The sequence below is a fragment of the Acartia tonsa genome, chromosome 12 (assembly GCF_053477335.1).
Source record: "Acartia tonsa isolate MP-2025a chromosome 12, ASM5347733v1, whole genome shotgun sequence".
NCBI lineage: Eukaryota > Metazoa > Arthropoda > Copepoda > Calanoida > Acartiidae > Acartia > Acartia tonsa.
Genome location: NC_137271.1, coordinates 6,843,498 through 7,279,904, shown reverse-complemented (window position 1 = coordinate 7,279,904; position 436,407 = coordinate 6,843,498). Strand labels below are relative to the sequence as shown.

General features: G+C 33.6%; 12 protein-coding genes and 2 long non-coding RNA genes across 17 annotated transcripts; 8 read left to right on the top strand and 6 right to left on the bottom strand.

Annotated features, from left to right (window-relative positions):
• Window positions 1-53,318: 53,318 nt before the first annotated feature.
• LOC145334484 (uncharacterized) lies at window positions 53,319-56,343 on the bottom strand. The gene is made up of 9 exons (XM_080179947.1): window positions 56,278-56,343; window positions 55,815-55,853; window positions 55,660-55,746; window positions 55,410-55,481; window positions 55,238-55,327; window positions 55,048-55,134; window positions 54,513-54,642; window positions 54,364-54,417; window positions 53,319-53,386 (listed from the first exon to the last, which is right to left on the bottom strand). Exons 1-9 carry the CDS (start codon window positions 56,299-56,301, stop codon window positions 53,319-53,321), a joined length of 651 nt encoding a protein of 216 aa, XP_080036073.1. The 5' UTR covers window positions 56,302-56,343.
• Window positions 56,344-72,530: 16,187 nt separating this feature from the next.
• Window positions 72,531-92,855, bottom strand: LOC145333504 (putative gamma-glutamylcyclotransferase CG2811). Its single transcript, XM_080178658.1, has 7 exons — window positions 92,734-92,855; window positions 82,916-82,981; window positions 82,265-82,358; window positions 81,848-81,900; window positions 81,045-81,095; window positions 80,015-80,089; window positions 72,531-72,637 (listed from the first exon to the last, which is right to left on the bottom strand). Exons 1-7 carry the CDS (start codon window positions 92,812-92,814, stop codon window positions 72,593-72,595), a joined length of 465 nt encoding a protein of 154 aa, XP_080034784.1. The 5' UTR covers window positions 92,815-92,855; the 3' UTR covers window positions 72,531-72,592.
• Window positions 92,856-98,293: 5,438 nt separating this feature from the next.
• On the top strand, window positions 98,294-119,333 carry LOC145333490 (uncharacterized). 3 transcript variants are annotated; one of them, XR_013884516.1, is made up of 26 exons: window positions 98,294-98,409; window positions 98,767-98,828; window positions 99,315-99,395; window positions 99,727-99,818; window positions 100,469-100,529; window positions 101,438-101,502; window positions 102,032-102,099; window positions 102,641-102,712; window positions 102,813-102,901; window positions 103,214-103,279; window positions 103,535-103,598; window positions 103,778-103,837; window positions 104,388-104,442; window positions 105,680-105,755; window positions 109,221-109,351; window positions 110,175-110,231; window positions 110,473-110,559; window positions 110,734-110,794; window positions 111,237-111,343; window positions 113,640-113,679; window positions 114,485-114,569; window positions 115,019-115,093; window positions 115,241-115,325; window positions 116,295-116,384; window positions 116,808-117,826; window positions 118,014-119,333. XR_013884516.1 is itself a non-coding variant. In XM_080178643.1 (25 exons), the coding sequence occupies exons 1-25, from the start codon at window positions 98,357-98,359 to the stop codon at window positions 116,904-116,906; spliced, it is 1,881 nt and encodes a 626-aa protein (XP_080034769.1). In that variant the 5' UTR covers window positions 98,294-98,356; the 3' UTR covers window positions 116,907-119,333. The 3 variants fall into 3 exon arrangements, 1 of the variants encoding a protein (XP_080034769.1); XR_013884515.1 differs by having other exon boundaries at window positions 116,808-118,166; window positions 118,380-119,333; XM_080178643.1 differs by having other exon boundaries at window positions 116,808-119,333.
• Window positions 119,334-119,335: 2 nt separating this feature from the next.
• LOC145333492 (proteasome inhibitor PI31 subunit-like) lies at window positions 119,336-136,156 on the top strand. The gene is made up of 9 exons (XM_080178644.1): window positions 119,336-119,422; window positions 119,815-119,883; window positions 120,259-120,353; window positions 120,718-120,824; window positions 121,624-121,718; window positions 122,231-122,312; window positions 134,601-134,674; window positions 135,433-135,496; window positions 135,901-136,156. The coding sequence occupies exons 1-9, from the start codon at window positions 119,359-119,361 to the stop codon at window positions 136,154-136,156; spliced, it is 906 nt and encodes a 301-aa protein (XP_080034770.1). The 5' UTR covers window positions 119,336-119,358.
• A 508-nt stretch (window positions 136,157-136,664) lies between these two features.
• Window positions 136,665-143,944, top strand: LOC145333489 (uncharacterized). The gene is made up of 12 exons (XM_080178642.1): window positions 136,665-136,798; window positions 137,042-138,242; window positions 138,385-138,468; window positions 138,935-138,995; window positions 139,302-139,394; window positions 139,782-139,885; window positions 140,125-140,194; window positions 141,119-141,220; window positions 141,424-141,461; window positions 141,640-141,727; window positions 141,906-142,674; window positions 143,396-143,944. Exons 1-11 carry the CDS (start codon window positions 136,681-136,683, stop codon window positions 142,095-142,097), a joined length of 2,151 nt encoding a protein of 716 aa, XP_080034768.1. The 5' UTR covers window positions 136,665-136,680; the 3' UTR covers window positions 142,098-142,674; window positions 143,396-143,944.
• l(3)80Fj (lethal (3) 80Fj) lies at window positions 143,909-218,951 on the top strand. The gene is made up of 68 exons (XM_080178641.1): window positions 143,909-143,977; window positions 144,297-144,416; window positions 144,586-144,661; window positions 144,955-145,083; window positions 145,463-145,575; window positions 145,922-145,988; window positions 146,437-146,492; window positions 146,782-146,884; window positions 147,205-147,302; window positions 147,852-147,991; window positions 148,394-148,431; window positions 148,739-148,810; window positions 149,594-149,717; window positions 150,318-150,366; window positions 150,960-151,019; window positions 155,396-155,511; window positions 155,936-155,997; window positions 160,100-160,217; window positions 160,550-160,613; window positions 160,998-161,063; window positions 162,104-162,257; window positions 163,240-163,298; window positions 163,761-163,863; window positions 172,415-172,484; window positions 172,929-172,995; window positions 173,653-173,731; window positions 174,407-174,502; window positions 174,891-175,021; window positions 175,545-175,620; window positions 176,475-176,635; window positions 177,297-177,408; window positions 177,812-177,889; window positions 178,649-178,749; window positions 179,407-179,487; window positions 179,958-180,033; window positions 180,382-180,457; window positions 180,804-180,871; window positions 181,047-181,133; window positions 183,872-183,961; window positions 184,168-184,239; window positions 184,592-184,644; window positions 185,038-185,124; window positions 185,532-185,672; window positions 195,782-195,842; window positions 196,344-196,484; window positions 199,265-199,355; window positions 199,852-199,970; window positions 200,384-200,446; window positions 200,862-200,999; window positions 201,755-201,877; window positions 203,197-203,287; window positions 203,644-203,735; window positions 204,072-204,221; window positions 204,427-204,717; window positions 205,020-205,087; window positions 205,267-205,358; window positions 206,747-206,791; window positions 207,227-207,350; window positions 208,184-208,268; window positions 208,770-208,851; window positions 209,442-209,529; window positions 209,863-209,941; window positions 211,062-211,175; window positions 214,975-215,232; window positions 215,406-215,508; window positions 216,035-216,220; window positions 216,523-217,944; window positions 218,464-218,951. Exons 2-68 carry the CDS (start codon window positions 144,346-144,348, stop codon window positions 218,565-218,567), a joined length of 7,950 nt encoding a protein of 2,649 aa, XP_080034767.1. The 5' UTR covers window positions 143,909-143,977; window positions 144,297-144,345; the 3' UTR covers window positions 218,568-218,951.
• LOC145333494 (uncharacterized) lies at window positions 185,839-195,415 on the bottom strand. Of its 2 annotated transcripts, XR_013884517.1 has the most exons (3): window positions 194,759-195,393; window positions 186,156-186,283; window positions 185,839-185,932 (listed from the first exon to the last, which is right to left on the bottom strand). It is a non-coding gene; the product is annotated as an uncharacterized LOC145333494 (long non-coding RNA). The 2 variants fall into 2 exon arrangements; XR_013884518.1 differs by lacking the exons at window positions 185,839-185,932; window positions 186,156-186,283 and adding an exon at window positions 194,442-194,535 and having other exon boundaries at window positions 194,759-195,415.
• LOC145333493 (protein KRTCAP2 homolog) lies at window positions 218,929-225,242 on the top strand. Its single transcript, XM_080178645.1, has 6 exons — window positions 218,929-219,056; window positions 219,486-219,543; window positions 220,847-220,935; window positions 221,605-221,655; window positions 224,583-224,661; window positions 225,179-225,242. Exons 1-6 carry the CDS (start codon window positions 218,982-218,984, stop codon window positions 225,220-225,222), a joined length of 396 nt encoding a protein of 131 aa, XP_080034771.1. The 5' UTR covers window positions 218,929-218,981; the 3' UTR covers window positions 225,223-225,242.
• A 981-nt stretch (window positions 225,243-226,223) lies between these two features.
• On the bottom strand, window positions 226,224-246,616 carry LOC145333806 (uncharacterized). The gene is made up of 6 exons (XM_080179046.1): window positions 246,528-246,616; window positions 245,275-245,343; window positions 244,464-244,547; window positions 233,208-233,292; window positions 232,108-232,154; window positions 226,224-226,796 (listed from the first exon to the last, which is right to left on the bottom strand). Exons 1-6 carry the CDS (start codon window positions 246,583-246,585, stop codon window positions 226,714-226,716), a joined length of 426 nt encoding a protein of 141 aa, XP_080035172.1. The 5' UTR covers window positions 246,586-246,616; the 3' UTR covers window positions 226,224-226,713.
• Window positions 246,617-263,015: 16,399 nt separating this feature from the next.
• Window positions 263,016-323,421, bottom strand: LOC145333043 (uncharacterized). Its single transcript, XM_080178191.1, has 67 exons — window positions 323,376-323,421; window positions 323,004-323,039; window positions 322,516-322,548; window positions 321,203-321,274; window positions 320,452-320,571; window positions 320,076-320,181; window positions 319,185-319,279; window positions 318,433-318,540; window positions 317,743-317,791; window positions 316,875-316,966; window positions 316,328-316,409; window positions 315,398-315,500; window positions 315,188-315,262; window positions 314,704-314,773; window positions 314,446-314,544; window positions 313,645-313,751; window positions 313,247-313,350; window positions 312,810-312,891; window positions 312,588-312,704; window positions 311,590-311,682; window positions 311,120-311,215; window positions 310,943-310,991; window positions 310,595-310,687; window positions 310,219-310,296; window positions 309,267-309,384; window positions 308,803-308,896; window positions 308,677-308,733; window positions 307,743-307,867; window positions 307,087-307,160; window positions 306,217-306,273; window positions 305,819-305,928; window positions 305,327-305,537; window positions 304,891-304,971; window positions 303,656-303,705; window positions 303,292-303,325; window positions 302,702-302,804; window positions 302,159-302,212; window positions 301,134-301,193; window positions 300,571-300,660; window positions 299,562-299,667; window positions 299,103-299,213; window positions 298,680-298,740; window positions 297,643-297,786; window positions 297,012-297,070; window positions 296,643-296,760; window positions 296,095-296,240; window positions 295,260-295,356; window positions 294,733-294,785; window positions 294,466-294,599; window positions 294,200-294,355; window positions 293,894-293,971; window positions 293,612-293,703; window positions 293,136-293,254; window positions 292,701-292,774; window positions 291,675-291,713; window positions 290,823-290,852; window positions 289,543-289,642; window positions 288,941-288,999; window positions 287,725-287,807; window positions 287,155-287,202; window positions 286,491-286,554; window positions 285,910-286,004; window positions 284,048-284,109; window positions 283,734-283,777; window positions 283,543-283,603; window positions 282,952-283,006; window positions 263,016-263,311 (listed from the first exon to the last, which is right to left on the bottom strand). Exons 1-67 carry the CDS (start codon window positions 323,392-323,394, stop codon window positions 263,130-263,132), a joined length of 5,766 nt encoding a protein of 1,921 aa, XP_080034317.1. The 5' UTR covers window positions 323,395-323,421; the 3' UTR covers window positions 263,016-263,129.
• A 55,960-nt stretch (window positions 323,422-379,381) lies between these two features.
• LOC145334499 (uncharacterized) lies at window positions 379,382-395,252 on the top strand. Its single transcript, XM_080179966.1, has 13 exons — window positions 379,382-379,475; window positions 379,712-379,818; window positions 383,178-383,311; window positions 383,775-383,926; window positions 385,253-385,913; window positions 386,452-386,625; window positions 387,871-387,963; window positions 389,040-389,120; window positions 389,919-390,002; window positions 390,289-390,455; window positions 391,127-391,261; window positions 393,870-394,070; window positions 394,669-395,252. Exons 1-13 carry the CDS (start codon window positions 379,416-379,418, stop codon window positions 394,789-394,791), a joined length of 2,172 nt encoding a protein of 723 aa, XP_080036092.1. The 5' UTR covers window positions 379,382-379,415; the 3' UTR covers window positions 394,792-395,252.
• LOC145334501 (uncharacterized) lies at window positions 395,193-401,725 on the top strand. The gene is made up of 9 exons (XM_080179967.1): window positions 395,193-395,299; window positions 395,696-395,908; window positions 396,230-396,346; window positions 396,727-396,810; window positions 397,080-397,185; window positions 397,323-397,400; window positions 397,722-397,829; window positions 398,204-398,722; window positions 399,040-401,725. The coding sequence occupies exons 2-9, from the start codon at window positions 395,696-395,698 to the stop codon at window positions 399,174-399,176; spliced, it is 1,362 nt and encodes a 453-aa protein (XP_080036093.1). The 5' UTR covers window positions 395,193-395,299; the 3' UTR covers window positions 399,177-401,725.
• An 863-nt stretch (window positions 401,726-402,588) lies between these two features.
• Window positions 402,589-404,299, top strand: LOC145333417 (uncharacterized). The gene is made up of 4 exons (XR_013884497.1): window positions 402,589-402,702; window positions 402,938-402,990; window positions 403,611-403,686; window positions 404,191-404,299. It is a non-coding gene; the product is annotated as an uncharacterized LOC145333417 (long non-coding RNA).
• A 27,096-nt stretch (window positions 404,300-431,395) lies between these two features.
• Window positions 431,396-433,752, bottom strand: LOC145333518 (uncharacterized). The gene is made up of 2 exons (XM_080178677.1): window positions 433,667-433,752; window positions 431,396-433,349 (listed from the first exon to the last, which is right to left on the bottom strand). The coding sequence occupies exons 1-2, from the start codon at window positions 433,728-433,730 to the stop codon at window positions 431,464-431,466; spliced, it is 1,950 nt and encodes a 649-aa protein (XP_080034803.1). The 5' UTR covers window positions 433,731-433,752; the 3' UTR covers window positions 431,396-431,463.
• Between the last annotated feature and the right edge of the window lie 2,655 nt (window positions 433,753-436,407).

The following is a 436,407-nucleotide window of genomic DNA, read 5'->3' as shown; positions in this document are numbered from 1 at the left end:
GTATTATAACAGTTATTTATTGCATCGTATTATAGATAGACAGCTTCTAGCTAGAGCTTACAAAATTGTGGTTATTTTTATGATTTGAATTTTAATATTTTTAGAAAATTGTCTGTAATACGATGCTACACATGATTTTCCAGTATGACTGAGAACTGGTTCTAATCCAGAGGATACTATTCGGTTTCATAGCCATTCAGAAAAAAAAACAAATATAATAAATTAAACAATAAATGAAGCAGTACTTCATAGACGTCGGGGGGGGGGGGGTAATGGGGCGATTACCCCCCCCCCCAAATTATTTTTCATTTTACTCCCCCCATTTAAAATTTACCCCTACCCTGGGGGTGCCGTAGGCACCCCCAACCATTTAGGAGGGGGTATGTACCCCCCCCAAACAATTTTGGGGGGGTAAATACCCCCCCCAAAATAGAAAATCTCTAACAAAAAAAAATTTTTGCTCGCTTCGCGCGCATTTTTAATACTAAATTTTTGATAAAATTTAAATTACCCCCCCCAAAAAATTTTACCCCGGGGGTAAATTTTGGGGGGGGTAAACAGATTTTACCCCTGCCAACAGATTTCAGGGGGGGTAATTACCCCCCCCAAGCAAATTTTACCCCCGGGGTAAAAATTTTGGGGGGGGGGGTAAAAAAATTTGCAGCGCGCTTCGCGCGCCATTTTACCCCCCCCCTAAAACCGAATTCCCCCCCCCCCAAATAAAAAGCTTGGACGCCCCTGCAGTACTTACTTTGTATTTTCTTTATTTCATTGGACAAAAATTATAAAAAAAAATATTAATTTTGTTCCTGTTTTGTTGGTCCCCAAGGGTTCACATACAGTTGTACTAGCGTACAAGCAAATCGTAGTTATAGAGTAGTTTGATTACTAAAATTTTGTTACTTAGTATTCAAATAGAAGGAAACCTTTGTAGTTTGTAAAAGCAGGTGGCTGGTCAAAAAGGGGTAATTTCAAAAGGGTCAATGGGCTGTTTATTACACTAGTCCCCAAAGTTTTATAATGATTTTTTCTTATTCATTAGTAACAACTTTGGAAACTTTAGTGTAGTTTGATTGGTTGATTCAATAAGTTGAGTGTTCAAACGTTTCAACCAGTAATTTTCATCTACTTGAGGGATAATTTTGTGTAAAACCATTGGGGATGTACATTATTTTATCAGCCATTGTCTTATCCCTTTAGATCCCTGGTCGATTTCACACAAAGGTATTATGTTAAGCAACGAAACTCTCCTAACCTAATTTGTTGGTTAGTTCTTTAATAAATTTGATTGCCCTGCAGTAACGGTCAAATAAGAAAATGATGGCCTCTTGAAATTTTTAAGTAAAAAAGTACCCAAAAACAAAGGTTGTTAAATAAAAGGGTGAAGGAAGCGAAAATTGACTTTGACTCACTTATAGTCGGATATTCATTATCAAACTGGGAACATTCACAAATAATTTTTAGCCATCTAGCTCTAATAGGAGCTGAGATAATAAACTGTTAAGGGTTAAATACCCCCCACAGGTTAGGCATAAAAAAAAAACATTTTTAAATATTACACAATCATATTATGTAAAATTGTAAGGCTGTCTTTTTGTCCACTGAACCGATTAAGTTTAACATTTTAGGTGAACTTCACATAGGTCTTGATATTTTTTTTGCTATTTTATTCCTAGTTTCTAGTCTTTGAATGTTTAAAGGCTATTTTTTAGGCTTTCCAAAAATAAAAAAAACTTATTATTTTTCTAAAAATTCAATTTAAAACTTAAATTAAAAATACAACCCCAAATATTTTGGGGGTTAAAAAGCACCAACGATCACATAAGTTAAAAGTGAAATAACTTTCCCATCTATTTAGAAACAAGGATGACAGAATGCATGTCCATGCAGCAATACAAAAAATAATCTGAATTTCTGTTTTCTACAGTGTTTTTCTACTGGATGTGTTTGTGTTTGTTCTACAAGATCACAAAAATTATGAAATCGATTTGTCATCTATTGTTAGGGAAGGATTGTGTTGGTCTTTGTTTAATACTAGTTTTAAAGGAGTTATTTATCCCCTCCCTCCCCCAAGAAATTAATGAACTGTGCGTGTGTATCTTTTCTCCTATTTCCAGCCACTGTGGGGGGCTCATTCGGTGCCAATTGCCTAATCCTGCGGGGCAATCATTGACATATACTTAACCTAACCTAAAATAAAATAATCAAAAGCTACAATTAAAATACGACGAAACACCCCTAAAGAGGCGATATTACAAAACCAACAATCCTTGAAAATTGTAGAGTAGCATTGCAACTAAAACTAAAAGTGTCTATACAATTATTACACAATACAGATATGTATATATACAACAAAAGGACTAAAATCCAAATATTTTTGCTATTTCCTAATACAGCAAAAAAATATATTTTGGAGAGTAATTATACTTCACGAAAGAATGTATAAAATAAAATAGAACGATGTCTTTCTGTTCATACGTCTGTCCGTCTGTCTTTCCTAATGGATAAAGATCTCAATAACCTTCTCATCACGAAAAAAAATACACAGGCTTTACAAAAGAAAGATAGAAAACGGCAATTCAGAAAGTTACACATAAAAAGGCTAACGCAGTAAAAAAAATATGTAAAATAAATAAAACTAAAATAGAGAGAGAGAAATCATTTTGCTTTTTAGTATCAAAATACACTAAGCTTCATTAGTAGAACACCAATATTTTTAGCCCCAAAAAATTCCAAACTTTCACTAGTCTTACTCTTGAGTACTCTCTTAATACTTAATGACCAATACGACGCATTGAATTTTTTGTACATTATATTGTTAAAAACTTGTTATTTGTGATATTGAATAATAATAAGACTCCGTAACTACGCATATCCCTAGTTTAAACTATACTGGTCCCCAAAGTTATGGAAACACGTTCTCTCATTCGTTGTTTCGAATGCATCGGGTAAATATTGATTGGTTGGTTTAAAATAGCAGTACTTAAAACAGTTTTTAAACCAACAAATTTAATCTACAGAAGGTGTAATTTTGTCTATCATTCTCTTGTATGTGCATTAATTTTGTCTTATCCCTTAAGATCCCCATTTGATTGCACGACGTTTTAATACCTTAACAGGTATACAATCTAATAAGAATAAGTCAAAACTGTACAAAATTATTTCCTAATATTGATCATCTCTTAAGAGAAAGCCCAATCTGTCCCGATTTTGTATCACTTTGAAAAGTGCGATTCCAGTTACGTCATATACGTTTCGGGAAAGAAAAAGGGAAGGGGGGAAGAAAATCTCTTAAAAAGAGATGGGAGAAAAGGGAAGAGATTTTCTTCCCCCCTTCCCTTTTTATATGACGTCACAGGAATCGCACTTTTCAAAAGTGATACAAAATCGGGACAGATTGGGCTTTCTCATCTCTTAATACTTGTACTGAACATTACAATAGGAAAATATGAGTTTTAGGTTTTTTTTTAAGGCGAAGCTTTTCTATAATTTTTAAAAGCGAAGCTCTTCTAATATTAAGTCCGTCCGTCTGTAACGGTTAACACTATCCTTCAAATTAAACAAACCCTAAAAAAGAAAGTATTCAACTTACTTATCCTAAATTTAAGCAATTTTGTTACAAATGATGTACAATTTTGTTTAGACTTACAGATTAATGATCTGATTATTTAGTTCTGACACTCAGAGGTATTGTTAGTTTGCAATTCTTTCTGATTGTAGAGCTTCGTTTTATAGATGTTGTCATCCTTGTTTTATTTCAAAAGTTATAAACATTTAAGGATACTCCTCTCTATAATATGTAGCTCTAAACGTAAATTGAAAAAGGATTCCTGCTATAAAAAGGTAAACATTTGAGAGTAGCAACTCTATAATTAGCATAAAAAGTACATTATTATAATAATGGTGGAAAAGTTAGGATACTGCTAGTTTGTCCAAACCAATCATATATGATAGAAGTCCTAAAAGTTACCGAGCCAATGAATGAGAGAAAAGAGAGTGTTTCTAAAACTCAAAGAACCAGTGTAATTTAGAGGGATCTTGGACAAAGTAGCTTCAGGACAAAGTAGCCCTTTAAGGAAAGTAGCCTCCACTGTTAATAAAGGTCATGGCCGCAGCGCTCGGCCCTCTGGACTGCCTAGCCGCGGGCGCTCGGGCCACTAGCCTATACCTAACCTAACCTAACCAAAAAATTGTAAAAACACGTTTAAAAACTGTAAAAACAATATTAAGAATTGTAAAAATCTATCAACCCTTTTTTTTTAAAATCCACGAAATTCTAAACCACCTATGTATTATCAGTTGATGATATTTTTCTTAAATAAATGTTCTGAGGCTAACATAGGTTAGGTTAGGTTGTAGGCTAGGGGGCCGAGCGCCCGCGGCTAGGCAGGCCAGGGGGCCGAGCGGCGCGGCCATATTGGAGACTATTTTTTTGGAAGCTACTTTTCTTAAGTAAATGTCCTGAAGCTACTTTGTCCGAAGCTACTTTGTTCAAGATCCATTTAGAGCCCAATATCACCTCCCTGACTGTTATCATCATATTGTACTGATCAAGAATTATTTTTTAAATTCATCTCTAATAATTATGATCCTAAATTTAATAGTTTTTTAAAGCCGATTGGACAGGCGCATGTCTGTAGAGAAGTTTTGCTTTTGATAAAAACTTTGTCTTTATGAAAATTTAATTTCTTCTCGTCATTGTAAAAAATTACTATGTTTAATGCGTACTCTTCTTGGTTCTTTATTAGAGAGAAAAAGAACATAAGAAGATATATTTTTATGTTTTTTTTTATAAGGTTTTTAAATATCTAGAGAATTATCTTTACTAGGTATATCTACCTTATTTACAAACAAGAGGCTATGCCCATAGAGGCCTCTTGGATCACTTGAGATGGTGGGGGGTTTGATTCGACACTAATTTTTTTTTAATTTTAGTTAAAAAGAAAAAAGGAAAAATAGAGGGTAGAATCAACAAGCCCCGCCACACTCCTCCCCCCACCCACTAACTTAATATTTTTAAAGGATTGTAGTTTTTCCGGATTAAAACTCGTCAAGATGTTAACTCCCCTCCTCCACCAAATAAACTAAAACCTATCCTATACCAATACTTAACTAATCTGAAAATTGTGGACGTTTAGTCCAGCTGTTTACGAGATTCATAAAAACAAACAGTAGAACAAAAGCATATATTGAATTTCTATTCCTATTTCCGTGAAGCAATGGTATTTTTAGCGTCAACTATTTTCATGTTAAAACTAAAAAGCCTGCGTCATGAAAGCTTTTTATGTTTCTCTTATTTTCTTTTTTAGGTATTTATTTTTTCTTCAGCTACATAGATATTGGATGGATGGATGGATGGATGGATGGATGGATGGATGGATGGATGGATGGATGGATGGATGGATGGATGGATGGATGGATGGATGGATATATGGATGGATGGATGGATGGATGGATGGATGGATGGATGGATGGATGGATGGATGGATGGATGGATGGATGGATGGATGGATGGATGGATGGATGGATGGATGCATGGATGGATGGATGGATGGATGGATGGATGGATGGATGGATGGATGGATGGATGGATGGATGGATGGATGGATGGATGGATGGATGGATGGATGGATGGATGGATGGATGGATGGATGGATGGATGGATGGATGGATGGATGGATGAATGGATGAATGGATGGATGGATGGATGGATGGATGGATATATGGATGGATGGATGGATGGACGGATGGATGGATGGATGGACGGATGGATGGATGAATTGATGAATATATGAATAAATAGATGGATGGATGGATAGATGGATAAATAAATAGTAGATAGATAAATGATTGGATAGATTTTAGATTGATAGATAGATAGATAGATAGATAGATAGATAGATAGATAGATAGATAGATAGATAGATAGATAGATAGATAGATAGATAGATAGATAGATAGATAGATAGATAGATAGATAGATAGATAGATAGATAGATAGATAGATAGATAGATAGATAGATAGATAGATAGATAGATAGATAGATAGATAGATAGATAGATAGATAGATAGATAGATAGATAGATAGATAGATAGATAGATAGATAGATAGATAGATAGATAGATAGATAGATAGATAGATAGATAGATAGATAGATAGATAGATAGATAGATAGATAGATAGATAGATAGATAGATAGATAGATAGATAGATAGATAGATAGATAGATAGATAGATAGATAGATAGACAGATAGATTAGATATATTCCTATCTTCAACAATTTTTACATTATTTTTAAATTTCTGCGCACGCTTCTGATTGGTGTCATAAATATCCCAAAACAACTATAACTCCATTTTAAGAGTTAGTTAAGAACAAAGAAAAAATATGTAGCAGACATTATCCCATTAATCGCTTTTAGATCATGCTTCCCACCCTCCTCTTTTACTTATCTGTTATTCTTCTTTGAGATTGGGTTAGGTTAGATAAGGTACGTCATAACTAAAGACGTTAAAAACGGTTTCTATTGCAGCAAAGTCAGGTGCGCGACATTTATAGTTAGAGTAGGGGAAATGTCTTGACCCAATAAAGGTGCAACTCATTAACATGCACAATTAGAACTCCCAGACAAAGGTCGTACAATCAAATAGTTGGTTGTCTGATGGGTTTTAGTAAACTCAATACCACGGTTGTTTGGACAGAAAAGGAGATATTTGGTTCCCCTTAGTTATCCTTGGTTGTTGGACCTGACATAAGATTAAGAGTGCGCTGGACACTGACACAACCTCGCCCCTATGAGGTCATTGATAGGTAATAAGTAAGGTTTATGAGCTGGCCTAACTATCAATCTAAGAATGCAATTAGGATGTCGTTGTCGATAAATTATAAGTCATGACCACCTTTTTATTAAATGTCATATTGCCCATGAAAAATTGATGATTGCGTTATCAAAACAATATAACGTTGTTGAAATAAACAATTAGAAAAACATGTCGAAAGATTGCATCTAGTATTGAAAGTCCCTACAGAAATCCAAATATATTAAAAACAGTTTAATTTAAATGTGGGGGAAAGGGGTTGGTTGAGTGTTCCATGAAGCTGTTTAAGGGATTTATCCGAAAAACTTACTTCCGTGAATTTTAATTGGCATAGTTGATTTGGGAAAAAACTAGGAAGATTTTGGTGAACCCAAAAAAACGCTTAATAAGAACCGGTTCTGAGCAATACTGATAAATCATGTATCGTATTCTAGGCTAATAAAACAGGAAATCTGTTTATATTAAGATGCGATAAATGACTTACTTCAAACTTTAAAGCATTCAAAAATAATCATTATTAAGACATAATTAATTCATTTTTAAGAGATTTTGGGGGGCTTGTAGGCTTTTAACAGTTTGGTTTCAATAAACGAACTTGTTCCTTAATTTTATTTGACATAAAACTATTTTTACACATTAGCTTTTTACTATACGTCATTTCAAAGGACATAATACCATAAAATATAACACAACAATAATAAACTATCCAGGGTAAGAAATGTAGTGTTATTGCAAGGTTTATCATGACTATGGGTAGAAATTACTATGTTGTTTGTTATGGATATATATGTCAACATGCTTATCTAGTCATAGAGTAATATTTAAGAGTAGTATCAAAAGACAGGCATCTAAAGGAATAAGACAATGGCTGATAAATTGATGTACATCCCCGATAATGATATATAAAAATACCCTTTCTGAAGAACTTTATGAATCAACCAATAAAAATTCACTAAAGTCCCCAAAGATGTTAAGCCAACAAATATGAAAACGTAATAGAAAAAAATTGGGGACTGGTGTATTAAACAACCTATTGTCCCCTCTCTCTCTGAAAAAAGGACAATTATGTTTATTAGTAGCGCAGCAAAAATACACACTTATTGAATATCAAGGTTAATCATGGCCATAGAAAGAAACTACTATGTTAATTGATGCTTGTTATTGAATATTTATATTACAAACTAACAGTATGTCTCTCTGTTTGTGGCCTGTCTGTCGTTCCGTCTGAAGGTTGAGATCTCGATAACAACTACAAATATTGGGCTCTGCTTTTTAGGGAATAAACTTTTTTCCTCTTTCAAAGTGTTCTCTATGCTGACATTGTAAATCAGAATGATAAGGACAAAGGAACAGATGCTCTGGCAATTTTATTTATTATAATCATATAATATTCGTGCAAATACATTTATTACATGATTTGATTGTAATAGAATACTTAAATACCTGATCATAAAGAAAAAAAGAAAGAGATAATAAGACAGGAGTGGAAAGAAAGAAAAAACGCTGTAAAAGATGAAAAAGGAGAGAGAGAGAGAGAGAGAGAGAGAGAGAGAGAGAGAGAGAGAGAGAGAGAGAGAGAGAGAGAGAGAGAGAGAGAGAGAGAGAGAGAGAAAGAGAGAGAGAGAGAGAGAGAGAGAGAGAGATAGAGAAATAAAATGATAAAGAGAGTATAGAAGGGGATGAAATCTATTTATAACCCTTTCACTCCCCAAAATTACCATCAAATAAAGACCAACATAACTTTAAACACAAGAATTAATTTATCATCCAATATCCTATCCCTGTATTCTTTAAAAACGAAGGATTGTAAAAAATAAACCAATATATTTTTACAACTTAGTCAAAATATAGGATGCTCAATTCTAAGGTTGGATAAAAAATCTAATATTCATTTTGCGGGAAGCTTTATTTGGCTCTGATTTTTAGGAAGGGAAAAAACTCTCTTGATAAAAATAATATTTGTATAAAGATTCAAGTACCCATTAGGTACATTTTGAACATTATTTTTTATATTTCTTCATTAATTTGTGGATTTTCTTTTACATTACTTTTATAATTGGTGATTCCTAGAACAATTTTTTGCTTGGCATACTCATAAGGCATTTAATGTATGCATTCAGGAGAATAGGCAATTTTTGTTTGGACTATTTATTGTAATCCTTGTAATCAACGAAAAATGCATAATATAATGCCATTGAGAATCTAACACTCACAATTATCCAGAGCTGGATCCTTAAATCATTTCAATGGTGCGCCAAATCGGTGTGCGCCGAATTTCAGCCAATCACAGCGCGGCATTTCGTAAAATACTGTGCTCTCATTGGTGGAAAGTTGGCTTACCCCGATTTGGCGCACCATTGAAATGGTTTAAAGATCCAGCTCAGCATTCTTAGAAAATAATCTTTTGTAATGATTGTTACCTTTATTTCTCCACTTTTAATAATATCATCCTTGTCAAAATTACATTTATAAAAGATCTTATGCTAAATATAGATAGAATATCATTGTTACTGTTAGAGATACATGGATAGAGTTAATCTAAAAATGTTATCATAGTTTAATATACTAGTTGATTTGTCCCGAGCATCTAGGGAAGGGCGTGGAAGGTCAGAAAGATAGCCTAAAAACATCCCAAGACATTTATGAAGCTTCTCTGAAAATTACAACCCATTCGGATAAGCAAATTTCGAGATCTTTAGCTTCAGTCAACAAATCCTTACTACTTTATATTATAGGATTGTGAAGGAGGTAGGTGACATGGAGAATTAATTTTCTCGTATTCATTTGAATCCGGTGGATAGGAACCGGTTCTCATGAATACGAAAAAACTATGTCTAGCATCGTATTATATCCAGTTTTCTACGAATATAGAAATGTACAATAATAAGATTAAAACCAGTTTTTTTAGCCGGTGCCTCCGGCACCTCGGGGCTAAAAAAAACTAGTTTTAATCTTATAATTGTACATTCTATATCCGCGGAAAGCCGTTTATAATACGATACGAGAAATAACTATATTATACTGGTAACATAAGTTAAACACGAACTTATATTAGTTGGCTTAACTTCTTTTAAAAATATTAATTATTTGGTTTTATGAACCAGTAGTGTCGAAACTTTTCTGCCAATACAGATGGGGGTAATTTTTATTATTTGGGGGCGGGTATACCAAATTATAGCCTAATGTTTTTAGGATATATGTTAGTTTAATAATAGCTGTGCTAATAAAGGTAGAGAAAAATATATTACTTTAAATTTTAGAACTATTGACTTTTTAAATAGTGTTTAAACTTTACATGGTCTACTTGCGCAACTGAAAAATGTACTCAAAGAAATTTACTTCCAATAAAAAAAAACATTTTTCCTCCAACTTTTTCAGTTCATTAGTATGAAAGTTCCTTTAAATATATTAGTGACTGCGCCCCTAGCTGTGTATTTGAGAATAAATTCAGAAAAATAGTCTAAAAATCGCCTAAGGCATTATGAATAAAGTAGTCTAAATCTATACCGGGACTATGTGAAACTTACCTAAAATGGCTAGTGATATCTAAATAGATTAACCAAAAATCTTACTACTTAATAAAAAGTACAGCACAAACGGTCCAGCGGTTAGCAAGATCCTAAGCTTCATTCGGAGAGACAGACGAACAGACATTCCCTACTTTGTATTATAACAACTTTATTTTACCTTTTTCATCCATTTGTCTATATTTAATTAAAGAAAAAATAGTTTTTCTATTCATAGAATATCCCTCCTTGTGCTAAAGGCATGGGAAAAAATTATAAATTTGACATTTTCAATCAAAGGAGAAAGCTTTAATTTACTAAAATTTGAATATACCCCTTTGTGCAGCTCAAGGAGAAAAGGAACGGTCACTGTTAGATTTATCTACAATCCTTTTCTCCTCCGAATTATCATTTACCTCATACAGGCGGGAATGCTGTCCAACACTTAAACGCCAGGTCCAACAACCCAAGATAACTAAGGGGAGCCAAACGTCTCCTTTTTTGTCCAAACACTCAGGATAGAATTAACACCCATCATTAAACCAACTCTTTGATTGTACGATCTTTGTTTGAGAATTCCTTAATGAGTTGCGCCTGTTTTGGGCCAAAACATTCCCCTCTACCAACAATTAATGTCGCGCACCTGACATAGGAGTATCCAGGAACCATTATTAACGTCTTTAGTTATGACGCGGCGCGGTGTTAAGCCGAGATTCAAGCCAATCACCTCCCCGACGACGAGCGGAAGCGCTACGTGTTGAGGGACAGTAGCGAGTTTTATCGGAATCATTAATTAACGCATACATATTGGCATTAAGGCTAGTTTATATTTCATTACCCAATCCCTTTATCCCTGGTGTAACTATATTAAACTGTTGGTAAAAATGATTCTAGAAAAATTGTAAAGAAATTAACTGTAAATAGACAAAGAATGAAAGGATAGGAAAATGGAGGATAATTTAATTTTCTACTCTAATATTTTCCAAGGCTCGGCATCCGCCTGTAAGCCTCAGGGAATTCACCCTTTTACAATTTTTAAATCAGCTGGAAGTCTAAAACTAAACCAAATATAGCAATACCTCTTTCCAAAACAATTTCTAAAGCATCTAAACAGGTTTTAATTTAGGTCGCTAACGCACAGCTGCCGAGCCCTGTTATTTTTAAGTTTAAAGTTTTTCTGTAAATATTGGATAGCGGGGGAGGGGGATATATTTATTATTTTATTTTCCCTTCCCTCCCTTTAGCTATTTAAGCTAAAATTTTACTCGACTTTATGAATTTTCACCATAGAGAAAAAAATAAAAGAGAGGAATCGAAGCAATTAGAAGACGAAAATAGGCAGTGGGCCTAAAGGCCTACTCAGCTCTGTTGCCGCGCTAAAATTTATTGCTATTCCACTACTTTTCAAATGGGAGGATTAAAAATTATTTAAAAATATATTTTTTTTACTTTTTACTATTTCCATATTTAGGGCAAGAATATTAGATTAGATATTTTCGTTTTAATGTTTTAATAAAAAATTACATAGAATTTTATTTTTATTTAAAAGAATTTGTTCGTGAAAGATGAATCCTTCTATTTCTAAAAAGGGGGAAATTTTTTTCATAATGAACATTCAGCTGATTCTGACCGCCCACGGCTGTTTGCTAAATATCGCTTTTCTTTTTATTCACATTATTATTTATGATTGACTTACAAAAAGCCCTGGGCGGTTTTTGATTTTCGTCTGCTTCTAAATTTAGGGATGGGGAAGTAGTATTTTACCATGAAAAAGGGGTGAGTATTCATCCTCTTATCCTTTTTCCTTATGATTTTCACAGATTATATAAAACAGGGACAATTTATTTAATCATATTATGGACAAAATTGATTTTTAGTATCGAAACTACTCTATAGTAAGTAAGTCCGTAACGCTATAGGGGTAATTCGTTTTTCTTAGACTTCAGAATTTTTTTCAAAAGATTCAAATAACCCGTGTACATCTAGCCTATACTTTAATATGTTTTGTCCGTCTGTCTGTTCATGCTTTAAAAAAACAAGAAATTCTTATTTTTTGCAAAGGTTTTGTGATTTTCATTTTTTGCAAATTGTGTATTTTTCATTTTTTACAACTAAATATCGGCTCTCTTTTTCTAGTTTTTCTAGTTGCCCTTATATTTTTTTGCTTCGCTACTTATGGATGTTATAATTTTTGTTTTAAAATAAGCCTCAACCCAAAGTTTTATTTTTGGGACATAGTGATTTTAACGTTTGGTATAAAGACATCGCTTTTTTAAAATCTGTAACATTTTATTTTGATTCTCAAATGAGTTTAATAAAACGACTCGGGTCTCATAAAACTGGTTTTCATCTTGTATCTTTTTATTTTAATATCCACGGAAAGCTGTCTATAATACGATGCTATACATGATTTTTCGATAGCTCTTAACCAGTTCTAATCCAGCGAATATTAATCGGTTTCGAAGCCATACTGGAAACTACTTTCTCGTATTCATTCGAATCTGGTGGATAGAAACCGGTTCTCATAAATACGAAAAAACTATGTCTAGCATCGTATTATATCCAGTTTTCTACGAATATAGAAATGTACAATCATAAGATTAAAACCAGTTTTTTTAGCCGTTGCCTTCGGCACCTCGGGGCTAAAAAAACTAGTTTTAATCTTATAATTGTACATTCTATATCCGCAGAAAGCCGTTTATAATACGATACGAGAAATAACTATTAAACTTCAGTTTTCCGGTGTGTATGTCCATCAGTTATGAGGGAAGTACGTTTTGTTGGGCTGTTTAACACTAGTACCAAAAGTCTTACAATAACGTTTTCTTATTTGTTGGCTTCACAACCTAGGGACTTTTATTGAATTCTTATTGGTTGGTTCATTTAGTTGAGTGTAAATACCTCTCAACCACTAATTGTATTTTATAGAAGGGGTAATTTTTAAAATCATCATTGAGGACGTACATTAATTTATCGGCCATTGAGATCTAAGAGATTTTCTATGTATATGAAAACATAACTGCGAGAAAAAATCTAGTCAGACAGACTTACAACCAGTGGCGATGATATGCTTTTGCCAGATGGGAAGTGAACCTCAAACGTCTTCATACTAAAATTTTTATGTAAGGAGAGGGGGGGGGGTAAAAACCATCTTTCGCACGCAATTGCTAACACTTAACAAGATCTTTCTACAGTTTCCTTCAATGCCCTTTGGCTATCTTATAATAAGAGGGATATTAAACAATTTAATATATAATTGTTTTTGACAATAGATTGATATACTCTTCAGTTAGTGTATAATTACACAAGTATAAGGAATTACTTATAAGACAGAAATTTTAATTTACAGACATTTTTTAAAAAAAAAAGAAATTATTTGGTATTTTTTAATAACAAAAGTTTCAATAGTTTTCAATTATAATCATAAAAATATGTGCATTTTTTTACATAAATGTTTTTTTAAATCAAAAATCATGCTTTTGGGGTTTTTCCTGAAAATGCCTATCGAGGACTTAATCCCCCCCCCCCCCTTCTTCCCTTAAATTTGTAATAGATTTAAAATAAGGGGGAATGGTAGTGTTTTTGCCTATTCCTAACCCCTGCGGGGCATAAACCTGTGCCCGACTAGGCACTTTGACGGAAACTACCAGCTTCTTTTTCTTGCTGACTTACTTAAGGACGATATAATGTAATAGTCTCATACATGTTTATTTCGATTGATTTTCAACTATTGGAAGTTTTTATCCTTGTTTAAAATATTAGAGTAAAATACTAGGAGGGGAAGGGGGTTTTATAACTGTCTGTCCCCATCCCAAAGACCTTGTACCGACTCTCAATTGGGTCTTTTAAAATCAACCATTAGTGTCGGATGAACACAACCAAGTAGCAGAAAATAATTTGTAGCAGAAATGTCGTTGGAAAAGGGGGCAGGTAGTTATATGTACATACATCTATACTATAGGTCAGTTTTTAAAATATTAATTTAGGCTAATTTACCTTTCTTTTTATTTTCGCTGTAATTATTTGATATTACATGGTTTCTAGACAATGAAGATGCTTTCTAAAATTTTGACAACAATTTTGAGGAAACCAAGAATGACCAGATCCGTAAATTGCGAAGCACTGAAAAGCACAAAACTATAACTACGAAGGCGGTTAATACCTGCTGGATTAGAACCAGCTCTACCATGTATCGCATCGTATTACAGACAGTTTTTCCTGAATAATAAAATAAAAATCATAAAAATTATACCAATTGTGTTGGCAAAGGCCTTCGGAATTCATTTTACATTTTTCAACTTAACTATCCATGGAAAGCTGTCTATAATTCAATGCGATAACAACTTCAAGGCATTTCTAATGTAAAGAACCTTTCAAATTGATTGACCGTTTTGTAGAGGAAGCTTTGAATAAAATAGTATTTTGTTTGCCAAATCTTTGTTTGTCCTGTTCTACCAATTTTTTTTAATAAAAAGTATGTAAAAGAAGGGAGGGAGGGGCATTGAGCTATTTATTACACCAGTTTCCAAAATTTTATAATAACATTTTGTTATTGGTTTGATTAACAACTTTGGAGACTTTTATTGAATTGTAATTGGTAGGATCATTTTGTTGAGTGTCCAAACGCTTCTACCACTAATTGTAATCTACAGAAGGTATAATTTTGTGTATCATCATTGGGGTTGTACATCAATTTTGTCGGCCATTGTCTTATCCCTTTAGATCCCTGACATTAAAGAGTTCAGGATAATAAAAAACAGAAGATTAATTGTAACAAATAATTTCATGGTCTCACAAACTATAGGATTTATAGAAAATAGCATTTACAATTTTCAATAATTTTTTAACATTAAGTAAATGCATGACTTAGGTAGCGCAGCAATAACAATCAATCTACATATAAACTCTCGGCTGCACCACTAACATTCCACTCAAAGAGTTTAGGAAGGGCAAAATAGCCTCAAACCATCTCCAAATTTGAGACAGCGTTAAGGGCACCCAAAAAGTTACGTCATACGATAAAATAACCAATTAGATTCCAGCATAGAATTTACCATTGGTTAATTACAGTGTATACTGGCCTCTCATTGGTCAACTTTATCGTATGACGTCATTTTTTGGTGCAACTTTATGATGTCTCCCAAATTTTAATCAGAAAATAAAGCAGCCTTAAAACCAAGGACCCACATTAAGCTTCCTTTAAATGTAGAACTCATCGGTTCATTAGTTATTAAACTCTTAAGCTACAGACAACAAAACCTTATTACTTTAAATAATGGAATAAAATATAGTTTTTAGAGAATTGTTTTCTAAAAAGTAAAAGGCAATGTTAGTTGGGCATTAATAACAAAATAAAGAGTTGTACTGTCCGTAAATCACTAAATAAGACATTCTATTCAATAGCTAATTGGATATAATATGACTTATTTGTATCTGTTCTATTAGCTGTTTGATAGAAACATCCTAGCTTTCTAAAACACAAACCATGGCGTAATTTTCACTGCTTCAATAGTTTTTATTTTCCAAATTTTTATCTAGTTTTTTCTAAGTATTCAATTTTTTCATGTTTTATGCTTCTAGTATTTTTCATTTTTTGTGTCTTTTTGCTATTTCAACTCTTTCTCAATCTCTTTCCCTCTTCCTTTCTCTCTCTCTCTCTCTCTCTCTCTCTCTCTCTCTCTCTCTCTCTCTCTCTCTCTCTCTCTCTCTTTCCTTCCCTCTCCTTCTTGCTTTCTCTATCTTTCTCTCATTTTTTGCATTTTTCCTTTTCTCTCTTTCTTGCTTTCTCTCTCTCTTTTCTCTCTCTCTCTCTCTCTCTCTCTCTCTCTCTCTCTCTCTCTCTCTCTCTCTCTCTCTCTCTCTCTCAATCTCGCTCTCAATCTCGCTCTCTTTCTCATTCTCTCTCGCTCACTCTATTTTTCTCTCTCTCTCTACTTTCTTCCTTTCTCTTACTCTCTTTCCTTTTTCAGCATTCCTATTTTTCTCTTTCTCTCTCTCTCTCTACTTTTCTCCATCCTTTATAAATTTTCTTCTTTATTGATGTCTTTCTTTCCCTCTCTCTCTCTATTTCTATCTTTCTCCTTCTCTCTCTCTCTCTCTCTCTCTCTCTCTCTCTCTCTCTCTCTCTCTCTCTCTCTCTCTCTCTCTCTCTTTCTCTTTCTCTTACACTCTTTCCTTTTTCAGAATTTATATTTTTCTCTTTCTCTCTATCTTTCTCTCTCTCTTTTTTTTCTTTCTATTTCGTTTCCTTCCAAATTCTATTAATCTAACTTTCTTTCTTTTCCTATAAATCTATTTTTCTATTCTCTCTTTCTTTCTCTATCCATCTCTAATTTTGTGTATATTTTTATTTCTAAAGCTGCGCAACATTGAATGTTGTAAAACTATCCTTGTTGTTATTATCTTTATATGCTTCAGTTGAACGAGTTCACTCAAAGGACACTCTGCATTAGTTTTATGTAAATGTCCGTCTGTCTGTCTGTCAGCTACATTTATAAGGAATCCTGATTTCTCTCTTGTTATTAAAGATATACAGCTAAAAAGATTCGATTAAAACTTACCAAAGTTTAGCTGATAGCCAAAACTTAATAGACAAACCTTACTACTTTATTTATTTTTATAATTAGCCTAGAAGTAAAAAAACGAATAACTGTTATCTAAAATAGAATAGTAAAGCATGATACAATTACAGTAAAGAAAATTGCTGATTGTAATCTGCGATTTTTTTTCAATAAATTAACGTAAATGATATATAAAAAGTACATATGAATAATCATTCCATGTCGTTACATTAAAATATTAAGGTACTGACATAAAGACATGCTCAAAATACAAAGTATAAGTAGTTGGCATTAATATAAATCTGAATAATCATATTCTTGTAAATTCCCTATAAAATAAAGTTTCATATATTCCTTTTAACTTTTAATATTAAGAGACAACACGTCATAACAAAGTTATTAATCTGTCTATTATTTATCTATCTTTCTATCTATTTATCTATCTGTCTATTATTTATCTATCTGTCTATTAGTTATCTATCTTTCTATCTACTTATCTATCTGTCTATCATTTATCTATCTGTCTATTATTTATCTATCTGTCTATTATTTATCTATCTGTCTATTAGTTATATATCTGTCTATTATTTATCTATCTGTCTATTATTTATCTATCTTTCTATCTACTTATCTTTTCATGCGTTCAATGACTCATAATATATCTATGTGTATCTTCTATTTTGTCTATCTATCTTTCTATCATTCTCTTTCTCTCTATTCATTCATCTATCTATATTTCTACGTTTCTATCTATCCATTTCTTTATCTATCTTTCTATCTCTCTATAAAATTTTCTCTATAATTATCAATTATCTATCTATTTACATAGTACATATCTTTATATTTATCAATTTTTCTCTCTATTATCTATCCATCTACCTATCTATCCATCTACCTATCTATCCATCTACCTATCTATCTATGAGACATTGTAAAGACTATTAAACCCTAAATACTGGGCGTTTGTCATTTCAAATCTTCTTTTTTAAACTTTCACAGTGAAAAATAAAAGGAATTTTTAAAAAATTATTATTTAATTTTATCCATACGTATATCAGTTTATTTAAATAATAAAAGTCTAAATAAACACTTTTTCTGTTCTTTTTACATTAATATGTTTTTATTTATTTTTTTCCATAGTATATATGTTTGTAATTTAGCCTAGGGACATGTAAAAATATGGTGTTATTATTATTGATTATTTTGTCACCTTAAAGAAGGAAAGGAGACGTCAGTTGCAGAGAAATTCAGTGATCTAAAGGGAAAGGACATAGGCCACTAAATCCAAATGATGATGCACAAAATTACCCCTAATGTTGATCAAAATAATAGGTTGAAACGTTTGAACACTCAACTTAATAAACCAACCAATCAAAATTGACTAGAGTCCCCAAAGTTGTTAAGCTAATCAATAAATTGGCTTTGGGGACTAGTGTAATAAATAGCTCATGTCCCCTCTCTCTCTCTAAGGGAAATTAATCTACATTCTTACCTGAGTTATCTTAAGAATTGGAATAGAAAATAGAGATCTTAAGCAACAAACTGGCGCAAAGCTAAGCCATCTTTTAGAATAGTTTTGCTCTTGATTTTTAATACTAGCGTTGAATAACTTGAAATTTTATAGAACTAAAAAAGGATAGAATAAATTGATTTAATTTATTAAAGCTTTAAAGTAAATAAATTGTTTAAGGCCTAAGACCTACAAAAAGAATAGCTTGATTTTATTTTAGATGCAAAATTGTAGTAAGCTGCGCTTTCTATAAATATATTTTTATAATTTAGAAATTTTATTCGAAAAAGTTCAAAATAGCTACCTGTCTTTATATCTATAACAATCTAAGATAGGAAACGTTGACGTAATAATTGATTCCACTATTTTCAGGGAGGGGGAGGACAATGAATGTTAATTAATTAATCTGCAACTCTTTCTTCCCCCTAAAATCTTCAGATTAATATGAATAAATTTGAACACAAAAATTTGGTGGTTAAAATTATCCTTCATTACCCCCTCCATGTTTCCCTGTCCATCTCATTGCAACAACTAAATTTAGTTGTTTTTATGTCAACAAAATCATTGGAATTTATACAAAATAAAATTAAATTGATTAAGCAATAAATCTATGGTATAAATGTATAACCAGACAACTACCTGTAATAAACTTTTTCGTCTTCCAGCAAATTACTTACTACTCTTATGCAGCGACTTAGCTGTGTTTATATTTCCGACGCTATTCGTTGATTTTCAAAGACCCAATTAAAAGTCGGCACAGCGCAGCGTCTTTGGAAAAGGGATATACAGCTATTTAACTCCTTCTCCCTCTGTTGTTTTACACTAATATTAGAGAAATATTTAGATAAGATGGAAAGTTATTATGTAGCTAAATTAAAGTAATGTTATATTAGTAGTTAAAGCGGCAAAAACCAACCATAAATATACGAGATTACAATACAAATGCCAGCAAATATAAAAAAAAACATAATTCTGTTATTTAAAGTAGTACTTTTAGTCCGATCTCACTAGAACTAGAACTAGGTCTCACAGAACTGATATAATTCTCCATTCCAGGGAAACTTAACTTACAGGTTCCTGGATTGTTTTAGGCCATTTTTTTAAATTTGTGCTTTTGCATATTTTTCGAACGGAGAGCCGTCAAATTTACCGGCTCAGTCGCTAGTAATACAAACGCAAGTATAGAATTAGGAAATTGGGGAGAAAATATTTACAAATTTTTTTACCCACGGACAATTTTGTTTCTATCGTATTTTTACTGCTAAAAATAAGTTGTGTTGATGTTCTGTCTGAATGTCCCATTCAAGGGCGACAACAGGAAATATTTATTGGTTATGTAAAAGCCCGAGTCCCAATTCAAATGATTCCTATGACAATTAGGCATAGTTTTTAAAAGTGCAAAACACATGAGGCGTCTTACAGTAAGGAAATTTCTAAAAGATAAAAACGTCTAAAGTTTGTTTTTGTGTTTGCTTTTAAACCATGGTTAGGTTTGTACTACATTTGTGACTTTAGATAAAGTAAATTAAATCATTTCCTTTGAATATCAATTCTAGATACATTTATATCAATTTGTAACCTCCATGGATACAAGTATAGGACAATAAACCAGGGAGGGAGAGGACATTGGGCTGTTTATTACGCTAGTCCCCAAAGTTTTATAATAACGTTGTCTTATTCGTACGCGTAACAACTGTGTTCATTAGTTAGTTCATTAAGTTGAGTGTAAAAACGTTTTAGCCACTAATTATAATCTAAAGAAGGGATAATTTTGTGCATCATCATTAGGTATGCCTGTCAATTTATTGGTCATTGTCTTTTCCCTCTTGATCCTTGATAATAAATGATAAATTAATTCCCAGCTTTCCCTACCCCTTGAAGTCTTCTATGACAAATAAAAAAATATTTATAAAAAAGAATTGCCAGTTTAGCCGTCTTTGAGATAATAACGATCAAATATTTAAACTATGTTGTACACTATTATAATTTCATCATATATTTATCCTTATATATAAAGTAACAGGATGTGTATCTGTGTGTCTATTATATAATTTTATCTATTTTAAAACTAAAATTAAAAGTGAAGGGTCAACTCACTCCCCTATCCTAAAGTGCCCCTAGAGGACTCAAGGGGCAAAGCCGTTAGAAGAATACAAATAGTTAAAAGAATTGTTCGTTTGACTTATAAACCCCAAAAGTACATTTACAAATAAATGTTAGCTTAAGATTTACACAATGAGCTTGTTTTAAAGCTGTATGGCTGTTTTTAAAAGTGAAGCTTTTCTATAATTAGGGTCGGTCCGTCCGTTACGGATAGCTTTTTTCGTTAATTTAGTCATGTTAGAATTGTCCTATCGTTTTTAAATATTGCATGGTGATTCCTTTAGTAGTTAGGTACGATTTAGAAAGCATAGCAACTCTATAATCATTACCAAAATGTCCGTACATCCATTTTAAACATGTTAACTTTTTTAACAACAAATTTTTATGTGATCTAATCATCGAATTGATCTGATTTTTGATATATTGATTCCTGGGACAACAAAGTATAATTTAATAAGCGAAGCAACTCTATAATCAAGTCCTAAAAATGTAAGTATGTCCATAAACATTATCCTGTATCAAGCAGTTTTTCAACAAATTTACTTACAATTTTGCTTTGACTCTTATATTATGATTATTCAGTTCTAACACTATACAAGTGTTAATGTCCGTTTGTCCTACCGTTTCAGTGCTTCGCTTTTATGGATGTTGTCATCCTTGTTAAAACAATGCTTTTCTATATTTAGGGTTTGTCCGTCCTTACGTCTATAACTCATCAAGGAAACGTAGCAACTAAACATTCAACAATCAAAAGGTCTGTTAATTAATATATATATATATGTTTTCTTTATGCCTTTGAAACCGATTAATATCCGCTGGACTAGAACCTGATCTAAGCAATATTAAAAAAATATGTATAGCATCGTGTTATAGACAATTTTCCACGAATATCAAAATAAAATTCATAAGATTAATACCAGTTTTGTTAGTCAGGACCTTCAGGCCCTCGGGACAAAACAATGGCTTATAGTTTTTTTTATTTTAATTTCCGCCGATTTCAAAGGTAGGAATGTTAAGACTACGAAAAACTCGTTGAACGATTTACTTTATTTATAGAGTAGCTGCGCTAGTAAAAATTAATTTTGCCTATATGCAAAAAAAAGAGAAAATTAAAGAAAAATCCAGTTTTTGGCAAATTTAATAAAAATTGCTAATTTCATTTGTAAAATTACAGCAAAACATAAAAATTACATGTTCCGCTTCGCTAGAAAGCATTTTTAGTAGCGCAGATACTCTGTATCTATAGTCTGCAAGTATGTATGTTCGCATCTTCCATATTACATATTGACGGTTGTAATCTATTGTAAATGTAATGTTGTAAAAAATGTAATCTATTTATTTTCACTTTCAGTCTAAAAATGAATATTAACCAAGGATCTAAAGAGATAAGATAATGGCTGATAAATTGATGTACATCCCAAATGATGATATAAAAAATTACCACCTCTGTATATCATTAGTGGTTAAAACGTATAGGCACTTAACTTAATGAAGCAACCAATTAAAATTCAATAATAATCCCCAAAGTTGTTGAGCAACGAATAACAAAATGTTTTCATAAAACTTTGGGGACTAGTGTAATAAACAGCCCAATGTCCACTCCCTCCCTTCCTTATGTTTTTAATTAATTCTTAACTATAATTAATTTGTTAATGCTGCTGCGATTAACATAAATGTTCTTTTTAAAGCTAAAAACTAGACTTTTTTATACAATATTTCTTCAACATATGTATGTATAATTAAATGTTCTAGTGATTAATTTTAGAAATTTTGTTTTATTTTTTTATTATTCAAACCTAAAGAATATATTCTGTGTGTTAGAATTGTTCTTTTGATTTAAAACAATGTATGAAAATTTATCTAACTTTTAAGAAGAAGAGTAGATGACAAGGCTTCAATGACACTATTATCTCAGCTTTAGCAGACAACCAACCCATTGCACGTCCTTTGTCTGGATGTCCTAAATATTAGGGTTGGGCCGGATATCCGGTGTGGCCGGATATCCGGCCGGATATCCGGCCATTTTCAATATCCGGCCGGATACCGGATATTGAAACTATCCGGCCGGATATCCGGCTCTATAATTCTTTATACTTTACACCAAAAATCTCTGCTTTTTAAAATCTTAAATGGCTATAATTTTCTTATTATTGAAGCTAGAAGAACATTTTTTCTGAATAAGTTTAACTTTATGTAAATTTATATAAGATTTCTGAAAAAAAATTTCTTACTACTTTAATATCTGGTAATTTGGCCGGTTATCCGGCCGGATATCCGGTAATTTGGCCGGATAGCCGGATATTTGCCGGATATCCGGCGTTGGCCGGATATCCGGCCGGTAACCGGATATCCGGCATTTGAAATCAGCCGGATATCCGGTATCCGGTATCCGGCCAAAAAAGTATCCGGCCCAACCCTACTAAATATGCATAGGTAATGGTAATAATTTGTAAATAATAAATTTGTCCCAAAAGTTTTATAAAATCACAATCTTTTACTTTAAAACTTTAAGCACTTTTGTTAATTTTTAATTGGGTTGTACAAGTGCTTATCTATTTGATGATATATTTTTATTTTTCTCATTAACTTTAAAAAAAACTTTAACTGGATGTAGAATTTACGTGGATATTATGACAGAGGAAAAATTGTCGTCAACTGAGCGTACCAACATGGAATTCGTTTATTGGTCAGTTCATTCATACAGTATAAGGGTAGGGGGTGGAAGGAGGGAATTTAGCCCGCTGCAAGTTATACTTTATTAGAGAACAAGAAAACCCTGTAATAATATTTCCATTCCTGCCTAATTAAGTATTTTTAGAATATATTTCCTTGTCCAGAATTGGGTCAATGAAAGTGTTTAAACATTAGAATGCTAATCCTACAAATTTTTTGAAGAACAACTAATCTTTGAAACTCTCAATAATTCAAAAAAGACGGACGGACGTTCTGGGTTATAATTGTAGTCTATAGAAAAGCTACTCGTGTATAATTATTAATATAAACAAATGATTTACAAGATTTTGTTTGGATATTAGGTATCCTTTTATATAAAGTAACTAGCGGCTACGCCCCTAGAGGCCTTTAGGGACACGTAAAATTGGTTTTGTTATTATAAATATTTTTTCTCCGCTAGATGGTGTTAGTTATGTTTTAAACTAAGTACCAAAAATCTACGCGGGTGGCGTTCTTTTACTTTTTTTTATTTTTGGCGGTTTCTCTTGGTAGGGTGGTGGTACCCTCCCCTAAAATAGCTATAATCTTTCCCAGTACCTTTGAAAATCTACTCTGTAATGGAAAATCATATTGGGTCAGCGGTTAGCGAGATCCTTCGGCACAAACAGACACACAGACAAACATCATGTTACTTTATTATTATAATAAAGCTTTTTGTCTGAAGCCTAAGATCTCAATAACCACTGAACTGATTTAAATATCCTTTTTAAGGAAGCTTCATAATGGTTCTGGGATGGTTTTTACGCTTCCAAACAGGTTTAGATTTGAGGATTAGTCGTGGATGATTATTATAGATTATCTACTTAGATTATGCAATGTTTCTTAATTGCCAGACAATTCTTTCATATTCCAAAAAAAATTTATGTTGGTTTTTCTGTACACCAAAACTATTTTACATAAAATGTCTTAGGATGTTACGTAGCAAACCCTTGAGAAGTTAGCACTTTTTGTTACATTCCCAAACTTCTTTTACAGGAGTTGGTCATTTAAAATTTTGTCATATCTAAACAGCAGAGAATTAGCAAAAATGGTCATTTTAGAATGATCCTATCAATTTGAATCAAGACGGTTTAGAAAATTAGATTGCTAATGTTAATACGACTGTTTTCATTGAAACACTGAAAGTTGTTTTCAGGGTGGTCGGATAGTTTGAAGATTAATTTTCGCTATGTGATATTTTGAACTATTCCATAAAATGACAAGTATTCTTTTAAATAGTTTAAGATCTTTGAAATGGCGGAAGAGGTCAAGCTATACATTTCCCTTTTTTTGGTATTAGACTTTTGTGTCGATCCTCAATGATGGAACACTCTTCATTAGATTACAATTAGTGGGTGAAACGTTTTGTCACTCAGCTTAATGAACCAACCAATCAAAATTCGATAAAAGTCCCTAAAGTTAGTAAACCAACGAATAAAAAAACATTATTATAAAACTTTGGGGACTAGTGTAATAAAACCCATTGTCCTCTTCCTTTCTAACTTGTTATAGATATACTTTGAGCAATGAGAATACTGTTAGAAAGATTTATATACTGGTAAGGATTAAGAACATTATTCAACCTATTTCCGCTTACAGTCCTGAACTAAATGTACAGCATCAAGAGATTCAGACAGGGATAGGGATCTGAAGATAAGAACGTGAGTGATATAATTTCTAGTATGACTTCGAAACCGATTAATATCCGGTAGTTTAGAACCATACTGAAAAAGCATGTATAGCATCATATTATAGATAATTTTCCACGTATTTTTTTTTTTAAATCATAAATTTAATATCAGTTTTAGTAGCCCGGGACTTCGGCCCCTCAGGACTATCAAAACTGGTTTTAATTTTATAGTTTTTTTTAAATAATTTAAAAAAAATTAGGGTTTTTTTTATTTTTGAGGGGGTTGGGGGTGTCCCCCCCCCCTTTCCAAGAAAATAGCCTAAAAGCACCATAGGACCAGTAGGTATATTCCCTGAAGAGTAGAATCCGATCGGTTTAGTGGTTACTGAGATCTTAAGGGATAGACGGACAGACAGACATCATTCTACTTTGTACTATAGATTATTAAACATTCATGGGAAAGGTTTGAGACTATTGTTGAAATCCGCGTCATTAGGTGTATTACCTGATTGCTGTCAGTAGTTATTAAAATTCTTTTTACTACTAATATGTCTGGCGCATGACACTTGTATTAAGAGTATGTGGAATGTCTTGGCATACAAACAGGTGTAACTTGTTGTGGTAAACATTTAGAACATTCAGACAAGCCTTGTTTAATCCTTATTCTTTATTTTCATATTCATAGGCTCATAGCTTAATATATAACAATAAATAATATTTTGTTACTTGTAAATAGAGGGACATTGGACTGTAAATTACACAGGTAATGTTAAATTCTTAACCACATTATCTTATTCGTTGGCTCATTAACTTTGGATACTTTTATTGACTTGAGATTGGTAGGTTCCAAACTGGTATTTTCAAACTTTTCATCCAATAATTCTAATCTTGAAAAGGGTATTTTGTTTAACACCATAGATTTATTTATCGTACATTGTCTTATCCTTGAAGTTGTAATAAACGTAATTTAAAATTTTTTAAAAACCTATTAAAACTTAAATATGGGATCTAACTTATAAATTACTTATAACTTATAAAAAAAAACTAGAAGTTTTTTAGCTTAATATTGCTGCTCTTCTTGTGAACACAATTGTCTTTGTTTGTTAATGACGCATCTAATTTACAAAATCTAAGTACTTATTATGAAAAACTATTAAAAAACAAGTGCAATTTTTGTCTTAAACTATTAAACCAATTACTTGGCGCAGTCAGAACTTTTAAAATAGGGAAAATGAATTTTGTATTTGAGCTAAACATAGCTATCATATTAAATGAAGAAGTAATGTTTTTTGTCTAACCCATTGACTCCATTTTATGGCAGCTTTATATAGGTCCAGAGATGGTTTTAGGCTATTATATTTTGAATTTAGGTCTTTTGAATGTTTAAAGCTATTTTCCCTGCCTTGTTCTTCCTACCCTGGACTAATATAAAGCTTCCAAAATTGTCGAACGATTGTTCAAGCCGTTTATTAGATCTTACTATACAAACATACACTCAATTTTTAGTATATGAGACGTATGTTTTATATAAAATCTAAGAATTTACTAACCCCCACCCCACACACACACACACCCGCCCCTCCCCCCTAATTACGCCAACTAAGGGCTTGCCTAACCTCTAAAACCCTGGTATGACAAATGATGGGCTTAAAGTATCATAATGGTGGCTATGCGCATTTTCCTATTATTTGATCAGAGGAAAAAGTGCCCCCCCCCCTTTTTGTTTAGGTCAGTAGTCTATCTATCTATCTATTGTTTTAATGTGAAAAAAATCCATTTCTGGATTTTAATACTTGGGAGTGGGGGGGGGGGGTAAGGTTATGGATCAATAGTTTTGAAGAAAATTATTTAATATGAAATTAGAGGAGGGTCCAAAACGAGTGAAAAGGATTTTTAGGGTTTAGTTTTTGTCTGTTTTTCGAACAAGTGATTATAAGGTCTTTATAAGCTCTAGTTTTAAGCAGTGGAGCTTCTCTGTAACTAAGTAATGAATGTAAACTCGTATGTATGTGTTTTTTTAAAGTAGTCTAAAGAGTGCACTACATTATATTAACCATATATTTCTTTGTAACTAAATGTTTTACATACTTTAAATTTACTTTTTAATTATCTAAATAATCTAGTTTTTAAAGTAATTACCTACTTAGGGTCATAATTGTCCTTGTGTATCTTTTCTGCAAATCTATCTCAGACTCTAGCAATCTATATCTTAATTTTAAACTCTATCTAACTTTTTTGTATCTTTTTTTAATACATAGTAGTACGATGTCTGTCTGTCTATCTAAAGCTTAAGATATCTGTAACAGCTGAACCAATTACGTTTTCAGGGAGGATACCTGCTGGTACTGTGGTGGTTTAAAGCTATTTTTGGGGGTCTATATATCATCTTTGTATTATTTATACTGTATTATCTATCTATTAACTTGGCTCTCTAGAAATTAAGCAATTATCGTCTATTATGCTTAAGTTTATTTTCTATTGATAATAAAAAATTATCTGTTTATATATTTTCAGGGAGGGAGAGGATAATGGTGATTAGTTTAATCTGCTTAGTCACCAGCAATCGAAAAATGAAAATCAGACATAATTATGAATTGGGGTAAGGGGTGGGGAGATATTGTTTTTGTTCTCATTGTCCTATCCCTATTCTAGGTGAATGTCTAGCCTCTATAATTATAAGGTCTTATTAAACTTTGGTTTATTATCATTGTAACTTTAAAGCTCAGACTCTCTGTTAAAATACCCAAAAATAAAAATATAAAAAAAAGATAATTGCAATATAATATATATCCCAAATTATGATAAACAAAATTACCCCCTCAGTAGATTAAATCTAATGGTTGAAAATATTGTTTATAACCATTAACCAACCGATCAAAATTAAATAAATGTAATTTTAAGTTTTTGAGCGAGCGTGACGATAAAACTTTGAGGACCAATTTGATTTACAACCCGTTTTCCCTTCAATCACTGTTGAACAAGAACAACCTGTTTATAAAACACCAGCTATTATGATAAAAAGCGGAATATATGTAAAATCTAAACTGAAGAGATTATAAAAAGTATTTGTGGACTGATTTTTAAGAAACCTTCGGACTGACGTACGTATAAGCCCATGATAAGTATAGGAAGGCACATTTGGCTGTTTAAAACACTAGTCCCCAAAGTTTATTTTTACAGTTTCTTATTTGGCGGGTTAATAACTTTGGGGACTTTTACTGAATTTTGATTGATTGGTCATAAAGTTGTATGTTCAAACGTTTCAACTACTAAATTGTAATCTACAAAAGGGGTAATTTTTCATTGTGGATGTACATCTATTTATCGGCCATTGTCTTATCCCTGTAGATCCCTGCCCATAATAGTAATATAGTAGCCGCACTAAATCTGTTTTATTAGGGCTCCTTTGTAAATAATCTATTTCTTAAAATTTTCTAGACTATACAATGAAGAGTAAAATAGGTGCAACAGCAATAATTACAAAACAGATTAATTCGCCTCTAGACTCTAGAAGCTCCAAAATTCATTTTAGGTTCTGGATAGAAAAAATAATAAAAATTTTAGGGAGGAGGGATAGGACCTTTATAGGATACTAGCGGTTGCGCCCCTATCTCTAGGGGCTCTGAATTTGGAAACTTAGGAAAAGACAGAAAAATGGCCAAAAACCATCCTTAGCACTTAAACCAAAAAATATAATACAACAAGAGGGATATATGTGAAGCTCACCTAAAAGGGAAAAATCAATCGGTTTATTAGTTTTCGAAATCTTATGCTACTGAAAAAAAACCTTACTACTTTTTATGTATTACAGAAGATGATATCTCCTAATTATACAACCTAAAATCAATACTACTCTTCTATGAAAAATGTGGTGCTTTTCTTGAAAGTGCCTATAGAGCTCTGAAATTTCTTATAAGAGGATGGCAGAATTTTTTTATTGTTTACTTCTGCTGGGCCCATACCAGCAGTACTGTAACCTTATGGGGCTACCTAATGTAACTTAACCTAACCTAACCTGACCTACAGTAGATACAAAAAAACTAATTTTTAATTTATTTTCTCGTATTCATTCGAATCCGGTGGATAGGAACCGGTTCTCATCCATACGAAAAAACTATGTCTAGCATCGTATTATATCCAGCTTTCTACGAATATAGAAATGTACAATCATAAGATTAAAACTAGTTTTTTCAGCCGGTGACTTCGTCACCTCGGGGCTAAAAAAAACTAGTTTTTATCTCATAATTGTACATTCTATATCCGCGGAAAGCCGTTTATAATACGATGCGAGAAATAACTATTATTTGTTTGATAATGATAGAAAGTATTGAATAATAAATAATACATTTCATTGTTAGACCTAAAAATTAATGTATAATCTGCGGGTAAATATAGTAAATGAGAAGTTAAAAATAATTCTGTGGACAAAAAAGAAAATTCATTAACTTAATTAATGAATTAATATGTTGAAATAAATAAGGATTCCATAAAAGTTTCCAGCTTCTCTAAAAACATTTGCTAATCAACGTGACTATGTTTTACCAAAACAGTAAACTAATAAATAGCTAGATAATTTTATTCATTACTATCATATCAAGAACAAGCTAACAATACTTTTTCTATCTGCAGAGTAAAATTTTTTATACAGTTTTTGTATTTACATCAATCAATTGGCAAAAAGCACAAAGAGTTATTTTTTTTATTTCATAGATTTTTATCATCTTTATATCTTTAGCAATTTTGTGTGAATCCTAATCCAACTTATTTTCTTATTTTGCAAATATTTGGCATAATCTAAACTTTTAATCCGATATCTAGGGACAAGTTTTATATTAAAAAAAGTAAATTATAAAACAACAAGGATGACAACATCCATAAAAGCGAAGCACTGAAACGGTAGGACAAATGGACATTAACATTTGTATAGTGAAAGAACTTAATAATCAGAATATAAATGTATAAGATTTGAAGCAAAATGTAAGTAAATTTGTTGAAAAACTACTTGATACAGGATAATGTTTATGGACATACTTACATTTTTAAGACTTGATTATAGAGTTGCCTCGCTTATAACAGTATACTTTGTTGTTCCAGGAGTCAATATGCAAAAAATCAGATAAATCGGATAATTAGATCCCATTAAAATTTGTTGTTAAAAATTTTTTAAAATCAACATGTTTAAAATGGACGTACGGACAATATGGTAATGATTATAGAGTTGCTACGCTTTCTAAATCATACCAAATTACTAAAGGAATCACCATGCAAAGTTTGAAATTGATAGGACAATTCTAACATGCCTAAATTAACGAAAAAAGATATCCGTTACGGACGTACGGACTTACCGACGTACGGACGGACCGACTCTAATTATAGAAAAGTTTGGCTTTTAAAAAGTAAATTATATAAAAATTGTAAATTATTAATTCTATGGGAGAAAGGTCAGTACACAACCTTAAGCCAACCAAAGACTAAAATTTTTAAACAATAAATATTTATCACATTATACATACATTCAATTTTTTTAAAATGGCAAAGGTATAACTGGTTAGTATTGTCCAATTGTACAGAGATTAAGGAAAAATTTAGGTATAATTATCATACTATCAAAAGAAAATTTGTACAAATTTCTATATCTAAGATTTATGAAGCATCCTAACTTCCTATGTAAACTCGAACTTACAACCATTTCAAAATATACATGAATATAAAGTTGCTTCGTTACTTGAAGACCTACCTGTATTTTCAAGAGGATGGGTAAATGTGAAGGTCGTTCTGTGGTTACATAAAAATATCTAGATTATATTTCTGTAATAATGGATAGAGAATATATGTACTTGGATATTATGACAGGGGGAAAATTGTCGTCAATTTAGTTTGCTAATATGGACATAATTTATTAGTCAGTTCGTACATCCTTTAGGAGGGGAGGGAATAGGGTAAAGTGGATGGATGGTTGTAGGGATGTCGTTATTTTAGCCAGCTACAAGTTTCAATTTATTTGAGGACATCATAATCTTGTGTAAGATTCAAGTAATAAAAAATACATTTCTGTAATAGAGGACCTCAGAAATTTGATCCTGTTCAAGTAAAAAGACTGACTATAAAATAGAAAAGGTCTTGTTACCTTTTAAATTTGAAATGGTTTAAGTGTTATGCCTCCATCAGAAATCTTTTTTAATGTAATTTTAAATTTTAAAGTGATTTGCCATTTTATTGTAAAGTTTCTTGGTTCAAACATGATCTAATTCTGAGGTCACTGCTGACATTCATATCTATAATGCAAAGTCTGTATGACTGACCGTCCGTCTGTCTTTCCATATCGGTAACCGCTGAAACGATTGGGCTTTACTCTTCAGGGAATATACCTACTGGTCCTGTGGTAGTTTTATGTTATTTTCTTGGAACGAACAATATATCTTTTTATTTGTTAAAGTATTTTTTTTCTTTTATAATTTTTTTTTTAATTTAAAAAGGTTGGGAAATACTATTACTTTTAAAAAAAAGGACTACACTGATAATTGGTTATCTCTCACTTGTAATTTCACAAGCATAAAACTTTAATTTTCTCCTTAATGTTGATTAATATTCTAAGGGTTAAAAGAAAATATGATCTTTTGCCATTTTTTCTGATAAAATTGTTGATAATTAAACAAATTTTTATTAAAGATATGTTTATGCAAAATATCAAACTTTGAAAAAAAAATTTTGTCTTTAAAGAAATAGTTTTAAGATGTAATAATATTAAGATAGTTTTAGGCTATTTCTATCTTCCTATTTTAAGGTGTAAGTCAACCTACCGCTAGTTGTTTACAAAAGGTGTATTAAACATCAAACTGCCTTTTTTGGGGTTAAGTAGATAGTTTTTAAATCCTGTTACTTTGGGAAATATAAAAACTTGCAGTTATGTAAAAATATAATTTTTGATGGCTCTATGGTTGTATAAACAACAATGATGACGATAATTACACTTTAATTTGGTGGATGCAACCATTTTTCATTTTTTGTGCGTCAAAAAAGGAATTATTTAATGCTTTTTTTATGATTTTTTTAAAGCTACCTGTTCAACCCAATTACGACTTTTGTAAGTGCAGTTGCTCTTAAATGACTGTTCATCCGTCTGTACTTATAGGATCCCAAAATTGAGATTTTTTGCTCGCATAATAGTTTTTTTGTCACTTTTGTTCAATGTTTTCTGTACGTCTACTAAAATTATGTATCTACATATTTCAGATAAACATATATGTCCATGTGTGTGTATTAGCACAAGTATTGTCTTTGCAGCGCTATTTATCAAGGATCTCAAAGGATATGACAATAGTGATAATCAAAACTGCTCCATTTTTAGATTTAAAGTTATTGGTTGAAAAGTGTGGACAATACTTGGGTCAAACCAAATGATTTAAAAATCGTCAAAAATACCCAAATATACCCGAATAATTTAACTTGTATATAAAACTCTGGGTAGCAGTGTAATTTACAGTTTAAAATGCCCTCCCTCCCTGCTATTTATGGGCAGTAATTATCCTTAAAATTTAATAATATAAGACCTAGCATCCTATTAATTTGCCAGAAAATAGTTCTTCCTAGTGTACATATCACTAAAGTAACTGAATGACCACACATAATTTATAATGATCTAGTTTCTGACGGAAAATTAGCAGATGGACAGTGGTTGCATTTTGGAGGAGCGGTGCTGCTCTATGATTATGATTTACCTTAAAATTGTAGACATTTTGTTGCTATGTCTGGTAAGTGACACTAAAACAAGATTATGGGGAATGCCGTTGCCCATAAACAGGTTGTATTATCTACAGAACTTGAATACAAATGTATTACAATTTTGCTTTTTTCACCTAAGCTTTCTTTTAGTCATGTAGAAGCTTTAAGCTACAGCTACAATTATGTTTTGGGATGGTTCAATCATATTTTCTATATTTACAAAACTTGAAACGGTTTGCTTATAATAGAATGTCATAATTCGAGTGTTTATCCGTCAAAATATTTTTTTATGAAAAGATAAAACCTTAAAATTGTTTTGAGTGCATTTTTCTAGAAATTCATTAAAAATAAATTTCCAATTATGTTGTGATTAAATAGTTTTGGAAAGATAAATAGCTAGGATGATTTTGTCAGTAAGTAGCGCAACAATAACAAGCTTTAAACATTTTGAGAAAAGAATAAATAGAATTTTTTTTATAAGAAGAAGGTATATAAAAGTAAAAGTCAATTTTTGATAGGTATTGTAAAAAAAACCTTTTTAGTAAAGTCCTCCTTTGATTATCGATGATGTATTAAGATTTTAATAAATTCCTGAAGACTTTTTTGACAGACGTATATTCATACCTTGGTTTTAGAGTAGCTGCGCTATTTCAAAATTTTCTTGATCTCATTGACTTTTGGTTAATTTTCTTTGTTTTATGAAAAAATAATTTTGGCATTGTAATTAAAAATCTATTAAAAGTTTTGAATATCAAAAGACAAACAAACAGACAGACACTTAAAAAAAGTATCGTAGCACATCCGCTGGATGTTGAGAAGGAGATTGTCCACAACATAACCCCCCCCCCCCCCAAAATCCCTGTTAGTCTATGGGAGTGAAGATATATTTGTTTTTGTACAATAGCATGATGTAAGTATCATCAAACAAGTATTTTACCAAGGTACTATATCCCCACCTCACTGTTAGACCATGGGGGTGAAGATATATTTGTTTTTGTACAATAGCATGATGTAAGTATCATCCAACAAGTATTTTACCAAGGTACTATATCCTCACCCCACTGTTAGACCATGGGGGTGAAGAAATATTTGTTCTTATTTTACAATAGCATGCTGTAACCATCATCAAACAAGTATTTTACCAAGGTACTATATCCCCACCCCACTGTTAGACCATGGGGATGAAGAAATGTTTATTCTTATTTTACAATAGCATGCTGTAACCATCATCAAACAAGTATTTTACTAATTAGGTACCATATCCCCTCCCCACTGTTAGACCATGGGGGTGAAAATATATTTGTTCTTATTTTACAATAGCATGCTATAAATATCATCAAACAATTATTTTACCAAGTTACCCTTGTAGGGAGGGGACATTGGGCTGTTTATTACACTAGTCCCCAAAGTCTTATTATAACGTTTTCTTATTTGTTGGCTTAACAACCTTGGAGACCTTTATTTAATTTTTTTGCGTAGTTCATTTATTTGAGTGTCCAAACGTTTCAACCACTAATCTTAATGTACAGGGGTATTTTTGTGTATCGTCATGTACAGCAATTTATCGGGGCCATTGTCTTATCCCTTTAGATACCTGCAAGTTACCATATTCCCACATCTCCCCCCCCCCCTCCCAGTTAGAGGATGGATGCTGGTGATGATATATTTGTTCTTATTCGTGAGTAGGATATTCTAAATAATGAGGCCATTGTGACACATTCCTCACCTACAATTTTTTCTTTCTTGTTGCGGTCATTTTTCAAGCCAGCTTTGTAACAGTCATAAAAGCAGGGATCTAAAGGGATAAGACAATGGGCGATAAATTAATTGTACATTCACAATGATGATACACAAAATTACCCATTCGTTAATTTAAAATTAGTGGTTGAAACGTTGGAACACTTAACTTAATGATCTAACCAATCAAAATTCTTTAAAGTTCCCAAAGTTGTTAGGCCAACGAATAAGAAAACGTTATAACAAAACTTTGGAGCCTAGTGTAATAAAAAGGGCAGGATACAACTACAGGACAGGGACTTCCAAGCTTTTTATTTGAGGGGGGGGGGTAAAATGAGAGTTTTAATGTTTGAGGGAAGGTAAAACTAAACCCTTTCACCTTTGACGTCTAAGCTACAAGGATATGACAATGGACGATAATCTAACCCCTCCACCTTCCACCTTCCAATTATGATCAACAAAATTGTTCCTATGGTAGATTAGATTTCTCGAAGAAACTCCCCCCAAAATTCTTCATAGATTTTGGGGGATTTTTTCGATTCAATTTATAAAAATATGTTCTACCTGAAGAAGTTTTACTTTTTAAGTTAGCTTTTACATTAAGCTGAAAAAAGTCCATTGCCTATTTTTTTCTTCATCTTACGCATATTTGCGTGTTTGTGAATTTGTGTGCGCGTGTGTGTGTGCGTAAACTAGTGTACGCACGTCAAGATGTGCGTCACACACACACACATGTACGCATATACGCACATATGTATACAATATACATGTACGCATTTATGATTGATTATATTTTGGGTTAAGCTATACATACATACATATACATACATTCTTTTGGGGGGTGGGGATTTGATTGTATTGGGTTTTCAGCCATTTAGGTGTGTATACATGAAATCCTGTAATGTAGTCAATTAAATTAAACTCACATTTTAAATGATTCATGATTTTTGTTGGGGGGAAAAAGAAATGTAGATTTTCTTTCCCCCTTGGTCTTTGTAATTCAAATAAAGATAGCGGCTGTACCATTAGCATCAAGAGGATCAAAATTCAAAAGGGAAAGTAAGGTACAGAAAACAGCCTTAAACCATTCAATACTTATGTAAAAAGAAGAAATCAATTACTGCAATCTTAATGGCAAAAGAAAAACATTTGTATAAGATAAATTCATGATAATTTTTATATTTTAATTAAATCAGTCAATTATCAATCTTATATGCAGTAAAGCTTTCTTAATAAAATTTGCTATTTTAAATATTATATTATTATCATATGGAAACCTTTATGAGTATGAATATAAAAGTTATGAATACATGTTTACGCATTTTAGACCTATAACTACTAGAAGAATCATAATTTGAATATAGATTTCTAGGACAATTATATGCGTATTATAATACTAACAAGCTATTGGAAATTTCAATGAAGAATTGCCATTAAAGATTAATTTTGCCAGCTATTGGCGTTAAATCTTTGAAATACTCATTTTCATTATTTAGCTCATTTGATTTTGAACAAAATAAAGTAAGCTTGACATACTTTGGTCTATGGACATAGTAACTGACGGTAAGACTAATTAGCTATAGAGTAGCTACGCTTATTCAAACATAAATATGAAGTAGATATGTCTTCAATTAACTCTATTAAACACATAAACGCAAGTTCATGGCCCTTTTAAAGCCAGTGTCAGTAGTCCACAAATCCCTAACACATATCAGCACGACTGCAGTCTAGCTGGTACTAATTTTCTACTGAAATTCAATGGATAATTATTATTTAGAATCTGCTTTCTAAAATACAGGATATCGACGTTTGCTTACTGAACATTACAACATTAATGTACGTTAAGATCAGAGAATACGAGTAATGGCTGAAAAATGTGGCGCTATTGAAAAAGAAATAAAATATGACCCAAATGGGACACCATGGAAACTGTCCCAATTTTGTATAACTTTTGCGGAACATGTTCCAGTTACGTCATATTTTTCTTTCCCGAAAAAGGGAAGGGGGGAAGAAAATCTCTTCAAAAGAGATGGGGAAAACCCCCTTTTCTCCCATCTCTTTTTTCTTCCCCCCTTCCCTTTTTTTTCTTTCCCCCTTCTCTTTTTCGGGAAAGAAAAATATGACGTAACTGGAACATGTTCCGCAAAAGTTATACAAAATTGGGACAGTTTCCATGGTGTCCCCAAATGGCAAATGTGACATGCATGACATATTATCGAAATTGTCAATAAAGTGGTCAAAATTTATAAACAGATATATCGACATTCTATTGACTTATTGACGACATTCTTATGTAAATGTTGATATAAAAAATGACAGAAAAACGATTTTCTTAATTGCTTGAATTAGTGCATTAAGACACTTATAAAAAAAATCTTTGAAAACTTACTAAAAGCCATAACATTACTGTCAATGTCTTCATGGCATATTAACTACCTAATGTGTGATCTGTATTATTCTATGTCGAACATTAGTATACAAACTTACAGGGCGTTGCACAGATTTTGGCCAATAATTGCAACTTTGGGGTTACGGTGGTAAATTATTTTAAAGTTTCTTGACCTGATTAACGGGATTTGTTAGGAGCATATCAATAGCTAGGGATCTAGAGGGATAAGACAACGATGATACACAAAATTACCCCATCTGTAGATTACAATTAGTGGTTGCAACGTTTGGATACTCAACTAAATCAAAATAACAACCAATCAAAATTCAACAAAAGTCTCCAAGGTTTTAATCCAATAAAACTTTGGGGACTAGTGTAATAAACAGCTTAATGTCCCCTCCTTTCTTGGAGCTTAGCTGCTCTATAGTTTAGTTTTGGCTAATTTATAATTTATAGGTATCATTTGTTACATAGGTTTTAAAAGTTTTCAATGTTTTTTTCCATTTCTATCATCCTATATTTCACCGATTTTTACATTTTGCTTAAATTTTTTCAATTAAGTCATTGAATGATACCTATGGCTTTTCCCCTAGCATGGCTCTGCATACGAAGACATAATTTAGAAAAAGGATGGTCTAAAACAAAACCTACAAGTTATATAATGCTTGTCTAATACAAAGGAATAAACCGGTCCAGTGGTTAAATAAAGATCTTAAAGAACAGAGAAAGAAAACCTTACAAATTTATAAAACAGGTTTAAATTTCATAAATAGAAAAATTATATAAACAATATTATTGTATAAATACAGGCAAAGTAAGAAAAGCTAAGATTTATAGAACAAGCTTTGAATATATGAAGTCAAATTTTAAAACAAAAAAGGTAGTAATAAACATTAAATGAATCAGTAAAATAAAAACGGCAGCACTTTTTTGCATTCCATGTAATAGTCCGATTTTAAAATGGGAATAAATTTTTAAAGCCCTGTAAAATCATAATGAAAAACCAATATGTTATTGTGTACATTATGTGTATTATACACATTATACACATGTTTGTTCACTTTTTGTGCATATTATCTATCAAATGAATATTTAAAGACTTGTTCCTCATAAAAGAATTTTTATAGGTGCGTCAAATTTTTCCAAAGAAGGATGTGTTACGTATTTTTTCAGGATGGAAATGATTTTCCAGTATGGCTTCGAAACCGATTAATATCCGCTGGATTAGAACCGGTTCACAGACATACTAAAAAATTATGTATAGCATCGTATTATGATTTTCTAAGTTTAATAAAATGAAAATCTTAAAACTAAATCTTAAAACTAATACCAGCTTTGTATGACGTCATTCGGGACACAGAAAAGTTTTTAAATTTATCCTCTGTTTTATAGACAATAAAAGAGCTTCCGCGGCATGCTGTCTATAATACAATGCAATAAATAACTATACAAATCTTTTTCCTGAACATTTAAAAATGTTGGCTGTGGTTTTTTCCCCATCTTCTTAAATTCTAGCTTTTTTAATGCAGGGTAAAAATATCAATGTTTTTCATTTTCGTACTCTTAGTCTCTAGAGATGGTTGACGTGTCCTATACCCCTCCCCCTCCCTCATAAACAAACAGAGTCAAAAATTATTCCCAATAACAAGTATAAACCATTCCTAAAAAGCGAAATCTTTGGGTACACACAGTCTAAAATATAGATATACCCAGGGGTAGCTATTCTAACCAACAATTCTAAACCTATTCTAAATCACGAAACCTTATAAAGTATCTGGTAATATATTTTGTTTTTGTCATGTAATTGAAGAGGGGTGGGAAAGAAGGGGTTAAAGGGGAAGTGGGAAAATTCTTCTTTAGAGTTGTTTGTCAGACTATCATTCCCTTGTCCATGAATATACACCATCTACTTCATAAGTTCATATTATGATTACTGCTAAATTAGTTGAAGTAGAAAAAAATGTAATAATTTCTGAGATAACACTCATAAGGAGAAGGTTGCGTGTTCCTTTTTAAAACCATTGATTGGACAGGATTAGAAAGGTGTATATATTTTTACTAGGATCTTACACCAGACCTTTATGTTCTCCTATAAAGGGAATCTTGTAGCTGGCGAAGGTAACAAAAAAATTTTCCTCTGTCATAAAATGAGTATTATCCGCGGTTTTTCTACGTCCATATCTGTATTAGAATAGCTTTAAAAAATTCATGATATTAATGTAGAAAATACTAATAAAACAGGAAAAACCTATCTCTTCATTCGTGAATAAAAAGCTTTGTCTTAGAAATCAACATTTTTTGTCATAATTCGACCTTCTTAATAAATAAATATTTAAATATGCATTAAATGCATCAAAATTTGGACTACAAAATTTATTTTAAAGTTTTGTTCGGAATTTATTTTTAAAAATATAATGGTACTCTAAAGAACAGTCACACCAAAATTAAGTGCATTCTTAATTTTCAATAAAAATTTGTCATCCAACTCTTTGAACTCTTTGTCTTTAAATCCTACGACAAATCAATCAATTTAGCTATTATTTTAGTAATTGTCTTTTATATACTAAAAGTTTTACTTTTGTACTGTACCACAGTTTACTGAACTATTTCATTTTAAAACAATTTAGGTACTCATTGCCCTTATTTTTCTGCGGAAATTGAAATGAAACAGTTTTGTTAGCCCCAAGGGACCGAAGGTAAGGCTACAAAACTGGCTTTAATTTCATGATTTTTATTTATATATTCGTAGAAAAAAATTTGTATTGAAATGCTATTAATTATTTTTTCAGTATGACTGAAAACCGGTTCTAATCCAGCGTATATTAATCAATTTAAAAGCCATACTGGTAAAAAATATTGTTCTTATAGAAATTAAGTATTTTGTACATTATGTAAAAAAAATCTAGGAAAAAATATTGGCGGTGGGGAATTAGTATTTAAGAGAAGGACATTAATTATATGTGTCTTAAAAATTACAAGATAATAATACCTCAATAGAAAACTTAGAAATAGCATCTGAAAAGACTATTTCTCCGTGAATTTCATCATACTTGTGCAAAATCCAATAACTTTGCCTTTTTCCAAATGTTTCAAAGAACATGTCCTAAATTTTGTGATTTTGTTTTAACCCATTCGTAATGAGCTCCCAAAGTTCAAAGTTTTGATTCACCTGGGTTCAATAAAATAGATTTTTTCAATAATTACTCTACAGAATTCAAAAAGTAAGGTGTCAAAATAAAGATCTTACTATTTTGGTTCATAATGGCAATTTTAGGTCAAACCGCATCATAAAGAGAGAGAGGTAAAAAATTAGTATAGGGGATGAATTAGCCCATAACAGACGGATCTTATTACAATTTTTGTTAATTTTTATTAAAACTTGTTTGGGTTGTACAAACTATCAGTGTCAAACTTTTCCGCCAATAACTTTAATCTACCGAAGAGTCAATTTAGGTCATGGAAAGAAAACGAAGTTGCAGGTTTCATCATATTTTGACAGTAGCTTATGAAAGGTTATTTTAGGTTAGGTTAAGTAAATGTTAAAAAATATGCCCCTCAGGGCTAGAGCCCCCCGCAGGGGCTAGAAATAGAAGAAAAGCTACATTGAAAAAACAACGAAACCAGCAACTTCGTTTTTTTCCAGTATCCATCAATTTTAATTGGGGAGTATAACGTCTTATGCCTTAAGATGGCTGAATTTACTTTTTGTATTTATATTTGCTGCAATGTTTAAGCCACATAGTTAATTTTAAATTAAGGACACAAGAAGATTAAATATTTAAATAAATACATTCAACCACAGATGTATGCAGGGATAGGTTAGTGGCGTAAAATTATGACTTTGGTAGCTTATGATGGGTGTAGAAAAGGTTGAAACTTAAAGCATTACCACTAACCTCAAGAAATTAAACTTTTAGGATGAAGGAGGTGTAAAACCCACAATCTATTCGGAGTCAACTAGTCATTTGGGAGATCTTTTGCTTTAAAAAAAACTTCCTACTTTATCATAGGCATTTTTTATTTATTTGTTAATGCTTAAACATAAAAATAACTTGTATAAGGTTTTCCATTATTTAAAGATGTAAACTTGGAAACAATGTACCTGACATATCCTAGGTTAGAAGTGGTAGGATGTTCTTTAGTCAGTCTGTCTGTATGTTTTTTTTGATAATATCTACAAATATAGTCTATCTAACATGATTCTGAAAATTTCTATCTGTTTTTTTTCATCAAACATCTCTAAGGTTGTTATTGTAACGCTACTTATAGATATAATTGTTATTGTTTTAATCTTACTTGACGATTGTTTCAAGTGCTAGTGTTATTCTTGGCAATTTTCTTAAAACATTTAGTGGACCAAAAGTAAACTATAAATATTTTAAGCTTGGTTTATTAAGTAAGGTTTATGCTTTCATTTATTTAAAGAACTAATTTTTTACTTGTAAAGAAAAACATATTCCTAGCCCCTTCAGAGAACTATGACCCTGTCTGACATTATCCCAACGGGGCATTATCCCTGTGGTGTGTAGCTTCTCTAACCTTTACATAATCTAACCTAACCTAAATGAGGCATAAAGGCACGTTTTTTTCATAATTTCTTTTTGGTCCAAATACAAGAGGGAAACCACTGTAAGGTTGGAACTTGCCCTACAGGGTTTGAGCCCCCTGAAGGGACTAGAAGCATTTTCAATGGGAAAAGAAGGTGGTAGTTTGTGTTGTCAACCAAGTTATTAAAGGGATGGTACCAGATTCTTTTGTGTCCACCTTTCTAATTTAAAGTAATGGTGGTAAAATGACTTGGATTTGCTTCCTTGTAGATTTCTACAGAAATGTGTTCATTCATTAAAGCAAAAGAATTGAAAAACAAAAAACACAAGACTTAAGAATCGCCTTATATTTTATATAATGCATTTTAGTGTACTTCCAATTGGTATATTTCTTGCAAAATGAAAGAGATAACTGCTCTATATTACTAGCTTTGTCAGATGTCAGTCATTTTAAAGCACTTAATGGATTAATTGCTTTGTTTATTCAATATGCATATGGAATTACTTGTGAATTTTTCCATGACCACAAATATCTACAACATAATTCATTTTATCTTCTGTTTTTGCTATTCTGGATATTTTAGTTTTATGGCTACTTTATGAAAACACAGTCTAAAGTTCATGCACTGTTACACTTTACACTTTACAACTACTTTTCCATGGATTTGTGCCATTATCATTACAGGGTGGCCAACTTTTATTGTTTTGTCATCGTTTAGGGTTGCCAACCCTAGATACATTCTTATGGAATTGTACCATTAATCAAAGGGAGTGTATTTTTTGTATTGGAGTGATAAGGGTTGCTATCAGTGAGTAAATTCCCTGAGATTTGTGTTATTATCATTGCAGGGTGGCCAACTTTATTGCAATTATATTGTTTAGGGTTGTAATCACTGAATACATTACCATGTATTTGTGCCTTATAATTACAGGGTGGCCAACTTTCTTGATTTGAAGTTTTTAGGGTTGCTATCACTTAATAAATTATTATCACAGGGTAACCATCTCAATTGTTATGACAATGTTTAGGGTTGCCGATACTGAATACATTACCATAGATAAGTATGATTATTATAACAGGGTGACCAACTACAATTACTAATGTACTAAATGTACTAAATGGATTTGTATCATTACCATTACTTGGGTATATGTCTTAATATTGATACATGGTGTATTTTAAAACCAGATTAATAAATTTTTAGTTTCTATTAAAAACATTACTTTTCTAAAAAGATTGCTATTCACATTTATTAAAGATGCAATAAAATTTTTTTGTACTTAGATAAAACTTTTTATTAGAAAATAACTTTATACAGCAACTCATTTTAGAAGGAATCACCCAAAAAAAACTAATTTTATGCAAACTATGTAATACCTATATTGATTATTATAAATTATATTGTATAATACTTTTCAATCCTAAAATAACAAACTGATTATGTTATTTTGTGGTAAATATGAAACAAATAAGTTGCGAAATTATTAAGACAAACCTTTAAAACTACAAAAATTATGAGTTTCACTCTTAATAAATCACAATATGAATAAATGAGATAGATTTTGCCATTTATTTTACTAACGCCTACGCCCCTAGCCTCATGTGGCACGTTATCATAAAAGGCAAGTAGGGGCTATAAAAATAGCTTAAACCAACAAAATGACTCCAATATTAAAATGTCATAAAACCATCACAGGAGCTATATGAAGCTTATCTTAAATACACTACTGGTTCAGTAATTATAGAGATCTTGAGCTTCAGACAAAAAGCACTTACTACTTTGTATAATAGAATTACTAGTTCATATTTTTGTTTGAAATTGCTCCTACAATAATAGAATTGCTATCAGAATCTTAAGCTGCATTTTAGAGACACTTGTATCATAAACAATACTTATAAATAGTCAGGAAAATAGGCTATTTTTGGGGACATTGGGAGTTTTGCGGTAGATAAATATGTAAACAAAAGAAAAATTGCGAAACATAAAGCTTAAATATAGTGTTTTCATAATAATACTAAACAAATACTTCTATACAAATTTTCTACAATTTTATACCACCCAACTTTAAAGTTAAATTTAAGATAAAATAATATTAAAACTGAAAAAAAGGACATGTTTCCCCAGGACAAAATAGCCTAAAACCTCCCATAGACCGATACCAAGCTTTCTAGAGTATAGTAAATTAAACATTTGATCTGTTTATTAGATATTACTGGACTAACCAAAATACATCTTATCCAGGAAGAGATGAGATATTGCAGTAGTACCCAAAGATTTATAATCTTATTCAAAACTTTGGGAACTTTTGTCAAATCTTGATTGGGTAGTAATATCTATATAATTATCCAAACTTCCACCAATGATTTCAACTACAAAGAGGTAGTAATATTTATCGTTATGTGGGGTGTACAAAAATGTATCGTTGTCTTATCCCTTCAGATCATAGATCTGTCAGAAATTATGGACGTCTATTTTTGGGGACCCTTGTGAATTTGTGGTTAAGAGAATGAATAACAAATGTGTTGTGAAATCATTTGGCGGATTTTTCTGAATTAATGTCACAATACATTACAGACCTAATTAATTTATTAAATCTTAATGTAATTATACGGTATTAAGTAGCTAGGATAGAACGATAGAATTGTCAAAATAAGAACTTGTATTTCCATACGAGGAGAGAGGGGACAATGGGCTGTTTATTACACTAGTCCCCAAAATTTTATAAGAACGTTTACTTATTTAGTGGCTTACTAACTTTGGGAACTATAGTGAATTTTAATTAGTTGATTCTTTAGATTGAGTGTTCTAGCATTTCAACCATTAATTTTAGTCTACATAATGGGTAATTTTGTGTATCATCATTCGGGATATGCATCAATTTATCGGCCAATGTCTTATCACTTTAGATCCCTGATAGCACAGGAATAAAGGAAAAGATTGTTTTGCTTTTATAAAAAGTGTTAAAGATTTAATAAATTGTATAACCAATAAAAGTATAGTTTAATTGATAGAATTGATAAAAAAATAAACAAGGATAAAAAGTTCAAAAACTAAAAAAAAAAGCATACTATCTATAATACAAAGTAGAATGATGTCTGTCCGTCTGTTTGTCCATCATACCGTCTGTCTGTAACCACTGAACTCATCGGATTCTTCTCTTCAGGGAATATACCTGCTGGGCCTGTGGTGGTTTTAGGCTATTTTCTTGAGCGTTGGGACACCCCCCCCCAAAAAAAAATGCACCTTTTAATTTTTTGCTGATACACATTGGTGCTACACTGCCACTTTTTTTTAATTATCTCTTGGGGTAAAGCCCCTAGAGGCTAGGGGCGAAGCCGCTAGTGTAAGATTTATAATGAAATTAGAATAAAAGAAAAATTACCTCTTCTGTAGTAGATTAAAATAATGGTTGAAAAGAGTAGAACCAACCAATTAAATACAATAAATATAACCAATGTTTTGGAGCTAACGAATATAAAAACGTGGTTGTAAAACTTTAGGAGAACAGTCGCCTGTACAAGGAAGAAGATTCAAAGATGATTGTTTTTTATCTTTAAAATTGTTTATAAAATACTCCAAATAGTAGGGGTTGTAAAACAACTAAATTTATTAGTAAGCTATGTAAAATTTTGAAAATATTTTTATACATATGTTGAAAATTATTCATTATTATAAAATTTTGTGTTTTATTTCTTGTAAATATCTCTTCTATAAACTATGGTCTTTAAATATCTATAACTGCCTTTAAATAAACAATACACGCTTTAAATTAATAGAATGTCTAAAAAATATCATATTGAGTGATTAATTAACAATGACTTTAAAAATGAAACTTTATTTTTAAAGTTAAGTTAAAATTATCTTTTTATTGCTGGCTTACATATTGGCAGCAGCTAATAGTGCCTAATAAAATACAAATGACCAATGATAGGCCAGTATACACTGTAATTGACCAATGGTAATATGTATACTGGTTTATCATTGGTCATTTTTATTGTATGACGTTATTTTTATTAGGCACTACAAACTTCTTCTACATATTGATGTAATTATCCTTGTGTTTGGTAGAAATAATGGTTGAAGTGTAACAACACTTTTGTGCATTATTTACCCCCAACCACAATAATGGAATCTTAACCCAATAGATATCTGAAAACTTCCCATGTTTTCATGTTGTGATCTCATAGAATAATCAGTAATAGAATTCATGGCAGTTGTTTTTAAAAGCAAAGATTTTCTAAATTAAGAATTGATATGTCTGTATTTAAAAGCTATGTTTGCTTATTCCTTTACGTTAGAATCGTCCTATGTTTGCAAACTTACATAATCCAAAGTAATCAAATATGCATTGAGAAAATTCTTGCATTAGCTTTCTATGAAATATAAATATAAAGATTACCCTATTCAAATAAAGATTAAATTCTATTTATCTTTTTCTATGAAAAAAGTATAATAGTTATGAGTTACTATCCCACAAATAACCCTATCCACACAAAATAAATTCTATTAATCTTATTCTAAGAAATAAATATAATAGAATGAGTTACCAGCGTGAATTCTATTTCTGTTATTCTATGATATAAGAATAATTTTATGATTTGCTATCCCACAAATGATCATATGTGCATAGTATTGACTCTATTTATATTATTCTATGAAATAAGGATAACAGATATGAGTTACTTTTTCACAAAATAACCATATCCACATAGCATGAATTCTATTTCTGTTATTCTATGAATTAAGGATAATAAATAATCCTATTCACAAAGTATGAATTCTATTTCTGTTATTCTATGAAATAAGGATAATAATATGAGTTACTAGCTCAAAAAATAACCCTATCCACATAGCATGAATTTATTTCTGTTATTCTATGAAATTAGTATAAGTTACTAGCTTACAAAATAATCCTATAAACATAGCACGAATTCTATTTCTATTATTCTATGAAATAAAGATAATATTCCCTCCACATAGTATGAATTCTATTTCTGTTATTCTATGAAATAAGGATAATATATATGAGTTACTATGCCACAAATAATCCTTGAGTTATAAGCAGAATATTACAACTATACATACCTCTTAGAACAAGGTCGCAAGCGCCAATTACACGCAAATATCAAATAAACATGAAAAAAAAACATATACCTCGTACGGGCGGGATTACAGTCCAGGACCTTTTCGACTTGGTGTACTGTCTAGGTCCTGGTCCAGCAATCCAGGAGAACTAAGGATGACTGTTACGCACCCTTCTCTGTCCAAACACCCAAGGATATTTGGTTAAGTAACATCCAACAGACAACCAACTCTCTGTGATGCACGACCTTTGTCTGAGAAGTCCCAACTGTGCATGGTAACGAGTTGCGCCTGTTTTGGGCCAAGGCATTCCCTCTACTCTAACTATTTATGTCGCGCATCTGTCATAGCAGCAGTAGGGACCATTTTTAACGTCTTTAGTTATGACGCAGTGACGGCCCGAGATTCGAACCTATCACCTTCCCGACGACGAGCGGATGCGCTACGTGTTGAGCCACGGTCGGGTGAAAAAAAAACATAATAATACAATGTTTATCTGTCCATCCGTCTGAAACAAAGATTTTAGTAGCTTCAGGATTGATAATTTGGCGTTATCCTCTTAGAAAATTTTAAAAAAATTTTTAAAAATTTTTTTAGGTTTTAGGCTAGGGAGCCGAGCGCTGCGGCTAGGCAGGCAAGGGGCCGAGCGCTGCGGCTAGGCAGGTTAGGGAGCCGAGCGTTGCGGCCAGAGTTCATAGTTCGCTGTCGGGGGGGGGGGGGTACTCAAATTTTCAATATTGAAAAAAAAATTTCTAAGAGGATAATGCCGATAATTTAGACTGTAAAATTTGTCTTAAGTGGTTTTAAGCTATTTTCATTTTATAATGGAGACTTTAACGTGAGTTGGAAAGGTTTCGTATTTTGAATTCAATTATATAAAGTTGTTAAGTTTTTTGTTTGCCCGTCAAGATCTTGCTTTCCACTGAACCGACTGAGTTCTCCTTTTCCCGGAAGCACAACAATCATTAGTAAATTAAATCTTGGGATGATTTAAAACTTTTTTCTGTCCCCTTCTTTGAATACAAAGCTCCTAGATGCAGCCGCTGTTATTATATAGTTAAATAATTGTTAAGTAGGATCTCTGAAACCTCTTGAGAACATAGAATAAGGAAGAATAGAAGTGAAAACCCTAAAAATTTCTGGGAAATTAGAAGGAATCTTTGACTTGCGCAGTAAAGACAATTAGGCTAAAATACAAATCACACTGACTAGTTGGACAAAATAGGAAAAATTTAATTTATATCAAAATCTAATATATACTATTAAAATTATTTTGATCTTCAAGATTTATAATTATGTATTTTAGTGTAACACATTTGACTTTGGAACATTTTACAATAACTCTATGGAATTAGAAGGTAATTATTAACCCATAAATATAAATATCTGATTGAGACTATCGCCTCTGATACACACCTCTTATCGAAGTGAAGGCAGCAAGAGCTGCTTGGTCGCTGCAGACAAAGACGAAAAATCACTTAACATTATGTTGTTTTAATTTTGGTAAGTTTAATTGACCACATTTATAATTTTCGAGGGTCAGTTAAATGGGTACAGCCTCTTCCTCCTTCCTCCCCCCTACCACAAGTTAATGTATTGATGTAGTTGCTATCATGTATAAATCAGCTGTTTAAAAACATACATAAGAGCGCAACCTAGTTTTATAATATAAATACTGAGACCAATATTTTTTGTAAATTTTCTTACATAATTATATTTTTTAAGGCTTAAAATGCACATCAAATTCATTTTTAATCCATTGTGAATAGGGAAGAGAAAGGTGGATTCTTGGCTACAAGGCTTTTAGTAAATTGTTGCAAAAGGAATTTATTTTGAATATTTTTTTCTGAATAATTACTGAAATCATGTTATTTACTAACAGCCTTATAGCCATTTTTGTCTTTTAAATGTTCCAATTTTATTTCAGGCTAGCCAGGCAGAATCTTCTACCTGGATTCTATTCTATACTTTATCTTCTTTGCTTGAGAAGGAGATATTAAATATTACATTATTAGGAAAGCTTCTTATTTGTTCGGGGCTGGTAATATAGAATACATAGTCTATAAGATATAGCAGACATTGAACTATAGATATTATTAAATTTTGGTACTCAAACATGCTCTCTCATTCGTTGGCTTAAAAACTTTGAAGGTATAACTTTGTTTATCATTATTGGGGATATGCATCAACTTATTGTCCAGTATCTTATCCCTTTAAATCCCTGAAGATAGAGGAGTTTTAATTGAAACATAAATTTTAGTGCACGTTATGTTACAAAAAGGCTTCAGACACTTGAAAATTAAAAGTCACCCAGTTAAATGTTGAGCAATATCCCTCAAATTTAAATTAGAGCATCAGTGAACTCTCAGGGATCTTTAGGGTTAATACAATGAACCATAAATTTATATACTTTCCAAATTCTGAAAAACAAAATTACCCCACATATTGATTTGAATACTGCTAGTTCGTCTTGTCAAATTTTAAAGTAAGCCTCAAATGTTATAAGCCAAAAAATAAAAAACGTGTTTGAAAAAACAGTAAAATTTACAGTTCAATGTACCCTCCCTCCCTGATAATAGCGAAGATACTCTTTAGAATACAGGTGTTTGTCTTTCCGTCTGTCTTGGTGCTTTCTATTCGGTACTCTTTGAAATATAGGTGTTTGTCTTTCCGTTTGTCTTGGTGCTTTCTATTCGGTACTCTTTGAAATATAGGTGTTTGTCTTTCCGTTTGTCTTGGTGCTTTCTATTTGGTACTCTCTTCTAGCTCTATAAGTATACCAATTTTAAGAACCCTTTCTCAATTTATTTCTCTCTCCATTTATATATCTCTCTCTCTCTCTCTCTCTCTCTCTCTCTCTCTCTCTCTCTCTCTCTCTCTCTCTCTCTCTCTCTCTCTCTCTCTCACTCTCTCTCTCTCTCTCTCTCTCTATCTCTCTCTTTCTCTCATTCTCTCTCTCTTTCTCTCTCTCTCTCTCTCTCTCTCTTTCTCTCTTTCTCTCTCTCTCTCTCTCTCTCTCTCTTCTCTCCATGTTTCTCTATCTTACTCTTTTTCTCTTTCTTTCTCTGTTTCTCAATGCTTGTTATTATGCTTGGTGGAGGAGGAGGGGGTGCCAACTTGATGATTAAAAGGATTCTACTAAATGTTTTAACAGTTAGAGGGCAATGTTATGTACATTGAAAAGAGAAATATAAATTTTAAATTTTTTTCCAGTATGGCTTCGAAACCTATGAATATCCGGTTCTCAGCCAAACTGAAAAATCTTGTATAGCATTTTAATATACGCGGCTGCAATTGTTATCAATTAATAAAATAATATCATCCTAGATCTTCACCCCTTTACGTAGTAAGAGGCAGATTAATAACCAAAAACAAATAATCTAAACTTTATTTGTGATAAAGTTTACTTTATTCATGTCCCTTTCTCTCTTAAAGAAGAGTAAGCATCTATTAAAAAGAGTAACATTAATGGATTTATAATTACATGGATCTTACTCCCAATTATAGTGAAACTTGTAGCTGGCTAAAATAACGATTACCCACAATCCACCACCTTTACCCCAACCACTCATTTTCTACTGGATGAACAAACTGACCAATACATGATGTCCATGTTAGCAACCTATTTTTTCCCTGTCATAATATCCACAAGTATTCTATATGCATTGTAACATTATTCTTAATATTAATACACTTAATATTATAAAACTATCTTTTATCTAACTACTACATTTTCTTAGATATATCAAGTTTGACTTTTCTTACTATGCAAGATTTTGAATGGGGGTGAATAGGTTGACCTCTGCAAAATATGGTCGACCTTTTTGCTTCTGTGAACTGGGCTTGAGTATCCTAAAATTGACCGCCATGGATCCCTAGTCATCCGCAATTTCGTAACAAAACCTTAGGAAATCTAATGTATCTCTAGTGAACCTAGTCTGGTTTTAGAATTTTAATTCAAATTCCAGCCTCTCATATATAAACTCTGCCATTTAGTTTTTTTTTCAAATTTGTTCCGATTAAAATTCATGCATGATACAGTTAGAAATAACATGTGCAGGAGTTGGATCTCATTTAGGTGTAACTCTTAACCAAATTAAGTGCAGGATTATTGTAGTCAAACATCTTTCAAACACTTTGAAGGCAAGGCCTTTGTTTGGAAGTCCTGACATGGTGATGTTTTGGGCCAAGGAATTTCCCCTACTCTAACTTTTAAGTTGCCCTTATAGAAGAATTTAAAAACCTTTATATCTTTGCATTATTAGAACAAGATGCTATCTTATCATCGTTCTGACAAAAAGCAAATGTACTACATCATGCCTCCCTCGCAATTATTGATACAACTCATAAATAAAAAGATTTTTAAAGGAATCCACAGGTATTCTATGTAATAATATTAAAACGAATAATAGAATAATTTTTATATAAGTTCATCTTTTTATTTTAAATCAAAAAGGGGAAATAATTAACAAAAATAATATAAATTTAAAAACACATAATTTTGGAAATATTAATCATGTTTTAAAGCAACAATTTCATGTAATTTTCTTGTTCTGACTCCTTGGTCTAGAAATTTCTTGCTAAACAAAATAACAGAAATTAGAATAAAATATACATATTGAAATTAAACATTGTCATTATGATAAAACTAAGACTCTTCTTAATTTTTAAATAAGTTTTTCTCTAAAACCGAAGACATGTACAAATCGGGGATGGATAGTGGGGTGTTAATGTTAATTTTGAGCCCTTTTCATATCAGCAATTCATTATGTAAAGATAATCCTATTCTGAGGTATAGATGTGGATTAAAAAGTAATATTTTGTCTAAAATGATCTACTAGATTTTAAATAAAAATGGTATTTTTGCATTTATTTCGAAGTGAAAATCTGATCCTGCGTGGTTAATGTAATTCCATTGGCTGAATAGCTCCACACCAGTAATAGATCTTGTACTATCAATATTCATTGAGAAAAAAATCTAAAGTATATACCTGTCTTTTTACATACAAAATTGTACAATTTTGTACACAAATCGTCATTCCATGTTCTATCTACTCCATTCTGTGTCTGCAATGTATATAAGTAGAGATTTAATTTTTGTTTTTTATGAAAAGAATTGTTTATTTTAAGTATTCTTGTGCAAATAATGCAATTAATTTTTACTTCTTGTGAAAATGATCTCAATAGATAAAAATGAAAATTCACTTATTGTAATCTCTTACCCGAGCACAATCCTCCCAATCCATTATATTGTTTGGTTCCCCTGCATGCCAATCAGTGTATGTAACTTAAAAGAATTTTAGTTTATGAAACATTAAACAATTAACTTATGTTCTGAATGATCCACAATATTCCTTTTTCTCAAAAAAAGTTTTTACATGCAAATAAAGGATCAATTATCTTTTTCGGTATGGATTCGAAATTAGTTAATATCTGCAGGATTAAAACCAGTTCTACGCCATACCGAATAATTAAATTCCTGTCAAATTTCTACAAATATCAGACTGAAAAATCAAAAAACTAATACCAGTTTTTTTTACCTGGGCCTTTACCCCAGCTGCACAGGGCTATCAAAACTGGCATGAACTTTATATTTTTTTGTTATTTTAATATCCCCAGAATGCTGCCTATAATACGATGCGCTAAAGTGACTGAAGTGTCTATTTTGAATATTAGTAATAAAATATAGACAAAAAATAATATTATTTTCTGTAAAAAAATCAAATGAAATTCCTGATGATACACTTGACAACTCATATATAATATTGTTTAATTTCAATATAAGCACAATACCTGCAGATCCATCTGTCCAAATAAAAGAATTTTCCTGTTGGATATCATTAAGTCCGATCCAAAAACTTCCAAAATCACTCAAAATCAAATCTGAAAACAAATAATTATAATGTGATGTCCAAGGTGGGGGAGAGGGGTAAAAGCGTGTTATCCCCCTAAAAAGTATTTTTTGGTGAATATGCCAAATTTATGCTTAATAAAGTTACACCTATAGACTTTAAAAAATAAGTTTCTTCATGGTTTTGTATGAAAAAAAACGTTTAAATTATAAGCATTTTTAATGAAATATCCTCAAATGCTTTGTTGAGTTCAAACTGTTGTTTCAAAGTTTGACACAAAAGTATATCATTTTGATGAAAAATGTATGTTAACAAGGGTGGTTGTAACTTGTTATATTGTAAACAGTTTAAATAATTAGTTTTACAATTAGTTTTTAAATTGTACAGCACTTGATGATATTTTTGCCGTGTTATTTTATTAGGTCTTTTGAACTTAAATAAACATTTGATGATATTGCGCTAAAAAATTAGTAGCATTTCGTGCATAGTCCTCTTTTATCAAGTAGGGGAAACCATAGGCCCTCCCCCCCCCCCCAAAAAAAAAAAAAAAAATAGGGGAGTATGCTCCTACAAAAAAAAATTTGTTGTTTGTTTCATGGATCAAATTCCTTTTGTTTTCAATTTGGTAAATTTTTTTACGTTTATACCTAATTTTTGCCCCCTTAAAAATTGAGAGAATGTCAACTCCCTCCCATGTGAATTTTGAAACCAGGGTAATTCTTTTTAGAGTTAAAAAAATTACAGTATCTTCCCAATACTTTAATTGCCCACTCTAAAGAATTTATACTCCTCCACTCCTAAAAAAAGATTGGAAGCAATCACAAGAAGAAATATTTTCTTTATGTTTTAAAAGAATCCTGCACAAAATACTGAAAGACTGCCCCGATTAAAAGTAAATGTAAATGTTTATAAATGAAATTTTAAATATAACTTACTTTGAATGAATTGCATTTCACTAGCTGAATGAACAGAAACAAGGTCTGAATTGAAGTAACTGTCACTCATAGAAAGACACTCTTCATGTGCATCACTCCAGGATAAACTTTTTGTACTAAGATGATAACATAATCCTAAAATAATATGAGAAAATTAACAATAAAAAAACTTTTACTAGATTAAATGAAATTTTATATTAAATTTCTTTTTCAAATACCTGATGATGGATCCTCTGTCCATTCTCCATTAGCACATGAAACCTTGTTCTCAGGATTACCTAGAACACAAACTTAATTATTAAATTGTATTGTTATTTTTCTGATATCTTAGGTTTAAAACTTTCCAGTTAGCAAATATTTTCTTTAAATTTAATGCTTTTGTGAATATCATAAAAAAATTATAATAATTTATATATATATACAGTTTGACCCACGAAAAAGTATTTTTTAGCATCTGCAGCCCATATTTCTCAACGAATTAGGTTTTAAGTTAAAAGCATTTTTTTACACATATTTTTTGAGTCTTTTTAGTTTAATTATATTTTGAAAAACTTACTTATTAGGCGAAATTGTTTTAGATTAAAAAACCAAATAAATCTTTATGAATATAGCAGGAAAATTGTTTTTGTTTCATAATCCTAACTTTAATAACAAAAAAATAACAACATAATGCTTTTTTAGTCTAAATTAAGCCCCTTTTAATGATTGAGATGTCAGAAAAGGGGGCGGAGCAACTGTCATATTTAATCCTTTTCATAAATAAGGGTAAATAAATAACCTGAAATTTGCAAATAATCAATTCATTCAGTAGTATTTTTTGCCATTAAAAATTTTTAATTTTTGGTGGAATGAAAAAGAAATAATTAGTTAACTTGTTTTTCTTTGTATATCATTATTCAGTTACCTGAAAAACATAATATAACCATCCAAAAATTATGAGAAACAAAAAAAAATCTTTTTCTTAATCACTTTTTCAAAACTTTAGCTCTAAAAATCTCCGGTGTTAATGGAGGTAAAAAAAATATTTTTATATCTACTTATGTGTAAATCTATAGAGAACAAGGACATATACATTTTTAATAATTCGTTGAGAAATATGGGCTGCAGATGCTAAAAAATATTTTTTCGTGGGTCAATCTGTATATCTTAGGTAAAAACAAATTCATGTTTTAACAATAAAAATATTTGTTTCAATTAAAGTTTTGCCATGGAAAAAATTTTAATAATGCACTAATTGCCTAAAAAATTTACTTACAACCATCGATATCAGTTCCATGTTGAACAACTTGTTTTTTGCACACTCTTTTATCTACAAAAACATTATATTCAGAAGATTATAACTTAGATTTAAATATCTTAGTTAATCAATAGATATACATATATTCTATCCAGATATAACTCTACCTGAAGCCATGCAGAAGCAAGTTTTAGATTCTCTGTAATAATGAATGTAAGTAGCTCTTTCTATTCTACAAAGCAGTTGACAGGTATCAAATGGTATACCAGGATGCCTTTCCATTATTAAACCTTGAAACTAAAAAGTTTATTAATTAGAATACTTATTTTTATTATTTGATTCTTTATTGTCTTAAATATTTACATAAAAAAGTTTACATCTGAATTATAAGATTTATTATAACAATATTAAATAAAAACTAATCCAAGATATTCTCTTATATAAATGTGTCAGTTGATTGTAAAGCAGAAGTACAAAAAAGAAAATTTGCCGTCTAACATAAAAGTGTACATTTAAATTAATTCAAGATTAATTCAACATAATCTCTTCTTAAAAGATGTCAAATGTATATAAATAAAAGTAGAACTTTAGAATGTCCCAGAAGGAAAAATAAGCGTCATTAGAAGACTGAAATTTAAAAAAAAAACTTTGTCAGCATTTTAAAATTCTTATGAATCATTATTCAAAATTATAATCAATAACCTCACAGTCCATTTGCATGTCACCACCACATGTACCAGTTCCACAGGCTGTACAGGTAGGACATAAATTGGTTACTGTACATTCATCCTAAAAATATCATAATGATACAAATTAAGTTATTACATATTAGTTATCAGATTAATAGTAATTTCCTCTCCAAAGAGTTAGGTATTTGTATTTAAAATCTTACATCATAGAAAACACACTCGTCATGCACTGGTACTCCAACCTCATTGCAAGCGGCTTGAAATTCTGGTATCGTGGCTTGCATATCATAGATCTATGTACGATAATGTATCATTCTTGATTATATCTTATAATTTTGTTCATGTTTTAGTACATATTAAACTAAAATGAAATACCTTACAATTTTCTCCAATTACTTCATATTCTTCAAATGAATACATAGAACAGCTTCCTATTGAGGCATATACCTATAATCAAAAGGATATCATGTAATCAGAAAAATATAACACTTGACAAGAATTAGATCAATTAAATAATACTTTAATGCTAACACTAAGCTGACGTGAATTATAATTTAACAGTTTGAATTTTGAAAAAAAATAACAGGTTGTTCTAATAAGTCATGTTACATAGAAATAAACTTACTTCACATACATCTGCACATGCATGAATATTATCAGCATGGATAGCAGTGAAAACTGATGGAAATTGACAGTCATTGAACACTGCATCCTAAAGTACAAAATTATTTGATGTAAAATCGTTCTCTGTAGCAAAAAATGTGATTCCTGAATAGTAACCTTGCATTCTTGCTGTCCAGTGACAACTGTTAACCCAACCTAAATAAGAATATATATTTTATATGAATAAAAAAGGTACTTAAGTTAGAATATATCTAAAAAGGGTTTTGTCCAAAATTGATCTTTAAAGAAAAAAGAAAGCATATTAATAGACATTTATTCAAAACAACCCGATATCTAATATATTTTAACTTTAGATATTCCAATTTTATTATCAAATTCATTAAAACCAATGTAGTGTAAATAAGTGTATTGTTAATCATAACATGTTTTTTTTGTTTTAGGCAAGCAATGACAAAATATAATGCCAATTTATTTTAAACTTAAAGTGTAAGAAATTATCAAAAGTAGAGAGTAAGTCAATTGATTTTTTAAAAGTTGTTTTCTTAATACCTTAAAACTTTGAATAACTTTTTTTTAAACAAATCAATTTATAATTTATAAATAATTGAACTAAACTTACTATAAAATTAAAAGTCCAATACATGATGTTGACACTTTGAAGTGTCTCAATTTATTAACCATAATTGTAATTTGTTATTTATTAAATAACATTATTTATCTCGCAAAAAATAAATATTGTTTATTTGTTTAGTTTGTAAGTTTAAAAACAAAAAACACATTTTTGCAATTATGTTTACATTAGAAGATTAATTAAACTACTCAAAAATATAAATATCATATGAATATTAATAATAATATTAATATAATTTTTTTCTGGTTTAACGAATATCAATTGTGTACAATCTAGGCCTCTGATTTTTAGATAAGTTACCAACTTGTCATATTATTTGCAGCAGTACCTTGGAGAGTAACTATATTATTTCATTCAAAAAGAACATGAAGACCCCTAGGCATGACCCATGGATTAAACATGTCCCTAAGATGCTAGGAAGCAGACCACCAGTAGATTACATTTTGAGAGATGTGATGAATACCACAATTTAGGTGACTTCTAAAGATGTTACTATCCTAGCTAATTCTCATATGATATGACAAGTAGATGGTTCATTAACTGAAAAAGCAGAGCTTTATAGGTCAAAATGTTATTGCAGAAGAAAAAAGCTTCAAGCAAAAGGAAACCACAAGAAAGATTCTAGACAGTGAACAAGGATAACAACATCCATATGTAACAATATTCAATGAAAATAAAAAAATAACCATACAAGTTAAAGAGTAGAATCTCATAGTGTGTAAGTCTTTGCATAATATATTTTTTGTAGTTACTGAAACAAACATATTTTCCTCAAGGAATATCCATCTGAAACACATCTTGTAAAATCGGGGTTTATGAAAATAAACTTTCTTCATCTAGCCTCCAAACAGTGGATGTTCTTAACCATTTGTATTTGACTTTATGATGTATCTGCGCTGAGGAAATTATAATATTTCGGACTAAGAGAATAGATCTATTGACAAACTAAACAAGCCTGTCATGTGACTAATTACAGATATACAGACAGACGATGCGAGGAATCCTATGCCTTATAGAACAACCCCGTGTGTTTAAAAAAATCATCAACATAAATATATTCAAATATTTGCCTAACATTTTGTTTTTAGCAGAAACCCGTTGATTGTGTAGTACAGGGCTGTGGCTGGCTGCCCTGCACAGACGTTCATTCTTAATAAAGCGAAGGGTGTGTATGGAGGATATGGAGGGATCGCGCCTAAAAGGAGAACTATAATGTTGATAGTTTAATATCGTTATTCATACTGATTTAATAGCTACAAAATAACATTTTATATACAAAATTAACTAGGGGGCAGAGCCCTGGAAGGTTCGGTGTCCGCAAGGTAGAGGTGTAGGTCCAGGTTGAAGGTAGCTGGATGGCGGAGATATTCTTAATCTGCTGGTAGACAGTTGGGTGAGGGGGTAGGCTTTACTTTCCCCCTTTATTGGGTGATCACTCTGGGCTGGTTTTGGGGTTGCATTCTCTAAGCTTCTCTAATATTACAGGACAGTTAAAAATAAACCATATTAAGGTAGAATAAAGGAGCGTAGTATACTCGGTATTGGGCTTGTTCCACCGTCCCCCATTACTACAATTTACAATGGAAATGTGTTTTCACTTGTGCTATTATAGATAGAAGCCTAATTTATTGATGTAAACTTTAATTCCAATGCACCTATACTATATAAATAATTTGTCCGTCGCTTATTCCTATCAGCTTGGCTGTTCTTCTTACTTTAAAATTAGAGAGCTTGTAGATGTTAGTTTTTACAACCTAAGAAAAACATTATAAAAGTCATGTAATATCAACCAAAAAGTTTTATTTGATCTTTCACTTTTCTTTCTCTCCCTGATTAAAGTAAAGGTTTTTAAGTTTAATGTAAATATTTGTTAATTACATTAATTTTGACGTCAATTAACGTGATGTTTTGTAAAATCCTGGCAAAATCTTATCTTTTGTTTTTCTCTCTCATAATAGTATTTGCAAAAATAAACACAAACATAAAGTTTCCTTCATAGGCGTGCAAAAAGGGGATGTAACTAGGGATTAAATTCCCCACCCAGCTAAATTAGGGGAGTGATAAAAATGAAATTTAGGATGATTAAAATTACAATTATGGATATAAAATGTACAATCATAGGATTAAAACTGGTTTTATTCTTATGATTAGAAAAAAGTTACATATCATTCTTATATTATATCTTTAACTAACAGATAACCTTTTTGACCTAGTCTGAAAGCAAAGAAAAAGATAGATAAAAAAAAGATAGAGAGATAATGAGACATAGAAAATATATAACATACATCCTGTTACTTTGTTACTTAAGAAATGGGATAAGTAGATAAATTATAAATGCATGTAAAATAAAGATAAAAATAAACCAAAGAGAGAGAGACAGAAATAGAGTAAGAGAGAGAGAAAGAGAGAGAGATAGATACAGACAGACAGACAGACAGAGAGAGAGAGAGAGAGAGAGAGAGGGGGGGGGATAGAGACAGACAGACAGACAGAGAGAGAGAGAGAGAGAAAGACAGACAGACAGACAGACAGACAGACAGACAGACAGACAGAGAGAGAGAGAGAGAGAGACAGACAGACAGACAGACAGAGAGAGATAGAGACAGACGGACAGACAGACAGAGAGAGATAGAGACAGACAGACAGACAGACAGAGAGAGAGAGAAATATTTGTATGAAGTTTATGACTTGTTAAAGAATTCTTCACATAAACCAAAGACAGGGAAATTTAATCTGAAGAAAATAAGAACCACAATAGAGTATTTATATTTGAATCAGAGCTGGAACTTTAAACGTGTAGCCGTTGCCGTAGCCGTAGCCAGAGGTACAGCCACTAACATAATAGCAAATTTTTAAATGTTTTAAATCTTAAATAATTAAAAATAAAAAAAATGATAATTATATTATTATATTTATAAATTAATTCAATTTTGAATTAAAATATTTTAAATCAAAATCTTTTAAAATCCATGTTTTATTGGCAGCACTGGCAGTGGCGACGGCTACAGAGCCAATTTCTCCTGAGAATAACTATTCCTCCATCTCACATACCAACACATACTTCCTAGTTAGATGTCCGTTCATTTCTTCACATAAAAATAATCAAGCGCTGGAAAGTGTCATGTGTGACGTCATAAAAATACGTCTATTATCTATATCTTTATTAGTTAGTAGCGGCTACGCCCCTAGAAGCCTCTAGTGGCACTTTAAATGTTTTTTTTGTTCAAGTCTATACGATACCTCTTTATTGCTTTTAAATTTTACGATACCTCTTTATGTTTTGATCAAGTCTCTCAAATCTTTATATTTTTTTTGACTTTTTATTTCTCTTGGGAGGGTGGTGGTACCCTCCCCCAATATAGTTATAAACCTTCCCAGGACCTATGAGAAGCTACCCTGTTAAGGAGAACCCGATCGGTTCAGCGGTTAGCGAGATCCTTCGGTAAAAAGACACAAACACACAGACACACAAATAAGGATTTCGTTTCCCACTTCTTTTTAGGCGTATTTTTGACATCATTCATGACAGTTTCCAGTGCTTCAAACATATAATGAAGTAAACAAAACCCGGCAAGTTTATGTCCATTATAAGCGCAGCAATCCAATATTGCAATTACTAAAACTAAGTTGGGACTTGTAGAAAGCAAACACTAAAATAAAAATGGAAGTTTTAACCGATCCCCTCCCCTTTTACTGGATGAACTGACCAATAAATTTGTTTCATGATTGCAACCTAAGTTGACGACAAATTTTTCCCGATCAATATATCCACGTATATTCTTTATCAATTACTGCAAACCAATCAGTGTCCATTTTTAAATATTTTCGCATATGTAAGATATTTCGTGATTTTAGCTGGTTCGGGTATTTGTCATGCCAATAGTGACGACCTCTCCTTTTTAAATGCCCCTCAAATTTTGTTATTTTTGCTTGCTGATAATACCTCATTCTAATGGATATTGAATATACGTGAATGTTCTGACAGGGGGAAAATTGCCAACATGGACATCATTTTTTGATCAGTCTGTTCATCCAGGGGAGGGGATGGGGTAGATGGGAGGGGGATTGTTATTTTCGACATGTTACAAGTATAACTTTATTAGAGTAAATGTTATTCTGGTGTAAGATCCAAGTAATAAAAAATCTATTGTTATTCCTAGATTTTTTGCTACTTTGCAAAATAGCTAAAACACCTAATGTTTCATAAGCGTACATATAAATACCTAAAGTTGAACGATATGTGTCTGTCTTTCCGTATAAAGCTTGAGATCTCGGTAACCGCTGAACCGATTGGGCTCTATCTTTCATGGAATATAGCTAAGAAAAAATAGCCCATCCCAACCCTGTTTTTTTGTAAACAAAAGCAAATATGGTGTGGGTGTGAACTCCCACCACAACTTGAGGCCGTGGACTTCCCATCACGTCTTGGGGCGAAGGCACTAGTAAATACTTTAAGATATGGTGCATTATTTGCCAAGTGTACCACTTTTCTGCACTACCTCTCCGATTTTGTAAATACTCTATATTTTGGTCCGTTGGGTGATACAAGGATGCTGGATGGCCAAAGAAAAGTTTCAGAGTCGCTGGATGTCTAGATATCTAGCTATCTATGAAGGTAGGTAACAAAAATTTAAAAAACACCCATTTTTTCACAATTTTAAAAATTAATTTTTTCATCCAACCTATACATTTTATACACCAAAATGATCCTTTATTCATGTAAAAAGCGCACATACTGATATTTTGGCCAAAACTCTAATTTTACAGGGTGTCCAACAAAAAGTGTATTTTGGATATCTAGCGTAATACCCAAAATACATATCCGAAAGAAAAAAAAAAATTTTGGCTTAAATCCTGTGTTTTATCTGTGGGCATATGTGGTGTATAACGGTTTAAACCACCCAGGACTAAAAGGTTGTCAAATTTCACTTTTTACATGAATAAAGGATCATTTTGGTGTATAAAATGTATAGGTTGGATGTAAGATTAATGAAAAAAATAATTTTTAAAATTGTGAAAAAATGGGTGTTTTTTTTAATTTTTGTTACCTACCTTCATAGATAGCTAGATATCTAGACATCCAGCGACTCTGAAACTTTTTTTTGGCCATCCAGCATCCTTGAATCACCCAACGGACAAAAATATAGAGTATTAACAAAATCGGAGAGGTAGTGCAGAAAAGTGGTACATTTGGCAAATAATGCACCATATAGATAAATATTACAAGTACATAAATATACACGATTACATAAAACAAACTTATGTTTAAACATATGTTTAAAACAAAAATTAGTGGTAGTTTTTTAGATTTAGTCGGGAGAAACAAGAACGTGCAAGGGGGGTATTAGGTAATCGTAGTAAGTTTAATTACCTCCCTCTTCTTATCAAGATTTTTTTTCCACCACCGTGGCTTGAAACGTAGCGCATCCGCTAGTCGTCGGAGAAGTGATAGGTTCGAATCTCGGCGTCATAACTAAAGACGTTAAAAATGATTCCTACTGCTGCTATTTAGGGTGCGCGATATAAATAGTTTGATTAGAGGGAGTCCTTGGCCCATAAACAAGCGCAACTCTTTACTATGCACAGTTAGGACTTCTCAGACAAAGTTCGAGCAATCAAAGGGTTGGTTGTCTGTTGGGTGTTACTTGACCTAATATCCACCAGTTGACGTTAGAACCATTACAAGCGGATGATGGCCTTGGGTTCTCTAGATGATCACTTGAAATCGAAGAAAAATCCCACCCCAATTAGGTAATAGGTAAAATATTTAGATTTTTACCAACCATACCTCCCCTCCCCCCTAAAAAAAACAACTTAGACGTCCTTTGGTAGAAGGTATAAGTTTAAAGATGTGCAATACTCAGGAATAAGATTATAAGAGAAATATGAAAGGTCATATTATTCAAGGGGATAATAAAAAGTTTTGGAATTTATTTATCTAAACCAAGTAATCTAATGAAAACACTAAAACACACACATACCGATTTGTAGAGTAACTGCACTTTTAAAAATACATCGCATTTAATAATAATTATGTTCTTTTAGCAACATATATATAACTGATAATTATATGTTGTTCTTATATACTTCTTAGTTTTTGTATATCATTAAAGTATTTAGATAACAGGATTTCAGGGAAAAAGTGGATAAGCAATAATGATGCGAAATTATATGTACCCACAGTTTTTAAGCCAACAAATGAAAGATTAATCTGTTATCGCATCTTATTATTGACAGCTTTCAACGAATATTGAATTATAAAATTACAAGAATAAAACCAGTTTAAGACAGAAGACCTGGGTTAACAAAACTAGTAAAAATTTATGATTTTTATTTTATTATTCGAACACAGTAATAGTGTCTGACTGATTATGACGTAACAAAAAAAATTAGCTAATGAGAGGCCACTATAAATTTTACCATTGGTCAGTAACGGCCTCTCATTGGCTAATTTTTTTTGTTACGTCATAATCAGTCAGACACTATTACTGTGTTCTATTATTCTAAAAAATATCTGTAATACGATGCTATACATTATTTTTTTAGAACTGGTTCTAATCCAGCAGATAATAACCATACTGGAAAAAAAGTATTGATTTTATTTGGAATTGGAGGGAGTAATTTTTTCTAGGGGCGATTTTTCTTAGGAGGATGGTGCCACCCTCACTCAAATTAGTTATAAACCTTCCAAGGAAATTTAATAATCTTAATTGTAAAGGAGAACCATATCCAACCAGCAGTTAGCGAGATCATTCAAAACAGACAGACATCCTCCTGTCACTTTTATATCAGTATAAACAAAATTCCCCCAAAAAATTATTCTACTCTATAGTTTATTTGCTTACTAGCGGCTTCGCCCCTAGCCTCTAGGGGCGAAGCCCCAAGAGGTTTCGTATTTTAGATTTAAAAGAAAAAGAAAAAGATTTTGGGGGGGTTGGGGGTGTCCCACCCCCCAAGAAAATAGTTATAAACCTTCCCGGGACCTATGAGAAGCTACCCTGTAAAGGAGAACCCGATCGGTTTAGCGGTTAGCGAGATCCTTCGCTACAAACAGACAGACAAACAAACAGACAGACAGACATCGTTCTACTTTGTATTATAGATTTCCATAAAATCCTGAATGAATTTTATACATAAAATGCATAATTATATGTTGCTTTTTAGCATATCAAAGATATAGAATATCAACAGATTATTTATACGTTTCAAATATCTTCCACAAAAAAAGCAAAATAAAAATTAAAATTTGAAAGAAAAAAAACAATAAAAAATAAGGCGTTTTTTTCTGTTTGTCTGTCCGAATATTAGGTAGCATAATTTTAGTCTTTTTAGTAATTATAAAATGTTTTTTTTTCTTTTATTAACTTCAATGTTCTTTTTTTTATGTTGTAAGCTTGTTAGTGTTTGTTAGCGAGGTGACAATTGTACTAATTAGTTAGTACTAACTCTCAGTGTGTAAACTTTTAAACCATTAATCTAAAATAGTGGTAATTATGTTTATCTTAATTTGAAATTCAATTTTAATCACTTTATTGTCCATCGTCTTCTCCCTTAAGATCTCTGTAAATCTGCTTTCTAAGGACACAATTGTTCTTGTTTATAAAAAAAAATGTTACATTGGTTGAAAAAGTTTTCATGGTTTAAAACAAATTTGAATAAGAATTGGGGTAAATTATGCAGCTGTATATATTCATAAACGCCACGTTAAAATCAACAAAAATAATTTTCATGGTTTTTTACGTATTCTTCTATTAATCATAGATCTATCTATCTGTGTGCTTGTCTATTTATCTATCTATCTATCTATCAATCTATCTATCTATCTTATTCTACGTACTATCAACCATTCAACCCTTTCATTTTCATTGCCATACTCCTTTTTTCTATCACCCCAACTTAAAATTCTTTGCATACCAAAGCAACATACTCAAATATTTACAATTTCTAAGGTCCTTCATTTACTGCACTATAACACTACACTATCAGGTATGCCTAGACAGTATTTCTACTGTCATGATGTAAAATAAGTAACTCTTACACATTGAAGCTTAATCTAGTGTCAGGATATTTAAGCATTCAAAACATTTCCTTTTTTCATACCTCATAAGATTCTCTATAATGCTAGATGTCTGTCGGTTAGCCTGTAATAGTATAGAAACGTGGTTTGCTTGGCTGTTAGAGGCTTCTAGGGACACTTGAGGAGGGGGAAGAAATTTTTTTTCATGGGGAGATTTCTCCTGGGAGGTTGGGAGTACCCTCCTCAAAATAGTTGTAAACCTTTCCATGACCTATGAGAAGCTACCCTGTTCCGCTCGTCGTCGTAGGGGAGGTAATGGGTTTGTATCTCGGGGCAAATCGTGTATTAACTAAAGAATAAGACGTTAAAAGTTGGAACTTCTGCTGCTATGTTAGGCGCCCTAGATCTTTTGTAGCATCGCCCCATATTATAAACGCGACAATAATAGAAAGAGTTGGTGGAATGTCGTGGCAAAAATAATTGACGGACAATCAAACAAAAAACTTACTGATAGTGATAATAGTGGGAATGCCCTGGCCCATAAACTGGCGCAATGCATTATCATTCACAGTTAGGACTTCCTGACAAAGGTCGTGCAATCAAATAGTTGGGACTTTAGTGCCTTTAGGTCCTATAATAAAGGTCTGGCCCTACGTTGGTATCAACCGTCCCAAGAGATATTAATTAGGTATTTGGTAACATACACAGATATGAACTTCTATTTACTTGGGTATAAAGGGCAGAAAAATACTGTCAAAAAAGTGTGTGTTACTAAAAATTAATGTGTTAAACTTTTATCCTTTATCTAACCCATTAAATCCCATCTTTCTTCTTTCCTATTAAACAATACAAAAGGTTTTAAACGTTTTTACATCTTAGCCAAGAAAATATATGTCTTTTGAAAAGGGAGGGAGGAGACATTGGACTTGAAATTATACTGGTCAGTCAGGAGTAATTTTATGTATCATCATTGGGGATGTATACTAATTTATCGGCCATTGTCTTATCCCTTTAGATCCCCGAAGTTTTTTATGAGATTTGATTGGTTGGTATAAACTAGCATTATCTAAATCCACAGAAGGGTTAATTTTGTTAATCGTAATATAGGTAAGATCCATAGTATAATTCTACATGCAGAAAGTATATTTTGGTGACATTTAGTTTTAATTTGGTTTAATTTAGCTAATAATTGTATTTTGTTGTTTTATGTGACCAACTATTCTAGACCCATAAAAATATATTCAGTCTCGCTGAATTAGTGTCCTCTTCAAAGATCTTTATCAGAATTAAGCGGGATATTGGGCTGTTTATTACATTAGTCCCTAGTCCCCAAAGTTTTAAAATAATATTTTCTTATTCTTTGGCTTAACAACTTTGGGGACTTCGAAGATGATTAAAGTCCCTCAACAGATTATAACGTCGTACGATAAAATAACCAATGAGAGGCCAGCATAGATTTTACTATTGGTTAATTACAGTGTGTACTGGCCTCTCATTGGCTATTCTATCGTATGATGTCATAATCTTTTAAGGGACTTTAATCATCTTCGGGACTTCTATGAAATTTTGTTTGGTTGGTTCGTAAAGTTGAGTGTCCAAACGTTTCAACTACTAATTGTAATCTATAGAACGGGTAATTTTGTTTTTCTTCATTTGGTATGTGCATCAATTTATCGGCCTTTTTATTATCCCTTTAGATCCATGGGTTTCGTCATAATAGTTTAGAACCATTTCTAATACAGAGTAAATTAATTGGTTTCAAAGCCCTACCATTAACAAACACTTTTCTCCTCTTATAGAATAAATCTCCTCCTTGTAATATTTGACTGGGATGTAAGTACAAAGTAAGTAACAGAATAGATGCTCTTTGGCCAATAAAATTTTGACAAAGATTTTCAGTGTCTTTCTTAGTCTGAAGGTATATACTTCAATAACAACTAAGATTAAGTCCTCCATTTTATGGAAGCTTCTTATAGGTTACGGGCTCGTTTTAGGCTATTTTATGTTTAATTTAGTCTACTTTGGGAGGTTTTAAGTTGTTTTCATACCCATATCGCACTTCTTTGAATAAAAGCCTCTTAGATGCAAGGGGTATAGACGCTAATAGCAGAATTAAAAATTACGTCTAACCAATTTCCATACGGACAGGCATACTAAAAAAGTAAGTTAAGGAGTAGATTTTCTCCTAAATATAAAACCTTTCGGAAACACATTTTACCATTAATTGATAGAGAACTAAAATGTTAGGAATCACTTAGCAATTAAATTAATTACCCTAAACAATTTTAATTGTTTATTTTATCTTTTTATTGCCTTTTTTATCAACCAATAATTTATGGACTGATTTAGAAAGAAATCACCCTTTTTAGTTAAAATGAATGTTTACTGATCAATTAAAATAGGTATTAGTTATTTATGGCATTGTATTATAGATAGATTTCCGCGGATATTAAAATGAATTATAAGTTTTAAACATGTATGACATTTATTTTAATTTTTGTGGAAAACATCCTATAATACTAAGCTATATGATTACGATTAATAACACTGGATTAGAACCGGTCTCAGCCATACTAAATAATCATGTATAGCATCGTATTACAGGCATTTTTTTACGAATATTCAAGCATAAACAATGAAAATAAATACCATTTTTTTAACCACGGGAGCCGAGTTTTAAATTAATATTTTTATTTTAATAACCGCGAAAAGCTGTCTACATTACAATAAGCTTTTTATGCTTCGCTACTTATTGAAATAAGTATCCTTGTTTTACTGTCTTTCTTTTCATTGGTATAGTAAAAAAGCCCCATAAAGCATTTTTGGTTTAGCTTCATTGTCTAAGAGTTTCCTACTGTGAGCTAAGGTTAATGGGTATTTTCAATAACGTGAAAGTAATAAAAATTGTCTAAGAAATATTTTTTTCTTCTTTTAAATCTTTTTTAAAAAAACATTTAAAAATGCTTTGGTTTCCAAAATTATGAAATATTAAAATTTTGAAAAAAAAGGAAATATTTCTTATGGTTAGAAAAGCAATATTTAATAGTTGGTGCGATGCTTGAACGAAGTATGACCTCATTTGTATTCCTGCCTAATTTGACCTTTTTAAAGTAAAAATTGGGTTTAATTTCCAATGCAATGACTATACCTCTCTAAATTTACTTTTATTTCTTATTGTTAACTATTAAAAAAACTAGTTGCTCTTCTAATAGCCTCTAGGGGAAAGCGTTGGTGGTGAGGAAAATAGCCTGAAACTACCCAAAGCCAATGTACAAGTATTCTTTAAACGTAAAAAAAATTCAAGACAAAAATCTATTATATAATAGGATGACAATAAACTATTTAAAAATCCGACTTGTTATTACATATTTTCTAAAATCATTTGTCCTAGTTTAAAAACCAAATAAACCTAAAAAAAATCCCCTTAACAATTAATCACGTCCGAACTTCATTGTATGTTTATATTTAATACTATGGAATATAAAAGAAACATATTGTTTTAATGAGCTTCAGAAACCCAATAAACTTTGCACTTTACCCCTCTATACTCTTAATATTATCATTTTCAATGTCTGACATATATGTAGTAGAATATTATTATCCTATTAGCTTATTGTGCCTATAAATAAATGACGTCATACAATAAAATGACCAATGATAGGCTAGTATACATTTTACAATTAGTCAGTTAAATGTATACTATCATTGTTCATTTGTATGGTATGACGTAATTTTTTAAAGGCGCTATAAGCTGCTTCTAACCTAAAACTCGAACATACCACCTCCGAGACAACATCTTTGCCGGGAGGGGGTTCAGTGTGGAGTAATTTTAAATTTATTTTCAGCTGAATAATTTTCTATTAGTTTTTAATTAAAGTAAAATAATAGAGGGGGCAGGGTTAAATGAATGTATGTTTGAGGGGATGGGAACCCTATGCCGACAATCAATTAGGTCTTTATATATCAGCCAATAGCGTCGAAAATACTAACACTGCCAAGTCGCTACAAAAGAGCAGAATGTAATTTGTTAGCAGACAAAAAAGGTCCCCACTACTGTAGTTATCTGGGCTATACATCTATACTTTACATTTATTACTTTTCACGAAAGCTTTGTTTTAATGTAATTTTTAAAACATCAACTAAATTTTCATTGTAAGATATCTTTTTTACTCATCAACAACAAACCTTTTTTCACCCTTCCATATTTTACCTGGCTGTATTTTTCACCTTATGTAAATGGTGTTCCTTAATTCAAGACAAAAATAATTTTTAGCAGTAAAGTTTTTTATAGGTTTTTCAAGTACATACTGTACCGATTGCTTCTCCAATTGAAGGAAGCATTACATAGGTCCGATAATGGTTTAAGGCTGTTTAAATCAAATATTTCAAATATCCAATGGATTTTCATGTACTCTAGTAAAGTGATATTCAAAGCTGTCTAAAATAACGATACCCCACATCCAACCCCTTCAACCTATCTCCTCCCCTCCTACTGGATAAACAAGCGTCCCAATAAATGAGGTCTATATAACCAACCTAAATAGACGAAAATTTTGCCCTGTCAATAAATCCACGTATTCTATATCCATTGAGTTTTTTACTGTTTTATATTCTTAACCCTTTGACAAAATAAAACTGTCTCTAAATCCACACAACAATGAGTCATGGATCTAAAGGGATAATACAATGGTTGGTAAATTGATGTACATCCCCAATGATGATACACAAAGATACACCATCTGTATATTACAATTAGTGGCTGAAATTAGTAAACTAACCAGTCAAAATTCAATAAAGTCCCCAAAGTTGTTAAGCTAACGAAAAAGAAAACGTTTTCATATGACTTTGGGGACTAGTGTCCAAATGCCCCCCTCCCCCTCCCTCCCTGACAAAGAGTGCACCAGTCTGAAATATTGTTGTCTCGATATGTTTCATCCCCTCAGCAGTAAAGCTACTCTTTAACTTGCTGGATCCTTTATAGACACACTTATAACAACGTACTGGTATAGCAATTGACATTGAATACTTGTGGATAATATGAAATGAGAAAATTTTCGTCAATTTAGGTTGCTAACATGGACAACACTTATTGGTCGTTCGTTCATTCAGTGGGAGGGGAAGGGATTGTGTTATCTTAGCCAGGTACCAGTTTCTCTTTATTAGAGTACATGATAATCTGGTGTAAGATCCAAGTAATAATAAATCCATTGGTATATCTGAAACTAAGTTTGTCACTGCAACAAAAAAAAATTCTTTAATGTACTTAATTTCCAATGTAGTATTTCTAATCACTTCATTGTAAAAGAATAAATGTTTTTTTTTCAAGAGAATAAGGACAGAGTTTAAGCCTATTTTCCTATGCCTAAACCCTCGCAGTGCACTAACCCTTCAGGGCTACAATGTACCCTATATAACCTATACTAACCTAAAGTACTAAACAAACAAACGAAAAACTAATCCCAATTCTTTTTTTCAATTTATTAAATTGAGTAAAATTGCCAGATTAAGTTTCGCGCATTTGTATAGTATCTGCTTTCACTTTTTATACCCAAGCTCACACACACACACACACACCGTTGTCTGGTATTTCACCCCCTAAATCTAACCCAAGGAGGGAGGGAGGGGACATTGGGCTGTTTATTACATTAGTCCCCAAAGTTTTATAAGAACGTTTTATTATTCGTTGGCTTAACAATTTTGGGCACTTTGATTGGTTGATGATTCATTAAGTTCAGTGTCTTAACGTTTCAACCACTAATTGTATCTACACAAGGGGTAATTTTGTGTATTAACATTGGGGATCAATTTATCGGCCATCGTCTTATCCCTTCAAATCCCTGCATCCAACCCCTAGTAAGTTTGGGTGCATCCTTTGTGAAGTAATCCTCATAAAACCATCCTTTTTTTGGCTCTTGGCCAAGTACTTTCTTTTTGGCAGCGAAGCTACTCTTAATTAATTCGTAAAGTGCTCTCAAAAACTCATAAATTACTGGCTTACTTTTTTAGCTTTTCTCTTTTTTCTTCTGCTATTTTATAATACTAGCACTACGCCCCTAGCATCTAGGGGCTCTATATTTGAAGGGATATGGAAGGGCAGATAATAGCCTAAAACCACAACCAATTTTTTTTGAAAATAAAACAGCCTTAAACCATCCTTAAACCTATAGGAAGCTTATCTGTAAAGGGGTACCTTATCGGTTCAGCGGTTAGCGCGAGAGATCCTTCGCTACAGACAAAATAAAGCTTACTACAATACTACAGGATAATGTTAACGCATTGCTATTGTGGCCATAATTGTCCTTGTTTTCTTATTAAGAAAGCTTGGGTAACCTCTCCACAAACTATTAAAAGTGTCTCTTAGTTTTTAAAGCTATTTTTTGGCTTATTAGTTGAGAAATCTATCATAGTATATTTTGGAGCAAAACTACTGTATCAGTGTATATTGATAACCAAATAGGTGGGTTGTTCACGTACAATTTTAATTCCAGGAAAAATTTCTCCTGGGAGAGTGGAGAGATACCTTCCCAACTATAAACCTTCTCTGGTCATATAAGCTTCACTAGCGGCTACGCCCCTAGAGGCCTCTAGTGGCATTTAAATGTTTTTTTTTATTTTAAATATCTAATTTGAGAAATAATTTGTCTATGTTATCAGCTGTTAAATTCATGTCTCTACGCAGCGCGACTACGCTAGCGACACTATGTAGAGGAAATATTTAAATTTTTTTCGATTTTATTGTGATTTCTCTTGGGAGGGAGGTTATAAACCCTAGTTATAAACCTTCCCGGGACCTATGAGAAGATACCCTGTCAAAGAGAACCCGATCGAATATCCTGTTACTTTAGTATAAGGATTGTAAGGAAGACCCTTCGCTACACACAGACACACAATGTTCCTGTTATTTTCATGTAATAATTATAGACTAGATTAATTTTCAAATTATTACAAAAAATTTTTTGGATGGTTTGTAAGGGACCTCCCAACTTCAAACCTCTTTTAAAAGCGAAGCTTTTCTATAATTAGGGTCGGTCCGTCCGTACGTCCGTAACGGATAGCTTTTTTCGCTAATTTAGGCAAGTAAGAATTGTCCTATTGATTTCAAATTTTGCATGGTGATTCCTGTAGTAGTTAGGTACGATTTAGAAAGCGTAGCAACTCTATAATCATTACCAGAATGTCCGTACGTCCATTTTAAACACGTTGATTTTTTTACTTTTTTTAATAACAAATTTTTATGTGATCTAATAATCCGATTGATCTAATTTTTGGTATACTGATTCCTGGGACAACAAATTACAATATTATAAGCGAATCAACTCTATAATCAAGTCCTAAAAATGTAAGTATGTCCATAAACATTATTCTGTATCAAGCAGTTTTTCAACAATTTTACTTACAATTTTGCTTCGACATTTATACATTTATATTCTGATTATTCAGTTCTGACACTATACAAGTGTTAGTGTCCGTTTGTCCTACCGTTTCAGTGCTTCTCTTTTATGGATGTTGTCATCCTTGTTCTTTTTCAATCAAGGAATTAAGAAGAAACCCTTTCAAGTAAAAAACCACCCCTTACTCGCCCTTAAATGTCGAGTGCAGCAAAAAGGTAAACGGCGTTAAATATACAATAATACAATAAAAAGAATTTAAAATGTCCTAATAAAAAAGTCTTACAAAAAAGCCCAATGATTTCTAAAGAATAAATTATTGTCAGCTTTACATGTTAATAAAGACTAACTTTCGAAAACATGGCTTTTTAATAATGATGTTATTTTTACTAGTATAAAAAGGAAGAACACTTTTTGTTTGTTTTGTAGCTTAAGATGTCGATAACTTCTGAACATATTGAGTTCTCCATTTTTAGAAGGCTTCACATATATTCCGGGATAGTTTTATGCTATTTTATTTTTTATATACCTTTTCAAACTCTATTAATTATACCAAAATTCCTTATTTGTTTAAAAATGTATTTTTCCTCTCCCTTTCTTTGTTTTCTCATTGTAGGCGCGAAGCTACTCTTAAAATTAATTACACTTTTGTGTAAACTAAAATCATTGGAAGAAAAGCCTGGACACTATTACTTTGTACAGCCCAAACGTGTTTAGGCCAATGAACAAAAGAACTAGTTAATAAACTTTGAGGGGCAGAATAATTAACAATCCATTGTCCCTTCCCTGCTCGATTATTATTCAAATGGGAACATAAATTTTATTATTAAACATTGAACTAATGAATTTTTGTTTATGATATATTTTGTAAAATAAAACAAATTGTAACATTCATTTTTTAGACTTCTTTGACCAGCTGAACAAGATTTAGAGATCCTTTTCCCTAAAATATATATATTATATATGTAATAAAAGTATATGTTTGAAAAATAAATGAGTTTTTGTTTTACAAAAGGGTAGTTTTTTGTGTGTTTTACTTTAGGTTAGGTTGTATCGGGTACAGGGTAATCCCACAAGGTTAGAACATCTTAGATATAAATCCAACGGAACTAGGGGAAAAAAGAAAAAAACTACTTCTCCTTTATTTCCATTTTTATTTGAAAATATGGGGCCCCCATAGCTCGCTAGGCACTCAAGGGAAAGCACAAGATTGAATCTTTTATCATAGTGTCAAAATATTCTTGCTGTAATTATTAGTAAAGCTTCTTAATGGTCCAAGACATATCAATACCAAAACTAATTATTGTTTCCTTACAAACATGTGCGTATTATTGAAAAGCTTAGCTTTTGAAATTACTTATACTGTGGTAATACGACATCCAGACGGACAGGCAGTTTACAGAGTTGCTACGCTGTGACTTATCATAACAAACCCACTGCACTAATCTTATTATATCACCATCTATCTCATGACCGATGTTGACCCCGCTATCTAGCGGTCAAACTGGCCTGCCTAAATGTGGGGAGGGACTCAAACATGCAGCTATCACGCGCCCCTCACGCGATTATACAACCGGGAGGCGCTGCCTCCCCTTTTACCACCGCTGCCCCCACAGCCTGTCTACCGCCGGGAGCTAAGCCCTAGCGTCCCACACCCCCTTCAAACCTAACCATTGTTATAATCTGTTGTATATATATAGTAAACATTGCTTGTAAATATTATTCAGTTAAATATATAATTTCTGTATGACTAAATCCTGCTAGTTTGTTTCGGTAGAATAATTCAAGGCTAGGGCTCGTTGAACTCGAACTCGTTACCCTGTGGGCCGAGAACGCTCGGCTTACCATAACTTGGTGTCAGCATGTTTCAATCGAGCCTTACAGAAACTAGCCTATTCTACCTCTGATTGGACCCTTTGGCAAGTAAGGGGACAATCAGCCGCCAACTGAGAAGCCAACTGACCCGTGAGACGGCCTATTTAGGTCGAATTTCCATCATTTTGAACGCAATATGTGGGCCTCTGGCCTACGGCAAGCAGATTTAGCCTGCTGAAAGCGCCAGTTAAGACGCTTTTTCCGTACCGTGTAGGAGTAGCGCTAGGTGCGCAGCCACGGTAATCGGATAATTTAGCTCAGACGGCTACAGAACTGAGTCTAAATTGGCAAGTGTAGCTGGGACAAGCCCCAGGACACCCAGGCCAAACCTACGAGACAGACAGCTGGGTGCTGGTCTCCTTGAGAAGGCAATGTGTGGCTGCGAAGCTTCAGCACACAAGTAAGCCCTACCACTGCGACGGATAGCAGATTTTGAGCCACAGGCACGGCAGGACGGGACATTCCCTGCCGCTGCCTTCCAGGATTCGAACCCGAGGCGCTGTAGGACGGGCCATTCCCTGCCGCCATTTTCGGGATTCGAACCAGCGGCGCTGTAGGACGGGTCATTCCCTACCGCCGTCACCCCTCTGAACCTTGCAGGACGGACATTCCTTGCTGCCAGTGCTTCCAGAATCACACCTAGAGCTCCTAGTGATAACAACACATAAGTGTGTATAAATGTCAACCAAGTGATAAAAATAAATATAAAATTGTTGACCCAGTGATAATTAATAAGCTCTAGTGATTCGAAGCTACAGTCTAAGCCACCATGGTAAGCGATACCACCATAGCTGCGGTTCGGCCACCACCGAAGTTTCTGCCAACCCCAGCCGAACGGGAGGCCCCCTTGTCTCAAGGGCAGGACCTCCACTTCCCCTGCCATATCAGGGTGAGGTTTCCTACTCCTGACCCTACCCAGCATGTACAGGTTGATGCCATGATCGATTCTGGCAACCGTGTACCAGGGTCTGCTGTAATTTCTGAACACCTCATGCACGCAATGGGCGTGCAACGCATGTTGATTCCGGACAACACCCAAATCCTGACTGCTAACGAGGAAGGCCAGCCCCTCCAGGTAATAGGAAAATTGAAAGAATTATATATGGCAGTCTCACACACCCTTATACTCCATCTTTACCACGTGACTGTGGTCCGGAACCTCTCATACCCTCTGAACCTAGGAGGGTATTTTCTCAAGGAGTTCGGAACTAGGCTCTGTTTCGACATGCAACCACCTTGCTTGTAGGTGCGTGGGGAGTTTATCCCACTCCGTGGCGTCCCCATTGACCGGGAGACAGCCGAGAGAGAGTTGAGTTATGAGGGGCCTCTGCCAGGCCCACTGCCAGAGCAGCCGCGTGTGGTCGAGAAAGGCACGCACTGGGTGGATGCTGCGCTCAACGCCCATAGGGGGGCCAACCTGCTAGCCATGGGGTTGCCCCCAGTGCCCAAGGTGCCGCGGGAGAACCTGCCAACAACGTTCCCTGAGATTGCCAGCCCTCCAGAACCAATCTTCTCCGCCGACACCTTTATCAACGGCCAGCCGTGTCCACCTGGCCCCCTCTACCTGGGACCCCCAGCCAGTCAACCAGCCAAGCCCGAGTCCAGACCCGTCAAGTCGCGGTCTGATGCACCCGGAGCCACACTCAACTCCCAGGAATCAGCCTCTCCGGGCGCCGTGCCCGTCAAGTCGTGGCCGGCCGCCTCCGGAGCCATGCATGGCTCCGTTGAATCAGCCTCTCCTAGCGCCGAGCCCGTCAAGTCGCGGCCGGACGCCCACGGAGCCCAGGCTGGACCCAGCGCCTCGGCCTCTCCCAGCGCCGAGCCCGTCAAATCGTGGCCGGACGCCCTCGGAGCCACACCTGGCTCCGACACGTCAGCCCCTCCCGAGGCCGAGCCCGTCAAGTCGCGGCCGGTGGGTCCTGGAGCCGAAGCTGACCCTGCACCAGCCACGTATAGGTTAAGCGCTGTCACTCCAACTGATGGCCAGCCACCCCAACTGCGCACGGCCAAGCGGGTGGTCCTGCCTGGCCGCGGTGTCATGGCGGTCCCTGTTGAGCTAGTAGGCCACCGCACCAAGGATGCCATCCAACTAGCTGCCCCAGAACAGAGGTTTGGGGAGGATCTTGTCATCCCAGAAGGCCTGTATGCCCACAGGCCTGGATCCGCCACTGTGTTTCGAGTGCTGGTAGTGAATGAAGGGGAGACGCCCCTCCTGCTGGACGCTGGCCTCCCAGTGGCAGGGGAGCTGGTCAAGCCTGACATTTTAGAGGTTTCTGATAAGCCTCCCCCGAGTCTCCACTCGTTCCAAGAGCCTGCTGAGCCCCCAGACATGCAAGAGTTGTGGGAGGCCCTTGAGATGGAAGACAACGAGTTCCTGCGCAAGGACCCCTTGCTCAAAAAGGAGGTCTGGACCATGCTATCAGAATACAGGGACGTCTTCTCCAACTCTACCCCCGGCTGCACAGATGTGGTCGAGCTGCAGCTGCGCCTCAAGCCAGGGACCCAGCCGATCCGCCAGAGATTTAGGGATCTGAACCCGCGGCAGGAGGCTGAGCTGGAGAAACAATTGGACACCTGGCTACAGGAGGGAGTCATAGAGCCGTCAGACTCCGCCTGGAGCAGCCCCCTGGTGCCCATCAAGAAGAAGGACGGGAGCACCCGCTGGGCCGTCGACTACAGAGCCCTCAACAAGTACCTGGAGCTGGATAGCTACCCTCTGCCCAGGATCCAGCAGTTGGTAGAACGAGCTGGAGGGCACTGTGTCTACAGTGCCCTAGACGCGGTGGCCGCATACTACACCATCCGTGTGTCCGAGGACAGCCGGCCCTGCACCGCCTTCACCACCCCCAGGGGCTTGTACCAATGGAAAAGGATGCCCTTTGGCCTAGCTACGGCGCCATCTGTCTATTCCAGATTTATTGCAGGGGTCCTAAACCCATTAGGCACAGCCAACCTCCAGTCATACCTTGATGACGTCCTGACCTTCCACCAGGATACCTGGGCCCACCTGGCTAGGCTCCGGGAGGTCTTGGAAGCCCACCGCCGGGGAGGAATCCGCCTCAAGCCAGCCAAGACCAAGCTGTTCCGAGCCAAGGTGGATTATCTGGGCCACACCCTCAGCCGTGAGGGGATAGCCATGCAGGAGGATTATATTGACCGTATCCTGGACTGGCCGGCTCCCAGCACCCCCAAAGATTTGCTGGCGCTTCTGGGGTTCTTTGGATACTACCGCCTGTTCATCCCAGAGTATGCCGACCTCACCTACGAGATGAATCGGCAGAAGACGGCCAAGACCCTAGCCTGGACACCTGAGATGGAAGCCCAGCTGCTGCAGCTCAAGGACAAGTTCCGTCAAGCCCCCATCCGAGCGCCGCCCAGGTTTGATTTGCCAGCGGTATTCCAGCTCACCACAGATTTCAGCAGCCGCGCCATCTCTGCCATTTTGAGTCAATGCCAGGACGGCAAGGAGAGGCTGATTGCCGCCATGGGGCGCAAGACAACCGACCCCGAGACTCGCTACCCGTCCTGGAAGGGAGAGATGGCCGCCATTATGTATGGAATCCGGAAATTCCACGGCATCTTGTCCTACCGCAGCTTCCAGATCAACACTGATTCCTCAGCCTTGCTGCAGATGAAGTCGCTGAACACATCCACAGGGATGGTGGCCCGCTGGCAAGAGGAGCTAGCGGCCCTAGATTTACTGTCTGCCACCGTCCTGGCACCCAGAACACCAACGCTGACGCCCTTAGCCGCCGAGAGGACGCCAACATGCCAACGGCCAGCGCCGAAGAATTAGCAGAGCAGGCTGAGTATATCCATAACCTTGGCCAGCTAGGGGAGCCCGCAGCCAGCCGGGCCCCTGCCGCCCGACTGGACCCAACTAGAGTACTAGAAGCCCAGACACAAGACCCTCTCCTGCTCCGTGTCCGCCAGTGGGTGGCTGATGGCAGAGCCCCAACCAAGGCTGAGCTGCGCGGCAAGGAACGAGACGAGCAGCAGTACGCCAGCCGCTTCCCAGCCCTGGGACTTGACGAGCATGGCTGCCTCACCACCACTGACCAGACCCTGACAGGGGAACGGACAAGATACCTGCTGCCTTCGGCCCTCCAGCAGGACGCGTTTTTTCTAGCCCATGGGACCCCCATGGCCGGGCACTTTGGGATGGACGCGACTATCGCCTGCGTTGCCATGCACTTCTGGTGGCCCAACCTGGCCCGTGACGTCCGCCTGATGGTTCAGACTTGTCCTGAATGTGTCCAGAAGGTTACCAAGGAAAGGTTGAAGCAAGGGATACATGTGCCCTCCCGCCAGGGGTATCCACAGCAGGTCCTGTTCATCGACCTGGTGGGGCCACTACCAGAGACTCCAGCCGGGAACCGCTATATCCTCACCTGTCAAGACGGGTTCAGCCGGTTTGTCAGCCTCTACGCCATCCCCAACAAGCGCACCCTCACGGTGGCTGAAGCCCTGCTGCACCGCCACCTGGCCACGTTCGGATGCCCCCTGAAGATCCACTCCGACAATGGAATGGAGTTCACCGGCCAGGTATTCCAGGAACTGGCCTCCAGGCTTGAGATTGGCCTGACACATCCACCACCCTACAATCCGCAGTCCAACCGAGTGGAAAGGTTTCATCGGACGCTCAATACAGGCATGCGTCTGTTCTTAGACAGAGACGACAACAACTGGGAGCCCCACTTGCCTGCCATTGCCTTCGCCTACAACACCAAGGCCTGCAGATCTACCGGCGTGACCCCGTTCCTGGCCTTCTTTGGGAGGGAGGCCAAGCTTCCGGTGGACATGGTGCTCCGGCTGCCAGAAACAGAATATGCCTCGGTTCCAGCCAACGTCCAAGCTCTCCTGCAACGTTACCATGCAGTGTATGATGCCATCCAGCAGAAGGAGGAGGGAGCCATCCGGAGGAGCGCGGCAGCCTACGAAGGCACAGCCAAGTATGAGGTTGGAGACTTGGTCTGGTACCTGGCCCCCCGCCTGGTGCCAGGGAAGGCAGCCAAGATCACCAAGAGATGGACTGGCCCCTGGAAGGTAGTGAGGAAAGCTACAGAAGTCCATTATGTCATCAAACCTGCCTCTCCAATAGCCAGGATCTCGGAAGTTACCGCGCATGTAGGCCGACTGCGCAAATACACTGGAGATGTGACTGCCCACCAGATTCCAGCAGACATTCAAGTCGACGTGGACGGCGACGAGGATGCCACCGAGCTGCCGGTTGGAGCGGCAGCGCCCGCAGCTAGCGACCCAGGACAGTTCCCAGTGCACCAGCCGGCCGCAGCCGCCCCACAGCCCAGCGGCCAGGATCGTGACCCAGTAGAAGAGGACCTGCAGGAGCAACCCAACGAACCACCGCCGCCGCCGCCAGCTCCAGAGCCACCCAGAGATGCCATCTGGAATCCTGATGCAGACATGGAGCACCTGCCAGCCAGCAGCGAGCCTGTAGGAGGAGAAGCAGCTACTGCAATGGAAGAGGCCGCCCCAGAGGACAAAGCTGAAGCCATGTGCCCCCTGTTGATGACAGCCATCCCTATCCGGGTAGGAGCTAGGAGGCCAAGCAACCTGAATCAAGCAGGCGCCCCCATGGAACTTTATGCGCCCTCATCCATCGTCATTCCCCCCTTGGGGACCACCAGAGTTAGCCTAGGCCTCCGTGTCCAGCTACCCGCTGAGGCAGAGCTAGTCCTGCAGACGAGGCAAAATTTCCAGCGCCGGGGCTTAGCCGTCGCCAACCCCTGTCTAGAAGCCAACCAGGAGCTGACAATGCTGATATCCAACCACAGCCAGACCGAGCAACGAGTGTCCCATGGAGCCTGTGTAGCCCGAGCTGTCCTCCATCGAGCTGTGCCCCAGGAAGAGCCTGTCCTGCGCAGACATAGGCTGTCGTATCCCCAGGTTCAAGGCCTGGTGGCTCGAGAGCCACGCAACCCTTGAAGGGGAGGTTGTGGTATTACGACAACCAGACGGACAGGCAGTTTACAGAGTTGCTACGCTGTGACTTATCATAACAAACCCACTGCACTAATCTTATTATATCACCATCTATCTCATGACCGATGTTGACCCCGCTATCTAGCGGTCAAACTGGCCTGCCTAAATGTGGGGAGGGACTCAAACATGCAGCTATCACGCGCCCCTCACGCGATTATACAACCGGGAGGCGCTGCCTCCCCTTTTACCACCGCTGCCCCCACAGCCTGTCTACCGCCGGGAGCTAAGCCCTAGCGTCCCACACCCCCTTCAAACCTAACCATTGTTATAATCTGTTGTATATATATAGTAAACATTGCTTGTAAATATTATTCAGTTAAATATATAATTTCTGTATGACTAAATCCTGCTAGTTTGTTTCGGTAGAATAATTCAAGGCTAGGGCTCGTTGAACTCGAACTCGTTACCCTGTGGGCCGAGAACGCTCGGCTTACCATAATACCTCAACATATGCAGGATTATATGGAATAATATTTGAAGAATATTCTGATATCATTCTATTCTCTAATAACTCTTTCTAAAATAAACAAGGATGACAACATCCATAAGTAGCACAGCACAAGATATGTAGGATTATATGGAATAATATTTGAAGAATATTCTGATATCATTCTATTCTCTAATAACTCTATCTAAAATAAACAAGGATGACAACATCCATAAGTAGCAAAGCACAAGATATGTAGGATTATATGGAATAATATTTGAAGAATATTCTGATATCATTCTATTCTCTAATAACTCTTTCTAAAATAAACAAGGATGACAACAACCATAAGTAGCACAGCACAAGATATGTAGGATTATATGGAATAATATTTGAAGAATATTCTGATATCATTCTATTCTCTAATAACTCTTTCTAAAATAAACAAGGATGATAACATCCATAAGTAGCAAAGCACAAAATATGCGGGATTATATGGAATAATATTTGAGGAATATTCTGATATCATTATATTCTCTAATAACTCTTTCTAAAATAAACAAGGATGACAAAATCCATAAAAGCAAAGCCCTGTAACGGTAGGACAAACGAACATTAACACTTGTACATAGAGTGTTAGGACTGAAAGCAGAATAGTATAGCTGAAGTCTAAACAAAATTTGTATATAAATTTGTTGCAAAACTTAAATATAGCATAACTGTTATATAACTTAAGTATGACATACAAAAATTTGTTGTCAAAAAGTAAATTTAAAGATCAGCATTTTTAAAATTGACGTACGAACTTTCTGGAAACGATGATGGAATTTCTGTTCACCCTAAATCGTACCTTAATTTTATAAGAATCATCATGCAAAGTTTGAAATCTATAGGACCAAAATAACCTGTGTAAATTGACGAAAGGAGCTAACTGTCCCGGACGGAAGGACCGATCCTAATCCTAGAAAAGCTTTAAAACTTGCAATATTCAACAGACAGAAAAATTGTGGATAAGGTGTTGATTGGTTTATTATGTAAATAATACCTTAAAATTATGCATGGTGTACATCCAACATGCATACTCTTTTCCTTCAACCTTAAAAAAGAATGGATTAAAGTACACTATACAGTACACCAATTTCTTATACTATGAGGGAGGGGACATTGGGTTTTTACTCATTAGTCCCAAAAGTTTCATAATAACGTTGTCTTACTCGTTGGCTTAACAATAATGTGGAATTTTATTGAACTTTGATTGGTTGATTTATTAAGTTGAGTGTCTAAACGTTTCAATCACTAATTGTAAACTACAGAAGATGTAATTTTGTTTAACAGCATTGGGGATGTACATCAATTTATCAGCCATTGTCTTATCCCTTTAGATCAATGAAAAATATATAAATTACAACGCCAATTATTAGGAAAGCAAAGAAAAACAAGATGTTTACTAAATCACCAAGAAGAACTGTAAAACTGAACGGTCCAATGTCACCTCCCTTCCTTCCTCCCTGAATTTTGACTAGCTGATATTGTAAATTAAATCTAATCCCCACTCGCGACTAGACTAACAATAAATGACAACATCCATAAAAGGACAGCTCTGAAACAGTAGGATAAACGAACATCAACATCTTTCTTTAAATGGACATTTTGGTAACAAGTATAGAGTTGCTACGCTTTCTAAATCTTACCTAACTACTACAGGAATCAACAAGCAAAGTTTTAAATGAAAAGAACAATTCTAACAGATCTAAATTATCGTACAGAGCTACCTGTTTCGGAGGGACGTATGGACTGACCCTATAATTATACAAACAATCTTTGATTTTAAAAGATAATATAGCTTACTTTTACTGTATCTAACTTTCTTGTGTAGAAATTTGGATGTTCTTCTAAGATGTCTAGAAAATACAGAGATAGGACAATCGCCGATAAATAAATATTGTGCCTAAATGTACTTAGTTATTTTAACAAATATGATTAGCTAATATATTAATAATTGTTTACGGTAATTAATGCACAAAGATACTAGCGGTTACGCCCCTAGCAGTTAGTAGCTCTGATCGAAGGGGCAGAAAGGTGTTACAACTTACAATAATAGCTTAAAACCATTCCAAAAAGTATATCCATCACAGGGCATATATAAAGCTTACTACAAAAAGGTTCAGTGATTATTGAAATCTTAAGCTTTAGACAAAAAAAAATCTTACTATGAGGATGTATTTACTTATTTTAAAAAGTTAGGTTAGCTAGAAGAATATTTACCCAAATGTTCTAATTTTGTCTGATCAATTTTCCAAACTTCTCCCACAATATTATTTCCTGTACCAGGACTCTCAAGCAACATTGGAATATTATACTGAATAATAAAGGTACTAATTCTATTTAATGAATAAACATATGAAATATATGAAATCCAAAGCTCTTTATTAAGCCTATAAAAAAAGAGAATAAATTTAAAAACTTTTGGCCCAATGATTCCGAATGACGAAATAAAATAGTCCATTATTCTAATATGACATCATTTGGGATTTTTGGTCAAAAGTTTCTTTTTATTTATTCCTTTTTTATAGGCAGTATAAAGACCTTAATGAAATCCTAATGAATATCTTACATAATGATAAGAACAACCAAATAGAAAGTAAAAAGTAAGGATAGAAGACAGACAGACATCATGAGTTGTGGAGTAGTTGATTTACGGTCATGAAATTTCAAAAAAAATTATATCCTTTAGAGCATTACAGACAGACCGACGGGCCAAATAAGATACATAGCTGTTTAATGGTTAGAAAATGGTTTCTTAAATTTCTTAAAAGTGTATTTTCCCCTCAAAGTAGCTGAAAGAAGTACGCACGGATGATCAGACATTTGGAATCATAGAATAGCTTCGCTACTAAAATACTTAAATGATAAAACCTGAGTAAAAATTATAAGTGGATATTTTTCCATTGTTTGTCCTCTTCCAACAAATTTGGCTTCACCCTAGAAAATAAATAATATCGATGTATCGGTATGTATTTCTTGTATTCCCCGGCAAGTTCGAACCCATTAATCCCTTTTTTCCTTACACCAGAATTCCCCAGAGAATGAGTGTGTTATGCGGCATTCCTAACTATCTCCGCGCGTGGCTTGTAAACAAACAAAAGAGACGCGCACTTTTCCTTTGATGATTCCCATGTGAGGAGCTACGTGAATGAAAATAATGTATTGCTTGAATATACATGCGCTCTAATCCGTGGAAGATCTCAAATAAGCCTTCCTGCTTAGTTTGACATCATATGTGGTAAGAATTTATCTTTTAATTCTTGAAAATAAGCGTAGAATGGTACAATTTTATGAAGAAATTTAAATCTTTAATTTTTCAACAAATAGACCATTTAACTGCTAAGTTTTGATATACGAATATTTTCCTTTATATTATTGATTATTTTATTCTAAAATTATCAATTTCTGATGCGATTTAATATGTTTCGTGCCAATTTAAAGTTTTTTAGAAAATTCATATTTTTTATTAAATTGAAATCACGCAACCTCGATGTTACAAAAATAATAACCATTAATTTTATGTAATTAATTCTTATATTTTTGTTTTAGACTTACTGTTTTCATGGTAATAAATACACATTCGTAAACTTCACTATGTTGGTCATTCGGAGGGCTTCGAGATAAGATTTCAAGAACGGCTAGGCATTGCGTTCCGAAACAATGAAAACAAGACAGAACAGATGCAGCTAAGAAGAATCTGTGAAGTTTTGTGAATGTGTTGGTTGTGATACCTTACCACACATTATTATAGTCATAATCAGTACAGTTAACTTTAGTGACAATCATGGGTCCTAAAAAGAATAAAGGTGAACAATTGGGAAAGCGGCTGCGCCCAGCCGTTGAGGCCCTAACCAGTGAACTAAGTAGAGTGATGAAGTTGGTCAGTGATTCTTCAGAACTTGATGTTAGACATTTCACTAAGGAATCAATCCTTGTCCATGACAAGTTCGAGACATTCGACAGCATCATGGTCGGTTTTAGCAAGCTTGGTTTGAGAATCCAAGAGCTTGATGAGTTTAGTGACATTTATTCTGATATAGTTACTGTGCAAAAAGACTATAGTGCTTTGAAGGATGCTCTTGATGCTATAGAAGAGCTTAGTGACATTCAAAGTGTTGTTGATTTAGTTGGTGATAATTTGCCTGACCATAAGGCTGAACTATATGATCGATGCTTGAAGATTGTTAAAGGGTCATATTTTCCCTTACCCGAGCCAATTATAAACACTTTGTCTGCTTTGATGAAACGGCTGGCTGAGGTTAAGCTTGAACCTATGAAGCCACCCACAACGACGGCGGGTGCCTCGACAGCATCGCCATTTGTGTCACCGTTTGGCACACCACAGTTCGGCACCGGTTCTATGTTCACGCCAGGATATATGAATCGTGTCGACGAACGTCTTCTTCCCTCCTTTGACGGCCAGGAAGCAGCTTACGTAAGTTTCAAAGACAATTTTAAAAAGCTTACTGTAGGACAGGACCCGTCATATTTACAGTTATTGTTGAGCAGTGAGAAGGTCTGTAAAAATAAAGAGCTGAGACTCCAATTAATTCAGATTCAATCGCATGAATCTCAGTGGGCTTACCTTGACGCGCGTTTCAAGTCTAAGACACGTCAAATGCTCTGCCTTTTCAACCAATGGGAGAAGAAGTCTAAACCGTCGGACTCCAACCAGATTGTGACTGTGTTAGCAGAGTTTGGTGGTGCAGTTAGCCAGCTGGAGCAGCTGACTAAAGATGATGAAGATGATGAGGTTACCACAAGCCAGTGGTTGACCGTGATACTTCTGGAGATGTTATCCAAGAAGTTGCCCCGAGATTTTCAAGACAAGCTCAATTTGGCATTGGGCTCAATGGATGTCCCGAACGTGCCAAAGTTGTTGCAGATTATTGAGGAACAGAGGGGCGCCATTTTAATGAGGTGTTCGACTGATATGGACACCCCCTCTAAGAAGAAGGGTAATCCTGCGGCAGCAGCTACAGCTAAGACCAAGAAGAAACAGCCTTGCCCGTCGGAAGGTTGCAGTTCTGAACATTTGTTGTTTAAGTGTTCCAAGTTTAGGGATCTGTCTGTTCCTGAACGTAAAAACTTTATCAAGAAAATCGGCGCCTGTTTGTTGTGCTTGCAAAAGGGGCACAGGGTTGCTGATTGCCCTAAGGCCGATAGACTTGGCAGCTGTACCATAGACAGCTGCAACCAGCCTCATAATAGTTTAATTCATGAGTCTGTTGCTGGTGGACAAGTTGCGGCAGTTTATGAATCACAGTTGTTCAGCAAGAACAATTACATGCTGATGTTGCAGCAGCTCCCAGCAGTGGCGGCTGACAAACGTCAAGTCACCGTCAATGCTATGTGGGATTCTGGAGCAAATCTCACATTGATTTCTAGAAGTATCGCCAAGAAGTTAGAGTTGCCATCAACTGGTCGCACAGCTACTATTTCTTTGGCAGATGGAAAGAGCCAAGCATGTCCTACAGTTAAGATCTGCTTGGTTGACCGCAACCGGAATTGCCATATTCTGGAGGCGGCGGTAGTGCCCAGCATTGGTACTGAGGAAGGGTTACGTTCTATTAATCCTGCAACCGCCGCCGAAATTTTTGATATGAAGCCTGATAATTTCTCTATGGTTGACGGTAAGATAGACGTGCTTATCGGTCACCTGACACCAGCTATGTTCCCGTGTGCAGATAAAATGGTTGGTGATTCTAGACTGTACAGAAGCTTATTTGGTACAGGTTATTTAGTTGTGTCTGCGGACGGCAGGACTGTTGCTAATCCTGTCGCTTGTAAAGCTACTAAGTTGGAGGTCAGCAAGATGGAGTTCCTTTCCACAGAAAGTTTGGGGATACAGCCGCCATCAATGTGCAGCGGCTGTAAGAACTGCCGCCATTGCCGCCGGGCAGTCCGCCTTGGACGTGCGTAAGCGGCAGCTGATTGAAGAAGGTTTGACACTGGATCTTGAGAGCCGTATCTGGACGGCTTCATATCCTTATAAGACGCCGCCAAGTGTGTTGTTTGATAACTCAGAGCAGGCGTACAAGATTTGCCTACGTGACCGGCAAAGGATGGTCAAAAAAGGCGAATACGACGCTTTCTGTCAAGTGTTCCAAGAAGCTGTTTCTCGTGGCGTGTATACAAAAGCGTCGCCAGAAGATCTGTCTTATACTGGGCCTGTGTATTATTCGAGCCTAGTCTGCGCATATAAAGAAAGTATTTCCACGCCGTTGAGGATATGCGCCAACTCTAGCCTCTGCTGCAAGGGGCTAAGTCTCAACAGTATTATGATGGACGGGCCAGTTCCATTATATTCCCTGATGCACAATCTTATTCGGTTCAGAAGTTACAAGTTTGCACTCGTGGCTGACATCCAGAAGTTTTATAATAGTTTGTTAGCTACCTATGAAGATTCTCAGCTGAAACGTGTATTTTTTGCTGATACAGTTGATGGAGAGCCGGAGGTTTACCTCACCAGAACTGTCAATTTTGGTGAAGCCTTGGCCGGCGATATGGCCGTGACCGCTCTCAGACTCACTGGTCGTATTTTTGGTGGAAGATCCCTGCAGGATGTTCAAGATGTTTATGGATCTGAGAAGATTAGAGGTTCTGATGTTGTAGCCCATCAAGATGTGTGGAGAGATGTTCAGCAGCCACTCAGATCTGAATTTGTGTTGTATCAAGATCCTCCTTCGGTCAAATTGGAGACTTGTACTTACGTGGATGACTGTTTAAGCGGTCATAACAGTAAACCTGAAGCTGTCCAGCTGGTCCGAGAGCTGGAGCAGATGATTGAACCTGGAAATTTCAGATTTAAATCTGTTATTTATTCTGGAGATGATGTTGACAGTGTGAAAGTTTTGGGCATTGTTTGGGTCCCAAAACAGGATATATTGTTCTTGCCTGTCAGAGCCAACCACGGCGCGAAGATAAAGGGTAGAAAGTTACTAGAAGACCTGGATTTGGAGAATCTCTGGAGAAGTCTACCTGAGACGATAACTAAACGAGAAGTTTGGAGAATCGTACAACAGTTATATGACCCATTGGGTCTTGCAGCACCATTGCTGCTTAAATCCAAGCTATGTCTGCGCTCAGTTTGCATACATGGCTGCGACTGGGATGATTCCATACCTGGAGAGTTGAGGTCAGAGTTCGTGAGCAGCCTCCAGGACAGGGCGGCACTTGGAAATGTGTCGTTCAGACGTTCGATGGTTCCTGATAAGCCTTTGGGGCTTCCAATGGTTGTTGGTTTCTGTGATGCATCAAGCTCAGCCTATGCAGCCATCACCTACCTGAGATGGCCAGTTGCTGAAGGTTTTGATGTAGTTTTGTGTTGCGCCAAGTCACGTGTCGCACCAGTTAAGATAGAGTCTATACCAAGGCTCGAGATGTTATCTTGCCTAATCTTGTGGATACAGTTGTCAGAGCCCTACCATTCAGCATCTCTGGCAAAGTATTTTTTAGTGATAGCAGCTGTGCCCTGGCGCAGTTATCCAGTGACAGTGTTATGCTAAATGTTTTCAACAGTCATCGTGTATCTGAGATACAACAGTTGACGAGCCCTGAAGATTGGAGATGGGTTCCAACCCAACACAACATCGCCGATTTAGCTACGCGAGGTTTGTGTACAATTGAGGATGTACAACCTGGATCTACATACCAGGAAGGTCCAAGCTGGTTGCGCCTGGAACAGGACCAGTGGCCCGTTAAAACGGCGGGTGAGGTTAATGCATCTATACCTGAGAGCGAGCTTAATCCAAAGATGGCGAAGCTCAAGGTAATGTTCACACAGATGGTGGACAATGATTTCTGGAGGTCGCTGGCAAGGAGGACCTACAGGCAGGCAAGAAGGACTGTATCCGCAGTTCTTAAGGCTGCCAACCGTTTCAAGTTGTTACTTGTTAAGAAACGTGGTGTTGCAACAAATGAGGATGGTGGTAGCAACAATGATAGTTCTAGGCATTATGAGAACTATACTTTCACAAACACTTATTTGGATTCTGTTTGTGACCTGTTTTTGACATCCTTCAACCAAGAGAAGGAGATGACCATGGACGCCGAGGGGAAATTCGATTCCCTTCAACCGTATCATCACAAAGTCCAGGTTTGTTGGCCCATAGTGGGTCATGATGGATGTTTTCCTCTTCGGTCATTTACAATACTCAAAATGGCCGCCAGAGGTGATGAAGCTCTTGAGGCCGCAGCTGGAGGCCCAAGGAAAGTTATGAAGGACAGCCCAGGTGTTGTCTTGCTTAGCCGCCACAACAGGCTGGCGAAGCTCATCCTTCAACAGTCTCACGATGAGCTGGGCCATGGAGGCCATCGTAAGACATTGGCGCAAAGCCGAAGGTATGCTTGGATCACACATGGCCGTATGGAGGCTATGAAAGTGGTCAAGAATTGTGCTGCATGTTCCATTGAATATGCCAAGCGTTCGAGTCCCGCAATGGCTATTATCCTGCCAGACCGTGTGGAGCCGTCAGTGCCCTTCCAAGAGGTGCACATGGACCTCGCGGGGCCCATAGAAGTTGTGAAACCTGGCGTTGGCACCAGGAATACCAAGACAAAGTACAAAGTCTGGTTGTTGATAGTAGCTTGTAGATTTACACAGGCTGTGTTTATTGATGTTTTGACAGATTATTCTACTGAAGCCGTGCTGGTCGGCTTGAGAAAACTTCAGGCGTTTTACAACATGCCTAGAAGAGTTACTACAGATCGTGGTACCAATATGGCTGGTACCAAACGCATTCTAGATGAACTTTTGAAGGATACCAGGATGCATTTTGAATGGCATCTTGTGCCCACAGCTGCACATTCATTCGTTGGCACTGTGGAGAGACAGGTTGGGCTGGTCAAGCGGGTGTTGAACAAGAAGTTGGCCGGTGCTACTGTAACCTTCAATGATTTACTGGTGTTGTGTGCTGAGACCGCTAGAGTGTTGAATTCTAAACCATTGACATATGCCACTGCAGGAAAAGACGTCAATACCTGGAGAATAATTTCGCCTGCTGATTTGCTTGGAGGCAGGACAAATGATGCAATCTGTACGTTTGAAACCGGTTGCAAAGAACCCATTACCAGGAGAAGTTTAGACTGGGACGAGTTCAAGAAGTGCGCCCAGGTGGAAGGACCGTGGTTGCCAAATACAAATTATCAGATGACGCAGCCGCCACAGATAACGAGACTTCCGCTAGACGTCTTCTGAAGATTGATCTACCCAAAGTTTAGTATAAGTATCGTTCTTGTTTAACTTTGATTTTTATTTTTCCGGTAAATTTATCAGATTTTTTTCGAAAGACAAAAAACGCAATTTTTGATACAATTTCGTTTAAACTTTCAAACCGATGCAAGATTTTTTCATTTGAAATGCAAACTTAAGTTTTTATACGTTTTCGCAAGTCTTTTCAATGATTTAAGTCTTTCCGAGACCTGGGATTTTTTTCGAGGAAAATTTCCTAGGTACCTACGCAGATATAAACAATTTTATCCTTGTTGGATTGAAATTTGATATGATAAGAAATTAACAAAATGAGATTTTTACATCATTTAAATATTTCTTTAAGATTTATTACAATCACATAAATAATTTAATAATACATGCATATTAAAATTATTACTATTTACCTTTGAACTTATGTACCTAAAGAAAAATGCAGATTTTTTTCGCGATGAATTAAGTAGATTCTTTGATTTTCGTAGAGTTAAGCTTAATAAGACCGCTTTACGCCGTACCTAAGCTCTGTTTCCTCGGCCAGGCATGACGCAAAACGGCAAAACTAAAGCATAAAATATTTTATTTGATTGCTTTGACTGATGATTTTAAAAGTTTCTTTGAATTATTTCATGATTCTTTTTATTTTTGATTTGAATTAAACATCACTAATTATGTTTGTTTCAGTTGATGCAGCCCTGCGCCAGAAATCCTGTTAGAAATTATGCAGTATCAAAAGTTGTGATGGAAAGTCATAACGTCCAACAGGATAGCTGGAACATGGCATTTATTAATATTTGATGGATATTGTTAGTTTGTATCTTGAGGGATTCATTCTAACTGAGGCCAAATTGCCTTTAATTATGACTGTATGAATATGTATATGATGCTTTCTCCTTAAAACAGAGAGAAATTGCAGATTCAGCATTTTAGAGAAGTTCTTTTCTTATATTGAGCTTTTGTTTTATTTTGGTAAATTTAATTTGCATATTTCAATTGCAATTTTAATTTTACGCAATTTTGATTCACGAAGATTTAAAATTATGAGATTTTAATTTTCCGAAGTTTGATGATTTTTTACAGTCATATTTTATTTAGATTTAAGTATCTATTTATTAAAACATGTTTAGATTTAAGGATCTTACTTATCTTATCTTAAAAATGTTTAGATGTAAGCACAATTATTTTTCTGTCGGAGAAAAATTCTAAGTATTGAGAAGTTTTTATGCAATTTTACTTTTCTTTTCTAGCAAAAAGATTTAGTAGATGAAATGTTATTATTTAATCTTTCCTTCTTTTGATGAAAAAAGTTTGAGTTGATTATTTAATTATTGATGCGATTTTTAGTATAAAAATCATTTACCTATTTTATTATGTAGGTACCTAATTGAAGTTTAGGTACTAATGATTATTAATTCATGTATTCGCAATTACATGGTCTATAATTCTATTTTTATTTGAGATTATGAGGCCATGATATAATGAGATGTGTGAGTGGTAAATGTGCAATTCATGAATGTTGAATGCTTTTCCCATTCCTTATTCCTGTCCTTATGCGGTAGCTGAGGCGGTTTGAGTTGTTGTGGTATTCGTAAGTTTCCATAACCAATTTTAGGCCTTATGGCCATGACATTTTAAACTCTTGTAGTTTATGCGTTATGAGATTGTGATTTCGTGGACACTGTCTGCACGTATATTGCAAAGATGAGGTATTGTGTTCGATTCCCAGTGAATAGACGGGTGTGTATCGGTATGTATTTCTTGTATTCCCCGGCAAGTTCGAACCCATTAATCCCTTTTTTCCTTACACCAGAATTCCCCAGAGAATGAGTGTGTTATGCGGCATTCCTAACTATCTCCGCGCGTGGCTTGTAAACAAACAAAAGAGACGCGCACTTTTCCTTTGATGATTCCCATGTGAGGAGCTACGTGAATGAAAATAATGTATTGCTTGAATATACATGCGCTCTAATCCGTGGAAGATCTCAAATAAGCCTTCCTGCTTAGTTTGACATCATATGTGGTAAGAATTTATCTTTTAATTCTTGAAAATAAGCGTAGAATGGTACAATTTTATGAAGAAATTTAAATCTTTAATTTTTCAACAAATAGACCATTTAAAGGACGCCTGCAAGAAATAACTCGCTTTAACTGCTGAAAGACTGCCACAAGAAGACCCAATACCCCAAATTTAAAGCCTTCAGCTTCAATAACAAAAAAGTTCTAGGCATTTCAAAATAGCATTTTATGTACAATGGAATTTTTGAAAGATTTCCAATGCTCATAAAAGAAAAAACAATATTAAATTACGTTGCCTAGACATAAAATTATAACCTTATCTTTGTCAGAAACTTAGATTGCCTGTAACTGATTACATTTTTACAATAAAAACACCACATTTCATAGTCAAAATCTATGAAAAAAATTCGATTTAAATTGCATTTTTAAACGAAAATCATAGCGGAAACAAAGGGGTAAACTAATACAAGCTTAGCTGTGATTGGTTGTTAAGCTGATTCAGCCTTCTGATTGGCTACAGTACATTCGGTACAACGCAAGTAAAACTTAATTTTTTTTAATGATTTTGACTATAAAAATGGGTATTTTTATTGTAAAAATATAATTAGTAACTGGAAACCTAAATTTATGACAAAAATAAGCTTATAATTTTGTTTCTAGGCCACGTAGTTTAATTTCAAAGTTTTCAACATGAGCATTGTAATTCTTTCAAAATTTCCATTGTACATAAAATGTCATTTTAAAATGCCTAGAACTTTTTTGTTATAGAAGCTGAAGGCTTCAAATTTGGGGTATTTGGTCTACTTGTGGCAGTCTTTCAGCAGTTAAAGCGTAGTATTTCTTGCAGGCTTTCTTTAACTGCTAAGTTTTGATATACGAATATTTTCCTTTATATTATTGATTATTTTATTCTAAAATTATCAATTTCTGATGCGATTTAATATGTTTCGTGCCAATTTAAAGTTTTTTAGAAAATTCATATTTTTTATTAAATTGAAATCACGCAACCTCGATGTTACAAAAATAATAACCATTAATTTTATGTAATTAATTCTTATATTTTTGTTTTAGACTTACTGTTTTCATGGTAATAAATACACATTCGTAAACTTCACTATGTTGGTCATTCAGAGGGCTTCGAGATAAGATTTCGAGAACGGCTAGGCATTGCGTTCAGAAACAATCGATATACAAAAGTAGTAGGAAGTTGGTCTGTTTTGTAGTGCTCAGCAGCCGCGCGTCAGCCTCGTGTAAGCCTAAGTGAAATCGTCATATTATAACTTTAAAATTCTTTAAACTTGTTCCAATATCATCAAGTTTTTAAAAATTTTAATGCAGACAAATGTGTTTAAATTTGAAACTCATGTGCGGCTGCCGAGCTCATATATTTTGTCACTGCTAAGCCCTGAAAAAAATAATGTTGTTATTTCTGTTCTACTGATGAAACAAATTTTCTTTATCTTACTTGAGACTTATCTTGCATCCAGTGGTGGTTGGGTTCATTTTGTTTCAATGTTCCATACACAAATACATAGGAAAATGACATTTTTCCTTAAAAATAAAATTAGAATTTAGATTAAAAAGAACCAGTTGCTTCGCCCCTAGCCTCTAGACGTAAAGTAGCCTAAAACTACCCAAAACATTTATAAAGCTTCTCTAAAAAAGTGAAATCAATTCAGACAAGCAGTTTCCGAGATCTTTAGGTTCAATTTTTTTTGTTACTTTATTTTAATGGTTTACAAGAAAAACGACATCCACAAGTAGCGAAGCACAAGAATATAATTTTATGTTAAAATATTCAGAAATATCTGCTTATAGTTTGGCTATAGCTTTGCTCTTGAAAGAGATGAGATCTTAAGCTACAAAAACACAAAGACACCAGAGAGAGAGGAGACAAAGGGGCTGTTTATCACACTAGTCTCAAAAGTTTTATGATTACGTTTTCTTATTCGTTGGCTTAACTTTGGAGACTTTAGTAAATATTTATTGGTTGATTCATAAAGTTGAGTGTTCAAACGTTTCAACCGCCAATTTTATTCTGTAGAAAGGGTAATTTTGTGTATTATCAGTGGGGATGTACATAAAGTTATCCCTGCACAGATACATAGACACAAAGACATCCTGTTACTTTTATACTAAGATTGATTCATTTAAACAATATAAGCATATTTTGACACATGTTTACAAAACAAGAAACAATTAAACACTAAAATAAAATCTATGAAAATCAAAGATCTCAAAGGATAAGACAATTGAATATAAATTTATTTTAAAGTTAGTATGTTTTTCAACCTATTTTAAAAAAATTTACACTATTCTAAGACATGAAGATATATTTCGATTTTAGCAATCATTTTCAATTCATTTTGTCTAAAAAAATATAGGCATGAGACATTAGATAACAGCAAATATGATCAAAGATATTAAACATACATTTATATAGAACAATGTCACAAATTATTTTGAATCTTAGGTATCACCATAGAATACAGATTACTACTGAAAAAGTTTGAAATAAAAGATTAAAACATTAGTTTTTAAAAAAAGGAGGAGTAGGGAATAATTCTTGGCCTTGTTTGAGTTATGGGGCGGGGCATAGTTTTTGTTAAACTGTTTTTAACCTATTTTTAAAACATGTATCAAAAATATACTATGACGCCAGTAGAATTAAACTGCAGAGCCTAAATTTGAATTAAGTCCCCAATAAACTTTTTTGAGGGGATTTAAAAATTAATTTTACTGTTGCTGTGGTCTTTTTTGATCAGAGCAAAAGGTCTTTTTTTATTTGGGTAAAATTCGTAGCTTTTAGAGTGTTTTGCTTCATATATATAGTATTCTGGTATAGAGTAAAATTATGCCTTTTGATTTCATCTAAATTAATTCATTAAAAACTTAATTCTTTACAATATATCAATGAATTAACTTTATCGTGCTTGTTTTCCATCACTTATTTAAAACACAAAAAAAATTGGCTGTAAAGGGTTAAATAGTGAAAGATGACAACAAACGTTTACGCAATACAACAAATTTTTTTTGTCACATATACAAATATGATAAAATATAAGATTATTCAAACTTATTTTTTTAAATATTTTTAAAAAGCATGTATCTTTTATGTGTATAGTTTTCATTCTTTTCATTTTAATTAAATAAAAATTATTTAACTACATTGGAAATAAGTCACTTTGTGAAAACACTCTTTTTTGAATTGTAAAAAACTGAAATGAAACAAGACTTTTAATTGGTTCAGACTTCAGAATAATATGTTTTATTTTAATGTTAATTTTCTTCTATATAAATTATTGTTTTAGAAAAAAATTATTTGCATCGAACAGAGTAGAGTTTTTATTATTGTATTGATATAATCTGAATCACATCAAATTGTTCTGCAAGAAACAATTTAACCCCAAACTAAAAAATGCTTTTGCTTCCATCAAAATGATCACAGCAACATATAAAATTGATTTTTAAATCCCCCAAAAAAAGTTTATTGGGGACTTAATTCAAATTTGGGCTCTGCAGTCTGATTCTACTGGTGTCATAGTATATTTTTGATATATGATAAAAAAAATAGGTTAAAAACAGTTTAAAGGAATTTTTTTGATGGTTAGGAAATAGGCGGAGTTTTGGATGGTGAGTTTGGTTGAAGGCGGAAATATAAATTTATACATGTCTTGATCTAATAAAGATAAATTATTAGATTATGATTATTGGTTCAAAATTTTGTACATTTCTTGTCTATACCAACCAATCAATATTCAACAAATGTCCTCCTCTTCCCTGATGATAAAAGAAAAAAAAACTTGATTTACAAATGTTGAATTTTAAATTCGCTATTCGTATTTCATTCAATGCTTGTGACTCTATAGAAGCTTCAACCCTGACAGATGATTATATTTTGTTATAAAATTATATTCAAACAAGGATGACAACATCCATAAGTAGTAAAGCACAGAATAATATGCAATCAAAAATACTTATTCATACAGCCAAATAGAAGTATATTATGTAGTTATTTATCGCATCATATTATGGACAGCTTTCGGCGAATAGTAAAATAAAAATAAAAGATTAATTTTAGTTTTGTTAGCCCCTTGGGGTCGAAGGCTTAAAATATCAAAAAGTTTTATATGTCTTGTTGTTCATAGAAATTGTTTATAATACGATAGGTAATACGTAATGGGGGGATACACGAAAAATCAAATCCGATTTGGAGATAATACAAAAGGACATGAGTTGAAAACTGAATCTTATTTCTTGAATAACTTTGTCTACAGGCTGAATTTTACATATCACCGATGTAAAATTTCTATGAATAATAATCAAAAATATATATAAAAAACCATACATGATTTTTCATTATGCTACGTTGGTTAAAGTATGAAAGAAGTTAAATAAGATTTAATTTCCAATTTCCTTATTACTTTACAAAGCTTATCAAAGTTAAGACGACATTTCAATTATAGAATAAATTAGCGGCATTCTCTCACTAAAGTGATTTTTCGGATTTCGGGAACGTGTGTATTTATTTTCGACATTTAAGATGTTTTTAGTTGATTTATGATATATTTTAATACAACTTAAAGTCGCAGATGAGGTTTTCGATCTTTTTAAGGGTTTGAATGCTTTTTAAGCAGGCGTAATGTTTTAATAACAAACAGTGGCGTGCGAAGCACTTTGTCTAGGGGGGGGCATTTTGAAGATTTTGTAAAATTTTGCCCCCCCCTAAATCAAAGTGCCCCGGGGGGGCACTTTGCTTTAGGGGGGGGCATTTTGATTATATATACTAATTTTAAATAAGGGCGTTTTAAGGGGTGGGATTATTTGATTATGGGCCTTCTAGTCCTTATCCCTTCTTCCCCATCCCTTCCCCCATCCCTATTTCCCGTTTATATCCCCTATCTCTGCCCCCCCCCCCCATCTCTTCTCCACCATCCCTTCTCCCCACCCTGCAATGACCGAAGGGAAGGGAGCTAGAAAGCATCTTCAAAAAAAAAGTACAGAATATAATTTAACCTCCCCCCCCCCCCACACCACAAAACATTTTTTTTGGGTGGAAGGGGATGTTATAAAATCTCAGCAGGAAGGATGAATAACCCCATTAAAAAAAATTTTTGGGGGGGAGGAGATAAAAACACTCATTTTGGAAATAATTTACCAAAAATTAACCTAATATGTAAAACTGATTTCAAATATTTCTTTATTGTATGACAACAAGGATGACAACATCTTTAAGTAGCAAAGCACAAAAAATCATTAATAAGAATACAGACAAGTAGATTTAAAGAGCATCTGTTGAAATAAATATATATTTTAGGTAGAAAAAGTCACAAATCCTTTTTCCTGCATATTGTGTGATGACAGTCAAAGTAAATTACATACTGGATGCTCCAAACAGCGAGAAATTTGATCTTTTTTAATATTATAATCCACTAAAAAATTTATCGTACCATAAAAACCAAAGATAAAAAGAACTATGTAAAAAATAAAAAAAATTACTTGTCCTTTCATCTACAGATATAAAAATTTCTTAGAAATATAGAAAACTTTGGGGTATAGTCTCTTTTGTGGCAACGCCTCTTAAGGGGCATTTCATAGTATTTTCATAGTAGCTTTTAATAGGTTATTTCCCCGCAGGGTTAGGCAATTGGCCCCGCAGGAGCTATATAGGGGAAAAGCTACTGTGAAAATACGACGAAATGCACCTTAAGAGGCAATGTCACAAAAGAGACTATACCCGAAATTTAAAAGATACAAAAATAGCCCAAAACGTCCTGAAAAGCAGTCCGACATCCATGAATTTTTAATAGTTAATTATACTCCATAATGATGGGAATGTTAACATTAAGTTTTAGCCTTCTATCTTTAATTGCAGTTGAAAAAATCACATTTCCCCTTTAGCATTACATACTGACAGCCATAGTGATTTATAGAGAAGCTAAAAAGTTATATCAACATATCCTACCCTCTTTAAATGGCACTTTAAAACTTATATGTGTGCGGTGCGTGAAGCGCACCTAAAAATATTTACTCCCCCTTTGAACTAAAATCAATTAAAGACAACAAGAGTGGCGTATTTATCAAGTTAGGAATATAGAGTGTAGTTAGTTTTAAGGGTTTTTAATGAAAATTGCCATAAAAAACATGTCTTTTTGTAAGGGTATGTAAACCAAAAAAATGTTAAACTTTTAGACATTTAGACAGACATTCAGTGTTGAGAAAAAGGCTTAGATAAATATCAACGCTGTTTCTTTTTTATATAAAATAACTTTTTGATTAAATATTTATTGTTTACAAATGTTTAAAAAAAAAAAAATATACAATGCATGTGATAAAAAGCAGAAACCATTTGGAAGTGCGCGAAGCGCAATTTTTTTTCTTCAAATATGCAGGGAAGGAGGGGTTTTTGGGCTATTTATTACACTAATCCCAAATAATTCATATAAAATTTTCTTATTTGTTGGCTCAACAACTTTGGGGACTTTAATAGAATTTTGATTGGTTGGTTAATTAAGTCGAGTTTCCATACATTTCATCCACTAATTGTAATCTATATAAGGGGTAATTTTGTGTATCATCATTGGGGATGTACAAAATTTCTTTGGTAAAAAGTTTATATTATACCAAATAAAATACTTCCTATTACCTGGTTTGTTATGTTCAGTGAAAAAAGATTATAACCTAATTTCTACACTAATTAAAAAATTTGGTAAGGTTAAATGAATAGTAACTGTCTGTTTGGCGCGAAGCGCCAAAAATTTTTTTGTGAGTATTTCTTGATCTTTTTTTTGGAAACTGGGATAGTTTTGCTTTTTGTAGGGTAGGGGGCAAAAGGGGCATTTTTGTTAACCAGGGGGGGGCAAAATGGGGCATTTTTCAACATTTAGGGGGGGGCAGGGGGGGCGGTGGCTAGGGGGGGGCAGGGGGGGGCGTTTTGGTCGCTAGGGGGGGGCGATTGCCCCAAATGCCCCCTTCGGTTCGCACGCCACTGATAACAAAGAAAAACGTTTTACAATTATCTTTTTTTCAGATATATTGAAATAGATAAATGAAAAATTAACCATTATTAGCATAAAAAATTTATTAAAATGTCGGGACCACTGTGGAATAAGCTACCAACATGGGCAAAATCTCAATCAAGGTAAAATTACATTAATTTTGATATAAAAATCTAACACTTGTAATTAATTAAGTTATCTTTAAAAAATCGATCTCATTACATGCGCGCGCTACATTCTCCCCACCCCACCGCACCGTTTTGTTTTTAAATTTAAAATCTTCTCTTTCAAGGTTATTTTTCTAGGGGTAATATACTTGGAGAGGGGGGGGGAGCACCCTTCTCTAAATATATGTAAACCTTCACTGGATCTATATATTATAAGAAGCTTCAGTTTACAGGAGAACCATATCGGTCATGCGGTTAGCGAGATCCTTAGTCAGAAACACACAGACAATCAAACTTCCTATTACTTTGTATATATTGGATTATTGTTTGTAGGAGTATCACGGCAAAAATGGCCGGAGGAAAATACATGAAGGCTGAAATTGTCAGAAAGAAGGGTAAGAAATGTCACGTGTTTGATGAGTTTTTCTCATTTTAAAACAAATTCAAAGAAAAGTACCACGAAAAGCATTTTACGAGTTAAGTTATTACAATTGAATAATTTACGAAATTAATATGTAACATATATATTTCAATAGCATTAAATAATTCATATTAAGAAACCATTAAAATAGTTTTTAAGTTGACTTGTGTAAAAATACCTATCCTTTCAAAGATGAATTTAAAATTATTTTTTTTCTTCAAAACTATACCTACCTAGGTAGGTAGGTATGAAAGTGATTTAAAAGAAATAATCTTCTGGATCACTAAATAATGTTTTAATGTTTTTCGAAGAATATCCTCTTTGACACCATTTGTTGCAGCGAAAGCCCTAGATGCTAGAGGCGCTCTATTTTTGTAAGTTATGTCTCAAAAAACGCCATCGATCTTTGTAATGCATCATTATCTTGCAACATAATTCAATTTTAATTTTTATTTTATAGGAAAGAATATAATCAATGACGCTGTATACAACAAAGGTTTGGGATACACAAGATCTGAAAGAGATAGATTAGAACTCAGAGGTAAAATACCTATAACTTATAACTAATCTATAAGTGAAACATAGGTATTTTAGTAGAAATATTTTCAATTATAATTCGTATTCTTTTCAGTAAAGAAATTGGAATTAGATATTTGATTTAAGTAATAAAAGTTAGATTTAGATATGCTCAAAAAGTCACTATGTAAATTAATTTTCATCACAGGAAGTGTTCAAGTTTAATTAAGAAACTGCTTTTCAAAGCCGAGTTCATCATGAGTTATTATTTAATGGAGGATAGATTTTGATTAAAAACACATACCTAAAGATATATAATGCTTAATTTATGCTACATAAATTTTTACATTCACTAGGTTTAGTTCCGCCTGTAGAATTAGATTTGAATGAGCAGAAACATATCATCATGGAGGAATATGAAAGAGGTTGGGCCGTCAGAGCTGCTCAGGTCGAGTAAATTTTTTTTTATAGGACCAAAAAACATCTCTTGAAATTGTATTAGAAATGGCATCTATATGCTCAGTTTTTGCTCTGTTGACTAAATACTGCTTTTTGAATGACAAAGAAATGTATAAAGCAAAACTTTGACTGATTGTTTGAGCTTTAAAGCCCTATTTCTTAATCGTGTTTTGTTTATTAACCCAACTTCAGATGAAACATACGTTCAATTCGTGGTGATTTTAAATCATTACGTTTTAACTTTGTTTATGTTGTTTAACTCAGACAATCTTTAATCATATTTTCTTTAAAACCTCCGAAAATTCCATTAAGAACTAAACAAGGATGATAGCGTCCAAATGTAACGAGGCACTAAAAAATCATGAATGGACAAACGAACAAATTGAATTATGGAGTAGATGTTCTGTGGCAATAAAAAAAAAGATAGGGAAAAATAGAAAGAAAGTGTACCTATGTGATTATTGAAATAGACAAAATCTACTTATATCTCTATATAAATGTCTCTTTCAGCATGACAGACATACTTACGGACCAAGTAAGTGTTATTCTGCATGCATGCACATTTGTATGGAGAATCTTCAAATAAAAAAGCAACCGTCTATTCTATTCTTTGAAAATCCTAACACTTATTATTTTTAGGACCCTTCAGATGAAATTATTGCTAGTGGAGTTAAACCTGATAATATCAGAAGATGGAAGGAAAGGCTAATATTAAGAATTATTATGTCATATTGTTTTATTTTGCTTAATAGAATACTAGATTATAAGAATTTTTTATGGAATATTTTGATTTGAGATAAATTTCTTTGGATGAAATACCTACCTACTTTTCAATTTCTTATTTTTCTTTTATCTGCGTTATTGACGAAAGGGAGGTAATGTGATTGTACAAGATAGCTTTGCTCATATGTTATAGAAATATGAGCAAGAAAATTCACCAGTTCATATTTATAGTTAGCCGAGAAATTACTTTCACCCATTTAATTAAACATTTTTATTGGGCAGAGGAATTGATTAGGAAGTTACAGACAGATCGATGAACGGACGTACATTGCGATTTTTTAAGTATCTTTGTTAATGTAAAATGGATGTTAAACATATTTGTATATACTAAAAACGCAGTGTTCTGGAGCCGGAGCCGGGAGCCGGGAGCCGGGAGCAGCAACATTTTTGGTGGAGCCGGAGCCGGATCCGGAGCCGTATTTTTCGTTAAAAACGGCTCCGGCTCCGGACTAGCTAAAAATGATTTTTTAAAGTAATATTATAATTTGGCAACGGTCTATTTCCATATAATAAACTGAAAAACTATTGTTACTTAACAAATAGACACACATCCTTCTACTTTTATATAGCTTTAATCAAATAAAAGCAAAATATTTTATATTATTTATTTTATTTCATCAAATTCAATAATGAAAAAAAATTGATATATTAATTTTAAGGTAGGAGCCGGAGCCGGAGCTGGAGCCGGAGCCGGGAGCCGTATTTCCAAATACGGCTCCGCGGAGCCGGAGCCGGAGCCGCATCAAAATTATACGGCTCCGGCACATAGTAAAAAGTAGAAAATAGATAAAAAGTTTCATATTAGTCAATTTTTAAACGGATAGGTGTTACAATCAGTCCAGGACAGAAATGAAACCTTGTATTACTCTATGCTTATGCAAAATTTTAAGGTAATATTTATGTTGGATTTGGTAGTTTCTTGTCCATCATCTACTTTTTGGAAGAAAAATTGCTTAATCACAAGATTTTTTACCACTTTTTGGAAAACTAAACTAGACTGAGATCCCTACCCTTCTCCTCTTTGAAATTCCAATAGACGCCTCTAGGGGCGTAGCCGCGTGTAGTTATCGTAAGGAAAATTAAATGTCCAAAGAATCTTAAATTAAAACTTATATAAGAAAGAAACGGTTCACTAAAAGAAACAAATATTCTCTCTGTGATAAAATATCGAATATCAAGGGAAGAGGTGACAACATTGGGCTGTTTATTACACCAGTCTCCAAAGTTTGATAATAACGTTTTCTTATTCTTTAGCTCAAGAACTTTGAGACTCTTTTTGAATTTGATTGGATGGTTCATTAAGTTGAGTGTCCAAACGTTTTAATCACTAATTGTTATCTGCAGGAAGAGTAATTTTGTGAATCATTAGGGATGTACATAAATTTATCACTGAATTTAATTTTGACTTTGTATTTTTAGCAAATGGCTCCTATCATCTACACTCCTACAGTAGGTTGGGCGTGTAAAAACTTTTCCGACGTGTACAGGTATTGTCATTAAATTGTAGCTTGCGTGTTGCCCAGCTATTTAATAATTGGGGTATGTCTTTGCGTCATAGTATTTACCAAAATGGAATTTTCTAAGTGTATAAGTGAAGACAATTGCGAATTTTACATAATTTTCAATGACCACTGATTATTTGTTGTTTATTTAAGATGTTGTCATCAATGATTTTTTGGCGCGAAACTACTTTATAATTCACATAGTCAGTCCGTAATGTTATAGGGGAAATATGATTTTCTCAGCTGTTTTTTTTGGTAGGTAAAGAATGATCCCCTATTCTAATGAGCATCAAGTATGTAATTTACTTTGTTCGTCGGTCTGTTGAATTCGAATTTAGTGAACTACATATTTTTTCTTGTTAAATGGTTTAAACTAAATCTTTAGGGCATATAATTGAATGTAACAATAAATTTTTTTCGGAATTCCATTCATATCAACTTGCTTCTATGTCAAAAATTTTTTTATAGCAGATGATTTTATTGTTAGCTGTACTGATTTGAAATAAGATAATATTTTTTGTTTTAGACGGCCTAGGGGAATGTTTTTCTCGCTGAAGGATCGTGGAGAAATGGCCAGCATGGTCTATAACTGGGACAGGTAAAAATTACCTAAAGTTTTTGAGCCAACGAATAAGATAATACTTTGAAAATTAATTTGTGTGACCGTTCGGTTCTCCGAATTATAATTATCCATTTAGTGATGACGTTGATGCGGTTGTAGTGACTGATGGATCAAGAGTTCTTGGACTTGGTGACCTAGGCATTGGAGGCCTTGGTATTTCTATAGGTAGGAACCAGGATTTGTAAAAAAAACATTAAGCGCTATTGTTTTAAACTATGTAAAAAAAATGAAAAGTAAAGTTAGTGATATCCTCTTTTATTTTGTTGCTTTGATACCCTCTACCTTTCGAAAAAGAGCTACTTTTAAAATTCTCTCTCTGTAACTTAGGCTGTTTAGCAGAGTTTTTAGGTTGTTAACTCCGCCATTCATTAGAGTTTTCTAAAGTAGAGTACTTGTCATTTTCAGGCATGATTTAGGTTAGTTTTATTTATCAAGAGGAGCGTTTTTTTTTGCAATTATCAAAACAATTTATTTCAGGAAAACTAGATCTGTATGTAGCAGCTGGTGGCTTCCATCCACGTCGTATCCTACCTTGTGTTTTAGGTAAGTTTTAGGCCTTTTCTCAAAACATTTTCTAGTTTTTATTATGCACTTTACGAAGGTGTTAGGTACGAAAAATTCATACAGAATAGAAGAGGGCTATATTGGTGAAGTAATCTGTGACACTTTATTCAAGCTATCAAAGACAGGATTTAAAGAATTATGGGAGAGGGGGGGAAGGGGGGGGGGTGATTAAGGTACGTAGGTTAATTTTAACGTGAATATTAAATTTAAAACAAAAATAACTTTGATTTTCAGATGTTGGGACCAATAACCCTGCTCTGCTCAGTAATCCAGCATATCTGGGTCTTAAACAACCCAGGTACATTCTTAATTATTATTTTTTAAGAGGAAAAGTATCTAACTCAACAACTACAATTTAATTATCTTTTCTTTATATATTGAAACTTTAACTTTTCTTTAAAATGTTTAAGATAATAAAATTAAAGTTTTTATGAAAGAAATATTCATATTACCTACATAACATTGATTTTTTTTCAGAATTGATGGTGAAGAATATTATCAGTTTTTGGATGAATTCATGGCAGCTCTAAAGCTCAGGTTTTTTATTACCTATTGATTTATGAAAGTTGTATTAATTACCAAAACTTATTACAAAAGACTAAAGGTGTATATTCGATTTAAGCTTTTTTGTTCACTAAAAATGTTCTCAACTTTTCAAATGATAAAAAGTACATACATGATTAGGTAGATAGAATAAATATTTTCAACTATAAATTATGAGTGATAATTTGAGTTAAATATCGCACAATTTATTATGTGGATTCAAGTTTCTTTTACTTATGATTATTTTTATTTTTTTTTATCTTGAAAAAAAGATTGCATTATCAATTAATAGTTATTTCTCGTATCGTATTATAAACGGCTTTCCGCGGATATAGAATGGTTTTAATCTTATGATTGTACATTTCTATATTCGTAGAAAACTGGATATAATACGATGCTAGACATAGTTTTTTCGTATGGATGAGAACCGGTTCCTATCCACCGGATTTGAATGAATACGAGAAATGAATTTTCCTAATCAACAAATTAAATACTGAAAGTCTAAAGAAGAGGAACATTATGTCACGTGATTATTTTTGTTTAGATGGCCTCGTGTTTTGATCCAGTTTGAAGACTTCCAGTCTAAACATGCTATTCAGGAAAACAAATATTGAAATTATATATTTATATTTTTTGTAACGGTTAGCTTTTTCGTTAATTTAAGCATGTTAGGTACGATTTAGAGTACTGATTCCTTTTACAACAAGGTACAATTTTATAAGCAATTTTGTCAATACTTACATTTATATTTTGCATATTCAGTTCTGACACTCTACAATGGTTAATGTTCGTTTGTCTTACTGTTTCAGAGCTTCGCTTTTATGGATGTTGTCATCCTTGTTTGTTATTTAAACTATCATCTATAAATTTAAAAGTAAATATTTAAAACAGATTGTTGATTTTAAAACAATTCATCTATAATACAAAGTAGCTTGATGTCTGTCCGTCTGACCGTCTGTCCGTCTGTCTGTCCGTCTGAAGCTTAAGATCTCAGTAACCGCTAAACCGATTGGGCTCTACTCTTCAGGGATTATACCTACTGGTCCTGTGATGGTTTTAAGCTATTTTCCTGGGGGGTGGGACACCCCCAACCCCCCCAAAAAACTCAAAAAAATCACCCCCCCCCCCCCAAATTTTTTTTTACATTTTTTGTAAAATCTCAGTAACTGCTGAACAAATTGGGCTCTACTCTTCTGGGAATATACCTACTGGTCCTCTGGTGGTTTTAGGCTATTTTCTAGGAGGGTTGGACACCCCAACCCCCCTAAAAATAAAAAAATCCCTATTTCCAAATTTTTTATTTTTTTTTTATTTTTGTAAACAAAAACCAGTAATTGGGTTGGGGGAACCCCACTGCACCATGGGGCGAAGCCCCCATGAACCCCCCCCAAAAAAAAAAAAAAAAAATTCACTAAAAAATTTTTTTTTGGTTTTTTTGTAACTTTTAAAGATTGACATCTTTAAAAAGTTGTTGCAATTATAGGTATTAAATAAAATTTACAGAGGAGAGTTTTCAATTTTGTGTATATGTGGTCCAATCAGTGGGACTATCAGAGCTTGCGCCGCATACAGGGTACTCGCTTATGCTCACCCCGTACGAGATATACGGTGAACAACCTGAGTTTAATTTTTACGAATTAAAATTTTTGTGCATACGGCGAACAACCTGGGTTTAATTTTACGAAAGAGTAATTTGGCAAAGAATAACTTTTTTGAAAATATAACTATAAGATTATTCTGGAGGGTTGACTTATCATTACCTCATGGGGCGAAGCCCCTAGAGTCTAGGGGCGAAGCCACTAGTGTAAATATATAATGTTTGTTTGATATTCATAGTCTTTGACTCGGTATAAGCGTGAATATTTAATGTTTAACGACGACATTCAAGGAACAGCTGCAACAGTCCTGGCAGGTACGAAATAAACTTTTCCCGCCAATAGCTTATGTTTATTAAAGGTTTTAAATTGAATGTTAAAGAAACATAGAACAGCATAGATTATTTATTAAAAAATTTTAAACAGAAGTATGAAAATGTTAATTTAATGTTAAATTGTTAACTAGTTAGTTAATAGTAGGTATCCAACTGGATTTCTTTGACTTTACACTCTCTTTACGCAACTTGAAATTTTGGCTCTCAAAAAGTACAAACCTCTAAAAATGTTGAATATAGTTATAATAAATTGGCAAAGAAAGGGAATAGGAAGGGACATCGAAGCTTTTTATTTCATAAATTTTGTTGACCAAGTCCAAATTCTTTACACTGGGAGAAGTAAAAGGGGGGGGGGTCGCAATGGCATCTGAACTTAAACAGTGAGCAAAATGGTCTAATTATCGAGCTAGATTTTTAAAACTTGGTGTATAAGCCTAGGACTATAGGTACTACATCTTAAAAACAAAAAAATCTAATTTTTTTTGTTAGGTTTTTTTCAATTAGTTGTAGTACCTATTGGACTAGGTTTATGTAAAAAGTTTTAAAACTCTTAGACCATTTTGCTCACTGTTTAAGTTCAGATGTCATTGCACCCTCCCTCCCCCCTCATACCCCCTTAAATTCTATTTCATTTAGTTTTTTGGGTGAGGTGGGGGAAAGGAGGAAAAACTTACATTTTGGATGTTTTGTATTTTTAGGGGGGGGGGGGGGATTTTTTGACGTAGAGGTAAAAATCTAATATATTTCCAAAATTTGTTTTGCCAATTTACTACCATAACTATATTCATTCCTGAGACCAATATCTGTAAGACCGATTACTGACAATCCCAGCCACAAACCCAATGAGCTTCCACTGTCTATTATAAAGTCATAGAAGTGGTAATTTATGCCCTTGAATGTTTTCGTGACTGTTGTTTTAAAGTTCAGATTTACTTTTGCCATATTCGCCCCATGCTTGGGGTGATCAGGACTGTTGGTTCCTCTTAGTTGAACATGTGTCTCAGTAGCTAAACAAGGTGGCTTGCACAATTTTTGTGCTGGAATTGGCCTTAAGGCAACCAATTCCATCAGATAATCATTCCAGAGTCCAATTTCGGTAAAATATTTTCGCACTTTGCTGAGATCTTCATCAACAAAGTATCTTGTGCATTGGTTCTTGACAGATAAATAGGGAGGATTGCATCCAAGAACTGACATCATAACTTCACCAACCTTGTCATCAACACAATCTGCAAATGTTCTGGTATCATATTCTTCACACAGTCCTTTTATGTTTGGGTTACTTCTTGACTTTTGTCTTATCTCCACATCATACCAAGCCTCAATTCCTCTGAGTCCAGTAACAAGTTCCCCATGCTGGGAATCGAACCAGAATATTGGAAAGCTGTCCTGTTTTCTGTCAGTAATATAAACATGAAACTCATTTTCAGCAATTAAAACTTGTATTACAACACCATCCTCCTTACTGTAGTTAGTTACTTTAATGCAATAACCATATTTGGGCACAAAGATCTCTTCAATTGTCTTTGGTTTTGTAGTTATTTTAGGGTTAATATCATTGTTTATAATCACACTTGGAAACAAATCAGCAAGCATTTCAGTATAAGTTTTATTTACTTGTCCTCCCCAGGAAAAATATGAGCTAGAATTAGCAGTCCCAAATAACATCAAATTCCTGTTAGTATATCCATACATCTTTAATGCAGTTAGATTATACTGATTAGTCGGACATATAGTAATAATAGGCAAGTCAGCAGAATCTATTGTAACTTCTTCTGTGATATCAATAAGAGGAGGAATCATCAGTTTTTCTACTGCAACTCTGAACTGAACACAGAACATTGCAAATGAAAAACAAAATACAATTGTTTTGCAAAGCTTCAACACATCCATTTCCTACAACAGTTACCTTCCTACTTGACATGTAAAGTAGATATTTTTGATATGTACAGTTTAATTAGAGTACATTAGTGTTTTTGTTATGAAAGTCAATAATGTGATATTAATTGCTTTTCTAATAATATTGTTTATGTGAAATGGTTTTAATACTCTAGGTATAGTATACTTGACAAAAATGGTTGAGGGCTTAACGAAATGTCTTAATGGCAAATGACTTGCCATGATATACCTCTATTCTATGAATGTAGTTTCTAGTCCAATCCTTTTTTATTTTTTTTATCTAACAGACCATTTAATTTTACATATTTTTCTCTGCTGTTTATTTCTTATTATAAAAATAACCTTTACAATTACATAAATACACAAAACACCCATTTTATTCATCTTAATTATGTTATATTATTTGAAACCAATATTCATTCAAATCATGGGTCGTGATTCAGCAATTTAATTCCATTTAAAATTGCTGAAAATTTGGATATTTTGTGGTTCACAACTTGGCTGTAACTAAAGGAAAGTGGGTAAGAAGAAGTGAGGTGTGGGGAAATCTACACTTGAAATTTTTTTATCAGAATCACTGTCCTTTGTCTCTGAATCAAATCCTAACAAAATTATTTATAATTACAAAACAATTCACGTGTATACACGTGTCTTTATATTTTATTTTTAATAGCAAAGATTTTCTATAAATAGGATCAGTCCATATGTCCCAAACAAATAGATCTTATTGTAATTTAACAGGTAGTAACTAACATGTACCAGAAAATTCGAATTCACATTTTAAATAGCATAATTTTTGCCTTTAAACACAAATTTTAACCCAATAAGGATTAATAGGACTTTTAAATTTATTGTTTTAAATGAGCGAACAATAAAGTCTTAAAATAAAAGTATGTCTTTTCAAGTAGTTTTGGGACAGCTTTTATCGATTTTTTGTTCAAACTTCTTAATAATGTTAATTTTTTAAAGTTAGTATGTTTTTCAACCTATTTTAAAAAAAATTACACTATTCTAAGACATGAAGATATATTTCGATTTTAGCAATCATTTTCAATTCATTTTGTCTCTTGTAGACGTGAATCAAGCAATATTAGCTTGGTCGTTTAAATGTTAAATAATAAATGAATTGTTACTCTGATTTATTAATCTTCTCTTTTATGTATGTTGTCACCCTTGTTTGTTTATTTTTATTGGCAAGTAGAACGTGTTATTTATCAAATGCTTAATGTTAAATACGCATTTTCTTTTTTGGCTCAAAATCCTTTTTTTTCCAAGAAAGGTTCCACTCAAAAACTTTTATTTTTTTTTTGAAAAAAAGTTTGTTTTGGGGGGAGGGGGATAACTTTCTTGGGATCATATCCCCAAAGGCTTATTTAAAAAAAAAAAAATAAGGGATAGATCGTTTTTTCCGTCTTAACCTAACCCTTGCTGGGTGTCATAATAGAGGAACCTATTACTAAATATAACCTAACCTATGCAGTAAAAAAACAAAAAAAAAACTAAACCCCCTCTCCTAATTTCACCCATGATATATCTGAATTAATTTAGGATTGTACGGTGCACTGAAGGTGCAGGGATTGCCAGCAGAAGAGATTCGCAACAAGACAATTCTTATTTGTGGAGCAGGCTCCGCTGCCAGTGGTGTGGCTCTCACTATCAGGAATGCCATTACACATCAGGTAACAACTTATCAAACATTTAATTTTTAATTTTTATCAAATTAATATCATTTTTGATATCATCTGCATCCTTTCATTTCATAGGTAGCTGAAACTTATTTTCAAAGTCGCAACTTATAATTATAATCCATAAAATGAAAATTACATTTCTTGAATACAAAATAATTCATATTATTAGATAGTTTATACTTGACACAAAATATTGACGGTGTTTCCCGAGAAGTACTTAGCCCCCCCCCCCCTGTTTTTTTGTATTATTTCTAACCTAATCTAGCCTAGGGTAACAATTAATATTTACTTAAAATAAAGTAGGGGGTTTCTGTGCTCGACTCGGTGCGTTCAGGGAAACCGTTGAAATAACTAACATTATCCAGTTAATAGTTATTGGTTTTCTATCGTAATTATTATTCTTTAGCTGCATACCTACCATATAAATAGGTTATGACTGTCAGTCAATAATTTAATGTTTAAAATAACAGCTGTTTTTGTTTAAAATAAGTTGAATTCATTGATTTGTTGAGTTAGATTGTTTGTTACTACTGGTAACTCATGGATAAAATTGTAGGTACCTTACCATGCAAAAAAGTTTTCCTGGATTAAATTTAAAAGGCCCTACTACTACACCCCACTCCTCATGATGTCTAAGGCGGAAGGTGAGGGGGGGGGGGGGGTGGGGTGCAAAGTGTTCATCCTCCTTCCCAAACAATACTATATATTAACCCCCCTCTCCTTCTTCTCACAAAAATATTTAAAGCTTGAACGTCCTTAATAAATGTTGGAGAGTGTAAAAAAAATATACCAAGCTAATAAATGTTTGTTTAAGGGGGGATCCAAAATCAGCAAAGAAGAGGCCTCTAAAGGCTTTTGGATCACAGATAAGGTAAACAAACTCATCATTTTGCAAGTATATTTTGAGATTTTGTAAAAAAAAAACAACACTAGACGAAAAGCTAGGTAGCAATTTTAACAATATTTTTTGTATTACATATGTTTTCCCTACATCTTCGTTAGGTATTTGTTTTTCTAAATGTTTACATAAGTTTATAGAAACGATGAAATCAATTTGGTTACTAACAAAGCTTTTTATCACAAAATTAAGTTTTATTTTTTCTGCAATACAGGATGGACTGATAACCCAAGGAAGAAAAAACCTGGAGGTTCTGGAAGATACATTCTATGATCTGTCCAGTTTTGCACGGCCAGAAAAGGTAGGAATTAAATAAATTAGCTGCTAAAGAAATTTAAAAAAAAACTTAATATTAGACCTAAAGAATGAGAAAACTGTTTTAAAAGAAAATGTTAGTGAATTTTTGAAACTTTTAAAAATCTTTTTTAAACATATGTTTTGTCTGAATAGCTTTTTTATTTAACCTGGATACTAGGAGATGGAAGGAGCCAGTATTCTGGAGGTTGTTCAGCAAGCCAAACCTGATGTTATTATAGGTAAGGATTGCAGGCAACTGGTTGCAAATGAAATCAATTTCTTTCGGCGGAATTTTTCGTTCTTTTAAGTTTTTAAAAGATTCTATTGTAAACAAGGAGAGAAAACTCATATTTCAGCCGAGTTTATCAAAGTCTATTTATCCTTAGTAGTAATATCATTATCCATATCTATAATATAGTAATCATTGTAGATTCTAGAATATACGTGAACATTTTGACAGAGGAAAAATTGTCTTCAATTTAGGTTGCTAACATGGACATTATTTATTGGTCAGTTTGTTCAATCAGTAGGTGAGGAGGGAAGAGGATGGGATAAAAAGTGTGGATTGGGAGGATAGTTATTTAGCCAGCTACAAGTTCTACTTATTAGAGTACATGATAATCTAGTGTAAGATCCAAGTAATAATAAACAAATAAACTATAATAGTTTTTATTTATCTAGGTCTAACTGCCTGTCCTGGTATCTTCTCTAAAGAAATCCTGAGCACCATGAATAAACATTGTAAAGAGATGCCCATCATTTTCCCTCTTTCAAACCCAACTTCTAGGAAATTAGTCTCATCTTTGGTAATGATGATTTATTTTTTATGGCATTGGGTTAAATCCCATGTGGATGTCGTGTAACATCCAGGAATAAGGTATAGCCAACAAGCGAAATAAATCTAAAATATTATTTGGGGGGCAGATATAAAGCTCGTCTTTACTACAATTTGTTGGTCCCCAAAATCTTGAAATGAATCAGCTGTATTTGCCAAATGTTTTATCGAATTAATTCAGTTGTTTGTTACAGTTGTTGTCGGAATTCCAATGGAAGCAATACAGACATACTTAGTAATTTACAGAGTAAGGAAAGTAAAGTTCTTAAAACTGTAGTAAGATATTTATTGGATTTTAAGATTATAAACATTAGTTATATGATTATTTTCCAATGTAAGTTATTCTTTTTTTAATGAAATACAAAGCTGTAAAACTAAGATCAGTAAGACTGAAGATTGACAATCCAAGCCACAAGCCCAATGAACTTCCACTGTCAATCAGAAAGTCGTAGGGGGAGTAATTTATTATTTTGTATGTCTTCAACACAGATTGCTTGAAGTTCAAATTAACTTTGGTCATTGTTGCCCCATTTCTTGGATGATCTGGTGTATTTGTGCCCCTTAACTCAATATAAGATTCTGTAGCAATACAAGGCTCCTTGCACATCTTCTGTGGTGGTATAGGTCTCATTGCCAATAGTTCCATCAGGTATTCATTCCAGAAGTTGATATCTTTAAAATAATTGCGTACTTTGCTGAGATCTTCATCAACAAAGTATCCTGTGCATTGGTTCTTAGCAGATAGGTAGGGCGGATTGCATCCCAGAACTGGCATCATTACCTCACTAACTTTTTCATCCACACAGCCAGCAAATGTCATATAGTCATATTCTTCACAAACACCATTGATATTGGGGTTACTTTTTACCTTTTGCCTAATTTGCACATCATACCAAGCCTCAACACCTTTAGTGCCAGTAATAAGTTCTCCATGTTGGGACTCGAACCAAAGGATAGGTGTGCTGTGTCGCTTCGGATCAGTAATAAATATGTGAATGTCATGATCAGCTTGAATAACTGTTATGGACAACTTATATCCTTGACTGTAGTTGGATATAGTCATGCAATAACCATACTTGGGTACATAAACCTGTTCAATAAGCCTTGAACCAGGAGGGTATAGCTTAGGATTTACATCATTACTTGCTAAAATATTTGGAAAGAGAGCATCTGTTAGTTGACTAAATGTTTTGTTTAAATGTGCTCCCCAGGACATATAGCTGACTCCGTGATATCGAGCATTGCCAAACAGCATGAGGTCATTCTTGTTGTAGCCATTCTCCTGGAATTTTGTCAAGTTAATTCGATTAGTAGGACAAACTGTTATAATTGGCATGTCTATAGTGTCAATGCTAACTTCTTCTGATACGTCAATCAAAGGTGGGATCAACAACTTTTCTATTGATATTCTAAACTGAAGACAGAACATTGCAAATGAAAAACAAAAGACAATGGTTTTACAAATCTTTAAGGCGTCCATTTCCTGTAAGTTTATTCTTATAACTGGACACAATTTGTGTAAATGCTGCATTCATGTATTATGTTTTTGATAATAGCTCTGCTGATGTTTTCACACAAATTGCTTGTTGAGCACTTACACCCCAACCCCCCATTATTTTTATATATCATTGAAAAAAAAGTTAAGGGGGGGGGGGGGGAAAGGGTTGGATTTTTTCCATATGCCTAACCCAGGCAATGTATACGGGCTGCGGTAACCCTCTGGGTCTTATACATGTGGTGTCTTAGCTCTTAGGGGCTACCTAGTTACCAATATTCTTAACCAGGAATATGACAATAAACTAACAAATAAATAAATCTAAATAAAATCTAAATAAATAAAACTAATCTTGTTAAATATTTTTTTTTATGTGCATGAATAGCAAAACAAAAAATATAACATCAATCAAAACTGAAAATATTGAACATCAATATCCAATAATTACTAATCTAATTATAACTATATGACAAGTTTTTATGGTTCAAACACGTTTTCTAATAATTATGCAAGTTTTCAGGGATTTTAAGGGATAAGACGTCACAGTGGACAGTAAATTGATCAGTAAGCCTAAATCGCATTGAAATGAATTCACCAATCTGTAAATTATAACATCCTACCCAAAGTTTAATTAGCTAACGATTGTGAGAACGTCCTTTATGAAATTTCGGGTGCTAGTAATATAATGAATGCCCTTTCCCTCCTTGAGTCAATGAGTATCTTTGCAAAATATTGTGACTAATATTACCCCAGGGCCGAGTGCACGGCAGAAGAGGCTCAAATTGCAACAAACGGTAAGAATTTTCATTTTATTAAAGTGAGCACAAGCAGGATGATTATGTGTGTTTCTTGTCAGTCAAAAAACGTCATCTTCAAGGAACAAGAAAAACAGTTACAAAATGAACCTAATGTTTAATTTTGCATGATACCCTTTTTTGATATTTTTAAAAATCCTTTACATGTTGATTATTCAGGGGTGTATATTTTCAAATTTGACCCGGCTGAGGGGGGGGGGGGGGGGGATAAAGAAAATATAAAATATGTGATTGGGGGGAAAAAATGTAAAAATTTAAAAGCATTTTTTTCTATTTTTCTCCCCTCTTTGGTGAAAAAAAAACTAAAAAATATGTGGAAGGGGGCATAATATGAATAAAATAAAGAGCTCTGAAAATATTTTTCATTTTATCCTCTTCCTTGCTGGAAAATACTAGAAGGGGTAAAAAATTTAAAAAATTGCAGCAGGGGAAAAAAAATAATCTTGTGCAGAATATACACCCCTGTGATTTTTTTTAATACCCAAAAACAACACAGAAACCGCATTTATTTTTTAAGAAATTGAAAAAAGGGGGAATTGTTTTTTTTCCTTATTCCTAACTGTTGTATGAGAGTGGGCTTTCGTTTACCCATTTTAATCTAATTTCCTAGCCTAAGGCAACAATTGAATTAAAACACACTTCACCTTCCCATTACTTACAATTTTTCAAAAGAAGTAGTTGGATGGTTGGGGGGGGGGGGAGGGGGGCTCTCACTAGACACTACTTTGAGGAAACCGCCAAAATAACATTCTGCTTTTCTTATAAATATTAATTCATTTTTAAGGACGTGCAATCTTTGCGAGTGGATCTCCGTTTGATGATGTCGTCTTCAATGGAATGACCATCTCTAGTTCTCAGTGTAATAATAGGTAAGCAGACTGATATTTCTTTTTGGATAGCGCAGGTACTATGTCCGATCGTGCAAAGAACCCCCCTCCCCCCTTTTTCTTATTTTGAAATAAGGAATTGGGATAGTTTTCGTTTGTATGATTGTTTATTACTTTTTCAAGTTAGATTAGGTTACATTGGGGACTGGGTAGCCCCGCAAGGTTAGGGCAACACAGGTGTATACCCTGCAGGATTCTATTTAGGGGTGAGCTTAGTAATATTTAATTTCCATGTCCACTAGTATTATTAGAAAAATAAGAATGAGGGGGGGGGGGAGGTTCAGTGTTGATAGCCTCATTGAGGAAAAGCAACGTTATGTTTTCATTTGAATGTGCAAGCATACATTAGGAATATTTACTGGGATACTTCTTTCCCCAAAGGTTTAAAATTTACTCTTTATTACTGTATGATAATTTACTGTTCTTTTCAGGTTTATCTTCCCTGGTCTTGCCCTAGGAGCTGCTCTTGGACAGACACAGAAGGTTTCCAATGCTATGATTAACAAGTATGATATTTAAGATTTTATTATTAGATTTTTTTCCTTTCTAAAATCTTTTTCTATTCAGTCCTTGCTATGGTAGGGATAAGAAATAATACATTTACGACCGACAGAACAACGTAGTGAAATACTTAGTATTATTCTATTTTTCAGGGCAGCTGAGGGACTTGTAGAATTGTTGAGTATCGAAGACTTGGAGAAGAGGGCTACCTTCCCTGATAATTATCCAATTAGAGAGGTATATGGCAATTTTTATTTGTTTACTTTTATAAGTACTGCAAATAAAAATGTGCTATTGTTTAAAGATTATTGAATTTTAGCTCGGATAGTTTTAAGCAATTTTCTGATGCTAAATAACCGAACCTAACTTATCTGAAATTATAAGCAAACAAACGAATGAGAATCAGCCATTTGTGTCCATAATTTATTATAATATATACATATGTCAGATATATAATTTATATTTGTCAGTTTTTCTATTGGATGCGCTTATCTAACCTCATGTTTATGAATGGATTGATTTTTCAATTGAAAAGCTTAAGTTTTAATTACATAAAGGGTGTTAAAAAAATAACTGATCGCTCACACTTTGAACCACCATAAGTACTTCAAATCTTGGAGATAGACCCCATAGTGTTTTGAGTTTTTGATGGAGCATGTAAAGACCTTTCTCTAGACACCTTAACAAGGTTTCTAACTCAATCTATGCCAATTTGACATAAAAAAGACATTCCCATCCAACTTTGAGGCATGACGGCTCTGTCTATTCCTAGTTCTTGATGAATGCCAGGTCTTTCTTTTTGATGCCAAATTTGCTAAGATTGTGTTAGAAACCTTGTTAAGTTGTCTAAAGAAAGGTCTTTACATGCCCCATCAAAAACTCCAAACATTATGGGGTCTATCTACAAGATTTAAAGTACTTATGGTGGTTCAAATTGTGAGCGATTGGTTTTTAAAAAGACAAATTTGTAATAAAATATGTACTTTCGGCGTAGGGCAAATTTCTCTGCAAGGGGTAGGACTTAAGCTCTAGGGCTCTGGAAGGGTGGGTAGATTCAAAATTCAATATTGTTTTCTCATTGTCATTGCTTGGGCATGAATTATATTATTTTTTATTAGTTTTGGACCAAAACTGTAAGGTTTATATAGAAAAAAGTGAAGCGATTGGTTTTTATTTTAACACCCTTTATTTAAAAATCTGTTTTAGGTGTCCTGTCATTTGGCCTGTAGAGTCATAGAGCAAGCTATCTCAGAGGGAATTAGAATCGGAAATAAGGTCGCTTATGAGAGATTAATGGTAAGAACGATTTTTAACAAGTACAGTGTTTTCAACAAAGCCTAGCTTTCTAAAATCTAAATGGGTCCTATTTTTTTTTAGTTTACTTTTAACATAATGACATCTTGACATTATAGAGCGAAATAAAGTAAAATGAAAATCTATTTGAATTTTAAATTTCACAGATATTTTAAAAAGATTTTTTATTTCCTCTGCTGCAAAAAATTGAATTTTTTACCCACCTAGTTTGAATTAAGTTTTCCATGATAAGGAATTTTTGTGTCTTTAGATGAGAGGACTATTAGCTTTCTGCTGATTTTTCACTTTATCTTTTTCAATTCTCCCCTTTCATGTTTTTATTCCCGCCCTCCCCTTAGCAGGGGATCCTTAGCAGAATATACACCCCTACTTTGAAGTTAAAGGATCTAACCTTGCTATTTGTAGGAGGGAGGTGCACCTGCCCTGAAAGAATATATCCGCTCCAAAATGTGGAACCCAATCTACCGTCCGCTGGTGTACCTGTCACCTGGCAAGGGAGAATAAATTATCCGCCCTCCTCTTGCCGGCATCAGAAGAATAAGAATGAATTTTAGACTGGAAAAAAGACATCTAGATGAATTTCTCAATTTCTTTTTTTCTCACCTGAAAAAATAGTAATGAAATTACCTGGTCTTAAAGAAGACTAAAGTAAAATAGATATGAAGAAATACAATAAACAATTTTTAGGCGGCAAGAATTTGATAATAATGTCAAAAAGCATTAATTTTTAAAAAAAGTTTTAAATATGAAAATGCGTGGCGAGATATCTAGATTTAACTTATTACCCAATTTCTTTAAATCTTTCCTTATTAGAAAGTCCTAGGTACCTACAGTTTTAAAGTCAAAAAGTTTTTAAAAACATCTTTGTCTGGTGATATCCTGGTTAAATAAATTTATAAAATGGCAACTAAAAGGATAGTTGCATGAAGTGCATTTAAAAGTTTGTTTTCAAGCATAATTTACAAAGATACCATCTAACATATATAATTTTGTATTAAAATAAATAGCAATCAATTAGGCATCACCAAAATAGTCATCTTGCTGTTTTTTGTGAAAACAGGACAACCTTTTATGTTGCATATATCAAAAAATATGATTTTCAAGTCTTGATATTATTAAAACTACCTGTTAGAAAATTGAAATTCTTTCAAATATATGTCCTATAGATGTAGTTTTAAACAGAAAAAAATATGCAGTTCACTAAATACAAGTTTAAATGCACTTCGTGCAACTACCCCCTTTAAAAAATGTTAAAATAACATTTTTAAGATACCTAAATACTAAAGGACCAATTTTCAATTGTAATTCTGTGATAAGTAAAAAATTTAAGGCCAAACTATTGCTAAAAGTTTTTCCAGTATGGCTTCGAAACCGATTAATATCCAGTGGATTAGAACCGGTTCTCAGCCATTTTGGGAAATCATGTATAGCATTGAATTACAGACAATTTTCCACGAGTATTAAAATAAAAATCATAAAATTAATAAAACTTTTGTTAGCCTGGATCTTCAGGCCCTCAGGGATAACAAAACTAGTTTTAATCTTATAATTTTTCATTTTGATATCCACGCTGTCTATAATACGATGCTATAGATGATTATTCTTGTGCAGGGTAAATTTTTGTACCTTCTCTTTTTAATCTTTTTTTTATAGAAAATATATTAACTTTATGTTTTCATTGTCAAATTTGAACCAATGCATTTTAAGCTTTATTTGTTCTCAAAAAGTAATGTCAATAGAACAGTATTAATTGGTGGTATGTGGGTAAGTATATTGGTAAAACAGTTGTTTTATAAATAAAATAAAAATGTTTGGATATATTTAGGCAACAGATAAACTTGATATCAAATATTTAAAAACCTGTTTGGTATTTTAGATTGAAAGAAACTCGCCAACACTTAGCGAATCTTATGGCAATTGCATTGATAAAGGGTAGGTTTTCTGGCATTTTGTATAAGAAATAATTGTCATTTTAAGTTTACCAATTTACTTATCCCTCAATCTGAAATATAAATGTTTGTAATTAGGGATGGGCTGGATATCTGGCCAACGCCGGATATCCGGCAAATTACCGGATGTCCGGCCGGATTTCCGTATTAAGAAATCAGCCGGATATCCAGTATCCGGATAGTTTCAATATATGTACCGGTCGGATATTCGACCCAACCCTTAATTTGTAATGATCCTGTGTAGACTGAATTTCATATTCATATTGAATTTTTTATCTTAGCTGTTTGTTTTTGTATTTTGCTTTCTGGTTATATATGAGCGTTTTACCTCTTGGAAAGTAGAAATTTGATGGATTTTCGGGTTTTTTTTTTTTTAATTTTGAGCACGTTTTATTTTTTTAATAGGTATGTCAAGAATAATTTTTTAACATTTCAGTTTTGTCAGAATTACGCTAAGAGTATTTGTTATGTGGGATAAGGCTATTATTATATAACGTTTTTTTATTCTTTATACTTTGAGGATTTTTATTATATTTTGATTGGTTGGTTCATTAAGTTAAGTGTAGTAACGTTTCAACCACTAAATGTAATCTACAGTAGAAGGGATAATTTTGTATGACATCAATTCAACCTTTTAGATTCCTAAATATATTCTGTTGGACTTACAAGAAAAACTACAAAGAACAATGGGTCAAATTTTTAAATGGACGGACAAGCTTTTAAATTGCGATTCATTTAGGGAATGGAATAATGCGTTGAGGGACAGAAGTTTTTGTTTGTTGTAACTATCTTACAAGTTTCAAACTGTTAAATAGAAACACCTTACTCAAAAATTATATTTAGTAGTCCTATTTAGGTTAGATTGTATTTAAAAATTGATTATATCATTTGATTTTCATTTAATTACACTCATTTATTAATCAGTTATGTTTTGTTATCATTTATACACTATTTACTCATTTTATTCATTATTGTTTTTTTTTTCAGAAAAAAAGATTGTTTAGAGAATGAGCTATCAGGGTTTAGAGACCTTGTTTGCTGTGACTAAAAATGACCTAAAAACCCCCGCAGGAAAAGAGCTAAAACAACCAAAACTTAATACCTATTAATAAAAGATTTTTTAAAAGTCATAGATTAACAGGAAGGACCAAATCCAATGTTCCGAAACTAATACATCCCGAGACCTATGTAAAGATTATTCCCTTAAAAGAAGAATAATTCATTTAATCCAGTGATTAGCGAGGTCTTAATGGACAAACAAAAAAATATTCCGTCTAATTCAGTAGGATATTAATAACAGCAATATAAATTTAAAAAAAAATAAAGACATCCATTCCTAACGATATTTTAGCAAGGGACCCTTGGACTAGAAATAGTTTCACAGTTGAAGGTCAATTATTGATTTTACCATCCAATTTTCTTATAAATCCATTTTTCTATTTTTGAGCTCTTGTATTCAATAGATGTGTTGGTCCTATTTCTGCACTGGAAATTATGCAAAGAAGGATACCTTTGCACTGGCTGTGGAGAAGGTAACTAATCCTTGCAATCTTAAACCCATTCTTTCTCCCTCCATCTTTACATTACTTAGCAAAGTCAGACTTTTACTTACGAGAATTTAGAATTTTTTGCTTTCAAGAATCATAAACCTTTTTAACATAGCTACTCTGTAATAAGGTAAAGTCTGACTGTCTGCCATGTAAAATTGACAAAGCTTACAAGGTTTCATGATTTTTGTATTATATTTACAGTTTATTTAGTCAACTTTATTGTTATTATTTTTCATTCAGGCTACGCTTTTTATGGACATAATTGGCCTTGTTTATAATACTTTTGGCTGAAATATATCTCATATTTTTACTGTACATTACGTTACTGTCCTCGTATCAAAATTGTTTTCATTGTAGGTGCCTCCTCTGCTGGAGGTGGGGGGAGTGAGCTTCTCCCTGGTGGGTGGAATGCTACACCCGAAGTTTATACACTCAACTACAAGAATGATAAGGTCAGAGTTTGTCACATGTACGATAGGGAAAATAAAGTATACCAATAAATAATATTACAATAACAGGATATCTTTCTGTGTGTTTGTCGAAAGATCTCCATAACCGCTGGACCAATATCATTATGGTTCTCCTTTACATTGAAGCTTTTTATAGGTTACTTTTACCCTTCCAAGAGAAAACCCAACGCTTACTGCACCCCCCCCCCCCCTCACTCTCACATTTTTTTTTTAAAACGAGCATAGAAACTGGAGGTTTTACTTAAGTTTTGCCGCTTATAACGTGTACGGTCATGATATAAATGTTCCTCCTTTTTGACTGCTAGCAGCCTTCAAAGATCCAAAATGTTTATTTTTTATTATTTAGGAGAAAGGTTTTCTGTTGAAAGTTGTGAAGATTGGCGAATCAGTATCCATCAATATTCTAACACAGCCGGAACACAAATTGGCTGAACTTACCATCGAAACTAAGGAAATTATGGTTTGCTGCATTTTAATTGCAATTAAAAATATCAAACTAAAAGTAAAAATGTATATAGTATACAGGTCTTGCTTTTTAAATATCTTATACCTTCATAACAGAAATCACCCCTGGAAAAAAAAATTCCTTCACCCCCCCCCCCCCTAAAAAAACCTAAAAGGAACTATCCACGAACGAGAACAAGAGATTCTAAGCACCTTCCAGCATTGGTCCATAGTATTTTTTTAGTGAATATACTAGGTTTATGTTTAATAGGTAGGTACTTGGTTTATCGACTGAAAAGTTAGGTTTCACCATGGTTTTATATGAAATAAACTTTGAATGTTGATGCAATATCAACAAACGCTTTTATTTTGCAAAAGTACATTAATTAAACTGTATACACTATTACAAGTTACCAACCCTTTTTATAAATATACATTTTTATTCAAAATAATATACTTTTGTGTCAAAGCTTTTAAACAACAGTTTGAACTCATCAAAACATTTGATGACATTGCACCAAATAATGCTTAACATTTCAAAGTTTTTTCATATAAAACCATGGTGAAACCTAACTTTTTAGTTGATAAACCAAATATTAAACATAAACCTAGTATATTCACTAAAAAATTACTATGGATCAATGCTGGAAGGTGCTTAGAATCACTTGCTCTCGTTCGTGGATACTCTCCTTTTAATAATTTTTTTTTTCATTTTCTTTCCCCCCTTTCCCTTAAGGGCTTATATAGGCCTCTAATTCCTTAGCCTCTAGAGGTAAAAATCTAAAGCAAAACAGAAATTAATACAGGATTATGTTGATGAAGATTTAAGTGATTACAACAAAGCATTTGTTAACAAAGAAGATTTGAATAAACATGCGGAACAACTTCTCCAAAATTTTAAAGGTATTTATTACACAATTTAAATCACATATATTGATATCCCATCAAAGTGTACATCTAGAAAGATAATAAAAAGTTTTTAAAAATCATACATTACTTCTAAACGTGTCTTCGCCCCATAGCCTTTAGGGGCTCTTCCCATGCGGTATAGGGAATTTCCCCCTTCTATATTGAATCGTTTTCAAAACTAGATATTTACACAATTTCTCTTTATGAAAATTACTCTCTGACAAGATTATACCCTGGATAAATGCTTCTGCAAATTTAACGTTCAACTTTCAAGAAATGCATTACTTTTAACTAGTGGCTTCGCCCCAACCACTATTGATACAGAAAAAGTAAATATTAAAGCTAAGATAGGTATAAATAGAGGAGAAGACGTTTAAATTCATTTACAACACTTTCTTCCCTCCAAATTTTACTGGTACTAAAGACAATACACAAATTCAATACAGTAAAGATTAATTTATCCTATTTCAGTATCATTAGGTATCTAGATTGTTTATTTGTTCTAGAATCTGAGAATAAGGGAGAAAAAAGGTCAACAATTGAGGAGGGACCCTCGAGTTCCAGAGAACAACAGCCCAGACGTCCAAGGTGAATTAGGATTTATATAGCAGAGCTACTTCAGAACTCCAAAAGGAGTTCCTTAGCAGACAATGACTGACCTGACTATTCTATAACCTAATGACACTAGGGTAAAGCGGGGCGATCTCGGTTTTGAGGTGAAGTCGGTATTTTTTTGACCACCTTCATTAAATGACATTTTTCTCCATGTTCTAATCGACTGACTGTCAAATGTCCAGTTTTGTTGCTTCCTTTATTCCAGGGACGAGGTATAGGACATCTGATTTCCAGGGAAGGATTAATTTTATACCTCAGATACAATCCACTTTCAGTCATTAGATACAGTCTCAATCTGATGTAGATATTCTCTTCTCATCTTTACCAGGAAGCTTTACCATAGTCTTCTGCAATAGGCATTGAACAATTGGTAGAAAAAGAATACACTCAGGTAGTTGATATACGTTGGCTTAGCTGATTGGCTTGCCAGGACTTGATCAATAAACTGCAAAGAAAAATAACAAGATTAATTTTCTTGAAAGTTTATGCATTTGGTAGCTAGTTTAAAGATCATTCCATAAAAAAAATATTCTTTTAATTGCAAATTATAATAAAATAATTTAAATATATGAAAATATGGTGCTACAAAAAACACAATAAATTATGGTGCTACAAAATATAACCCGGAGTTTACTAGCAAATTTTATAAATTAAATACAAATATAATGACTTTTACCTAGTCAGGGATTGCAGATTTCTTAAATAGGAGCTTTTTCATCATCACACTTTGCAAGTTGAACTTTTAAATCTTAAAAGGAAATAAACTTGGTAAGTAAAAAAAACATTATTTTCTTTCTTTTTCAAAAATCTTTAAAATGATAAATTTTCATTCAATATTAAATAATCATTGTACCTTACTCAAAAACCACTATTGTTTTCGGGCTTTTGCAGGTATACAGATAGAACAAGATGATTCCAGATACAATCAGGTACAACTAAAAGATTTAAATATTCTTTATTAACTATAACTTTTAATTGTCTTTCTATTTTTTGAAATATCTTGAATCTTTTTTATATTGCATATTAACGGCAATTTTGATAATACATAAATTAACAAAAAATGTATAATAATCAAACAAACCTCAGAATTCCTTTAAATGTCCTCTAAGGGCTCAAATGTTACAGGTAACAGGAAAACTTCATTTTCTAAATACAATATAATCTTTTCAATTTTCTGTTTTTTATAAAGTAAACTTTTTAACAATGATTTTAAACAAATATTGAAATTGAGTTATGACCATTTTGGTCCTGCTTTAATGCTAAAATTACTTTTTCTTTTTAAATATTTACATAATATGAAATAAATACTTACAACTTCCGTGGCCTGGCTAAGCAGCTCCTCTTTGCTATCCACAGCGGGAGGATATATGCCGGCAAGTTCACGGAATCCAGGTAATGTCTTTAAAGTCTGAAATTAGTAGCCATTATTGTCTTTTCTAGCTAATTATGAATTTCAAACGATAAAAACATGTACTTTACTAATTCTGGATCCATCTTCTGGAGTTGTTTCAAAAGTTGGAGGTAGCAGGTAATTTTCTCCACACCTAAAACAGCATCAGTTGGACATTTGACACTGCCGGGCGGAAGAAAAATTACCTGCAACCTCACTCCGGGTTTAACTATTGGCAGAACTTGAGGGATAGTCTAGTGATGACACACCCTCTTGCTATGCATTTACAAACATAAATATTTTTATTTATTTGATAGTTTTGAAATTACTTTTTGTACTTCAAGACTTATTTAAAGTGTACAGCTAACGTAAAATGCAAGAAATGCAATAGTATTTTTATTAACAAAAATTGACGGGGCACAATGGCCCAAAACTGGATAAAACATTAAAATAAAAATGGTGTAAAATATTCCATAATATTAAGATAAAACTGGTTTTATAAAATTAGGATAAAACTGAATGAATGTTTTTTATAGAATAAAACTTCGGCAAATAAAAGTGTTTTTACATATAAAAATAACATAAAATTCACATGTTTATTAACGTTTATTTATCACCTTTGTACAAGTACATTAAATCTGCTCTCTTGGCTGCTTGGTTTAAGATCTCTGGAAGTGTCAGCTCGTCCTCAGTGACAATGATTGCAATGTTGCGGACAGGACGGCGGGTCTGGCGGGTGCCTGCCTCATTGGCATTCTTGTACTCAACCATAACTGAACGAATGACTCCATCCTTGCTGGTAAACACCTCAGAAATTATCCCAAGCTTAAAATTCTGATTTCCGACAAACTTCTCCCCCTCTGACTTGCAGAAAACAACGACATCTCCAACTTTAGGTTGCTGCGTCGTCTTGTCAAATCTAGCGGCTTTTGGGATGTAGTCAGCAATCTTCTCAGTAGTCCAAACCTTCCACCATGACTCATAGACTTGGTCTAATTGAGCCAATAGTTTTGTCGGTTTATCTACACACACAGGGGAATTTAAGCTTCTATTACTTGCTCTGCCAAACATTAATCTGCTGGGGGTGATCAAATCAATGTGATCAAGCTCGCTGGTTTTAGACCCAGTACAAATAGGCAGATTATTTAACTCGTTACATACAAATGACAGAGCAGTTTCATAGGCCAAAATACTCAGTTTAACTCCACCAAATGTCAAGAAAAACAGCTTTTTAACTTCAGCAATAGATCTCTCAACAACACCTTGATAATTTGAACCACCTGTTGGTCCAACCTGATACTTGATTCCAATGGTATGCTTACCATTTAATGTTCTGGTCAACCTGGTCACATTTAACTCCATCCTGTTACACGCTGACTTTAACTGGCTACCTGGATCAATGTAGATCATGTCTGGAACACAGTGGTTGTGGCAGAATCTTGAAAAACACTGTAAGAAAGCCTCTGTTGAATAATCTTGCATGATGTGAGCGGCTAGGGCACCAGATCCAGGGTCACGGAAAATGGCCGCCCAAACTTTAACAGATGAACGGTGGTTATGCTCACATCTGGCAATAAATGGTCCGCAGAGATCCACTTGGGTGTTAAAAAAGGGTGGTGCTACAGTTATCCTATTTTCATGAACAGGACCCATTTTTACCTCCAACAGTCTGGCCTTTCTTTTTACACACAGCTGGCATCCTAGTCTGATTTCCTTCGCCAGATTTCTACCTCCAATAATGAAGGCAATATATCTGGATTCAAGGAGAGTGTGTTGAGTCCCTCTATGGTTGACAAGATTTTCATGGACATGTTTCATAATTGCATATGAAATTGGGCTGTACCTGTCCAATACAGGTCTAACAAATGTAAGTGGCCGCAGATCTGGGAAAACATTTTCAGGATCCAAAATATTCTGTCCATCAAGAATTCTGCCAGTGTAGTAAATAATTCCGTCCCTTTCAACAGTGCCAGAAATGTCCTTTGACTTAGTGAACTTCTTTACTTCAGCAGTTCCGATACGGAAAAAGTAGTCTTCAGCAGCTTTAATTTCCACAGAACTCAAACGATCCTTTATATTGACATTATTTGGTAGTTTTCCACTTATATCCTTTGACTTGCTTAAGAGCCACAAACCAAATCTTTTTAAATAACAGCATCCTTGTATTGTCCTCCACCAACCATAACGATTAGGGTCAATAACATACTTGCCATATTCATATCTAGCGGTCAACTCATCCTGCAGGCTAACATTAACAGAAATAGACTTAATTTCTTTTCCAACCTGTTCTTTATCTTCCTTAGTCAGTTGGATACTCTGAACCTTTTTAATTGGCCAGTCATCAGGACTCAGGTACATCCATTCCTTTCCTCTTTGCCAGGCAGATTCTGGACCAATGTCTTCAATTGTTACTCCTGGACGGGTTCCAGTATCAGCCACATTTAACGCAGTTTCAACATGATACCACTGGTCCCTGGAACTGAACCTCAGGATTTCAACAACAGCATTTCTTACACCAATGGACATTGGGCGGCTATCTTGATTTAGCCAGGAAAGTACAACAGAGCTGTCGCTAACAAAATATGTGTTATTAATCTTGCCTCTGTAGTTATTTATTATGACCTTGGATAATACAGCCCCCATGACGGCAGCCTTTAACTCAGCACGTGGGATGGTTGAACCTGTGATAATCTTGGATTTGCCAGCAATTAGTTTAACAGTAACCTCGCCATCCGTTGATATGTGTCTTGCGTGACCACAAGCAATAGCTATATCCTTACTTGCATCAACACTAATAATCAAATCAACACTATCTTTACCAGCAGCCGAACGGGGAAACTTTATCTTCGGTAGCTGTTGCATCAATTCCAAGTTCTTAACCCACTTGTCCAGGTACTTATCAGGTAAACCATCATCCCATCCTACTTGTAAGTCGATTATTTCTCTGTAGTCAAGCTTAAAGTTTCCAGTAACAGGGGAGACTAAACCCAAAGGATCAAAGCTGCGAGCAATGAGGGACAGAATAGTCCTTTTAGTGAAGTATCTACGAAGTGCTTCCTTAAGGTCTCCACTAACAGGGTCAGGTCTTTTTCCACGCTTGCACTTGCCAAAATACAAAGGCTTTTCTTCAAGAGACAGGACATCTTCCTCTGGTGCCCAGGTATAGCCAAGGATTGAAACATTTACACCATCTGAAGAGACTTTTTCATCAGGTTTTTGTCCAGACAAGACAAAACTTTTAACTTCCATATTGGCAAGGTCCAAAGTAAAATTGATACCATTAATAACTTCTACTCTATCCTCAATGGTATCCATAGCATCATTGGCATCATCCACATAACACTTTTCTATCAGCACCTCAGCTCCTAGTGTATATTCAGGATGATTTAGTTTACAATAATTGGCAACTTGTGTAATACCTTCAGTTGTTTGGTTGCCGGAACTAATTACACCATAAATAATGGTTAGCATACATCTTTCCTCCACTGGTTTACTCGGGTCAAGTTCATCAATCCAAAGATATTTATGCCATCTGTAACTCTTTGGGTCAAGTTTTATCTGATTGTATGCCATTTTAATATCGCAGCAGAAAGCATACACACCACTCCTGAAGTTCACCAAGAGATTAAGGATTTTTTCCAATCTGTTACTGCCCTTAGCCAGACAGTTATTAAGACTTTTGCCGGTGGTAGAGTTGCTGGATGCATCAAAGACTGTTCTTACGGGTGTGCTTAAACTGCCTTCCTTGTGAACAGTTCGCCAGGGCAGATAATAACAGCCTTTATTCTTTTCCATTTCAAGTTGTATTTCTGGCGGTAGTTCTGACACTCTACAGGAATAACCATTTTCAACCAACTTATTGTGTGACTTTAGAACCTCTTGCCTTTTTTCAGGATTTCCCTGTAATTGTTTCATTTGACTTTTTAGGATAGCCAAAGCAACATGATGATTTTCTCCTAGCTCAACATCAGGGTCACAAATGAATGGAAGTGTACCAACGACCTTTTTTACCTCAGGTGCAAATTTGACAGATTGACTGATTATCTCATCCTCCCTCTCCTCTTTTAGGCTCTGATGCTCCAGTTGGTTGCCCTTCTTACAGGTAGGGCATCCTCTGCAGTTAATACATCTATAGGGGGCTTCTGTTCCAACACCTTCCAGCTCAAAGTATCGTCTTTCCATCATTTTAGCATGATTTATTGAATGTTGCGTTTCTGTCAGTCCAGCCGTATCTTCAACAACATCCATATCTTTTGTTGGCATATCAACACTCCAGTCCAGAGATGACCACAATGCACGTTTATGGCTCTGATAGGCTCTTAATTCACAGGTTAAAAATGCTGCTGACCCCATAAAATTGGCAGCATGGGCAGCTAGTCTCCAGGCTTCATGGGGACCGCCAAGGATTCCACGGTGACCACCCATCCCGGCAAACTTGCTTTCATACAGACATAAACCACTGGGCAGAGTAGCAACCACAGTAGGGAACAAATAATTATATTTTGACCCAAGTAACAAGTCTACTTCAGAACCACCAACAGATTTAGGTACAGTTGGCAATTGGACAGTGTGTCCATAAGCTTTAACAATGTCATTATAGGCCTCAGTTAACTCCCAGACTGGGAACTGGGTGGTGACATGATCCATTTGTATACCACTGACGGTGGCTAATTTGTCAGTCCCGGCCATTGGTAGCTCAAACTGCCGGTCACCATATTCTAAGTATATTGACTTTCCTCCAGCGACATTTAAAGTTGTAGGTCCAGGCCTAATCTCCCTAGTGTCCATCAGATTAACAGCTCTCGTGCTCAAACAGGCAGATCCGCAACCACTGTCATAAAAAAGTTGTATAGTTGGACCTCCTTTTGTTATCTCTAACTCTTGACACATAAATATACCAGGGTTTTCAACATCTGGGATAACATTTGCGGGTAGGTCTGTTGCCGTCACCTGACTTCCAATGTCAGGTAATGTTGTGTATGTGTCAACAAACAGAAGGTTATCGCTGGGAAGCCTGCTGCTATCAATAGAGGCCTTGAAGTTATCAAGCCTCTTTTTGTTGGTATTACGATGATAACTACAACACAAAATATGCCTCTGCCTTCTATGGTGGACTTTACCACAATTATCCAAATTGCAAAAGTGGTCTGTTCGACAGTCGTTGGCATGCCTGTCCCACCATGACTGCAGATCATTTAAATCAACATTACTGTCCATTCGAAGGCATCTATGGCAAACTTTTTTGGAGGTAGCCAACTTTGCCCTCTCCTTTATAGGCGTGTCCAAGAAATTTTTGCAAAAATACAGGTGGGTATGGATGCCGTCACATTCCCCACACATAACGTCGATTGGTGGATAGCCGTCGCCCGTCTGTTGGAGTTGTGGGGTTTTTTGTTTATCTTCCTTTCCATAACTTTTCTCCCGTGTCTTTTTGTCAGTTGGTTTGTTTCCGGCACCCACAGAGAGGACAGTTTCCTTCTCCTTTTTATTTTCTTTCCATTGCTTCTCCACCTTCTTAGTTTTATCTTCACCAGGCAGAGAAATTGCGGGCATGGACAATTGCCAACTAATGTCACTAACTTGTTCAGTAAGAAAAGTGATACATTCATCAAAACATTTGTGTTCATCCATGAGACCCATTCCAGATTTAAATTTTTGGTATCGCCGTCCCAACTCTATCTGGCGCTCGCGGTTTAACAGCTGTTGGACCAATGTGTGAATGTCACTTTTTGTATATAAATAGCTTGTGACGTCATTATTCTCGGCAAATTTCTCAACCTCTAGCAGCTTGGCTTGAACCTTATATAACCAATCTGCTTGTTTTGTCCTCTCAGAATCTTTGTAAGGACATCTGCCGAAATGGAAAAACTCATCCTTGTATTTGTTAAAGATCATGGGAATGTTTCCATACCTTTCTGATAACTTGTCCCAACATTTTTCAATAGTTGTTTCTTGCAGACAAATGGCGGCAGGGAGTCCCTTTAAACATTTTTTCTTCAAAAATTCCAAACGGTCAGAGTTGGTAAGGTCAGGGATAGAACCAACGTAGATTATAAATTGTTGCTTGAAGGTGAAATAATCTAACCCCTTTTCTCCACTGAATTCCGGGACGGTCAGGGACTGGGCCTTATGTTTACTGGTGACACACTTTGTTTTTAGCCCAAAACTTAGCTCTGCTTCTTTTACATAGTCGCGTGTTTGCAAGTATTGTTTATCAAGACTATTTTTAGTTTCTTGAAGCATTGTAGCCGTTTCAACTTCATCAAGCTCCATGGCGTCAACAATTTGTGTGTCAAGCCTCTTAAATAACTCCAAAGTCTCTTTCTGTAACTCTTCAAAATCGTACAGCATCTCCATCAAGTGTGCGTCCGATTCAGGGATCCTGTTTGTAATGGCATAGAGTAGCTCCTCCACATTTCCAGCACGCGGGACGTCTGTGGTTTTGGTGGCCTCAAGTCTCATTAATTTTACTTGCCGTGTAGCATCATTCATTTTGTTTGGATTGACAGGATAAACCCTAATCCCTGTTGGAAGATTTCCAGGGGCGGCGGCTGCTGGTGCAATAGCTGGCGGCGGCGCGGCTGCTGCCTCACGTTCAGTTATACTTCTTTCATAAAGGTGGTCGCAAAGTTTAGTGACCAACGTCCGTATATCACTTAGCAGCGTTGTCGCGGAACCGGCCTTCTCAACAAGGTTTCTATCCTCGGGCGGGTTGGTTTCAAAATGAGCTCGGACGTCACTAAGCAGGCTTGCTGATAAATTTAAATCTTCTACAGCACGGTCTAGGACGGTGGTTTTATACTTGAAAGAATCATTTCCTTTCTCTTGATGGTTTTCAAAAAGGATTTGGGCTTTACAGAGGGACGCAAGTGCCTGTTTTACTTCCCCTTCATAAACCATATTGGGGGTTTTTACACGGACGGTGTGGCTAACTTCAAATTGTTGATTATCTGAGCTAAGTATTGTTTCTTCAACACTATTATCCCATTGTAGGGTGTCCCCACTGCTTTCACTAACGTCAGAACGCGTGGGGGTGCTGGCGGCAGAAAGGGGGCCCGAAGGTGAACTGGCGGCAGACAGAGAACCAATAGGAGCTCTGGCGGCAACAATGGGACGCGACGTTGAATTGGCGGCGGACAGAGGACCAATAGGAGCTCTGGCGGCAGAAAGGGGACGCAACGTAGGATTGGCGGCAGACAAGGGGCCAATAGGAACGTTGGCGGCAGGTGGGGGGCCAGTGGGAGAACGGGCTAAACTTCTCCTTGATGTAAAGGGGGACGTCGGCAAGTCAGACTCAAAATTAGCGCGCGTTGAAACTGGCGGCCTTGGTGTAGTGTTGTTTACGGGATGGGCTCTGTCTCGGCGCAATGGGGGCAAGTTATCCAGCCCAGGGTCTGTGAGTCCAGAGCTTCTCAGGTTCATGGAATTGTCTACTTAATCATGCGGACTTATGGAAAATTAGAGTTATGCCGCTTAAGATCCCTAAAACTGCCGATGTCTCAATCTCAAGTTAGGGCCCACAAGGTTTAACGTCTGCATTTTGCCCGACGGGCGGTAGCCATATATCGGGCTACCGCATGAGACTAGTGGGTTGGCGCTTTTACGGCCGTTTTTATTGAGCAAGAAAAAGTTCAACTATAAAACAATATATATAATATATAATAATGCAAATTAGTGTGATGTGCTAGCAACCCCGCGAGGGACGGCTAGTTCGGCTTTAGCTTCGCAGCTGCAGCCAGGTGGGGCTCCCAGGCAGGTCCACCTTCAGTCCTCCAGGTTAAAACGTGGCTGTTAGACTCTTCAAGCTATAATTGACCGAGCTTGGAACCATAGTTTATTGATTGTCAAATGTCCAGTTTTGTTGCTTCCTTTATTCCAGGGACGAGGTATAGGACATCTGATTTCCAGGGAAGGATTAATTTTATACCTCAGATACAATCCACTTTCAGTCATTAGATACAGTCTCAATCTGATGTAGATATTCTCTTCTCATCTTTACCAGGAAGCTTTACCATAGTCTTCTGCAATAGGCATTGAACAATTGGTAGAAAAAGAATACACTCAGGTAGTTGATATACGTTGGCTTAGCTGATTGGCTTGCCAGGACTTGATCAATAAACTGCAAAGAAAAATAACAAGATTAATTTTCTTGAAAGTTTATGCATTTGGTAGCTAGTTTAAAGATCATTCCATAAAAAAAATATTCTTTTAATTGCAAATTATAATAAAATAATTTAAATATATGAAAATATGGTGCTACAAAAAACACAATAAATTATGGTGCTACAAAATATAACCCGGAGTTTACTAGCAAATTTTATAAATTAAATACAAATATAATGACTTTTACCTAGTCAGGGATTGCAGATTTCTTAAATAGGAGCTTTTTCATCATCACACTTTGCAAGTTGAACTTTTAAATCTTAAAAGGAAATAAACTTGGTAAGTAAAAAAAACATTATTTTCTTTCTTTTTCAAAAATCTTTAAAATGATAAATTTTCATTCAATATTAAATAATCATTGTACCTTACTCAAAAACCACTATTGTTTTCGGGCTTTTGCAGGTATACAGATAGAACAAGATGATTCCAGATACAATCAGGTACAACTAAAAGATTTAAATATTCTTTATTAACTATAACTTTTAATTGTCTTTCTATTTTTTGAAATATCTTGAATCTTTTTTATATTGCATATTAACGGCAATTTTGATAATACATAAATTAACAAAAAATGTATAATAATCAAACAAACCTCAGAATTCCTTTAAATGTCCTCTAAGGGCTCAAATGTTACAGGTAACAGGAAAACTTCATTTTCTAAATACAATATAATCTTTTCAATTTTCTGTTTTTTATAAAGTAAACTTTTTAACAATGATTTTAAACAAATATTGAAATTGAGTTATGACCATTTTGGTCCTGCTTTAATGCTAAAATTACTTTTTCTTTTTAAATATTTACATAATATGAAATAAATACTTACAACTTCCGTGGCCTGGCTAAGCAGCTCCTCTTTGCTATCCACAGCGGGAGGATATATGCCGGCAAGTTCACGGAATCCAGGTAATGTCTTTAAAGTCTGAAATTAGTAGCCATTATTGTCTTTTCTAGCTAATTATGAATTTCAAACGATAAAAACATGTACTTTACTAATTCTGGATCCATCTTCTGGAGTTGTTTCAAAAGTTGGAGGTAGCAGGTAATTTTCTCCACACCTAAAACAGCATCAGTTGGACATTTGACACTGACAGAAAAAAACATTAAATCAAATTTGTTCCTTATTAATTTGTGAGATGAATTTTTAGGGTACTTATTGGGTTCTTTAAGTCGGACGACAAAAAAAATTTTTTTCGATTTTTTTGCTTCGGTCGGAAAAACGGTAAGTTGGACAAAAACTGGTAAGAGCTAGAGCTTAGACGTCTTCAGGGGACTAATTAAGAATCTAATAGGCTCTCCATTTCCGTTTAAAACTTTAAAAAAGCTTGTATAGTTTTTTCTTAAATCGACTAAAAGTGAAGCGGGGCGAATTCGGTTTTTTCACTTTTTATACTAACTTTTTCAATTTTATATAAAAAAGTGAAATTTTCGAGAAAAAAAGTCAAATTTCTCGTACTTAGAAAAAATTTATTTTTTTTTGTAGAAAAAATTGTCCGATCTTCATAATTTATTTGTGAATGCTATTTATTACATTTAGCAACTTTAACCTTTAGGGCATGCTGTAATTAAATCAATATGTCATAGGTTTTTTGAAGCTGGAAAATCGACCACAGATTTTGCCAAACTTTTCTCTTTTTTCAACTTGATTTTTTTAGGAAATTTTGCTAATAGAACTAATTTTCTTTTGGCCAAATCTATTCAAAATTGCCTGAATTTTAAGGATCAGGCCTTTAAAGTCATAAAAAGTTATTTTATCTAGTAGTATTTTTATGTTTTTTATCAAAAAAAATTTCGAAAAAAAAAGTCAAATTTCGCGTACTTCGGAAAAATTATTTTTTTTGGTAAAAAAAATTGACCTATCTTAATAAAATTTTTTGTGCATACTATTAATTACATTTAGCAACTTTTACCTTTTAGGCATGCTGTAATAAAATCAATACGTCATCGATTTTTCGAAGCTTGAAAATGCCCTACCGACTTCGCCTCAAGGCGGGGCGAAGTCGGTGCCGTTTTAGAGATCAATTTTGACAAACTTCCCAAAGTCCTAGGTTTACGTCCTTTTAGGACCTGATCGACTTTTCCGAGATCTTTCTACTGGTCTTGGTCCCATTTTAAAAAAATAATTTTTACGATTTGCAGGTTCAAAAAACCGAAAAAAACACAAAGTTCGCCCCGCTTTACCCTATGTCTTGTTCTATTTAACTAACTTTTGTCTGTCAGTTAAACTGGAAGGATATGAAATATTGTATGGTTGATTTATATACTAGGCGGGGTTGGGGAGTTTGTACACTTCTAGGAAATGAATTTTGTACTGGTCCGTTTTTCCAGTTCTCAATCCATTTCTTTTTGTATAATCTATTATTCTTATATGTCTGGATCTACCTCCTGAGTCCTAAAACATTGAAAATTGAATTTTGGCACTTTTCTTCTAGGAGCTGAAAGCTCAGAACTTAAAACTTTTATATTTGAGGGGGGAGGGGGGTAAGCAACAAGGAAAGTGCCAAAATGAAATCTGTAGTTGCTATTTAGTTCAATTATGTGAAATGTTTCAGTTAAGAAAATCAGCTCGATTTCTTTGAAAAATTATCTCAGAAATTAAAATTTTTGGATTTTAGGTGGTGTTTTATCCTTGCTTAACTTGTACAAATGTACAAACTCCCCCTCCCCCTTGAATTGATTGAAATCGCATAGGTATTATTGATAATATTTAGAGTTGATCAGAATCCACCTGACAGTGAAAGAATTTGGCCACCTAGGGTTGGTGGCTCTGATTTAGATCCTTTAGGTAATTTTTTTTTTTTGAAATAGCGTAGCTTCTCTATAATTATAAAGGTATATCCTACTTCCACCCGTTCATTCATTTGTTATTTATCTATCTTTCTTTAATGTCCTTTAAATAATATATTGTTAATTTAAGATTTCTTAAATAACTACATTTTTGGGATTTCAATTACCTAAAAGATACAAGAAGGGGGGGGGGGAAGGTCTCCAGGTTTAGTAGCTGCAGGCCTACAGGTTCAGGAGCTGCAGGCCTCCAATTGGTCTCTGTACAGGTAAAAATAAAATAAAAAATGTTTTTTTTGAAGATTTAGAGGTTAACTTACAAAACAAAATATGCATCGTTTTGAATGTCATTTACATATTTGAAGAAAAAAGATGCATATATTTTCTAATATATAACCTCTATCTCTTAAAAATATTTTAATTGTTACTTTTACCTGTCCAGAGAACACCTGGAGGCCTGTAGCTCCTGAACCTGGAGGCCTATCCAAAAAATCTTAAAACTTGAGAAAATTCATCATATAAGAATGATTTTATCTTTAATAACCTATCCTCTCAGTCCAAAGATAAAGCCTATAATCACTGTTGACTAATCAAGAAAGTTATATTTATGAGTCAAAACAACTACCTAGCCTTCTAAGCATTTTAATTTTTCATATATAAGCAATAGCATACAAAAGCATATTTACAAAAAAAAATTTGTTAGTTTTAAGTCACCTCTACCCTCTATTTATTTTTTGTGTTTTAATTTATTTTATATAGGAAGAATGGGTGGGGGAGGAATGATAATGGATCCTTTACAAAGTGGACCTCCCATGAGACCAAGGTATGAACAATCAACATTTAACGAATTAACTATTAGTAGAACCAGGCAGACAAAGATGTATGTAATACTAAAAACATTTTGTTAACTACTTAACAATTCAGTTGTCTAAAAAATTGTTCCTCAATAGTTCTCTGTTGGAATGAGTATTACTTAGCTGCTATAATAGATAGAATTCTTTTTATAAATTTTCTAGCTAGTAAGCATGAGAGACTTGAGTTAAGTATAATTAATCAGTGGACATTTAATTTTATTTAATATTGTTTGAAATAATTTACAATTATTTAAATTTGTCCTGAAGAAACATTTGGTTAACTATTGTCAGACTGTTATTAAAATGTCGTTATTTGGTTGGTTATTTTCATGTTTTGCAACACTTACTTATCACATTCTTGTTTTTTATTAAGATGGGATCCTGTTGGCCCTCTTGATCCAGATTTTGGAGGAATGGGTGGACCTCTTGGTCCCCTTGGAGGTGGTGGGGGTATGGGTCCCATGGGGGGTGGAGGAATAGGTCCTTTTGGAGGAGGCATTGGGGGTGGGCCGCTTGGAGGGGGTCGTGGTGGGGGAGGGATGTTTCCTAGAGGTGGGGGAAATAGGGGGAGACACTTTGGAGATGCAATGAGACCACCTGGATGGGATAATGATGACATGTTTATGTAAATATAAATAAAAATAGCAGAGGAACTAACTTTCTTTGAAAGCTTCCTTATTTTATTATAATAATCAGATCATGTTAATTTCCTTAATTTTTCAAAGTTTTATTAGATAAGCAAAGCTACTTTTTTACTAAGGTATATTAACCATCAACTATCTCTAAATGGGGTTGGCAATAATGTGAAATACAATTAATATTATAAGTTGATTACCTATTTATTACGATAATGAACTAAAGTTAATGGGCCATTTTTGTGATTTTTCAAAATAACTCTTAAGTTTTTATAATCCAACATTATTGCTGCATTACTCATGGAAAGAACGGTTATTGCTGCACTGCTTATGGACATAATTGAACTTATTATGATTACCTATATTCATTTCATTCAGTATTTAACCCTCATGAAAATTTATTTTAAAAACATGAATTTGATCATGCATATAAATTCTATGTTTAGGAAGTATTAATGTGATAAAAGTTGAAAATTTCTTATTTACTCACCAATTTTCAGACAAATAAAAAAGATAAAATGGAGCATGAAAAAGAGTTACCTACATCAGTGTCAAGCAGTACAGTTGGTGATGATACATCCTTCACTAGCACTGTTGGGGATGATGATAAGGATTTAAGCTCCAGTGACACTGAAGGTGTTCATACATTAGTGCTCAAAAGTTTAGACCAATCAAATGCTGCTTTATATGCTAAAGTAGACATTATTGACTCACAATTCATTGAAAATTGTGGCTTTGATGAACATTTGAACCATGAAACATCTTCTGATAATGAAGATACTGAGGTCATGTTAACCCCCCAAAAGCAAATTATAATGCAGCTGTTGATTATACATATTCTAAGTATTGCACAAATGTATGAAAACCCTTGCAATCAAGGGCCTGAAGATGATCATAAAAAGCAGGATGACAAAGATAAATCAGATGTGGATCTAAGTGATAATGATATTGATACTTCTCAAAATAATGACAGCATCACAGATCAAGATGTTACTGTCAATAATGATTCATTGTGGGAGCATAGTTTGGGTGTTAAGAAAGAGATTTCATCATCACAGTACAATACTGCAAATGATAGTACAATTGCATCTAAAGATACAAGCTTTGAAAGTTTTAATAATTCTTCCCTAACTATAAATGATGATTTGAATGATTCCTTAGATGACCATTTAAATGATTCTTTGAATGCCTCCAAAGAAGTTGAAGCAATTGGTTCAATAGAAGATTCTGTTAAATCTGATCATGTTACTAATGAAGAGTCTGTAAAAGAGAAGACAAATGAGCCACAAATTATCTCAAATACAGATGTTGAAATAGTTGGAGCAATTGAAGATACAAGCACTTTAAATGAATCAACCTCAAGTAATCAAGAGGATGTTACTACTCCAGTTATAGATGATGATCAACATGTTGACCCTGAAATAACACCCCAGAAACAAAATCTCATCCAAGAAGTGGGAACTGGATTATTATCTCATCCAATGAGAATGGAGGAAGAGGTATTTGATGGTTATGGAGAGGCAGAAGAAGAAATAGAAATACAAGATGAAAGGGAAGAAAATACTGATACAGGAGAAAATGAGGAAACAAATATTGAACTTTCAAACAATGCACAAGAAAATATTGCCCAAAATGATCTAGTCATAGAAAAAAAGACAGTTGATACAAAAGAGATAGAGATTGAAGAAAATGATGCTTCTATTGAAGAAGTTACTGTTGAACAAACAACACAATCCATAAATTCTCCTGAACACATGACACCAGTTAGACCAGTTGAAATTTCTATTCCAGCAACTAATAGACATGACATCTCAATTACCATTGATGATTCTGAATTAGTAAACACTGATAATGCAACAAAAGTTGACATCGATGAACATGAAGCCTCTGAAAAAAATGAAAAGGAATTGGAAGCACAAGCTAGCATCTCTGAAGCTAGTGCTGCGTTAAATTTTGATGAGAACCTACCAGGGACAGTTGAAATTCTGGTGTCCAAGTTGACTGGAGCTAAGGTCTACCTGATTGGAACAGCTCATTTTTCTCAGGAAAGTTGTGAGGATGTGGCTAAAGTTATCAACAGGATTGTAGAATAAACACAACTTATAGAAATTAGAATTGTCAATTAATTATCCTTCCAAGTCATAGAGTCATGGAGGGAAAATTATTTTATCTTGCATTTATCTATCTTTTCTTATTTTATAATTGTTTATTCTATTGAACAGTGTGAGGCCTCATGTTGTTATGCTTGAATTATGTCAACAGAGAACAAATATCCTTCATTTGGATGAACAAACTATTATTCAGGATTGATACAATTGCAAATTAATTTTTAGTATCCAACTTCACTATAACAGTATGTTTTTATCACCAAAGAAAAAATTTCACAAAATAATTAAGGGGAGATAATTAATTTTATTGTCCTTTCCTTTTGTACTTTACTTTTCTAACAACCATTAGTAATATTTTCCCCTTATATTGGATTTTTTACCACTTTAAAAAGGGGTGGGGTGCGTGTCCGTGATGACATCTAAACTTAAACAGTGAGCAAAATGGTCTAAATATTGAGCTAGATTCTTGAAACTTGGTACATAAGCCTAATTATGATATTTACATCATTTTGCTCACTGTTTAAGTTTAGATGTCATTATGCAACCCCCCCCCCCCCCTTATGGAGGCATATCAACGTTTATTTATATGCCATATTGATATTCTTGATGTCTTTAATTTCTTATCATTTTTAACAAACTGTTGCAATGTGTCATAACAACAGGAATCACAAAACCTCACAATGCAACGTTCCTTGGAAATAATCCGAGAACAAGGAGGCCTTCAGGTATAGTTGACTATCAATATTTAAACACTTTTTTACCTAAATCTCACTTGATTTCTATTGAATAAGTTTTATCATGTATTGCATCGTATAACAGACAATTTTCCACGAATATTAATGTGATAATTGTTTCAACAAAACTGGTTTTAATCTGTTAATTAATATTTGATTCATTTGTTTTGCTTCAGAACTTCGCTAGGTAGGTATTTATTTTTAATAATTTCATTCTTGTGCCTGTTACCCATCACAAAACGAATGTTATTGTTATCTTTCGTTATTATTCTATAGTTAAATATAACCTGTGTGCAGGGTGTAATGTACCTACTGCTGCTATCCATGTCTGCACACATCACCAAGGAACTTGGTATGGCTCCAGGTGGAGAGTTTAGAAGAGCTTTTCAGGTAATATGACAGGGAAATACAAAAAGGTACCTTAATATCTAAAAAATGTGCTGAACCCTTTTGACTTTTGGCTACTGAACTTTTTTAATTTAGAACTGTAAAGTTTTTTGATCATTAAGATTATACATATGTACTCTTCAAAGATTTAGTTCAAAGGCTATAGTTTTCAAAAACTTTTTTTCTGCTATAATTTTATTTTCTACCATAAAATAATTAGCGGTTTCCCTCAAATTGCCTAGTTTTGCTCATAAACCCCCCTCAAACAATAAAAAAAAACCTAACCCGTCCTTATTTCAATTTATTTAAAACACAAAGGGGGGGGGGTGGGTTGAGATAGTTCGATGGTTTTTAGGAACCAGAAAAAGCACCAATATTTTTTATGTTCAGGAGGCACTGAAGATTCCAGGTTGTATTATCCACCTTGGAGACAGGCCTATAGGTATCACCATGAAAAGAGCACTTGGAGCTCTTAATCTTTGGCAAAAAATTAAGTGAGTAATATTTATAGTGTATGTGGATATCATAAAGGTTATTTAATATGGAAAATTACTAAGTATTGAGTCAATGCTATTTAGTTAACCAATATCACAGAACAATGAAAGCTACTACCTAATATTTTTTCCTATCGAAACAAAATTTTATGAAACAGAATAGTTACAGATGCAAATACATTTTGAATCCTTTTATTAATTTTAAATAAAGTAAAATAAAAGTAAAAATTATTTTTTAGGCTTGGATTTAACGTGTTGACTAGCAACGATACAATTACCAAGGAAGAGGTAGAAAAATGTAAAGAAAAGGTATTTATATTTTACACACATCTTTGAATTTTAATTGTTAAAAATCGCCTTAATTCAAAAGTAATATTAATTGATCTGGAGGGAGAGTTGTTAAATGAACTTGTTCTGTCATTAGTAAGCTGAATTCTTGATTAAATTGTTCAAAGTAATAGTGTCCAAACTATTCAACTGAACTACTGATATCTTGTGGGTACATCTTGGGGAGTATTTTGTTTATCGTAATTGTCTGGCACTGTAATTCAACTCCCTTTGTCAAATTTCTGTATGTCCCTGCTTTACACACACTATTGCTTGCTTTTGTTACCACGCTTTATCTAAGGGTTTTTTTTTAATGCAACCATCTCGTAATCAGTGAGCAAATGGCACTTAGAATTCGAATTTCGATCTAAACTTTTGCATGAGTAATCCTTGGTAGGTCTATTTTCCCTAAATCGAACAAAAAGTTGGAAAAGTAACGGCTGGCGGCTCAGCCGTTCAGCCGTTTTTTTTGCCTATTTTCAGGGTAAATTCATCATCAATTACGTAGGAATCAACTATTTAAAACATATTTTTGGTTTAATTCATGTTAAATAATAGCAATATCCATTATTGAAACTTCTAGTACCAACAACTACCGTCTAGAACCGTTTGATAGCGTTTTAGAGTGGCAACAAGAATAAGGTGGAGATAGGTTTCGTGAATAATTTGTACTATAGATATCCAAAAAATGGCAAAACTGCTGAGCCGCCAGCCGTTAGCCGTTACTTTTCCAACTTTTTGTTCGATTTAGGAAAATAGACCTACCAAGGATTACTCGTGCAAAAGTTCAGATCGAAATTCTAATTCTAAGTGCCATTTGCTCACTGATTACTAGATGGTTGCATTAAACCCCCCCCCCCCCCCCCCTTAATGGTTTAAAATACCCCTAGCAAAACTTATTTTTAGGATTTGTTGGAAAATCTGCTAGCAGAAATGGCGGGAGAATTTCCCGCGCTTTCCAGAGTATTTGTTGATGAGAGAGATGTTTATCTGGCACACTCTTTACAGGTTGTCAACTTTTACAATTTCTTTTTATCTATCGGAATTAGGTACTTTTTAAAAAAGTTTTGATGCTCTATTCTAAAACAAAATATTGTTCTTATTTTGTCATTGTTTTTATTTCTTCGTTTTTTTTAAATTTTGGTAACACACAGTTCAAAGCTAGATATTTTATAGTATGACATTTTTATTTTCATTTAAAATGATTTTAGGTGGCCGCTGACCTTATCCAAGTTGATCCAAATGCCAGGTAGTTTTATATTGTCTTTTGGAATTATTGAAACTTCTTAAGAATTATGACTAGTATTCAAGAAATAAAGAAAATATTCTTAATTTTGCTAAATTAAAGTTGTATTTAGAATGTGAATTGTAGTGACTTCTAAATTTTACCTATTAGAGATTTTTCCCTGACATTTTTACTTTTTTAGGGGTGGCCTGGTCGGACCCTCCCCCACAATTCTTCCTTCCCCCCACCCAAGAATTGTTGTAGGGGTCGTCGGCATTGGGCATATGAAGGCAGGATATATATGCTGTATTAAATTTTTTATAATGAATCAAAAATAACAGCTAAACAATTGTCACATAGCTCTCTAAATCTTAAGTAACATTTTTTTTCCTCAATCAAATGAAATAATTGAGCTAAAATATTAATACAATGAAAATAAATCCAGACAGCATGTGTACAATTTACCAGGGCATTATCAAACATTTCGGCACTGTGACGCCTGAGCAAGTAAAAGAATTCACAACAGTCCACCAACCTTCCAGAATCCAGAGGATTACAACGTTTGCCCTGAAAATGGCAGTTTTGGGAGGAATCGGTTTCTGTACATATAAAGCGGTCAAAATTCCTACAAAGTTCATTTTCAATAAACTTATAAAATAAACTCGTTAGTTCATAAAAATTTCCAGCAATTTTTGACATTTTTACAAAAATTAAAACAACCAACCTCTTAATAAAGCACAAAACTCAATAAAACAGGGAAAAATAATTGAAGATCAATAATATCCCCCCATCCCCAATTTTATGTAAACTTCTGCCTTTGGTAGATTTTTATTATAGGGGAGAAAGGGTTGTTGATTAATTTTGTTCTCTTCAAGTCAAACCCCCTTTCTGAAATAGAAGAACCCATCTTCCAAAAATAATTTTACCTCTCTATTTACCTCAATTTAAAGTTATCTACCAAATCTACAAATATGTTCAATACCTCTTTGAAAACTTGATATAATTAGCTTTTGTTAGGTAGTAACAGTAGTATTAGGATAAGAAATATGTGAAATTGTTTGGCCTTTTTAGCGATATTTATTGCCTTAGCTAAAAGACATTATATGTTAAGAATTATAACTATAGTAAAATATTTATCACTTATTATAAATACAGTATTTTTAAATTATGTGTTAGCTTGTTAAAGTTTTACGTATTATTTTTTAGAAGGGTACCTTTCATGAACGGGAATTGTAAGGTTTGTGTTCTTAGTAACTAGGGATGGCAATCCGTCATTTCTTACAAGAATCCGTCCAAAAAAAAATGGCGGATTCTACACGGGTTCCGGATTCTAGCAATATTTTAAAAGGCTTTTTTTTAAATAAAAAAAATTAAGTGCTACATCCTATGTCCTTAAAATTTGTGTTCTTGGTGTTCTCTATAATTCACTTCCGAGAATCGGACCAGATTTTAAAAGATATTATATATAATGAAGACAAGTATTAAAAAACTCAAAACGCTAATTCTAGCCTACCAATTAAGAATCCGAATCTGCTATTAAAAAACGGATTCCGGATTCCAACATTGGCCAAAAATTGGGTAGATTCCGGATTCGGATTGTCAAACCTATTAGTAACTTAACTGGACTTAATTTAATAAAATCATCAATTACTATATTTAAGTCAAACATACTCTAATTGGACCCTTCTTTACGATTGCACTTAGAAATGGATGTAATTGTAGAATATACGTGAATATTTTAACAGGGAAAAAAAATGTCGTCAATTTACGTTGCTAACATGGAATTCATTTATTGGCCAATTCGTTTATCCAGTAGGGGGGGAATAATATGTCATGATCATACGTTATTTAAGCCCGCTGCGAGTTTCACTTTATTAGGTACAGAACATGAAAATCTAGTGTAACGTCAAAGTAATAATATATCCATTCTCTTAAACTAAACCTCTCGTTCATTAAAGTACCCTCTCTATTTGGACCTAAGTCCCTAAATTAATTATAGAATATGTATTAGAAATTAAGAGTTATATTGTAAAAATCATGCATTTATCCTATTTTGTAGTTTTCTAGATTTTTGTCTGAAGCTTAAGATCTCAATAACTACTGAACCGAATAAGTTTTTTTATTTTATGTAAGCTTTACTTAGGACCTGTGACTGTTTCAGGCTATTTCATTTAATATTTAAGTCTTGGGATGGTTTTAAGCTATTTTTCTAGCCTTTCCCTGCTCCATTGAATACAGAGCCCCTTGATGCTGGGCGTAGCTGCTTGCAATTTATTTTATTATTATATTAAATATGCATTTATAGTTGAATAATTAATAGATTTTATTGTATATTAATTAGGTTGTTTGTTTAGGTAGTAGTTTAGGGTTCATGACATCAACGATATAAGTAAAATCATTAAAAAATATCTTTATCAAATTCAAATTTATCAGATAATTCACATTGTTAAGATTAATGCATTATGTTATAACTTGTTAATCATAAATTTTTGTGATTTTTTTTCAGATTTGAAAAAGTACTTTTCCTCTTGTCATTTAGGAATGTTTTGTTTATAAATGAAATATTGATATACTCTTATTGTCAAATGATGCATATATTTTCGATTTTTGATACCTATCAAGTTGTTATGAAGTTAACACTTTTGCCTCTTTTGTTAATTTGTCTGGGCGAGATTACTATTTTAAGTACTGACAGCTATTCTTTTGTTAAGTAATAGTCTCAATTCTTTAAGTTTTTACTATGTGTTTAATACACTAGGTATGTGCTTTTTTTTATCATGATCTGATACCTACCAAAACAATTTCTTAATTCTTTCTCGTTTTTTTACTTAGTTTAGTTAATAGAATCAACTAAATAGGTAGAACATAAAATACAGGCCTGTAAATAAAAATCTACCAGGACTAAAAAATGGATGCCAAGGTGGCAAAAGCAGTCAAGGATCTTCCTTCCCGCATTCTTACGCAACAGCTGACCGTCAGGTACGTACGTACATACAACATACATCTCTAATTATATAGTACACTGGCCCTAGAGTCTATACAAAACTTGTTCCATGACGACTTTAACCTATGTACTAAAAAATTATGGCTAAATAATCAATAAATCAACATAAAAGTTGAAAAATTAAAAAATATGCTTTTTAAATAGGAAAGAGATTTTTGGTGAACTAACTGAACTGGTGAATGATGGAGTTCCTGAGAATATTGTTAAGGGAGTTTGCAAGGTAAAGATTATTGCAGGGATGTATATTCTGCATATTTGACCCTGCTAAAGGGTGGGGGGGGGGGGCGGGGGGAGGAGAAATGAAAAATATGTGGTTTGGGGAAAAAAATATAAAACTTAAAACATTTTTTTCAATTTTCTTCCCTCCTTGTTGAAAAAAACTAAAAGAATATGTAGGAGGGGGGATAACATAAAGAGTTCTAAAAATATTGTTCCACTTTTTCCCCTACCTTGCTAGAAAAAACTAGGTGGGGGAAAAATTTTTGATAATTCAATTAGGTAATCCTCATTTAGATCCTGCCAAACTTGCTGCCGCGCTACCATGACTCTGCCTCCAGGGCGCTGCCACTTGACTGGATCAAGGCAGCTGCTGCCAAGCATCCAGAAGTCACGGCTAAGATCCTCAATGCTTCTCTTTTGGAGGTACATTTTATTTATAGTTGATTTTATCTTTATTAAAAAGTATGTCTAGCAGTTACTTTTCTAATGTGGTACTTTTTCACTTTAATCGTACGGTATTACAGTTCAATTATTTTTTTCTTTTAAAAGGGACTATGAACGAAAGAGAGCAAACAAGTTTAAGCACATTCCAGCAATGATATAAAGCTTTTTTTATTAAAAATTCTAAGTTGCTGTATTATTTATTTAATAGTTTTTTCATCTAACTATCTTTAAAAGAAACCTAGTTTATTTACAAAAAAAAAAAGTGTAACATCAATGCAGAAACGTGCTAAACATAAATTGCTCTTTTTCGTGCCTAGTCCCCTTTACAAACTAATTATAATAATTGTACTTGTTTTAGTATGTTGAAATGTGGAGAAACACAACTCCTACCAAAGTTCTGGCAAAGGACAGCCTGGCAGCTCTCTGCTGGAGTGTAGCTGCTACACAGGCCGCTACTGAACAGCTGGACAGGTAAATTAAAGCAAAATACTAAAGTGTAGCTTCTCCACTTTTCATCAATGTCTTAGTTATAGCTTCAGAAAAGATAAAAGCAGTAGGTATTTTTGTCCATGATGCAATTTCTCTTTGTTGGGTCAAAGTACGATAATAATTCGTTATCTTACAAATTTTGGGTACTTTTAATAAGGATTCATTAGTTACTTGCAACTAACAGTGTCCAAACTTATCAACCAATAAATTTTATCTTCAAAACAGTTGTTTATCTTTATAATGAAGTTAAAGTATCTGTGCGTATACCGAAGGATCTCGCCAACCCTGCGACCGATATGGTTCTTCTTTACAATGTAGCTTTTTTTAGGAAAGTTTTGGATCTGCATGGAATCCTGGTGGCCATTGTCTCTGTTGCTGGCGGTAAAAAGCTTCAGGTTAGTGCAAAAAAAAGTTTTTTTTAGAAATAAATGAGATCAAATATATAGGTATGTAGATAAATCACAGCTAAGGAATGTAAATTTTGAAGTATTCTATTTTATCATTCAGGGGTGCATATTCTGCACAAAATTCATTTTTTCCCCTGCTGGAAAATTTTTAATTTTTTTCCCCTTCTAGTTTTTTTCAGCAAGGAAAAATATTTTCCGAACTCTTTATTTTATTCATTATATCCCCTCTCCCCCCACATACTCTTTAAGTTTTTTTTTACCAAGGAGGGGAGAAAAATGGAGAAAAAATTCAATTCTTTTAATTTTTATATTTTTTCCCCCAACCAGTAAGATTATACACCCATGTTATCAATTTCAATTGACTTTAAAAATTTTTTTTTGAAAAGTCAGCTAATTTGTAGGAAATCATTGTTAAAATAAAGTCTTTTTTTTTAAGGATAAGATGTGTAAGATTCTAGCTGAACTCTGGAATAAAGATGGCATCATGGAAAAGTAAGTTTTTTTCAATATTTATCCTGTTAAATAAAGTAGTAAGGTTAGGTGTTAGTTCTAATTATAAAATAGCCACAAGGCATGATTTCTGTGATGGTTTTGGGCTATTTTAAAATAGCGGGATGGTCTTTAGGTTATAATGTTGCCCTTCTCCCTCTCCCGTTGATTGCAGAGAGGTGCAGCTGCCTGTGGTAAAAAAAAAGATAGATATGAAAATAAGATATGGTTTATTGTATTTTATATCATGTAAATTTATTTTTAGCTTACTGAAAATCTATTATTATTCTAGGTACAGTGGCCTGTTAGTAAACCAGGACCCGAACCTGCACACCTTGGTTCTTGGCTCTGTTTACTTCAAGTTCCTAAACAGCAAGCAGGCCGATGTGGAGAAGGTAAACATATGTAATGATAGAATCATCTTCTTGATTTTAAACCTGAAATGATAATTCCCATGACGACGAGGCTTGATTTTAAAGCATGCCAAGTCTTTACAACAATCTTGAAGAAATACTATGAAACTGATATCGATGTAAGTACAGAAGAATTTGTCAGGCATCGATTTTAATTGTTTATAAACGTTTCTTTGACATATTTTTGTAAAGGTTTTAATCTTGGTCGGTTTATGGAATTTATATCTATCTTTTATATTATCTATAAGAACATAATAAATTTTCATTCATCTTTAAGATGTGAGATAATGATTCCTGTTTAGGTGAAGCAATTTTTACTTGGTATCTTGAGCAAAACTGTTCTAACAAGCAAAACTCGACCAAGAGAAGATCTTCTTGTTCAAATTAAACCTTTCTGCAGGTTAGTTCCGCTCCATTTAATGGTCAGATTTGGGGTAATGTCGTGGCCAAAAATAGGCGCAATTCATAGTTCAAGGCAATGAAACGGTTTGTTGTCTGCAATAATTGAGATTTTAGTGATAAAAGTCTGGCCTTACGTTGTTATCAAGTGTCCTTTAGAGATATGGGTTAGGCTTTCCATAAGTGTCAATTTATTTTAAAAATAAGAGAAGTTATTGCTCGATAGGCATTAAAAGGGAATGATCCATACATCCTATAATGATAATAGTGGCTACGACACTAGAGTCCTCTATATAGAGGTACTTGAGGAGGTGGGATTTGGATTCGACCCCCGCTGTTTTATTTTAGTTTCAAAAAGAAAACGTAAAAAAAATTAGGTGGGAAAATTTTTTGGGGGTTGATGGTACCCTCCCATAATATAGCTATTAAACTTCCCAGGACCTTTGAGAGGCTACACTGTAAAGGAGAAGTGTATCGGTTCAGCAGTTAGCGAGAGACAGACACAGATCCTGTTACTTTTATACAAGGATAAATTTAACCTAATATTTAGCCAATTGAGCCACGAGGAGGTGAAGGAGCACCTGTTGCCCGCCATAAAGAAATACCTGTTGAGAAGCCCGGAGATTGCCCTCATGTGCATCAGCTGCATACTCGAGGCTCTACAACTTGATCTCTCACAATATGCTGAAGGAAATGATATCATTATATTTTTTTAAAATCTAGACTTTAAGGGTTATTTTGTTAAAATTCAGGGGTAGGCGGTGGATGATTAATAAACCCTTTTGAATTCAAAAATAACTTCTAGTTTATATTTGTATGTCCGGTTTTAAGGCAAAGATTTATTTGAAGAATAATAAAGGATCAGGGAAGAAAAATACCTAGCGGGTTTCGTCGTATTTTCACAGTAGCTTTTCTCCTGTTTCTATACATTTCGGGGGTTCTAACCCTGCGGGTCAATCATTAAAATTTACATAACCTATAATAACCTATCAGGAGCTACTGTAAAAATACGACGAAACCTGCTACTTCGTTGTCTTTCCATGATCCAAAATAACCAACTAAGACCAAAACTATAATGATGTTTTATGTTAGATCTGGTTAAGTCATTTGCTTCCAACTTAAAATCAAAGGTTCGTTTTTTAAATAGTTATTTATCGCATTATATTATAGACATCTTACCGTGGATATTAAAATGAAAAAATATAAGATTAAAACAATTTTCATTTTAAATTCGTAGAAAATTGTTTTTAATTCAATGCTATACACTATTTTCCAGTATGGCTGTTAACCGGATATTAATCAGTTTCGAAGCCATACTGAAAATAATTTATTTAACTCTTATTTTTATATACCTACATTAGTACATATCATGTATTAGATTGTTTGATATATTTATTTATTTTGATGAATTCTTCAAGAAAATATGTTTATTTCTAGGATGATGGAACAAGGCTTGATGCCAATAGGGCCATTCTATCATTTTGCAAGGCTTCTTCACAATATGAAGCGGTAGGTGTCGAATTTGTAACTTATCTTTTTCAGGGACTGTAAATTAAACTGAAGTGGATTCTTTAAAAAATTTGCCCCACTAATCGCTTAGTGAAAAATCGTGAAAAATCCTCCAAAATCACATAAAAAATCTACAAAAATTAAATAAAATCTTATGTTCATAACCTTTCTATGATTTTGTTTATTTTTTTGTAGAATTTTAATGTGATTTTGGTGGATTTATCACGAAAACAGTTTTGCCCCACTAAGCGATTAGTGGGGCACTTTTTTTTAAGAATCCATCTCTGGTATCCAAAGTTTCAAAGAAACGCTTTAATATTTGTTGCCTCAAAAACTTTGGATATTTATTTTGAATTCAGAGATGGATTCTTAAAAAAAAACAAGAATCACTGCCTCACCAAAATTGTTTTTTTTTTAAATTCTCTAAAATCACAAAACAAATCTACAAAAGGTAAGTAAGATCTTATGTTAATAACCCTTTTATGATTTTATTTAATTTTTGTAGGTTTTTATGTGATTTTGGAGGAATTTTTTACCACAACAATTTGAGTGAGACAGCGACTCTTTTTTTCAAGAATTCACTTCTGGTTCCAAGCTTACGGTGTCCAAACTTTTAAACCAACAATTCCAATCAGAAGATGAAATTTTAATTGTTGATTTGGGTTCCTATCAATTTATCGTAAATTGTCATATTCTTTAGGATTCCTTACTGTTTAATTTATTTCACTGTTTTTTTTTTTATAAAAATATCAATGTTTGGAGTTAATTGTGATATAAATTCAGGTTGAAGGTTTGATGAAACAGCTGTTTGCTGTGTTGAATGGAAGTGAGGGTAAGATAACCCTGGCCACTCATAAGATGTCTCTAATCACCTCTATTGGAGATGTTATTGAAGCTAATTTACAGGGTGAGTTAACCTCAACTTGATTTTCGGATGTGTAGAATCTGTAATATTATCCAGAGAGGGAGGGAATATTAGGATGTTTATTATATTAGTCTCCAAAGGTTTATATTAACGTTCCTTATTCGGTAGCTTATCAACGTTGGGGACTTTTCTTGATTTTAATTGGTTGGTTTGTGAAGTTTAGTGTCCAAATGTTTCAACAACTAATTGAAATCTACAGAAGATTTTGTGTATCATCATTGGGGATGTATATCAATTTATAGGTCATTGTCTTATCCCTTTACATTCCTGATTCTTGTCCATCACTGGTTTATTGTACTTATTTTTTGTGTTAAAATTCTGCATATAAAATCTATAGATCACTTTGACCGTCGGTATATCGGTACTGCTCTTGAATTTTAAAAAAAAATTGTAGGATATAAGTGTTTTTTTCTCAGATGAAATCTATGCTAGAATACTGTGTTTTTTGGTGATCATTTACCTATGCTCCATAACTCCATATAAACGTCTGTATGTCTGTTTTGCTTACTTTTTATCTACTTTGCTGTTATTATTACTATTATATTTCATAGCTTCGCCACTAATAGATATTGGTTTATTTAGGTTCTGGATTTGCAAAGCTTTCAGTCATCACCACAGAACTTATGGTTAAGTAAGTAATAAAAATTCTAGAATGAGTTAAGGTGTAATCCTGTAATTTGTATTAACATACTTGTGCGATCCACTGAACCCTTTACAAGAAATTATTATTGAATATGATACGGTAGAGGCAAAGGGGGAGGAAGGTTATGCTAAAATTCGCAAAGGTGTGAGTTTTAAGGCTTAAAAACATTAGTAGAACGATAATATTTACTAAATATAAGTATATAAATTTGTTTGTCTATGGTTCTATCCAATAAGGTATACACATATTAGTGAATTTTATGGTTCTACTACTGTTTTTTAAGCCATAAATAACACATTTTTATGGAATTTTAGCACAACCTACCTCCCCCTTTGTATCTGAATTTAAGTGGGTCATTTTTTCGCGTTATTTTCCGTAAAGTTGTGCGTAACTGTTCATTGTTCAGGCAAATGCGCTTATAAAGTCAAACTGTTCTTAGTTATGACCAAATGTATTTATATGAAATGGTCATATTTAAGAACTTTTTGACCTAATAAGCGCATTTAACTAAGAGCTTACACACAGCTTTACGGAAAATACGCGAAAAAAATAACCCCCTTTTGTAAAAATATTTTCTTTAGGTACCTCGAAAGTGAAGCTCATGAAGGAACTTTAGTTTTTGCTCTGGAAATTTTAGCTAGGTAAGTAATCTTTACATTAAATATTTGGATAAGATTTTTGGTAGATTTAATATTTAATACCTATTAAAGTAGGATGTAAATTGTAAATGGAACATAAATCTAAACTGTTTCTACCTACATGTATCCAACTTTTCAACCTGTAAAAAATATTCTTTAAGATTTGATTTATGTTTCTTTACCGGTAACAGTTGCATAAGGGGGGGGTTTTTAATGCAACCATCTCGTAATCAGTGAGCAAATGGCACTTAGAATTCGAATTTCGAGCTGAAATTTTGCATGGGTAATCCTTGGTAGGTCTATTTTCCCTAAATCGAACAAAAAGTTGGAAAAGTAACGGCTGGCGGCTTCAGCTCAGCCGTTTAGCCGTTTTTTGCCTATTTTTAGGGCAACTTCATCATTATTTACGTAGGAATAAACTTTTTAAAACATAGTTTTGGTTTAATTCATATTAAATGATAGCAATAACCATTTTTTAAATTTCTAGTACCAGCTGCTAAACGGCTAGAACCGGCTGAAAACGGCTGGGAGCGGCCAAGAGTATGAAGAGTAGATAGGGCTTGTGACATGTCTAGGGGTAGGTTTTTATGGGTGCTGAGCTCAAAAATACTACAAAAAATAGTGACGGCCAATCCATATGGCAGCTGGGTTACAGCTGCAGCTCAGCTGCGAGCGGCCAAGAGTAGAATGAGTAGATAGGGCTTGTGACGTGTCTAGGGGTAGGTTTTTATGGGTGCTGAGCTTAAAAATGCTACCAAAAATAGTGGCGGCCCATGCATGTGGCAGCTGGTTAACGGCGGCAGCTCAGCTGGGAGAGGCCAAGAGTAGAATTAGTACATAGGGCATGTGACATGTCCAGGGTTAGGTTTTTATGGGTGCTGAGCTCAAAAATACTACCAAAAATAGTGATGGCAAATCCATGTGGCAGTTGAGTAATAGCTGCTGCTCAGCTGCGAGCAGCCAAGAGTAGAATGAGTAGATAGGGCTTGTGACGTGTCTAGGGGTAGGTTTTTATAGGTGCTGAGCTCAAAAATGGTACCAAAAATAGTGGCGGCCAATACATATGGCAGCTGGGTAACAGCTGCTGCTCAGCTGCGAGCGGTCAAGAGTAAAATGAGTAAATGGGGCTTATGACGTGTCTAGGGGTAGGTTTTTATGGGTGCTGAGCTTAAAAATGCTACCAAAAATAGTGGCAGTCCATCATATGGCAACTGGGTAACGGCCGCAGCTCAGCTGTGAGAGGCCAAGAGTAGAATGAGTAGATAAGGCTTTTGACGTTCTAGGGGTAGGTTTTAATGGGTGCTGAGCTCAAAAATGGTACCAAAAATAGTGGCAGCCATTCTATATGGCATCTGAGCAACAGCTGCAGCTCAGATGGGAGCGGCCAAGAGTAAAATGAGTACATAGGGCTTGTGACGTGTCTTGGGGTAAGTTTTTATGGGTACTGAGCTCAAAAATGCTCCCAAAAATAGTGGCGACCCATCCATATGGCAGCTGGGTAACGGCTGCAGCTCAGCTGGGGGAGGCTAAGAGTAGAATGATTGGATAGGGCTTGTGGGCTGTAGCTGTTACCCAGCTGCCATATGGATGAGCCGCCACTATTATTGGTAGTATTTTGAGCTCAGCACTCATAAATACCTACCCCTGGACATGTCACAAGCCCTATGAACTCATTCTACTTTCGGCCGCTCCCAGCTGAGCTGCCGCCATTACCCAGCTGCCACATGGATGAGTCACCACTATTTTTGGTAGCATTTTGAGCTCAGCACCAGGGGCGTCCAAGCTTTTTTTTTTGGGGGGGGTAAAAAATTTTAGGGGGGGGGGTAATTCGTGTTTGGGGGGGGTAAAATGGCGCGCGAAGCGCGCCGAAATTTTTTTTTACCCCCCCCAAAATTTTTACCCCAGGGGTAAAATTTGATTGGGGGGGGTAATTACCCCCCCTAAAGTCTGTTGGGGGGGGTAAATACTCCCCCCAAATCTGTTGGGGGGGGTAATTACCCCCCCCAAACTAATTTACCCCAGGGGTAAAATTTTTGGGGGGGGTAATATAACTATGTAAAAAAAGCACCTACCTAATCTATTAAGTTAATAAGTACTATCTTATAACATAAAGTAGTAAGTAAGGTTTATTTGACTATAGCTTCAGATTTCATTACTTTTAATACTGAGTTCTCCTTTTTAGGAAAGCTTCACACAGATCCTATGATGGTTCCACACTATTATAGGTCAATCCTTTGAGTGGTTTTAGGCTATTTTTCTCCTCCCTTTTTACCCTTTAGAAAACACGAGTTCTTAGATGCTAAGGGCGCCACTACTATTCAAATATATAGTAGTATATCATTCTTTAGAACATAAAAATACAATAATTAACTCACTAACCAATGAACCAATATGATTTTACTTTAAAGTGAAGCGTCTTATAGGTCCTGGTAAGTTTTATAACTAGTTTTGAGACACCCTGACATCCTCCCAAAAGAAATCACCTATAGAAATTCTTTTTCATTATTTAATGAAATATTTAATTTAGTTAGGTATCTATTTTATGGAATCTTCAGTGCTTTACAATTACATCATAGATCCCCGGGATGGTTTTAGCCCTTATAAAGGCCCAAGCAAATAAAACATGATCAAACTATTAAATTTTTTGTTATCATGGTTAAGAACTGTTTTAACTGGTTGGACAGTAAAATTTTTTTTTTAAGAACATTCAATTTGGGGGGGGGGGTATATACCCCCCCCAAAATTTTTTTTTTAAAGAACATTTATTTTGGGGGGGGGGTAAATACCCCCCCCAAAATGGTTTGGGGGGGGTAAATACCCCCCCCAAAATCGTTGGGGGTGCCTACGGCACCCCCAAGGAGGGGGTAATTTTTTTTGGGGGGGGGTATTGTTCACAAAATTTTAGGGGTGCCAAATGGCCCATTACCCCCCCCCCCCTTGGACGCCTATGCTCAGCACTCATAAAAACCTACCCTAAGACACATCACAAGCCCTATCTACTCATTCTACTCTTGGCCACTCCTAGCTGAGCTGTAGCTGTTACTCAGCTGCCATATATGGATTGGTCGCCACTATTTTTAGTAGCATATTTGAGCTCAACACCCATAAAAACCTACCCCGAGACACGTCACAAGCTCTATCTACTCATTATACTCTTGGTGGCGCGCAGCTGAGCTGCAGCTGTTACCCAGCTGCAATGTGGATGGGTCGCCACTATTTTTGGTACCATTTTTGAGCTCAGCATTCATAAAAACCTACCTCTAGACACGTCACAAGCCCTATATAATCATTCTACTCTCAGCCGCTCGCAGCTGAGCAGCAGCTATTACTTAACTGCCATAGGGATTGGCCGAAACTATTTTTAGAAGCATTTTTGAGTTCAGCACCCATAAAAACCTAATCCTGCACACGTCACATGCCTCATGTACTCATTCTACTCTTGGCCTATCTCGTCTGAGCTGCGGCCGTTACCCAGCTGAGCTGCGTTCATTACCCAGCTGCCATGTTGATGGGCCTCCACTATTTTTGTTAGCATTTTTGAGCTCAGCACCTATAAAAACCTACCCCTAGACACGTCACAAGCCCTATCTACTCATTCTACTCTTGGCCGCTCGCAGCTGAGCTGCAGCTGTTACCCAGCTGCCATATGGATTGGCCGTCATTATTTTTAGTAGCATTTTTGAGCTCAGCACCCATAGAAACCTACCCCTAGACATGTCACAAGCTCTATCTACCCTTTATACTCTTGGTGGCTCCCAGCCGTTTTCAGCCGGTTCTAGCCGTTTAGCAGCTGGTACTAAAAATTTTAAAAAATGGTTATTGTTATCATTTAACATGAATTAAACCAGAAATATGTTTTAAAAAGTTAATTCCTACGTAAATAATGATGAATTTGCCCTAAAAATAGGCAAAAAACCGCTAAACGGCTGAGCTGCCAGCCGCCAGCCGTTACTTTTCCAACTTTTTGTTTGATTTAGGGAAAATAGACCTATCAAGGATTACTCATGCAAAATTTCAGATCGAAATTCGAATTCTAAGTGCCATTTGCTCACTGATTACGAGATGGTTGCATTAAAAAACCCCCCCTTTTATTTAAAGATCAAAATTCCTCAACTTTAAATCCTGATATCTTAGGGGACAAGACAATAAAAATAAATTGATATACATCCCCAATGATTTTAAACAATATTTACCAAAAAGCAATCATAATTCAATTAGAGTACCCAAATTTTGTGTGCCAACAAATAAGATATTGTAAATATAAAAATTGTGTTGAAATACATAATTTACAGTCCAATGTCCCCTCCCTACCTGAAAAAATCTTAACATTCACCAAGTTTTAATAATAATCATCTTTAATTCTTAAAGTTTTATTTTAGATGGGGAGGAAAGTTCACAAGCGAAGTGCCAGCAAAATTTATCGACTATGTTCCCAAAGGATTGGCCAGCAAATCAGCCACCACGGCAGTTAAATGTTCCTACTTACAATGCTTAGGTGAGGTGTTATTTTGTTCGGTCGGAGAAAACATATTAAGGGTTAAAAGTTATTTATCAGCTTTCCGCGAATAATGAAATGAAAAATTATTAGATTAAAACCAGTTTTATGAATTTTATTTTATTATTAGTGGGAGATGTCTACAATACGATATGATACCTGATTTTTCAGCATGGCTCGGAACCTGTTATAATCCAGCGGATATTAATCGGTTTCGTAGCCATACTGGAAAAGATACTTCTATGATAAAAAAAGTTACTGTACATCAATGGCCGTCTTCTTAAGTTTTTTTTTTAATGAAGAAATTTTTAAGCTTCAGCTAAAAAGAATTCATGTGTTTGAATATAATAGTTGATATTTTTAACAAGAAAAAGTAATAAAAGAGAGTCTGAAACTAATGAATTTATATTTTTAAATTGTTTAGAAGCCGGATTAAACCCTGGAACCGCGACTTCAGCACTCAACCTAATCCCAACTTTAACGAAGGTAACATTTTTATAATGAATTTATTATATCTTGGATCTTACACCAGATTATCATGTACTTTAATAAAATGAAACTTGTATCTGGCTAAGATAACAATATCCAACATTCACCCCTTTACTCCATCCTCTTCCCTCCTACCAGATGAATGAATTGTCCATTAGATAATGTACATGTTAGCAACCTAAAGGGGGGGGGGGGGGGGCGTAATGACATAAGCTCTTAAACCGTGAGCAAAATGGTCTAAATATTGAGCTAGACCCTTCAAACTTGGTATATAAGCTTAGTCCTATAGGTATTACATCTAAATGGCAAAAAAATCCAAAAAATTTTATTTTTAGGTTAGGTTAGGTAAGAAAAACCCTGCGGAAATGGGGTTTTAGGCTCTTTTTGGTCTATTTTGATGTGGAAACTTGCCTTAAATTGTTTATTCTTAGGGTTTTAACTTTAATACACTGTATCTATTCATATGGACATTATTTAAGATGATTCAGCAAGTCGGGGACCGACCCCAGGGGGCTAGGTGGGTGGCCCGCAGGGGTTAAGTTCATTTTTCCCAATATATTTGTTGTGATACATCAAATTATAGGTTTTTTAGGTCAAGGAACTCAAATTCAGAGCTAAAATAAGCATTAGACTAATCTGAAGCTAGCCCCAGCGGGCTAGGTTGGTGGCCCGCAGGGGTTAAGTGCATTTTTTCTAATATATATCTTGTTATATATCAAACTATAGGTTTTTTAGGTCAAGAAACTCAAATTCTGAGCGAAAATTAGCATTAGACTGACTTGAAGCTAACCCCCCCAGGCTAGGTTGGTTTTCTGCAGGGCTTAAGAGCATTTACCTAACCTAACCTAGAAACCTACTTATATTTTCACAGGTTTTTTTCTTGAATAAACTGTGTCTATTAATGAGGACTTTACTTAAGATGATCCAGCAAGTCGGGGACCGACCCCAGTGGGCTAGGTGGGTGGCCCGCAGGGGTTAAGTGCATTTTTTCCAATATATATGTTGCGATACATCAAATTATAAGTTTTTTAGGTCAGTTAACTCAAATTCAGAGCTAGAATTAGCATAAGACTAATCTGAAACTAGCCCCAGCGGGCTAGGTTGGTGGCCCACAGGGGTTAAATGCATTATTTCCAATATAGATCTTGTTATATATCAAAATAAAGATTTTTAAGGTCAAGAAACTCAAATTCAGAGCTAAAATTGGCATAAGACTTACCTGAAGCTAACCCCTGCGGGCTAGGTAGATTTTCCACAGGGCTTATGTGCATTTTACCTAACCTAACCTAGAAACTTACTTATTATCTTTTGGTTTTTTCCTTGAATAAACTGTGTCTATTAATGAGGACATTATTTTAGATAATCCAGCAAGTTGGGGACCGACCCCAGCGGGCTAGGTGTGTGGCCCACAGGGGCGTAGTGCATTTTTTCTAACGTATGTGTTGTCATACATCAAATTATAGGTTTTTTATGTCAAGAAACTCAAATTCAGAGCTATTTTAAGCATTAGACTGACTTAAGGCTAACCCCCGCGGATTAGGTGGGTGGCCTGCAGGGGTAAATTTTCCAAATTATGTGTTGTTATACATCAAACTATAGGTTTTTTAAGTCAATTTGGAGCAAAAAAAACACAATAGCAACCTGATGCTAGTTTTTTCGTGGTATGTGGTATACATTAAATTAAAAAATTGTATCCTATTAGCATATTAAATTCTTCCACCGCTAATATTGTACTATCAAAATTTAAATTCTTTCAAATATATGCCATATAAATGTAGTTTAACCAATTAACCAGGAAAAAATATGCAGTTCACTAAATTAAGTTCAAATGCATTTTGTGAAACTACCCCTTTGAATTTCTGGATCTAAAAAACCTATAATTTTATGTATGACAACTAAAATTGCACTTAACCCCTGCGGGCCACGCACCTAGCCTGCTGGGGTCTTAAATCTTAAATAATGTTCTAATAGATAGACACAGTTTATTCCAGAAAAAAACCCATAAAAAAAAACAAGTAAGGTTCTAGGTTAGGTTAGGTAAAATGCACTTAAGACTTGCAGGCAACCCACCTAGCCCGCTGGGGCTAGCTTCAGATTAGTCTGATGCTTTTATTAGCTGTAAATTTGAGTTTCTTAACCTTAAAAACCTATAGTTGGATGTATGACAACACATACTTTTTAAAAAAAAAATGCATTTAACCCCTGAGGGACACCCACCTAGCCCGCTGGGGTCGGTCTACGACTTGCTGGATCATCTGAAATAAGGTCCTCATGAATGGACAGTTTTATTTGAAAAGAAAATATTAAACGTAAGTTTCTAGGTTAGGTTAGGTAAAATGCACTTAAGCCCTGTGGGCTATCTATCTAGCCCGCTGGGGTTAGCTTCAGATTAGTCTAATGCTTATTTCAGCTCTGAATTTGAGTTCTTTGACCTAAAAAACCTATAATTGGATTTATCACAACATATATATTGGGGAAAATGCACTTAACCCCTGCGGGCCACCCACCTAGCCTGCTGGGGTCGGTCCCCGACTTGCTGGATCATCTTAAATAAAGTCTTCATTAATAGACACAGTTTATTCATAAGGTCCTCATGAATGGACAGTTTATTCTAGAAAAAAAAACCTAAAAAAAATAAATGTAAGTTTCTAGGTTAGCTTAGGTAAAATGCACTTAAGCCCTGTGGGCAACCCAGCTAGCCCGCTGGGGGTTAGCTTCAGATTATTCTAATGCTTATTTTAGCTCTGAATTTGAGTTCTTTGACCTAAAAAACATATCATTTGATGTATCACATCATATATATTGGGGAAAATGCACTTAACCCCTGCGGGCCACCCACCTAGCCCGCTGGGGTCGGTCCCCGACTTGCTGGATCATCTTAAATAAAGTCTTCATTAATAGACACAGTTTATTCAAGAAAGAAACCTGTAAAAATATAAGTAAGTTTCTAGGTTAGGTTAGGTAAATGCTCTTAAGCCCTGCAGAAAACCGACCTAGCCCGGGGGGGTTAGCTTCAGGTCAGTCTAATGCTAATTTTCGCTCAGAAATTGAGTTTCTTGACCTAAAAAACCTATAGTTTGATATATAACAAGATATATATTAGAAAAATGCACTTAACCCCTGCGGGCCACCAACCTAGCCCGCTGGGGCTAGCTTCAGATTAGTCTAATGCTTATTTTAGCTCTGAATTTGAGTTCCTTGACCTAAAAAACCTATAATTTGATGTATCACAACAAATATATTGGGAAAAATGAACTTAACCCCTGCGGGCCACCCACCTAGCCCCCTGGGGTCGGTCCCCGACTTGCTGAATCATCTTAAATAATGTCCATATGAATAGATACAGTGTATTTAAGTTAAAACCCTAAGAAAAAACAATTTAAGGCAAGTTTCCACATCAAAATAGACCCAAAAAAGCCTAAAAACCCCATTTCCGCAGGGTTTTTCTTACCTAACCTAACCTAAAAATAAAAAATTTTGGATTTTTTTGCCATTTAGATGTAATACCTATAGGACTAGGCTTATATACCAAGTTTGAAGGGTCTAGCTCAATATTTAGACCATTTTGCTCACGGTTTAAGAGCTTATGTCATTACGCCCCCCCCCCTTGTCGACAATTTTTCCCCTCTCATCATATCCACGTATATTCTACATACATCCATTACTTTTATTTGTTCTTATCGCCAAATGTTCATAACTAGTGTTTGTCTGACAAAGTTGCATGTTCTTGCTAGCACTTAATGTATTTAACTGTGCTGTTTTACAAAGTACATACATATATTTACTTGTTTGAAATTAAAATCTTTTTAAAAAAATATAAAATATCAAGGTAGTTCCGCAAGTTGGCAAGTTTAAAAATGAGTGTTACGTATTATTTCATGTTCAGTGATCTCAATGATAGCAGCAACTTTCATACGAATTTTAATGTTCTACTATGTAGCTAATGTCAAGACTCCAATCATAATTTTGTAGGTATTTGACATGCATATGCATTTTAAGTTCAAATGTATACTTTTACTCAAAATAAACAAGACTTTTTTTTGTAGTGTACAAGTTTCATTGATGTATCTAAGCATTAAAATTACTTCTTTAACCTTAGATTGTTGAGGCAGCTGCCAAGCAGCCCAACCAGTCAGCTCTTGTGTATGAAGCTGCTCACGCAGCTGCTTGCCTGGCTAAGATAGCAGCTGTCGGTACTGATGTACAGGCTAAACTTGGTAAGGTTATTTTCTCTCCTTTTTTGATTTTTATAAGAAGTTAATGTATTACAAAATTTGAAAGTTATTAACATTGGTACTCTAAAGTCATACAATCAGTCTTAGCAGCGTTTAGGTTTCTTGGTTAATTTCGTTTTACAGTTTAGACAAGGAGTTTAATTTTATATTAGATCAAAGAACGTCCAAGCTTTTGAGGGGGGTAAAATAAGGGGTTTCAAGTTTCAAAGTCCCCCCCTCCCTTTGAACGTCCATAATCAGAGCAAAAGTTTTTTTCATTAATTAAAGAAATAAATATTGGCGACAACAGCAATTTAATGTATTTTTTTTTTTAGAGGATGCAATTAAGATTATGACAGATCCCAAAAAACGACTTCTTACAAATCCAAAACTCCTAAGGTAAACGTTTAATTAACTAAAAAAATTCCAAATACTTTAAAGGCTTGAAGTTTGATAAAATGTTTTAATCTCGAATTCTAAAAATTATCTTTTTTAACTGATTTATTGAAAAAGGTTTAATTTTTTCCCAGTATGGCTTAGAAACCGATTAATATCCGTTGGATTAGAACCATTTCTCAGCCATACCGAAAATTTTCAACTCAGTTTTCTACTGATATAAAGATGTAGGTACAATCATAATATTAAAATCAGTTCTATTAACGCGTGCCTTTGGCATCTCTTGGGTAACAAAACTGGTTTTAATCTTTATAAACAATTATACATTTTTATATCCGCGGAAAGCTGTTTATAATACGATGCTATAATAAGTAACTATTATTTTAGCTCTGCTCCCAGTTCTGTTTTGGGATCTCTGGCTAGCATGGGCTCAACACTCCTCGCTATTATAAGGTAAAATCAAAGATAAGACAATGGACGAAAAATTTCAGGACGTTATCAAAGATTATAAACTATATAACCCCATCTTTAGAATTAAATTATTGGTTTAAAAGTTTGGACACTAGTTCGAGAACATCAAATTAAAATTCAATAGATAGAATTTTAGTAATGTTTTAAATGTTAGGGCGTAGCGGATCCTTTACCAATGTTGCCTTATTAAAAGATTTTTATGTCATTTATGTGTACAAAGTTTACTTACTGGTCACTTTATTAGGTAACTGTTTATTTGTATTTTTAAGAAAAGATATCATAAAAGTATGTCTTTATACAAAATGAAAAAAAATTGGAATATTCAGAATTTCAAAATATAGTCTTTTTATATTATTGGGTAAAATCCTCTTAGAAATTTTTTTTTCACTTTTGAAAATTTGAGTATTCCCCCCCCCCCCCCCCCCCCCCCCCCTCGACAGAACTATGAACTCTGGCCGCAGCGCTCGGCTCCCTAGCCTCCAACCTAACCTAAAATAGTTGCTCTCTGTCGGGGGGGGGGGGGGCGGGGGGGGTGTAATCAAATTTTCAAAATTAAAAAAAATTTACTATTGAATACTAGTTATGAAACAAAGCTATATTTTAGAATGTAGTGGGCATTTTATGAGAAAGGCGTTTTCTAAGATAGGCTTTTTGGGGGGATGGAAGTTTTTTGAGATAGGCGTTTTTTGAGATGACCCTGTATATCTTTCTGAAAAAGCACACTTTTTGGTCTAAAACCAAGCTTCTATTTCCCGAATTTTAATTTATTTTTTTGTGCTTTAAAAAAATATTTAAGTAGGGATATACTTATTTAGAACTCCTTCTGTCATTTATATGGCCTTATGTTTCTTCAAAAGTTGTCTCTAATAAAGAATCAATTTTCCTGACCTCTAATCTAACTTGTTATTATTCAGTGAAAATGTCACCTTTAAAAGTTACTAAAAACTAAATTCCAGAGACTATAGGATATTCTTTTAATGAACCCCTGGAATTATACTAACCAATCAATCAACTTTTCTTAGCAACGCTGATAAAGAGACTCAGACCGGCCTGTTGAAGTGTGTAATCGCTGGCCTGTTGTGTCCCTCCTCTGCCAGCAGACGGTCAACTGTGAGCATGGTGAAGAGGTGGGGCACCACACTGGGCGGTGCTGCTCTTCTTACTGCCCTCTTCCAGGTAGGATTCCTGCTGGGATCTATAGGGAGAAGACAATAGCCAATAAATTGATGTTCCTCCCCAATGATGTTACATAGAAATACCCCTTCTGTAGATTACGTTGAATAGTTGAAACGTTCGGATACTCAACTTAATGATCAAACCAATCAGAATTCACTAAAGTTCCCTAAAATGCTCAGGCAACAAATGAGAAAATTCTATTATAAAACTTTAAGGACTTGTGTTATAAACAGCCCATTTTCGCGTATATTCTGAAAGGTTTTGTGTTACCGTTTAGTCAAAGGCGCTTATTAAGTCTAACTGTTCTCAAATATGACCATTTCTAATATATACTTTTGGTCATAATTAAGAACATTGCTTAGGTAATAGAATAATATAGGGAAAAAAATTTTCAGTGAAATATACAAACTATGAAAATTTCGTAAATATTTCTTTTAATAGACTAGTGGATGCGCCCCTAGCATCTATGGGCTATGTAGTCAAAGGGGTAAAAAAAAGCCAGATAAAATCCTATATCATTCCAAGGCATAAGCAAAAAAAAAATAAAAATAAAATAGCCTAAAACCATCCCAGGATCTATATGAAGCTTCCCTAAAAATAGAACTCAATTAGTTCAGTAATTATTAAAATCTTAAGCCTCAGACAAAAAAAACTTACTACTTTATATACTAGAGCCAGCGGCTACGCCCCTAAAGGCCTCTAGTGGCACTTTAGATATTTGTTTTTAAAAAATACGTAACATATCTATGTTGCGTTCAAGTCTCTAGGTTAGATTTTTTTGTGATTTCTCTTGGGAGGGTGGTAGTACCCTCCCCTAAATAGGTATAACCCTTCCCGGGACCTATGACAAGCTACCCTGTTAGGGAGAACCCGATTTGTTTAGCGGTTAGCGAAATCCATTGGTACAAACATACAAACACACAGACAAACAGACAGACATCCTGTTACTTTAGTATAAGGATAGTTAGTTATTATATTTTAGGAACTTGGAAATGTATTGTGCACAGACCGTCAACTAACATTGGATACACCCGCCAGAGGGTAAGTTCTTGTTCAGTTCGTTCATCCAGTAGGAGGGGAGGGGATGCAGTAAAGGTAGTATATGGGGGCGTATCGTTATTTTAGCCAGCTGCTAGTATCATTTCATCAGATTGCATGTTTATCTGGTGCAATATTCAAGTAAAAATTCATCGATTAGTTTAGTATCTAATCAACATATGTGCTTGATCGTTCAAAAAGTTTATTAGCTAATTAAACTAAGGTTTCCAGTCCTATGTGTCATCCCTCCCTTTCCATTGCCTATATTATTTTTATGTCTTTTTTAAAAAAAAAAAGGCATTTAGTGTTCAGTTCTTCCATCAATTAAAAAAATTGGGCCTTTTCTGTGTGTTTGTGTCTATCATACCTTGGGATGTTACTGGGATGTCTGAGTCTCCTTGGTAAGTATTTACAAGAAAGGATATTTTTTTAATTTCATAAAGGCATCAGTTTCATCTTGTTTAGAGATGTTGTTGCGGGCGGGGACATAGGAGCCTCGAGCGACCTGCCAGCAGCCTGGGTAGTGGCCTCACTCACCGGGCTGCTACCCCTCCCTGGCACTCAGGAGGTCACGTTTGCCAAACAAGTACTTTTGAAAAGTAGCATTTTTATAAATATGGTCGGTTCGTACGTCCGTCACGTCCATAACTGTAAGCTCATTTAGTTACCTAGTTTAAATAGGTTAGAATTGTCCTGTCGATCTCAAACTTGGCATGATGATTCCTTTATCCGTTAGGTACACTTTATAAAGTGTAACTTGATAAAGTGGCCCTAGGCCAATAAAACTGGTATCTTTAGGAATAGATACCGTACGCACCTTTAATATAACACACGCACTGTGGCAGCTGTTCTACATCTCATTATAAACACCAAGCTATATGAAATAGAAATAATAGAGACAAAACACCAAAGCCTTAACTAATTAAATCAATGAATGATATCTGCAATAAAACAAGGATAGGAATGTACATGGTTATATTTTCATGTATGAGCATACAAAATAAGATATTATGTATGTATTGAGTTTCGGTAGGGCAAACTCTAGCCAGGATTCTTCTTTATGTGATAGCTGAAACATAAATAAAATTATCACATAAAAGTTCACACATTAATTACTTTCTTGCTCTTCTTTTTCTTTCTCATTTCACCCTTGTCCTGCTCCTTGGTATCTTCAACCAGTCTGTCATAGAGGTCTTCAAGGTGACGGCGGCTCTCAATGACATCTTCCTTCTCACGGCGCTCATGGTCACGTTCATCACGGAGCTCATAGTAATCGGTGAGCAGCTCATGATTTTGCTCACTCAGTTCCCTGTACTGTCTGGATGAATCGCGGAGCTTCTGGTTCAGGATCCTGATGTGGCGCTCGTTACACTTGTCATAGTAGATGTAGGTGGCCAGCTCCTTTTCTAAGTCCTTGTCCTTGGCCTTCAGTGCTTCTTGTTTAAAGCGCTGGAGTTCGGTCAACTGGGAATTCAACGTCCGGAGGTCTACCTCAAGCTGGTGATTTTCAGACAGGATGGCTCCATAAGCAGACCAGATCTTCATATACTTCTCTTTTTGATCTGTTACCTCTGTTGTGGACTCTCCGGCACCAACATCGTTTAACGCATTATAAAATACGCAATCCGCTAAGTCGTTGTCTTTGCGGTCCTCGGCGATGGCGGCGGCACCAGCTTCACTTAACCGGCGGGATACAGAACTGCGGGATGAACGGCTACTATACCCAGGGCTGCTGGCTGTGCTGCTACCTTGAGCACTGTAATGTGCTTCATCTGTCCTGACAGCGGGGGCCTTCACAGGGGTGTTCGTCGTGGGTGGCACCAACCTTCTCCTCTTGTTCCTGGCTTCTGGTCTGGTCCTCGACAGAGAGCGGGAGGCTCCCTTCTTCTGCTGGTGGTCTACAAAAAAACCAAGTCCACGCAGGTGCTCGACGATGGAGGGGGACTTCAAATATTTTACGGTGAGGCCTGGAGGTGTAGGAACTAAGCTGCTGGGGTCAGCCTTGGGGGTCAGCGGGTTCTCACACTTCATGCCGATTGTGATGTGTTTCACCAGGGGATTTATCACCTTTCTCAACCCATCCCTTGTGAGTGAAGAGCCGAGTGAAGATCTTGATAAGAACTCGACATAAAGCTGCGGGTTTACACACAACACATTGGTGGATTTTTGTTTCTCCAACAGCTGCTTGTGCAACATGAGGGGCTGCATCTTGTTGTCGGCGGCTAGCTGGCGAACCCAGGTGTTGAATTGTGCAAAGATGTCCCAGCTCCTATGCTGGTCTGGTACAAACATACATCCCGCTGGGCTGAATTTATGGCGTCCCGAAGCGTTGGCTTTCACCTGGATCCTCTGGATGGACTCATAGATCTCATGAAGGAGATGTTAATGAACGAGGGTCTGATAAGCAATGCAGACAACATAGACGGGGTTCTTGTCCTCTAGAAGAAGCATGATGCGGGCTTCAATCTCACCTAGAGTGTTGGAATACATGTTATACCAGTTTATCATGTATTTTGGGTCCAAAACACAGTCAGGCGGGCAGGGACGATCCGCAATCACATAGCGGTCTTCAACTGGAATCTCCATGGTGACAGTGGACTCCTCAACGGTCATGAGGGCGGCCTCGCCTCCTGGGTACTCGCAATCCTTGGCAGACATCTAAAAAAATTGTATATTTTTAGATGTTGACATAAAGAGACTTGTCTTAGTAAACAGACAACTTTCTTATGTTCAAAAAACGAAACAAATTTGTTAATGAACAAAAAAAAACTTTTTAGAAAGGCTTTTTAGATGTGTTTCGTTTCGAAGGATTAGGCAATTCCTTACGATGAAAAGAACAAACTTAGGTCAGTTTTGTTAAAAAGGACTTTTGTAATAAACCACTACACATAATGCGACGAAAAAAATAAATATTGCATAGTATTGCATTTTTCTTTTGTAGAAGAAATCCTTTTAACAGAATCGAGTTTATTTATTGAGAAATGACGATTCAAAATTATTTTTTAAAAAATAATTAAACACATACTTTTTCTACTCAAAAAAAACGAGAGTTGGTGAAACGCGTTTGTACGCAAAAAACGAGAGTACGCATTGAAAAGCGACACATATTCGTTTCAATCAAGTGAATAAAAAAAACTTGAAAAAAACAGTAATTTTAAAACTCATAAAATTAGAAATTTTTATGAAAGAAAACTTACATTGAAAGAAAGTAGAGCGTTTGTAGGGTTGATTTGTAGGTTGTTTTGCTGTATAGAGCACAAGCGAACTGATTTGAGACACATATTTTTAAAATGAAGTAAATTTTTGTAAAAACTTGTTGTCCAATAAATGGTTTAGAAACGACTAGAACGTGCGGGGCTCGTGAGCGCACGGAGTTTTGGAATGCCGCGTTAAAAAATGAATATTTTTAGTGAAGACGACCTATCTTAACCAATTTTGATAAGATTAAGATTCCGTTTTTGAATAATGAGATTAATAATTGTAAAATAATTTATTTTTCAGAAATAAAATTGATACTTTAAGTATATACAAAAAAAATGTTTTTTATTTGAGAATAAAGAACATTTTTGGCACATTAGTAAGTGCGCCTAATAGCTGCAAGGCTTTCGGGGCTAATTAACCCTGTTTGAAGAACATTTAAAATCTTTGTACCATCTGCACCCTTTTTGGTGAGTACATCACTCAATTGGTGTTCTCCCTTCACCCAAATAATTGAGTTAACTTCCTTTCTTGTCAAACATTCTTGGATTGAAGCTATTTCTCGACGTAGTCTCCTTTCAGCACAGTTTGTGCTTGAATGAATTGTGTCATAGGAATCCTTGTTGTCAATGATAGCTCTGAGCTTTAGGTCATATTTGTGACCTGTCATGTCTTGCAAGAGCTTCCTAGTAGCTATTGCAGCGTCCATGCCATTGTAAAGGCTTAGAGCTTCTGCTGCTAGAGTTGAGTGAACAACACTTTTGGCTTTATTAGCTTTCCAATCAAGAGCAGCTGCTCTGCCAGATTTTGGATCTACAAGCAACAAAATATAAGCAACAGCACTGTCTTTTGCTTCATTCAAGTTTCCATGTGAAGCATCAGTGTACAGAAATAATTCAGCAGTGTTGAGATCAATCTTTGGTATTCTGACCATTGCCTCATCTTTTAGCCTGAGTATGGTTTTCTTTGCAGCTTTCAAATCTGCGACTCTTCCTCCTTTGAACTTTGTTGAAAGATTGATGAGATCAAAAGCTAGATCTGGCCTGGTACTTCTGACTGTCCAGTTTAAAGATCCAACCATTCTCCTCAGAGAAGTAAGTTCCTCTTCTGTCATAGGTTCTTCTAACTGTAGAAGTCTCTTGGTGTCCAAAACTGGGATTTGAACTCTTTCTACATAATCTCTTTGGTCTAGAGTAATTCCATCATCATTTTGGTTCAATTTGAAACCTGTATACATGAAGTTGCCTTGTTCTGATTTTCCAACTTTGAATATGGAAAGAACTTGTGGCATGATGACATTGATGAAATACTGGTTGCCAGCGTGAATGAAATCATCCACATGCAGACCAATGAATCCTTGTAGCACACCGTCTTTGATCAGGTAGAATAAACCATAATCATCATCTGCTCTCTTGAAACCTAGTTTGTAGAGTCTATCTTCAACTTTACTTTATGCTAGCATCTTTGAGACCATATAAACATTTGTTTAATAGCCATAAGAAACCTGCAGCATTGGCCTCTTTTGGAGGTTTGACATAAACTATTCTGTCTAGGTCATTACCTTGCAGAAAAGCAGAACGAATATCTGTTGTTTCAATTTTCCAGCCAAGTGCAGCTGTTAAAGCTAGTACAATCCTCAGCGAGGATTTGTGCATTGTAGGTGAGTCCTTGGGAATGTCAGCTGTTTCTTGGAAACCTCTTGCTGTAAGTCTGGCTCTTATTTCAGTGCCTTTCTCAGTCATTACCCAGGTGGTTGTTATTCTCTCCTGTCCTTCATCTTTAACTTCTGTGTAGGTATTGAACTCTTTCAACTTTTCTAGCTCATTGAATTTAGCTTGTATGCATTCATCAGAGTTATGTCTATCTCTGGGAACTAATACAGCAAGTATTTCATGACTGACCATCATAATGATTTCAGCATCCTCATTGATCTTTCTGTATTCTTGAGTAGCCATATCAGTAGCAAACTTCTCTCCTGAATCTAGTTCTATGTTGTACCAAGTGCTACTTGCCTTGCAAGAAGCTTTGCCAGCTCTATTCACGATTATGCCAGGTTTCCAGGAGTTATCAACTTTGATCATGATTCTTTCTTGTTGTTTGAAAACAAGATTACTGGTACTCTTGGATTTGCTGGTTTTAGGTCTACCCACATTCTTCTTTTGCATGGGAGCTTGATTGTTGTCCTCTGCATGATCTGTTTCTTGATGCTCAATCTCTTCTATGTTAGATGATTCATTGGTGTCATTTTCATCATTTTGAATCTCAGTGTTGTCTGTAGTTGTGTTGTTGATTTCGGGTTGTTGGACTATGTTTCCTCTTTCTCTTGAGGAATCATCATCTTGTGTATTCTCATTAGTATCATTAGAAGCTTGTGCTTCTTGCATTACTTCTTTCTCTACATCTGCACCTGCAATCTCTCCTGCTTCAATTCTCTGTCTCAATTCTTCTTTCACAGGTAGGAGTCTATTGGCACTGACTCTTGAGCAATATCCTCCATGTCTGATCATGATGACTTTGTTGTCCCGCACATTACTTTGCCTGGGCCAAGCCATCTGTCATCTTTTTCTCTGCGATAATATACATAGTCTCCAGGTTGGTAGATATGATCAGCTGTGCGGATCTTGGATCGTAATGCCAGCTTCAGCTTTTCACAATTTTGTGCTTTAATGAAAGCTGCTTTGGCTGCAGTCATTGCTTTCATATTGTCATCAAACACTTGGCAATGTGTTTTGATTTCTAATGCTGTTGGTGGTGATTCTAGAATATCAACCACATTTGGTTTTCTGCCAAAAACCAGTTCATAAGGTGAGAATCCATAAATGCTGGATAATACATTTTTGGCATAGCATGACCAAGCGATCGCTGTTTCGAAATCAAGCGCTGGGTAGTCAACAACTACTTGTGTTAGAATGTTGTCTACCAGGTAGTGATGCTTTTCAGCATATGAATTTTGCCATGGGCTTGATGCACCTGTGGTGTGAATTTTGATGTCCAACATACTACATACTTCTGTCATAAAGTTGTTACTAAACTCACCTCCATTGTCAAACCAGAATTGGCTAGGCTTGCCAAAGATTCTGATCCATAGCCTTATTATAGCCTTGATGACAACTTGTGGATCCTTTGAAGGGATCACGGTGCCTAGTGTGTACCTTGTGAAACAGTCTACTAAATATAAGATGTATTTGTTGTTGAAGATTTTTAAATCCATGGCAACAACATCATTGAAATCTTTGGAGGGATTTAACGCTACAGCAGGCCTATCTGGACTGCGTTTACGCAATAGGCAACCTTCACATCCATTGATAATCTTATCAATGATGGGTGCAAAAGAATCATCATATTGATCCGCGGATTTTAAAAAATCAATAAAGACCTTGCGTGGTCTGTGACCTAACTGACGATGTAACTTGTTTAGTAGCTTGTAAACTCTGTCAGTGCTCTCTTCAGTCAGATCAATATTCATTACCTCAGCAAGAAAAGCATTATCATCATCATCTTTGTCACCTAGTAAGTTGACAATAAAGTGTCCGGCGGAGGTAGTATTAACCTTGAGAGGTTTGCCATTAGCAGTGGCAGTATCATTTGCCATGTCTAGGGCTATACCTAATTGTTTCATGTGAGATTTAGATAGTAAAAGAGGGATGTCACTATTGATGACATCAACAACAATTTCATGAGCATCTTTTCCTATAATGATAGGAATTTTGAATGCTTTACCTGATTTTAGGGATTGGTTGTTACCAAAGGTAAATTCTGTCCCTGTTGAAAATGGACCTTTAACCTTCCCTTTCATGTGCTTTGGCAACGCTTGCAAATAAATTTCCATCCACTTTTCCCCACTTACAGAACTTGTACAGCAAGTGTCAAGTGCAGCAGAACACAATGATTCTGCTGTGAATCTACTGAGTTCAGCCTTATCATTTGTAAACAGGACTTTTTGCACATTGTCTTGTGCGTCCTCATATTCGTCGCTATCCCCTTCTGTTACTGAGCCCGGGTCAGAAACCTCCCCTTGCGTTACCATAGCTTGTTGGTCTCCTTTTCTCTTTTTGTAATAGAGACATTGTTTTTGTAAATGTTTGTAGGAACCACACTCCCTGCATTTTAACCTTCTCCCCATTTTATCTTTCGGATTTATATCCTCCTCCTCTTTTTGTTTACTAGAGTGGTTACTTGTATTGTTTCTATAGTTTTGTGAGCTTTGAGAATTGTTGTAATTATTATTACCATAGTTATTGTTCCACTGATTGCTACTTGGATATGATTGCCCTTGCTTACCTTTGTACTGGTTCTTCCTTGCTTGCCATGCAGCAAATGCTTCTTCATGCTCCGTGAAGAAAGCTTTGTCCAGCGGCTGGGACTCAACCTTACCTTGGCCGCATATCTCCCCTAGTGAATTAGTAAGAACAAACAACATTCTTTCTTTAACCTTCTCATACAGCTTATCGTCATCACAATCGTCCATGTATCCCTTGAGCATCTCATACTGATGAGGCTCAAGGGATGCACCGAGCAATAGGATGAATGTCTTTTGTGTTTGATCGATAGCTACAGACTTATTTTTACATTTATTACACGCTATGTCAAACTCTCGGATGTACTCGGCAATCTTTTGGCCAGATTTCCGTCTAAAAAAATGCACCTTTGCAAAGGCCTCTATACTTTGTGATCTAGGAGTTTTGCTTAGAATGCTATCAAGATATGCTAGTACTTTATCTATTCCGCCCTCGTCATTTGCGAGTTCTGACGGTCTGTGTTTAGCAAATAATCCCTCTTGTATATTGTTCCCAAACGTTTTACTTTTATTTGGCAACCCTGTAACAAGATAAGCCCCAAGTTTCTTTTTGGGGTGGTCCGTGGTGACCTTCCATAATTCTACGACGTCCTTGTATGCGTCATAACTGTCAAAGTCATTGAGCCTTGGAATCTCCAACCCAATCTTTAACTCTGTCTGTGTCATTTTGTCTCACCGTTAAGGCTTTGTTTTATCTTTCCACTGCCCTCCTTAATCCTTGTAATGATTTGAAGGCTAAGCTTTATAGAACCAACCCTGCGGTTGTCTTTACCTATTTCCTAAATAATAGCTTTATAGAACTACGTGTTCAAGTTCTGGTTTCGGGTAAACTACCTTGTAAGGTTAAAACACTGCATTTTGTGAAATGCTAGATTAGAAATATAGACAGTTGTCCACTTTGCTCCGTGTTATTTTATAGGTGGCCGTAGATCTCTTGTTTTTTGAAAAAAAATTAACTACGCTAGTGCTAGCATTGATAAAGTGGCCCTAGGCCAATAAAACTGGTATCTTTAGGAATAGATACCGTACGCACCTTTAATATAACACACGCACTGTGGCAGCTGTTCTACATCTCATTATAAACACCAAGCTATATGAAATAGAAATAATAGAGATAAAACACCAAAGCCTTAACTAATTAAATCAATGAATGATATCTGCAATAAAACAAGGATAGGAATGTACATGGTTATATTTTCATGTATGAGCATACAAAATAAGATATTACTAAAACATATTAATAAATACAATGTATTGAGTTTCGGTAGGGCAAACTCTAGCCAGGATTCTTCTTTATGTGATAGCTGAAACATAAATAAAATTATCACATAAAAGTTCACACATAACTACCCTTTAATCATGACCAGCAAGTCCGTATGTCCATTTTAATAAGGGATAAGAGAATAGTGGATTATTTGATTTTCATCCTCAATAACACAAGTTCGTTTCTTCTTCGGCACATTAAAAAGTATTGATAAAAAAGTTTGGACACATTAGACTCCACTAATTTGGAACTAACCAATCAAAATTCAATAGATATACTCAAAGTTCTTGAGCTAACGAATAAGATAACTTGGTTAAAAATTGATAATTTGTGATTACAAATGTGACCCCTACTGACCAGGAGAAGGAACAGATTGCACTGGCTGCGCTGCTCCCTGTCCACCATCCCTGTGTAGTTGCTAGGCATCCAGGTAAAAATATGATTATATATAAATTTTTAAATTGTTGTAAGATTTTCCCATAATCGATTCCCACTCATTGTCGCCGAAATAAAACTGTATCGACACTTTGTGTAAAAACTTTCTGTAAATTAGAAGCTAATTTGTCCTGCGGCTACAAAACATCAGGGGTGTATAATAAATCTTCTGGGTGGCCCTGCTAAAGGGGGGGGGGGATAAAAAATAATATGGTTTGGGGGAAAAAATGTAAAAATAAATTTTTCTCCCTACCTTGGTAAAAAAACTAAAATAATATGTTGGAGTAGGGATAATATAAATAATAAATAAAGAGCAGCAGGGGAAAAAAATAATCTTATGCAGAATATACACCCCTGCCAAACATCCTTCCAGTTTAATGAGAATTGTTCCATCCCTATTTAAATTTAATGTCTTACTTACCTAATCATCCTTATTTAGGTTTCTGGATAAAGATGTGCAAGTCTCTAGAGTTGGACCCAAGTGAGGTCTTATTCAAACATCAGGAAAATACAATAATATTCAGTATCAAACGCTTTTGACATATCACAATCCATGTTGATGTTTTTTGGAGTATCTGAAAGATTACCTAATATTTTTAGCTTATTTAATGTGTCCATAATTTTAGAGATAAATAGTAGAGGAACAGAATTTAAGCGCATTTTTAAAGAACTTTTGCACTTTATTTTTGACTATTGTAGAATTTCGTATTCCCCCCCCCCCCCCCCTCCCCCTTAACATTGTACTAGAAACGTGCAAAAAGATATACAACCCCTTAAAATAACAAAAGGGATTTTCAAGTCACGGATCTTAAGGGACAAGACAATGACTAATAAAATGATGTACATCCCCAATGATGATACAAATAATTACCCCATTTGTAGATTACAATTGATGGTTGAAACGTTTGGACTTTCAACTCAATTAACCAACCAATCAAAATTAACCAAGTTCCTCAACGAATAAGAAAATGCTATTATAGGACTTTGGGGACTAGTGTAATAAACAGCCCATTGTCCCCTCTTTCTCTGTTATCAAGTAGAAATGGACAAAAAAACCTTAGAATTAAGTGGGGAGTGAACAATATCCCCCCCCCCCCTCCTTATTATAGGCAAAACCCTGTGCACTCCACTGAATCACATGGATTATTATTGTCTAATTAGGAGGCTCTAATTGACTTGGTGAATGAGCAGATAGTTGACCATACTGACGCTTGTGGTGAGATTGTAAAAACTGTTGTCAAGGTTAGTTCAAAGTAAAAATAGTTATATTGGTTCTTTCCATCAAAGTGCTTCTTGAGAACCGACCCCCTCCTTTAATTTTTTTAGATAAATCAGAAATAAAGAGGGAAATTTTTACTATGCCTAACCAATTCCCCCCCTTCCCCACTATTTTTATACATTCACTTTGAGAGAACACGCCGTAATATTTATTTCTTCTATCACATATGGCTTATGGATATTTGTCAGCGGACACGTCAAAACAGAATCATTGTGTGGGTCTACTACATTTTTAGTAGCGAAGTACTTTGTCTGTCCGTCCCTTATTTTTTTACTTGTTTTATCAAACAGGGGAGATTTTTTCTAACTTTTAAGAACTGGTCAGGTCCATCAGCTAAGGTGAAAAGAAATAGTTTTTGGAGGATGTTATGTTCTGTGAATGATAATAATATACTACGAATTTAGGGTAAATTGAAAATTGAGTACCTAGATAGGTATAAAAGTAGAAGTAGTTTTTGGAGGATGTTATATTTCGTAATTGACATTAGGATAAATTTTCTAAATGAGAATTGAGTACTGAGTAGGTTTAAAAAAGAATTTTTTGGCTTGCATTATATACCTACAATTAAATTTTTTGACACAATATTTTTTCAACTTTGTTCCCTCGATCTTTGAGGTGCTATAATTTTTTTTTCTCAGGTGAATCCTGGATCACTGTTGCCATTCATCCTGGCAAATTTGAGGTCTGTTCTTTCCAACAAGGAGCTACTCAACAAGGACGTCAATGATTTCCAGGGGCGTAACAAATTGTATTAAGAATTATAATAAGTTGTTTATTTATTAAAGCCACACTGGATATAACCTTGAATACCTAGTCTTTTGCCTCGGTTAGGTAACAAATCCTTTCTGTTTGAAAAATATAATTTCTTTTGGTACAATTGTAAACTACAAACACAGAAATTATATTAAAATGAACTGACTTTAAATATCATTTTTGTCCTTGTACATTTAAGTCATTGTTATTATTTATTTACCTATCCATATAAACATGCATGTATTCCTGGCATCTATTAATACCAATGGACAACAAATGCCATCTTCAGTAGGAAGGTGATCCAAGGGTTGTAGATTTATTACACTTCCTCCATGAAATAAAAATGCAATTTTGCGCTGATTGCCCCAGACCTACCTGACACCAGAAGGAGAGCTGTATGATACCTCCGTGATTGAGAGCAACAATGTGGATAATACCAACGTCAAGAGAGAGAGCAAGGCGTATTCTTATAAAGAACAGATGGAGGAATTGGCTCTAAGGTTAGTTTTTTTATTTACTATTAGTGGTCACTTTGAAGTTAATTTAGTTTGGAGGGGGGGGGGGTGCATTTTTTGTAGGCATAAACCTTTTTTGCAATGAGAAGCTTCACTGTAAAGGTGAACCATATCGGTCCAGTGCAGTGGTAGACAAGATTATTCGGAACACACACACAGGCATAATTTCTGTTTTTTCTTATATAAGGATAAACTAGGTATTCAAATATGTAATTTCTGTAAAAAAAAATCTTTCAAATTTTTTAATAGAAATCCGTGAAAGTTTTGAATTTTCTTGTTTTAAGAATTTTTAATACAAAATATCGGAAAGTATATTATCAAACACCTTTTAAAAGTCAAGCCTACAAAAATTAAAACAATTCACCAATTGATCCAGGGATCTAAAAAAAATAGGACAATGGCCGATAAATTGATATACATACATACCAATATAATAATACAAATATTATTACTTATAAAACCTTGGGGACTAGTGTAATAAACACTCATAATATTTTGTATTATTTAGAAAAGAATTAGAGGAGGAGCGGCGTAAAAAGGGAAAGAAGCCTGAACTAACCACCAAACAAAAAGAAGCTATGAAGGGATGATTTAAAATTGCAAAAATAATTGCAAAAATAATTGCAAATAATTTTTAAGGGATATACCTAGCATTTTGTAAATGTCATGCGCCTTACAACGTTGCCTATACTTTGGCTACGTGGATACAGGGACAATAAATTCTTAATTCTTGGACTTTGAGTACAAGAACTAATGCTACTGTTCTCATTTTATTGAAATCCCGCTAATAAAATAGTTAATTCCTCGAGTAAACCAAGCTTACTGAAGCTATTAGCTCCATTTTAGCTTAGATCTGTCTACAGGGGTGTATATTCTGCACAAGATTTTTTTTTTTTCCCCGGTTCCAAATTTCTTAATTCTTTTCCCCCCTATTTTTTTTCTCACCAAGTAGGGGGGGGAAATATTTAAAGAACTATATATTTTATTTATTTCAACCCTCCTACCACACATTCTTTTATTTTTTTTACCAAGGAGGGGGGGAAATGGAAAAAATGTTTTCAGTTTTCTTAATTTTTACATTTTTTTCCCCTCCAACCACTAATTTTTTATTTCGCCCCCCCCCCCCCCCCCTGAGCCGGGGATCCCATGTAGAATATACACCCCTGTCTGGCTATATTAATTTCTTCGTTACAGTGAAGCTTCAAAATGATTAAAAAATCATTAGCGGCTGCCCACCTATCATCTAGGGGCTATATATTGGTATATTGGAAGAGATATGGAAGGGCAAAAAATAGCCTAAAACCATACCCAGACCTATAAGAAGCTACATTGTAAAGGTGGACCATATCGGTTCAGCGGTTAGCAAGATCCTTCGCAATAGACTAAAAATTTACTACTTTATATAATAGGATTATTTAAATCTTTGCCTGTCATACAGATTCAACTTGAAAAAGAGGCCACTATCCGGGCAGTTGTCAGGGACATTCTGGCGGCCACTCTACCAGCTTTGAACCTGTTCAAGTTTGCTGTCCAAGGCAACCCGCAGGCCTTGGCAGCTGATGTCACAGATATCCTGCCTGTACTACATACTGCTATCAGGTATGCATTTCATACAAGTGCCTATAGATCACCGAATCCCACCACCTTAATTTAAAATAAATTAAAAATAAGGTGGTGGGTAGTTTTTTTCCTATGTTTATTATCTGAAAGGTTAAATAAAATAGGGTTTTCAATCCGCCCAATTTTTTGGTCGGATTCGGATTTTTTGGGAAAAAATACGGCTCTAAAAAAACTGATCAATCCTTGGATTGTGGATTCTTTTTTTTCTTCTTCAGATTTTCGGATTGTGGATTTCAAAATTAAAGGTCTTTATCAAAATAAAAAATTGTAGGCCCAACAGCGGCCATGTTTTAACCCTTAGGTACTTAACCTGACCTTACCTAAAATAAGCATGAAAAGCTACTGTGAAAATAAAATACAAAAAAACTGTGGTTGCTACCCACCATTTTACCTGTAGATAAGAAACAATAAAATGCTTTTTCTGTCTTTGCCTGCCACATTTTAAATGAAAAAAAATTGCGTGGCGGATTTGCCGTGACTATAGCCAAAAATGGCTAACGTTCTTCAATAGTCATAAAAATTAACAATCCGAATCCATTTTTTTTTTTTTGGGGGGGGGGGTATCATTGCTCAACAATGTACTTAGTGTGCAAACACCAAACCTTAAAAACATAATATGACAAGAATTTATTTTGTCAAGGTCCCCATTGATAGCTGGCAACCTGAAGGAAATCCTGTTTGATATGAGACACTGTGTCTTCTCTGAATATGATGACACTATTGCTCAGTTTGTTGCTGGCGTTAATCTTCAGGTACAATTCAAATCACAGAACAATGAAGTTCTACATAATTAAATTCTAAAAAGTCGTTTTAAATCCTTTTTGGTTTAAATCTAATTCGCATCGAATTCGTATTGAATACATTCAAGACATGATTTATAATTTATCTTTACCTTAAATTTCTTTAGTTTATAAACCCTTTTCCCCTTTATTTTCCGCCTTCAACTGCTTAATAACCCCTACAAACTGAAATATTAAACCTACTATTCAAATAAGTTTCAAAGTTTCATCTTTTACTTAGGCTGTCCGTCTGTAACACTGGACAATGTGATTTTCTCGGCTGCTATTTAAGGGGTACAGATGAAATTTTGTCTGATTTGTCCCAAGATAATAGTTTCCAATAAAAAATATATAGAAGCAAATGTTTATATTATAGGTTTTGAAAGCAGCTATGGACTTTGGATTCTCTTGGAGCAAAAAAGAATACAAGGAGGCATTGAAGAAGATTTTGAAGGTGAAAAATTATTTCATCTTTTTTCTTATTAAAAATTTAATGTTATGACTTGTGATGAAAAATAATTTGGTGCTTTCTTACAAAGTACCTGTTGAGCACTGATAGCAGCCCCTCCCTTATTTTTGGATTAAATTGATTATTATGTAGGTAGTTTTTATTTAGGAGTGCTTTACCGATGCGAGGGGCCTAACTTTGTAGGGGAAATATCACATATGCTCAAATACTCAGTAACCAATATGTATATCCTAACTTAATTTGACTTTAAATAATGACGAACAAACTCCCCCTTATTTTTGATTTATTATATATCCTAACTTAATCTGACTTTAAATAATAGACGAACAAACTCCCCCTTATTTTTGATTTATTATATATCCTAACTTAATCTGACTTTAAATAATAGACGAACAAACTCCCCCTTATTTTTGATTTATTATATATCCTAACTTAATCTGACTTTAAATAATAGACGAACAAACTCCCTCCTATTTTTAATTTATTATATATCCTAACTTAATTTGACTTTAAATAATAGACGAACAAACTCCCTCCTATTTTTAATTTATTATATATCCTAACTTAATTTGACTTTAAATAATAGACGAACAAACTCCCTCCTATTTTTAATTTATTATATATCCTAACTTAATTTGACTTTAAATAATAGACGAACAAACTCCCCCTTATTTTTTATTTATTTCAAAATAAGGGGCGGTTGATCTCTGTGCTAAAGAAACCGCCAAAAACAAATCTATGTAGATGCTGTATGACAACTGTGTGCCCCCCTGCGATGAAGAGGTTGAAGATAATTCTTGTCCAATGGCTGCCCCCGCCTTCGCTTATTGCTTTCCTGTTATCAAGTAAGTTGATTTTTTTTTTAAATAAAGCAAATTATGCTTAACAAACTAAAAGAATAGAGGGGGCACTAGCTGTATGTAACTCTACCCACAGAATTTAAATGGGTCTTTGAATCAGCCAATAGCGACGGAAATAAAAACACAGCCAAGTCGCTATGAAATAGTAGAAAGCAATTTGCTAACAGATTAAAAAGGTGCCCACCACCTATGTCAGGTGGTTGTCTGGGTTATACATCATTCTACACTAATATATTTATTTTAAGCTCTATGATAAGAAAGCTATTTAAAAAAAACAAGGATTATAACATGAATTCTAAAACAAAATAAAAAATAGTCATAATAAAAGAAGATAAATTAAACAGCTTGACTGGCAAAGTTAGTTTGCTCCGGATTATCTAAACAAGTCGTCAAAATCCCAATTTATTTTTGCTTTTTTAAACTGAACGAAAGACTTAAGATAAGTTAAAGAAAACACAAAATATAAACAATTATATTTTTAATAGCAGACAAGAAAATATTTCTTAAATCTTAATGACAGACAGAAATATCATAGAATAGACAGAATAGCCCCAATAGTGCTTAATGAACTATGAAAAGACCAATTTTAAAGAGAGAAAAAACTAACATTGTGGGTTCCTAAATCTGTATTTATATTTTCAGGGCTGTAGTTATGGAGCATTTAGAAGAGGCAGAAGTTGTAACCGACGCACTAGAACTTATTTCAGAGCATACTTCACTCAGGTCAGTAGTTTTAAGTATTTTAACAGGGGCTGTGATTCATGAAATTATATTTTAAATTGCTGAAAATACGCCACTTGGCTTAAAACTTGTTTTGTGCTGTAACTGGGAAATTTCACTTAGAATTATTTGTCGCCTGTCCCTGAATGTTTAGAAATGAGGAAGATTAAAAATGAAAAATAGTCGTAGGCAAGGTAAAATAAAAACCTTATATTTGAGTGCAATTATCATTAAGGAAAAGTTTGTGTGTCTAAGATAGCTTATGATTTCTAAAGGAATATCAACACAAATTTAGGCAGCATAACTGTAATGTCTAATAAATAATTTGCTTTTGTTGATAACGATATTTCTATCTTAATTGTTGCCAATATTTATATTATGTACAACATTACGTAAAAGACAATTTTTTATGTTTGCGTAAAATGTTCGAAACATGTATAATATTTTGAGAAGATTGCAGCTGTAATTTTCAGGGGAGGCGATGAGTTAACCGACATGTTCCACCCCATGTATCTACCAAGAAGTGCAATTCTCAATCTAGTCATTGAGGTAAAAAAAAAATTTGTCCCTTTTTACAATGCAAATCCATAATGATCCCAACGATAATTGTATTAAAACTTAATTGTTTTTGGGCTGTTCGAAGCAAAAAACGGTAAGTAGTATAGGATTTTGCCTTGCTGCCTTTAAAAGATTTCGATTTGGTCATCTTTACTTTACAAATGCTACTGGATACGCCCCTACACCTAGGGAGGGGGGGGGGGGGGGTTCAAACATTCATAGTCATATAGTAGCGTAGCCTATGTTTGGTATATTGTGGAGACTGCTTTTGGGAGTGTGGTACTCTCTCCCAAAATAGTTATAAATCTAATTATTACAATCAGATTTTATTTTTGTCAGGTGATAACAAGAACAAGAAATGTTGTACAGCAGGCAGCTGTCAAAGCTTTGATTGATACTGCGGAATGTGTTTCAGGTTTCTTTTTGATATGAAATTTAAAGAAATGAAGATATTGTCATTTGTATTACACATCAGGGACTAATAATTTTAAGTAAACGATAGCTATTAAAGGGTCAAAGCTACACATTTGCGATGCTTTTTTAAAATTTTGGTTTTAGGTTGTCAAGATGTAAAGATTTTTTCTCAGAAGCAAAATATTTCCAACTTTTTGATTATTTTGGTTGTGATTTTCATCAATGTTTTTTATTTGCCATTTAATGATTTTTGGCGATTTTTCAGAAACAAAACCCCTAAATTCATATTTCCCATGTGATAGGTTCGATACCAATATTATGTGTATAATTAAAGTAATAAAACTTAGGTGAAACTGGATGTGCTAAACCTACATCCGAGGAGATTGAATGCCTACTAACTGCTTTGCAGTCTGAGGTAATCATTTTCATTTAACCATCATTTTATGTTTTTTTTACTTAATCAAAATGTCTATAAGACTAGGAAATTATTTCGAGATTAATATGAATTTTAATAATTTTAATGTAAGCTTGACGTAATCAAAGCCTTTGACTGAAAATTCTTGGTTAAAAATCTTTTTTTTAATTTTTAGGTTGATGCAGTTAGAGATGCCGCGCTGCGTGGTTTAATTGCCATGAGCTCGGCACTGAGCAATGTGCTGGAATCTATGCCAGAACAGGAATGTCGTCTTTACTTTTCGGAGAAAAATAATGATTTCTTCGCATTGATTGATTGATTGCCATTGTTTGATTGGATTACAAGGAGAGGACAGGGATCTAACTAAAGGGATAAGACAATGGCCGGTAAATTGTTTGTAACCACAATGATAATACACAAAGTTACCCCTTCTGTAGATCACAATTAATGTTATAAACGTTTGAACACTTAACTTAATGATCCAACCAATCAAAATTCACTAGGTATGGTTAATAAAGTTAAAAAGTTATTAAGCAAACGTATAAAAACGTTATTTTAAAACTTTTGGGGACTAGTGTAAGATACAGCCAATTTAATTTAAATTGGAGGGTCGACTTACACAGTGCAGCAAAGCTGGACATTTCAAATTTTCCAACCATCGAATTTGAACCTTATCTTTTAATTAATATCTAATATGAGCATAATGATGAAGCTAGCAGTTGAAATTTTTAGAAAATCTTTAAAATTGAATGAGTACCAGCTCGTGGAAGTTGGCTACCTAAACAAGAAATTATCTAAATTCAAGGAATTTGAAGATTTCGACCTTATGTCAAATGAGCAATGTTTTAACATATAAATCAATTTTCTAGTCGCCTTTTATTGTTAAAATCAGTAATGACAAAGTTAATACTAAATAAAAAACCTAAAAAATATATATTTTTTATATCATTATTTTGAATTAAAGGCATTTTTTCTAAACTTATTGTTTTTTCATATGTTTCATTTTTACGTTTATTTTATGTTGTTTAGGTTATTTCTCAAAAAAAGCCGCTTGGGTAACCTTCCCACATACATTTATGATTTAGCAAGGTTATATTAATGATAAAAAAGTGGGTCCAATGTTTACCCAAGAGGCTTTTTTTTGTATATTCACATTTTTATACAGTCCCTACTTAGTGAGAAAGTGTGTAATATTTGACTTTTTCAAAGCATTCGTTAATTTATCTTGGCGGTCATATTTAGCGTAGCAAAGGAAAACCAACATAAATAACACTATTCTTTTATACAAGAACAATGAAAATGCAAAAGGAAATATTTTAGGCCCCTTTATTGAAGGGGAAGGGTGATTAATATTATCCCTGCAACGATTTGACAAAGAAATTTTCATTATAATAAACTTATTTGCAATCATAGAAGCGAAGATACTCTTATAATTTCAAATGTCAAATATTTTTCTTAGGTGCTATTTAAGATAGAAAATTGATCTTTGTTTTAACATTTCCCTTAACAATTATAAAACATCATTTATATAACTCACTTAGTCCGTCAAGTCTGCTAAGAGAGTCATGTAAATTTTCTGTAAAAAAAATACTATTTCCTTGCTTCTTTAGATTGAATATTCTATCATTTCAAGGGTAAAATTGATCTCTTCAGTTATGTATGTGTATGATGAAACCTCTGACTCAAATTTTTAAGGCCCATCTACACTGTAACTCATTTGTTTGTCTGTTTACACAATTCTTTAATATTTTTATTGCTTTCTACATATGGATATTTTCTATTTTTTTTTTATTCCAGTCACCTAGAAAAGAGGGAGTGGCACGACTTCTCCTGAGTTTTTGTTTTGAATTTAAAACTTGGGTAAAGGGTGCAGTTTATCTTGTTAGGGTGAAGCAGTATACACATAATATTTTAAAATTTTTGCCTGACATTAAGAAGCTGCATGAGCATTTGGCAATAAATCTTTTTACAGGCAGGCAAACAATTTCTTAACTTATTTATAAATGGTTGTTAACATTTAATTTTAGGTTTTTAATTTTTTTTTATTATATTGCATATTAAATAGCAAGAATGATAAAGTCTTTAAGTACTAGATCAATAAAAGAAAGTCATTCCTTGGGAAGTTTATTAATAAATCAACAAGTTTGACACTTTTATAAAGAGATTTCTTTTTTAAAGCATTTAAACATTAAACAACGAAGTATAATTGTTTTACTGCTAATCTTTTAGGGACAGATAGACCTAGTGACAACCTCCGGTTGATGAATAGTTGTGGTACAAATCACTTCAAGAGTAGAATGTTTTAAACAATTTTGTTTTATTTATAACTAGTATAGCGACTACGCCGCCCCCTGGAGGCCTTTAGTGGCACTTGAGATAGGGGGGGGGGGGGGGATGAATTTGACCCATCCACTTATTTGTTTTAGTTTTTAAAAATAAAAATATCTGAAAAAAATTTGTTGGAGGGGATGAGTATTTTTTTCTATGGGCGATTTCTCTTGTGAGGGAGTTGCTTCCCCCCCCCCCCCAAAAAAAAAAAAATAGTTATGAACCTTCCCTGAATCTATGTGAAGCTACATTGTAAAGAATTATAATATCAGTTCAGCGACTAGCGAGATCCTACAGTACACACTGACGCACAAAGATCCTGTTACTTTATTAAAAAACAAAGGTTTATGATTTATTTGAGACTATCTTTTGACGTTGAAAAAAATAAAATTCATAATCAGAGCTAAGCCAAAAAGGGGATCTACTGTTTTCTCAATGCATTGGCGATTCTAAATTGTTATTATGCATTGATTTATCCCAAGAATTGATCGATTTATGAAGCTTTTAGTAAACATAGTTAAAATGTCCAAAAAAACGTACATTTGCTGCACTGTGGACTTACCCTCTTAACCGTAACCGCTATTGTATATAATACAATAAACAGTATAAATTTTAACAATAGGTGAATACATCAACAGTATAAAAAATTAAAGACGACTATTATACTACTAGAGCAAGAATGTTGTGCGCAGAGTATGGGTGGCAAGGAGTGATACTCTACCAGAAAATCAATCACTGGCTGATAAGCTATGGGGACCTTCGGTAAGAAAACGTTATAGTTCATGGAAATAATCGAATAATCAATGACTATTGACTATTACAATTAGTATTTAATATGGCGTTTTTTTTGTCTTATAATTCTCCCCCCTCAAATACCATATAATAGAAAATTAAAGCAAACACTTATCAACCGAAGTTGGTTTCAAATCGGGTTAAACTTTTTGTTAATTGTATTTTTAATTTTTTAGGAACTTAACCTGGAGGTTGGCTCTGGACTGATGGAGGGTGTGTTGGAAGACGTTTGCCACCCTGTAGGAAAGGTAAGCCCCTTGTTTGATAAATATCCGCTTGATAAGAATCGGTTCTTCCAAGGACGATGGGAATAAAATGAAGTGTTCAATAGTTTTGGAGGGGATAATCTAATGTACCTTCAAAAAACTTTTATGATGGGGGGGGGGGGGGGATATAAAACAGTGAACAGAACACCCCTTTATACCAACCGCTCCTTGGACGTTCCTGTTTTGTTCATTTTACTATCCGCTGAAAATTGTCTATGCGATAAATAACTACTATCGCATTTTAAGTTTTAGAATTTAAATTAAACAAGGATGAGAATATTACCAAAAAAAACTAAAAACTTTTGTCTTGAAGGTGATAATTTCTAATTTTTAGGTTAGAGAAGCTGCAGCTGAAGGCCTGGCAAAGTTGCTCAAAGATGATCAGGAAAATACAAAAGATTATGAATAAAGTCGCCACTTTCTTCCCAAAGTTCTGGTTTAAAAACATTAATGTTTAAAAGAAAGAAAGGGAATTAGGCTGTAAATTATAATAGCCACCGAAGAATTTTTGCTCATGTCGTTTAAAATCTTGAAATCAGGACTAATAAATCATGATTTGGGGTATGTACAAATTAGCAGTACGCAAACTAATCCAATAATATTTTCAATCTAAGGGGTAGTTTTGTTAACGGTAATAGGGAATTTACATCAATTTATCTTCGATTATCTTATCCCTGGTTTAAACAATTCATTTTTCATTGAACAACATCACATTTAAAAAACTTAAAAACCGCCTTCTGTTTCATTGAAACATGATCCTGTATTATTGGATTGTCAGGACTTTACAAGCGTTGCTCTGACACAGTTGTTGGAAATGTATGAAGAAAAATTGATTATGACACCTCCTTTAGTTGATGCGTTTGGCAGGTGAGTCAGTTAAAACCAAATTTTTAAAAACTGTATTTTGATACCTTTTAGGTTAAGTTAGGTTAGGTTAAAGGTTTGAACTGCCCCGCATGGTTATAGCTCCTACTAGGGAAGTTTGTTTGATATGCTTTGGTATTTATATTTTTAATAACTTCACTAAAATTAATTTTCAGTAAGAAAAATAATAGGATACTGTAATTCTTTTTCAGTATGACTTCAAAACCGGTCAATATCCGCTGGATTAGAAGTTAGAACCGGATCTCAGCGATACTGAAAAATCATGTAAAGCATCACATAACATAAATAGCCTTCTGTCCATCGGGGCTAACAATACTGGTTTTGATCTATCATCGTTCACTTTAATATCTGTGGAAAGCTGTTTATAATATTTTGAATAACTATTTCAGAATTGTTGAGCCAGCCATTGACCACTGGGAGCCTAGAGTTGGTATTGCTGTGGCACTGTACAAGATCTGCCCGTTTTTCAACGATTTCATGGTCACGCAGGCCGTTTCATTCTTCGTGCCCAAGGGCTTGGGCGACAGGAACATTTGCCATATTAATCTTTGTAAATAGTACTAGCGGCTGGGCTCTCAGCTTTTAGAGGCTTTTTTGTACGGGAAATATTTTATTTCTCACCTTTAGGATTCAATTCACTGTAAAAAATCATTTTTGGGTTTTGGCCAAACTAACCCGTATTTAGTCACTTTACACTCTGAAAAATTTAACACAGTTTCAGACTGTTCACATATAGCTCATGTACAATACTTTTATAAAGCTTTGGTTATACTTTGAACGGTTTAAAAACCTGAAAAAGAAAGAAAGAATTAATTGTCTTTTACTTTACTTTTGTTTGAATCTATTAATAATTTCTTAAAAGCTTTATAAGGACAAAATTATCAGACCAATTCACATAAAAAGTTGTGGACATTAATTTTTTACAGTGTCCAATTATTACAAGATTAGTTACCATAAAACAAAGGCATTGTAAAAATGGAAAAATATAATAAAATAAAATATTAAAATCTTACATTGTGCAAGAGTTGGTAAAGCACGGGCCAATCCCAAGCAGCTTAATCTTTGAGTAATCCATGGCATTCTTCTCGGTTTGGTTTTGCTTGTGTCAGTGAATCCAGCGTGCACAGCATTCCCCATAGGCCTAGAGAATACAGTATAAGCTAAAGCCATGAAACTTTCATTCTTCAAACGTATTTCTATATCATTAGGAGCGTGTCTTTCTTATATAATGAATAGAATAATCGTAGTTATGAGCGTATTAGGAGCGTATCACTTTATCTTTGGTTGCTTTGACTCGTCAATACTATTAATATACATAAATATTTACCTTTAATACATCACAGATTAGCATAAGATGTACATACATTTTTTACAGTGAAATTGGTCTGAAAATAGAATTAGATATAAATATAAAATAAAACCTTGGAAACCTAATCAAATTACATTGATAGGCCCTATCATTAAAAACATGATAAAACTATACATACAAAGAAGGCTTGGTTGGTACAACTCCAACATTATAAAACCATCTAAGGACGTACATAATACAATAGAGATAAAACTATAGATTCTTTCTTCTCTAGGCTTCTTAATTTCCTTTGCACATGATCCACTTGCTTGTTTGGGGGAAATCACAGAAGTCCTTAAATAATAACATTCATTACACTCCCGCCACGAAAAAAGGACTGACATTGATTTCTTTACAGTTTGAATTTCACATTGCTCCTTTTAAGTTTACATATTTTCACATAGCTCCTTTTTAAAGTAACATATTTTCACATAGCTCCTTTTAAATTTAGAGTTTTAATTCTTTTCACATTGCTCATTTTAGAGTTTAATTCTTTTCACATTGCTTATTTTAGAGTTTAGTTCTTTTCACTTGAAAGTCTAGACTTGATTCTGTTCACACCTGCAGGAAAACTGGCTCTGTTCGGGTCCCACACTAGATTTTGTTGGCCGTCCATAAGTAAGATAGTGTTTATTAGCACCAACTGCTGCTTTGTTGAGTTCTGACAATAAATCAAGATCCCCTTCTCTGTACAGCTTTACTATAGTACGAACAGATCTGTCAGTATATCTGAACACCTTTTCACCAGGGTTTCTGTACTTGACAGTAATCTTCCTTATTACACCATCCCGGGACACCCTGATATCTTCAACAATGCCTGTCCGCCAAATTGTGTCACCTAAGTCAGCTTCTCTCCCATCTTTCATAAACAATATGACATCTCCAATTACTAAGTCTGGTTTGCCTTCCAACCATTTGGGTGGCCTTGGTACCAAAGTAGATAGCCATTCCTCGTCCCATACCTTCCACCAGGCGTCTGCTACATTCTCAACAGTCTCTAGCCATTTAGATGGCACACACGCAGTAACGATTCCAACCGGCGCCCTGACACTATTTCTGCCAAGTAATAATCTTGCCGGGCTAATGAGATCTAAATTGTCCAGTCCTGTATACTTTCCACCAATGCAGATAGGTATATTATTTAGCTCGCTGGATATATAGTAGAAGGAAGTTAGGTAAGACATAATGGATAGCCTAAGACCTTTGAAAACAGCATTAAAGATCTTTCTTACCTCTCGGATGGCACGTTCAACAATCCCCTGCTGTTCATGGGATCCCACTGGACAGACCTCCTGGCGAACCTCGACACCCTTCACATTAACTCCTCTGACTAAGTCTTCATATGAAAACTCCATTTTGTTACAGGCTGACATTATTTGGCTTCCTTGGTCTATAAACATGACACCAATGTGTCCAAATCTTGCCGAAAATCGCCGATATGTATCGACAAAACTATCTGCATCATAGGCTGGCATTGCTTCTACCCAAGTGGCCAAAGTTGTTGCACATTTGTATACAGCTCCCCATACTTTAACTTCAGCTCTGTGTCCTGCATGTTCACACCTTGCTCTCCATGGGCCTACAAGGTCAACTTGTGTGAAGTAAAAAGGCGGGGCTGGGGTAAATCTGGACGGGTGCAACTTACCCATTTCTGCCTGTATCATCCTCTGTTTATACCTCCGACAGAACGGACAAGCCTCCTTGATCTCTGTGGCCAAAGACATACCTCTAAGTATGAACACAATCTCCCTACTCCTTCTTAACGTTGAGTTGATTCCTCCATGATGAGTTAAAGTTTCGTGTGCATACAACATGACTGCATAAGCAACGGGACTATGGCGATCAACTATTTGGACACAGAATGTGAGTGGTCCAACATCCAACATTGCTCCAGGTATGGTTTCTGGTCTCTCTCCATCCATAATACGTGCATTGTACAATAATACTCCATCCTTCATACAACCAATTTTCTCGTAACTCTCCTTTTTGTTGAAGTATTTTGTCTCTCGGGTTGTTACTTGGAACACATACCTTTCAGCCGCCACTATTTCTTCCTGGGTTAACATAACTATGGTCTTGCCGCCAATAACATTAAATGATTCTGCGCCGTCAATTTTTGCCGCCCTCTGTCGCCAAACGGAAATGCATCTTTTAACCACAGCTATCTGCCTAATCGTTTTTGGCCAGGATTTACAGCTAAAATTAACAATGTATCTTGAAAACTTGTATCTGTCTTCTACCTTAGCCGTCTGACATGACATTATTATACCTGGAGCTCTGAGACCTTCAGCTGCTGTAGCCTTTTCCTCCACTGTGAGATTTAATTCACTTACTGATTTCAGAGGCATATTTTGTCTAGCTCCATACATCCATGGTTTACCCTTTAACCATTCACTATCGCCAATTATCTCGTCCACCGTTACAGAACGGGTAGGTATGTCAGCCGGGTTCTGAGGTCCTGGAATATGGAACCAATTTTTAACATCCGTCAACCTTTGAACTTCTATGACGCTGTTTCTAATAGACATCTGCAATGGTCTCTGGTCCTGATTCAGCCAGAATAAGGTAATAGAGCTGTCTGTCACATAAATCTCATCCGTTACAAACTGTCCAAGGTTCTGTTTTACCACATGGGCCAATGATGCCGCCAGGGTTGCGGCTCTCAGCTCCGCCCTAGGTATTGAGGCTTTCTTCACTAACTTAGTTTTGGCAACAATTAGGTTGCAGTCAACAGTTCCATCCTCTAACTCTGTCCTGGCATATATAGCTGCCGCCGCCAGCATTTGTGAAGCATCCGCACATACGATTAGGGTTAACCCATCCGTTCCAGGCGATACATTTCTGGGGACATCCAATTTTGCCAATTTTTGAATTTCTGATAAATTCCTTACCCATTTATCTAGCATGTGTGGTGGGAGAACCTCATCCCAATCCTTGGCTACTTGACAGACCTCTGACATATCTACCTTAAGGTTTCCAGTGAATGCCGCCGCCAATCCTAACGGGTCAAAGATTCCAGCAACAGATCCGGCTAACACTCTCTTTGTGAATTTACCTTCCATCAAAGCTTCCTTCACATTGTCTCCGACAGGTGCCGCCGGTTTACCCCGTTTAGCCTTGGATAATGTTGTAGGTTTTATGTCCAATTTCAAAATATCCAATTCAGTGTACCATTTGTAACCGACAACCCCAACAGATTCACCATCAGCCGTTACATCATCTGGCGGTGGCAGCCCAGACTTTGTTATAGCTTTAACATGCATACTACCTAGGCCCAGGGTTTTCTCCAAACTGTCTGCTGTCAAATCCCGTTCATTATCTGTCGCAAAACTGCTGAAGATATCATCCATATAAGCCTTCATAGTTAACGCATCTGCTCCTCTCCTGTACATTTCACCAAGGGTTCTAGCATGTTCAGCAACTTTCTGGAATCCACATATTGTTAAATTCCCTGATGGCTTGATTCCGTAAATAAGTGTTATAACTATCATAGTTATTGCTGCTTCTTCATGCGACAAGTTTTCTTTCCATAGGTATTTCTGGTATTTATAGTGCTGGGGGTCAAGTCTAATTGTGTTGTAGGCCATCGCAACATCCGCACTAAATGCCGAATTTCCATACCTGAATTGGATTAACAAGTGCAGTAGCCGTCCCAACTTGTTTTCTCCTCTGGCTAATGTCTCGTTTAATGAATCTCCGCCAGGTGTCCTTGCCGAGCCGTCAAAAACAAGGCGGAGTGGCGTACTCAAGCTTCCAGGGTTCATAACTGTTCTCCATGGAATAAAATATCCTTCCTGGCGGGCAATATCCTGGATTTCTGGAGGCAAACTTGTTAACTGAACAACATGTCCTTTGTCTCGTAACTTGTTGTGTGCCTTAATCACAGCTTCCCTCATCCCTGGCGTCTTGTCGATTATTCTAACCTGCGTGTCCAAAACTTTCTGTGCTACCCACCGGTTTGGCGTTAACCTTGCCTCAGGATCTTTGATGAATGGTAGCTTGCTGATGACAACCTTTTCTTCAGCGTTAAGTGTCACACATCCTTCAATAAGACTTTGCTCAACTTCGTCTTGTAAACTTTTCTCCTCCAATTCATCACTTCGGCGGCAGGCGTTGCAATTGCGGCAAGACACACATCTGTAAGACAGTTCACCGCCAATACTTTCATAGTCATCAAACTTCCTTAATTCAGCAGAGATTGACTGAAAACATGCATTGACAGAATAATTATCATGGGGACCAACTTCGGTCAAGACTTCTTCCCAACATCCACAATCAACACATTGTGACCAATTGTTGTCCTTTGGTCCCGGAACGGCAGGTAAAGCGGTACCTAGGGGGAGCTGGAAATCAAGAGTGTTTCCCACAGCTTGTAATGCACGTACTTCAGATGTAAAGTAGACTCGGGGGCCCAAGATATTAGCAGCTGTGGCGGCTCTTGCCCAGGATTCATGTGGACCGGCCAGGACTGCCTGGTGGCCATCAACACCTGCCAGCTTTGACCTGTACAGACGGAGGCCACCTGGTAACTCAGCAAGCAGCTCAGGAAAAAGTGACATATATTCGACACCTAACATAATGTCCACCGTTCCACCACCAATTCTTGGCGGGCAGGTGGGCGGCGGGCGGCGGCCTGTATCAGAAACACATTCTGCCTGAATCTCATTCCAGGCCTCCAACAGGTCCCAGGCCGGCATCTCCGTTGTGATTTCAACCATTCTCAATGCGGTGATTCTTGCTAAATCTCCCGATTCTTTCTGCAACTTAATCTCCTCGTATCCGTACGGGTTCTGGAACGAGTGGCCACCAGCCACATTTAACACAACTGGGGTCTTGCTAATACATGTGGTGTCCAGTAGGGAGTATGCTCTGTCATTAATGGCGGCCTCCATGCATCCAGAGTCATAAAACAATAGCAATGAAGAGTTGTTTGGGGCGGGCACATACTGGAGCATGTATATAGGAGTACGGGCTGTTTTTTGCTGGGGTGGTACTAGTTCAGCCGGCGGTAATTCTCTAGACTCATATACATTCATAACTGATGGCGCCGTGAAGAAAAATCGTCTGTAGTTTTTCAACCTCTCCAGATCAACCGATGCCATAAATGCGGAGTGGTCATCTCTGTTTTGCTGGATGTGGTGTTTGCAGACAAGCAAGTGGTTTTGTTTACCTGCATCATTCTCCGAACATTGCCCATGGCGGCAGACAAACCTGTCGGAACAAAATGGTTTATGTTCGACAAACCACTCCTTTCGTTTCTTGTACCAAAACATAGCATCTGACCGCAAACATCTGTAACATGCACGAGCCTTCAACAACAGTACCCATCTGTCCTCAACTCTGGCTTGCCGAAATTTTTCACAATAAACCATACTTTCATGTTCAGATTCACATAACCTACACTTAACACTTGTAGGTACCTTCGTTCTAGTTGTTTGAATCGAGCGTGACCCCGCACTTTCTGCGCTGTTGGTTCCCGACTGGTTCACGGCGATGGCGGCGGCAGCCTCAGAAGTGCTGCCTGCCTGCCTAAACTTCTTCCGCTGGCGGCGAGATAAGTTGTCAGGTTCCTGCCCGTCATGGTCAGTGGTTGTGTTAGGTGTTGGGTGGTCCTCGTCACTTGTGTCATGTTCATATTCGTCTGAAACTGCTTCACCAACTACATGAGTGCTCCGTTGTGGCTGCCCGGCGGCTGGGGGCTTCGGCAGTTGGCGGCGGCCATCTAACTGGAGTCCTTTCATCATCTCGGTGGCGTTTCCATAACCATTAGTGATTCTGTAATCAAGCGTCATACCAAGCTCATCTATGGTGTCCATCAGGAACTCATTTAATTTTTCTCCAATAAACCGTTTTGTTGTCCTAACAGTTCTTGCCTGCCGTCTAGCCTTGACGATCTTCTGCTCAAACTTTTCCCAGTCAAGCTTATGCATTGCTTGAGTTATACAATGGGCTAGGTCACTGGATATCAAAAAATCCTCTATGTCATGTTCCTCGGCTAGGGCTTGTACGTTCTCATACTTGTTAGACACGTTTATGTACCACGTCCGTTTGGCCAGCAATCCTTCCGGGCACGGTCTAAGTGACAACAATTCCTGGTGCTTAACGGCTAGCAGCACTTCTGGTTTGGCATACAGGTCCTCTAGTGTTTGCATGGCATCATTGAAGGTTGTGGCAGTCACGATAGCTTCCTTGGCGGCTCCAGCAACACAATCATTTCTCAACTTCAATAGTTTGTCTGAGAAGGAGGCTATTCCAACGGAGTCAAAGTATTCTGTCAGCTGTTTCTTAAACGTGAAGTAGTCCAAGCTGTCCTTGAAGTCTCCCTTGAATTTAGGCGCAGCCATGTTTAGGATCAGGGATCTAGTGACAGGACCATCTGGTATACCAAGGGCGGCTCTGGCTCCTCTAACACTCGTAATTGCACTTGTCCGCAACTCAATCAACAAATCTGCTGCTTCAGCTAGTGACTGGGCCTCAGCTGCCATTCCGACACTTGTAGCTGCGGCCGCAAGTTCTTTCAGGGCTTCAACTTGCTCCTTAGATTCCAATTTGGCTGTTTCCAACTGTCCTTCCAAAATTATTAGCTTCTGGTTGGTGTCTGGGTGTTGGTCAACTAGGTTCATCAATTGGTCTCCAATTTTCCTTGCTGAATCTATCACTGTATCCTTGCGGCTCTGTACACGGTTTATAACAATTGATTGTGTGGCCTCTGACATCTGGCTGGTTCTGCTGTCTGGTCGTTGATCAAGCATTGGGGTGTTGCGACTAGAAGCAGCTGTCTCCGCAACCATTACTTTTGGCCAGGCTGCATTTTTAAATTTCACAAACAAGTCTTTTACTTTGGTGAGCCTGGAGGTATCCTCTAGTTCTCCAAGCTGGTCCTTTGGTAGTCGGCGGACGGCAAGGAAGGCCGACCCTAGCCTGTCCTTGTAACCCACTGCTGTGTTGGCTAATTCCTTCAAAATGGACAGTGGGATTTTGTCCATGTCTACATCAGAAAAGTCGTCACTCCATATCATTTCAGCTTCCACAAGCAAGTCGGCGGCTTCTACAGCTGCCGCCGCTGGCTCAGACGCAGCCATTGTTGACTCTGGAGTTGGGGGCAGTGTTACACTTCCTGAATTCTCGCTGGATGTATAACTTATGTTTGGCGGGGTCTCGGCGGCTGGCGGCTGGAGTTGCGGCTCAGCAGCTGGCGGCGCTTGTTTCCTGGCGGCTGGGTGTTCATTTGATTCCACCCCAATCGGGTACAATGAAATACCACAGTTTAAGGAAGGTGCTTCTAATAGGCCTATTCCTTCAACTGCTATAGCTGCTGGTGATATAGCTCTAACCGACGGTTCTTCTATTAATGTGTTTCTTACAACAACAGTGACGGTGCTGGTGTTCTCCTGTGCTGATTGGTCAAACTCATCAATAACATCATCGGTTGTACTACTTAGAAGTTCCCTTCTAGCTGCCGGGTTGGAGAAGCTGTAATCTGTTACACGGCCCAGTAGTTCTTCGTCACTGTGGCTTGTGTTTTCCAAGTCATGTACGTGGCTCTGGATTCCGGTCAGGGGCAGGTATGGTTCATCTTCAAAGTATGTACATGAGCTATTATCACTAAATACACTTTCATTATCAACAATGTATTGTAATATTGTTTTAGTTTTTTCAATATCTTTAATTGTCAGCCCTTTTTGTGAGGTTAAGCTCGTCCGGCGGCAATCACCCGCCGCCGGGGCTTTAGCCGCTACCGCCTTGAAGGATCTTGAGCGTGTACGGCGGTAACCGACAATTGGGCTTGGCGATCTAGACTTTTTCGCCTTCCCCATCCATGGGGTATGGTTTTATAATGTTTTTAAACTGTACGGGAAAAATTTTTATTTCTCACCTTTAGGATTCAATTCACTGTAAAAAATCATTTTTGGGTTTTGGCCAAACTAACCCGTATTTAGTCACTTTACACTCTGAAAAATTTAACACAGTTTCAGACTGTTCACATATAGCTCATGTACAATACTTTTATAAAGCTTTGGTTATACTTTGAACGGTTTAAAAACCTGAAAAAGAAAGAAAGAATTAATTGTCTTTTACTTTACTTTTGTTTGAATCTATTAATAATTTCTTAAAAGCTTTATAAGGACAAAATTATCAGACCAATTCACATAAAAAGTTGTGGACATTAATTTTTTACAGTGTCCAATTATTACAAGATTAGTTACCATAAAACAAAGGCATTGTAAAAATGGAAAAATATAATAAAATAAAATATTAAAATCTTACATTGTGCAAGAGTTGGTAAAGCACGGGCCAATCCCAAGCAGCTTAATCTTTGAGTAATCCATGGCATTCTTCTCGGTTTGGTTTTGCTTGTGTCAGTGAATCCAGCGTGCACAGCATTCCCCATAGGCCTAGAGAATACAGTATAAGCTAAAGCCATGAAACTTTCATTCTTCAAACGTATTTCTATATCATTAGGAGCGTGTCTTTCTTATATAATGAATAGAATAATCGTAGTTATGAGCGTATTAGGAGCGTATCACTTTATCTTTGGTTGCTTTGACTCGTCAATACTATTAATATACATAAATATTTACCTTTAATACATCACAGATTAGCATAAGATGTACATACATTTTTTACAGTGAAATTGGTCTGAAAATAGAATTAGATATAAATATAAAATAAAACCTTGGAAACCTAATCAAATTACATTGATAGGCCCTATCATTAAAAACATGATAAAACTATACATACAAAGAAGGCTTGGTTGGTACAACTCCAACATTATAAAACCATCTAAGGACGTACATAATACAATAGAGATAAAACTATAGATTCTTTCTTCTCTAGGCTTCTTAATTTCCTTTGCACATGATCCACTTGCTTGTTTGGGGGAAATCACAGAAGTCCTTAAATAATAACATTCATTACATTTTTATTGTAAGAAAGAGGAAGTGTGGGTAAAAACATACTAGGACTTAAATAAAATTTCATAAAAATACAACTATGGGACTAATGTGAAGCTTTCTTTAAATTGAATTTGTTCATCGGCTATAGAGATCTAACAAGACAAATAAAGAAACCTTACTAATTTATTTAATGGACTCTTTGTTTCTCCTAGAGTTTATCAAGTTACTTGCAATTTCCATTACTTGTCTTGTAATTAGCAGCAAAGTTTTTGAAAGCAGTTCAAATAGAGCAAAATTAAATATATTTATCTCATGCTCTGTTAAAAAAAAACAATAACTTTTATGGGACATAATAATCGTATGTTGATATGACAATGTTTAAATACAATAGGAATGAAATTGTAGTGAAAGAAATGTTGAATGCTGCTATTGAAACTATTAATCTACATGGAAAGGTGAGGAATAAATAAATCATTTTCTTTTCTAATTTATCCGTCAGTAAAAAAGACTAAGATTTATAATTTGTAAGAAAAAATGTACACAATTAAGAACTCTCAGCCATAAACTTTTTAAAAAATAACTACCTTTAAGATACCTAATATTTCTTTAGATTTTCTATTTACATAGGTGTTTTCGACATACATAAATAACTATGTGTAGCAGCTTCAGTGACATTCGAACCTTTAAAGTATAGATTTTTTGCCTCTTGATATGATAGATATGATACGTCTACCTCCCGTCTGTCTGTTTGTATGTCCAAATAAGTTAACAAAAAACTTTAAAATTGTATATAGTTGGACTATTACAATGGTTTTTTGCAGTTTTATTATCATTTAACCAAGCCAAATCAATCTAGGACACTAGTTTTGTATGTTTTTACACGAACGAACAGTATTGTTTCAGTTCAAAAATACATCAGTTTTCACGAAAACTAATCTTGTTAAAATATAATCCAGGAGACCATCAACGAATTGTTGCCCGTGTTTGAGAACTTCCTGGACCAGGCCCCGAAGGACAAATCGTACGACAACCTGCGCCAGTCTGTGGTTATCCTCATGGGCTCCATGGCACAGCATTTGAACAGCGAAAATCCTAAGGTGTGATATATTTTTTCAACAAAAAAAAAAGTTTTTGTCAATTAAGAGTTTTTAAATTACCGCCATTATATCTCATTAAGATATTGATTGTATACTTGAAAATAATAAGCATTAAAAATAATATCAGTTAGGTATATATCAACTGCCCTTTTTAAGTCAAACTAACATTTATTAAATACATGGGATCTACTGCAGTTCATGGTAAAATATTGCTGGTAACGAATGCTTCCTGGTTCCTGGCAATATTACAAGATTCCTGGATCCAGCAGCACGCAAATTCCCCTAAATCCTAGGTTCCTGTTAGCTGGCAATCTGCAAATTTTCCAGGTTACCAGCAATGAGAGAAGATTACTGGCTTACAGGAGTTTTTACCCCATACCCCTTATCACATTTTCTTAGGGGGTAAACAGCAATGATTAATAAGGGAAAGTTGCTTCAATTATTTTATTAATAGAGGTGGGGAAAGGATATAGGAGAGTTGGATCTTTACCTATATATTTAACTGTTTCTATCTTAATATCCACTTTCGCGCCAAAATTTAGGCGCTCCTTTTTATTTTTATAATATATTGAAAAGTGGGGGAGACAAATTCGTAATTTTAATCGTATTAATAAATCAATTTATTTCTAAGTGAGGCTCTGAAATCAAACAGTAAAACCAACGAACTTAAACGCCTATAGAATGCCAAAACTTAATACTAGCCCTTATAACCTAAACTAACCTAATTATAAAAAAGTGCCGCGGCCAGGTTTCATTGTGTTTTTTTTTGGGGGGGGGGGGAGGATCAAAATTGAAAAAAAATTCTAAGAGGATAACGCCAACAATTCTAGCATAAATCAACAAAAAGAGTGGCGTAACTGTGACGTACAGACCATGAAAACATGTAAGTAAGATTATGGCGGGAGATTTTTATTTCAAATTATTCTATTCCCTCTCTTTTTTTGGCAGTCAAATGTAAATTAATAAACCTTTACACGCATATGATTAAATTGGCGCCAAAATTTAGTAACTATACCTTACAACCCATCCCACTCAATACTGTACAGACAGCTAAAGCGCGAGAGCTTTTAAATTCAATTAACGCCATCCCCTCCTCATTTAAGGCTGTATAAACTTTAGGGGAAAGTTTAACACTTTTGCGCCAAAATTTGAATGGCATCTTTATTTCGTCTTATAAAATGCGGGGTTCTAATTGTTGGGTATTCGAGTTAAGATAAAGAAACCTCTTGACAAAAAAGCTAATTGGTTACCCATTTTTAAATTTAAAATTTATGAACTGAATCTCTGAGATACTTTTGGGTGTTTTAAATTCTAATTATCTTCCTTCCTTTTGATTCTTTGTAAACTCAAGCAAGCAAGGTTGACAATATAGTAATATTTTTTTGTTTCTCAATTAAGATCTCACTAACCACTGATTCGATTGAGTTTTTCATTTTAGAGAAGCTTCTCAAGGTTCTATCAATTTCAAAACGGAGCCTCATGATGCTAAGGGCGCAACCGCTACAATCTACAATATAAAGTAGCGAAGGATTTTAATTTAAAGTAAAATATTTAGGAAAAGTAAGTTACAATTACATAATGAGTTTCATACTTATTTATAAGTATCACATTTTTGTGCGTGTTTGACTGTCTTTGTACACAGAGGGATCTTGCTAACCGATGAACCAAACAATTTTAATATTTTTTTCTAGTGGCGGTTTATCTTAAGAGGATTGTGGATGATACCCTCAAATAAACCAAATAGTTAAAACCTTCCCAGGACCTATTGACCTTAAAGTTTTTTCTGACTACTTTTATATTGTTACTTTTTACACCTTCATAAACGTTGTATTAATAACTGTTGATAAAATCAGAAATAAGGAATTTTTATGATATTTGTCTCAGTCCCCCCCCCCCCCTCCCCTTTCTCTAATTCATTATTTACATTTGATCAGTTTAAGGTTTTTAATTTACTGTAAATTGTTGCAGAGCGGAGCAATATTTATACCTTTTCCTAGCTCCCTCAATTACTACAGAGAAACACCACTACCCCCCCCCCCCCCTCCCCCCACATCAGACAAACATGCCAAAATAGCCACTTTTGAGTTTTGTGAATCTTATCAACCTCTAATTGTGGGGTAAGTGTAATAAAAGGGAAATGTGAATTAAAAGGGAAATATTGCTTTTTAACAGGAATATTTCAAAAATGGCAGTGACCAGGAATATGCATAAATTGCTGGCAACCAGGAAAGTTAAACATTGGTAGCTCCAGCATTATTTCTTGTTATGCTAGATCCAGGAATCTTCTAACATTGCCAGGAAACAGGAAGCACTCGTTACCAGCAATATTTTACCATGAACTGCAGTAGATCCAATACATGTTTTCTGTTACTCAGAGCTGGATCTTAAAATCAATTTATTGGTGAGCCATATCGGGGTGAGCCAACTTTCCACCAATGAAAGCACAGCATTTTATGAAATGCCGCGCTGTGATTGGCTGAAATTCGGCTCACCCCGATCTGGCTCACCACTAAAATGATTTAAAGATCCAGCTCAGATAAAATCATGATTTACAATTTGGAAATGAAAAGTAATACTTATAACTTCCTTAAAGAGGGAAATTCCACATAGTAATAAAGACTAGAGGAGTGGGGGGGGGGGTGAAAAGAAAAACATACAGTCTTCCTATTACTTTCCTTTACCTAAGGATTTTTTTTCTCCTTAGAAGCTTTACTGAGGAAACATATAAAATAAGGATTGTAATGTTTTACCTGAAAAATTAAAACTAAGTTTTGTATTAGGTTCGTCCCATTGTTGCAAAATTGATCAATGCCCTGGGAACTCCATCACAATCTGTACAGGAAGCCGTGGCCAAATGTCTACCTCCATTAGGTAATTTTAAAACCCTGCGTATGGAGCGTAATACGTAGCGCATCCGCTAGTCGTTGGGGGTGGTGATGGGTTCTCCGACTGTAGCTAATACGTAGAGCATCTGCTAGTCGTTGGGGGTGGTGATGGGTTCTCCGACTGAAGTCAGATGTGCGGCACATTTGTTCTTGTTTTAGTATTGTTTTCCAGGGATCTAAAGGGATAAGACAATGACCGATAAATTGATGTACACCACCAATGTTTACACACAAAGTTACTCCTTCTGTGTTTACAATTTTGGTTGATACTTCAACAAACCAATAGATTTTGAAAAAATGTTATGCCAACGAATGAGAAAACGTAATTATACAGCCCCAATGTTCCCTCTCTCCCAGATCGTTTCCATAATTTTACATCCTCCAATAATATTTCGTCATAGTTTACCTAAGATAAAATATACATGATTTACATGAAAGAAAAAAAACATATCTTAATACCTACCTAATGAAAACTATTGTAGTGCCAAGTATCAAGGATGACGCGCCTGACATAGTAAACAAACTGTTGACCACCCTGCTGGAGACTAATAACTATGGAGAGAGGATGGGAGCTGCCTATGGTTTAGCTGGAATTATTAAGGTAATCACTTTCTAACAAAAGTTACAGCAAATGCATAAAGAAATTTTTTAATAATAAGACTATTTGATCGATGTACAGATACATATGTTTTCAGCGATTAGAAAGGGTTTTAAAGCTAAGTTGTGTTTTTAGGCTACTTGATATTATTCCCTACTAGGGTAACAGTCCCTGTCAGGCCTATACCTGCGATGACCTAATCCTGCAGGGCTACCCGGTGCCTAATATAACCTAACATAGCATGGTCTTTAGTAAAGACTTCACCCTCCCCCCTTTGTCCCTTAATTTTATTTCAAAGATAAGGGGAAAGATTTGATTTCTGCGCTCATAAAGGCAGTTTAAGGGAAAAGCAAATTTGAAATAAAATACAGTAATATCAAAACTATAATATTTATATTGTATTTATTGTTTTCTAGGGCCTGGGCATCTTGTCTCTGAAACAACTGGATGTTATGACCAAGCTTACTGAGGCTATCCAGGTAAATTAATTAACAAAATAAAAATCTGTTCAGGAAGATTTTTAAAACAGTTTTCCTTATCATATTCTACCATGTTTTCTAGTTCTTCTAGGTAAGCAAAAAAATCTATCTTTGGATAAAATACCTAGGTCTAGAAGGTTTGTTCTTTTTTTGTTAATTTTTATGAATATTGAGGTGAATTTACAGGGATATATAATTTTTGAATATTTAAGGTTTGTATGTCTTTGCATAAAAGGACAGTAATCTTTTTTTTTCATTTGAAAAAGGCATCAGATTTCATGAAAATTATTTTTGTTTAAAAACTAAAATGGACTTTTACTTCTAATATTTGTAAAAAAAAAATCGAGTGTTTTTGACCTCTTTAAGGTCTTGCTATTTTTAGCAAAATTACAATTTACAATTATCTAATTTCTAGGACAAAAAACAAGCCAAGAGGCGTGAAGGAGCCCTGTTGGGCCTGAGCCAGCTTTGCCTAACCCTGGGTCGTTTGTTCGAGCCCTACATTGTGCATGTTCTACCCCATCTTTTACACTGCTTTGGTGATAACAGCCAGGAAAGAATACTTAATACATCCTTTTAACGAATAATCTCGTGTTAAAAAAATGAAAAATGTCAATTAAATCTTTGTTTCTAAACTTCATAAAGCTTTACAGATATGAAAGGTAAAAGCAAAGTTGTTCTTTAATACTTAAGCTAAAAAAATAATAAAATTATTTTGTTTTATTAGGTCTCTAAAGTCAGCTTATACCAATAACGAAATAAATTCGGGAAAAAATCACGAAACCTATACGTGTTTTTCAGCTGTCGTTGGGGGGCAACACGTCGTAAAATTTACGACCTCTCCATTTGCCCCCCAAGTATTATTTTAGATTTTTTTCGCTTGTTGGTTATACCTTATACCTGCTCTAAAGTAGAGATTAAAACAAGTTATTGTCTTGTTTAGAAAGATATACAGGGAGGGAGTTAACAATGGACTGTAATTTAAACAGTAAACCAAAGTTTTACTAAAGACGTTCTTCTATTTTTTTTAAAACGTTGGCACTATAATTTAACCTTTATTCGCCGGGTTTAAATAGCAGTGTCAAAACTTTTCAAGCAATCTACAGATAAGGTAATTTTGTTAATCATACGGGATGTACATTGATTTATCATTAATAGTCTTATCCCTTAGGATCCCTGAATATTTTTATAAGAATAGGTTTAGAAATTCTAAATCCCTAATCCCTTAATTGTACCAATAGGAATCCAGTGTAGGAACAATTCGACTATATTATTTGGAAGAAAGAGTAACAAGTATAAACTTATTAGTATGTGCGAGATGCTAGCGTGGGTTGTAGTAAAGCAGTAATGTCCAAACTATCTGCCCATGGAGTCAAGTTGGTGCTTCCCAGTCTGCTCTCAGCTTTAGATGATGAATCGTGGCGCACCAAGGTAATGTCTTTGTAAATAACTAAAAGATAAGCTTTTATATAATTAGGGTTGGTTCTTACGTCTGTCCGTAACGGTTTAATTTTTAGCTCTTTTGTTAATTAAACATGAAAGAAATGTCCTTTCGATTTTAGACTTTGCATGATGTTTCCTGTAACAGTCAGGTACGATTTAGGAATCGTATCAACTCTGTAATCGTTGCCAAGAATGTTAATATTACTTTTGGAATAAGGATTCCTATGGCAACAAGGTACAATATTATAAGCAAGGCACATCATCAAATCCTAAAAGAAAGTGTGTCCTTTTACTGAACCATTTATTTACGCAATTTTTCTACGCATTAATGTACAATTTTGTTTAGATTTACAAATTAATGTTCTGTTTATTAAGTTCTGACATTATACAATTAGGGATGGGAATCCGTCGAATTTTTGGGCCGGATTCGGATTCCGGATTCTGAAGGAATCCGTCAAAAAAAGTGACGGATTTTTGCGGCTTCCGGATTCTTATTTTTGGCGGATTCCGGATTCGGATTCCGGATTCTTAGCAGTATTTTAAAAGGCCGTCCGTCACAGAGGGATAGCTTTTTTCGTTAATTTATCACTATGTTACTTTGTTGAAGCCTTGATTTGTTTAAAGTGTTGACTTCCAGCATAACTAAAACATTTACATCACATTAGTAATTATTTAAATTTGTTATGTAGAAAATTTTTTTTGATCTTTGCCTTCAAACAGAGGGAGTTGTAAGAAAAAAGACGGTAATTTTAGCCTACCAATTTAGAATCCGGAATCCGTTATAAAAAAAACGGATTCCGGATCCGGATTCGGATTCCAAAATTGGCCGAAAATTGGGCGGATTCCGGATTCGGATTCCGGATCCGGATTCCCATCACTATATACAATAGTTATTATTCGTCTTTCCTTCTGATTGTAGAACTTCGCTTTTATGGATGTTGTCATCCCTTTCAAAAATATTTAACAATATACCTATTTTAATTGACAAAAAAATGCTTGATTGTGGAACAATATTAAAGCTGCAAAAATAAACTGATTTGAGTTAAATACGCCGTACGAAAAACAGTTTTCATTTACATGAGTATTAAATAAAACCAAAGAATAACTACATATAATATAAGTTTTAAAAAGCTGTCAATTTTTAACATTGAATTTTTAATACCTAATTTTAATAATGATATAAATCTTTAATTAACATATTTGTTTTCATAATAATTTTGACAAAAGTTTTAAAAAGCTGTAAATTAAAAAAATTTAATGATGATTTTATTAAGGATAATCTTTAATTAACATATTTGTTTGTAAAGGCTGGAGCAGTTGAGCTGCTAGGAGCTATGGCTTTCTGTGCCCCCAAACAGCTGTCATCTTGCCTACCCAATATTGTGCCTAAATTGATAGGTGGGATACAACATGGTTATTAGAAGTGTAGCTACTCTTTAATTACAAATGTGTGTCAGAATCTTTTGTAACATTCCAAGATATCTTAAAGGAAGACAATGCCAATTTTGCGATGCATTGATGTACTTCTTAGATTACGATTAATATAATTACCCCTTAAGTGGACTTAAAGTTATCGGTTTGTTGTACACTGATTGTATTTAATAAAGTCCCCAAACATTTTAAACTAAAGAATGAGTTATCTTCGGGCACCAGTATAACTTGCTGTTCAATGTCACGTGTTATGTTTCATGAGGTTTGGTTTTATTAATATTAGTGTTCTGGTTTTTGCTGTATTAATGTTTTAAATGCTTCAGAGGTGATGAGTGACTCCCACGAGAATGTTACAAAGGCTGGTGTCCTAGCCCTCAAACAGATTGGCAGTGTCATCAGGAATCCTGAAATCCAGGTATACATTCTTTGACGTACAAAAATTACTTTATACTCAAACAACCGGCTACGCCCCCTGAGGCCACTAGGGAAGGGGGTTGTAGGATGTCGACTAAACTAATTCAAACTAATAATGAAAAAGAAAATTGCTGCATATAATTTGCAATAGTTTCAAAGGAAGCTCTAATCCTCAAACTCATACTTTAATATTTTAAATAGATTTTAACCATTGTTTTATAGGGTTTAGTACAAAAAAAAACTTTGTGACATAGATATGTGTGGCACCTTTACAAACTTTTTAAAGCTTAATTTTATGTTTTTATAAACTTAAGCCTGATTATAAACATTTGTTTAGGCAATTGTTCCAACTCTGCTGAAAGCCCTGCAGGATCCCGCCAAGAAGACCCAGAGTTGCCTGCAGGCCCTGCTTAACACAAGATTTGTTCATTTCATCGATGCTCCTAGTTTGGCTCTTATCATGCCTGTTGTTCAGCGAGCTTTCCAGGTTAGAACTAATTTACCTGTAGACTGAGCAAAATGGCTGTTGAAAGCCTGTTAAGTAAATATTGTATACACAACAAGTTCGAAAATAGGCATTGCTATAGGCCACTATTATATTAACTTTTAAACCCTTCTTCATGAATAATTCCTGTTATTAAAACAAATATTTAATACATTTCTCTTTTGTTAACACGTTTTTTTTCGTTTAGGATCGTTCAACAGAGACGCGTAAAATGGCCGCCCAAATTATTGGCAACATGTACAGTTTAACCGACCAGAAGGACTTGTCACCGTACCTGCCCGGCATTATTCCCGGCCTCAAGAGTTCTCTGCTCGACCCGGTGCCCGAAGTTCGCGCCGTTTCTGCACGTGCTCTGCGCGCAATGGTACGCGGCATGGGCGAATCCTCGTTCGAGGATTTGTTGCCGTGGTTGATGACAACGCTGACCAGCGAACAGTCCAGTGTGGACAGGTCTGGCGCAGCCCAGGGTTTGGCAGAGGTAAGATTGGATATTTTTAGAATAGCAGCAATGAAAATATTCAAAATAGTCCTTTTTAGAATTGATAGATTGATTGTAAGATAGATTATAGGCATTTAAAGTAAAGTTTTTAGTAACTGAACAAACTTAAGAGAACTCTTTGATACTTTTTAGACTTATTATGCACAGCTCTTTAAAGGAGAGAAAGGAGAATAAAAGAAGGGCATCAAAAAATGAAATGTATTACCAAAAAAGTATAACTATGTATTAACAGACAAAATAACACAGAAAATAAACCTAAGACTAACATTTTTTTATCATAGGTTGTTGGAGGTCTTGGCGTGGATAAGATGCACAAGTTGATGCCAGAAATTATAGCAACAGCCGACAGGTATACTTGACTATTATCTTTTATATGGGCTAAATCAGGAATAATTATTAATGATTAGCGCCCAAAAAAATATTATACTTAAAGAAAATATTTCATTTATAATGTAGTAAATTGCTTCTAGGTTGGATATTGCCCCGCATGTGAAGGATGATTATATTAGGCTTTTCATCTATTTCTAGGTTGGATATTGCCCCACATGTGAAGGATGGTTATATTATGCTTTTCATCTATTTCCCTGGAGTTTTCAAGGAAGAGTTCATGCAGTATATTGGTAAGTAGATTAAGGGATGGTTTTTAATGCAACCATCTCGTTATCAGTGAGCAAATGGCACTTAGAATTCGAATTTCGATCTGAAATTATGCATGAGTAATCCTTGGTAGGTCCATTTTCCCTAAATCGAACAAAAAGTTGGGAGAGTAACGGCTGGCGGCTCAGCCGTTTAGCCGTTTTTTTGCCTATTTTGAGGGCAAATTCATCATTAATTACGTATGAATCAACTTTTTAAAACATATTTTTGGTTTAATTCATGTTACTTGATAGCAATAACCATTTCTAGTAACAACATCTACCGGCTAGAACCGTTTGATAACGTTTTGGAGTGGCAAAGAGTTTTATGTGGAGATAGGTTTCGTGACTATATACCTTTGAAGATAGCCCAGAAATGGCAAAACGGCTGAGCCGCCAGACGTTGGCCGTTACTTTTCCAACTTTTTGTTCGATTTAGGGAAAAAAGACCTACCAAAATTTCAGATCAAAATTCGAATTCTAAGTGAATTTGCTCACTGATTACGAGATGGTTGCATTACCCCCCCCCCCCCCCCCTTCTTAATTTTAGGTTGGATTATTTTATAATAGAAAAAAGAACAGGAATATCGAGTCTTATTTTGAAAATCTCAGGGATCTAAAGGGATAAGACTATACCGATAAATTGATGTACACCCCAAATGATTTTACACAAAATTACTCCATCTGTATTTTACAGGTGATATCAGTTGTTGAAGCGTTTGGACACTAAACTAAATGAACCAACCAATCAAAATTTAATAAAAGTTGGTGATACAATAAATAAGTAAACGTTAATAAAAAAAACTTTGGAGATTAATGTAATTAACAGCCCAATATCCCCTCCATCCCGGAAAATCCACTCTTTTAATTCTAACAAATGAAATAAAAAATTTTGACTTAAGTAAAAAATAGAGTTTTGTTTTTTCTTCAGCTGATCTTCTTAAAACCTGTTTTTTTGCTTTCGAGGAAGATTTTAAAATGTACTAAACAATCTGTTTTTCGGGATCTCTAAGTAGACCCTCAATCGTTAATACAAAGTAGAACGATGTCTGTCCGACCTTTTGTCTGCAGCTTATGATCTCGGTAATCTCTGAACCGAATGGGCTCTATTCTTAAGAGAATATATATATTCTGGTGCTGCGGTAGTTTTGGGCTATTTTCACGAGGGTTTGACACACCCGCCCAACTCAAAATATGTTTTTAAGTAATAATATAAGAGAGTGGGGAGAATCCTACCAAACAGTGTGACTTTCCATTGCCTCTTGGGTTTGAAGCCACTAGTACCTTTCTAAACAAAGTAAAGAAGAGTGAACTACATTTGAAGACTGAAAATTAACTTGATTATTAGTATCAAAATATTATTATTTTGTCAGGAGATGCAGTGAAACCTATCCTGCGGGCTTTGGCTGATGAGTCAGGCAAACACTTTATTTATTTTTATTTGTGTACCATTTTAAGATTTAAAAAGAAATAGGCTATAGAATCATGTTTGTAGAAGGGTTATTTGTCGCTTCGTATTATAGACAGCTTTCCGCGGATATTGAAATGAAAACTTAAGATTAAAACCAGTTTTGTTAGACCCGAGGGGCCGATTGTCCAGGCTAACAAAACTGGTATTAGTTTTATGACTTTATTTATAATATTTGTTGAAAATTGTCTGTAATACGATGCTATACATGATTTTCCAGTATGGCTGAGAAACTGTTCTAATCCAGCGGATACTAATCAGTTTAATTCTGCAATATACTTTTTAGTCTTATTAAGTTAAATTATTTCTTTTTTTATTTTACTGCTTGTGACAAACTTTTAACATAAATGATACAAAAATAAAAAATGTATGATGCCCACTGCAGAGTATGTGCGAGAGACGGCACTGAAGGCTGGTCAGAGGATTGTCCATCTGTATGCTGAATCAGCTATCACTCTCCTGCTGCCACGACTGGAGGATGGTCTCTTTGATGATAACTGGAGAATTAGGTAACTTAAATTGTCTTCTTAATAAAAATATCAGATCTAGAACCCTGCTCAGTAAATTGAACCAATAAGAACACAGTGAAGGAGCAATCCGGCCATTTAAATGGTTAGAACGTTTACACATTTAGAGGGTGAAGATTTTTCTCCACAAAAATAGTTAAAAACCTTCCCTTGACCTATAATAGGCTTCACTGTAAAGGAGAACTATATTGGTTCATTTGTTAATATTTGGATCCTTCGCTACAGACAAAAACAGCTCACTACTTTATATAATAGGATAGATTAGAAAATTTAAGAATTCTTATTACTTGATAATCCTAACCTATCATTACATAGTTTTAAGAATTCAGCTAGATTAAATTAACAAGAAGCCTTAATCATTTTTACACGAAGCACTATCCTATAACATAAAGTGGTAAGGTTTTTTGTCTGAAGCTTTAAGATTTCGATGACAACCGAACCGATTCGGTGATCCAATTTAGAGAAGCTTCACATGGGAACCAGAAGGGTTTCAAGCTTTTTTATTTTATAATTTAAGTCTTTGGATGTTATTATGCTATTCTTTAATTACAGAGCCCCTATATGCTAGGGGTGCAGCAACTAGTATAGATTTACGTTAATATTTTTGTATGTTTTCAGCTCCTAATGTTTTTCAATTTTTCCCTAGGAATTTTTCCAATGTTTTTGATCCATGGGAAAAATATTCGAGCGTGGGAAAAAAATGTGAGAAATAGTAAAGGAATATTCTATCAATTTCAAACCATTGCCATTCGATAGATATCTCCTACTATTTTTTGGTAGTGAAAACAATGCCTCAATGTTGTATTTAAATACAGGTATAGCTCTGTGCAACTGCTGGGAGACTTGTTGTATAAGATCTCTGGTGTCAGTGGAAAGATGACAACGGAAACTGCTTCAGAGGTAAAGATTAAATAGAAATTCTTTTCCAAAATGGCTTTAAATCCGATTAGCCATCCTGAAAATTAAGTATCGTATTGTACACAATTTTAACCAAAAACATTATACAATCAGTTAAATTTATCCCCGTTTTATCGACATAAACCTTCGAATAATCGGGACTATTACCCAATAACGAATAGTTATCTTGCAGCTCACATTAATGCGCGAAAAAGACATATTTTACGCTTATTTTCTTAAGTCAAGATTTCTTTGTGTATCATTTTATCTTAAAACGCTTTATTATCTTTCTTATGCCGGTTAAAAAGTTTGGGTATGACATTTACGCTCAGCCGTTTGGCAGTTGGCAGCCTTTCAAGTTTATAAGTTTTTGGAGATAATCGTTACCAGGAATATTTTTCCGTGAACTGCACTAGATCCAATATTTTAAATGGACTGTTTAGGAGCCAAATAATTACTAAGCTGTAGTAAGTACATACTAGTTAGTAAAAAATATGATTTAAGGACGATAACTTCGGTACGGATGCATCATCCGAGATTGTTGAGAAGAGGTTGGGTACTGAGAGAAGAAACAGAGTACTGGCAGGTATGTACATATATTTGGAGGCGAAAAAATAAAATAGATGGACGGTTTTCCTCAGTTGCATAGTAGAACAGAGAATCCCCCTTTCCTCCTTATTTTGGAATAATAGAAAAAAGAATGGAAGAATGAATTTGTTTGTTTGTTTATTACTAAGGTAAGGTTATGTTATATCTAATACTGGGTTGCATGAAAGGGTTAGACTACGCAGGTAGAGGCCTGGCATTGTGTAGAGAAAAAAACTATCCCTTATTTTCTATTAATTAAGAAATAAGGGGGTGTTTTAATGCTCAACAAAGACTTTAAGAGAAAGCTCCCTTTTTCTTTTTCTTTATAATATTCATTTTTAAAAAAAATATATCGTTACACTTGTGGATAAATGACCGCTTTCAGACATAATTTTACTTTAAATAGTAAGAAAATAAATACAAAGAATCAATTTTTAAATTTTTAATGGGCGCAAAATTTTGACTTCGTAATATTATTATTTTTATTCTAGGTCTATATATGGGTAGAAGTGATGTTGCTCTGATGGTTAGACAGGCTGCCCTTCATATATGAAAGATTATTGTATCTAATTATTATTATTATTCTAGGTCTATATATGGGTAGAAGTGATGTTGCTCTGATGGTTAGACAGGCTGCTCTTCATGTATGGAAGATTATTGTATCTAATACACCTAGGTAAAACTATTTCAAATTTGTAAAAAAAAACTCGATAGGGATAAATTGAACATGAGGGACATTGGACTGTTAATTACACTAGTACCAAAAATTTTACAATAATGTTTTCTTATTCGTTGGCTTAAACTTTGGGAGCTTTTTTATTGGTTTGTTGAGTGTCCTAACGACTCAGCCAATAGTTTAATCTCGGAAGTAGTAATTTTGTTTATCTTAAATTGGGATGGCATCAACTTATTGTCCATTGCCCTATCCCTGTGTGGATCTCTTACATAATATTTTTTACAATTACCCAAGTTTTTTTGGTAAAATAGTTATAGCAATTATTTATAACAGAACCCTGCGTGAAATCCTGCCAACCTTGTTTAACTTGTTGTTGACCTGCTTAGCTAGCTCCAGTTATGACAAGAGACAGGTAAATAATTTTTATTTTCCACTGGACATCATTAAAAGTTCATCTACTCGAAAACTAAGGCATATTTGTCATACAAACATAATAGGGGGAGGGGTGAAATAACTGTAAGTCCCCTTCAATTGGGTCTTTGAAAATCAACCAATATCGTCGGGAATATCAACACAGCCAAATCGATACAAACGAGTAGAAAACAATTTGCTATCAGCCCTTGTGAGCCCTGGTTTATGTTAAAATTTGAAATAGTCATAAAAAACGCCAAACAGACCATAACTAAATCAACTGTTTTGCTAAAATCAAACATACACAAATTATGACTCTTAGTGCTTAGCTAAATTATTGCTTTGATAAAATATAAAATTATGTGGAACAAATGATAAGGTTTCGTTACTAATGATTTTTACTTAACTTAACCTAACCTAAAGTAAAAATAAAATTTTTTGGTGTCCAAACTTTAAATCTCTTAATTATGAAAAGTTACATTGAAGCTAGTAAAGTATTTTAATTATTTAGTAATTTCAAATTATTTAAAAGGATTTAATATTTATTATTTCCTTAAACATGACAAAAGAAAAAAATGTAAATAGACATTATTTTTATTATTTTTAAAAGCGAAGCTTTTCTATAATTAGGGTCCGTACGTCCGTAATGGATAGCTTTTTTCGTTAATTTAGGCATGTTAGAATCGTCCTATCTATTTCAAATTTTGCATGGTAATTCCTTTAGTAATTAGGTACGATTTAGAAAGCGTAGCAACTCTATAATCATTACCAAAATGTCCGTACGTCCATTTTAAACATGTTGATTTTTTACTTTTTTAACAACAAATTTTTATGTGATCTAATCATCCGATTGATCTGATTTTTGATATATTGATTCCTGGGACAACAAAGTATAATGTTATTAGCGAAGCAACTCTATAATCAAGTCCTAAAAATGTAAGTATGTCCATAAACATAATCCTGTATAAAGCAGTTTTTCAACAAATTTACTTACAACTTTGCTTCGACTCTTATACATTTTTATTTTGATTATTTAGTTCTGACACTATATAAGTGTTAATGTCCGACTGTCCTACTGTTTTAGTGCTTCGCTTTTATGGATGTTGTCATCCTTGTTTTAGGTTGCTGCCCGAACTCTTGGTGATCTTGTGCGCAAGCTTGGTGAGCGAGTTTTACCTGAAATTATTCCAATTCTGGAGGCTGGCCTCCAGTCAGAGGATTCTGATAAACGACAGGCATGGATTATTTGATTTAAATTACAGATGGATTTATTGTATCGCCAGTATTAACAAAATTAAAAATACTTAACCTAACCTATTTAGTTTTGCTAAATTTATGCGTTACGTTTCATAAATATAATTGAAATATTAAATATATTGAATATCGTATATACAGGGTGACCACTGTGTACTATATGTACTTTATGTACTATATAGTCAAAATTTTGTACTATATGGTACTATATGACAAACTAGGTACTATATGTACTACTAGCGGCTACGCCCCTAGAGGCCTCTAGGGGCACTTGAGGAGGAGAGAGTCGAATTTAATAATTCAATTTCTTATTTTAGATTTTAAAAGAATAAGTTAAAAAATATTTTACGTTTGATGTTTGTTTTTCGTTGAACTCTCTTTCTAAAATTGGGAATTTTTAAAAAAAATTTATTTTCTCAAGGGAGGGTGGTGGTACCCTCCCCTAAAATAGTTATAAACCTTCCTGGGACATATGAGAATCTACCCTGTTAAGGAGAACCCGGTCGGTTCAGCGGTTAGCGAGATCCTTCGGTACACACAGACAGACACACAGACAGACACACAGACATCCTGTTACTTTAGTATAAAGATATGAGTTAAAATTTTGGTACTATATGAAATTTTTTTAATATTATTTTAAAACTTATTACCAACCAAAGTATTATAATATTGTTTGTAATATTACAATGTACTTTCAGCTCTAATACATACTAATATAGAGAGTAGTGATTTGGGTATGTAAAGTAAAATTATAAGCTTTGATATATGCAATGACTTTTAAAATCACCTTGATCATATATTTTTTTGCTTCAATGATTTTTATTATTTCTTATAAGATATAAAACTCTTTTTGTTCTTCATGTTTTTATGATTGCTGAAACGGCTGAATACATAGACTAAATTTTTAATTAGTGTTTTTCCTGTATATTGCTAGATGACCAAGTTAGGTTAAGTAAAGAATGCCCTGCTGGGTTAGGGTAGGACCTTGGAGGTGTATGTATAGTAGACCGACTCAAAATGCAAAAAAAATTGGCACACTATTTTAACCCATTTTTTTTATGATATAATGACAATTGACACCAAAACAAGTGTTCTGGTAGCTTTTTTCAGCAATATGTCAATTTGATTTTCATAAAAAAAAAGAATTTTTGTTATGGCTTTATACACCTTCCTGAATTTGCTTTGAAGAGTAGGATCTACTGCAGTTCAAGGTAAAATATTGCTGGTAAGCAATATTTCCAAAAATCTATGAATTTTAAAAGCTGCTAGCTGCCAAACGGCTGAATGTTCAGATCATATCCGCACACCATTTTAAGCGGCCTACAAATAATCTGGAATAGCCAAGATCCAATTATGCCCAGGGAACGCTTCACTGAAGGAAAAACGCGTAGAATAGGTCTTTTTCGCGCATTTCTCAGCACTGCGAGATAATTATGCATTGTTGATTTATGGCTATTCCAGATTATTTGTAGGCCTTCTTATGCCGCTTAAAACAGTGTGCGGGCATGATCTGTACGTTCAGCCTTTTGGCAGCTATCAGCGTTTAAAATTTATAGATTTTTGGAAATATTGCTTACCAGCAATATTTTACTGTGAACTGCAGTAGATCCGAAGAGTATATTAAAGAATTTAAAAAAAAACGATTTTTAAAGATTTTAATCATAGAAATTGCTATCCTCAAAAGACTGACAATTTTGGATGTTTTAGCAAAATCAGCAGATTTTGAGTTATTTAAGGATAACTTTTCAAGGGTCAATATTTTTATAAACCATTTTTTGATTCTTAATCTTCTCTTCAGGAAGGTAAATAAAGCCATACTTTGAAAGAAGAATAAATTTTCTCCTCCAGAGGGAACCCTTCCCTTTTTTATTAAAATCAAAACTGACATATTGCTGAACAAAAGCAACCAGAATACTTATTTGAGTATCAATAGTCATTATATCATGAAAGGAACTGGTTGGAACAGCACGCCCATTGAATTATAAAAAAAATTGGTAATTCTGAGTCGGTGAAATGTATAGGTTTAGATCCTCACTTTAAATTTTAAGTAATACCTTTATGTGCGACATCTTTAAAGGGAGTGTGGACATAAAAATTTCTCATCTGATTATCAAATCTTAACATTTTCTAAGCACATTTCACTACACTGATTAACTAAAAACGTCCTATTAACACTCACTGTCTACAAAGGGTTGAAACTCAGAGGTTATTTAAAATAATAATATCCTTTTTTATTGTGTTGGACAATAAATAACCCACTTTGGAGAATTAGTTTACACTTTTATCAGACTGTTTATAAATAAATATTGCACCTTTATTATTTACAAATTTTTAATTAAAGGTGGGCCATCTAAAGTTACTTGGATACTAATAAAAAAAACCTGTTTCTAGCTTTGTTATTGAATTTGGTATTCAATAAAAATTATTGCTTATTTTATCAACTTCTAAGTAACTATACATTGGTTTAAAGCAAGGATTGTATTAAAAGTCAGCTTAACTGTTGTGAAAAATAGAGAAATATGTCAAAAGTTTAGTGTTAGCTATAGAAGGAAAAAAAAGACAAGTAACCGCACATTTATATAGTCCGGAAATTTTTCCCCAATCTTGGACATACTCTGATAATCTGATGAGAAATTTTCTCGTTCACAGTCCCTTTAATTATGCAATAAATGTCCATTTTTAGGACTTATTTGAAAAAAAGTCTTCTAGTGTTCTGTTCTTCCACCAATTACAAAAATTGTTTAATGCTCCCTCATCATTTCACAAAAACCTTATTATTTCATTTAAAAAAGTCCTCAGTTTTAAGGAAAACTATTTTTGTTTAAAATTACTAGGAATATCCCATTTTTTGGGTGAAATTTCTTTTTTTTGGGGGGGGGGGGTTGTCAAGGGGGATTTCCTATCCCCTTTATTTGTTTTTTTTTTCTCTGCGGCTTCGCCCCACACTGTGCTTAAAACCACCACATGAACAGTACAAATATTCTCTGAAGAGTAGAGCCCAATTGGTTCAGCAATTACTTTTTACTTACAAGAAAAAATTTAGTGGGGGATATCATTTTCTTTTTTTTTTTTGAGGGGGTTAGGATTTACCAACCCCACAAAAATTGCTTAAAACCACTATATGACCAGTATGTATATTCCCTGGAGAGTAGTGCCCATTCAGTTCAGCAGTTACCAAATTCTTAATCTTTAGACGGACAGACATCAAGCTTCTTTGTATTATAGACTAGCAGCTAAGTACCTAGATTTTAGGACATCCCAGGACATAATTCTGAAAATTAAATAGCCCAAAACCTACATACGACCTCAGTGAAGCTTACCTAAAATTGCTAACCAAATTGTTCAGTAGTTAATGAGATCTTAAGCTTCAGACATAAAACCCTTACTACTTTATTTAATAAGATATATAGGTACTATTTTTTAATATTTGGTACTATATCATATGGTATTACTACATAGTTAAAATTTTGGTACTATATTAGTTTAAATTTTGTGTACTATATGGTACTATATGAAAATTTTTATGTACTGTAAATGTACTATATATTTGTAAATTTTGAGTGGTCACTCTGTATATATTATTAGTGAAATGTTTCCCTATATTTAATGAGCAGTTCTGTCTTTGATACCTACTTTAAAAATATTTAATTTAAAAAAGAGCGTAGTTTGGCACCTCAGCTCTTGACGCATTTCCTGTCAAAATATATTTTGTATTTCTGCTTTATTGATTAGAAACAAATCTTTTTTATGCAATCTAAATTGTATAATTATCCGCTGTAGGGTGTCTGCGTTGGTTTATCCGAGATCCTGAACTCCACCTCCCGAGACATGGTGCTCCAATTTGCCGACAGTCTGGTGCCCACCGTGCGCAAAGCGCTGTGCGACCGCGATCCCGAAGTGCGGCTGGCTGCGGCGCGCACCTTCGACTCCCTGCACACGAATGTTGGTGGCAAGGCCCTGGATGATATCCTGCCAGTTATGCTGGAACAGCTGTCTGATCCTGAGCTACATGATTACACTCTGGATGGTTTGAGACAGGTAGCAAGCTATTTGTAATGCATATATACTTTTTACTTATAATTCATTACCTAAATGAAATAATAAACCAATCATTATTGTAATTTCTTTATTTTGATTTATTTATTTATTTCGGATGATAACTGTAGGTATTGTTTAAATTCTTTATTTTTTTTTATATTAGTTCTTATTAGGTCATGGCAATCAAATCCCGTGCAGTATTACCCTACATGGTGCCTCAGTTGACCGCTCAACCTGTCAATACCAAAGCTCTGTCTCAACTGGCGTCTGTTGCAGGTTTGTACACAAATAGACTTGATTTTTCTTATAGCTGGACTGTTAGATAGTTACAAAAAACTAAAATGACAGACTAACAGATATTGCATACAACCCTTAACATTGTCAATGCCAAAAGCGTTAATTTAATCGGATTCAGTAGAAACTATTAGATAGAAACATCAGTGAATGGAGGAAGACACAGTGACAGTGGTACAGATATTTATGGATAGATAAACAAACAGACATTATATAAGGGCTCTATTTCAATTGGCCTTGTTTTTTATAAAGATACAGATAAACATAAGATAAACAGACAAATAAACAGATTATATAGAAACACAGGAGATAGTAAAGTAAACAGATGGAGAGCGGATATATAAACAGATGATGGACAGACAGACATGCACATATAATGTCATAAATAACACAAATCAAAGTAAAAAAAGTGTTAACTTAATTTCAAAAATTCCCTACTTAAATTTCTTCAATTTCAAAGTGAGTACCTACAATCCTCAGTTCACTAATTTTAACATGTTATGTTTAGGTGAAGCCTTGAACAAGCATCTGCCGAAGATCCTGCCAGCCCTGCTGACCTCCCTGGCCGACTCCTACGAAACAGCTGACCAGAACCAGAACCTGGAGTACGCCCAGACTGTTGTTCTGTCCGTCAATGACGAGATTGGTGTGTCCTATGTTATTGATATACTGCTGGATAATTGCCGCTCTCAGGGATGTTTATACAATCCAATCAATATTTAGAAGTAATATTTTCTATTGGGGGGGGGGGGGGGTAATGACATCCAAACTTATACAGTGAGCAAAATGGTCTAAATATTGAGCTAGATTCTTGAAACTTGGTACTTAAGCTTAATATTTAGACCATTTTGCTTACTATTTAAGTATAGATGTCATTACACCCCCCCACCCGATTTTTTGTTGATTTTCAAGAAATGCAATTTTAAAAGGGTTGAATAACTAGGTAGTAGTTTTCTATATTGGCTATTTTGTATGAACATAAAATTTCCAAACAGGATGCAATTACCCGTCGTGGAGCAGTGACCCTACTGTACGGCTTCTGTGACCAGACCAGCACCTGCTACGCTGAATACGTGCCACAGCTCATCCGTGCACTCCTTCTCATCTTCACTGACAAGGACGAAACAATCCTTACGCCCGCCTGGAACGCACTTAACTCTGTGATAAAAACCCTTGATGCTGATGCGCAACGCATCCACGTGCCCGACCTTCGTCAGGCGCTCCGCTTTGCTGTGTCCGAGTTGCGCGATGGGGAAACTGAACTACCCGGATTTTGCCTGCCCAAGGGTATTGCGCCTGTTCTGCCAGTGTTCAGAGAAAGTATCCTCAATGGTACTCCTGAACAAAAGGAAGCAGCCGTGCAAGGCTTGGGAGAAATTATCAGGGTTACATCTGCTGAGGCCCTTAAACCTTCTGTGGTTCATATTACCGGTCCACTGATTAGAATTCTCGGTGATAGATTTGTATACAGCGTTAAAACAGCTGTTCTTGACACTCTTGCTATCCTGCTAGAGAAGACTCAAGCTATGCTGAAGCCTTTCCTACCCCAGCTGCAAACAACATTCCTTAAAGCCTTGAATGATACCAACCGAAGTGTGCGTCTAAAGGCAGGTACTGCCCTGTCACATCTGGTGTCCATCCATACACGACCTGATCCTCTCTACAACGAGCTTCATACTGGAATTAAAAATACGCATGAAGATCCTACTGTCAAAGATACATACCTACAAGCACTAAGATTCTGTGTTGCTAACTCTGGCGATAAGCTGTCACCTCCCATAAGACGCGGCGTGACTGTTAGCCTTCAAGGTCTGCTGGGACATTCTGAGGATCCTACCCGTATGGCGGCTGCAGCCGCTCTTGGCAGCCTTCTTAAGTGGCTACCTGAAGAAGAATTTACGCCAGTTGTCAGTGACCTTTTTGGCGCAGATACTGCTGATTGGGAGACTAAGCATGGCAAATCTACCGCCATTTTTATTGCTCTCCAAGAATCAGATGATAAGCTCTATACAGATGCCCTAAAAGCCAAGCTGACAAAGAAAGCATTATCCTGGATTGCCTCAGACCGTGAGACAATTGCCTGCAACGGCATCCGTATTACCGGCCTCATTTTATCTACCAGCCAGGCAAAGGGCGAAGGCATGCCGTCTGAATTGCTGACCCCATTCCTTCGTAGTATGAACCATAGTTCTTCTGACGTCAAGGATGTTCTAGCGTGCTCATGCTCCTACCTGGCGCGCAAGCATACCGCTGACTTGAATAATGACTTGATAAAGCAGTTTTTGGGTACGCTGTTGAATGGCACAAAGGAGAAGAATCCGTCGGTGAAGTCCTCAAGTGAGATGGCCCTGGTGGACCTCATGGAGATGAGGAAGGGCCCGGCAAGACATCAGAAGATTTTGTCAACCCTTGATTTAGGTATATTCATTAATAATTTCCTGCGAAGCTTTGTACCTTGTTTATAACTAGGACTGTTTTCATTTCTGTACTTATTTATTTTTAAATTTAAAAAAAAATTTAATGGGGAAGGAGGGGGATATTTAAAAGTAGCTTAAAACCACTCCTAAACAGCTTTAAAACATCCTTTAACCTATTAAGTTAAGTCCCCCTAATTGGTAATGGAATGTTTAGTTTTGTTTATCATCAATAGGGATGTAATTCAATTTAACTTCCATTGTCTTTTTCCTTTTGATTCCAGGATACACCTTTTATAAGGGGGGGGGGGGGGGTACTGCAACCATCTCGTAAACAATGCGCAATGGCAGTTACTTTTCCAACTTTTGTTCGATTTAGGGAAAATATACCTACCAAGGATTATTCATGCCAAGTTTCATAACGAAATTTGGATTCAAAATGCCATTTGCGCATTTATTACGAGAGAGTTGCATTATTCCCCCCCCCCCCCCTTGTAATTCTTAACAATAGAAACCTATTTAGGAATGAAAGAAGTATTGCAAGAAGTGATAACCAGAAGCCTGACAAAGGTTGCTACCCAGCAGGACCCGGGACTACCTAACCTGGACCCTACAATTCTTACATAATTCAATCAATCAATAACTTGTGTATCTAATATAATCAATATATCATCAAATATATCTCTTCAAATTAATTGTAGATGAATATTTTCTTGTTTTAATACAACTAAGCCTAGAGGAGAGGCTGATTTGCTCATGGCATTTTTTCTCCATTAAATTGTTAGGTATAAATGATTAAGATTTGAAATAGTTATTAAACTGCTTTTTAAAGAATCTACCTATATAAAATAGCTTTTTTTATTTCTTTGTGAAACCTACAAATATTATCTAATTCCTCTTTGTTTTATATGATAAATTGATTTATATTAAAATTGATTGTAGTTATTTTATATTTTGTTATCATCCCTCCCTAGTGCGTTGCAGATAGGCTCTTTATTTTTTTTTTCCAGAGGGAAAAATTCCCGCGAAAAAAAATTCAAAATGGCGGTCATGAATGAGGGAAGCACGTTTTTAGTGTCGACAATATGTGGGCTGTTAACTGTTAGTTCAATGCAGGTACTTACAATCTTTTTTAAGAAGTGCATTTACTCAAAAATTTAGGTATGGCCTTTTTTGTGCGAAATTACTACAAAAATAGACAAACACTATATAAGCTTTTATTTCTATAAGTTCTAGAAAATCATCAACCATTTCAATCGTGCTTTTATATCAATTTAATAACATCCATAACACAAATATTTTGATTTTAATTTTAAAAAGAAAACATATTAAACTTCACTGAAAAAAAATTGGGATCTTGGAAAGAAAACGAATTATCGGGTTTCTTCGTATTTTTATACTAGATTTTGATAGGTTATTTTAGATTAATGATTGCCCCGCAGGGTTAGAGTCCCCATTAGGGGCTAGAAATAGGAGAAAATCTACTGTGAAAATAAGACTAAACCCGCTACTTCGTTTTCTTTTCATGATCAAAATTTGCTTTAGGTGTTTAAAACTTATCTTGCATCCAGTCAAATGTTGACAATTCTTGGTGGGTTTGTGGGTAAGTTTTTTCATTCATTTTAGATAGAAAAAATAAATCTTAAGTTTTAGATAGGTACTCTTGCTAAAGTTAAAAAAGATTTTTTTTAAAGATCTCAAAGTTAATCTATTTAGAATTTAGAAACAAAATTATATTTAAAGATGGATGGCTAAATTCATTAAAGTAAAGATCAACAAATCAGACTGGCAGACATATGATCATTAACAAATACAGAGTTACAAAGCATTTGATTATTTATAAGTCTGAACTAAAGGGATAGTTCTACGAAGTGTATTTAAAGAGTTAAGGTACTTAGAGTAGTGAACTTTTATATGTCTTAGTAGAATATATTAGGCATTGGATAGATATGATTATATGTTAAAGAATTTTTAACATTGACCAGACCAAATTTTTTTTATTTGGCTATATCTAAAAAAGTTAAAGTGATTTGCCACATAAATTACACGAGAATGGTCTATTTTTTTCAAAATATGTATAGCCAAAACGCCAATATGAGAGAATCATTTTCCACATATTTCACAAGAGTTATAAAAAAATTTAACAGAGGTTCCCCTTGGGACAAGTTACTTAAAAAACATAAAAAATAACATCTGGCTCATTATAGGACAGGTTTTCTAGAGATTCTTTTTAAAAAAAAATAAAGAAAATCGTCCCGTTTACTTACAATATACACATTATCTCACGCGGAAATACCAACTAACCATACAACATATATATATATGTTGCAAATCACTAACTTTTTTTAGATATTGTCAAAAAAAAAGTTCGATCAGGTCAATGTTAAAATTCTTTATCACAATCATATCTATCCAATGCCTGATATATTCTACTAAGACATATAAAAAGATCACTACTCTAAGTACTATACTAAATATTTTATTGGTCATTCTTTGTTGTATAAAAAGTTTTAAGTTCTATTAACTAGTAAATGCTATCTAAAGTTTTATTTATGACAAAAAAGTTTTCGCCATATATAACATGCAACGAAGTTGAAAATAAAAATGAAAAACTCATTTTTCAAGGAAAATCCCTGGTCAAATCTTTTAATTTTAATCAATAACTTTATATTATGCACTACTACGTTATTTAAAATAGAAAAAACTTACAGTTCACTATTTTTTTTATAAATGCACTTCATGAAACTATCCCTTTGGTTGATAAATAAAAAACCTTTCCATTAAGAAGGTTCTCTGTAAAGGAGAGTGTTTCGCTTCACCGGTTATCTTTGTTTCTTTGCACACACAAACGGACAGCTATTCTGTTACATTTATGTAAGGATTCAATAATTTTTTTTCTATTTCAGGTTCTTTATTGTTTCTGTTTTCATTGACAGCTGTTGGAAATCTTGAAAAGCTTTTGTTCGGCGATAACTTTCAAGCACAGCTTAAAGAGGTATTTCCTTAAAAATTGGACTTTTTGGCAGGGTGTCGGAGCCGTATAATTTTGATGCGGCTCCGGCTCCTACCTTAAAATTAATGTATCAATTTTTTTTCATTATTGAATTTGATAAAATAAAATAAATAATATAAAATATTTTGCTTTTATTTGATTAAGGCTATATAAAAGTAGAAGGATGTGTGTCTATTTGTTAAGTAACAATAGTTTTTCAGTTTATTATATGGAAATAGACCGTTGCCAAATTATAATATTACTTTAAAAATCATTTTTAGCTAATCCGGAGCCGTAGCCTTTTTTAACGAAAAATACGGCTCCGGCTCTACCAAAAATGTTGCTGCTCCCGGCTCCGGCTCCGAAACACTGCTTTTTGGAATATTTGGTCCTTTTTTAATAAAAAAAAATGTTTTTTTAGTACAGCATCTAATATATTAAATTGTATGTCCATTGTGAATAAAAAGGCAAATAGTTTTAACTTCATTTCAATAAAAAAAAAATTAAAAGAATATCAGTTATCATTAAAACTTATTTTGTTTTATTTTGTATTCTTATAATTGCTACCTATGCTTAGTTATTTCTCTTGCCAAAGTTTAAATAGATTTTGATTAATAGACACCTAATTAATAGAAACTAAAAAATAAGCCTTAATTAAAATATTTGATTTAGGTTGTATTTTGCCTTGGTTTAGCCCTCGCTGCTGCTGGTTCTATTCACAGGGTAAGCCATTTTTAGTAGCGAAGCTACTCTATAATTCACTTTGTCGGTCCTTCCGTCAGTCCGTAACGCTATGGGGGAAATAGGATTTACTCAGCTTCTATAAAAGATAGAATGCTGAAATTTTTTGACAACATTCCCATCAATAAGGAGCACAATTAAGTATAAAACATTGATGGAGGTAGGACCGCTTTTTAGCAAGTTTTAGGCTATTTTTGTATTTTTCACATTTTTCTCAATATCTTCTGTGTTTATGGTGCGATTTTCAAAATTTTTTCAGTTATAGATATCTAAATTAAATTTTCAATCCTTTAAAGAAACCAACTATGACGGTCAGACTGCCTTTAAGCAGGTTTTAGGCAATTTTTTTTCTTCACATTTTTCTCCATATCTTTGGTGTTTATGGTCCGATTTCCAAAATTTTTTTAGTTGTACATATCAAAATTAAATTTCCTGAAAACAACCATGACGGTCAGGCTTCCTTTTTGCAGGTTTTTGGCTATTTTAAAATTTTTCCATATCTATGATGTATATTGTATATAGTCCAATTTTCCAAATTTTTTAAGTTAAGGATTTAAAAATTAAATTTCCTGTCGTTTTAAGAAAACAAGCATGGCGGTCAGGCTGCTTTTTAGCAGGTTTTTGCTATTTTTATATGTTTTACATATTTCCTCATATCTTTGGTGTTTTTGGTACAATTTTAAAACTTTTTTGGGATATCAGTATCAAAATAATTTTTCCCATTGTTATGAGCATCTTTTATGTTATTTACTTTGATTGTCATCATTTTACAAAATAAAACAGGGTTTCGTGTTTATTTTCTCCAATAAATCAATTAATAAATACACTTTAAATTACTTGTACGTATTACCATCTATGATATTATTTTTTGTGCTTCGCTACTTATGGATGTTGTCATCCTTGTTAAATACCTATTAATTCATCAAAACTATAACAAGTTTACAATTATAATTGTCCTATAAATTTCAAACTGATAATGATTTATAAAGCATAGAAACAAATATTATCTAGGCACAATCTTTAAAGCGAAGCATGTTTACAAGAATTAAAACATAAGAATGTCCGGATACATAAGTAATTTTGAGGAAGATCTAAAATAATTTTTATAAAACTATAAATTGATATTAGGTTTCTAATATATTAAGGCACTGTCACGATCAAAATCTATATATTTGTTAATGTCAATTTGTTTAATTATCAAATTTATTCAGCTTCACTTTTAATTTTTAATTTTCTATTTCCATTTCTTATTGAAAACTATAAGTAAACGTATTTCGTGTTTAGTGGTTGTTAATTATGTACAATAAGAAAGAAATCAATATAGCCAACATTTAAAGAATAGGTACACAAAAATATATTTTTCCAGTTACACAATAAAGCAGGAATAGTTATTTCTTTCATCGTATAATGAACCGCTTTCCGCGGATATAGAATGTACAATTATAAGATTAAAACCATTTTTTTTAGCCCTGAGGTGCCGAAGGCACGGGCTAAAAAATGGTTTCAATCTTATGATTGTACATTTCTATATTCGTAGAAAGCGGTTTATAATACGATGCTAAACATAGTTTTTTCGTATTGATGAGAACCGGTTCCTGTCCACCGGATTCGAATGAATACGAGAAAATAAAGTTTTTCTTTATAATTCCACTAAATCCGACAATTCCTTATTTTAATAAATAACAGAATGTCTGTTTGTCTGTATCAAAGGATCCCACTAACCGCTGAACCGATCGAGTTCTCCTTAACAGGGTAGCTTATCATAGGTCCCGGGAAGGTTTATAACTATTTTGGGACAGGGTACCATCACCCTCCCTAGAGAAATCACAAAAAAATTAAATTTTTTACTATTTTCGTTTTTACGTAGAGAGTTCTATGCAACGCAACATAGACATAATTAAATACATATAAAAAAAATATAATAGATATCTCAATATCTGAAAATAAGAGCTCGTCATCCAAATTTTACCGCATCTGAAAACGCTCTAACTGACGAGAAAATCCAAAATTTCAACTGCAACGATTTATACTTCAGATAATATATAGTCACTGCCATTATGACTCAGCATTTCGTAACCGGCTTTTAATCCGACGCCAAGTCGTTAAACTAACTCATGATGTCCTATTTTGCTATTACATTAGATTTTATGTATAACTTCTAACATTGTAGAGCTACTGATTTATTTTAGTTTTACATAGGCTGTGATAATGCAGATTAATTCCAATTTAAATTGATCAAAATTTTGATATTTTTTTTTTTGGGGGGGGGGGGTAACTTTGTCGTAAAACTTGTTTTGTCCTGTAGTTAAAGAGAGGTGAATAAAAAGGAGGTAGGTGGGAAAAGGAAGAGGTTGTGGAGAAAATTTCACTTTGAATTGTTTGTCAGAATCCTGGTCTCTTGTCCTAGTAGTATTATAACAGAAAAACTCAACAATTGGAAAACAAATATATATAAATCCATTTCCTTTTAAAGCTTTGTTTACAAATGTCTTATAAATATCAGGATTTAATTCGGAAAATATTTAATCTGCACATCCTAAAACAAGGACTATTATATCCATAGGAAGCAAGGTTCTATCAAGCTGAATATTATCTCTAAGAAACTCTATATGGACAGAATATTTTGAAATTTTTTTTGTATTATCACTCAAGGTGACTTGTTGAGCAAAAAAAACCATTTTCCCCATGCGCCATATTTTAAGTAAATAAGGGGGGTGAGTTTAAGTTTTGTTCGTTTATTCCTTTAGTTTAGGTTAGGTTATATTAGTTATTTAGTAGTCCCGCAGGATTAGGACACCTCAATTTATTATTTGAAAAACACTGTATGAAACGCAAAGATTGTGCTAGGAAACTTTGCTTCCCTCAACGCTGTTGCATGTCTGATTGTTTGTAACGCTGATTAATTTTAGGTTTGTGTGACCGTCTGTCTGCTGTTCTCCATCCTGATGCTACTTGGGGTCTATAAAATTTCCCAGGACACTTATTCAGGTGAGCATAAAGTTTTCGGAACATAGAAAGAATACGAAGTAGCGGGATTCATTGTATTTTTACTTTAGCTTTTGTTAGGTTATTATAGATTGGTATATGTTAATGATTGCCCCACAGAGTTAGAGCCTCTCGCAAGGGCTAGAAATAGGAGAAAAGCTACTGTAACAATACGACGAAACCCACTACTTCGTATTCTTGATCTAAGATTTATTTTAAGTAGTGCAGCTACTCTATAACTCGGGTATGTCTATCCCACAACCTAATACAAAAGGAGCCCTAAGATCTTCTAGAATTTTTCTAGAATAGTTATTTATCTCATTATATTACAAATATCTTAAGATTAAAACCAGTTTTGTTAGACCCGAGTTGCAGCTTTTACATTTTTATATTCGTAGAAAATTGGATATAATACGATACGATACATGATTTTTAGTATGGCTTAGAACCGTTTCTAATCCAGCTGATATTTATCGGTTTCGAAGCCATACTTTTAAACTTTTAGAACATTTTTTTTCAGTATCAAGCACAATATCCAGCTCTAGTAGCAAGAAGAAGAAATAAACAAATATGTATAAATCTACTTAAAAGCTAAATTACTGCATTTTCTCACAAAAAAATAATGTATTTTTTATATAACAGTTACTCCTATTTTATGTCTATTGATCCGTCATTGAAACAGAGAATATGAAACATAAATTACTATTATTAAATGTGATTGTGCTATCTAACAAAATTTCTAATTGTTAATGACAACTACCAAAAATTGCCCTTTTTTCCTAACCGTAATAATTAACTTTTTGTTGAAAAGGGTTATTATTTTTAATTATAACATTTCATAATGTATTAAAAATTAATTTAAGTTATTATAGCTTCGCTACTTGTGGACATAATTGTCCTTAATTACAATTAAATTTTCCTAATGATCTTCTATGATTTTTATACGAGTGCCTTAATAAAATCTTTTTGATACAATTGTTTTACACTTTATATTGATTGTTAATATTATTGAATAAACTTGAAAAATGGTTTAAAAAGGCATTATTTTATATTTTTTTTTGTAGCGAAGCTACTTTATATTTAAATTTGTCTGTCCGTGAGTCACTTTTTAACAATGTAAGGGAAACGACGAAACGTATTATTTAAAACTAAAATAGAACATAAAAATTAAAGCAATATTTTACTTTGACCTCTTTACAGTCGGAATTTAGGGATACATACTACACAAAAAATTTAAACCCATCAGGAGCTGAGATGGTAAAGGGTTCATGGTTTATTGAAAGATTTTAAGTCAAAAGAAGCAAAACTGATGAACTCAACAAACATGTAGAATATCTTCACTACAACAATCGATATTGTTTGGATGTTGCATCAGACTTTCATGAACTTAAATAAAGTGGAACTTGCAGCTGGCTAAAATAACGGAACCCCCCTTTCACCCCATTCCCTACCCTCTTACTGTATGAACAAACTTGACATATTATCAACCTAAATTGATGACAATTTTCCCCCTGTCAATATATCCACAAATTCTATATCCATTACTACAACAAGAACATAAAATATTCATTTATTATTATTTATTAAAAATACATAATTATACATATTATAATATTGAATTATTCAGAAATAACATCAGAAAGATTTAATTTAATAAGTCAAATAAAAGATTATTTAATAATTTACATATTAGGTATGTAATGAGTATTTTGAAATTGATGAAATCTAAAAAATCTTTATTCATATATACTATATATAAAAATCCTATGACTTTGGGTATGTATTGAGATCAATGAAACCGAGAAAAAAATTAATAAGACATTTTGAATTTAAGAGAAAAAAAATTGTTTGTAATTATATTAAAACATTTGTTTTACATTCTATCCATGAGAGTTATTGAAATGATGAACTAATAATCATAAATAATTTTTCAACATTGAATAAGTGATAACATTAGTTAAAGCACTTTTGTATATCAAAACATTTTCCACTTGTTATAACTACATAATGTTAAAAGGAAAAGATATGTATTTTTATTTTTTTTGAATAATGTTTTTAAATTATCATACACTCTACTGGATATGGTTCAATATTACTCTCCAGTTCAAAAGCATTTCTTCCCATTCGCTTCGGACATTCTGAAAAATTCAAATATTTTACATGATTTATCTATTATTGTTAAAGAATAGAGGGGGCAGCTATATATCCACAGGGTGGATACCCTGTCCTGAATTTGTATTGGGTCCCCGAGATGGGTTTTTGAAAGATGAATGCCGCGTTTCTTGATTGTTTTATTGACTAGACAGAGTATACAACTATTTATTTAATTATTTCGCTATTGTTGGTACGGCCTTCATAGAAGAAAAACAAATTATCTTCAATCCATATTTGCTGCATATTAATTAGTGCATCTTTTTAGAGTTGCTTTAGACATTATACAAATGGCTAAAATAATAATTTTAAAATTTTGAATTCTTAAGTTGTATACTCTGTATAAAGATATCGTCTTCGTTCAATCAATCAATGTCGAAAAAATGTCGAAAAAACGCGGCATTCTTTTTTAAGAACCCATCTCAGAAATTAGCTAATAGCGTTGGAAAAATAAACAGCCGAGTCCCTACAAACGAACCTATAGGAATATGCTAGCAGACAAAAATGGTCTCCACTGCTTCGGACAGGTAGCTGTATGGATTAAACATCTGAAGTAATTATTTGTTGGTTATAGCATGCGGAAATAGTTAACGACAAAAAAACTTTCTTTCGTATATTTTTTAATGCAAAATGTGTTCTGTAAGGTTTTACTAAACGTTTATTCTAGGTTTCACACAACTAAAAAATACCATTTTTAAATAAAAACTCAGTTCCTTTTTACTATAGTTAAGAATATAGTGTCTACGCTGTTTTAAAACAATACAGTAACTACGCAATGTTGACCTTACAGCAAGAATGTCTAAGGGGAGTGATGACTCATAGCGTGCCCCCCCCCCCCAATAAAAATAAAATTGGACGTCAGTTTTTGTTGTTGCTGAGCTTCTTATTCTATATAGGATTGCCCTAAAAACTTAAAATGTAAAAAAATAGGTTGTCGTTTAAATTAGCTATTCTCTGAAATTAATTTAAACACAAATTAGATGATTGTGTTATGCAGAATTTTGTTAAAATTTTTAGAGAAATTATTTCAACTTTTTAAACCCATATATTTTCATTAGAAGAACATTACACATTAGAGTTTTAGAGAAATAATAAAAATGTTTTGTCTCGGCTGCTTTAAAATTTAGTTAGCTTTTAGGGGATTTATTCTCTGACTAACGAGCGTACTGTACATCCACAATAATGTTAAACATAATTAACCCATTTATGGAATTAAATTATTGGTCAAAAAAATTTTTGGTTGATACCCAAATTTAAAACCAACTTATAATCAATCCTATTATATAAAGTAGTAAGCGTTTTTTGTCTGTCACGAAGGATCTCGCTAACCGCTGAATCGATATTGTTCTCCTTTACAGTGAAGCTTCTTATAGGTCCTGGGAAGGTTTTAAACTATTTTTGGGGAGAGTGTCTTCACCTCCCTCCCCCCCAAAATTTTTTTTTACTCTTTTGAAACTCAAATTTAAATTAGGATGGAGTCGACTTTTCCCCCTCCCACCTTAAGTGCCCCTAGAGGCTTCTAGGGGCGTAGCCGCTAGTAATTCATAAAAGTACCTAAACTTTTAAAGCCAACCTATGAAAGAACGTGTTTTATTAAACTTTAGGTACTAGTATAGTCCAATGTTCCCTTCCTCCCTAAGAAGATTAGGTGTATAAGTGAACTTTTATTCAGGGATCTAAAGGGATAAGACAATACCCAATAAATTGATGTACACCCCAATGATGACACTCCAAATCCGTTTAAGGTTTAAAACATCCAACATAATAAACCAACCAGTCAAAACACACTTAATTCCCCAAATTTGTTAAGCCAACGAATCAAAAAACGTTATTATAAAACTTTCGGGACTAGTGTAATTAACAGCCCACTTTCCCCTTTCTCACTGACTTTTATATGTTTTTATATATAAAGATAGTTAGGGTTTCTTTAATTTAACTCTATTAGAAGCTAAGAATATATGTGTGTGTGTGAGTGTGGTGTATGTGTGTGTGTGGGGTGTATGTGTGTGTGAGTGTGGTGTATGTGTGTGTGTGTGCGGGGTGTATGTGAGTGTGGTGTATGTGTGTGTGTGGTGTATGTGTGTGTGTGGGGTGTATGTGAGTGTGGTGTATGTGTGTGGGGTGTATGTGTGTGTGAGTGTGGTGTATGTGTGTGTGTGTGCGGGGTGTATGTGAGTGTGGTGTATGTGTGTGTGTGGTGTATGTGTGAGTGTGTGTGAGTGTGGTGTATGTGTGTGTGTGTGGGGTGTATGTGTGTGTGAGTGTGGTGTATGTGTGTGTGTGTGTGTAATGTGTGTATGTGTGTGTGAGTGTGGTGTATGTGTGTGTGTGGGGTGTATGTGTGTGTGTGTGTGAGTGTGGTGTATGTGTGTGTGTGTGGGGTGTATGTGTGTGTGAGTGTGGTGTAGGTGTGTGTGGGGTGTATGTGTGTGTGAGTGTGGTGTATGTGTGTGTGTGTGTGTAATGTGTGTATGTGTGTGTGAGTGTGGTGTATGTGTGTGTGTGGGGTGTATGTGTGTGTGAGTGTGGTGTATGTGTGTGTGAGTGTGGTGTGTGTGTGGGGTGTGTGTGAGTGTGGTGTATGTGTGTGTGTGGGGTGTGTGTGAGTGTGGTGTATGTGTGTGTGTGTTGGTTGTATGTTACTTTCTGTATTATACCAAGACACAAAGACAAATGTTATTAAATAAAGAAATTCTAAGCTGTATAAACATTGCAATTTAATGTTTACTGTTTCTATTTGTAGCTGTATTAATTATAGACATGAATGTCCTTGTTCTTTAATCAAAAAAACTAAGGTAGTAAAAAGAGGGTATTTTTTTCGCGTAATTCGTAAAGTTGGGTTGTAGTCAAATGCTCTTATTAAGTCAAAATGTTCTTAATTAAGAACAATTAGACTTATTAAGAGCAATTGACTACAACCCAACTTTAAGAAATTAAGCTAAAAAATGGCGCTCTTTAAAAAAAATGATTAAATTACTGTAAAAATTTGTTTTGGTTGACTTATTAAATCTAATGTACATAATTAATATCTTTTATTTAGTTAATATGTATCAACATGTAAAAAGACTAGTTGATTTTTATAATTTTGTTACAGAATAAATGTACCTATCCTAGACAGTACTACTACTAGTGCACTAAAACTAAAAACTTCTCAAAGAACTGCAATAAAAAAAGTTATTCTTGCTCAACTGCTTTGCCTGGGTTCATACCATGTAAAGAGTAATTTATATTATCCAAATAGCAAATTTATTAAAAAATAATTAAAAACAATTTTTTGGGGGTTGAATTTTTTACTTTTTCTTTTTTAAACTAAAATAAATATGATGGGGGGGGGGGATGGGTCGAATTCAACCCCACGACTTCAAGTACCTTTAGAGGCCTCTTGGGGCGTAGCCGATAGTTGTTACAACATCACTTTATGGCCTACTTATTCACAGGGTAGACAAATAACAAGGACAATAATTATTTTAGCAGCTATAGAAAGCCAACTAGGAGCTTTTAAAGTTTTGTGGTGCTTTCCCTCAAATTGCCTATTGAGCTCTGAAATCCTTCTTTCTGCTGGGCTACCCAGTGCCCAATTTAACCTAACTTAACATGTCATATTAAAGATATTAAGGGGTTCTTTGAGAGAAACAGCTGGTTATGCTAATATGCCAAACAAACCATGGCTAAATTATATAAACACCCCTCTCTTTAAGCTCTCTAACAAGAAAGGATATTAATAAAAGGAGTCATAAAAAATTATATCATTTGACAATATACACAAGACTTTATTAAAATAGACAAACATATTTTGTAAGATAGACATCCAATTACTGCCTAGAACGACAGAAAATTACATATTTTTAATAGTTTTTTTGTCCTAAAAAAATTATAAGTGATAAAATGAACAAGATATTCAAATTTAATGAATACAGAGACAAACATATACTACTACTTTTGCACATTATTTATTTGCTACATGTCCTAACTACTTAGTTTCTTGTATATATGGGTTTGTGGTGATAAAAATTTAAAAGGAAAATCATGTCCATAGGTAGAGCATTGGAACAGAAAAGTAATTTGAGGAAACATAAAAATCTGTGTATTGTATAGGTGTTTGTTTGTTTGTGTATGATGGTCTTAGAAGAAAGAAAAGTCAGTTTATACCAACAACGAAGTTAATTCGAAAAAAATCACAAAACCTATGAGTGATTTTCATCTGTCGCTATTTTTAATTTATTTCGCTTTTTGGCTATATCTTATTCCTGAAGAAAAGCTGGCCTAGGAATGGATTTATTATTACTTGTATCTTATTTCAGATTACCATATTCTTTAATAAAGTGAATTTTGTAGCGGGCTAAAATAATGACACCTCCCCCCTTTACCCTATCCACTCCCTTCCTGTGGATGAAAGAAGTGACAATTAAATGACATGGAAAATAGCAAAATAAATTGACGACAATTTTTCCCCTGTCATAATATCCACTTATAGTCTACATTACTAATTTAGGTTAACAATTTGTTTACTGTTTGTTAAATCATATTGGTAAAATATAAGCTTCGATCTTATCCTATGATTCTTAATTAAATAACAAATAGACATGCACCCAACTACTTTATCTATATTTTTGTAACCCCACCTTTTTACTAAAGTTATGTGCAAAGTTGCTTAGTTGATTAGACCCTCATATAAACCTTAGTAAGCAAAACAGGGTTTTCAACATACCCACACAGTGCGTTTGAAGGTGCTTTGACTTTTGTGTCAGAACCTAAATTGGGCCATTTTTATCAGTTGCTTTGCTAAGGTCACGGAAATTCAGCCTTAAATATATCATATATAGAAAGGTTTTATGACAGACTTTATAAAAGCAATGTTGTTTAAAATTATAAATTAATAATATTTGCTTTTCTTGTCATGATTATGCGGTAACTCCTAGTGGATGAAAATTGAACTTGAAATTTTCAAATCTAATTCAAAAACGGCTGCATTTTAGATTTTGTTGAAAAGTGAAATGAAGTTACCTAACCTAGGATAATGAAATGCACAATGTCCCAATTTAGGTTCTGACACAAAAGTCAAAGCACCTTCATACGCACTGTGTCACAAGTAACAAAGCAAACAAAAAGAAAAGAAAAACCATGTATAGCATCGAAATACAGACAATTTTCCATGAATATCAAAATAGAAATCATAAAATCAATACCAGTTTTGTTAGCCCGTTCCTTCAGCTTCTGGGTAACAAAACTGGTTTAAATCCTATAATTTTTATTTCCGTGGAAAGCTGTCTATAATACGATATGATAAAAAACTATTACCTAATTCACAACTCCGACCGTAGAAATTTGTTCCTGTACATTCACATCTAGAAGAAAAACAATACTGTATATGATTCGAACCCGCTACCTTTATATTAGTGTTTCGAAATAATCCCGCAGTGTAAATTTTGAAAAATTATTTTAAAAAAACAAGGATGGCAACATCTATAAGTACCCAAGCAAAAATTTGTGCTTAGACAAACGGTCAAAGTGGAGCAGATTATCTGTTATCATAACAATGAAAAGAAAGAGAGAGTTAGTTATATAATCTATATATCTCCAATCTTTCACCTAAATCTTTTACACTTAAACATGCCGACTCACTGATAAATATGTAAAACTTGAAGAGTAGCTTCACAACCCAATATCTTTATGATAAAGTAACAGGATCTGAGAGTGTCTGTCTGTACCGAAGGATTACGCTAACCGTGGTTATCCTTTATAATGTAGCTTCTTTAGTTCCTGTGAGGGTTCATAACTATTTTAAGAGAGGGTACCCTACCAAGAGAAATCGTCACTAGAAAAAATTGCCCCCCCCCCCCAAAAAAAAAAATAATTTATTTATTTTCTTTTTCAAACTAAACTTTAAAATTTCTTTTGCTTTTCCTTTTTGAAACTACTAGCGGCTGCGCCCCAAGCATCTTGGAATATGGATGGGCACAAAAATAGCCTAAAACCATACCTAGACTTTTTATAATAATGTAACCATCCCGGGACCTACAAGAAGCTTCCATAAAAAGGAGGACCATATTGGTTCAGCGGTTAGCGAGTTCCTTTGCTACAGACAAAAAGCCTATTACTTTATATATTATCCTATTATATAAAGTAGCAAGCGTTTTTTGTCTGTCCCGAAGGATCTCGCTAACCGCTGAACCGATATTGTTCTCCTTTACAGTGAAGCTTCTTTTAGGTCCTGGGAAGGTTTCAAACTATTTTTGGGGAGGGTGTCTTCACCCCCCTCCCCCCCTCAAAAAAAATAATATTTTTTTTACTCTTTTTAAACGAAAATTTAAAATTGAATGAGGTCGACTTTTCCCCCTCCTACCTTAAGTGCCCCTTGAGGCTTCTAGGGGCGTAGCCGCTAGTATTATATATTTTACCTGAAACCACCAAATTTTAGCTGAACACAAACTCCATTATTTTGACATGGCTTCTTTAGGCAAGCATCTACTTTATCCGTTCCATCTAGAATACACAGATTAGTCAGTGATCTAAAAGGTTAAGACAATGGCCGATAAAGGGAAAAGTAGGTTGCGGGTAAAATCTTTAAAGGTGTGTGTTTCAAGGCTTAAAAACAGTTGTAGAACGATAATATTCACTAAATATGTGTATTCCTTATTGAAAAGAACTACAGACAAAAAAAAATCTTTTTTAAGTTTAAAAAAAATTGTTTAAAAATCGAAAATATCATCAAATGCTTCGCCAAATAACAAAATTGACAATTATATATAAAATTATTGGAAAGAGTTTCAAAAATTACAAATAATACCAATTATTTCAAAGATATTCATTTTTAAAAACATTTTTTTATTGTCCATGGTAATTCTATGTATAATATGTTAAAAATTTATTTTTGTCAGCTTGACATTAGCAAAGCCTTCGGTGAATTTGTCAGGTTTTATTTTATTAAAATTTTTTGTCTATTACCCCTTTTGGTTGAAATGTTTGAACACCAAACTTAATGAATCAACTAATCAAAATTCACTGTAGTTCCCAAAATTGTTAAGACAACAAATAAGAATACATTAATAATAAATTTTGGGGACTCGCGTAATAAACAGCCCATTGTCCCCTCTCTCTGCAGATTATTACATTCCATTAATATGGCAAGATTTCCAATTAAGTTATGTATATCCTAACAAGGATGACAACATCCATAAAAGCAAAGCTTTATAATCAGACGGAAGGACAAACGAACAAAAACAAGAGGATATAGCAGACACTTAAAAAATTTCACTGGACTTGTGGGTTTTTAATTGTGTATAGTCTTTTTATATAAAGTGTGTTACCTTTTTTTATGTTTCATTATTATTTGGCCACAACTTGGTAAAAAATGCTTACAAATCAGACCTTTTTCGACCAAAGATACTCAAATGGTTCCTTTACAAGCCCAATCAATCAGTTTTAAGATATCTTTATATTTCAAGGAAAATTGATGAAAATACTAAAAAACAGCAAATTTGGGTGTTACCTTTTATATGCACAGATACCATAAAATCAACATAAAAAATACTTATTTTTACTTTTCTGTCATTTTTAAAGTTTGATTCAGTTAAATTGGCTATTCTTGAAGGGAATTATGCATTGAAATATACTGAAACATAATATTGGGCAGAAATTAATGTATTTCAAAGAAAGAAAATTTTGAAAATAAGAAATTCGACCTCTATCACTTCAGAGGACAGATGCCAACCTCCAGTTGACAGGATATAGTTAAATACTTGTTAGCAATTATAATTAGCCAAAAAAGTAAAACAAAAAGTTTTTTAATATGGTAAAAAAATGATAATCTAAATCTAAATTTTGGGGATGATGATCTGAAGGACGCTCTTACTGGTGGTGATGATGACCCAGATGGTATCCAAGTACATGAGCATTATGACAACTCATCTATTGAACTATGGTCTAATTTTTGTATTAGTAGCAGCCTCCAATTAAAAGTTGCAACAAGAAATATAACCATCTTTTAAAAACTACTATATTTACCTTATGAATTGGAGAATTTAAAAACCATGATTGTATGTTTTGGGATTTCTCTTGATTGGAGAATGCTACAAATACAAAAATCGGACCATAGTTTAATAGATAAGTTGTCATAATGCTCATGTATTTGGATACCATCTGGGTCGTCATCACCAACAGCAAGACCGTCTTTAAGATCATCATCCCCAAAATTAAGATTTAGATTATCATTTTTTTACCATAGTAAAAAAATTTTGTTTTACTTTTTGGGCTAATTATTATTGCTAACAAGTATTTAACTATATCCTATCAACTGGAGGTTGGCAAATGTCCTCTGAAGTGATAGAGGTCGAATTTCTTATTTTCCAAAATTTCTTTCTTTGAAATACATTAATTTCTGTCCAATATTATGTTTTCGTATAATCAATGCATAAATCCCTTCAAGAATATCCAATTTAACAGAATCAAACTTTAAAAATGACAGAAAAGTAAAAATAAGTATTTTTTCTGTTGATTTTATGGTATCTGTGCATATAAAAGGTAACACCCCAATTTGCGGTTTTTTAGTATTTTCATCAATTTTCCTTGAAATATAAAGATATCTTAAAACTGATTACTTGGGCTTGTAAAGGAAACATTTGAGTATCTTCGGTCGAAAAAGGTCTGATTTGTGAGCATTTTGACCAAGTTGTGGCCAAATAATAATAAAACATAAAAAAAGGTAACACACTTTATTTAAAACACTCAAGTTGAAGAAAAAACAATTTTATCAGATTTCAGAGTTTTTAAAAGCAGAACTCGGCATCCGCATTAAGGCTCGCGGCTAATAAAAGCAATATGTCAAAGCCATCAAATTTTTATTTGTACAACCTCAGCCCTTTTAAGCCACACACAGCCAACGAGGTTGCCGCGCCCTGTTTGAATGTCCCATCCTTGTATTTTTCGAAGAATTTAGAATTTGGTTGTGTTTTGACAAGATCTAGACCTGATCATGATAAATTGATCAATTGGTTTCTTCCCCAGACTGACAGTTTAGTCCGCACAAAAGGATGAAGACAATGGACAATAAATATTTTAATTTTGGATTCTCTGTCTAAGGAGTCAAGTTTTTTGGTGTGAGGCGGCTGTCCGACTCCCCCCCCCCCCCTCTTCCTTCCAAACATATTTTCCCTCGACTTTGGGGTTTGAAATGTCTAAAATTCCTCTGATTTATAAAAGGGCTGTAAACCATGGCGCTAAGCGCCAAAAAGACTTTTGAGGGTTGCCTATTGCACCACCAACTCTGGGAAAATTTGTTATCTTGGGGGGAGTATAATTAAGATATATTTAAGAATTTGTTTAAGGAAAGGGGGTTTAATCCACTGATCTAAAGGGATAAGGCGATGGCCAATAAAATTACCCCTATTATAAAACTTAGGAATATAGTGAAATAAACAACCCTTTTATTCCCCCGTTGAATCTACACTTTCGTGTTGCTTCACTTTTTGACATACAGGGTGTTTTTTTTTAATGAGTTAAAAGTATTGCTTAATTTAACCCACTTGCCATTGACAGAAATTAATAATCTATATCTTAATTTCTTCATTGATGTGGGACATTTTGTATGAGAAAAAAATATTTAGCGATTTTCAACAAATTCTGCCTTAAAAACCGGTTTTTCTAAAGTACCTATATTTGGAAGATTTTTGGATAATGACAAATTTTAAGAGTATGCAAAAATGCGTACATTTTTAAAAATCAAATTGCGCGGCTTGTGTTAATAGTAGAAAAATGTTACACATATCGTTAGAATTGTCATAAACTCTAGTTTTTGGAAATATATGTACCACATACATGCTATTTGTAGTATAGAAGCTACATTGGAAAATGTGAGAAATGTTGAAAATTTTAAGTAAGTTGGAACATTTTACCACGTAGCTCCTAAACTATACGTAGCACAGGAATAGTTCTTAAACACCTAAAAACTAGAGTTTATGACGATTCTAACGATATGCATAACATTTTTCTACTATTAACACAAGCCGCGCAATTTGATTTTTAAAAATGTACGCATTTTTGCATACTCTTGAAATTTGTCATGATTTAAAAATCTTCCAAATATAGGTACTCTTGAAAAACCGGTTTTTAAGGCAGAATTTGTTGAAAATCGCTAAATATTTTTTTCTCATACAAAATGTCCCACATCAATGAAGAAATTAAGATATAGATTATTAATTTCTGTCAATGGCAAGTGGGTTAAATTAAGCAATACTTTTAACTCATTAAAAAAAAACACCCTGTATTTTTTTCCTTTTTTTAAAGTTTAGGAAACAATTGTGTTTTCAGAATATGTGTCCCTGTATTTATTGCAAGGAAATAGTTTATAAAAATTGAAATATCTGTCTGCAATATTCCTTTTCAGGAAGCTTTGTCAAGAGTGCAGCAACTCTAGAGATTATCATAATAATGCGTAGCAGAAGTTATGTTTTTTTCCTTTTTCTATAATTAGGGTCGGTCCGTCCGTCCGTTCGGAACGAAAAGCTTTTTTCGTTAATTTAGGCCTGTTAGAATTGTCATATCGATTTCAAACTTTGTATGGTGATTCCCGTAGAAGTTAGGTACGATTTAGAAATCGTATCAAATCTATAATCATCACCAGAATGTCCATACGTTCATTTTAAACATGTTGATTTATTTACTTTTTTTGTGTGATCTGATTATCCTATTGATCTGATTTTTGAGTATATTGATACCTGGGACAACAAAGTTCAATATAATCAAGTCCTAAAAATGTAAGTATGTCCATAAACAAGTCTTAATGTCCGTTTATCCTTCACTTTTATAATCTAAAAATAAACAAGGAGATCAACATCTATAATAAGTAGCAAAGCACAAAAGAGCTCATGGATAGTCAAAGGGACAACGTTAATTATAAAGCAAATGTTCAGTGTTCATAAAATCAGGGAAGAAAAAGAAGATGGAGGAGGATAGAAAACCTTATAAATATTTAAATGTCATTTGATACATGACCGACAGACGTAAAGATAAAGTAAATTGTATACTAGATGCTCTTTGACAAAAACTAGCAATCTATCATAATAGCAGCCGAGAAAATCACACTTGCTCAATAGAGACACAGACAGACTGACGGACGGACAGACTTAAAAATCTTAACAGAACTTAAATTCATAATTTTACCAGTTTCCTCCATTTTATTTACCTATGGACATAATGGTTCTTGTTATTTCTATCTATTTAGAAATATAGATAGATAGATAGATAAACCGGATGTTTTTATTTTCATTTATTTGTCATGTTTCTTGACACGAGTCATCAGGGAGGGAGGGAGGAGACATTGGACTGTATATTATAATTGTCCCCAAAATTTTAAAAACGCATTCATTGTTGGGTTAAAACTTTGAAAAGTTTTATTAAACTTTGATTGGTTGGTTCAAAGAGCAGAGTCGAAAGTTTTCTAACAATAACTATTATATATAATGTAAATTAAGGGTAATTTTGTTTATCATTATTGCATTGGAGATGTTTACATATACCTAATTTATCGTCTGCTGTCTTATCCCTTAAGACGAAGATGCATTTTAAATTCATTTTTATGTATTTTGTCAACATTTTTAAAATATTCTAAATGTGGGTCAGTTTTTCTACTAAAACATTGAAAAATCTGTGGATACTCAAACTGTTGCCTCGCAGGGGTTTTCTTCAGGGAAGATAATTAAAGTCCCTCCACAGATTATGACATTATAGATAAAATAACCAATGAGAGGCCAGCATTAATTTTACCATTGGTCAATTACAGTGTATACTAGCCTCTCATTGCATTGGCTATTCTATCGTATGAGGTCATAATTTGTGTGGAGGGACTTTAATCATCTTCCCTTAAGACCCCTGCGAGGCAACAGTTTGAGTATCCACAGAATTTTCAATGTTTAAATAGAGAAACTGACCCACAATAAGATTTTTTAAAAAGGTTGTAAAAATACATAAAAATGATGCGTAAAAATGCAGGGAGGGATGGGACATGGGGCTTTAAATTATACTGGCACCAAAAGTTTTTTAACCACGTTAGCTGATTAACTTCAGTTACTTTTATCGTATTTTAATTGGTTATTTCCAAACTAGTAGTGCATAAACTGCTTAACTAATTCTTTTGTAAAAAAAAGGATTTTATTTTTTATCTCTATTGGGGATGTTCATCAGTTTTTCGTCCATTGTCTTATCCCTTAAGATCCCTGTCAAAATGAGACAATATGACAACCAACCTTAAACATTTATAATGTGACTGCCTTTTTAATGCCTTAAAAGTATTAATATTCCATAAAATTGCTTAATTTGAAGGTTCCCCATAGAACGACTTTTGACATGCCTTGATTTGACATTTTCCCCTACAGACGAACGGACCGAACTTAAATGAAGAAAATCTTTTATTTTGAATTTTTTAAACTTTATTTTAATGTACAATTTATTACTTTACTACAAAAAAAAGAAATAGTAATAAATTTTTCTGTCTGTAGAAATAAAAACAATAAAATGATATTGCTTCGTAGAAAAAATATTCATTCGGTGTTATTTTTTTCACTAAAATATTTCATTCATTTTTCCTTTAACAAGTTTAAAAGAATGATAAAAAAGCGCAAAAATATCCAGGATGGACAAACGAACAAGTTGAGTCTTTTGTAGCATGATCGATAGACCGACGGACCAAATGAGTTTATACTGGATGCTCTTTTATAAAAAAAGGAATCTTTTTTTTAAATCAGAAGTCTATCTGAAGTAGTAAATAGAAAGAAGAAAATAACATTTCACTCAGAGCGTGACGACTGACAGACAGACGGACAGACAAAGGGAATTATAAAGTAGCTTCGCTACTAAAAAAGAACAGATAAATATAGATATTTCCTTGAATTAATTGGACGAACAGACTTTGTTGCATAGTGACGGCGTAACGTACAGACAGAACCTTGTTATAAAGTAGCTGCGCAACTCAAATCAATCATTTTTGGAAATTAAATTAATTGGTATCAGACAATTTCAATGTGTAACATAGCTACACCATAAGTAAGGCATATCTGCATATATCTATGAGCAATTATAACGTAGTTAGTTGGATATAAAGTATTTTTAAAATAGAAGATCTAGCTAGCGAAAATGATACAAACAGTGATTAATTGACAATACCGCAATACAAAAATTTTCTTACATTTTTATTAAAAAATTGTGGTATAGTCCCCTTTGTGGCAACGCCTCTTAAGGAGCGATTCGTCGTATTTTCACAGCAGCTTTTCCCCTATTTCTAGCCTCTGCGGGCACCTGGCTCAACTTAGCCTATCCTAACATAAAATAATCTATAAAAGCTACTGTGAAAATTTAACATCACCCCTGAAGAGGCGTTGCCACGAAAAGGTTTATACCCCAAATATTATCATCCTTATTAATACAGAATTGACAACAAAAATACGGGAAAATAAAAAAATATAAAATAAAACATTAAGTGTGAAAGAATTACATCATGAAATAACTACATTGTTTTTATCCAATTTTCTTTACAATTTATTTGTTTGTCAAATGCAAGGATAATAAATTCCAAAAGTACAGAAATAACATAAAATTTTATTTAAAAAAAAAGAGATTAATCAGAAAGACGGATGGACGGATGAACAAACCGATTAATATCCGGTGAATTATAACCGGGTCCCAGCCATACTGAAAAATAATACTTATCACCGTATAATTAAATCCAGTTTTCTACGAATATAAAAATGTAAAAATCATAAGATTAAAATCAGTTTTTATATCCGCGGATCGAAAGCTGTTTATAATATGATAATATGATGGGAGAAATACCTATTCCTTCAAAGTATCCTAAAATATAAAGTAGTAAGCTTTTTTGTCTGTAGCTAAGGATCTTGCTAACTGCTAAACCGATATGGTTATCCTTTATAGGAAAGATTCTTATTAGTCCATAGAAAGTAAATAACTAATTTGGGGAGAGTATCTCTACTATCCAAATAGAAAAATGATACCCCCACCCCTAAATTATTTTTTCATTTTTAAAACTTAAATTGAAATGGGGGGAAGGTTGCCCCTCCCATGGAGCCGCTACTTACAATACAAAGTGAGTTATAGAGTCTCTATAAAAATGAACGATGATTTCCCAAGAAGCAAGGATGACAAAAACCATAACTAGTGAAGCACAAAATATTGACAAACGGACGCAGTAAATTATAGAGCCATTTTTATTTGCATTATTTACATTTGTCACAAATAAATGAGGTATAAAAAAGGACATAAGACTAAATATGATATAAAAGCAGGTATCCTTTTTCAAAATATTTATATGACATTTGATGCGTGACCTATCCTTATTATCGATACGGTCTAACGAACGGACGGACAGACAAAGTTAATTATGAAGTAACTTTGCTAAGCGTTTGTGAATCTATTAATAATTGCAAGGTTATAGATATTTGTTTTTACTGGTGTGAAAAAATGCAAATGTTGATAGGTAGATAACAGGGATCTGAAGGGATAAGACAAATCGATGTACATCCCCAATGATGATACACAAATTACCCTTTCTTCTACAGATTACAATTAGTGGTTGAAACACACTACTACATAAACCAACCAATTATTTATTATAAAACTTTGGGGACTAGTGTAAAAAATAGCCCATTGTCCCCTCCCTCTCCCTGGGTAGATAATCATTGATTTGCCAGAATTAATTAGTTCAGTGCATTTCAAACACGCACCTACTGTTCTTCAACGATTAGTTTCTATCACTTCTTTAGATTTAATACATTTTTTGTGTTTGAAGATTGTAATGTAAATATCAATTGGTTTACCAATTTGTCCATATAAGGAAGAAATGCGGGCAGTTTCTCTCAACCCCCCTCCCCCGAAGACGAAGAAAGTTCATCTAAAAATCAGCATGTGACGTCATAAAAATTAGGGATTATCCATATCTTTTTTAGGGGTTTTCTTGCCCACTTCTCCTCTCCTCATCCCTCATTTTTATGACGTCAGAATTGTTTTGAGAAAATTTCTTCGTCTTCCCCTCCCCCTCCCCCCCACAAAAATTCTTCTCCAGCAATTTTTTTTCTTTTTGATTTCAATCTATAATAAAAAAAATATAATAACTCCCCCTTCCTCAAGTGCCCCTAGAGGTCTCAAGGGCGTAGCCAGTAGTACTTTATAACTGACCTTTCCCGTCAGTTTATAAATCTCGACTTGCATAGCGAAGATAGGATTTCTATGTTAAAAATAAACTTTTAAGTAATTTTCTTGATAGATTCGGCTACAATAATCAAATTTAAAATTCTCCGTCTATTTATAATTAAACAGCTCCTCTAGGTATGAGATATGCTCCTGAATATTTCAGGAAGATTCTTATGACTAAAAAACATTTTTAATATTAATTCTTAAATTGCTATGGATAAAAGCGCACTTGTTACTTTTTGTTTTTCTTTCATTATTTCACTATCAAATTAATTGCAAATAACAACCTTCATTATTTCTTTACAGTATAAATGTTTTCAAAAGAGTGATAAAAGCACACATTTTTTCTATACTAGCTCTAAAAGTTTTTTCCAGTATGGCATCAAAAGTTCGAAACTAGTTAATATACGCTGGATTAGAACCGGATCTTATTATCATAAAATTAATGCCAGATTTGTTAGCCCGGGCCTTCGCCCCCTCGGGACTGGTTTTAATCTTAAAATTTTGCGGAAAGTTGTCTATAATAGAATGTTAGAAATAAATATTATAGCTGATATTCTATCCTCTATCCTATTATATCAGACTTTGCAACCTTTATCACCCAATTGGATTTATCTTTACTTGGATATTACTCCAGATTATCATGTACTCTAAAAAAGTGAATCTTGTAAATGGCTACAATCCCCTATTTCACCCCCTTTACCCCATCCCTACGGGATGACCAAATGACAAATAAATGATGTCCATGATAGCAGCCTAAATTGACGACTATTTTACCCTTGTTATAACATCCACGTAAATTCTATATCCACGATTAATATGCTCCTATTAACATTTTAAATTTGTTAACCAACTTGTAGAATAATCTAATCAGAACTAATTGATATATCAGGGGAGGCGGCAGGAAAATAATAAAATGTCAAGCTGACAGCAAATTCAATCTCCAAATTTTTTTCAATCAGTCCGTTCCTTCAATTAAATTTTAGTCATGAAAATAAATTGGAAATAGAATAGATTTAAATTAACCAATTTTAGTCATTTAAAAACAAGGACAATTGAATTGTGAATTAAAAGAAACGCAGTATTAATAAGCTCATAAAATAAAAAGAAAGAGGAAGTGTTAATATTATTTATCGCATCATATTATAAACAGCTTTCCGGGGATATCAAATTGAAAAATTATAAGATGAAATCTTTTGCTCCTCGAGGCAAACGAAACTGCATTTTTAATTGTCTGTAATACGATGCTATACATGATTTTTTTAGTATTGTTGAAAAACTGTTCTATTCCAGCGGATATTAAACGATTTCGAGGCCATACTGGAATAAATCTTAGAGTACAACGATATACGACTCCCTAATTATAAATCATTACTTAAAATGTATATATTTATAGATTACAAATTATACCTTACAAAAATAAAAAATAAATTATTTTAAGAATCAGACTTTAAGTAATTTTTATTTTTCTTGCAAGCTATTTTCCAAAGCATTTTATTGGCACTTGAAGAAAAGGTCATCAGTGAAAAATTATTCAAAATCATTTTTCATTTTGTATTTTATAGCCTTATTAATTATAGATAAAAGAACTGCTGGAAATTATCTCAAATTGCTATTGGCAAATAATTAAAAACCGATGAAAAATGTTCAATTACACATTCTTTACTTTTTTATTTACACGAAGATTTCGCACTTGAAAGAAATTTGTCAAAACACAAAAACGCTTATTGTAGATTTCTGTTTTAGTGGTCCATGGGACCTTAAAAATGACGAAAAAGCATAAATATTCAACAAATCAGTTTAAAAACAGCGGAAACAGCCAGAATATCATACATACGAACAGTATATCATGAAGTAGTAACTTTGCTAACAAAAAACTACCACTATATTGTTTTATCTTAAGTCTAACTTTGAGTTTTAGGTGGTTTGTCAGGTGTTTTACCATTAGAGTAAAACACTAGAGGGGAGAAAGGGTTAAATAACAGTATCTCCCCATCGCAACCGCGTCTTGTTAAACCTTCCTATTGGGTCATTGAAAATCAACCAATGATGGTGTCAATTATATTAACACAGCCAAATATCAGAAAATAATTTAGAAGCAGACGAAAGAGGTCTTTGAAAAATGAAGGGAGGTAGTTTGTATATACATCTATACTATACTATAGATCTGTTGTTTTACCCTAGGTTAGAAAGATGATTAAAGTCCCTCCAAAGATTATGGCGTCATACGATAGAATAACCAATGAGAGCCCGGCATAAATTTTACTATTAGTCAATTACAATGTATACTGACCTCTCATTGGCTATTTTATCGTATCACGTCTTTAATCATCTTCTAGGTTAGGTTAAAATAGATTCAGAATATCCATGCTTATTTGAATTTTAAAAATAAGGTGGGATGGGGTTTTGTGCCCTCTTGGTACTTTGATGGAAAGCACCCATATATTGATATTGTTTACCTGCTAACTGCTCTTGGCATTCTTGTTTTGAATGGAATGGAAATTCTCTTTTACACCCGCTACCACACAGGCACTCCAGTTCACCTTAAATAATGGATGTAGGATACAAATGGATAAATTTACAGGGGAAAGATTTATCGTCAATTTGCTAATTTGGACTTTAATTATTGGTCAGTTCGTTCATCCAGTATGAGGGGAGGGTGGAGGTGGTTAGAGTGTATCGTTATTTTAACCACTTTTTCAGATTACTTGAAAATCTGGTGCAACATCCAAGTAATACAATATCGATTATTTAGCACTCTATGGATTTACAAAAGTGAGGAATTGTTTCCAAAAAGGTTTGTTTCTAATAATCGGGGGTTAACATCAATTCTTAAAAAATTAAAATGAATCATCTTTTTAAAAATATTTGCATATCTAACAATACAATTTCATAAAACTGTAGCTGACTGACGAACCTTGTTAGATAAAAATTTGTCAGATGAAGGTTTACTAAATTTTGATTATCTTAGCTTAATTTATCCAAAAACATTTTGACAATTTAGCATTCTATAGAGTAGCCACGTAACTAATAGTTATTAATAAACAGCTTTTTGTAAATATAAAAATGTACAATTACAAGATTAAAATCAGTTTTGCAGATTCAAAAAGGACGGGCTAACAAAGCTGGTTTTAATATTATGGTTGTACTTATTTTTATTCGTAGAAAACTGGATATATAATACGATACATGATTTTTCAGTGTGGCTGAGAATCAGTTTTAATCCAGCGGATATTAATCGGTTTCTTAGCCATACTGGAAAAACGGTACCTGTTCCTGCTGCTACTATTCTACATCCTTCTGATTTCATGGAATCTGGACAACAATTACTGAAATCATCTAAACAAAAATATCATAATCAATACCTAATGCTATTTTTATTACTTCCGAAACTTTAACGTTAATGGTAATAATAGTTATTTATCTCGTATTATAGACAGCTTTCCACGGATATTAAAATCAAAATAAAACCAGTTTTCTTAGGCCCGGAACCATGCTGAAAAGATATTTTTTTATCTACTTATATTTGTTTTTTCGCACTGGGCATTCGGTCCCTCGGTGCTAACAAACAGGTTTTAATCTTTTAGTATTTTTTTATATCCGCGGAAAGTTGTCTATGATACGATGCTATAAATATGTATTACAATTTTAAACAACGTCTTTGGCTATCAAAGACTAAATTACAAATAATCTATAATACAAAGTAGAACGATGTCTGTCTGTCTGTCTGTTTGTCTGTCTGTTTGTTTGTTTGTAGCGAAGGATCTCGCTTACCGCTGAACCGATCGGGTTCTTCTTTACAGGGTAGCTTTTCATAGGTCCCGGGAAGGTTTATAACTATTTTTTTTACACCCCCAACCCTATCAAAGAATGAAAAATACCCCCTCAAAAAAAATTTTCTTTTTAAAACTAAAATTAAAATAGTGGGATCGACTACCCCCCTCAAAAAAAAAAAATTCCCCCCAAAAGAAATTATTTTAAAAATTTGCTTTTAAATCTAAAATACGAAAAATTGGTTTCATCAAACCTCTTGGGGCAAAGCCCCTAGAGGCTAGGGGCGAAGCCGCTAGTCAGGTTATAAGTTAGCTGTTGCAAGCGTGTGAATGAATATGACATCAATTACAAACGGATGGACGTACGAAATGATTTTAATTTAGAAAAGCTTCCATAATCAAACTCAAACTATATTTTTTCTTTAAGCGTAGCTTTTCTTTAACTAGGGTCGGTCCGTACGTAAGGGATAGCACTTTTAGTCTATTTAAAAACTGGCATCATGATTCCTGTACCAGTTAGGAAAACAAGTTACAATTTATGAGCGAGTATCTCTATAGTCAAGCCCAAACAAAAGCTCGTGCGTCATGTATCCTGTATTTACGCAATTTGGCAACAAATTAATAATTTAATTATAAATTACAATTTTATATACAAATATATTTATGATAATGTTCGTTTCTCTCTTTGTCTGATTTTAGAGCTTCGCTTTTATGTATGTTGTCATCCTTGTTTCATAGAAAAAAACTTACTTATAACTGTGAGCAATAGTAAAAATACAAAAATATTCTGAATTTCACTCGAAGACATTTTAAATCTAAAAAAATATTTGTATGTGTGTTTCACAGTTACTTTAATAACATTTTCTTTAACTTTAACGTAGACAGTAATACTTATAAAGTTATATAACTTACAGTTTAAACAAGTACAACTAATTTCTTAGTTTAGTAAAGTTAGGCTAAGAACATAACACATGTGTTTTTACTTTAACTTGTTTTAAGAAGTTTTATTACAATAAATCACAATTGAATCAAGTCCTAAATTAGATTATATTTTGGTGTCCTAGTCGTAATTTAAACATCCTTAGAAACAACAATCTTAAAAATTGGGGTTGTCTTGAAGTTCCTTTCACAGTAGACTAGATATAAAATTTAGGACAAAATTGTAATCTATTTCTTATGGAAAGATACAAATTTAAAAATAATGAAAGGACAGGCCCTTTAATGAAGAAATCGCGCATTTAATAAGAAAATTTGAATTATAAATTTAAAATTTTGCACTTTTAAGGCCAATGTGGACGAATTTAAGAAAAGGGAATGTTTGACATAGTAACGTAGATACAAAATAAGTACATATGCGTCTACTCCCATCACCGCGGCTCGCTCACTTATAGAAATGGGAAACTTATAAAAGTTTTACTCAACACACGAAATCGTAACAATTTTCATGAAAAATACGCATTTTATAAGGCATACAAAACGTTCTAATTTTCGTTCTATTTAACGCAATTTTATAATTTTTTTTGCTGTTTATTTTATTTTACATATACTTTTATCATTTTATCAAAAAAAATTTTATCTTTTTCATCATTTTTTGGAGAAATTAATGCTTAAACTAAGGGTATCTTTAGACGCAAAATTGACGCACTTAGAATAAAAAATGCGTATTGAGTACAAAGGGGGGATAATTTCAAGTCATGAATGTTCTAAAGATATCTTTTTTTCCATAAAATTTTAATGTTTAGTCCACCCCACGTCACCCCGAAAATTATATATCAATTTAGGAAGATAATTTTTGTAGAATATGGACTCTTATGGACTCTGAAAGTATAGTTAAGATCAAAGACGTGCAAAAGGTTGGTATAGGGGTTGTTTACACCACCCTTGTAAAATTAAGGGGGGTGGATACACCTCCCTAGGTGTCCACCCATGTCCACCCTCTTGACTAGAGCCTACACCCTCAGATACACCCCTCTATAAATTCCAAGGGGGTGTAAAGGAAATAAATTTACACCCCTTAAAATAAAGTGTGGTTGGGGGTGTTTAAGTAGGGTGTATATAAGCAAGTCACAAATTCAGATAATTACATGCTATCTATTTTTAGATAAATTAATTACCAGACTTTACTAAAATATTCTGTACAACTGTACTGTACAACTTTTAATTAGTAAATTGAGACATGAGGAAGCTCTCATACATATGTAGGGGGGGGGGGGGGTTAATGCAATCATCCCATAATCAATTAATCCAAATTTTGTTATGAAAATTGGCATGTGTAATCCTTGATAGGTCTGTTTTTCAAAATTTAACAAAAAGTTAAGCTTAAGGGGGGGGGGTTAAGGCAACCATCACGTAATCAATGCACAAATGGCACTTATAATTCGAATTTCATTACAAAACTTGGCATGAGTAATCCTATTTTCCCAAAATGGAACAAAAAGTTGGAAAAGTAATGGCTAATGGCTGTTTGCTCAGCTGTATAGCCGTTTTTGGGCTATTTTCAGGGCAAATCCATAAATAATCATGTAGGAATCATCCATTAGGGATAGGTTTTAATGGGTGCTGAGCTGAAAAATACTACCAAAAATAGTGGCAGCTGGGTAATGGCTTATAAGGATATAAAAAAATTGAATATTTTAACTTTATGTCATGGACATATTACTAAAAGAACTTTTTTTAATTTCTAGATTTCGCTGTCATAACAGCTAAAAACTGCCAAAAATGGCTGAGAACAGCTGTCAACAGCCAAAAGTATTGCTCTGGAAAAATTTTGATAAAAGTTTTGCCCCCAGTAAAAATTGGTTGATTTAAGCAAAAAAAATGACCCATGCTAAATATTTTTTCTGTGATGCAATAATTGTGACCTCATGAGTACTGCAAAGTTTTTGAAATCTGCAAAAAAAATGTTTTTTTAGTTCTTTTGTGTGATCTCAATTTTAAAGATTTTTACAAAATTTCAATTCTAGTATGTCAATATAAACCTGAAATTTATCAAAAAAATGGAGCAGTCTCAATTATAACATATGAAGGTGTAGCAAGTAATCTGCAAAGTCAAATTCCATTTTTGCAGAGTTTTTCTTACATAACTTAAAAATGAAAATTTTAATTTTGTGTTTCATTTAGATGCAGTAACTACTGGACCAGGCAGTTTCAAAATTTTAGCTCAATATTCAATCAATTTTGCTCACCTTCCAGCACCAATTACCATATTTTAATTTTCAGTACCACCCACTTAACAGCTAGAACTGGCTGGAAACAGCTGGGAGTGGTCAAGAGTATGATGAGTAGATAGGGCTTTTGATGTGTCTAAGGGTAGGTTTTTATGGGTGCTGAGCTCAAAAATACCACACAAAATCCATATGGCAGCTTGCTAACGGCCGCAGCTCAGCTGGGAGCGGCCAAGAGTAGAATGAGTAGATAGGGCTTGTCTGTGTAACAGCCCCAGCTGCCAAATGGATGGACCCCCACTATTTATAGTAGTATTTTTGAGCTCAGTACCAATAAAAACCTACCCCTAGACATGTCACAAGCCATATCTACTCTTCATACTCTTAGTTGCTCCCAGCCATTTTCAGCCAGTTCTAACCATTTAGCAGCTGGTACAAGAAATTTTAAAAATGGATATTTAAAGCAAAAATATGTTTTAAAAAGTTGATTCCTATGTAATTACTGATAGTTTTGCCCTGAATATGGCCCAAAATCGGCTAAACGACTAAGCTGCCAGCTGTTAGCCGTCACTTTTCCAACTTTTTGTTTCATTTTGGGAAAATAGATATACCAAGGATTACTCATGCCAAGTTTTGTAACGAAATTCGAATTCTAAGTGCAATTTGCGCATTGATTACGAGATGGTTGCAATAACCCCCCCCCCCCCCAAATTTGAATTAATTCCTTTAATGATCTTGATAGATATATGTTTATAACTTTTAATATATTTTACAATAGTGCTCAAAGTTAATGTTGGGAGGGAGATATATTCCAATCCTCTTTTTATAAAAAAATTTTGAAATGTAATAAATTTCTTATGTAAAGTAGTTTTGGTAAAATCTTAATAAAATAACCCTTGATTTTAGTTTAAGGGGGCTGTTAAAAGTCATAAGTGGGGTGTCAAAAAATTTAGTTGTTAATAAATTAATGGAATATAACCTGATATTATAAATTTGAAACATATTTTTGATGTACAAAGAGATTTAAGGAACATGTATTACACTTTTTTTCGTAGAAGAAATTGAATAATTTTTTATTTGTTTTTTTTCAACACAAGGTTATTTGTGTATCTCTTGGTACAAGATACCACCATATTATTAGTTAAATCTAATTTTTTATAAATTAAGTGAATCAGTCTGTTAGACCAAGGGTAGAAACTCAGCAGATAGACAGACAGACAGGCAAGAAGAATTATCAAAGTTTGACTATAATAGACAATTAATTAGATAAAATCCAATAGAGAACCTGTGAATGATCAGACAGACGGAGGGATAGACAGAGGGACAGGTAAATAGTAATAGACAGTCTTTGAAGCATTAACAAATTACAATTAGGCTATGCTAGATGATTCATTGAAATCCAAAAGAGAGGCAGTTAGACAGATAGACAGACAAGTGGTGGGACAGACAGACAAAAGGACAAACAGACAGAGGGACAGACAGACAGACAGACAGACAAATGGGTATTGCCTAAAAACAGTTTGGCTGCTATATGAATCATTAAAACCCACAATAGAAAAGAAATTTACATTAGTTTCTTTTTTCGATACTCAACGCCCCCCCCTCCCCCACTCAAAGGGGTTTATTATTTCTTAAAATCAATAAGTGACTTCTCAGCATAATAAAATTGAATATACTTTTTATTTCATCAATTTATCTTAAATAGAACGAAAGTTACAATCATTTTATTGTCTACAAGAAATATGCTTTGAGTAAAAATCAACCTAATTGTCAGTAAAAACGTCATATTTATGCATATTTACAAAGTAAATAAATCTTAAAAATGTATTTTATTGTAATGAATAACTTAAGGGGGTTGTATGAATTATCAAAAACCTAAAAAAAAACTAATTTGGTTAAATTAGTCCAAGTAATGATTGATTTAGTACAGCACATATGAATATGTTGTCAATTTCCTATCAGAGTCGCAGTGCCATTTGAAACGATATATATGAACGTAGATTCAAGGTTAATAAAACAAGTATATAAATTAAAAATAAGCAAAAATAGAAGATTTTTTATATTATTTAGGATATTCTCTTATTCGTTGGCTTGAAAAAACTAGGTACTTTTATTCAATCTTAATGTTTTTTTCAAGCTAGTAGTATCCAAACTTGTTAAACAAACTAATGTTAATCCTCTGAAGGGTTAAGTTTGTTTATTATTCGGGGTTGTTAATAAATTTATCACCCATTGTCTTATCCCTTATGATACATTGCAGGGCAAAACATGTTATTCATGTTAGGTTTTATTTATAAATTACTAGGAGAATTGGACCACTATATTCATAAATAGAGATGAAAAAAAAATAAAATAAGTAGAAAATTTGGTGTATTTATTGATTGCTGACAACAAGATGAATGAATCATTGAATCATCTTATTATGACGTAATAACTCTTAAACATGGTGACTTACTATCTATAAAAAGTAGCTGCGCTTCTTGACATAATAGTACTTTATTTTACTCACTTTGACTGTTCGTACTGCACCACCTCTCAGAGACGCTCACGAAGAAACTTTGGATGGAGGGAGGGAGGGAGGGAGAGAGGGGGTATTAGGGAAGGAAGTTTAGGGGATTATTTTAATGAAAGGGGTGAACAATTGCAGAATTAAGGGATAAATAAAAAAGAAAAATAATTTTTAAATTTTGATGATGTAAAGAAATTGAAAATAATTAAACTTGGGGTGGAGAGGGAATTTTGCGAACTGGATTTTATATCTCATTTAAAAATTGTACTCAAAATATTTTTATCGGCGTCAAATTACCCTTACACCTACTACGTACTAGTGTTTCTTTCATCAACTTACTAATGTTTGTAGATTGAATCCTCATCCCCATCATTTTTAGTAGCGAAGCTACTCTATAATTCACTTTGTCCGTCCGTCAGTCCGTCCGTCAGTCCGTCAGTCCGTCCGTCAGTCCGTAACGCTATGGGGGAAATGGGATTTACTCAGCCCCTATAAAAGATAGAAAGCTGAAATTTTTTGACAACATTCCCATCATTAAGGAGCACAATCAACTATAAAACATCAATGGCGGTCGGACGGCTTTTTAGCAGGTTTTAGGCTATTTTTTTATTTTCCACATTTTTCCTCATATCTTTGGTGTTTATGGTCCGATTTTCAAAATTTTTTCAGTTATAGATATCAAAATTAAATTTTCCGTTGTTTAGAGACCCAACAATGACGGCCAGACTGCCTTTTTGCAGGTTTTTGGCTATTTTTATATTTTTTACATTTTCCCCCGTATCTTTGGTGTTTATGGTCCGATTTTCAAACTTTTTTCAGTTAAAGATATCAAAATTAAATTTCCCATCGTTTGAAGAAAACAAAAATGACGGTCAGACTGCCTTTTTGCAGGTTTATAGCTATTTTTATATTTTTTACATTTTCCCCCATATCTTTGGTGTTTATGGACCGATTTTCAAAATTTTTTCAGTTAAAGATATAAAAATTAAATTTCCGGTCAATTGAAGAAATCAACAATGACGGTCAGACTGCCTTTTTGCAGGTTTTTGGCTATTTTTTACATTTTCCCCCATATCTTTGGTGTTTATTAATCGATTTTCAAATTTTTTTCAGTTAAAGATATCAAAATTAAATTTCCCGTCGTTTGAAAAAAACAACAATGACCGTCAGTCCCATTCACGAAATTTTGTGCTTCGCTACTTATGGATGTTGTCATCCTTGTTAATTAATATTTAAATAGGGCGTTTGTTCATGGGTTGAATTGTTCAGCAGGCACATTTAAGGAAAGGACCATTTGATTTCCAATGAAACAAATAATAAATGAATATGAGGATTTGCAGAAAAGGAATTATTTGATAAGGTGCAGGGATTAAATTAATCCAGTTATTTGCCAGAATAAAGAGTCAGCAATAATACAATAATATTTTTATATTGATAATAATAACAGCTATCAAGTAACTATAAAGTATTAAAGTATAAGACAATAGAGCAAAACAATAGAGGGGTAAAATAACTGAATTTCCCCTCCCCAATGACCCTGTGCCCACTTTTAATTGGATCTTTGAAAATCAACGATTAGCGTCGGGAATATTAACACAGACAAGTCGTTACATAAGATCAGAAAGCAATTACCTAGCAGACGAAAAAGGTTCTTAACATGGGGATCCAGGTAGTTGTTTGGTTATACTTCTTCTATAATATAAAGAATATAAATCTGTTTCTATAAAGTATTAAGGTTTTTTGTCTGAAGCTAGAGTTTAAATAACTTCTGAACTGATTAAGTTCTCCTTTTTTAAGGAAACGTCACATGGGATGAACACTGGTCTTAGGTTATTTTTGTATCCCATTCTTATCCCTTTTTATAAAGAGCACTTAGGTGCTAGTTTATTGATAAAACATTAGACAATAAATTGATATACATCTCCAATGATGATAAATAAATTGGTTGAAAAGTTTGGACACAACTAGCTTGGAACAATCCAATCAAAATATAACAAAAATATCCAATATCCAGTTTGAGCCAACAACACAGTGGGATCTTTTGCCTAAAAACGGGACATTAAGAGTAGACAAAAGTAAACTTCAATAAATAAGCTTGTATTCGAAGAAATGATGTAATTTTTTTGCTTTAGCCAGGAAATAACTTAAATTTTGCCTCTGTTAACTTCTAATGTGCATTTGGTAAGTACGTCTGGCGGTTTTGGATGAGCGAAGCTACCCTATGTTTTTAAAATCTATAAACCTTCATAACTTTAGTTACGATTTGAATATTTTAACAAAATAAACGTCTATGTAAATATTTCTTCAATGCAAACAATGTTTGTGAACATGAATATAGCGTCAGGTGCACCCAGTTCAAGTCCAGGCATTTTTAGGAAGGTCCAGTATAAGTAAAATAGGACACTTATAAGGCATGTTTTCAAATTATTAATACCTTTATTCTAAGTCTATCTATCTTCATTTAAAGTTTGTATAAGAATATAAACATAATTTCTTATATTATATTCTCTCTCAAACGTATATTTCTCTCTCTCTCGCTGATGCATATATAATGTTTTTGCAATATTATAATTAATCTCCAAATTTGAATTTCTGCTGGACCAAAACCAGTTAGAAATACAAATTTTATTAGAACACATGAAATTTAGCAAATTTAATTGCTAAAATAAAAGTTTTTATAAGTCATCTTTATTTAACGACTCCTTTATCCCTTAAATGTCCATTAAAACCGCAAGAACGGCAAAAATCGTTAAAAATCACGCCAACGGCGGCAAATAACGGCGAAACGGTTGGCCAGAGGCAAATGATGCATAAGTCAAGAAAGATCTGCCTTAAAAGTTTGAAAATATTGCAGAGATGTCTTTGGGCTCTAAAATGGCTCCTTCCCCCTGTAACGAAGGAAAATTTGAAATTAACAAGAACGAAATTGTTCAAACCATGCAATGTAAAATGCTCAATTACTCAAAAACGGCCGGGAGGCCCCAGGTTATGAAAACTGTTTTATACACAATACATGTTGCATATTGATATCATTATTGCAAAACCCGGGGCCTTCTGGCCGTTTTTGGGTAAAATGGAGAAAACTGATTTTTTGGGGTTAAAAATCTTAATATTTTTGGTAAAATTTTCTCACAAAATGTCAATTTACACCACCAAAAAAATATTTTTTAAAAATTTTTCTTTAATTAGACATTGGTACAGGTATCTGAAAAATACCTCAATCAAAAATTATTTGCATAAGCTGAACATAAATGTATTTTTTGTTGCTTTGAAAAAATTGTGTAAAAAAATCTGGAAAATCATCAAAACTGAAAAGAAATTTTTCACTACCTTTTTTAAAAATGGCATAATTCCGCCAAAAATTAATATTTTCCAAAAATTTCTTTTCTAGCTGTCTACTTACAGCCATTATTAATTCCTAGGATATATAAAAGTCGATTTTAAATTTTTTGGATGTCCTGATTTTTTTAAAAAGATCCCACTGTGAACAAATAAGACAACTTTATCATAAAACTTTAGGTAACTGTGTAATTTGTTATCAAATGTCTTTTTCTCAGACATACAGACAGACCCTAATTGTAAAATAACTGAAATAAATTACAATTCATAACTTAAAAGGAATTATGAAATAAATCATTTTCTCTTTTTTTCTGCAATAATAAAATTCATTTCAAAGAGCAGTTCCCTCTCTATTTGCAAGTTTTTACTTCCATTATTTTAGAATTATGCTGTCTTACTTATATCTACCTTTTTGTGTAAAGTAAGCAATTGAACCTTCTTTATTCCTTGTTCAATGTTTATTTGATGAAGTCAAAATAACATAGAAGCTAAAAATATTTTTTTTGTAAAGAAATCCACTTTGAAAAAAATATAAAACATTTTTTTTAAATGACCAATAATCCGCAATAATAATACACTAAATATCTCTTCTGTACATTACAATTATTGGTTGAAACGTTTGAACACTCAACTTGATTAACGAACGAATAAGAAACTTTGGGGACGACACATCCCAATCTTTCCCGATTTTGTATAATTTTTGATGGAACACGACTCCAGTGACGTCATATTTTTCTTTCCCGAAAAAGGGAAGCGGGGAAGAAAATCTCTTCAAAAGAGATGGGGAAAACCCCCTTTTCTCCCATCTCTTTTTTTCTTCCCCCCTTCCCTTTTTCGGGAAAGAAAAATATGACGTCACTGGAGTCGTGTTCCATCAAAAATTATACAAAATCGGGAAAGATTGGGTTGTGTCTTCGGGGACCATTGTAATAAACAACCCAATGTCCCCTCCCTCCTTATTTTAATTCAAATCAGCAATTTAGTTTTAGAGAAAAGTAAATTGAAACATTTATTTGTTTGATGGAAACATGTTATTTTCGGTTAGGGAGGGAACATTGGGCTGTTTATTTCTCTAGTCCCCAAAGTTTTTAAATACCGTTTTCTTATTTGTTGGCTTAACAACTTTGGGGACTTTTATTGGTTGGTTCATTAATTAATGTGTACAAACATTTCAACCACCATTTGTAATTCTGTGTATCATCATTGGGGAAATACACCAATTTATGGGCCATTGTCTTATACCTTTAGATCTCTGTCTTATTTTCCATTGTTGACTATCCAATATCAATGAATGGAGAAGAATAAAAGTGTTTGCTTATACAATACCAATAGACATAACATATCTAGATGGTTTATCTAACCCAAAAATTCGTCAAACCTTAAAAAGGATTTTTATCAGATAAACAACTTTGTTTTTTTTTTGCATTCAAACGACGAAATTATTCAAGGATATGTATAATAATATAAGAAGGCTAACTTTATCCTAAGAAATTTAACTATTCATAGCTTACATATACTAGGTTTTGTCATGTAATACACCCAATACAAGGAAATAATTTTTTACACGATTTAATTTACCAAATATAGCTTTATCTTATGAAATGCTACTATTTATAATTGACTCATTATGCGAACAAAATAAAGAAATTAAGCTTTTTCCTATCAAAATCTGTACACAGTTTCAACCAATGAGATGTCTGGAATGTACCTCCACTGTTCTCCTATTGGCTGATTTAGAAAGTGTGTCTATATATTATCTCTATTAGAATACCAAACATACTTACTACAGAGATAATAATACAGACATCAGCAAATAATCTAGTATGTATGTGTGTATTATGATAATCTACATCATTTATTATAAAAAGATGAACATATGAAGGTTAACATAGTTAGAAAAATCCTAAAATAAAGTAACAGAATGTGTTTGTTTGTCTGTGTTTTGTAGGATCTCGCTAACCGCTTAACCGATCAGGTTCTCCTTTACAGTATAGCTTCTCATAGGTCCCGTGAAGGTTTATAACTATTTTCTTGGGGGGTGGGACACCCCTAACCCCCCAAAAAAATGAAAAATCCCCCCCCCAAATTTTTTTTTTAAAACTAAAATTAAAAATGAGGGGGGGGGCACCCCCCCCCAAAAAAAAAAAAATTCGCCCCCCCCCAAAAATTTTTAAAAAATTTTTCTTAAAAATCTGAAATAAGAAATTGGGTTATTAAATTCGACTCTCTCCTCCTCAAGTGCCCCTAAAGGCCTCTAGGGGCGTAGCCGCTAGTGAATAATATAGAAACAAAACAATAAGTAGGAAAGCACAAAATATCATGGATGGAAAAATTAGACATATAGAGTTAAAAGCCATATGTTTACTGTTCAGTGGTCAAAGAAGGTGGATTAAAGGGCAAAAGAGAAGCATAAGTTATATACTGGGTGCTCTTTTGTAAGGGGTATATCTCCACAAAAAAACTCATCAATCTATTCCTAACAGGAGCCAGAAAATCACATTTCCTTCATTGCATTATTGATTCACTAATAGACGGACAGACAGACAAAGATAATTTAGCCCTACACTCTGCATTAAATACTCTTAGATTTCTCCTAACTAAGCCAAAATTAATTTAAAGGACCAAGTGGGTTATGTCTTGGGCAAAACCTCTTCAGAGAGGAAAATAAGTAACTCTTTTGAGACTCGACAAAGATGCTGAAAAAATGAGCCGTGTGACGTCAATAGATCCATCTCTTTTTAAGGGGTTTCCTTTCCCACTTTTTATGACGTCATACGGCTCATTTTTTCAGCCACTTTGTCGAGTCTCAACTCTTTTTAATGAAATATTTTAACAGAAATGAATTGTTATTTTCTTTTTAATAAGTTTTGTGTATGCAGACAAAAAGTTTTAATTTGTTAGTTCTGTCTTGTGTAAATGTATTGTTTATCCAATAGATATCATTTAGACAAAATATAATTCAAACTTTATTAATCTATTTCATTTAAATCGTTTGAAAAATTCTGCAACTTAAGTTGAAACCCGCTTATTTTTAAATTATAAACAGTGTGGTATCAACAAATGCCTGATGAGCACTCAGCCTTCCCCCATATTTTTTACAAATTAATTTATAATAAGGGCGGTAGTTTTTGCTCTAACCCTAGTATATATCCTAACCTCCCCGAAATAAGAATTACCCCCAGACACTTATTTTCAATTTATTTTAAAAATAAGAGGTGGTCGGAGGGGGAGGGTTCGTTGATCTACTGGCTCTTTATAAGAATACGCTAAAAAACTAAATTAAAATTTAAAAAAATGAATGTACCACATCTTGTAGAATAGTGGAATAAAGAATACTTGCATAACTAGTTGATAGTCAAATTACTTCACTAAAAAGGAATTGATAGCTCTAATCCTAATTTGTCTCTATTATTAAAGAGTGAAACAGCAGCGAGGGAGGGTACATTGGGGTGAATGTTACTTTAGTCCCCAATGATTAATGATAACGTTTTCTTATGCGCTGGCTCAAACTTTAAGGCCTTTTAATGAATTTTAATTGGAACGTTTATTTAGTTGAGTGTCATAACGGTTCAACCGCTAATTGCAATCTACGTAAGGGTAATTTTGTGTAACATCATGAATACGTAGGCCATTGGGTTATCCCATTTAATCCCTGGTGAACGAAACAGAAATAGAGCAACTGAGTAATGAAAAAACATAACAAATTGTTTCATTACAAAAACTAATTTTGTTTTATTACAACAAACCAAACAAACTTCAGTGGAAAAAATTCCTTTCATTTAGAAAAATTTTAAACTTTATTCATTAGTCAAAACTTGTAATTTATGTAAAATTTCTTCTATCTAAAACTAACAAAGATCCATAAAAGGCAAAGCTCAAAAAAATCCTGAAAGAACTAACGGACAAATATAGTTATAGAGCAGATGGTCAGTGGTCATAATTTGATGATAGATTATTAATTGTTTCTCTTCTTAAAACTTAAATAATATTCAATAATAGTTATTTATGCATCTTGTTATAAACAGCTTTCCGCGGACATTAAATGAAAATTTATGATCGATTAAAACAAGTTTATTACTTTTTTAGTATTCGTGGAAAATTGTCTGTAAAACGATGCCATACTGGGTTTTTCAGTAAGGGTGAAAACTGCGGATATTAATTGGATTCTAAGCCACACTGGAAAATATGTTAAAAAGATGCAAAGTATTCTAAGTATTTTGGTTTTTCTCATGTGGTTATTAGAGGTTTTAAGGGACGAGACAATGGAGGGTATATTTATGTACAACCCCAATTATGATAAACAAAATTCTGTAGATTATAATATATTGGTTGAAAAGTTTGAACTTTACTAGTTTGAAACCAACTAATCAAAACTCCATACCCAAAGTTTTAAAGCGTAGTTACAAAACTTTGAGTACCAATGTAATTTATATTGCAATGTCCCTTCCCCCCCTGGTGGTTATATAATTTTTGAAATGGCCTAAAAAACCTTAAACGTGATTGGAATAAAAATCATTGCCTTTTCTCTCATCTTTGCGAGTGAAGATACTCTAAAAGACTATAGAATCAAAATCAAGAAAAGAAAATATACCTATCTACTCAAAATTTATTTATTTCTCTTATATTATCAAAATTTTCTGTAAAATTCTTAATTAGTAAACTTAAACCTTGCTTATAGACTGTTAACGTATCTAATTGAAGTCAAAAGGAATCGATCAAATAAATCTTCCCTTAATATTTTTCAGAAGATTAATTAGGGTTAAGTAAAACCTATATAGATTGTCATAATTCAAGTTCCCTATTTAAAAAGTATCATAGGCATATTTTCTTTTACGTAAACCTTTACCATTTTTTTGCTGTGTTGATATTTTGTCCTTGTTTTGCTCTCTTTCTTTTCTCTATTCTCATTTGCTTAAAAAAATGCAATTTTTTTCATTTCCAACAAAAATTTTAAATCAAATAAAATGAGGATGATAACTTTTATAAAAGCAAAGATCACAAACTGACATTTGGTTCTTGGTTATAGAGTTACAGTGAAGCTGCGTTAAAATGCGTTGACAGTAAATTTAATCAAAAAGCTTAAACTGAATATATATTTTTGGTTATAATATAAAAGTACTTTTGCTAAACCTAATATCTTAATTGTTGAAAAGCTTTGCTTTACGAAATTAAAAAGAATAGTGAAATTTTACTGTATTGGATTTGAATATTGAAATTTTAATCTACAAATGGTCTAAATATCATGTTCCAAAGGTACACTATAACTCACTTTGTCCTTACGTCTGCCTATACGTTTTCTAATAAAGACATCAAGTTAAATTCCTACAACCTAAGCACATAAACTCTATACATTTTTTTATGATTACTATTGTTTCTTTTTAAAAAAATGATACTTTGACCTTATAAAGGCATTTGATACTATATCATTTCCCTTGTTTTAAAAGTCCTATATTAATTCATCCCTATTATATGTTTTTTTTAAATAGTAAAAATTATTAAAAGATATATATATATATGAATTATATTCAATTTATGATCCCAGAAATAACAATTATAGTTAATAAACCTATATTATTATGTTTGTTAATATTACTAAAATGTGTAAAATACTAGACTGTTTATAGTATTAATATTTAATAAGGAAGGTTGTCACTATAAACTATACAGGTATAAAACTTATACACACACACACACACCCACACACACACACACACACACACACACACACACACACACACACAAGCACACATACTTGCAGTATGGTGTCTAATAGTCTACTGCATGAAGAAAAATAAGTAATGGAAGTAGTTTTACGAGTAAAACTTTCCTCTATGTTCCCTCTTTTTTTAGCCATGGTAATGGTACTACCACAAATTATGACATTTTCTTTTCCCCACTTACCCTTTTTTCATGACACTTACTCTCTCTCTCCCTCCCTCTCTCTCTCTCTCTCTCTCTCTCTCTCTCTCTCTCTCTTCCCCTCTCTCTCTCTCTAACTCTCTCTTTTTTCAGTTTAATATCCTTTTATATCTTTTTCTCTCTCTCTCTTCCTAATTCAACATATATACCTTTTCATGACTTATTAAATATATTGTTTAATATTTTTTAGTTTCTTATAATCTTCTTCCTATTTGACATTTAGTTTATTTTTTAATGATTACCAAGTTTCTGCCTCTAGAAGCTTTAAATAGTTGAGTAAAAGGAAATAATCATACTTATGAAAAGGGGAATTTTGTTCAGCACAATTGGGGGAAATAAATATTTTTATTCAACTGTCCAATCCCTGTATTGTTCCAGTTAACCACTTTTTACTGCAATCAAAATTATTGTCCTGTCCTACTCTACTAAACTTTTAGGAATTATCCTTTTTATTTATGTTGTGTTTCTTGCCGCTCCAACCCCTCACAAACAACATCTAAGGGATAAGTGGGATAATACCCCCCCCCCCCCCAATATCAACATGGTTACAAAAATGACAAAAAGAATGAACAACTGTATAAATGCAATATTATACGAATTAACATTTATTGCTTCTATGTATCAAATCTTATTAAAACTGTTTATTTGCCTCTAGCATATAGGAGCTCTGTATTAGAAGAAAATTCCCTAAAACCAGCTCTTGAGACTTAAATTTCAAATCAAATTATCTTTAAAAACATCTTGGGATCTATATAAAGCTTCCCAAAAACTTAATTTAATACAATATCAGCAAGATCTTAATGATCAGACAAAAAACCTTGATTTTATATTATAATACTAGTTGTCTCACCTCTAGTCTCTAGGGGAGGGCAAGAGAGTCCATGATAATAGCCTAAAACCAAACCAAGACATTTATAAATCTTCCTATTCGAACTTTCAATTTCCGAGACAAAAATCCTTACTACTTTATTATATTAATCGGATATTTTAGAGCAGCTAATTTGAATTATTCAATTATTTTGAGTGTTTTGTTATAGTGCATCTACTCTATAACTAGGATAAGTCCGTCGGTCTGTACGTCACTCCGTCATAACAAAAACCACTTTATCTCACAAGGTTTTGTGTTTTTAAAAGTTTAATTACAGTTTATCTAATACTAATATTATTTATTCCTATTTTAAAAATGAAATGAGAGTTTACTGTTTTTTTTAACCCTTATGGTCCATACTATTATACACAATCATCTTGTTTTAATAGTTTGTATTGAATGTAGTTAGTGGTATTTTAAGTTGAGCGGTCTGAGGATTTGCTTCAACTATTATTTTTCTCCTCACTTTGTTGCGCTATTTTGTTTCTCTTTCTTCTTATATCATTGTAGAGAATGTGTACTCTCTCTCTATTAGAGCAAAGATTTTTTACATTTAGTTAGTGTTTGGATGTTATTAATAAACTGAATTTGGTTTTATTGTTTGTAAAATCACTTGTATGAATAGCATAAAACCTACTTAGTAAAAAAGCTAAGGTGGTTTAGGAAACTATTGCAATTAGGAGCGGGGGGGGGGGGTAAGGTCGACCCCCCTTTAAATTTTATTAGAAAATAGAGACAGTAAAAAAATTCAGAGGGGGGGGGGGCGGGGTGGCATTTTCTCTCAGAAGGCTTGAGGTTCCCTACCACAAAATAGTTATAAACCTTCCCTTGTGAATCTTTACTGTGAAGGAGAACTAGATCGGTCCAGCATTTAGCTAGATTTTGAGGTACGGACATACTGAGTTGATTTAGTGTTGGCTTTATTTGTCAATCTCAATCTTTACAACATGAACAGTGTTACTGTTGTCTTTTGGGGAGATGATTGAATTTTCCTTGAATTACCTAAAAAGTACTTTCGAACCTAGTAATAGTGTCTAACTTTTTATCTTTGTGACGTAACAAAAATCGAAGGATAAGAGGGGAGGTGGGAAAGGAAACCCCTAAAAAAGAGATGGATTTTTGTTACGTCACAAAGATAAAAAGTTAGACACTATTACTAGGTTCAGTACTTTCTTCTAATACATGTCCGGTACAACGAAGATTTTGCTATAACTCTTTCAAAAAGAGCCTAAAAACAGATATTTTTTTATATCACACACTTACTTTACAAACACAAAAGTGATTTTATTGGATTTTTCTTTCTATTGTAATAGTAATGAAAAGCTTTAAAAAAAATGCAAATTTCATCTGGCTATAATTTTCATTAATAACCCTTTTCATTGCACTTTTTCTTGAATAATAAGAGCTAAAGTTACTTTATTATCATATCAAATAAAATGTTGAGTAATATATTTATTATTAGAATTGAATATACACATTGGTATATGATGTTCCAAAAAATAAGATTTTTAATTGTCTTGGGCGCCATCTTGGATTTTGGGTCCTTCCACTTCTCATTCTTCTTTTTCCTCTTCCCCTTCCTCTTCTTCATCCTCCTCTTCCTCTGTCTCTTCCCCTTCCTCCTCCTCTTCTTCTGTCTCTTCCCCTTCCTCCTCCTCTTCTTCCCCTTTTTCTTCCTCCCCATCTCCTTCCCCTTCCTCATTTTCTCCATCTCCCTCTTCACCTTCTCCCTCCTGAATGTTCAAAATATAAACAAGATGGCTTCCAGAAATATTGATAACTAGCGGCTACGCCCCTAGAGGCCTCTAGGGGGCACTTGTGTGTGCGAATGGGGCGTTTGTCCATATTTAGGTATGGAGACCGCTCTTCTATGAGTACTACTAAAACCTAATTTTAATGCAATACACATAGACATTCTCATCGTCGGTTCGCTTATTTAGAATGCTTAACCTTCTATTCCCACAAGTATAATACGAATTTGGTTGAGCTGGTGGAAGCTCAACAAAAGACCCACGCGAGGTATTATGTTGCTTTAACCTAAGAATAAATGGTTGGTTTTGATATTCGATCAGAATCATATAAGTATATTAAGTATTAAGGAAGGAAAATGTTTTTATAAAGTGTATTTATATCACAAGTGCATTAGATAAGTATGAAAATATTTACAGGATAAGTGTTAAAATTATAAGTAGAGTAGGACAGAAATGTGCCCTAAGTCCCAAGCAGTGAATTGTGCTAAGTGTTAGAGTTCTAACATAAGGCCTGAGCTCAATTCATGCTAAGTACTAAGGGGCCTAAATTTAAACTACAATGCATGCCAAACAACTAAGTCATTACCTTTTTAAAGCCAGAAAGAGAAGTTGACGGTAGGAGAGTTAGTAAATAACTGAATAAATTCAAGAGGTACATGCTATAACATTAGCTCTGGACCAGGATTTTAGTGTTTGTCTGTGCAATTAAATATCTGTGTGTTAATATGTGACGTAAATCAGGCATAGTTGTAGGCATACATATATGTACTGGATGTTTATATGATTACATTAACTATAAACATAATATCTTTAATAAACATATACTATTAGCAAATCACATACAGATTACCATGAATAGGCGTTCGTTACCTATATATGGTGTCATATAGGTAGAAACAGGCCTATGAATGCATAAATTGATACAAATAATGCCTTGGGCCTAGCTAAAGTAATTGTGTCTTGCCCCTGAGTGCTACTAGTTAATTGCAGGGCACGTGTCAATCAAAGGTTCATAATATGATCTATATAGTGTTGATTTTATATCAAGCATAGATAGATAGTTGTGGATGCGAAGCATTTCTGTAAAAGTCTCATATGTACGTTCAAAGAATTTGAAAATTGAGGATCGCATCTCCAATGGGGGTAAGTTGTTAAAAAAGAAAAAAGAGAAAAAGAAAAAGTTTAGTAGTCCCAGTATATAGGCATATATAATAAACTATAAATGTATTCCAAGCTAAGTTAAATACGCTTTCCATTAAGAAAGTATGATTTGCGTATCTTCATAGCTGGGTATACAAGATGATAAACTTCCCAAATAGAATACATCCTTTTCTTGAGGGGTTTAGTTTTATCTAACTTTGTCACATCAATAAATGTTTTTGCGTTGGTAGTTCTGGATAGTTCAGCTTCTTCTGATGATGAACTAGGTGGTGAAGTGCTCTCGTTCGAAGTGTAGGTTGAGGTTGGGGGTGAGGTAGATATGTAGCCAAGGGCGTCCACTTGTGCTACCTCGTTTCCATTCTCGTCCAAGGTGATTGAGTGATTTTCCAGGTCATAGTAGAGTTGGTTGAGGTCATCGGTAGAGAGGGACAGTGTGCTGCTGGAGCTGATGTCACTATCGGTCTCCACTCTACTATCTTCTCTGGTAGTCAGGGCTGTATTTAACAAGAAGTTCCTGATGGTGATGGACAGGTTCTCTGAGAATCCATCGTACTCAGGTGTGGTGATGATGTTGTTGTTCTCGTCTATTGTGTCAAGGTGTTGACAGGAACACAACCGCAATCCGTCCAAGGTAGGGTGGTGATAGGGCTCCAATACTCCATGATCATCTAGGTTATCTCCAGGCTGGTCCATGGTAGATCCTAAAAAGAGTTAGTGCGCGTGCTCCAACCGGTTCCTTGGGGTATCCTGGCTATGGTAATCTAAACAAAAGAAGTTTTAATAATCTTTTATTAATCCTTTTATCCCTGGGATATTCTAGAAATTCTTTCGTTACAGATAGACCTATAATGGATTGGTTAGTTATCTCTATTTCTGTTGAATATAACTGTTTCCTGAATATAAACAATATTTTATATAAAAATGTATAAGTACAATTAGTATTTACATATCGTATTATTTTCTTTGGTTACATTACTCGTATATATGTAAAAATATAAGATTTTACTAACAAAAGTTGGTAACCCTTTGTTTGTATATTTTGTATATGTACATATGGTTTATACCATTGTTGGTATTAGCTGTATTTATGTTATTTCTAACATGAATAAATTTTAATCATTTTAAAGACTAATATCTTACATTACGTCGCTATTAAGTGTACCTTTTAAACGTAATATCTATAAAATATATCGTTCGACGTCCTTAATTAAATTTTACGTAACAATAAGTTGTCAACCCTTTGTTTATGTTTGGGCGGTCAAAAGTGATAGGGGTTGGATTTGAGCGAGGTTATAAAAAGCTGGCGGCCCAGTAATTATGCTCATTTATATAATAATTGTCTTTGCGAGCGGAGCCTGCGTTCGAGTGTTTTAATTTTACCGCTAAATTCCAAGAGAATTTATATAAAAGTGATAAAATATAGTAACTCGTTTGCTTTATATGAATGTTTTTATGTTATAGATTGTTGATGTGCTCATTATTGCATTCGTTAGCCATTATTTAAGACCTAAGAATCTTATTTTTCTTCGTCGATAAGACCTTTATCACTGTATTTTCAAATGAAAGTGGGTTTGAAGCAATATGGGTACATCTTCAATATATGACAATTTTGTTCTATATAATATTTGTAGTTTTGATAGGACATATCTGAGTCAGCAAGTAAATTGACGTACCTTGTTTTGTTTACGTTTTCCGTCTGCAAAAAGTTAAATTCGTTCATCGCAAACAAAACTTATAATGACACAGCTATATTCCATCATTCTACTTGTTTTAACTTTTGATTACAGCGTTCCCTTTGTATAATCAAAACTTATTTGAGTCCTGATTCAAATCTTCTAAAACAATTTTACTATAAGTTTTTAAAAATAAGATTTTCTTTTTACGTAATTCAATTATAATGACGTTAATTGATAGATTATTTACGTTACGAGTAACTCAACCATATTATATATAAAAAAAATGGTCGCTTACAAAAATTATATTTAGCTAGCTTTATCTAAAGTGTTTTTTAAAACATCATTGAAGATATTCAGATTTAGCTAGTACATAAGTTTTTAATTGCTTGATACATCATAATGAATATGTTTTTGATAGCTCAGCGATAGCTATTCTTAAGCGTTGAATCATGTAAAATTAATTACATATTCTTTAACTTAATTGAATCTAATAAAACAAAGTTTTAATGTTTAAATAGCTTAACAATAGCTATTTTCAAGCGTTGAATCATGTAAAATTAATTACATATTCTTTAACTTAATTGAATCTAATAAAATAAAGTTTTTAATGTTTGAATAGCTTAACGATAGCTATTTTCAAGCATTGAATCATGTAAAATTAATTACATATTCTTTAATTTAAAGAATTTTACTTTTAGATGATAAATCAAAGTTTTAATGGTTAGGAGGTTCAACCATAGTTGCTCAAAATACAAAAAATTCGTGTGTACAGTCTTTTTCATAAAATTAACTTTACTATATTGCCTTTCAGAATCACTAGTCCTCTATTTTAAATTTGCATTCGCTCATAATGTATGTGCCTGACAGCCTGGACGCGCATCAGAATATTAAGGAAAGATTCGAGGAATCAATGAGGGCGGCTGCGGCCACTCTCGCCAATTCCTCGTTTCTTGAAAATTCCTTAGACGACTCGAGTTCAGTGTACAGTGACCAGTCTGGGATGCCAAGCCTTGCTGATGTCGATGACTATGGGGGCACAAGTACTGTAGAGTCCGAAAGGGATCAAGGGGAGATGTTCGGCAACGAGCATCTCTCACTGATGCTTAGTAGAACGATACAAATCATCTGGTCTCTCCTCAATTCGGTGATGCAGAACTCCTGCGGTGACATTGGTGACGATGTTGCCGGAGGTGATTCTGGGTCTGCCGAGTTGGGGAGAGACCAGAAGACGAGTCTGGACACCTTCAACATGGATGGCTTAATTAACATGTTGTTCGGTTTAGCCTTGTTTTCATGTGCTCTTATAGTGGTCTTCTTCGGCGCTGTAGGGCTTGAGACTCTCACACGTGTTGACAACACCTCAGACAGGTCACTGGCTCGCTGGATAAGAGATGTATGTACGCGCCTCCGAAACATAGGCGTCAGGACCATTGAGCTTCTCCACTGCAGTAACAGGACTAACAGGACTAGAGCTGGGGCTATGTCGCCAACTGCGGAGCCGTCGGACACCATGTATGAAGCCGCGTCCTCTGAGATTGATGATATTCTGTTGGATACACAGGTGAGTTTTCTTCTGTTGTATATTTCTTTTTTTTTGTTTTGTATAATTTTTTTTTTTCTAGCCACCCGGTTTGTATAATAAAGCATCATGTTGGTGTATGGTTGTTCTGTCCTATTCTCACTTCCTCAACATTGACTTTCGGCTCTTCCATATATATCGCTCACCGTTTGTCGTCGTTTTATGTCGCCAGAGAAATCTGCTCGGTTACCGCAATTAAGTTGAGATACCAGTTAACATTTACTAAAATCTTAAGTAGCAACCTAATATTATTTCCCTCTGGGAAAGTTAAGAGTTTGCTCGTGCCGCACGTTTCTCATTGGGGTTTAAATGTTAGATCAAGACTTTAATGTTTTCCTTTTGTTTTAGGCTCCCTCTACTAGTCCATCGACTCCACCAGAAGTGAGGTCCAGAATTGGCCTGTTTGCCGTACACTGTTTGTCTGCTACTGAGGATCGGATTACTGGAAGAAGAGTGCCTGTGGGCTTGGAAACCTCGACGGGAAGTCCTGGCTTCCGTCCGTTGATTGTTGATCAAACAGAGCGTTTACATGTAAGTATCCATGCTTTAGTTTTCTATTAATTTTCAGAAAGAGACCGCATATTTGTACACGTATCTAGAGGTATTTGCAACTAAAATTCTTTTATTGGTAGAATATTAATCTTAAAATGTATGGTTGCATAAGCATTTTTGAACCGATCTAAGATTTTAATTCTAGTATAAAGTGGGTTGAATTGCTACCTAATCATATAGCTTTGCAGGAATTTAGGCCTTCTCATTTCCTGATTTTCCTAGACTCATTGTTAATATTGCGATTAAACTAATAAGATTTATTATATTTTAGGCGACCAACTCCATCAATCTGGAGGAACACTATACAAACATGCTAAGGTTTAGCCCACCCAATTCTGGAGGGTCTGCAGAAGGATCCAGCTATAGTTCATCCCTATGCTTGAGTCGAATTGATTCCCCATCTGCAGCGGACCTTTCAGCGGTAAGTTTGCTACATTCGTTTAATATTATTAGTCGCCAAAGCTACGTGTCGTGAGGTAAAGAAGTTGGTGACTTTACCTATGCGTATTTACAATAAGTCATTTTAATCATGGTGCTATTTTCCGTTCCCTTGGTTAGCATCATGACTTTAGCAGAATTAATAAAAATTTTCTAAAAGTTTCAAAGCTGCTCAATTGTATATATGGGTAGACATTATTATATTTCTCCCTGATTATTTGTTAAGATTTTCTATTTTCACTAATATTTACTTCCCTATTTTAGGAAGCGGAAAATACCCTTCCTCTGGTGAACGTGTTCGAGATCGATATACCATCCAGCCAATTCGGTTCCATGGGTAGTGAGATTCAGTTCCCATTGCCAGAGAGAGTGGTTGGAGGTTTAGAGCGGCTGCGTCTTACAGTCGAGACTCCCACCCCATCTCTTCCACCAGAGACTGCCTCAGAGACTGCTAGCCTGACCTCAATTGTGCGTTCGTCGGATAACAGCAGAGAGGAGTCCGATGCTGAAGGTGTCCCTCGGCGACGGGGTTCTGCTGGCCCTAAGCGTACGCGTTGAAGTGGCGAATGTTAGCTTGGTCATAGACATTGTAAATTTTATTAGACAAAGACTGCTCAGACACCTGTGACAAGATTCTTAATTTATGTAACTAGTCAAAATAGTGATTACTATTCAGTAAAATATTAAACGTTATGACTTTCATACTGTACAAGACCAAATAATTTACACCATTGTTATTTTGTTATACCATTACCTGTTAGTTTGTAAGGGACCTAGTATGTAAGGAAATATTGGTATAAGGTTGTATTTTCTTTCCCCTAATTTAAAACTTCGTGTAATCTCAATTACGTTCGTCCTAGTTGAACTAAATTTCTTTCCTCAATATTATACTTACAATTTTAATTTCAGCCTTATATCACAATTTATTCATTCTTGTTAGCTTTAAGGGTTATGTATATAGATATTTAATCGAACTTGCGCCTCAGTACCTTTTTCTCTGATCTTTTCATTTATATCCATCCCTGTGCATTAATCGTGAATTTTAATTGTGCTGTGATATATATAGAGGACCTGTAAATAGCATATATTTTTGTAACCAATATCTAAGTAGACTGAAGGACTGACGTTAGCCAAAGCTATTTAAATATGCTTATTCAAGTACTTATAAGAGAGATATGTAAAGACTGTTTGTAAATTTTAATATTTGAGCAATTAAAGTAGTTCCATGGATCGGGTAATTTCATTAAGGAAGATTATTTAACTTATTAAAATTTAGAATATATATATCATTCCTCTTCAAAACTATAGATCTTTACATCCCTTTAATTCTTGCTACAATAACCGTGAAACTTAGGTTTTGGGGTAAAATTTTCTTAGGCCTGTCATTAAAGTTAAATCTAAAAATTTTTATTTCCACCAAATAGAATTTCCTGATTCAAGTAGAGTCGTTGATAAGCTGTGTGCCTATATATATACATATAAGTCTTTGCATTTATTGCTCAATTATTTTTAATGATCTCGGACTTTTTCTTATGTGCCAATATACAGCTTAAGTCCAAAAAAAAATATTAACTAAATTTGTAAATCTTGTCAGAAATCTTTCTTATTATCACAATTTTGTTTTCCAGCGATTTTTGTTAAATGAAAGTTTATATTCTGTTTTCGAAATTGTCTTAACTTTATAATTTTCACCAAAGAGAAATATTTGTCAAATTTTTATACCTTTTCTAAAGATTATCTACTTTTGTTAAAATAAATATAGAGATTTTTAAGTAACATACATAACTTGTTAATTACTGGTTTAATATTGTATAAAATTACGTAGCTTACTCTATAAGCGTTACTTGTTTGTTTGTCACGTTAATAGTGATAATAATTAAATTAAATTGTTACCTTTAGGAAGCGTTTGGCTTAGTTTTAAAGCTTGCTTATTTTATAACAATTAAAATGAGTAATAATATTACCTACTATGTTCTTTTGGTATCATAATTACTATATATGTGGTTTATTTTCTTACCGTTTCTATCATTATCCTTTTAGATAACTCATATAATAATAACGTGGAGATTTTTATAAGAAACATACAAGAATACAAGTACAATATTGTATAGGTAACTACGAGAGTATTATATTTTCCGTTTGGCAAGGTCTTTTATATCATTGGGAATGTCCGTTAGTCTTTCCATCTGAATGCCTTAGAAGTTAAGTCATAGGAAACATGTTAACTTGTATATTTATCTAACTATTCTGTTCGAGTTTCTAGGTCGATAACTAGCGGTATGCGCGGTGGGGTGACCTCTCCGGCCGTAGATTACCGTTAAGTTATGATGATGTGCGTCTGGTCGTTGAGGGATAAGCGTTCTACCGCGTATACGCAAACTCCTCTGAAATGCTCTTAATATTCTTTTCAAGAGTCTGACTAGGAATGTAGTGATCCTGTCTAATATTATAACCATGATAATTGTTATTGATACGTATATAGCTATTTCTTCTATATGAGCGAAGATAGTTCTAATGGTCAATGGTTCTTTAGGTTTTGGTGGGCACAGTGCTTCTGACGCAAATGGTAAAGTTCGTGCCGTGGTCTGTCGGTCATATCCTAATGCGAACTGTGCTATTGTATCTCCTAATGTGAGATTATATGATCCTCCTGTTATGATAAAAGGAGTGGATGTAATAGTTATTGATGCATTCTCTAAACTGCGATTAGTATTTTCGCTCAAGCTAGTAAAGACAATTCCATCTTGCACATGAGTGTAGGGATAAGTCTGTTTTGCCAAAGGGCAGTGCTTGGTTATCAAGGTTTCATTAACGCTAAGTAGTCCTTTAAGGCACTGGTCAGCTTCAACTGGTAGATAAGCGTTATAATAAGATTGTCTGTAAACTCTTTTGGTTTTATCCAAGTAATAAATGGAATCGATATAGCACTCATCAAAAGGAATTGGTGCGTATCTGTAGATTTTTATTGGCTCAGAACTTAATTCCATGGATAGGATAGTGGTGAATGATGTGGTGCCACCACTTAAACGACTTTGGACTTCTAATCCAAGATTATGAGTATAGTCCAAGTTAAGTTCTTGCCTTACAAAAGTTTTAATAGAGTCTGTGATGTCTGTCTTTGCAAGATCTTGAATTAGAGTAAGTCTGAAGTTCAAGTCTGCTTTAAGATCCTCTAAGTTCGTGATGGCTAAGTTGCTCAAGCTATCAACATAAGAGTATTCTGCTGTTTGCACAAAGTTAGCTGCTTTGGCATGAAGGATTATACCGCTTACAATTTGTGGTACTATCTCCGCAAGCAATAACTGTGTAAAGTCAAACTTATCATGATCTAGCTTATAAGAAAGCTTATTCACGTTATTAGTCATTTCAATGCGGTTAGAGCTTATTAAAGGAGTTATTGTTTCAACAGCTTCCTTGATGTTGCGAATAAGTTTTATTACTTCATCAAGCAAGTCCTTAATCTTTTTGGTATATAACTTGCCTATAAGTTTAGTTTGTGCTGAAGTGAATGTGCGTCCATCGTAGCTAATGTCTACTTGATTCTTCAGGCCATCATAGATTGCTATTTCAGGCGCTGTGTTGTCTACAGATATATCAACTTGAATGGATCGAATTGCTACAGCTGTGTAGCCTATATATTCTCCACTTTGATAGTGAGTGGGTATCAAGTCTGTCATTGTGTCTGCTGTTGTACTATAGTAGTACATACTTAGTATTATTAATATTATCTTAGAATACATTGTTAAACAGTTAAGTTTATTTACTAGATGCTTATATCCACAATCAAAAGCTATTTTTCTGACTGGTACACTTACACTAATAGTTAAGGTCTTCACTGCTTGGAGTTCTATGATAAACTGACTTATTTTTCCAAAATCTATTTATTATCCCACTTTCGCTACTGCTAGATCCTGAGTGGGCGTTTCCGGTTTCAAACTATAATTAAAGTTTTTGACATATTTTTTTTTTTTGTATGTAGATTGGTTATAAGCTTAATAACTAATCAAGTTCATCTCAATTCAAGGCATTTATATATAGGTTGTCTAATAATGTTTTTATGCTTGCGTGATTTACATAAAAGTATTAGATATTTTAACTTTTAACTCAATTTTGTATATATTGGGTTACGCAGTGACATGCGTATAATTGTACAGTTTGTATTACTCGTTTGACTCTGTTTAGATTATACAGATTCAAAACTTATACATATACAATTTTCCTTTTATTATATATTTTTGTGTATAAATATTTTTGAAGGGATCGACTTATTTAGTCGACATGTATTGTATATGGTTGGTCTCCCCCTGTCAAGAGAGAAGACGTAAATTTTACCACTGGATATATAACCTTGAGTGGGAAAATTCTACATAAATTATGATATTTCTGTTATCAGATTAGAATAACATGCTATTATATTGTTCCCGAGTTTACAGGGTAAACGGAAATGCAAGTGATTGTTATTGGATTTGATTTATATCTCTCGAAATCTGATATTATAATTTATGTTTAATGTTCTATAGATATGAATTCTGTACGTGTGCAGAATTATAGGCTTTGTATTAATTAAATTTGCATTTGTTATAATGATAGTCATTCTGCTGCTTATTTGTGCATAAGGGATGACTGTGCACATATTTTAGTTGCAGAATTTGTTTTGGCCAAAATTATAAGCGGAAGCGTCTTGCTTAGTTAATTATCTTTTAGTCCATGACTTTATTGTAAGACTTTATAATTACTCTTTTGTATTCTCTATGAAAGTGTCAAAATATTAGCCAATTGGTTTGAAACTCTTTGATTTTGAAAGGGTATTTAACTTGTCTGTATTTATATCAGATCTCCTTTCAACCATGTTTATTTTGAACATTTGCAATTTATTAATACTGTGAGAGGGTATGTGTGATATTAGAATTGGTCTCACGTGGAAAGTATTTAGTTAATTTCATGAATTTTCTGTAAGTTTATTTTTATATATATATTTTTTTTTTATGTGGTTTTTAGTTGTAATTTTATCTTTAATTTAGCAATTAAAACATGTTTTGGCATCTGTTTAAAATAGATATAGGGGAGTTTTATTATTTAAACTTTTAAATATCCCTGTTTTATCAAAAATTGCGTACAGCATATAATATTGCGTATGGAAAGAAGAGCAAAAGTGTTCCCTTCTTATAGTATGAGCTATAATTAGTTCATATGGTTTAAAACTTAAATATTTTATGGCATTATTATTAGTCGTGTTGTTGTTATAACAGTTCAAATCTACTTTGGTTAGAATTGTAATATACCTGTTATTTATTTGTTGACAAGTTGCATTGGTATTTGGGTTATATTATAGTTCTGAAGGAATTTTCGCTTGAAGTTTTAAAGTTTTAAAGAAGTCTGAGTGCAATACGCAAGAAAAATTTAATTTTGTTTTGACTGAAATTTTCTTTAAGGGTAGGCAATGGTTTTTGCTTAATTACTAGATCTTTAAATAAAATCATTGATGGGTGAAATTGTGGCATATCACAATATATACTGTTATTGTGTTTCCATAATAAAAGTATGAAAAGTATAGTTTTGTTCGTACAGACTTTAATCAATTTTGTCTTTATCACTATTATATACAAATTGGACATACCTTTGTCGCAATACGGTTTTTGGGCATATATTTCAGTCATTATTAAAGGCTGATGGGTTAGGTATCCGAGATGTGTTTCTTAGACTTAATATTAACTGCAAGGTTATAATTCATAGGGATTTCGAGATAATCAAAATTTTAAATTCAAGCGATTCAATACTGTTTTTCCTTGCTTGCAAATGCAATGATAAGTTTGGTATCTTATCACCAGGGGTGATATAGTATTGTATGCTTATATAAAGATTAGATCAGGTGGTAAAAGTGGTTTGTGAGTTCTAATAATGCAATTTTATAATAAGATTATTACATAAAAGCTAGAGGTGGTACTAGCTTCATTTGACAGGGTTATTTTACATGTCAATGCGCTAGTTAATTTTACCAAAATTGGTCCAATTGCCAAACTTTCATAGTGTCCTCTAAGTTTCACCGTTGTGCTAGGATTGAGACAAAAGTTCATCCAACCCGAAGGTATAAGTGAGTTCGAATGTGCTATTGGTTCATTTATGCCTATTGTTGTGAATATGCGCGTAAAAAGTTTTTTTTTTTTTGTAAAAACTGTAAGTCCATATATCTTTTGAAAACTGCTATGCTTGTTTTCAATTTATACTGCAATAGACATGTAAATCTAGAACCAAGGAAAAGTTACAGCTTTTCAAGGTAAGTGAAATTTTCTCAAACTAAATTTTCTTTTATGTGCGTATTCTCCACAACTTTCTTCAGAATATTCAAAATATATGTTCAGTAATTCTGACTTCGTTTTTAAAATAGTTCAATCAATTTAATGATACTCCCTAAGTATACTGGGCTCCTGGGGTGGAGTGTACTATCTAGGTCATGTCCTTAATATATGTTTTTGTTATACAATTTTGTCTTGTCTGTCTTAGGGTGAGTTTTAGTGTAAAGTTTGCTTCACAAGTAATAATAGTCTTTTAGACAAAGTCCCAGTGGTATTTTGGCACTGTTGATTGTTCAGGATCTTTTCTTTTGTCTACACGTGAATGTATGAAGATTTTAGAATTATGCCATAAAATATCAGCTATATTATTATTCAAGTTTCTCTCTCTCTTTTTTTTTTTAAAAAAAGTATTGTGTGAAATTTTCAATCTTGACCATACACCTTAACCTAATTTCTACATCATCATCTATATGTTCAATGAATTTACTGTATTCAGGAGTAGATGAGACTGGAGTTTTATTTAGCATTAAGATGATAATCAGATTAAGATCACTCATGATATGTGAGTGCCCTGTTTGACAGCTGTATGAATTAAAGTGTATATATCAGCTTAATAAGTTAATCAGTGTAATAATTGATTTTGTGTTTCAGATTGGTATAAGAGTGTCATTGGGTTGGCTACTAGTAACTAGAGTGATCTAATTAATAGCTGGCGTGTTTCGTGCTATGGCAAGTTGATCCAATTCGTCATCAGATTCGTCTACTTCTGGTAGCATAGGTAGTCCATATATGAATGATCCTGAGAAGTCAAAATCAACGACTACCTCTCTGACAATAGATTGGTCGCTGGACTCTATGTAACCAGTGATAACTGTGTTGGTGATAGTGTGATCGGAGTTGTTGATTATTAAAGCTCTGCCACTGAGTTGTCCATCATCATTGATAATGAGTTGTGTTTGTCCAGGTAAGATTTTGATGCCTGCATTTTCGTTTGAAATATGATCGTCGCTGAGGATTACTTGTGTTCCAGGTGCTAGGTTGAAAAAGTGGTTGATATTCATTACTATCACTTGGGTTTCTTTAGCTTTGATCTTTTTAACTACTCCTGTACAGAGCTGGAGCTCAAGTTCAGAACAGAAGATACTGCTCAGCGGTCCTTCAGGGTGAAGAATGGAATACAAACACGGTGCTAACCGGTATTTGTCTGTGACAGGCGTCCATGTTAGCTGTAGGCTTCTAATACCATTGAGTCCAATTATCATAGGTGCGACATCCTCATGGTTTTCAGCTACAATTGAGAAGGGAATTGGGTAGTGACGGCTTGAGAATGATGTGGGGCGAATCATGAGGGTTACTTCTCTGGGTTCGGGGATCTTGTGATCTACACGTGTAACTGGTAGATCATGACTTTCTTCCAGCTGATTTTCATCATCGTTCATTACTATACCGAACAACTTGCTATAGTACCTGGCTGATATGATGTTTTTATCTGTTGCTGAGTCAAGTAAAGCTGTCATGCGTACATCATAGTCATATTTACAATCTATTTCTTCTGGCATACAACCAGAGCAATGGAGGTACAATTTTCTTTCTTCCTCTTTTGCTGGTGTAATGTTATCTCCTACTTGATCTTTAGGTTCATTGGGAACTATTTCTGCTGTGGCAGCCGTGATTCCACTGAGGTTACAATCTCTAGATGATTCCTCAGCATTGGCTTTAGCCCAGTCTTCATATGTTTGCCTGAAGACACCACTAGGTCTCACCTTACCACTATGGTATAATTCCATCATGGCTGGCCTTCCAGGACATAAGTGTCGAGAATGGTATAACTCTTTACCATATGTCTTATAACAGTTTGTACAGAAAGCTGATGTCAATACAGTTGGGTATAATCGCCCTGTATCATCACATAATAATCTACATCCATCAGATATGTCATGAGAATATTGTCCACATGCTACACAGTAGCGTCCAGGTGATAACCTATAAGAAGCCTGATAATCCCGTTTGGTATTCCTCTGAGAATGCCTGTCCCTGTTATCCCTGTGATGAAGTTTGGGATTGGGTGACTTTGTAGCCATTTCTTTAACGGTGGCTTTTCTTTTATGATAATTTGAGATGGCCTCTATTTTGGCAATTTGTCTGTCTCTGTAGTTAGCTCTTCTCTCTTTAGATTTCGAAGTGTTGGTAGTGTGGATTCTCTTGTGTTCTATACTCGTTGTACAGTTTGTGCAGAGATGCCTTCCAACTTCAAGTGAACTACTCGTATTAGGTCTACCAAGTTGTATTGTGTTCAGTTTCTGCGAGAGTAGAAGTTCTTCTGCTGGTTCTGCTACTTTTGTTCGCCTGTGGGAAACAGTTTTCCATGAGTCTGATAAGTTAGCTTGTGTTGCTAGTGAGGCTAGAGATATCGCATTCACCTCAGGGCTCATATTCCTTTTGTCAATTTGTTCTGACTCTTCTAAATTGGATATTTGTATTTCCTCATAAGCATCGGAGTCTCTAATGTCTGTATTAGCTGAAGGGGTGTTCATACCAGGTGTTGTCGAGCGTCCCCGACAAGGAGTGGTTTCTTTACCAGCTTCATCATCCTGCTGGCCTTGCTTGCGGGCAGATGACATGATAATAGTTGTAAAGTCTTAGAACTAATTATAAGTTCTTTTAGATGCCAGTGGAATGTTGTACTATTTTTATGATAAAAATAGCGGAAGTTCGAGAGGAGTACAAATAATGGTTATAGTTTAAAACAATCAAGAATTTGTTTAAGTTAACAATTCTTTGCTTTAAATTGTGTTTAGCTATAGATGGGTATGATATATGCTTCACCTATAGTTGTTTCTACGTCGTATACACGTACGTGTGAGCTTTTGATTGATATTCTAGAGATGTGCGCTAATGCACCCTTATCCTTAATTAGGCTCAACTGTAGAAACACTCCTACTTAACTTTTATACAGTTTTATTTATGGAGTCAATTTGAGCTAGTTAGCTATTCAAATTGGTTATTAAGTTAAGTAATGTTTGCAGCGGAGTTAATTTGGGTATGCTTATATACTATCACAAATTAACTTTTAGTTTGCTCAGGAGTCGACTTTCCCAGCAAATTATGGTTGTCGAGAAAAGAAACAGCAATTTATAATCCTTGTTGAACTCTTACTTCACTCCAAGGATATGTGTTTATAGCTTACGATCTACTTATTCCTGTAAAGCTATTATGAATATAACTTACTAAGGTTCACTCCCAAAGGATCGTCTATATTCTAATAATATTGCAACAATTTTGCCTGAATGTCAAAGATCTCGCCACCTCTTACTTATAGTTGTATTAGGGGTTTCCTTCCAATCCTATAACGTAATTTGCGCAAAATTGGGGCTTCACTTATGACTTCAATTCTTATAACTGTAGTGGGATATACAATTTAGATATACCTATATTTATATATGTAAAGATTGTTTTCAAAATTATCTGACCGGATGTAATCTAATTATAATTAGTAGTATTACAATATTCAAGTGCAAGTTTACTCTGAGGAAGTGTGAGATCCTACACTAGGTGGCCAACCTAGAATGTGGAGGTTGTCAATCAAACTTCAAAGGAGCCTATCAACTTTGAATTAAGCAATACTTATTCTTTTTTTTTTCTGAAAACTAATCTGACTGATTTTAGTGCACTTTTTTTCTAACTTATCTAAAAGTAATTTGTTAGGTTATAAAAATTCTGGGCTATATGTAGACACACTTTTATGTTACTTGGTTATAGTCTATGTGCTAGTAAGCCTAAGTAAACATACGTTTCTCGATATAAAATTTTATGATTCCGGATATTTAAAGACAGTAGGGTACTTTTCCGTAGTACTTCTGCTACTTCTTTTAGAGACGTCCTACTCTCCCAAGGTAGGCTGCTGCAACCTCCTGCTGCGTTTGGTGTATAGAACTTTGTCTCTTAAAGTGTGCTATTCAGTACATATAGGGCCTATATTGTTGACTATACTTTTATATCACTAATGGTCACTATCACTAGTAATTAACTTGTCTTCACTTTCACTGCTGAATCCTGGTGGTACATGAAATAGAAATGTTAGCATTAGCAAAGTGAGTAAAAATTTAGTTTTCATGTCCTACTTATTGTTGAGTGAACTGCTTATTATATTTATGTATGTGTTTGTAAGGAACATACAAACAAAAAGATTTTCTAAGTTAAGATTGAATTAAAAACTTTCTAAGTCAAAATAAAATAGAATCACTCTAAGTCCAAAGTTGGAAAATTTTGACTAAGTCCAAAAAGTTTCTAATGAAATTATTCTAAGTACAAAATCAATAAATTTTGGCTAAAAAAATTCAAAAATTATCTTAAGTACAAAAAGTTGGCAAATTTTGACTAAGTCAAAAAAAAAGATTTTTTTTTTTGAAATTATACCAAGTACAAAATTAGTGAATTTTGACTAAGTCCAAAAATCTTTCAATGAAATCATGCTAAGTACAAAAATAGTGGAATTTTCTTGAGACAAAAGAAATAGAATTACTCTAAGTCCAGATGTGGAATATTTTGTCCGAGATGAAATTTCCTAACAGTTCATTCACAAAGCTACTTTAGAGATTGCCTATAAGTCAAAAGAAGTAGAAATCGCTCTAAGTCCATAATTGGAATATTTTGACTAAATGCAAATCTCGCTAAGTTAAGGATTTTAAAATTATAAAGTATTAGAGTGTTAGAATTATCCTTCACCAAAAGAAGTAGAATCTCTCTAAGTCCATAATTGGAATATTTTGGCTAAGACAAAAATACTCTAAGACAAAATTTTCTTTTAAGTGTGGAAAATGAAATTTGTTAATCTAGTTGGAAAAATCGTAATTATTACAAGTCCGAAATTTTGGTAAATTTCCAACCAAGTTCACAATTTCATATAAATTACTATAAGTCCAGAAATTCGAGATTCTCTCTCTAACAAAAGAAATAGAAACGGTGCTAAGTCCAAAAGTGGAATATTTTGCTCAGAGTCTCAGGAATTATTTCTCTGATTGCATACAGCAATTTGTCTACACTTATATCATTCCAACCGATCGATGTTGAGAATATCTTTGAGACTTTGAAATATTTTGTTTAACTCAAAATTTTAGAGGCAATAGTTTTATTTTGATACATCCGCGTATAAATCAGAATTGCATTAAGAATATAAGTCCTAGGCATGTATAAGTAAGTGCAAATCTCAGAAAATCGGTTCTAACGGCACCAAAGTATTAGTACAGTTTAACTTGTGTATAAATGCTACAAGTTTGTAATAATCTTTTGGCCCTTTACTACGACTCAAGAGTACTAACTGCTTTCGGCATATTGTTTCAGAAACATGGCTCCAAAGACAATATGTATACCAACTAACAGCGTTTCCCGTGTTCTATAGGATTTGCTCCTAAGTTTTCATTTAATAAGGCAGTTCAAAATGGTCCTTTACAAATAGTATTTTGATAGCTTATAAATGAAAAGTTACTCCATGCTTGATTCTTAATAAGTTCTGGTTTAAGTATCAAAGATTCAAGTATTTCAACACTTAGAGAATTTTCGAATAAGTAAAAATCATACTAAGTCCGAAGATTTATATATATACTCCGCCACCTAGCACAACTCCTAAATTTCAAAATTCTGACTAAGTCCAGAAATCAAAATTTTGCACATAGCTCAATCATAGATTATTCCAACCCAAGTGTTTTACTAAAGAGAGGCGGACATGGAGGTGCCGGTGTGCTGGTATTCTCTAGGGCCTCTAGAGTGTCAACCAGTGCGAGTGTCCTTATAGGGCGGCGACCAATGGCCACAAATATGCTAGCATTCTCTAGGGCCTCTAGAGTGTCAGCTAGTGCAACTGCTCGTACACGAGGCTCTCAATTGCATTTGTGTCGTGCCTTTCAGTCCCTATCTCTTCAAACGCCTCATAGTCCTAACCTTGCTCTCAAATAGTATCACAGGTTTTGGTAAATCCGATTTTGCCATAGCTACAATTATTCGATTTTGGTAAAAATACCTGCCTTAGGCGGTTCGGGTACGGTAAGGAAAAAAAGAAAAAAAAATTTATGAAGTAAAATTTTTCCAAGATACAACCGGTAAGTTGCACCATTGTGTGTGCGAATGGGGCGTTTGTCCATATTTAGGTATGGAGACCGCTCTTCTATGAGTACTACTAAAACCTAATTTTAATGCAATACACATAGACATTCTCATCGTCGGTTCGCTTATTTAGAATGCTTAACCTTCTATTCCCACAAGTATAATACGAATTTGGTTGAGCTGGTGGAAGCTCAACAAAAGACCCACGCGAGGTATTATGTTGCTTTAACCTAAGAATAAATGGTTGGTTTTGATATTCGATCAGAATCATATAAGTATATTAAGTATTAAGGAAGGAAAATGTTTTTATAAAGTGTATTTATATCACAAGTGCATTAGATAAGTATGAAAATATTTACAGGATAAGTGTTAAAATTATAAGTAGAGTAGGACAGAAATGTGCCCTAAGTCCCAAGCAGTGAATTGTGCTAAGTGTTAGAGTTCTAACATAAGGCCTGAGCTCAATTCATGCTAAGTACTAAGGGGCCTAAATTTAAACTACAATGCATGCCAAACAACTAAGTCATTACCTTTTTAAAGCCAGAAAGAGAAGTTGACGGTAGGAGAGTTAGTAAATAACTGAATAAATTCAAGAGGTACATGCTATAACATTAGCTCTGGACCAGGATTTTAGTGTTTGTCTGTGCAATTAAATATCTGTGTGTTAATATGTGACGTAAATCAGGCATAGTTGTAGGCATACATATATGTACTGGATGTTTATATGATTACATTAACTATAAACATAATATCTTTAATAAACATATACTATTAGCAAATCACATACAGATTACCATGAATAGGCGTTCGTTACCTATATATGGTGTCATATAGGTAGAAACAGGCCTATGAATGCATAAATTGATACAAATAATGCCTTGGGCCTAGCTAAAGTAATTGTGTCTTGCCCCTGAGTGCTACTAGTTAATTGCAGGGCACGTGTCAATCAAAGGTTCATAATATGATCTATATAGTGTTGATTTTATATCAAGCATAGATAGATAGTTGTGGATGCGAAGCATTTCTGTAAAAGTCTCATATGTACGTTCAAAGAATTTGAAAATTGAGGATCGCATCTCCACACTTGAGGAGGAGAGAGTCGAATTTAATAACCCAATTTCTTATTTTAGATTTTAAAAGAAAAATTTAAAAAAAAAAATTTTTTGGGGGGGGGGCGAATTTTTTTTTATTTTTTTTTGGGGGGGGTGCCCCCCCTCATTTTTAATTTTAGTAAAAAAAATTTTAAAATTTTTTTTTCGGGGGGGGATTTTTCATTTTTGGGGGGGTTGGGTGTGTCCCACCCCCCAAGAAAATAGTTATAAACCTTCACGGGACCTATGAGAAGCTACTCTGTTAAGGAGAACCCGATCGGTTCAGCGGTTAGCGAGATCCTTCGGTACAGACACACAAACACACAAACACACAGACAAACAGACATCCTGTTACTTTAGTATAAGGAAAAGTAATATTACAACCCACTTCTGAATGTTTTGCCTGACAAAAGAGAGAATGAATCCTTTTTAAGTCCCATGGTACAAAAGTCATTATAACTGGCTTGATTTAAAGTCTGTAAAGGTTTTAAGTAATGAAAATTAATTCAGAGAAGCTAAGCTTTAAAGAACATATCAATAATTTAAGAAAGGATAATAATAATTCATATGTTTAAATACTTTTAACATGGCTAAAACCAACGTAACTTGTGTTATGATTGATAATTGGTATAGGGTATCTTTAAAAAAAATGACGGATGAAGTAACGGCTGGACAGACAGACAAAGTCAATTATAGAGAAGTTTTACAATTAAACATATTTCTGAACACTTTCCTCAACAACTTGATCAGTTTCAACAGGATCTTCTGGATTTTCTACATCAGTTTCCATCTTAATAATATCATAATTAGGAATGTCATTTTTAGGACAAAATGAATTTTTTTCTGAATCTGATTCATTTCAGTTAAAGGTTTTTGTTCTTAATGAAGTAATATAAGATTTAAGTGGTATATACACTTCAACCTATTATTGGGCCAATGAGCCTAATCCTCTCCAACTTTTTTTATATCTTAAAAAACTAATATCCAACCCTTGCAGTGCCATATTATAACTGGTGGGCCTCATCTAACCTTTATATAACCTAACCTAAAATAAGTCAACTAGCAGAAAATTTTTTTTCAAAATTTCTTTGTTCCCAAATGCAATATGAAACTACATGGACAATTTAAAATTACCTTTTTTGTAGATTACAATTAGTGGTTGAAACGCTTGGATACTTAACCTAATGAACCAACCAATCAGAATTCAAAAAGAGTCCCCAAAGTTGTTAAGACAATAAATAAAAAACTAGTGTCATAAACAAACAGTCCAATATCCCCTTCCTCACTGGTAGCAATGGGTTTACAGTTCTACAATTAAAATTATACCGTCATTTCTTCAACTATTGGAGGGGACTCAGGATCAGCCACTACCACTGCACTTGACGGTCTAAATAGATAACAAGGACAATTAGGTATAATTGGAAATTAATAATTCCAATCCTTTTAACTATTAAAATGTAAATCAACAACAAAATGATTTATTTAAAGACATATAAGAAAAAATAAATTTTTTTTACCTTGATTTATCCTTTGTTTTTTGGGAAACACTTGGATCACAAATCTAAATTATAATAGTATTATCAAATTAATGTTTCATTAATATACTGGCCTATCATTGGTAATTTGTACTGTGTGACGTCATTTTTTATAGGCACAATAAGCTGCTTCCATATAGTTCCTTTATGAAATATCACAAAAAAGTTAAGATAAAACAAGTTCACCAAAATATTTTAGCTTAATTTTGAAAACCATATCCAAAGGTTCGAAATTAATCAGATGATTCATTTAATACATTTAAGAATTTTGTTAAAAAAACATTTGTATATTATACCTTACAAATACAGCTATCAGGTCTTGAGCAGCAGCAGAGAAGTACCATAACACCAATAAAAGCTAACAAATATATTAAAAGGTGAGCTAGATAATGATTTTTTTACATTACTATATTATAGGTTGTTTTAAAAAGCCAGTCGCTAACAAGTTTTTTTTTGAAATTTTGGTATTAGTTGATCAAATTCGTGCTTAAACAATAACAATAAGAAAAAAATCTTCTCATCTCTCTAGAGCACCATATCTCGAGACCTAGCCCTTGTGGCAATTTTAATAAAGTTCAAATAGTGAGCGATTGTTTTTTTAACACCCTTTACATTACATGCTAAAATAAAAATAATTTATTTTTTTATTAACCAAACAAGTTTTGATTTAGTTAATATTAAACTTTCTTTTCTGATAGTTATTTTGTTAATTATGTTGAGTGAGTTTCGTCTGCTTGGAAAATAAATTTTTAACGGCATTCTGTGCAACAGTGCCAAAATCTTTATTATAAGCCAATAATAAGGAAAGTTGCATTGATTCTAGTACACATAAGCCAAGACAGTCAAAAAGAATAATCAAAATCCATTGTCTTATCTCTATATTCCTGCTTTTTAACATACTTCTAAGTTATGATTTTGATACAGTTTGTGTTGTATAAGGTGAAACACTCACAAACAATCACCAAAAGACTAGAGAGATAGTTTTGTTATAGATATTTTGACAAGGATGAACATCGGGTCATCTCAAAAAACGCCTATCTCAGAAAACGCCTATCTCAAAAAACGCCCATCTCAGAAAACGCCTATCTCAAAAAACGCCTATCTCAAAAAACGCCTTTTTCATAAAATGCCCACTACATTTTTTACAAATAAAGCCTAGTAGTAAATAGAATAATAAAATACCAATCCAACCAGTCAATACACTATATACAAAGTAGCTTAAGAGAATAGGGATAGTTTGAATAAATGGAAAATGGGGGATGGGAGAAAATTATTAAAGGGAGAACTCATTAGAGGTAAGGGTTTAATTATTGAACCTTATTGAAAAGTACATCATTTTTGAATCTGATAATAAGAAGGAATTTAGGGATAAGACATTAAAAATATTAAATTGCTTTATAGTTTATAATAATTATTCTAATCTAATTTTTTTTGAGGAACAGCTATAAAATTCTGATAATTTTAAAGCATATCATACTCAATAAATATTTTGTATATTATTTGTGTATGTTAATAATTATATAACATGAATCTAAAATTTCTTTTAAGCATAATATAAACTAGAACAAAATTTTGTGTTTTCCAAACTATTTATACCTTCCTTACAAATTCCTCAACATCTTTATGAATATCTCTTAACAAATTTACTAGGTTTAGTCATTTCAACATTTCAACCTAATATTCTGTTAATTCAAGATATTAGGTCAAATTATAAAGAAAATAAATAAGAAGTATGTTTTAAAAGAGCTCATAGTGAACTGTGTTGTTTGCAGTAGATATATGAAATAAAAAAACTTAAAACATGAATTCACTTTGTAAAAGTTTGTGTTATTCAATTATGATCAATTTTCAAAAAGCAAACCTTTAGTATGTTATTGCTCAAAATGATTAAAAAAATAAAAAGTGCCTAAGGAATGTACAAAAGTGACATTATATTTCAGGGATAGATATTTCAATAAGAAGATTTATAATGTACATATTGTACATTATTCACAATACCTTCTTAGACTTACATGTTTCACTACAAGATAATTTTTAAAAATTTAGTAGGCATTTTATGAAAAAGGCGTTTTTTAGATAGGCGTTTTCTGAGATGGGCGTTTTTTGAGATAGGCGTTTTTTGAGATAGGCGTTTTTTGAGTATAGCCGCTACATCTACCTAGAGCAGCGGGAAAAGTAATAGCCATAAACTTAGTTAGTATTGTACTCTCAGACTCCATGTTCTCCTTATTTGCCCCACCATACAGCTCGTGTCTAAATAAAATAATATCTTATCTTTCTCGGACCTAGGGACAGACTGACGGACAGTAGCAACTATACAGCTTTCAAATCTTTTTATGTTGCTGTTGATATTCTGAAGTCGTGGCTAGAAGTAAATCTAAATGTTTTTAGCAGCCAGAATATCATTTTTAGCCAACCTGCCCTTTTAATAAAAAAAAAATTGCAGCAGCTAATCCGACTACTTTTTTTGGGGACAAATTTTACAGTTCATATGATTATATGACCAATCCAGTCTTCAGGTCAAATTTGGTTAGGTTATGTTTGAGAGCCCCGTAGGGTTAGAGCATTATAGTAGAGGCCTCAAAGGATTAGAACACCCCGCAGGGATTATTAGCATAGGAAAAAACTGTCCACACTTATTATCTTACTGGGAGGTTATCTGCGCTCAAAATAGAAAATTTGATTAATTTATATTCAAAAGAAAGATTCTTTGTTTGTTATTAAAAAGCTAAGTTTTACCTGTATTGTATGTTTTGATTGAATTTCATAGTCATAAGCCTTACTGCTTCTTTTATTTCTGGTCATTGAATATTTAAATTCAAGAATCTAAAGGACAATGGCAGATAAATTGATATATATCTCCGATGTTAATACATAAAACAACTAACCCTTCAGTGGATTACAATTAGTGGTTGAAACGTTTGGACACTAAACTTAATTAACCAACCAATAAAAATTCATTAAAAGTGAAAACAGTAAAAGTGTCGAACTATGACGTCAGAAAAAAGTAACAATTAACCAATGAGAAGCCAGTATTCACAATGGTAAAATATATAGCGGCCTCTCATTGGTTAATTGTTAATTTTTTCTGACGTCATAGTTCGACACTTTTACTGTTTTCTTAAAAGTCCTCAACGTTGTTAGCCAACGAATAAGAAAACGTAATTATAAAACTGTGGAGACTAGTATAATAAACAAGCCATATTGTCTCTCTGTCTCTCTCTCTCTCTCTCTCTGTCTCTCTCTTTCTCTCTCTCTGTCTCTGTCTCTCTCTCTCTCTCTCTCTCTCTCTCTGGGTGTATTGTTTTTTCCAGGGACTATAAAAAGGGATATGTAGAAGGGGAACCATATCGGTTTAGCGAGATCTCAATAGGCAAGGCATAGTATAAATATTTTCCTGGTCTGATTGGTTTTGTATTGCATGTCGGCCAGTAATCGTGAAATTGTCGTCCTAAAAACAAATTAATAATATCATTTAATGGATATATTATTACTTGGATCTGACATCAGATTATCATGTACTCTAATAAAGTGAGACTTGTGGCTTGCTAAAATAACGATCCTCTCCATTACCTCCAACTGGATGAATGGAAATAGCATCCTAAATAGACGACAATTTCCCCCCCCCCCCCGTCATAATTTTGTATTTTATACATCCATTAATATTTAATTATCACGCACAGGAAATTGACAGAATTATGCGCGAAGCGCATAGAATATTTTGAAACAAAGGTTGAAACACTAATGAATTATTAAGGGAGAAATTCAAACTCACATAGTGTAGGGGGCTGTAACCCTCCCCCATCCCCATTAAATCTTGGTAAGAGGGTTTCAATCAACGCCCCCAAAATATGAAAAGACAATATAGTTACCAAAAATTAAATCAACATTTTTATCAAAAACTGCAATAAGCTAGTAACAGGAGCCGTAACCCTACGGGGCTTTTAAAACAAAACTAAACCTATTTTCTTACCTTTAGGAACATCATATTTCCCGTCGGCCTTGCATTGATATTTTACATTTACCATGTCAGGATTTGCATTCATTACCAAGGACCTACATACCAAATTATTCTAATATTGTAGAGTAGCTACACTCCAAGTTTTCATTTTCAGTCAGAGTGTTACCAAGGATCTTAAGGGATGAGACAATGGATGATTAAAAATGTACATCACCAATGATGATAAATAAAAGTACCCATACTGTAGTTAAGAATTGTTAAAAAGTTTGGACACTTCATGCTTGGATCTAACCAGTCACAATGAATTAAGAGTAACCAAAGTTTTACAGCTCATTAATCAAATGATTACTCCTCTTTTTAAAAAGATTAAACGGGAATTTCACTCATATTAACTTGTTGAAAATAGAAACCCCCGTAATTTAAATATTGCGATAATAGGATTTCAATTTCTTTGGGTCAGATTATATGGGATAGCCCCGTGGGGTTAAGGATGAAAAAACTCCCCCTCTATTTTCTACACAATAGGGAAAAGTACCAATTAAACTCTCTTCCCGAAATTGATCAATTTAATATTTGAATTGGCATGTATGAACTTTAGTCTCTCAAATGGGTCATTAAATTAACCTACAGAAAATAGAAACGTGCATGGCCTATGCTCCGAAGAGACATTGGCGATGATGATTTTATGGGATGAGAGACCGAAACGTGCTTACGTTCAATCCTGCGTGATGCTTTTTACGTGAGTTTGGCATATATAAATATTTACTTTAAAACCGAATTGAACTATGATTAAAAGGTTACTTTCTGAGATAAATTTTAATTGAAAACAAATAAAAGTTTTACACCTAAAAAGTAATAAAATTTTTAAGTGTTTAATTTAGAGTTAAGTATGTATTTTTATAAAAAGACAATTTCTTTTGCACCGCCTAGCGGCTAAAATTAGAACTATATATAATAAAACTTTTTATTTTCAATGAAATAAGTCAGAGTAATATACAAAGTCTTTCCGTACGTCGGCCTTAAGCTTTTATGTACAAATGTTTCACAGGGAAGGTTTTAGGCTATTTTAGGCTACTATAAGAAAAATACTCCCAACCCCCCTAAAAAAAACAAAGGTCACCCCTCCCAAGAAAAATACAATAAAATCAAAAATACATTGCTTGTACTTTAAACTGTGCAATCGAGTTATTTATTGATTTATTGATAATACCTACTAAAAATTACTTACTCATTTCTACAAACATAAACCAATTCCTCTCCTTCCCACAACTCTTCATTCGTTTTTTCCTAAAAAAAAAATTAATTAACGCAGTATTAAAAGCTTTACACTTTTTTGTCTAAAATTTTGTAGCAGTTTAAAGGTAACATTATGTCTATGTGTGTGTGTGTGTGTGTGTGTGTGTGTGTGTGTGTGTGTGTGTGTGTGTGTGTGTGTGTGTGTGTGTGTGTGTGTGTGTGTGTGTGTGTGTGTGTGTGTGTGTGTGTGTGTGTGTGTGTGTGTGTGTATGTGTGTGTGTGTGTGTGTGTGTGTGTATGTCTGTATGTAGAGAAGGATCTCGCTAACCGCTGAACCGTTATGGCCTTCCCTTACAGGGAATCTTTTTATAGGTCCCGGAAAAGCAAATAACTATTTTTGGAAGATATCATTGAGGGTCGGCTTACCCCCACCCTTTTCTCCCTACTTTTTAGAGACGAGGATATGTATATTTTTAATTTTCGTGGAATATTGTCTGTAATACGATGCTATATATAATTATTCAGTATTGCGGAGAACCGGTTCCAGTGAAGCGGATATTAATCGGTTTCGAAGGAATACTGGAAAATACTTACCAGCATAACTTTAGTATTGATAATAAGCTTGGTATCTGGTACTTCAGTGCTATCTGAATCTGGCTTAGTCTTGGGACACTTGGCTAAACAACTTCCCCAACTAAAAAAGCAGAAAAAGCTGTTTATAGTACCCATAAAAAACGACGTCATACAACACAAATGACCAATGATAGGCCAATACACAGACTAAATTACCAATGGCGAGGAATGAGAAACTGTCCCAATTTTGTATAACTTTAGCGGAACAAGTTCCAATTACGTCATATTTTTCTTTCCCGAAAAAGAGAAGGGGGAAAGAAAAAAAGGGAAGGGGGGAAGAAAAAAGAGATGGGAGAAAAGGGGGTTTTCCCCATCTCTTTTGAAGAGATTTTCTTCCCCCCTCCCTTTTTCGGGAAAGAAAAATATGACGTAATTGGAACTTGTTCCGCTAAAGTTATACAAAATTGGGACAGTTTCTCATTCCTCCCAATGCAATGGCTTGCCAATATACATTTTAATTGACCAAAGGTAGGCCATTATGACGCCATGAGGCACTTTAAAAAGCTTCAAAAAGGCATAAAAGTTGCTTTCACACAAAGTATCTTGTTTAGCACTGACAACCCCTTCTTGTTAAAAAAAAGTTTTTTTTTATTATTTTGGAATTTTCACTTGCACAAGCACTGTGTAAAACTTTCAACATAAGCATATAAATAAAAGAATTTTCATGGATTTTTTGATTTATCAAAGTATAACGACATTTGTAAGAAGGATGACAAATCCATAAAAGCCAAGCTCTGAAACGGTATGACAGACGAAAATTAACTCATGTAGAATGTCAGAACTTAAAATACAAAATATAAATGTATAAGTTTTGACAAAATTATGCGTAATTTTGTTGCAAAACTTCTTAAATACAGAATACTGTTTAAGTATTACACACTGTTTACATACTGATATTTTTAGGATTTGATTATAGAGATGCTTTTCTTAAAACATTGTACCTTATTGTAATAAGAATCATACACCAAAAGTCAGATCAATCGGATGATTATTGATTATATCACAAAGAATATTGTTGTTAAAAAATTAAAAATCAACATGTTAAAATGGACGTGAGGACATTCTGGTAACGATTATAGAGTTCCTACGCTTTCTAAATCGTACCTAACAACTACAGGAATCATCATGCAAAGTTTAAAATCGATAGAAAAATTCGTACGTACGGACGGACGTACGGACCGACCGGACCCTAATTATAGAAAGCTTCGCTTTTTAAAATGATAAAATAAAACTTTACTTACGTTCCAGTTTCATATGGAATATCAAACTTCCTAAAAATTACAGAATATTATCATAAAGAACGTGTCCTAACTATTGTGCTTTTTTTAATAGCTAGTCTGTGTTTTTAGTAAGTAGTAGATGTAAAATGATCCATAGAATTTAGATATGCAATCGTTTTTTTTGTAGACCTCTTATTTTTGAAGTAATTTAAGTTTTTTTTTTAAATTAGGTTGGTTTTATTAAGTACTTAAATGCAACAAAAAAGAAGAAAATTATTGAAAAAATCTATTTTGTTGAACAACGTTGAAAAAAAACTTTAGTGTTTTTAGTAAGTAGTAGAAGTGAAATGATCCATAGAATGTTGATATACAATCTTTTTTTTTGTTTAGTTGTTGATGCTCAACTAATTAACATAATTGTCCTTGTTTATATAATATCCAGAGAAAAGGGACAGTGATTCTGACAAACAATTCAAAGTGAAAATTTCCCCACAACCCACTTCCTTGTCCCCCCCTTTATTACCCACATCCCTTTAGTATCACCGACATCACAATCCAAATTTTCAGCAATTTCAAATGGAATTAATTTCAGAGAGAGAGAGGGGACAATAGGCTGTTTATTACACTAGTCCCCTAGTTTTTGAGTTTTGTAATAACGCTTTCTTATTCGTTAGCTTAACAACTTTAAGGACTTCAGTGAATTTTGATTTAAGTGTTCAAACGTTTCGACCTTTAATATTTATATACAGAAGAGGCTATTTTGTTTATCATCATTGGGGATGTATATCAATTTATCTGCTATTGTCTTATCCCTTTAGATCCCTGAATCAAATTTCTTAATGACGGCCCCCGATAATCAATCCAAAATCTTACCCGCTGTAGGTACAAGTTGTTGTCAGCAAACCATCCTCCCTAAATTAAAATTTAACTGTTTAATCTAAAATACAAAGTGGTACGATGTCCGTCTGTCTGAAGCTTAAGATCTCAGTAACAACTGAACCGATTGGGCTCTACTCTTCAGGGAATATACCTACTGGCCCTGGGATAGTTTTAAGCTATTTTCTGTGGTCTAGACACCCCCAACCCCCCCCCCCTCCAATTTTTTTTATTTTTCTTTTTAAATCTAAATAACACAAAAATAGGTTGATAAAACCTCTTGGGGCAAAGTCTCTAGAGGCTAGGGGCGAAGCCGCTAGTTATTAATAAAATATCATCGTATTATCTATAGTAAGTATTAGGGCAGGAATTCCTGATATAAAAGTAACATGATGTTTGTGAGCCTGTCGACTGACTGTTTGCATCGAAGGATCTCGCTAACCGATATTTACAATTTAGCTTTTCATAGGAGGTGAAGGTTTTAACTATTTTTGGGGAAGGTACTACTTTCCTCTCAAAAAATTTCGCCCCTGGAAAAAATAGGATTCTCTCCCCAATTTTTTTTTACTTTAAAAAAACTAAAATTGAAATAAGCTCAACTCAAGTGCTCCTAGCCGATAATTATATAAACATTCTTATTATTTAAATGATGAATCAAATAGAACATAAATCTAATGACAACTAATGTACCTTTGAAATAACTATTACCTGTTTCATTAAAAAAAAAACTTTTAAATATTTTTCTTCATCTCTTAGATATTTTGTCAATCAAATAGACTAGAAAAGGTTTAGTTAGATTATAACCACATCTTATTTATGATAAGTCACCTATCAGGAGAAAATTTGTCGTCAATTTAGGTTAAAAAAATAGACCTATTCATTCTTCTATTAGGAGGGCAGGGGTTGGGTTAAGGGGTTGTATGGGAAGTATCTTTATTTTAGCCAGCTGGAAGGATTGAACTATTAGCAAAGGCTAAAATCTGGTGCAATTTCCATGTAATTATATATCAATTATTGCCTTACCTGTCCTTATCCCAGGTATCAATCTTGGGTTTCTTCCAAATATCTGAACAGTACAGCTCAACTTGTCCTCCAAGCTAAAAATAAATAATAATCAATTTATTACCAAACCTTATCTAAACTAGAAGGAAGCAACTTAATAAAGAATCACGTTATACAAACAAATGACCACAAAAGGCCAGTATACATTTTACCATAAGTCAATATAAATGTATACTGGCCTATCGTTGGTCATGTGTATTGTATGATGTCATTTTTTATTAGACACTTTAAGCTGCTTCAACTAGAAGGTGCATCCAAGACTTATTCATTATTGTAAAAACGAATTGTAGAATAAACAAGAACTAACCATTATTAGAAAGTTATATGGATATTGTCCATAGGAAATTCGATATAAACTGAAGTTCTAAAATCAATAAATTTTCTAAAAATACTTACTGGTACTTCATAAATATCTTTCATATTTCCTTTTGCATCTTTGCGCATAACTTTAGGCTTATTATGTGTATAGCCAGTGGGTAGTAGGCCTAGCAACTCATTCTCACATGTTTCAAGTTCTAAAATAATAATAAATGATAACCTATTCTATATTTAATCTGATTTATTTGTAGACAGCATATATATTTCAAGATAAATTCAAGTAAGATAATAGAGGGGAAAGGGGTTAAATAACTGTATCTCCCCACCCTATGGACCCTGTGCCAAATTTCAATTGGGACTTTGAATAGCAGCCTAAAGCGTCGCAAATATCAAACAAGCCAAGTCACTACAAAAGAGCAGAAAGCAATTTGCTAGCCGACGAAAAGGTCCCCAACAGGGGGATACAGGTAATTATCCAGGGTTATACATCTAAACTTTATACTTTTATTATATAATTAATTAAGTGACAAATTTTAATTAAGGACAAATTTTACCTTTTAGATGAATACAATCTCTGCAGGTAATTTGTCCCTCTCTGGGTACTTCAATCCTCATGTAATCTGGATGCTCTGTGTCATTACTAGCACTAAAGATTAACACTCTTTTTAATTTTGCAGAAAAAAGCAGTTTGACACTATTTCTTTAAAGTTAATGTTTATGCTAAAAGACATTTTATGTAAGTATATCCTAAAAATAATTCTAGTAAAAAACTGTGATAAGTTCATAAAAAAGGTTTATCATTCCAAATCTTTACAAATACATTTATAACCAGTTACCTAATAACACCATCTAAATCCATAGTAATATTTTTTAGACTTTGCTCCAGTAGATTTCTATAGTCAGAATCCAATTCTCTAAAATAAATGTGTATATCAAATTTTTGGTCCAGTTGTTTTTGTGAATTCAGTTTTAATATTTGCTTATCTACATTTTGGGAGCTTACTAAGCAAAATTGCTTAATAGAAAAATGGAAATTGGAATCTGTAATGAAAGATTTTAAATAAAATGACAATAAGTTTCTTAAGATTCTATTTAACTTATTTCTATTGTCTTTGAAATTATGAATATTAAGATTTGCAAACCTGTAAAATTGCAGTTCTACAAAGACCATGATGAGATTTGGGGATTCACTGACTGCAGCTCTTTTTAATCTATTCTGCTCATCTTCTATACTTTTTAATTCAAATGATCTGTAACTCTCATCCTCAAATTGATAGATGTAGGCATTCTTGAATGATCTAAACACCACATAAATCTATTAATATTGCCCAAAAAAATTATCAAATTTAATGAATCATAGTAATGGACCTATCAAACTAACAAATTAAATCAAACATAACAAGTTTACCTTGGCTGTTGAACTGAATCATCATAAGATCTTTTCTTCCTTCCAGCAGGATCAGCAGCAGTTGTTACTGCTTCTGTTGTTGCTTCTGTTGCAGCTTCTGTAGCAGCCTGAGTAGCACCATCACCAGTTGCCTGGTGGTTATTCATAAATATTACATTCAGTTACAGGGATTTCTCAAATTGGTTACTGATAGAATATAATCAATCATTGATATTATATTTATTTGTAAATAATTTTGGAAATAAAATATTTTGATGAATATTCCTGACTATCAGAAGAAGTTGTTGCATCTCCCTCATTTGTATCAGTATCATTACCTCCTGTAAAAGAAAACATGATAATATTCTATAAATTGAATGGTCATAATTAATAATAACCTCAGGCTGAGAGAGATGCTTTTGGCAATTGATGCTGTCTAAATTATACCTAATGTTACATCACCTGTTTTCTTTGGTGTAGGATGTGATGTTGTATAAATATTACTGGATGTTACAGCAACTATAGTCGTTGTAGGAACAGCTGTTGATGTTACAAAAATATTACCTGTTGTTACAGCAGCTGTTTTCACTTTTGTAAGAACAGCTGTTGATGTTGCATACATATTACCTGATGTTACAGCAAATGTAGTCAATGTTTAGGAACAGCTGTTTATGTGGTACAAATATTACCTGAAGTTACAGCAACTTTAGTCGCTGTTGTAGGAACAGCTTCTGTTGTTGCCTAATTATTACCTGATGTTACATCAGCTGTTTTCTTTCGTGTAAGAACAGCTATTAATATTGCATAAGTATTACCTGTTGCTACAGCAACAGTAGTCACGGTTGTAGGAACAGCTGTAGTTGTTGCCAGTATGCAATTAGGCCATGCATCCATTGCACTCCAGATGCCCCCCTAAGTATATAAAAGGCTGAGGAATACATTTAGTAATTTATTTATATCTGTTTATGTATACCTAATTTCCTAATTAAAAAAAAACAATATCTGTAATTTTTTTCACCTTAATTTCTATCAAAACATATTAAAAATCAATCCAGAAATCATTTCAAAAACATAGAAAATTCTAACCAACACTGAACAATAAAATTTAAGAAAAATCCAATGTAGATTAATTTGTATTGCCACCACTCATGTGTTATTTTATGAAACACTAGTGGCTTCGCCCCTAGCCTCTAGGGGCTTTGCCCCAAGAGGTATAATTACATCTTCTATTACTTACCCAGCAGAACGGATCACAAATTTTCGCACCTACCCAGCAGGAAAACATTTTGCGATTAAATTTGCGAAATTCGTAAAATTCGTAAAATTCATAAAATTAATAAAATTTGTAAAAAAAAAAAAAAAAAAAAATGGGGGGGGGGGATTTTTTTTGTTTTTGGGGGGGTTAGGGGTGTCCCACCCCCCAAGAAAATAGCTTAAAACCACCGCAGGACCAATAGGTATATACCCTGAAGAGTAGAATCCGATCGGTTCAGTGGTTACTGAGATCTTAAGCTTCAGACGGACGGACGGACAGACAGACAGACATTGTTCTACTTTGTATTATAGATATATGTGATCTATGATTCATACAATCTTCTTTTGAGAGGATTTATTTTAAAAAATGTGAAACTTATGAAGTTTAGATTTTACCTTATTACATTTGAGTAGAAGTTTTGAATCCAAAGTCTTTCCCTCTGGACAAGAACAGTTGCCTCCTCTGAATTCCAGAGTGTCAACCTTCTGACAGGTCAAGCCTGTGTCTAGGTTTGCCTGGGGAATAGCTGGGAAAGAAGATCCTGAATAAACAATTAAACATTATTATTTTATCATATTTCAGTACTATAGAGGGAGGAAGAGAACATTGGATTGTTAGGCTACTTTCAGTAACTTTTAAATGGTTGTCCATTAACTAGCAGTGTCCAAACATTTTAATCAAAAGTTCAATCAACAGAAGTTATCATTGCAAATGTTAATTAATTAACTGTTCATTGTCTTATCTCTGAAAAAAATCTCCCAAAGACTTTATATTTATAATGTATAGGCTTTTTTATTGTACATTGTACAACAACCAAAATTTATTTCAACCTCAAATCTAATGCAGAATTTTTCTTAGGTTATTTAGTCCCTTAGTTAAAGATCAAGCAAATATATATTATATTATTTTTTTTGCTCAATCCCTATAACTCTAAAATTCTGACCTAGACAGCTGACAGGGTCCCTGCACTCTGGCCATTGGGTTGGTATCTTGTATTCTGCTCCATTCAAATCTGCTGTAGCCAAACATGGTATCAATCTGTATAATCCAGTGTCAACCACCTGAATTATCAAAGTTTTTCTTGATAAAATATTTCTAGGGAAGAAATAATATATATTGACAGGTTATAAATAGAATCTGAGAATGTAATATCCGTGCATAAAACTATTTACAATGCAAAATAGGATTTATTAAAAATGGCTCTAACTCTAAACTGACCATATATTATTCAATAAAAAGTCTACATATTTATTACAGAAGTAAAGTCTTTGTCCTGGGTAATCTGTATGTCAAATGAATATATATTTGTAACCTGATCTCCAGGGCACTTATATCTCTTGTATCCTCCCATAGGTGTGTCATCCATGCTCACTAAAGTGAAAATACAAATGTTTTCTGTTTCCTTTCATACTAGTGACTATGCCCCTAAAAGCCTCTAGGGGCACTTAACTTTCATTTTAAAAAGAAAAAGTAAAAAAAAAGTTAAGGGCATTTTTTGTCAGGATGGAGATACCCTCACTCAAAATAGTTGAAAACCTACCCTAGACCTATCAGAAGCTTCACTGCAAAGGCAAACCATATCGGTTCAACAGTTAGCAAGATCCTTCACTACAGACAAAAAAAAAAGCTTACCACTTAATAATAAAGATCATAAGATGTAGACATTTTCTTAATGCAATGATAACAAATTAAAGGAAAAATAACATGATTAAACTATAAACAATATATTACATTGTCAAGTTGAATAATGATTATTTCTCGCACCATACTATAAACAGCTTTCCCTGGATATTTAAAATGTACAATTATAAGAATAAAACCCGTTTTTAGCCCCGAGATGCCAAAGGAACTGGATAAAAGAAACTGGTTTCGGGTTCGAAACAATACAGGAAAATCAAATCAAGAGTTTTTTTTTGTTTAAATGACTGATAATCAATACTTACATGGAGTGAGTTCCCCAGTGTTGTTAGCAGGAAGAGTCTCAGCTGAACACATAGGCCAAACACAGGTGGGCCAATTCTCTTCTGCTACCATTTCAAATTTTCCATTGGCAAGGCATTGGATGGGGACCCTCTTCTTTGTCGGACCTTCAGGATATATAAATAATATAAGATTTCACTGAATAAATTAAAGGGTGTGCAAAAAAAATGCGAACATTTTTAAAATTCAAATTGCGCGGCTTTGGTTAATAGTAGAAAAATGTTACGCATATCGTTATAATCGCTAAGAAGTCTATTTTTTGGAAATATAAGAACGATTCCTCTCCTACGTATAGTTTGGGAGCTACGTGTTAAAATGTCCCAACTGACGTAAAACTTGACTAGCGAGTAAATTTTAAAATATAAATAAAAAATAGAGAAGATATTTTGCAAAAATAGATTCGTACATTTTTAAATTTCAAATTGCGCGGCTTGTGTTAATAGTAGAAAAATGTTACGCATATCGTTAGAACCGCTATGATCTGTATTTTTTGGAAATTTAAGAACGGTTCCTGTGCTACAAATAATCTAGGAGCTAGGGGGTAAAATGTCCCAAAATTTACTCGCAAGTCAAGTTTTAAGTCAGTTGGGACATTTTAACATATAGCTCCTAAACTATACGTAGCAGAGGAATCTTTCTTATATTTCCAAAAAATAGACTTTTTAGTGGTTCTAACAATATGCGTAACATTTTTCTATTATTAACACAAGCCGCGCAATTTGAATTTTAAAAATGTCCGCATTTTTTTTGCACACCATTTGTAATGTAAAAACTTGAATTCTTGAATAGACATATTCAAATAATAAGGAAATACATAACACAGTAGCTTTTTAACAGAATGTCACACACAAAAATAAGATGGACACTTTATTCATTCACTACTGGCTTAACCCAGTTGAAACAGTATTTATAAAAAATCTTTATCTTAATTGATTGCAATTTTCTACTAGTTAAGATTGCAATCACTCAAAATATGTATCTTCCAATTTTATAAACTAACCTCCAAATTTATCTTGAATAACCAGGGAATCATTTTTACACTTCAATTCTGATTCTGTACCCTACAAAAAGTGGATAGTTTATTTGTTTTTAAGAATAATTATGACCATTTTCTTTAGCTTTGGGCCGATTTCCATAAAGGAAAGCGTTAGGTTTAATTATGTATATCTATTACAATATATCCAGGCTAGTTGAATAAGTATCACCCAACAAACAACCAATCTTTTCCATTGCAATGAGTTGAACATTTATTATAAACAAAAAATTCACATTCTACATCTACATCAAGTGGGCACTAATATTTTTCAGAGAATGTGGTTAGAGCAAATATGATATGATACATAATTTATAAGTATAACTTAGAACCAGTTCTAATCCAATGGATATTAATTGGTTTCCAAGCCAAACTGGAAATAGTTATTACCTTCAAAACTCCTTGACCAGTGGCATGCATGAGACCAGTGATGAATGGAATACTGAGTTCAGTGGCTGGGTTGCATGACTCCTCATCTTTGAACTCACACACTCCCCATTCCTACACAGAGTTATATATGAGGTTGTTTAAAAATGGTACGACAGTTATTAAAAGGATTTTAATGAAGATTCCTCAAACAATAAGTGATATGAAAACAAATAACCCATGTGACTGACGAGTATTCCACAAATTTTCCTGTCTTCCTTATTTAAGACATATCTTTAATATTTACTGCAGTCAAGTTATCTATTTAAAGTTTTTCATTTTTTTGTGGTCAATTATGGGTTGATTTGTAGTAAATAATCAAATAGCCTATTCCTGTATTTCTTTTATATTATTTCATAAAAACCCAATATATTAAAGGATCATTTCAGTGCTAATGGATTTTTTACTTTGAAAAATACCCACCGTAGGAACCTCCCAAATGCCATTGACGCCTTCTTTGTCCGGATTGAATCCACAGTTGACTTTGAAAGTTGTTGTACCTGGCACCTCCTTCACAGAGTCAGAACAGCTAAATGTATCAAATGTTAGTCTTAATCTCACTAGTAGCCTGCAATCCAGGTAAATGCATCAGTTAGTTTTCTGCAAGGATCTAAAGGGATTAGACAACGGCCGATAAATTGATGTACAACGCCAATGATGATTCACAAAATTACCACTTCTGCAGATTAAAACTAGTGGTTGAAATGTTTGAACACTCAACTTATTGAAACAACCAATCAAAATTAACTAATTGGTCCCCAATGTTGTTAAAGCTAACGATTAAGAAAATGTTATCATATAACTTTGGGGACTAGTGTAATAAACAGCCCATATTCCTCTCTCTCTCTTTCTGGTTTTCTGAAAGATTATTCACCAAAGTTTTGGCTTATAACATGTGGAATGGACAAACAGAGTGAATTATAGATCAGATCTTCAGTTGTAATAAGAAAAAAAAGAAAAAGAGAGAAAATATACAAAAACTCTAAGTTCAATTATCCTTTCAAAAAAATTTATAGACAATATTCGGGTATAGTCCTTTCCACGACATCCCTCCATAAGGAGCGATTCTTCGTATTTTTAAAATGGCTTTTTATAGGTTATTTTAGGTTAGGTTAGGTTATATTGTGTTAGGTGATTGCCCCACAGGGTTAGGTAATTGGCCCCGCAGGGTTAGAGCCCCCCGCAGGGGCTAGAAATAGGAGAAAAGCTACTTTGAAAAATACGAAGAATCGCTCCTTATGGAGGGATGTCGTGGAAAGGATTATACCCCAATATTCCATATGAATCTTTGCTGAAAATTTCATCTGTCTTCTTCAATAGCAGTTGAAAAAAAATCACATTTCTCTCATAGCGTAATGGACTGAATGATTGATGCTCTAACTGACGAACAGACATAGTGAATTATAGAGTAGCTTGGCTACAAGTAACTTACGTTAGTGTTGCCTGTTCAAACTCATAAATATCTGGATAAACATTAGCAAGACCAGTGACTTCTGTGTCAAAGCTTGGTCCATTTTCGCCTTAGGAGAACATAAATTTCATTTCAGGGGAATTTATTGATAGTTATAGTTTTGTTTACAATGCGGGGCCGAATGACCGGGCTTATAAAACTGGTATTTTTCTTATGTTTTTTTTATTTTAATAATCGTGGAATTGTTTGTTTGTAATTTGATGATATACTTGATTTTTCAGCATGACTGAGAACTAGTTCTAATCCAATGGATATTGAATAGTTAAGACATTATACATTGCTCATAAAATATGAAAAAATGATGTATAATATACGTGGATATTATGACAGGGGGAAAATTTTCGTCACTTTAATGTTCGTGTCGTTTAAACATTAACAAGGGAGGAGATGGGGTAAAGATGGGGGAAGGGGGAGATCGTTATTTTAGCCCGCTACAGAGTTAACTTTTTTTTTTATAAAACATGAAAATTTGTTGTAAGATCTAAGTAATAATAAACCCATTATTTGAAATGATAAATATTCCTAGACACACTCTTGGTGTTGAACATTTAGGCCACCACAGGGGAGTCTCAACAACTTCTCCTAGAATAAAAGCTTCCATCAGTAAAAAGTTTAGTGCCCCAGAAAAATGGATAAGGGTAAGAGAAAGGAAGGGGGAAAGAAACTTCTTAGAAAAGAAATGGGATATAATGTATTTCCTGACGTCAAAAGAATAGGTAGGCCAAAAGCAGTGACACCTATCCCCATTTTGCTAGGGCACTATAGTCAGCCACAAGAAACACACCAATTTTAACTATTGATCAAGTCATGATTAACATACAATTTGACATATGAAAGACTATCTTAGACGCCCCTAGAGGCATTTAATCAAAAGTGGGGGATTGTGAAGTGTTGACCTTCTAGGTATATTGTATTTTTTTCCTCGGGTGATTTCTCTTGGGGTGGTAGAGGTACCCTTTCCCAATAAATTATTATCCTTCCCAAGACCTAAGCTTATAAGGAGCTTTACTGTAAAGAAGAACCGTATTGTTCCATTCGTACAGACATACTGTTACTTTTATAGTAGGACTAGCGGATACGCCCCTAGAGGCCTCTAGGGGCACTTGGGGGAGGGGGGAGTCGAATTTGATAACCCAATTTCTTATTTTAGATTTTAAATGAAAAAGTAAAAAAAAATTTGGGTGGTGGAAAATTTTTTTTTGGGGGGGAAGGGAGTGCTCCCCTTCCTTCTTTTTAATTTTATTTTTAAAAATAAAAATTTTGGGGGTGGGAACTTTTCATTTTTTTTTTTTGGGGGGGGGGATGTCCCACACCCCAAGAAAATAGTTATAAACCTTCCCGGGACCTATAGGAAGCGGTTAGCGAGATCCTTCGGTACAGACACACAAACACACAGATAGACAAAAAGACATCCTGTTACTTTAGTATTCGTAGAAAATTATCTATAATACGATTCTATACATGATTTTTTACGTATGGCTGAGAGCTGGTTCTAATCCAACGGATGTTAATCGGTCTCAAAGCCATACTGGAAAAGTAATACTTTCCTTCCAAACATCTTAGTTTGTAAGTTGGTCCAATAGAGGTCACTCCACGCTGTCCTAAATATCAAATCGGCAAATCATAAAAAAGCAAACATTTATTCTTTATCTAAAAGGATTGAAAATTGTAATTTTCCACTATGAAAAATCATAAACGGCCTATTTTTTCTTATCGCACTATATAAAAGTTTCAATGTGGTTCTTGAAAAATTGTGATATCTTATTCAGAGAGGGAGGGGATATTGGGCTGTTTATTACACTAGTCCCCACAGTCTTATGATAACGTTTTCTTATTGTCAGCTTAACAACCTTGGTTAATTGTATCAAATTTGATAAGTTAATTCATTGAGTGTCCAAACGTTTCAACCAATAAATGTAATTGACAGAAGGGGTATTTTTTGTATCATCGTTGGGGATGTACATCAATTTATCGGTCATTGTCTTTTCCTTTTAGATCGCTAGATCATATTAATGCTGGGCTAATTAGGGACATTGCATTTTTATTGATTTATGGACAATGCTGTTTGTTATTGATATATTGATTGTTTCCTGGTCTGTCCACTGGTGGTTTAGCCACAACAGGACACACATACTCCACGTATTTACCAACCAGAACCAACTCTGCAGGATTGTTGCCAGATAGAATCATATCACCTGTGTAGATAAAAATATTAATGGATAGATTCATATAACAAGATTGTTAGATACATACATTAATGGATGTATATGTAGATAGACAATTAGATTATTTGTTATCTAGATAAATCCTTATAATAAAATAACAGGATGTCTGTTTGTTTGTCTGTCTATCTTTTTGTTTGTACCAAAGGATCTTGCTAACCACTGAACCTATATGGTTCTCCTTTACAGGTTAGCTTCTCATAGGTCCTAAGGTGATTTTTAAGTATTTTGGGGGAGGGTACAACAACCCTCCATTGAGAAATTGCCCTCAAAATAATTAACCACCTACCCCCCCCCCAAAAAAAAAAATTATTTAATTCTTTAACTAAAATAAAAAATTGGGTTATCGAATTAAACTCCTCCCCCCTAAAGTGCACCTAAAAGCCTCTAGGGGCTTACCAGCTGGTAGATAGATAAATCGGCTGATAAATAAATTAGCCTGGCAATGCAAAAAGTTTACCCTTAGGTTGTGGCCAGAAATCTCTTCGACATCCCTAAATAAGAAAAGAATGTTTCATGTTGAAATTAGACAAAAGGAGCTTAAAATTTTATTTATTTATAGAACAAAATGTCATCTCACTATAACTATTTCTGTCAGGGGGCTGTGATTCAATTAATTAATTCCATTTGAAATTGCCAAAATTTAAATATTTTTTTTTGGCGTAGAGTTGGCGTAAAACTTATTTTTTTTCATGTAGCTCAAGGAAAGTGGATAAGAAGGAGAAAAATGGAAGAGACTTGAAATAAAAATCAAATTGTAAGCAATAGAGGTATTAACAAGCTAGAGATGTTCTTAATAGAACGAAGGATGTATTAAAACTTACTCTAATATAATATGGATCAGGAACACATGGCAGCCAATCTGATTCATTCGCTAAATAAAAATATTGAAGGTAAATCAGTGTAATTTTTTATAACTAGCGGATGCGTCCCTAGAATTAATTTATGGGCACTGTTTTTGTTAGATGGAGAATAAAAGAAAAATATCCTAAAACCACCCTCAGACTTATTTCTAAAATTAAATAGCCTAAAACAATCCTGGAAAGTTTCTGAAGTATCCATTAAATGGAGAACTCAATCGGTTCAGACATAAAATTCTTACAACTTGACATAATAGGATAGTAATTACTAGTTATGCAAGGAAAGGACAGATATTTGATTGAAATTATTCATAGTTACATTAAAACAATAATAATTTTCATGAAAACTGGTGCCTTTTAGAACTGAAATAATAATGTTTTTGTCTTTTTAAGCATGCCCGACAGACAGACAAAAATGTATTAAGCAGATGCACAGAAATAATAGAAATCTTGACCAAATAATGCAGCTGTCTATCTAAAATAGCAGTTGAGAAAATCACATTTCGCCATGTTTGAGGTTTATGTCTTTTTAAACTTGACCAGCAGACAGACGGCCAGATTAATGTATATGGAGTAGATGCACATATATAATAGGAATCTTCACTAAAAATTTCCGCTGTCTATCTTCAATAGCAGCCGAGAATGGTACACCGACAAACGTCCTACTATGACAAACCTCCTAATGTGACAAACGTCCTAATCCGACAAACTCCCTAAAGGACAAACATCTTAATGCGACAAACCTCCTAATGCGACACCTCCTAAGTAAAACCTTAAATCTTCCAAAATTAAAATAAAATCTTCCAAAAATTATGTACTAACAGTGAAACAATGTAAAAATCCAATCCAATATGGCGATAAAACACACAGGGACGAAATTCAAAACCAAAATTTATTTCTTAAAAAACTTTGTCTACAGGTTGAAATTTAAAAATTAGTCCGACAGTTTGTCCAAAGTCGGTGTTGACTACTCAACGGCATGGTTTCGAACCCGATACAACCTTGCATTACAAAAATCGACCCTTACCTCACACTTAATAAATGTAATTTCACTTTTTAGAGGTTTGTCGCATTAGGATGTTTGTCGCATTTTGAGGTTTAGGACGTTTGTCGCCTTAGGAGGTTTGTCAGTGTACCGCCGAAAACCAAACAATAAAGCTTTTTTTAAATAGACATAAAAAACAATAGATTTTTTTTACCTGGAACTTTAAAATCTCCCTGTCCAGTGGCCATATTTCCAACACACTCAAATCCAAAGGGTCCACTTGAATTCAAAGATTCTAAACATTAGATATTTTAAGAAAAAAAATCAATTATATTTAATATTTATGTTTAGTTTCTATAATTAAACATTTCGATAATTGAATTTATTATATTTTTTTTTCTTAACAAAATGAAAACAAAGATGACAACGTCTAAAAGTTATGAAGCAAAAAAATCAAGGATAGACATACGGACAAATTGAGGTATACAGCAGATGTTCAGTGATCATAAATAAAAAATATATTTTTTTTTAAATTAAGGAACCTTGTATGGACTAACTGATGGACGGAATTGCAGAGTAGCTTCTCTACTAAAAAATGTGGTTGGCCTAATATTCAAAAACTTTTACCAGAAAAACTCTAAAAATCTTACCAATGTAATAAGCCTTTTCACATCCAAAGTAGAACTTGTCACCATGCGAATATTCTCCCAGGGTCTTATTCAGTGCGACATAGCGGACTAATGCGGGCGGTTGCGGGGGGGTGCGGCACTTGATACCCGGCCCCTTCTGAACTGTCATCAACTTGGTGCGAATAAATCGCTTTTCAGTCAACAATGGTAGCCCAAGCAAGAAGTGATCCCACTAAACAGCACAAAGATGCTTATTATATTTTTTAAGTATTGCTTCAACACCGACTGATATCTGTTGGATTGAAACCGGTTCTCTGTCAGAGTTGTTAGTTTTGTGAGCCCGGGCCCTCGGCCACTCAATTGGTGTTAATCAAACAATTTCTCCTAACTTACTAAGAATTATAAGCTGTTTATCTTCATCAATAACATTAATAGTCTTAAAAGAAGGACATTCTTAAAAACTCATGTAAAAACATACAGTAGCTTTGCTCCCGTTTCTCAAGTTAAACTTACGTTTTTCTCAATTCTTAGTCTAAGTTCTGTGAAGAAATCTGTTGTGGGGAATCCAATTTCTTGATTCCATAATTTTGATACAATATGGAACTGCATGGTAAAGGCATCCTCTGAAATTAGTTTTTTAATACTTGTACTTATAATTTTCAAAGGGATAGTTGCATGAAGTGCATTTAACGAGTTTGATTGCAGATATATAGATGAAGTTTAAAATAATAAACAGAAAAAAATGCAGTTCACTAAATGCATTTCGTGCAACTACCAATGCCTTCTATTTTAAAAAAATAGAATAATTTTTCTGGAATTTAACAGAAAAAAAATCAAAATCACTGAAAAAAAAATGCTTAAAATGTTTAGTACAAAAAATTGTAATAAAGCAAAAAACCCCAAATACTTACTAACTCCTTCTTCAGTTTTTTGTTTGCAGTAACACAGATTTTCTTCTTTCAAAGAAGCTAAAACAAGGTATTTAATAGTTATTTCTCGAATCGTATTATAAACGGCTTTCCGCGGATATAGAATGTACAATTATAGGATTAAAACCAGTTTTTTTAGCCCCGAGGTGCCGGAGGCTAGACATAGTTTTTCGTATGGATGAGAACCGGTTCCTATCCACCGGATTCGAATGAATACGAGAAAAAACATTATATAGATAATTAGGAAAAACTCAATACTTTCCTTTCATTTTCAAAACTCTTTTAATCTATTAAAGTTTTTTTTATTTCTTTTTAACTATTTATTTTTTATTGTTATAGTAAGAACACAGTAATAGTGTCTGACTGATTATGACGTAACAAAAAAAAAATTAGCCAATGAGAGGCTAATGTGACAATGAAAAATAGTTACTGCGCCCATGGCATCTAGGGAAAAATCGCCTAAAGCCATCTGAAAACTTATGTCTATATAAAAAATAGCCTAAAACTAACCCTGAACTTATATAACGCTTCCCTAAAATGAAGACCTAAATCGGCTCAGAAGTTATCAAAATCTAAAGCTATAGACTAAAAAAACTTACTACTTTATAATCTAGCACTAGCGGCTCCGCCCCTATCATCTAGAGGCTTTCGTAGGGATATGGAAGGGGGAAAAATAGCCTAAAACCATACCCAGACTTATTTTAAAAAAACACAATAGCCTAAAACCATCTCAGGACCTATAAGAAGCATCACTGTAAAGGAGAACCTAATCGGTTCGGTAGTTATTGAGATCTTAAGCTTCAGACAAAAATTAATAGGATAACATATTTTAATGTAAAAACTAAAACTTACTCATATCCGTAGTTCCACATCTGTCTTTGGTTGGAATCAAAGGTAAACCATCGGCATACAACATCACCTCAGTGCTTAAAATTTAGGTTTGGCAGGAAATCGTTGAAATTTTTTTAGTAGCGAATTCACTATTTCTGTCCGTCCGTAACGCTATAGGGGAAATGGGATTTTCGCGGCTGCTTTTGAAGATAGAAAGCTGAAATCTGTAGTTGAGATTCCTTTTATGTATGCGCGTCAATTCTACATATTGGTTTGTCCGTCTGTCTGTCTGTAATGCTTCAGAAAACATAAACTTTGCTTTTTAAAGGTTTCGGGATTTCTTTCAATTGTTGCATATTATCTTTCTGTTCTTTGCTAATTATGAAGGGTGTCATCCTGATACACTTTACTCTTAATTTTCTTGAATATTAAAGTTATTTCATTAATTGACCCTTTTAAAAAAAATATTTACAATTTTATATTTATAACATCTTTATTAAAAGCCAACAAAATATTTTTCCAATGTCATAATACGATAAAGGGTCAACAGAAATCGCTTGTTTTTCTCAAGAATATCAATTTCTAAACCTTTATCTGAGATGTAAATACCAATCAGTTGAATTTTCCATAAAGTTGGAAAGAAATGAAATAGGCATTAATCGTTTCTATGTTTCTACCTGTTTCTGCATAGGTCGTTCAGAAGTTTAACAGCAGGACAACTGTCAAGCTGTCCAGCTTTGCACAACTCTGGAGTTACTACATTGTCATCTCCTAGACAGCTGCATGGCTTTGTACCAAGTGTCTAGAAAAAATAAATGATATTAACTGAATTACCGCCAGAGGAGTGGCTTATTACAAGTTCTTATTTGGTTGAACTAGACCATACCTTTACATTGAACTGAGGTAGATTCTTTAAAAAATATTAGGGTCACTGAGGCAGTGAGGTAAAATAATTTTTGTGTAAAATCCTCCAAAATCGCATAAAAATCTACAAAAATTAAATAAAATCATAAAAGGGTTATTAACATAAGATTTTGTTTAATTTTTGTAGATTTTTTATGTGATTTTGGATGATTTTTTGACAAAAACAATTTTGTCTCACCTGGCTCACTCAGTGACCCTAATTGTTTTTTAAAAATCTACCTCTGATCAAATGCTTCATCTCAATTAGTTCTCTTGCCATGTTATGAATTTTCAATAATTTATGTCTACTATATGCCATGAATAAAAGCAATCAAGGCTTGCAAATGATTTAAATAGTCTTAGCTGCCATAACAATTATCAAATGATTTAATTAATACATTACTAAGTTATTATAGAGTAGCTGCAAGTAGTAACTATGCAAGGTATTGTCTTGTATTTTAGGCAAATTCAACCTTCATAATACAGAAAAAGCCAAAAGTTTAACTGGTCTTTTTGATCAAATTAAAATATGAATCAATACCTGAGTATGGCGAGAAAGTCACTCAAAAATCAGATACGTGACGTCATAAAAATGAGGGAGATGAGAGGAGAAGTGGGAAAGAAAATCCCTAAAAAGAGATGTATTTTTCCTCATTTTTATGACGTTATGTGGCTGATTTTTGAGTGACTTTCTCCCCGTATACATACCTGACAAATGGGCCATCTGGTGGGAACTTTATAATTTCCATCACTACCACATTCAACCTGAGCAAAATATTGTATCAAAATATGATATAACATGATTAATCTATTTATCTTCATTTATATATTTACCTCATATTCATTTTTGCCTTCACTAGTTTTAAGCTCTGGATTATAACAGGTGTACTTCACTTTGTCATACTCTTTGATTGGAGGTGTCATCTCACTAAAATATGTTAATAAGTTAGTTGTGATAACCTATACATTCATTGAGATCAGGTACAAAGACCCAGGGATTTTAAGGGATAAGACAATGGCCGATAACTTGATGTTCATTTCCAATGATGATACATAAAATTACCCCTTCTGTGGATTACAATAAATGGTTTAAACGTTTTGACATTCAACTTAATGATCAAACTAATCAAAATTAACTAAAGTTTTTAGGACAACAAATAAGAAAACGCTATTTAAAACTTTAGGGACTAGTGTAATAAACAGCCTTAGTGATGTCAAATGTTTAAAATGTAACACAACTAAGTAGTTTCAATGAAAAACTGATCAAAATCTAAGAAACTTGTTAAGAAGATTTTTACCTGTAGAGGCCTGTGTAAAATGGAGGTAAAGGAATTTCAGAAAGACATTTGATGGAAGGTCTGCACCTTGGCCATTCTATTTCAGCTGATGTTGGAAAGATTCCTGTCTGAGGACATTCTACATATCAAAAAGTACCATTATTAAGTTTATTAAAATGTATCTAGGAGTATCTTCTGCTATAAGATGTAGACTATACATGGATATTATGACAGGGGAAAAATTGTCATTAATTTAACATGCTAAAATAGAACTTATTAATTGGTAAGATTGTTCATCAAGTATAGAAGGGGAGGGGTTGGGGTAAAGTGGGTGAGGGGGTGATTGTTATTTTAGACCGCTGCATTTTTCACCTTCTTAGAGAACATTAAAATCAGGGTTCGGAAGCCGCGCCTCAGCCGCGCATAAGCCTCAGTTTTAAATCTGCTTGTGAGCAGAAAAAGAAATTTTTGAAAGAAGAATTGTCTACTAAAAAGACAGTTTTATACATCTAGCTAAATTTTATAGTGATAAAATGACGATTTCACTGAGGCTTACACGCGGCTTACGCGCGGCTTCCGATCCCTGATTGAAATCTGTATAAGATCCAAGTAATATTGTCTTTAGGGTATTTTTATTCCCGCTAAATACCAGGATGTGTCAATTTTGTTTTATTTTTCTTTGTGATGCCCATTTTTAGCTTCTGTCTTTAGTCCTAAGATAATTTTTTTAAAATTTCTAGTATGGCTTCGAAACTAGTCAATGTTTACTGGATTAGAACCAGTTCATAGCAATACTGAAAAATCATGTATAGTATCGTATTACAGTCAAATACCCACGAACATTAACATAAAAATAATAAAATCAATACAAGTTTTGTTATCCTGGGCCTACGGGGTCTCGGGTCTAACAAAATCATATAATTTTTCATTTTGCTATCTGCGGAAAGCTGTCTATGCGATAAATAACTATTACCTAATAAAAACGTAGATGCATAATCAGACACCATGTCATTATCAGAACAAGCATACTCATAAAAATCAAACTCTCTCACTGAAATTAAAATGAGTTTATTTTTTTTCTTCTTGGTATTTATTTTAAAGATTCTGTATCTTCCAGAGTAAATTAATTGTCATGAAAACAATTATGTACGTTTAGTAGGAAATGTTTATGGGCACAGGTTTCTAAACAACAACCTAAAGAGCATGGAATAAGTTGGATGCATTTCCTCTGCTCTTTCAACATTTTTGGCTATAGCACAGTTATGTGGATAGTCCTGAAACAAGTCGAGGAGTTTGGCAAGAAAGATGATAAACACTAAATGTGTTGACTGTTGATAAACTTTGTTTACCTTTTGTAATTGTAGAATCTGCTGGCACTAAAATACTTGTTGGTGGCAGGGTTGTGGTTGTTGTTGTAGGGGCTGCTGTAGTAGTTGATTGACCTAATCATGAATGTTAAGTATATTTTGTCCAAAAAAGAAGACAACATTCTGAGTGTTGAGAATGCCGCAAAATTGATTCAAATATTGTTTTTAAGAATTTTTGTTTTGCTTGTCAGTTCTGAATAGTTGTTAAAAAATGTATTTAGTTATAGATAGATACAACAACAATAAAACATTATTTTATTATTACATTCAGCAAACTTGTTGCATATTATCATGCTGTTTCTCAATCAAATAATGAAATGAAAATCTTACCTTGACTGGTTGGTGCTTGAGTTGTGCTGACTGTTGTAGTTGAAGGTGCCTAAAAGTAATATAAGTTTTACTTATTTTCTGTAAAAATGTGAAAATTAAAATCCATTTAGATAAAAATTTAAAAAGTTTTTTTTTTTTTATAGCGCTCTATCATTCTTTGTAATATTTATTAATTACCCTTGTAGTGGAGGTTAGAGCTGGATCTGGAGGGTCAGGGAATGGAGCTACGCAGTAGTTTGGAGCTGTACAGGTAGGCCAAGCAGCTCCAGAATCCTAGAAAATACATCAATTGCCTTGTTCATAAATTATGAAAGATGAACATGGAACTTTCTCAGCTTTCATTTTATGACTTCATGAAGGCACACAACCTATTCTCTTTGTCAAAATTCAAAACTATGGCAACTTTTTCTTGCAAATTTGAGGTACATTTTAATAGTCTCATTTCCATCCAATTTCATTATGTGTATGTTTGAGAAAGTATGATCTGTATTAAAACAGGACTTGTTAGACTAATTCCAAAATATGTCTTACCAAGGAAATCAAAAGATCTTTGGTTATTGCTAAAATCTACTTATATTACTAATCAAGCAAAGTTTATAGGGACTCAATTGATAGGAGAATCTTTAGGTATAAAAGAGAAAAATAACCTGGATGGCTTGTTGTCCATTTTCATCTGTAATCCATGGAAAGAATTCACCAGAGTCACTACAGAACAGTTTGAAAACTGCTGGCAAAGGATCCTGAAAAAGAAGTTTTATTTGTATTTATTTTGATAATCTTTAAATCTATAATGTTTTTTAAACAAAACAGTAAAGAAAATCTGTAATTAAGGCAATTTGCAATTAAATTAGCTTAATAATGAAGCGCTAAAAAGTGTCATGTGTGACGTCATAAAAATAAGTCCAAAAAGGAGGAATGAGAGTAGAACTGGGAAAGGAAACCCCTAAAAAATGAAAAATAATCATTTCTTTATGACGTCAAACATGACACTTTCCAGCGCTTCCTTAATCATACAAAATGATCTATTTGGCATAGGTAAACTACATGGAAGGTAGATTATGAAGGTTCATGATTCAGCTTACAAATTAACTCTTTATAGCCTGATTTTTGTCAGCATGTACTCTATGAACAATTTCAGATATGATGACCTGTAATGGCTTAGTGTTGCTATGGGTTTTACACCTCTCCATGTACCTTGAAACATACTCTGCATCTTATAATCACTGAGTAAAGCATCTATTAGCTCGTTGGATATTGGGTTAAGCAACAGACAACCAACCCATTTATTGCAAGACTTTTGTTTGGAAGTTCTAACTTTGCAAGATAACACCTGTTTATGGGCCAATGCATTCCCCTACTCTTATTATTGGAATTATTGCTGCAGACATAGCAGAAGTAGGTACTATTTTTAACATCTCTAGTATGACTAACTTTAATCTAGACTTTAACTTGACACCTCCCTGACACATTACCAATTACGCTAATGCCGCTGTTTACAAGTTCAGATATGAGAATGTTTGTGTTGACACTTTCATCAGTAAACTACTGATGACATAGTAAAGCAAACTTCCATTTAGTTTATACTTGAGATTTACTTGCAATGTAGCAGATATGTAACAATTCTGATTGCTACTGATGTACTTACCCTAGAAGAGTATAGGTAGTGTTCAGGATCATCACAAAGAAGGAAGAGAAACTGGGATGGTTCAACACTGATCACCTCTGGAGTTCGCATGTTGGATCCTGTTATCTTGGCTTTCACCTATATTGATAATCGAATAGTTTTTTACAAACAATGATTTTAGGAATAATTATATAGTATAAATAATTTTTCTGAATAACTTAGTAATAAAATAAGTATACTCACAGTATCAACACTACAGACAGTAAGATTAACACAGTCATTAACTGTTGGCATATCAGCAGCATCCATCTGCCATGCACCTCTCCTGATAAAGAAAGAATTTAATCAATTATAATTAATAAGAGAAAGTTGATATTTTGTATGTTCTTCAGAATCTCTTTAAATTCTCTGTGGTCTACAGTTCTTAAGAAACTTTTTGTTTAATCAATTATTGTAAACTTTTTTAATATTAGGTTTTAGAAATCAAAAAAAACTGACGCGCTCTACCTTATACAAATATTCTAGTTGCCACAATAATTCAAGATTTGGAATAAGTTTGTTTAGAGACTAATATTTAACATAAATTTAACTGTTTTGAGAATATTTTAAATGAATATGGTAACTTATAACTGATAATCATTAACTTTTAGGGTCCTTAAATAATTTGATTAAGATCTTACTTGCACTGTACTCCCATGGTGCCATCCTTGTCAGGATCAAATTTAGTGCTCAAGAATTTTCCATTCTCAGCACATTTGTAGTAAGCAAACAGTTCAGAACTTATCTATGATGTTAAATACTGATTATTCTTCTTAATTTTTTAGAATTTGTATTGAAATATCTATAAAATATTTTTGATTGAAAAAGAGTAGTGAATTGTACAGGAATAATAAAGAAAGATGGTATGGTAAGTAAGTAACGTTGATTGGACACCTAATAAAAAAATCTGCATATTTAGTGGATTTTTTATTATTAGTCTAAAATATATCTATATACTTACCCACCGACATATCCTTCTTTCCATATCAAATTATGGTTCTACTATTTCCACATTGAAGCTACCTATAATTTCTTTTACCTTATTCTCTCCAACAGTGTAAAGAGTGTTGATGGGTAAAAGTTCCAGGTATGGATCTGTTGCTGGATATGTGGCTGTCAGATTTACATAATCACAGTATGTTGGTCCTAGACAGATTCAAATCACATAATGAATGTTAATGAAGGATTTCAGACAGCAGAATTGATAGGATCTTTTAGTCCTTTGTCACATTCCTGTATGCTTAAATAAGCTTAATATCAATTTATAGTTTTACTAGCGACTGCCCCTAGAGGCCTCTAGGGCCACTTGAGGAGGGGGGAGTCGAATTTGATAACCCAATTTCTTATTTTAGATTTTAAAAGAAAAGTAAAAAAAAAATATTTTGGGGGGTGGAAATTTTTTTTTTGGGGGGGGGGGGGGGGTTGGGGGTGTCCCATCCCCCAAGAAAATAATTATAAACCATGAGACCTATGAGAAGCTACCTTGTTAAGGAGAACCCGATCGGTTCAGCGGTTAGCGATATCCTTAGCGATATGTACAGACACACAGACAAACATCCTGTTACTTTAGTATAAGGATAATAGGATATCCACTTGTCTATCCAATATATATATATATATATATTATATATAATTAATATATGTAATCATGGACTACTTTTGTATAATTCTTAATGCTTTTTATTATTCATTTATGTTGTTTTCTATTACAGATGCGATTGATAATGAAGATTTTTTTCTTTGAAATATATTTTGTTATGAAGCAGCAGTAGATACTAATTTTTAAATGTTATGGTTGAGATAGATTTATAACTGTTAAAAGTAATTTCCTTAAATTTACCTACTGGTGTAGACTCAACAAAGCTTCCCTGTTTAGCAGTAAAGAAATCATCAATAATTGTTGCAAATGTAGAATTAGCCTCAGAAGCAAACACAATTTCTAAAGAATGTTTGATTAATGTTTTTTGCATAAGTTTGATATTAGGGTTTGATAAAACAAAAAATAAGATGAAAGAATATCTTTTTGTAACACATATAAAGAATTTTGCTTTATAATAGTTCTTTTTATCAGAATTTTGTCCTGATAGAAAAAATTAACCTGTTTCCAGTTCTAACTGAACTCCATCAATGGTGACTCCAACATCTTCATATGTTTCTGGGTTCATAAGCTATGAAATAATAAAACATGGTTATAACTCAAATCACGGGTAGGCTAAAAAATTCCAGGTTTTTGAAAATACCCATTTAAGCAGATTGCACAGCCTTAAAGTAACATGTCTTGTTATACTGGAAAAGGTAACAATCAAATTTTTTATTTGGGCGCTTTTTGAGAAAATCTGCAAAATATTTTTTTCTATTGTCGCCTAAAATCCTCTAAAAATAAGGTACAAAATGCTAGGGTAGACTTTTTAAAACTGTTATTGCTCAGCCCATAGTTATCCTAAAAAAAATTAGACATACCAACGGAAAGCTTATCTGAAGCTTCAGACGGACGGACAGACGGACGGACAGACAGCAGACAGACGGACGGACGGACGGACAGACATCAAGCTACTTTATAGATTGCTGTAAGGATTTAATACCTTTATGGAAAGTACAGTAAGTCCACCTAATCCCATATTCATCAGAGCTTCACTTCCAGACAATATATCATTGAACTAAATTTCAAAAAAAGAAAATTATGTTACATTAAAAATATTAGTTTTATTTGGTAATAATGTATGTTAATATGTTCTTAATTCTTAGAAAAACATCCTCATTATCGAAAAGTACTGTTTTAATGAAATACTTACAAATTCTTCTCTAATCTCTTTTTCTCTGATGAAGGTTGCTGAAGATGGATTTGCAAAAGCTGGCTTCCACATAGTCTCAGAAATTTTCAATGTCTTTCGATATCTAGATTTTATAAAATAAAAAGTTAGTTTCATGAATAGCTTTAAACTGATCTTCTAGCCATCTATCTATATAGATAAATTTAGTGAAATACTTTTGTCGTATTATATAATGCAAACAAGAAGGTCAAACTTTACATTGATATACATCTCAACTCCCAAATTTAGCTAAGGATATTTTTATACCAAAGCTCTTTATTTGTATTTGTAGGTTGTAGAAAGTATCTATTATTTCATTAATATATTATGAAGTTATTTAACATGAAACTGTTCTAATAAAAAAACATTTAATAAAGTTTCAATTAACAAGGATGACAACATCCATAAAAGCAAAGCACTGAAACGGTAGGCCAAACGGACATTGGCACTTGTATTGTTTCACAACTGAATAATCAGAATATAAATGTACAAGAGTCAAAGCAAAATTGTAATTAAATTTGTTGAAATACTGCTTGATACAGGATAATGTTTATTGACATACTTACATTTTTAGGACTTGATTATAGAGTTGCTTCGCTTATAATATTGTACTTTGTTGTCCCAGGAATCAATATACCAAAAATCAGATAAATCGGATGATTATATCACATAATTTTTTTTGGTTAAATATAAAAAAATCATCATGTTTAAAATGGATGTAGGAAAATTCTGGTAATGATTACAGAGTTGCTACGCTTTCTAAATCGTACCTATCTACTAAAGGAATCACCATGCAAAGTTTGAAATCGATAGGACAATTCTAACAAACACCGACCCTAATTATATAAAAGCTTCGCTTTTAAAAATTATTCAAATAGAAGATTCTTCGAATAACTCAATAGTAAAAACTACCTGAATCCTGGTTCCACCTGACAATCACAAATAGTGCTGTTCTTGGCATCAGTCCTAGGTGCTGTTCCCTGAGGATGAATACCTGCAGAGTATAAAAAATATTAACAAAATATTAATTTTTTATAGGTATCTATTCAGCATGTTTGCTCCCTTCAGATATCAGTGTAAAAGTTTTGAAAGATTTTTATAAATAAATATAAATTTAATTTGTACTGAATGCTTTGCTTCTAGCCTCAAAAGAGGAACATCAGAAAAATACAGAGAAATTTTATATGAGAACTTAAAGATTTGTTAATTACAGAAGTCCAACAGAAGAAAAGATTATGTAATAGCTAGAGTGGCCAATTTTAGGCTAAAAAGTTCTTTTTTCAAACTAGCCAAAATATAGATAATAGTATTTTGTGCAAGTTCCCGAAGTCTTAAAGATAAATTTTGATAATCAAGTTTGCACTGGTCTTTGTACCTAAAGTCCAAGAAGACTAATGATTTTTCTAAATTTCAAGTGTAATTTAGTTTTCCCATGCATCCTAAAAAGACTACAGATTACCTGTCAATTTAAGCCTAGGAACCAGCATGTCATGTCCTTCCAATCTTGTCTTGTTCTTGTTGGCTACTCCTGCATCTACCTCTCTTTTTAATCTGTCAATAATATATTTATAAGCACACCAATTAAATCTTAAAATTTGCTTATAAGGCATAATTATATATATGTTTTTTGATAGACACACAAATTTTCAATTTTTCCAAGTTTTACAAAGGGTTCATTTCTTTAAATATGTTTTTAGGGTATCTTATGTAATTTATAAATGTACTTTTGAAATCTTTATGTTTTGATCATAACAAGAAAAACAAGTCAATCTACAATATAAGATCTTGTCTTGTTCTTGTTAGCCACTCCTGCATCTACCTCTCTCTTTAATCTATCATTAACAATTATGTCTCTAATAAGCACAGCAATAAAATCTTTAAATCTGTTGATAAGACTCTGTTAAAATTTGTTCAGTTACTTTAAGTTAAAATTTGCATTTTATTGCAAGTTTTACTAGAGATTCATTTCATTACATATATTTTTGGATTTCTCATGTCATTCATGCAATTTCAGAATCTTTTTGTTTCGATCATATAAACAGGAAAGACAAGCCAATCTACAATATACAATTTTTTAGTGATTGAATGTTGGAAATATAGACGAATATACCTATAGTTATAAAATAGCTTCACATCAAATAATAATTATGGATTTTTAAAAAAGATTTTAAAAAGGCACACAAAATTTATTGAACACATTTGTAAGAATGGAAATTTTTTATGTGAATTTGCATTATTTATATGATATAGAAAATTTCTAGGCTAAATCAAATTTACTTTATCCCATTTTAACAAATTATCAGAAAATTATAAAAATTTGTTTTCACCTTAAAACAAGATCAACAAAATTTTGATCAGCGCTTCTCTTTCTTCTTTCTGAAAAGTAAAATATTTTTTACTTCAGAATTGCTTTGAAACCGAATACTATACACCAAATCAAAACCGGGTCTCAGCCTTACTTGAATATCATGTATACCATCGTAATACAGACAATTTTTCACGAAAAGTAATAAATTTAATATCATTTTTGTATCCCGGGCCTACGGCCCCCTGAGGATAACAAAACTGGGTTTAGAAATAAAATTTTACATTTCCATATCCGCGGAAAGCTGTCTGTAATACAATATTGGTTATGCTTTTATATAAAAACTTGTTATAAGCGAGAAAAGAACAGCACAATGAACATAGAGTCTTAAATGCGTACAGATTCTATTCCTGAAAATATATTTATAACGAATTTACAGACAAACCTTACCCAAAAAGTAATCATGATTCTAAAAGAAAAAAACAAAATGAAAAGTCATTAGAGTATTCAGCATATGTATTTAAACAGATACAGAAGCGCTGGAAAGTGTCATGTGTGACGTCATAAAAATACGTCAAAAATTAGGGATAAGAGGAGAAGTGTGAAAGAAAACCCCTAAAAAAGAGATGGATTAAGATGTATTTTTATGACATCATACATACCACTTTCTAACGCTATAGTATTCAGCATATATATTTAAACAGATACATACTTGTTCCAGCAGCCGCGGCATCCGTCTCAGCGGCTGCAGTCGTCTCAGCTGCGGCAGTTGTTTCGGCGGCAGCAGTTGTCTCAGCTGCAGCTGTTGTTTCGGCTGCACCTTAAGTTTTGTACCCGCAATGATAATATTTTCATTAAACAAGGTTAACAACACCCATAAAAGCGAAGCTCTAAAACCAGAAGGAAAGTCAAACGAACAATAACCCTTGTAGAGTGTTAGAACTTTACAAGTAAATCACTACTTTTTCAGTCTAAAAAGAATTGTACATAAAAGTGTTGCAAAATTGCATTGATACAACATTAAGTCCTAGGTAACATTATTCCAAAAATCAGATGAATAGGATAAATACCATATAAAAAGTTGTTGCAAAAAAAAGTTAAAAATCAGCATGTTTGATGGACGTACAGACTTTCAAGTAACGATTATAGAGTTGCTACGCTTCCTTAATTGTACCTAACTGTTATAGGAATCATCATGCAAAGTTTGAAATCAAAAGGACAATTCTAATGTCTAAGTTAACGAAAAGATCTAATTGTTACGGACGGACGGACCAACCTTAATTATAGAAAAGCTTTACTTCTACCAAGGGGAATGGAAACTTTATACAGTGCAAAGTATAATTTTTTAATTTACATAATTATTGTATAAAATCTGCATAAATAATAATTTTTATAATAAATATTTTTTTCATATATTGTGTAATTGTAAATTATGAGTAGTTTTAAAACTGCAGGGCCCTGAACCTTGATCCGCAGCAGTTGTAGCTGCGGCAGCTGTGGTTAGTTCCCCTGTTGTGGTAGCTTGGGTTGTTGTTGTTGTGGTTGTTGTTACTCCCAGTCTAAACAACAACAATTCTATCCATAATTATGCAAGACATAATCAAATTTTTAAACGTTAATATTAGCATTTTTTTAGATCTTTCAGTGGGTTAGACCTCAAAAGCCCTGCTTCAAAAACCCAGTAATAGAATTCAAAATTAATATTTTCAGTAACTGAATTTACGGGGACAGCAGAAAGTGTCATGTGTGATGTCATAAAAGGACGTTTACTATCCATATCTTTTTAAAGAGGTTTCCATTCCCTTTCCTCCTCTCATCCATCCTATCTAGACATATTTTTATTACGTCACACATAACACTTTCCTCTTTACGTTGATAATATTATGAGTTTAAAGGACCTTTAGTAATATTATTTTTTTTATCCTTTTAAGCGCTATATGGGAGCATAATACATAAAATTGTAACTTTAAAGTAGTTTTCTCGTATTCATTCGAATCCGGTGGATAGGAACCGGTTCTCATCCATACGAAAAAACTATGTCTAGCATCGTATTATATCCAGCTTTCTACAAATATAAAAATGTACAATCATAAGATAAAAACCAGTTTTTTAGCCCCGAGGTGCCGAAGGCACGGGCTTATAATTGTACATTCTATATCCACGGAAAGCCGTTTATAATACGATGCGAGAAATAACTATTATCATATCCCTAACCATTGCGGGAGGCCTAAATCCTGCCGGGTCTATATGAGCTATTCCCTATCCCTGCAGGAAAACACTGTACCCAATGTAACCTAACCTAACCTGACTTAAGGTACAAATTAAAAATACTTTTCTATTTAAAATATAGTTTACCTTTCCAACAAAATATCTTCAGTCATTTGTAAAAGTTGAGATTCAGAGAAGGTTGGTAGCAGAAGTTTTAAAGTTGATAGAGGAGGAACACCGGGATACCTCTCAACTAAAAAAGTACATTTTTACAAGCATAGACGTCCAAGGGGGGGGTAATGGGGCGATATTTTTCTAAACTTTAATCCACCCACCTTACTTTTTGAAATTAATTAATGAATATAGGCGGGGGGGGGGGGGTATACAACTGCGGGGCCTATATCTGCGGTGTACAACCCAATGGGGGTCTATACTAAAGTCAATATAACATACAGTTAGGGTTCTCTGCTTAAAAGGCACTATGAGAAAACCGCCAATATATCTTAAAAGAAATAAAGGTTACCTGGTCTTTTATAATAATTTGCCTTTGGAAACTCTGGTGCAAAATTTCCTGTATCTGCTTTGTGACGCAACAAAGTCATTTGTAGGTATAAATCTGATTTCAGCAGAAACATATCATCTCCTACAAAATATTAAATACATAGATAATATATATAGAAGGTTTAGATCAATAATCTTCTAATAAGACCAGTGGCAACACAGTTTAGGACTAATCCAACCATATTATTGGTAGATAGATAGATAGATAGATAGATAGATAGATAGATAGATAGATAGATAGATAGATAGATAGATAGATAGATAGATAGATAGATAGATAGATAGATAGATAGATAGATAGATAGATAGATAGATAGATAGATAGATAGATAGATAGATAGATAGATAGATAGATAGATAGATAGATAGATAGATAGATAGATAGATAGATAGATAGATAGATAGATAGATAGATAGATAGATAGATAGATAGATAGATAGATAGATAGATAGATAGATAGATAGATAGATAGATAGATAGATAGATAGATAGATAGATAGATAGATAGATAGATAGATAGATAGATAGATAGATAGATAGATAGATAGATAGATAGATAGATAGATAGATAGATAGATAGATAGATAGATAGATAGATAGATAGATAGATAGATAGATAGATAGATAGATAGATAGATAGATAGATAGATAGATAGATAGATAGATAGATAGATAGATAGATAGATAAATAGATAGATAGATAAATCTATACCTGGACAGTAACACTTGTCTTCATATCCTGGCCATGGGGTTGTAGTAATAATTGTGGTTGTCTCCGTTGACCCTGAACAAAATATTTTTGGTACTTAATATTTTACAAAATATTTTCTGTAATTTGTGTATGTATGTTAGTAAGTTAGGCACAAAGAGTTCTATTTCAGTTTTAAGAACTAGCGGCTACGCCCATTAAAAGCTTTTTTTGTTGGGCGGAGGGGCAGTTGGATTTTTTTTTCTCACTGCGATTAGGAGAGTATAGTAGAATCTCTATTGTAAAGGAGTGCAATAATGGTTATGCGATTAGCACGATCTTTCTGTACTCACATAAAGACAGACAAACATCCTATTACTCTTATTTTAGGAATTAAGTTTATATTTTTTATACTTTGCAGTAACAAAATTATAATATTACCCAAAGTTTATAAACATACTACCCCATTCGCTGACTTTTGATTAGTAAATTTTGATTGGTTGGTCCAAACTTTTAAACCACAAATTTTAATCTACAGAACGGTTTATAGTCCGTTGTCTGATATCCCTGATATTTTGTCTCACTATCCCTATTAAACCCGCGACCGTGGCTCAACACGCAGCGCATCCGCTCGTCGTCGGGAAGGTGATAGGTTCGAATCTCGGTCCGACACCGCGTCATAACTAAAGACGTTAAAAATGGTTCCTAAAATGCTGCTATGTCAGATGCGCGACATAAATAGTTAGAGTAGGGGGAATGCCTTGGCCCAAAACAGGCGCAACTCACTACCATGCACAGTTAGGACTTCTCAGACAAAGGTCGTGCAATCAAAGGGTTGGTTGTCTGATGGGAAAATGGACGCTTTACACCGCAATCATAGGGCTTAGGGCTGACAACCCTATCCCAAATCCATAAAAAGCCACATTGTTACAGAAACACTGACAAATTGTCAGCGGCCTATGCTCCCCCTGTGGAGTGAAAAGGGCTTGTTATTGTTACTGTTTTATCCCTATTAAACCTAAAGCTAGACAGTTGAGTTTAAATACGGAACTGCAAAGTAGCAGCCCATGGATTTAAAGGGATAAGACAATGGCCGAAAAATTGATGTACTTGTACATCCCTAATGCATGATGATACACAAAATTACCCTTCTGTATCTCAAAATTATTGGTTTAAACATTTGTAAATTCAACTTAATGAACCAACCAATAAAAATATAGTACAAGTCCCCAATGTTGTTGAGCCAGCGAATAAGAAAAGGTTGTTATAAAACTTTGGGGACTAGTGTAATAAAGAGCCCAATATCTCCTCCCTCCCTGGAAGCAGCCGCAACTAACCTGAAGCAGCTCCATCAGCCGCCGTTGTCTCCTTTGTTTCAGTTTTAGTTAGCAGTTATTCACAATTTTTTTTTATTAGTGCAGCTATTCTACAACTAGGATATTTCCGTCGGACAGTTATTAAAGATAATTAGCTATTTTCTATCAGGAATAATGTATAGCCAACAATCGAACTAAATCTAAAATAATATTTAGGGGGCAGATGGAAAGGTCGTCAATTCTACTAGTGTTGCAACCTAACGACAGCTGAGAGAAAAAGGTAAGGGTTTCGTGATTTTTACCGAATTAATTTCGCTGATGTTCTACTAATTTTGTTGAAGATTTTTTGATAAAGTAAAAACCACATTTGGTATTTATAGCAAAGAAAAGCAATATGTAAGAACAATTTTTCGGGATTTAACAATTTGAAAATAGTTTACACTTAGATATTCACAAATATATTCAAATTCTTTTAAACGGTAAAACAGATTAACATTGCTAACTTTCCTCTCCGTTTGCCAAAGCAACCAAAATTAGCACTCCTACTAAAAAAAGAGATTACTTTATTGTCAGGTGGTTGGATAAACCCCCCCTAAATAATCAACATACCCAAAAGTCAGACAAGAAGAGTTTTTTGATTGGTAAAATGACGAGCGAGCGCACAAATTTTTGTAACACCCTATTTAATTTTAACTTAATCCCCCCCCCCCCCCCCCTCCCTAACCATGTATGTTTAAATGGTATAGTATATGAAGTGCTTGTATACCATTATCAAGAGATTTGTTAGGGGGTAAAACCCTCTTACTTTGGTGGATACACCTCCCTTTCGCACGCCTCTGATTATATTAAAATCATAATTTATCCAATTTTAAAATTATTACCTATCATTTTAACCGTCATTGCTATTTTTCATTTATTCATACTTCTAAATTTATTCATATTAAAACAAGAACAATACTTTACATAAGAAACACAAACTTATAAAATGGCGAAGCAGCTTACAGTGCCTAATTAAAAATGACGTCATACAACACAAACTACCAATAATAGGCCAATATTACATTGTAATTGATCTATGGTTAAATGTATACTGGCCTATCATTGGTCATTTGTATTGTATGACGTCATGTATTATTAGGCACTATGAGCTGCTTCCAAAATGGTAAATGATAATATTCCCTAGTAATCCCAATCCGTGTAAGTAAGCAATTAACATTTTTTTTGGCTTACTTAAATGTGCCATTATGCCATTTTTGTGGTAAATTACTGATAAGCCATAAAAATACTAATTGCTTACTTATATCAGCATTCAACAACAATTTGGTCTGACTTGTGAGTTAAAAGAGGGTGGAGTAAATAAATACTCAGTCATTTATAGTAAAAGTGGCTTATATAAGTTGAAGTGAAGAAAAAGGAGGAGGAGTAATAATTAATCCCTTCCTTCCTGTAAGCAGTTTATGAACAAAATGGAAGATCTGGCTGATGTAAGCCAAATAAGCATAAATTTTGATTGATTGCATATAAGTAATTTATCCAAAAATTGTTTGATTTGGTATATAAGCCAAATAAGCAGAAATTTTGATTGATTACTTATAAGTAATTTATGAAAAAATTGCATGATTTGGTATATAAGCCAAATAAGTATTTATTGTGATTAATTGCATATAAGAAATTTATAACAAAAATTGCATAATTTGGTATATAAGCCAAATAAGCCAAAGTTTTCATTGATTGCTTATAAGTAATTTATCAAAAAAATGCATGATTTGGTATATAAGCCAAATAAGCATTTATTGTGATTGATTGCTTATAAGTAATTTATCAAAAAATAGCATGATTTGGTATGTAAGCCAAATAAGCATTTGTTGTGATTGATTGCTTGTAAGTAATTTATGAAAAAATTGCATGATTTGATATATAAGCCAAATAAGCATTTATTGTGATTGATTGCTTATAAGTAATTTACCAAAAAATTGCATGATTTTGTTTATAAGCCAAATAAGCCAAAACTTTCATTGATTGCTTATTAGTAATTTATCAAAAAATAGCATGATTTGGTATGTAAGCCAAGTAAGCATTTATTGTGATTGATTGCTTTTAAGTAATTTACCAAAAAATTGCATGATTTTGTATATAAGCCAAATAAGTCAAAACTTTCATTGATTGCTTATAAGTAATTTATCAAAAAATAGCATGATTTGGTATGTAAGCCAAATAAGCATTTATTGTGATTGATTGCTTGTAAGTAATTTATGAAAAAATTGCATGATTTTATATATAAGCCAACTAAGCCAAAACTTTCATTGATTGCTTATAAGTAATTTATCAAAAAAATGCATGATTTGGTATGAAAGCCAAATAAGCATTTATTGTGATTGATTGCTTATAAGTAATTTACCAAAAAATTGCATGATTTTGTTTATAAGCCAAATAAGCCTAAACTTTCATTGATTGCTTATAAGTAATTTATCAAAAAATAGCATGATTTGGTATGTAAGCCAAGTAAGCATTTATTGTTATTGATTGCTTGTAAGTAATTTATGAAAAAATTGCATGATTTTATATATAAGCCAACTAAGCCAAAACTTTCATTGATTGCTTATAAGTAATTTACCAAAAAAATACATGATTTGGTATACAAGCCAAATAAGCAAAATTTTTTATTGATTGCTTATAAGTAATTTATCAAAAAAATGCATGATTTGGTATATAAGCCAAATAAGTAAAATTTTTTATTGATTGCTTATAAGTAATTTATCAAAAAAATGCATAATTTGGTATATAAGCCAAATAAGCCAAAATTTTCATTGATTGCTTATAAGTAATTTATCAAAAAATTGCATGATTTAGTATATAAGCCAACTAAGCTAAAACTTTCATTGATTGCTTATAAGTGATTTATCAAAAAATAGCATGATTTGGTATATAAGCCAAATAAGAAAAATCTTTCATTGATTGCTTATAAATTACTAACTAAACTATCAAAATAATAAATAAACTATCTAAATATAAAATCTATCAAAACTAATTAAAAATTAATTCTTTACAATATATCAATGAATTAAAGGAACCATGCAAGAAATATACCACTTCAACTGCTGAAAGACTGCCAAGAGTAGACCCAATATCCAAAATTTGAAGCCTCCAGCTTCAAAAACAAAAAAGTTATAGACATGTTAAATCACATTTTTAGTACTATGAAAATTTTGAAAGTTTTTGATTGCTAATAATAGAATTTTCATTATTAAAATACGTCGCCTAGAAAGCAAACTATAAGCTTATTTTTGGCAGAAACTTAGGATACCAGTAACTGATAACGTTTATCCAATAAAAACACTCTTCTTTATAGTCAAAATCATTCAAAAAAATTCAGTTTATATTGCATTGTATTGAGAGTACTGTAGCGTGAGAATGCCAGCCTCTGGGATTTCCAGCCAATCAGAAGCCTGAGTGTACGCTAACTCTGCTGAACAACCAATCACAGCTGAGCATCTGTATTACTTACATTAGTTTAATTTTTTCCCGCTATGATTTTACGCTTTCAAACGCAATTCAAACCGAATTTTTAAAAGACATTTTGACTATAAAATGGGGCGTTTTATTGTTTTAAAATTATGACAAAGATAAGTTTTTAATTTTGCTTCCAGACGGCGTAATTTAATATTGAAATTTTCTTTTAGTACATTGAAAATCTTTCAAAATTTCCATTGTACTAAAAGAATCATTTTAAAATGTCTGTAACTTTTTTGTTATTGAAGCTGGAGGCTTCAAATTTTGGGTATTGGGTCTACTCGTGGCAGGCTTTAAGCAGTTAAAGCGCGGTATTTCTTGCAGGGTTCCTTTAACATAAAAAAGTTTCATGTTTCATAAAACACATAAAAGTCGGCTGTAGAGGGCTAAATCTTTAAAAACACAAATTAATGTTTATGCAATACAACAAATTTATCTTTATCACATTTATAAATATGGTTATTCAAATTTATTTTTAAAACTATTTTTAAAGAGTATGTATCTTTAATGTGTATAGTTTTCATTCTTTTCATTTTAATTAAATAAAAGTTATTCTATTATATTGGAAATAAGTCACTTTGTGATAACACTATATTTAAAATCTAAAAATTACTAGCTTTGTCATTGGTTAATGCTGATTCCTCATAGTTTTTATGTTAATTCAAAGATATAATCCTAATAAAAATTGATGTGGGCTATTATTCTCATTTTAAGCTCTGCAGTTTGATTCTACAGGTGTCGGAGTATATTTTTGATATACCTTTCAACAGTTGAGGTTTGATTTAAAAAATTTATTTTCTTGAAAATAACAACTTAAAATGGCTATTAAAATATTCTACCAATTACACTAAAAGTTTCATTTAAAATTCCTTCATTTAAAACAAATAACCAATTTTTTACCTTAAAAATTGCTAATGTTTTCAATTCTCACCCCTCATTTATTTCTATGGACAGATGGACAGATTAAGATATAAACTCATAATCTTTCTATAAATTGTAGGTAATTAAATGTTTTTATAAATAAAATTCAAATTTATTTGTCTTTATAGTTTTTGTTGTCAAATAAAAAGGTTTTTTTTTTCTTTGTACTTTAAGCTACATCATTAAAAAATATTCTTTTACTGCAAAAGCATTTTAATCATGAACTGTGAAAAAATGACAAATTGCAGCATCTTAAAAATGCTTTTGTGGGGAGCTAAAAAGCATTTCACCTTTAAAACTCATTAAAGGGAGTGTAAACGTAAAAATTTCTCATCTGATTATCAAATCTTAACATTTACTAAGCACATTTCACTACACTGATCAACCAAAAATGTCCTATTCACAAAAATATCCAGAAATAATGCCTTGATTTTATGGTATTTTGAGAGGGAAAAAGGAAAAAACAGGGAAAATCTGAACGTTTTTGTTTCTTATAATGTTTGTAGGGATATTTAACTTGTCATATATAGTTGAAACAATTTACTTACTGTTAAGGATTTATTTTATGCTATAAAATTGCCAATTCGTTTTTTTATAACGTAGTAATTAGATAATAAAGACATATTTTAAATTCGTATTATTGACAAAAAAAATACCTCACTGTCTACAAAGGGTTGAATCTCATAGGTTATATAAAATAATAATATCCTTTTTATTGTGCTGAACAATAAATAACCCACTTTGGAGAATTAGTTTACACTTTTATCAGACTGTTTATAAAGAAATATTGCGTCTTTATTATTTACAAATTTGTAATTAAAGGTGGGCAAGATGGGCCATTTAAAGTTAATTGGATACTAATAAAAAACCTGTTTCTGGCTTTGTTATTGTATTTGGTTTTCAATAAAAAAATATTGCTTATTTTATCAATTTCTAAGTAACTATACATTGGATTAAAGCAAGGATTATGTTAAAAGTCAGCTTAACTGTTAGAAAAAATCTAGAACTATGTGAAAAAGTTTAATTTTAGCTATAATGGGAGAAAAAAGCAATTTAATGCACATTTTATATAATACAGAAAATTTCTTCCTTTCCCCGTACCTTATAAAAATCGTCGGAAAAAGCCGTTTTTAAGCAAACAAAAGCGCGTTTTGCTTTATCTGTGAGTTATTATGAATGAGATAATGTTAAGATTTGATATTAAAGGGAGTGTGAACGTAAAAATTTCTCATCTGATTATCAAATCTTAACATTTACTAAGCACATTTCACTACACTGATCATCCAAAAATGTCCTATTCACAAAAATATCCAGAAATAATGCCTTGATTTTATGGTATTTTGAGAGGGAAAAAGGAAAAAACAGGGAAAATCTGAACGTTTTTGTTTCTTATAATGTTTGTAGGGATATTTAACTTGTCATATATAGTTGAAACAATTTACTTACTGTTAAGGATTTATTTTATGCTATAAAATTGCCAATTCATTTTTCTATAACGTAGTAATTAGGTAATAAAGTTATATTTTAAATTCGTATTATTGACAAAAAAAATACCTCACTGTCTACAAAGGGTTGAATCTCATAGGTTATATAAAATAATAATATCCTTTTTTATTGTGTTGAGCAATAAATAACCCACTTTGGAGAATTAGTTTACACTTTTATCAGACTGTTTATAAAGAAATATTGCGTCTTTATTATTTACAAATTTGTAATTAAAGGTGGGCGAGAGATGGGCCATTTAAAGTTAATTGGATACTAATAAAAAACCTGTTTCTGGCTTTGTTATTGTATTTGGTTTTCAATAAAAAAATATTGCTTATTTTATCAATTTCTAAGTAACTATACATTGGATTAAAGCAAGGATTATGTTAAAAGCCAGCTTAACTGTTAGGAACTGGGAGAAAAAAGCAATTTAATGCACATTTTATATAATACGGAAAATTTCTTCCTTTCAACGTACCTTATAAAAATCGTCAAAAAAAGCCGTTTTTTAAGCAAACAAAAGCGCGTTTTGCTCTATCTGTGAGATATTATGAATGAGATAATGTTAAGATTTGATATTAAGATGAGAAAAATTTACGTTCACAGTCCCTTTAAGATGAGAAAAATTTACGTACACAGTCCCTTTAAAGTACTTTTCTTAGACCTTTTTCTAAATTAACCCATTCATGACGAGCGCCACATTTATGGTCGTATTGAGCTGAAAATTTTAGGGAAGCTTTATTATGGTAAAAACGGAATTCCATTTTTTTTTTGCTCTAGTGGCGTCCACAGGAAAGTTACAAATAAACCTGGTTCAGCGCGAGTAAAGAAACCTGCCAGGCATAGGTACTCATTTTTGGCGGTTTCCCCCGGTATTAAAACCCGGTTTCTTGGCCAAAAAAAATAAAAATGTAATTTTTGAACGTCCAAAGTGAGTTGTAGAGTAGCTAATACTTTGATACGATTCGTAATGTAAAAATACACAACCTCATGTAATGTATAGAGCTACAAGTAAGATATGAAACAATTTATATCACATTTAGTGTTTTGGCTATAAGTGCCACCCTTTTCGGTTAAAAAAGCCCATTTGATAGGAGTTTTAAAACGTTGATATCTATATGTTGACGGGTATCTTTACTCTCGCTGACCTGAACGATAAAACTTGCATGTATCTTTACTCGCACTTAGGCGGACCTATATAGCACGTAAAAAAACGATACAAAAATCATACAGTATGACCCACGAAAAAGTATTTTTTTAGGGTGTTTAGCCCTTATTTTTTTATGTATCATTAAAAGTAGCATATGTCTGTGTTCTCTGTACATTTCCACACAAGCATATATAAAAATTTTAATTTTTTGCTTCATAAACACGGGGGATTTTTAGAGCTAAAGTTTTTAAAAAGTGACTTAGCAAAAAGTAACTTTTAACATTAAACAACTTTTTTACCAAAATTAAGGTAGAAATCCTTTTATTTTTGTTACTAGCAGAAACTTTGTACAAAAATGAAATAAAAAATTTAGGGTTTAAGTTATAAGCATTTTTTAATACATATTTTTTGAGTCTTTTTGGCTTAATGATATTTTGAATAACAAACCTATAAGGAAAAATTGTTTTAGATTGAAAAACCAAATAAATCTTTATGAATTTAACAGGAAAATTGTTTTTGTTTCATAATCCTAACTTTAATAACAAAAAAGTTATAAAGAAAATAAAATTACAACATAATGATTTTTTAGTCTAAAAAGCTTAATTAAACCCCTATTAAGGGATTGAGATGTCAGAAAAGGGGGTGGAGCAACTGTCATAATTAATAAGGGTAAGTAAATAGCTTGAAATTTGCAAATAATCAATTCATTTACTAGTATTTTTTGTCATTAAAAATTGATATTTTTTCATGGAATAAAAAAGAAATAATTAGTTAACTTTTTTTTCTTTGTATATCATTCTTCAGTTACAAGAAAGACATAATATAACCATTCAAAAATTCTAAGAAACCAAAAAAAATATTTTTCTCAATCACTTTTTCAAAACTTTAGCACTAAAAATCTCTGGTGTAAATGAAGATAAAATAACATATTTTTATATATGCTTGTGTGAAAATTTACAGAGAACAAGGACAATTGCTACTTTTAATGATACATTAAGAAATAAGGGCTCTACACCCTAAAAAATACTTTTTCATGAGTCACACTGTATAAAAAATAATAATTTGAATAAAAACAATTCACAAATGGATGTAGTTGCCAATAAACTTTAAATTTCACGAAAAAAATCAGCAACTTTACTACATAAACAAAAAAGTTAGGAGGGGTATTTTGAAATCATCTTGTTTTTCTTAGTTTTCAAATTTTGTTGAGCTATACCGGCAAACGGAAGTAAGCAAAATTGCCTGCTCCAGGGGGATATGAAATCAGGGTAGTAGAGGGGGGATTCATACTGAGAATGATGCAATTAAGAAACTGGGAACTGGATTTTTTTGGTTTTTGGTAACCGGGCGATAAAAACCGGTTTGTCAATTATGGGTTAATATTGAAATTTTAAGATTTTTTTATACAATATAAAATAGTTATCTTGATTTTTCACATTTTTCACATAAAGCATTTTTTAAAACTATTTAAACTACTCTACTCTACTCTAAAATTTTGTTTTTTGGTATAAAAGCAGAAAATCATAACTTTATTGTTTTATTTTAAGCCACAATAATGGCAAACCTATCAAAATGCTTGTAAATTTAACCACAAATGTGAATATCTAGAAAAATACTAAATCTAAAACGATACAATGCAACATTTTTTTTTCTTTAACTATATAGATTTTTGTTTTTCTTTTAAAACTTAAACTTTACTATCTAACAATTTAAGTTACCGCAATTGTGGCTCAACACACAGCAAATCTGCTTGTCGCCAAGGAGGTGCAAGGTTCAAATTTCACGCCGATCCAGCAGCATAACTATAGACATTAAAAATGGTTCCTAATTCTGCTCTGTCAGGTGCTTTACATGAATAGTAAGAGCAGGGGGAATGCCTTGGCCCATAAACAGGTGCTACAACTTACTATCATGCACAGATAGGACTTCTCATACAAAGGTCATACAATTAAAGGGTTGGTTGTCTGATGGATATTACTTAACCTAATATCCTTGGTTGTTAGAGTATTGCATCCCATTATACATGGATGATGCTCTATATTCTCTAAAGGATCCCTTAAATCGAAGAGGAATCCCCCCTTACGAGGTAATGGTAATGGTAATCTATCTATATATTGAAGTAACAATTCATATATTTGTTTCTTCGTATATAAAAGTAACAGGATGTCTATATGAGAGTGTCAGTTTGTCTTTCAACACAATAGGATCTCTCTAACCTCTTATCCAGTATGGTTCTCCTATACAATGTAGCATCTCATAGGTCCCGGGAAGATGCTTTTTACCTTTTCTTTTAAGACCAAAAATTGAAAGTTAAAGTTGATTCACCCTTCCCCCCTCCCCTATGAGAGGCTTCTAGTAGAGTAACCACTAGCAAAAAACAAAATACGGGAGGGAAAGGAACCATGGGCTTTTTAATACACTACTCCCGAAAGTTTTATAATAACATTTTCTTGTTCGTTGGCTTGCCAACTTTGGAAACATTTATTGTGTTATTATTGGTTGGTTCATAAAGTTAAGTGTTCAAACATTTTAACCACTTATTATTCTACAGATGCATTAATTTTGTGTATCATCATTAGGGATATACAACAACAATTTATCGGCCCTTGTCTTATCCCTTTAGATTCCTGAACAAAATAGCATTAAATGAAATGATGAAGGGATACAAAAGGGATAAGACAATGAATGATGAATATATGTACATAACCAATGATGGCACAAAAAATTACTCCTTCTGTAGATTAAATTTAGTGGTTAAAATGTTTGAACACTCAACTAATCATACTTTAATTAAAAGTCCCAAAAGTTAATTGTTAAACCAACGAATGAGAAAATGTCATTATAAAACTTTGGGGACCAGTGTAATTAACAGCCAAATGTCTGCTCCCTCCCTGATAAAATTAAATGATACTGTCCTGCAAGATTCTTGGTTGAGTCATTTGCTGTCAGGGTTATCATTGTTTTAGCCTTCGATGCCAGCCTCGCTAATTACATGAGGATAAGTACCCAAAGTAGGGAATGAGTACCTAAAGTCTATAACTACACTGTCCTAAGATAGAGGAGACAATGGGCTAATTATTACACTGGTCCCCAAAGTTTTATAATATCATTATCTCATTCGTTGGTTTAACGACTTTGGGGACTTTTTATAGGAATATTACTTATAAGCAATCTTTATAAATTATTGCTTGTTTGGCTTATATATCAAATGATACTTTTTCTTCAATTCTTCTGAAATGAGCAACTTTTACTATAAATGTCTGAGGATAGGTCAGACAATATTGTTGTAGAATGCTGACACAAGTAAGCATTTTATATTTATCAGTAATTGATCAGTAATTTACCTAAAAATGGCACAATTGGGTGAACAATTTACTTTTTCATGTGTAAAATGGGGGGGAGAGATTACTAGGGAAAGATTTTACATAGATCAATTAAAGCGCAAAAATAATTTGGTTGCCTTTATTTGCAATATCTGATCATACACGTATATATAAATATTTGTAAACGTTTAATGGTATGAGAGGGTGTGCAGCAAATAGATTAGAGGCGGGACAGTACGTTTCGGTCAGATTATAGTCAGCCAGCGCTGTTTAGTTTGGTTTTCGGTCAGCGCGGTACAGTACATTATGGACAGCCAGCGCTTGGTTTAGTTTAGTTTTGTTTGTGGAGGTAGAAAGTTTGTTGAAAGTGTGAATTGAATACAATGTTAATTAATTAATGTGAGATATCAAATAATAATCAATATATATAATCTTTATGTAAACTGTGCATTATATTAAAGATAAATAATCAATGAAATAAAAATTATTTATTTATCTTTTTTTATGTAAAGTTTATAAATGCGCACTTATTTCAAACAAAAGTAAATTCTTAGTGAGATACAAAATAGAATCCAGAAATTTCGGCCCTCTCTGGGAATTGTCTTTCATCATAGCTGAAATAAATTTTTGTAAAGGTAATTCTTATATTATGTATCATGTATTTACAGCTATTATCTATATATATTGTTTATCTAAAGGAAAAATTGTCTGTAATGCGATTCTATACATAATTCAGTATGACTAAAAACCGGTTCTAATCCAGCGGACATTAATCGGTTTCAAAGCGTCTCTAGTCCTAAAAGTGTAGTTATGTCTTTAAACAGTATCATGCTTATTTAGTTCTGACACTCTACGCGTTGATTTTATGAATGTTTTCATCCTTGTTTTTCTGATATTTATCAGGGATCTAAAGGGATAAGACAATGACCGATAAATTGATGTACATATCCATTGATAATACACCAAATTAAAACTTACAACTAGATTATAATTAGAGGTTAACACGTTTGGACACTTAACTTAATCAACCAACTAATCAAAATTCATTAAAGTCCCCAAAGTTGTTAAGCCAATGAATAAGATAACTTTATTATAAAACTTTGGGGACAAGTGAAATAAACAGCCCAATGACCCCTCCCTCCTTGGATATTTCTACTCTCATTTTCTTTCTGTTCAATTTTATTATTGGCAGAATTAAGTTCATACCATTTTTCGTCAATTGTTCCATCCCTGTTTGTTTATATATACCAAGGGAGGGAGGGAACATTGCAATGTGTATCCTTATACTAAAGTAACAGGATGTCTGTGTGTCTGTCTGTGTGTCTGTACCGAAGGATCTCGCTAACCGCTGAACCGATCGGGTTCTCCTTAACAGGGTAGCTTCTCATAAGTCCCGGGAAGGTTTATAACTATTTTGGGGGAGGGTACCACCACCCTCCCAAGAGAAATGACAAAAAAATCAAAAAAATTCAAATTTAGAGGAGACTTCAACGTCAAATAAGGTGGTATCGTACATAAAAAATTAACTTTAACAAACAACAACATTTAAAGTGCCTAAAGAGGCCTCTAGGGGCGTAGCCGCTAGTAAATAAGATAGGGGTATAGTATGACTAGTAAAATACTGTTCAGTATGGCTTCGAAACCGATTAATATTCGCTGGATTTAAACCAGTTCTAAGTCATACTGAAAAATCATTTATTGTATCGCATATTTTAATTTTTTCCATGCATTATTTTTAAAATATTTTTACTCTTACAATTGTACATTTTTAATTCCACGGGAAGCTGTTTAGTGTTTATAATACGATACTATAAATAACTATTTCGGTGTGTCGACGTATCAAATTTTTTTCTTGATTTAATAGGTTTTGAGTCATACTGAAAAGAAAAATTATTATATTGTAGACATTTATAAAAAACAGAAATTTACTTGCGCGATAATTGTTTACAATATGAGATATTTATAGAACAATGAAAGATTGATTATACTGCCCCTAGATTGGATTAATTATTTATTGAATCCTATTATAGACAGCTTTCCACGGAAATTTAAAAAAAATATAAGAATAAAAATAATACTGGTAGTAATACGATGAAATACACGGTTCAGTATGGCTGAGAAACGGTTCTAATCCAGCGGATATTAATAGGTTTCCATTCTGTAATAGTAATTTATCCCATCGTATTAGAGTCAGCTTTCCGCGGAAATCAAAATGAAAAATGAAAGGATTAAAACCAGTTTTTTAGTCCTAATTGGACCCAAAGATCCAGGCTAAGAAAATTTGTTTTAATTTAATGATTTTTATTTTAATATTTGAGGAAAATTGTCTGTAATACGATGCTTTACATAATTTTTCAGTATGGCAGAAAACCGGTTCTAATCCAGAGGATGTTAATCGGTTTCAAAGCCATACTGAGAAATGGATTATCAATTGACAAAAGCATAGCTTTTATAGGTCGGTCCGTCCGTTCGTGGAAAATTGTCTCTAATACGATGCTTAACATAATACTTTAGTATGGCGGAGAACCAGTTTTAATCCAGCGGATATTAATCGGTTTGGAAGCCATACTGGAAAATGGATTATCAATTGATAAAAGCAAAGCTTTTATAATTGGGATCGGTCCGTCCGTTCGTACGTCCATTGGTTAATATTTCAGTATGGCAGAAACGGGTTCTAATCTAGCGGATTGTCTGTAATACAATTCTTTAATATTTTTTCAGTATAACGGAGAACCGGTTCTAATCCAGCGGATATTAATCGGTTTCAAAGCCATACTGAAAAATGGATTATTCATTGATAAAAAAATAGCTTTTATAATTGAGGTCGGTCCGTCCGTTCGTGGAAAATTGTCTCTAATACGATGCTTTACATAATTTTCAGCATGGCGGAGAACCAGTTTTAATCCAGCGGATATTAATCGTCATTAAGCGCTATCCTATAAATTCTCACCAAGTTAAACTGGTTATAAAACTTTGAATTAAAGTGTGATTTATGCATTTATTTGCTCAAATATATGCATCATGAAACGTTTTAAGTAATAAAGCCAATAATCGACCCATTTAAATATAATCCAACTATGTAATCCCCAAAGTTTTATTATAATGTTTTCTTATTCTTTGGGTTAACAACTTCAGGAGAGGTAATTTTGTATACATCAATTTATTGGTCATTGTCTTATCCCATGAAATCAATTCTGAATTAACCAACTCTAATGCATTCTGAAAAATAATGTATTATAATTATGTAGACAATTTCCTGGGTATAGTCCCTTTCGTGGCAACGCTCTTTAAGGGTCGTATTTTTAAAATGGCTTTTGATAGGTTATTTTAGGTTAGGTTAGGTTATATTGGGTTAGGTGATTGCCCCGTAGGGTTAGACAATTGGTCCCGCAGGGTTAGAGCCCCTCACAGGGGATAGCAGTAGGAGAATAGCTAATGTGAAAATACGAAGAAACGCCCCTTAAGGGGCGTTGCTATGAGAGGGACTATACCCAATTTCCGAGTTAAAACGAAATTTCCAGTATGGCTTCAAAACCGATTAATATTCGCTGGATTAGAACCAGTTCTAAGCCATAATGAAAAATTATGTATAGCATCGTATTACAGAGAGTTTTCCACTTTTATTGAAATAATACTCATAAACCTAAAACCAATTTTCTTAGCCCGCGCCATGCGGGGTTAAGAAATCCGCGGAAAGCTGACTATAATACGATGCAATAAATAATTACATTCTTTTTTTTTTCACATATAAATTTCCTGTATGGCAACAAAACCGATTAACATCCGCTGGATTAGAACTGGTTTTAAGCCATACTGAAAAAGCAAGTATCATTTTGTATTATACCCAGTTTTCTACTATTATAAAATGCAAAATCATAATTTAAAAATAATTTTGTTTTTATTTCCGTTGTGTTAGAATAGTATTTCAACCTTGCATGTTGAATTATAGACAATTTTACACAAAAAAATCATCAAGGAATTAAATCCATTAAACTTTAATTATAAACTTAGTGTATAGTTTTTTTTATCCGTGGAAATCTATCTATAATACTGAAATAATGTATCATTTAAAATAACCTTTTTTAGTAGCGAAGCTACTCTATAATTCACTTTGTCCGTCAGTCTGTCAGTCAGTCCGTAACGGGGGAAATGGGATTTACTCAGCTCCTATAAAAGATAGAAAGCTGAAACGTTTTTGACAACATTCCCATCATTAAGGAGCACAAATAACTATCAAACATACAAGGCGATCGGACTGTTATTTAGTTGTAGATATCAAAATTAAATTAAACAGTGTCTATTAAAAAATCTAAAAGATTATTACATTTCTTTTTTACCTCATTTGAGCATTTACTTTATTTCATTATAAATATATGCATGTGTACATAACAGTGCGTCTGTTATATATTTATTTTTAAAAACTATTTTGACGCAAACCTTTTCACATTTTTTGAGCTATGCATTTTGTTATTTACATTTACTTGTTTTAACTTAACAAATATAAGAAATGCGCGGGGTTTTCACTAGAAATATTTGGATTGCAAACTTGGTTAATAGAAGAAATAGGTTAATGTTAGGTATTATCACGTTTTGATGTATATTTATGAGCAAACAAAGAAGGGAGGTGTCATTGGACTGTAAACTGTACACTGGTACCCTAAGTTTTATTACAACTTTATCTCATTCTTTTACTCAAAACTCTAGCAGGTTCCAAACTATTAGTTATTTTGTGGTTCGTTTTTTTTTTAGGGGGGGGGGCGATTTTTCTTGGGAGGGTGGTGGTATCCTCCCTTAAACAGACAGAGACACACATAGATCCTGTTACTTTTTAAAAACAGTATATTATTCAAATAATAATAATTATTTATCGCCTCGTATTATAGTTAGCTTTCCGCGGATATTAGATTGAAAAAAATAAAATATTCAAACCAGTTTTGTTAGCTCTGAATGGTTGAAGGACCTGGCTAAGTAAACGGATTTTAATTTCATGATTTTTTGTTTTAATACTCGTGGAAAATTGTCTGTAATAAGTTGCTATACATGATTTTTTTCAGTATGGATTAGAACTGGTTATAATTTAGCGGATTTTAATTGGTTTTGAAGCCATACTGGAAAAAATATTTTCGGTACTAGGCCATACTGAAAAATGTACAATCATAAGATTATAACCAATTTTTTTAGCCTTAGGCAGGGTTCGGAAGCCGCGCCTCAGCCGCGCATAAGCCTCAGTTTTAAACCTGCTTGTGAGCAGAAAATGAAATTTCAGAAAGAAGGATTGTCTGCTAAAGAGCAGTTTTATACATCCAGCTGAATTTTATAGTGATAAAATGAAGATTTCAATGAGGCTTACACGCGGCTTACGCGCGGCTTCCGATCCCTGGCCTTAGGAATCTCGCGGCTTACAAAACTTATTATTGTACATTTTTAAATTCGGGAAAATTGTTTATAATACGATACAACAAATAACTATTCCAGTATGGCTCAGAATTTAATTCATTTCCGCGGTTTAAAAACAGTTTCTGAACAACTCTAAATAAAACAACAAATCTGGAATTAATTTTGTATCTTTGAAAATGCTTTTAAAACGATGTGATATATAATCCTTCACCAGGGAGGTGGGGGGCATTGGACTGTTAATTACAATGGTGAGTTTTATAAACACATTATTTTATTTGTTGTATGAGTAAATTTTCAACCAATAACTTAAATCTTGAAGGAGTAATCTTGTTTATTATCATAATTTATCATGCATTGTCATATTCATTAAGATCCCTGTCCCTTACAGCTTAAAAATTATTATCTTTACGCTGCGATGGATACAAGTTGTTGGTGAAATTCGTAAAATCTTAGTTATATGAAAATGAATAAAATTAATCTCCCTTCCAATAATTAATCATAAAAATTTTGACCAAGGGCTGTATATTTACTAACCTCTAAGTGTCCTATTCCTCCTCGTAACATTGTAGCATGGTTAATAAAATTATCACGATTGAAATTATATTTTAACTAATGTTAATGCATTATTTATCTGCTGTTGACCTCTCCCTCTACATTATATTTTATTGTTATCCAATACTATCAGATATCTGAAGGGATACAACAATGGACTAAAAATGCAGTTAGGACTCGAGACAAAATTCGTGCAATCAAAGATTTGGTTGTCTATTGGGTGTTACCTTACTTAATACACTGGGCGATTGAGCGCTTTACACTGCAATTTAAAACACAGAGTAGGTTCAAGGTGGCGTGGATAGGAATTGCTCCCGAAGTGTCACCGAGCCCCTAGAGGTAATACTGGTATAAGGACAAGTATGTTCATAAGAAGAACAGCATTATTTTACTATACTGAATTTAACATGGACAAGTATAAATATAAGTAGAGCAGCAATATTATACAATACTGATGTTTAAGTAATGTTGAAGTATATTTATAAATAGCGCAGCAAAATTATATTATGCTGTCCCTAGTAATCCCTCCTTGTGGAGTAATCATGAAAAAAAGTAAATTGCTTACTTAATTGTGCCATTTTTGTGGTAAATTACTGATTTTAACATGTGCTTTATTTCCACAAGTTTGTCAGCAACATTATAATAATCTAAATTTAACAAGGACATTAGTAACGCAGCAACATTATTCCTTCTAATGTTAACAAGGACAGTAATATACATATTTAGCACAGCAACATTATACTATACTAATTTGAAACAAGGATAAGTATTAAGTGCAGTCAATATTGTCTAAAATGACTATAACATTTGGAAAAATAGTGCAGCTATTACCTTTTATGACACAAATAAGGATTTTAATTGCCAATTATCTGAAAAGTTTATATCCTTGATATGAATTTTTTTTGAAATTTTATAACTCTGCGAACCCAAAATCTTCATGCGGTTTTTAATATCTTTGGTATGATTCAATCTACGCATATAAGGATTGCTTTAATCGTTTTCCAGGTCCCATAACTGTGCTGCTAGAACTTTATTTTTTTTAAATTGGTTAAGAAATAAGGATTTTAGAAGCTATAATATTAGAATACTAGTTGTTTGATCCTTATCCTATTGGGGAGTCTGATGGAGGTCAGGAACAAAGCCTAAAACCAACCCTAAGACATGTATAAACCTTTCCTTAAAAGTGTAACCAAATTGGAACAGTATTAGCAAGCTGTTTTTGTTATCGGCCAGCCGGAAATCGTCCGATTTCAGCCGGATTTGGCCATTTAAAATACTCAGCCCATATTTTTTTCATGTTAAGTTTTAAAATATCGTAGTCGGCTATTCTTTGGCCGATTTAGTCGTCCAAGGTGGCAAAAAAATACTCCTGGTCGTAATAAATTCAAATCCGTTGACCAATCAAAAATCAGTCTGGTGGTTGTCGCGCAACGATGATTTTAAAGTTGTAGACATGATAATAATTGCATAAAATAGAAGTACAGTTTAAAAATACTGTATTTGGCTATTCCTTAGCCGATTTAGTCGTCCAAGGTGGCCAAAAAAATAGTCCTGGTCGTAATAAATTCAAATCCGTTAACCAATCTAAAATCGGTCCAGTGGTTGTCACGTAACAATGATTTTAAAGTTGTAGACATGATAATAATTGCATAAAATGGAAGTAAAGTTTAATAATACTGTATTCGGCTATTCCTTGGCCAATTTAGTCATCCAAGGTGGCAAAAAAATAGTCATGGTTGTAATAAATTCAAATCCGTTGACCAATCTAAAATCGGTCCAGTGGTTGTCTCATAACAATGATTTTAAAGTTGTTTTAAATGCTGCGCATATTATAAATATAATAATGTCGTCTTCGAAACGAAAATTTTACGCTAGCAAATTTTTGAACTTCTTTTGTGATTAATATGGATCTTTTACCATAAAATTACTTTTTCATAAACTAATTATTATTTAACTACCTTTTTTAAAGTAGCTGCACTAATTTTCCACCAAAAAAAAATTATTGACTGCACTTAATAAGTATATCCATAAGTAGGGCAGCAACATTAAACTATTTAACAAAGTATCCTTATTCCTCTCCCCTTCTATGGCATTGGGGTACCCAAAAATGTAGGTACCCAAAAGTTTTTCTATGTGTGTGTGTTTTAGTTATGCAGCAAATGATACAAGAATATTTATAATTCAGTACCAAATTTTGCCCTGGATTGTTGGGCTTGTTTTTATAGCTTGTAAGCTCATTTATATGATTGGATCTACCTGTAAAATATAAAAATTGAATTTTGGGACTTTACTTATAGGGGCTAGGGGAACAAAAGAACCCCCAAAACGCTAAAAATATAAGTTCTGAGCTTATTTTTAAAGATATCAATCTGATTTTTTTAAAGAAAACTTTTTTAACATAACTTAACCAAGCAACTATTACAGATTTCATTTCAGGACTTCCTTTCTAGAGGTTAGTGGAGCAAAAGACCCCCCTTAAACTATAAATATGAGTTCTGAGCTTATTTTTAGTAGCAAAGCGCTACTCTATAATTAGTAGTGAAGCTACTCTATTATTTGAAATGTCTATCTGTCTGTCCGTCCATCTGAGACAGAAAGGGGGAAACATGATTTTTTCAACTCCTAAACCCTGAACCACTTCATTATGCATTTTACATTATCTGTATATTTTGTCTATGGTAGTCCATAAGTGTACAGATTTACTGTACATTGTTTCTATTTGTTAAAGCAACACATATGACAAAAGAAAAAGATTCTGTTTAAAGTAAAATGCTTATGTGTCAATGAAAAACTTTATTTTTTTTAAATTTTTTTACTGGTCTACTTCATTATGCAAATCTAAAGAAAATCAATGGAGAAACATTTATTATGCACTTTTCTCCTCTTTTAAAGATTGAATCTGATAAAATAACAATTTTTAAAGGGATTTGTGCATTGATTATTATGAAAAACAGTATAAGGTAGAAATTAATGAATTTTCTAAATAAGAAATATTAGAAAAAAATTCAACCTTTTATCACTTTAGAGGACAACTGCTGACCTTCAGTCTAATGGATGTAGCTTAATACATGTTAAAGATAAAAATTACCCTTAAAAGTATACTAAAATGTTTTTTAATGTATTAAAAAAATCAACTTTAAAATTTTGGTTTTAAGGATGATGTCCTTTGAGATACTCCAGGTGATGGTGATGGTGAGCCAAATGTTTTCTAAGTACATGCCCATTACAACAACTTGTCTATTAACCTATGTACCATTTATTGTAGTCATAGCAGCCTCCAATGGAGCCTCCCAACACAAAATATAACCATTATCTAAAAACTACAATATTTACCTTATGAATTAGAGTAATTTAAATTGCAATTTTTTTCTATTTTAATACTGCATGGCTTGAGGCTGCTATGACTACAAAAGTTGGACCATAGTGCAATGTATAAGTTGTCATCATGGCCATGCACTCTGATAACTTTAGCTCACCATCACCACTAGTAAGAGCACCTTAAAGGCCACCATCATTAAAATCAAGATTTTAAAATGGATTTTTTAAACACATGAAAAAACATTTTTGTATACTTTTGAGGGTAATTTATATCTTTAACAAGTATTTAGCTTCATCCATAAAACTGGGGTTCAGCAGCTGTCCTCTAAAGTGATAAGGGTCGAATTTCTTCTTTTCAAATATTTCTTATTTATAAAAATCATTAATTTCTACCTTATACTGTTTTTCATAATAATTAATGCATAAATTCCTTCAAAAAATGTTATTTTATGAGTTTCAATCTTTAAAAGAGGAGAAAATTGCAAAATAAACCTTTTCCCATTGATTTTCTTTGGATTTGCATAATGAAGTGGATCAGTAAAAAATCAAAAAAAATTTTTTTTGATCAATACATAAGCATTTTACTTTAAACAGAATCTTTTTCTTTTATGTTGTATTAACAAATAGAAACAATATACAGTAAATCTGTACACTTATGGACTATACAAAATATCCAGAAAAATGTAAATTGCATAATGAAGTGGTTAAGGGTTTATAAAAGATAAAGAGCTGAAATTTTTAGGGATAATTATGCTAACAATCTTCATATTTTCACCAAGTTTCATTAGGTTTTGCCAATTGTTTGGGGTGCTAGATCAATTCTTACATTTTTAAGGACTTTCAAGGACTTCCAAGTTTTTTTTTGAAAGGAATGGTAATTTCCATTTCAGGTTGTAAATCTTTTTCATTCCCAAAACTTTTAACCTTGGAACTAAAATTTGTGAGTATAAATAATCCCAATAATAGAAAAATGCTTTTAACTTTAAAAACTTAATTTTTTCATCACAATGTGTATAATAAAGGATGAATTCGAATATTTATTTGGCCACCTTTTCGACATATCTCTTTAGATCTCTGGTAAATTATGCTTTTGAAAATCGAAACTCATTTTGATGAAATTTTATTTTGTTGATATCTTTTTTGTTAATAAAGTTAGGATCATGAAAATATCATTAACCTTACAAGACTCAAAAAAATGCTTTCAACTTAAAACTTATTTTAACTTTTTACTTAAAACTTATGTAAGTTACTTTTTCTTAAGTTACTTTTTCAAAATTTAGGCTCTTTCTAAAATTTTTTTCTTGTGTGGAAATATTAAGAGATCAAGAACATATGCTACTTTTTTTGATACACTAAGTAATATGGTCTGTAAACCCTAAAAAATACTTTTTGTGTGTCATGCTGTATTACATAGAAGCTCCACAATGATGTCTTAGTTCCTAAATGCCAAAATTCATTGGGGGTGGGGGTTATCATACCTGTACATCCCTCCCCCCTTAGACATCAGTGCACTTCATTGCTTGTTTTTATATATAATAGCTTTAAATTTTTTTTTGAATAAAAGTCTAATCCCAAATGACAAATACTATATTAGATATTTTACTATTATTTATTTATTCTAAATGTTAATAATAATTCATGAATATTTTTTGTAAATATTAAAGAAACATATGATAGAAAGAGTAGTTTTGTGTATTTCATATCAATATTAAATATATTTTATTTTTAGTAATTTTTTCTCAGGAGTTTACTTCATTGGAGAACAGAGTTGATAAATCAATCAAAATATCATTAGAGTACATTAGAATCACTTCAAAGACAGATTGTCTCAGTCTGTGGTTAGAGTGGTTTTGCTGGAACTTTATAAGACAACTTTAAATCAGAAACAGAAGATTGATTTATGCAGAAAACTAGTGAATTTGATTTAAACATCTAATTTGTATAAATTTAAAACAAACTTTCATCAGTCATTTTTTAAACATGAAAAAGATATAAAATTTTTGAATGTATTGTAATACTGTATAATATCATGTAGTTTAATATAATTTGACTTATAAAGTTTTTTTTACATTAATTATAGGTTCAATTTTGCCAATTTTCATCATGAAAGTAGGAAATAAATCACAAAAAATGGCTTGTTTAAGTAAGGATTTTGTAGCAAAAATGGAAGATTTAAGTAAGAAATTAATCTCAAAAATGGCTTGTTTAAGTAAGAATTTTGTAACAAAAATGGAATATATAAGTGGGAGATTAATCACAAAAATGGCTTCTTTGAGTAAGAATTTTGTAGCCAAAATGGAAGATATAAGTAAGAATTTAATCACAAAAATAGCTTGTTTAGGTAAGGATTTTGTAACAAAAATGGATGATATAAGTAGGAAGTTAATCACAAAAATAGCTTATTTAAGTAAGGATTTTGCAACCAAAATGGATGATTTAAGTAAGTAATCAACCTCAAAAATGGCTTATTTAAGTAAGGGTTTTGCAACAAAAATGGATGATTTAAGTAAGCAATCAACCCCAAAAATGGCTTAATTAAGTAAGGATTTTGCAACAAAAATGGATGATTTAAGTAAGTACTCAACCCCAAAAATGGCTTATATAAGTAAGGATTTTGTAGCAAAAATGGATGATTTAAGTAAGCAATCAACCACAAAAATGGCTTATTTAAGTAAGGATTTTGCAACAAAAATGGATGATTTAAGTAAGTAATCAACCCCAAAAATGGCTTATTAAAGTAAGGGTTTTGCAACAAAAATGGATGATTTAAGTAAGCAATCAACCCCAAAAATGGCTTAATTAAGTAAGGATTTTGCAACAAAAATGGATGATTTAAGTAAGTACTCAACCCCAAAAATGGCTTATTTAAGTAAGGGTTTTGTAGCAAAAATTGATGATTTAAGTAAGCAATCAACCCCAAAAATGGCTTATTTAAGTAAGGATTTTGCAACAAAAATGGATGATTTAAGTAAGCAATCAACCCCAAAAATGGCTTATTTAAGTAAGGGTTTTGCAACAAAAATGGATGATTTAAGTAAGTAATCAACCCCAAAAATGGCTTATTTAAGTAAGGATTTTGTAGCAAAAATGGATGATTTAAGTAAGCAATCAACCCCAAAAATGGCTTATTTAAGTAAGGATTTTGCAACAAAAATGGATGGTTTAAGTAAGTAATCAACCCCAAAAATGGCTTATTTAAGTAAGGGTTTTGCAGCAAAAATGGAGGATTTAAGTAAGCAATCAACCCCAAAAATGGCTTGTTTAAGTAAGGATTTTGTAGCAAAAATGGAAGATATAAGTAGGACATTTATCACAAAAATGGCTTGTTTAAGTAAGGATTTTGTAGCAAAAATGGAAGATATAAGTAGGACATTAATCACAAAAATGGCTTGTTTAAGTAAGGATTTTGTAGCAAAAATGGAAGATGTAAGTAAGCAATCAACTACAAATATAGCCTAAATGGCTGAGAAGGGATTAAATTTTGAGGAAAAATAATCCGGATTAAAATCTTAATCTGTAAGACATTTACGTCAAAAGCGTCCGATTTGGCTGATTCTTGTCAGCCACCCTTATTTTTGGGGATTTTTAGGGGTTTATAGGGCAATAATAGTTCTTCAAGTAAGCAATTAACCTACGAAAATGGCTCGTTAGTCCGACATGTCCGATTTAAGTAAGCCACTTTTGTTGTAAAGTGCGGACTTTCCCGATGTGAGCACGTCCTACTTAAATCTGACAAAAATGCTTATATAAGCACAAAAAAAGGTAAATTGCTGAGATAGAGATTACTAGGGATTATTATTATACAATATGTTTACTTTATAGAAGAATCAAGGAGCAATCCGATTGTAAAATTACAAAGCTTAAATAAATCTAGTTCTGAAATTTTACAATATCCTCCCCTAGTAATCTCTGTCTCAGCAATTTACCTTTTTTTGTGCTTATATAAGCATTTTTGTCAGATTTAAGTAGGACGTGCTCACATCGGGAAAGTCCGCACTTTACAACAAAAGTGGCTTACTTAAATCGGACATGTCGGACTAACGAGCCATTTTCGTAGGTTAATTGCTTACTTGAAGAACTATTATTGCCCTATAAACCCCTAAAAAACCCCAAAAATAAGGGTGGCTGATAAGAATCAGCAAAATCGGACGCTTTTGAGGTAAATGTCTTACAGATTAAGATTTTAATCCGGATTATTTTTCCTCAAAATTTAATCCCTTCTCAGCCATTTAGGCTATATTTGTAGTTGATTGCTTACTTATATCTTCCATTTTTGCTACAAAATCCTTACTTAAACAAGCCATTTTTGTGATTAATGTCCTACTTATATCTTCCATTTTTGCTACAAATTCCTTACTTAAACAAGCCATTTTTGGGGTTGATTGCTTACTTAAATCCTCCATTTTTGCTGCAAAACCCTTACTTAAATAAGCCATTTTTTGGGTTGATTACTTACTTAAATCATCCATTTTTGTTGCAAAATCCTTACTTAAATAAGCCATTTTTTGGGTTGATTACTTACTTAAATCATCCATTTTTGTTGCAAAACCCTTACTTAAATAAGCCATTTTTGGGGTTGATTGCTTACTTAAATCATCCATTTTTGCTACAAAATCCTTACTTAAATAAGCCATTTTTGGGGTTGATTACTTACTTAAATCATCCATTTTTGTTGCAAAATCCTTACTTAAATAAGCCATTTTTGGGGTTGAGTACTTACTTAAATCATCCATTTTTGTTGCAAAATCCTTACTTAATTAAGCCATTTTTGGGATTGATTGCTTACTTAAATCATCCTTTTTTGTTGCAAAACCCTTACTTAAATAAGCCATTTTTGGGGTTGATTACTTACTTAAATCATCCATTTTTGTTGCAAAATCCTTACTTAAATAAGCCATTTTTGGGGTTGATTGCTTACTTAAATCATCCATTTTTGCTACAAAGTCCTTACTTAAATAAGCCATTTTTGGGGTTGAGTACTTACTTAAATCATCCATTTTTGTTGCAAAATCCTTACTTAATTAAGCCATTTTTGGGGTTGATTGCTTACTTAAATCATTCATTTTTGTTGCAAAACCCTTACTTAAATAAGCCATTTTTGGGATTGATTACTTACTTAAATCATCCATTTTGGTTGCAAAATCCTTACTTAAATAAGCCATTTTTGTGATTAACTTCCTACTTATATCTTCCATTTTTGTTACAAAATCCTTACTTAAACAAGCCATTTTTGTGATTAAATTCCTACTTATATCTTCCATTTTGGCTACAAAATTCTTACTCAAACAAGCCATTTTTGTAATTAATCTCCCACTTATATATTCCATTTTTGTTACAAAATTCTTACTTAAAAAAGCCATTTTTGAGATTAATTCCTTACTTAAATCTTCCATTTTTGCTACAAAATCCTTACTTAAACAAGCCATTTTTTGTGATTTATTTCCTACTTTCATGATGAAAATTGGCAAAATTGAACCTATGATTAATGTAAAAAAAAAACTTTATAAGTCAAATTATATTAAACTACATGATATTATACAGTATTACAATACATTCAAAAATTTTATATTCTTTTCATGTTTAAAAAAGGACTGATAAAAGTTTGTTTTAAATATATACAAATTAGATGTTTAAATCAAATTCACTAGTTTTCTGCATAAATCAATCTTCTTTTTCTGATTTAAAGTTGTGTTATAAAGTTCCAGCAAAACCACTCTAACCACAGACTGAGACAATCTGCCTTTGAAGTGATTCTAATGTACTCTAATGATATTTTGATTGATTTATCAACTCTGTTCTCCAATGAAGTAAACTCCTGAGAAAAAATTACTAAAAATAATATATATTTAATATTGATATGAAATACACAAAACTACTCTTTCTAACATATGTTTCTTTAATATTTACAATAAATATTCATGAATTATTATTAACATTTAGAATAAATAAATAATAGTAAAATATCTAATATAGTATTTGTCATTTGGGATTAGACTTTTATTCAAAAAAAAATTTAAAGCTATTATATATAAAAACAAGCAATGAAGTGCACTGATGTCTAAGGGGGGAGGGATGTACAGGTATGATAACCCCCACCCCCAATGAAATTTGGCATTTAGGAACTAAGACATCATTGTGGAGCTTCTATGTAATACAGCATGACACACAAAAAAGTATTTTTTAGGGTTTACAGACCATATTACTTGGTGTATCAAAAAAAGTAGCATATGTTCTTGATCTCTTAACATTTCCACACAAGAAAAAAATTTTAGAAAGAGCCTAAATTTTGAAAAAGTAACTTACATAAGTTTTAAGTAAAAAGTTAAAATAAGTTTTAAGTTAAAAGCATTTTTTGAGTCTTGTAAGGTTAATGATATTTTCATGATCCTAACTTTCTTAACAAAAAAGATATCAACAAAATAAAATTTCATCAAAATGAGTTTTGATTTTCAAAAGCATAATTTACCAGAGATCTAAAGAGATTTGTTGAAAAGGGGGCCAAATAAATGTCGGAATTCATCCTTTATTATACACATTGTGATGAAAAAATTAAGTTTTTAAAGTTAAAAGCATTTTTCTATTATTGGGATTATTTATACCCACAAATTTTAGCCCCAAGGTAAAAAGTTTTGGGAATTTACAACCTGAAATGGAAATTACCACCCCTTTCAAAAAAAAAAAGCTTGGAAGTCCTTGAAAATGTAAGAATCAATCTAAAACCACAAACAATTGGCAAAAGTTAATGAAACTTGGTGAAAATATGAAGATTGTTAGCATAATTTTCCCTAAAAATTTCAGCTCTTTATCTTTTACTAGCGGCTACGCCCCTAGAAGCCTCTAGGGGCACTTAAGGTAGGACAGGGAAAAGTCAACCTCATCCCATTTTAAATTTGAGTTTCAAAAGAGTAAAAAAATATTTTTGTGGGGGGGGGAGGGGGATGAAGACACCTTCTCCAAGAATAGTTTAAAACCTTCCCAGGACCTCTAAGAAGCTTCGCTGTAAAGGAGAACAATATCGGTTCAGCGGCTAGCGAGATCCTTCGGAACAGACAAAAAACGTTTATTACTTTATATAATAGGATAAACCCTGAACCACTTCATTATGCAATTTACATTTTTCTGGATATTTTGCTATGATAGTCCATAACTGTACAGATTTACTGTATATTGTTTCTATTTGTTAATGCAACACATATGATAAAAGAAAAAGATTCTGTTTAACCCATTAGTGCCGAACCGGGCATTAAAACCCGGTTCCGAAAAATGGAAAAAAAACGGTTTCCGGCTTCATAATTGCATCATTCTCAGTAGGAATCCCCCCTCTACTACCCTGGCTTTCATTTCCCCCTGGAGCAGGCAGTTAAGCTTACTTCCGTTTTCCGGTATAGCTCAACAAAATTTGAAAATCATGAAAATTCAATATACCCCTTTTAACTTTTTTGTTTTTATAGTAAAGTCGCTAATTTTTTTCGTGAAATCTAATGTTTATTGACAAGTACATCTATTTGTGAATTTGATTTATTCAAATTATTATTTTTTATATGATTTTTTTATCGTTTTTTTACACCCTATTATGACCCGGTTCGGCTTGGACATAAATACCCGACAGTTTTAAAACCCAGCTCGGTTTCGGTTTTTATTACCCGGTTTTAACTTTTCAACCAATAAAAATAACAGTTTACGTCATTAGTAAGGGTTTGAGCCACCCTAATAACCCTAGTAATCTCTATAGGTGTCACCCAATAGTTTTATTCTCGTTTTCTGATATGTAACACCCAAATTTTATATGTTCTTTTTTTGTAGTGTGTGTCTTTTAAAACTTCGAGCAACGGATTTTTTTACCCGAAAACGGCGGCACCTATAGCCAAAACACTAAATTTGAAATAAATCACTTCGTATTATACTTGTAGCTCTATAGTTTACATGAGGTTGTGTAGTTTTCAATTTCGGATCGTATCAAAGTTCTAAAAAGTGTTCATCTTACTTTTGGCGATCAAAAATTACATTTTTCGATTTTTGGTCGAAATAACCGGGTTTTTTTTAAGCAAAACTGGGTTTTAACGCCGGCGGAAACCGCCCAAAACGGGTAATAATGCCTGGTTGGTATTTATGGCCGAGCTGAACCGGGTTTTTTTGCAACTTTCCTGTGCACGCCACTAGGGCAAAATAAAAAAATACGAATTCCGTTTTGACCATTATAAAGCTTCCCTGAAACTTTCAGCTCGATCGGCCCATAAAAGTGGCGCTCGGCACTAATGGGTTAAAGTAAAATGCTTATGTATTGATCAAAAAAAATTTTTTTTGATTTTTTACTGATCCACTTCATTATGCAAATCCAAAGAAAATCAATGGGAAAAGATTTATTTTGCAATTTTCTCCTCTTTAAAAGATTGAAACTCATAAAATAAAATTTTTTAAAGGAATTTATGCATTAATTATTATGAAAAACAGTATAAGGTAGAAATTAATGATTTTTATAAATAAGAAATATTCTAAAAAAAGAAATTCGACCCTTATCACTTTAGAGGACAGCTGCTGAACCCCAGTTTTATGGATGAAGCTAAATACTTGTTAAAGATATAAATTACCCTCAAAAGTATACAAAAATGTATTTTCATGTGTCAAAAAAATCCATTTTAAAATCTTGATTTTGATGATGGTGGCCTTTAAGGTGCTCTTACTGGTGGTGATGGTGAGCCAAAGTTATCAGAGTGCATGGCCATGATGACAACTCATATATTGCACTATGGTCCAATTTTTGTAGTCATAGCAGCCTCAAGCCATGCAGTATTAAAATAGAAAAAAAATGCAATTTAAATTACTCTAATTCATAAGGTAAATATTGTAGTTTTTAGATAATGGTTATATTTTGTGTCGGGAGGCTCCATTGGAGGCTGCTATGACTACAAAAAATGGTACATAGGTTAATAGACAAGTTGTTGTAATGGGCATGTACATTTGGCTCACCATCACCATCACCTGGAGTATCTCAAAGGACATCATCCTTAAAATCAAAATTTTAAAGTTGATTTTTTTAATACCTTAAAAAACATTTTAGTATACTTTTAAGGGTAATTTTTATCTTTAACATGTATTAAGCAACATCCATTAGACTGGAGGTCAGCAGTTGTCCTCTAAAGTGATAAAGGTTGAATTTTTTTTCCTAATATTTCTTATTTAGAAAATTCATTAATTTCTACCTTATACTGTTTTTCATAATAACTAATGCATAAATCCCTTAAAAAATTGTTATTTTATCAGATTCAATCTTTAAAAGAGGAGAAAAGTGCATAATAAATGTTTCTCCATTGATTTTCTTTGGATTTGCATAATGAAGGAGACCAGTAAAAAAAAAATAAAAATAGTTTTTCATTGACACATAAGCAATTTACTTTAAACAGAATCTTTTTCTTTTATCATATGTGTTGCTTTATCAAATAGAAACAATGTACAGTAAATCTGTACAATTATGGACTACCATAGACAAAATATACAGAAAATGTAAAATGCATAATGAAGTGCTTCAGGGTTTAGGAGTTGAAAAAATCATGTTTCCCCCTTTCTGTCTCAGATGGATGGACAGACAGATAGACATTTCAAATAATAGAGTAGCTTCACTACTAATTATAGAGTAGCGCTTTGCTACTAAAAATAAGCTCAGAACTCATATTTATAGTTTAATGGGGGTCTTTTGCTCCACTAGCCTCTAGAAAGGAAGTCCTGAAATGAAATAATGGTTACTTAGTTAAGTTATGTTAAAAAAGTTTTCTTAAAAAAAATCAGATTGATATCTTTGAAAATATGCTCAGAACTTATATTTTTAGTGTTTTGGGGGTTCTTTTGTTCCACTAGCCCCTAGAAGTAAAGTCCCAAAATTCAATTTTTACATTTTACAGGTAGATCAAATCATATAAATGAGCTTACAAGCTATAAAAACAAGCACAACAATCCATTGCAAAATTTGGTACTGAATTATACATATTCTTGTATCATTTGCTGCATAACTAAAACACACACACATAGAAAAACTTTTGGGTACCTACATTTTTGGGTACCCCAATGCCATAGAAATGATAAGGGAGTAATAAAAAAAATTTTATTTGTGTAAGAACCAAATATATTTTGAAAGTTTTTAAAAAACAGAGGGGGAGAGGAATGAGGATACTTTTAAATAGTTTAATGTTGCTGCCCTACTTATGAATATACTTATCCTTGTTTCAAATTAGTATAGTATAATGTTGCTGTGCTAAATATGTATATTACTGTCCTTGTTAACATTAGAAGGAATAATGTTGCTGCGTTACTAATGTCCTTGTTAAATTTAGATTATTATAATGTTGCTGACAAACTTGTGGAAATAAATGCACATGTTAAAATCAGTAATTTACCACAAAAATGGCACAATTAAGTAAGCAATTTACTTTTTTTCATGCTTACTCCACGAGGAGAGATTACTAGGGACAGCATAATATAATTTTGCTGCGCTATTTATGAATATACTTCAACATTACTTAAACATCACTATTGTATAATATTGCTGCTCTACTTATATTTATACTTGTCCATGTTAAATTCAGCATAGTAAAATAATGCTGTTCTTCTTATGAACATACTTGTCCTTATACCAGTATTACCTCTAGGGGCTCGGTGACGCTTCGGGTGCAATTCCTATCCACGCCACCTTGAACCTACTCTGTGTTTTAAATTGCAGTGTAAAGCGCTCAATCGCCCAGTGTATTAAGTAAGGTAACACCCAATAGACAACCAAATCTTTGATTGCACGAATTTTGTCTCGAGTCCTAACTGCATTTTTAGTCCATTGTTGTATCCCTTCAGATATCTGATAGTATTGGATAACAATAAAATATAATGTAGAGGGAGAGGTCAATAGCAGATAAATAATGCATTAACATTAGTTAATATATAATTTCAATCGTGATAATTTTATTAACCATGCTACAATGTTAAGAGGAGGGATAGGACACTTAGAGGTTAGTTAATATACACAGCCCTTGGTCAAAAATTTTATGATTAATTATTGGAAGGGAGATTAATTTTATTCATTTTCATATAACTAAGATTTTACGAATTTCACCAACAACTTGTATCCACCGCAGCGTAAAGATAATAATTTTTAAGCTGTAAGGGACAGGGATCTTAATGGATATGACAATGCATGATAAATTATAATACTCCCTAATGATAATAAACAAGATTACTCCTTCAAGATTTAAGTTATTGGTTGAAAATCTACTCATACAACAAATAAAATAATGTGTTTATAAAACTCTGGATACCATTGTAATTAACAGTCCAATGCCCCCCACCTCCCTGGTGAAGGATTATTTATCACATCGTTTTAAAAGCATTTTCAAGGATACAAAATTTTATTACAAAATTAATTCTAGATTTGTTGTTTTATTCAGAGTTGCTCAGAAACTGTTTTTAAACCGCGGAAATTAATTAAATTCTGAGCCATACTGGAATAGTTATTTGTTGTGTCGTATTATAAACAATTTTCCCAAATTTAAAAATGTACAATAATAAGTTTTGTAAGCCCCGAGATTCCTAAGGCTAATAAAACTGGTTATAATCTTATGATTGTACATTTTTCAGTATGGCCTAGTACCGAAAATATTTTTTCCAGTTTGGCTTCAAAACCAATTAAAATCCGCTAAATTATAACCAGTTCTAATCCATACTGAAAAAAATCATGTATAGCAACTTATTACAGACAATTTTCCACGAGTATTAAAACAAAATATCATGAAATTAAAATCCGTTTTCTTAGCCAGGTCCTTCAACCATTCAGAGCTAACAAAACTGGTTTTAATATTTTAATTTTTTCAATCTAATATCCGCGGAAAACTAACTATAATACGAGGCGATAAATAATTATTATTTTTTTAATAATATACTGTTTTTAAAAAGTAACAGGATCTATGTGTGTCTCTGTCTGTTTAAGGGAGGATACCACCACCCTCCCAAGAAAAATCGCCCCCCCCCAAAAAAAAACGAACAACAAAATAACTAATAGTTTGGAACCTGTTAGAGTTTTGAGTAAAAGAATGAGATAAAGTTGTAATAAAACTTTGGGTACCAGTGTATAGTTTACAGTCCAATGACACCTCCCTTCTTTGTTTGCTCATAAATATACATCAAAACGTGATAATACCTAACATTAACCTATTTCTTCTATTAACCAAGTTTGCAATCCAAATATTTCTAGTGAAAACCCCGCGCATTTCTTATATTTGTTAAGTTAAAACAAGTAAATGTAAATAACAAAATGCATAGCTCAAAAAATGTGAAATGGTTTGCGTCAAAATAGTTTTTAAAAATAAATATATAACAGGCGCACTGTTATGTATACATGTATGTATTTATAATGAAATAAAGTAAATGCTCAAATGAGGTAAAAAAGAAATGTAATAATCTTTTAGATTTTTTAATAGACACTGTTTAATTTAATTTTGATATCTATAACTAAATAACGGTCCGACCGCCTTGTATGTTTGATAGCTATTTGTGCTCATTAATGATGGGAATGTTGTCAAAAACGTTTCAGCTTTCTATCTTTTATAGGAGCTGAGTAAATCCCATTTCCCCCGTTACGGACTGACTGACAGACTGACGGACAAAGTGAATTATAGAGTAGCTTCGCTTCTAAAAAAAGATTATTTTAAATGATACATTATTTCAGTATTATAGATAGATTTCCACGGATAAAAAAAACTATACACTAAGTTTATAATTAAAATTTGATGGATTTAATTCCTTGATGATTTTTTTGTGTAAAATTGTCTATAATTCAACATGTAGGGTTGAAATACTATTCTAACACAACGGAAATAAAAACAAAATATTTTTAAATTATGATTTTGCATTTTATAATAGTAGAAAACTGGGTATAATACGAAATGATACTTGCTTTTTCAGTATGGCTTAAAACCAGTTCTAATCCAGCGGATGTTAATCGGTTTTGTTGCCATACAGGAAATTTATATGTAAAAAATAAAGAATGTAATTATTTATTGCATCGTATTATAGTCAGCTTTCCGCGGATTTCTTAACCCCGCATGACCCGTGCTAAGAAAATTGGTTTTAGGTTTATGAGTATTATTTCAATATAAGTGGAAAACTCTCTGTAATACGATGCTATACATAATTTTTCAGTATGGCTCAGAACTGGTTCTAATCCAGCGAATATTAATCGGTTTTGAAGCCATACTGGAAATTTCGTTTTAACTCGGAAATTGGGTATAGTCCCTTTCATAGCAACGCCCCTTAAGGGGCGTTTCTTCATATTTTCACATTAGCTATTCTCCTACTGCTATCCCCTGTGAGGGGCTCTAACCCTGCGGGACCAATTGTCTAACCCTACGGGGCAATCACCTAACCCAATATAACCTAACCTAACCTAAAATAACCTATCAAAAGCCATTTTAAAAATACGACCCTTAAAGAGCATTGCCACGAAAGGGACTATACCCAGGAAATTGTCTACATAATTATAATACATTATTTTTCAGTAGAGTTGGTTAATTCAGAATTGATTTCATGGGATAAGACAATGACCAATAAATTGATGTATACAAAATTACCTCTCCTGAAGTTGTAAACCCACAGAATAAGAAAACATTATAATAAAACTTTGGGGACTACATAGTTGGATTATATTTAAAATGGGTCGATTATTGGCTTTATTACTTAAAACGTTTCATGATGCATATATTTGAGCAAAGGAGGGAGGTGCCATTGGAGGGTAAATCACACTTTTATTCAAAGTTTTATAACCAGTTTAACTTGGTGAGAATTTATAGGATAGCGCTTAATGTAACTAATTGAATTATTTTTAATTTTTATTTTAATATCCACGGAAAGCTGTCCATAATATGATGAAATAATATTTGTTTATCACATCGTATAATAAACAGCCTTCCACGATTATAAAATATATGTAGAAAACAGATTCAATAAAAAAACTTCAATAAAAGTACAAAAAGGTTTTGAGTCAACAAATAAGACATCGTATTTATGAAACATTTTGTATAATTTATGGATCTTAAGGGATTAGAAAATGATGATAAATAAAATTACCCCTGTTGTGGATTTAAATTAGCACCTTGGGGCTAAAAAAACTAGTTTTAATCTTATAATTGTACATTCTATATCCGCGGAAAGCCGTTTATAATACGATGCGAGAAATAACTATTCTTATTCATTGGCTTAACAACATTAAATAAATTTTGATTGGGTGGTTTATTGAGTTGAGAGCCCAAACATATTAACCATTAATTGTAATCTGAAGAAGTCCTAATTTTTGCAAATTATAAAAAGAAATGTACATCAACTTATCGGCCAGTGTCTTATCCCATTGGACCCCTGATAAATATCAAAGAAACGAGGAAGCTCTGAAATAAGCATGATACTGTTTAAACTGTTTTTAACCTATTTTTGAATGGGGGGTCAAAAATATACTAGGACACCTATAGAATCAGACTGCAGAGCCCAAATTTGAATTAAGTCCCCAATAAACCTTTTTGGGGTGATTTAAAAATTATTTTTTAGTGTTGCTGTAATCATTTTAACCGAAGCAAAAGCTCTTTTTTTACTTCGGGTAATATTGTGGCTTACAGAACATTTTTATATAATTCACTTTATATTGATACAATAAAAAAAACATTACTCTGTTCATTGGAAATAATTTTTTTTTTCAAAACAATTAATTTCATTGAAAAATCTAACATTTACAATAAAACAAATAATTCTGAAATCTAACCAATAAGAAGCCTTGTTTTATATAATTCTTTACAATTCAAAAAAAGAGTGTTTTCACAAAGTGACATATTTCCAATGTAGTTAAATATTTTTTATTTAATTAAAATGAAAAGAATGAAAACTATACACATAAAAGATACATACTTTTTAAAATTATTTTAAAAGATAAGTTTGAATAATCTTATTTTATAACACATTTGTATATGTGACAAAAATAAATTTGTTGTATTGCATAAACATTTGTTGTCATTTAACCCTTTACAGCCATTTTTTATGTTTTTAAAATAAGTGAGAGAACACAAACATGTTAATGTTAATTCGTTGATATATTATAAAGAATTAACTTTTTAGTGAATTTTTATAGTAAAATCATAAGGCCTAATTTTACTCTATACCAGAATACAATATTTATAAAGCAAAACACTCTAAAAGCTACGAATTTTACCCAAATAAAAAAAAACCTTTTGCTTCGGTCAAAATGATCACGGCAACAGTAAAAATTAATATTTAAATCCCCCCAAAAAAGTTTATTGGGGACTTAATTCAAATTTAGGCTCTGCAGTCTCATTCTACTGGTGTCATAGTATATTTTTTATATACGTTTTAAAAATAGGTTAAAAACAGTTTAAGGACATACTTACATTTTTTTTACTTAATTATAGTGATATAGTGTATAGTTTTAGATCGATAGGACAATTCTAACAAGTTTAAATTAACGAAAAAAGCTAACCAATGGACGTAAAAACGGACGGACCGACCTCAATTATAAAAGCTTTGCTTTTATCAATTAATAATCCATTTTCCAGTATGGCTTCGAAACCGATTATTATCTGCTGGATTAGAACCTGTTCTACGCCATACTGAAAAATTATGTAAAGCATTGTATTACAGAAAATTTTCATTGAATATTAAAATAAAAATAATAAAATTAAAACCAGTTTTCTGATAATAATCCATTTTCCAGTATGGCTTCGAAACCAATTAATATCCGCTGGATTAGAACCGGTTCTACGCCATACTGCAAAATTAAGTAAAGCATCGCTTTAGAGACAATTTTCCACAAACGGACGGATCGACACCAATTATAAAAGCTTTGCTTTTATCAATTGATAATCCATTTTCCAGTATGGCTTTGAAACCGATTATTATCCGTTGGATTAGAACCGGTTCTACGCCATACTGAAAAATTATGTAAAGCATTGTATTACAGAATATTTTCATTGAATATTAAAATAAAAATAATAAAATTAAAACCAGTTTTCTTAGTCCTGATCTTCGGCTCTAATTAGGACTAAAAAAAACTGGTTTTAATCTTTTCATTTTGATATCTGCGGAAAGCTGACTATAATACGATAAATTACTATTTCAGTATGGAAACCGATTAATATCCGCTTGATTAGAACCGTTTCTCAGCCATACTGATCTGTGTATAGCATCGTATAGCTTTGTTTATATTCTTATTTTGTTTTGTTTTGATATCCGCGGAAGGCTGTCTATGATACGATGCAATAAGTAACTAATCAAATCTAATGTCTGTACATTTTTTGTTGATTTCATTTCACTTTTTAAAATACATGTAATAAAATAAACTTTATAATAAAAATAGAGTCTTACCTCATTAACAGAACTGTATACCCAGTTTCTTTTCAACAAAGTTTGGTTCAATAAGATGCGTAGATTTATATAACATTACGATTTCCTACAATTTAAATACCTTTCTTAAAAGTAATACTTAATATTTAGAATTGTTTGGAAATGCATTGTTAATAAAGATATAGAATTCACAAGAGAAGGTTTCATAAATAAAAATAACGTTTACTGTAGAAAATAAATTGCACAGATTTTTAACAAATACATATGTTTCCACCAGGAGTAACCTTGGCCAACTGATACGACAGCCTGGGTCAGCCTGTGTTGACCCATGTTGTACTGGCACGACACACACGCACGCACTTATACACACACTTACAATTGGCATCTAAAATAGATTTGTTATGGGAAGGGAAAAGACAATTGACAAAATAAACTTTACATTAAATTTTTAGAAACCAAATTATATCTTATGTAGCTTATGATTATTTGTAGAAATATTTTTGTGCTTTCACACAAAGTACTTGTTGAGCACTGATAACTCCTGCCACCTTTTAATTTGTGAGAAAATTTGTAAAACTACCTGGCCCCACCTCATAAAAAAGGGATTTTCAGTGCTCAACCTGGTAGTCTGGGTGAAAGCACCAATATTCTTAAGATGAGCGGGCGTGGTTTTCAGGTAGAGTCAGGACATAAGGCTGTTTATTACACTAGTCCCCAAAGTTTTATGATAATGTATTCTTAATCGTTGGTTTAACAACTTTGGGGACTTTTATTGAATTTTGATTGGTAAATTCATTAGGTATAGCGTGCAAACGTTTCAACCAGTAATGGCAAACTACAGAAGGGGTATTTTTGTATATTGTCATTGGGGATGTACGTCCAATTAACTATTGCCTTATCTCTTTAGATTCCTGGTGGTTAAAATTACCGAAAACTTTTATGCCAACGAATAATGTGAAGTAGTTAACTTGTTAAGAATCTTTGTACATATTTTAATTCAGGGATCTTCGGGGATAAGAAAATGTTGTTTTATCAAAATAACTCTGAAGTACTTTTATTAAGGCAAATCAATTTAATGTAACGTAAATTTTTTATATCTATAACTGTTTTTTTTGGCCAGATAAATTTAAATTTGAAGCGGTTTTTAATACTTTTTAGTAGCAAAGCTACTCTGTAATTCCAAATGTCCGTCTGTCTGTCCATCCGATTGTCCGTCTGTCTGTCTTGTTTGTTCGTCTGTCTGTCCGTCTGTCTGTCTGTCTGTTTGTCTGTCTGTCTGTCTGTTTGTCTTTTTGTCTTCCTGTCTGTGTGTCCATCTGTCTGTCCGTCTGTCTGTTCTTATGCATGTCCGTCTGTCTGCTTGTATTTATGTCCGTCTATCTGTCCGTCTGTGTGTGTGTGTGTATGTCTGTCTGTCTTTCTGTCCGTCTGTCTGTACATCTGTCTGCCTGGCCTTTTGTCCGTCTGTCTGTCCTTCTGTCTGTCCGTCTGGTTGTCTGTCCGTCTTTAAGTCTGTCAATCTGTCAGTCTGTCATTCTGTCTGTCCGTCTGTCTGTCCTTCTGTCTGTCCTTTGTTTTTAGGTCCTTTTTTACTTTAAAATTTCAAACGGCTGTAATTTTTTTATTTTTGAAGTTAGAAGAAAATTTTTTTTGCAGAAAATGTTTATTTTTATGTAAATTTATATTTGAAATATCAAAACATAAATTTCAGCGGTCGCAGCTGTACTTGGCAGCTTCCAGCCGCCGCAGTCGGCGGTTGGCGGGAAAACGGCGGCGGATCTTTATGAAATTTTAATACATTATCTAGACATGTAAGAAAAGCTTAAGTTTAAAATTTGAAGTCTCTAAGTCAAAAATTGCGGCCACAGGAGCCTTTTAAAGATTTCTGGAGACCTGCAGGATCAGGACCTGCAGGATCATACCTGGAACCTGAAATTGACTTGAACACCTGTATTTAAGATGAGGATGTACTACTAAAGGATATTTTAGTAATTTGGTAAGATAAAATGCTTTGTTTAAGTCAAAAAAAAATTTTTGTTCTTTACCTGGATGACCCTGCCAGGTTTGCTGGCATCCTGTGCCCGCCAGGATGGAGATATTAAAAAAATTCCAACTCTCAGTTATGTGTCATACCCATACTTAAAAAGTCAAGCAGTTTGGGCTCTTTATCTTTCACACACAGAAAATGAGATAGAAAAAACCAGATGGGGGGGCGTTCAACGCCCCCCCCCCCCCGACCGTTAAGGGTTAATTTTTGGAGGAAAAGTTTGGACATTGCTAGTTTATACATCTCAATCAAGATGTAAATAATGGCGTTTAAAGGTGACCTGGAAAGGACTTGTACCCAAAGCATCACCAAGCCCCCTGTAATCATCGCTCTTTTGTATACCAGCAGATACGCCCCTAGAGGCCACTAGATGCATTTGAAGTGGGAAAAAAGGGTAAATTGACCTTCCCCCAAATTTAGTTTTAAAAGAAAAAGTAAAAAAAAAACTTAGGGAGGGGGAAATAATTTTTCTAGGAACTATTTATATTTTGAGAAGTTTGGTACCCTTATGAAATGGTAATAAACCTTCCTAGGACATATGAGAAGATACATTTAATGAACCATACAGAGAAACAATATCTTTTCGGCTGCTAGCAAAGTTCCTCATTACATACAGACATAGAGACATACAGGGACACAGACAGACATCCTGTTACTTTTATATGAGGATTAGGACAAAAGATTAAGAATTGATTGTTTTCATTTAAATTAGAGAAATTATCTTTTGATTCTTTAAATGGAAAAAAATAGATTTCAACTTTAAATTTTATATACCTAGCTTAATAAATTAGATTCTAAGGTCTGTAGATTTAATTAACTTTGGGATATTGGTGAAGGACGATGGAATATTAATTATCCTTGCCAAACCATTTCATATTTTATGTAAAAATGTATAATAATCAATCTGCCATTGTCCTATCCATTCCAGAATAAGTGTAACGTTGGCCTATATTAAGTGTTACAACACATACATGGAACTTCAAACTTCATATGTTGTTGTCGTGTAATAAAAAGCATTCACTAAACAAAAATAACAAATAAAATTATGAAACAAATCAGGGATCTAAAGAGATAAGACAATGGCAGATAAATTGATGCACATCCCTAAATATGACATGCTAAGTTATCCCTTCTGTAGATTAAAATTAGTGGTTGAATCGTTTATACATTCAACTTAACCCTTAACGGTCGGAGGGGGAGGGGACGCTCCCCCACCCCACCCTCCGTTTTTTTCTATCTCATTTTCTGTGTGTGAAAGATAAAGAGTTGGAATTTTTTTAATATCTCCATGTTGGCGGGCACAGGATGCCAGCGAACATGGCAGGGTCATCCAGGTGAAGATCAAAATATTTTTTGACTTAAACAAAGCATTTTATCTTGCCAAAATTCTAAATATTCTCTAGTAGTACATCCTTATATGAAATACAGGTGTTCAAGTCAATATTAGGTTCCAGGTATGATCCTGCAGGTCCTGATCCTCATTGGACCAAGCCTTCGGCCCTTCAGGACCAACAAAACCATAATTAATCTTATAATTTATAGTTTGACTATCAGCTAAAAGCTAATTTAAGAATGCTACGATAACAATAAAATATTTTTCAATAATTGGTCCTAAGAATGATTTTTGATTTTGCTCAGGGATAAGATAGTGTACAATATTAAATAAAAGTAAAAAATAATTAGACCAACAAATGATTATGAAACTTTGGTTACTACTAAAATTCGAACCCACTCTTATTTTCTTATAGTGAACACTGAACATCCTTAAATTTAAAGACAAAATTATAGAAACATGCAAACAATAAGATTAATTCTTTTTACATACAGATATACTTTTCTACATATATTTTTTGTGTGGAAAGCTTCCCTTAAAGGAACCATGCAAGAAATAAACCGCTTCAACTGCTGATAGACTGCCACGAGTAGAACTAATACTCAAAATTTGAAGCCTCCAGCATCAAAAACAAAAAAGTTATAGACATTTCAAAATCACATTTTTAGTACTATGAAACTTTTGAAAGATTTTCATTGCTAATAATAGAATTTTCCTTATTAAAATACATTGCCTAGAAAGAAAATTATAATCTTATTTTTGGAAGAAACTTAGCATACCAGTAACTGATAACGTTTATACAATAAAAACACTCTTCTTTATAGTCAAAATCATTAAAAAAAATTCAGTTTATATTGCGTTTTATTAAGAGTACTGTAGTGTGAGAATGCCAGCCTCTAGGATTTCCAGCCAATCAGAAGCCTGAGTCCACGCTAAGTCCGCTGAACAACCAATCACAGCTGAGCATCTGTATTACTTACATTAGTTTAATTTTTCCCCGCTATGATTTAACGCTTTCAAACGCAATTTAAACCAAATTTTTAAAACATTTTGACTATAAAAAGGGGCGTTTTAATTGCAATAATGTTATCAGTTACTGGCAGTCTAAAATTCTGACAAAGATAAGCTTTTAATTTTGCTTCCAGACGACGTATTTTAATGTTGAAATTTTCTTATAGTACAATGAAAATCTTTCAAAATTTTCATTGTACTAAAAGAATCGTTTTGAAATGTCTGTAACTTTTTTGCTATTGAAGCTGGAGGCTTCAAATTTTGGGTATTGGGTCTACTCGTGGCAGGCTTTAAGCAGTTAAAGCGCAATATTTCTTTCAGGGTTCCTTTTAAAACAATAAGGTTGTGTTTTATGTATCTTATCTATGTAAATTAAATATTGTCTATATAATAATTCATGAATAAGAAATGGATAATAAATTTACATACAATATACATTCCCAATGATAATTTAAATCTACAATACATTCCCAATGATAATTTAAATCTACAATACATTCCCAATGATAATTTTAAAAAACTATCACTTCTTTTGATTATAATAATTGGTTAAAAAGTTAGGTCACTACTAGATTGGTACCACCTAATCAAGACATGTGGACCAAAGTGTATACTAATTTATAATGTAAAGAGCTTAGCCAGATGTTTTAAATTAACGAACAGACTTTCTGATAACGATAATAGAAATGCTTCGCTTACCAAGTTTTATTTATGTTACAGGAGTCATTACCCGAAGTTTGAAATCTATAACATGATAACATTTATTAATTAACAGAAGTTATACATAAACTTCGCAAGGGATTGAACAATGAAAAATTTATTTTGGGTATAGTCCCTTTCACATCAACGTCCGATTTTCGATTTTTTTTCAGTTAAAGATATCAAAATTAAATATCCTGTTGTTTGAAGAAAACAACAATGACAGTCAGACTGCCTTTTTGCAGGTTTTTGGCTATTTTTACATTTTTCACATTTTTATCCATATCTTTGGTGTTTATGGTCCAATTTTCAAAAAATTTTCAGTTAAAGATACCTATTAAAATTAAATTTCTGGCGTTTGAAGAAAAGAAACAATGGAGGCGAAACTGCCTTTTAGCAGGTTTTTGGCTATTTTTATATGTTTGACATATTTCCGCATTTTTGTGATATTTTTGGTCCAATTTTAAAACTTTTTTGCATTAACAGTTTCAAAATATTTTTTCCTATTGTTATGTACATCTAGTTTTTTATTTACTTTAACCATCTTCATCATACAAAATAAAACAAGGTTTCATGTTTATTTTCTCCAACAAATCTATTCTTGATTTTAATAAATACACTACTACTAAGTATTCCCATCCACATTTTTTTGTGCTTTGCTACTTATGGATGTTGTCATCCTTGTTAAAATGACAATTTAAAAGAAATTTAACAAAAATTACAAAATTTGGCAAATAAGCCAAAAAAGCATTTATTGTGATTGATTGCCTATAAGTAATTTATCAAAAAATTGCATGATTTGGTATTTAAGCCAAATAAGCGAAAATTTTCATTAATTGCTTATAAGTAATTTATCAAAAAATTGCATTATTTGGTATATAAGCCAAATAAGCAATAATTTTCATTGATTGCTTATAAGTAATTTATAAAAAAATAGCATGATTTGGTATATAAGCCAAATAAGCAATAATTTTCATTGATTGCTTATAAGTAATTTATCAAAAAATTGCATGATTTGGTATATAAGCCAAATAAGCAATCATTTTCATTGATTGCTTATAAGTAATTTATCAAAAATTGCATTATTTGGTATATAAGCCAAATAAGCATTTATTGTGATTGATTGCCTATAAGTAATTTATCAAAAAATTGCATGGTTTGGTATATAAGCCAAATAAGCAATAAATGTGATCGATTGCTTATAAGTAATTTATCAAAAAATTGCATTTTTTGGTATATAAACCAAATAAGCAATAATTTTCATTGATTGCTCATAAGTAATTTATCAAAAAATAGCATGATTTGGTATATAAGCCAAATAAGCATTAAATGTGATTGATTGCTTATAAGTCATTTATCAAAAAATTGCATGATTTGGTATATAAGCCAAATAAGCATTTATTGGGATTGATTTCTTATAAGTAATTTATTCTAAAAATGCATGATTTTGCTTATATAAGTTGAAGTGAAGAAAAAGGAGGAGGAGTAAAAATTAATCCCTTCCTTCCTGTAAGCAGTTTATGAAAAAAAGAGAAGATTTGGCTTATATAAGCCAAATTATTAAAAGCCTTTCATTGATTGCTCATAAGTAATTTAACAAAAAATAGCATGATTTGGCATGTAAGCCAAATAAGTCAAAATATTCATTGATTACTTATAAGTAATTTATAAAAAAATAGTATGATTTGGAATAAAAGCCAAATAAGCAAAAATATTGATTGTTTCTAATATGCCTTAAAGAAAATAGTTAACAATCTCAGAGGGACATACAGACCAACCCTAATTTTTTAAAAGCTGTGCTTTTCTAAATTTCTTTGAAAGTTTAGTAAATTTTTTAATCTGTTGGATTAGAACCAGATCTCAGCCATACAAAGAAATGTATTTGTTTTATATTCATTTTTCTACGAAAAGACTGATTATTAACTTAAACTTTTACATTTTTATAACTGCAGAAAGCTGTTAATAATACAATGTGATTACTATCTATTTCAGTATTGCTTCAAACCCAATTAATATCCGGTGGATTAGAACCGGTTCTTAGCTATACTGAAAATTTATGCATTGTATTGTACTACAGACAATTTTCCGTGAATATTAAAATAAAAATCATAATAGTGTGTTACATAAGTGTTATTAGCACCCCATGAAATTATTTTCAATTTGTTTCATCATAATCAAAATTAAAATGTGGGCTGATAAAACAAAGAAACTATTGTTTTATATATCAAATCATGCAATTTTTTGATAGATTACTTATAAGCAATCAATCACAATAAATGCTTATTTGGCTTATATACTAAATCATACAATTTTTTGATAAATTACTTACAAGCAATCAATGAAAATGATTGCTTATTTGGCCTATTCACCAAATCATGCCATTTTTTGATAAATTACGTGTAAGTAATCAATCACAATAAATGCTTATTTGGCTTCATACCAAATCATGCAATTTTTTGATAGATTACTCACAAGCAGTCAATCACAATAAATGCTTATTTTGCTTATATACAAAATCATCCAATTTTTTGATAAATTACTTATAAGCAATCAATCACAATAAATCTTTATTTGGCTTGTATACCAAATCATGCAATTTTTTGATAGATTACTTATAAGCAATCAATTACATTTAGTGCTTATTTGGCTTATATACCTAATCATGCAATTTTTTGAAAAATTACTTACAAGCAATCAATTACAATAAATGCTTATTTGGCGTATATACCAAATCATGCTATTTTTTCATAAATCACTTACAAGCAATCAATCACAACAAATGCTTATTTGGCTTATATACCAAATCATACAATTTTTTGACATATTACTTATAAGCAATCAATGAAAATGCTAATTACTTATAAGTAATCAATCACAATAAATGCTTATTTGGCTTATATACCAAATCATGCAATTTTTTGATAGATTACTTATAAGCAATCAATCACAATAAATGCTTATTTGGCTTATATACCAAATCATGCAATTTTTTGATAGATTACTTATAAGCAATCAATCACATTTATTGCTTATTTGGCTTATATACCAAATCATACAATTTTTTGATAGATTACTTATAAGCAATCAATCACAATAAATGCTTATTTGGCTTATATACCAAATCATCCAATTTGTTGATAAATTACTTACAAACAATCAATCACAATAAATGCTTATTTGGCTTATATACCAAATCATGCAATTTTTGGATAAATTACTTATAAGTAATCAATCACATTTGTTGCTTATTTGGCTTATATCAGCCAAATCTTCTCTTTTTTTCATAAACTGCTTACAGGAAGGAAGGGATTAATTATTACTCCTCCTTCTTTTTCTTCACTTCAACTTATATAAGCCACTTTTACTGTAAATGACTGAGTATTTATTTACTCCACCCTCTTTTATCTCACAAGTAAGACCAAATTATTGTAAAATGCTGATATAAGTAAGCAATTAGTATTCTGTATGGCTTATCAGTAATTTACCACAAAAATGGCACAATGGCACATTTAAGTAAGCCAAAAAAAATGTTAATTGCTTACTTACACGTTTTGAGATTACTAGGGCTCTATATATACAGTGTGTTTTTTTATGAGAACTTTTTTGAAAGCAATTTTACCCCACTCATAGTTATCAGAATTTAATGATTAATGGCTTATTTTCTTCTTTTTTTATAACCATTTATAGACAATCAAAAATATATTTCAGTTTTTATTAAAAAAGTACAGTAAAGTAAAAAATTTAAAACCTAGGTGTCAACATCTAAAAATGGTTTTAGCGCATTTTTCTCATGCTCAAATCTTCTACCCTTTGCAAGAATGGCTGCAAAACGCTTCAAAGTAGAGATACATAGTTAAAAATTGATACATATACTATTGAGGACATGTACTAGAACATATCAAATTTTGAAGGCCATATCTCAACCAGGGAGGGAGTACTGGCCCCCCCAAAAGGACTACTGAAAATTAAATTTTTTTCTTGCAAAGGGTAGAAGATTTGAGCTTAAGAAAAATGCGCTAAAACCTTTTTTAGATGTTGACACCTAGGTTTTGAATTTTTATTTTACTGTACTTTTTAAATAAAAACTTAAATATTTTTTTGATGTTCTATAAATGGATATAAAAAACGAAGAAAATAAGCCATTAATCATTAAATTCTGATAACTATAAGTGGGGTAAAATTGCTTTCAAAAAAGTTCTCATAAAAAAAAACACACTGTAGTAGTAAGGTTTTTGTCTGAAGCTAATGTGTTCTCTACTTTAGGTAATCTTCACATAGGTCCTGTGATGGTTTTAGGCTTTTTTATTTTCAGATTTCTTCGTATGGCTTTTGGCTATTTTCCCTGCAAACTAGGGGCATACCCGCTTGTGTATATTTAAAGCATGTAGTACTAAATGCCTATAGAATACGAAAGAAATGGGTAATAATAAAATTATATTTTCAATATAAAATTAACCTTTTCACTAAAAATATGACAATAAAATTAATTTATTAAGAACTCGCTTAACATTAATGTTAAAAAAACACAAAGGAAATGAAAATATTAAAGAAGGACTAAAAGAATTAAGTTAAGTGTAAAAGAAGGCATTTTCAACTATTTCCGTATCTATGTGTTTATATAAAACTGGCGATATAAATTAAAATAGCAATTTTTAAAAGCGAAGCTTTTCTATAATTAGGTCGGTCCGTCCGTCCGTCCGTCCGTCCGAGACAGATAGAGTTTATTCGTTAATTTTGGCATGTTAGAATTGTCCTATCAATTTCAAACTTTGCATGGTGATTCCTGTAGTAGTTAGGTACGATTTAGAAAGCCACTCATAATCATTACAACAATGTCCGTACGTCAATATTAAACTTGTTGATTTTTCTACTTTTTAACAACAAATTTTTATGTGATCTAATTATCCGTTTGATCTGATTTTTGGTATATTGATTCCTGGGACAACAAAGAACAATATTATAAGCGAAGAAACTCTATATCTAAGTCCTAAAAATGTAAGTATGTCCATAAACATTAAACATTATCCTGTATCAAGCAGTTTTTCAACAAATTTACTTACAATATTGCTTCGACTCTTATACTTTTATATTCTGATTATTCAGTTCAGACACAATACAAGTATTAATGTCCGTTTGTCCTACCGTTTCAGTGCTTCGCTTTTATGGATGTTGTCATTCTTGTTATTTTTACAAACTGCCGCTACCAAAGCGGAACACAATTCAAAATAAATATCAAGACACCTATTTCATAACAAGATATTATTTTATCCCTTTTTCTAGCAGTCAGCAGCTATCATATCTAGCACGCATGGACGCGTTTCGCCGCAGTTTCCAGACGCGGTGGATGGATCAAGGTGTAGCTGAGTGGACTCAAGCCCAAGGCTGCAACTCGCCCCCAAGAGGTATCATATCTAGCAGGGATCTAAAGGGATAAGACAATGGCTGCTAAATTGATGTACATCCCTAATGCATTGCAATGGTGATACACAAGATTTTCCTTGTTGTAGATTATAATAAGAGGATGAAAGTTAGAACACTCAACTATATGAACCAACCAATAAAATTCAATAAAAGTCCCCAATGTTGTTTGGCCAACGAAAAAGAAAATATTATTATTAGACTTTGGGGACTACTAGCGTAATAAACAGCTCAATATCCCATCGCTGCCTGCATGTCTAGTCTAACTGCAGTTATAGCTAAGAGCTGCTCTCCCGAACAATAACCTAAACACCATTTTTATTTGTCTTAAGGCCAAAAATGCTATAAAATATTTGACTTTAACTTTAAAATATTTAGCTTTTTAAATATCCAATCAACGAACACTTTTTTCGCCAGAATTGAAAAACGTCATAAATTTGACCACTAAAATATATGGTATCTATGGCGATCAAACCATTTTTGTTTTTATAAATTTTATGTATAGTGTATGTGTTTTCTTGAAACGAAGATTTTCTACAATTATTCAGTAACGTAGCAAAAACAAACTAATAGTTATTTCTCGCATCGTATTATAAACGGCTTTCCGCGGATATAGAATGTACAATTATAAGATTGAAAATAGTTTTTTAGCCCTTCGGCACCTCGGGGCTAAAAAAACTAGTTTTAATCTTATATTTGTACACTCTATATCCGCGGAAAGCCGTTTATAATACGATACGAGAAATAACTATTAAAATTATTTTTATTGACTGACACTATGTCATACTGGAAGTCATAACTATAGATTCAGAAAGCATTTGTTTTAGATATAGAATTCTTCTAAATAGATAAAACTTATGTAAATGTGTTCTAATTAATGTTAATATTAGAATTTTTTTCCAGTATGGCTTCGCAACCAATTATTATCCGCTGGTTCTCAGTTATACTTAAAAATCATGTATAGCATTGTATTACAGACAATTTTCCACGAATATTAAAAGATCATAAAATCAATACAAGTTTTGTTAGCCTGTGCCTACGGCTCCTCGGGGCTAACAAAACTGATTTAATCTTATGATTTTTCATTTGCAAGCTCAATTGTATGCTTTCTTTCTTGAATTATTTATTTATGTTTATTTGTGTGTGTGTGTGTGTTTATTGGTCTGAACAATATACACAACTACTTAATTATTAAAATCATATACGTACATATTTTCATAAGTTTAATCAAACTAGAATGTCTCAGGAATCTAAAGGGATAGGACAATGGCCGATAAGTTGATATATATCCCCAATGATGATACAAAAATTGCCAATTTTATACATAACAATTATTGGTTAAAACGTTAGGACACTCATCATAATGAACCAACCAATCAAAATTTAACAAAAGCCCCCAAAGTTGTTAAGCCAACGAATAAGAAAAAGCTATTATAATACTGTGCAGGGGACTAGTGTAATAAACAGCCCAATTCCCCTATCCCTTCCTGAGAATGTCCACTAAAACTAAGGACAATTATGTCTCAAAGTAACGCAACAACGAAAAGTATTGCAGTCTGATGAGAAGTCGAATACAATTTTTAAAAGCGAAGCTTTTATACAATTAGGGTCGGTCCGTCCGTCCGTCCGTCCGTCCGTCCGTCCGTCCGTCCGTCACGGTTAGCTTTTTTCGTTAATTTAGGTATGTTAGAATTATCCTATCGAATTCAAACTTTGCATGGTAATTCCTGTAGTAGTTAGGTACCATTTAGAAAGCGTAGCAACTCTATAGTCATTACCAAAATGTGCGTAAGTCGTAAGTGTTGATTTTTTACTTTTTTGACATCAAATTTTTGAATGTTAGATTTATCCGATTCATCTAATTTTTGTAATACTGATTCCTATTACAACAAGGTACAATGTTATAAGCGAGGCATCTCTTTAATTAAGTCCTAAAAATGTAAGTATGTCCTTAAATAGTATTATGTATTTATGCAGTTTTGCAATAATAATCTGCTTATTCAGTTATGACACAATTGCTAATGTTCATTTGTCCTTCAATTTCAGAGCTTCGCTTTTATGGATGTTGTCATCCTTGTTTAATGTGTTTAATCCTCACCCCCCAGCATTAGACGATAAAGGAGTTAAACAACGCAGCTTCAACGTTATTGTCTCGGGTTCGATTCCCGGCAGACGCTTATTTCGACAAAAAAGAAAAGATACATTTTTTTAAAAAGGGATAAAATTAAACACACCTAGACTAAGATTTTATCAACTATTCTATTATCAGTGATTAGTGGGTTTTCTTTAACTCTGAAGAAAGAAGACTAAGACAGACACTTAGCTCGAGCGAACTCTGACATACCTGACATAGCTGACTTAGCTGAGACATACCTCTTGTAGAAGTGAAACAAGCAGCAATAGCTTGATCGTTATAGACAAAGATAATAATGAAAGCTACTTAGGATAAGTTTATATTTATTTGTGTATTTTTACTTAACCAAAAGATTGTCCTGGCAATTTTCATTAAAAACCCTAATGCTCACAACACTCCTGACTCGATAAATTAACACTCTAATAGTTTTTAATTGATTTTAGTTTATGAAATGTGTACAAATTTTTAGGTGCGCTTTGCGCTCCCCTTGGCAAATACTTCTAAACACAACTTTATAAATAACTAGCGTCTTCGCCCCTAGCCTCTGGGGGCTTTGCCCCAAGAGGTATAAGGGGGTTTTTTTTAATGCAACCATCTCGTAATCAGTGAGCAAATGACACTTAGAATTCGAATTTCGATCTGAACTTTTGCATGAGTAATCCTTGGTAGGTCTATTTTCCCTAAATCGAACAAAAAGTTGGAAAAGTAACGGCTAGCGGCTCAGCCGTTCAGCCGTTTTTAGCCTATTTTCAGAGTAAATCCATCATCAATTACGTAGGAATCAACTTTTTAAAACATATTTTTGGTTTAATTCATGTTAAATGATAGCAATAACCATTTTTAAAACTTCTAGCACCAACAGCTACCGTGTAGAACCGTTTGATAGCGTTTTGGAGTAGAAAAGAGTATTATGTTGAGAGAGGTTTCGTGACTAATTTGCAATATAGATATAAAAAAATGACAAAACAGCTGAGCCGCCAGCCGTTAGCCGTTACTTTTCCAACTTTTTGTTCGATTTAGGGAAAATATACCTACCAAGGATTACTCATGCAAAATTCCAGATCAAAATTCGAATTCTAAGTGCCATTTGCTCACTGATTACGAGATGGTTGCATTAAAAAACCCCCCCTTACATCTTTTATTACCTGAAGATCCCCCACTCCACCACTATTTTAAATATTTTTTTAAAAAATGGCGGGGAGATTTTTTGTTTTTTGGGGGGTTGGGGATGATCCCACCCCCCCAAAAAATTGCCTAAAACCAACACAGGACAAGTAGGTATATTCCCTGAAGAGTAGAATCCGATTGGTTCAGTGGTTACCGAGATCTTAAGGGACAGACGGACAGATATTTAAAAAGGGTGGGAGATGGTGATACTAATTTTTACTTTTTAGCTACTCTAATTCACATATTTACTCTGTGTGTCAGTCTGTCCGTCAGTCCATAATATTATGAGGGAAATGTGATTTTCTTGATTGCCATTAAAGATAGAAGGCTAAAACCTCTTGTTAACATTCCCATAATTATGGAGCATAATAAACTTTAAAATATCCATGGAAATCGGACTGTTTTGTAGCAGGTTTTGTATATTTTTCACATCCCCCCCCCCCCCCCCCACCCCAACCACCCACATTTTTTTTCTTTTCGATCTAAATTACAAAAAAAAGTAGATTAAAATCAAATTTCTTGTCATTCTTAGGAATTTTCGTATCTTTAGATGAAAGAATAAGTATAACGTTTTTTTTAATATTTCAACATAGATCTTCATATCTTTGTTTTTTTTGGTCCAATTAAAATTTTTTAGTGGATTATAATATCAAACAAAATTAGATCTCCAATTGTTCTTAGCATCCAATATGTAATTAAATTTGACCGCCATTCTGGCTGGCATCTTACAAAATACTTGAAAAAGGATTAATGATTTTTTTCCTCTAAAAATCTATCATTGATTTTTCCAAAAATGTATTAATTTCAACAAATGCTCTCTAAATCTCCTTGTCCTTATTTTTATCCATGATTTTTTTGTGCTTCGCTACTTATAGTTGTTGTCTTCAAAATTTGCAGGGATAAGGGATGGGAAACGTAAGAAAATATTATTCCAGGCCTATTTTCCAACTAGGCCTAAAAAACTAGTTTCGGGATGACGCAGTAGTTAGATTTGAAAACTATGAACAATGATGAAATAGCTATTATATGAATGCAAAGAAAAAAGTATAGAATAGAATTCAGGTAGTTGATTTCACCTATCATAAAATACAGTAAAAACTTTTCAAAGAACCAATATGTTAGTGGCTTTAAGTAGAATCCCGTTATTACTTCGCCACCCCCCCCCCCCAATTTAAAAAAAAGTTTTTTTTGAGTTGGTTAAATCTGATTTATTTTCAAACATTTTAAGGGGGGATCTACTTCACCCCAAAATTTGTATATAGAAATAAACACCGCTTTAGCTCCCCAGCTTTAATAAATAAATTAAGTAGAATTGAATAAGTACATGGGTAACATTCTATCAACTAATTGTTCCATAGCAAACATATAAATTAAGAATTTAAAAAAAAAATTATTTTACGTTAAATATTAACAGAAAAGTTCAATTAAGTGTGCAATAATTTTTACCAAAATTAATGAAATTTTTTTTTTAACAAAACACAGTACACTTTTATTTACATATTGAACTAGTTTTGTATTTGTGATCATTTAGATGGGTTATCAATTCCACATGAAATGTAACTTTTAAATTGTCTAAAGACATGAGTTTTTCACATTGTTCTAAAGTATAAAATGTTGAATCCTACTCAGTCTTCAAAAAACGATCTCTCAATTTATGTTTTGCTATATGGACATTTATTAATGTGTAAATTTAATAATAAGTTGATGTGATTGAACGTCATATATATTGTTGTCAATCTGATAACAGAAAGTTTCCATTGTTGTCTTTCTAATAGCAGAAATTTATGTTTGGTTGAATTAATTTAGCCAATAATGAACTGGGGGACGCGTTTGTTATTATTTAATTGGTTAATGCTAAAAGCAAGTTTCAGGCTATTGGATATTGGCCTACAGCCAATGAGGAACTGGGGGAAATGAGTTGATTTTATAGGCAAAAAAGAAAAGTTGCCCCATCACTTTTAAAAGGAGGCTGAGACCTAATTTTCGGTCAGGTTTCCCATCCCTTATCCCTGAAAATTTGTAAAATGTTCCAAATGCCCCCAAGACAAATTGCTTCGCACGCCAATGACGAGTTGCCATCCCCATAGAAATAAACTTTGCAAGGCGGATAAGAAGCCTCACAGAAATGGAGTGCCATTCGGTGTAGTTGTATACAAACACAAAGATAAACACACATCCTGTTACTTTTATATAATCAAATTTTGAATGCCTAAAATATTTTTATGGCTTTCTCAATTTATTTGATATATATTCTATTTATAGCTATTATCAGAAAGATCTAGTTCATTTTAATCAAAGCTTTGCTATTTTCCCACAGACCCGTATTACATGATTATAAATTTTTCATCAGATTATAGGATTATAATTAGTTCTTTAAATCTTATCCCAAAGTACACCCTATTTTCAATTTAAAGGGTGGTTTGTATGGACCAATAGGAGAAGATCCTATATTCAAATTGTCCAATCAGAGTTGAGTTTAGCGAACAAGACAAGAGAAAAAGAGGTGAAAACTCAGAGCTGCCAAATTAAAAATCCTTAAATTCGCCAATTATTTTTTAAAATTGAAATTTTAATATTTTTATGTATATATTTTCATCTTTAAGGTTTTTCCCCCAACTTAACTTATAATATATTAGATTGGAAACATATTAATTGCCTCAACAAGTACAAATATGTTCATTTTCGAAATAAACAAATAAAATGAAAAAATCTGTACGTTTTGTAAATAAAGATAAGTAATTTCTGTCATTTAAAAAGTTTTCTCCTGTTTCTTTTTGAATAACTATGTATTATTTTTAAAAATTATTTTCAAGTTAGCAACCCTTCTTTCATTTATCCAATGGCTGAGTGGATTTACGTTTACAGCCAATAGAAAAAGAGAAAATATTCTTTTATCCAATCAGAACACATAAATATTTGTTATTAACGAATCCGGGAAAAGTAAGATTTGCCACGGGCCAATCAGATTCGCGGATATCTGCCGCACCCAACCAAACATTTCCGTTGTGTAGTGCCCGCTAAACAGTCAACAACAACACAAACAAACAATGGGGGAGATTTAAAGATTTTTCAAATTGTGATTTTGAGATTTGAGAAAGCTTAAAAAATGGTGGATGTGTGTTGTTAGGGTTCGATACCCCCGTGAAATGTGAATTTAGACAGATGTTATGTAATGTGATATTCTTGAAGTGACCATTAGACAATATTTTAATTATATATAGTTTATTAAGATTTCGAAAGTTAGTTTGTCAAACAAAGATATTGTGGGCATTTAAATTTATTTTAAAAGTTTCAATATATTGTTAATAGATTAGATGTTGTTTTAGTAAGTTTTTATAAAATTTGATAATGTTTAACCTTTTCTGTTAAATTACCTCTTATTTTAATTTATAAAAATAAATGAGTCTTTTTAATTAATTCTCCTAAACATTTATAAGAAATCTGGATTGACCCTTTGTATTTGCTATAATACGGCAGATGTAAATATTTTAGTAATGGCATCGATTAGTAAAGATTTTCTTTGCCTTTTTTCTTATAATATTAGAAGTTTGTTTGTTCAACAAAGATATTTAAGGCATTTAATTAAATTTTTAAAAAATATATGGATATACATATATACTATGATAGGGGAAAAGAGTGTCTTCAATTGTGGTTGTTTCCATAAAACTCCTCTTTTGGCTAGTTCATTCATCCAGTGGATCGTTATTTCAGCTCGCTACGAGTTTTACTATTTTAGAGAACGTTACATGAAAATCCGGTGTGTTAACGTTCATCCAAGTAATTCTATAATTTATTAATTATATGTATGCATTATATGTTCGGTAAGATTTTATTTAAAAAAAGTTGGTAATGCATAATCTTTTCCTTGAAAATACCTAGATTACCTCTATTTTCTTTTTTTTACTGAACAAATAGCTCTTATATTAATTAAAGTAGTTTTTTTTAAAAAGATTATATGTAATGTGGCCGGATGATCGAGCCAGCATTATGTCCGTTATATATACATCTTATTCATAACGGAATCAATTGAGATATCCCAGTTAAGCTGTATATTTATAGTTCCTGTGATGGTTTTTATTGCTATTTATTTTATCTTCTAAAATAAGGTCTCAAGGAATGCATTGGTTTTAAACTACTTTTGATACTCTATTTTTTTCTACTTTAAATAAGTGAACTTCTTACATATTTAGTTACTAGGGACATTAATATTCCTTAAATTATTCATTAATAAGATTATGTAAGACTACTCTTATACAGAGAAATTATTTATGGACCTTTGCATTCGCTATTTTATATACAGCATAACACAATCGGCGATAAATTGGCGGTCACTAACAATTAAGTTTAACCAAAGTGCTCCTAGCTAGCTTGGATACTTCTAGCTAGTTTGAATCAAGCAATCAATATCTAGTATTTGAGCCGAAAGTTCATACAAAGAATTCTCGTGTTATTATTTGTTTCTTAAGTATTTTTTTCTGTAATATGGCGCATTTAACTCTAATCTTTACTTTTTATATACCTAGGTAATATTACGCAAATATAATCTTATTTGCACAAAAAGCATTCAAGAATAGACTTGTCTCAAGAAAGCTTTGTTTGCCTAACTTTTTTTCTTTATTAAACTAAAAAGATAAGGAAAAGTAAACAACAAGAATATGCATCAATAAAAAGCCTAAACACAAGGAAAGAAATAGTTAGGTAAAATAAAGAAGTAAAGTTAAAACCTAAATTAATATGTTATTTTCCAAAATATATGCTAGGTATTTAATTCAGGATTTACAGACAATATATGTTTGTGTGATCCTGAGAAATGGCGTGGGAGGTGAAAAAATAGCATAAACTAACACCTTTACATTTATTAAGCTTTCCTTGAAAAGTACAATAAATTCAAACATTCATTTTATACTTATAGGATAGGTAGGTATAGAAATGCTGTGCTATTTTAAAATTATGACACATTTGCTAAAATGTCAATAAATTTTAGATATTCAATATGTATAATAAATTTTAATTAGGTCATGATTAAGCCAAATAGTAATATTTTGCACAGTACCTACCTTATTTCATTACCTACTTAACAATATTTAGGATAATTTAATACCTAACAATAACATATTAAGCTTAATGTCAAAATTGTATTTAGCATGATAGTATATCTGATTTTGGTCCCTTATAACCTGGGTAATTTTATGTAGTAACTAGGATGCCATTATTCACAAAAGAGAAGACTTTTTTAAAACTTAGGTTGGCCCCATTGTTTTTCAACAAAACATATGTAATGTCATTGGACGCGCGCGCACCGTTTATCCATCGCCTGCCAGCAGAACTATCTGTTATGGAAGTATAGAAAATCTTTTTAATGAATCGTACTCGCCACTACATTTTATTCATAACTCTTTCCCCTTGATAACTGTCTATCGCGGTCTGTTCTATTTGTAATGGAAATTTTACTATAATGAGAAAACCTTGGTTTTGCAAGGCTGAATAATTTATTTGTTATTTGAATTCATCAAATTCAAAAGTACTTTTAATTTCTTAAAATTTCACAATAATTAAAGATAAGACAATTTCACCATAAATTAATTTCAACAGAAAATTCTTTATTTCTGAGTAATTGTTTATTTGTTTAAGTTTCAAGTCCTGTTTAATCATGAAATAAAAAGGATAATTATGTCTATAAGTTGTTCAGCAATGATAATACTATTAGACTCAAACCCATGAATTATGGTATATAAAAATCAAAGACATATATTTTATTGGAGTTAATAAAATCCCATTTGTACACACTGACTGAGATACCCTTGTTATGAAGAAGCCGCGCTACGAAAAGTTTATCTTTTTATTAAAATATACCCTTTTGATACAGTTTAAAAGAAGTCTAGCTCTTGTTAAAACTAAGCGGTAATAAAGGGGGGGGGGGGGGGTTTAATGCAACCATCTCGTAATCAGTGATTAAAAGGCACTTAAAATTCGAATTTCGATCTGAACTTTTGCATGAGTAATCCTTGGTAGGTCTGTTTTCCCTAAATCGAACAAAAAGTTGGAAAAGTAACGGCTAACGGCTGGCGGCTCAGCCGTTTTGCCATTTTTTGGATATCTGTAGTGTAAATTAGTCACGAAACCTATCTTCACATAATACTCTTTTCAACTCCAAAACGCTATCAAACGGTTTTAGACAGTAGCTGTAGGCACTAGAAGTTTTAAAAATGGTTATTGCTATCATTCAACATGAACTAAACCAAAAATATGTTTTAAAAAGTTGATTCCTACGTAATTGATGATGAATTTACCCTGAAAATAGGCAAAAAACGGCTGAGCCGCCAGCCGTTACTTTTTCAACTTTTTGTTCAATTTAGGGGAAATAGACCTACCAAGGATTACTCATGCAAAAGTTCAGATCGAAATTCGAATTTTAAGTGCCTTTTAATCACTGATTACGAGATGGTTGCATTAAACCCCCCCCCCCCCCCCCTTTATTACCGCTTAGTTTTAACAAGAGCTAGACTTCTTTTAAACTGTATCTTTTTATTAAAAAATACCCTATTGATTAGCTTAAAAGAAGTCTAGCAACTACATGGTAATCTATAATACAAAGTAGAACGATGTCTTTCTGTCCGTCTGTCCGTCTGACCGTCTGTCTGTCCCTTAAGATCTCGGTAACCACTGAACCGATCGGATTCTACTCTTCAGGGTATCTACCTATTGGTCCTGTGGTGGTTTTAAGCTATTTTCTCGGGGGGTGGGACACCCCCAACCCCCCCAAAAACCAAAAAATCCCCCCCCTTTTTTTTTTTTTTTTTTTGAAGGAGATTTCCATGGTCCTTTACAATTTTCGCAATAATTTTTTTTTATCACCTCTTGGGGCAAAGCCCCTAGAGGCTAGGGGCGAAGCCGCTAGTAAATGTATATTCTATTCATTAGGTATCTCAAACACCTGGTCGAAAATATTCCATTGATTATATGTATGCTGTATCAATGGAGATATTTTTATTGGAATATAAAACAAATACTTAAATCATAAAGTAATTTTAGCTCAAAATTCAAATGTCTTAAAACTACCACTTTTTTTATTTTCAGATAAAATGAAAGTTGAACAGGATTACGATGTAAAAGATTTCATTAGAAATGGAGAAACACGAAAGGTATGTTTATCTTTTTAACTGAAACAGTAAATATATCCTCTTACAGACTACCAACCCTGTGATTGCACGACTTTTGTTTAAAAGTCTTTAACTGTGCATAGTAATAAGTTCTGCATATTAAATGTCACGCACCTGACATTAAAAAAATTTGTGCCTAGTTATTTTTAACATTTCTACCTATATATCCTTTTTGAAGATTTTTGAAATATATATTCAGGATTTAATTTTACTTTTAGCCGCCTGATGTCACTCCAGACGAATTTTTCGAGCTTCAAGAAGTTATTCTAATCTTAAAGGAAGCTAAAGATCTTTTGAATGCTTATTCTGCTGAAATAAATAAGAGGTAGGTAGGTAAGAAGTTAAGTAATTATGAAGTAAAAATTTTATCTGAATATTTTATATTATTGGTAGCGCATCTAGATTTTGTCGACAAGTCTTCCTTTTCCTTTACTCTCTTTTCCTCTAACTAAAGTATTGTGGACTTTTATTGCTGCGCTACTTATGGACATAAGGGGGGGGGGGGAAGTTTGTACAGTTATAGGAAATGAAATTCAGTACCAAATTTTGCCCTGGCCGTTTGGGCTTGTTTTTATAGTTATCAACCTAATTCTTTTTGTAAGCGCTCTTATATGATTGGATCTACCTGTAAACCTTTAAAAATTGAATTTTGGGACTTTCCCTTAAAGAGGCTAGTGGAGCAAAAGACCCCCAAACACTAAAATTTTAAGTTCTGAGTCTATTTTCAGAGATATTGTGACGATTTTTTTAATGAAAACACTTTTTAACAAAACCGAACTAAGTAGCCAATACAAATTTCATGTTGGGACTTTCCTTCTAGGGGCTAGTGGAGCAAAAGGCCCCCCAAACACTAAAATTTTAAGTTCTGAGCCTATTTTCAGAGATATTGAGATGTTTTTTTTTATGAAAACTTTTTTCACAAAACCGAACTAAGTAGCCATTACAAATTTCATTTTGGAACTTTCCCTTAAAGGGGCTAGTGGAGCAAAAGACCCCCCAAACACTAAACTTTTAAATTCTGAGCCTATTTTCAGAGATGTTGAGACGATTTTTTTAATGAAAACACTTTTTAACAAAACCGAATTAAGTAGCCAATTTTTAGAGATATTGAGATGATTTTTTAAAATGAAAATATTTTTAACAAAACCGAACTAAGTAGCCATTACAAATTTCATTTTTGGACTTTCCTTCTAGGGGCTAGTTGAGCAAAAGACCCCCCAAACACTAAAATTTTAAGTTCTGAGCCTATTTTCAGAGATATTGAGATGATATTTTAATATGAAAATATTTTTAACCAAACCGAACTAAGTAGCCATTACAAATTTCATTTTGGGACTTTCCTTCTAGTGGCTAGTTGAGCATAAGACCCCCCAAACACTAAAATTTTAAGTTCTGAGCCTATTTTTTGAGATCTGAGATGATTTTTTTAATGAAAACATTTTTAACAAAACCGAATTAAGGAACCATTACAGATTTTATTTTGGGACTTTCCTTCTAGGGACTAGTGGAGCAAAAGGCCCCCCAAACACTGAAATTTTAAGTTCTGAGCCTATTTTTAGAGATATGAGATGATTTTTTTAATGAAAACATTTCTAACAAAACCGAATTAAGGAACCATTACAGATTTTATTTTGGGACTTTCCTTCTAGGGACTAGTGGAGCAAAAGGCCCCCCAAACACTGAAATTTTAAGTTCTGAGCCTATTTTTAGAGATATTGAGACGATTTTTTTTAATAAAAATATTTTTAAAGAAACCAAACTAAGTAGCCATTACAAATTTCATTTTGGGACTTTCCTTCTAGGGACTAGTGGAGCAAAAGGCCCCCAAACACTAAAATTTTAAGTTCTGAGCCTATTTTTAGAGATATTGAGATGATTTTTTTACATGAAAATATTTTTAACAAAACCGAACTAAGTAGCCATTGCAAATTTTATTTTGGGACTTTCCTTCTAGGGACTAGTGGAGCAAAAGACCCCCAAACACTAAAATTTTAAGTTCTAACCATATTTTTAAAGATATTATGGCTGATTTTTTAATGAAATTTTTTTTCAAATAACTAAAATAAATAATCAGAAGATAAAATTTAGTGTTTGGGGGACTTTTGCTCCACTAGCCCCTGGAAGGAAAGTTCCAAAATGAAAATTGTATTGGCTACTTAGTTCGGTTTTGTTAAAATGTTTTCATTAAAAAAATCATCTTAATATCTCTGAAAGTAGGCTCAGAACTTAAAATTTTAGTGTTTTGGGGTCTTTTGCTCCACTATTCCCTAGAAGGAAAGTCCCAAAATGAAATTTGTAATGGCGACTTAGTTCGGTTTTGTTAAAAATGCTTTTATTAAAAAAAATCGTCTCAATATCTCTAAAAATAGGCTCAGAACTTAAAATTTCAGTGTTTGGGGGGCCTTTTGCTCCACTAGCCCATAAAAGGAAAGTCCCAAAATGAAATTTGTATTGGCTACTTAGTTCGGTTTTGTTAAAAATGTTTTCATTAAAAAAATCGTCTCAATATCTCTGAAAATAGGCTCAGAACTTAAAATTTTAGTGTTTGGGGGTCTTTTGCTCAACTAGCCCCTAGAAGGAAAGTCCCAAAATGAAATTTGTAATGGCTACTTAGTTCGGTTTGGTTAAAAATATTTTCATATTAAAATATCATCTCAATATCTCTGAAAATAGGCTCAGAACTTAAAATTTTAGTGTTTGGGGGGTCTTTTGCTCAACTAGCCCCTAGAAGGAAAGTCCCAAAATGAAATTTGTAATGGCTACTTAGTTCGGTTTTGTTAAAAATATTTTCATTTTAAAAAATCATCTCAATATCTCTAAAAATAGGCTCAGAACTTAAAATTTTAGTGTTTGGGGGGCCTTTTGCTCCACTAGCCCCTAGAAGGAAAGTCCAAAAATGAAATTTGTATTGGCTACTTAGTTCGGTTTTGTTAAAAAGTGTTTTCATTAAAAAAATCGTCTCAATATCTCTGAAAATAGGCTCAGAACTTAAAATTTTAGTATTAGGGGGTCTTTTGCTCAACTAGCCCCTTTAAGGGAAAGTCCCAAAATGAAATTTGTAATGGCTACTTAGTTCGGTTTTGTGAAAAAAGTTTTCATAAAAAAAATCATCTCAATATCTCTGAAAATAGGCTCAGAACTTAAAATTTTAGTGTTTGGGGGGTCTTTTGCTCCACTAGCCCCTTTAAGGGAAAGTCCCAAAATGAAATTTGTATTGGCTATTTAGTTCAGTTTTGTTAAAAAGTGTTTTCATTAAAAAAAATCGTCTCAATATCTCAGAAAATAGACTCAGAACTTAAAATTTTAGTGTTTAGGGGTCTTTTGCTCCACTAGCCCCTTTAAGGGAAAGTCCCAAAATTCAATTTTTAAAGTTTTACAGGTAGATCCAATCATATAAGAGCGCTTACAAAAAGAATTAGGTTGATAACTATAAAAACAAGCCCAAACGACCAGGGCAAAATTTGGTACTGAATTTCATTTCCTATAACTGTACAAACTTCCCCCCCCCCCTTGTTAAAGGATGTCCAAGCTTATTTGTTTTTAGGGGGAGGGGGGAATTACCTCTGCGTCCAAAAATATATTTGGGAGAAGAAAGGTTAACAATAAACATCCCTATAACCTTCAACCCCCCTTGGAAGTTCTTTTTTATTGCAAACTGATTACCTAAACTAACTTATCCTAAAGGTTACAAGAATCATGGAGTGTAGAACAAGCTAAGATTATCATAAAAAGAGTGGACGATGCTCAAGAGAAGTTGGACAGTTATATGAGGAAGGAAGCTACTACTACTAGGAAAAATCCTAAAGAAGATGTAGATGGTAAGTTGGAATTTTGTAACAGTCTTTAAAATGGGTCTTAAAGGTTTTGATTTACCAAAGTCGTTGGATACATTGCAAATAGTAAGTAGTAATTGTGAAAAAAAGGCATATAGTTTTTTCATCTCCACCAATTAAAGATTTTTTTCTTAATACTTTCTGATCGTTTGTATGGCCCTCCAAGGACCGTAAAAACAACAGTCTCCATAAAGGTTGTTTGGGCGTGTGTCGCTTTAATTTTGCGTTTCTTGCCTTATTTCGAATTTTCAATGCTTTAAGCTACAAAAAATGTTTCAATACTTCTTTGGGGAATTTGTTTGTCTGTATACGAAAAGACAGTACCTAATTTTTTATAAAAGATTACAATGCATAAGTTTTTTTTTATGAAAATCTTGTTAAATTAGTTCAAGGCTTGAATTAAAAACTATGGTTTAATGTTTTAAGATTGATCCCAAACTAAATCAAGGTGGAATAAAGCTGGAGGTGAACGAAGAAGCTGTCGACGGAGAATCTGCTGAACTCCAATACCTGGAACAGATCGCCAGTGACCTAGATCCCTTTGTTCGAGTCGACTTGGACGACACGTATGGCGATGAACTCGATGAAGATTATTTAGAGGTAGGTAGAGATAGGGATCTTTAAAAGCGAAGCTTTTATATAATTAGGGTAGGTCCGTCCGTCTCTAACGGATAGCTTTTTTCTTTAATTTAGGCATGTCAGAATTGTCCTATTGATTTTAAAATTTTGCAGAATGATTCCTGTAGTACTTAGGTACGATTTAGAAAGTGTACAAACTCTAAAATCGTTAGGTACCAAAATATCCTTACGTCCATTTTAAACATGTTTATTTTGAACTTTTTTAACAACAAAGTACCTAAAATGTTATAAGCGAAACATCTCTATAATCAAGTCCTAAATTTGTAAGTATGTCCCTAAACATTATCCTGTATTTAAGCAGTTTTTTAACAAAGTTACTTACAATTTTGTTTTGACTTTTATACATTTCTATTTTGATTATTCAATTCTGACACTATACAAGTGTTAATGTTCGTTTGTCTTACCGTTTTAGAGCTTCGCTTTTATGGATGTTGTAATCCTTGTTTACCTCTAAATGGATTTTTCCTCCTATCTAACACACAAGGGGGGGGGGGGGTTAATGCAACCATCTCGTAATCAGTGAGCAAATGCCACTTAGAATTCGAATTTCGATATGAACTTTTGCATGAGTAATCCTTGGTAGGTCTATTTTCCCTAAATCGAACAAAAAATTTGGAAAAGTAACGGCTGGCGGCTCAGCCGTTTAGCCGTTTTTTGCCTATTTTTAGAGTAAATCCATCATCAATTACGTAGGAATCAACTTTTTAAAACATATTTTTGGTTTAATTCAAGTTAAATGATAGCAAAAACCATTTTTAAAACTTCTAGTACCAACAGCTACCGTCTAGAACCGTTTGATAGCGTTTTGGAGTAGCAAAGAGTATTATGTTGAGATAGGTTTCGTGAATAATTTGAACAATAGGTAGCCGAAAAATGGCAAAACTGCTGAGCCGCCAGCCGTTAGCCGCTACTTTTCCAACTTATTGTTCAATTTAGGGAAAATATACCTACCAAGGATTACTCATGCAAAATTTCAGGTCGAAATTCGAATTCTAAGTGCCATTTGCTCACTGATTACGAGATGGTTGCATTAACCCCCCCCCCCCCCCTTTAAATGCTTTGTTACAAAATAATAAATCCATTTCTTTTTAATATAAGTCCATTTTTAGTAGCGAAGCTACCTTATCAATCAACTTGTCTCTCTGTTCTTCCGTTAAGATTTCGTGATTTTCTTCTTTTCTTATGCACTTTTTTTGTGCAATTTTAAACTTTGCTACTTATGAATTTTTTTTTTCATAATTGATTCCTCTATATTATGATATTTGTATTAATAAAGACTTATTTTAGACACCTGTTAAACAAGAACGAAAATCACCTAGTCAAATCAAAATCATCACAAGATCAGAATCCTATGTGAAAATAGAGTGCTTTATTTGTGAAAAAACATTTCTCGGCCAATTACATTTAAAACAACACTATAGTGAATGTCACAATGAGGTTTCGTTTGAGTGTAAAATCTGCGGCAAACTTCAACCAAACATAATGAAATATAGAAAACATTACTACCATCACCCCGAGGTTAAAAAGAGAGCGCCTAGAGAAATGAAATGCAGGTTATGTGATGAAGTATTCTTAGGATCTCACAACTTGAAACTCCACTATGAAGCCCATGGCCCGGGTCCTTACGAGTGTCCATGGTGTGGTAAACAGGATCAGGAACTTCTTAAGATTATAAAACATACAAGATCCCATACAGACGCAAAAATGGAAGTCAAATGTTATATTTGTGACGAAGTGTTTATGGGCAAAAGTAACTATCACACTCATCGTAAAAAGTTCCACGCCAAAGCTCCTTTTGTTTGTAAGTTATGTGGGATAGAAAAGCCAAGTGTTGCTGCTCTGCAGACACACTTAAGAGAACATCCGCTGTATGAAATGGTTGAATGTGAAATTTGTGCCAAGAAGATGCAAAGGAAAGTGCTGGATGATCACATGGGCTACCATACGGGTATGTTATAGGTATTAGTATTGTCAGTAGCGAAGTAGGGTTGTATTTTCTGCATAGGATCCCCTGCTAAAGGAGGGAGGGAGGGGGGGGGGGGGAGGGAATGTGAAAGGGGAAAAAAATGAAGAAAAAAAAGAGTTCTGAGATTATTATTTTACTTCCTTGGGAGAAAAAATGTACACCCCAGAAGCGAAGCTTTCCTATAATTTACTTTGCTCTCTGTTGCTATTTAATTCAGATAACTGTTTTTTTTTACTTCAAGAAGTACCTCCTGCCCTGTTTTTTAAAAAAATTCCCCCTATATTTTTTTGGGGTAGAGTTGTTATGTGATTTTATATATCGGCAAAATCACAAGTTCCTTACCGTACCATATTAGTGCAATTGTCATAAAAATGTTACTCCTGTTTTATAAGTCTTATAACACACACTTTTACGAAAAATGTGCACAAAAAATGTCTCCAAATATTACAAACTACTGAAATAGAATGGTATCTATTTTTTGTTTCTTAATCTGCCTTATATTTACAACAATTTTGTTTAGGTGAAAATATGAGCGAGTGTAGGTTTTGCAAAAAGATACATCCCAAAGCTTTCATGTCCAAGCACATGAAGACTCGACACCCGGAGGAAATAACCACGGGATACAAGTGCAATCTATGTGAAAAAACCTTTGTATCAAGTATACGTTATTCCAAACACATGAAAACTCACCCAGGTATGCAATAAATTCAGGGATCTTAAGGGCTAAGACATTGAACTATAAATGATTATACATTCCAATGATTACTTCTTCTGTTGGTTAAAACCAACCAAATAAAGTTTTTGAGACAGCGGATAAGATAACGATAATAAAACTTTCGTTACCATTATAATTTTCAGTCCATTGTCCCATCCTTCCCTGAATAGATATTAGTTGTAAAGCTACTCTAGGAGTAGTTTCTCTCTATTTTGATAAGTTGCCCTTTCTTCAACCATTTAATCTATAATACAAAGTAGCTTGATGTCTGTCTGTCTGTCCGTCTGTTCGTCTGTCTGTCCGTCTGTCTGTCTGTCCCTTAAGATCTCGGTAACCACTGAACCGATCGGATTCTACTCTTCAGGGGATATACCTACTGGTCCTGTGGTGGTTTTAGGCTATTTTCTTGGGGGGTGGGACACCCCCAACCCCTCCAAAAATAAAAAAAACACCCCCCAAAATTTTTTTTTTTACATTTTTGTAAAACCTCAGTAACTGCTGATCAAATTGGGCTCTACCCTTCTGGGAATATACCTACTGGTCCTCTGGTGGTTTTAAGCTATTTTCTTGGAGGTGGGACACCCCCACCCCCCCAAAAATGAAAAAATCCCCACTTCCAAAATTTTTTATTTTTAAAAATTTTTGTAAACAAAAAACAGTAATTGGGGTGGGGGAACACCACTGCAACATGGGGTGAAGCCCCCATGAATCCCCCCCCCCCAAAAAAAAATAAATTTTTTTAATTTTAATTTTTGTGTAAGCGAACAACCTAGGTTTAATTTTTATGAATTGAAATTTTTTGTACAAATGAAAATTTTTGTGCATAAAGCGCACAACCTGGGTTTGATTTTACCACAGAGTAAATAAACAAAGAATAATTTTTTTTGAATATTTCTATTAAGGAGGGTTGACTTCCCATAACTTTATAGGGCGATGCCGCTAGTTAATAATATATTTAGTTTATTTTTTACTCAAAAAGTGTGTAAACAATACAGAAACAAGGATGATAACATCCATAAAAGCGAAGCAAAAAAAAGACATAACAAACTAACATGAACACTCAATAGGTAATAATTTAGAAGTATAAACTAAATTTTATAGGTATAAACTAGTTGCAAAATTACGCAAATACAGGATTCTGTTTAAGGACATACGGACAGACGTACAGACCATATATATAGAAAAATCTTCTCAATATTTCTTAATTTCTAACTATTTTTTTAGATTATAAGCAGCATTATTGTAAGATGTGTGAAAAAGGTTTTATCAGCGCTGGTAACCTCCGGAGTCATAATATTTCAGCTCATGGAATGACAGGTAAATACAGGGATAGTTTAATAGAAGGAAAACTGTATTCTCGCGAAATTTGAATTAGTTAGGTATTTATCCAGAGAGATAGACAGGGGACAATGGGCTGTTGATTAGACTAGTGTCCTAAGAAAGTTTTATAATATAATTTTCTTATTTGTTTGCTTAACAACTTAAGTGAATTTTGATTGGTTGTTTCATTAAGTTGAGTGTTCAAAAGTTTTAACCACTAATTTTTAATCATTAGAAGGGGTAATTTTTTGTATCATTGGGGAAGTACATCAATTTATCGTTCATTGTTTTATCACTTGTCTCATAGACAGCATATTAAAGTGAAAAATTTTAACATTTAAAAACAAGTTTGGCTTGTCCCGACGGGCCAGAGGCCCGGGCTAACAAAACTAGTACCTATTAATTTTTATAATTTTTATTTGAATGTGATTGTGCGTGAAAATTTTGTAATACGCTGCTGTGTGATTTTTGAGTGGCTTCTCCGGTTTTAATGCAGCGGATGGTTATCGGTTTAGAAGCCATTTGAAACATCTTTCTTTATAGTTTTAACGTCAGGTCATCTAAATAAGCCTTTTGATTTCTGTTAAAACACCTGGTTATTGATTAGGTTAAGTATTATCTAACGGACAAGCAAAGAGAGGGGTATGATTCTGGTAAAATCCGTAAAGGTTACGTGTTACAAGTTAAAAACAGTAGAAAAACGATAAAAATTTATGTTAACTTAAAAAAAAATTTTGTCTATAGGTCTTTTCAATAAGAAATACACATATTTAGTTAATATTATCGTTCTACTACTATTTTCAAGCCTTAAAACACACACCTTTACGGATTCTACCAGAAACCTGCCCCTCTCTTTTTGATCGCACGACCTTTGTCTGGAAGTCCTAACTCTGTGCATTGTATGGGCCAAAGCACTTCCTCTTTTCTAAATATTAATGTCATACATCTAAAAGAGGTACTTTTTAACGTCTTAAGTTATGCTGCTATGTTTAGTCGAGATTAGAACCCATGGCTTATAATAAAGTTTATCATATATTATTATGAAATTGTACTAACTGTTATTATCTATTAAGCTAACGGACATACTTGCAGTGTTTGTGGACGAACTTTTCACATTGAAAGTTTTCTTAAATATCACATGCGTGTACACACAGGTTAATTGGACTTTAAATTGTATCTATATTTTATAACTTCTTACTTGTTGGCTCAAAACCTTTAAAGAGAGGGGGGAGGCGGATGTGCCACTTTTTGAAACCAGAAACGTAAAACGCGTATTATCTCAGCCCATGAAAGAGTTACAGCTCTAAAATTTGGTCTGCAATTTTTTTTTTAATATTGTTACGTGAAAATATGTGGAAATTTTATGAAAAAAAAGTTTATCTCATATGATTGAGAACTGTTTAATTGGCGAAAAAAGGCAAAAAAAATTCAGCGTGGAAACGGCGGTTTTCGGTGGAAGTGGCGATTCCGCCACCGTTTCTTCACAATTCCATATTGTTCTCCTCAAAAGCAACTGCTGTGCCGAATTTTAGATCTGTAACTCTTAAGGGCTGAGATCATGCGCGTTGTACTTTTGGTTTCAAAAGGTGGCACATCCGCCCCCCCCCCCCCCCACCCTTTTGACTGACCGTTTCCAAACTTTTCAACCTGTTTTTATTATCAAATGGACTTCAGTTTTTGTCTATTGTCTTCTACCTTAAAATCTCTGAATTATATGTATGAAATAAGTTATCAGAAGGATAAACAGATAGACTAAGTGAGGGACAAATACAATTAAGAGAACTAAATAGCTTAAAACCATCCAATACAGTTATAAAGCTTTCTGAAAAGTGTAATCAATTAGGATAGAATTTTTCGAGATCTTAAGATTCCGACAAAAAAACCTTAGGTACTACGTAATATTAATGATCAATAATACACAACGTAAAGTATGACATTGTTTTTTTAATCAGGAGAAAAGCCGTACAAATGTGAATTTTGTCCCAAGGCATTTCGTATAGCAAGGCAGAAAAAGGTTCATCTGAGGACTCATACAGGTAAGATTTTGTTGAATACTTTAATGAAAGAGGAAGGATGTGTTTGTTAGTTTTATCTAAAGATCTCGCTAACTGCTGGACCTTTAATACATATTTTATTATATAAACGCCCCCATATTTCTTTTATGTTGTTGTCATAAAACTGGAAAATGCAGCTTTTTATTCATAATGTAAATATCTTATTTATGCAGTTGATTTATCCCTTCCCCCTATTAAAAGTGTCTATTGATAAAGACCTTCATTCTCATTTGGTTTCTGTATTTTATTCATTGAAACTTCATTCTAGGCGAAAGACCATTTCAATGTGATAAATGTGAAAATACTTTTGTACAAAGTGCACATCTGAAGACCCACCAGAAAACGGTGCATGAAGGATTAAAGATGCCGTCCGGTGTATCAGCAGCGATGTGTGGAACTTGTGGAAAATCTTTCTACAGCAAACAAACTCTAAGGGTAATATTTTACCCCGTATCTTTGTCGTAATTGGCAACGTGTCTCGGTTTTGAGTCTAGACAACACCCCGCCATACTAGAGACGGTTAAAATGGTCCATACTGCTGGTGCTTGACATTAATTATGTGGAATGCCTCGACCCATTAAAAGGCGCAATTTATTTAGAGTCACACACATCTTAGACTCCGAGAGAAAAGTTGTACAACAAACAATTGGTTGGTTGTCTGTTGGTTGTTGAAATATTAATATACCTAACCGCTGGACAGACACGGTTCTCCTTTATAGTGAATCTTCTTAAAGAACCAGGGTATGCCCATAACTATTGAGGGAGAGTAACTACCATCACCATCCTCATAGAAATCGTCCCTAGAATAATGTACCCCCTAAAATTCCAGAGAGAGAGAGGGGGGTATCAATGGGCTTTTCATTACACTAGTCCCTAAAGTTTTATAATAGTGTTTTCTTATTCGTTGGCTCAAAAACTTTGAGGACTTTTAATAAATTCTGATTGGCTGTAACATTAAGTTAAGTGTCCAAACGTTTTAATCATTAATTGTAATCTACAGAAGGGGTAATTACTAATTTTATGTATCATCATGGGAGACGTACACAAAATCGGCCATTGTCTTAACCCTTTAGATCCCTGTAAAATTGTTTTGTTATTTTGTTTAGAACCATGAGCGGGCAGTGCATACTGGTAATAGACCATTCAAATGCGAACATTGTGATAAATCTTTTGCCACGTCTAAAGCCCATGAAATTCACCAGGAGACCCATAGATCTACCAAAGACTTCTCTTGTGATGAGGAATATATTATTTATTTTATTAACATAAACATATTTATTTGGTATTATGATTGAAATTAAGTCATAAAATAAGAAATATAAGAGATACAATAAACAACCTAGATCCTAATCAGTTCTGCCCGGGTAACCGTGAATAAGTCCCTATGGATCTGTCTTCTTCACCCAAAATATATTAAACAAAGGTATTAAAAGAGAAGATTTTCTATAGTTAGGATTGATATGTTGTACATTAATTTGTACATGTTATACTTGTCATATTGATTTCAAACTTGACATGATGACTCCTGTTTTAATGAAGTACAACAAAGAAAGCTTTTTAACATTTTTAAAAATCTGATGACTATTTTACTGAACTTCTAATCGGTTATTCACTTTGTCCGTTTGTCCCTCAATTATATTTTTTTCAGGGGTGTATATTCCACATGGGATCCCCTGCTCAGGGGGGGGGGGGAAATGTAAAAATTTTGAAAACTGAAAACATTTTTTCCATTCCCCCCCCCCCCCTCTCCTTGGTGAAAAAAACTTTAAAATATGTGTGGTAGGAGGGATAAAATAAATAAAATATAGAGTTCTTTAAATATTTTTCCATTTTCCCCCTACTTGATGAGAAAAAACTAGGGGGGGAAGAAAAATAAAAATTTTGTAGCAGGGGAAAAAAAATAAATCTTGTGCAGAATATACACCCCTGATTTTTTTGCTTTGCTGTTGTTGTTGTTAGCCATCTGGAGGTCAGATGTTGTCACTTCATATGCCAAGGAATTCTGCGCACTTTTTGGGCTGCGTCCAGAGGTCAGAGGGGGTGAGTGTGGTGTTCTTAGCTGTACAGTTAAAAAGATGCTCAGTTGTGTGGTCATTTAATTTACAATCTGGGCATCGTATGCTCTGTGCTGTGTCAAATCTGCTTGTTGTAGACCGTAGAAAAGAACTATATCCTGATCTTAGTTGGGCAAGTGTGCACCGCGTCATACGTGTGAGGCCTTTTTCTTCCTGGACATTGATTACAGGGGGTCGAGAGTTTAAAACTTTGTTTGCAGGATATTTATTTCTACAGTCTCTGTGAGCGTCGTCATGAATCTTCTTTAGCCGTTTCTTGTAGTTGCGTTCAACCGGTTCACCATCTCTGAGATAGGGTTTGACAAGAGGTACATTGTTGATGATGGTCTTTCTCTTGTCTCTAGGCATGATTGGTTCATGTAGAAGGTGGTGATTAGGGTGAACTGGGCGGTGCATGGAGAGAAGGAACTGGTTTGTTAGCATGTCATTGTGTTCTTTCACAGGGAGGATGTTGGTTTCCTGGTGAAGATGACTAACCTGTGACATTTTAATACAACCAGTTGCTACTCTCAGAGCACTGTTCTGTGCTCTTTGAAGCTCATCCCAGTTCGTCTTACTCAGAGATGGCGTCCAGACCGGTGATCCGTAGTTCAGAACTGATCTACCTATGGCCTTGTAAGTATTTACAATAATCTCCTTTGACTTACCCCAGTCAGTCCCTGCCAAGCATTTTAGCACATTAGTGCGCTGCTGTACCTTCTTCTTGGTTTTGATGGCGTGCTGCCCGAAGTTGTGCATCGGGTCGAAGGTGACTCCAAGGATGGTTGGGTGCTTGACAGTCGGCACGTCTTTCCCTTGGATGGTGATAGGGAGGGTGACACTCATTTCATTGCTGAAAGTGGTGAAGACTGTGGCCGTTGATTTCTCCGGGGAGATTTCAAGACTGCGGCCCTTGAACCAGGTGGCAAGTTGGTCCAGGTAGGGGTTTATTTCATGGCAGGTTGGGTCAATGAGAGGCCCCGAGTTGAGTACCTGGCAGTCGTCTGCATAGGAAATGAGCTTGATGTTGCCTGGTGGCGTAGGCAGGGAGCTCATGTAAAGATTGAAAAGGAGGGGAGAAAGTACACCTCCTTGAGGTACTCCTTGTCTGACAGCCCTGAATTTACTTCTACAGTTACGGAAGACGGTATATTGTTGTCTGCCGCGTAGATAACTGCAGAGGAATCTGATCAGGGTGCCAGACAACTCGAGGTGCAAGATATCATTCAGGAGCAACTCGTGATCAACAGTGTCGAAGGCACGGGACAGGTTGATTGCAACCAGGATGGTCCGGTGACAGGGTTTCCGTCTGTTCAGGTTGCTGGCGATGTGATGGTTTACTTCCTGTAAAGCTGTCACTGTTGATCTGTGCTTTCTGAAGCCATGTTGATGATCTTGCAGGTCTACAGCTGCTGAGAGCTCAGGAAGGATGAGCTTTTCTAAGATCTTTGCAGCTGGAGACAGGAGGGAGATTGGCCGATAGGATTTGCCTTCATCAATCGGTTTTCCCGGCTTGAGTAGCGGGATGATCTTGCCCGTCTTCCATATGGATGGTATGATGGAAGTGTTGATGGTGGTGTTAAAGAGTTGGGCAAGATATTCTACACCCTTGTCCCCAAGGTGTTTGAGCATGACAGGAGAGATTCCGTCAGGTCCAATGGCCTTGGAACTCTTAGAGGCTTTAATGGCCTCTTTGACTTGTTGAGGGGTGTATTTGTACACTTTTGCTTTGCTACTTCAGGATGTTGTCATCCTGGATTTATTGCTTTAAAATAATATTCCTTTAATGAATCAGTGTGGAAAATCTTTTAAAACCAAAATGAGCTTACGAAACCATGTGAGATTTTCCCATACAATCAACCAGAAATTTCCATGCACATTGTGTGATTTCGTGTTTAAACGGAAGCAGAATATGGAACGACACATACGAGATGTTCATCAGAAGATCAAGGATTTCAAGTGTGAGGTTTGCTCGCAGGCATTCTGTAGCAATATTGTAAGTACCCTTTAACCTTATATAATAAAGTAACAGGATGTGCGTCTGAATGTCCGCTAAGATCTTGTAAACACAGCTAAATCGATCGTTCCACAATTTTAAGGGATGTTTACATTTGTCAAGAAAAGGATGTAACCCTCGATTAAAAATACCCATTATCCTTTTCCTACCTTAAAAAAGGTTTCTAGCTTTTGGCGGGTGGGTGAATCACAACCCACCCTCGCCCAATTTGCATTTTAATTTGAAGAAAAGCTACTTCATAATATATTTTTCTGCTTTTAATTGTAAGTAAATCTGTAATAGTTCCTTTTTTCGTGTGAAAATAAAATGTTACTTTTAGTCGATCGAAAATAAAATCAACTTGCCCTGTTAATAAAATGATAATGAACATGGGTTAAATGGGGGCAGAAAAATAGCTTAAAGAATCCCAGGTCATAAATCTAAACATTAAATAGCCTAAAACCATATCATCCCTTGGCCTATGTCGGGCTTCCCCAAAAAGAACATAATAATCAGTTCGGTAGTTAATAGTTATTGAGATCTTGAGCTTCAATAAAAAAAAACCTTACTACTTTATATAATAGGAATTTAATTTCAGGTGCTGCAAAATCATATGAGGACCCATACAGGAGAAAAACCATTTCAATGTGAAGTTTGCAACAAAGCGTTTTCTCAAGCCAGTTCCTTGTGGAGCCACAGAAAGAAGAGCTGTCACCAGTAGAGTCATTTCTTCAGCGGTTTCATTTCAAAATTTGCATTTGTAGAGCTGTGAAATAGTGGCTTGCACAGAAAATCATTTCAATACTATAAAACATGTACTTATCATTTTTAATTATCTTTTACTAGTTATAGGTAATCACATGAAAAGTGAAATCATCACGAAGGGCTTTTTAAGGTACTTTGTGTAGTTATCCTTTATAGGCATGTGATTGTTTTGTTGTGTGCAGATAATCAAAAGAAAAATGAAATTAATATCCTTTTGATTATATAATTTTCAAATGGATTTTTGGGTTCTTCACCTGTTATCTAATGTGAATTGCTTCAACATTTATTGAGCTATGAGAAAAATGAATGGCTAAGCAATGTTTATAGTACCTTAATGATTTTCTGTGTATGCCACTGGTGAAAGTATTTTGTTGGCTTAAATTATTACCTATATTTTATTTATTTTCCAGAAAGAAATGAGAGACTAAGAATCAAGCTTACACTTAGAAATATTCAATTTCAAAGTAAGTAGTAAAACATTTATCTATCAAGTTATAGCATAACATTTTTTTGGCTAACCATTCTGCTTGTTAAAAAATATGTTTTCTTACCCTATTATTTTGTATCATAGTAGTTAGATGTGCGTCTGTTTAGTCTTGTATTACAGTATATATAATATTTTCATTGAAGCTTCATATTGGTCCTGAGTAGATATAAAACCAGTTTTTCTGGGGTAGGCGATAAAAGGATTAGAATGAAGGATAATTTATCCCATTCCCATCTAACACAACAATAGAAACAAAGTTTTAACTTCCGTCATGTCTATGGCTAAAGATGCTTATCTTATATAGCAGCTGTTTTATTTTTGTAAGGAAATTAAATAGAAATATTTGTAAAGTAAAAATACCTTTTTTGTTCAGATGTTTAATATCCATCGGGGGTATAGACGTAGCTCGTCGAGTGACGAAGAGCCGGGGCGTCCGCCCGCAGGCCACCAGCAGCCGCCACAGGGACTTCAGCTGCCCGCTGCTGGCGGCGGCCCACAGCGTCCTGGGCTGTCGCGCACGCACAGAGTCCGTCGCGCTCTTTTTGGCCGCTCTGATCCAGAGGAGAATATTAGATTTGTCAGACAAGTAAGTTTTATTTTTCAGGCATCTTAGTGATAAGATAATAGACGATAAATTGATATACATACCTAAAATATTGTCCATTTGATAAAAATTTGGACCTACGGATGCTCTGGTATTGATTGTAGAGTTGCTACGCTAACCTTGTAAAGTTGTATCTAACCGTTATTAATGTATCATCATGACAAGTTTAAAATCGATAGGACAACATACTTAAATTAACGACAAGAGCAATTCGTTACGAAAGGACGTACGGACAGACCCTAATTATAAAATAAGTTTAGCTTTAATAAAACCTTCTCTATAGATAACATGTATTTTATTTAGGAACTAGCTCGACACCGAGAAAGTCAATCTAACCGGTGGAACTTTGATTTTGAGCGTGGTCAACCTCTGAAGGGCAGGCTAGAGTGGGAGTGTGTCGAAAAGGACCAAATTCATCCGGTATGTATTTGTAAAAAAAATCATAATTCTATCTATGTTAATCTCCAAGTTTTCGATATGTTCGTTTTTATGTTGTTAATAGCACATTAAAAAAATTAAATTTTAAGTAACTTTAATTGACAATATTATAATAGAAATAAAAATTATTGGTTGGAAATTTTGGAATTAATCAGTAAATAATCACAAATCATTTAATTAAATAACATAAAAGTTCTTCAGCCAACGAAAACTTTGGGTACCAGTATAATTTACAGTCAAATGTCCCCTCCATAAATTAATATTGATAGCTAAAATTAATCTTTGATTAAAATCAGACCCGATAATATTTTAGATAGTTAGGTAAAAACTTTTAATCTTTTCATAATTCTTGCCTTACCTAGGTGTATAAGTTGCCTCGCCTACCCTATCTAAGCAGCCATGACGAGTCGGAACAAGAAAATAAACCTGGACATCAGTCAATAAAGGTAAATATTTTTTAAAAATACTAGAAAGGGGTTGAAAAAAAAGATGACTCTAAATGTAGAACAACAGAAGAGTTTCTTTCTACTTTGCTTTTAGTGAACTTTTTTTGTACTGTTATTGGAAATGGTATTTAAAAAGGGGAGCTCAACAAAAAATGAGTTTAGAGAACCACTCCGTCTTTTCATCAAGTTTAAATGCCACTTGTAAAAAAACAAATATTTAATAGGTATTTAAGGTTATCTTGATACATTTAAACTGAAATTTTGTTTAGACTGGATTGACCGGTTCAGTAGATGACCTTAAAACTCCGCCCTCCAGTACAGAGCCACCTGATAGTGTACCCTGTAGTACAAACCTACCTCCTGGTGGACTCCCAGGTATAATAATAATATTAATACTAGAGTACAGAACTTATATCTGACGTCATCTGTCAATTTTTCTGTGCTTTGTTTGTAATAGATAGATAGGTTAGGTTTCTAAAAAATTACTGTACTTAACTTTTATAATGTTGCAGGTTCTAGCGGTACTGGTGGCATTCATGGCTCCAGATCTGTACCTAGTGGCCTAAGCAATTTTGATACTGGGGGTGGAGGTAAGATATTTTCAAATTTTGGCAAAAAGTATTACATTGAAAAGAAGATTTTTTCAGTTATGCACTGAAGCACCCCCCCTCACCGTCACCACTCTCTTTATTTTTTTTTAGATAATAGGAGTGATTTAGTTTTTCGTTTGTTAATGACTTTACCTCAGGTTATAATAGTTAATTGGTAGCCACACAGGTTAGGAAACCGCAGTTTTAAGGCCCTGCAGGGTTTATGAATAGGAAATAATAAATAACCCCCCTCCCTGCATAATTAGATGTAAAGAATCGCTTAAATTTAAAGGTATTAAAAATAATAGTAATGCCTTTTAGGTGGAGGTAGTTATGTTGAAGAAGGTAGAGACCAAGAACGATTATCTTCTACTCAGCGCAGCTATGGTGCTTCCTATTCCTGTCTTTCGCATACCTCCACTGACCCAGGTATGATGAACTAAATTCATATTGTACATCCTTATATAAAAGTAACAGGATCTTGCAAAATGCTGTTATATAACAATAAAGCTTCGCATTGGTCCAAGGGAGATTTATTAATTTTGAGGAGGTTCCTCAAGTTTTACCCTCCCAAGAGAAATCACGCCACCATTCTTTATTAAGATAAATTAATTGAAACTTGGGTGTCAATCTTCCCAATCAAGTCAAAAAAAACAACCCTAATACTACCTAATGTAAATTGTAATAGGATTAACAAAAAAGTAGAATTTTGGTGCCAAATAGGTGTAGTTTTGATGATATGATATTATATTTCTTAAGTTAACGACGCATAAAAAATGAAATAACTTATAATCTATTATTAGGTGGTACGAGCATACGTTGTTCTGTTGGCCTACCTGGCCACTCCAGCTCCTCTGGTAGCCAAGGTAGCACCAGCCGGCCTCCTGACGACCATCGCCTGCCGCCGCCAGCTGGCAACACATCCGCATCCACTCAGAGATATAGCAGCAGCAGCAGTAGTCATTCCCAATCCAGTTCAGCGGCAGAAGCGGCGGGAAATGTTGATTCAACAAGCAGTCAGAACAAATCTGGTGATTTTTTAAGGCAGCCGCAACCAGCGGCTGCTTCATCGCGGCACTACAGCAGCTCTCAAAGTCAGCCGCAGCCGTTCAGAGTTCCGCCACCAAGTGTCCCATCCTTCAGCGGCAAAATACAGCCCTACGTGGAGGCTGAAAGCAGTCAGGCGGCCGTCTTGGCGGACAAGAAAAAGGTTGAACAAGGTAGCGCAGCTATGTCTTCTACTTCTGGTGCAGAAACGGCGGCAGACGCATCCGCTAGTGGCGGGGGTGCTAGGCCTAAGACCAAAGAGCAAAAGATAACAGGTATAACTACCTACTTTTTATTGGTAGAAATAGGAAAAGAAAAAAAGTTCTCTTGGGATGCAAAATTCCTCTCTGAAAACAGTTTTCAGATTTTATTTTGGTAGGTATAAAGAAATCCCTTTTTGTTTTTATTTAGTGATGAGATGTCTTATCTACCAACGTAGTAGAATTTGTTTTAGAAAAACTTTTTTCTCTAGTTCTATGGGGTTTTATATCTGTTCAAGAAGGAATAATAACTACTTACCTAAGCTTTTTTCAATTCCATTAGTCAATACCTAGGTAGTTTTATAAAACTAATGTTGTTATTTTTATTTTAGATAAATTCCGCTCGAGAAAGATGTCGCGATCCAAATCTGCGAGCAAGCTGAAACGGCTTGGAGGCGGGGCTGCGCCCAGCCGGTCACCCAGCGTGAAGGCTAGAAACCAGAGCCGGTCAGCTTTACCCCGGTCATAGATATTACGTGACTGGCCTTCAATTTTCTTCAGTGACCGCCGCCCAAAAGAGATTTTTTACACTTACTTTTTATTAAAAAGCAATGTTTTTATAATAATTGGGAGAAAAACAAATTGTAGAATCTCTTTTTTTCTTCTTTACCTATCTATTTATTATTTAGTTTCTATTTTTATGAGGATATTTTAGTTTTTACTTTGCTTGATTTTTTTTTATATGATTGATACCTACCTAACAAAAAGCCAAATTTAATATTAACCTAATTTTTGCCATTTTTTGATCTCTTGATATGTATGTTTTTTTTTAAATTGTAAAGAATTAGAACTATTTGGATTTTAGAGAAACTTCAAGTGATAACTATTTTGGAGGGATATTTTATCTAAAGAAATACTTCTTTATTGCTTATTTGAGGTTATTTTCGCTTTTTTTATGTCGAGGAAAAGTTATTTTTTGAAGATCAGAAAAGCTTTATGCTGTTAGTTTTTCTTTGTACGAAATATTCCTCCCCAGCTAACTAATAGTTTTGTTATTTGCTGTTTTTTTTTATTTTTGCACATACCTTTTACCTTTTTTTGTTTGAAGTCACCAAAAACCTAACCTATTATTAATTTTAAGCTTTTTCCAACCTATATGATTTTCCTATTTAAAAGAATAGAATTTAAGAATTTAGGAATTTCTGATTCTGCCGTCAAAATGAACCAATCACTGTGTTTCGTACTTGATTGGTGATTGGTTCAACTTGGCGACAGATTGTAAATTTAGAGATTTAAGTTCTGTTTTAAAGGAACTCGTCTGTGATCAAATAGAAAAGATTTCAGAGACTCTTAATAAACAGGGAAAGGACAATAGACGATTATTTAATCATCTTTGTCTTAGTTTAAATTCCATGTTTTAAAATATGACTCAATTTTATTCTGAATTTCTTTTTTATTTGACGTGATAATGTTGTAGATTTTTTTCGGGATGGTTATTCAAAATTAAGATACTTTGTCCCCAACTTTTCCGCTAGACAAAGATACCCTGTCAAAACTACCATAGTAAAAGGTGATCGTAGCTGACATAAAATCGACATGATTTTTTTATGGCAACATTTACTTTCATTCATTAAAGTATAAGAATAGAGGTGACACGAGCTATATTTAAATCTATCCAAGGGGTGGAGACCATGTGCATGTCGGACCGTCGGTTATATAAAAACAGCAAAGTCGCTACTAAGAGCAGAAAGCAATTTGCTAGCAGACGAAAAAGGTCCCCAACACTTGGGCCAGGTAGTTGTCTGGGTTATATAATGATCATAACAAAGTTTTTGACGGGGTAATCATTGCTCATAAACTAGAATGCTACAATTGTTATCAATAGAAATAAGTGGCTGAAAGTTTTCTTGTGTCTTTCCCCTAGGTACACATTCTCATAATATCATTTATACATAGTTCTTTTATATATATTTTTAAATAATACGTTGGAAATTCCTTCTTTTAAGAAAAATTAATGAGACTTGCATGCAAATAAATTTTAAGGTGTGTTTATTACTTTCGCATAATGTCATATACGCAGTAATACATTTATATTCTCAATTTAAATGTAAAGGGTTAATGAAGCAAATGGAAGGGTCAGTTGTACTGTAGAAATAAATTGCGGTTCTGATGATTTTTAAATCTAATACATTTTACGGAAGTAAGGACACATCAAATTTTAACATCCTTTTATGTAAGAAACAACCAGTTTTCTTTTAATATATACATTATACACCCAGTTTATACTATACTTTTTTTATTAAAATTTTAATAACAAAACGCCAGTTTTTTTTTACAAATTTCTAGTGCCAACCAATAATTGAAAATTACTGTTTTAGTAGTTTTATTTTCATAGATGAAATAACTGAAGAGAAGTGTAGTTCCAAAATATTTTTGTTTTCTTTTTGTTTTCTTTTTGTTTTCTGGAAATTAAATATTTTACCATGTAGTTAATTTTGAAAATGGAATGAATTTGTTTTTTATGCTTTTTTAATTAAAGTAATTTTCACCGTTTTGGGTATAAACTTCATGGTACAAATTTAAAAATTAGAAATTACTGGATAAATACCTATGCTATTTCTTGGAACGACCTCTTTTTAAAATAAAATACTTGATATGTACCTAAAACTGATCTTAATACGCTATTCATTATATAAAGGCTTAAAATATTGTATCATTTTTAATATTTTATTGCAAAATTGACAAAAAAAATAAACAAAAAATTACATACCCATAATATTGATAACTAATACTAAAAACCCCTATCTACTATAATTCACTCTACATTTTTTTATTGCCTATTTATTATTATTTTTACACTATGTTGATATATGTATTCAAATTATTTTCAAAGCTATATATAACAGGATGCTAAGCTAGAAAATGCGCAATTTTTGCGTATAGGCTCCTTGTTTATATAACTTTGATGTGTTTAGTAATTGATGTTGTAAAGTAGCCAAAATTGTTATGAGCTAGAAATCATTTTTTTCTAGGTTATTGTTATACTGCTAACATAATTAATATAAATTTATGATTGTATTATTTATTTATTTTTGTAGCGAAGCTACTCTATAGTTCACCTTGTCTGTTAGTTTGTTCCTTCAAAAAGTAATTGAGACACAATTACTTGGTTGCTATTAAAGATATTTTTCTTGTTTTGATTCCCCTTAGTAAGCACACATCCTATTATAAAAATTAGTAAGCGTTTTTTGTCTGTCCCGAAGGATCTCGCTAACCGCTGAACTGATATTGTTCTCCTTTACAGTGAAGCTTCTTATAGGTTCTGGGAAGGTTCTCGCTAACCGCTGAACTGATATTGTTCTCCTTTACAGTGAAGCTTCTTATAGGTTCTTTGATGGTTTTTAAATATATGTGGGAGGGAGTCTTCAACCCCCTCCCCCCAAAAAATACACTTTTGAACACAAATTTAAAATGGGATGAGGTCGACTTTTCCCCCTTCTACATTAAGTGCCCCTAGAGGCTTCTAGGGGCGTAGCCGCTAGTATTGTATATTGCACTGGCAGGTACCAAGTCCAAAAGTTTTATCTTTTTTTGGTTGGTTGAAAATTTTGACTGTTATTGAATCACAATTTGTTGGTTAAACTAGATTTGCGTATACATTTCAAACAATGATAGGTATTAACAAATTACACTGGTACCCAAAGTTCCATAAATACCTTGTCCTATTAGTTACACTAAAAAGTTTAGGTAATTTTATTGAATTGCGATTGGTTGGTATCCTCACTAGTAATGTTTAAACTTTTCAACTAATAACTATAATCTAAATAAGTCTTATATAATTTTCTTTATCATCTTTGGGGATGTACAAATTTATCGTTCATTGGCTTATCCCTTAAGATCCCTCCTAATGAGTGATAAAAACGATAATGTAATATGTCGTCATAGTATAAAATATATTCTAAGCAGACAAAAAAAATCAGCTGATAATTGTAAACAAAATATAACACTATGTTAAAATAAAAACATATGACTTGTTTTCATAGTTCTTTATTTGGGTACAGTCCCTTTCGTAACAACGCCTCTTAAGGGCCATTTTGTCGTATTTTCACAGTAGATTTTCCGTACTTGCTTCGGCAGTACATATACTAAAATTGGAACAGTAGATTTCCCCCCTGTTTCTAGTCCCTGTGATTGCTCTAACACTGCGGAGCAATTACCTAACCTAAAATACAACGAAACGCCCCTGAAGAGGCGTTGTCACGAAAAGGACTATACCCACTGTATTTTAAGTAAAAATGACAAATTCAGATAAACCTGTAAAACCTTGGACCGTTACAAGAAAAGTACGATGATTTTTTCATTGCAAAGCAACTCTATTATTTGTACTACCCGCCTGTAACGTTATTTTACATTCCATACCCGAAACTATGGCTCAACACGTAGCGCATCCACTCGTCGTCGGGGAGGTGATAGGTTCGAATGTATGCGTAACACCCCGTCAAAACTAAAGACTTCAAATGTTTCCTACTGCTGCTATGCCAGGTGTTTGACCGGCTAATTGTTTGGGTATGTGGAATTCCTTAGCTCAAAACAGGCGAAACTAATTGCCATGCACAGTTTTTTCTTTTTCCTTTTACTACCCGCAGAAAAATGTCAATAATACGGTGCGATAAATAACTAGGTATTCTTAGCTTTTAGTCCAGCAATTTTCTATTAGTGACTGAAAAACACACCTTCAGATATCTTTCGGAATTAGAAAATGAATGATAAATTTATTTTGGTCCCCGATGATTATAAACAAAATTACCTCCTCTGTTTTTCAAGATTATTGGTTGTAAAGTTTGGACGTACAATTCTTGTTTATTAGAAGTACTCAAAACTTTAAATAAGCTTGATTGTTCTATAATGATTTACAGCACAATGTCCTTTCCCTCCCTGAGTTTTCTAACGAACTATTGTTTAGGCAATCTTCCTACTACTTTGTGCTCTGCCCTTCATGTTCTACTCCATGTTCTTGTTTGTTCTACCATGCCCTTCAGGTTACATATATCCTAATATATAAAGTAGGACGGGTATTTGTCTGTAGCTTAAGATTTCGATAACTACTGAACAGATTTAGATCTACATTATGTGGAAGCTTCTTATACGCCCCTGGATGGTTTTTGGCTATCTAATTATTACATATAAATTTGGTTTATAACACTTGGCTCCTAGATGCTAGGAGCGCAGCCGCTAGTATATTTTATAGTAGCTGAACTACATATTGAATCACATAAAAATTTGTTGTTAAAAAAGTAAAAAAATCAACATGTTTAAAATGGACGTACGGAAATTCAGGTAACGATTATAGAGTTGCTACGCTTTCAAAATTGTACTTAACTATTACATGAATCACAATGCAAAGTTTGAAATCGATAGTACAATTCTAACATGCCTATATTAACGAAAGGAGCTATCCGTTACGTACAGACGGACGGATGTAAGGACCAACCCTAATTATAGAAAAGATTCGCTTTTAAAAACTGATACGAATTTTCTTTTAGATTCGTGTGTGGAGAATTATCTAGAAAATACAAATTCCAGAAATATTACAAGATGAACAATTAAACAATTTTTTTTGTAGTTTTAGCTATAAATTTTACTTGAAAATTATAAGTGTTTTTTTTTCTTATAAATGATTACGCAAGGACAAGAAGTCCAAGAGTAGCGAAGGAATAACGACCTTTGGGTGAAAAGGACCTTAAATGCATATTTGTTTACAACTGAATATAACAAATTTTCAAATTATTTCTGTATTACTCCTTTAATTGAAAAAACGTTTCAAAACTATACAGGTCAATTGACCTCAAAAATATATGGTCGAATTTGAACAACAGACATTATATCATATGCTAATATCAATGTGTGGCAAATTAATCCGGACTTTTTATAATTTTTAAACAAATGAATATAAAATTGGCAATTTTAAAAACGGAATTTCTTAGGATAGAGCTAGCTAGCTTTTGGGAAATTATATCCCTCGAACTTGCTAAATACTGTTTTTTCTCCTAAAGTAAAATCAATTATATTATGCATACTTATAGTAAAATTGTACATTTTAGGATTTAGATAATATAAAAAAGGATATAAAAGATAGCATTCTTTATGTTATTAGGTAAATTACAATTACAAATAACACATAATAAAAAAATTTCTTCTTTCATTGACAAACAAGAATAGTTATTTCTCGTATCGTATTATAAACGGCTTTCCGCGGATATAGAATGTACAATTATAAGATTAAAACTAGTTTTTTTAGCCCCGAGGTGCCGGATATAACTGGATATAATACGATGCTAGACATAGTTTTTTCGTATTAATGAGAACCGGTTCCTATCCACCGGATTCAAATGAATACGAGAAAACAGTTTATTACATAATAAAGCTGAATTTTTAAACAAGATTTTTTTATAAATATGTTATACTTATACCTACATTCAAAATAAAATAAAAACATTTTTGAAAAGCTAAATTTTCACAAAGGGAGAGATAGGTTGTGCTAAAATTCCGTAAAGGTGTGAGTTTTAAACCCTCAAAAGTTAACATAAATTTATCGTTCTACTACTGTTTTTAAGCTTTACTGTACGGAATTTTAGCACAACCTACCTCCCCCTTTATAAATTCAATTAATAAACCAGTTGTGATTTGAACATAGTTTTTTTAAAGATTCTCACAGTAAAAACAGATATTATGCCATCTCAGTTATTCTAGTTTTGTTGTTTAACTTTATTGAAATAAAATTCCACAGTAAAAAAGTAAAATCAACAAAACTCAAAACTGATAACCCAAGCCAAAGACCTAAATAGAAAGCAATGTAAAATAAATACTAATTATAAGTAACCACTAATCCTGTACTATTCCCACTATGAAAAATAGATTAGAACACTAGAGGGGGAAGGGGTTAAATAACAGTATGTCACCATTCCAAGGACCTTGTGCCGACTTTCAATTAGGTCTTTGGAAATTAGTCAATAGTGTCGGGAATATTAACACATCCAAGTAGCAAAAAAACAATTTGCTAGCAGACAAAAAATGTTCTTGGAAAAAGGGGGGCAGGTAGATAACTCTATATAGATCTATTATTAGAACCTACCCATTATTGTTCTTTTTATAAAAACAAGAAAATTATTACCTAAAGCACTGCCTAATTCCACAAGAAGATCAACGTTGCTGTAAGCAAATACATCTGTAAATAATTCAACTAAAACATCATTAACAAAATTTCTTTGACCAGCTCTGATAAATTTTTCTCTATGAAAAGCCAAAGTTGCCTAGAAAAGAATAGAAAGATCCTAAATCTTTTAAAATCAAATTAACATATCCTAAGAACATTTAACAAAAATACATCAAACTTAATTATGAGATTAAAACATGTTATACTAGGTATCAAGGATAGATATTACATATTACATTAAAGTAATATATATAGAGTGATAAATAGTATTTGTAACCCTGTTCCTTTCTCAAAGGCCTTGTACCGTCTGTGGGTTGGGTCTTTCAAATCAGCTGAATCTTTCAAAAATGTAAATACAACCGGGTGCTGGCAAAAGAACAAAAAGCAAATTGGAAACTAATGTGAACACAAGGACACCCAAGCTTTTTACTTTGAATCAGGGGTTTCATACGTTTAAGGGGAGTAATCTAACGTATTTTTAAAAAACTTGTGGGGTGTAAAATAAGAGATTTCAAAGTCTAAAGGGGTGAACACCCCTTTACCCCTTTTCTTGGACGTCTATGTATGAGCTGCAATGATATTTGTATTCATCCTAGTTAAATTTGTTTTGCATTGTCTAAATACTATTCAATTGTTGAAAAATATTTTGAAAAATATCTATTGATCTCAAAAAACTGACAATAACCCAATTACTTAAAATAAGGACATAGTTAATTTGCCACCACCTGAGAGAGAGCTCAACCCTTTATGGAAAAATAATTGAAAACAACGTAAATTCAGGCAAAAAATAAATTTGGGAACATCTGCAATATATTAGTTCTACATTTGTCGCTAGATGTCACTAACAACTTGATAATTTTGATTTGCAACAAAGTATTCACATCATTAGGAAAAACGTCTTATTAATCACAAATATCTAGGTTTAAAAATGCAGTATTGTAAATCGGAAAAGATGATAATGAATATAATTGTATAGTCAGGAGCCTAGTTGTGAAAAATTGATAATGGCAGTTTTAAATACTTCAATTAAGTTTAGACAGAAATGGCAATTGTACACAAAAATTGTCCCTTTCTTTTTCAAAAAGCAGAAGCAAGCATTAAACAGCTGAAATTAGAAAGCAAAGTTGAATGAAATTAATTTTTGTCTGCAACGCTCTAGGTCTTTGCAATTGGAAATCAAATAGTAAGCTCTTTATACATCTACTAGCGGCTACGCCCCTAGAGGCCTCTAGGGGCACTTGAGGAGGAGAGAGTCGAATTTAATAATTCAATTTCTTATTTTAGATTTTAAAAGAAAAAGTAAAAAAAATTACGTTTGATGTTTGTTTTTCGTTGAACTCTCTTTCTAAAATTGAGAAATTTAAAAAAAAATTTATTTCTCTAGGGAGGGTGGTGGTACCCTCCCCCAAAATAGTTATAAACCTTCCCGGGACATATGAGAATCTACCCTGTTAAGGAGAACCCGATCGGTTCAGCGGTTAGCGAGATCCTTCGGTACAAACACACAGACACACAAACATCCTGTTACTTTATTATAAGGATACTATAAATTAATTCATATTACATCACACTTCTTGGATCTTGTGTGTTAGAGCCATTGGACATTTAAATGCAATCTAATGTTACTAGCTTTGACTATTAAAAGTTTTTTGCTTTGCTTAGATAAATATAGTTTCCTGAACTTTATCCTTTGATTGTGAAGTTTTTATTGCCTTACCAGTGTATACAAGTATCTATAAAACAAATGTAAGAAATATTGATAATATACCTGTATTTTCAAACTTAAACAGGGTGGAAGGCAACTTTTTGGATTTCTTATGTCAGACATTAAATTCTGAAAATCTTTAACCAGTTGATTATAAACTACTAGACTAACTGTTTGTTCATTTTTACAAATATCATTTTGTTTAGCTGAAGGATACCAGGGGGGCAGACAGCCAATCAGAGACAAAATTCGGTTTTTCAAAGAATTCTCAAAACACTCCCCATGGCTTGAATTAAGTTTCCTATAATTTGAGATTCCTTTTTTAATGTAAAACTGTAAGAATCTAAGAATCAACAAATAATTACATATTTTAATCCATTTTTTGTTGGTCAACCTTACAATCTAAAAATTGAAATCTATAAATATGTTACCTATAATCTCTACATTTTAATCCATCAAGAATTGATGAATCATAAAGCTTGTAGGTCAGCTTAAAAAATTTCAGGTCAAATTCATCAATGTTTGTGGATGTAAAATCTGAGATAAAAGTTAACCCAGAACTTTCCTTCAATCTAATTCTGTTATCCAAGTAAGGATCAACCAAAATAAGTTTAGTGTGTTCTTTCATCATGAATATTACTGGTTCTGAATTGTTTAGGACATGTACTTTGTAGCAGTAACCATAGGGCATAATAAATATCTTTTCTTTTACACCATTTGTTACTTTCAAATCTGAGTAATTTGAATTGATTAGAATATCTTGCAAGTCAATGTAAGTAAGGTTGTTATGAATTCCTTCCCAAGTAAGTTTAGTAGAATTTGTGATGGTTCCAGTCAGGAAATTTAGATACAACTCATATCCTATTGGTTGCATCATTTGTAATAATTTTCATTATTGCCCAGTTCATAAACACAGGGCGACCACCGCCTTTTTGATATTAATATTGAAAATAACGTACTACAAAAAAATGACAATGAACACAATAACGTACATTTTTTGAAAAAATAACGTACAATAACGTACCATAAAAAACATAAATATATATATATACAATACAAAGTAGAACAATGTCTTTCCGTCTGTCTGAAGCTTAAGATCTCGGTAAACGATGATCTGATTGGGATCTACTCTTCAAGAAATCTACCTCTACCAACTAGTCCTGTGGTTGTTTTAAGCTATATTATCTGGGGGAAAGCCCCCACCCCCCCTCACAAAAAAAACAAAAGAAAATTTTTCTTTTATACAAAAACAAATAACACATCAGTGAAAAAGTCTCCCACTCTATTTTTCAAGTCTCCTATCATTTCTCAAATGCATACAACTCAAATAAATTTTAAAAGTTATAGAAGACTTAACATGGTACTAGTTACAAATAATCAAAGGTAAAGATTTTATCATTTTCTTTTTTACAGGTGGTAATAAATACTATTTAAACTTTGTCATGCATTTATTTAGCTTCCTTGTGGCCTTCACTTGCTGCATGCTGCTTAACAGCTGTCACCCCAAGAAGTTTGCAAGACTTCATTCTTGTGTTTAACTTAAATAGCTCACACCAATTACAACTAAAAATAAAATAAAAAACTGATTAGGTAATTTTTACAAAAACTGATACCTTTTTTTTGAAGAAAAAAAAGGAAGACAACATCTATATGTAGTGAAACTCTTTAAAATTACAAGAAAAATATATGGAAAACACCAAAGAAATTAGACTTCTATCCTTAAAAGTAGCTGAAAAATCTCGTTTCCAGACTAAGCAAACAGAATTAAATCAAGCTTGAATAGATAGTAAATTAAAAGCTTTAGCAAGGATGACAATATCCATGAAAGTGAAGCTCTTAAATGGAAGGACAAACGAACATTAACACTTGTTGAGTGTCAGAACTGAATAAACTGAATGTGAATATTAATGCATATGTCTTCACAAAATTGCAAGTAAATTTGTTGCAAAACTGATTAAATTCAAGTTACTGTTTAAGGACATACTGACGTTTTTAGGTTTTGATTATAGAGATGCTTCACTTACAACATTGTATCTTGTTGTAAGGAATCAGTATTAAAAAAATCCGATAAATAAGATAATTTTAACATTTAAAAATTTGTTGTCAAAAAAGTAAAAAATCAGCTTGTTTTAAATGGACGTACTGTCGTAATGACAGAATCATAGATATTTAATGTGTATGATCTATATGTATGAAGCTTGAAAAATAAAGTAATCAAGAAGTTTGAAAAAAGAAGTCTAGGCTTCAGTTCTGTTTTACAAGTCTTATAGTCACAACTATAAGATTTATTAGCCAGGTCATCACCAGAGTGAGACATGGACATCATGACGAGCTCATAGTCTTTTTATAGAGCTCGTTATATACATATATTATTGTCCATAAGTTCACCCCTAGTTTAAGACATATTAATATACCTAACCTAATCTGCTCTAAACATAGATTTTGTTGGAATACATTTGTGAATATTCAAAGTGTTTGTTATTTATATTTAGTATCGCTACTCTATAACTAACTATTTTCCGACACCATACCACAGAAATCAGATGGATGAACAAATACTGACAAAGAGTGGATGCACATAAAGTATTCAGAGCAAAAAATGTATTCATTAAGTCATTAATGAGCTAGTTAAAAAATGAATATGAACATTAAAAACACTTTCAATTTTTAATTTAAATATAGAGTTACTTTGCTTATTGCACTAAAAAATGTGCGACTTGAATTTATTTTTGCCTGTAGATTTCTTTGGTAAAGATTTTATTTTTGACTTAACATTGGCAGCTGATTCTCCTGGATTATCTGGGTCATCAGACTGATACAAACTACAGAGAAATTAAACATTTATTGAATCACTTAAAAGTCATAATTTGGTGTTTCAAAGGATGAGCTATTTTACAGAACATCCTGACACATATATAGTTATAAAAAATACTCGTGAATACTTTACTTGCCTAAGGAGGTCTTTAGGGAAAGGGCGTTGACCCAATATTTTATTTAAGATTTTAAAAGAAAGGTAAAAAATGTTAAGGTAGGGTTTATGTTTTTTTTGTTTTTTTTTTGGGGGGGGGGAGTAAATTTTTAAATGGGCGATATTTCTTGGTAAGTTATAAACCTTTATAGCACCTATGAGAAGCTACACACTGTAAAGAAGAACCATAATGGTTCAGCAGTTGGCGAATTCCTTCGGTACAGACAAATAAATTAACAAACAAACAGACAGACATCCTTCTACTATATTTTATGGATATTAATTTAATTTTGTTTCAGGTATCAGTCATGATAGTTAATTTAATTACAACAGAGAAACTGTAGGACAAGAAAAGTTTGGTTTTATCTGAAACAACTTAATAAATCATTATCTGTTGTATCCTGATTCTTTTTGCCGAAGAAGCATCAAACTCTAGGGAGGAAATAGAACTTTCTTCATCTTGACTAGGCTCCTCCCCTGACAAATTATCTGAAGGAGATTCTTCAGCTGCAACTGACATTGATAATGTAAGGTTGTAAATGATGTAAAGTCTAAAATATCATATGATTAACACATATTTATTAACAGCAATTTAGGTTGAAATATGGTATTCAACAATTTAAGTAAACATATATATCTATGTATATTATAGCTGGTTACTATTTACATAAAATACTTTAATTGATTAAGCGAGAATGATAGTTTAAGTAAGTTATAAGATAATCCTGGTCTTCTTATCCCTCTGTCTTCTTTCAGCAATAAGATCAAAGGCATATATTAATAACCAAAGGACATTTTTTACTAGATATATAATTCCCTGGTATATTAGAAAATTAATTCTGAATCTTCTCCACACTAAAATAAGACATTAGCCATACAAATTCCGTATGTCCAAATGTTTCTATAGTATGGAAAAGGTTCAGAAACTAGTCTAAGTGTAAGTAAATTTGTCGTATCATGAAAATCAATATTCCCCAAGCTATAAAATACAAATATATTAATGATTACTAATACTAATTATACTTTTTATTCCAAATAACGTACAATAACGTATACTGAAATGTTCATATTGAACACAAAAACCAATAACGTACAAAAACGTACCAAAAAACCTTAAAATGGTGTTCAATATGAACATATTGAACATAACGTACATGGTGGTCACCCTGTAAACAACTTTTAGAGGTCGACCAATTTATTCTGTAGGTCAACCAAAATAAGTACAACTGGCAAATGCCTTTATAAAATTGGTCAACCTAAAGCTTCTTTAGGTCGACCCAAAATTTTCAGAGGTCGACCTATGTCTTTTGTGAACTAGGCTTATATCTTTTTTTTAATTGAAAAACTATATAAGTTTATATAAAAAAGATAATAATAATTAAAATTATGAAATTTGTCGATAGATATGGCTATTGAAATATTCAGTAAATTAAATCAGATATCTGGTAAACAAATAAACTTGTTTATGTTGCTTTTGGATTATCAAAAAAAACAATAGTTAGCTCATGGCTCTTGATATCTATAATACAAAGTAGAATGAATTCTGTCTGTCTGAAGCTTAAGATGTTGGTAACTGCTAAACCTATGGGGCTCTACTCTTCAGGGAATATACCTAATGGTGCTATGCAGGTATAATGTATAACCAACAAGTAAAATAAATCTAAAATAATATTTTTGGGGCAAATGGAGAGGTCGTCTATTTTACGATATGTTGCCCCCCAACGACAGCTAAAAACCACGTATAGGTTTCCCTGAGGTTTCGTGATTTTTTAAAATTAATTTCGTTATTGGTATAAGGTGGGTCCTATGGTAGTATTAAGCTATTTTTTTTTGGGGGGGGGGGTGGACACCCTTATCCCCTCCCACCCAACCCACGAAAAACAGATTGAATTGAAACAGATGTGATTATAAAAATCTTGAAAATGTGACTAATTTCCTACAGAGAAACTGATCAAACCCAGTTCATAATATCTTGCGCCACAGCCCCTAGAGGTTAGAGGCAAAGCCGCTAGTAGGATTTATTAGATGAATAAATTTGATTTGGTTGCTGGGTGGGGGGAGGTTGAAATAAAAATCTAACCCCAACCATGTCTTTTTAGAAAATTTAGGTTACTTGCACTTGTTTGAATTAAATTCGGTTTTGAATTATTACATGTATGATTGCCTAATTGTTGTCCTTTGGTGTAGTCAAACTGACCATCTCTAAAATAGAAAAGTGTGCAAATAAATGTGCAATTATTGTTTGGCAAATAGATGTCAGGCTATTGTTGTAAAGTTGATAAATATAATATTCTTTTGATAGTATAGAGTATTATGATCATAATAAAACATATATGCATGGGCTATTATACATTTTACTGCAAAATTTTCACGTTTAAAACCACATGGTTATAATTTGCAAATATGTTTTGATAATTATAGCTTTTTATTCTTGTATAGTTATACCTCATGTATACAGTACTATAAAAAGGATGACATACATCCTTTGGGAGGTAAGTAATCTTTCAGTAGAAGATTTCACATTTCTACCTCACCTGAGAGAGGCAGGTGTCCCACAAAATTTCCCCCAAAATGTAACCAAACTTAGGGAAATCAAAATTATTATATCCTTGTGGTGGAGGTTAGCACACACATTTACCCCAATAACAGTGTATAGTTGTTTAGAAATACAACCCTTTAATAATTGGAGGGAGTAGGGACATAAAGCCCCAATAATCCTGTAGTGCAATATGCCTTACAACGTAGTGATGAGAAAAGTCATTTTTTTAGGGTTGGAGGGTGAAATTGCCATTTTTTAAAAAGGGGGAATGTAACCAAAAAAAATATCTGATGATCCAATAAAATCTCAACCTAATGTTCAAGAATTATTAATATCTTATGGAACAGACAGATATGGACCAACAGACACCTTTCTTTATTGGGTCATAGATACCAAGTACCTGCAAACATAGAACACAGGTTGTTCAATATCATCCAAGCTTATGACTGCTTGTTCAATGGTGATGGGTTTACTTACATATTTCCTTAATCAAAGAAGGTGAATCAAAATACAGGGTGCTTTTTTTAATGGAACAAAAGTATTGCTTAATATAACCCACTTGCAATTGACAGAAATTAATAATCTATATCATAATTTCTTCATTGAGTTGGAGCAATTTGTATAAGAAAAAAATATTTAGCGATTTTCAACAAATTATGCCTTAAAAACCGGTTTTTCCCAAAGTACCTATTTTGGAAGATTTTTGGATCATGACCAATTTAAAGAGTGTGCAAAAATGCGTTCATTTTTAAAAATCAAATTGTGTGGCTTGTGTTAATAGAGGAAAAATGTTACGCATACCGTTAGAATTGTCATAAACTCTAGTTTTTTAAATATATGTATCATATTTATGCTATTTGTAGTTCAGAAGCTACATTGGAAAATGTGAGAAAGGTTGAAAAGTTTTAAGTAAGTTGGGACATTTTACCACGTAGCTTCTAAACTATAGGTAGCACAAGAATAGTTCTTAAATACCCAAAAACTAGAGTTTATGACGATTCTAACGATATGCATAACATTTGCAATTTGAATTTTAAAATTGTACGCATTTTTGCACACTCTTTTAATTGGTCATGATCCAAAAATCTTCCAAAATAGGTACTTTGGAAAAACCGGTTTCTAAGGCATAATTTGTTGAAAATCACCAAGTATTTTTTTCTTATACAAATTGCCCCAACCCAATGAAGAAATTAAGATATAGATTATAAATTTCTGTCAATGGCAAGTGGGTTATATTATGCAATACTTTTGTTCCATTAAAAAAAACACCCTGTAAATAACAAAATTTTTATTTCCTTTAGATTAGAATTATTGGTTGAAAAAGTTGAACACTACTATTCATAAAAGTACTCAAACTTTTGACCATGCGAATAAGAGAACATGTTGGTAACGTAAGTTAATTACTTACATTATGGCTTGCTTCATTTGTAGGATAAAAACTCCAGTAAGTAAGATTTCAAACAAAATTCGCAAAGTTTTTTGATTTATCATTTTAAAAATTTTGCACCTTTTACTTTGCATTTTATTTATAAACTGCGGGACAGGCATATAGTTCATTGGCAGGGATCTAAAGGGATAAGACAATGTCCGATAAATTTATGTACATCCCCAATGATGAAACACAAAATTACAAAATTTGTAGATTGAAATTAGTTGTTGAAACGTTTGAACACTCAACTTAATGCATCAACCAATCAAAATTCAATAAAAGTCCCCGAAACTGTTTAGACAACAAATAAAAATACGTTATTCTAAAACATTGAGGACTAGTGTAATAAACAACCCATTGTCCCCGCTCTCTCTGGCAATGTACTTAATATTCAAATGTATCATAGGAATATTATCATTATTATTTTATTTAATGAAAATTACATAAATAGACAAAATGAAATATTGCATAGATATTTCATTACAACAAGTCTTGCATTTTCACACTTAATAATAATTCACACAAGAACAAAAAATTTAAATTGAAACTATAAGAAACAGAATAGTTATTTTTTAGATAAAATATTCCTCAATGCAAATAAAATTTTAGTACCTAATCTATTTTGTTTTATTGAAAATGTTATTTTTTTCTATAACAGGTGGTTCTAGGATTATCAGCTTTTTTCTATCGACCACCAAATCAACATTCATGTAATTGTAATTTGTGTCTGTGTACTGTTTCTTTTTTTTATTTTGATAAACCTTTTTTTCTTATGGTTTCCACTTTTTTTTTAAAAGCGAAGCTTTTCTATAATTATGGTCGGTCCGTACGTCCGTCCGAGATAGATAGCTTTTATTCGTTAATTTGGGCATGTTAGAATTGTCCTATCGATTTCAAACTTTGCATGATGATTCCCGTAGTAGTTAGGTACGATTTAGAAAGCGTAGCAACTCTATAATCATTAACAGAATGTCCGTATGTCCATTTTAAACATGTTGATTTTTCTACTTTTTTAACAACAAATTTTTATGTGATCTAATTATCCGTTTGATCTGATTTTTGGTATATTGATTCCTGGGACAACAAAGAACAATAGTATAAGCAAAGAAACTCTATAATCAAGTCCTAAAAATGTAAGTATGTCCAAAACATTATCCTGTATCAAGCAGTTTTTCAACAAATTTACTTACAATTTTGATTCGACTCTTTTGATACTTTTATATTCTGATTATTCAGTTCAGACACTAGACAAGTGTTAATGTCCGTTTGTCCTACTGTTTCAGTGCTTCGCTTTTATGGATGTTGTCATCCTTGTTTCCTTATTGTTTTAACACATTTATTAGAATGGATCTATAATTACTTGGATCACCAGACTATCAATAATTCTAATAAAGTAAACTTGTAGTTGGCTAAATCAACGATCTCTTCCTCCTACTCGATCAAAGAACTGACCAATAAGTGATAATAAGCAACCTGAATTGCAATTTTTCGTCTGTCTTAATATCCACGTATATTCTTAATTCATTATTATTATTTAGCAGTATATTTTGCCTCTTATTTGAAATAGCTTCTTTACAATTGAACTTAATCGTCCATGTTGTAGTTTAAAGCATTTAATTCATATGATAACAGTTCAGGGATCTAAAAGGATAAGACTCCGGACGATAAAATTGATGTATATCCCACAATAATGATACACAAAATTACCCCTTCCAATTACTGGTTAAGACGTTTGGACACTAAACAAGGTGAACCCACCTATCAAAATTCAATAAAAGTCTCCAATAATGTTAAGCCGACGAATAGAAAATGTTATTATAAAACTTTGTGGACTAGTGTAATAAACAGCCCTATGTCCCCTCCCTCCCTGATTAACATAATAAAATGTTCCTAATTAATAATACATTTATGTTTTTAAAGCAATGTAAAAAGTTTTGTTTGAACTTTATGTATTTAACTAGTTGTTTCGCCCCTATCCTCTAGAGGAGGGCGAGGGAGGTCATGTAAAGAGCCTAAAACCATCCCAAGACACTTATAAAAAATTTCCTGAAAAGTCAAACTTCTTCTGACCAGCATCTTTATTTCCGAGATATTCAGCTTTAGACAAAAAACATTACTACTTTAGGCCCTTTATGTTAGGATTATTATGCCACCATTCTTCGCCTCCCCCCTTTTCGGGAGGGAAGCAAAGTTAATAGTTTTAAACAAAATAAAAAAACACTATTGTTAATATATATGAATTGTTCCCCCCCCCCCCCCCCGTAAAATAAATTGTCCAAGTTTTATTTTGAATAACCTTCCATTACATGTAATTTTCAAAACATTCTATTGTTAATTATTATTGTAAATATGTAACAAGAAAGAATAACAACATCCCTAAAAGCGAAGATCTGAAATGGTAGGACAAATCAACATTAACACTAGTAGAGTGTCAGTATAAGCAGAATTTAAATACACAAGTTTGAACAAAATTTTAAGTAATTTTGTTGCAAAACTGATTAAATACAGGATACTGTTTTAGGACTTGGTTATAGAGAAGCTTACAGCATTGTACTATATTGTCCTAGGAATCATTTTCAAAAAGTAATTATGATATAATTAAATTAAAACATTAAAACAAAATAATTTACGGCATCGTATGGACGTTAAATTAATAAATAATATTCAAAAATAAAGCCGTAAAATGGTTTTGCCTTGCTTGCTTAGTTCAATTAGATAGATGTTAATAGATAGATATATACAGGGGCTGCTATTCAGCCAATTTATTCCATGTGAAATTGCCGAAAGTTAGATATTCTACATACCCTAGTTGTAATGTAGATGCTCTACTAATAAAAAAAAAGATATATTAGAGAGGGAGGGGACATTTGACTGTAAATTTACAAAAACGTTATCTTATACGCTTAAGAACTTTGGGTACTTTTTTATTGATTTTGATAGGTTGTATCCAAACAAGTGATGCTTCGCTATTATATTGTAGTTAGGTTAGCTGAATAATAAAGCGGGAGCCGAAAGGAAATGCCGGTTATTTTTATTGAATACTATTTCATTCCAGTGTTAAAGGGGTAGGTAAATAGCAGGGCTCGGCAGCTGTACGTCAGCCCCCTCTAAGCCTTTGAAAAATTAAGCTTTCACACTATTAAAAATGTTCTGGAAGTCTAAAACTTTTCCCCCTTTTCAAAAAAAATTTAAGCATCCAAATTTGAGGCTTAGTCAGTAGTCACGGCTGCTGCCGAGCCCTGGTAAATAGACTGTTTATAAATTCTTCTAGTATTACTATTTCATTCAACTTCATTATTATTATGATTACTTCCTTCCATCTTATAATTAACAATATTGTTCCAAATTTCCATCAGTCTAATCAAGATTTAAACCTGTTTATTGGTTCGTTTTTTTAAATATTGGCGGTTTCACCCCAAGAGGCCGGGCCATCTAGGGACACTTAATCTTTTTTTTTGGGGGGGGGGGGGAGTCGATTACCACACTTTCAATTTTGTTTTAAAAAGAAAAAATGAGAAAAAAATGGGGAGGATGTCTCATTTGGGGGGGAAGGGCCATTTTTGGTAGGTGCGATTTCTCTAAGGAGGGTGGATGTACTCTACCCCAAAATAGTTATAATTATTACCAAAGCCTATTTTAAGCTACGCTGTAAAGGAAAACCATAACGGTTCAACAGTTAGCAAGATCCTTCGGAACAGACAGGCAGACTTAGATCCCGTTACTTTTACACAAAGATTACCTGTCAATGTATTCTTGATTTCAGACACAACACAAATAAAAATGATGAATATTTTAAACCATTTAATGTAGAAAACAGGTACTTGGCATGAGAAGAAAAATATAAAAAAAAATATTTGTAAAAATAAATACTTATTTAATGTTTTAAGCATTTTTATTCAAATGAAAATGTTATTTTTAAAGAAAACAATACCGAAAATGGTCAAAGATGTGGAGATCTATATAAAATTTATCTGATTGATAGATCAATAGAAAGAGAGTTTTTGATCTAATTTTCGTTGTCCTATCCCTGGAAAATTTGAAGAACGCAATGGTGTGGGGAAAAATGACGCCATACTAGCCTACCAATGGTCAATTAAAATGTCATACTAGCCTACCAATGGTCAATTAAGCCTCATTTAAAAGCAAGAGGATCTGTGTTTGTGTGTCCCTTCTCATTGTAGCTTCTCATAGGTCCTAGGAAGGATTATTACAATTTTTCGGGAGGGTAGTACTGCACCTTCCAAAGAGAAATTACCCATAAAGAAAATGAGCAGAGGTCGACTCCCTCTTCCACTTCAAGTGGCCTTGAGGCCCCTTGGGGCGTAGTCGCTAGTGAAAATAATTTTTTATTAAATCTGCTATCCCTATATACATGAACAATTCCACAACCCGCAAAGTTTATTATTCTAAATTGAACCAAAAGGAGCTTTCAGAACAAAAATGTGAGAGATCAAACCACAAAAAAATAATGTTTGAGATTTTAGTTTAGAGTAACAAAACATACACTGGATAACAAAACTATAGATTGCGCTTATGGAATGATTTTAGTCTTTAAATCAGGTTGTCTGTCCATTCTAAAGAGAAATAATTCTAAATATAATATTGTTTTCTTAGATTTATAGATAAACAAGGATGGCAACATCCATAAAAGCGAAGCTCTGAAACGGTAAGACACATGTACATTAACGTTTGTAGATTGTCAGAACTGAATAATCAGAATTATAAATTATAATTTCGTAACAAATTTTCAAGTAAATTTGTTGAAAAACTACTTAAATGCATGATAATTTTTATGGACATACTTACATTTTAAGACTTACTTATAGAGATGCTTCGCTGATGACATTGTACTTTGTAATTTGCTGATGTATGAATCAGTATTCCAAAAATGAGACCAATCGGTTAATTTTATCACATAAAAAATTGTTGATAAAAAGTTAAAAAGAAACATGTTTAAAATGGTCGCACGGACTTTCTGAAAACGATTGTAGAGTTGCTTCGCTTTCTAACTCGTACCTATCTCCTATATGAATAATCATGAAAAGTTTGAAATCCATAGGATAATTCTAACATGCCTAAATTAACGAACAGAGCTTTCTGTTACGTACGGACGTACAGACCGACCATAAATTAATTATAGAAAAGCTTAGCCTTTAAAAATAACTATGTCAATAGAGGCCCCTAGAGCCTAGGGAAAATTGAGGGAAGGGGGAGAAGTCTTACCCACCCTGTAGTTTTAGAAAATACCAAAAATGCTTTGTATGATATAGTTATCCCCTTCATTTGATTTATTATAAGTGATTCCTAGGACAACAAAGTGCAATATTTAATATGCTACTTTGTACTACCGTATTATTTGAGTACTTCGCTTTCATGAATGTTGTTGTGTTGGAATGATTTTCTTGTATTCCCTGGCAAGTTCGAACCCATTAATTCCCTTTTCCTTACACCAGAGAATGAGTGTGTTACGCGGCATTCCTAACTATCTCCGCGCTTCGCTTGTAAACAAACAAAGGCGCGCACATTTTTTCCTTGTTGATTCCCATGTGAAGAGCTACGTGAATAAAAATAATGTATTGGATGGATATACATGCGCTCTAATCCGTGGAAGATCTCAAATAAGCCTTCCTGCTTAGTTTGACATCATAATGTGGTAAGAATTTATCTTAATTCTTAATAATAAGCGTAGTATGGTATATTTTTACGAAGAAATTTAAAACATTAATTTTTCAACAAATAGACCATTTAACTGCTAACTTTTGACATACGAATATTTTCCTTAATTTTATTGATCATTTGAATCTAAAATTATCAATTTCTGATGCTATTTAATATGTTTCGTGCCAATTTAAAGTTTTTTAGAAATTTTATATTTTTAATTAAATTGAAATCACGCAACCTCGATATACAAAAATAATAAACCATTAATGCTATGTAATTAATCTTTATATTTTTGTTTTAGATTCACCGTTTTCATGGTAATAAATACACATTTGTAAACATTCACATGTTGGTCATTCGGAGGGCTTGGAGATTAAGATTTCGTGTACGGCAAGGCATGCGTAACGAAACAATGAAAACGAGACAGAACAGATGCGGCTAAGAAAATATCTGTGAAGTTTTGTGAATGTGTTGGTTGTGATACCTTACCACACACTATTATAATCGTAATCAGTACAGTTAATTATTGTGACAATCATGGGTCCTAAAAAGAATAAAGGCGCTCAACTGGGACTACGGCTGCGCCCAGCCGTCGAGGCCCTAACCAGTGAACTAGATAAAGTGATGAAGTTGGTCAGTGAATCTTCAGAGCTTGATGTTAGACATTTCACTAAGGAGTCAATCCTTGTCCATGACAAGTTCGAGACATTCGATAGCATTATGGTCGGTTTTAGCAAGCTTGGTGTGAGAATCCAAGAGCTTGAGGAGTTTAGTGACATTTATTCTAATATAATTACTGTGCAAAAAGATTATAACGCTCTGAAAGATGCTCTAGATGCTATGGAGGAGCTTAGTGACATTCAAAGTGTTGTTGATTTAGTTGGTGATAATTTGCCTGACCATAAGGCTGAACTATATGATCGTTGCTTAAAGATTGTGAAGGTTATTAAAGGGTCATACTTTCCCTTACCAGAACCAATTATAAACACTTTGTCTGCTTTGATGAAACGGCTGGCCGAGGTTAAGCTTGAACCTGTGAAGCCGCCTACAACGACGGCGGGTGCTTCGACAGCATCGCCATTTGTGTCGCCGTTTGGCACACCACAGTTCGGCACCGGTTCTATGTTCACGCCAGGATATATGAATCGTGTCGACGAACGTCTTCTTCCAAGCTTTGACGGCTCAGAGTCAGCCTACGTAAGTTTCAAGGACAATTTTAAAAAGCTTACCGTAGGACAGGACCCGTCATATTTACAGTTATTGTTGAGCAGTGAAAAGGTCTGCAAAAATAAAGAGTTGAGACTTCAGTTAATTCAGATTCAATCACATGAATCTCAATGGGCATACCTCGACGCACGTTTTAAGTCCAAAACACGTCAGATGCTCTGCCTTTTCAACCAATGGGAGAAGAAGCCTAAACCGTCGGACTTCAACCAGATTGTGACAGTCTTAGCAGAGTTTGGTGGTGCAGTTAGCCAGCTCGAGCAGCTGACTAAAGATGATGATGATGAGGAAGTCACCACAAGCCAGTGGTTGACCATTATTCTTTTGGAAATGTTATCCAAAAAGTTGCCACGTGATTTCCAGGACAAGCTCAACCTGGCGTTGGGCTCGATGGATACCCCAAATATTCCTAAGCTGTTGAAGATTATAGAGGAACAGCGTGGCGCCATTTTGATGAGGTGTTCAATCGATGTAGACACCCCCTCCAAGAAGAAAGGTAATCCTGCGGCCGCAGCTACAGCCGTTGGTAAACCTGGGTCTCCAGCTAAGACCAAGAAGAAACAGCCTTGCCCGTCGGAAGGTTGTAACTCTGATCACCTGTTGTTTAAGTGCTCCAAGTTTAGGGATATGTCTGTTCCTGAACGCAAAGTCTTCATCAAGAAGATAGGCGCCTGTTTGCTCTGCTTACAAAAAGGGCATCGGGTGGCCGATTGTCCCAGAGCCGATAAGCTTGGCAGCTGTACCATTGACAGTTGCAACCAGCCTCATAATTCATTATTACATGAATCAGTTGCTAGTGGACAAGTTGCGGCAGTGTATGAATCACAATTGTTAAGCAAGAACAATTTTATGCTGATGTTGCAGCAGGTCCCGGCGTTGGCGGCTGACAAACGTCAAGTCACCGTCAATGCCATGTGGGACAGTGGAGCAAATTTGACGTTGATTTCTAGAAGTATTGCCAAGAAGTTAGAGTTGCCGTCAACTGGTCGCACAGCTACTATTTCTCTGGCAGATGGAAAGAGCCAAGCATGTCCTACAGTCAAGATTTGTTTGGTTGACCGCAACCGGAATTCACATATTCTGGAGGCGGCGGTAGTGCCCAGCATTGGTACTGAAGAAGGGTTGCGTTCTATTGATCCTACAGCCGCCGCCGACATTTTCAACATGAAGCCTGATAATTTTTCTATGGTCGACGGCAAGATTGATGTTTTAATCGGCCATTTAACACCAGCTATGTTCCCGTGTGCAGATAAAATGGTTGGTGACTCTAGACTGTACAGAAGCTTATTCGGTACAGGCTATTTAGTTGTGTCTGCAGATGGCAGGACTGTTGCCAATCCTGTTGCCTGTAAAGCTGTGAAGTTGGAGGTCAGCAAGATGGAGTTCCTGAGTACTGAGAGTTTGGGAATACAGCCGCCATCAATGTGCAGCGGTTGTAAGAACTGCCGTCATTGCGCCGCCATAGCCGCCGGGCAGTCCGCCTTGGATGTGCGTAAGCGGCAGCTGATTGAAGAAGGTCTGACATTAGATCTTGAGAACCATGTTTGGACGGCTTCATATCCCTACAAGCAGCCGCCAAGTGTGTTATTTGACAATTCAGAGCAGGCCTATAAGATCTGCTTACGTGACCGGCAAAGAATGATTAAAAAAGGTGAATACAGCACCTTCTGCCAAGTGTTTCAAGAAGCTGTGTCTCGTGGAGTGTATCAGAAAGCTTCGCCAGAAGACCTAGCTTATACTAAGCCCGTGTATTATTCGAGCCTAGTCTGCGCATATAAAGAGTCTATTTCCACGCCCTTGAGGATATGCGCCAATTCTAGCCTCTGCTGCAAGGGGCTAAGCCTCAATAGTATTATGATGGACGGCCCAGTTCCATTATATACTCTGATGCACAATCTTATCCGGTTCAGAAGTTATAAGTGTGCATTCGTGGCTGATATTCAGAAGTTCTATAATTCATTATTAGCTACCTATGAAGATTCTCAGCTGAAACGTGTTTTTTTCGCTGATACAGTTGATGGAGAGCCAGAGGTCTACCTTACCAAAACCATCAACTTTGGTGAGGCCTTGGCTGGAGATATGGCCGTGACCGCCCTCAGACTCACTGGTCGTATTTTTGGTGGACGTTCCCAGCAGGATGTTCAAGATGTTTATGGATCTGAGAAGATTAGAGGTTGTGACGTTGTAGCCCAGCAGGATGTGTGGAGAGATGTTCAGCAACCACTCAGTTCTGAATTTATTTTGTATCAAGATCCTCCATCGGTCAAATTGGAGACTTGTACTTACGTGGATGACTGTTTGAGCGGTCATAACAGCAAACCTGAAGCTGTCCAGCTGGTCCAAGAGCTGGAAGATATGATTGCACCTGGCAATTTCAAGTTTAAATCTGTTGTTTATTCTGGAGATGATGTTGACAGTGTAAAAGTTCTGGGCCTTGTATGGGACCCTAAACAGGATAAGTTGTTCCTACCTGTCAGAGCCAACCACGGCGAGAAGATTAAGGGTAGAAAGTTACTGGAGGATCTAGATCTGGAGGATCTCTGGAGAAGTCTACCTGAGTTGATAACTAAACGTGAAGTTTGGAGAATTGTGCAACAACTTTATGACCCAATGGGTCTAGCAGCGCCATTGCTGCTTAAATCCAAGCTTTGTCTGCGCTCAGTTTGCATACATGGATGCAACTGGGATGATGTTATACCTGGAGAGTTGAGGTCAGAGCTTGTGTCCAGCCTCCAGGACCGTTCGGCACTTGGAAACGTGTCGTTCAGACGTTCGATGGTTCCTGATAAGCCGTTGGGGCTTCCAATGCTTGTTGGTTTCTGCGATGCATCTAACCAGGCCTATGCAGCCATCACCTACCTGAGATGGCCAGTTCCTGGAGGATATGATGTAGTTTTGTGTTGCGCCAAGTCACGTGTCGCACCAGTGAAGATTGAGTCTATACCAAGGTTAGAAATGCTTAGTTGTCTAATTTTGGCAAGGCTTGTGGATACTGTTGCCAGAGCCCTACCTTTCAACATTTCTGGCAAAGTGTTTTTTAGTGATAGCAGCTGCGCCCTAGCTCAGCTATCCAGTGACAGTGTTATGTTAAATGTTTTTAACAGTCATCGTGTTTCCGAGATACAACAGTTGACGAGCCCTGAAGATTGGAAATGGGTTCCAACCCAGCACAACATTGCCGATCTGGCAACGCGTGGTTTGTGTACGATTGAGGATGTACAACCTGGATCTACATACCAGGAAGGTCCAAGCTGGTTGCGCCTGGAACAGGACCAGTGGCCCGTTAAGACGGCGGGTGAGGTAAATGCATCCATTCCCGAGAGCGAGCTAAATCCCAAGATGGCGAAGCTCAAGGTAATGTTCACACAGGTAGTGGACAATGATTTTTGGAGGTCTCTGGCAAGAAGGACCTACAGGCAGGCAAGGAGGACTGTGGCCGCAGTTCTTAAGGCTGCCAACTGCTTTAAAACGCTGCTTATCAAGAAACGTGGCGTTGCAGCAAATGAGGATGGTGTTAGCAACAATGATAGTTCTAAGTATTATGAGAACTATACTTTCACAAATACATACATGGATTCTGTTTGTGACCTGTTTTTGACTTCCTTCAACCAAGAGGAGGAGATGACCATGGACGCCGAGGGGAAATTTGACTCCCTTCAACCGTATCATCACAAGGTCCAGGTTTGTTGGCCCATTGTGGGTCATGATGGATGTTATCCTCTTAGGACATTTACAATATTGAAAATGTCCGGGAGAGGAGATGAGGCTCTTGAGGCCGCTGCTGGAGGCCCCAGGAAGATTATGAAGGACAGCCCAGGTGTTGTCTTGCTCAGCCGCCACAACAGGCTGGCGCGGCTCATCCTTCAACAGTCCCACGATGAATTGGGGCATGGAGGCCATCGTAAGACGTTGGCGCAAAGCCGCAGGTATGCATGGATCACACATGGCCGCATGGAGGCTATGAAAGTGGTCAAGAGTTGTGCTGCATGTTCCATTGAATATGCCAAGCGTTCGAGTCCCGCAATTGCTAATATTCTGCCAGATCGTGTCGAGCCCTCTGTGCCCTTCAAGGAGGTGCATATGGACCTTGCGGGGCCGATCGAAGTTACGAAGCCTGGCGTTGGTACCAGGAGTTCCAAGACCAAGTACAAAGTTTGGTTGTTGATTGTGGCCTGTAGATTTACACAGGCTGTGTTTGTTGATGTGTTGACTGATTATTCAACTGAAGCCGTGCTGGTCGGCTTGAGAAAACTTCAGGCGTTTTACAATATGCCTAGAAGGGTTACCACAGACAGAGGCACCAATATGGCCGGTGCCAAGCGAATTATGGATGAACTTTTGAAGGATACCCGAATGCATTTTGAATGGCATCTGGTGCCCACCGCAGCACACTCGTTCGTGGGTACTGTGGAGAGGCAGGTTGGGCTGGTCAAGCGTGTGTTGAACAAGAAGTTGGCTGGTGCTACTGTAACCTTCAATGATTTATTGGTGTTGTGTGCTGAGACTGCAAGAGTCTTGAATTCTAAGCCATTGACCTATGCCACCCAAGGAGATGACGTCAATTGCTGGAGAATAATATCACCTGCTGATCTGTTAGGCGGCAGGACCAACGATGCAATCTGCACCTTTGAGACAGGTTGTAAAGAGCCCATCACCAGGAGGCTGGAGAACTTGGAGGAGTTGACCCGTCAGTTCCATCAGGTGTACAAGGAGCAGCTCATGCCTGAGCTACTCAAGTCCGTCAAGTGGCGCAGCAACAAGGTGCTGCTCGAGCCGGGAGACGTGGTGCTGATCGACGATAGCACAAATTTGATGAAGAAGTTCAGATTGGGGCGTGTGGAAGAAGTGCGCCCAGGTGGGAGGACCGTGGTTTGCAAGTTCAAATTATCAGATGACGCAGCCGCCACGAGTAACGAGACTTCCGCAAGACGTCTGCTCAAGATCAATCTACCCAAAGTTTAGTATAAGTATCGTTCTTGTTTAACTTTGAATTTTATTTTCACGGTAGATTTATCAGATATTTTTTTCGAAAGACAAAAAACGCAAATTTTGACTCAATTTCGTTTAAACTTTCAAATCGACGCAAGATTTTTTTTCATTTGAAATGCAAACTTAAGTTATTTATACGTTTACGCAAGTTTTTTCAATGATTTAAGTCTTTCCGGGACCAGGGATTTTTTTCGCGGAAATTTTCCTAGGTACCTACGCAAATACGAACATTTTTATCTTTGTTTAATTGAAATTCGATATGATAAAAAGTAACACAATGAGATTTTTTACATCATACAAATAATTCTTTAAGATTTATTATAATCACATAGATAATTTAATATTACATATATATTAAAATTACTTCTATTTACCTCTTAACCGATGTACCTAAAGAAAAATGCAGATTTTTTTTCGTCTTGAATTAAGTAGATTCTTTGAGTTCGAAGATTTAAGCTTAATAAGACCGCTCTATAGTGTATCTTAGCTCTGTTACCTCGGCCAGACATACTACAGAACGGCAAAACTAAAGCATAAGATAATTTTATTTTGATTGCTTTGACTGATGATTTTAAAGTTTCTTGAATTATTCATGATTATTTTAATTTTTGATTTGATTTAAACATCACTAATTATGTTTATTTTCAGTTGATGGAGCCCTGCGCCAGAAATCCTGTCGGAAATTATGCAGTATCAAAAAATTGTGATGGAAAGACATAACGTCCGTCAGGATAGCTGGAACATGGCATTATTAATATTTGAAAGATTGGTTAGTTTGTATCTTGAGGGGTTCATTCTAACTGAGGCCCCAAATTGCCTTAATTTTGACTGTATGAATATGTACAAGTTGCTTTCTTCTTAAAACAGAGAGAAATTGCAAACTCAGCATTTAGAGAAGTTCTTTTCTTATAATTGAGCTTTTGTTTTATTTTGGTAATTTAATTTGCATATTTCAATTGCAATTTTATTTTACGCAATTTTGATTCACGAAGATTTAAAATTATGAAATTTTAATTTTCCGATGTTTGATGATTTTTTTTACAGTCATATTTTATTTAGATTTAAGTATCTATTTTATTAAACATGTTAGATTTAAGGATTTACCTATCTTATCTAAGAATGTCTAGATGTAAGCCCGAGTATTTTTCCGCTGGAGAAAATGCTTAATTTTGAGAAGTTTTTCATGAAATTTTTACTTTTCTTTTTTAGCAAAAAGATTTAGTAGAAAAAATGTCATTATTTAATCTTTCTTTCTTTTGATTAAAAGTTTGAGTTGATTATTTAATTGTTGATGCGATTTTTAATATAAAAATCATTTGCCTATTATTATGTAGGTACCTAATCAAAGTTTAGGTACTATTGATTATTAATTCATGTAATCGCAATTACATGGTCTGTAATTCTAACTTTAATTGAGATTATGAGGCCATGATATAATGAGATGTGTGAGTGGTAAATGTGCATTTCATGAATGTTGAATGCTTTTCCCATTCCTTATTCCTATCCTTATGTGGTAGTGGAGTCGGTTTGAGTTATTGTGGTGTTCGTAAGTTACCATAATTAATTTTAGGCCTGATGGCCATGCCATTTTAAACTCTTGTAATTTATGCGTTATGAGATTGTGATTTGTGGACACTGTCTGCACGCATGATGTTAAGATGAGTTATTGTGTTCGATTCCCAGTGACTAGACGGGTGTGTGTTGGAATGATTTTCTTGTATTCCCTGGCAAGTTCGAACCCATTAATTCCCTTTTCCTTACACCAGAGAATGAGTGTGTTACGCGGCATTCCTAACTATCTCCGCGCTTCGCTTGTAAACAAACAAAGGCGCGCACATTTTTTCCTTGTTGATTCCCATGTGAAGAGCTACGTGAATAAAAATAATGTATTGGATGGATATACATGCGCTCTAATCCGTGGAAGATCTCAAATAAGCCTTCCTGCTTAGTTTGACATCATAATGTGGTAAGAATTTATCTTAATTCTTAATAATAAGCGTAGTATGGTATATTTTTACGAAGAAATTTAAAACATTAATTTTTCAACAAATAGACCATTTAACTGCTAACTTTTGACATACGAATATTTTCCTTAATTTTATTGATCATTTGAATCTAAAATTATCAATTTCTGATGCTATTTAATATGTTTCGTGCCAATTTAAAGTTTTTTAGAAATTTTATATTTTTAATTAAATTGAAATCACGCAACCTCGATATACAAAAATAATAAACCATTAATGCTATGTAATTAATCTTTATATTTTTGTTTTAGATTCACCGTTTTCATGGTAATAAATACACATTTGTAAACATTCACATGTTGGTCATTCGGAGGGCTTGGAGATTAAGATTTCGTGTACGGCAAGGCATGCGTAACGAAACAGTTGTCATCCTTGTTAAATTTTGTGCGTGGATGGACCAAAATTAAATGATTTTCTCCTTACCGCGAATATCTTAAAAATTAATCACATCTTATCACATGGAACTTAAGGGATAAGATAATGGACGATATATTTAAGTATGTCCCCAATAGAAATTAACAAAATTATCACTTCTGTAGATTAAATTTTTTTTGGAAAAGTTTGAACACTTCTTGTTTGTACCAACAAATCCATATTTGATAAAAGTTTGAGGACAGCGAATGAGTGAACGTATTCAGTTCAGTATTATTGGGTACCAAAATTAAAATTTGATGACCCCTATCACCCCCCCTCCCCCTGCATCTTATTACAAAACAAAGACTTCGACAAGGATAAATATTCAGATATTTTAATTAATTTAATACATCAATCGATATATAATTTATTGCACCAGATTTTTATGTACTCTAATAAAGAAATACTCAGAGCTGCATAAATATCGGTACCCCCAGTCCGACCCTTTTATCCCATTCCCTCCACTACTAGTGGATGAACGAGCTAACCAATAAATGAGGTCCATATTAGCTATTTAAATTGATGACAAATTTTCCCCTGTCAATATATTCACGTATTGTATACCCATCGATACAATACATTGCATTGATTAATAGTTATTTCTTTCATCGTATTATAAACGGCTTTCCGCGGATATAGAATGTACAATTATAAGATTAAAACCAGTTTTTTTAGCCCCGAGGTGCCGAAGGCACGGGCTAAAAAACTGGTTTTAATCTTATGATTGAACATTTTTATATTCGTAGAAAGCTGGATATAATACGATGCTAGACATAGTTTTTTCGTATGGATGAGAACCGGTTCCTATCCACCGGATTCGAATTAATACGGTAATAGTTATTTCTCGTATCGTATTATAAACGGCTTTCCGCGGATATAGAATGTACAATTATAACATTCTAAAAAACTAGTTTTAATCTTATGATTGTACATTTCTATATTCGTAGAAAACTGGATATAATACGATGCTAGACATAGTTTTTTCGTATGGATGAGAACCGGTTCCTATCCACTGGAGTCGAATGAATACGAGAAAAATAATTAGGACAATTTCATTTCATAAGTTGTGCAACAAAAACAAGATGACAACAATCTAAATAATAATTGTTTTTTAACGCATTGTATTATAGACTGCTTTCCGTGGAGAGTAAATTGAAAAATCATAGGATTAACTTCAGTTTAGTGGGCCCTAGATTTTTCAATATAAAACATGCATCACATACAGACAGACAGAGTCAGGGAAAATAAAGCTTAATAGAACACGCTCAACGTATTTTAACAAGGATGACAACATCCATAAAAGCGAAGCTCTGAAACGGTAGGACAAACGGACATTAACACTTGTATAATGTCAGAACTGAATAATCAGAATGCGAATGTATAAGATTCAAAGCAAAATTGAAAGTAAATTTGTTGAAAAACTGCTTGATACAGGATAATGATTATGGACATACTTACATTTTTATTACTTGATTATAGAGTTCCTTCGCTTATAATATTGTACTTTTGATGTCCCAGGAATCAGTATACCAAAAATCAGACCAATCGGATAATTAAGTCACATACAAATTTGTTGTTAAAAATGTAAAAAAATCAACATGTTTAAAATGGACGTACGGACATTCTGGTATTGATCATAGAGTTGCTACGCTTTCTAACTCGTACCTAACTATTATAGGAATCACCATGCAAATTTGAAATCGATAGGACAATTCTAACATGCCTAAAATAACGAAAAAAGCTATTTAAAAAAGTAAAAAAATCAACATGTTTAAAATTTTGGTAATGACTATAGAGTTGCTACACTTTCTAAATCGTACCTAACTACTAAAGGAATCACCATGCAAAATTTGATATCGATATAAATTAACGAAAAAAGCTATCCGTGACGGACGGACGGACGTACGGACGGACCGACCCTAATTATAGAAAAGCTTCGCTTTTAAAAAGATATAAAAATATAAAATTTTCTCAGATTAGAAATAAGAAAGTTACTAATCCAAAGTTTTGTGTTGGTGTGATTGCGGTTAGAGGAGATTTAAATATTCATCTCAAATTTCTATCTTTCTATCTATTTCTTATGTTAAAAAAATCTGTATAATAAAGTAAAAGGATCTCTGTCTGTGTGTGTGTGTGTGTCTGTCTTTACCGTCGGAACTTGCTAACCACCGAACCGATATGGTTTTGGTTACAGTATACAGTGTAGCTTTACTTCCAAGAGAAATCACCACTAGAAAAAAAATAACCCCACCCAAATATTTTTCTTTTTAAAACTAAAATAAACAGGTTGAGTCTAATTCCACTACAAGTGCCTCTAGAGGCATAATCGCAAATGTTAGGTAAAAGACTTCTTGCTGTCGTTTTTAAATCACACTTTATAACTCTAAAAATCAACAGTAAGAGGAAAAAGCTGATTTAGAGCAATTTGCCCAATGATGATGGGAATGAAGACATGAAGTTTCATCCTTCTATCTTGAATAGGAACCAAGAATATCATAACATTTCCTTCTTAACATTTCAGATACCTAGACAACAGACATTTCAAATTATAGAAAATGTTTGATACTATTAATAGAAGTAAGTTTGTAATGCAAAATTTATTGTCAAATACATATAAGAAAAAGTATAATTTTTTGTATCAAAATTTAAGCTATTTCTCAGCCATTATGAAATGAAATCTCTTAGAACTAGAACCATCATCTTCAGCAAAGTCACATTCTTTGCCTTCTGCCCTTGCGGCCCAGCAGTTGACTACAAGTCCGGTAACAGGATTTACAGCCACATAGTCATCACCATCAGTGTTGAAATCAAAGCTAGCAACTCCTTCAACAATAAAAGGTTTGCCACTAAATTCATTGATCCATTGGTGGCTTTCAACTGACAGCTTCCACAGTTGATGAGAATTTCCAGTCACCTCACTAAAGATAAATTTATCTGATTCCGAGTCGTACTGTAAAACTTTACCATCAAGCTTATTTGCACGGCTACCAATCATAAACGGAACCTGAGTGTTGTCAACCTCTTCAGATATATAACAAGTGACAAAATCCTTGAATTCGGGAATTGGGCAATCTTGATTAATATTGACAACTGGTGTTGCTTCAAGACCAGAATACCCATTTCTTATCATCTTTTCCATAGCTAGAGTAAAGGCATCAATCCAAATATTGTTGTCATCAGCAAATTCTTCCATAATCTTGTAAACAGGAGTTGATCCTTCTGGTTCAGCAATCATTTGTTTTCCACACTCAGGTTGCATCCTTCCTTTAGAGGACCCAACTGGTCTAGACCAAATAGTTCCTTTTGCTGCCTCATCACTTGCCATTTCTTCTTTGAAATGCTCCAGGCCAGGACAGCCATGAGGAACTCCATCTGTAACCTGGAAGTCTAAATACAGACCCATTTCACAGTTCAAAGCAATTTCATCTGCACCAGGAATCAATTTGAACTTCTCACAACCCTTGTTTATGTCACCATCCTCTTCGCCATCTAACCTGGGTGAGTCACTTCCTGCAGGAGGATCTGGCCTGCAATATTGACCAGGTCCAGCTTCTTCCACACATTTGTAATCTGCAGCCTTCCAGTTTTCTTGATTATAAAGCGAAGGGCAACAATAGTTTTGATGAATCCAGAACACAGGACCTCCTCTAGTTGTAAATTTTCTTGAGTGGGTCAGCCATCTTGTTTTAGGTTTGTTACCATAGGCATCTGGAACGTGTCTGCATTGCTTGTCATTAATATACCATCTGTCTCTGCCAACTATGTTCTTATAGTAGTCATTATTGATAAGATCAACTGCACCTGATGTCCAGGTGTATGGAAATAGAGATATATCTGCATGTGGCTTTCCAAATGTATGGGCTCCAAATATTGCAGCTGTTTCACGGCCAGAAAAGTCAAAGTTGTCTTTAAAGTACTTGATTGTTTCTTGTCCGTTACCCTCAGCATCAGGGTGATTTTCTCTCTTTATTGATTTGTATGGAAATTCAGGATCATGCTCTGTGCAGTCGGCTCTACCATACTCAAATTTAATAGGGCTAGCTGGACTCACAAAACATTCTTCGGTGCCTGGTTCATGGACACAATGGCTGTTGGGTACATTTGGCTGATCCCAATCCACACAAGCTAAATTATTTGCCTCAATACCCCACTCAACAGCAACAATAGCAGCATAGGCCCAAAGATCAGCTCTGGATTTACCTGAGTCCTTTAGAGATTGTCCTAAGGTAAGGGTTTTGGATGGATAATCTACCTCAGTATACACACGCTCAAGCGCACGAACAACATCACCTAATCCATTGTTGGCACCCACATCAGTGTGTGTTATATTCTTGGCATTTATTTCAGTTTGAAAAGTGATATCTACTCCTTCCCAGTTGATGCAACCATCACAACCACCAGTTCCATCAGTATAGGGCACGCAATCATGAAATGCAAGACGTAGGGCTTTAGGGCCAAAGTTTTTCTTGAAAAGACCATATAACTTTGACTTTATAACCAGGAGCTCCTGTTCTGACCAAGGTCCTCCAGGTGTTCCTGAGGCAAACAAATAAACATGTAATACTCTTCTATCCAAAATTGACATTTACCAAGAACATAATCTATTAATTCACAAATATATATTTAAAATTTGTAAAAGGAAAATGTAACAGAAAAAAAATTCAATTTGATAAAACATGACTTCCAGCATAAACATGATTGGTAACAGAAATACTTGCTGTCATTGATATATTAGTTTTGAGTCTGGACCACACTCCATCATATTAGAGATATTATAATAACAATTTAATTGTCTGTTTTATGTCTAATGTAAGTAAATTTCAATTGACAATGGCCAACAAAATGGTCCTTACCTGGTACATAAGTTGCCTGGGCAATAGTTGCCACAGCAAGCAATGTTGCCAATACTCCCTTCATCTCCTAAAGGAAGATTTTTACTAGATATAGAGCAAAACAATTTCACTTAATATAATAAAATGATTTATCCTGAAGTTTAGGAGAGTGCATGACTGTCCTTTCTAGATTAAGTTTGTAAGAGTTTGTTTTAAAGGCTAGGTTAGGTTATATAGTGTACTGTGTAGTCCCGCAGGGTTAGAGCATTGCAGGTAAGGCCCAATAGGGAATAAGTATAGAGGAGAAACTACCCCCTTTTTAAAATTTATTTTAAAAAAGTTAGGGGGGGAGGGGGGAGTTATCAGTGCTATTACCAAAATTATTTCATATTAGTTAAATTAATACCTACCATTAGCAAAAGTCCGAAATTACAATATTAATTAATTAGAATACACTTGTTTCTGTGACAATGATAATATTATATTCTCGTATTCATTCGAATCCGGTGGATAGGAACCGGTTCTCATCCATACAAGAAAACTATGTCTATCATCGTATTATATCCAGATTTCTACGAATATAGAAATGTACAATCATAAGATTAAAACCAGTTTTTTTAGCCCGTGCCTTCGGCAACTCGGGGCTAAAAAAAAACAATTTTTAATCTTATAATTGTACAATTCTATATCCGCGGAGAGCGGTTTATAATACGATGAAAGAAATAACTATTATTTTGTTTGTCTAATAATAGAAAAATTAGATTGACATATCCAAAATAGCAAAGCTCATTACTTTTTAATTCACATTGATGCATATATCATAATATAAATGTGATAGGATGTATAGCTAGACTAGACATTCTGTTAAACTAGCAGCTACTAGAGGCTCTAGGAGCATTTGGGAGAGATGATTGGGGGAGTCACAACAAGAGAGAAATTGGAGGAAAAAAATTGTAGGGTTTCGGGACTAAATACTTAATGACATAATAGAGAAAAGACCTAACAGTATTTTTCTTTTTCCAGGGTCTATACCTGCAATATGACCAGTATTATGCATTTTACTACCATAGTAAGAAATCACCAATTTTCTATGTAAACAAGGACGACAACATCCATAAAAGCGAAGCTCTAAAATTAGAAGGAAAGACAAACAAACAATAATTATTAAAGAGTGTCAGTCCTAATAAGCAGAACATTAATTTTAAATTAATTAAGTATTTGATTATAGAGTTGCCTCGCATATAATACTTTACCTTGTTGTCCTAAGAATCAGTATTCCAAAAATCAGATCAATAGGATAATCATATCATACCAAAATCGATGTTTTAAATGGACGTACAGACTTTTGGGTAACGAATATAGAGTTGCTATGCTTTCTAATTCGTACCTAACTGTTATAAGAATCAACATGCAAAGTTTTAAATAGATAGGACAATTCTAATATGTATAATTTAACGAAAAGAGATAACATTCACGGAGGCAAGGACAGACCGACCCTAATTATAAAAAGCTTTGCTTTTAAAAATAATTCCATTGTGTTAAGAAGAGTACACAAATTTAGAACTAAACAAAGAATGTACTGCTTTTATGGAAAACAGTTGTAAAAATACAAAAACTTTATTAATATAATACAATTAACAATGTTTAAATAAATAAAGGAATTTTCCTGTAGATTTTTAGTAGCGCAGCTACTCTATAATTTGAAATGTCCGTCTGTCCGTCTGTCTTAGTTTGGGGGAAACGTGATTTTCTCGGCTCCTATGAAAGATAAAAGGCTGAAATTTTTTGACAACATTCCCATTATTAAAAAGCCCAATTAACTATAAAACATCATTGGCGGTCGGACCGCTTTTTAGCAGGTTTTAGGCTATTTTTGTATTTTTCCCATTTTTCTCTATATCTTTGGTGTTTCTGGTCCAATTTCCAAATTTTTTTTCGGTTTTAGATATTAAATAAAATTTCCTGTCATTTCAAGAAAACAACTTTGACGGTCAGACTGCCTTTAAGCAGGTTTTAGGCTATTTTTGTATTTTTCACATTTGTATCCATACCTTCGGTGTTTATGGTCCGATTTCCAAAATTATTTTAGCTATAGATATCAAAATTAAATTTCCTGTCTTTTCAAGAAAACACCAATGGGGTCAGACTGCCTTTTTGCAGGTTTTTGGCTATTTTTATATTTTTTTTCATTTTTCCTCATATCTTTGGTGTTTATGGTCCAATTTCGATATTTTTTTTGTTAAAAATATCGAAATTAAATTTCCTGTTGTTTTGAGCATCCAGTATGTAATTTACTTTGACCGTCAGTCTGTTAGTCATAGTACTGATATATAAGTATTAAAAAATTAAAAACAAATGTTGAAAAGGTTTTGTGATTTTTCCCCAATATACATGTTTTTGACAACTAATCTTTAAATTCTTATACATAATTTTTGTGCTTCTCTACTTATGGATGTTGTCATCCTTGTTTTTTATCATAGATTGTTTTTCTGCCTAATTGTTTTGTGTACCAAGGAAGACAACATCAATAAAAGCAAAGCTTTAAAATCAGATGGAAGGACAAACCCTTGTAGAGTGTCAGAACTTAATAAGCAGAACATGAATTTAAACGTCTAAACAAACTTGTACATAAATATGTTTTAAAATTGCGTAAATACAGGATAAAGGAAAAGGACATACTTTCATTTTTAAAGATTTTATTTTAGAGATGCCACCGATATAATGTTGTACCTTGCAGTCCTCTTAATCATTATTAAAAAATC

Coding starts and splice junctions, on each gene's coding strand:
- LOC145333489 (XM_080178642.1), top strand. CDS start 136,681: ATGGAGCATGAAAAAGAGTTACCTACATCAGTGTCAAGCAGTACAGTT. Junction 138,996..139,301: donor GAGAACAAGGAGGCCTTCAG/GTATAGTTGACT, acceptor ACCTGTGTGCAG/GGTGTAATGTACCTACTGCT. Junction 140,195..141,118: donor TAGAAAAATGTAAAGAAAAG/GTATTTATATTT, acceptor ACTTATTTTTAG/GATTTGTTGGAAAATCTGCT.
- LOC145334484 (XM_080179947.1), bottom strand. CDS start 56,301: ATGTATTGGACTTTTAATTTTATA. Junction 55,482..55,659: donor CATGTGCAGATGTATGTGAA/GTAAGTTTATTT, acceptor TTTTGATTATAG/GTATATGCCTCAATAGGAAG. Junction 53,387..54,363: donor TGGAACTGATATCGATGGTT/GTAAGTAAATTT, acceptor TTTGTGTTCTAG/GTAATCCTGAGAACAAGGTT.
- LOC145334501 (XM_080179967.1), top strand. CDS start 395,696: ATGTTTAATATCCATCGGGGGTATAGACGTAGCTCGTCGAGTGACGAA. Junction 396,811..397,079: donor CTGGACATCAGTCAATAAAG/GTAAATATTTTT, acceptor AATTTTGTTTAG/ACTGGATTGACCGGTTCAGT. Junction 398,723..399,039: donor CAAAGAGCAAAAGATAACAG/GTATAACTACCT, acceptor TTTTTATTTTAG/ATAAATTCCGCTCGAGAAAG.
- LOC145333043 (XM_080178191.1), bottom strand. Junction 289,000..289,542: donor TCAATACTAAAGTTATGCTG/GTAAGTATTTTC, acceptor TTTTTTTTTTAG/GAAAAAACGAATGAAGAGTT. Junction 286,555..287,154: donor ATGCAATACAAAACCAATCA/GACCAGGAAAAT, acceptor TAAATATTCAAT/GACCAGAAATAAAAGAAGCA.
- LOC145334499 (XM_080179966.1), top strand. CDS start 379,416: ATGAAAGTTGAACAGGATTACGATGTAAAAGATTTCATTAGAAATGGA. Junction 385,914..386,451: donor TCACATGGGCTACCATACGG/GTATGTTATAGG, acceptor AATTTTGTTTAG/GTGAAAATATGAGCGAGTGT. Junction 386,626..387,870: donor ACACATGAAAACTCACCCAG/GTATGCAATAAA, acceptor CTATTTTTTTAG/ATTATAAGCAGCATTATTGT.
- LOC145333492 (XM_080178644.1), top strand. CDS start 119,359: ATGAGCTATCAGGGTTTAGAGACCTTGTTTGCTGTGACTAAAAATGAC. Junction 119,884..120,258: donor TTGCACTGGCTGTGGAGAAG/GTAACTAATCCT, acceptor TTTTCATTGTAG/GTGCCTCCTCTGCTGGAGGT. Junction 134,675..135,432: donor CTCTGATTTAGATCCTTTAG/GTAATTTTTTTT, acceptor TATTTTATATAG/GAAGAATGGGTGGGGGAGGA.
- LOC145333493 (XM_080178645.1), top strand. CDS start 218,982: ATGGCGGTCATGAATGAGGGAAGCACGTTTTTAGTGTCGACAATATGT. Junction 219,544..220,846: donor AATTCTTGGTGGGTTTGTGG/GTAAGTTTTTTC, acceptor TTTCTATTTCAG/GTTCTTTATTGTTTCTGTTT. Junction 224,662..225,178: donor TTCCCAGGACACTTATTCAG/GTGAGCATAAAG, acceptor ATTTTTTTTCAG/TATCAAGCACAATATCCAGC.
- LOC145333490 (XM_080178643.1), top strand. CDS start 98,357: ATGTCGGGACCACTGTGGAATAAGCTACCAACATGGGCAAAATCTCAA. Junction 103,599..103,777: donor CTGGGTCTTAAACAACCCAG/GTACATTCTTAA, acceptor ATTTTTTTTCAG/AATTGATGGTGAAGAATATT. Junction 110,795..111,236: donor CAAACCTGATGTTATTATAG/GTAAGGATTGCA, acceptor TTATTTATCTAG/GTCTAACTGCCTGTCCTGGT.
- LOC145333518 (XM_080178677.1), bottom strand. CDS start 433,730: ATGAAGGGAGTATTGGCAACATTGCTTGCTGTGGCAACTATTGCCCAG. Junction 433,350..433,666: donor CCAGGCAACTTATGTACCAG/GTAAGGACCATT, acceptor TGTTTGCCTCAG/GAACACCTGGAGGACCTTGG.
- LOC145333806 (XM_080179046.1), bottom strand. CDS start 246,585: ATGTCTTCGAGTGAAATTCAGAATATTTTTGTATTTTTACTATTGCTC. Junction 245,344..246,527: donor ACTATTGCTCACAGTTATAA/GTAAGTTTTTTT, acceptor ATTTTTGTTTAG/ATGATTTCAGTAATTGTTGT. Junction 233,293..244,463: donor ATGCCAAGAGCAGTTAGCAG/GTAAACAATATC, acceptor TGTGTATTCTAG/ATGGAACGGATAAAGTAGAT.
- LOC145333504 (XM_080178658.1), bottom strand. CDS start 92,814: ATGTCATTTTCCTATGTATTTGTGTATGGAACATTGAAACAAAATGAA. Junction 81,901..82,264: donor GACAAAATTAGAACATTTGG/GTAAATATTCTT, acceptor TGTATTTTCTAG/ACATCTTAGAAGAACATCCA. Junction 72,638..80,014: donor ATAATCCTGCATATGTTGAG/GTATTATGGTAA, acceptor TATATATTTTAG/GGAAAAGGATCTCTAAATCT.